Genomic DNA, 412,870 nt, shown 5'->3' on the forward strand with positions numbered 1-412,870 from the left:
TGTTTGATTAGCTGTGCTACGTAGTCTTTTAACGCTATTTTTATTAACCGTTAGGCATTTGTGTGAGTGAGACATATGCACAGTGAACAATTTCAGAGGTTTAATCAGAAAAACTTACTAATTCCATACTATGTCCATATACGGATCGTAATTATTATTTTTTTAGTTCGTAGCCGTCATCGGATCGCTATGTCTGGGAATTGCTTAATTGTCCAAAAAATTTCAAGTGAAAGCAATAACAAAGTTGGAGAGTTGAACGCGATAAGTTGCGAATATTTCCATAAAGTATTTACGATGTGCATTAGGGGACAAGATGTAAGCGAGCAAATGTAGGTTAGGTATTAACGATCTCCGAATAACTAAGAAAAATATTATGAAGGTACGCAAGCTTAAGGTTTTCTTTACTCGCCAGTTTCCTTTTGATACCAGCTCAGCTTCATGTATACATTTACATATATACATCCATATATATGTATGTTGACTCAAATGAGATTACTCAATCTTAGCTAATTTGACGGAGAACAAATAGCTCTCTAGTTGAAAATTTTCATGTTTTGCTGCGCTTCTGCACTGGGGCTTCTGGGCTTTGACTTTCACACAAATAACTACACGTTTTGAGAATATAGGTATATAAAGGGAAGTTTTATTTCAAATGAAAAACATAATATTTTTTTAAGCTCTACTGATAGGGTAGTCTCTTCAGAAAGGTCTGAAATACCTTTACGTTAGGGTGAGTGAAGGTAAGTATTTAAAATCAACTTTCACTTGATATTTAAATCAAAATACACACATATTGGACGAATAGTCGTTGAGAAAGGCGTTGAAACGGAAAAAAAGCTCACATGTCTCACTATATTGATTATTCAGTGACAGAACCTTAACTTAGCCCATATAAATATACTTTAATTAGGAAATATATATATACATATGCAAAAACCAATTCTTCTACATACTTCTGCCATATTCTTAAGAGGAAATGCTCAATAATCTGGTTAGACCTACGACAGCAAATGTCAAAATGGTTTGACGTCGCTTGTTCGCGGAAAAAATCAAAAATTCAACAAATACACTGATACTAAGAAAGGCATGTCACCACACGATAAATCCATTTTTACACTTAAAACATAACTGAGCCAAAAACGGTTGAAAAGTAGCGCAAGAAATTTCTACGAATAAAAGCACAAAATATCTGTTGCGTATACGCCATGACATACCATAAGCAGATATGTGTGTACTTGCAAATGATAGATGGACCACTCAGTAGCCACTGCTACAAACAAAAAATAAAATAAAATGTAATAAATGTATATAACGTGCTTTGAAATGTTTACACACAAAATGGCATACCTAGGCATACAAGTGCATTTATGTCAGGTTAACAAACAAACATACATATGCATATACATATATTCGAAAAATAATAACTTTTGTGACACAAAAGCATATATGCACGTTTGCCGTTCTACAGGTAGAGTAACATATATATTTATAGGTGAGTACTTTTATTTTCTGTCTTCCACAAATTTAGACTCAAATGGCAGTGACAGTTTAATAGCTTATGACATGACTCTATGTGTGTGGTTAGAGCTTTTAGAATTAGTAAATAAGTATGAATAACAAATACATTTTTAACCGTACTCAGGTAATATGTTAAAGAAAAATCAATATATATATATATTTGGTTCACAACAACAGTAACACATATTGGACTTGGTTAAAAACTATTATATTCAAAGATGTGTGGAATGATTTTCTAAACGAAATTACCGTAAGCTTATTACCAAAATTATACCTATACATATAGAGGTAGTCAAAAGTATTTACTTATTGAACGTTTTTTACAAATTCCACACAAACAACAACAGATCGCCAATGATTATCAACATTACAATATTCGTCGCATAATTATAGTGGAACCAAATTCAAACAAATATGAATAATTATCATTAATGTAGTGAATGAGATTCGTCATTGAAATTTCTTTTTATCACTCTTAAACCTTTTTCAAAAAGGAAATAGTAAGTACATTTGACCTTCGAATATTTCTTTAAATCGCGTCCGTTTTCATTAAACACAAAATTCATTTCCAAGTTGCATGAATAATTTCATTTGTGTCACATAAACCGACTCTTAACCAACCACTCGTATTTATAATGGTTACCGTTGCAGTTGGTTTGAGTATATTTGCGGGTTGCTGCAAATTCAGTTGACTTTGCGAATTAATTCGTTTCTCTCTTACCCGAACAACAAATGCAGAGGCTGATTTGAATTCGAGATTTTAAGAAATATCAATGGAAGCCTTGAAATTGTGTTTTCAAAATGCAAAACAGTATTACTTAAGAGTATTGGTTTTAAAATTAGTTAAAGTAAAACTTGTGCTTCGGATCGAAAAAATTTTATATATTAACATAAATAAATATTTTATTATAGTTTGCAATGATAATATTTGTCGTAAATATGATATGTAGCATACTACTGCAAGGGCTTGAAAGCTTCTCTAATGACTAATGCCCAAACGTGATATGTTGTATATTTGTAACTAATATACAAATTATCTCCTTTGTTCTAATTATCTTCTTTGTTCGTCTAACAATTGTAAATCGGCCTATACCATATCTAGCCTGATATATCAAATGTTAAATAGTTCCCAAATCGAAAATGCCAAAGGCGGGATTATAAATAATTGTTTGTTGTATGCCGAAGTCATATTAAAATCACCGGAGGTATTTCTGAGATTTTGTCAAGCCCTTTAAGGGATTTCAAATCACGTAAATTAAGACTTGTATTTCATTATTTTAAGTAGCCTTATCTTAGCTGAAACATGGCTCCGTGCAACTTTTTATAATATCTTCAGAATGATATGAAGTGATGTACAATAACTTTATGTAAAAGGGACACTATAAGCTTTCTAAAATTTATATGAAGATTCTTGGAAACTGCTAATTTTAAATTTAGTAAAAAATATAATGAAAATATTCTCAGTAGATGTTTTCAAAATAGAACCATTCCAATACTCCTATATTTAACACATACTTATATTCGCATTACTTTTACTTAATTTCAACAGCCAATATATGAAAACTTTAATGAAAATTATTAGATTGAAATAATTTTACTCAAGTCTCCTTGATTGTGGTTAATGTGCATGAAATTGAATTTTATTTGCGGCATAAATTCACTTCAAATCAGCTGATGCATAATGCAGTTAATGTGTTTGTACTTTAACAAATACATTGGTAGTTTAAAACCAATTGACCTACTTTTGACTTAATTTGCTCTCAAGTGCTTCGATTATTTTCATGTTGGCGAATAAATATCAGCTACTCGTTTCAATTTCTTCCGAAATGAACAGTTGGTATGTGTTTTCTTAACTTCCAGGAACTTATAATTGAGAATATTCCATTTTTTATAAAGCATGATGAGCAAACAAAACAACATTTAATCGGAGAAATATTTCTTACTCTCCTTTCTTTTTTAAAAGGTAGGCGTATTTAAAGAATATTTGATGCATATGAAAAATCTGACTCAGAGTGTAATAGCACAGCCACAATCACATGATTTCTTGATATAATTAAGAGCAAAAATTCGTGAGTTCAAACTTTAGCCATAATACTTCATATATAACTATATGGTTAATATTTTTTATTTTCACTTCAAGGAAGCTGATATGCATATTCGCAGGTGGTTATGCCCAAATTGGCGGTTAAGTACGTCGACGGAGGGACAAAGTCCTACAAAGGAAGTGTAATGGGTCGTCTAATTAGATATAGGAAAATGTTGACTAACTGAAAATTTTCTTAGAATTTCGGATGAATTTATTCAAAATTCCGTATTTCTATAGTTTTACTTCGAAGTGAGAGAGTACCATCCCTCAAAACACCATTAATCTCACCGTTTCTCTACCAGATTTGCATTTAACGATGGACAACTTTAAAAGAGCGCTAGTTTCGACGTCAGTGAATTCCATGTTTTCATGTCTATAACTGTTAAACGCAATATCCAAACTAATCATACCAAACGTTTTGTAGGTTTTGTCAAAACTTTCCAAGATGTATAGTATTGTCAGATACCAGCTCTATGGCGCTTTCTACATAGCCGCGAAATTCAACAGACAAAGAAGGGGGAACGGAGATATTTGCCAAACTAATATATATCTATAATGGGATAAGAATTTCTCTTTCCAAACTTATATTTATTTAAGGCCAAGGGTTACAGTTGATAAATTCAATAGTAATTTTGAATATGAATATAAAATCCCACAATTCACTCAAACACAATCCCGTGACAATAAACCGCGAATATCTCGAATTATGCTTAATAGGTCAAACAGTGAACGACGTAAACCCGTAAACGGAGAGGGCCGATGCGACCTATCTTATGAGACTTCAATGTAAATGAACAGTCATCACCGCTTCTACCGCCCGCTTCTACCGTACGCTTCGGTAGACATTCTAGTCATTCGGATTTTTCCCGTAGAGACGAGTCGGCCGCTTCTCACTCTCGAGTCTCTTACAATGCAGGGTTACCAGTATCGATATTTTGTATTAATTAAAAAAATAAACTTTAAAATATTTAAACTTTTCTCAAACTAATTTCTCATTTTTTCTTTACTACTATGGGCATAACAAATTTTGGTTGCTACGGGCGACAAGTACGGGCGGGCGTAACGTTTTTGACTGTTTCAACTATTAAGTTCAAATTGGCAACACTAAAATTATAATGCGCAAAGGACAGGAACTGTCTAACGACCATAGATGACAATAAAACCTGCCATACTAAGGACTATCTAAAGATTCTTGATTGAAATAAGATTTTGAGCAAATGAAGCTAAAAATAGATTTCGATCTCCGATGTTTATTTTAGTACAACGAAAAAAATAAAGATTTTTCATTGAAGCTTTCCGGTAATTTAAGCTTCTTCTTTAAAATGTTTGGAGTTGGTAGAAGTTGCGGCAAAACTGATTAAAATAATTTCCGAAATTTGTTAAAGTTTACCTAAATATTGTGCTTGAATAAGTTCAGGGAACGTGGAAACACATAAATTAATATACTTACATATTCTTGCTTTGTATATAATACATATTTTTATATCTTTGGAAACTTCTCTCACCGATTAAGTGTCGTAGTTGCATGCATTTTTATTTCTCCCTGTAACACGTATACATATATGCCTCGAATACAGATAGCATGATAGTAATAATTGCATGAAGTCATTGCTTTCTCTTATTTTGCCTTTTGAAATAATTATAAAAAGCAAATAATTGATGAATGAAAATATGAAGAAATCCAAAGCAATTTCGGCACTAAAGAAAACAATTTAATGTCATGAGATATTTGGAAAATAATTAAGAATCGTATTTAAACATTTATTTATTTAAATTTAATTTAACGTCACTACTCATAAAAGTATTATACAAAAACTATATGGAGAGGTATTAGCATCAGCAAATACTAACAAAATTTGACAAAAACAAGAGAAACGAAAAAATGAACGCACTAAAAGTTCGTACTTTGCTATGCAAACAAATAGCAAATAAAATTCGACGCAAATGTTCGCTAATCAAAACAGCACAGCAAACTAGGTTGTAAGTAAGACAAACAATGCTAAACTCAAATAACAAACTAGTTTGAATTTCGCTATAAATTGTTGCTTACAGTTTTCAAGCCTTACCTCTAAGTTAGTGTTTAAAAATTGTTTGTTCTATGGGTACGATTACGATTACGTGAACGATTACGTTTATTTGTTTACGTTAACGTTTAAGTTGTACGTTATTTTTTGTTTGTTATTGTACACTTTTCAACTTTTCATTCTACACGTGTGTTTGTTTACAATTTTTTCCTTGGTGGTTGTGACTTATTGGACTAAAAGTGGAGGAACCCTAAATTGAAAGAACACATATTTAAATACAAATACATTAAAATCTTTACTATTAATTATACAAAATTTATATAAATAATTCGTAAAAGAAAAGAATAAACATATATTCATACTCAAATAGCAAAATAATGGTTCACATATGTTTTAAGCTACAAAACACAAAAAAAGTTGAAGTTTTACACAAATATAGTTACAATGAATAAGAGAATGTATTGGAATGAAGTGACCTATTTCTCTTCTTCTTTTTTTAAATAAAGACGATTTTAATAGTTCTTTAGGGAATAGTAGACGGACAACGTTTGAGTTCTATTCTCTCAAATACAAGGTTCTCAAAAAATAATTTTGTACTTACTTTCGATTTTCTAAATACCCTTCATTTTGAAGAAAACAATTGGTGACCATTTTAGAAATTAGAAATCTTTTTGACCCGAAATTATGCAATTTAAAATATGGTAACTTTCCTGAAACATAACTGTAAGTCTTGTTAAATATTTTACGTTTCATAACTATTTATATATTGTGTATTAAACCAATAAAAGTCGGATGTCAATCGCTCTTAGCAATATCTCCCACAGAGATTTTTTTAAAACCTTAGTCATAATATATCATCTATCGACAAAGTTTTATTACAAAATTCAACAGTTGGCAACTCTTCTCAAAAATATGTTTCAATGTAAATTCAGCCCTGAAGCCCTTTTATATGATAACTATATTGTTATTCGTCTTGGCTCCCACGTCACTGTTGACAGTCATAACTTTGAAGTTGTAGATAATTTCGTTTATCTGGGAACCAGCATTAACAACACCAACAATGTCAGCCTTGAAATCCAACGCAGAATCACTCTTGCCAACAGGTGCTACTTTGGACTGAGTAGGCAATTGAAAAGTAAAGTCCTCTCTCGACGAACCAAAATCAAACTCTATAAGTCGCTCATTATTCCCGTCCTGATGTATGGCGCTGAAGCGTGGACGATGACAACATCCGATGAGACGACTCTTGGGGTTTTCGAGAGAAAGGTTTTGCGCAAGATTTATGGTCCTCTAAACATTGGCAACGGCGAATACCGCAGACGATGGAACGATGAGCTGTACGATTTATACGACGACATTGACATAGTTCAGCGAATAAAAAGACAGCGGCTACGCTGGCTAGGTCATGTTGTACGGATGGAAGAAAACACTCCAGCTCTGAAAGTATTCGATGCAGTACCCGCTGGAGGAAGCCGCGGAAGAGGACGACCTCCACTCCGGTGGAAAGACCAAGTGCAAAGTGACCTGGCTTCACTTGGTGTTTCCAGTTGGCGCCAAAAAGCAAAAAGGAGGAATGAGTGGAGCGCTCTGGTGGATTCGGCTATAATCGCTTAAAGCGGTTCCTACGCCAAATATATATATATATATATATATTCGTTTATATCTTTTCACTTGCGTTAATTGATAGAAAAAACAAGGGACAACATCTCTTTCAACTATATTCGTGTATAATGTTTCAACATCTAAACATTTCAAAAACAATCCATTAAAAATTAATGACAGTTGAGTGAACAAGTTAGAAAAGCTCTTGATCTTTCACTAACAGATGTCTCAATGCAACTCTGTTGTTGGTCTGCTAAAGCTTCTCATTGGATATTGGCAAGATTTCAATGCTTATTGCTCTGGTTCAGCATATTCAGAAATGACTAAAGTTACCCAAACATCTTGGTTAAATGTTTTTGACAGGAGAGCAGCGCCCAAAGCTAGCGAGCAGAGACATGTCGAATCGATGACGGCTATTGAAATTGGTCAACTTAACAGACCTATTTCTACGACATATAGGGCCTTTATTCTCAGGAACTATGGTATAAAAAGAAACATAATTGGGGCTACCAAAATATCGTATAGCATATGAGGTAAATGGTAAGAATCTTATTTAACCCACTCTCATAAATGAAATTGTATGAAATGATGATTTCGAAATGTTTTATTTTTTTTAATTTTTTAGAAATGTTTTGTAAAATTCATAAAAATAATAATTAAATGTTTTTAAGTAATCGAAATTATAATTTTATGTTTAACTATATATTTAAATAGTTTATTATTTATTTTGATTAGTAGTTTTGGTTTCCAATCCATTGCACTTGCACCATAATTTCCACATATCCAAAATCACAAATACAAAATACAAAGACAACACCAATACACGAGTATACGAGTACGAGTACGAGTAGGAGTTATGCAAATACAAATAAAATTTGTTATTTTAACAAAAATAAACATTTAGTGATTACAACAAATCTTATGCGGTAGTACAACTGAAAAATATACATAATATTTTTTGTAATATGCGCGAACTCTTCCAAACAGAAATTATTTTTTTTAGTTTTATGAGCTTTTTATACTCTCGCAACAAATGTTGCTAAAGAGAGTATTATAGTTTTGTTCACATAACGGTTGTTTGTAACACCCAAAACTAAACGAGTTAGATATAGGGTTATATATACCAAAGTCATCAGGGTGAAGAGTGGAGTTCAAATCCGAATGTCTGTCTGTCCGTCCGTCCGTCTGTGCAAGCTGTAACTTGAGTAAAACTTAAGATATCTTGATGAAACTTGGCACACTTATTTCCTGGCACCATTGGAAGGTTGCTTTCGAAAATGAGCAAAATCGGACCACTGCCACGCCCACAAAATGGCAAAAATCGAAAACACATAAAGTGCCATAACTAAGCCATAAATAAAGCTATGGAAAAAATTTGGTATGAAGGATCGCACTATGAAGGGGCATATTTGGATGTAATTTTTTTGGGGAAGTGGGCGTGGCCCCGCCCCCTACTCAGTTTTTTGTACATATCTCGCAAACTAATAAAGCTATATAAACCAAACTTTCTGCAGTCGTTTTTTTTAGCCACTTCCTAATGCAGTCCAAAAATGAAAGAAATCGGATAATAACCACGCCCACCTCTAATACAAAAGTTAGGTTGAAAATTACTAAAAGTGGGTTAACTCACTAACGCAAAACGACAGAAACACTAAATTTCACATAAGAAATGGCAGATGAAAGCTGCACTCAGATTTTTTTACAAAATGGAAAATGGGCGTGGCATCGCCCACTTATGGGTCAAAAACCATACCTCTGGAACTACTCGACCGATTTCAATGAAACTTGGTTTGTAATAGTTTCCTTACATCCCAATGATATGTTGTGAAAATAGGCCAAATCGCTTCACAACCACGCCTACTTCCTATATACCAGAACTTTGAAGACAATCTGAATCGTTTACTTTACAATATATAAAGTAAGCACTAGTGAAGATATCGGTGCAGAACTTTGCACAAATACTATGTTTATAGTGTGGCAGCCCCATCCTAAAAATCGCCGAAATCGGACCATAGGTTTTTAAGGCCCCATATATCGAACACGAGGACATCGGTGCTTCTAACCTAATATTATGGTTTCCAACTTTCAATGGACTTTATACAATATATATAACGAATATGTGGGTCAAATTGTGTATTATATAATATAAATAAAGTTAAATAAATAAATTGCGAGAGTATAAAATGTTCGGTTACACCCGAACTTAGCCCTTCCTTACTTGTTTCATTTTCTTTCATATTAAATTTGATACAAAAACAATAAGAATATATATAAACATAAACGGTAGTTATTGGTTGTGAACTCACTGGAAGAGCCTCCGCACGCGGCCGGTGGCGGATATGAGAACGAAAATTGATGTGCCAGTTTGGTGGGGGTGCCCAGGGCGCTATCTGCAAAAAAAAGAGGAAATTATGGGAATGTATATATAAAATATAATAGATAACACTATATACAGATATAGATATGTAATAATCTATATAAATAATTTGATTTTTTTTTTGTTTTTTTTTTTTAATCCGAAATTTGATTGGCTGTGCTGACTCCAAAACAGAGATAATCGCCTAAACCAACAGATAGTTGTTGTGACACTCAAAATTTAATAATTCACAAACTCTATGCATCTCTAAGCATATTTGTTTCGATGTCTTCTGCAGTAATCACAAAATAATCGAACAACAACAACACCTACACCATTGATGTTAAGCATTGACTATAAAATTCATAGAATCATCATCCGTCAAATTAAGTCATGCCAAACAAACATATAGAACCAATAGTTTTTATTGTTGTCAGTGAAAATTCTTGGCCATTGGCAATTCGTGGCAGGCGTTCGCACACATTTGGAGACTTGCCAAAATTCGGTTTTATGAGATTCTCAGTTTCACACCAGTCAAACAAAATAAAATAAACAAGACGAGATGGGATAATGACAGTTCAGAGGCGTCGGTACACGAGTGTCAGATCCAAGGGGGTACTTGGACTGATTGAGCCCCCCTTTTATGTGTGACATATGGAAATTATTAGTAATAGTAATAGTTTAATAATTGTGAATTTTATAATTTTATTGCTACATAGGGATCATATTTTATATATTTACAGTGGAACTTCCGAAACTCGAAGTTCTGTAACTCGAAGATCTCCATAACCCAAACTCTTGAATTGGCATTAGAAGTGAAATTTCATAAAAATGTCCTTCCATAAATCGAACTTTTCGACAAGAGCATGACACAAAAATTAATATTTTACTATAGAGGCACAGTTTTAAAAGAGCCCCTCTATCCTATGGAGGCAAACAATAAATAACAATTTTCATAAAATTATTTCATAGCGATCTGCCTTATTTATGTAATAAAAGAAAGATAATATTATGTCCATAAAATAAGTCTTCACCAATGGTGTCTCCATTTATAGTTGCCTGTACATAAAGTACAATCATCTGTAGCGTTCGACAACGCTAAACATCTTCGCACAGCTGAAAGCGACTTGTTACGGTACTCAATATGCTTTCTGGTTGTGTGATTATTTTGTTTATTTTGCGCTATCCCCTTTCAGCACCGTCGCACTCCTTTCCCCATGGAATTGCTCGGCAACGACAGTTTTATGACTGCCACTGTTGGCAGCCCAAGCGGCCGAGAGATTGTGTGTGTGCCAAAAACCACTGGCTTGACACTCCTCCTTTCAGAGCACGCCCCCTTCGGTGCGAATAGCTGCTGTCAAGCAATTCCTGCTGTTGATTGAGCACTTGTGGAATATTGGACCTTTTATTGTGCGACAGCGGCGCAATATTGACTGGCGAAAGCACATACATACATACATATGTACATCCGTTCATGCAAATTTACGTTCTCTAAATATATGTTTATTTATTTACGCTGTGAAGCGTAAAATGTATACATATATGTATGTTTTGTTTTTGAAAATAAACACTTTATTTGTGAATATTTGCCATTCTTGTGAGAATTAGCTTGGGATTTGTATTTTTTCTCACCATATTTTACGAAATATTACTTTTATACCCTGAACAGACAGGGTATATTAAGTTTGTCATGATGTTTGTAACACCCAAAAGGATGCGTCGGAGACCCTATAAAGTATATATATAAATGATCAGTATGTTGAGCTGAGTCGATTTAGCCATGTCCATCTGTCTAGTCCTTCAGTTTTTAAGATACCGTTTTGAAATTTTGCAGATGTTATTTTCTCTTCAAAAAGCTGCTCATTTGTCGGAACTGATATCGGACCACTATATCATATAGCTGCCATACAAACTGAACGATCGGAATCAAGGGCTTGTATGGAAAGCTTCCCCATTTTACTACATATCTTCACGAAATTTGGTGTGAGTTATTGTTCATAGAAATAATTTAATCTCCAAAAAAATTGTTCAGATCGGTTCACTATAGCATATAGCTGCCATAAAAGAAATGTGAAGGGTATTTTAGCTTCGGTACAGCCGAAGTTAACGTTTTTTCTTGTTTTGCATTAATTTCAAGGGGTAATATGGAATTGGAGGGTAATATGGAATAGGTAGTTATAGGGGCCCCATCAGCCTTTTATACTTCCTTAACTACTTGGGATGGAATACATTAAAATGGTCCAATTCCTTTCCAAGGATATCAAAAAAGCTATTCACATAATATTTTGTGAAATATCTTGCTCTTGCCAATGAAGTTCCTGTTGGAGAGCGGAACTCCAAATTTGCGTTCCTCTTTAAAAGCAAACACATCCAATGGGTGCATAATAATATTTCAGCCAGTTGATAGGCTAAGTACTTAATATCTATACTCGATATTAGTCTCTAGCGTGGTAGTCCATATTAGAATCAACATGTGCTGGGGATATAATTGAGTTTCATTGCAATCTGAAACATATTTATTAAACTCTAATTATTAAAAATTAGCAAAAAAATATTTCTTAAACACACGTTATTTGTCAATTTATTCATTTCACAATAAAATTCAAACAAAAACGCTAAATTCACATACGCACCAATAATTATCAGCAACAGTTCCGCACTTGCTGAACGATAAATTCAAACCGAGGAAGCTTGCGCGAATAGGCGAAGAAATCAAACGACAATAACGGTGGAATTAACAACCGGAATTCAAAATAACAGGGTGGTCCATAACCCACCTTGTCCATATTTGCCTACTTAATCCTACAATAGCAAATGACATGTCCTGTTCCATGATGGGAGACCTCAACAACTCAAACGAACTGAGCATTTATAAAATTTCCTAAAATGTGGGAGTAGGAATATACATACATATAACAATTTTCAATTTTTAGAAAACACACTTTAGAAATGTTCCGAACATAACATTGAATTTACTATATTTGCAAATTTCAGCAGTACAACAATTATCTTTCTTTTGTTTGCTAAATAAATGCCTTAATTAGAGAATATTGCTCAAACAACTCAACGGTTTTATTTGACTTTATATCTCATCCTTTTCTCATTAAACAATACATATTTTATATTATGTTTCCTTTTATTACATCTAATTATGCAGTTTTATTGCTTATAACAATAAAATTTATTTGTTTACAAACTGTCTGTGGGTGATCGCATTAAAAATCGTGCTAATTAACTGTTCGGCTGAAAAGTAACAGAACAAATTTTCATGTGTAAACACTGGCAACACTTAAAAAAAAAACGTTTCTACTGTAAGTTTTGATAACTGTTTCCTGATTATAGTTGTTTTTCTAAATAAATTTTTTGACTTCGCATTTTCTAAACTGGTAGCAAAACTCTGACTTATTTAAGCCATTTTTGAAGCGAACACTTCATGAAAATGTTTCATCTCAGTACAGCATTTATTATGACACCCTATATACCATGAACCTCATTCAATTTTGTTGCGCAACACAATTTGGTTGCTTTCAATTCAAAATTTATTTTATAGTTTACTTTCAAACCTGAAAACGAAAATTTCACAGCTTTGCTTAATGCTTCCTATTAGGTTAGCTATTGAAGATTCATCTCACCTTGTTCATTCACCATCATTTGCGGTGTCTGCGTTTGCCGCAAAAGCTCATTATGTGAATCGCACATTTTCAGAATATTTTACATAAAAAAACAACTACAACTGATTTGTCTAATTCATACGTTACTGATCACTACGAAATCTATATTTAAACCAAACAACAATTATATTTGCTTACAAAATTTAATTATTTAAATTCGTTTATGGCCACTGGTTCCAGAAAGCTCCTGCGCACTTTACACATAACACCAAATCGATTCAAACATAATAAACGCCTGATATTGGCAATATCTGCCGGCCAGGAACTGCGTTAATGCCGTTGCCATTTTTTTCGAAATTTCAGAATGAAATCGAATTTAAAATTCGCTAATTCGTTGATTTTCACAACAAATTAACACCAAAAGCAGCCGTAAATTGAAATGCTAAGAGCTTATTTCTTAAATTAGCTTCTCCAAATAAACAGAAATTTCACCACACACGCCGCCTGCCGTTAAATGGCAAACTGTCGACAGTCGCTTTTGCAACTCAATAAAATTTTTAAGTATTTTTCGTATTTGAAAATTTTTGGAAGAGCTGCGGGGAGCCCACATCAATTGCGACGCCGACGGTTCATACGAAATTTTGTTTTTCGATTTTCCGTTTTGTTTTGCAGCCAAAAATACACACGTTTGTACAGTGTCCGCAAGAAGTGTCGGCCCAAAGGTACGAGCAGTGCCGCGACGCCTTGCTTTTGGCTTCGCGCACCATTCGCCACTGCCAGTGTTCATTTACTGTTACTTTGTTTACTTTTCACATTTTTCGAGATATTAAAAGTCATAAATTCTCGCAACTGGCTGGCCATTGCAATGAGTGCCACTGACTGACGTCAAGGCATATGTTGATATTTGTTTGTTCCGAAAAATTCAAATTTCAAATTCTTTTTTCAACAGTGTGCGTCGTAGGGAAAATCGAACAAGTGGTTGAGGGAAAAAGTGTGCAAAAAATGTATGAACATTATTTCCATCTATTTAATATAAAAATTAATATGTTTAATAATAATACGAAAATGGAATCAAAAAAGTCACGCCCTCATATTTTTGTGGCATTCCTCCAATTTTATTTTCTTCTTCCACAAGTAAACTTTTACGAAGAACACTATTACTTACACCAACTTTTGTGGCACTTAAACTGTTCTATAATATTTGAAGGCCAATTTCCACTTTACACCCACTAACAGAAGTACATTATTAGAATTCGCTAATTTAATTCTTAGTTTCGCGCTGTGTGCGTTTTTGCCTGTTCCGGGAATTCTGGTGTGATCATAGTTGTGGGAGTGAAGTGCTCTCGAAACTGTGAAATAAATACTTAAGCTCAATGAAATTACTTTTACAAACAATTTCTTTATGCCTTGTTAATGCTGATACGTTGTTGTTGTAATATTCGTGGAACTAATATGCTTTTACTTTATATAGGTACACAATATAATAAATATATAAATATATCTCTTCTGTATATGTTATAATGCTGTATACAGATCAAAATAGTCCGAGTACTCTGTTGTTTCAAAATTACGGTTGCCTATACCAATTGCAACAGACCGAAAAGTACTTATCCTAACGAAGAATAATATATAGTTCTGAAACACCGATTGTAACGATATAACCAATTTTCGATACCATTTATGTGGAACGATTGGCTTTTTGCTTCATACTCGTAATAGAGTTCCGTCTAGAAGTTTTCTTATCAGCGACCATTAGCATGAGGTTTGAGAACATAAAATATCACTAGATCAGTTCAAAACATGTGGAGGATTCGAAAAGAAGCTTAAGATGTAGTTTCGCTATAATTTCCTTTGAAAATTCACTTAAGAAAAATTTTAAAAGTGTTGCCACCTCACTAAATTAAAAACTATTTGTTATAATAATAAGATTTACAGTTCCAATATCTTTAGATGTTGACGACACGTTTATAAATTTATGATCGATAAAATGCATAGCATGAATAATTAGAGTTGCTACCAATTTATTAGTTTAATGGATTAAAAGTAAAAATTTGACTGTTTAAGCGTTAAAGTCTCCTCTCATAATCCCAACCATTTTTCAGTTTGGTGATGAAAACATATACTCCAAATATCTTTTACAGGTCTCTTTGAAACTGTTTGCAGAAATTTAAAGGCATTTGTTTATTTTTTAAAACAATAAAAAATCGTCAACTCCCACACACGCAATTATTTAATTTCGAACTGTTGCTGTGCGTCCATCCTTTTTAGGTCTTTACAAAAAATCCCATTATTCTGTTTCCAAAGTGCCCGAGGTCATGGTTACCGCAATGCGCATGGATATATTCACACTAAATTTCTATATAAAATGGAATAACTTGCAAATATAATTATAGCATATGAGTTCAAAGTGTAGCCTCCAGATCCATAGAGATTGTTGCTTGTATAATTCTTGTTGCTGTTGTATAATTCTAATTTGTGTATGCACTTTGAAAGATTAAAAATAAAATAAATACATCAGTGAATATAGTGGATAAGCTTATACTTTTGCTGTTTCACCAATTCTAGCTATTGTACATCTGTGCTGCATTAAATAATGCTATATTATGGTAAATAAAAAATAAATATTTAGAAAACCAAAATCCAAACATGTTTAGAAAGCTAAATTTATTGCCTTTGAATACCAAAAGGCAGTTTGACAATAAACTTTTAATTTCTTCAGCCAACCGCCAACCTGTCAGTTTCTACATAGTATTTCTTCACTCCTATAAAGAATTCATCTATTTCTTTGAGTATACTTTCCAGAAGTGCTACTTTCCTCTTCCAGAAAGAAATAATTAATCAATTTGATCAAATTATTATTGAAACATGTTATGAAGTCATCTAATCTAATAGTAATGTGCTAATGAAATTTCTTATCGCCCAGTTAAAAAATCGTTTCTAAACTACCTTTCACAAAGCCACAGCGCAATCAAATTACGGCAAAGATTGTAATTTTAAATTATGGGCTCTGAAGGGAAAACTTGATGAATTATGAGAAAAATGCAGTAGAAAACTGAAGGCTAATTGGACACCGCGTTCATGGAATGCAATCAACTAAGAATAAGAAAAAGAAGAAGAAATAAATTGAAAAAAATTAGGAACAACATTGAACATACGCCTTAGGAGCGAGGGCGCCAAGGCACCAAGGCAGAAAACAGAAACTTAATCAAAAATTCAAGTTAAAAAGGCAAAGGATTTGCAGTGACGCTCATTGGGCCTCGAAGTGGAGCGACAAAGTGAATGTGAATAATGCCACGTCAAGTGCCACACGTAATAGAAAAAACATGTGAGGTGAAGTAGAGAAGGTGTGCGCATGTATGTAGATAGGTGGCATAGATGATGATTGAGGGTAACCTAATATGCTCCCACTTTGCTAAGTACCTACTATGTATCCTAGTTTTTTATATTTTATATATGGATGAGGACACATCTCTGTGCGAAGGCACTTCCGCCGGGCCAGCCATGCAACAAAAATGAAATGGATAAAAATCGAAGTAGCAACATTAAACATGAACAGAAAACAAAAGAAAATAGAGTGTAAAGGAATTAAAGTGCATGGGAAGCAGCAGTTGGTTCAGGGGATGCGTACCGTACAACATTGTGTAGTTTTATGTTCCTTCCAGATCATGCGGGAGCTTACTGTGTCGCAGATACTCAAGCGAATAGGCTGTAAAGGGCTTGCGGAGGCTTTCATGCTAATGTTTGTCTTCGTGTGTGTGTCGACAAGTGTAATCAAGGCATAAAAAGGATGTGACATTAATAGCATACATCAGCATTGCACTCGAGTAATAACAATGATGTCAAATAGAGCAAGAAGCGCAATAAAAGCTATTCATAAAAGACGACACATTTCGCATAGAACGAGTGCATTCAAGTACTAACTTAATACAATTCCTCCAATTGAATGTATGTATATGTGCATATGGTTCAAAGTCATAAGCTCATTATTAAGTCCACAGAGCACAAATATACATAACCAGAAGTCCTTCCTAAAAGCAAATGAGATGTGCCAGAGATGCTGATGTTAGAAATCATTTCATAAAGAACCCAGAGGTTCATATTATTCATCATCGCAATAAATTTCATACCGAATTGTGTAGCAAAATTGTCGTCACAATAAGAGGTAATAGCCAAAAACAGCATAGAAAAAGCTTCTCTCATCTATTTTATAGATCATTTTTGGGCGAGAACGAACATATGAGGTGACTTTGAAATTCTATATCCCAGTATTACAGTGTTTTTTATAGCTTTACTACCACAACTCAACGGTTATTTTACTAATTTGAAGATAGCGCCCTCTTCTTTTTAAAAGTAGTTTGTCTGTAAATAATTGCTGTCGAACAAAGTTGTTCTGTAAAGGAGATTTATGGTTTTAAATCTGTACTAATTTAAATATTGTCACCATTTTATGCATATATTACTGAATAGCTATTCTACATCCGAATAAAATTAATTCCTTCTGTGACTACATCGCATTCAATTGTGGTGGAATGGAACACACAAATCCGCAAATAAGCAATGGGGCTTGTAATCTCTTTGGCATTTAATGCACGAGTGAATGGAGTAAGGACGCACAAAGCAATGAACGAAAAGCACTTTTCCATGTTATTTCGAAATACATTTGTCAAAGCGAAGCATTGTGAAGCCAGAATAGCTTGTCAAAATCAAAATAAAAGTACTGACGCACTATCAAAGCAAATTTCGCTCACATTTTTGTGGCAGTACAAAAAATGGAGACCAGCGCAAAGCAAAAAAGGATAAATTTTGAAAGAGGTTGTGGAATAGATAGAGACATGTAGCACACATTTAGTTGTGTTGACTTATGTTCATGCTAGGCATGTCTGTGCTGCAATGTATCTACTACATTTGCTCAGAGCCCTTTTGCTATTACTCTCGATGGACCTTTTTCACCCGCAGCATACAAGTATTCATTCATTGCATTTGTCTCTGGTTAGTTGTCACATGTGTAATGAAGATATAAACATAGAGTTACCCTCATACACCACCACACAGAACTTAAATGACAAATGAGACAAAACGGATGTCCGATAAATCATCACACATGCAAGAATATTTGGTATTAGCATTCCAAACATTGGTATGTAGCCAAGAAATATTGACATATCATAGCACAAATAGAATTATCTTAGACTAACATTGAAAATTAAGTCAGTTGAATTTTAACCTGGTACTCCCTAGAACTTTTTACGTTTCACAGTTTTCTGAAATGAAATACACCGATGTATTTTGACCGCCTGAGCATGAAAATGAAGTCTATTTTGCGATTCATTATATTCGATATATAAATTTTCCGGAAAATGCGAAAAACCAGCGTAGTTTGTAATTTTATAGTGGAATTTTCAAGTTATTTATGAAAATATAGGGATACATTTTGCTTTACCATATGGTAATCGAGGGTTAATTCAGGTTAATAACAAATGATTTACGAAAATGAAACTTGATACAAATATTCCTTGACACCCTTAGAAGGTTGGTAATGAAAAAAAAGTGCCATCACTAAGCCATAAATTAAGTTCACCCCGCTCCCAAATAGGATTTTTGTATATATCTCGCAAACCAATAAAGCTACATAAATCAAACTTTCTACAGTCATGTTACTCATACGCCATAGTGAGTCAGGTGAGTTGCAAAAAATGTTTAATAATATAATGAATTTAAAATAAGTCTTAATGAAATATCACGCAATGTATATTATTATTGAAATATATTCAAATCCAAAGAAAGTCATACTTACAAATATATTGAGATTCAGCAATATACATTATACAAACGATCTAATTTCTCATGCTTAATTAACCGTCTTATACCAAGATATGTGTGCGTAGACATATCTATACAATCAAGAATTCGTATCAGGCGTGTGATATGGCATCTGCGTAAGCGCATATAAATTATATATTGTGCAAATTAGCCGAAATATGCAGCTGTGCGATGCTTGGGCGCGGATGTTCATAGTCAATGAAAAAAGGTGTGAACAAATAAAATGCTCATACATAGATGTATTGATGAGTATACATATTTAAACACAAAAGCCATTGATCTTGCGCCCATCGCTTCACAAACAAAATTGCATGTACACACGTGTGCACCTTATAAGTAAATATGTACATACGAGTATCAATGTGCCACTTTCCAAGCAAGCAGATGCGTATTGTCTCAAAAGCTTCAGTCAACAAACATCAAAACAATAACTCAATTATGTGATCGATGGCTATGACACACACTCAGCAGCTGCAGGTCAACAGATATGTCACCGATTGTCATTTTATGTGCTTGATGTAGGCTACTTTCACACTAAAATTTTATTGAGAATTTGTGGCAAAAATGTAGTTAGATAGAGGTAAAAACAAAAAAATATTAATACAATTTATTCAATTAGTCTTAATTAACTGATTCATTTGGGTTCGTATGATATGCTTTTAAAAGGAACTGTAGACACCGCGCGGACAGCTAACAATGATATATTTGCCGGGAGCGAAGCAAAATTTTTTGAAGAAAGCGAGATTATTAGTAATATAAAACAAGAACAATGCGCTTGTTGTTGTAGATTTGGTTTCAATAATATCATCCACGGAAAATGAAAGTGAGGCAACATGTAAATGACCATGAATATTTTTTTCAACGTTCTCAGAGTAGTTTTGGAGAATTCCATTTCGCTGCGGGAGAATTCCATTTCCAGCTTTTTTTGCCGTACTCCTTAAAGCGGACAAACATAACCAGCAGATTTATGAATATTTAATTTCTTCATCTATAGATTCAAAAACAGTTCATGAATACGTACGAAAGACAATGATTACTCTTGAAGGGATCTATTTGTTTCGAGTCTATCTTTATGGTTGACAAAAAAATGCTCAAACCTCTCCGGTTTGATCTGTTTCTTATATTTACGAAACATTTCATAAGATATTTAAATGTCGACTACTAGCAGCAACATTTCCCATTTTTTTACTGAATTTAGTTACATAAATCGCGTAATAAAATTCAAAATTAGACCTCTTTCCATTATACTGTTTTTTCTGCTCTGTATCTTTTAGATTAAATTCAAACTTTAATGTCATCACAAAGTTCTCAATTGAATGACGCTCGTTACATTTAAATAGCAATAAAACTAAACAACCGGAAATACTTCTACAAGCAAATATCACGAAGAAAGGCTCCAAAACGATTGCACAATTCACAGCTATAAAATATTTTAATACTATAAAAGAAAAACATTAAAATCTGCTCGGCCAATATTGAGAAACTAAAATATAATATTATTACCACTTCTTTGTACGACAACAGCAATAACAGTACTACAGTGTACAGTACAGAGATGGGTAATTGTGGAAAATTTGAATAGCAACAACTCAACCGCAACAAGCATCCGAGCAAAGGGAACTTCTGAAAAGAAACCTTGGGAAAAGTTGTGCGAAGAAGGAATTCGCCCTCGCAGTAGAGTAGCTGAGCTGGCCGCACACAATGACATTCGCCGCAATAACGGTCAAGTGTCTTACTTGTTCCGTTATGTCGTAAAGGAAAGCAATAACAGACAATTTGAAAGGACAAGTAATTGAGCCAACTCTAGGTATGTACTCACGCCCGTCTTTTATGTCAGTGGTTTGCAGTTTCGGTAGCTTATATAAATAACAGCAAGCACGTGAAACTATGTAAATGCATTTGCTCTTACAAGAATCGCACTGGTCAGCACAAGTTTTTTGGATGTCTCTTTAGAAGGTTGACCTATTCAGTGCCTCTGAAAATGTCAAGACGCAACTGCCAAATGTTGCAAATAAAATTCTGCAAATAAAAAAGCACATTTTACTTACATACATGTACGTCCTTGTTGTATAAAAAGTGAAGAAGCACTTTTGATTGCTTAGCTGAAAGCACATAACAATAGGACTTCAGTTGTCTGAAATTGAGTGTTTTGAATTTCGTTAGATGGACAGTTTTTTGCAATAAATAAGAGATTTTTATGCTTCGAAAAGTATGCTGATATTGTAATAAATAAAAAGAAGTGAAAAACATCCATAAAATATTGTGCTTAAAATATTTTTAGAAAGAAAACAAATATAAATTAATAGATATAGCTGGCACTATGTAGATATAACACGTGATATATATCGTTTAAAATAATTTGGTAATAGTCCGTCCAGAAATAGTCCAAACGACAATAACATCAATAAATTGATGATTCAGAGCAATGTATAGTGATGTCGATAAGTCCACAGTTTTGATCGGTATATGATTTCATTTCATTACATTTCACTCGGAGAGTAAACGAATCCAAAGCGAGGGAATGTAATAGCCTTTTCACACTGTTACATAAGGTATAATAATTGATCAATTAACCGGCCTTTGCTCGATTAAAACGCTGATTTATATCGATTTACCTCACAAAATAAGTATCTGCATTAGGGTGGTCCTTATTTTTCGACTTTTTTAAACTTAACCGGGCACCCCGTAATATGATTCTCTACCCTAAAATAAGAAATAAGAATTTTTTAAATTTATTTTTTGAATAGTTTTAGAGGTCGCTACCTTAAGTCGAACTTTGAAAAAAACAGTTTTATAGACATTATAACTATGAAGTTATATAATTAGTTTCAGATTTTTTTGTAACGCATTTTAAATTTTTCGCCATTATTTTTACATGGTTGGCATTCCTGAAATTCCTAACCTAAAAATGCTTTGTTTACTTCCATAAGTACTGCAACATTGGCTTTTAGTAATATCGCGTATTCTCAAGTGTAATGTGTTTGTTTATTGCAACTAATATGGTGAAATCCTAATTGGCATTTTGAATTTTGTATTTTATGGGAATAGCACAAAAAATAATTATCTTGTGTTCATTTATGTTTACGAATATTAAGTTGAATCCTTTGATTCTTGTGTGTACTGGAGTTTGAGCCATATACGTGAGGTGATTTTTTATTATATACTGATTACATAAATTATTTTTGTCATGCAAAAATTCAAAAACAAATATACATTGCATTTCATTTGAAACTTTCAAACCTTTTAACCTTTCTTTTTCAGTACTCTCAGTTCGAATTTAGTAAATATACAGAACACACGTGCTTTTCCTTTTCCAAACCATACGTTCTGTTTCAACTTGTTATGGCGTCAACAAGTAGTGGCGGTAGTTTATTAACTAGAAATAAAACCAACGTTTAGTTAATCGGTCAGTCAATACCAAATCTAAATCAATCGAAACTACCTTCTATTGGTGAGGTGTTACGTTTATTTTTTTACTACAAAAGTGAAGAAAAAAGAACCGATCGAGATTCTGCTACTGTGGCTGCTGGTGAAGTCATGAATTTGTGGGAAAAAACTAGTATACCAACAAGATTGAAAAAACATGTTATCAGTAAAATAGAAAAATACTTCATAGAGTGGAAGAATCTAAAAAAAAATAAGGAGAACAAGAAAAAACGTTCGAAAGCAATAGAGAAAAAAGAGCGAGATTGGCAACAAAAATTAGAAGATTTGTTTGATATTGCTCATTCTGAAGCTTTAAATATTTTGACTGTAGAAGAGGATAAGCAGTTTTTATTAGCACAACGACAGAAAGATCGCCCTGGTTTAATAGGTTTAATAGACAAAAAAAGTTTGAGAAAAAGTGAAGAACTGAAAAAGAAAGAAGAACGCCTCAAAAAGTTACGTGAAAGAGAAAACAGATGTATTTCGGCTTTGACAGAAAAATGTGTACTTTCTTCCTCAACTACCAGCGAAGAAACTAGTGCATCTGATTTCGAAGTTTCATTAGGACCTTCAAAAGTGCAACCGCCAAAAAAACGAGCTCGAAAAGAAGTAATAAATAGCCACTTAGCTGCTAGCCTTGATGTCACAAAATTAAGTGACAGAAAAGCTGCTGTGGTTATAGCATCTACATTGAAAAGTGCTGGATGTCACCCGTCAGAGTTTAACAATTGCACAATCTCTTAAAAACGAGTTTCAACCTGATGTGCCATTAACGATTCATTGGGATGGCAAGTTAATTGAAGACATAAGTGGTCACGAAACTTTAGATCGTCTACCAATTTTAGTGTCGGGACTTGGAGTAGATCAGCTTTTAGCGGTTCCAAAATTGAATTGTGGAACAGGGAAAGCTTGTGCATCAGCTGTTTACGAATCAATAACTTCATGGGGTTTAAGCGATAAAATAAAATGTTTATGTTTAAATGTGAACAGAAAATGAAGAAAGATATGCTTTGGCTGGCCTGTCGCCACCATGTAGGGGAAATTATGTTACAAGCTGCCTTTGATCAAGCTCTAGGTCCATCTAGTGGGCCTGATATTCTATTGTTTAAAAGGTTTAAAAAATATTGGGAAAAAATTGACGAAAATGATTATAAAACAGTAATTCATGATACCACGTCCTTCAAGATCATAGAAAATATTGCTGAAGACAAGATTTCTTTTGCACAAAACCAACTCCAAATATATCAACCTCGAGATGACTATAAAGAGTTGCTGAATCTTACGATCATTTACTTGGGAGGAGTTCCTGAAAAAGGAGTATCATTTAGGAGGCCTGCTGGCCTTCATCGCGCTAGGTGGATGGCTAAAGCCATGTACTGCTTGAAAATTTTCCTTTTTCGACATCAGTTTAAGCTTTCAAAGAAAGAAGAAAAACCAATCAAAGATATATGTATTTTTACAATCATGATATATGTAAAATACTGGTTTCAAGCTGCTATCGGATATTCAGCACCAAGAAACGACTTACAATTATTAAAAGACCTTGACTCCTTTAAAAATATATCCCAGTAATAGCCAAAATTACTATGAAAAAAATACTGAGCCATTTATGGTACTTATCAGAAGAGTTGGTGTCTTTTGCATTTTTCGGCGACAAACTATCAGCTCAAGATAAGAAAAAGCTAGTAAATGCACTAAAAAACAAAGGTGTAGCGAATTGTCCAAAAAGAAAAAGCATTGATGTCGAACACATCAGTGAGAAATGCATAGAATATTTTGTGACTAGCAACTCTTTACGATTTTTTCTTATACTGGGCATCTCATCACAGTTTTTGAGTAAAGACGTTGAAACTTGGAAATATGATTCTGATTTTAAGGCTGCAAAAGCAATCGTCCATTCTATGCGGGTAGTGAATGATATTGCTGAGCGTGGTGTTGCCTTAATGGAGGAATATAATAAATTGATAACAAACGATGAAGAGCAAAAGCAGTATTTGCTTTTGTTGGTAAAAGACTACAGACAGAAATATCCTGATTCAAAAAAATCAGCACTTCTATCCTGATTTTACACAATTTCAGTATTAAAACATACTCTTATTTGTATTGTTTACTTAAATTTTGCATGTAAATGTTTTATATCAATAAATAAAAGTTAGTGATTTTATTGTTATACTCTCGCAACAAATGTTGCTAAAGAGAGTATTATAGTTTTGTTCACATAACGGTTGTTTGTAACACCCAAAACTAAACTAGTTAGATATAGGGTTATATATACCAAAGTGATCAGGGTGAAGAGTGGAGTTCAAATCCGAATGTCTGTCTGTCCGTCCGTCCGTCTGTGCAAGCTGTAACTTGAGTAAAAATTAAGATATCTTGATGAAACTTGACACACTTGTTTCTTGGCACCATAGGAAGGTTGCTTTCGAAAATGGGCAAAATCGGACCACTGCCACGCCCACATGTCGAAAACCGAAAACACATAAAGTGCCATAACTAAGCCATAAATAAAGCTATGGAAATAAAATTTTGTATGAAGGATCGCACTATGAAGGGGCATATTTGGATGTAATTTTTTTGGGGAAGTGGGCGTGGCCCCGCCCTCTACTAAGTTTTTTGTACATATCTCGCAAACCAATAGAGCTATATAAACCAAACTTTCTGCAGTCGTTTTTTTTAGTCACTTCCTAATACAGTCCAAAAATGAAAGAAATCGGATCATAACCACGCCCACCTCCCATATAAAAGTTAGGTTGAAAATTACTAAAAGTGGGTTAACTCAGTAACGAAAAACGCCAGAAACACTAAATTTCACATAAGAAATGGCAGATGGAAGCTGCACTGCGAAAATATACTTAGGTAAATCCCTCAGACATTTTAATGTAATTCATTCCCTCTGAATTTTTTTCTTATAACAGTTTCTCTCTGTACCTGAAATGGTAAAAATCGGGTCATAACTTCCCCCAGATCTCATATACCTAATTATAAGTAATATTAAATTAAGTGAGCGTATAGTCTTCGATACATTGTATCTTGGTGGTGAAAACGAGTGAAATCGGTTTAGGAATTACCTCAGTCCCCATATACTATTTATGATGATTTTCGTTATTCTATTGAACTTTATACCCAATATATGGGTCTAATTGTGTTATCTTTATAAAATTACATCAATAAATTGCGAGAGTATAAAATGTTCGGTTACACCCGAACTTTGCCCTTCCTTACTTGTTTTTTTTTAATTTCTTTGAAATCGGTCGAGTAGTTTCTGTAAGGTTTTTGACCCACTTCTTATGTAAAATTTAGTGTTTCTGACGCTTTTGCTTAACGCACTTTTAGTAATCTTTATACTCTGCTATCAACAAAGAGGAGGGCTACAACCAAGGGCTTCGTGACAAGCTTCTGCAATTTATGACCTCTATTGGGTGTTTGCTATTGACAGCAATTCGGTCGTTTGGTGTGCTTGGTGCTTAATATGACTAATATTGAGTGGTGCCAATATTGACTCAAGACAAAAGCACACACACATGCATATATGTACGTTGAGTGTGGCTGACATATAATTACTTGCTAACTACTTGTGTGCGTGTGTATGTGAGTGGTTACAATTTGAATGCAGAATGATAGTAAGTACTGCAAATGGCAAATGAAACGGGGTATATTGATGAGCTGGAGTTGATTGAGCAGTCATGAATTGGCTTATAAGTACATGATTCTCAAACGGGAAAGTAATCTGCTTGTAATCTATTTCTATGGCATACTTAATTCTGTGTAGTGTATATGCCAATAAGTTACTGAACTTATTCTATTTATATTGTCCATGCAAACCAGGCTGCTAAGTACCATTGTCTCGGCATGATTTGCATATTAAGTGCGCTTAAATTGTCAGCAAACTATCCACAAGCGTTTCTGAATAATAAAAAAATCGGATGTAAATGTCCAGGAGTGCACAGGGTAACAGTAAAGTGAATTATAAGCACTGAAAATGACCATCATATGCGATACATATATACAAAAAAATATTCGTTAGCATAAATCCACTTAACGGTGATTTTTGGGCCAGGATGTCGTAAAATTTAACGTCTCACATCTGTCACAATTTCCTAAATTTTTATGTTCTTTAGGGTCCTTTTCTCTTATTCGCAAAAAACTTTTTGCCAGAGAGATTTGAAGCTTTCGCTTATATGCATTCACAATTACAATTTTATTTCCGTTATTTATATTATGAATAATAATAATAAGAAAATATAAATAAATTAATTAAAATATACATGTAGAATATTGTTTATTTCGTTTTTTAACTATGGTGTAATTGCTATATAATTATATGCAAATACATCCATAATAAAGTTATTTCAAATAGAGTGCTCTCTTAACAAAGTGAAATGATGCCTTGCATCTCATCATAATGAGAATTATATCATTCCCATCATACATTATCAAGACGAGACGAGTCGAGATGCCAAAAATAGTTAATTCTGCTATATTGTACAACAATATTAGTGAAAACTCGTGCTCCGCTAAAATACAGTACGACTCTTTACAGAATACACTCTTCGAAGCAATTGACGACCAAAACAAACAACGAGTCACAATTTTCTTTTGAAATTAAGACTACCATTTACTATTTTGCTTCTTCTTGCTACTTTGGCTCGAAATTTTTTAATGCTCTCAGCAAACTTACGTGCTCACATGTCGCAGCTGACGGAAGCATAAATCAGTGATTGTTAAAGTGTTTGCCATAAAATGTAGCAACACAGCACATACACACCATAATTTTCGTAGCTCATAATCTCAGTGGATAATGTGTATTAAAGTCCACACCTAGACTGACAGATACTTACACACACACAGACACACTTACAATGATTTACTTTGTCATTTGAACTTTTCGCGACAGTGTTCTTAACGGATGATTAACGACACTCGCCCAAGCTACGCTGCTGGCATCCGTGAAACCAGACTTAAGAACATTAATTCTTTTTCAGACTACTTTTATTGAGTCGAAATGTGCGTTTTAGTGACTTTGTTTTCTATTTTTCAACAATTCTGTTGACATTGATAAATGTTTGTAAATAATCAGGACCTAACATTTTTACACTCATACATGTTTTCTGACATGTAAACTCAGTATCTCCTTCATATAAGAATGATAAGTTTGTACCTGTGCACTTGAGTTAGTATCCAACCTATTTACACAGAACAACTTGTCAGGAGAAGACATTTTTCTCTCAGTCACTATTGGAGCTAAAAAGTGAGAAATTCTTGACAAAATTTATACGAAAAATTTATGGGATTTATGAGCAATAAAGCATATTCGTGCTATTTGCTCGAGAAAACGTCACTTAATTGAGCATAACACTGATGCAATGTGAAAATCATGTGCATCTAGTGTTGCTTTTATTGCTATCTACTCTATAGGACCAACGAGACACACATTGGAAAGTTCATTGACTATGCTATTATTGAGTAACAAAGCATAAAGAATATTTTAGAGAGATAATTGGTCGAGCATCTATTCTTTAATTCGCGATATCTTCTTTTAGCTATACAATAAATGGAGGAACTTATTATTAGTAATTAACTTGTTATTAGTCAATTAATCTAGGTAGAGCTGCCATACAACTTTAATGTAAGACAAAAAATGGAATGGAAAATGTCTAGTGTTCTAGTTTTTCTGTTCTAATGAGAACTAAATAACAATGTACCGGTTTTATAATATTATAAGCAAATTATGTTCATTAAGCAATATGACAATATGTGGTCCTCATTTCTTCAATACTAACATTCTCTTATAAGGATTCAAGCTGCTTGACGTAGCTTTTAAATCATTTAAGAGAATACATTTGACGAATGAGCTTAATCTCGCGTCTCTCATTGTCTTGTGTCATTTACCTCATACTCACATGAGAGGCTGTTAAATTTCATTACCATGACAGCTTCAATAATCTTATGGCCTTCCTAAAATTATATTATCTCGCATCTGTGAGAACAACTGCCTACGAGTGACTAATAAGTGGCGTCGACATCAAACATTTACCTCATATTTATTAGATCTGCTTGCACACTTGTGGGTAATTAACTGTTGACTAGCGACTGTATACATCGAGATCCGTAGAAGTACACTTGGCAAAAAACTTTTGTTCATTATGTAACAACACAGTTGCTTTAGCACTTATGCGTGGAGGTGTTGACGTCAGTGGAAGCCTACGTACAATTAAATTAGATTTAAGTGCCTTAACAGCAACTCTTTAACATTTAAGTTATCATGAAATCCGAAATTTTTTGAATATCATGCTTTAGGGCATCGACAAATCACCTGCTTTCATGATCTTCTGAGAAAGCAAAGAAATATATTAAATTTTGGTTCAAATTGAGCATTCTCCCACTCAAATCGTTCACCGTTCACTAGTTTGTGCTTCGAATGCTACGTATACGACACGTCGGCCCTAAGAGAATTTTCTCATATAACTTGTGTTCTTTTCCATTTTCTCATTCGTTCTAGAGGTAAAATAATAAATTATAATTTTATATAGTAAATTCCTCGCTATAAACAGCGTAGGAAAGAGATTCGGAAAACAAGAATATAAAATAAAGTATAATCTCGTTAAATAGCTGTGTTCAAATGTTATATTTAACTCATGAATATAATAACAAACACTTTTGCAGAGAAAGTCCATATATAATAAATGTTAAAAAATAGGTGCAGTACTTCCGATTTACTAGCAATTCCGAGGAATTCGTCTCATTCAAAAAGTTTTCGCTTAAAACTGTTGAGCTCAATTTTTTTGTTTCTATTTTGGATGCTTTTGAGTTGAGCAACAAGAAAAAGATGATGATCGCTTGTACACATATGCTTACGCTTCCGTTGCGCTCATGTGATTGCATTTTGTTCTTTATACATTTATATATGTATTTGTCTGTGTGCATACATTTAAAACGCATCTTCCAATGGCTTTTCGTAATTTTATTACGTATGTATTTGTTTTTATCGCCGTTGTTGACAAGCGCGTTTTCCCCGTAGAAGTGGTTGTTCAAACATACACATACATACAAAACCTTTACACATATGTATGTCAGTGCCTCAGTGGCTGACATGCTGTCATAGAATTCTCACATTACCATTGCATAAGCCCAAGGCTTAACTCACACACTATTCCTCGCAGCATTGAGTTGGGTTGCTTATCTCCGCTGCAACTTGTTAAATTGTCTAACGCGCGCAACAAGCCAGAACACAAAGTGAGCATGGAAAATACAATCAGCGATTTCTATGCTTAAAAGTATATATATTTATATGGAAGTTATTTGTATGGGATAGTTTGTGCAAATGCAATTTATTGCAATTGTATAAAATTTTATATCTAGGAGGAAAGAAAGAAAAAAGCAAAGCACAGCTGTGAGCTGTGCAAACAATAGACACTTTGCTCACGTCGCTACAAATGAGCGATAAGCGAAATTATGTGCTCGAAGTGACTAACATGAATATACATACATGTACGAATGCGATTGTTATGTCTGTATGTATCGCTTTTTTCATTTCCTTGCTTTTCGTTTCCGTTGCATTGCAGCGAACAACTATTTCAACATTACACTAAATTGTAAGTCCACAGCTGCCGCAAACGAGCAGACGCTCCTCAATGCAGCTGCGACAACCAACTACAGAAGCTGTATTATTGACACACCATAGTGTGTGTCCTTGTTGCTTGATTGTCGTACACTACAGATATACGTGTTTATGTTTTTAATCCCTGCAGGATTCGGAAAGCATATTTTATCGAAACTCTAGTATTTTGAAAAACTAAATCGGAAAACAATGCTCTGAAAAAAAATTATTAAATCAATTTTTTATTCAACCTTAAGCTTAAACCCCCAAACTATTAAACAAAATCCCGTATATTTGCTTCAAGAGAATCAACTGAAACTGTTATACCTTTATAGACACTTTTTCTATAATTGGTTTTTCTGCCTATTTCGATCAAAGTCAGGAATTTTTAATTGTACTATGATATCATGTCTGACTGATTTGATGCTTCCCTGCAGGCTAAAACAAGTTTATTGCAAACAGAATGATTTGAAACTAGCCTAGATTCTTTTGGATTAATTATCGGCTTGAGGTCGTAGAGATTCTCCCATGATATATGTTTATCTGGATCGATTCCGACGGAAGTGGGACCGATAATCCATATTCGAATAAGAATCGATTTCGGTTACGTTGACGAGCTGGCGTTTTTCCTATAGGGTCAACATTAATACACACCAACTGCGAAAAACACTGCCAACATGTATCCATGTCTCCCGCTTATCCGTGGCATCTATCAGTGAGTATATGGCGAAACTACATACATGTACATATGCATTTGGAGATTTGTATAATCAGCATTTGCTTTATGCAAGCATTTCCCTTTTCGTGCCCTTTGTGAGTGTAAAAATGTATTGTGTTGCATTATAAATATTGATAAATTGGGAATAATAAGTTGTTCAATTTCTAAAAACTATGTATTTTAAACCAAGCATGTATAAATCAGGATTCAGTTTAAAATTCATATTAACAGATAAATATGTATATCCATACTATCAAAAAACTGTTCAGAAAATACTTCGTTAAACCGACCTTCAGAGAAAAACATAACTTCACTCATAAAGAGTATAAAAATAATTATCATTATCACATTTAACAAATGAACAATTTTATAGCCACATTAATGTCTTCGTGCCCTTTGTGAGTGTAAAAATGTATTGTGTTGCATTATATTTCATTTTATATGATTTTCTTCCGCTCGAAAACTTTGCAAAGAGATTTGCATATTCTGTTTGCATGCAGAGTACAGAAATAATTTCATAAGCATTTCACATAACAACCGCTAGTTTTCATACAGGCGAACAATCGTGCAACTAAAATAAATTGAAATCTTATTTTATTCGATTGCATATTGCACTGTTTCTTTGTGGAGGGCATTAGATTAAAAATATGTTGATTGAATTGATTAGTTACTGAAGATACCTCAACAAAGTCAGAAATATATTTTAAAGCAATTGTAATGTATTTCAGTAGTGGTAAGCAATGTCGATTACAAGCTACACAAAAATATGAAATAAATAAAAGGAGACTCTAATTACCATTTTTTGTTGTTTTTACTGAGCAAATAGAAGTGTCAAGAAAAACTGACAGCTGTCAGTTAAGCAAAATGGCGCACACAAAAAGAAGAAGAAGGAATAGCCATTATTTGTAGGGTAAAAGTAATAATTTGAACTATTATGCGCATATGGAGAGGGGAGGCCGGTGATTTTTGGTTGTTGGATGGTCACACCTTGATTGCCTAATGACGGCCGATGGCTTTGAAATTGGCAATTACAAATAAATTGCAGCTTTAAATAACAGCAGTTCAATAATTAATTGTGTTAAAATTATATACAAATAGAGCCAAATAGAGCACCGATACCGTTAATTGTTTTGAAGTCAAAAGATGTATTTTAATTGTTGTTAGGAAATCATTTATTTAGTGTGGAAGTAGAAACTGAATTAGTATTACATATATTCATCCATATATAGCCATAGTTAGCCTTGATAAAGTTATTTCCATGTTTAATATTAAGTATGTATGGTTACAAATTTGTTGTCGAATTTATCCGAGCTTTTCTCTTCTCAAAGAACTTACATAAAACACCAATAACAAAATTATTCAATTCATTACTAGCGAATTGGTATATAACGCCTTAAGAGGTATACCCGTATGTGTATCTATCTGTACGACCCAAGTTATTTAACGTCATCAATCAGTTATAATAATTCACATTTTTAAATATACGCAATTTTCCAGCAACCAAAATAATTTAATTCATACACTTTTACCCGTTTAAGACCTTTACCAGTTTAAGAGGAATACACCCCAGCCACTAGACTCTACTCAGCACGTAATGATTCACAAGCTTCTAGAAGCTCAATGCAACTCGCGCCAATAATTTCACATATTTTCTCCGAAAACTTAATGCGCTAAACGCCCAAGTAAATCAAATTAAAGGCGACACGCAAACAAACAATTGGCATTTGGCTAGTCAACTATGTAGTCAAAATGTATTTATGTAGTGCGAATATTGATGTTGTTGAAAGTTGACAAAGAAGGCGCAGGGTTGGCAGCAGCAGGAAAGATTGGGCAACAGTTTAGAATGTTTCTTGTCTTTGAAAGTTTTATTTAAATACTTATTTTCTATTTATTCATGTTTGGAAAAGTTCACATATTTTTGGCAGATGCCACATAAACTGTGCATAAGAACAAGCACTGGTTGTAGAGAGAGGGGGATTGAGGGAAATTTTTTAGTTTGAAACTTTCCATTTATTCGCCAGATGTTTTGGTGTCCCTACAAACATTAAAAAACTTCACAATTTTATTTTTCTTATATTTATTTCATTTTTTCCAACAGACATATTTAAAGATGGCGGTTTTGTCAAGTTTTCGATCGTTTAGAGGTTAAAAAAGCTTTTAAAAATTGTAAACCGATTCTTTGATATCTCATTTAATTTCAATGCTTCCACTTTCAACTTCTGAGACAGCTATTCAAAGAATATCGAAATTTCATTTCATTACATTAATAGCTTTGAAAAAATTTAAAATTGAATCTTTTAATAGAAAAATTAGTCATAGTAAGTGGTTAATGGAAATATGAATATACAACTGTTTTTCGTGATAGACATAGTAGTGACATGTAACTATTTCATCTCTCCTTACAAACTCAGTTGAGATCGAAGAACCTTGTGTAGCTAAACACATCTCCACTACATGTTATCAATTTGTTGTATATTTTTCGCCTCATGTGCTGCCAACGTTACGACGCATCCACGAAAATTAGCAGTTGATACTAATTATTCGAAGCACAAACATATCAATTAGTTGAGACAGTTCGGATATATATGAACTCATCTTTTGTTGTATTAAAATATAATCAAATAAATTGGTTGAACAATTAAATATTTTACAGGAATCGTGGCACAACTCAAAAAAGTCGATTTTTCAGGAGAGCGATTTAAAGTTTTCAATTGTCTCTTATTTAGCAAATATAGAAAATTGCCATCAGTTTATTGACAAATCTAGTGGCCTGTAATATATTAAATACAATGTTGAGCAGAAATGGACCAAATAGAGTGTACTAATGCTTCTCCTTGGGCATAAATGTGACCCATTTTCAATTATGTCGTTATTTGTGAAAAATATAAATCAATTTCGCCCTCATAAATCAAATGTGTCGTCCAAATTCACCTTTTCACAATATGTGTTGTAACACAAAATATATCGTTATTTCGTAAAAAAAATTATAACTAATTCTGGCACAACTGAGAAGTGTCGTTATTGTGGTTAAAAAATATTGCAACATAACAAGTTTAATAACGGCACATTCTTATTTCACCGTTTATTTTTCTACGCATCCGAATGATATTTTTATACAATATGAACGATGAAATTGTGCACATTTCTGCATGCTCAACTCAAACATCGTATTTTTGTGTTATGACACTATTCAAGTAAATGAGCGATATGTATATGGTAATTTGGATTGTATTCTATTTACTCATAAGAGAAGTATTATATTAAATTAATTTAATATAATTTTCTCATTAGCAGCCGATATTGCCTATCTTATCGGCACTTCACAGAGCTGCCTTAGGAAATTTGCATAAATGCATTGTCAATAGCATAGTTAATTAGGCAATTAGTTAATTAATTGATTGTATGATAAATTGGGAATAATAAGTTGTTCAATTTCTAAAAACTATGTATTTTAAACCAAGCATGTATAAATCAGGATTCAGTTTAAAATTCATATTAACAGATAAATATGTATATCCATACTATCAAAAAACTGTTCAGAAAATACTTCGTTAAACCGACCTTCAGAGAAAAACATAACTTCACTCATAAAGAGTATAAAAATAATTATCATTATCACATTTAACAAATGAACAATTTTATAGCCACATTAATGTCTCGCAGCGCATTTTCTCTGCGCATAATAACTATTAATAGCAATATTTATTCATTTGCCCATAACATTTCAATTAGGAACGTCAGCCATTCAGTTTTTTATTCCTTTTATGTTCGCTGACAGAAATTCAATTTAATTTTATGTGCAAAAGTAGTTTCACAAGATGATAACAGTATAGTTTTTTAAACAGTGACTGACAGTCATTTTATTTAGTATTGTTTAAATATAAAGCAATCTTTTAATTAAAAAAATAAAGAATAATGGTTGTACTTCATAGAAAGATTATGTAAAATATTAAAGGATTTTTGGGATATTTCATTTCGGCCTTTATGATTAGTTTACATCAAAAGCAGAAACTATGTAGTTATCTGATGAAGTGGTGGTAAACGATTTTATTAATCGATCATATTAATAGGTAAAACAACATTTACTATGTTAGACTTTTTTATTTTACATCGGACTAAAAATACCATATTTCCAAAAAAAAGAAAAAAAAAACACAGGAAAAGATTCTTCAAGGTATTTAATTCACCTTGTGGGATTCAGAATTAGCACCATCTTGCTCACAATTGTTACCGCCATTGTGGTTGAGTTAATACCCGGGATTTACATGAAATAGCAAAAATTCTAAAATATTTCTTATATGAAGCAACTGCGAAATAGGAGAAAAACCGCAACACAACTTAATTTAATACATTGAGCACAATGAGTAAATAACGGTTACTAATGTGAATGTGGTGTGAAACTGCTTAGAGCACTTATAAATTTTCCCAAAGGCACTGTACATGGCCGTATTCAGGGAGATGAGTTTATATCTATGGGATTTGTGCTCGTTGATAACTTTCGAAATTGTTTCAATACCTTCAATTTTATTATCTTTACTTTAATACATCTGCACTTAATATCTTTTTGAATAAAATTCTTAACTTTAAGGCATAAATTCCTACAGGGTATACACATATTCAATTAAATATTAACATCTCCACAAGATAATTAGGACGCACATTTTGGGTTTCGGCAGACAAAAACTCCTCACTAATTAGTTAGTGTTTCTTGTCTACTCTCTCTCTCTCTTTCTCTTTCTCTCTCTCTATCGTTTCTTTTACTCACCAGCAAATGATTTTTCCTTGGTGTTTATGTGATGTGATTAGCTTCTACTGATGTTTACTCATGCACAACGATGAATTCCTTTGTTCCTTACGAAATAGATGGATTATTCCCTTGGCTGCTGTTGTATTGCTGAATTTGTTATTATTGTTGTTATACCACGAACAACATTTCATTTAGTATTTGCTATTTGGTTGAACGTTTTTATTTTTCGCCTTTTAGTTTATTAAATATATTTTCAGGTTAGTGACGATGCTGTGATCATTGACGACGAACCCATTTATTAGTTGGAGGGCATTGTTGTTGTGCTCGAGGTGGCGGAATATCTAAATTGCCATCATCAAGCCTAACGACAAGCAAAAACAACAACAATGTTCGACATGTAATGTTGATGTTAATAATGTAACTGTTGTTGCTGTCGACGTTTTTCGGCGGCTCCATGCACCAACGGCCGGCTAGAGCAATTAGAGAGGTTTATTAGTTGTTGTTAGAACAGTGTCGGTGTGTTTATTTTCAACAATATCTAATTCTTCATTCGTTTCGTTTGGTTTGTTGTTGTGTGTGTATATTTTTGTGCACTTTTGAAGTTTATGTTTTGGGTCGAGACCCCATTAATTACGATTTTAAAACTTTTTGGTGCTTATATACCTTTGTCACATGTGTTATTTTTATATTTTAAATTTGTGTGCGAATATTTAAGAATATTTTGTGGCTTTTTCAGTAGATTTACTTATTTATAGCCTTCTGACATATATATTTATTGCTCTTTTTGGATTAGTTGGGAATATTTAGAAAACACCAAATAGTTTTGTTTAATTCTCCAATGGATATGCTTCGGTTATAGTTGTGTTTTATAAACTTGCTATTTTGTGATATTTTTTTATTTTTCCGAAATTTGTGTATCGGTATGGCTGGTATGTCTAATTTTTAAATTTAGTTTAATAATTTTTTCTTTATATTAAATTTTAACGCTTTTGCATTCGCTGTTTTAATGGAAATAATTATTAGTATTTATTCTTTCGTTTTTTAATTAAATTTATTTGTTTCTGTTTTCAATTTTTCTTTGCTTTTAATTGTCTTTTAAACTCGTACTTAGTAAATATTCAATATAATTTTTTATTAAATTTAATTTTTTAATCATTTAAATAATCAATTTCGATTTTCCATAAATATATTTAGTTATTTTCTTTCATATATATACATCTATTGTTAAAGTAAAACTATTTTTAAATACAGTGGAACTTCTCTAACCCGAATCACCATAAAAACTTCGAGTTATAGAATTTTCATTAAAACATATAAATTTTGAAATAGCTGAAAAAATCATTGGAAGATGTTTTCTGTAATTTTGTTTGCTGCATTTTGCTATTGTTAGGCTCTTGACGTCTTTAATTGATGATTTATGCAATCCATAAGTGTAATATTATATTTTTTGTTAGCCTTCGTACGATATAGAGGGTATCTTTTAAAATTCCTCCTCGATAGTAAAATATTAAAGTTTGTATTATGGCCTGACCAAAAAGTTCGATTAATGGAAGGAAGTTTGTATGAAATTTGACTTCTATTGCCACTTCAAGAGTTCGAGTTATGGAGATCTTCGTGTTATAGACGTTCGAGGTATGGAAGTTCCACTGTATTTATATATTAAATCATTTTCAACTTCTTTCACAATAATTTTGGAAAAAACACTTTTAATGAACTGCAATTTACCAGCCTTTAAATGAATTTTATTTTATTTTTATAATATTAATTAATTTTTTTTCCTGAATTTTCACACATATGTATTTATTTTTAATTTATTTTTTTGTTTATGCTATTATTATATTATTTGTTTTATTAATTTCCAATTTTAATATTCATTGTTTGATCACATGCACAATTAACAATTTCCCTTTTTTGTTAAATTACGGAAACTAATCTTACTTTTTATTAATTTATAAGCCGCTGGAAAATAATATTTTCCACTAATTTTAGTGAGTATTTTTAACTTTAATTTTGTCTTTAATTTTAAATATATATTTATATTTAGAAGAAAATTATTAGTATTTTACATTCTCTATATGATTTTGTTTATAATTAATTACTGAAGTTAAGTGTATTATATTTGAAATTTTAACACCATTTCGAAATAATTTATTCAGCAATTTTATTTTTATACTCTCGAAACAAATGTTGCTAAAGAGAGTATTATAGTTTTGTTCACATAACGGTTGTTTGTAACACCCAAAACTAAACGAGTTAGATATAGGGTTATATATACCAAAGTGATCAGGGTGAAGAGTAGAGTTCAAATCCGAATGTCTGTCTGTCCGTCCGTCCGTCTGTGCAAGCTGTAACTTGAGTAAAAATTGAGATATCTTGATGAAACTTGGCACACTTATTTCTTGGCACCATAGGAAGGTTGCTTTCAAAAATGAGCAAAATCGGTCCACTGCCACGCCCACAAAATGGCTAAAAGCGAAAACACATAAAGTGCCATAACTAAGCCATAAATAAAGCTATGAAAAAAAAAATTTGGTATGAAGGATCGCACTATGAAGGGGCATATTTGGATGTAATTTTTTTGGGGAAGTGGACGTGGCCCCCTACTAAATTTTTTGTACATATCTCGCAAACCAATAAGGCTATATACACCAAACTTTCTGCAGTCGTTTTTTTTAGCCACTTCCTAATACAGTCCAAAAATGAAAGAAATCGGATCATAACCACGCCCACCTCCCATACAAAAGTTAGGTTGAAAATTACTAAAAGTGGGTTAACTTACTAACAAAAAAACGTCAGAATCACTAAATTTCACATAACAAATGGCAGATGAAAGCTGCACTCAGATTTTTTTACAAAATGGGAAATGGGCGTGCCGTCGCCCACTTATGGGTCAAAAACCATATATCAGGAACTACTCGACCGATTTCAATGAAACTTGGTTTGTAATAGTTTCCTTACCTCCCAATAATATGTTGTGAAAATAGGCCAAATCGCTTCACAACCACGCCTACTTCCTATATACCAGAACTTTGAAGACGATCTGAATCGCTTGCTTTACAATACATAAAGTAAGTACTAGTGAAGATATCGGTGCATAACTTTGCATAAATACTATGTTAATAGTGTGGTAGCCCCGTTCTAAAAATCGCCGAAATCGGACCATAGGTTTTTAAGGCCCCATATATCGAACACGAGGACCTCGGTGCTTCTAACCTAATATTATGGTTTCCAACTTTCAATGGACTTTTTGCACTATATATGACGAATATGTGGGTCAAATTGTGTATTATTAATATAAATAAAGTTAAATAAATAAATTGCGAGAGTATAAAATGTTCGGTTACACCCGAACTTAGCCCTTCCTTACTTGTTTTTATAAATCTTTATTCATTTTATTACAAAATAACTAGTATATTTGCATGATATTTTCTATTTTCATAAATTTAGTAAATTATATGCACCACTTTTTCACAAATCAATAAAACAACTTTTTTGATATTTCACAGCTTTCCAATTCAATTCTGTACAATATTATTTTCAAATATTTCTTTATAAATTTTAATTTCTTTCCTTTTATAGTCTATTTAATATTAATGAATACATTTGAAGGATATGTTTGAATTACACTTATTATTTCGCTTATCTATTCAGTTATTTTATTTTTGTTCGAAGAATTTCAAATTTCAAACAATTTCTCCATACACGCTGCTGTGGCGGCTGCACCCGAAAATTCATTGAAATTGTGTATGAAATATCATTATTCTTAATATCCGACACTTGCACATTTCAATTATAGATTTGTGGTTGCACATTGCCACAAATCAAGTAGAATTGCATTTCGCACATAAATTTAGCATTTTATTTGATTTCCATTTGGTTGTAGCAAACGGCCATACTTTATTTCTGTTTTCGAAAATCAGCTGATTTATGGCGAATTTTTCCTGCACGCGCACAATGCTTCGCATGCGGGCGAACTTATTTTATTTATTTATTTTCTGTCAGTTTTAGTCACGTTTGGACGCACATATTGTTACTGTGTATATGTGCTGGTCTTAACGTTTAGGCCACAACTATGCTTCGTGTCATCATCGCCTGTAAATCGTTGCGGCAATAATGCGCTCTATCGTACTCTTGCAACCGAGTCCTTTCGCACAACAACAACACTTCGCTAGTCGGTCAATTGAAATACACACACCCACCCGCCCCTAGCGCAAATGCTACGAGTAACGGAGGTGGTTCGACCGGCAGCGACGACAGCATCGATGTGCAATCGGAGCCACAGACTCCACACTCGTACACTCGCAGGCACACACACACACATAAATCTGCCGTTTGGCATACATATACCAATAAAATCGAATTCTTACAAAATAACTGTAAAACTTATGCAATTTCAGTTTGCCTACTTTTTTCGCTTCTCCTTCTCACACATTTTGATTTTTACCATTTTCATACTTTACCAACACGCTCGTTATTTTATTCTTTTTTATAATTTTCTAAAATTCTTTCAATTTGGTTTTCAAAATTCAATTCTCTGTTTGTTAAATCGTCGGCGAAACGTATACGTGTGTATGCATGTATGTGCGTAAGTTTATGAAATGACATTGGCATAGAGCAAAAGACATAGAGTTCGCCTGCAAGGGCACTGATGACGCGTAAACTTTGCAAGCATGGAAGCAAGAAGCCGACGTTGTACAGGGATATGCTGGATGGTAAACTGCTAATACAACCGTTGATGTGAGCATTGGAATCATAAACAACATTTTCTTATAGCTTTCATATAACTTTAAAGTAATTTAAGTATTTATTTTATTGGAGTTTCAACAAAGTACTCGTTACTGAAGTAAAGTCAGATTTGGCCGGCTTTGAACATTTTTGCATGCAAGTATATTTGAGCTCGTCAAATATATACAAAGCAACAAACCAAACCTGTTTTATAAAGCTTCAGCAGTTCACCAAAACCACATTAAAAAGTAAGGCTTCAAAATAAAGTATTGCAAAGCAAAAACGAGAACTCCTCATTTTTGACTCTTAAAAATAATTAGAACGTTTTCAATAATATTCATGCAACCATAGCCAATTTCGCACTAACAAACAAATAGGCCACTTGCCTTTAGTTTTAATCTTGAAACTTTAATAATAAAATTTTATTTCAAACTGAAGTCTTCGTAGTAAATAAGAGATCTCATTTTATTTCAGAGCATTTTCAGTACAGTTCAAGTCATTTTTTGAGTTACGATGACAATCTGTAAAATGTTTAACAAAATATCAGTAGCAATATTTCGACAAAGAGAACTTAAATGTTTAACTGATGTTTTTTGTGACTATAAAATAAGACACTTTTTTTAGTTTTTTTGTCGGAGATGTTCTTCAGCCTCTAATTAGAGGACCACTAGCTTCCAAAGCCCCTTTTTGCACATTATTAAGTTATTGGAACAACCTGTGTGTTTTTAATGAGTGCTTCTCCTCTATTACTAAGCTCCAATAACTGGGGCTTTGTATTCTTAGTAAATCTGTGTTTAGTATGAAGTAGTGCTAGACGAATTGGCAAGAATTGGTAGGATATGTATGTAGTTTTTTCCGAATAAAACATGAATTTCTATTCAAACAAACTGTTTTCTAAATAGAAATCCTATTATTCATCATGTCAAATAGCTCAGCACCAACAAAAGTATCTGTATATGTATATCGAATATTGAACTTCGGTCTCAATTCACAACCTAATCCAAAGGTTAATATTATATATATATAGTCAGTAATCAATAAAATAATATACAAACTGTTCATATATCTACAAAACAAATGTATATTGTAAGACAATTGCCACAAACAGTCAGTATTGATTAGTTATTCTTGAAATTCTATGACTTTTATTTACCAATTCAACATTCACTACTCCATTATATTTATATTTATATTGGACTTTATGGACCGCAAAACGTAAGCGCATTAACGTCGTCTGACTAAGTTCACTAAGTATTTAATTAAGAACACAGACATTCACACTAAAACCAACCAACAACCAAAAGATCAATTCAACTTGTTGACACATTCAAATTAGATGACGGCGAATTTCAAATTTTTTTTGGGAAAATTTTGAGGATTTCCAGTGAAAATGCTCAGCAATCATAGGCGCTGCAAAGTGTTATGACGAATGTCAACGGAATTGCATACATACTCAAAAATGGCAAGTGCGACGAAATTAACAACAACAAATGAAAACAGCTTGATTCTTGCCACGGCACACACACACATAAGAACAACCACGTGCGGGTATTTATATGATAAGCTAGCTAGCAATGCTATAGTAGACAGCCTATCTAACAACCACAATAACAATAGCAACAACGAAAGTCTGAACGTTGTCAACCGCAGCAACGACGGAGATTGTGTTGAGAAGTGGCTAAAACAATTGAAAACGTTTTCTGTTTGCCACCGCTTGCAATCTGCTCTGTTGCGCTTTTTCGCCATCTCATTTATTCGTTTTAACCGTTAGACTTTTTTCCAAACAACTTTTGTGGAGTGTCAGTGTGGGTGTATAGTTTCGTGCGACTCGTGCTGTTTTTCAGTTTCTAATTTTTCTGCTTTTCACTTTGGTTTGTTTATTTCTCTACCTTTTTGTTGTTTTTTGATTTGTCGTCGTAAGGGTCTTCATGCTCTGATGCCTTGTGCTTACTTGCAGTCAGTAAGACAAGTCAAATTAAGATTATTAATGCGCATTTGTGGCTCGGGAATTTTATAGTTTGTGTAGCTGTCCCTTCATGTATGTGTTTTTGTAATGTTCTTTCGTTGATTTTAATCTGTTTCCTTCTGTCCATTTTGCATTATGTGACTGTTGTTTTTAATGAACTTGGTGAAAGATTAAACACGAATCGATTATTTTTAAATTGATTGCCCTGAATTGTTATACAATTGCAATGTCAATAATGTGAAATAGAAAAATAAATGTTCGACAAGGGTTCGAATCAATTAAAACCAATTTAAAATTACAACTTTCCAGAATCTTTGGGGAAGACTAATAGTATTTCACTGTCATAGAGTATAAAAGAACGGCACTAAAACAAAGGAAAATCGACTTGAATATCATTTTATAAACATTAAAAGGATTGCAATTGTTCTCAATAACTCATATTCATCGACTAAATCTATATGGATGGACATGTTCGATATTTTCTTACACATTTTTTTTATAATAATTATAGTATGGAATAGAAACATTTTCCCAACGACCCTACCTCGCCAAACATCGCATTGATGGATTGGTTTGAATAATTTCCACGAGCGCAAATATGAGTTCCCACGAAACGTTGTTCTTATGTGAAAACAACCAATTTCTGTTTTCAAAATCTTATATTACAAAAGCTAATCTGGAAGCGAATTTATAATATCTTAATGCTGTTTTTAAGTGCTCTTCCTTTCTTCTAAAATATAGCTATGAAAATAATTTTTTTGGTGATTTGGAGTTACTAAAATGGTAATCGTTTAATTTTTTTTATATGTATTTACAATTTTAAAGCTACTATTATTATTTTATATATTTTTCCAACTTATAAATATGTTTAGACGCAGTTGAGTCATTTTATTATATTTATGCAAAATACTTATTTCTATATATTTTGCAATTATATTAACTCCAAACGAGAATGCTTCATAATAGTAACGCTCTCATGCACTCCATATTATTATTTAATTACATCGTCTAATTGATCCAAAATAAAATACATTCAAGAAATTCCACAGCACACATAATCCTTCTCGGCCATAAAACTGCCAAAAACAAACAAAAGTTGCTAAATTCCAAATTGCAAAGTGAAATAACAAGCAAATAGTTACTAAAAACAGGGTGGACCTGCATTTTTATTCCCCCATATTAACAACAACTTACGAAAAATTCAACGCAACCAACAGCGGCAGCAGGTGAAAACTGATATTACTTATACGCCCCGGCTTACAACAAGAGTGTGCACGAAGTGCATTTAGATGTGAGTTATTGCAGATATTGTAGCACCGCCGGCGTCTAATATATGCCTTCACTTGCCGTGCACACACTTACATATACACAGCAAGGCAACAATTGCGAATTTCAGAAATTCCACACCGTCAAAACAAACAAACATTCACGATTATTAACATATTAGCCTCAAATCGTCAGCGTGTTTCGTGTTTGTTTTCTTTTTGAATTCTCTAAAATTTTATTTCGCATTCACCAGCACAATTGCAAGCTCGATAATAGCCGCTGATAGCTTTATGGCTGGCGATAATCAACAATAAGTGCAGACAGGGCTTTCTGTGCTTACTACATGTATATACAGACACATACTAGGCAGTTCATATATGTCTATACATATATGCTTCCACATAAGTAGTAAATGATGGCTACTTATATGGATAAAAGCATATGTGCATGTGAATGTGTGCGTGTGTTTGCCTGCAAGCTCGTGAAGGCTGTTGCTAATTTTTTGCCATCGCTTGTTGTTGTTCCAACGATGTCTGTATGATCATGCATCGTCGTTGCTGCAGTTTTCGCGCAGCTTCAAGGCATTTCTTGTTTCTTACTTTTTAACACAAACTACACGATTTTGGAAAAAACACAAAAACAGCAAATATAATTCAACAAAATCTATTAAAAATTTTCACTTTAACCGAAAAACGTTTGTTTAAAATATCTTTGAACTCAAAATTTTCAAAATTATTTTCCAAAATATTTTTATAAATATTTTTGCACTTTCTTATGAATTTTCTCAATTCCTCGCCAACAGACACATTTTCATCTCTTTGTGCACTTTTGCTTTAAGCTTTTTATTTTACAAATGCTTTTAGCATTATTATTTTCTTTTCTAGTTCTTGCTGGTTTTTTGTTACCACATCTAGCGTCGCTCGCAGTGAATTTCGTATTTTCAAGACAACCACACTCGTTTGTAGCGAGAAACACTCTGACGCTGGGCCAACTCGCCAGCTGCCTGGCTACTTGGCAGCGCGCTTGTTTATTTAGCTCGCTCGTTGCATGAGGCTGTGTGCAAAAATTCGTTTCTATCTGCTGTTGCTGGCATTACTGTTGCTGTTGCTGGTGCTGCTGCTGCGGCATTGCAGACACAGCTGACTACCTCAGAGCACGAGACCCCACACCGGTCTCTTCGTTTCGTTTGAACCAGCAGTGGCACCAGCAGCAGGTGATTTCCCTCCCTGTGTAGTGTTGATTCAGCGAAGCAGCATTCAGGCTGTAAAAGCATGCAATTTCGTGAAGCAGCGAGTATATTGTTGTTGCTATTACTATTGCTACATAATAACATTAAGTGAGATGTTTCTTGTTTTCCTTCTCTGTTATTTGATTGAGAGCACGAAAGCAAGAGTGCCCTGTAAAAGCTTGTGCAGCGGAGACGCTGACCGAGCAGCATCGTTGTTTTGATTACAGTACCAACGAAGTTTGTGATTATTTTGAAGAATTTGAAATACATTGTTGCAATTCAAGCAGAATTTATCAAGAGAGTTTGGTATTTTATCTAGGTATTTTCCGACTAAAGTGAGGGTCTTGAGTTACTCGAACATAACTGCAAGGTTTCCTTTGTCCACATCGAGAGAAAATCATCTTATTTTATTTGACACATAATCTCTGTCCGGATTTTAAACAGGTTGACTGAGGTCGTAGTTGGAGTTCTGACCTTAACTACACCCTACTTTTAGATAAATAATCATAATGATCTCCCGGCGAAGGATATCATGAGTTAGGCGTTCAAATTGAAGTACATAGCATAGAAACAGTAAAATTATCTAATAGTCCCTTTGAAGTAAATGATACAGAAAGAGGAGCCATTGATCTTCCCAATTAATGTCACAACATCTCATAAATTTGAGTTTTCTTTTTTTAGTTCTCATTATCTTACTTGAGGAACGTTATCGAGATAACAGTTCTTGTTCTTTCAGTTTGGAAAGCGCGACTATGGAAGATACATTCGAACACGCCGTGTTGTTGAAACTAATCAACTTAAGGGAGAACCACGGTTTTCTAAAAAAATATTAATTCCAAAAAATATCCTAGCATTATCGCCTCAAAATATCATCACTGCAATATAGTTCGGGAAATTCAAGTCGTTGCAACACTTCAGAGCACCTCTCAGCTCAATTCAATATTCTCATTACACTCTCTCTCTGGCTGTGCATAAAGAAAAATGCAGAATCGCGAGTTTCGCTCCTTAATGTGTAACTGCATTGCATTTAAGTGGCTGCTAACAAAGTTTGAGCGAAGGAAATGGAAGTAGCAATGAATTGCAGAAACCAGTACCACACACGCGCACTTGTTTAATGAGGACATTTAGCATTTAAGTGCAGTTTTAATAGCGAGCAATATGCACTTCTGCCTTTAATGATACTATCAGCTTTGAAGCGGAATCATGTGTGGACGAATAAAACGGGATTTTGGCCTTTTGCAGCAGATGCTTGAATGCGAATGCGCTCTCTCTGGACATTTGCTAGTCTATTAACATATATGAGATAAGTGTCTATAATCTTTTATAGCAATTCACTGCAGTGCTTATCCATGTTTTAGTGAATGCCAGTCACTTGTCGTAAGTGCTTGTCGTAAACACCTGATTGTCATTATATGTTGACTCACAACAACAAACACACAGATTTACATACTCATGTTGACACACATTTGCAGATGTGTGTATACCCCCCTCTCAACCTCATTGTTTGATGGACTTTACATGGTGCACACTCCTTTCAATATATTTCTGCTCAAACTTGCATGTACTACCATACACTCTCATCGCTTATTCACTATATATCGTGCGGCAAATCGCCACTCAACCCATCAATTTCGCGCAACATTCACACTTTGCGAATGCACCTTAGGTGCAGTATACCTAAGCGCTCTTGTTGTTGTTGTTATTGTTCCATTAAGTAACTGCATTGTATTCGTTACTTTACCTCGCCTGCCAATTTAATGGTATTCTTTTCACACTTCCTCATTTCACACGAGCACGTGATGGTAAACTTTGTTTTATTGGTCATGTACTTTTTTCACTCTAACCTTCATATATGTGGAGCTCCACATGGTGATGGATAAAAAGTTAGAATTTAAATTGTTGCCTAAATAGTGAGAACTCTCTAAAGAGAACTCTATTAAATACGAACTTATGGGTATAATATGCTAGAAAGTTTAGTATTTCTAAAAGAACAAAAAAAGTATAAATAAAGGAGCAGAGACACATCCGACCTTTGAAAACTCTCATATAAAAATTTCAGAATTTTTTCAAATTAAAAATATCAATATTTATATTGTGGCTCAAAATCACTGAAATATCTGAACACACAGAGCCATTTGGCGTAGATGAGTGCTAGAAATAAAGTTTTTGATGATCATTGAGCTTTAGCGTTATTTTGTAAAAATTGTAAATTTAAATCAATAATGTAGACTTTGAGACGATTTTTAAAATATAAAGCAGAGGACCAATGCTTTTCCATGTTCTTAATTTAAAGATACAAGCAATTTCAATCACAACAATGTCAATTTCAACTTAGATTTTAAAAGCTGTTATTTAGTATGAAATCGCAGCAAATTTGAAAAAGCACTTTTGGTGAAGTCATCAGTGTTATACTCGTATACTGCCCCATCCATCACTTTTGATTCTACTGTTGTCAGCATTTTGTTATATAATACACATGTATGATCGCAGTAAAATAACAAAGGAAGTAAAAGGAGGAAGAAATAACGGAAAAAGAAAACGATGCCAAAAACAGGAAGCGCATGAAAACAGAATGAAATGGTCATAAGTGAAATGAGTTCAATTAAAAGCAGGAAGAAATAAAAATTTGACAAGTAGCAATGAATATATGACTATTGCCGACTGTTAATTTCGGCACAATCTACTTCGTTAAAAAATTCTAAGTATACACCCATATTTATAGATATACAGTTCATATATGTATATCTGACAGCCAAAAGATTATTGATCCATATTTTCAGTGCAGCTGCCACACCTTCCGTTGTTGACACTTTTATGCGTTAAAGTATTTACGTAAGTACAAGAATATTGCTCAAAAACGCGGTACTTGTAGTACGATTTTTATTGCTACACCGTATGGCAAGCAAACACTGCCGGGAGAGGAGACGCACGCCACAAAGAAAGGAAAAAGTTAAGCGAGTGTAAACATAATTTCATGGAATGTGCTTAGCGCTTTACAATGGTCCAGATGTTGCTTTTAAAATCGTTAGATTGTTGTAAACAGATTATTATTGAAAATATCATTACAACAACAAGCATGTTTTTAACGACAAATATTACTAGTGATTATAGAAAAAATATGTGAAAGTAATTCACGCTAATAGAAAATGATATAATATGATAGGTGATATTAAAATTTTAAGACTGTAAATAGCAACATTGAAATAGAGACATTATCATCGAAATTATTCGGTTCAACAAAAATAATAAAATATTACAGTATTTAGGTATTTAGTTTCCAATGTCCAAAAACTATTTGACTTTTGCATCTAAGAGCAATTTTCACCGTTAGCCACATTTTAACAATTAGATCAATGTCTGGTATATGTAGCGGGCAGCCATAAATATGATTATTATTTTGAGTAAACCATTTCTTTCTAGAGATAATTGCCCTGTAACTTCCATTCAAATTAAATAACTGTTCAATAATAATGGAGAAATACTCCGAAACCATCATACTTTTAAAGTTTCCTGGAAGCTCCTATTTCCAGATCTCAGTGAAATTAGAAATATTGTAACAAATAATTACTTCAGTAGTTAAAATGTAGGCAGTATAGAATTTAATGATGAAGCGAGAATTGAGAATAAAATTGTCTCAATTTCTATTTCTATCATTATTTCTATAATTTCTGGAGAGTGCGAACGCTGAACAGGATTAAAATTGCCCTGAAGTTATTAAAAACACCGCAATATTATTTCAGTCATTACTTAGATTATTCAGATTTTGTTTATGTTCCTTGTTAATTGATGTTAGAAAATCAAAAGAAAATTAACGATTCTCTGGATTTACACAGCTACCTATTGATTAAAATGAATTTTTAGATAACCATACCGCAGCTCGTAGGTGAGAGTAAAAAGAGTAGCTGAGTAAAATGTAGCTTGAAATAGTTATACTCGTACAAATACAAGCTCATATCAAGAATTTTAAGCAAATTTTGCAAAATGACTAGTAAAGCAAAATAGTGTCTTTTTTTGTTTTTGCTTTGCAGTAATTTTTCAAGTTCGAAATTTTTATAAACCTAAGTTAGGAATATACGTCCTAGATTGAGCATGGCTACTACGAGTACTAACGCTTATAAGGAAATGGTAATTAACTAAACTAAATTTGCACAACATACATATTTGCCGTATTTCATTTACATCATATTTCAACACATTCAAAATTCATTTAGTAATATTTCAACATTACTAATCCACCTCTACCTGTAATTCATTTTGAAAACACACTGATCTCTATTTTGAAGATGTTTTACTGTTATGCTCAATTATTATTTAATAGTTATAATTATATGCGGTGTTTTTGAAATTAAAATGAGAAACAGAAATCCACATAAATATGTATATATGTATATGTTATTCTAAAGCTAATAAATACTCCCTCATATATGTAAGTAATTTAATAAAAAATGCAAATTCTTCAAATGTTATTCACCGGCATTGTTGCCAGTTCATAAATTAACATCAAAAGGTGCCCGTGTCTCCTAATCCAATCACAAATTGTTTGTACAACAACAAAACACCACAAATAGTCACACAAAAGATTCTCTGCCAGAAAGCAGCTACGAACACACAAATATACAAAACAAACCAAAAAACGTGACAACAAAATATTAGAATAAACTGTTTGCTCTAGAAGACAAATAATTGTGCTAGTATTTTCGCGGTATATTGTTTTTGTATTGCTCAATATTATTTGTAATGTTGTATGTTATCATTTCTTCTTGACTAGCGTAGAAACCGCTACGCGGTTATAGCCGAGTCCAAAACAGCGCTTCACGAATCTCTCCTTTTGGCAGTTTGGCGCCAATTGGTAATACCAAGTGAAGACAGGTCCTTCTCCACCTGGTCCTTCCATCGGAGTGGAGGTCTCCCTCTTCCTCGGCTTCCACCAGCGGCTACTGCATCGAAAACTTTCAGAGCTGGGGCACTTTCGTCCAATCGAACAACATGACCCAGCCAGCGTAGCCGCTGTCTTTTTATTCGCTGGACTATGTCTATGTCGTCGAACAACACATACAGCTCATCATTCCATCTTCTGCGATATTGGCCGTTGCCAATGTTTAAGGGACCATAAATCTTACGCAATACCTTTCTCTCGAAAACTCCTAGTGCCGTCTCATCGGACGTTGACACCGTCCACGCTTCTGCACCATAAAGTAGGACGGGAATGATGAGGGACTTGAAGGGTTTAGTTTTTGTTCGTCGAGAGAGGACTTTACTTTTCAATTGCCTACTCAGTCCATAGTGAGTGATAGTCTACATAGTAGAGTGATTCTGCGTTGGATTTCCAGGCTGACATTGTTATTGCTGTTCATGCTGGTTCCCAGGTAGACGAAATTGTCTACAACTTCAAAGTTATGACTGTCAACAGTGACGTAGGAGCCAAGACGCGAATGCGCTGACTGTTTGTGTGATGACAGGAGATATTTCGTCTTGTCCTCGTTCACCACCAGACCCATTCGCTTCGCTTCCTTATCCAGGCTGGAAAAAGCAGAACTAACGGCGCGGGTGTTGTTTCCAATGATATCGATATCATCGGCGTACGCCAGTAGCTGTACTCTTTTATAAAAAATTGTATCTTCTCTCATTAGCTCTGCGGCTCTAACTATTTTTTCCAGCACCAGGTTTGGTATCGAACGGCTCGGAGAGGTCCTTCCCGATCCTGACGGAGCTTTTGGTGTGGCTCAAATTCAGACATCGCGGCATAAAGGCAACTCCTTTTCGTGCTGTCGAAAGCAGATTTAAAGCCGACAAATAGATGGTGTGTGTCGATCCTCTTTTCACGGGTCTTCTCCAAGATTTGGCGCATGGTGAATATCTGGTCAGTTGTTGATTTTCCAGGTCTAAAGCCACACTGATAAGGTCCAATCAGTTTGTTGACGGTGGGCTTTAGTCTTTCACACAGTACGCTCGATAGAACCTTATAAGCGATGTTATGGAGGCTTATCCCACGATAGTTGGCGCAGATTGTGGGGTCTCCCTTTTTGTGGATTGGGCTGAGTACACTGAGATTCCAATCGTCGGGCATGCTTTCTTCCGACCATATTCCGCAAAGAAGCTGATGCATGCACCCTATATGTTCTTCGCCGCCGTATTTGAATAGCTCGGCCGGCAATCCATCCTTGTTGTTCTTCAAGCGGGAAATTGCTATTACAACTTCTTCACGGTCGGGTAATGGAACATCTGTTCCATCGTCACCGATTGGGTAATCGGGTTCGCCATCTCCTGGCGTTGTACTTTCACTGCCATTCAGCAGGCTGGAGATGTGTTCCCTCCACAAACACTGTATACTCTGGTCATCAACAACTAGATCACCTCTGGGGATCCTACAGGAGTGTGCTCCGGTCTTGAAACCTTCAGTTAGTCACCGGATCTTTTCGTAAAATTTTCGAGCATTACCCCTGTCGGCCGCTTATCAAGCTCTTCACACTCACGCATTTCGGTCTCTTTCTTCTTTTGTCTGCAAATGCGTCTCGCTTCCCTCTTCAGCTCTCGGTATCTTTCCCATCACGCTCGTGTTGCGGTCGATCGCAACATTGCGAGGTAGGCAGTCTGTTTTCTCTACACTGCAAGACGACAATCCTCATCATACCAGCTGTTTTTTTGACTTTTCCGAAAACCAATGGTTTCGGCTGCAACTGTACGTAAGGAGTTTGATATGCCGTCCCACAGCTCCCTTATACCGAGATGCTGATGAGTGCTCTCAGAGAGCAGGAGTGCAAGTTGAGTAGGAAATCGTTTGGCTGTCGGTTGTGATTGCAGCTTCTCGATGTCGAACCTTCCTTGTTCAGATTTCTGAACAGTTCTTAACGGCTACAGTTGTAGATAAGATATTTTTGTAAACTATACATATACAGATATCATATTATGAATATTTATGTGTATTATCGCTAAACATAGAAATGTATTTATCAATTGCCCATTTCTATCAACACTAGAAATATATGTTCGGGTATATTGAATAGAGATTGTAGTACAATAACACTTAAGGTTAAGTTATGTGTACATAATGCAGATATGTACAGTAGATTAGGATTAAGATATGTACATGTATAACACAACTATGTGTGTGTGTCACATACATGAATTAGGCTGAGAATATTCTATAAATAAAGGAGCTCTGGGCAACCAGAGCTCGAGTACTATTTTGAAACCGAACCTCAACGCGTCTTATTAAACATTCCTTGTGTTTGTTGACGTGTGCGCTTTTCTACACAGAGGCGGGTGCGTATCCTACCTGCTACAAGATAGTGGTCCGAGTCGATGTTGGGACCACGAAGCGTACGCACATCAAAAACACTGGAGACATGTCGTCCATCTATCACAACATGATCGATTTGGTTGCGAGGGATTCGATCCGGGAACAGCCAAGAAGCTTGATGGATTTTCTTATGCTGGAATCTAGTACTACAGACGACCATATTTCGGGCCCCGGCGAAGTCGATCAGCCTCAGACCGTTTGGCGATGTTTCGTCATGGAGGCTGAATTATCCGACTGTTGTGCCAAAGACACTCTCTTTACCCAAGCACGATTTTGACATCGTGGCGGGAGCAGCGCTCATAGGTACGTTCTAGGCGCTCATAGAAGGTATCTTTGGTCACTTCGTCCTTCTCTTCCGTCGGGGCGTGGGCGCAAATCAGCGATATGTTGAAGAACCTCGCTTTGATGCGGATTGTGGCTAGACGTTCATCCACCGGAGTGAATGCCAGGACTCGACGACGGAATCTCTCTCCCACCATGAATCCCACACCGAATTTGCGCTCCTTTACATGGCCGCTGTAGTAGATGTCACAAGGACCCACCTTCTTCCGTCCTTGTCCCGTCCATCGCATTTCTTGGATTGCGGTGATGTCAGCCTTTACTCTTACGAGGACATCAACCAGCTGGGCAGAGGCACTTTCCCAATTAAGGGTCCGGACATTCCAAGTGCATACCCTTAAATCATAGTCCTTTATACGTTTGGTTGTGATCGTCATCAAAAGGGGGGTGTCTCATCCGAGGCTGTTGCTTCTTATTCATTGGTTATTCGTTTTTATGTGGTGGGTCCCAAACCCTACGCACAACCGCATAAGCGGGATTCGCCTTCTCACTTTAGCTCGCTTCCAGACGGATTCTGTTGGCAGCCCAGAGGATACTTGGTCTAAGACCGGAAGTCGTGAGCTGTTTGAATCATGTGTAGAAGTCAGAAACTTTCCTCACCTACGTGAACTTCTAAATATGACTCCATCCTCCTTATCATTTGCTAGCTAGAAATTGCAAGTGGTTGTTGATCATACCTTCACTGGGAATGACCTTCTTTAAAGAGGAGTTTTTTGAAAATTCGGTTTTTTTTTAGTGCCACAGAATTTCATAGAGGGATAACCAGCAATCCAAACATCTATGTCTATGAACTGTCTGTCGATAAATTACCTCGGTAGCAATTAATTTGCTTTCTCCCTCAAAGGACTATAGTAATAAAGTATTAATAAACGTTATATGGAGTTTAACATAATATTTTATGTATAGAAAAAATTACCATTTTGTTTTTGTTTAATTATAAATTTTATTAATAATTAATTTTCTATATAAGTATATGATTATATCACAAAGCTCTGAAGATTAAAGTCCATGATACTAATTTTTTTTTATATAAAAACAGTTTTAACAGTTGAAGATATAGATATTTATACAATTTTATAGTTAAGTCCCTTCAAAAAATTAAGAATTTTATAGTATGCTGTTGGCAACCTTTCAATTTTTTCTGATTTTCATTAATCCAAGTATTACATTCATACATCGATCATTCGTAAAATATGATTCATATCGAACGAGCCTGACTTCTACAAAAATTTTCCAAAAATATTTAACCAGAAGCATCTTAGAACTTTAATTTTGATATATTATATAAATTATTAAATATACTTACTTTTTCGTACACCCCATTTATACTTCTTTACAACGCATTTTTTGTTGATTCTCCTATATTTACTATTTAAAGTCTTTATTGAAACTACTGGAATTGTGTTAATACCACAAATTTAAATTATTTATTTACTTTGTGTCCCATTCCTTGCTGCATATTTCTTCAAGCGATGCATGGTGGTGAATTGAAGCCATAATCTTCTTAATTGTTGTCCAGAAACATTCGCACTGTGCACACCGAATTTGCTTCCACCAACGCTTGAAACGCTTTGCGATTGTCCTCCAGTTCCTCTTTGTTGAGTAAATACAAGTCTTCGGGAATCAGCGCCTTCACGATTTTCATTACGGACTTTAAGATCCGCATATCGTCCGGCACAATGATGCCGACAATGATCGACATAATGACGCCATTATCGCGACATCTCTGCACAAAACTTATGATGGACTCGGCGGGCATTCACCTGTTGGGTAAACAAATGGATCAACATTGTGCTTTCATTACTGAGTAATTTAGGCAAATATTAAATGTTCTTTGATTGCTTTATGTTTAATTTTTATAATTTGTAGGATATCTTTGATTTACCGACATTTTATTATCATATGGGAGATTTTTCTCAAATAGATTATTATATATTTAATTATATTCGCTGTTTAAAGGATAGTGACTGAGTTTAACTAAATGCAATAGTAATACCAAAATTGATATTAGATCATCTGTATCTTTGTATAGATGAACACTGAGATTTTCGGTTCATTCCTAAGATTCGAAGCTACCTGTGACAGGGCAAATCGTCGAATAATCCATGTTTTGAAATGATATTTCGAAATGTATATCTTTCAAATTATATGTTTTTGAAAATGATATTTCGAATATATGATTTCGAAATTGTATTTTTTAGAAAGGGATATTTCTATACATATGTATGTATGTATGTATATAACCGATATTACATTTTATAAAAAAATTCTTCACACTTTCATCTACTAGCATATACATACATATATCCAAATATTACTAAATAAACTCACCTTTCACTTACTACATGTTATGTCTTCCTCCATTGATTTAGATATTGCATGTCCTTCAGGATATCCACCAACATCTGCGGCAATTGTGTCTGCAAATGATGAAAGCAAAGAATGGGTATGAAGGACTATACTAAGTTAGTTAACAAAGGCGTAAAATATAAGTACAGATTTTTTTATCTAAGATTCGTATAATTATAACTCCACTAGCTGTGACCGCTGGGCTTCGTGTTTATCTTCGTCCGCGTCAATTTCTGTTATCAGAGAACTTCTGCGTAAATTATATTTTTTGTTTTATTTTCTGGTGGCAGAAGAACATAGTGATTTTCTCGGCAACCGGATCTTGACATCGCGACATATAATTGGCCATGTGAAAAGCAGTCTTGGCGTAAATCGATCCCCATGTGTTTAAATGTTTGCCCCTGCAATTTATTAATTGTAACGGCGAAAGATAGCTTAAAGGGATATTGAATTCTTTTAAAATTAAAAGGTATATCATTTGGGATCATCGGGATGCGAGGTATAAGTACTGTTTGACCAACTGCTGGACCAGTCAAAACGATTGCAACGATCACGTTATTGCGATGTAATTTGACTTGAAGTCGGGTCCCGTTGCATAAATTAGGTGGTTTCAGACTCCTAAGTAAAATTATTGGGGCGCCTATTTTTAGCTTAAGGGAATGTGGAGGAAAGCCACTTGGGTTCAAAGAATTTAGAAACTCCTGTGGGCAATGGACCACATCTTCTTGATCCATTACAATATCAATAGATATGTTTGTGACTATATCTCCTTCAAGTTTATTTAAAACTTGCTGACCCCACAGGCTTTGCCCTGCGTAAAATTATTTGTTTTGAAAAGGAAAGAAAGTTGAATTTAGATTGTATTGAAAAGCATTTATTTGCGATTTTTCTACATTTTTTTTCAATGTAACGCAGCTTGATAAACAAAATTTTTTGTTTTCTGTTCGGGAGCGTAAATATACAGAGAAGATGGTTTTTCAACTCGTGAACACTCCACATATAGCTAACCGTATGAAAAACATGGCATTTCCAGATTTATGCCACACATTTCCAGCAACTGTCTGTGTGACCTGTTGATTGACATCGTCACAACGTCACAATCAGGGTTCAATTACACAGTTTCGACATAATTACATAATAATGACGAATCCAACTTTAAGATGTACATAAATGATGCGGCGGCATGTCAAGCAAATCCAAAAAATTTAGAAATTCAATACACAAATCTCACTTGAGACATTCAATTCATCCGCCGCTGTTGATTTTGGAATAACAGGAAGTATTTGTCGAAAATCGCCAGCTAACGGTATCATTGCGCAACCAAAGCGACGATTATTATTCCACAAATCTTTCATTGTTCTGTCTAGAGAATTGCACTTATCTCATACTATCAGTTTACAATTCTTCAACACTTTTTCCATAGCTTGCCTTGCAAACAGTTGTTACATTGATTTGCATGTTTAACGGAAGCTTCAGTGCCGAATGTGCCGTTCTTCCAACTTCAGTAGATGCGAGAGCCAACGCATTGCCATTTTGAAATCGTATTGTTGCCAAAATCAATATTATCTGTTCCGCCGTTGTTGTCAACTTGAATACAATTCTTTTATTATTATCTTTCTAGCAAATTTTCAATATTTGTTTACTTTTTCCCTGTACTTCCACGTATATTTCAATACTAAAACAAATAAGGAAAGGCTAAGTTTGGGTGCAACAGAACATTTTATAATCTCGCAATTTATTACTATAGTTTTATTAAGATATCACACAATTTGACCCATATATTCGGCATAAAGTCCAATAGAATAACGAAAATCATCATATATAGTATATTAGTTATCACAAAAACGGTACTTACGGACTTTTTTTAGATCATTAAAAGAGAAATAATTCTTTCATACATAACTTTTGTGTATCTTGAACCGCTTTCGCAGCGCAAGGAACGGAAGCCCTCAAAGATAAATAATTTCCCCCGTTTTTTACACATTTACTACTGTTTATTCGCTCCTATTGGTCATCATAGCGTATATAGCCTATAGCCTTCCTCGATAAATGGACTATCCAACATAAAAATAATTATTCAATTCTAACCAGTAGTTTCGGAGATTATCGCCTTCACACAAACAAACAAACAAACTCTTCAGCTTTATAATATTAGTATAGATTAATATATACTTTTGAAGTTAAAAAAATGTTTGTTTCCAAAAATTAAAAAAATATAAACAAATATTCCATCAGTTAAAATTTATTAATATTAGTAAATCAAAATAATCCAAAGTTATAATTTTGGTAAGAAGAAATACTTTATTAAAAAATCATTAATTTTCATTTTAATTTCTCCATTGTGTTTCTAAAAAGCTTACTGGCATCTTTCGATCTAGCTTACTTACTTCTTTAAGACAATCGCAGCTATTTGTTTTTATTCTCTATTTGGTTATGTACTCGTATTTCTCCCTTTATCTCTGACTTAAGCCAACTTGCGTAACAGTGATACACGATTCCACAACATTGTTTAACTTGACAACCACATTGACAGATAAGAAAAGACGCTAAAGGAAGGAGTATTCTACCTGTACGTGTGACTATTGAGTTGCAATCGACAACTCTGAAGATTGTCAACGTTTCTATCCAAATATAATTATTTATGATTCGACATAATGTATGAAGTTTCGGGATTTTTACTCTCCACTATTTGCCATTTTTCGTATTAATATTTTTTGTCAATTTTCCCTCTGCGTACCTCAATCCACTCTGTAGTGAATTTCTTACGTTCCAGTTTTCTCTCAATGGCAGCACCCGCGAAAATTAATGAAAACAAAGCGAGGCTCGGTGACTGCGCACAAATGTAGGCTACACTTGTCTGCATGCTATTGAAGTGTATTGAAAGGTACGTGAGTCTGTGCTTGAAATTATATACCGCCGTCACACTGCTGCTGCAGAGCTGTGACGTAGTTTGTGACACTGTAATAGCTTTTTTACTTTGGCTTTGCTGTTTTTTCATAAATGTGTCTGCTTTATTGTTGTGAATGCAAAAAGGACAACAGACATGAATAGTGCAGCGAAACAGATGCAAGCAATGCAAAAGTTGATAAGATTTCGCCCCAACATGAAAACCATTAACCTCTTAGAAAATCGTTTTCATTTTTTCTTGCTGTGAGAACATTTGTACGCGAATGAAAACAAATTGTGGATTTCCAGTTAAACATAGAATGAGAAGAAAACATTGAAAATTTAAATATAGTACATACATATAGAACTTCTTTCCGTATCGGGGATTAGTTTGGAACAGTGGTAGAAAAAATAGCAATTTTGATGTCAAAAACGCACCACGCTTTAGAAGGCTAGTTGTAAAGTAATTGGAATCATCAGGTCCGACCATCTTGTCTGACTGAAGCAAGTATCTGTTTCGATTAATATATCATATAAATAATGCTGAATACAAAAATTAACTCCTCATTTACTGAATTTTTTTGCTATTATTTGGTAGGATTGGTAGGGAATCATCTGCAATGAGCTGCTACCCTACTGCCAAACATTTAATTCTGACATATAAATTGTCAATAGCAGAGGAATGATATTCCACACCACATCGATGATGACTCGCCAGAAGTTGCGGGTGGTTAGTTGCGAGGTTCTATAGTTATTGCAAATGTATAATCATTGCAGAATCGAAGTAAATATTCGCATATACTGTTAATTCCAATTGCTTAATGAGTTCGAGGTGTGAGCTCTTGACATTGTTCTTCACACAACCAAACACGGCAGCAGTAAATTAATGGCCAAACAATAATAAACTGTATTACAAAAGAAAGCAGTAGCAGAGTGCACGAACGCTTGCAATCCTTATTTCGCTTTACGCTTTGCTCTTTCCGCCCAACTACTCGCCATTTGTAACAGGCACTTACATAAGACTTCGAAAAATGCAATCCAATTTACAATTGCCACACTGCTACTCACTGCTAGGGCTGGAACACAAAAATCTACATTGGTGTGGGTTTGTGCTTGTAGATATGTACATATTTGTGAGTTGCCACCCTTTTTTACCACACACCAACAGTTTTCTTTCCATGCACATACAAGTTATAATTGAGGGAAATTGTAAAATACAAATACACACTATAAATACAGTATTTATGCAAAGTTCTGCACCGATATCTTCACTAGTGCTTACTTTATATATTGTAAAGTAAACGATTCAGATTGTCTTCAAAGTTCTGGTATATAGGAAGTAGGCGTGGTTGTGAAGCGCTTTGGCCTATTTTCACAACATATCATTGGGGTGTAAGGAAACTATTACAAACCAAGTTTCATTGAAATCGGTCGAGTAGTTCCTGAGATATGGTTTTTAAACCATAAGTGGGCGACGCCACGCCCATTTTCCATTTTGTAAAAAAATCTGAGTGCAGCTTTCATCTGCTATTTATTATGTGGAATTTAGTGTTTCCGACGTTTTTCGTTAGTGAGTTAACCCACTTTTAGTAATTTTTAACCTAACTTTTGTATGGGAGGTGGGCGTGGTTATTATCCGATTTCAATTAATTTCATGGTGTGTGGTGGGGTACGTAAGAGAACCGACTGCAGAAAGTTTGGTTTATATAGCTTTATTGGTTTACGAGATATATACAAATAACCGATTTGAGGGCGGGACCACGCCCACTTCCCCAAAAAAGTTTCAATCAAATATGCCCCTTCCTAGTGCGATCCTATATTCCAAATTTTATTTTTATAACTTTATTTATGACTTAGTTATGACACTTTATCGGTTTTTGGTTTTCGCCATTTTGTGGGCGTGGCAATGGTCCGATTTTGTCCATTTTCGAAAGCAACCTTCTCACGGTCCCAAGGAACATGTGTTCCAAGTTTCAATAAGATATCTAAATTTTTATTCTAGTTATCCGTTGTACGGACAGACGGACAGACAGACATTCGGATTTTGACTCGTCTCGTCACCCTGATCATTTTGATATACACTGGTGGCCACATAATTAGGGACAAAATAAAGTTGAGTAAAATACGCGATTCAGTTCAATGTTTTTAGCACTAAATTTTCGCCTAGAGACCCACTGTAAATTGCAACGGTATATTATAACTGTGCTCAAAAATGTAGCACGTTTTTGAGTGACAAATTTAGACACTTTTACTAAAATTCGGCGGTTTGATGAATTTATTGTATTTTGAGTGTGCTTGTGCTTGGTCACATAATTAAGGACACCAATTTTTTTAAATTGGATTTTTTATTATTTTAACACAAAAACTTGCGGTAAGTTGTATAAATCATTTGTATATTAACTAAATATTCCATATCAAATTAAATAACTGTTAGATATGGGTCTAAAAAAGAGTTGTACTCCAGAATTGAGGAAAATGATTATTTACAAGTACGTGAAGGAAAAAATGTCCATTAGAGCCGTAGCGAAGAAACTTTTATGCTCAAAATCAATGGTTCACAATGCTTTGATTCATTACGGAGGACAGGGAGTAAACTAAGAAAAAAAACGGCCCAGAAAAACTACTTCAAAGTACGATCGTGTAGTTTGTAGAGTTTGCAAGGCGAATCCTTTTTTAACTTCCAGGCAAATTCTTGGCACGATAAAGGATCAACTGACCAACGATGTATCAACACGAACCATCAGATGTCGTCTTCTTGAATCGCAAGAAAAAAAACCGCACGTATCAAACAAAAACTTCAAGAGTCGTATTAAATTTGCAAAGGAGTATATCGGAAAACCCTTAGATTTTTGGAAACAAATACTGTTGAGCGATGAATCCAAGTTTAATTTATTTGGTTCAGATGGGAAACAATTTGTTCGTTAAATTTTCAATAAATCTATACATTAGAAGATAATAAATATGGTAACTGAAGTTTAAAAAAATATGTCGCTTTTAAATTATAAAATAAACCAATATTTTAAAATAAAACGGAGTGTCCTTAATTATGTGACCACCAGTGTACATAACCTAGATATAGGGTTTAGTTTTATGACTTACAAACAACCGTTATGTGAACAAAACTATAATACTCTCTTAGCAACTTTTGTTGCGAGAGTATAAAAATTCCGCAAGGAGACACCACACTTGGAACATCGATATGATTCAGTTTAGGTGTTTGTGTGTGTGTGTTGGTGCGTGCTATACGAAATCAAGAATCGATTATTTTATTAGTTCTGCAATGTTGGCCACTGGTGGCCACTTTATGCAGCAGTGAGCAGATAATTGCAAAATGCTTTCCCTTTTGACCTCAACTAACTAAGTGTAGTACGTTTGGGCTGTGAACGTTGGTATTTACATATAGAGGAATACCTATATATCGGCTAATTGTTGTAAGAAACACAAACTTAACATTACATAGGATATTTGTATAACATATGGGAAAGAATTCTTAACTTTTTATCCACTTTCGCTATGGTAGTTATTCTTTTATAGATACATATACATATATAAGAATAACTCAAAGGAATTTTTGCACTTACATAATGCGATGATACGCGTCTGACTGGGCCTGCACACATGTCACGGATTGCTCCGACTCCGTGGAGTCATCACGCAAGGTGGCAACTCCAAGCGGTAATATTGGGATTATAGCAGCTGTAGCAGCTGCTGCTGTTTGTGGAGGGCCCACCACCACCGAATGATCTGTGGTTGGCGGCGGTCCAGTTATAGCCTGCGGTGATGGTGTCGTGCTTACACCCTCCTACAATAAATTCACGCAAAAGAGATAAAAGAGAAATATTCAAGTAATTTAAATAGGCTCCATGAACATATGAATATAGTGAAAGGCGATGAAAGGAAGGGAAAGTAAAAGGAGCAGGCAATTTTCATCGCTGTCGAAGCAAATTAAAAAGTAAACTGTGCTGAGGCGTGAAAGAAAAAATAGACATAAAAAGTAAATAAAACCGCAATTGACATTTTAATGAGCTCTCCACAGTGGGCACTGGACAGACGGAAATTGCAATCACGTTCAAGCCAAAGCTTGACACACACAAACACATGCCTCGTCGTGCACTTACCTTGATTTCGGCTGTTTCCGGTACCGAATACCTTTTGCGCTCGTAGTGTAGCTCACGCTCGATGGATCGACTGCGAAACGCCGGCGGACACGAACGACCTGGTGGCGTTTGTATGCGGGGCGCTGTGGTCGTTCCGCTACTGCTGCTGCCAGCGCCAGTCACGTGCTGTTGTTGCAGTTGCTGTTGTTGTTGTGACTGGCCCGAGTCGTGGGTGGACTCTTCTCGCTCGTGCCTGCTTGTGATTGTTGTTGCTGCTGATGTTGTTGTTGTTGCAACTGATATTGTCGCTTATGCTCCTCACGTTTCTGCTGTCGGCGAATCTCCAAATCGAGCAAACACGCCTCACGTGCTTCTTTATCGCGCTGCAAAACACACGCAGGAAAGAAGAGATTGGGTACATTTAGAATATATTGCTTGGTAAGAGAGGGAGTAGGTGTGTGTTGTTTTAATAAATCATTCATTAGAAACTTGAAATTACCTTTTTTTCGCACTCTTTCTATCATCTATGATTTTTGTCTTACTTTTGAATGTGTATATATATGTATATGAGTGTATGTATGTATGTATATGCATATCTTTTTATATGGTTTTTTTCACCTTGTAATTGATGGCGTCCTGCTCCTCTTTCTTCGCTTCGCGTTCGCTGCGCTGTCGGTCGCGTTGCTTCTCCTCGTCCGTTTGCGATGTTTTGCTGTCTGCAATTCAGTTACAATCAAGTTTGTATCGATCAAATTTAACTAAACGAACTTTCAGATTGCATTTCTTTTTGCTTGTCGCAAGCATCATTCACGTAATGGAAACGTAAAACGTAATGCTAAATAATAAACAGTTTATTTATGTTTAATTTTAATTCAAAATTTTATTTATTTAGTCAAGTTTAATATAACATACAGGCTAATATTGAAATATATAGAGATTATTAATCTTTAATTGAAAATAAAAACAGTAAATTATATATTGATGCATATTTAGGCTAGTTGGCGCATAATTTACATTTATACATATATATTATCGATCCGTCAGGTTAAAAGGTTGTTGTAGCTTTCGCCTATCTAAATATAAATACTATGTGAGGCACCCACAAACTTAAGATGACATTAGTAACCCTTTAACTGCTAGAAGTCTAGTATTTTTTCGATTCACGAGCATTTAGCATAAGACTGGAAGACATCCATGAACGATCCTAGGATATGTCAATCTCTAGACAAACGCACACTCTAAGTATTTTATTACTTCTTATGCTACTCGTATGTGTCATCCATAGCATTGTTATTTTAGAATCGATAAGTGCCTACTTCATGAGCCTTTGTGTACTTTATATAATTATTCTATAATTGTTCATGGGGTACTTGTACACTTGATGTTTTTCGACTGCTATGCAAGCGGAAACTCTACTTTGAAATTGATTTCTACTACAGTATTTTCCAAACTATGATATTAATTTAGACTATTAACCAATAATCTATGAAGATATGGTCAATATACCTCCAATATATTCAAAGGTGACATTGGACTAGTCCTGAGATATGGTTTATGACCCGAAAGTTTTCTTGTATCATCTTCACTATCAAAACAATTGCTTCTTGCATTTTTAATTACTGAATTAACGCACTTTCCATTGATTAGGAAATTAAATAAAATGTCAACAGTTGGTCATTCATAAATTATGCCCAAACAAATCAACACACACACAGCCGCCCATTCATTTCCTTTTACCCCAGAGACGTTGCAATTAATTGCATTTGGTTTTGCCTCTATGTGGGAGAACAAGCGATAAAAGCCTTTTCGATTCATACACATGGTTTGATGTATAATATATTTCTATTCACATACGCACTAGTGTACTTCTGACCTGTATATATTCCCCAATGTTTTGTGAGCATGACAGCAGTTGCAACCTACGCAAGCTCGGACTTTCGTTCACTTAATAATAATATCATTATTAATGGAAAATCATTAAAACTTCAAATTATCATTCAAATTATAGCATAAATTTATAAAAAATTAAAAAAACATTATGTTCAACTAGCTGCGAGAATTTATATCGCTCGTAAAAATAATACATTTATCAATACTTAATTAAACAAGTAAGGAAAGGCTAAGTTCGGGTGCAACCGAACATTTTATACTCTCGCAATTTATTGAAGAAATTTAACCAATACATATGGGGCATTCTCTGGAAAAAAAGCCACTTGAAAAAAAAGTTCTTTATTTTCTTTGGCAATGATATATCTTATAGTACATGTAAAACCTAAAATAAAACATGGTTTTAGGTCTGTGTAACGCTGGGTTGCCATATTATAAGGGGCCAAAGTTTTTTGTAAACAAATTTTCGAACCGCCATAACTTTAAAACTAATGAACACATTTTAAAACACCATGTGACTTTTTTGTACAGAATTTCGCAAACTTTGAAACTGTATATCGTAAAAATTTTTAAAATTAATATTTCATAGCAAAAAATAAAAATTTTTTTTTTTTTTGGAATTTTTAACCCTTTATGCCCCCTTCGATTTTTTTCGAAAATATCTTAAAATGTTCCTTATTTCATCACCTTTTTACCCTCCAAAGGGAATTTTGGGACAGCAATATTTGTATGAGCTACAAATAAAAAAACAACTCAGAACATGATGAAAAATCATTGATTTATGCACTATTATTATCAGAATTTAGCGTATATAATATATAATGTTCGGTTACACCTGAACTTAGCCCTTCCTTGCTTGTAAATTTGGATGACAATACGGAATACACTCAAAATGGTTTGGAGAAATTTAATGTAGCAATTGGACAAACAAGAGCGTAGCTGATATTGAAATAGGATATGCAGAGTTCGATCGACTATATTTTGACTATTTAAACCTGATTTTTAATTATTTTGTATTGTTATTTAAACAAATTTATAATATCTACTTTGAGCCTCCCAGGCTTCTCATACTGCCGACTAATTACAATCATATAAATTGCGTTGTTGCTTATGTCCCGATTGTTGTTTTTGATATTTTTATACTCTCGAAGCAAAGTTGCTAAGAGAGTATTATAGATTTGTTCTCATAACGGTTGTTTGTAAAAGAGTGGAGTTCAAATCCGGATGTCTGTCTGTCCGTCCGTCCGTCTGTCCGTCTGTCCGTGCATGCTGTAACTTGAGTAAAAATTAAGATATCTTGATGAAACTTGGCACACTTATTTCTTGGCTCCATAGGAAGGTTGCTTTCGAAGAAAAATCGTTGCAAAATCGGAATACTGCCACGCCCACAAAATGGTGAAAACCGAAAACACATAAAGTGCCATAACTAAGCCATAAATAAAGCTATGGAAATAAAATTTGGTACACAGGATCGCACTATGAAGGGGCATATTTGGATGTAATATTTTTGTAGAAATGGGCGTTGCCCCGCCCTCTACTAAGTTTTTTTCTACATATTTCGTAAACCACTTAAGCTATATCAACCAAACTTTCTAGAATCGTTTCTTTTAACTACTACCTTATACAGTCCAAATAGGAGGCAATCGGGTGATAATCACGCCCACCTCCCATACAAAGGTTACGTTGAAAATTACTAAAAGTGGGTTATCTCACTAACGAAAAACGTCAGAAACACTAAATTTCACATAAGAAATGGCAGATGGAACCTTCACTCAGATTTTTTTTTACAAAATGAAAATGGGCGTGGCGCCGCCCACTTGGGGGCAAAAACCATATCTCCCAAACTACTCGACCTATATCAATGAAACTTGGTTTTTAATATTTTCCTTACATCCTAATGATATATAGTGAAAATAGGCCAAATCGGTTCACAACCATGCGTACCTCTTATATACCAGAACTTTGATGCCGATCTGAATCGTTTACATTACAATATATAAAGTAAGCAGTAGTGAAGATATCGATGCAGAACTTTGCACAAATACTACGTTTGTAGTGTGACAGCCCCATTCTAAAAAACGCCGAAATCGGACCATTGGTTCCCAAAGTCCCATATATTGAACATGAGGACATCGGTGCTTCTAACCTAATAATATGGTTTCCAACTTTCAATGAACTTTACACAATATATATGAAGAATAAGTGGGTCAAATTGTGTATTATATAATATTAATTAAGTTAAATAAATAAATTGCGAGAGCATAAAATGTTCGCTGACACCCGAACTTAGCCCTTCCTTACTTGTTGTTGATGCTGTTTTTGTTGGCTTGGTGGTGAGTGCGGCGCGCCTGATGGAAATTTACGTTGAGACACATTCATCAAATATTTGGAAACGTTCGGTGGTGGCACCATGTTGCACAAAAAACTTTTCTTAGCTCTTTAAAGAATACTCGCATGCATAAACACAAACAATTGTTCACATGGTCGCTTTAAGCTTTTAAAATATTCACACGTTTAAGAACACTAATAATTTGTTTATAGTTTTACAAACGTTTTGCATGCCACACTCTCAAACACGCACTTCAAATATTTATTTTTATTCTTGTCGTTTTGTTAATATTCAACAGTTATTCTTATTATACGCCAGTACAAAAAGCAATAAACTTCGCCGGCAGCAGGCTGCACGCAACCTTTATGCGGCAGGAAATCAAATCGAGTGACCGGCCACGTTGACCGTCTTCCATTCTCATATTCCTCTGTCTGCAATAACTGTAATTATAAATACCGTTACATGCAATTGCAACTATAATGAGTCGTTTGTGCTGTGCGCCAGCACGCTCCGACTATTGTCGTACCCCCCTTGTCTTAGCGCACAGCTGTCTTGTTCGCGTAGCGCGTGCTTTGCAACCTCACTGCCACGACTCAACAACAGCAACGAAATAAGGCGACTAAAGCACGCCACGGCGACGCGTATTTGCCGCTGTCAGTTAAATAGTGGGGCAACACTCGGACACATACTGGCATTGTGACCCACTAAGTGTCGCTACTTATGGGCTGCCGTTAAGCGAAACATTCGAGCCACCACATTCGAAAGTCGTGACTCTTTTTCGCTAGATTAGCGCTAGCAAATGTGCCGGCATTCCCCATTACTGTGTGTGGTAGCCGTGGTATTGTGTCTGTTTGATTAGCTATATGTAGTCTTTTAACGCTATATTTATCAACCGTTAGATATTTGTGTGAGTGTATAAACGATTGCATCAAGCACAGTGACCAATTTCAATGATTTGAATGATTTGAAGCAAATGTATTAATTCTGATATTCATATTAGAATCGTTATTATTTTGCTTAGGTCGTTTTGCGTCGGGATTTGTATTATCGCAGGCGTTTTTCAAGATGAATTTTATAAAAACTAAGCTTTTTAGATAGAATTTTTAAGATTTGCTGCGTATCTGTGCTTGAACTATACAAAGAAACAACATTTTTCTGAGTACAGATACATGAGTGGTGTCTTTTAAAAGTATAAGTGATGGTAAATATGTATGTAAAATCAACTTCCACTTGACATTTAGCTCATTCTCTGAATCAAAGAATCAAAATTAATTATCTCAATTTCTGTGTCTGTTGATATTTCTGAAGCTATAAGCCAAGCTAATTTCTTCAGTCAGTCATCGAGAATGGCGTTTCCTCCTCATATACTTTAAAAGATCACGTGCCCCACTCTATTGATTATATGGTAGCAAAACTTAAACTCAACACATATAAATATAAACTAATTAGTGCAAAAACAATTGCTTTGTAATACCATTACCATAGTCATAATAGGAAATGCAATAATCAGGTTAGACCTTTGGCAGCAGTTGACAAAATGGTTTGGCGCCGCTTGTTGGCGGCAAAACTAAAGAATTCACCTACCAGAATGATACTAAGAAAGGCAAGTTACCACACTATGAACAATTTATTACGCCTAATACATAACTGAGCTAAGTAAGATTGAAACTTAGCGCAAGAAATTTGTACGAATAAAAGCACAAAATATATGTTGCGTATACGCCCTGGCAGACCATATGCACATGTGTGTTTGTATTAGTGATGAGCGATATTGCTTTTTTTGAATCACTGTGATTTCAGTGATTGCTACTTTTAAATCACTGTGATTTTTTATTGCTATTGCGATCACAATAAAAAAAAAACGAATTTATGAGAATTTGTACTCCATTTTTTTTTTAATTTTTTACATATACATTTTCATTAATTTTAAAAATATCCAAAATTTACCTGCTTTTGTAATCACTATCACTAATTAATAAATTTTGGGTACATTTAACTGCTTTTATAATCACCGTATCCAAAATTATCGAAATCACAACTAAAATTTCTACTGATCACTGGACAGTGATTGCTATTTTCGAACTGATATTGGTACTGAACAGTGATTGCTACTTTCGAACTGATATTGTTACAGTGATCGAATTAGAATTACTGAACTCGTATATGTACTGTGATCGAACAAAAGCACTGAACTTCTCTATAGCTAATGTGATCGAACTCAAATTACTTAACTGCAATATCGATTTTAAATCACTGATATTTACAAAAATTGATCGCTATTGCTATACGGGATTTTTCAATCACAGTGAAAAAATCACCGGTAGAGAAATATCGCTCATCACTAGTTTGTATAGAGTGTACTTGCAAATAGATAGTACACCCACTCAGTAGCCACGGCTATAGACATAAAATAAAATGTAATAAAAATGTATAATGGTGTATAACATTGGCGGCACCCGCAAACCGGTGCTTTGAAATGCTTACACACCTAAAGACATACCTAGACAAGTTCATTTTAGGGAGGTTAATACATATACATATATATATATACATATATACATACATACATTTATTCGAAAAATAATAACTTTTGTGATACAAATATATATATTCACACTGTCCGTTAATGGCATATCCACAGGTTAAGTTACATATTTATTTATACACGTTCTCTATTCTTTTGTGTATTTCACAAGCCATTTACCAATTTAGGCTCCAATGACAGTGACCGGTTAATAGCTCATGACATGGTTGTGTATGTGTGGTTTGAGCTTTTGGAATTAGTAAATAAGTATTAATAACAAACACATTTTTTACCACACTCAAGTTACGTTAAAGAAAAATCAATATATATTTTTACATACAATAACAATAACACATGTGGGCGTTTGAACAAAAATATATTTTTTCATAGGTATGTCCAAAGGGGCATAATAAGATAATATTTCAAAACTAGTTTTCAATATGTAAATTGTGTGGAAATATAACTATGGAAGTACTTTTTTAAACGGTAATTTTTTCGGATTTCTTATTCCGATATCCGATAACCAGAATGGTTTTGTAGTTATAACTACCAAAAAATAGCTATACTACTATTATTTCCGTCTGTATCACTGAAGTAGTTCCTTGTTCAATATGGAATATCGTTAAATTTTCATTCTGCGCACCAAAGACAATACGTCTTCAATATTCTTCGCTTAATGTACCGCAGTTATTTGCACAAGCTTCAACAGATCCATTGTACAATTCTGGAGACAATATAAGCTCTTTTCAAAATCCTATCGCCCTGCTTCACAACATTACAATAATCGTCGAATAATAATCATGGAACGCAACTCAAATATATTTGAATACTTTTCAATAAGGACTAGATTAATTTATTTTTAATTACAATTAAATTTTATACTTCTTAAACCTTTTCCACAAAGGAAAAATTCGTACATTTGTCCTTCACATATTTCTTTAAATCGCTGGCATTTTCATTAATCACAAAATGCTTTTAAATTCTGCGGATTTTACCTTCACCTCTTCCAAGTTGCATGAATAATTGCATTTGTGGCACATAAAGCGACGCTTAGCCAACCACTCTTATTTATATCGGTCACCATTGCAGTAGGTTTGAGTTGTTTTGCGGGATGTTGGAAATTCAGTTGACATTGCATTTTATTTCGTTTCTCTCTTACCTAAACAAAAACTTACTGTTGCAGCCGCTGCTTTGGATTCGAGCTTTTAAGAAATGTCAATAGAAGAGGAAACATTGCAAATGGCCCTGAATTTGAGTTGATCTTTAGTTATACTGTGACGATGTCATATTAGAATCACCGAGCGTATTTATGAGATGAAAACTTTTTTCCACCCCTTCAACAGATTTCGAATCAAATAGCTTTCAAAAATATTTTTAAGCCTTTTGAGTAAAATTAATTTATTAAAAATTGCAACCATTCCAATTATTTTTGCAAATAATACATACAGGGGGGCTGATGAAAGCCGCTACAAAAAAAAATTTAAAAAACTTTTTTCCTATTTAATGAATCTGGTTATTTTTTTTCTTTTTTGTTTTGCAGATTGACTTTTACATTTAACAAAAATGGATAACTGGGACACTGAAACAAGAATTTGGATTGTCCGCCGCTATCACGCCCTGGAGTCCGTAGTTTCGGTTCAAAGAGAGTATAGGCGCACGTTTGGCGGCAATCCTCCGAGCAGATGGACCATAATGAGACTTGTAAACAATTTTGCCGAGCATGGGACAGTCAACAGAAGACCTTACCATCGAAACCCTTCAGTTCGAACGGAGGAAACAATCGCTGCTTTAGCTGCTGCCATACAAAACAATCCACGTGTTTCGACAAGAAGCTTATCTGCTCAAATGGGTGTAAGCAGACAGTCATTACAGTCAATTATGCACAGAGATTTGGACTTATTCCCATATAAAATTCAAATGGCCAACAAATTGAACGCTGCAGACTTGCCGATTCGCTTGGAATTTTGACAGAAGATGCTTATGAGCTGATATCCAGAAACTCACATTCCGTTGGCAATCCAGGTCGCCTGACCTTACTGCACCTGACTTTTTCTTGTGGGGTTATTGCAAACAGGAAGTCTACAAAGCAAAACTAACAAATTTGAATGAACTAAGGCAATCCATTCGAGAAACAATTGCGGCTATTCTCCGAACTCAACTCTCCGAACAGTAATGGACAACTTTTTGGTAAGATGCCGCACATGCATCAACGAGCAGGGGGGCATTTAAATTCCATTATTTTTAAAACTAATTAAGCCATATTTAATAAAATTGAATGAGCTTTAATATGAATAAAAGAAAAATGAAATCCATACACTGAAAAAAAAAATTATTTGAGTTTCTTAATGTAGCAAAATTCATCAGCCACCTTGTAGGTATGTAGGAAGGGAACTAATTAATGTACTTATAAATACTACCCTGACAGACTGATCGAACTTGACGAGACTCCTGGCAGGCGTTCAAATGAAATAAATAAACAGAGATCAGTTATTAATTTTTCCACATAGTACTCGCATTACTTTTTCTAAATTTCACCAGCCAATGTATGGAAGCTTTAATGAAAATTATTAGATCGAAATAATTTCACTTAAGTCTCCTTGAGTATGGTTAATATGCATGAGATAGAATTTTATGTGCTGCATAAATTCACTTACAACCACTCTCCCTTCAAACCAACTGATGCATAATGAAATTAACGTGTTTGTATTTTAAATATAAATACTCAAATAGATTTTACTTAATTTACTCGCAAATGCTTCAGATTTTTTGCATGTTTGGGCCATAAATATCAGCTACGTTTCAGTTGCTTCCGAAATGAAGTCTTGGTATGGGTTTTTTACTTCCAGGAGGAACTTGTGGGAGAACTGAGAAGAGTCTAAAAGTTTTTTTTTAATTGTACAAACAAAAACAATCATTAATGGAGAAAATGTGTTTCTCTCCCTCCTTTTCTAAAATGTATACGTATTTGATACTTCTCCAGCCTGTTAAATGACAGTGAAAGTATAACACCAGGAGATGGCGAATCCGATTGACCAATCAACGACGATGGAGCAGATGTTCCATTGCCCGACCGTGAAGAAATTCGAATAGCAATTATCCGCTTGAAGAACAACAAGGCATCGGGGCCCGATGGATTACTGGCTGAGCTATTCTAATACGGCGGCGAAAAGCATCAGCTTCTTTTATACGCTAAGTACAACCGAAAAATATATAATACATAATATTATTTGTAATATGCACGATATCTGACAAACAAAAGTTACGTTTTAAGAGTTTTATGCGCTATTTTTCATATTGGCTCATATTAAATTTGGTACAGAAACAACAATAATATATATATAATTCTTAACGGTAGTTATTGGGTGTGAACTCACTGGAAGAGCATACGCCAGCGCCCGGTGGCGGATATGAGAACCAAAATTGATTTGCCAGTTTGGTGGGGGTGCCCAGGGGGCTATCTACAATAAAAGAGGAAATAATGGAAATTTATGTGATAAGAATATGTATAAAATAAAATATAGAATAATATATTTGTAAATAATAAGCATCGAAAATTGATTGGTTGCACTGACCGCAATACAGATAGTTGTTGTGTTACTCAAAATTTAATAATTCACAAACTCTATTGACACCTATCATCATTGACTATAAAATTCACAGAATTGTCAACGGTCAAATTGAGTCGTGCCAAACAATCATATGGATGCAATAGCTTTTGTTGTTGTTAGTGGAACTACTTGGCTACATGGCAGGCGCTCGCACACATTTTGACACTTGCCAAAATTCGGTATTATGAGATTTTCAGTTTCACACCAGTCAAACAAGTCAAACTAAACGAGACGAGATGGAATAACAACTGTTCAGAGGCATCGGTACACGAGTGTCAGATCCAAAGGGGTACTTGGACAGTCTGTATTATGGATTTAATGAGTAGATTGATTTATAATAGAACTAAGGTCTCCCAATGAGATCACGTTTATATTTTGTTTGAGTTTATATATATAGTTTAAGAGAAATGCGCAAATTTGTAAAAAAAAAATTCTTCTACTCCATAACATTCTACAATATTTCTCGAAATTCTTCATAATAAATGATTACAAACTTGTTCACTGTCAGTTTGATCGGACATTTCTTCTTCCTTTTTTCGCTGTTAAATTTTACCGTTACAACTTTTACTTGTCATTTTTTCGCATGACACTTATATTTCTTAATCAAAGAACGTTTTTCTCTTCTCACAGAACATACTCGACATGGCTGATATTGAATTTGACACAAATTTATTGGCAATTAGGTACTGAATGGCAATTACTTATATATGAGGTTGAGGCTGCTGAACTTTATTAATTGGCAATTAAAATGGATAGCTGGCCGTATATACATACATATATATGAATAAATTTGAAAAATATCAGCCGTGTTTAATATTTGAAATGCAATTATTATTAAATTATATTTAAAATTTTATTTAATTTACTATTCAAGCTATAGGGCGCTGTCGAAATTTAAAATTCTCTAAAGCTGTTTTACCTATGTTAAATTTCACGTATGTTTTTCCTTTTTAAGTATTATCAAGAAAGGAAGGGCTAAATAACACACAATTCGACCCATCTATTCGGCATATAGTCCACCAGAATATCGAGAATCACTATATAGAAATGGGGCTAATTCCCTGACCGTTATTACTTAAGTAACCGAATCAGATGGGCTTCAAAATTGTGGTAAATGGGTAGTAGGCGTGATTGTAAACCGACTACGTCCATTTTCAAACTGTTTACGTAAACAAATGTCAGCATTTCTTATGCAAAATATGAATCCGTATATATCGGTCAATATGTAATTAAAAACATCAGGTAAGAGTAAAAATTCTCTGGGTTCAGGAGACATTTATGAGCAGACCAAATTAGAAAAAGACCGAAAGTAAAAGATTTATGTGTGTCATAGAAGGGTAAGAAGACTGAATCGAAAAACACGTCCTGCTGCATGATCTGGGGCCTATCTCGAACTTCTACTTCCATTTATCAACATAGCTTTCATTTCGAGTGTGAGAATGATAAACGTATAGTATTAAATAAAACTCAAATTAAAACACTATATTTCTATAGATAAACCAAAATATTTTTTTCTTTTGTTTGCTAAATAAATGCCTCAATTAGAGACTCTTGCTTAAACAACTCAACGGTTTTATTTGTTTTTATATCTCATCCTTTCCTTATTAAACAAAATTCGTATATAATTTAATAATTTCTATGTTTGTTTGTTTACTACATTTAGTGTCTTAATTATGCAGTTTTTATTGCATGTAACAAGAAAATTTATTTGTTTACAAACCGTCTGTGGGTGATCGCATTAAAACTCGTGTTAATTAGGTGTTCGGCTGAAAAGTAACAGAGCAAATTTCGTCTGTAAACACTAAGAAGGGAAATGTTTGACCGTGAAATTAATATCTCCGAATATTAAATTTAAAAAGATGTCAGCGACGGTGTGTTATATTGTATACAGTACTCTATTAATAAGCAGCAGAAGACAATATTTATTACTCATGCCAACTTAAAAGTTTTGTAGAGACTATTGAATAAATAAAGGGTTGAGAACATTTCGCAAATAATTTTGTGGAATGCTGTCGAGTAGACAATTTGTTTGAATTAAATTTCGTACACAGTTGACATCCCTCCTTAAAAATATTTTCAACAAGAAGGCTATTAATCACATTGTAATAAACCATTTTGACTAAGAATTTTCAGATAGATTCTTTTAAGAATTAATTTCGACAGAAAATGACGGTTTACCATTACATAAAATTTAAACCAATGGCAAACTTTCTCACAAATGTTTTGAGCTGTTGACTTCCTTAAAATTACTAATTTGTATACCCATGGGACAGTGTTTATTTCGCTTATAAAGTATTTTTACTTAAAACTTAAATTTTATAAAAAACAATTTTAGATTTATCAATTTTTATTAGAATTAACATTTTAACAGCTGGCAACAATTTAAAAAGTGATAATAATAAAATAGTGTAAACTTTATTAAACGTTTTCAGTTAATGTTTTATTATAAAATTGTTCACTCCCACTTTTCAACTTGCGGCAACGCCATCAGCTATTTAAACCATAGTATTATTGAAATGAACATATCAAGATAATTAATGAATTTAGCAGTATAAAACCATGCTCCTCCCTGAATTTTGTTCCGCAACACAATTTCGTTGCCTTCAGTCAATTTTATTACTTTACTTTCAAAACTGAAAACTAAAATTTAAATCATTTCTCCTTATTTCTACTTAGGTGACGTATTGGCTCCGACTAACCTTGTTTATTCACTGTCATTTGTGGTGTCTGCGTTTGCCGCAAAAGCTCATTATGTGAATCGCACATTTTTAGAATATTTCGCTTAAAATAATAACTACAATTTATTTAACTGATTCATTCATGAGATTATTTAAACTTCAATTTCAATTAGTTACTGATCACTACGAGATCTATATTTAAACCATACAACAATTAATATTTGTTTACAAAATTTAATTATTTAAATTTGCTTATGGCCACTGGTTGCAGAAAACTCGTGAGCACTTTTCATACAACACCAAACAGTTTCACACATAATAAACGCTTAATATTGCGTCAATGTCGTTATTATTTTTGTCGAAGCTTCCGAAAGAAATCGAATTTCAATTCGCAAATTCAATGATTTTCACAACATATTAACACCAAAAGCAGCCGTAAAGTGAAATGCTAAAGAGCTTATTTCTCAAATTAGCTTCTCCAAATAAACAGAAAATAAAATTTCACCACACACAACGCCAGCCGTTAAAAGACAAACTGTCGCTTTTGCAACTCAATACAATTTTTAAGTATTTTTCGTGATAGAAAATTTTCATACGAAATTTTTTCGGATTTTCCATTTTGTTTTGTTGCCAAAAATACAGTGGACGCGTGAAGTGGGGGCCCAAAGTTATTAGCAGTGCCGCGATGCCTGGCTTTTGCCATCACGCACCGCTTACCGCTGTCAAGGCAAGTGCTGATTTTCGTTTATTCCGCCGAGTTTAAATTTCAAATTCATTTTCCAGCACAGTAAGACGTTGGAGAAACCAAACAAGTGGTCGGGGGAAAAAGTTTGCAGTGAACATTGACAATATTGAATATCAAAATTAATATATTTCATTTTCTTCTTTCACCAGTAAACTTTTACGAAGATCACTTTTACTTGGCGCAACTTTTGTGGCAAATAAACTATTCTAAAATGTTTGCAGGCCAATTTTCACTTTACACACACCAACACAAGCACATTATTAATATGGAATTCGCTAATTTAATTCTTAAGGGAGAGGTAAGGGTTTCAGCGTAAAAAACACTTTTTTTGTGATTTTTTATCTCAAATATCGATAAAGCATTTTTATTCAACCCTTCCATACGTTATTGAGCATAGTTTTGACTATGTTCAGTTAAATTTTCTATGTTTAGTTAAATTTTAAACAAATCTTCCCCCCAACGTTCTCTGATTATTTTTTTTTTATTTAAAATTTTTTGGCGGCCATCTAAAGTGTGAGCCGTTATTTTCGACTAAAATTTCCGTCATTTTCAGGGTAGGAAACACCCTTAATGTTAAAAAAAAAAAATTTACAAACGTAGGGGGGAGGTATGAATTTTATATGAAGAAAATGTGTACAAAGTTTGAAATGAATCGGTCGAGTAGTTTTCAAATGGCAATGAACACGGACTTCGAAAAAGTACACATTATGTGGTTTTGTTATAATTTTCATTGATTTGTTACATGGTGTATCCACGCGGAATCCATATAGTCATTTTTCATTCGCAAATATTCAAAAATATATTCTGTGAATTTTTGTTGTTTTGGTTTCATAAGGGTTGTTACTAGTAATATAATGTAATTCAAACCAAACTATTTTTTAAAAGATTTCTGTTGAAAATAATTTTGAAAAGGCTTGCCATTTTATAGAATTAAAAATCTTAATTATAAAGAGATTTTTTTAAACGTTGATAATTTTAAGTTCTATGTAAGAAAAATAATTTTGTTTAATCAGAAGTTTGGCTTTTTAAGTATTAAACTAACTATTTTCCAATTCGGTAAAATAAAGATATCGTCTATTCTAAATATATTTTATGGAACATATTTGTAAAAAGTTTACCTAACAAGTCTCTTTGAAATTGTTTCGCAGTAATTTAAACAATACATTTGTTTATATTTCAGAAACAATACAAAATCGTCAACTCCCACACATGCGTTTGTTTAATATTCAACAGTTGAACAGTTGAACAGCTGTGTGTATATCTTTTTTAGGTTCCAACGAAAAATCCCATTGTTCTGCCTCCAAAGAGCTCGAGGTCATGGTTACCGCAATGCCCTTACTCAAACGAATTCAAACATGAGTGTAGGCGGGAGCAGATCTCTATGTAGGTTAAAGCACTGGTAGAATTCATGTTAAATATAGAAAAAATATGTCATAACTTGCATATATTATTATATGAGTTCACAGTGGTGCGTTTGTTGCATCTCAGATACATATATATGTAAATACTTACTTAGTTTGTACATACACACTTGCATGAATATTGGTGAATATAATTTCGAATGTGTTATTTTGTTTACTATTGTTGTTGCTGTACAATTTTACTTTGTTCGTGCACTTTCAAAAAGATTAAAAGAAACCTAAAATGCATAAATAAAAGTATTGAATGAGCTTATACTTTTGTCGTCCCACCAATTCTAGCTGCATGTGTGCTGCTTTGAATAATCCACATAAACAGCATAGTAAATAGAAAATATTATTTAATTTATATTTTTTTATTAAACACATTTTTGCAATACCAATATTCCTTTGCAAAAATTTTTTAATATTTTATACTCTGACAATAAAATCTTTTTTCCATCATAAGCGAGTAAAAGATATTATTTATATAACTGAAATGCCTACTTCGATTATACAAATTAATTTAAAAATGTTAGTTGAAATATTGATTAAAATATATTTTCAGAGAACTTTCAGGATTTAGTGTGGATTTCAGATTATTAGATTATTTCGTTCACCCAACAGTTGTTTATAGTACCTGAACCTAATCGAAATACAGAGATATAACTAGATGGTTATAGACATCAAAATGTTTGTTTTATTTAAATATGTACATATACTATATAATTGACCATGTACATGATATAATCATTCGTGAAGGTTTTACTAACCATTAGTGATAGAACAGGATGTTATATGCTAGGATTTTCAATGGGAGGATTATGGATTTTAAATAAAAATTGGTGCCACCTCTTTCTATGTTCAACTACACATTTGTAACTCACATTCTAGAACAATTAGTTTCAGTAAGACTTGTGTGCGAATATATTTTTAGAATCCTTATAGTATGGGCAATAAAATTATTTTTTTAAGAATAACTTTGCAAACGGAAATGAGCGATTGTATAAATATCTATAACAGAGGCTGCCTTATGTTTTGAATAATTGTCATATTCCTTTCCGCCCAACGTTGGATTTTCGTCGAAACTAGATTATATCTAAAATTCAATAACACTTTTATTGATAAATTTTCTTCAAATCTCAGTTATTGCCAATTTTATTTAGACGAGAGTTTTTCCTAATAAAATTAAGTAATTTTTACAGCTCTCAATTACTAATTGTTTAAGATATACTGTTATAGTGGAATGATACATTTGTGTTGTGAATATATAAATATTTGTATAAGGTACATAAGAATGAAATATTCTCTTTAAGGAAAGAATGAAAGCTTTGTTCGGGAAAACTGTAGAAATTTATAAAATACTAGAACATTAAATTCCTGAAGTTTTATTTACTTTGCTTTTTAATCAAAAAGTAGTTTCCAAACTATATTTTACAAAGACGAAGAATAATCAATTTATAGCAGATATGGTAATTTAAATTATGGGGTCTGAAGGGAAAACTTGATGAATTATGAGAAAAAAAGCAGCAGAAAAATGAAGGCCAATTGAACACCGCCTTCATAGAATGAGATATAAATTGAAAACATTAGGAACAAAGTTGAACATACGCCTCATGAGCGAGGGTGCAGTGACGCTCATTGTGCCTCGAAGTGGAGCGAGAAAGTGAATCTGAAGAATGACACGGCAAGTGCCACACGGAATAGAAAAAACGTGTTAGGTGAAGTAGAGAAGGTGTGCGCAAGTATGTGGATAGGTTGCATAGATGATGATTGAGGGTAACCTAATATGCTCCCACTTTGCTAAGTACTTACTATGTATGTATATATGGATGAGAATACATTTCTGAGCGAGGGCACATCTGCTGTGCCAGCCATGCAACAAAAATGAAATGGATAAAAATCGAAGCAGCAACATTAAACATGAACACTCAAAAGGAAATAGAGTGTAAAGGAATTAAAGTGCATGGGAAGCAGTAGTTGGATCGGGGATGTGACATTAATAGCATACATCAGCATTGCACTCGATTAATAAAAATTATGTCAAATAGAGCAAGAAGCTCAATGAAAAGCTATTCACAAAGGCGACTCATATAAAAAGGCAGCATGTTCATCGAGAAGAGAAAACGCTATAAGTCTAGAGAGTGCAAATATACGTAGATATAAACCATTCCAAAATGCGAGTGAGATTTACCAAATATGTACTTTGATAAACAACGTAATGGCTAATGTTATTTCTTTTTTTTTTTCAGTGTAAAGGAGTAAAAGTGTATTGTAACCCTAGATTAAAATCATGTTTAACTATAGACTAGCCACCGTAGACCAGAAATTAAGTGTTTACATAAAACTCACGACTAACAAGAGTATAGTTTGAAGGTTAAGTTTCTTCAGACGAACTAAATACATTACTCGAAGTAATGTTAATAACCGCAGAGATCTAGGTTATGCATGTTAGGTTTTTCCAAACGCGTTTAAGATATAACCTATAAATAACTATTGATAAGGGCTATCTAATTTTAAGTATATTTTTCAATTTACTTATAAATATCATAAAGCTTAACTATGCTTCAATACTTCCAACTGCTACCTACTACATAGTTTTCAAATGCGATGAACATGATTTCTGAAGTATTAAAATTCCCACGTCTACGAGCTGGGTATTCTTATCAGCTCAACATGATAAAAGAACTAATGATTTTAAAGTTAATTTCGACAGATAAAAATAAGTTTTATTTAATCCCCTATCTCCCTATAAAAATTATACGATTCTTTGAACAACTGTTGGCCATTACTGTTAGTGTCCATTAACGAAATACATGCATATATGTACTGAAACTACTATTTATAATTTGTACCTGGAATTAATTGTTGCGGTTCAAAGGAGATTTATGGCTTTAAATCTGTGCTCATTTAAATATTGTCACCATTTTATTTATGTATGTAGAATAGCTATTTTACATCCAAATAAAATTTATTATTTGTGTGACCAAATCGCATTAATTCGTGGGTGAATAGAACACACAAATCAGCACATAAATACAAATTTCGAAATACATTTGTCAATGCGAAGCATTCTGAAGCCAGAATATGTTTTCAAAAGCAAAATAAAAAAAATGTTTTGAAAGCAAATTTCGCCTACATTGCTGGAATAAATAGAAACATTTAGCACAAATTTAGTTGTGCAGACTTATGTTCATGCGAGGCATTTTTGTGATTCAATATAGCTACATAGCTACATAACTACATTTGCTCAGAGTCGGAGCCCTTTTTATATTACTCTCGGTGGACCTTTTTCACCAGCAGAAATGTATTCATTCATTACATGCCTTTCTAGCTGGTTGTCACATGACTAATGAAGATATACATAGTTACCCTCATCCACGTACACCAGCACATAAATGACAAATGAGACAAAAAGATTGTCCGGTATACTAACAAATAAGCAACAAAATGTGTATTAGCATTCCTAACATGAGTTGACTATTTCACGAACTTCATGTGATAATAGGTATCGTAGCAGAAGGTAAAATTACCATATGTAGCCTAGAAATATTGTCAGATTCATAGCACAAATAAAAATATCATTGATTATAAAAAAAAAACAGTTGAATCTGAATAACAAGAATTTTAGCTGTTTAGGCGTCGGAAGAGTTCATCAGCTTCTTATAAATTTTCTTTAAGTATGAAGTTGTATTGTTATCAACAATCGGTGTGAAGGATGTTACTCATACGTCATGGTGTACACATATTATTGCATTATTACAAAATGAAGTTTATATTTATAATACAATAATATAATAAATTTAAATAAATTCTCGATAAGCCTGCACAAAAGCAAAATATAGCTCAGTATAAAAATTTATTTAATATTGGAAACTAGAACAGTGAATAGCCTTAAAATTAGTAAGTATAACTAAAGAAAGATGTTCAAATACCAGAAAAGCATTCGAACTTTTATAATATTAATGATAATTGGTATACATAAAAGCTTAAAGGAAAATTTTGGCTGGCCTTAGATATAAGAAAAGGCAATAAAAAAATAAATATTTTCCTAAGTTTAAATATTGTTTAGAGTTCAGTTAAGGGAAAAAGTGTCTACAAGTATATATTACACAATTTATATTATATAATATAGGTACGTGAAAATATATTCAAATGCAAAGAAAGACCTACTTACATATCTATTACAGTGCATTTAGCATTGCCATATTCACAATATAACTGTGAAAATACATTCGATGCCATTATGAATTGAACTCGATTTCTTTTGCATGGCCACCATGGGCACGCTTCCAAAAGTCCACACTTTGAACCCAATTTTTGACAGTTTTCAAGTATAAATCGCCTGATACTGTTATAATTTCACATTCGATATTCGTACGAAATTCATCAATCGTCGCTGGCTTGTTGACATAGACCATAGACTTGACGTAGCCCCACAGGAAATAGTCTAACGGCGTCAAATCGTACGACCGAGGCGACCAATTGACTCGGCCGTCATGTTGGAACCACAAATTGTCCAAGTTCGGGCCAAAAATATTCGGTTATCACTCAGCGGTAACGATTCCCCATCACAGTAAAGTGCCGATCTTGATCATTACGGAAGAAGTACGGCCCAATGACGCGCCGCCGGCCCATAAACTACATCAAACCGTAATTTTTTCGGGATGCAATGGTGACTCAAGGAGTAGGTGTGGATTGCTGTCTGACCAATGACACATATTATGCTTATTGACGAAGCCCTCAGCCAAAAATGGGCCTCTTAAAGTTGAGGCCTCGATGAAATCAGGCGTGTGATATGACATCTGCGTAAGTGCATACAAATTGTATATTGACCAAATTATCATTAATATAATTGTAGAAAGCCGAAGGCGAAGATCTCATTTCCATCTCAATAGATTCCAAAATATTACATAGATACTTTAGAAAGTTCATGTTGCTTTCACAAAGGAGCTACTTGTTTCAATTCGATCTATGGGGAAGAAATATCAAAAAGCTTTCTAACCTGGTTTGATCTGTCAAAAAATACTTAACTTATTTAAGAAATGTAAGATATTATACTTAAATGCCGACAACAAGGAGCAACCTTTCACTTTTTATTACTAAATATTATTCGATGAATAGTATAACAATACTACAAATTAGACCATTCTTTATTACTTTAAATATCTGTGCTGTATCTTTTAGAACAATTTCAAACTGTATTTAATAGAAATTGCTAAAACATATCACCACAAAAGCCACAGGCTAGTAACACTTAAATGACAATAAAGCTGAAGTACCCGAAATACTTCTTCAAGTAAACATCACGAAGAAAAGCCCCAAAGCGACTGTACAATTCACAGCTATAAAATATTGCAATGACATAAAGGAAAAACATTAAATTCTGCTCAGCCAACTTTGTAAACTAAAATATTATTGCCACTTCTCAGTCCAGAAGCAACAACAACAACAATAGTACTGCTGCATAGATATAGGTAATTGTGGAAAATTTGAATAGCAACAACTCAACCGCAACACGCAGACGAGCAAAGAGAACCTCTGAAAAGAAACGTTGGGAAAAGTTCTGCGAGAAGCAAGTCACCTTCTCCACTGAGTAGCTGAGTAGTAGTACAACACAATGACATCCGCCGCAATAACAGTCAAGTGTCTTACTTTTTCCGTTATGTCGTAAAGGAAAGCAATAACAGACAATTTGAAAGGATAGGTAATTGAGCCAGCTCTAGGTATGCACTCACAACCGTCTTTTCGGTCTGTGGTTTGCAGTTTCGGTGGCCGATATAAAAAACAGCTAGCATATGAAACTATGTAAATGCATTTGCTCTTCTGCCTTCACTGACAAGAATAGCACTGGTCAGCGCAATGTTTTCTATATTTTCAATGGTTGTCTCCCCTCAAGGATTCAGTGCCTGTGAAGATGACAGAACGCAGCTGCCAACTGCTGGACGTAAAAGTATACAAATTCACATTCACAATCTACAAATATGTATGTACTTATTGTATAACAAGTAAGGAAGGGCTAAGTTCGGGTGTAACCGAACATTTTATTCTCTCGCAATTTATTTATTTAACTTTATTTATATTATATAACACACAATTTGACCCACATATTCGTCATATATATTGTATAAAGTCCATTGAAAGTCCATTAGGTTAGAAGCACCGAGGTCCTCGTGTTCGGCGATTTTTAGAATGGGGCTACCACACTATTAACATAGTATTTGTGCAAAGTTCTGCACTTATATCTTCACTAGTGCGTACTTTATATATTGTAAAGTAAAGGATTCAGATTGTCTTCAAAGTTCTGGTATATAAGAAGTAGGCGTGGTTGTGAAGCGATTTGGCCTATTTTCACAACATATCATTGGGATGTAAGGAAACTATTACAAACCAAGTTTCATTGAAATCGGTCGAGTAGTTCCTGAGATATCGTTTTTGACCCATAAGTGGGCGACGCCACGCCCATTTTCCATTTTGTAAAAAAATCTGAGTGCAGCTTTCATCTGCCATTTCTTGTGTGAAATTTAATGTTTCTGACGTTTTTCGCCAATGAGTGAACCGGCTTTTAGTAATTTTCAACCTAACTTTTGTATGGGAGGTGGGCGTGGTTATGATCCGATTTCTTTCATTTTTGGACTGTATTAGGAAGTGGCTAAAAAAAATGACTGCAGAAAGTTTGGTTTATATAGCTTTATTGGTTTGCGAGATATGTATGTACATATAACCGATTAGGGGGCGGGGCCACGCCCACTTCCCCAAAAAAATTACATCCAAATATGCCCCTTCATAGTGCGATCCTTCATACCAAATTCTATTTCCATAGCTTTATTTATGGCTTAGTTATGGCACTTTATTTATTTTCGGTTTTCGCCATTTTGTGGGCGTGGCAGTGGTCCGATTTTGCTCATTTTCGAAAGCAATCTTCCTATGGTATCAAGAAATAAGTGTGCCAAGTTTCATCAAGATATCTCAATTTTTACTCAAGTTATCCGTTGCACGGACGGACGGACGGACGGACAGACAGACATTCGGATTTGAACTCCACTCTTCACCCTGATCACTTTGGTATATATAACCCTATATCTAACTCGTTTAGTTTTGGGTGTTACAAACAACCGTTATGTGAACAAAACTATAATACTCTCTTTAGCAACATTTGTTGCGAGAGTATAAAAAAGCGGAGAAGCACTCTCGATTGCTTAGCCGAAGCCATCTTATGACAATAGGACTTCAGTTGTCTGAACTTGAGTACTTTGAATTATGTTGGGTTGTCTGTTTTTATAAAACAAATAAGGTTTGTTTTGCTTAGGAAGTTATTGGTAGGTTGTGTTAAGATGGATTTATTACCACTACTGTATAATTGAATAAATAGTCCTATGATACCAGGTTTATTAACCATATCATAGAATTGAGTGGAGGTGTGTATTCCAAGGTAGGTGTCATACGAACTGTCAAAGTAAACCAATGAATTTCCAAGGGGGATAGCTGCCAAATTGTTAAAGAAAACATATGAATTTGACATGCGTTTTCGGTATAGTTTAAAAATGTGACTTAAAGACTTTCATACTTAATTATGTGTAGTGCTTATGCCTCAGCATGATTTGCATATTAAAAGCGCGAAAAATGCTAGAAAACTATCCATGAGCGTTTTTGAATAAAATGAGCGGATGTAAATCTGCAGGATAGTAAGAATAACGGTAATGTGAATTATAAGCATTGCAAATGACAATAAAAGGCTCACGTATGCGTAAAAATAAATCCACTTAACGATGATTTTTGAAATAAGATGGTCATAAAATACCACTTTTCACCTCCGTCAAAGTTCCAGTGGATTTTATATTCCTTTATTTTTTCCCTATCTTTCGTAGACACGCTTTTGTCGGAGAAATTTTAAACTTTCTTTTATATAGTACGAGTACATTTACATTTTGCATTTCGAATTCCGTCTCTCACTTTACGGAATATAATTATTTTGCAAAATCTTATATATTCCTGCCTATCTGTAGGGTATGTAAACGATTCTTTTAATAAAATATAAAATGCCAATGTTATAGATTTTAATAAATAAAATTAATTCCAGAGATATATAAAATGCACAAAGGAATGAAATAAACTATACAATAAAATATGTCGAATCATTTGTGAAATGTAAAATGTCTCCCAATGTAGTGTGTAACACTTCTAGGCACATGGGGATACGATTTTTTAACCCTCAGTAAAAATTGTGTGTGCTTAATGTAACCTCTAAAAGACTTATGGCACTTGAAGTATATTTGGGTAAAGTAATTATATGAAAGCTGAATGTGGTTATTATACGATTATTAAAAGATGCGGAAAATCGTGAATAGAATTGTTTGCATAGCTTTTTCTCAAATTATACCGATTAAAGCGAACTATTAATTATTTAATTATAATTTAATAATAAAATTAGTATTTTTCTTCAATATAAATCCGCGAGTATTCAAATCCAAGGGATAAATGTAAATAACGGAAAAATTTCAAAGCCGAATTCATGCAGTTTTGCAATCGATTTCATTGCGTTGTGAGGGATTCCCCTCCTCATCCATTCCATTATATATCATGCTGCTCTCTCCTTTCACAAAACTTTCACCCATATATACCCATATAGTCATGAACTATATGTTCAACACGTTCCATATATATAGTATATGTTTAGAGTGTATCTCGATCAACTTCGTTGTATGCTCGACCAAAATGATTTTGTGAATTTTTTTATCTTTTTATTTTTTGTGATCAAATGGACTGTACGATATTAAGCAAACCATATTACACAGAGTTGCTTCCATTAACGCTTAATTTGGTTCACAAAAAATATTATCAATGATGTTAATGAAACAACAGACATTTTATCCATTTATAAAATACCAAAAACATATGTTTTACAAAAAATTTTTATCGAAAGGAGCAAACCAACATATAGGGAAATAAAATGTGAAAATTAAAAGAAAATAATAACAATTGTGTGGGTTTGTTATGAATTACAACGTATGGTTTGCACTTTTCGAAGCAATTGATTACAAAAACAAAAAACTATGAGTCGAATTTTTTTTTTTCAAAGTAACTCTACCACTTCCTTGAATGAATTTCCCTTTTGCTTGCTACTTTAGCGCACTCAAAAATTTCCGATCCCTCATATTCAGCTGACGCGCTCACATGGCGCAGCTGACGGAAGCATAAATCAGCGCTTGTCCTAATTTCCACCATAAAATGCAGCAACACAGCCCAGGCACACCATAATTTTCGTAGCTCGTAATCTCAGTGGCTGATGTGCATTAAAGTGTCCCCACACGTACACCGACAAAGACTTACACACACGCACACACACAACTTACCATGATTTTACTTTGTCCTTTGAACTTTTCGGGAGAGTGTTCTTAACGAATAATAAGCGACACTCCCCGATGCTGAGTTGCTGCCATCCGTGCTGCCAGACATGCTGCCCGAAAATTAATTCCTTTTCAGTCTAATTTTATTGCGCATAAGTGTGTGTGCGTTGAAGTGTTTTTCGTTTTGCAGCAATTTCGTTGACTTTGATAAATGCTTTTAAATATCACGACCTAATAAACACACATACACATATGTTTTTTGCCATATAAGTTCAGGGACTCTTTCATATAAGCCCTTAAGTTTATACCTGTTCACTTGAGCTAGTATTCAACTCATTTATATTAAAATCTATTCTATATAATCTATTTTGACGAATTTTGACAACACCTCAGCAAAAGCAAATTTTCTCTCAACCACTTTTGGAGCTAAAAAGTGAGAAATCATTTTGTGAATAAGTTTGGAACGCAAAGACATTGACAAAATGTATACGGGAAAACTAGGATTATGTGACCAATTAAGCATATTTGTGATATTTTTTCGAAAAGACGTCTATTGAGGTTTAACATATATTCAATGTAATAATCATGAGCCTCTATTATTGCTTTTATTGTTATCTACTCTATACGACAACACCGCTAACATTTTAAGGGATTTTTTTTTGTTTCATGAAGAATGGATTATTTTATAACTAGATGTACTTTTTTGAATCTGGAGAAAATTTCGAAGAAATAATACAAGAAACTCGATTTTTTTGTAGAGAAGCTCCGCCGAACATGTATTCCTTCATTCTCGATATATTATTTTAGGTTTTCAATAAATGGAGAGAATTATTATTAAACAATAGTTTAGATTTTGGTGGGACTAGTCAATTATTCGAGGTAGGGTTGCCATACCACTTTTATATGAGCCATAAAATGGAATTTAAAATTTCTTGCATTATAGTTTTTCTGTTTTGGCAAACAATAAATTATTTCACTAGAATTTGTTCACTAAATTAGAATAATAAACATAAATATTATTTTCATACACCTATTTTTCACACTAAATAAATATGCTCATTAACGAATATGACAATATGTGGTCTTTATTTTTTCAATACTAACACTCTTTTTTAGTAAAACAGCGAGTTACAAGGCTTGAAGTTACTTGACCGAGCTTTTACTTTTTGTCAGCAGCTTTTTTAATCACCCTTTAATGACTGTTGCGTTATTCCTAAGACAGACATATGGTTTCTGTACTACGATGTATACTACAATAAAAGCTTAAGAAACCATATACCAGCATAGCACATGTAGCATTGTACTATGTTTACATCCGACAGCTGATACAAATAAATTCAAGCAAAATATACATATATACTTAGTTATAAATTAAAGCAATCTTAAAATATTATTATTCATTATATTTATTACATATTATTGCAAACATATTACATATTTTTCTCATCATTTTTTCAAATTTTGTTTTTTGAATTCAATTTATTTTGAATTTAATTTATTTTCTGTATGTCAAAATGTCAGAAAACATAAGATTGTGGCAGAAGTGCTTAAAGCTTTCGGTGTGTTCAATGCAATCCATTGTAGTACATTTCACAACGCCACAAAATTTCAAAACTCTATTGTAGTACGGAACACCATTTGCTTTCAAACAAAATTCGGAACACTGGTGATACACATATGGTTTCTGAAGCAAACTACAATAGGTACTACATGTCTGTCTCAGGTATTACATATCATCAAATCGACTACATTAAAACAAAACCATCAAATAGGCTTAATCTCTCGTCTCTCGTCTCTCATTATCTTGTGCTATATACCTCTTACTCATATGAGAAGCTGTGAAATTTCATTACCATGATTGATTTATTAATCCAGGACCTTCGCAATATTACATTATTAAGCTCAAGAAACTCTAGCGATTTCATTATAACCATATAAAAACACTAAATAATAAATTATAATTATGAAAGAAGCTATATATTTTAAATAATTTCCTAGATTCCTTTCTGAACATCATCTTATAAAATGAATATGGTATATATAAATGAACATTTGGGAAATACAAGACTTCTCAAAATATTTCTTGATGTCAATCCTGATGAAGTACATAGCAGTGACTCAATCTCAATAATATTTATATTAGTGATGACCGATGTGCATCGATGTTTCTTTAATGTGATACATCGCTTAATTTCGATCGACGTTTTTATTGAATTTATTCCCATGGAAACTTGCTTTAAATATACAAATGCCTGTAAAAAATTTTCCGATACACAAATGCAGAGTTTCCTAGGGGTCACTGAGCAAAATCCAACAATTATAAACCGTTTTAGCAAAGGTTAAAGCAGTTGTTAAATGGTTCAAAGTCTTACGGCGAGTGATGAATTGCGGGAAGAGACGAACAATGAAAAAATCAACTATTTACAAGATCAATATAATATCATTCAACGTTTACTGGCCTGAATTTCGAACATGTTACGTATACGACACGTCGGTCATAATAATATTCTCTCCTGCAGATGGTGTTGAATTGTCAAAATTTTCCATTTGGTAGGCAATGTAAATAAATGCTTAAAGTACTGTACTACTCTCTTGATATGGACAATTCGTTCAAATAATAACATTAAATTTAAATATAATTTTTATATCATAAACTTCGCGGAATAAGCTTAGCGCTTCAAGCGATTCTCCAAACAAAAATATAAAATAAATAATAAAAAAATGTAATTTCGACAAACAGCGGAATTCAAATGTTATATCTATATAAAATAAAACTGTTTTGCATAGCTGTAAGCCTTCACATGGAAATTTCATATGAAATAAATGTAAAATAACATGTATGTGCAGCACTCCAGTTTACTGGCAATCCCAATAATTCGTGTCATTCAAAAACTTTTCGCTTAAAATTGCGCAACTGTTGAGTTTGATTATTTTTGCTTTTATTTTGCGCGCTTTTTAGTTGAGCAACAACAACAAGATGATGCCCGCTGCCACTCAAAACTTCAACAGGATTGTAACCTTCTGCTCACGCTTCCGATGCATGCTGTTTCTTATATATATGTATATCTGTGCGCGCACATTTCGACGCATCTTCCAATGTCATTTCGTATTTTTATTACGTTTGTATTTGTTTTTATCGCCGTTGTTGACAAGCGTGCTTTCCCTGCAGATGTGGTTGCTCATACAAAATATACATACAAATTTACTTATATGCCTGCATATGTGTCAGTGTCACATGACTGACATGCTGTCATAGAATTTACAAATTGCCATTGCATAAACACAGGCGCAACTTTCACATTATTCCACTCAGCAGTGAGTTGGTTTGCTTATCTGAGCTGCAACTTGTTAAATTGTCTAACGCGCGCAACAAGTCAGAACACAAAGTAAGCAGGGAAAATTAAATAAAAAAGGGGTTTATATGCTGAAAAGTATATATATTTATATGGTAGTTGTCTGTATGGGATAGTTTGTGCAAATGCAATTTATTGCAATTGTATAAAGTTTTACAACTATAGCGAGAAGAAAGAAAATAGCAAAGAACATCTCACACGCCACCCTTCTGCAGTAAACAACAAACACTTTACTCACGTCGCGACAAATGAGGGATAAACGAAATTATGTGCGCGAAATGGCTGGCAGAAGTATGAATGTGTGTATATGTACGAATGTCAGTTTCCATTTCCTTACTTTTCGTTTCCGTTGCCATCACAGCGTGAAGCTACATTGCACTAAATTGTAAATTCACAGCTGCCACAAGCGAGCAGATGCCCCTTAATGCAGCTGTGACAACCAACTTTATGTATATGTTTTGTTGATCCCTGCAGGATTCGGGAAATATATTTTATCAAACAGGAAGTTGGAACGACAATATTTATTCAAATATGAATCTTGGTCGATACGTAGACCGAAAATCGAAATTTCATAGAAGAAGTATTAAACCGCTACATTTTGGAAGTCTCGTAGCACTTAAAACCAACCGATACAAATGAGGCATAATTATTCCAGGTCCGATTTTGAAATTTGCCTAAACAACTTACGCTTTTCCTGCAGAGTCATAAGTTGCGCAAACACTACCAACATGTATCCCGCTTATCCGTCATCTATCAGTGAATATATGGCGCAACCACATACAAGTACATACATATATATGTATATGGAGGTTTGTATAATCAGCATAATCAGCATTTGCTTTATGCAAGCATTTCCCCTTTTCGTGCCCTTTGTGAGTGTAAAAATGTATTGTGTTGCATTATATTTCATTTTATATGATTTTCTTCCGCTCGAAAACTTTGCAAAGGGATTTGCATATTGTTTGCATACAAAGTACAGAAATAATTTCATAAACATTTCACATAAGAAGCACTAGCTTTCATACAATCGTGCAACTACAATGAATTGAAATCATATTTTATTTGATTATATATATGTATTTTACTCTTTCTTTATGGCGGGAATTGGATTAAAAAGATTTTGATTGGTTGCAGTTATAACTTATCGACGACACTGCTCCTACGTCTTTATACACAAACATACACATAATAGAAAATTCATTTAAAATACTTTATTAGTTTGTAAGTAATTAGTTTTTAATTTTTTAGTTTTTAACTACAACGAAACATTTAAGAAATCAAATAAATGAATCTACTTCAGAGGCTTGCACAAGCCTTTTTCGCGTATCATATGAGTACGTATACAAGTAATCACTTTATAAGTACAGTTTTATGAGCATAGCAATGCAGTTTTATAATCATACGATCTATTTGCATAGTGAACCGTCCGACTCTTCTATTATCAATTATTTATTTAATCTAACGTTAACGATGGTACGCAATGAACGTAATATCTTACGACACACTGAATAAAGTCCTCTTTATTTATAAATTGAGCATATCGTAGACGTAAGTTACCAAGTCGATAACACTTTTATTGTTTTGGCACCTTCCGGCAGTCTTAAAACCTACAATTAGTCCCATACCTTCCGATAGACTTTTTGAACGCTTTTATATTTTTCAGCATTTCACGCCATCTATCTTTCCTTTTTTCTTTCGAAAGATATGGCTTTCACACTTTTTTTAGATATCGGCAATTTATATTCGCAATCACAGTAAGTTTTAAAAATTTAAAGATCTGGCAATGTTTTCGAATACATAAATGTATTATGGCCAACAGCAAACGTATTGAAGATCCTTTTTATATTAGGGTAATCTCGTATTAAAGGCACCATATGTTTACGAACCATAAGTCTTCCAATTCCACATTTGGTGCTACCTTCATCTTATCGCTTTTAAATTGCGCTCAATTGATTATTTAATAATACTTAATTTTCGGCAGCTGGCACATATATTATATATTTAATACATTGAATTAAAATGTAATCAAAATGATTTAAAATGTATTATTTATCGAATCAATGCTAGTTACACAGCACACTTAAAAAAGAAATAAATAAAAAAAATTTTTGTGTTGCTATTGCTGAGTAAACAGAAGTGTCAAAGCAAACTGGCAGCTGACAGTTTAGCAACATAGCGAAAACAATTAGAAGGTGAAAAAGGTAGGGTAAATGTAATTTGAACTAGTATGAGCATATGGAGGGGAAAGGTTGTAGCTTTTTGTATATTGGATGGTCACACCTTTGCCTAATAACGGATGATCGCTTTGAAATTGCCAATTACAAACAAATTGCAGCTTTAATTAACAGCTTCATGGCAGAGAAATTAATATAACACCGTAAGGATAGATACCGTTAAAACGGTGTATATAATTAATAGTATCTAATTAAGCAGTTCTGTATTGAATTCTTCTAAAATGTATATATAGGTACTGCACGGAGTCATTAATAAATTGGAAGTTGTACTTTATGCGTTGTTAAGAAATCATTCATTTGCGATGGATCTGGAAATTAAATTATTTTGAATTTAAACTGAGAAATGATGGATAGAACACTGAGGCTATAAATATGTTTCGCTTCAGAAATTGTTAGTAAAATTATTTTATATAAAGGCAATAACCCCTCAAAGATAATATCTTCGCATGAGTAAAGCATTGATCTTTATATATCCGGCAATCTTTGTCATTCTCCGAAGTCTAATGATTCACAAACAGTTGGTATAAATGTTAAAGAGTAATCAAATATATCATAATTTAAAGTACTTCCATCGCAAATGTTTTAATATAATGAATCATTTGTAATAATTTGTATATTCAGCTACAAATAATGTTTACCAAAAGAATGCTCACGAATTTCTCAACCCACAAAAATAATTTTAATCTTCCATAGCAAAAAGAACTTGTATGATCTCCACTCAGGGAAAACATTGACAGCATACGAAGCCACACGCTTCCAGCCCCTAAACTCAGCTCAGCACGTATTGCATCACCAGCTTCTAGGGCAACTCGCACTAATAATTTTTCATATTTTCTCTGAAATCTGAATGCGATTAGCACGATTATAAATCAAATAAAAAACGAGTGTTTGAATGAAACATTACGACTTACAATAGAAGCAAATATTTTGCACCGTAAAATAAGGAGTTGCAGTTACAAATATTTGTTAGCAAAAACTCAGGCAGCATTTTAGTTTGTGTATACTTAATTTGTTTAGGGTACAACCTCGAACAGACCTTCAATATGGCTGCTAATGGCCTTTGAGACTTTTATGTGCGAAAACTTTTTGCCATTCCTCAAGCTGGCACCATGCAAAATTGTACTGCGTTGCCACAGGATAAAAATTTTCGTCGATTATTCGGGGAACCACCCGCAGTGCGAAGAGAAGTAATACTGCGAGCGGGCCGCATGAGCGTTCGAGTTTGCCTTGAAATATGCATGAATGCCTTTTCAATAAACTTCAAATATTAATTTCACATTTTAGACACGCAAACAATTGGCATTTGGCCAGTCAACTATGTAGTCAAAATGCATTTATTTAGTTCAAAGTTGGCCAAGAAGTCGCAGGGTTAGCAGCAGTAGGAATTATTGGGCAAAAGTTTCGAATGCCTCTTGCTTTTGAAAGTTATTTCTATTTTGACAAAATTCACATATTTTTGCACACGCCACACATACTATGCGTAACAGCCAGATCTGGCTGCAGAGATAGCGAGAGAGACGGGAATTTGTACTTTGAAACTTTCTATTTAGCCGCCAGATGTTTGCAATTTAATTTTATTTATTTCATTTTTCATACAGCGATTTTGTGTTTTGTTCAAACTTGGCGGTTTCGTAAAGTTTTCGATCTTTCGATACCCATTATCCCATTATCCCGATTAAAAATATTTATGCAGGATAATATTTTGAAGTTAAGAGTTTTATTAGCTTTAGTTTGACATCAATTAAAATCATTTATAAGCAATATATGCAGTACACGGGTTGATTTCGTAAAGGCGTGTTTTTGCTAAAAACTTTGTGCTGATAAAGAGATTCTGATATTGAAAATGAATATACAGTTGAACTTCCCTAACTCGAAAAACCCGATGCCACAAAAAAACTTCGAGTTAGAGAGACTTCGAGTTATGGAAGCTAATTTGTGTGGATGTGGATGATGGGATTGATGGTGTGATTAAGAACATATATTCTGCGGAGTCTGTTGGAATAACCCAAACTGGCACTGTATTTGAAGTTGCTAAAGACGCATAATCCCGCCACGATGTAAGAGTCGTGCTTGGCGATTTTAACGCCAGGGTGGGTAAAAAAGGTGTCTTTGGCACAACAGTCGGAAAATTCAGCCTCCATGACGAAACATCGCCAAACGGCCTGAGGCTGATCGACTTCGCTGGGGCCCGAAATATGGTCGTCTGCAGTACCAGATTCCAGCATAAGAAAATACATCAAGCTACTTGGCTGTCTCCTGATCGAAACACGCGGAACCAAATCGATCACGTTGTGATAGACGGAAGACATGTCTCCTGTGTTTTAGACGTGCGTACGCTCCGAGGACCAAATATAGACTCGGACCATTATCTGGTCGCAGCGAAGATACGCACCCGCCTCTGTGCAGCAAAGAATGCCCGTCAACAAACACAAGGAAGGTTCGACGTCGAAAAGCTGCAATCGCAACAGACAGCCACGAAATACTCTACTCGACTTGCACTCCTGCTCTCTGAGAGCACTCATCAGCATCTCGGTATAAGGGAACTGTGGAACGGCATCTCAAACTCACTGCGTACCGCTGCAGCCGAAACAATTGGTTTTCGGCAACGACAAAAAACAAGCTGGTACGATGAGGAGTGCCGTCTCGCAGCGGAGAGAAAACAGACTGCCTACCTCGCAACGTTGCAAACGACCACAACACGTGCGGGATGGGATAGATACCGAGAGCTGAAGAGGGAAGCGAGACGCATCTGCAGACAAAAAAAGAAAGAGGCCGAAATGCGTGAGTACGAAGAGCTTGAGAAGCTGGCAGACAGAGGGAATGCTCGAAAATTTTATGAAAAAATGAAGCGACTTAACGAAGGTTTCAAGACCGGAGCATCCTCATGTAGAGACCAAGGTGGTAATTTGGTAACCGATGTCCAGGGCATACTGGGATTATGGAGGGAACACTTCTCCGACCTGCTGAATGGCAGTGAGAGTACAACACCAGGAGATGGCGAACTCGATCCCCCAATCGATGACTATGGAACAGATGTTCCATTACCCGACCATGAAGAAATTCGAATAGCAATTACCCGCTTGAAGAACAACAAAGCAGCGGGGGCCGATAGATTACCGGCAGAACTATTCAAATACGGCGGCGAAGAAATGATAAGGTGCATGCATCAGCTTCTTTGCAGAATATGGTCGGAAGAAAGCATGCCTGACGATTGGAATCTCAGTGTGCTCTGCCCAATCCATAAAAAGGGAGATCCCACAATCTGCGCCAATTACCGTGGGATCAGCCTCCTAAATATCGCATACAAGGTTCTATCGAGCGTACTGTGTGAAAGACTAAAGCCCACCGTCAACGAACTGATTGGACCTTATCAGTGTGGCTTTAGACCTGGAAAATCGACAACTGACCAGATATTCACCACGCGCCAAATCTTGGAGAAGACCCGTGAAAAGAGGATCGACACACACCACCTTTTTGTCGATTTTAAAGCTGCTTTCGACAGCACGAAAAGGAGTTGTCTTTACGCCGCGATGTCTGAATTTGGTATCCCCGCAAAACTAATACGGCTGTGTAAGTTGACGTTGAGCAACACCAAAAGCTCCGTCATGATTGGGAAGGACCTCTCCGAGCCGTTCGATACCAAACGAGGCTTCAGACAAGGTGACTCACTATCGTGCGACTTCTTTAACCTGATGCTGGAAAAAATTATAAGAGCTGCAGAGCTAAACAGGGAGGGTACCATCTTCTACAAGAGTGTACAGCTCCTGGCGTACGCCGATGATATTGATATCATCGGAAGCAACAACCGCGCCGTTTGTTCTGCTTCTTCCCGCATGGATAAGGAGGCGAAGCGAATGGGTCTGGAGGTGAATGAGGACAAGACGAAATATCTCCTGTCATCAAACAAACAGTCGGCGCATTCGCGCCTTGGCTCCCACGTCACTGTTGACAGTCATAACTTCGAGGTCGTAGATAATTTCGTATACCTGGGAACCAGCATCAACAATACGAACAATGTCAGCCTCGAAATCCAGCGCAGAATAACTCTTGCCAACAGGTGCTACTTTGGACCAAAATCAAGCTCTACAAGTCGCTTATCATTCCCGTCCTGCTCTACGGTGCAGAAGCTTGGACGATGTCAACATCAGATGAGACGACACTAGGAGTTTTCGAGAGGAAAAATTTGCGCAAGATTTATGGTCCTCAGAACATTGGCAACGGCGAATACCGCAGACGATGGAACGATGAGCTGTACGAGTTATACGACGACATTGACATAGTTCAGCGAATAAAAAGACAGCGGCTACGCTGGCTAGATCATGTTGTCCGAATGGACGAAAACACTCCAGCCCTGAAAGTGTTCGATGCAGTACCCGCCGGAGGAAGCCGAGGAAGGGGAAGGCCTCCACTCCGTTGGAGGGACCAGGTGGAGAGCGACCTGGTTACACTTGGGATCTCCAACTGGCGCCGAACTGCGAAGGAGAGAGAGAGATGGCGCACTATCGTCGATTCGGCTATAACCGGCTAAACGGTTGCAACGCCAATCACATACAAAGACGCATAATCGTTAGAGAAGAATCTTTGTGTGGTTGAGTAAAATGTGTTCTTGAAGAATCAAAGTTTACTTTTTATGTGGAAAACGGTATACGGTAGGATTTCTTTGTTTACAAAGGGTCCACTGCACCTCTAAATGAGAATCTAGTCAAGACAGTTGGAAGCTGTTCTGCAATTGTAATTGAATCTCTAAGATGAAAAAGGACATAAATTGTATTTTGACAAATTCCTCCAGTCTTTTCGATAATTTGAAATTCTTTATGACAAAGGAATATATGCAGCTGGGACTGTTCGTTCCAATCGCTATGCAATTTCTACATGGCCCAACAAAAATGTTTTGTCCATAGGAGGACATTGGCTTCAAAGTTCGTGGGAATTGGTGTAACGGACAAAGCTCGACGATATGAAAAGGATTCACAATATTATATTGAAGTGAAATTTCCAGAAGTGGTTTTACTTCATGATTTGTCGGTGCAGATTCATGAGAAATCTGAATGTTACACTCTTTCTAGAACTCTTTCGTAAGAACAATAATCAAAACTTTTGGAATTTGGTTAAATTTTCGAGACATTAGGGACTGTACACGCCCACTATTTATAATTTAGGGCCTTTTCCTCGCTTTGGGTCTAGTATTTACTTATTTTCCGATCAATTTTACCCATTATACATTGTTGATATTTTTATGGCCACATTAATATGAAGACAGGGAAGTACATATATCCACTTAGGAAAGAATTTTATATAAATTAGCCCAAATTAGTCCAATCATGTATCGGGCTTAATTATGTACGGTTAATCAGCAGATGAAATCCAACGCATATATATAATACAAATTTGGCCGAAAACGGTTAAAAACAACGAGCAAATACATAATTCTACGCATGAAGAGTATTAAAATAATTCTCATTATCATAATTCTCATTATCATATTTAACAAATTAACATTTTTATGGCCATATTAATATGTTGCAGCGCAATTTCCTTGCGCATAAATAACTATTTAAGGGAATATTTATTAACATTTCAATTCGGAACGTCAGCCATTCTGTTTTGTTTGCCATATATGAACGCTGACGGAATTTTAATTAAATTTTAAAATAGTGACTGACAGTGAATTAAATTGCGTATATATTACTCTATTGGAGTTGCGTATGTAAAAGTGGAGTTTTTACGCAGCTATAAATCAAGCTTAGGCCACACTTGCTTAAATATAAGGTCAGATGTTATTCAAGTTTCTTTATAATAAAGAGCATTTTTTTGGAAGAAACAAAACGTCTATAATTTAATGTTATGACCAAGAAATTAGTTTTGTTATAAAGAGAAGGGTTTGATATTATGGTGTAAAAATTATTTGGGGCAGAAGTACGCCGCGGCAGAGTCCAGCCAAGAGTCCCAATTTTCGACCACTTCTTTGCTGAAATTGTTGCCGTTTGTAAGCAGTAAACGTTGTTCCTGAATATGTCTGTCAAACCGAGAATAAATCAAGTAACAGCAGTCAAAAAGACCAACTTCTAAAGAAATTTTGCCTTATTAAAAACCACACGTCTAAAAAACACACTCTGTAAGAAAAGATTAGGGTGCACACCCATTTAATTTAATATTATCATCGCCACAAAATCATTATGGCGTACATTTTGGGTTTCTTCAGACAAAAACTCATCACCAATTAGTTAGTGTTTCTTGTCTACTCTCTCTCCCGTTTCTTTTACTCACCAGCAAATGATTTCTCCTTGGTGTTTATGTGATGTGATTAGCTTCTACTGATGTTTACTGAAGCTCAGCGATGATTTCCTTTGTCCCATACAAAATAGATGGATTTCCTTGACTGCAGTTGTATTGCTGAATTTGTTGTTGTTTTTTATTTAGTTTATATTTTTTTTTTGTGAATTAAATATATTTTGAGGTCAGTGACGATGCTGCGATCATTAATGATGGATCCATTTATTAGATGATGGGCATTGTTGTTTTAGCATCCATGTGTGTGTGTATAATACACTTGTTTGTGGTGGTGGCGCAAATACTTAATTACCATCATCAAACCTAACGACAAACAAAAATAATTATGTTCGGCACACGAAATGCTGGTGTTGACAACTGTAATGTTCGACACGGTTAATATGTGAAAGTTGTAAGTCAACTATTACTTTGTTGTTTTTGCTGTCGGGGTTTCTGTGGTGGCTCAATCTACCAACAAGCAGCTAGAGCAATTACCGTCGTTGTTTAGTTGTTGTCGTTAAAACTGTATCTGTGTGTTTGTTTTTCACAATTTCTGTTTGTTAATTAAATTCGTTTAGCTTGTCCTTGTGTGTTTATTTATTTTAATTATTTGTTGAATTGTATGTGTGCACTTTTGGGGATTATGCTTGACGAAAACTTTTAAACTTTTTGGTGCTTATTCACTTCTTCATTTGTGTTATTTCCTATATTTTTAATTTTAGTGTTAATATTCGAGAAAATATTGTGTTTTTAGCAATAGAGTTACACTTTTGTAGCTTTGTTGTATATATATATAGTGGTCTTTTTGGTTTGACATATGCTTATATTATAATTTAGGTACTTGGTACTCGATACCTTTGTAGTGACACATTGCCACAAATCAAATAGAATTTAATTTCGCACATAAATTTAGCATTATATTCGACTTCCATTTTGGTTTCACGAAACTAAACACTTTACTTTCTTTTTTCGAAAATCAGCTGATTTATAGTGATTTTTTCACATGCCGCAAACTTTATTTTATTTATTTGATCGCGTTTGATCGACCCTTCCGACCGTTATGAGTGTTCAGCTAGTTAATATTTAAACCACAACTATTCTTCGTGTCATCATCGCCACCAAAATCGTTATGGTAATAATGCGCCCTCACGTCCTCTGCCACAAATTCGGCGCCCGTTTGCACAACACTCAACATTGTTGGCTAATTCAAACCATCAGCCCCACCACTAGTGCAAATGCAAGGTGTGACGGAGAGAGATCGACTTCGCAATCACAAACAAACGCGCACAAACTTGACCTTTGACACACATATACCCCAATAAAATCGAATCCTTAGAAATAGTGTAACTACACTTATACATGAATCTCAAAGAATACCCACTAAACTCGCTACAAAGCAACAAACCAAATTATATAAAGTTCAGGGGGTTTCGTTAAAAACTAACATACGCGAATGAGTTCTCATTAGAAAATTAGGGATGCAAAATAAAGAGATGCAAAGCAATTACGAGAACTCTTTTACATTTCTTACCTTAAATAATGTGAGAACGTTTTCGAAAATATTCATGTAATTACAGCCAACTTCATTCAAATACATAAATAAAATGGAGATAAGGTAACATGTGTAACATTTTAAATATGTGCAACAATTGAATTAATTAAAACTATTCATCAATTCTCCAAAATATTATAAGAAACCATCATTTGATCATTTGGTTTTGATTTTGAAGCTTTTAATAATAATAATAATATTCTTCAATTGGAATTCTTGGTTGTAAATAAAAGATCTTACAGAGCATTTTCAATACAGTTCAAGCTGTTTTTTGGGTGTTGATGGAAATCTATCAAATGTTTAATAATAAATCATTAGTACAAATCAAATCAGTCAGTACAAAGAGAACTTCAATATACTTTTTTCAAATTGATAATGAGAAAAGTCAGTCTGCATTTGAAAAAACACACAAACAAAATACTAACTAACAAATGCCTTAATGACTCCGACAATACTGCTTATTTTGTCTAGACATTAATCTCGTTCTAAACAGTATTATACTAAGACTAAACGAACACTAGCTTCAGCTAAGGAACTTAAGGACAAAAGCTAAAAATGTTTTAAAAGCATTAAGCGAAATGAATAAACAACCTCAGTTTGACACGAAACCGCAAAGGTGGTGGTGAGGTCCGACATTTTTTTTTTTGCTTCAGAATATCTGCCAGCATGAAAGGGACTTCACAATCATCACAAATCTCACAGCGATAGCAATGAATTTTGAGATTGTATTATATAGATCTATAATTTGTTCTTTTAAGACTATAATTTTGTATGTACTATTTTCCAACAATTTAGAGCCTTCGATACTCTTTGTATTGGTTTCAAAACTATTACAAAACTAGTCAAAAGATTAATATATTATACATATATGCCAAATGTTCTCGAATGAGAGACTTCACTTATTAAGAAACAACAAAATAAATGAACATTTGAAAACTGATGGATACTAAAGACAATCTTGATTTGTTTTTCTTAAAATTCTTTGACTTTTACTTACGACTTCTCATATCCACAATATAAACACTTTTGTATTATACTCATAATTAAGTTGGACTTTATGGAAACACATGTGCATTAAAACAGTCCGCTTAAGTCCACTAAGTATTTAATTAAGAAGACACACACACAAACCGACCAACCAACAATCAAAAGGTCAATTCAACTTGTTGACACATTCAAATTAGGTGACAGCCAAATTTAAACACTTGAAAACACATATATGTATTTCAGAGCTTAATAACAGCACGCTACACAGCCACTAACACAAGCAAAGATTCGGAATTTTGAAATTTGGGATAATTTTAAGGTTTTCCAGCGAAAATGCTCAGCATTCATTTCGACCGAGGCATATTTTTAGGCGCTACAAAGCGTTATGATGAATGTCAACGAAATAATCGAGCAGGTATTCAGTCAGCTAGCAGGCGGGACAAAAACGCACAAATGACAAGCAGTACGCAAAATGGCAGCGCAGTGTTAACGGAATTAACAACAACAAATGAAAACAACAGCTTACCACAAGCACACACATATGTATATAAGCTGACAATGCTATAGTAGGCAGTAACCACAACAAAAACAACAATAGCAATAGTAAAAACGACGAAAGTCTGAACGTTGTCAACCGCAGCAACGACGAAGATTGTGTAGACAAGAGGCTAAAACAATTGAAAACGTTTTTTGTTTGCCACCGCTTGCTTTCTGCTCTGTTGCGCTTTTCGCCTTCTCATTCCTTCGTTTTATTCGTTAGACTTTTTTCGAAACGACTTTTGTTGTGTGTCAGTGTGGGTGTATAGTTTCGTGCATCTCGTGTGTTTTTCAGTTTCTATTCATTTCTGCTTTTCACTTTGGTTTGTTTATTTCTCTACTTTTTTGTTGTTTTTTGATTTGTCGTCGTAAGGGTCTTCATGCTCTGATGCCTTGTGCTTACTTGCAGTCAGTAAAACAAGTCAAATTAAGGTAATTAATGCGCATTTGTGGCTTGGGAATTTTATAGTTTGTGTAACAGTCCCTTCATGTATGTGTTTTTGTAATGTTCTTTCGTTGATTTTAAGCTGTTTCCTTCTGCACATTTTGCATAACGTGACTGTTATTTTTAATGATCTTGGTGAAAGATTAATCACGAATCGATTCGTGAATTTGTAATCCATGGTTGTCTACTACAAACCTTGGATTTTGATGAATCGAACCACAAATAGTACATAATCAAATAGAGTAATATAATCATATAGGGTTATGTAATATAATGCCGGCAAAATTTTTGACTAGAGGGTGGCTCAGAGAAGTGACTATTTTGTAGATAAAAAATATTGTCTTTGTTCCGTTGTGTAGTTAAAAAAAGTGTCTACGAATAGAATTGATGCTAACTCAGAACATCCGCTGAGATTGTATGAAGATTGTTTGTACGCTTGACAAATAATTGAATACTTGCTAATGATTTTTAATTACACATAACTAAACAGGTAAGGAAGGACTAAGTTCGGGTGTCACCGAACATTTTATACTCTCGCAATTTACTCCCATATTTGGCATATATATGGTAGATATAAAGTCCATTCCAAGTTTGAAACCCTAATATTAAGTATGTGGGAGATAGATAAAGTTATGACACGATTTTACTCATTGTTGACACGGAGACATATTATTAGAAGAAACCTATTTCCTCAAAATGTCTTCAAAATATCTGAGAGACTTAACTATAATTTCGGTAAAAAAATTTTAGAAGTACAGAGGTCCTCATATTCGATATATAGGGTCTTGAAAACTTGTGGACCGATTTCGACGAATTTTAGAAGGGCGATGCCACTCTTTAAATACACAATTTTTGTAAAGTTCTGTTCCGATATCTTCACTAGACTAACTTTAGTTTTTTTTTTATGGCTGGGATATATCATTTTGTATTGTAAAGTAAACTATTCAGACCGACTACAGAGTTCTGGTATATCATTGGGAAGCTAGGAAGATACGCGGCGGAACCACGCCCCTTTAAAATTTTTTGAACCATTTTGAGTGCAGCACTTCTGTGCCATCTTTATAATGAAATTTAAGGTTTTCCTTACTAAATTAAAGCATTTTTAGTAGTTTTCAACATAACCTTTGTATAGGAGGATTATAATCCGTGTTTTTTTTTCATTTTTGGACTGTATAAAGCAGTACCTAAAAGAAATGACTCCAGAAAGTTTCCTAGATATAGCTTTAACAGTTTGCGCGTATGTACAAAATACTTAGTAGGGGGCGGGGACACGCCCACTTCCCCAAAAAAAATTACATCCACATATGCCCCTTCATAGTGCCTTCCTCTTTCGTACCAAATTTTACTTCAATAGCTTAATTTATGGCTGAGTTATAGCTTTTTATATGTTTTCGGTTATTGCCATTTTGTGGGCGTGGCAGTGGTCCGATTACGCCCATCGGACATTACCTTCTTATGGTGCTAAGGAATACGTGTTCCAAGTTTCGTTAAGATATCTCAATTTTTACTCAAGTTACAGCTTGCACGGACGGACGGACAGACAGACATCCGGATTTGAACTCTACTCGTCACCCTGATCAGTTTGATATATATAACCCTAACTCGTTTGGTTTTAGGAGTGACAACCAACCGTTATGTGGACAAAACTATAATACTCTCGTAGCAACTTTGTTGCGAGAGTATAAAAAGCATAAAGAAAGTATTTTTCCGAAATTCCTCGTCCCTTTCTTTCTAAAGTCCTTCCTTTTTTTTAAGTAATAATTTGTTATTTTTCTTCTTATTAAAGTTTCCTCTTTAGCACAGTGTTAAGAAGGTATGAACTAACTTTGAAAATAAATTATTTGGCTATTTGGTCGCAGGAAAATCATAATATATTTTATTTTTATTCAAAATTTTGTTTCGAACCTATAATATTTTAACTGATATATTATAGCGATTTTTACCTTATAAATATATTTAGATGAAGTAGCATCACTTTAAATATAAATATATCTATCAATATTATCACACTATTATAACAAGTTCAAACCTTCTCACTGCAAGATAATTACGCTCTTAACTCCTCCATTTTATAGTAATAACCATTAAATGTTCCAAAACAAAATAGTTTGTAGAAGTTCCACAGCCCTCATATACTTTGCGATAATAAAACTGTGAAAAACAATACGACAAACAACCAAAACAGCAAAATTACAAATCGCATAGTAAAATAGCAAGTAAATAGCTGGTATGACTGACCTGCATTTGCTTCACACATATTACCGACAACTCCAGTAGCGACTGAATGTTGATGTTACTCATACGCCCCGGCCTACAGCAGGAATATAAACGAAATGCATTTAGCAGTGAGTTGATGCAGATAATGAAGCACCGCTGACGTATAATATATGTCTTCACTTGCAAATTGGACGAAAGAACAAAAAACAGCATACTGCACATGCATACACACTGATGGGTTGAAAATTCTTCCTCAACCACAAAATTTCACCTCCACAACAAACAAACAAACATTCACGAGTATAAACATATGATCCTAATTTTCATGTTTATTTTATCATTGTCTTCTTTGTTCTTCAACCGCACATCAGCAAGCTCGATAATAGCGCTGATAGTTTTATGGCTGGCGATAATCAACACTAAGTGCAGACAGGCCTTTCAATGCTTCATTCACGTACATACAAACATTCATTCATATACTTATGTACATATGTATATGATTCCCCGTAAGTAGTAAATGCTGCCTGCTTATATGGTTACAAAACATACATATGTGCATGTGCTTGTATGTGTGAGTGTGTCTGCTTGTAAACTCGTGAAGGCTGTTGCGAATTTTTCTTGTTGCTTGCTTTATAACAAACAGAAAACTAATTTAACTGAAAAACGTTTGTTAAAAACAACTTTCAAAACAAAATTTTCAAACTTTTTGTAAATATTTTCTCAATTCTTCGCAAACAAACACATTTTCATCTCTTTGTGCACTTTTGCTTTAAACTTTTTATTGCACAATTTTTTTACATTATTATTTTCTTTCCTAATTCTTGTTAGTTTTTTGTTACCACATCTAGCGTCGCTCGCAGTGAATTTCGTATATTCAAGCCAACCACACTCTTTTGTAGCGAGAAACAGTCTGACGCTGGGCCAACTCGTCAGCTGCCTGGCTACTTGGCAGCGCACTTGTTTATTTAGCTCGCTCGTTGCATGAGCCTGTGTGCAAAAAATCGCTTCTATCTGTTGTTCCTGGCATTGTTGTTGCTGCTGCTGCTGCTGCGGCATTTCAGACACAGCTGACTACCTCACGGCACGTAATCCCATAGCAGTCACCGGTCTCTTTGTTGGTCGTTTGCAGCTGCAACTGGCAACAGTAGTAAACAGCAGGTGATTTCCCTCTCTGTGTGGTGTTTACCCGGCAAAGCGGAATTCAGGCTATAAAAGCGTGCAATTTCGTGTGGAGACGAGCATATTGTTGTTGTTGTTGCTATTTCTACATAATAACATTAAATGAGATGTTACAGTTACTGATTGTTGCTTTCTTGTTTTCCTTTTCTGTTATTTGTTTGAGAGTGCAAAAACGAGAGCGCATTATAGAGGCAAGTGGAAACGCCAGTCGAATAGCATCGTGTGCAGCATCGCAACGGGGTTTCTGTGTTTCCATAATATTGCATTACTTTTGAGTAATTCAGGAATTTACATTACTCGCCGTCGAAGTTTGTAATTATTTTAAAGGTCTGATATATTTTGTATGAACAATTTCCTATTTCGAAATACTGGGCCGAAACATATTTGGAAAATAGAAAATAAACAAATAGAAAAACAAACTTTTTGATGAATAAGAGAGAAGTGTTTAATTAACAACAATTTATTTTACTATATTTATTATTTTTTGACAATAATTTTTTATATATTGAATCTGAACATTTTAAATAAAATAAAAAACCTTTAATCTATTTGAAACTAGATAAGATGAAGAAGTGATTGAGCTGTTTTTGTGGAAAGATGCAGGCAGAACTCTTTTTTTTAAGCTTTCTAAGGCATTGTACAATGGGTTTGGAGCATTTCAGATTTTAGACATATATTAATATTCGCTGTTCTCTACTTCCTTCTTAAGCTCATAGTACTGATTAAATACTTCCGCGTGAATCTAATCGCAAATTGACTTGAGAATTTATCCAGCTTTTCGGATTTCTGTCTTGATATTTTAGTTAAAATAAGGGAGAGAGTAAAATTACTACTCTCTCTTTGAATAACAATTTTATGCAATTTGGCATGAATCATAAGTTCGTTAAGATCTACATAGGCCAGAAACTTGGATAGTCCAATAGAACAACAAAGAAGTAGAATAATAAAGGAAAGGGAGACCAAAGAGATCTGCAGAGCAAAAGAGATACCTTATATGTTATTCCATGAAGTAAACATCAATGATGTCAAAACATGTGAATTCAAATAGCATCGCAGGTGAGTTTCAATTCTCAAAGTGTAAGTGCAAATAAGTGGCAGATGACAAAGTTTGAATGATGAAAATGGAAGTAGCAATGAATTGCAGAAACTAGCAACACAAACGCGAGCTCGTTTAATGAAGACATTTAGCATTTAAGTGCAGTTTTAATAGCGAGCAAATAGCACTCCTGCATTTAACGATATTACGAGAGGTATATGACAGCGCCCACTTATATGAGAAGCCCTATATCTTTGATTATCAAATAAAGCCTAATTTGGTATAGCCACGGATAATTGCCATTACACAATATTAACTTTTATTAAATACTTTCACTTTACAATAGATAAATCAAGCGTCAATGAAGATACGGTAATAAAGCTTCGAAAAAATAATAACGGTTGGAACGTATTATACCTTCTCGAAGTTCCATATACAGAATAATTGAATCTCCGCAGACTTGACTGCCTTTATAAAATTATGGAAATATTTACACACCTCTGATTCTTACAAATAAATAGAATATATATAGTATTTACATACTATTTAATTTCTTGCCCGATAAGGAATATTTTGCAAGATAAAACTTCGAAATATCAATATTTATATCATATAAAGGGTTTTTCAATAAGAGCGCCAAAAACTGAAAAAAGTTGAAATTATTTCTTCCTTTGAAAGTACATTCGATGCCATTATGTATGGAACTCGATTTTGATGACCATGACCACTACGGGCATGCTTGCAGAAGTCCAGACGCTGAATCCAATTTTCGTCGATTTTCAAGCATAAATCGCCTGATACTGATGCAATTTCACGTTCGATATTCGTGCGAAGTTCATCAATCGTCGCTGGCTTGTTGGCATGGACCATACGCTTGAAGTAGCACCCAGAGGATAGTCTAACGAAGTCGAACTCATGACCGAGGCGGCAAATTGACTGGGCCATTTGGAGAGATAAACGTTCACCACATTTGGTTTTCAAGAAATTCAAGATTATGACAGCCGCTGTGTGGCTTGTGGCGCCGACCTATTGGAACAACATAATGTCCAAGTCCATATCATCCAATTCGGGTCAAAAATATTCGGTTATCATTGAGCGGTAGAGATTCCCATTCACAGTAACGTGCCGATCTTGATCTTCATTGAGGAAGTACGGCCCAATGACGCCGCCGAATGCAATGGTGACTCATGGAGCACGTGCCAACAATGCGAGTACTCAAACTTTTATTTTTATTGCTGCAACATGTGGCAAGGGATAGGGAGCACAACTCACAAAGAATCCGTAATTCCTAAAATAAAAACCCAATCTACATAAAAAAAGTTTATACAAATTTAGTAATGATATAGAAATAATTCACGATACTTACTTTCTACGCACACCTCTTTTCCTTATAAATGTAAAATTCCATAACAACACTTTTGTAAAAAATGTATATTTACTATTTGCAGTCTTGTATGAAAATATTGAGATTATGCTAATACATCAAATTTAAATTAGTTATGCAATTTGTGTCTCATTCATGCTGATGATTTGTACATTCTTCAAGCGAGTTATGGTGAAGAATTAAAAGCCATAAACACCCAATTGGCTGTTCAGCCACATTTGCACTGTGCGCACCGCATTTTCCATCGCCAACGCTAGAAACGATTTGCGGTCTTCCTCCAGTTCTTTATATTTACTCAGCAGATCTTCGGGAATCTCCGCCTACACGATTTTCATGACTTATCCGGCACAATAATGCCGACAATGATGGACACAGTGATGCCGTTCTCGCGACATATCTGCATAAAACTTAGAATCAAATTCAGGGCGCCGGTATTCATCTGTTGAGTAAACAAATAGATCAGTATTGTGTGTTTTCATTGAAGAGTAAACTAGTATTAAATGTTTTTTGATTGCTTTGTGTTTAATTTAGATGATTTGTCGGATCTTTTTTTACCGACTTTTCATTGTGAATATGGGAGATTTTTCTCAAACAATATATCAATTATTGATTTATATCCGATGTTTAAGTAAAATTTTTCAGGGGAATGACGCATAAAGCAGGCTGATCCAGCCGAGTGGTGTATGTGCGTGTCAATCAACCGAGAGATCGTGAATTTACATTTTGAGCCCGTGCAGTACTTTGTGACTGTGAAAATTGGGACTATCGTTCCTCATACCATGATTTGATTCACATTGAATTAAAGCCATATGTGAGAAGGCAAATCGGCCAGTGTCGAAAAATACATTTTTCGGTAATGATATTTCCAAATATATGATTCCGAAATAACATTTTTTCGAAAATTATATTTCTTGAATTTTTTTATATTTCGACAACTTTATTTCGTCATTAAATTTTTTCCAAAATGTTCGATAATATATTTTTCGAATAAAAATTGTTCAAACGTTCTTCGTTCATCGCATTGTCACATTTTTTTTCTAAATTTTACTAAATAAACTCACCTTTGACTCACTGCATCTCAATCATAGATTTAGATTCCGAATGTCGTTCAGTATATCCACCAACATCTGTGGCAATTGTGTCTGCAGATGATTAAAAAACGAGAACGAATATGAAGGACTGTACCAAGTTGCTTAATAAAGTCGTAAAAGTAAAGTAGAGAATTTTTTCGATCTAAGTATCGTAAGATTATAAAATATTTCGGTAATAATTATACTAAATAAAATGTTTTAAGCAATATTATAAAAGACAACAAGTAAGGAAGGGCTAAGTTCGGGAGTAATCGAAAATTTTATACTCTCGCAATTTATTTATTTAACTTTATTTATATTATATAATATTAGTGAGTTAACCCACTTTTAGTAATTTTCAACCTAACCTTTGTATGGGAGGTGGGCGTGGTTATTATCCGATTTCTCTCATTTTTGGACTGTATTAAGAAGTGGCTAAACGACTGCAGAAAGTTTGGTTTATGTAGCTTTATTGGTTTCCGAGATATATACAAAAAACCTATTTATGACCCAATTTTATTATTAAAATATTCTTTAATATTTTTATTCTCACAAATTTATGAGCAACAAACCCACATCCCTTAACACAAAGTTTTTGAGTTAAACAAAACAGTTTGGTTTCAAAAAGTTACAAAAAAACAATGTTTCATCGGTAAATGGTTATTATTATTAATTATCCAAAATATTAAAATGTTATAATTTTACTATGGAAAACATTAAAATGTATTAAAAAATCATGAATTTTCATGGAATAATTCTGCATTGGGTTCCTTAAAAGCTTCCTTGCAGCTTTCGTTCTACCTTACTCACACCTTTAATTTTATTATTTTGGTTGTTGCTATGTACCCCTATTTCTCACTCTCTGAGTAAAACTAACTTGCAGCGCTAATCATCAGTAAAATAACGATTATCTACATGCATCTGAGAGACTTCGAATCTGTAACCTGTGTCACAGCTGCGCACGAAAAGCTTTGCAAGTCCTTCCACAACATACTTTAAGTTGACTACCGCACTGACAGAAAAACCGCTTTTTTGGCAAAAAATGTAAAAAAGAGCAGTTTGCGGTTGAGAAATATTGCACTGCCTGCACGTGTGACTCTGGAGTTGCAATTTACAACTAAGAAGACTGTCAACGTTTCTTTTCAACTTGCATTACTTATTCGATATGACTATAAAATTTCCGATTTTTTTATTTTCGCGTACATTTTTTCTTATTATTCTCTCGCAACAAATGTTGCTAAAGAGAGTATTATAGTTTTGTTCACATAACGGTTGTTTGTAACACCCCAAACTAAACGAGTTAGATATAGAGTTATATATACCAAAGTGATCAGGGTGAAGAGTGGAGTTCAAATCCGAATGTCGGTCTGTCTGTCCGTCCGTCCGACCGTCTGTGCAAGCTGTAACTTGAGTAAAAATTAAGATATCTTGATGAAACTTGGCACACTTATTTCGAATGAGCAAAATCGGACCACCGCCACGCCCACAAAATGGCGAAAACCGAAAACACATAAAGTGCCATAACTAAGCCATAAATAAAGCTATGGAAATAAAATTTGGTATGAAAGATCGCAGTATGAAGGGGTATATTTGGATTTAATTATTTTGGGGATGGGCGTGGCCCCGCCCCCAAATAGGTTTTTTGTACATATCTCGGAAACCAATAGAGCTATATAAACCAAGCTTTCTGCAGTTGGTTTTTTAGCCACTTCTTAATACAGTCCAAAAATGAAAGAAATCGGATAATAACCACGCTCCCTCCCATACAAAGGTTAGGTTGAAAATTACTAAAAGTGGGTTAACTCACTAAAGAAAAACGTCACAAACACTAAATTTCAAATAAGAAATGGCAGATGGAAGCTACACTCAGATTTTTTTTACAAAATGTAAAATGGGCGTGGCGTCACAAACTTATGGGACAAAAACCACATCTCAGGAACTACTCGACCGATTTCAATGAAACTTGGTTTGTAATAGTTTCCTTACATCCCAATGATATGTTGTGAAAATAGGCCAAATCGCTTCACAACCGCGCCTACTTCCTATATACCAGAACTTAGAAGACGATCTGAATCGTTTACTTTACAATATATAAAGTAAGTACTAGTGAAGATATCGGTGCAGAACTTTGCACAAATACTATGTTAATACTGTGGCAGCCTCATTCTAAAAATCGCCGAAATCGGACCATAGGTTTTTAAGGTCCCATATATCGAACACGAGGACCTCGGTGCTTCTAACCTAATATTATGGTTTCCAACTTTCAATGGACTTTATACAATATATATGACGAATATGTGGGTCAAATTGTGTATTATATAATATAAATAAAGTTAAATAAATAAATTGCGAGAGAATAAAATGTTTGGTTACACCCGAACTTAGGCCTTCCTTACTTGTTTTTTCTTATTTTTTATTTGTTTTTTGCAATTTTTACATCATCTGTATACTGTCATGAGTTGCTTACATTCCAGGCACTTGCAGTGTTGTCTCATTTATAGCAGCCGCAAAAGTGAATGAAAACAAAGCGTAGCTCGTTGGCGGCGCACAAATGTATGCTATTCAAGTGTATTGAAATGTGTGTGCTTGAAATTTACGTTACCCTACTGTGACGTAGTTTGTGACACTGCAACAGCTTTGTTTACTTTAGCTTGTATATGTCAGGCAGCTGTGTTGTTGTGAATACCAAAAGGTAAACAGGTATGTATAGTGCAGCGAAAAAGATGAAAGCAAGGAAAAAGTAGATAAGGTTTGACTCCAACATGCAAACTATTAACCTCTTACAACAACATTTTCACACTTTTGTATACAAAACTATATTTTGTTGTGAAAACATTTGTACGCGAATAAAAACAAATATTGGATTCTAGATAGGATTAAGAGTTTGAAGGTGTAGAATGAGAAGAAAACATAGAAATATTTATTGTTTTCTTTCTGTATTGCGCATTAATTTTCAATTATAGAAAAAATATTTTATGCTATTTTCTAATATCTATACCGCTATTAATTGATTAAAAAAGTGAGGTATAATAAAAAGAGAATTGATTGTAAGTCACTTAAGCAAACGTCAAGCGAAAACAGATCGCGGCCCACCACAGTTGGCAAAGGAGGGGTTGAAAGGGAATCATCTACTATGAGCTGTTCCATCCGTCCATACATTGGCCAATAGAAGAAAAATTGTGTTCCAAAAGGACAGCACAAGCCCACAAACATCGATAGTGACTCGACTGAAGCCCCGGAATCTTCATTAGAAGGCACCAAGTGATTACCCCGTACCCGTTCTGTTCTATAACGAACTTACTGGTAAAAAATTGGCCTCAAGAGAGGCTTGTTAAAATCGACTGTTTCCATTTGTTTCTAATAGAGATGAATATTTCAATGAGAGTAACATTATGAAATTATCTTCAAAGGTATTTAATTTTTCCAAAACGAATGGAGTTCTTTTTACTGGACCTTATTTCAAAAGATTTACCAAAAGTTAAGCTTACTAAGTTTGTTTTTATTTAATTATCCCTCTTCCGGTGATTCCGCTATGGCCCAGTGTGTCTGCTGGTGGCTTGATGTCAGCTATCTCTGCTTGAAGAAAACTGCAGTGGTTCTTTAAAGTCAAAGAAATATGATTGCTGATATATTCCATATGATAACTATATAAACTCTTATTTTCTCTTATTGAACATTGGCCATCAATATTTTTTTATTTGATTCCTTTCATAAAGCCAGAGACACTGTAAATGTAGAATCACTGCAGAATCTCGAAATAAATATTCGCATATACTGTTAAATCCAATTGCTTAAAGAGTTCGAGGTGTGAGCTCTTGACATTGAGCTTCACACAACCAAACACGCAAGCAGTAAATTAATGGCATAGCAGTAAAAAGCAAATATGCCAACAATAATAAACTGAATTACATCAGAAAGCAGCAGCAGAGTGCAAGAGCGCATGCAATTCTTATTTCGCTTTACGCTTTTCGCTTTCCACTCAAAAACTCGCCATTTGTAACCAGCACTTCATAAGACTGCGACGGGTTAACTACTCAGTTGTAGGGAGCGAAAACCAAACATATGTATATCTTTCATCTATGTATGTTTGATGTACATATGTATGGATGTGAGTATGCGTTTCTAAGTATATGTGTGAGTGTGTATTTTTTTTGGTGAGTGTGAGGGCCAATGCTAAAGTGTTTTTTTTTTTGCTACGCTTATAGGTTGTAAGTTACTGTATACTCTTGTGTGTGTAACGAAGGAATGTGCAAAAGCAATAACACTTATAGCAAAAACAACTACAACAACTACATCAGCAGTGAAAAAGCTGGTAGCGCACACAGAGTCGCGTCCTACCAGAAAACCGTTTCATCAAAACCACTCAACTGTGCCGAGTGCAGTCGTGCAAGCATGGGTCCGAACGCAAGTTTACCCACCCTAAAGTCCTGATTGCACTTAAATGCAATACAATTTACATTATTACATAAATCTACATATATTATATATAGCTGCTTGCTTGTATGTATGTATTAGAGATCTTGGTATTCGACTAATCGACTAACCGAATAGGGCATTAGTTGAATAATAATATTCGATTGGCACTATTCGTCAGTCATCGACTATTCGATTAACCGCTCATTTTCAACTAATCGGTTAAACGTTCGTTGTCGACTATTCGAATAGTGTAAGTTCATTCAATTTCTGTTTTTAATGAAAAAAGTGGAACACTACAACTAACAAAAAACTTGCTTAAAAATACAAAAAATAACAATGATTTCACTGAAACCATTAAGTAATGACAAAATATTTAGTATTTTGATACAAGAAAGTTAAAAGATTAACTTTTGTTGGTTGCAAGCACAATGGTTGTACGTGGTTTCACAATGTTTCCAGCAGTGGAATGAGGAAACTTTACAAAATTAAAAGCTGATTGGATTTCAAACAATTTAGTACTAACCGGTTAATATTCGTACGAACGGTTACAAACCGGATATTCGAATAATAATTTTAAGAGCCCTAGTATGAGCCACTTCTTGCCACCCTATCCACGAAGCAGTGCTACTTTCCCTATAATGCAATATATTATTGAGGGAAATTGTAAAAATAGAAATAAAGGAGGAAGTTTCCGCACACACTCACTTTCACATAATCGATTTCAATTCGAAGGTGTTGCACGAAATCAAAAATCGATTATTTCATTAGTTCTGCAATGTTGGCCTGGCACTGGTGGCCACTTCATGCAACAGGGAGCAGATAATTGCAAAATGCTTCCCTCTTTGACCTCAAATAACCAAGTTTCGGTACGAAGGTAGCAGGTTATTAAAAACACAACTAAATTTTTATATGTTTCCAAAGGCTTTATACAAAATATAAGTAAGAACTAGATTGCCCTGCAATATAATTTAAAATAATACAAAAAAACTATATATCGCTCATTTACATGAATAGTGTCCCAACTCAAAAATGTTTTTTAGTAGAGCGGTTTAAAATTTTTAATTCTTATTTAGCCTTTTGAAAACAAAGCTCCCAAGATAACAGCGTATGCGGATGACATCGCCATCTTAATAACGGGAAAATGTCTGCACACTGTCAGCAGTATAATGACCAGCACTGTCAATAACTGGGCAACACAAGCGGGACTGGGGCTCAATGCGGAAAAGACAGACCTTCCCTTCGCTAAATGGGACCGAGCTCCCGCTCAAGGACCGTACCAAATACCTAGGGGTAGTCTTGGACACCAAACTTCTGTGGAAGTACAATGTGGAAGAGAGAGTGAGGAAAGCCAGTAATACTCTGTATGCATGCAGGAAGATGCTTGGCACTACCTGGGGGCTTTCTCCCACTCTCATGCACTGGTGCTACGCAGCAATAGTGAGACCAATTCTGCTCTACGGGGTTCTGGTATGGTGGACGGGTACCAGAAAATCTACGTATCGGAAGCCGATGGAAAAGGTTCAGCGGCTTGCAGCGGTATGTATAACGGGGGCCCTAAGAACCACCCCAACGGCTGCTCTAGAACGAATATTAAACCTGCCACCTATAGATCTCTTTGCCGAAAGCTGCGCGGCGAAATCGGCGGGTCGACTGATGGCAATAGGTGAATTCACATACAGATCCTTCGGACACAGCTCGGTTGCTAAGAGCAGTCTGACAGGTATCGACTATCTGGTCCCATTCTACAACTGGGAAAGAGGTTTCATGGTAAACATGGAAAAGGATGGTTGGCGCAAGGGTACCGTAACTACACGCAACACCTTAAATATCTATACGGATGGCTCTAAAATGGATGAAGGAGTAGGTGCAGGAATATACTGTCCGGAATTAGGCATAAGACAACCGTTCAAACTGCCGAACCACTGCAGTATATTTCAAGCAGAGGTCTTTGCTATTGGGAAGGCTAGCTAGCTATTTGGGAGCTAGCCTCCAGCACACAAGGCCAATACTCTAAAATTAATATCTACGTAGACAGCCAAGCGGCAATCAAGGCAGTAACATCGTGTCGAATATCGGCCAAAAGTGTCCTGAGCAGCAGGACAGCAGTGGTGAGGGTCGCCAGAAATATGAGGCTACACTTCTACTGGGTGCCAGGCCATAAAGGCGTCGAGGGCAACGAAATCGTAGACGGGATTGTACTGCCGGGGTGTAAAACTGCAAAAGTCATGTGCAAAGCGGTAGATCAAAAATATACAAGGTTCCTACTGGAGCTCGATAGAAAGGGTTGTAGGACCATGGTTGGCATTCTTATCGGTCACAGTCTAGTAGCGGCACATGCCTATAAGATGGGGTTGTCAGATCGGAAGGAATGCAGAAAATGGCAAGAGCGTGGCATCAAGGAAACAGTGGAGCATCTCTTGTGCGTTTGTCCTGCGTTAGCGAGACAGCGTTTCAGGTACTTAGGGGCCCCACAGTACGATAAGTTAGAGGAGATATCGTCAATGAAGCCTCATAAACTATTAAAATTCAAGACAGGCGCAGGCATCCTGAACGATGACTATTACTCAGGGAACACGTAAAGGCACTCCATTCTGGTATCGCAAAGGACCATAACTGTTCTATGCGTGGCCTGCAGGCCTACCAGACTAACCTAACCTAACCTATTTAACCAATATAGAAAAAGGCCACAAGTGTATTGAAAAAACTAGTGGCATGTAATATATTTAATAAAACAATGATCATAAGTGGACTAAAAAGAGTGTACTGAAAGCTTTGCCGTAGGCATATACGTGACTCCTTTTGAATTATGTCGTTATTTGTGAAAAATATAAATCAATTCCGCTGTCATAAGTTAAATTTGTCGTTATTGCTGAAAAAAGCAACATGAAAAATTTAATTCCCTTTTCACAAGGTCTTTCTTTCGGAAACAAAACATGCCTAATTCTGGCACAACTGAGATGTGTCGTTGTTGTGGTTAAAAAATAATGCAACATAACAAGTTTTATAACAGCAAATTCCTATTTCACGGTTTATTTTTCAACGCATCCGAATGAAATTTTTATACAATAAAAATCGTTTTTTTTAGTTATAACACTATTCATGTAAATTAGCGATTTGTAAGTAGGTAGTATAGTTGATGTCTGGCGACGCAACTAGGCCTCTAGAAAGCCCATTGTAGTACCCGCGGGAATTGAATCCCTTCGCACTATCTGTGCACTGTTTCTCACCGTACGTAATTAATTTATTTTAGTTACAACTTAAATGTCAAATCACACGTCCATGTTCTACCGGGGTCAGCTTCATTTTGAAAATAATAATAAAATAAAGACAAAACTGCTTGGAAGAAAATGTGAAAAAGTCTCATCTAAAGTCTATTATCGGTTAGTAACGTAATTTATGTATAATTTGCAACCAGAAAAAATGTCAAAAATGTGTAAAACATATCTAGAACTGGGTGTGGATGGGGTCATCCTTTCAGCCAAGAAACTTTTATTTTGCTTCGAGAATACACTCTGATATATATCAGTATACAATTTAAAGGACATTAAAACTTGAACTTCGTGAAACTTTTCATCTATTACCATTTTTAGTTTCCTACCCATATTCTAAAATTGATAAAGAAGCAAAATTCCTATACGGATAAACAAGTATATAAGCACATTAAACATCTTCAGTTATACGCTGATATTGGTTAAGATAAAATTGATTGGTGTTAAGTGTATGCTAACACCAAATATTTCTATAGAGATTTCTACAATAGTATATACAGGACTATTTTATGATTTCATTTAGTTTTTGCGAAATTGCTGTAACATCTGCGCCAAACATTTAATATATTAAATACGTTATATACCATATAAATAATGCGTATCCCACTGGCATATGCTTGCTGTAAACTTCTTAACTTATTTTTGGCACTGGTGCAGATAATAAAAAATTAAAAGAATTTTTCACTTACGTAATGCGATTATACACATCTGGCAGGACACGTCTCGGATTGCCACGATTCCGTGGAGCAGGAATATTGTTATTATAGCAGCTGTAGCAGCTGCTGTTGACGGAGGGCCCGTCACCACCGGATGATGTGTGGCTGGCAGCGGTCCACGTGCGATGATGGTGACGTGTCTGCACCATCCTGCAAGAAATTTTCGTAACACAGTTGATGAGAAAAATATAATTCAAGCTATTTAAATAGGCTCAATTAAGATGTGGAAATAGTGAAACGCGATGAAATGAGGGGAAATTAAAATGAGCTTGCAATTTCCATCGCTATCGAAGCAAATTAAAAAGTTAACGAACGACTGTGATGAGGCGTGAATAAAAAAACAGACATTAAAATAAAATAAAACCGCAGTTGACGTTTTAATGAGCTGTCCAAATGCTAAACAAACGGAAATTGCAATCACAGTCAAGCAAACGCTGGTAACACTCAAACACATGTCTCATCGTGCACTCACCTTGATTTCGGCTGTTTCCGGTGCCGAGCACCTTTCGCGCTCTACTGCGAAACGCCGGCGGACATAAACGGTCTGGTGGCGTTAGTATGCGGGGCGCTGCTGCCAGCGCCAGTTGCTGCTGCTTCAGTTGCTGGCCCAATGTTATGGGTGGACTCTTCTCGCTCGTGCCTGCTTGGGATTGCAGTTGCTTATGCTCCTCACGTTTCTGTTGTCGGCGTATTTTCGAATCGAGCAAACGCGCCTCACGTAACACTCCGCCACGCTGCAAAAAACACGCCAGAGAAAAGAGAATGTTGGGAATTTAGAATCTATTGGTGGGTAAATGAATGAGTACGTGTGTGATTTATGTATGGCGAATGTGCCTGTCTGTCTACTTGTAAAAATAAATAATTCCTTAAAAACTTAAAATTAAATGAAATCGCGACAGACATCATGTCTTTTTTCTTTCATCTCTCTATTTCATCTTGATTTGGAGTAGCTTTATTTGATTCAGAGCGTATGCAGGTATTAGGGTGGAGAGATTATATTTAATAATGAATAAACTCAAAAACTATTGTGTCGATTTCAAAACTTATTTCACCATTGAAAAGTTACATTCACCCTGAGTAACATAGGCTACATTTATTGCTAGAAATGATTAGGGTTCCACCTCCTGAGATTAGGGAAAAGCCGTAATGAAGTTTTAGTTCATTAGAAAAAAAAATATAATTTATTGTTCGAGTTTTCTTTTTTTTACTGTTTTTTAATGACCACACGCAAAAACGAGAAAGTGCATACATAGGTATATATGTATGGGAGAGTGTGCAAGCGTGTGTAAAAAAATTAAGTGTTTTTTTAAACCCGTGTGAAGCCGGAGAAGGCTGCTAGGACTATATATTATTGAAAGCTAAAATTTATAGAAAAGTTATGCTATCGGTTAAATAAATGATTTTTCTTTAATTCAATTGAAAATTGAAAAAAATTATAAAAAATGAACTTTTTTGGCCATAGCTCTCCAGATTAGCTTGGAAGGATCATACCTGTGGTGTCACCATGTTGCACAAGTAACCTTTTTTTAGCTCTCTAAAGAATATATTAGCACGAACAATTGTTCACATGGTCATATCAACCTTCCAAATTTTCACACATACATACAGAGGTAGTCAAAATTATTTACACATCGGACGTTTTTCTACAAGTTTCACACAAAAAGCTTCCGATTGTTGTTGTTGTTGTCGTAGGTTAACAAAATGCTATGTGGTTGTAAGCCCTGATCTATTCCCGAGCGAATGAAGTCGGTTTGGCAAGAATAGCTAGAAATATGGCTGAAAAATAAGCAAATGAACTGAAGACTCGCAGTAGTCAAAAGTATTTACACACAACTTGAAATATTATTATTTTTATTCTCGCCGTTTTGTCAATATTTAACAGTTATTCTTATTATACGCCAGTACAAAAAGCAATAAACTTTGCCGGCAGCAGGCAGCACGCAACCTATATGCGGCAGGAAATCAAATCGAGTGACCGGTCACGTTGACCGTTTTACATTCTCATATTCCTCTGTCTGTAATAACTGTAAATATAAATACCGTTACATGCAATTGCAACTATAATGAGTCGTTTGTGCTGGGCGCCCAGCTCACTCTAACTCTTATTGTACCCACCTTGTCTCAGCGCTCAGCTGTCGAGTTCACGTAGCGCGTGCTTTGTAGTCACACAGACACGACTCAACAACAGCAACGAATGTGCCGGCATTCCCCGGTACAGTGTGCGCGGTGGGACGTACACTGTCTGACTGCACATGTGTCATTTACTTGTCTGTTCGATTAGCTGTGCTATGTTGTCTTTTGAAGCCATTTTTATCAAACGTTAGAATGTTGTGTGAGTTAGACACAGTGACCAATTTCAGCGATTTAATCAGAAAATCTTACTAATTCTGATATCCATATACGGATCGTGATTATTGTTGGTTCGTTTGTATTGCGTTGCATTCTCTTTGACTCACTAAATGTTTCACCCATAAGAAGTTCTACTGATATCGACTTGATAGAACTCAGGTGAAACTTTATAACTCGCTCATTCACACTCGTCATCGATACACCATTTTTCTACTCGCTATATCTTGCCGCTGATCTAATATCAAAAACAAAGTTAGTAAGTTGAATGCAATAAATGGCGATATTTGTATGTGTATTGTATGTATTGTATTTGTTTTATAATCATTATCTTTAACGTGAAATAAATAACCATAAATCACCATAGAAAGAAACAGAACCATGTAAATTACAAATTATTTTGAAGCTATACATGTAGATTCAGAAAAATTATATCTTGAAGAATTCCCTAATAAAATGTTATCTTAAATTAATTTTGATACTATGTAGACAGATTTCTGAAATATAATGCGGCGAGATTGCCCAATTTTTTAGCATTTAGCATTTGATTTAAAACAATTTGAAATGTATTCGAATAAAAGCACAAAATATAAGTTGCGTATACGCCCTGGTATACATGTGTGTTTGTATAGCTTGTACTTGTATTGAGTGTACTTGCAAACAGATATAAAAACCACTCGGTAGCCACTGCTATGGACAGAAAATACAATTCTATAACTGTATAACGGTACATACCGTTAGCCGCACTCGCAAATAGGTGCTTTGAAATGTTTACACACCCAATGGCATGCCCAGCCATACAAATTCATTTATGACAGGTTAACAAGCATACATACTCGCACATATAAATGATCAAAAAGTAATAGTTTTTGTGACTCAAAAACTTTTCTTTTCTTTTGTGTCTTTCGCGAGCCATTCACCAATTTTTACTCAAATAACAGTAACAATTTAATAACGTATGACATGGCTGTGTGTGGGTAGTGTCCAACCGATACCAAATTTTTGGCCGATGCCGATGCCGATGCCGATTTTTTCATCAATAACTTTATTTAGTAAATTAGTATAGTAACAAAAGAAAAACAAAGACATATAACATTACAAAATAAGTATGCAACTCAGTTCATTTGTAAATATGAAGTTGTTTATTCATTTAATTAATATTCAAAACTAAATAAATTATTATTATAATATATACATATGCTGATAGAAAAAAAGTTTTGTAAAGCGAATCAGCAATATATGGATTAAAAAATTCTTTTTTTTTTTTGTTTTATACTACAACATCTCAAGAATATAATCCTAAATTTTCAAAGTTATCCGAATAATAGTTTCGGAGATACAGTCTTTGGAAAGTGTACGCTCCAAGTCAGTTATTATTGTTCCTCAAAACTTGAAACGCGTTTTTCTCGGAACCATGCTTTCAAATTCGGTTGTCAAATGTTCTCGATACAATTTACCCGTGCTTGAACGAAGGATTTTTTTCTTTTTTCAATAACAACTATTAAAAAAAAAACAAAATGTCAATCAAATTTGACCGAAATGGAAAAATGTCTTTCTTTCATTCAAGCACGAGTTTATGGTCCTACCAGAACACTTATTATACTCTCGCAACAAAAGTTGCTAAAGAGAGTATTATAGTTTTGTTCACATAACGGTTGTTTGTAAGTCCTAAAACTAAACGAGTTAGATATAGGGTTATATATACCAAAGTGATCAGGGTGACGAGTAAAGTTCATATCCGGATGTCTGTCTGTCCGTCCGTCCGTCTGTCCGTCTGTCCGTCCGTGCAAGCTGTAACTTGAGTAAAAATTGAGATATCTTAATGAAACTTGGAACACGTGTTCCTTGGCACCATAAGAAGGTTAAGTTCGAAGATGGGCGGAATCGGACCACTGCCACGCCCACAAAATGGCGATAACCAAAAACACATAAAGAGCTATAACTAAGCCATAAATAAAGTTATGAAATAAATTTGGAACATAGGATCGCATTAAGAAGGGGCACATTTGAATGTAAATTTATTGGAAAAGTGGGCGTGACCCCGCCCCCAAATATGTTTTTTGTATATATCTTGCAAACAAATAAAGCTATATAAACCAAACTTTCTGCAGTCGTTTCTTTTAGCCGTTTCCTTATACAGTCCAAAAATGAAAGAAAGCGGATAATAACCACGCCCACCTCCCATACAAAGGTTAGGTTAAAAATTACTAAAAGTACGTTAACTCACTAACGAGAAACGTCAGAAACACAAAATTTCACAGAAATGATAGCAGAAGGAAGCTGCACTCAGATCTTTTTACAAATTGGAAAATGGGCGTGGCATCGCCCACTTCTGGGTCAAAAACCATATCTCAGGAACTACTCGACAGATTTCAATGAAATTCGGTATATAATATTTTATTGACACCCTGATGACATGTGTGGAAAATGGATGAAATCGGTTCTTTATAACTCAATTTTGAATTCCATCTGAATCCTTCACTTTATAATACATACATTAAGAACCAATGATGATAGCGAAATAAAACTTTACACAAATACAATATGATCAGTGGCATCACTTGTGAAAAAATTGTCGAGATCGGACTATAACTTTTCAAGGCCCCAGATATCGAACATGTTGAACTCAGCGCCTAAGGTTAAATTTTGACCGAAAATATGGGTAAATCCCTCAGCTAATTTAATGTAATTCAGAGGAAATTGTTTTCTTCCAATAGTGTGTCTCTGTTCCAAAAATTATTAAAATCGGGTTACAACATCTCCTAGCTCCCATATACATAATTATAGGTTTTTCAAAAATATCATCCCCTAGCTCCCATATACCTAATTATGGGTTTTTCAAAAATTCGTTGGGCTTTATTACGCATATATGTATTGGTTAATATGTGATATATCTTATCAAAATTAAGTGAGCGTATAGTATTGGATATAGTGTACCTTGCTGGTGAAATTGAATGAAATCGGTTCAGGAATTACCTCAGCCCTCATATCTATATATGACGATTTACATTATTCTATTAAACTTTATGCCGAATTTGTGCGTTATCTTAATAAAATTTCTTCAATAAATTGCGAGAGTATAAAATGTTCGGTTACACCCGAACTTAGCCTTTCCTTACTTGTTTTTTATTTATTTTTATTTTTTATTTTGGGTGATCCTGTCAGGAGTTAAGCTGACAATGCGGACGCACCTTTTCTCCGAGGGGTCACCGGAAATGATGTCTCAATGGAGGAGTTTTAATTTTTTTTTTTGAAAATTTCAGAAATTATTCTTTAAATATGTATCTATAAAACAGAAAAAAGTTTGAATTATATAAATAATTGTTTACATAGAAAAAAAAATTATTGAAATCAGACCATTTAATCCCTTAAGGACAAATATTAGCATTAAGGCCAATATTCGAAAATAGTAGGTCTAGTAAAAATAATCCGTTATTTTCAAAAAGATGACTATTGTCATTTATATCTCGGATTGTGAAAGGCGTCACTTTGGAAGCTGGTTTGGCAGGTTCTTTTGCATGCACCTTATAGTCCAGGACAGCACCAAGTGATTATTACGTGATCCTGCCTATGGTGAACTTTAAAAAATAGACTCTCCTATAAATAAATCGAATCTTTCTAGCAGTGCTAAATAAAACCTTCAATTTAATGCAAAATTATTGAATTTCTTTATACTAGACTTAAATTATTATTATACTTAAATTATCACCACGATGATTTATTAGTTTAGTCAAATGTGAATCACTATGTTATATATGGTAAACAGAAGAATTCAAATTGTACGATTTAAAGAAATCAAAAAAGTAAAAAAAAATGTATTTTAGTGTAATCCGAAAGAAGTAGAAAGAATCGGCTAAGATTCGGCCAAGTACTGGCCGATGCCCATACCAAGGCCGATTAATCGGTCGGTCTCTATGTGTGTGTTTTGTGTTATGTAAATTATATTACACCAATAAATTGCGAGAGTATATAATGTTCGGTTACGTCCGAATTTTTACTTTTTAAATTTTACAATATACAAATCAAACTCCAATGAAGATATCGGAATAATACCACTCAAAATAGTGGTCGAAATCGGATTATATCTTCTCAAGCCCACAGATAAGGCTCTTAATACCCATGGGCGATTTTGTACTTACAACAATATCAGCGAATATGACACAAATTCTAAATGAAATAATGTGGACATCTTTTCCTGATGAACATAGTCTTTCTTTACTTATGTTGATCAAAATTGAGTGCAATTTCATGCAAAGTGGCTACCAACCTTAGGATTTAGTGTTTCTTAAACTAGATATGTCATCATCACAATAGCAAAGTCATGAAGCCTGATTAGGAGTCCATTTCCTTCGTTACGTAGTTTCAGCACCTACCTAAAATACGATATCCAACATTGTTTTGTGATTGTAAGTGCACTAACGTCACAGTAGTCTTCGCACAAACACATTTGAATAATTTTCATTTTAATTACAATTTCGTTTTATACACTTCAAACCTTTGCCAAAAAGGAAATAGTAAGTCCTTTTGACCTTCGAATATTTCTTTACATCGCTAGCGTTTTCATTAATCACAAAATCCCTTCGCATTCTGCGGATTTCACCTTCACCCCTTCATTAGTTTTATACAGTTCTAAGTTGCATGAATAATTGCATTTGTGGCACATAAAGCGACACTTAACCAACCACTAGCATTTATATCGGTCACCATTACAGTTGGTTTGAGTTGTTTTGCGGGTTGCTGTAAATCCACTCGGCATGGCTTTTTAATCCTTCACAAACAACAGCTTACAGTTGCAGCTACTGCTTTAGATGCGAGCTTTTAAGGAATGTCAATAGAAATGGAAACATTGTAAATGGCCCTGAATTTGCGCATTCTAAATTTTGCATTCTAAATGCAAAATTATATAAAATGATAAGATTGATTTTTGAGTTAGACTTTCAGTATGAAGTGTTTTTTATCGAAATAATATTTTTGAAAAAATATATTTATAAAGGGTGATTTTTTAAGAGCTTGATAACTTTTTTAAAAAAAAAAACGCATAAAATTTGCAAAATCTCATCGGTTCTTTATTTGAAACGTTAGATTGGTTCATGACATTTACTTTTTGAAGATAATTTCATTTAAATGTTGACCGCGGCTGCGTCTTAGGTGGTCCATTCGGAAAGTCCAATTTTGGGCAACTTTTTCGAGCATTTCGGCCGGAATAGCCCGAATTTCTTCGGAAATGTTGTCTTCCAAAGCTGGAATAGTTGCTGGCTTATTTCTGTAGACTTTAGACTTGACGTAGCCCCACAAAAAATAGTCTAAAGGCGTTAAATCGCATGATCTTGGTGGCCAACTTACGGGTCCATTTCTTGAGATGAATTGTTCTCCGAAGTTTTCCCTCAAAATGGCCATAGAATCGCGAGCTGTGTGGCATGTAGCGCCATCTTGTTGAAACCACATGTCAACCAAGTTCAGTTCTTCCATTTTTGGCAACAAAAAGTTTGTTAGCATCGAACGATAGCGATCGCCATTCACCGTAACGTTGCGTCCAACAGCATCTTTGAAAAAATACGGTCCAATGATTCCACCAGCGTACAAACCACACCAAACAGTGCATTTTTCGGGATGCATGGGCAGTTCTTGAACGGCTTCTGGTTGCTCTTCACCCCAAATGCGGCAATTTTGCTTATTTACGTAGCCATTCAACCAGAAATGAGCCTCATCGCTGAACAAAATTTGTCGATAAACACATTTCGAACCGAACACTGATTTTGGTAATAAAATTCAATGATTTGCAAGCGTTGCTCGTTAGTAAGTCTATTCATGATGAAATGTCAAAGCATACTGAGCATCTTTCTCTTTGACACCATGTCTGAAATCCCACGTGATCTGTCAAATACTAATGCATGAAAATCCTAACCTCAAAAAAATCACCCGGTATAACACATTATTTATATAGCATATGGTACTGAAATAAAATTTACATACTTTCTTGAGCAAAGAATAAAGTAAAGATTTCTTTTTTTGACTTCTTTATAACCCCGCATGCTCATAATTATTATTTGAGTATCACAAACTAGTAAAAGTAACTCGGTGAAACATTTAGCAAAGTTATTAGTTAGAAAGTGCGCTCGAAAAGTAGCAGGTTAGAATACCATTAGAACATTAGTTCAGTATCTAATCCAGAAGTGTTTTAACAATAATATCTTACAGAATCTGGTTTTTCTTAGTAGAGTACTTTGCAAACCTTCTTAAAAAATATGAGGTGAAGCAATTGCAAGATTAAGAGTCACCACTTCTACAAATATTTCAAATTATACCATACCATATTCAGCTGATTTTGCGTTCAATTAAAATGTAATTTAAGCCTTTCTCACATTAAATTATTATGAATTACGACCATTACAAATACTCTGATATGTAATGCATATTTATACTCCCATCACTTTTACTAAATTTCACCAACCAATGTATAAAACTTTAATGAAAATTATTAGATCGAAATAATTTCACTCAAGTCTCCCGGAATGTAGTTAATATGCATGAAATTGAATTTTATTTGCTGCATAAATTCACTTACACCAACTCCCTCTTCAATTCAATGGACATGTGATGCAAATGCAAATCGTTGCTGTAATTGAAATAAATACATACATATATTTGGTTTAAAGAAACAGTGTTTCTAAAAAATTTTGTGTTTTTAGCATAGGGTCAAATATAACTGATAGACGATGGACGCGGCGTTGCCCACTTAGGTCTCAAAAACCATATCTTAAGAACTACTCGACCACATTCAACAAAATTCGGCTGGCGACATTATCTTGACAACGCAATAGCATAATGAAAAAGGGTCAAAAATCGGTTAACAACCCCGCCTGCTTTCTATAAACCACAAACTTGAAGTCCATCTAATTCATTTTTTTGTTAAGAATTTATCTTTCTGCCCCAAATAACATTTTATTAACCCCGTTTGCTTTCAGTAGAGTCTTTATCTTACGTCTTCTATAAAAAGCATTTTACATTTTAAATCGAATTTAAACTCTTTTTGTTTAAGAACCAACTCTTTTGTCATTCTTTTTAATTTAATTACAATTTTTGCCATTACAATAAGTTCTTATAACCTAACATACATATTTAAAAAGTACAATTATGAAAAATGTATTACATGAACTCATCTGCAATAGAAGAGAAAATAATGGAAATGTAGGCTATAAGAATATGCTTAAAACATTATATAGAATAATATATAGATATGTTATAATGTATATGAATAACATAATTTTTTTAATTTCGAAAATTGATTGGTTGCGCTGTCCGCAACACAGAAATAAGCGCTTAAACCAAGAGATCGATGTTGTGACACTCAAAATTTAATAATTCACATACTCTATTTATCTCTAGGCACATTTGTTTCGATGTCATCTGCAGTGACCACAACAAAATCGAACAACAACAACACCTTCAACACCAGATGTGTCAAGCAATGACTATAAAATTCATAGAATCATCAATGGTCAAGTTGAGTCGTGCGAAACAATCACACGGATAAAGTAGTTTTTGTTGTTGTCCGTGGAATTTCATGTAAAAGGGTGATTTTTTAAGAGCTTGATAACTTTTTTAAAAAAAAAAACGCATAAAATTTGCAAAATCTCATCGGTTCTTTATTTGAAACGTTAGATTGGTTCATGACATTTACTTTTTGAAGATAATTTCATGTAAATGTTGACCGCGGCTGCGTCTTAGGTGGTCTATTCGGAAAGTCCAATTTTGGGCAACTTTTTCGAGCATTTCGGCCGGAATAGCCCGAATTTCTTCGGAAATGTTGTCTTCCAAAGCTGGAATAGTTGCTGGCTTATTTCTGTAGACTTTAGACTTGACGTAGCCCCACAAAAAATAGTCTAAAGGCGTTAAATCGCATGATCTTGGTGGCCAACTTACGGGTCCATTTCTTGAGATGAATTGTTCTCCGAAGTTTTCCCTCAAAATGGCCATAGAATCGCGAGCTGTGTGGCATGTAGCGCCATCTTGTTGAAACCACATGTCAACCAAGTTCAGTTCTTCCATTTTTGGCAACAAAAAGTTTGTTAGCATCGAACGATAGCGATCGCCATTCACCGTAACGTTGCGTCCAACAGCATCTTTGAAAAAATACGGTCCAATGATTCCACCAGCGTACAAACCACACCAAACAGTGCATTTTTCGGGATGCATGGGCAGTTCTTGAACGGCTTCTGGTTGCTCTTCACCCCAAATGCGGCAATTTTGCTTATTTACGTAGCCATTCAACCAGAAATGAGCCTCATCGCTGAACAAAATTTGTCGATAAAAAAGCGGATTTTCTGCCAACTTTTCTAGGGCCCATTCACTGAAAATTCGACGTTGTGGCAGATCGTTCGGCTTCAGTTCTTGCACGAGCTGTATTTTATACGGTTTTACACCAAGATCTTTGCGTAAAATCTTCCATGTGGTCGAATAACACAAACCCAATTGCTGCGAACGGCGACGAATCGACATTTCACGGTCTTCAGCCACACTCTCAGAAACAGACGCAATATTCTCTTCTGTACGCACTGTACGCATTCGTGTGGTTGGTTTAATGTCCAATAAAGTAAACTGAGTGCGAAACTTGGTCACAATCGCATTAATTGTTTGCTCACTTGGTCGATTATGTAGACCATAAATCGGACGTAAAGCGCGAAACACATTTCGAACCGAACACTGATTTTGGTAATAAAATTCAATGATTTGCAAGCGTTGCTCGTTAGTAAGTCTATTCATGATGAAATGTCAAAGCATACTGAGCATCTTTCTCTTTGACACCATGTCTGAAATCCCACGTGATCTGTCAAATACTAATGCATGAAAATCCTAACCTCAAAAAAATCACCCGTTATATACTAATACACACTCTCGATTTTTCACACCAGTCAAACAGTTTCATCCCGAGAGGAGATGGGACCAGAGGCACCGGCAGATGAGTTTTAGACTTTAGGGGTGCTTCTTAGCACTTTGATACCCCATAATATGAATAATATACGGGAGTTATTGACAATTACTTTTGGAATAGTACTAAGGATAAAAATCTTGAACTTAATTCAAATACTTTAAATAATATAATTAAGATCTACTAAAGCGATACAATTTTATAGTTTGATCAAACAATGTCACATAGCTGAGGCAATTAATTTGTGAATTGAGTCATTTATTGTTAATATGCGCTCAATTTAGTTTACGCAATTAACATTTAATGAGAATGAAGTACTCTAAAACTATATTTATTTATATAGTAATACCTGAGACAGACATGTAGTATCTATTGTAGTATGCTTCAGAAACCATATGTGTATCACCGGTTTTTCGGATTTTGTTTGAAAGCAAATGGTGTTCCGTACCACAATAGATTTCTAGAAACCATTGAAATTTTGTGGTGTTGTGAAATGTACTACAATGGATTGCATTGAACACACCGAAAGCTTTAAGCACTTCTGCCACAATCATATGTTTTCTGACATTTTGACATACAGAAAATAAATTAAATTCAAAATAAATTGAATTCAAAAAATAAAATTTGAAAAAAATTATGTGAAAATATGTAATATGTATGTAATAATTATATTGGACAATAATATTTTAAGATTGCTTGAAGTTATAACTAAGTCAGGATCAATTTTCCTGCCTGTTATTCATAATTATATTTTGCTTGAATTTATTTGTATCAGCTGATGAATGTAAACATAGTACAATATACTACATGTGTGTCACTATGCTGGTTCATGGTTTCTAGAGCTTTTATTGTAGTACATATAATAGTATGGAAACCATATGTCTGTCTTAGGTATAAAGAAATATTGAAATTTTCAATATTGTACCACATTCATTTATAAAAGAAATTATCTTATACTCAACCACATTTTTCTCTGAATTCTTCATAATAAATTCTTATAAATTTGTTCACTGTCAGGTTTGTCAGCCATTTACTTTTCCCTTTCTGCTATTTTAATTTTCCATTATCACTTTTACCTGCCATTATTTCGCATGGCACTTATAACTTCTTATTCCACAAACGTTTGCCCATCTCACTGAACAGATTCGACATGGTTGAATATTGAATTTGGCACAAATTTATTGGCAATTAGGTGCTAAATGGCAATTACATAAGTATGTATGTGGTAGGTTTAGGTATGAGAGTTAGGCTGTTGAAATTCATTAATTGGTAATCAAGGTGGATGGTTAGACATAAGAATATACAGGGTGTGTAAAAAATGTATTTTGATACTGGACACTTTGTTTTGAAATATGATTTTTGAACTTCTGAAATTCACCGTTAATGAGTAAACAATTCTCAACAATTTGGATCAAATTATATTATAGCGATCTGATTTATTTATGTAATGAAATAAAGTAAAGATTATGGCTATAAAATAAGTTTTCGCCAAAGCATCCTTTGTTTATTGCTGCCTATACAAATAGTACAAACATTTGTGGCATTCAACAGCGCTAAAAAGCTTCTCACTGCTGAAAGCGACCTGTTACGGCACTCAATATGATTTATAGTTGTGTGATTATTTAGTTTATTCAGCACTGCTCCCTTACGCAGCGCTGTGTTGCTTTGCCCAGTTTTATGATCGCCACTGTTGGTAGCCCAAGCAGACGGGATGTTGTGTGTGCCAAAAAATCAATGGCTTGACACCTCCTCCTCTCTATATACGCCCCCTATGGTGCGACTAGCTGCTGTCAAGCAATTGCTGCTGTTGATTGAGCACTTGTGGAATATTGGACCTTTGGTGTCCGACTGCGGCGTGATGTTGATTGGAGAAAGCACATTTGTACATATATATGTATATATATATAAATATGAATACATTTTCACATAGTTCCTAGAGGGAACACAGGGTACATATACTATATGTTTAGTATACACTATAATTAATCATATTTAGCATTCCTGTGGTCATAGCTTGTTATATATATTTTTCCAGCGTATTTTATGAATTATTATATATATTATGCCATTTATTTCATATATTTAGTCATTTATTGCATTAATTTATTTTTGACTTACCAATTGCCCTCCCTAGTTTGATCCTCTGTACCAAATACTACTTTTATAACTTTATTTATGGCTTAGTTATGAGCCTTTATAGGTTTTCGTTTTCGCCATTTTGTGGTCGTGGCTATGGTCCGATTTGGCCATTTTCAATAGCAACCCTCCCACATTCCCAAGAAACATGTGTACAAAGTTTCGTCAAGATATCTTCAATTTTACTCAAGTTATCCGTTGCACGGACAGACGGACAGACAGACAGGATTTTAACTCGTCTCGTCATCCTGATCATTTTGATATACATATATAACCCTATATCTTACTCGTTTAGTTTTACGAGCCTGCTACTTCTATAGGAACGTAATTTTGAACCCCATTCCACTTAACCTTAGAATCCAAGCCATCAAAAATGTTATGGAAATAAAACGCAGAAACGCTGAGCTAACTTTTTTAACAAAACGGTCGAGTGTCCGTTTATATCGGTTCATACGTCATATATACTATTATTAAAATCAGATAAGCATAAAAATTAAAATGCCGTGGGTTCAGGAAAATTAAGTGTGCGCATCACATTTGAACCGAATCATTATTAGTAAAAATAAATATATCTTAGATTTTCTATTTTTGGAAAAAAATACTTTCAAAATGTCCCGAACATAAGGTTGTGTCTACCATATATTGGTACCACTTTTACAACGGTATTTCAATTTAAGTTATGTGCAAGTTCGTTCGGAACCTTTACTTCGATTTTCAACGTCAATTTAGATCGTTAATATTTGCCAACGCATTCAGTATATTTCAAATTATATGATTACAATTCTATAGTCTGAGGCGGTATTTAATGCTACCTTTTGTCCGAGCGTAACAACTCCTTAAATTGAAATAAGTATTTTCTACTGCACTTTAAACATAATACACACAATAAACGCTTAATTAATTTCTTATTAAAAGTTTTAAGTATTTTTCGTATTAGACAATTTTCAAACGATTTTGTTGCCAAAAATACGTGGACGCGAGAAGTGCCTTCGCGCATCGCTCGTCCAGCGACCATTTGCAGTTACATTGTTAACTTTTCACATTTTTTGAGATATTAAAAGCCATAAATTTTTGCAGTTGGCTGGCCATTGCAATTAGTTTGTTGACTGACGTCATGACAGGTGCTGATTTTCCTTTGTTCCGAAGAATTGAAATTTCAAATTCATTTTACAACAGTGCGAGTTGTAGGATAAACCAAAAAAAGTAGTCGAAGGGAAAAGTTTGCAGTGTATTTGTAAACATTATTTAATATCAAAAATAATATATTTTAAAATATAATTCGAAAACGGACGAGAAAAAGTCACGCCCTCAATTTTTGTGGTCTCTACAATGTAAAACCGTTAATTCTAACTTAATTTTCTTCTTCCACCAGTAAACTTTTACAAAGAGCACTATTACTTGGCCTAACTTTTGTAGCACAAAAATTGTTCTAAATTTTGGAAGGTCAATTTTCACTTACACACCCAAACAAAGTCACATTATTAATATTTGCTTATTTAATGCTTAATTTCGCGCTGTTTGGCTTTTCCAAGAAGTTTGGTGTGATCATAGTTGTGGGAATAAAGTGCTCTCTTAACTGTGAAATAAATACTTGAACTTAATGAAATTACTTCCACAAATAATTTTCTTTCCCTTGTTGGAGTTCGTGAAACTAATATTTATTTTCTTTATATACATAATAATATTCCACTTTTTCATCATCCAGGCTTCAGCATATAAAGACTAGTTGAAATATTTTGTAACAAATTTATAAACTATGTTTGCAATTTTTCAGTAATAAAAAGTTTGAAGAAATATGCACTAGGATGCGGATTTCAAATCAAAAAATCATTCAAAAAGGTGAAAGCTGAAATTGTTTTCTGAGAAGATTTAGCATTTACTGTTTATTTTAAATCGATAAGGTAAAACGATTTATATGAAACTAAAGATATTAAGGAACACACCTAGTGTGATGGCCTAAAACAAAGGTGATTTTTGGGAAGTTTCTTTAAAAAAAATACTTTATCAATTATTTCAAAATTTTAAGAATATATTTATACATGTTTCAAGAATATACAGTGAAATTTTTGAAGAAAAAAATTATTTTTTTAAGTTATAGTCGATCTCCAACGGCGCGAAAAAAGGTTCTTCACTGCTGCAGTGATTCCGGCCTTCTCCGTGGATGGAATCTAAAAAAATTCCCGTTAAACTAGATAATATTGTCTGTACAATGACCTAAAATTAAAAAAAATCAAAAATTGACAATATGTCGGCGTGTAAAAAAAAATAGTCGATTTTTACCCAAAATTTTGGTCGTTTTTGGCCTGCCAAAGTTCGATTTTTTGATCAGATCAAAAATCGATAGGTCATTGTACGGAGAACTATATATAGAACATGTAAAAAAAATCGATAGTGATCGAATCATTTGTTTTTGAGTAATCACTGCAGCAAATTCGGAAAATGCTGTTAACTCAAAAACTATTTGAAATATCGATTTGGGCATTAGATGTGCCCATTAAGAGAGAGAAAGAGGTGCAATCACATTCTATTTATTGTCCATAATCTGCCCATCGAAGCTCTCAGCATACAGTAAGTACTCTATTCTGTCACCCTCTCGTGCTAATACAAGTGCAATAGATAGCCACTGAAATGTCTGTCAACTTATTGAGTTAATTAAAGGAATTATAACTCAATAACGAGGGGGCCGATCGAAAAGTTCGCATAAGAAATATGGAGATATTCAAATATATATTGAGTGTACTCTAATGGCAATGTAGAAACAAGTTGAAATCTATTGGCCTCAATCATGTATATTTATTATTTAGATGAATCGATCATAAATAAGTACAACTTTGGACTGAGTCTAATGGCCTATTTCAACAGGTTGCTTATTATTTCCTATGAAATACAAATATTCATTATTAAGTGCTACCTTATATGATATCCCTTTTTATATTTTATGTGGCGCTGAATTACTTTATATCCATTTTAATTCAATTTCCAATTATTACTACATTCTGCTGTGTGGTCATAAACCTACTACAGGAAACAGTTACACATTAAACATATTACACAATCGCTTTGTAAATATATAGGGTGAACCGGTAGTATTTAGACTTTAAAGGTAATAGAAGATCGGTCCATAATATTAACTCTTCAAGGAAACTGCCGCTTTAACACATTTTAAATTTTGCTCATTTCAATTTTGTTCAATAAAACTAAACTAACTAACTGTAAAACTAAATTCTTGCTGTTTTAATTTGCTCTTTATTCAAAAACTTGTTTCTAAATTACCCTTTTACGCCAAAACGAAATTAAATTACGGCGAAGATTGTAATTTAAATTATGGTGTCTGTGGGAAAACTTGATGAATTATGACAAAAATTAGAGCAAGTTGAAAAACTGAAGGCTAATTAGACACCGCGTTCATGCGATTCTATCAACTAGGAATAAGAGCAAAAAGAAGACATAAATTGAAAAAAATTATAATAAGAACAATGTTGAACATACGCCTAATGAGCAAGGGCCAAACCAGACACCAAGGCAGAAAGTAGAAATTTAATAAAAAATGCTATTTAAAAAGGCAAAGGATTGCAGTGCAGCTGAAGGGGCTTCAAAGTGGAGCGACAAAGTGAATATAAAGGATGCCACACGTAATAGAAAAAACGTGTGAGGCGAAGTAGAGAAGGTGTGGTGCGCATGTAAACAGGCTGCATAGATGATGATTGAGGGTAACCTAATATGCTCCCACTTTGCTAAGTATCTACTGCATACATATGTGTGAATGGATGAGGCATCTCTCTTCGAGGGCTCGTCTCCTGCGCCAGCCATGCAACAAAAATGAAATGGATAAAAATCAAAGCAGCAACATTAAACATGAACAGTCAAAGGAAATAGAGTGTAAAGGAATTAAAGTGCATGGGAAGCAGCAGTTGGTTCAGGGGATGCGACCCATACAACATTGTGTAGTTTTATGTTTATATATGTATGTTCTTTTCAGGACCTCAGATACTCAAGCGAGTAGAATGCGAATGCTTGAAGGAACATATATATGTATATGCATGTGCGAACATGCTATAGTGGGTTTCAATTAATTATCAGTTGTTTTATTTACCCTATTCATATACTACTTAAAAATTAGAACGAGACTTTACTCACGACTAACCAGTGTATAGTATGCAGGTTAAGATTCTTCAAACGAACTAAATCCATTGCTCAAAGTAAGGTTAAAACCACACAGATCTAGAATATGTATGAGCAACGAGACACACTTTGCTTTAGATAAGTCTTCAACTATGATAGATCCCGTAAACCATTAACTTAAATGATTTCTCCAAACTCCTTCAATATGTAAGGAGTTATAAAAAAATCGAAAACCTGAAATATATGTAATTAGTAATTCAATTTTTGGATTTATTAATAAACAGCATAAAGCTTAGCTTTGCGACGATACTTTCAACTGAGGCACTATAAGATATATAATTTTTTTGAACGAAAACACTAAAGACACAAGTCTCGTAACCAATGTGAACACAACCTACTACATAGTGTTCGAAACATCCATTGAACATGCTTTATGAAGAATAGAGACCTTGTTACCATGGCAACACGAGACAGTAATATTTCGAAATCCAACATTCAATTATTGAGTTTAAGCTCTCTTTAATCCTTTATCTCCCTATAAATTTATACGATTCTGTTAACAAGTGTTGCCGAATATTTTTAGTGACCGTAATATATATGTAGTCCAAAAATTACTTTAAACTACATTTCAAATTATGTTCATAGTAAAAGATACCAAAGTGATAGCCAAAAATAGCAAAGAAATAGCTTATCCCTACTATTCTATAGATTATTTTTGATTCTCTGTACAAACAGATTGTTTATTATATTATGAGCGTGTCTTGATTGCGCTTGAGATTATATATCTCAATATTATAGAGTCCTTTTATAGAAATTTGAAGCTAATGCGCACTCCTTCTTGTGCCAGGAATTAATTGTTGCGGAAGAAAGGAGATTTATTGCTTAGATCTGTGCTCCTTTATATATTTTTACATTTTTATTATGTATATATTATAGAAGAGCTGTTCTACATCCAGATAAAATTAATTATTTTTGTGACCAAATCGAATTAAATTGTGGTCTCTTCCCTATTAAATTCACGAGTGAATGGATTAAGAACACAAAAAGCAATGAATGAAAAGTACTTGTTCATGTTATTTCGAAATACATTTGTCAAAGCGGAGCAATCTGAAGTCTGAATAGATTTTCAAAGGCGAAATAAAAGTACTGACGTACTATCAAAGCAGATTTCGCCTACATTTTTATGAGCTGGCAGTACACAAAAGGGAGACCAGCATAAAGCAAAAAAGGATAAATATTTAATGAAGTGCTGGAATAAATAGAGACATGTAGTAAATAGACAGACATTTTTTATGATTTAATGTAGCTACATAACTACATTTGCTTAGAGTCGGAGCCCTTTTCATATTACTCTCACAGGACCTTTTTCATCAGCATAAAAGTACGCATTCGTTGCATGCGTCTGGTTGGTTGTGGCTGGTTGTCACATGACTAATGAAGATATAGACACACTTCCACCTACACCAGCACATAAATGACAAATCACATAAAAGCAACAGAATTTGTATTAGAATTCCCAACATGAGTTGGCTTTTTCTCGAACTTCATGGCATAATAGATATAGTAGCAAAAGGTAAAATTACTATTTGTAGCCAGCAATATTGTCACATTCATAGCACAAATATGACCTTGACTAATATTCAAAATTAAGTCAGTTGAATTTGAATAACAAGTGATTTGTGAGATTCAAATCTGGATTCACTATATAAAATCCCACTCTGCAACTACTCTTCATATTGGAGTTTAGTCCCTTCTTAAAGATTTTACGCACTTTCTAACCATACTTAATGCGATTCATAAAAAAAGTATATTTTACGAACTTTATAAATAATGGCCAGATCACACTTCATATCACAGTATTTGACAGAAAAAAAATATATATAGTGTAGAATTCTACAAATTTAATGGCGATAAAAATTTCAGTTGTTTTTATATGTTGGAAGAGTTCAATAGCTCCTTTCAAATTTTCATTGAGTATGAAGTTATATTATTATTTATGACTGATGTACAAAGATGTTACTCATACGTCATAGTGTACATACGTACATATGTATATTATTGACATTTGGCATTATTACAAAATGTTTGCAAATTAATTCGGAGAATATGTGGTTTCTATGAATGAGTTAGGGAGTACATACTAACATAGTAAATATAAATTCTAAATGAGCCCTCACAAAGGCAATGTATTATACATTTATTCAAGCAATAATATAGGACTTTTCAAAAAATTATTTTAATTATATAAATAAAGTACTTAAAAATACATTCATACATATAATTAATTCAAGGTTTATTATTGGGTTAGTTGATCGAAATCGTTAATGTGAGATGGAGTGTCCTTAAAAACAGTTCCATTTCCAGATCTTTTTGCTATATCCATATATGGGAGGATGGGAGCATGTGTAGAAGTTAACGCAAGTGAGGAAAGTTTTTGATTGTCATTCACTTGGGAGTGGCCAGAAACGATTCTTCTCCACATGGTTCAAGCAGCTCACGACTTCCGGTTTTAGACCAAGTATCCTCTGGGTAGCCAACAGACATCCGTTTGAAGGCGAGCTAAAGTGAGAAGGCGAAACCCGCTTATGCGGTTGTGCGTAGGGTTTGGGACCCACCACATAAAAACACCCCCCAATGAAAAATCTACGAAAGCCTCGGATGAGACACCCCCCTTTTGATGACGACCCCTGCAAACGTTTTAAGGATAATGATATAAGGGCATGCACCTGGAATGTCCGGACCCTTAATTGGGAAGGTGCCTCTGCCCAGCTGGTTGATGTCCTCATACGACTCAAGGCTGACATCACCGCCATCCAAGAAGTGCGATGGACGGGACAAGGACGGAAGAAGGTGGGTCCTTGTGACATCTACTACAGCGGCCATATAAAGGAGCGCAAATTCGGTGTTAGATTTGTGGTGGGAGAGAGACTACGTCGCCGAGTCCTGGCATTCACCCCGGTGGATGAACGTCTTGCCACAATCGGCATCAAGGCGAGGTTCTTCAACATATCGCTGATTTGCGCCCACGCCCCAACGGAAGAGAAGGACGATGTGACCAAAGATGCTTTCTATGAGCGCCTAGAACGCACCTATGAGCGCTGCCCCCGCCGCGATGTAAAAGGCGTGCTTGGCGATTTTAACGCCAGGGTGGGTAAAGAAGGTGTTTTTGGCACAACAGTCGGAAAATTCAGCCTCCATGACGAAACATCGCCAAACGGCCTGAGGCTGATCGACTTCGCTGGGGCCCGAAATATGGTCGTATGTAGTACCAGATTCCAGCATAAGAAAATACATCAAGCTACTTGGCTGTCTCCTGATCGAAACACGCGTAACCAAATCGATCACGTTGTGATAGACGGAAGACATGTCTCCAGTGTTTTAGACGTGCGTACGCTCCGAGGACCAAATATAGACTCGGACCATTATCTGGTCGCAGCGAAGATACGCACCCGCCTCTGTGCAGCAAAGAATGCCCGTCAACAAACACAAGGAAGGTTCGACGTCGAAAAGCTGCAATCGCAACAGACAGCCACGAAATACTCTACTCGACTTGCACTCCTGCTCTCTGAGAGCACTCATCAGCATCTCGGTATAAGGGAACTGTGGAATGGCATCTCAAACTCACTGCGTACCGCTGCAGCCGAAACAATTGGTTTTCGGCAACGACAAAAAACAAGCTGGTACGATGAGGAGTGCCGTCTCGCAGCGGAGAGAAAACAGACTGCCTACCTCGCAACGTTGCAAACGACCACAACACGTGCGGGATGGGATAGATACCGAGAGCTGAAGAGGGAAGCGAGACGCATCTGCAGACAAAAAAAGAAAGAGGCCGAAATGCGTGAGTACGAAGAGCTTGAGAAGCTGGCAGACAGAGGGAATGCTCGAAAATTTTATGAAAAAATGAAGCGACTTAACGAAGGTTTCAAGACCGGAGCATCCTCATGTAGAGACCAAGGTGGTAATCTGGTAACCGATGTCCAGGGCATACTGGGATTATGGAGGGAACACTTCTCCGACCTGCTCAATGGCAGTGAAAGTACAACACCAGGAGATGGCGAACCCGATCCCCCAATCGATGACGATGGAACAGATGTTCCATTACCCGACCATGAAGAAATTCGAATAGCAATTACCCGCTTGAAGAACAACAAAGCAGCGGGGGCCGATAGATTACCGGCAGAACTATTCAAATACGGCGGCGAAGAACTGATAAGGTGCATGCATCAGCTTCTTTGCAGAATATGGTCGGAAGAAAGCATGCCTGACGATTGGAATCTCAGTGTGCTCTGCCCAATCCATAAAAAGGGAGATCCCACAATCTGCGCCAATTACCGTGGGATCAGCCTCCTAAATATCCCATACAAGGTTCTATCAAGCGTACTGTGTGAAAGACTAAAGCCCACCGTCAACGAACTGATTGGACCTTATCACTGTGGCTTTAGACCTGGAAAATCGACAACTGACCAGATATTCACCATGCACCAAATCTTGGAGAAGACCCGTGAAAAGAGGATCGACACACACCACCTTTTTGTCGATTTTAAAGCTGCTTTCGACAGCACGAAAAGGAGTTGCCTTTACGCCGCGATGTCTGAATTTGGTATCCCCGCAAAACTAATACGGCTGTGTAAGCTGACGTTGAGCAACACCAAAAGCTCCGTCAGGATCGGGAAGGACCTCTCCGAGCCGTTCGATACCAAACGAGGTTTCAGACAGGGTGACTCACTATCGTGCGACTTCTTCAATCTATTGCTGGAAAAAATAATACGAGCTGCAGAACTAAATAGAGAGGGTACAATCTTCTACAAGAGTGTACAGCTCCTGGCGTATGCCGATGATATTGATATCATCGGAAGCAACAACCGCGCCGTTTGTTCTGCGTTTTCCAGACTGGATAAAGAAGCGAAGCGTATGGGTCTGGTGGTGAATGAGGACAAGACGAAATATCTCCTGTCATCAAACAAACAGTCAGCGCACTCGCGTCTTGGCTCCCACGTCACTGTTGACAGTCATAACTTTGAAGTTGTAGATAATTTCGTTTATCTGGGAACCAGCATTAACAACACCAACAATGTCAGCCTTGAAATCCAACGCAGAATCACTCTTGCCAACAGGTGCTACTTTGGACTGAGTAGGCAATTGAAAAGTAAAGTCCTCTCTCGACGAACCAAAATCAAACTCTACAAGTCACTTATCATTCCTGTCCTGCTTTACGGTGCAGAAGCTTGGACGATGTCAACATCAGATGAGACGACACTAGGAGTTTTCGAGAGGAAAATTTTGCGCAAGATTTATGGTCCTAGGAACATTTGCAACGGCGAATTCCGCAGACGATGGAACGATGAGCTGTACGAGTTATACGACGACATTGACATAGTTCAGCGAATAAAAAGACAGCGGCTACGCTGGCTAGGTCATGTTGTCCGAATGGACGAAAACACTCCAGCCCTGAAAGTGTTCGATGCAGTACCCGCCGGAGGAAGCCGAGGAAGGGGAAGGCCTCCACTCCGTTGGAGGGACCAGGTGGAGAGCGACCTGGTTACACTTGGGATCTCCAACTGGCGCCGAACTGCGAAGGAGAGAGAGAGATGGCGCACTATCGTCGATTCGGCTATAACCGGCTAAACGGTTGCAACGCCAATCACATACATACATACATATACAGGCAGTACATTTATAGATACTTCTTTATATATCTATAGAATCAAAAACATTCCATTAATACACACAAAAGCCAATGATTACTTCTCAAGGGTCCCAGCTGATTCGAGTATCTTGTAGGCAAAAAAGATTGTTAACTTGTCCAATTTGATCTCTGAAGGAACATTTACCTAATGTTAGATATTTAAATTTATATTTCTTATAGTTAAATTCTTTTATTTGTAACTCTAATTCGAATAAATGGCATAATAATATTAAAAATTAAGTCCTTTATTTTATTATATTGGTATTTCTGCGCTGTATCTTTTAGGCCAATTTCAAACTTTATGTGATTGAAATTGCCACCGCAAAAGCCACAGAGTTCTCAGTTGAATGACGCTCGTTAGACTTAAATGACAATAAAACTAAAGCACCGGAAATACTTCTGCAAGTAAACATCACGAAGAAAAGCCCCAAAGCGACTGTACAATTCACAGCTATAAAATATTGTAATAATATAAAAGGAAAAACATTAAATTCTGCTCAGCCAACTTTGAAAAACTAAAATATTATTACCACTTCTTTGTGCAGCAACAACAACAACAGTACTGCTGTATAGAGATGATTGTAGAAAATTTGAATAGCAACAACTCAACCACAACAAGCAGCCGAACAAAGAGCACCACTAAAAGAAACGTCGGGAGAAGTTATGTGAGCAGAAAGTTGCACCGTAGCTGAGTAGCTGAGTTGGCCGCACACAATGACATCCGCCGCAATAACGGTCAAGTGTCTTACTTGTTCCGTTATGTCGTAAAGGAAAGCAATAACAGACAATTTGAAAGGATACTCACGCCTGTCTTTTCTCTGCGGTTTGCAGTTTCGGTGACCCGTACAAATAACAGCAAGAATGTACAACTACATTTGCTCGTCTACTTTGCACTGGCAAGGGAAGCACCGGTCAAGGACATTTTGTTATATTCAATGGTTACATCTTCTCAAAAATAACGTGTTCAGTGCCTGTGAAGATGACAACTGCTGGAGATAAAAGTGTGTAAATACTTATGTACCTCTTATATAAAATGACTTGTTGAAAAAAAATAAAGGAGCTCTTTCGATTGCTAAGCTCAAAGCTCATAATGGAATAGAACTTTAGTTTAGAAGACTTTAGACTTTAGAAGACTTTTGAATCGATAAATGATTCACATTACATTCAGGGACCTAATCGAAAGTCCCAAAATTAAACTACTAGTTATTAAACGGCAACACAGCGTCGGAATAAGAACTATAAGGGATAAGATTGTGGTTACAGGGCTATTGAAACATCTGGCGAACAAAGTCATAGAAAATCAACTCCTTTTGAAGAAGACGAAAGTGTTGTCTCGTCTAAAGAAAATAGCTTCGAAAGCTATACAAGAATATGAGTTCAATCGAGTTCCCAATTCAGAATCTAATTTCGCATCGTCAGTTGTTTGAATAAATTATAGTGTTCCCATAAAAGAGTAATCTCTTTGTTAATTTCAATCAATGAAGATTTGCGTTGTACATATGTGATCCTGAACTTAATGAAGTGATAATCTTAATTATTGCACAGCAGATATGAGTTACAAACATAACTTTTCTGCTCATACGTTACGCTATGACAGCTTTCAACAAAGGTGGAGGCCTACAACCAGGGTCTTCGTTATAAGCTTCTGCAATTTATGGCCTCCATTGGGTGTTTGCTATCGACAGCAGTGCTTAATACGACTAATATTGAGTGCTGTCAATATTGTCTGAAGACAAATGCACACACACACACACACATGCATATACGATGAGTATGGCTGACATACAATTGCTAGCTAACTTCTTACGTGCGTGTGGAATTTTAATGCTGATTAATAGTGCGTACTACAAATGGCAAACGAAACGGGCGAGCTGAAGAGCTGATTGGCAAGTAATGGATTTGCAGATTTGAAGGTAAGTACACAATTCTGAAGCAGATGTTTCTCTAGCATCAAAGTAATCTGCTTGTAATATGTTTCTATTTCATACTTAACTATGTACATTATATAAGTTAGTTACTTACTAAACATATTTATATTATACATGCAGAACAGGCATTCGCTGCTAAATACCATTATCTCGGCATGATTTGCATATTAAATTCTCTAAAAATGCCAGCAAACGATTCACGAAAATTGAGATATCTTAATGAAAATTGGACCACACGTTCCTTGGGACCATAGGAAGCAAAATCGGACCACTGCCACGCCCACAAAATGGCGAAAACCGAAAACACAAAAAGTGCCATAACTAAGCCATAAATAAAGCTATGGAAATAAAAATTGGTATGAAGGATCGCACTATGAAGGGGCATATTTGTATTTAATTTTTTTGGGGAGCTTTGAAGACGATCTGAATCGTTTACTTTACAATATATAAAGTACGCACTAGTGAAGATATAAGTGCAGAACTTTGCACAAATACTATGTTTATAGTGTGACAGTCCCATTCTAAAAATCGCCGAAATCGGACCATAGGTTTTTAAGGCCCCATATATCGAACACGAAGACCTCGGTGCTTCTAACCTAATATTTACTTTCAATAGACTTTATACAATATATAAGACGAATATGTGGGTCAAATTGTGTATTGTATAATATAAATAAAGTTAAATAAATAAATTGCGAGAGTATAAAATGTTCGGTTACACCCGAACTTAGCCCTTCCTTACTAGTTTTTTTTATTTCTGTTACTGAGACTGCGACAATAGAATTTAGATTAATACTTTATACCACCGCAAAATAAAACAATACGAGTAAAATACAGTTAACTCATAATATATATATTTTTTTTATTTTAGATTGCAAATTATTATTGAAACATAGTTATATATTCAAATTGGCCAAGTTCTTTAGCATTATTAAAAAAAAAACATTGTGACGGTAAGCTGCTATTCATTCGATGATTAAAGAAACCTTTATTTGCGCTGGAAATGCCCATAGGAAATGATTTATGACCTAGACAATAAATTTAGGTCAATTCGCTACTGAATTATAGAAGTTTAAGCCTACTATAATCAAATAGTTATACAGTGGAACTTCCATAACTCGAACTTCTATAACTCAAAGGTCTCCACAACTCGAACACTCGAATTGGTAATAGCGTTTAGAAGCCAAATTTCATACAAAATTCCTTCCATAAATCGAAATTTTTGGTAATACAAAATTTAAAATTTTACTATCAAGGAACAACTTTAAAAGAGTCCCTACATTCTCAAGGCGGCGAACAAAAAATATGATATTACACTTATAGATTTCATAAATCGTATAACAAAGGCATGAGATACAGACGCAAGAGCCAAACAATAGCAAAGTGCAACAAACAAAATTTTAGATTACGTGTTTTAACATATGAACATAAAACTTTTCTCGAACTAAATAAATAAAACTGTGGGTAAATCTATATTTTACAGCTTTTTGTAAAATGTATGTTTTAATGAAAATTCTATAATTCAGTTTTTTTGTGGATTATGATGATTCGAGTTAGAGAAGTTCCACTGTATATGTATATTCGATTGGAAAGGTCTGTGAGCAGTCTTGCTATTTGTTTTAATTATTAATTGTATCTTTGATTAATTACTCATTCCATAAACCAGTTTCTCTTTTGCTTATTACTTTAGCGCGCTCAAAAATTTGTAAATGAACTCAGCGAGCTCTTGCGTTCACATGCTCAGCTAACGTAAGCATAAATCAGCGCTTGTCAAAATGTTCGCCATAAAATGCAGCAACACAACACATATACACAATTTTCGTAGCTCCTAATCTCTGTTACTGATGTGCATTAAAGTGTTGCCTTTACACACGTAGACCAACACATGCTTACGCACACACACCCACAAAACTTAAAACGATTTTACTTTGTCATTTAAACTTTTCGCGACAATGTTCTTAACGGATGACAAATGACACTCGCTAAGGCTACGCTGCTGGCAACCGTGCTGCCAGACGTAGGAAAATTAATCAACCTACTTCTATTGAGTAGTGTGTGTGTGTGTGGCAATCTTCTAGTGCCTTTGTTTTTATTTTTCAGCAATTCTGTTGACATTAATAAATGCTTGTAAATACTCGGGACCTAATGTTTTTACACTCACAATTCTATTTTCTGACATGTAAGCTGAGGATATTCTTCACATAAGCCTGGTAAGTTTGTACCTGTTCACCTGAGTTAGTATCCAACCCAATTACAATGAAATGTATACCGCAATTTTTCTCTTAGCCACTTTTAGAGCTAATTTCACTGCTTATACACCTTGAGAGCAAAGCTGTAGACAAATTATACAAAATAAAACAAGATTGTTTGGCGAATAAAGCATATTTATGCTATTTTATAGAGAGAATGTCACTTAATTGAGCATACCATAAATCCATGTGAAATCATGAGCTTCTATTATTACTTTAATTATTACCTACTCCGAAGAAATCGAATTAGAACGATTAAATTATAGCTTTGAAACAAAGGTGAGAAGTTATAACCGAATTGCACCCCAATCCGAATATTTAAGGTCAAAAATTAACTATATAATCTGTCACCTCACCCGCCTCTCATTCCAATCATATCATATTCGTTATCATATGCTATTTACCTTATACCCACGAGTCTGTAAAATTTCATTACCATAACTGCTTAATTAACCTTATGACCCCCGTAATATTAGATTATTAAACTCAGGAGACTTTAGCAATTTTATTATGAGCATTTAAAAACACCAAATAACCAACGATGTTCCAGTTTACCCAGAATCGCAGTTATTATTAGGATGCAAAGAAAATTAGAGTAGAGAAACAAAGAGGAAAAGAAAACGAGGAGTTGCGAAAAAGTACACAAGGAATATGTGGAGATAGAGCACTAAACTGACAAATCTATTAATTGATTTATTAACAATAAGCAATACTATAAGCAAATGTTTTTGTTTTTTCTTTTAGTTGAATCATCCTGCCTAAGTATGAAGCAGTGTCGGAATCTGTTCGAAAATAAACTTGATGAATTTGTATATATGTACATATATTGGTAATTTTTATAGTACATATTGAGCTTATCTTATCTTTGATCAATCTTGCAAGTTCTTCGTATTACTATTACTAGTTTCCTATAAGTCTACTGATAGTTGGTCTGTTATGCAGCTATAATAATGTTTCAATTTTTAACTCGTTGTTTAAGTTTCATCTAGTAAGCTTAGTTGTCAACATTCTCATACAAGTTTTAGCTATGAAGTGACTTGCTAAAAATTTTAAATGGTCAAAAGCAACCAGTTAAATTCAACATCAATTGTAATTGTAATGTAGTAGTCTACATTAGTCTGAGATTAGGTACAAGTGACTAATTAGTAGTGTCGGCATCAAACATTTACTTAATATTTATTAGATCTTCTAACACACTTGTGGGTAATTAACTCTTAACCAGCGACTGCATGCATGGATTTCCATTGAAGTACACTTAGCAAAGAACATTTATGGAGCAGCACAGTTGCATAATCACTGTGTGTACACGTGATATAGTCGCCATTCGAAATAAAATTGCGTTTGCTTTACATTTCAAAAATCAAGAAAAACTGATAGCAATAATCCATATGTTATCACTATGAGGATCCTGGAGTGATTATCTTCCGAATTCCAATTATATGTAATTGTAAGTTGAAGTAAGTAATAAGTCTTGTTTTTAATTTTTTTAATGATGAACGTGGTTAGGTGGGTTTCGGAGGCTAAAAAAGGTATTTTAAAATTTTTATTTTTAATATTTGCAATCCCATATATCATTTAAACAAGTCAGTATGTCAACGATACATACTTGCACAGTATTTTATGAAATTATTATTTAAAAATTCCGAAAACTCAGCCGTCTTCCTTGACGTCTAAAAAAATGCTCTTAATGTGGACAGCCTAACTAACAATTAGTTCATCTATAATTAAAAAAGCCGAAAATACTTCGATAGTACAAGTATATATCTCGTTAGTGAGCAAATGTAAAACATATATGTTGAAATTGAATTTTTGAGAGACTTTGAACAATAAAAATTTGTTGTACAATTTTCGCCATATATTGAGTCGAAAAAGATAGTTCTATTATTGATTGGCGGAACTTCCAAAGGGTCAATCTCTTAAAATTTTACTCTGACCGATTTCAAAGAATTTGAAGAATATTTTTAACATATTGTACTATTTAATAAAACCAAATTTTTGATTTCAAACTTTGAAATATTGAAACCCACTTAACCCCTTAATACAGTAAAGACTTAAGCGAGCACTAGTATGAGGATTTGAAAAATTGAGATTATTGAGAAGGTTCAGTGGGTTCCAACATGTTACGTATACGACACGTCGGTCTTAATAAAACTCTCTCCCATATAGTGTTAAATTATCTTCACTTTCACTTTGGTACCCAATGTGCTCTGATATTTATAAATGCTAAAGTTAAGTACTACCCAGTTGGTACGGAAATTTTAAGAAATAAAGTTTTATATAATACATAAATTCCTCGAAATGAGCTCAGCATTTCAAGAAATATTGGAAACAAAAAAATAAAATCAATAGTTCAATAGTATAAATTCGATACACAGTGGGGTTTAATTGTTATATATAATTCATGAATATAATTACAATAAAAATTTTTTGCATTGCATTCAGCTTTCACTGGAAAATTTCATATGAAATAAATGTTAATATAAATGTGGAGTACTTCCGGTTCACTGGCAATTCCGAGTAAATCCATGTGATTCAAAAACTTTTTGCTTAAAATTGCGCAACTGTTGAATTAATTTTTTTCTTTTTATTTTGCGAGCTTTTGAGGGGAGCAACTACAACAATATGACGCTCTCTGCCGCTAACAACTTTGACAGTCTCGTAGCCATTTGTTTGCGCATGTGATTGTATATTGTTCTTTACACTCATACAAATGTATGTGTGTCTGTGCGCGCACATTTCCGACGCATCTTCCAATGTCATTTTGTATTTTTATTACGTATGTATTTGTTTTTATCGCCGTTGTTGACAAGCGCGTTTTTCCCGCAGCTGTGGTTGCTCATACATAATATACATACAAGTTTACTTATATGCCTGCATATGTGTCAGTGCCACAGTGGCTGACATGCTGTCATTGAATTTACACATTGCGCACACATTATTCCACGCAGCAGTGAGTTGGTTTGCTTATCTGAGCTGCAACTTGTTAAATTGTCTGTCGCGCGCAACAAGCCAGAACACAAAGTGAGCAGGGAAAATAAATTCTGCGATTTCTATGCTGAAAAGTATATATATTTATATGGCAGTTGTCTGTATGGGATAGTTTGTGCAAATGCAATTTATTGCAATTGTGAAAAGTTTTACAACTATTGCGGAAAAAAAAAGCAAACAACGGCTCACATTCCACCATGCTGAAGCAAACAACAGACACTTTGCTCACGTCGCTACAAATGAGCGATAAGCGAAATTATGTGCGCGAAATGGCTTGCAGATAAATTGCCATCACAGCGAGCAGCTATTACGCTTTATTCCTGAAACTATTTCACAAAATTGTAAATTCACAGCTGTCGCAAGTGAGCAGACACTTCACAATGCAGCTGCGATGTGTAACTGTGGAAAATGCACTTAAGCATAAACTACATAGCTCGCGAATGCGAATGCGAACGTTTGACAGTTGAGTTGAATACACATGTTCTTATGAGGTGAGCTACATAGCTTTCGCATGATTTCGCAACCAACGCTCCGAATTTCGAACTCGGATTCGAAGACGCACAGAAGTTGAAAATTTTCAACTTTCATGCGCTAACACAGCAACCTTCACATTCTTAAGAATAGCAACCAACATTATGTTACTTACAATCTTGTATGTTTTAATTGTTTAAGCTCGTTTTCTTCGATACATTATAAGTATTTTGTGAAATATAATATTTATTAATTTATTAATAATATATTTATCAAATATTTAAAGTAATTTTTAAAAATTTAACAAGGCAGGCAGTTTAAATTTTCCTTCCTTTGCTTAATTCGAGGTTTTTTATATACACTGCTTATAAAAATCAATAAAAATTTAAAATCGCCGTCCATATTATTTAGGTCGTTTTCAAACTCACAAATAAAAAGTGTTTATGTGTATTACCTTGTACACAGCTGTCAATGCATTCAAAAGCGCATTTATGGTGTTGCTCGATATATACGCAGTCAAGCGCATTTTTTCGCTTTCGCATTCGCATTTGCATACGCGAGCTATGTAGCTTCAGCTTTATTGACGCATCAGCATATGTCCTTGTTGCTTGATTGTCATAGGCTACAAATATAATTGTTTATAATATGTTTTATTGATTCCAGCAGTATCCGTGAAAAATAGTTTAATATTATTAAGGTCATTAAGGTTATTGCCCAACAGGTTTGACATAAAAATGTCTCAATGGGTCTTTGGTTTGATTTTTATGTTGCCTAAATAACTTTGAGAACGTAGCCGACGACATCGACGACGGATCTACAATCCTTCTCCGAATACGAATCCGGCTCGGTTTCGGTTACAATCACAATTTCATATAGCTGTAAATCAAATATTAAAACCTTACATTATGGAGGCCTCCCAGCGGCAAAAGCCCAATGGCACGAATGTGGCGAAATTGTTCCAGCTACGAAGTAGTAATTTGTCTAACTAACTTACATTTTTCCTATGAATTCTACAGCCAAACACTACTAACATATCTCCCGCTTATCCGTGGAATCTATAACTGAATATATGGTATGTATGTGGAGATTTGTATCATCAGGCAAAAAAGTGGAATTTGTGCCTTTGTGAGTGTAAAAATTTATTGTGTTGCATTATATTTCATTTTATATGATTTTCTTCCGCTCGAAAATTTTGTAAAGGGATTTGCATATTGTTTGCATGCAAAGTACGGAAATCATTTCATAAACATTTCAGATAACAACCGCTAGCTTTCATATATGCATATTTTATTCGATTGTGTACAGCACTGTCTTTTTGAGAAGGGAATTAGATTGAAAAATGTTGATTGGTTGCAGTTATAACTTATGGAAGACACTGCAACAAGCTCTTTATACGCAAACATAGTAGATAATACATTCAAATTACTTTTTTAGTTCGTAAGTATTTTTTCTAAATTTATTAGGTTTCAAGTTAGGTCTTGAACGATTTTAAATTTAATCAGCATTTCAATCTTTCTATGCTCTCAGCTATTCCTTGTTTCCTTCTCATCCTTTTTCAGATATCGGCAAAACTCTATCGCTCTACAATAGCAGTAAGTTGTAAAAACGTAAAGATTTACATATCTGGAAATGTGTTCGCATACAAAAATCATCACATTATGGCCAACAGTAAACGCATTGAAGGTCCTTTTTATATTAGGGTAAGTCTTCCAATTCCATACTTGGTGCTACCCTCATCTTACCACTTTTAAATTGCGCTTAATCGATATTATATAATAAAGAATTTTCTTCGGCTGGCACCTTCCAATCGCAATTATTATGTATTTAAGTAAATGTATTCATTAATTAATCAAAGCTAGTTACACAGCACATTTATAAATGAAATATATAGAAGTTGGCTCTAATTTCCCTTTTTTTGTTGCTTTTGCAAAGCAACATTTGATTTGTAGGGTCAATGTAATTTAAACTATTATGAGCATTTGGACAGCGAAGTCGGTGTCTTTTGGTTGTTGAAAAGTCATACCGTGATTGCCTAATGACGGATGATCGCTTTGAAATTGCCAATTACAAATTAATTGAAGCTTTAATTAACAGCTTCATGACAGCAAATTAATATAATACAGTTAGGACAGATACCGTTAAAACAGTGTATATAATTAATAGAATCTAATATAGTTAGTCGCGCCTTTAGTTCTGCTTTTTCCAGACTGGATAAGGAAGCGAAGCGTATGGGTCTGGTGGTGAACGAGGGCAAGACGAAATATATCCTGTCATCAAACAAACAGTCGGCGCACTCGCGTCTTGGCTCCCATGTCACTGTTGACAGTCATAACTTTGAAGTTGTAGATAATTTCGTCTACCTGTGAACCAGCATAAGTCAGCCTGGAAATCCAACGCTGAATCACCTTTGCCAACAGGTGCTACTATGGACTAAGTTGGCAATTGAAGAGTAAAGTCCTCTCTCGACGAACAAAAACCAAACTCTACAAGTCTCTCATCATTCCCGTCCTACTTTACGGTGCAGAAGCGTGGACGATGTCAACATTCGATAAGACGACTCTTAGGGGTTTCGAGAGAAAGGTTTTGCGGAAGATTTATGGTTCCTTAAACATTGGCAATGGCGAATACCGCAGACGATGGAGCGATGAGCTGTATGTGTTATTCGACGACATAGACATAGTCCAGCGAATAAAAAGACAGCGGCTACGCTGGCTAGGTCATGTTGTTCGAATGGATAAAAGTGCTCCAGCTCTGAAAGTATTCGATGCAGTACCCGCTGGTGGAAGCCGAGGAAGAGGGAGACCTCAACTCCGATGGAAGGACCAGGTGGAGAGGGACTTGGCTTCGCTCGGTATAACCAATTGGCGCCAAACTGCCAGAACGAGGGATACGTGGCGCGCTGTTGTGGTCTCGGCTACAACCGCGTAAGCGGTGTCTACGCCAGTCAAGAAGAAGAAGAATATAGTTATATATTATATAAACAAGACACGGATGTCATTAATTAATTTGAAGTCAAAAGTTGTACCATATGCGTTGTTAGGAAATCATTCGTTTAGGGTCAATCTAAAAATTAATGTATATTTCCATATAAAAGCACATCAAACCTAAGTTTTGATATCACAATATGGGTTGAATATTAGTTATAGAGGGAAAAATGATAATTAGAATACCGACATGAATAAAATTTAACTATGTATTCGTATAGTCTTAACAAATGGTAAAAAAAATTCTCTTTAGAAATTATAAGTAAAATTAATTTATCGCAAATATTATGATATAATCAACAATTTTTAATAATTTATATTTCTAACTACATGCAATATTTACCAAAAGAATGCTCACGAAATTCTCAACCCACCAAAATATTTTTAATCATCCCAAGAAAAGCAAAAACATGTACCACCACCACCACTCAGTAAAAACATTGCCAGTTTATGAAGACATACACTACCAGCTCCTAAACTGAACTCAGCACGTAATGCTTCACAAGCTTCTAGGGACTCATTGCCACTCGCAACAATAATTTCTCATATTCACGCTGAAATCTTAACGCACCAAGCGCGGAAGTAAATCAAATTGAATGTGAGTGTTTGAACGAAACATTACTACTTCTAATAGAAGCAAATATCTTGATCGTAAAGTAAGGAGCTGCAGTTATAAGTAATATTAGCAAAAACCCTGGCATCATTTCTGTTTATGTATACTTAATTTGTTTAAGTTAGTGTCTCTTTCGTACGAACAGTTCCGAGCCTTGAATATGGCTGCTCATGGCGTTTGAGGCTTTAATGTGAAATGTAATTTTTTTATAATGCTCAAACTGGCACCATGCAAAGTTTTACGGCGATGCCAAGGGATGTTATAATTATCGACGATTATACGTAGAACCACCCGCTGAGCGCAGGGGAATATCAGCGTTTTAGTTTCCCTTGAAATATACTTGGATGCCTTTTCAATAAATTTCAAATATTAATTTCACATTTCAGACACGCACACAATTGGCATTTGGCCAGTCAACTATGTAGTCAAAATGCATTTATTTAGTTCAAAGTTGGCAAAGAAGTCGCAGGGGTTAGCAGCAACAGGCAGCAAGTTTTATTTAAATGTTTATTTTCTTTGGAAAAATTCACATATTTATGGCATATGCTTTATAAACGAAGCTTAATAGCCAGAGCTGGCTGTAGAGATAGGGATAGAGACGGAAATTTATAATTTCAAACTTTCCATTTACTCGCCAGATGTTTTGGTGTTCCTGCAAACTAAACAAATTTGCAATTTCAATTTATTTATTTCATTTTTCCAACAGACATTTTTTATTATTCAAAGTGGGATGTTTTTTGAGTTTTCGATTTTTTAGAAGTTAAAAAGGTTTTCAAAAATTGTAAACCGATTCATTGATATCTCATTTAATTTTAGTAATTACAATTTCTATTTCTTACTCAGCTAATAACCCTATTCAAAATATATCGAAATTTCATTTCATTACTTTAATAGCCCTTACGCTCCTTACGAACTCATTTGAGTTCGAAGACCATGTGAAGCTAAATACTTCCCTGCTAAATGTTTTCTATTTGTTGCAGCTTTTTCGCCTCAGTTAAGATATAAATGAGCTCATCCTATGTTGTATTCATATATACTCAATCTTGGTTGAACAATTAAATATATACTTTAATGTGAATCGAATTTAGGCAGCCGATTTGTATATGTCATCGACACTTCACCGAATTGCCTAAGAGAATTTGTATAATTGCATTCTCAATTACATAAATACATTACTGATAGTTGATTACTTGTTTTATTGTATGATAAATTGAGAATAATTAGGTGCTAAATTTATTTAAATTTTTTAATTGACCCATTAAAAGTACTTTGGATAAGGTATGTATGTATGTGATTGGCGTTGCAACCGTTTAGCCGGTTATAGCCGAATCGACGATAGTGCGCCACCTGTCTCTCTCCTTCGCAGTTCGGCGCCAGTTGGAGATCCCAAGTGTAACCAGGTCGCTCTCCACCTGGTCCCTCCAACGGAGTGGAGGCCTTCCCCTTCCTCGGCTTCCTCCGGCGGGTACTGCAGAAGGTATACGACGGTATTTTTGCCAAATATAATAATAAAACATTATTATGCTAAAACTACAATGAACAGACAAATTTATCCCTAACATAGTCAAAAACCTGTTCAGAAAATACTTCGACAAACCAACCTTCCTAGGAAAACATAATTCCACACATAGAGATTAAAATAATTTTCATCGTTTATTGAACAAATGAACAATTTTATAGCCACATTAATGTCTCGCAGCGCATTTCCCTTGTGCATATTAACTATTAATAGCAATATTTATTCATTTACCGATCACATTTCAATTAGGAACGTCAGCCATTCAGTTTTTTATTATTTTTATGTTCGCTGACGGAATTCAATTAAATTTTATGGCCAATGTAGTTTCACAGCGTGATAGCTGTAGAGTTTTGAAAACAGTGACGGAGAGTAGTTTTATTTAGTAGTGCTTAAAGATAACATTTTAATTAAAAAATAAAGAATATTTCATGATAGGTTACGCAAATTATTAAAGGCCTTTGTTTTAAATAAATCTTATAACTTTTTAATATAAAACACAATGTATGCTAAAAATATTTCATTTCGGTCTTTATGATTAGTTTACTAAAGGGGCCGAAACTTTGTAGATTTCTGAAGATATGTTGGTGAACGGTTTTATTAACTGATCATATTAATAACTGTTAGACTTTTCTATTTTACATCGGTCTTAAAACTACCAATATTTACCCAAAAACGAAAGTATATAATTCAATCTGTAACCTTAAGGTTACCTGTTCAAGGTACTTAATTCATCTTGTGTGATTCAGAGTTTCCACCATCCTGCTCACAATTATTAACGCCATTGTCATTTAATTAAATCCCTGGGCTTACACCGAGGTTGTGAAAATTATGTATTGAGCATAATGAATAAACAACGGTTAGTAATATGAATCTGGTATGTAACTACTTAGGGTACATATACGTTTTCCCAACGGCACTGAACATATCCATATTCTGGGAGAAGAGTTCAGAGTTAAGGCATCGCACATTTAAAAATTGTCGAAACCGGGCTTTAACTTTTTGAGGCCTCAGATACCAAATATGTAGATCTTAGTTCATATGGAGATTTTTATTATTACCGGCAAATTTCACGGCTTTTTTATAAAAATGCGAGACAATCTTTTTCTATATATACTAGCTATATAGCTAATAGTAGGTATTTCAAACATATACCGCATATACCGGTATCGGGAATGAGTGAAATCAGTCCAGGTCCCCAAACCCCATATACCATATTCTGATTTTCCTTACTCACCAGCAAATGATTTTTCCTTGGTGGTTATGTGATGTGATTAGCTTCTACTGATGTTTACTCATGCACAACGATGAATTCCCTTGTGCCATATAAAATAAATGGATGCCCTTGGTTTAAGTTGTATTGCTGAACTTGTTATTGTTGTTGTTATACTTTTTTTCGTTAAACGCTTTTATTTTTCGCGTTTTCATTTCGTTTATTTAAAAAAAATTTCAGGTCAGTGACGATGCTGTGATCATTAACGACGAACCCAGTTATTAGTTGGTGGGCATTGTTGTTGTAACTTGCATGTATGCACTTGGTTGTGCGATTGTTGGTGGTGGTAGCGCTAAATCTAAATTGCCATCATCAAGCCTACTAACAAACACAACAACAAAAATGTTTGACAATCGAAATGATGGTGTTAACAACTGTGATGTTTGACACCGTTAATAGGCGAAAGTTGTAAGTCAACTATAACTGTTGTTGCTGTCGGCGTTTATGCGATGGCTCCATCCGCTAATGGGCGGTTAGAACAATTAGGGTTGTTTATTAGTTGTTGTTAGAATGGTGTCTGTAGCTATAGAGTCACTCTTTTGTAGCTTCATAGGATTGTATTTATTGCTCTTTTTAAATTGGTTTAGAATTTTGAGAAAACCCCAAATAGTTTTGGATAGTTCTCCATTGGATATGCTTAGGTTATAGTTATGTTTTAAAATATGACTTTTTTGTGGTTTTTTAATTATTTATTTTGTTTTTATTTTTTTTAAATATTAATTAATTTTCTTTATATTTAACTCGAAATGACTAATCTATTTGCATCACATTCTTTGTTTAGAGAATTTAATAAATTATATGTACCTCTTTTATAAATGAATAAACGTGTTAAGAACTCTTAGATATTTCACTGTATATCTAAGAAATATAAAAAAAAAAATTAAGAAAATTATTTTAATTATTATTTTCAACTATTTTTTATAATTTTTAATTTCGTTCCCTTTATATAATCCTTATATAATGAATACATTTGAAGGATATGTTAGAATTACACGTATTATTTTACTTATCTATTCAATTAATTTCTTTTTGGTATTTCTTTTTTTTAATAATTTCAAATTATTCCATAAAATCTGCCGTGGTGACTGCACCTGCAAAATGCATTGAAATTGTGTATGAAATACCATTATTCTTTACATCCAGCACTTGCTTATTTAAATTTTAGAATTGTGGTTGCACATTGCCACAAATCAAGTAGAATTGCATTTCGCACATAAATTTAGCATTTTGTTTGACTTCGATTTGGTTTCCCAAAACTAACACACTTTGCTTTTTTTCGAAACTCAGCTGATTTATAGTGAATTTTTCCTGCACGCGCATACTGCACCACATAGCGGCAAACTTTATTTTATTTATTTGATTTCTGTCAGTTTTATTCACGTTTAGACGCACACACATATGACCGTTATTTGTATGTTACTGTGTATATGTGCTGGTCTTAACGTTTAGGCCACAACTATGCTTCGTGTCATCATCGACTGAAAATCATTGTGGCAATAATGCGCTCTATCGTACTCTTGCGAATGAGTACTTTTGCAACTACAACAACACCTCGCTAGTCGGCTAACTCAAACACACACCCATCCGCCGCTGGTGCAAATGCAACGAATGACGAAAAGGGTTCCGACCGACAGCGACAGCATCGATGTGCAATCGGAGTTACAGCCTCCACACTCTTTCACTCGCAGTCGCACACACACATACAAACATGACGTTTGACACACATATACAAATTCAATTGAATATTTAGAAAAAAGACTTATGCAATTTTAGTTTTGCTGCTTTTTACCGCTTCTCCTTCTCTTATGTACATTGCTTTTCTGAAATCCTTTACATTTAGTTTCCGAAATTCAACTCTATTACTCTATTATTTAAACGTCGGTGCATCGCGTGAAAAGCTGCATTACCAATTGCACTGAGCTGAACTATCGGCTTCGGTTGCGTTTCGAAGCGGACTCGCACTTGTACTACTTATAAGTACATAAGTACAAATATATCTACTTAGAGTTAAGTTTGTTTGTTTATGAAATGACATTGGCATAGAGCAAACGACACAGCGTTTGCCTGAAGGGCACTGATTACGCGTAAACGGTGCGGCCATAAATGCAAGAAGCCGCCGTTGTACAGGGATTTACTAACTAACTAACAAATATGTAATGTAGACATTATAAACACAATTTTAATAAAATTATAAAAAAAAACAGTAAATTTGTAAAATCTGTCCTTCAGGTTTATGCTCACTAGCTGAGCGAAATGGTAGGATGTCTCAGTTTGCTATTGTTTAGCTTTTAGCATCTGTATCCCATGCCTTTTACATGATTTATGCAATCCTCATATTTTCATTTTTTTCGCCTCTTTTAAAATTCTGCTTCGATAGTAATATTTTAAATTTTGTATTATACTCAAGCAAAAGATCAATTCAACTTGTTGACACGCGCAAATTAGGTGGCAGCCAAATTTAAACACTTCAGAAAATTCAAAGCTTAATAACCACTCCATAAAGCTACTAACAAAAACAAACAATCCACAACGAAATTGGGAACAATTTTAATGCTTTACAGCGAAAATGCTCAGCATTTATTTCAACCGAGGCATATACATAGGCGCTGCAAAGTGTTATCACGAATTCCAGCGAATAGTCGAGCAGGCAGTCAGTCAGCTAGCAGACGCGTCAAAAGCGCATAAATGGAAAGTGCTACACAAAATGTCAGAGTCAACGAAAATAACAACAACAATTGAAAACAGCTTGATACTTGCCACCGCACATACACACATAAGAACAACCACGTGCTCGTATGTATATGGTAAGCAAGATGGCAATGACAATGCTATACTAGACAGCCAAACAACCACAATAACAATAACAATAACGACGAATACCTGAGCGTTGTCAACCGCAGCAACGACGAAGATTGTGTTGACAAGTGGCTAAAACAATTGAAAACGTTTTCTGTTTGTCCCCGCTTGCAATCTGCTCTGTTGCGCTTTTCGTCTTCTCATTTCTTCGTTTTACCCGTTAGATTTTTTTCGAAGCAACTTTTGTGGTGTGTCAGTGTGGGTGTATAATATCGTGCCTCTGATGTTGTTTTTTAGCTTTTACTTTGTCTGTTTTTCACTTTGGTTCATTTATTTTTCTACTTTTTTCTTGTTTTTTGATTTGTCGTCGTAAGGGGCTTCATGCTATGCTGCCTTGTGCTTACTTGTAGTCAGCAAAACTAGTCAAGTTAGGGTAATTAATGCGAATTTGTGGTTCAAGAATTTTATAGTTTGTGTAGCTGTCGCTTCAAGTGTGTGTTTTTGTAATGTTCCTTCGTTGATTTTAAGCTGTTTCCTTCTGTTCACTTTGCGTTACATGACTGTTGACTTTAATGATCTTGGTGGAAGATTAACGACGAATCGATTCGTTTTAAGTCAAATGACTTGCATCGTTATTTGATTTCAGTGACAATAATATGAAATTGAAGAATATCCGGCGAAACTTGGAATCACGCTGGCTTCTACTAAAAATCTTAAAATCAGTCAAAACGAACAACAACTGATATAAATGACATATGTTGGCATATTCATATAGAGCAAGTAGTTATACCAAATTAATCGAATCCACATATTGTTTTATATGATTTCGCCTTTTTCACCATTGGGTAGGATATTGAATATTATAACAACTTATCGTCAAGTTTTTCTTATATCGATCGCTTTCAAATTAAAAATGTTGCAAACCGTTAACCTAATTTTAGTTTACATCTTTGATAATTTATACCAAATGAATAGTTCCATGAAATTCCACAGCACAAATATTATTATTCGGTCATAAAACTGCCAAAAACAATACAAAAACTAACAAAATTTGGCAAATACCAAATCGCATATTGAAATAGCAAATTGAAATATATATATTTATTATATTCCCACATATTACCAACAACTTACGAAAAGTTAAGCGCAACCAACAGCGGCAGCGAATGAAATCTGACGTTACTCATACGCCCCGGCTTACATCAAAAGCAAAGCTAAAATTAAACGAAATGCATTTAGAAGTGAGATGTTGCGGGTGTATAATATATGGTATCAATTGCAAATTGGACAAACTAGTCGAACAAGTAGAATACTGGAGAGACAAACACACACACTTATATGCAAAGGCAAGACGCTGATGAAGGATTGCAAATGCATTCACGATAAACATATGAGCCTCTAATCGACAGCGTGTTTCGTGTTTGTTTTCTTTTGAAATTTTCTCAAATTCTATTTCGCTTTTCACCCACACAATTGCAAGCTCGATAATAGCGCTGATTGCTTTATGGCTGGCGATAACCAACAATGTGCGCAGACGAGGGCTTTCAGTATTTACTACGTTCATACACACACATATAGTCATATATATTTTTATATAAAAGTAAATATGTATATGCTATCACATAAGTAGTAAATGCTGCTTGCTTACATGGATAAAAACATGTGTGAATGTGTATGCTTGCAAGTTCGTGAAGGCTGTTGCTAATTTTTTGTTCACGTTTGTTATTGTTCCAACTATGTATGTATGCTTGTGCGTCGGCGTTTTCGCGCAGTTTCAAAGCATTTCTTGTTACTTACAAGAAATGAAAAATTTATAATATTTTAAAAAAATGTCAACTCAATATTTTCAAAAATATTTTACACAATTTATTTTTAAATATTTATGCATTTTTTTTATAAAATATCATATTTCGTCAACAACAAACACATTTTTATCTTATTATGCACTTTTGTTTTAAGCTTTTTATTTCACAAATGGTTTTTGCATTATTATTTTCTTTTCTAATTCTTGCTGGTTTTCTGTTACCACATCTAGCGTCGCTCGCATTGAATTTCGCATTTTCAAGACAACCACGCTCGTTTGTAGCGAGAAGCATTCTGTCGCTAGCTAACTCGTCAGCTGTCTGGCTACTTAGCAGCGCGCTTGTTTATTTAGCTCACTCGTTGAATGAAACTGTGTGCAAAAATTCGCTTCTATCTGTTGTTGCTGGCATTGCTGTTGCTGTTGCTGCTGCGGCATTGCTGGCACAGCTGACTGCCTCACAGCACGAAGCCCCACACCGGTGACCGTCTCTTGCAGCAGCAGTGGCACCAGCAGTAAACAGCAGGTGATTTCTCTCCCTGTGTGGTGATTACCCGGTAAAGCAGCATTGAGTGTGTAAAAGCTTGCAATTTCGTAGCAGCAAGTATGTTGTTGTTGCTATTGCTACAAATAACATTAAGTGAGATGTTACAGTTGCTCATCGTTTCTTATTTTCAGTTTCTGTTATTGGATTGAGAGTACGAAAGCGAGAGCGCACTGTAAAAGCTTGTCCAGCGGAGGCGTTAGCCGATTAGCATCGTTTTTGGGATTTCTGTGTAATATAAATATTTAAGAATTAAGGTTTTGATTATGTAGGTTTTTGATTCTTGTAGGTATAATTATCGATATATTACCTATATATAAAATGAAATGATAGTTTTTTCCAAAAATATAGAAAAATATAGCAGAGTCTATAGACTTTTTAATTAATAAAAAGCAGTGTTGGGCAAACATTTACTTGACTCTCAATTTACAAAACAAATGTATTAGGCCATTTAAAAAATTAGCTTAAAGATCTGATTAACCCTGCTTGATTAACTGACTTGACTGACTCCAGTGTTCTATGTTTGATGTTCCTCAAATCGAGAGTATTGAGGTACTAGAATAGACTTGCTGGGTTGACATTGTCTGGGATAAAACGAAATTGTTGAGAGAAAATATACTTCTATAATTTGATCTCTACCCGGATTTCAAACATATTGTTGACATGCAGGATAAAAAATTTTTAGACTCTGCTTTAGAAGAAATAACTATAAAAAATCTCTTTATAATTATGTTCAACATGGAATGAAGTTGTTTCAAGTTCGTTGAGAACTATCTATGGAAGAAACTTTAACAATCCAATAAAACCTCTCACGTAGAATAATAATGAAAGTAGAGACTAAAAATATCAACTGAGCAAAAAAGTAATATCTTATCTGTTACTCCATGAAGAAAGTAACGTCTTTAGAAGTAACGTCTTCTTACTTGGGAATCTGGATGACCTTGATGGGTTTTAACTGTTTCGAAGACTCAATTATAGGAACAGTTGACAAACATTTGTAATCCAGTAAACTATAGAAAATACACAGAGCACAAACAAGTTAGAATCCAGCTTCGACCTTCTTCAAAAAATAGTTTATTTCAAAAAGCATACAATACCGCCACAAAATAGCAACACTGGAATATATTTACTAGGAGAAATTCACTTCATTGCAGCACTTCAGACTACCACTCATCTAAATCCCGTATTCTCATTTCGTTCTCTCTAGCTGAGCTACAGTGCATTGTATTTAAACAGCACATAAAAATGTTTACAAAGATGGAAAGGGATGAAGAAGGGAATGGAAATGAATTGCAGAAACCAGCAAACCACACGCACACTAGTTTAATGAGGACATTTAGCATTTAAGTGCAGTTTTAATAGCAGGCAATAAGCACTTCTGCTCTTAATGATACTATCAGCTTTGAAGCAGAATTATGTGTGGACTACTAAAACGGGATGTTCGCTTTTCCAAAATATGCTTGATTACGATTGCGCTCTCCCGTATACCTTCTCCAGACACTTGCTTATATGAGATATATGAGTGTAATCCTTTAGAGCTATCTAATGCAGTGCTTATCCGTGTTTTAGTGAATGCGAGTCACTAGTCATAAGTGCATGTCGTAAACAGTGATTTGCATTATATGTGAATTAACAACAAATAAACAGATTCTGCATCTTCCCGTTGAGTCACATAAGTAGATGTTCGTATACGTCCCTCCACTTCGTTAGACGGTGGACTTTTCATGATACACACTCAGCCCATCAATCTCACACTACATTTCCACCGTAAGTGTAATCGAGCATAATTACATGTAAATAGATTCAAACATCGGAAAATAGACATGATTTGGTACAGACATTCTTATATTACAGTTTAACAAAGACCAAATTAGACTACTTATATTATATTAGATATACATATGTATATATCAATGATAGTTCTTCCATCTTACTAAAACTCTCATCTAAAAATTGTTGAAACAGGAGACTTGGATGAAACCCTATACAAAGAATATGAGAAGCTCTAATGGTTTGCCTTAATAATTTATGCCTCTACTTGAAAGTACTTCTCTTATTTTTGTTAATTTGACACTAGTCGGAGTTATCAAATTATTGAATAGACATTGCAGCTGTGCCTGAAATTATAATAGTGTTAACTAATATATTTTATATAAGATTTTGCCCGATTAAGAATATTTTGCAAGAAGTTGGAAAATTGTTCTCATTCCTAAGCCTTAAGTGAAATTTCATGTATGAAGAACAAAGTATTATATATATTTATTCCCATAAAAGGGGCTTGACTTTTCTCATTTTGATATATTATTAAAAAAAAAACAAGTAAGGAAGGGCTAAGTTCGGGTGCAACCGAACATTTTATACTCTCGCAATTTATTTATTTAACTTTATTCATATTTTATAATACATAATTTGACCCACATATTCGTCATATATATTGTATAAAGTCCTTTGAAAGTTGGAAACCATAATATTAGGTTAGTTCGATATATGGGGCCTTGACAACCTGTGGTCCGATTTCGGTGATTTTTAGAATGGGGCTGCCACACTATAAACGTAGTATTTGTGCAAAGTTCTGCACCGATATCTTCACTAGTACTTACTGTATATATTGTAAAGTAAACGATTCAGATTGTCTTCAAAGTTCTGGTATATAGAAAGTAGGCGTGGTTGTGAAGCGATTTGACCTATTTTCACAACATATCATTAGGATGTAAAGAAACTATTACAAACCAAGTTTCATTGAAATCGGTCGAGTAGTTCCTGAGATATGATTTTGGACCCATAAGTGGGAGATGCCACGCCCATTTTCCATTTTGTAAACAAATCTGAGTGCAGCTTCTATATGCCATTTCTTATGTGAAATTTAGTGTTTCTGGCGTTTTTCGTTATTGAGTTAACCCACTTTTAGTAGTTTTCAACATAACCTTTGTATGGGAGGTGGGCGTGGTTACAATCCGATTTCCTCCATTTTTGGATTGTATACGGTAGTACCTAAAAGAAACGACTCTAGAAAGTTTACTTGATATACCTTTAGTAGTTTGCGAGATATGTACAAAAAACTTAGTAGGGGGCGGGGCCACGTCCACTTCCCCAAAAAAATTACATCCATATATACCCCTTTATAGTGCCATCCTTCATACCAAATTTTACTTCCATAGCTTTATTTATAGCTTAGTTATGGCACTTTAAGTGTTTTCGGTTTTCGCCATTTTGTGGGCGTGGCAGTGGTCCGATTACGCCCATGTTCGAACTTAACCTTCTTATGGTGACAAGAAATACGTCATCCAAGTTTCATCAAGATATCTCAATTTTTGCTCAAGGTACAGCTTGCACGGACGGACGGACAGACAGACATCCGGATTTGAACTTTTCTCATCACCCTGATCATTTTGATATATATAACCCTATATCTAACTCGTTTAGTTTTAGGACTTACAACCAACCGTTATGTGGACAAAACTATAATACTCTCGTAACAACTTTGTTGCGAGAGTATAATAATATTCACAAAGGAGTATTCATTATATCGATTCGACATACGTTTCTTTGACTTCAATAGTATAGCGAATAGCGAGCAACCTACTTCTCCATTCCAGTTTAGAATGCAAAAGCTTTTAGATGTAATCAATAACTTTGTTTAACTCATATGTGAAATGAAATCGCAGTAAATTTATAAATGCACTTTTGCTGTTGTTATCAGTAGTACATACTGGTCCATACATCAATTTTGATTTCACTGATGGCAGCATATTGTTATATAATACGCATGAAAACTATGCGAAAAAAGAGGAAGTATATGAAAGCAACATAAAATGGCCATAAGTAAATTTAATTTAATTGAAGGCAGGAATATATAAAAAATTTAAAAGAAGCGATGGAAATAGGCATAATTTTATAGAGCTTTAAAAGTACAGGGACGTATGAAAATTGAGTTGGAGTATACTAAGAATGACTTCACATATATAAGGGTATATGTATCTCACATCATCAAACAAATTTTCGAAAATTCATTTGTATTTATTCAAATGTCATATGCTGTCATGTACGTTCGTGTGTAAATTCGTATTTATATTAAATACATATGCTTTGTTGTTGTTTGCAAAAATCATCATAGGGAATCCAAATGGAACAGGAGACTCGTTTTAAACATACTACTTTTGCTTAAATAATTTAATACAAATGCAAATTCTTCAAATTCTTTACGCCGTCGTTGTTGTAAGTTCCAACATCAAAAGGTGTCCGACTCACCTAATCCAATAGCAAATTATTTATACAACAGAAGAGACCACAAATATTCACAAAAGAGTTCTTTGCTAAAAGCCGACACAAATACGAACAAAAAACATTAGAACAACATATTTCAATAAATTGTTTGCCCTAGACGATAAATCATTAAATCATTGTGCTCGTATTTGTTCGTGTTTTTTTTTTTTGTATTCACTAATTTTATTTGTATTGCGAATGAGTGTTGTCATTTGTTGTTGTACTGGCTACAAATCACAAAGTGGTTGTTGATCTTACTGTCACTCAACTCATTTGTTATTACACTTCCGTCCACAATGTTGAATGCCAAAATGCCAAAAAGTTAACAACAACAACACAAGATATTCAGCAGTGAACAGTTGGGCATATATACAAAAGCACATATTCGACAGAATATATACATACATATAAACCGAAATGAAGTAACAATCAAATAACAATGAGAGCATTTTGATAATAATTTAAAAATGTGTGTACGAAACATTAATACTATTAGTTCAAATAAATATACTATTTGAGAAGCTTAGCTTAAGAAAAAAAGCTGCGATTTTTCAAAATTAGTAATTAGCTTGAGTGCTTTTGTATTAAAATTTTACTGCTTATTTCTTTAGATGTTTAGAATTTCCTACAGGTATGGCTAATAGCTAAACCAGCTGTAAATGATGGAATTTTTTTTTTCAAAACACGTGTTTTATGCGACAAATATTTATCTCCAATGATTCACCAATTTGTGGGTCAAACAACGAAATCAATCGTCAAAGTGCGAAATACTTCCAGCAGGTGCATGGTAACATATGTGACCACTATGTTATTGGAACTAACTTTTATTATCTTAGGTTATTGGTGACTTCTATAGATTGTATTTTGTTGTGGGTCACAACAGTTCTCTATGCTGATAAGCAAGCTATGGAAAACGATATTAAGCTAGTTATTGGTAAGAAAAGAATGAATATGTCATAAATTAGTGCGAAATTTAACCGATAGCTTGGTCACTGTCGTGGTAAACAGTCACCTAACTCTATTCAAACACTACATAAATACATATAATAATATTATAGTAAAGTATTCATATTTCTATAAAAAAATCAAGATATTGGGATCAATTGCATTTCTGCTCTAAAGTGGAAATGGGTTAAATCGGTTCTCAACCACGCCTGCTTCCCATATAACTCAATTTTGTATTCCATCTGATTCCATCACTTTATAATTGATAGTGTACCTTGATGGTGAAAACGAGTGAAATCGGTGCAGGAATTACATAAGCCTTCATATACTATATATAATGATTGGACTTTATGTCAGATATATGGGTCAAATTCAAGTAGATGGGTCTTAGCCTTTTCTTACTTGTTTTTATTTGTTTTAGAAACTTAATTTCTTAATCTTATCGTCCTCAAAATAGATCGCATTAGATATACAGTGGAACTTCCATAATTCGAACTTCTATAACTCGAAGTTCTCCATAACTGGAACTCTTGAAGTGGCAATAGAAGGCAAATTTCATACAAATTTCCTTCCATAAATCGAACTTTTTGGTAAGGCATAATAAAAAATTTAAAATTTTACTATCGAGACTTAATTTTAAAAGAGAAGAAAAATATGATATTACACTTATGGATTGCATAAATCATGAAGAAAACCATGGAATATAGACGTCAAGAGCCAACTAAAAATGTAACAAACCAAATTACAGAAAACAATCTTTTAACGTATGCCCATAAAAATGTTTGCGAAGTAAATAAATAAAACAGTGCATAAATCTTTATTTTACAGCTATTTCAAAAAAAATTATGTTTTAATGAAAATTCTATAACTCGAAGTTTTTTTGTGGATAATGGTGATTCGAGTTAGAGAAGTTCCACTGTAATGCAATAATGCCAGCGCTTCTTCCAATCGGCGAAACAGCAACGGACAAGCAACGAAGTGTGAGCTTTTAACATACGAAAATCGCCACGCTGCTAAAGACAAAGTAAGTACCTATCGTACTTATGGGGCATGTATACTAAATTAAAGAATAAATTGTTATTGGACTTTTGGCCAATTGGAAATTTTAAAATTAGTTATTTTTTGAACAAATCTAGTAGTTCCTATCACTACTGGTTAGTGATTTACCGCCGATTTAATAGTTGTAAAAAATGGTACGCCCATTGATTGCCGTCTATTCAAGCTATTTTAATCATAATAAATTAAATATTTCAATGTTTAGTTATCTGTACTATACTATTATAAAGAGGAAAGATTTATATGTATGTTTGTATTGAATAAACTCTAAAACTACTATGCCGATTTCAAAATTTCTTTAACTATTGGAAATCTTCATCCACCCTGCGTAACATAGGCTACATTTATTGCTAGAATCTCAACTTTCTGGAAATAGTTCCGAGGTGAGGGTATCAAAAAGACTCCGTGATGGAGAATCTTAATCTGAAACTGAAAATCGTCCTGCAAGTCATCATCTTCGCATCGCAATCGCGTGTCAGAGAGTCGAGTAACGAACGCTCTCAGCTGATTGCTGAATAAAATTTCAAAACCTGCCAAGTGCGCGCTTGAGAGTCGAGTACACGGAGCGTTTGCAGAGGCTTGAAGAACAAAATATTAGAAATATACAAGCTCGCACTAGACCGTCGAACTCTGAGCGTTCCCAACGACTTCATAATCAGAAAGAAAGACAACAGACACGAAAGACTAGAGGTCGTAATCAAGTTTTAGCTCATTGCAAATAATATATAATTTCATGTTCGAATTTTCCTCATTTTACATTTTTTAAATTAACCCGCGCAAGAAATGGCAAAGTACATACGTACATATCTATAGGAGAGTAGTATAAGAGTTATAATTAACTATTGAAATGTTTGTTTAAGCCCGTGCGAAACCGGAGTGGTCTGCTAGTCTAACATAAAGTTTATCAAAAAATTGTAAAATTAAAATCATTATTTATTTGTTTAAAAGAAAGAATAATTGTTGAAGGCCACTTACTTGAATTTCATCTTCATTTCTTCTGAGGCAACAACCGATTGGTACAGTACGAACTAAAAGTTTATTAGTAAAATGAATGCTGGACGAGTAATTCAAGTTTTGCACCAACAGATTACATACATATACGTAGAAATTATTTAAAGCGACCCAACAAACATTGGAATTGAAATTTTCAAACGTGGGATTAAATATTAGTTTTGAATTTGAAGTTCAACATTTATGCAATTTGAAAGACAAAATTTTCTCAAACGTTTCTCAAAGCTATTTCTCACATTTTATTTTACAATTTAAGAAAACCCATTTTCTCGTTTCATATTTCAGAAAATGTTTGAGATTTTGACATTCTCAAATTGAGGACAAATGAAAATTTAATATTAAAACTGTGCCTTTTAGTTTGAAAATGGCTATGTTTTAAAATTAAAACACATTTGAGAACAAACGTTTGAGATTTGAAATTAAGGTTGATTCTCAAACGCATCTCAATTTGAGAATCAACAAAAATGTTTGTCCTGGAGATTCATAAATTTCTCTTTTTGACATAAAATCAATAATTTTGACCAATACATCATATGAGATATTAAACTGTAAGGCAAAATTGATTTTTTTTATAGAAATGGAACAAATGGATAAATTAATTTTTTAGATATGGGTTAAGCTGTCGAAAAGAATTGGTTTGATCCCATACTTAGTCGAGTGTTATTCGATGTAATGGTGTAATCTACTACCGCAAAAATATTTATTCTATATTAAAATGCTAATAAATATAAAGAATTTTTCTTAATTAGGGGATTTACATTTGAATAGTTCGATGTACAGAAGTTTAGTCGTCCGGTCATAAAAAAACAAATATGTTTGTATTAAACTTATTCAATGAGAGTTGTATATCTATTTTAAAACAATTACTTAATAATTTAGGAAAATCTTTTGAATAACCCCTTCGTCAAGTAAATAAAATGCATATTATCTACTAATAATCACTCGTTGACTGCGAATGACATTCTTTAAGGGGTTATATACAGTTAGACGGCCGAAAAAACTGAATTTTCCAGATTTTTTTCTGAGAAAACTGTTTAATTTATTGATCCAAAAATTTATACACATATTATGGTATCTTTTAACTGTATTTTAAGACTTAGTACTAGTAAAAATATTTATTTGAAAAAGAGCTACAGCTGATCTCCAGGAGCTCCTCTCAAAAAAGACGTTTTGCGGTGACCACTATATCTAGGAACTGCATCATCCGAAATTAAAAAACCAAACAGATTTCGTTACAATAATGTTAAATCTAGTAATTAATCGAAGGAATAAAATTTTTTGACAAAATGGCGGTTTCTAAAAAAAAAATCGATTTTTCACCGAAATTTCGGCCTTAAATTGTTTATATAAACAAAAATATTTATCGGAGAGAAAAAATCTTCGATTAATTTCTAAAAAATATATTTAAGAAGGTCGTGTTAAAATTTGAGACTAATCGGTCTAGCCGTTTTCGAGTAATGTTGGTCACCGACTTTGAAAACACCATTTTGAGAAAACGCGTTTAAAGTTTGGACCTTGTACTTCCAAGCACTCTGAAACGCCTTTTCAAATTTTTCATTTGCTTGTAACTTTGAAAATATTCACCGGAACGATATGAAATTGTCTGTGTGTATTCTTAAATATATGTTCATTAAGAAAATGAAATAAAAAAAAATCGATTTTTTGAAAATTCTAACTGTATATAACTAATAATTAATTAATTAATAATAACTAAATTCTATAGTTAACTTCAAAATATAACAAGTAAAGAGGGGCTAAGTTCGGGTGTAACCGAACATTTTATACTCTCGCAATTTATTATATTCAGTAAATTTTATTATAACACACAATTTGTCCCATATATTCGGCATATGTATGGTATAAAGTCCATTGGAAGTTTGAAAACCCTAATATTAGGTATATAGGAGATAGATGAAGTTATGATCTGATTTTACTAATTTTTGGCACGGAGACATATTATTGGAAGAAAAATATTCTCTTTGAATTTCTTCAAAATATATGAAACCTATATTTTACTACTTTACCTATATTTTCGGTAAAAATTTATTAGAAGTATTGAGGTCCTCATGTTCGATACTCGGTCGTCCGATTTGGCATTTTCAAACCATATCATTGGAATGCCAGGAAAACGTTATGAGCCGAATTTCATTGAAATTGGTCGAGTAGTTTCGGAGACATGGTTTTTTGACCGATAACTGGACGGAGCCATGCTCATATAAAATTTTGTATACCAATTTGAATGAAGCCCTTCTGTACAATCTTTATATTGAAATTTAAAGTTTCTGGTGTTTTTCCTTACTGAATTAAAGCATTTTCAGTATGTTTCAACATAACCTTTGTATAGGAGATAGAGCGGTTTTATTCCGAGTTCCTCCATTTTTGGACTGTATAAGGTAGTGCCTAAAACAAGAAAGATTTGCAAACCGGTGGCAACTCTCAAACTTTTTCCTGACTTTCAATAATACGAGTATTACACTAAGCAACCAAAAAAATATTCAAATTGATTCACTTGGGTGGTGCTTTATATAAAGCAAGAGTGACGGAATTTGATTTCTTTACCGAATTTCGTTGCACTCTGGCGTTTTCTAAAGAATATTCACTAAAAACAGCTTACCAGAATTCTCTTTTCAATGAAAAAATAATAATATTTTTTTTATAAAATATTCTAAAATATAATTTACTATTTACAGTCTTGTTTGAAATTAGTGAAATTGTGCTAATACAAAGAACTTAAAGCAGTTATGTACTTTGTGTCTCATTCAAACTGAGGATTTGGTGAATCACCTGCTGCACATTTTTCAAGCGATTCATGGTGAAGAATTGAAAGCCATAAACTTCTAAATTGCTGTCCAGCAACATTTGCACTGTGCGCACCGCATTTTCCACCGCAAATGCTTGGAACGCTTTGCGGTCGTCCTCCAATTCCTTGTATTTACTCAAAAGGTCTTCGGGAATCACCGCCTTTACGATTTTCATTATGAACTGCAAGATGCGCATGTTATCCGGCACGATAACGCCAACAATGATCGGCACAGTGATGCCATTCTCGCGACATCTCTGCACAAAACGTATGATGGACTCGGGAGAGAAGCAAATCTGCGTTATGATAAAGTCGGCGCCGGCATTCACCTGTTGAGTAAACAAATAGTTGAACATTGTGTGTTTTCATTGATGAGTAAACAAATATTAAATGTTTTTTGATTGCTTTGCGTTTAATTTAGATAATTTGTTGGAATTTTTTTGTTTAACGACTTTTCATTGTGAGTATGGGGGATTTTTCTCAAACAAAATATGAATTATTGAATTATATCCGGTGTTTAAGTGCTAGTTAATGAGTTTAATAAACTTATCTAGTTTTTTTTTTCAAATCGCCATCTCATGCAGCTGTTCGTTGTTCTACTTTTTTTGTGAGAAGAGTACTCGTCTCAAATATGGTAATTACCGCTTTACTAACAGATGAAAAATCAAGTTTTTGAGGGGAATCACGCATAAAGCTGACCGTTCTAACCGAATGGTGTGTGCGCATGTCTATCAACCGGTAGATCGTGTATTTAAATCTTGGACCCGGTAAAATAAAAAAAAAAATCAGAGAGAAAAAATTTAACTGAAATCTTCGTTCGATACACTACGTTTAACCTCTAGAGGTGTTTCTGCATACATATCTACTATATGCTTAGGCGAGCTACTCCGTCAGTAAGCTTACATAAAATATGTTTTAGTAATAATAATACTATCAGGTTTATAGCCTGTGAAGAGACTACTGGGATTAAGAGTTATCGTTTTTATTGTTTATTGAAACCGGGAAACCGACCAATGTAATTCAGATGCATTAATAATCTTTTAAAATAGGAACATTTATATTTCAATTGATATCATAAATAATTTTGACCAATATTTATTAGAATAGTAAGAAAGAAAATCTCGAAAATTATGGCATAATGATCGAGAATAAGAGTTGACCTAGAGTTATATCTGTTAAAGACAAAATCATTTTTCAATTTCAGAAATACCTAAATGAACCTAACTCTATACAAGAGATTTTTCCAAAGTGAAAGTTTTTATATTCACATAATCATATTCTCACAAAGTTAGCCTCAATTCGGGTTTTTAAATACGTATTAATTATTCACTGTTACTTTAATCTTGGTCATTCCTCGAAATTTATTATATAGTGAGAAATTTCACAAGAAAATCTCAAACAAAAAATAGTATTGGTTGGAGCTCGAAATATGATTCCCAAAATTTAATATTATTAAAACTAAATTTATTTTGTTCTTAAAAGTGGAAAAAATTCGCAAATAAAATTCGGAAATAAAAACTCAAGCTCCAATGTTTCTTATTATTTGTTAGTTTAGTATTAAACCACGCGTAAGCCATATGTTGTTTAATCTTTCGTTTGAATCTTCAATGGAGATTTTAGCACTAAAATGAATTTATGCTATGACTTAATATTGACTTTAAGCGCGCTAATCAAAACAATAATAAATACTATATACTAGTCAAATACTAATGTAGTATTATTTCAGATTGTTGTTGTTAACCGTTCTGTGAACCCCAACAGATAGCATCGATGTTTACTTGTAATCATAAGCGAATTATCAATGGTAAGCAGACAAGTTCGTTAATTCAGAAACAGATGGTAGCTCCTGATTTTTTATGTTCAACTTACAAAATACATGTTGACGCCGCCCCCGCCTAATTTCACTGCCACGTCTGTGTCGGAAGAGCGATCACTACTTCGAAGCTTTTTCGAAGTCTTAATTCGAATATTTGAAGTTGCGCTCTTGCCTTTTTACTTCTTCTTAACGCTTCCTTTGCGACATCTCAACCGATCCAGACGTGGTAAGTGTAATTCCAATTAATTTAATAAAATTATAATTATTATAAGAATATTTGTTCTTCTTTTTTTTGGAAAAACTTTATGTGGAATCATTTGCGCCTTCTATTTCCCCACGGCCAACCACAAATACGAAACGTGAAGCACACCGTACTCCACCACCTGAGCTAACATTGGTCCTTCGAGCCGGATCACAGGTAACAAGTTGAATTTTTTAAAGTGAAAAGTGCATTGATTCGCCTGAATTAGTAACACGCAAGGTTACAGCCAAACATATTTTGGACTTGTGCTCTGCAAGCTATAAGGCAATAAATTAGTAAATTTGTACATAATTTATGTATGTACAAAACTAATTGTGCGGTGTGAAGTAGAGACCGAAACTTATTTTTGGCGCTCTACCAACAAAAACTCGCACACTGCAGGTTGTATTGTACTTCGTTTAAGTACAACAATAAATACACCTCGCCTTGCAGTCGTCATTTAAGTCACTTTATATATTCTAACAATATCTGTTATTCGAAATTTAATTTTCTTGGACGCACAAACAACGTCTGGAGCGTCAACAAATCTCTCTCGGTTTTCGTCTTGCTAATTTGAGTCTAGTCGCTCAACTCTGCCTTTCCATATATTGCTCGAATAGCAATAAAGGCAAGCAGCAATACAGTAGCTGCAGTAACGCTCTCGTTACAAATCTCTCTCGGTCCTTTTGTGTAGTTAATTTGAGTCTAGTCGCTCAAATCTGCCTTTTCATATTGTTCGAATAGCAATATAGGCAAGCAGCAATACCGCAGCTGCAGTTACGCGAGTGATAAGTGAAAAGTAAAACAAAAAAAAGAACAAAAAGCACATAGCCAAAAAAGAGCGTTGAAGTGAGCGACGCAATCAAAGGCAAAGCAGCGCAGCAGCCATCACAGAAGGCCGGCAGCAAAGGCAGAGCAGCAAAGGCAGGCAGAGCCAAAGGACAGCAACAAAAGGGGCATTGCATTAGTGCGGAGATAACCCCATAAGCCCAAGTTCAAGTGATAGAATTAAAATAAGTACTTGTGAATTTTATTTGTAATTTGCTTTAAATAAAGAGTGACTAAACACACATCAATCTTTGTTTGTGTATTTATACGAACACTAGGCGTGCAAGTGTATTGGGACGATTACCCAGCAAGTACTTTCCAAACAAATTTGAGCGCAACTCATTGATATCAACGACTTAGCACATATCAATTTTTGTTCGTGTATCTATTCGAAGACTAGACGTGCAAGTGCATTGGTACGATTACCCAGCAAGCACTTTGAAAAATAAATTTTCACGAAACTTGAACTTGGCTTTATTAAATTTATAATTTTTTATTTCGAAAGATTTGTACGCTTCACAACTAAACAACGCGTTAATTCAGTTTGCAGTTTTCCGTGATTGGTGCTGTAACTCTTAAACTTATTGCAACATATTTGCAATTTTTTTCAAATTTAAATCAAATTTTAAAGTTTTAGAAACGATTTTGCGCAACATATTTGCAGTTTCGGTTAAATTGTCAAATACAATGGAATCCATCAAGGCCTTTATCAGAGCTGCAGACGCTATACTGGAGTTTGAGGAGTCTTTTGCTCCAACTGCAAACAACCAAAGTGCCTACTCTCTTGAAGTACAACAAGCCGAACTGAAATCTCTGTGGGCAGAGGTAAAGTCGGAATACAAGTTGTGTTTGCCAAAGGTGGATGCTTCCGATACAAAAACAGTTGAGGACATAAAACTTAAATATACCAACAGTTACCACTCATATGTGTGTTGTGCGGCCTTGATGGGCGAACACATGCACAACCTCACGGGGTTCAACCAAAGCCCAAGTTCAAATTCTACAATAATTCAACCTGAACGGTTACAACAAACGGCAGAACCCGTGAGGTGTTCCCTCAACTTACCGCCATGTGATACAGAAATATTTCATGGCGATGTGTTGCAATGGCCCTCATTTAGGGATCTATTTGCCGCAATTTATGGGAACAACTCGAGGTTATCCCCAGTCGAAAAGTTATTCCACCTGAATCAAAAAACCCGAGGTGAGGCGAAAGCTATCGTTTCGAAAGCGCCTCTGACGAATGATGGATTCGCATTGGCTTGGAATAATTTGTTGTGTAGATATGAAAACAAGCGAGTTCTTGTCAATACACAATTAAATTTATTATTCAAGCTTCCGCACATTTCAACTGAATCTGAGGCCGAACTCAGAAATTTACAGCGGGAGATAAATAGCTGCATTTCAGCTTTACAAATACATGGCATCAATATAGATAGCTGGGATGCCTTATTTACGTATTTGTGTTCTATCCGATTGCCTGACTATACACTGTCGCTTTGGGAACAATCTCTGGATTCGGATTCAGAGATTCCAAAATGGGTTGAGTTAGACAAATTTCTAACCAAACGGGTTAAAACGCTAGAGAGGGTATCAAACCTCAAAGGCGAGTCGATTACTCAACCCAAGGTTCAGTCGGCTGATGGTGAAGGTCGGACACCAACCTTGCAATCAAGGACAGGGTCCAAACCCATAAATTCCCATCACGTCAAGACAAACAGTCTTAAATGTAAACTTTGCTCATCTCAAGCGCACATTTTAAAATCTTGTCAAAGATTTATAGAGATGCAGCCTAACGCAAGGTTAAATGCGGTCAGAAAACTTCACGTCTGCTTAAACTGTTTATCGGACACACATGAAGTCAAAGATTGTAAAAGCATGTTTAACTGTGCTAAATGCAAACAGAGACATCACACTATGATTCACCGGGATCAGAGTGAAGAAATAGCTCAGTCACCCTCCAGCACAGACCCTACTGAGATTTCCACTAAATCTCATATGGCCTCCATTAAGGCCAATGTATCAAATGTGCCGACCAGTCAAAGCATGCTCTTAGGTACAGCTATGGTGACTATATGTCACAACGACAACACCTTCACTGTCAGAGCCCTGATCGATTCGGGATCTGAAGGAACCTTCATTACCGACAGTCTGCAGAAACGCTTAAATCTGACAAGCAGGAAGGTCAGCGCACGAGTTTCGGGATTGAATAATACCGTGTCGGGACGAGTTCAAACGGTATGCTCAATCACCATTGGCTCGCCCCGTAACAAAGGTTTAAAACTAGAAGCGGAAGCGTTGGTACTACCAAAACTGACTGGACTGCTTCCATCCAGATCCATCAACCCTTCAATTGTTAAAAGGTTACCCAATATCCCCTTAGCGGATAATAATTTCCATACGAGTCAAAATGTTGACTTGTTGATCGGAGGGGATATCTACCCGAAAATCATATTAAACGGGGTAAAATCAAAGATCTTCGGTTCCCTCATTGCCCAACGTACAGTGTTCGGCTGGATTTTAACAGGTTCTGTTCCCTCCGAAGAAACAAAGAATAAACCGACTTACGTCACATATTTCAACGAGGTATCTTTAGATAATCAGCTTTCCAAATTCCAGGAACTAGAAGAAATACCTAAAAAACCATTTTTCACTGTAGAAGGACAATATTGTGACAGGTTATATTCAAAAACAACCATTAGAAACAGCGAAGCGCGTTACATTGTTTCACTCCCATTCAAAGTTATTCCAGCAGAAACTACTTTTGGAGCATCTCGACATATTACACTGAAACAGAAACGAAAGAAATGGAAACATTCCCAACAGAACGTCCAAGTAAACGACCTAGTGGTAGTTCGTGATAAAAATTTACCTCCAAATGAATGGAGATTGGGCAGGATCACCAAAATATATCCAGGGATGGACCAACGAGTTCGAGTTATGGACATCAAAACACAACGCGGCTTAATTTGTAAGCCTATCACAAAAAATGTCATTTTACCCAATCAATGTTAACTTTTTCTATACATTCACACCTTAATAATTTTCTTTTCATTCAAGAAATTATCAAAAATGACGACCATCAATTGCCCGTTATGCATAGATAATCATCTTCTACGCTGGTGCCCAAAATTTCGCCAGATGTCCCCAGAAAATAGGCTGAGGACAACCTTAATACACCGCTATTGCAGCAACTGCCTTGCCTCGAACCACTCAAAGGATGAGTGCGACAGCGTAATACGCTGTAAACGTTGCGGCAGCCCTCACCATACAATGCTCCATGGCATTAGTTCAGATGTCGAAGAACTAGACGAGGATGTCGTAGAGTTAACATGGGCACAACAAGTCGAGGCAGCGGAAATGGAAGAGGAAACCATCGCTACGACGGATTCGATACCTATTCAACCATGTCAACTGACGGCATCAGTCATGCAACCAAGGGAAAGCTCTGACCAACGATGCCTCTCCCGCATACCACACGCCCAGGATCGAGCCAGACTCGATTCGTCTCGCCGACTTCGGCGTGCTGGTAACTTCTATTCGGATTGGCGGCATGGTAACGATCGACTGAGACTCGATTCGTCTCAGCGACATTAACCGGACCCAGCGGAACGCAATGCGTCCCGCCGGCCACCCCGTCCGAAGAGAAGGCGAGGACAAGGTGCTCGACGTCAAGCAGACGCACGCCGTATCATCAAGGATAGGCACGCGACACTACCTTGGCAGCAAAAAATAGCGCTTTCACCGACCGCCTTAATCAAGATACGCACTGCAACCAGGTTTATCACTGTGCGAGCCATGATTAACCCGGTCAGTCCATCCACTGTCATTCTCGCCTCCACTATTACACGACTGCGACTCCGCACACAAGACCGTGGAGACAGCCGAGTGTGCGATTTCATGTTTCGAGACAACCATGGTGGACAGTCAGAAATCTCCGTAACAGCAAAAATACAACGTCATCAACTACCACCGACGCCAGTAAGGTCTCTGGAAGACCACACTCTTCAACACTTCCAGAACCTAAGACTCGCAGACAACGACTTCTACAAGTCAGCGCCAGTCGAGGTAATTTTGGGAGCGGACATCTACTCCCGGCTCATACTACCAGGGTTACAACCAGCGACAGTGGGACAACTCGTCGCCCAAAATACGACGCTGGGATATGTAATATCCGGCGTCGTATAATACGGCCCAATAAAATGCACTGGCTGCCTACGCCTCTGACATTTACCATTTACCCAGGATCGAGTCAGACTCGAGTCGTCTCACCGACCTCGGAATGTGGTAATTTCTACGCAGTTTGGTGGCATGGTAATGACCGTCTAAGGCTCCATTTGTCTCAGCGGCATTTCCCGGACCGAACCAGACTCGATTCGTCTTGTCGGCCACCCCATCTGCAAGAAATGCATCGCTTGCCAGAGGAAGTATAGGAGCCAGTCGCATGTTAGTTTTAAGTAATAATTAATTAATTGTAAACTGCATTTGCAGTAATACTGCAAGGCGGGCGGAATGTTGACGCCGCCCCCGCCTAATTTCACTGCCACGTCTGTGTCGGAAGAGCGATCACTACTTCGAAGCTTTTTCGAAGTCTTAATTCGAATATTTGAAGTTGCGCTCTTGCCTTTTTACTTCTTCTTAACGCTTCCTTTGCGACATCTCAACCGATCCAGACGTGGTAAGTGTAATTCCAATTAATTTAATAAAATTATAATTATTATAAGAATATTTGTTCTTCTTTTTTTTGGAAAAACTTTATGTGGAATCATTTGCGCCTTCTATTTCCCCACGGCCAACCACAAATACGAAACGTGAAGCACACCGTACTCCACCACCTGAGCTAACAATACATATTTATAGGTAGGTATGGTATATAATTTTGTTCTAAAAATAGCGTAACTTTAAAATAGATTATCTGTTATGATAGTTAAGATATTTTTTTATTTTTCTGAACCCTCAAACAGTGATTAGAAAGTATTAATGTTAATCAAAGTTGTAAAATTTATATTTATCTCAGCCTTCCAGATGATTAATTCTTTTTGACACTTTCTGTCAGTCATCTAAAGGATTAGTTATTTTTGGCAATCGTAATGACATAATTCAATTTACTGCATAAATGACAATATAATTAATAATCTATTGTAAATTTAAATAATTGAAACCAGAGAGTAATGATTACTTGCCAATAATTAAATTAGTATTGAGTAATAAAAAATATATTAAATTATTTTTCGACTACCCTGATTCTTTAGTATTTTATGTCATTCTAAAGGAAATTATACTCTCTGTTTACATATTTTAATAATATTATAATATATAATAAGCATATATTAAATACTAATTTGAAAGTAATTAAAAGTCTAATCATTACCATTTTGATTATTGTAAATGTAAATAGTTTTTATAGTTTTTTCTGATTATTTTCGATTATTTAGACCAGTGTTTATAACTGATTATATTCCGATAATTATTAGAAGTCATCTATCATAAATTATTAAAAAGTATAAGTAATGGTAACTAACCTTAATTAAATACAAAATTAAACTCATAGAAAATCAATATTATTTTTTATTTTTTATTATTTTTTATTTAAATGTCAAAATTTATTGCTAATGGTAGTGTCTGAATTCATTATTCTGAAATTTCCTAACAACTTATTCAAACACATGCTTTTCTTTCTATTAAGATAAGATCAGAGCAAGCTTGAATATGTTATAAAACTTCGTCGTTATTTTTTTAAACAGGCAATATTTAGATTATGTGTAATATGTACATATGTAAATTACTAGTATACTCCTAGAACTAATAGTTTCGCTAACAATCAATTGTAAATTTTAGCTATAATTTTTCAAATGAAATCCTCGACATTTAATAAACAAAAAAAATATATTTTCTCAGAAACTTTATTTACAAAATATTTAATTAATGCGCTCTGAACGCGTTTCCTCGAACTAGTTGATCTGATAACTGTCGCATTTTAGGAACCAACTTTAATCACTCATCAATCATATTTTTAACCTATAAATTTTGATCCCGTTTTTTCATGACGCATTCTTAGTTTTATAATATACAATTTCCTTCCCTAACTCGAATTTTTTAACTCGAAGTTCTCCATAACTCGAACTCTTGAAGTGGCAATAGAAGGCAACTTTCAAACAAATCTCCTTCCATAAATCGAACTTTTTGACAAGGGCATAATTTAAAAGAGTCCTTCTATAACATACGGAGGCAAACAAAAAATTTGATCATACACTTATGGATGTCATAAATCATCTAACAAAGGCATGGGATACAGACGACTTTTAACATATGTCTATGCATAAATCTATCTATATTTTACTGCTTTTTGAAAATTTAAATGTTTTAATGAAAATTCTTTCTATCTAATCTAAACTCGAAGCCTCTCTAACTCGAAGTTTTTTTGTGGTTCGAGTTAGAGGAGTTCCACTGTATATTGAATATGGATTCTAAATGTGTTCTATATTAAATAAATATCCTAAAGAACTCGTATAGATACGCATTTAATAATTATGCCGAATTGAGTTTCTTATATTGCCATTATGAGTTAATTTGCATTTTTTAATGCATATTTTTTCCTACTTTTAGTTTGAATCAAAGATGAATTTATACGGGTATTCGGACCGAACAATATAATTTAGTAATTCGTTATTCGATACTTCGTTAAAGCTCTTAACTGTGAACATAATTGTGCTCTAGCTCAGTAGTGTGGTTTATCTTGAAATATGAAACAAAAATTAAATAAATTTTTTAGGCAACAACGCCAAACAAATAGAAAATTTGATGTTATCAAGTAACGAAAAAAATTATCAAGCACTGGTACTTCGTTACTCGATAGAACGATAATTTGTTAAAATTAAAAATCAAAATACTCGTAAAAAACTACCGAGTATCGACTAACGAATTAACAGAGCTGGACAGGATGCATATTTACTTGATTACATAACATTTTTCGAAACCTGATTTTCAACGGGGAAGTAAATGTCTATAAAACTTGGCACTATACATAGGACAGTAGTATGGAAATTTATACCATTTATAATCGGTAGTCATCGAAATAATTTTATAACTTTTTTAGGTAAAAATAACTAAAATATGTCAAACGTAATTAGAAACATACAGAAAACATATACCAATCTATTTGAAGTTAATTAACCGTATCGATATTTTTTTATATTTTAATCTAATAGCCCATTAATGACAAAAAGTAGAAATTGCGGAAGTAGAGTGTGAAATTTGAAATCGCCATTTACTACACTAATTTTATTAATAACTGTAATTTTAGTGAAACATTAATATAGTACAGAGAGAGGAATTAAGAGAGAGATTTGAAAATGAAACTAAAACAAGTAAGGAAAGGCTAAGTTCGGATGCGACCGAACATTTTATACTCTCGCAATTTATTGATGTAATTCTATTAAGATAACACACAATTAGACCCAAATTTTCGGCATAAAGTCCAATAGAATAACGAAAACAATCATATATGCTATATGAGGGCTGAGATAATTCCTGAACCGATTTCAATAATTTTTCCAAGATACACTATAACCAAGACTATATGGTCACATAATTTTGCTAAGATATCTCACATATTAACCGATATTTGCGAAATAAAGCCCACCGTATTTTTTAAAAACCTCTAATTAATATAGTGGAAGTTATTACCCGATTTTAATAATTTTTGGAACAGAGACACACTATTAGAAGAAAATAATTTCCTCTGAATTAAATTAATACATCTGAGAAATTTACCGATATGTTCGGTGAAAAATTATCTTTAGGCACTAAATTCGTCATGTTTGATCCCGGGGCCTTAAAACGTTATAGTCCGATTTCGACTATTTCAACAGTTTTTTGTAAAGTTTTGTTACGCTATCTTCATCGTTTCCTTTTAATTATATTTTAAGTGAAGGGATCAGATGGAATTAAAAATTGAGTTATATGAGTAGTCGTGGGTGTGGACCAATTTCGCCCATTTTCCATCCGTGTCATCAGGGTGTTAAGAAAGTATTATGTATCGAATTTCATTGAAATCGATCAAGTAATTTTGAATAAGTTTTGACCCAAAAGTGGGCAAGGTCACGCCCATTTAAAATTTTTTTAAATTTAATATTTTTTCTGACGTTTTCTGTTAGTCTTTTAGTAATTTTCAACCTAAACTTTGTATGGGAGGTGGGTGTGGTTATTATCCGATTATATCCATTCATATGGTGTGTAATCGGTTACGTAAGAGAAACGACTACAGAAAGTTTACGAGATATTCACAAAAACGAATTTGGGGGCCATAACAAAAAAATTACATCCCCATAAGCCTCTTCCTAGTGCGATCCTGTATTCGGAATATAGTAGCTAGTGGATTTTGACCCGTCTTTACCCATTTTTGGCACAAAGTCACACTATTTAAAGAAACAGATTCCCCGTAAATTTTGAAATTTGTGTATATGGCTCAAAGTGGTCTATGACCAAAATACTTCAATCACTTCAACTTTTGAAAATTTTTTTTTTTTTCGAAAATATTTCGAATATTTCTAAAATATATTTTGCGATGAAAATCCTTCAAATGGTATACAGCTACAGGGATTTAGTGTGAACGTTTAAAAACTTTTGAAATGTTGAGTTTCGAAAATGATATATCTTCGAAAATTCTATTTTTCGAATAAAAATTCTTCAAACTTACGTCTCCTAGCAAGTAAACATCAAAATCTTAACATTTTTATTAAAAACTCACCTTCTCCTTGAGGTACTGCATGTCTTCCTCCATTGATTTCGATTCCGGATGTCCTTCTGGATAACCACCAACACCAATAGATACTGTGTCTGCAATGGATAAGAAAAGCGAATGAAAAAACTTAAAAGCTTGCAATCAAAAATGCACGTGTGACAAAGTAAACAAGCAGAAATCAAGCTACTCTTCCTTCCCATCCGTCTACACTACACTAGAAATAAGCGCAGAGTGCCGGGAAAGCTAGCTGCTATCAGCTCGTGCAATCAACTATTGAGAATTATACAAACGCATGCAATGCGCTGACAATTTGCACTGATGTAATAAAATGTAATAAAATGCATGGTGTTAAAGATAGCAACAACAAAAGCAACGGGTAATTTGGAATTTTTCGAAATTGCATTAATAAATCAATTAAAAATGTGAACGCCATTATTTTTAAAATAATGACAAGCAACTATCTCTGCACTTCAGCTATCTAACTATCTACCACTTAAGCTATAAACACGCTCAAGTGCCGCTTACCGCCGCGTTTGCTGCGTATATACGCGACCAAATCTTTTGCATGCTGGAATTGTTGTTGCGGCACCACTTGATCGCCGCGCAGCGCCAAAATATTCGTGAAGTTGAGCGTTAAGAAATCGTCGAGTCGCTTGGAATCGGCGCGATAGCAAGTGAAGTGTGGCATCACCACCACATGTTGTTGCAGTTCTTGTCCCAGACTGATGGCATCCACCGCCGCCATATCCTCGATGTTGGCATAGTCCTGCCCCAACCACACGAGCGAGGTGAAGAGCGGAAGCAGCGCGCCGAAGCCATTGTAGTCCAGCATTGTTTGTTGTTTGCCATATGAACGCGCCGACAGCTCGATGCCGTAGAAGAACTCTTTGGCGGCGACTTTTTGCGCGAACAGCTCACCTAGCTTGTGCTGTTCGGGCGCCAGTTGTTCGCTGGTGAAGCGCACATGCAGCGGTTGAAAATCGGCCGTCGGTGCTGTTGGAGTCGGCAGATAGCCACCGCCAATGCGCGGAGACACGCTGCTACTGTTCGACGCCGGCACGTAGTCGGGATTATGCATATTGTTTATGTTATTATTTGTAGTGAAACGAAATTGTGTGTTTTGATTTTGCGTTAGCGTCACTTTTCTGAAGCGTTCGCATCCGAAAGCGATAGCGATCTGATTGGAGAATCGTAATTCAAATAACTAACAGCGTTCGCAGTGTTGGACTTTTTCGGTGACTTGAGCGTCGCGTAGAAAGCTTTTCTGCGCTCATATTTCGGCGGAACGCTATGTTGCATTAGGGTGGTCGTGCACAAAACAACTGATTTCGCAAGGTAGTGCATACACAATGCAACATGTTGAGACTACTTTGGATTGAAAATAATATGAGAAGCTACACTGTTAGTTATAATAATAGAAACAATTTATTAAAACGTTCAAAATAACAGAAAAGTAAGAAAACAAAGGAAAACACCGGTTTAAAAAAAATATGCCAACAAATTTTTTTGTATATGTGTATCGGTCCTCGGAACTTGGGAAGACGACGCATACCTCTATCTATACTAGAGCCCTTGGTATTCGACTAACCGAATAGGACATTATTCGAATAATAATATTCGGTTTGCACTATTAGGATAATCGGCAGTCATCGACTATTCGATTAACCACTAATTTTCGACTATTCGAATAGTGAAAGTTCATTAAATTTCTATGTTTATTGAAAGATATGAAACTCATGAAAAATGCGAACAATTGACATTTTCACAAATAAAAACAAACAAAAATCAAAGGCTGCTTGGATTTGCAACAATTTCATTTAGTCAAATTCTTCTAGCGGAGCAACTATTCGAATAGTCGCAGCAGAACCACTATTCGAATAACCGTATTAGAACGATTATTCAAATAGCCGTAACATTGCGATTAATCGAATAGTACTAACCGGTTAATATTCGTACGAACGGTTACAAACCGGATATTCGAATAATCGGTTTTCAGGTTAATCGAATAAATTTAAGAGCCCTAATCTATAAACATATTTCTCGTCCAAACCGTCTTCTAACGTTGACAAATGGTTGGTATCTTCTGATTTCGAAGATGACTATTATCATAACCCTATAGCAATCGCCGTTCTCTATTATTGGCAACTAGTCACTAATTGTGTTTTCAAACAAGTTATGGTCAATCCCGAGTGCTTTACTACTTTTAATGCATTTCAATTTTTAAACGTACATATATTCTTGTGGAGCTTATTCAGTTATACATGTATACGACCACATTAAAATCGTGTATGGTATATAGTAAAATGTTTGCTTTGGAGAGTCACTTGTTTTGCTCATTCTCTTTATCTCTCCAAAGCTCCTATCTGGTTAATCAATATCTATTCAATATCATTTAAATATCTGTTGTTTATTTATTCATGTGTTTTTGGAATGCCGCTATCAAGCTAAATAAATATGTATTTGAAAATATTGATAGAGTACCGAATAGAAGATATTTATATTTATATACATACATTCATACATAGCACGTAGTCTTTTATTGTCTTGAATGATACGACAGGTTACTGATAGGTCGAGTAAGCTTTGTTAATTCATCTTCTTAAATGGTTTAGACATCGCGTACACGATTATAGCCGAGTTAACCACATCGCGCCATAGTGATACCAAGTGCAACCAAGTCCTTCTCGACGTGGTCTTTCCAACGGAGTGAAGGTCTTCCTATTTTTCATTTTCACCAGCGAATACTGCAGACTGTGAGGGCTGAGGTAACTCTTGAACCAATTTCACTTATTTTCACCACCAAGTTTCAGGCCTATACGCCCACTTAATTTTACTAAGATATCTCACCAATATATGCAGAATATAGTCTGCCGTATTTTACCCGAATTTAATAATTTTTGGAATTAAATTATCATTAGAAGAAAAAATTTTTCTCTGAATTATAATACATTACATTATCACAGAGATTTACCCATATTTCAATTTTTATAGTGTGTGATGGGGTACGTAAGGAAAACGAGTGTAGGAAATTTGGTTTATGCAGCTTTACCTTGCAAACCAAGATATATACAAAAAACTTTTTTAAGGTCGGCGCCACGTCTACTTTTCCAAAAAAGTTACATTCAGATATGCCCCTTCCTACTGCGATTCTTTATGCCAAATTTCACTTCATAACTTTATTTAAGTTTTTGGCGTGGCTGTGGTCCGATTTCGCCCATTTTCAATACCAACCTCCTAAGAGTGCCAAGTTTCGTCAAGATATCTTCCTTTTTACTCAAGTTATCGCTTGCACGGGCAGACAGACGGACGGACAGACATCCGGATTTGAATTCTACTTGTCAACCTGATCATTTTGATATATATAACCTCATATCTAACTCTTTTATTTCTGGGCGACACAAACAACCGTTATGTGAACAAAACTATTATACTCTCTTAAGTAACTCTGTTGCGAGAGTATAAAATGCAATTTCAAGATAAACGGGCTTTAATTGAATTTTGAATCTAACTGATCCGAAAGCTTCGACAACACAGGGTATTGAACAAAGAGATTATTTGTTTTACAGTTTTGAATAACGTCCAACTTTATCAAAATCTCCCTTATACTATTTATCGCAGAAATATTACTGGAATAAATTATTTATAAACAAAAATTTTACATTTTCAACATGTGGCAACACATTTATTTAGAAAAATTGTAGGTAAAAAAATCAAGAAAGAACATTGTTTGGCCATTTGCTGTGGACAGATCGCGATGCAGATAAAAGTAAAGCACAAGTCCCTTCCAATAACTCATCAATCAATAGCTATACTCTTTCTGCTTTTCCAAGTTTTCTTTATATCCAAATATGCGTGATGCGTTTGTCGATGTTAATAAGAATTACTTTAATTGTATATCATTTATATATTTTGCCGACATACGGCCCCAACTGTTGCAAAAAGTGGTCGAAAATCAGACCTCCGCAGCGGTGACTTATCCAAAATCATTTTGAAGACCTAATGACAAAGCCTTATAATTGTAATGAAACTAAATTCTGGACCATAACATTAAATTATATGGGATTTATTACTTCTTGAAAGCAACATTTCGAAAAAACACCCTAATATAAAACATTTTAACTTTTCTGTTCCGCATTTAGTCAACATGGTGGTCTACACTGCATTACCGACCAAATTTTATATCAGAAAATTTAGAGTAATGTGCGACAGTTTGAGAGCTTAGGTATGCTTGACTCAACAGTATAGTTCTTTTAAATAATCCAATTAAATGAAAAAGTCAATTCGCAAATTTCCAAAAAAATTTGTTTTTGCATAATCATCATTAAATTTTTATAACAAATATTTATAGAAATATATGTGATACTGGCCTAACTAAGTCCATAGATTTATTCATCAAGCATGTAAATACTCGACTAAATTATTAAGCTACAATAATTTACGGATAAAACATTTTAAAGCTGAAATTTATTTAATAAATAAATCTTAAAATAGTTTATCATACTAGGCGGGACAAACAGCCGTGTCCATTATGATTACATGAACCCATCTGTCCTTGCGAAGGCAAAATACAAATTTGAATCTTACAAAAGAGTATAAAATAATTTGAAACACAACTGTAAAATTACTGTTTGTTTTTATTTATTGCGTTAGCATAACTTTTCTCTTAAAAATCGCTTAAATTTGGTTAACTTACTTACAAATAGACATATTTTATTTTTTGTTTTTTTTTTTCTTTTAATTATACTTCTCGTGTTTTTGTTATATTTTGGCAAATGACATTTCTGTGCTAAGTAAATCTCACTGTTTCCCTATGTAAAACACTATACAAACAGTTTCAACACGGTGGCAAAGTGGTAAGCAAGTGAGCGCTTCTTACTTCGTTGCTTTAGAAATATATAATACATACATAAATATATTTAAATACATAACGTACACTAAGCGCTCACTATTGTTTACCATTTCATTACGATTGCTGCTTTTGCTAAATGCAGCAAGCAAATGTAGAATGCTGGATTATTACTATAAATATGTTTGTATGTATGCAAATTAATTGCACAACACTGTTGCTACACTTGCACTTATAAGAAAAGAAATGTTTGTGTAATTGTAACCAGTGCGTTGTGCACACTTTCAGTTTAGTATTATTACACTTACATAATATACAATATTATATACTATATTAATATTTAACAGAATGATTATGATTATTTAATGGAAGATTTAATTTTCTTTAAATACAATACAAGCAAACATTTTGTAAAACAAAGACGATTCACTGAGGACCTATATAACGGCTAACAATTATGTCTCAACATAATTTGTTGTCTTTATTGACATACATACATGCGTGAATTTATATATTTTTTTACAATTTATAATAGCTGCCGCATTGTATTCAGCACTAAATCACTCATTCGTTAAATATAATGCGTTTGTTGTTGAGTTGTTAAATATTAAAAATAGCGAAAATCTCTAAATGAAAAAGTTTTAAGCCACTAAAATATATATAAAAACTATAGTTTGTAGTACTTGAACATAGAAAATTTTATGTAACGCGCAAATTGAGTACAATTAGTATAAATGTTTACAAATGAAATGTGAATAGACAATGTTTCAACTAAAGTAACAGTAGTCACTTGCTGCTAAAGCTGTTTGCATTAGTATTACCACTAAACTTTATGCAACTCTGTCTACTTGCAGTCCACAAATAGTTAAAGCAACGCGCACACAAGTGTTTCTTTTAATATACAAACATTTGTAATAATTTTTTATATATACTTATTTGAAAAAAAAAAAAATCAAAAATATTTTCTTATTGACCTACGCGCTTTTATACTTTTAAATTACTTTTTAATGTTTGCTTACTTTTTCTGTATTTTTTTTACTTTTTTGTTTTTTTTTTTTTCTATTTTCTCTTAAATTTTTTATTACATTTTGTTATTACCATAAAGATTCTTTACATACATACATATATAAAATTGTATTATTTAATTAGCTATATACTATCGCAGTCCATATTTGACGTCTGTCATTTCTTTTTGATACGCTGCACGATCCACTCGAGCCCCTGATAAAGCCTATTAATAAGGAAGAAGTGGAGTATTGATTATACAAGTTTTTATACATAGGTATATAAATATGCAATTAAAAGTATTAAAAAGCAACATCAATCTAATAAGTAGCGTAATAACTAATAATAAAAGCTAATAATTAGCGGTTTTGGAAGTGAAGATAAAGTGGTAAAAATGATTAACGGGAGAAAAAATTATCTTGTGCAGAGAAACCACTACAATAAAGACAGAACAGATTTGAATATAAAAAATGTGTTTTCAAAAATTTTATTATTACCGTAGAAAAAACAAAAAAGGATGTCTTCAACATTTTTTATGTAATAAACATGTTTCAGGGATTTCTGACAGCACTCAATTTCGTACACAATCTTAACTAATTTACAATTAATATTTAATTGACAGTAAATTGATAAAACTTTTCATAAAAAGACATTTCTCAAACACACTACTAATTGAACAATTAACCGAATATCAGTAATTTAACGCTTAATTGCATGCGCTTATGTACACAATCTTACCTAACTATACAATTGTATTTAATTGACAATTAAATTGATATAAAACTAATCAATAAAAGACATTTAAAATTTCTTGAATTTAAGACATCCGCTTAATTGAGTTAATTATCAAATCGTTCGCACCAATATTATCTAAATTTTAAGAATTTCAGCATTTTTGTTTAAGTATTTTCTAATAAAGTTGTGAACTGTTAAAATATAATTAATCAATATCGATAAAAGGCATAATTATGCTCAATTTTGTACACAGAACAGCAATTAACTAATTATATAGTTAGTAATTATTTACTTTATTAATTTATTATTGACAGTAAACTGTTGTAAATGTTAGTTCGTTTTATTTATATAATTTATTGACATTAAACAGATGTAAATGTCTTCATGAAAAACTTTTTACATAGCTCTCAATTGCGAATTTTTTAGGCTAAATTGAATATATTTAAACAGTTGTTGTTGTTGTTGTTTTAGTAACGATATCTATCCCTGCCATCTAACGGGAGGCCTAGGAAACGTGCTGTTTCGACCGGAAAGGGGTGTTAGATGAGTAGGGTTCGTTGGGCATGCAAAAGGGTGGTTAGTGTCATGCGGGGACTCATTGCATGCAGGACATGTATTTTGTATGTCGGGGTTCAGTCGGGATAAGTAGGAGTTTAAGCTGCTACAATATCCAGATCGAAGTTGCACAAGGGTCACTCTGGTTTCACGCGACTCGAGCTCTTCGTCTGCTAAAGATGGTGGTTTGGTTCCAAGGACGCCATTCACTGGAAGGGAGTCAAGGAAGGTGTTAATAGCTCCACTGTGAATGGCGTTTAGAGCGTGTCTAAAACTGTCTGCGTCCGCAGTCTGGTCGGTGTATTGTTCAAGTTCGTCAACGTGCTGTAGGAATTATATCTTGATGCTCACATTTAAAGTAAATTTCGAGCAAAATAATAAAAAGAAATTCTACTATCGATAGACGAAATATTTTCTAAATACAAAAACATATTTTTCGGTACAAAAATAAAACTTGAGTTTAATTGAACTTGAAGTGTCAAAATATGAAACACTTGCAATGTGTAAAAGATTTAACGCGCTCAATGAGATAACAAAAGCGGTTATAAATATGCTAGGCACTTCTAAAATCTAAGCGGTCCGTTTACGATTATGGTAGCTCATGAAAATAAAAAATATTTATTTATTCTCTTCTTAGCACAAATCTATACACAAATAAGCGTATTTTATTATGCTCGTCATATGCTGCCATAATAAGTACTTAAATGTACTCAAGTAACAAAGTTAGTAAAAGTTGGTGCACATATTTACACACACACTGCTTTTGAATAAAATCAAAATAAACAGAAAACGTCACAATTACGTAAATACTCAACAAAAAAACAAATAAAAATATTTCGCGCAATACGTCAACACTGCCAAAATGCTCATGCAAATAACAATAAAAATAACAATTTTTGTTTATGTTCCTTATGTTATGTCATACCCCTCGCCGGTGAGCGCACAACACGCTTGTATATGCCATTGATGCTTCTTAATCGAGGTTAAGTCCAATTGACGTGAAATTTCCGCAGCCGACATAGCACCCTTGAGATCCTGCACGATAGTTAATACAATTTATTATAAATATTTATAAATCATTTTAAATGTTTATGTATATAAAAAATTGTTAAAGTGTTGACAAACCTGTTTATTCGCATAAACTAATAGACTGGCTTTGCACAGATCTTCATGCTGCAGCATGCGATACAGTTCGTCGCGTGTAACAGCCAAACGCTCGCGATCCGTCGAATCGATGACCATAATAATAAACTGTCGAATAAAGAAAGCGGATATGCCGTTGAATAACCTTTTTTTTTTTATTCTTTATATAAAAAATTTTACCTCTGTGTTTGTGTAATAAGTGCTCCAGGCGGCGCGCAAACTCTGCTGTCCGCCCAAATCCCACACCAGAAAGTGTATGTTCCGCCACACCACCTCCTCCACGTTGGAACCAATTGTGGGGCTGGTGTGTACGACTTCATTCATGAGGAATTGATAGAGTATTGTAGTTTTGCCGGCATTATCTAAGCCAACCATTACTAATTTGTGCTCTGTGAATAAAAAAAAGAAGTTGAAAAATACATAAATTATTTGCAATAACAAATAATAATAATTTATAACACTTTTTTATTTTTATTTTATTTTTATTTTGTTTTTTTATTTTTTTTATTTTATTTTATTTTATTTTCTTTAATTTTATTTTATTTTATTTTATTTTATTTTATTTTATTTTATTTTATTTTATTTTATTTTATTTTATTTTATTTTATTTTATTTTATTTTATTTTATTTTATTTTATTTTATTTTATTTTATTTTATTTTATTTTATTTTATTTTATTTTATTTTCTTTAATTTTATTTTATTTTATTTTATTTTATTTTATTTTATTTTATTTTATTTTATTTTATTTTATTTTATTTTATTTTATTTTATTTTATTTTATTTTATTTTATTTTATTTTATTTTATTTTATTTTATTTTATTTTATTTATTTTATTTTATTTGTTTTTTTTGCAATGCCATACTACCACAATTCATTCTCATTGTGTTTTCATGAAATTTAGTTTTTGTTCTATATTTAAACAACTTCTAAATATATTGAAGTAACAAACGACAACATGTTGCTATGAAGTTTGATTATTATCAATATTTCGCGCACACCCTTTCATAAACACATTGCACTACAGTAATTACCATGTTTTGCTTTCTTCGCGATATCGGGCAATTTGCTGTGTTGCTAATTGTCTATCTTATCAATAACAGTGCAGTAAAGGTGTAATTTTTATCACAAGATTTTGCATGTTTTCTTACAAAGAGTACTTGTTATTATTTGCATTAGAAGTTAATACAAAAATTTCCTATATTTACTTTGATAATTTCTAAAGCTTAGAAAATACTTAAAATTGAATCAAATAATAAACAAAAGAAAACGAATAAGCATTGTGGAATTAAGTCTAAAAAGATGTGTTATTAATTAAGCGCTTTTACATGTCTATAATTGTCAGGTTATTGCTCATAAGTATTTTTAAACAATAAAAGTGTTTCAGGGGTTTCTGACAGTGAATATCCTTCAATCAATGTTGTCTAAACACACTACTAATTGAACAATTAACAGCATTTCAGCAATTTTATTTAATTGAGAGCAAATTGATGTAAAACATTTCATAACAAGTAAGGAAGGGCTAAGTTCGGGTGTAACCGAACATTTTATACTCTCGCAATTTATTTATTTAACTTTATTTATATTATATAATACCGGCTATAACCGGCTAAACGGTTGCAACGCCAATCACATACAATACACAATTTGACCTACATATTCGTCATATATATTGTATAAAGTCCATTGAAAGTTGGAAACCATAATATTAGGTTAGAAGCACCGAGGTCCTCATGTTCGATATATGGGGCCTTGAAAAGCTATGGTCCGATTTCGGCGATTTTTAAAAATGGGCTGCCACACTATAAATACAGTATTTGTGCAAAGTTTTGCACCGATATCTTCACTAGTGCTTACTTTATATATTGTAAAGTAAACGATTCAGATCATCTTCTAAGTTCTGGTATATGAGAAGTAGGCGTGGTTGTGAAGCGATTTGGCCAATTTTCACAACATATTATTGGGAGGTAAAGAAACTATTACAAACCAAGTTTCATTGAAATCGGTCGAGTAGTTCCTAAGATATGGTTTTTGACCCATAAGTGGCCGACGCCACGCCCATTTTCCATTTTGTAAAAAAATCTGAGTGCAGCTTCCATCTGCCATTTCTTATGTGAAATTTAGTGTTTCTGACGTTTTTCGTTAGTCATTTTCAACCTAACCTTTGTATGGGAGGTGGGCATGGTTATTATCCGATTTCTTTAATTTTTGGACTGTATTAAGAAGTGGCTAAAAAAACGACTGCAGAAAGTTTGGTTTATATAGCTTCATTGGTTTGCGAGATATATATAAATAACCGATTTGGGGGCGGGACCACGCCCACTTCCCAAAAACATTACATCCAAATATGCCCCTTCCTGGTGCGATCCTTTATTCCAAATTTTACTACTATAACTTTATTTATGGCTTACTTATGACACTTTAATTGAGTTAATTATAAAATCGTCATGCATTGCTATCTAGATCTAAATCAAGATTTTTAGTTAAATCCGTTTGAATAGAGCGACCAACTGAATTAAAAGCAATAATTATTCTTAATTTTGCACACTGTGCAGCCATTAACTAATTGCACAATTAGTATTTACTTTATTTATTTGTTATTGATAGTAAACTGATGTAAATATATTTATATCAAAATGTTTAGGTAGCTTTCAATTACTAATTTGTTAGACTAAATTCAATAAATTTAAACACCAAACTCATTGAGTCCATTTAATTATTTTAGCTAATTTTTCAATAAGCAAGGTTTAATACACTTGAAAGAGTATTAATTGATTAAATTAAGATGTTTCCCATAATATTTTCAAGTGAATCCGTCTTAAGATATAAATGGTAAAGTAATCAGGTATGCTTCAAACGAATATTGTCGTTAAATGCCATCGTTGACGTTATTTTTTTTAAATTTATTTATATATTTTTCCATAAGACATTTTTAAAGAGAAATATGAATGATTGATTTCTTTCTTGATATAGATATCAGTAAAAACAAAAGCGTTGTAAAAGAAGTCGAATATATCTCTTCATATAGTTAGAGAGGTCTGTAACGTGTCCAAATCCAAATCAGAGACAACAAATATTGAATAAATATTACTAATCTAGTGGAGGAAGAAATTTAAATATAAATCTATTAATCATTTTTATTATTTATACAGCTTTATTGATTTATCAAGTCAACGGCTTCAGCATTTGGGGGCTACACATTACGTTAATCTGGAAGAGATTTCGTTGGTGAAGCCACAAAGCCTTTTGAAATTCGCAACAAGCGCTGGCACCCTAAAGGATGACTACTCCTCATTAACTAAGTGACGGCACTTCAACTGGTATCACAAAGGACCAAAACTGGTCTATGTGTGGCGTTGTAGCCTGCCAGAGTAACCTAACCTAACCTATTTGTTACACTTTATTAGCTTGTTTTGACATTTTTAGATTATCCTTAATGATTAGTAAATTCTCCTTAGAGAAACTCCTCTGAAAAAATCTGAAATTTTATTGGTTTTTTGCTAATAAAGGCCGGGCTTTGCTATTATTGTAATTTTTATTTCATGTTAATTTTATTCAGAACCAAAAAGATTTAGAAAACGTCTTCCTGATGTCATTTGGGCCTCTGATTGATCATCTAAACCTCTATTAACAAGGTATAGGGCACATAATAAATTCGATTTTCTAAAGTATTGCTCAATTGAACAGTCGGTAGTTCATTACCGAAACAAAATTGATTCGATCCACATAACTGTGAAATTTAGTATTAGAATATTCCCCTATTAATTTAAAAGTTTGTATGTATGTATAAATGATAATATAACAAAAAGCAGAAGTGAGTCTATTGAGTAGTACATAGGAAATAAAAACAAATTATGTATTATCAAAAAAAGATGTGCAAATATGTTGAAGTGCTTCTGACCTCTGAACGCCACAGTAGCGATAAAATATGCATTCAAGTGTAGTCCCTTGAGATTCTAATGCACAAATATGTAGTTCTTCACTACTATATGAACTGTGAACAACACATTCATTTAAATGAGATACAAAAGCCGACAACCATGTGGGTAAAAGTGCGTTCCATTAAAACAGCTCAAATGGGAATTGAAGTGTAGCGGCAGACAGACAGTGTAATAGACAAATCGACAAAGCGAGAATTTGTCACTCATCAACGCCATGCGAGCGAGCACGCAGTTAAAAAGTTTGTCAACAAGCACTTATGCTTGTCCTCTGCTCAAAAAGTACCCAAAATTCTTGCGTGATTTTTTCATTTATAAAACAGTTATAGTTAATTTTTGACTTTTAGTATAACTTGAAAGACTTAATTGATCTAGTCTAGATTAACAGATACTAAAAAATCAAAATTTCGGTAATGTATGTAAGAAGAATAGATTTCGATACTATAATATTCTAAAAATGTCTAGATTTTAAATCTACCTGTCATATACAATCATAAAACACTTACGAAACAGCTCGAGTTGTCACGTGGAACTATAGTGACCCTTGCACAACTTCGATCTAGGTATTGTAGCAGGTTAAACTCCTATTTATCTAGCCTAAACCCCGAAACAAAATACATGTCCTGCATGCAAAGAGTCCCCGCATCATATTAGTCACCTCTCACCTTGCTCAACGAACCCAACTCATCTAGCACCCCTTTTTCCTATCGAAACAGCACGCTTCCTGGGCCTCCCTTAGATGACCTCACGACAACTAGGCTTATACTTTCCGTTTCAGCAAGGTTAAAGCAATAACTTAAGAAACAACATTATTTCTTTTCTTCCAGTGTCACTGAATACCCAACAAACAAACATACCATAAAAACAGTAAGTAAATATGTATCTTCAAAATAGCTCAAGTGGTGTTTGTTTATACGAAAATTTCCTGGCACTTATTGCACAGAAGCTACGCGCATACAAATATGGAATTCAATTGGTTAAAGATTGCATGGCGCTCACAATTAGCGCATTGAATGAATTAACCTACGCACCAAGCTCTGTGTCAAGAGTTACAGTAATCGCCGGCGCTGTCGGCATTAACAATGACGCGTTGCTTCCATTGTAAGCCTTACAGCAATTAAAGCTTAGTGTTGATACACATTTTTGTGGTTTCAAAAGTTGACTATTTGCATTCAAGTGTAGCAATATAATTGTGCCACAATGTGATCATACCATATGTACGGGTGTATGTAGGCGTGACTGTTATGTATGTAATGTTGTCTATTAGTTTGGAAATTCATGGGTTTATGACTCCCCTTACTATTTTAATAATTTTTAAGAGGTCGGTAGGCATTGCCACTTATTTAATTGCCTTCAGATAAAATAAATAATCGTCTGTGATTCACTATTGCTTTACGTTTCAACTTTATTCGATAATGAAATTACTTCTGTAAGCTACAAAAAAAATATTTGAGTTAAATTTATTATTTATTATCTTTAAAGAGGTATAGCTTTCCTTACATTACACTATCTAAATATTTGTGGGTATATCAGTAAACTTTATACCAGTTTATACCAATTATGTCAGCGATTCACCACTCTGCAAGAGAAATTTAGATTACATTTTCTAGCTACCTTTGACCCATTGGTTTATTCGATTCGCCACTTTACAAGTTTAGCAGAAACGAAAACAGCGTTTGTCGATAAACAATTCACGATAAGTTCGGCCCAAATCCGTCAAGGTTAGATACACTACCACACTATTATCACAACTTATTGCATATACTCTGTGATGACACAATCCATTGGGACATATTATGCGAGCGGCATTTAATTACTACATATATATACAGTCACAACAATAATCAGCTGCACTTATATATACTCATATCTACTCACAAACTATATAACTAATTTTGTAACTGGCAACATCAAATTGGCAAAACCACATTAACACAAATTCACATACTAAATATAACGTTTGGTATATTTACTACACGAAAAAAGCGGGCAATCATTGTCACTGTCAATGAACCGCATGAAGGAAAGCGCTGATCCAACAAAAATGAAAAACAAATGAAGAAATGTCAATAATGGCAGTGAATGGAGTTATGTAGTCAGCTTTCAAATTGAATGCCATTGCCAAAAAAGCAAAGTAAGTTCGTGCGGAACCGCGCTTTAGATGATCGTACATCTGATGTTGTCTCGGAAATTAGTCATGTTTATTGAGTAAAGTAAAAGATCTTAGGTTAAAGACAAGTTACTTAATTACCTAATAGTTGCAGTGTTTCTCATATATTCGTATAAGATTCAAGATTATAAATATGAACTGTTTCCAGTACGATTTGAACCGATTTTAACATATTTTGGAAAGCATACCAGTACCTTCTATACTTAACTACGACATCTTTCTCAACGCTTGAGATATTTATTGTAAAAGGAAGAAAACTCGACTCAACATTACGTTAAAACTCGTAATATATTTTTCGAGGAATCAGCCCAAGTTTAATAGTACCTTTATACCAAGTAAATCCACACATAGTAGGTTTGTAATAAAAACTAATTAATTTCCGTATAATCCCAAAGTGAGGAATACAATTTACTCAAATAGAACTACTAATGTTCGACGAAAATGGTAATTGTCTCTAAAGTGGTAATAATGATTCCTACGGGAAATAGTTTGTAAACTGCTGAGCTGTTTAGCTGTTGAGCTCACAAGATAGGTCACCCGTGTTCCTATTATACCAAGCTGGAAACGAGCCGGGCTCCGTTGTCCTCTTGCGTTTTAGCGCCGGATCAATGGAGTTAGGTAAATGTTTGTTAACAACCAGAACCTGCTTGGTTGCGAAATCCCTTTGGCCCAGTCTGGGACGCTAGAGATCCGCTGAGATACTTCACCTTGCCGCAATAGTGTGAATACTCACTGTACACTGCGGAAAAAGCATCCATGCGATGATATTTGGTATTTTGTCGGACGCAAACTGTCATAGCTATATGGAGAAAAGCGAGGTGGAAACATGATATAATTTCCTCCTACACATTCCAGCGATCGCGTCCAGCAACTGAGATTGAAACAAGTCGGTAGTTATATCTTTGGCTAACCAAGCGAATTGACTGGAATGACCAAGAGCCGCCTCATACAATTTGTAAGAGGCCCTAAGAGCTTCTGCATAATGGTCATATCTTATAAAAGTAACATCTTCGCGATCCATGCTTATGAATCCTTTAGACATCACAATGGACCGGCTTAGCTGTACCTTAATGTTCCTCTGAACATAACCTATAACTTTGTTAAATTGAATGAAATAAAATCTGAGTATTAATAAAAAGTAAAAAAAAGATCTAAAATTTTTTGAAAGAGGTTGCCAAATAAGCTTAATACACAAACCATTCATACCAAGCAAAATAATGAAAAAACTACTTTTTAATACCAAAGAAATAAAATTTCTTTAAATTTTCGCAATATATTATTTCCCATTGAGTAGAAAAAATTAAAAATATTTCTCAGTGTATTTCTAACAATAATAAAACTTAAGTTAAAAAATTTACTGCGAAATTCTCTTTATTATGGAAATAATTTCTTTCATTGTGCATTTTTACTATTTATTCGAATTTTTCATTTACACTAACAGCGAGTAAATTTTTTATTTAAATAAGCAATTAACAACATTGTAGAAAAAACTTTAAGATTTTTTTTGCAATTATTGAGCTTTCTAATGCGTGCTCAGCAGGCAGAAATATGTGAATGAAAACGTATTTTTTTTAGATAGGAAAACAGCTGTTAATGACTAGATAGAGGGAATAAAAAATAGTGCGCGACTAAACATATGTGAGTAAAACAGAAGCAAAAACTATGAAAAAATAAATAAAACATGAAAAAACAGAGTAAAGAGGAAATAAAATTTGAATTGATACGGAATAAAATAAATATAATCAACTTGTTTTGCTTGCTGTTTCATTTTGTTATTTTAAAACACATTTGAAATTGAGTTCAATATAACTTCCTTAAACTTCACCTCGAATTTTAGCGCAGCATTTTTTGTTATTAATATTTTTAACATTTTACACACGCTTTGTATTACTATTTGCGTGTGAAAAGTAGCAAATATTTACCGAAAATATACAAAACGAAATGCTTTGAAACCTCAACAACATTTGGTTGTGGCTGTAACGAAATAGACCCCGGGCTTGGCGTTGCAATAAAGCTCGCTACGAATTTGTGATTTCCCCCTCAAGTATGAGTTCATGCACTAAATTTCGCGATTAACGCATAACATTCGAAACCTGTTTAAAGCATAACGCAAAAAAAAAACAAAACAATACAAAAATAAACTACAAACAGTTAGCTTTGTTGCTGTGTGAAACTAAAAAATTTAGGGGAAATGGAGAGCAAAACAATGGAAATCAAAAATTTTACATGCTAACATTTTGGCGCTTCATTTAAAAGTTATATTTTACAACGCAATAATTATACAGCAAATATTTTAATTTAACAAATTTTAGTTAAAAGTTGGAGGTAATTCAACATTTACCCAGAAACCGGATTTTAACACCTGTCATTCCTCGAGAAATAGCAAAAACAAAGTTTGTTTGTGAAAAAGTACCAAATCGTGTATTGCTGTTTTCAATGAATGATGAATTCAGCAAAAATACAAACGAGCTGCAGGTTACAGTAATTATACATATATTAATTTATAATTTAATTATTTTCGAAAAGTGTCAACCCCAGGTGCCACGATTTAAAAGTGGTGATTTTTGCTTGGAGCGTCGTAGGCGTCCAAAAATGTTTAAACACGAGGAACTACAAGCATTACTCGATTAGGATTGTTATCAAACACAAGAACAGCTCGCAGTATCTTTGGGAGTCACCAAGTCATAATTTAACAACAGACGGATATATTTAGAAGCATGGAATTGGTCAGAAATGTCGCTTGAACTTTACAGAGGGAAGTCGTTGATTTTATTACGTTAGGGTAGGTTAGACTGTATGGCTGTTCCCCAGAGGAAATCACATATGGACTATGAAAGACAAAAGACTTTTGAAGCCAGGACCAACCCCTTGAAAAGGTATTCGCACCCTGAGCCGTGAGAGATTTATGAGACCGTTGTTTTTAAAAGTGAGATCCGAGAAATCTTTGTCTTCATTTCGTCAAGGTGGAACATTCCAGAAGAATGTGGTGAGATAATTTTACCTCCTCAGGCAGCATCTACAGCTAGCATTCGGTAAGATTTGTAACCAAAAATCAACAACTCTAAATGCAAAAAATCATATATGAAACCTGGCTAACCAGTCAAATCGCGAATATCCAGATGGGCGAAGATCATAATGCAATCTTCTAGAACAAACTCATCAAATATAAAACGTACGGAATTTACGACTAGACACGAGACAATAACTTTCCATCATTAAAATTATTGATCTTATGTTGCAAAAACGGTTCATATCAGAATGTATGTGATTGGCGTTGCAACCGTTTAGCCGGTTATAGCCGAATCGACGATAGTGCGCCACCTCTCTCTCTCCTTCGCAGTTCGGCGCCAGTTGGAGATCCCAAGTGTAACCAGGTCGCTCTCCACCTGGTCCCTCCAACGGAGTGGAGGCCTTCCCCTTCCTCGCCTTCCTCCGGCGGGTACTGCATCGAACACTTTCAGGGCTGGAGTGTTTTCGTCCATTCGGACAACATGACCTAGCCAGCGTAACCGCTGTCTTTTTATTCGCTAAACTATGTCAATGTCGTCGTATAACTCGTACAGCTCATCGTTCCATCGTCTGCGGTATTCGCCGTTGCCAATGTTCTGAGGACCATAAATCTTGCGCAAAATTTTCCTCTCGAAAACTCCTAGTGTCGTCTCATCTGATGTTGACATTGTCCAAGCTTCTGCACCGTAAAGCAGGACGGGAATGATAAGCGACTTGTAGAGCTTGATTTTGGTTTGTCGAGAGAGGACTTTATTGTTCAATTGCCAACTCAGTCCAAAGTAGCACCTGTTGGCAAGATTCTGCATTCTGCGCTGGATTTCGAGGCTGACATTGTTCGTGTTGTTGATGCTGGTTCCCAGGTATACGAAATTATCTACGACCTCGAAGTTATGACTGTCAACAGTGACGTGGGAGCCAAGACGCGAATGCGCCGACTGTTTGCTTGATGACAGGAGATATTTTGTCTTGTCCTCATTCACCTCCAGACCCATTCGGTTCGCCTCCTTATCCATGCGGGAAAAAGCAGAACAAACGGCGCGGTTGTTGCTTCCGATGATATCAATATCATCGGCGTACGCTAGGAGCTGTACACTCTTGTAGAAGATTGTACCTTCTCTATTCAGCTCTGCAGCTCTTATAATTTTTTCCAGCATCAGGTTAAAGAAGTCGCACGATAGTGAGTCACCTTGTCTGAAACCTCGTTTGGTAGCGAACGGCTCGAAGAGGTCCTTCCCAATCATGACGGAGCTTTTGGTGTTGCTCAACGTCAATTTACACAGCCGTGTTAGTTTTGCGGGGATACCAAATTCAGACATCGCGGCATAAAGGCAGCTCCTTTTCGTGCTGTCGAAAGCAGCTTTAAAGTCGACAAAAAGGTGGTGTGTGTCGATCCTCTTTTCACGGGTCTTCTCCAAAATTTGGCGCATGGTGAATATCTGGTCAGTTGTCGATTTTCCAGGTCTAAAGCCACACTGATAAGGTCCAATCAGTTTGTTAACTGTGGGCTTTAGTCTTTCACACAGTACGCTCGATAGAACCTTGTATGCGATATTTAGGAGGCTGATCCCACGGTAATTGGCGCAGATTTTGGGATCTCCCTTTTTATGGATTGGGCAGAGCACACTAAGATTCCAATCGTCAGGCATGCTTTCTTCCGACCATATTCTGCAAAGAAGCTGCTGCATTCACCTTATCAGTTCTTCGCCGCCGTATTTGAATAGTTCTGCCGGTAATCTATCTGCCCCCGCTGCTTTGTTGTTCTTCAAGCTGGTAATTGCTATTCGAATTTCTTCATGGTCGGGAACATCAGTTCCATCGTCATCGATTGGGGGATCGGGTTCGCCATCTCCTGGTGTTGTACTTTCACTGCCATTGAGCACTGCCATTAATCCCAGTATGCTCTGGACATCCGTTACCAGATTACCTCCTCGGTCCCTACATGATAATGCTCCGGTCTTGAAACCTTCTGTAAATCGCCTCATCTTTTCATAAAATTTTCGAGCATTACCCATGTCGGCCAGCTTTTCAAGCTTTTCATACTCACGTATTTCGGCCTCTTTCTTTTTACGTCTGCAAATGCGTCTCGCTTCCCTCTTCAACTCTCGGTATCTATCCCATCCCGCACGTGTTGCGGTCGTTTGCAACGTTGCGAGATAGGCAGTCTGTTTTCTCTCCGCTGCGAGACGGCACTCCTCATCGTACCAGCTTGTTTTTTGTCGTTGCCGAAAACCAATTGTTCACATCAGAATAGGGTATAAGAAATTGGCAAGATTCATTCTTGGCCGCTATCTTTTAGAAATTCACAAATTTACAGAAAGATGGGAAAATATTATAGCTTCAGATGTGCAATACTTTCAAACCCATGAATAGAGTTGTAGACCAAACACGAACATCAAACTGTAGTCAAATTAATTGAATCGACTGTACGATATCAAAGTTATTCATAACGATAATAATTGTATGCGAATCACGTAGGTTATTGTAATTTAATATAATTAATCTATTGAGTAAAATTAGCTTACACTATTATTTTAATCCCAAGAGGTCTTGGACTAGAATATACTTGTATCAGGGCTGTCTCATGCTTAAAAAATTTAATTTTGGCAGTAAATTCCACATTGAATATCGAAAGATTGGTGCTAACAAAAGATATTTGAGACATTTTAAGGGCTTTGAACGGTAGAGAATATTAGAGAATATTTTGCGCTCAAAAAGCCTTTTTAGCTATTTGAAAAACTTCAAATGCGTTAAATTATGTTTGGAATAAGATTTGAAAGATAAAACCAGAGTCCTACAATTTGATCAACGTTTTTAAAAGCTGACATCTTATTATCATCATATTCCTGACATAGAATTCCATAACAAAAATTAATAATAAGCACAAATTCACGAATTTTTTCGTTTGGTTCACATGGATACCTCAAAATGCTTAACTGCAACAAGTGACGACAGCTGCGTAGCCAAACAAAAAGTAACGGAATCCGTAACCTGAAACCAAACGTGTCCTCGACCATGTTCAAGCTTTTGTAAGGTAAATCACAACAAAAACCCGGTATGTGAGAAAACAATAATGTTTGGCTTTGTTCACACACACCCATTTGCTATTACATACGGTGCAGGTTGTTCACCTAACTCACACGGTTTCCAGTTAGTAGTTGTAGAAAAAACAGACAGCAAAGCGCAAAGTACGACAGCTGTTGTGAAAAATTAACGGTATTAACATTGCAAAGTAATGCTTCAAAATGAAGTGGAAAATAAAAATGCGATAAGACAAGTGAATGAGAAACAAAACGAAAAACTCTGAAAGTGTGCAGCGACAGCAATCAAAACGTCCGCATTTCAAGAGGTTTAAAGGTTATCGCTGCTTGGAAAGTATAAACTTAGCAATCACCGCCTCACAAACATATAACTGTATATGTATGGATTTATACTTAGATTACCACAGAAGTACTAAATATAAATGAAAAAAATAAAATAATTTATATGTTCATATGTTTGTTCGTTTGAAAGCTAAGCTTTTCAAAGTGAAGAAGTTAAGAAAGTATAATGATTTATATTGATTTGATTTATATTACACAAGATGTTTTATGGACATATTTTTTAAGGTAATTGTATCTCCGTCTCTCTTTATTGACGACATCCCATCATAAATCAAGCGAATAAGTAGTAAAAATATACATACTTATGACACACTCACTTTTTGGGGGGACTGACTTTGTAGGGTTCTGACATATAAGGGAAGACATTACTTCGACGTCAAAGAAAGCTAAAGTCTGTATGGTTTCCTACACTCAATATGTTAAATTGTAATAGCTTCAACGACAAGTCTTAGAGGTCTAAAACAGAACAGGAAACAGAACATCTACGCCAACATACAGAAAATATCATACTATTCCCCCGAAGAAAAATTCGGAGAATGTCTCAAGACTGTTAATGATCACAAACATATGCACTTCAAGAATAACGAAATAATTTTTAAAACAAAAGCATGTATGTTATTTGCGGTATATCAAAACCGATAAATTATTGCACTCAGTACACATTTCACACTGTCTTCGCCGAATATATGTACGTGTTGCTCATGTGCAAAAGTGTTTATCTTGATAATTGTATCAGAGAAATGTTTGAAAATTGAGATCGTAAATTTTTCAATTATAACTTTATCATTTATATATTCTTTTTTACATATACAGTATGTCAAGAAACAGTTTACACATTGAAAATAAATACACTTTTTCACTTTCCGCAGCAAAATTTTTTACTTTTTACTTCAGTTCAACATATTTTTTGAATCAGGGATGGTTACTTACAGTATTTAAAGAGATGTAATGCAAAAAAAGCTGCGAAAGCAATGCAAAAACCAACCAAGAGCAATAAAAAACAAAAATCATTCAATTTTGTTAGTGTCAAGAAAAACTTTACACACTTCGATTATTTTACTTGTTAAGCACGTGTTATACAGTTAACCGTACTTCACCGTTACCTATTCTTCGCAAAGGCATTTACAATGAATTTGTCAATTAGTTGGTGATTAATTTTTGCTTTTTTCATATCTAAAGTACCCAATATTGTCTTATTAATATATTCCATGCAAAGGGTTTAGTTTAAAGAGGTCCAACTATTGCCCCATAATCCTCAATGGGGTAAAAACGTTTGAGATCTAACAGCAATGTTTTCTTTAACCCTCTAAATAGTGTATAATGGCTAAAATTTATCGGAAAATATGGAAATACAAGAACCAAAGCCAGAAAAAGGCCCTAAATTATAAATAAGTGGACATGTACAGTGCTTAATGTCTCGAAAACTTGAACTGAAACTTGAACTGAAACAGTGCTTAATGTCTCAAATATGTTGAACTGAAGTAAAAAGTAAAACATTTTGCTGCGGAAAGTGAAAAAGTGTATTTATACTTTTTCTTGACATACTGTAGATATATACAGTTATTGCCAACTTTTTTCGCTGCCTCTTATAATGAAAGAAAGTGATTTTCCCCAACATGTCATAGATGAAATATTAGACATTTTTGATTCGCCATTTTTCTACTCGCTATCATGGTATAAGTTAGCGAGTTGAAAACGATACAAGAGAGCATGCCATACATATATCTCATTAAAGTTATTTTTTAAGGGGGTCATCCCAAGTGACGGCTTGTTTTTTAGGGAATTTTTTAGACTTTTTTCTACGACCAGTTAATAGATAGAACTTTAAGTTTATTAAGCTAAAACAAGAAAAAAAGTTAACTTCGGCTGTACCGAAGCAGGGTATATTAGCTTCACAGGCGCATTTCTTTTAGTAACTATGGGTTTAAGCAAATCTAAAGACGTAAGAAAAAGTAAATAAAAAAAAGAAAACATTTAACTAATATAGTTTTATATAGTTAACCGATCTGAACAATTTCTTCGGAGATTATATTATTACCTTAAGCAGTTCCGGAGCTGTTGGAGCTTCTAACTGCTGTATCTTTAAAACGACTTCAAATTTCTACAAATCACTTTACTACTGTATTCTGGACATGTTACGAAGGCAATTAAAAAAAAAAATACATTTTTAAGCCCATAACATGGGATGGCCCGATTAATGGTTTAAATTGAAAATTGCTATCCAAAAGATAATACAAAGATTTGTTGTATTGAATTTAAAGACTTAATACATGAAATATAATGTAATTGTTTATATGAAATATGTATTTATGTGTCTGAACCCTGCTTGACAAAAAGGTGTTACTTAAATAACACCAATATCCAAAATAACTTGAAAACACATTGCATACGAATTCAACGAGTCATTTACAAATAATTCTATAATTAATTGTGTTTTAATAAAATTTACCGCAAATCAAATGACGTTCTCATATATATTCCCATCATATATATCCCCATTCCAAATGTTATTATTAGTTTATTCTAACGCAAAACAGACTTTTACACGTCATTCTAGAGCACAAAAGTCATTTTATAAAAATTATAACAAATAAATATAAATAATATATTTTTAAAAGCAAATGATTTCGCATATTTGTACTCGTCTGTAAGTGTATGAAATTGCGGTAATTGCCCTTTTGGCTCGCGTCAAACAAATGTGTCACATACGCCGCAATAAATGCCGAGGAACCCGCCCAAGGTCGATGAGTCAAGTTGAATCCGAACAAATGAGTTTCACAGCAAATTGAAGACATTGCGTATTTAGCGCATTACACACACACACATATATGTTTGAATGTATGTACAATACATTTAACGGTAAGCAATTTCTAGCTTTTCCTTCGAGTATATGCTAAAAATCGCAGACACGCCGAATAGCGGAGACAACGTAAAGTGGGTGGGTGGAAGAAGCGCACAATTGTGACGATGGCGCTTAGCAGTCAATTGCGAAGATACGACACACAAAAGACTTGTAGTCGTATGTAATATATGAACACACATATGTATGTAAGTGAAATAATTTATCATTTAGATTGAGTAGAATCGAGACGTGAAGGCCGACCGCAAATGATATTTATTCAATAGCGCTTTCTTTCTTCAGGTTGATATGCATGAGGAAGTGTTTATTTGCATTATTTGTATTGTATTTTCCCCCATTACATATTTAAATTAAATTGTGAAACTTTAAACACACGTTGTTATTAGAAATGTATGGCGAAACAAAGTGAAATTGTTAGAAATTATATTGAGAAGCCATAACGAGTACAGCTAATTTTAACAACGAATGAATTATAATAGTTGTAATGATAAAATATTCCACCATATCCGATCTTTAATTTCAGTTAAAAAATCACTACCATTCCTATATATTTTGCGACTGCTTAATATGGACTTGGACAATATGTGGATCCAACAGGATTGAAAACTAGGTTTAGTGAACGTGTTATCTCACGAAAATTGGGTTCAGCATTTGGACTTATGCAAGTGTACCAGTGGTGGTCATGCAAAATAAATCGAATTCCATACATAATGGCATCAAATGTAAAGAATTTCATTGATATCCCAAACCGTTTTTGTTTTAATAAAAAAACTTGTATTGCACTCTTATCGGAAAACCCTTTACATATCTAATTTTTATATGCCATGAATATAAAGCAAATTTATACCAAAACACTAGATTTAATTGATTTATCCATTATAAGAACACAACAAGCAATCATAAAAACACTCTATAATAATAGCTGACAAAACAATACACAAATTTTGCCATCCCAAATTAATGACACATATTAAATAAACTATTAATAATAAAGCGAAAATAATTGCAGAATTTTATTAAAATTGTTTGTGAGTTTAGTGTGGTGAATCCCATTTAAAAACAGACATATATATGATGTCAGATTTTAACGGCCGATTCTTCGTTGCTCAAATAAAAGAAAATTATCCCAAAAATGGATGAAATTGTGTTTAAATTGCTTCCACATCCTTCGCATTTCTCCGGATTTGGACTTGAGTGACTTTTATCTGTCCTCATGGACCAAAATATTTTTTGAAATAAAAGCACCTATTAAATGCTAAACAATTTTCAAATTATTATTTATATTTAAAGACTAGCAGACCCGGCCACACGTTTTTGTGACTAAGGTATATATTAAATTAGTAAATCTTTCAATGCAGAGAAAAAATTCTTACGCATAAAGACGAAAACGTAATAGCCGATAAATTTTAAAATGATTGATAGATTATTGTAGATCTGTGCTAAGCGTAAATCATCATAATTTGTAAAACTTTGATTTTTTTTAATCGTATATTGGAGAAAGTAACAAATGACCAAATTTCATAGTTGGCTTTATCTTGGCTTTGGTGACGATATTGATTACCTTCTTCACAGCCAGTTTTGTTCTTTTGCAAAGTTTAATGTTGATTTATGTTACGCAGCATGATGGCAACTCACACTATTTTTAATTGCAAGTGAGTGGGGATAGTCCAGCAATTTAAAATAGTCTGGGGGATAATTGAATACGTCATCCTGGTTTGTAGCTGTGTCAACTCTCCTTTAATGAAATTCTAAATTATCGCATTAATATCAAAGGGATCCTTGTTTTTTTTACCACCAATATAGGTCATTCAATCAGCCATTTATGTTTATTATATTATGGTTTCATGTCAGGAAAAAATACGCTTTTAAAGTCCTGTGCAATACCTCCATCGACTTGAATATCTGGAAAATCTTCTTTATAGATCTTTATTGTGTGTAATAAAATTACATCAATAAATTGCGAGAGTGTAAAATGTTCGGTTGCCTTTCCCTACTTGTTACAAATTGTTTTGGGCTATCGACACAGCCTCATACAATTGGGCAATGATAAAAATATTTTCACAAAGCAACAATGACAACTTTCAAAATATTATTTTTTGTTTTTTTTTTTTTATAATTTTTATACATACTTTCTAATCCTTCCCTACCCTTCCATAAATATTTCAAAACTAAAATTAGCCAGATCGGTTTGGCCCTTCTCGACTTTTTTCGAGAATTTTTGGAAAATTGTGGATTTAAGACTTTTTCAGGCAATTTTTCTATTTTTTTTTCTCCGTAAGAACCACCCCGGTACCTCTAAAAACATTCTAAACAAAGAATTTGCGAAATCGGTTTAGCGGTTCTCGAGTTATGCGCTTAGCAACACATTTTGCGATTCATTTTTATATTATAGAAGATATATTATGCCCATAAATATAAATAATACTGGTTTCTAAGAGACTAAGCAACAATTATATTAGAGGTAGGCAGTGTTACACATTTCACAAATCCAAATTTGTATTTTGCGCATTACATTACATTATATACATATATTATATGTACAAATATACTCCTCGCAACTACCGTTATGTGTTAAAATCGCTCCAAAAAAGCGTAAAAGAATTAGACAATGACAACTCTTTGGATATTAACACGCTTAACAACAATACAAATTAGTGACTAGCGGTGTTTTTTATACAGATATACACCAAAATTAAGTCGTTAACCTTGCGACTGGCACATAAACGCACACCCACACACAATTGGCTGTCGGGAGGAAAAACAATATTTGGCGAGCGAGACAAAAATATACGCGTACAATAATAAAATTAACAAACCCTGTGAAGGTCAACAACATCAACGCTTTTTGTCAATGAACTAGGCTAACAAAAATCAAGGATTATTTGTAGTCATCGCTTCTCCTGTTTGCGATTGGGAAACACTAAGCAGAAAGCATGTGTATTCGAGCGCTTTTGCTGTGAATCACCAATAAAATGAACAGCATGTAATCTGCACTTTTTCTCACAGTTCATGGCTAAGGCTAAGGAACAGACTGTTTGTTTGGTAGTTAAATATTAGTGTCGTACGTCAATTACCCAAATAAACAGACAACAATAAAAAATGAAGAAATTGGAAAGGCATGTTAAAAAGGAAAACTATTTTAAGTAAATATGTACTTTTGCATGTAGTACTTGTGTACTTGGAAGCAAAACAACTGTTTGTTTGTGTGTGTTTGTTTGGTGTGTGTGGTGAGCATATGAAATGGAGCGGACAAGCGGACAAAAAGGCGACCACTAGGCCATTTTGCGGCCATATGCTAATCAGTGTACAAATTGTCCATAATTTAGAGCACTGGCTCAACGATCTCAGCTGCGTGTCGCGAACAGCTTATGGGTTTAATTTGATTGTCGCTGGTATAGTTTGTAAACACATGTAGACATGCAGGCGTAGCACTGAATTGAAAGCAATAACTGTTCCGCAGTGGGCAGCATAAATTTCAGTTGACAGTTAAATAAAAGAGAAATCATTTAATATGGAAATAAATGTTACTCATGTATATTATTATATTATAATTTGTTTGAGAGATAATGATGAATGTAATCGAACTTCGAAAGTAAATTTATTTGATTTTAATATTTAAAAAAACAGTTCAACAAAAATATAAGGGCACAAAAAATTTTATTTTTGACAAAAATAACTAAAAGAAACGTTTTTTATTTATATTTGGGATTTGAGATTTTAAATTTCCAAAAATTATAAATTTTTTTATGTATTTTCATCTACTGTCCCAACAAATTCTAGGTTAAGTGTTAATTGTGCTTGCAATTTTGCAGCATAAATAAAAGTACTACATCCATGTTGAACAAAAAGAACACACGGATACTAATGCCACACAATATTCGTGTGAACTGCGTGAGTACATCATTAACATGCCTGTTGCTTTCTAAACAAATTCAGCACACCAATTCAAGCAAACTTATATTGCTATGGCAGCTTATGTACAAACTATACTGGTACCGACAAGTTGTTTTGAAATGTTAAATTATGGAGGCTCCCTTTAGCTGCGCATGTCAAGGTGTAAGTTTTTCTGCATTTTTCCAAATAGTTTACATGTATTCCTGAAGAAAAACTGGAACAGAAGTATGGCGTATACTGTATTCACTACTATATATGATGGCACATTCCACTACATTGTGGCATTTCACAAGTTACAAAGTTTCACTATGGAGCTAATGGGAGACACAGTTTTAATAATTTAAGCATACATTTGCCTGACATCGGCTACTCAACTTATAATATATGAAAAGCATTCAATTAATAGATTTTTACTGTGTTGTTATGAATACAAGTACAAAGAAATATAAACCACATTTTCTTTTGTTCATTGTTAATAACAATTCAAGTACAAAATTTTTCACAAATATCTTAAAGAACAAAGCAATTTAATTTAATGCTCAACAAATAAAATCTAATTATAAGTGTATATAATTATTTTTTGTTTAATTCGGTCAAATATAGATACAATATAATTTATTTTATATGCACATGTACATATATACATATAACATAATATATACATATATAATATTATCTAAAATAAGAAAAATAGATTTTGTAACTCACAGATAAGATTAGAAAACTTATTATGAATAGAGTAGCTAGCACATGCTTTGGTACAGCTGCATAATGGACGTTTAAATTATTTTAAATACATAAAGAAAAAGCGATTTCTTTAAAATTTGGTATATCATTTTTTAAAAATAAATATTTAAAATCAAAATGCAAATATTTATTATTGCCAATTATACGATCAAATTTTATTCTGTATATAGAATGTGTGTTAATAACAGAAGTTTAAAAAATATCTTAACTTTCGTTTTCTCTAAACCAAATTTGAAGAACAAATAAACGCAAATGTAAACAAAAAAACCTGTTTAAATAAAATAAAACCATCAAAGTAACTAATGAGATAGCAACTTATGTATTCAGTATAGTAAGCATATAAAAATAACAAACATAAGAAATTTGGGACTAGAAGCACTATAAACATGTTTCGAATATTTAATTCCGTTTGAAATATTTGTTATTCAGCAAGTTTATGCTTGAGTTTCAAGGTCAATTGTGTGTTCAAAAGAGTTTCACATTTCATTTATACACATAGCTAGTATTCATTTTTAAGTTTATAAAAATAATCTTATTATATATTATATTTATTTATAAATTTGTCAGTTTGCTTCTCAAATTGTATACATACCTTCATTCCCAAACATGCTCCATAATTTTGAAATTAAAAGCCCCATTTTGTTGTTAGTTTTGCGTTATCTTCTTTTAGAACTAAATTTATTAACTGTAGTTTCTTTCCAGTATCTCCACTTCACTTTTACACTATTTCCTGTACACTATTTTGGATGTATAAAAACAAGTATTTACACGTATTCAGAAGATATATTGATTACAAAAAACACAAAAAAAATCGTTTGCAATAATAGTAACACTGCAACGACAAGTTTTTGGCCGATCGCTTGTAGCGCCAGTGGTATGGTACCGGTGGCGCGTAGACCAACTGTTGGCGATGGCGCGAACGTTCGCAATTCCGTTCACTTTCCGCTCAACCTAATGACGTAAATTGAGTTAAATTGCCACAAGCTCTCACAAATAACAATCGACTTCCAAATAGCGAAATAGCTATGTTTAACACTGAGGATTATAAAATGGCAGTAACAATAAATTAAAACGAAGAGAAAAATAAGTATAAGAAATATGCTGCTATTCGTTGTCACTGTTGGTATATCTAGGAAATGGTAATGATTTTAGCAACAGACACAACATGCTTTATGGCCCGTATTTCATGTGGTGCGCTCAACGTTACGCATTTTTTTGTTACGCAGTTGAAGGCAAGCTTGTTTTACTTTCAGTTTTTTTGAAGCACATATAAACTTTCACTATTAGATATTAATTTATATTGGTAATTATAACAATCCTGCTTACCAATGAAATAAAATGTACACAAAATTATCTGGTATTGCAGATGAACTGTAGAAAAACCAAAATGCTAATTACCGTTGTTATGCTGTTAAAGCGATTATCATTACTTGCAAAAAATCTAAAATTCTTTGCCTTGATAGCTATAACTTTTTGTATGTTTAGTTAATGTTTCACTTTTGCATTCGGAGGTCTATCGACACAAACTTTCCATTTTTTCGTTTTATTAAACACTATTCACACTTATACAAAACAATTTTTACGCCTATACATTTTAGAATGTTTCAAAATATTTTATGAAAATAAATTTAGATATTGAAAATAAAGCTTAATTAAATTAATACACAATATTTCCACACACATTAAAAATCTATCAAATGTCACGAATGACTGAAACCAGAGAACAGCGAATGTATCATATAATATAATTAAAATTCTCTTTGACAGCTGCCACCGAATGTCAGTGGAAGAGAGACGGCAAGAAATGTGATGATGCCATTTTATATAGAATTCGATACAGGAGCACTCAAATGCTGTAAAACTGATTATTAAATTTCATGATGACTTCATTTTCATTTGCTGCTTTATTTGAACAATATTTAAATTTACATGTGGGTTTTACAATATATATTTTATAGGTGTGTAAATATGTACATTCGCATAGAGATTAAATAACAATATTTATTTTCGTATATGGATATGTTTCAAACAACTAAAATAAATATCTATTAGTATTATCAACTATATTCATTATTTTTTCATAGTTTTTGTTAACACAGTAATCTCGCAGATTTGCTTTAGGTACACTTTATATTATTTACAATTCGTAAGCCAATTTATCAGTATCCTTGTGCCTTTATAGTTACATATTTTAAAAGCCAATGAGATGTGCTGTACCGCCAATATGTGTGGGTGCATCCCTCCTAAAATAAAATAAAATAATCAATTAGGTAATAAATACGAATTTATATAAAACAAAAATATCACATACTTAATTTTATACTCATAGTCCTTGAGCGCTTTCATTAGAGCTAAAGCCAAGATTGCTCCCTGACCAAGCAAAATGTATCCACGTTTTAAATTTACATTTGTCCTCGTTAACGGGTTCGATTTAATTTCAGTGGCAGCAGATTCCTTTTGTAAATATTCAAACACATCAAAGTATTTTTCCAGGGACCGTTCACGTACTGTAATTTGTAGACGTCCATCTCCACTGTACTGGCCCACCACTCGATCAGAAATACTGCTAGTAATCCCTCGTCGCGCCAGTTGATTGTCCAGTCGCATATCAATTTCTCGTCGCTCAAGTCTGTCATCAAGACGCATTGCATTTTCCCGTCGTTCTTCGCGATCATCTGCGAGTCTAGTGATCTCTCGTCGCTCCTGTCGGTCATTAAGGCGCATTGCATTTTCTCGTCGTTCTAGCCGGTCATCAAGGCGCATTGTGTCCTGTCGTCGTTCTTCGCGATGATTTGCTCGTCTAGTTACTTCTCGGCTCACCTGCCGGTCATCAAGCCGCATTTCATTTTCTCGTCGTTCTTCGCGATCATCTGCGCGTCTAGTTATCTCTCGTCGCTCCTGCCGGTCATCAACGCGCATTGTGTGTTGTCGTCGTTCTTCGCGGTCATTTGCGCGTCTAGTTATCTCTCGTCGGTCCTGCCGGTAATCAAAGCTCATTGCATTTTCTCGGCGTTCCTGCCGGTCATCAAGGCGCATTGTATCTTCTCGTCGTTCTTCGCGATCATCTGCGCGTCTAGTGATATCTCGTCGCTCCTGACGGTCATCAAGGCGCATTGTGTCTTCTCGTCGTTCTTCACGATCATCTGCGCGTCTGGTGACCTCTTGTCGGTCATCAAGGCGCATTTCATTTTCTCGTCGTTTTTCGCGATCATCTGCGCGTCTAGTGATCTCTCGTCGCTCGTGACGGTCATGAAGGCGCTTTGTGTCTTCTCGTCGTTGCTGACGCTCATCAAGGCGCATTGCATTTTCTCGTCGTTGTTCGCGATCATCTGCGCGTCTAGAAACCTCTCGTCGTTCCTGTCGGTCATCAGGGCGCATTGCATTTTCTCGTCGTTCTTCGCGATCATCTGCGCGTCTAGTGATCTCTCGTCGCTTCTGTCGGTCATTAAGACGCATTGAATTTTCTCGTCGTTCTTCGCGATCATCTGCGCGTCTAGTGATATCTCGTCTCTCTTGTCGGTCATCAAGGCGCATTGTAATTTCTCGTCGTTCTTCGCCATCATCTGCGCGTCTAGTGATCTCTCGTCGCTCCTGACGGTCATCAATGCGCATTGCACTTTCTCGTCGTTCCTGCCGGTCATCAAGGCGCATTGTGTCTTCTCGTCGTTCTTCACGATCATCTGCGCGTCTAGTTATCTCTCGTCGGTCCTGACGGTTATCAAGGCGCATTGAATTTTCTCGCCGTTCCTGCCGGTCATCAAAGCGCATTGTGTCTTCTTGTCGTTCTTCACGATCATCTGCGCGTCTAGTTATCTCTCGTCGGTCCTGACGGTTATCAAGGCGCATTGAATTTTCTCGCCGTTCCTGCCGGTCATCAAAGCGCATTGTATCTTCTCGTCGTTCTTCGCGATCATCTGCGCGCCTAGTTATTTCTCGTCGCACTTGCCGGTCATCAAGGCGCATTGTGTCTTCTTGTCGTTCTTCCCGATAATCTGCGCGTCGGGTGACCTCTTGTCGGTCATCAAGGCGCATTTCATTTTCTCGTCGTTTTTCGCGATCATCTGCGCGTCTAGTGATCTCTCGTCGTACCTGCCGGTCATCAAGGCGCATTGTGTCTTCTCGTCGTTCCTGCCGGTCATCAAGGCGCATTGTGTCTTCTTGTCGTTCTTCCCGATAATCTGCGCGTCGGGTGACCTCTTGTCGGTCATCAAGGCGCATTTCATTTTCTCGTCGTTCTTCGCGATCATCTGCGCGTCTAGTGATATCTCGTCTCTCTTGTCGGTCATCAAGGCGCATTGTAATTTCTCGTCGTTCTTCACGATCATCTGCGCGTCTAGTTATCTCTCGTCGGTCCTGACGGTTATCAAGGCGCATTGAATTTTCTCGACGTTCCTGCAGGTCATCAAAGCGCATTGCATCTTCTCGTCGTTCTTCGCGATCATCTGCGCGTCTAGTTATTTCTCGTCGCACTTGCCGGTCATCAAGGCGCATTGTGTCTTCTTGTCGTTCTTCCCGATAATCTGCGCGTCGGGTGACCTCTTGTCGGTCATCAAGGCGCATTTCATTTTCTCGTAGTTTTTCGCGATCATCTGCGCGTCTAGTGATATCTCGTCGCTCCTGACGGTCATCAAGGCGCATTGTGTCTTCTCGTCGTTCTACACGATCATCTGCGCGTCTGGTGACCTCTCGTCGCTCCTGACGGTCATCAAGGGGCATTGTGTCTTCTCGTCGTTCTTCACGATCATCTGCGCGTCGGGTGACCTCTTGTCGGTCATCAAGGCGCATTTCATTTTCTCGTCGTTTTTCGCGATCATCTGCGCGTCTAGTGATATCTCGTCGCTCCTGACGGTCATCAAGGCGCATTGTGTCTTCTCGTCGTTCTACACGATCATCTGCGCGTCTGGTGACCTCTCGTCGCTCCTGACGGTCATCAAGGGGCATTGTGTCTTCTCGTCGTTCTTCGCGATCATTTGCGCGTCTAGTTATCTCTCGTCGGTCCTGACGGTCATCAAGGCGCATTGTAATTTCTCGTCGTTCTTCGCGGTCATCTGCGCGTCTAGTGATATCTCGTTGCTCCTGACGGTCATCAAGGCGCATTGTGTCTTCTCGTCGTTCTTCGCGATCATTTGCGCATCTAGTTATCTCTCGTCGGTCCTGACGGTCATAAAGGCGCATTGTAATTTCTCGTCGTTCTTCGCGATCATCTGCGCGTCTAGTGATATCTCGTCGCTCCTGACGGTCATCAAGGCGCATTGTGTCTTCTCGTCGTTCTTCACGATCATCTGCGCGTATGGTGACCCCTCGTCGCTCCTGACGGTCATCAATGCGCATTGCATTTCCTCGTCGTTCCTGCCGGTCATCAAAGCGCATTGTATCTTCTCGTCGTTCTTCGCGATCATCTGCGCGCCTAGTTATTTCTCGTCGCACTTGCCGGTCATCAAGGCGCATTGTGTCTTGTCGTCGTTCTTCCCGATCATCTGCGCGTCTAGTTACTTCTCGTCGAACCAGACGGTCATCAATGCGCATTGCATTTTCTCGTCGTTCCTGCCAGTCATCAAGGCGCATTGTGACTTCTCGTCCTTCTTCACGATCATCTGCGCGTCTAGTTATCTCTCGTCGGTCCTGACGGTTATCAAGGCGTATTGCATTTTCTCGTCGTTCCTGCCGGTCATCAAAGCGCATTGTATCTTCTCGTCGTTCTTCGCGATCATCTGCGCGCCTAGTTATTTCTCGTCGCACTTGCCGGTCATCAAGGCGCATTGTGTCTTCTCGTCGTTCTTCACGATCGTCTGCCCGTCTAGTTACTTCTCCTCGAACCTGACGGTCATCAATGCGCATTGCATTTTCTCGTCGTTCCTGCCGGTCATCAAGGCGCATTGTGTCTTCTCGTCGTTCTTCACGATCATCTGCGCGTCTAGTGATATCTCGTCGCTCCTGACGGTCATCAAGGCGCATTGTGTCTTCTCGTCGTTCTTCACGATCATCTACGCCTCTAGTTATCTCACGTCGGTCCTGACGATTATCAAGGCGCATTGCATTTTCTCGTCGTTCCTGACGGTCATCAAGGCGCATTGTATCTTCTCGTCGTTCTTCGCGATCATCTGCGCGTCTAGTGATCTCTCGTCGTTTCTGTCGGTCATCAAGACGCATTGCGTTTTCTCGTCGTTCTTCGCGATTATCTGAGCGTCTAGTGATCTCTCGTCGCTCCTGACGGTCATCAAGGCGCATTGTGTCTTCTCGTCGTTCCTGCCGGTCATCAAGGCGCATTGTGTCTTCTCGTCGTTCCTGACGGTCATCAAGGCGCATTGCATTTTCTCGTCGTTCCTGCCGGTCGTCAAGGCGCATTGCATTTTCTCGTCGTTCCTGACGGTCATCAAGACGCATTGCATTTTCTCGTCGTTCTTCGCGATCATCTGCGCGTCTAGTTACTTCTCGTCGAACCTGACGGTCATCAATGCGCATTGTGTCTTCTTGTCGTTCCTGCCGGTCATCTGCGCGTCTAGTGATCTCTCGTCGCTCCTGACGGTCATCAAGGGGCATTGTGTCTTCTCGTCGTTCTTCGCGATCATTTGCGCGTCTAGTTATCTTTCGTCGGTCCTGACGGTCATCAAGGCGCATTGTAATTTCTCGTCGTTCTTCGCGATCATCTGCGCGTCTAGTGATATCTCGTCGCTCCTGACGGTCATCAAGGCACATTGTGTCTTCTTGTCGTTCTTCCCGATCATCTGCGCATCGGGGGACCTCTTGTCGGTCATCAAGGCGCATTTCATTTTCTCGTCGTTTTTCGCGATCATCTGCGCGTCTAGTGATCTCTCGTCGTACCTGCCGGTCATCAAGGCGCATTGTGTCTTCTCGTCGTTCTTCACGATCATCTGCGCGTCTAGTGATATCTCGTCGCTCTTGTCGGTCATCAAGGCGCATTGTGTCTTCTCGTCGTTCTTCGCGATCATCTGCGCGTCTAGTTACTTCTCGTCGAACCTGACGGTCATCAATGCGCATTGTGTCTTCTTGTCGTTCCTGCCGGTCATCTGCGCGTCTAGTGATCTCTCGTCGCTCCTGACGGTCATCAAGGGGCATTGTGTCTTCTCGTCGTTCTTCGCGATCATTTGCGCGTCTAGTTATCTCTCGTCGCTCCTGACGGTCATCAAGGCGCATTGTGTCTTCTCGTCGTTCTTCACGATCATCTGCGCGTCTAGTGATATCTCGTCGCTCCTGACGGTCATCAAGGCGCATTGTGTCTTCTCGTCGTTCTTCACGATCATCTGCGCCTCTAGTTATCTCACGTCGGTCCTGGCGATTATCAAGACGTATTGCATTTTCTCGTAGTTCCTGCCGGTCATCAAAGCGCATTGTATCTTCTCGTCGTTCTTCGCGATCATCTGCGCGCCTAGTTATTTCTCGTCGCACTTGCCGGTCATCAAGGCGCATTGTGTCTTCTCGTCGTTCTTCACGATCGTCTGCCCGTCTAGTTACTTCTCCTCGAACCTGACGGTCATCAATGCGCATTGTGTCTTCTTGTCGTTCCTGCCGGTCATCTGCGCGTCTAGTGATCTCTCGTCGCTCCTGACGGTCATCAAGGGGCATTGTGTCTTCTCGTCGTTCTTCGCGATCATTTGCGCGTCTAGTTATCTCTCGTCGTTCCTGCCGGTCATCAAGGCGCATTGTGTCTTCTCGTCGTTCTTCACGATCATCTGCGCGTCTAGTGATATCTCGTCGCTCCTGACGGTCATCAAGGCGCATTGTGTCTTCTCGTCGTTCTTCACGATCATCTGCGCCTCTAGTTATCTCACGTCGGTCCTGACGATTATCAAGGCGCATTGCATTTTCTCGTCGTTCTTCGCGATCATCAAGGCGCATTGTGTCTTGTCGTCGTTCTTCGCGATCATCTGCGCGTCTAGTTACTTCTCGTCGAACCTGACGGTCATCAATGCGCATTGCATTTTCTCGTCGTTCCTGCCGGTCATCAAGGCGCATTGTGTCTTCTCGTCGTTCTTCACGATCTTCTGCGCGTCTAGTTATCTCTCGTCGCTCGTGAAGGTCATGAAGGCGCTTTGTGTCTTCTCGTCGTTCTTGGCGTTCATTTACGCGTCTACTTACTTCTCGTCGCACCTGCCGGTCATCAAGGCGCATTGAGTCTTCTCGTCGTTCTTCGCGATCATCTCCGCACCTAGTTATTTCTCGTCGCACTTGCCGGTCATCAAGGAGCATTGTGTCTTCTCGTCGTTCTTCGCGATCATCTGCGCGCCTATTTATTTCTCGTCGCACTTGCCGGTAATCAAGGCGCATTGCATATTCTCGTCGTTCCTGCGGGTTATCAATGCGAATTTCATTTTCCTGTCGTTCTTCGCCATCTTTTTCGCGTCTAGTAATCACTAGTCGCTCGTCTCGGTCATCAAGGCGCATTGCATTTTCACTACGTTCTTCGCGATCTTTGAAACGTTTAGTCATTTCTCGTCGCTCCTCGGTGTAATCAAGACGGGCATTATAAGGATTAGAATATTCAGACGTAGAGTGCTGTATGTCTCCCCGTAACCAGATTTCTTCATTGTTGAAACATTTGGTCGCCTCACCATTAATACATTCAAAACCTAGATGTTGACAAGTGCGAAATTCCACAAGAGCGAAACTGGTTGCTACAATCAGGTAAAGAACAGTTGCTTGCAACTGCCAAAACCTAAAACCCATTTTACTTATCGCTTGTTGTAGTCTATTTGTGGACTTTTAGACTTTTATTATAAAATAGTAATAATACTAGAACTCTCCCGTTAATTGTGGTTGTCCTTGTCGAGCTGTTGGCTTTGACTTGACTGACCTCCTGAAAATATTTGCAGTGCTTTTATAGAGATTTTGCTACAGAAAGACGCGCAGCATTGCGCTCATAGTCGAAGATGTGTTCTAATTTCTTCCTTCTCAATGAACTTCATTTCCGCGCTGATTGATTAAATTCGCTTATCGCACATGTGCACCAGTGCACCACGTTAACACACTTGAAAGCAGTGCGTCAATAGCTTCAAAGGACTCACAGTGCTTATAGCGATGCGGATGAGTGTGTGTACATGAACTCAGCTATTATTTAACGGTATGTTCTTAAAAAATAAATGTCTTGGTTTATGAATGAATTTCCCGAGCCTTGACAATGACGTCAATTGAATGCCAAGGACTTTTTGTGGCTCGTAAAATTTGCGGACGTTAGTAGAGTACAGTAGTTTATTTTTTTTTAAATGATAGTAAATGTATTTTAAATTCAGGACTGAAGTAATGTTGATACTTGAATAAACAAATAGCGCCAACAAAAAAGGGTTTTCTTCAAAATAGTAATTAATCTAATAGAATAACGTCAATGCAAAATTTGAGCAAATCTTGTGCTAATCTTTACTCTCCCTGCCCCGTTGTTGAAATCTGGATATCCGTAAAATAAGATTTCGTACAGAGGATTATATCAGAGATGTACATATTTGAATGACATTTTTTTGGAAAATGGCCATGACCCTCCTAATAGCGTTTTATTTTCTCAAAGAAATTTTGCATTTATTCTGCTCTGTACTTATCCCGTACTTATTGTATCCCGTAAACTACTAAAGCAATACCAACTAAACTTTTTGGTGGCATATCCATTAGGTGCCGAACTACTCAACTAATTTCAACGACACCCTGATGTTACGGTTGAAAAACTAGTGAAATCGGTTCACAACCACACCTTCTTCTTCTTGACTGGCGTAGAAACCGCTTATGCGGTTATAGCCGAGTCCACAACAGCGCGCCACTCATCTCTCCTCTTGGCAGTTTGGCGCCAATTGGTAATACCAAGTGAAGACAGGTCCTTCTCCACCTGGTGCTTCCATCGGAGTGGAGGTCTCCCTCATCCTCGGCTTCCACCAGCGGGTACTGCATCGAAAACTTCCAGAGCTGAGGCACTTTCGTCCATTCGAACAACATGACCCAGCCAGCGTAGCCGCTGTCTTTTTATTCGCTGGACTATGTCTATGTCGTCGAACAACACATACCATCTGCGGTATTCGCCGTTGCCAATGTTTAAGGGACCATAAATCTTCCGTAAAACCTTTCTCTCGAAAATTCCTTCCGCCGTCACATCGGACCACAACCACATCTACCTCCCATATATCACAATTTTAAATTACTACTGCTTCGTTCACTTGCCAATGTATAAATATTTAAATCTAAGTAAATTGAATACACTTCAACACATGGTTTTATAATGAAGATTAAAATTTCCAAAATATTATTTTTCTTAATTAAAAAAATTAAAATAAATCAGTATAATACACAAAAAACCTTCCAACTTGCGAAGGATATAGTACAATAATAGAGTTCTTACTCGTAAAAGAACTTCAGTTTGTACTGTAATTGTTTTTGGAGAATTGTTGAAATATAATTGATTTACTTGTTAGTCGATCGTCTATGAATATTAAAATTTCTTAAGTGGTTACTAACAGAGTAAACAAAAATAAACAATGAAATCAAAATTTATAATTTTAGTTTCATTTTTAAATGTCTTAAAAGACATAGTCTCTCACCATCTTGTATTTATGACTCTTTAAATATTAAACACTATTTCTTAAAATCAGAAATTTTATTATTTTAATACCTTTAAATTTTGTTTAGATCAGGTGTTTGCCAACTAAATAATCTCTTCTTCAAAATTTGTTAGTTTATGCTCTTTTGATGTATTTTTAAAATATAACATATATTTTACAAGGAATTGTTAATAAACAGTATGTATGTATATATGTATAATGGCATCGTTCACTTTTAATTGAAATCTTACCTCAGCAACAACTCGACCGATTGCGACATTATTTAGAGTATAACATTAGCGTCAACTTATCGTGACAAATTGTAGTACAATGACTTGTTACGCCCACATCCATATAACATAAATTCTATCTGAATATGAAGACTTCACTTACCTTACTTTTTATTACAAATATCAGCCAAACATGAAATTCAAAGCCTTTTCCGCATGACCATGTGTAATAAACATGGTTTTTCGTTTTCATTTCTGAGTTGGAATTATGGATAATTCTTGAGAAATTTTACTTTCATTATGCACCAAACACTTTGTACTAAACTAATACACAGAGAGCAATGTGTTCAATAAATGTATTTAATTTAGCTTTTCAAGCAAATAACTTTTTCAATTAGACAATTACACAACAAGATATTTAAATATTACTAAGTTAAGCCGATTAGTGCGTATTCCTATCAATACGAAGAGCTCATTTAGTACGCTTTTAGGATATGTCCTAAATTTAGTCTATTAGCAAATACTCTGCAAGAATAATTTAGTTGATTAATGAATTTAAAAATACTTTTAAGTAGAAATCTAATTGACAAAACGAATAGCCTTTTCACACAAGAGTTAATTGATCAATTAACCAGCCCGATTAAAACACTGATTTAGATCGATTAACATACAAAAGAAAAATATTATTTTACCGCATTAATCTAATACAAATCGAGTTGAAACTAGAACGCAGATTTGCGGTTCGCAGTCTACGCTGATCGTTTTTCGAGTAGCCGGCGTGTGAAAAAAATTGGTTTCTGAATAATAATCTTAATTTAATCTTAATGCATGAAAATAATTTGGCTATGCGAAAGGCTATTTAGATCTATCTAAATTGACTCAATTAAGCAAAATTCGGAAACTTCTCCCACCTTCTCAGTTAATTTTACTTTTTTATATCATTTCAACGTGTGACGTCAATGCATTTCGAATCATCATTTATAAAAGACTAAAACTATTTTTAGACGCAGCCAATATATATATGATTTATGACCCACATACTTAATAAGAAACGACTTACATATTTTATTTTTGTCAATTTGTATGTATGTGTGTACTTCACTCATTCATAAAAAAATGTTTCATTCACATTTTGGTACTTTATGGCTTTGAGAATGCATTGAAGTGGCAACAATTACTGTACTGTTACACTTTACTACAATTTTGTCATATTCTATGGCGTAGCACAAAATCCAGAAACTCTTTTGAAACCCCTACTCGTTGTATTAATATTGCGCAATATGTGCGCTTGCTGCAAGTGCACATTTGTGATAAGAAGAAACCAATCAAAGGAAATTAAATCGAACGCGCAACACATGGAATGATTAATTTTATTTATCGCCGCTTGAGCGCTGCCCGATAGCATTATTACATGACACTCAGTTAGGCGGAAAATCTAAATTGTATTAAAGGATATAATGCGCATGTATGTGTGGGTCTTCAGATGCAATTGTGAGCTGAGAGAACAGTATAAAAGCGCGAGTTCGTTCTAACTTAGAGCTTAGTGCATAGATTCTGGTCCACTGGTCCACTTGTGCTGAACAAAATTTTTTTGAGGAAACGTTTTAAAAAAAGGTCAACTTTTTATCGCCTAAGTTTGTGGTATCGTTGTGGAGAGAGTGGGTTGTTGAAATTCAAAATGGGTGAGTTTAGTTTTACAACTATTGTGAGTGTATCATAAGATCAGATTGGGTTTTTAAAGAAATAAAGTTTGCTTTCTAAACATGGTATATTCAAATAACGCCTCAAAGTTTTGACAGTTTTTCTCGAATTTCTTTTGTTTGGAATGCTCAGTTACGGATTTATAGTGAAGTTTGGAAATTAGAAACATGAATTTCAATTAAAAGATGTTGTGATTTCTATAAATAAAACAAAGTAGGATTAGCTACAGCATTTAAAACTCAAAAATCAATGGGACGTTTTAACGATCTCTGATTTGTTAAATTCGTTTCAAGCCCGACTACAAAAATATCAAAGAATTGCACTGATCAAAAAAATTTGAAAAATGTTTTGACGATTGGAAAAAGCTCATAATATCGATTGGAGACAATTTTATTGCCGATAGCATTAATGTAGATGAATGAATAAATATTAAAAAAAAATCTAAAATTCCCCTTATTTTTTGAACACATGTATATTTATTTCATTTTTGATATCACATACTTCTTGGTATTTTCAGGATGACCAAGGGTTACCATGGCGTGCAAGGCGCCCAAACTCAACAGTTATGTTTTCTTTCTATAATTTCTAATTTATTGCTTTTGAATTTGAAGCGTATAACAGTTCGTACAGCCTAATCAGTCGAGACCATCCAAGCACAAAAATTACTTAATTACATTTTTTGCGCTTCTTTTTTGTCCTTAAAAAATCGTTGCTCTCGCTCAAAAAAAGACTTTGTGCGCATTGCTGAATTCATTATAATTTCAATTATTATTTAATTCAATTAAATTTAGCAAAAACGATATGGATAACTTTTGACCGTGTGTAAATTGGACTACCCTACTAGATGGAAATGTGAATCACAATAACTAAATTTAGCAAGTAAAGAGTGTGAAAATATACGTCATTATATGTATATATAACCTATAATCAATTGAAGCTTACTACTTGTTGCAAAATCACATAATACTAAATTATACTTTTAAAGTGTGAATTAAATATTTTCCACAAGCCTAGAATTGTAGAATGTGAGAATTATATAAATATAACTACAGACATAGCTGTTTTTGAAAAATACTCTAGTATAATTGTCATTATCAAAATAAATTGTTGTGTGTGTATTAATTAAAGTTTATTAAACTCTACTCAGCCCTTGAATCATCATCCAGTATAAATATCCGAAGACCTCAAAACATGTTGCTGTTGTTTGGGATTACTAATGATAAAAAACAAGCATGAATTTTGAATTTTGAATTTTGATTGCGAGATACAATGAATTTCACATTAAATTACCAAATTAAAAAAATACAAAATAATACGTTGTTAATTGACTATGTAATCATATGTAAATGCACCAATACGGCGATACAAGAAATACATATATATACTATACATTTACTATGCGATTTCAGGAGAAATGAGCACTTATATAAAACACTATATCAAATATTATGAATATTCATACATATATGTATACAAATAAATATGCAAAATTATATATAAGATATATTAATTAATAATCAAATGTTCAAACTATAAAAATGCATGCTTTTAATGACAAAATAAATTTAATGTTGGGTGAAATTAAAAATGAAGTGTTTTCTTTTATTTAGTATTGCTGTTGCAGTGAAACGATATAACCCCAAGGTTTTGTTAGTTGTGGAGAATGACTCAATATGGATTCTGGTCCATTTCGGTTAAGCCTACGTAAGCAATGCATACTAATAACTGAGTACAGATGGAATTTTTTCACTATTTATAAATCAAAATTTATTGCAAACCATTTTCAAAATTACATCCAACAGTAACATCTAGTTATAATTTTCAAAAAAAAAAAAATGTTCACTCTGAAAATTTCAAGTCAATCCAACGAATCCGAATTGTAACGAAGCTTCAGACCATTTGAAAGTAGTTTTCCGAACTTTAACCTTGTTTTCTCAAAACTGTGTTTTGATAGTCCATTAACAAGATTTCTCGGAAATTTGTGAACCGAATAGTCTCGAAGTTTTACACAAGCTTCTAAACTATATTTTTTTAGCTTTTTTATTGTCGATAAAAATTGTGTTTTTTTATAGATATAATCCAGGAGGAATTCCTGGAGATCTGCTGCAGCAGTTTTTACAAATAAAAATTCATTTAAAACTCTTCAAGGTTACCACAATATGTGTACAAATTCTTAGAATAACAAATTTAGAAGTTTACTCAGGAAATATTAAAAAATCTGCATTTCTTTGGGCTCCTTACTAGAAGGAACTTAAAAACTTTCAGTTTTGTGCTTATATTGTGATCATTCGACTATGCTATAATTTTAGCCGAATATTTGTTTAATTAGATGGCAACTCTGGTCAATATAGAAAACAAATTAGGAAAGGCTAAGTTCGGGTGGAATTTATTAATGTAATTTTATTAAGATAACATACAATTAGACCCAAATTTTCGGCATAAAATCCAATAGAATAACGAAAATCATCATTTATAGTATATGAGGGCTGAGGTAATCCTGAGCTGATTTCACTCATTTTAACCACCAAGGTACACTATATACAAGACTATTCGCTCACTTCATTTTACTAAAATATTTCACATATTAACCGATATATGCGGAATAAATCCTACCGTATTTTTGGTAAAACCCTATAATTAGGTATATGAGAGCTAGAAGAAGTTATGACCCGATTTTAACAATTTTTGGAATAGAGACACACTATTAGAAGAAAATAATTTCCTCTGAATTAAACTAATATATCCAATAGATTTACCGATATTTTCGGTGAAAAATTACACTTACACACTGAGTTTTTATATTCGATATCCGGGGCCTTAAAAAGATATAGTCCGATTTCGATCTTTTTTTCACAAGTAATGTCACAGATCAAATACAGTATTTGTGTAAAGTTTTATTCCGATACCTTCATCGGTTCCTTATGTATACATTATAAAGTGAAGGAATAAGATGGAATTCAAAATTGAGTTATATGGAAATTTCCATGTCGTTCGGGTGTCAAGAAAGTATTATGTACTGAATTTCACTGAAATCGGTCAAGTAGTTTTTGAGATATGGTTTTTGACCCGTAAGTGGGCGATTTTTTGTTTTTTAGCTTATTAATTTCCACAACATCTCAAGAATAGTGTCCAAAATTTTTAAGTCGAAAATAGTTTCGGAGATACAGCCTTTGGAAGGTGTGCGCTCCAAGTCAAGTACTATTGTTACTCAAAACTTTAAGTGCGTTTTTCTCGGAACTGTGTTTTCAAAGTCGGATGTCAAATTTTCTCGAAAGCTACTCAACCGATTTTGTACAGGTGTTCGAGATACAATTTACTCGTGCTTGAACGAAGGATTTTATTTTTATACTCTCGCAACAAAAGTTGCTACGAGAGTGTTATAGTTTTGTTCACATAACGGTTGTTTGTAACACCTAAAACTAAAAGAGTTAGATATAGAGTCATATATACCAAAGTGATCAGGGTGACGAGTAGATTTGAAATCCGGATGTCTGTCCGTCCGTCCGTCTGGGAAGAGGGCGTGGCCCCGCCCACAAATCGGTTATTTGTATTTAACTCGCAAACTAATAAAGCTATATAAACCAAACTTTCTGCAGTCGGTTCTCTTACGTACCCCACCACACAACATGAAAATAGAAAGGTTAGGTTGAAAATTACTAAAAGTGGGTTAACTAACTAACGAAAAACGTCAGAAACACTAAATTTTGCAGAAGAAATAGCAGAAGGGAGCTGTACTCAGATTTTTTTACAAAATGGAAAATGGGAATGTGGCATCGCCCACTTATGGGTCAAAAACCATATCTCAGGAACTACTCGACCGATTCGAATGAAATTCGGTATATAATACTTTCTTGACACCCTGATAACACCCTGACAAAAAATGGGCGCAATCGGTTCACAACCACTACTACTTTCCTTATAACTCAATTTTGAAATCCATCTTATTCCTTCACTTTATAATGTAAACATAGGGAACCAATGAAGATAACGGAATAAAACTTTACACAATTAGTGCATATCATCTCTGGCTTCACTTGTGAAAAAATTGTCGAAAACGGACCATAACTTTTCAAGGCCCCAGATATCGAACATGTTGAACTCAGCGCCTAAGGATAAATTTTAACCGAAAATGTGGGTAAATCTCTCAGATATCTCAATTTAATTCAGAGGAAATTGTTTTCTTCTAATAGTGTGTCTCTGTTCCAAAAATTATTAAAATCGGGTCATAACATTTCCATATACCTCATTGTAGGTTTTTCAAAAGTATCTTCTCCTAGCTCCCATATACCTAATTATAGGTTTTTCAAAAATTCGGTGAGCTTTATTCCACATATATGTATTGGTTAAATTTCTTCAATAAATTGCGAGAGCATAAAATGTTCGGTTGCACCCGAACTTAGCCTTTCCTTACTTGTTTTCAATTACAACTATTAAAAAAAAACAAAATGTAAAGCAAATTTGACCTTCGTTCAAGCACGAGTTTATGGTCTTACCTAAAACACTTATTTTTGTTTTTTTTTTCATTTGGATGATCCTGTCAGGAGTTATGCTGACAACGCGGACGCACCTTTTTTCCGAGGGGTCACCGGAAATGACGTCACAACAAAAGAGTTTAAATTTTTTTTTTTTAAATTTCAGAAATTATTCTTTAAATATGCATCTATAAGACAGAAAAAAGTTTAAATTAAATAAATCATTTTTTACATAGAAAAAAATATTGAAAATAGGCCATTTTTTACGCGACAAAACCCATGTAACCCCTTAAGAGATCTTAATTTTTACTCAAGTTATCCGTTGCACGTACAGACGGACGGACAGGCAGACATCCGAATTTCAACTCGTCTCGTCATCCTGATAATTTTGATATATATAACCCTATATCTAACTCGTTTAGTTTTATGACTTACAAACAACCGTTATGTGAAAAAAACTATAATACTGTCTTAGCAACTTTGTTGCGAGAGTATAACAACGCAGGTTGATTTAATGTTAATGAAAAATGTAAATATTCTCGAGTAAACAAAAATAAATCATACCTAATAGAGCGCGATTACCACAATATTCGATGTTTAAATGGAATTTTATTCGTTTTCTCTCTGTTAATATACATACATATATTATTGATTAAACAATTCACATATAATCGAGATTCAGCTATACTCGTATATATAATATTTCGTTTCTATGATTAATTTAATTTTTAATTAGTTGGCAACTTCTCTCTAGAAACATTTTCAAAATCAAGTTTTTTATTGTAGTATTTTACTTACCATTTGGATTATTTAAAAATTTCAGACAGGTGGTAACCTTCGCATTCAAATATTCAAATTTAAAAGATCTTTACTTACCAATCTTACTCTATCTCTAAGCGAGATCATGTAAAGCCCAATCGTCAAGAGTTCCAACTCCGATTACGTCATATTTATAATTACTACGAAAGTCACAATCTCTTCTCTATCACTTTTCGCCTTTACACCGAGTAATAGTTATATAATAATACGACGGACCAAAACACACTTTATTCAACTTTTCGAAATCTTTTATTTATTATATTAATTTGCGATGTAAATTTACACAGTTTTATTTTTATACAGTAGATACTGTAGTAAGTTACTAAAAAAATTTCAATACGTTATGAAACATAAAGAAAATATGATAATTAGAGGCTTATAATATAAAAAAATAATTTTTAGTACTAAATTTAATACAAGTTTTTCTAGAACCTATATAAGAAATACAACATACTAATTGTCAATAGAAATACATTTGGAGAACTAAATTTATTTACAGCTAAAACTTAATAACACAAAACCTATACTTAACTTGAAACTAATGCTTAAGTGAAAGATATTATAATAAAGCATTTTTTTAATCTTAGGAGGTGAGTTAATTGAAACCGAATGGGTATAAGATTAATATATACCATAGTTCTAGATACTTAAGAGAGATACACACACAATATTTATTTTAACATTTCCATGAGTGTGCAGTAATATTTATCAAATAAGTAGTTTCATATTTGGGAGTTCCATCGTTATTGTGATACATTTTATCTCTCATGAGTTTTGGCTTTATTTTTTAGCTTCGGACCAGTGTGTTTATGCTTAAATACATGAGTACAGTGTAGTAGTTTGCATAAATTGACAGATTTTAATTATTATTAATATTTTGTTTTCATTATTTAAAATTCTTTATATTTTGTTCTGACCTAATTAAGTTTGGTTACTCCACCGCTAATGTTTTTTTTATATTATTGAACCGTCTCATTTTTATCTCAATAATAAATTTAACCTTTAATATCTACTGTAAAAACAACACACAACTATTACTATTACTTACATATGTCTGCTATAATTATTTGTAATAATCATATGAACTGTTTCAGTAAAGAAACTGACGGCAACTGACGATCGCGCACTTTGGCATTGACGTTCCGTTTACTGGCTTAATTATGTATGTTCGCTTTTTGATACATAAATTGAATTTTTCAAAAAAAAAAATATTTGTTATTTCAATCTAAGATTGAACATACTTATATTTTAATATATTTCCACGTTTGACATTTTTCAAATCAAGGTTTATAAAAAGATAACTTATATATAAGCAAAAATACATCAGATCTCTTATTAACCTTTGCAGCTACTGTAAAAGTGGACATTATTTTACTACCCAAAATAGAATAATACGCAATTATGACTTCTTACTGTATCAGAAGGAAAAGTTTATAATGCCGTTAGCTTCATTGAAATAAGATACGATGACTTTAAAATTTAAAATTTTGAAATTTTTTTTTTAAGTTTTAAGAAGTCGATTTATGTTGGACATAAAGTTTCATGAAGTTTGATATGGCAACACTTCCACCACTATTTTGTTCTACCATCTCTTCCTCATTCGTAATCTTCCTATTCACTTATAGCTTCTAAGTATTTCATTTCTGTGTAACAAATTCATTACATTGAAATAAATCAAACCAATAGGTTATAGGCCCAGACCCAAACTTTTTACTGTATGTCGGATAATGTTGTTTGGAATAAATTGAACTTTTACTGTGTGTCGGTGATTATTTTTTTTAATGAGTGAAATCATATCAAGGAGAAATGTCGAAAATAGTGCTTTTATTCAGTATGTGACCGATGGCACCAGAGGAAAACCTACATTTATACGACCTTGATAGACGCATTGGACACCGGACAACATGCCACACTAGCCAAACTAGAATGTCAAACCAGACGACAAACACAAATTAACGCGAAATTGTAACCCATCAGGAAATTATAATCGGTACACAATATCAAATCGCAATAAACCATAACCTATGGATATTGGCAATGCAAATACAAATTATCAGTGTGACCCACAAAACAATTACCTTATATAATAATAGATACACACATAAGAAGGTTATATTACATCATTAACACTGGAACAGAGTTCACTTTGATCAATAAAAATATTTGTAACCCGAAATGGAAGAGGGAAGTAGATGTGCAAGTCACAGTAATGAGAAGAAAAACGCTAGGAAAAGGCAAAGGAAACTTTGCAGATTCCCAATATTTAAAGAATTTAATGAAAAAGAGGACGGACGGTGTTTACCGACTCATATCTTAACGAAGATGAATGCGATAATAGACTACCCAAACAGAATTATAAAAACGAATAAGGCAATAATACAATAACAAAGGAAGAAGAAATATTTAGTAGATTGGCCTATAACTGGCGACTTGTGATCGACTACAGGAAGTTGAACAGCGTAACTATGAAGGATAGATTTCCAATTCCAAATATAGACAATATATTTGACAATTTTCCTACTCTCGCCTTAGCCAAAGGTTTTTATCAATTTGAAATGGACGAACGCGGTAAACATAAAACAGCGTTCTCCACTGCAAATGGACATTATGAATTTGTTTATTTGTTAAAATCATTATGATTCGTATCCTCAGTATACACAATTAAAGAAATGACTAAAAAAGTCTTATTAGGTAAAACATATGACAGGAAATTTAAATATTTTGTATAATAAAATAATGACGAGCAGAAAATTTAAAGATACATATTATTATTAGATTAGAATACAGGAAGTTTAAATCACTGCTACGGGATGCTCAGGTGGTCCAGATGACATTCGGAGGATCGATATGTGTGGCGCCATCATTAAATGGAATATCCGACACCCCCAAGGTGGAAAAACTGCTGAAAAGACCAAAGAGCTTGTTTTTGGAAGAGATAGAGGAAGAAATAACAACAAAAAGACGGCAAGACCCAAAAACCGCCATACCAACCAGTAAAAAGGAGGTCGGAAATAAGACTCTTCCTAAGAGAAGAGGAACGGCAGCCATATTACGCCGCTAGAGCTGTCAAGCTCTAAAGGGCGGAAATATACTTAGACTCCGGTGGAAAGGTGGGCAAATCCCTGCTCAGAAGCCGGATAAGAGTTAGCGAAAGTATGCGGATCTTAACAAGTCGCAAGGCCAATCGCTTAGTGTTTGCGGGATAAATTTAGAAAATCATTGTTTTTCACATGGCCATCCGCTTAGTTTGTGTTAACGTCAGGTCGAAAAACAAAAAAATGTGGTTTACCAAAAAGCACTTCAATGAAACGGATAGTTTGCGGACATGTTTAACGCTTCGATTCAGTATTTACTTTGGAATCACTTTCATTTACTTAGAAAAGTTCAACTAAATAACACTTAATTTTTGTAATCGAAATGAATTCATTACTGTTATTTATTATTATTGGACGAGCTGCTTAAATGCGAGAAGGAGAAAATTGACATCGAAAAAGAAAACTTGATGAAATTTTTGATATCAATAACGAATTTATTTTCTGAAAATCAGTTACATTAAAAATTTCTTCTAACAAAATATTTTGTCAGCCATCTATAACGTGTTCTCGGCATGAAGGAGCATACAGACGTACCAACTGCATTACATTTGAAGTTAGATCAAATCAAGCATACCGAACCAATGCTTCAAATAGAGGAAAACAAAGTACATTCAGAAATCAGTGCAATAGACAATGGCATTACCTCGCCATGTTTAAATTCCTAACAATCTATAATTTCAAACTAAACCTTTCCTTCCACCTACAATTAGCACAATGCCAACAATCCCAGGCAATCAAATAACTTTTTTGGACAGCCACAATAAAGACAATACTTTACTACTGTAGGTAATCAATTCCAACAGATTCCTAATGTACAAAGACCAATCATCAAACAAACAAGCAAAACTATTTCAGAACTAGAAGAACAGTAAGATTAATAGCCTAGACAGACGACATCGCTAATTTGCATTAGCGGCGATGATTTGCTTTAACTCGCGCATTAATTCATTTTAAAGCAAATTAGTAATGCACAAAAATTTCGTGCATTTAGCTGAATTTACCACATTTGTGCTGGCAATGCTGCCCAAAAATGCCCGATTTTTGCTATTGTGAATGTTAATTGATAGAAAGAAGAAGAAGAAAACGTCAACAAATGATAGAAAGGAAAGCGTTAGAGGTAAGAAGTTTTAAATTTCTTTTTCAATTATGTGCAAGTTTATTGACAAAATCAAATTTTAATATTTTAGAAGATGGCAGAAATTAAGCAGCGAGTGGTTTGGACTAGCACTGATGAATGTGTGTTAATTGACTTGTGGCGTGAGCGGGCCGATGATTTAAGACGTGCCAAGCGCAATTTGCATATATATGCCGATATATCTGTGCAAATGGCACATAAATTTACTCCGAAGGAAGTCCATATTAAAATTAGAAACTTATCACAAAGATACAGGTATACTATGCTATTATAAAACATTTTTAACATTATTAACCTTTGTGAAATTGTAGAGAAGAAAAGAAGAAAACTGGCCCATCGGGGGGCAGCCCATCGACGTGGAAATATTTTGAAATATTATGAAATACTTAATGAATATACCGAAGCCATTGAAAATAGTGAACAAGAACAACAATACGAATCTATTGATCTTAATTGATCATGATGATAATGATCCCAAATCAATAGTTAGTTTTTTTATATTACCCACACTCAAAACTTTTGACGGAATATTGGGAAATGACAGTTTGAAGGAACTAGGTGCTATAATTGACACCAAAAGGGAAAATTGTTCTTTAAAAACGGAATAAGTATTTCCATTAAAGAAAAAGCATTTGAATCAGTGAACCAACAAAGAGTCAAACCGATTATTAAAAATGTATCCACATTTTTTGCAAGGCTAATTAAGGTACCGATAAATGCTTTTAAAAATCAAAATTTTGTTTACAAAGAATATCCTCCCGACTATAAGTTTAGCATTCCATTCCCAACATTCCATAGACATACCATTTTTCAACCAACATCCGCAGAACAGCGCAGCCGCAGGCAGCAGAATAAGCAATAGGCGGCGAACGAAGGAGAAGGCATCCGAACAACGACAGCAGATCGAGCAGCAGAGAAACAGAAGCTAAAATAAGTTATAATTTAGTAGTGTTTGAAGAGAAGAGTGTGTTTTTTGCACTCAGTTGCGATCTTATACAGTATAGTGTGTAGCTTTCAGTTTGTAAGCAAAAACAAAGTGTACAAGTTAACACCCCAAACTCTAAAATTCAAGAATTTCAACTCCGTTCCTAAGCTGACCTAAGAAAAACACATTAATTACTTAGAATTGAACCAGTGCACCTGCTGATGAACTTTACATTGCATATTTAAATATCACAAATCACTTGCTCATATCATATAAAATGAAGCAACGTGATATGACACCGCGAAACAGCCGTCTTAAACCCCAACGCTAATATGGCACAATGTTCCGATCAGTCAATTGATCCTGCCTTTAGAGATAATTTAACAGATCTGGAGAAAATTCCAGACGTAGTCCGTTGTCTGCAGAGTTTTCCGAAAACCTGGGGGAATTTAGCTCCTGGAAGAAATGAGTAGATAGCATACTTCAAATTTACGAGCCTCTTAAAGGCACTCCCAAATACTATGGGATCATTAGCGTAATTCGAAAAAAAATAATAGGAAATGCGAACACAGCTATAGAATCATACAATACCCCTTTAGATGTCTGGCACTTCATTATGCCGACAAACGAGATTTAGAAACCTTGGAATATCAGATGATATTCCTAATCCAATATTCCAGTTCGGTAAATGACTTCTATCAAGAAGTCTATGCGCACTTATCATTGATATTAAATAAATAAGGGTGCAAGTTAACGACAGCCTCCACACAGCAACTTTACCATAACTGTAAAAATAATTGAATCTTTACACATTGTAACTATGCAACCACATAAATTAAAATCTTTATTAATGTTTTTGTTTATCTAAGAATTCGATACACTTTTTCCGTTCAGAATGGAATAATCCATTCTTATCCAAACAATAATTGTAAAATAAAATTGTTAATTCCAAAAAAATAATAATAAAGAAATCTAATATACAACACGTGTCGTGCAAATACAAATTAAAAAGATAAGAAACATTCTTAAGAACATAGTTAAATATAACAAAAACCAAGGTGTAAAATAAAAGGAGACAAAACCTTGCTCCAAACAATAAAACTAAAAAAAAATATATTAAATTAGAAGAATTGCACGCTATGCCGAAGCGTTGCCAACGAAGGAAGGAAACATGCCAACCCAGATCTGATACAACATTAGAGCAGAAAACAAGGAAACAAAGAACAATAAGGAAAGGAAAATTAAGCCTAATTATTACATATATATTTTAAATTCATAAAGAAAATATTATTCTTCTTACATTAGGTAATGAATTGAAACCGCGATTCACCACCGCAAGGGGGACCCTCCGGTTTATAACAAAAACTCAATTCTGCGATTCTGAACTCCAGACCCTCCAGAATAAAAAAGTCTCCTTTCCTAGAAAGGATCAAAAATATAAAAATAACTGATGCTTTACCTACTGACTTGGATTATAACAAAATAGACTGCACCGTTAGAAATCTTGAAGGATTTGTAAGAGCTGATAGAATTAATAATAGGAATAGGGATCCAATTAAAGATAGACTTAGAATTAAATGTATGGAGAAAGTTTTTAAATATATAGGTAAAGATAAGAAGGTCACACTTGAGGATTATTATAATCAGGAGACAATTATGTCTGAAACTATAGCAATGATACAAGTCTCAAGAAAGGGAGACAATCTGTAAATGGGAAATAATACAAGCGCTTCAAAATACGAAAGGTTGTATTATTGCAATTATTGCAAAGGCAGCCATAAAATCGAACATTGTCTATATTGAAAAGAAAAAAAATATATATTTTAATTATTAAAACCAAAATAAAAAAATATTAAAAATGGCTTTAAGTAGCGAAAATGAGACTATAGTCGCACGACTAATTGCCGCTGCAAACGCATCACTCATATTAGAAATATCAGAAATGCGAAGGCAAATAGAAGATTTAACAAAGTCATCAACAATAACAGATTTCAAACCTGAGGTAATAAATCCGGAGATCAGCTGTGACGAATCCCTAGAAGTGGTAAAGTCCTTACCAAAATTTGCTGGAAAACAAAATAAATATGTTGGCTGGTGAGAATCAGCTAACAATGCCGTAGGTATTTTGCTGCATTAACAATACTAAAGAATAAAATTACTCATGATGCTAATGATACTTTGTCTAACCACGGAACAGTTCTAAATTTCGATGCTATTCTAGCACGATTAGATTTTTCTTACGCCGATTAGCGTCGAGCTCATATTATCGAGCAAGAAATGAGCATTTTGCGCGAAGGCAATTTCACTATAATTGAGTGAAAACGAGAAATTAACATTGTTAATAAATAAAACGATAATGACATACCGAACAGACAGTGCTGTAACGAAAGAGCTTAAAGCAAAAAACAGGCGGGACGCATTACGCATATTTATAACGGGCCTAAACGGAAATTTAGCAAACATATTATTTTCACTATCGCAAAGTGATTTACCAAATGCTTTAGCAAAAGCACAAGAATTAGAAGCCAACAACATGCGAGCGACCTTCGCATCACAATTTGGGAAAAATTCAAACTATTTAAACCCTAACAGCAACAGGCAACGTAATAACAACATATTAAATAACGGTATTTTCAATAATAATTTACGATTTCCTCAGAGGAGCAACATGCCAAAACCAGAGCCAATGGACATAGATCCATCTATGTCCAGAATATACCGACAGGAAATCGAAAAACTTGGTGATGATAACTACGACGTTTGGTGCATGACCATGCGCATTGTGTTAATTACGGCTGATTTGTGGCAGGTGATTATAAATGCCAAGCCCGAGACAGCAACTGAAGCAGAATCAGCAAAATGGGACACCACAAAACAAAAGGCGTTAGCGTGCCTCATTTTAAACGTAAAGCCAAATCAGCTTTTGCATATAAAAGCTTGTACGACCGCAGCGGACGCATGGAAAAAATTGCGTGATGTTCATTTGCCGACTGGACCAGTCAGAAAAGTTCAACTTTACCAAAAGCTTTTGCGCTTAAAGATGCAGCCAGGGGAAGGCGCATCAAAATACGTGCAAACATTTGTCGAAATTATAGACAAAATAGCTGAGCTTGACATAAAAATTAATCAGCCCTATCACGCAATCCATCGTAGCAAAGCTACGAATACGAATGTTCGCTACGAATACGAATAATTTGCCATCACTGAATCCATGTGAACTCGAAACTTTGTTACCATACTTAAATTTTGGATTTTGACATTTAGAAATCAGCTGGGTTGAGAAAATTATGTATATTTTGATAAAGAAAACTGAAAACTTGTATGATATAGTTGAATTTTTGACCAAAAAATGTATTCGCTGACGTATGTATTTTTGCTGATGGAGGAAGAACGAGAGAGAACCCGCCGCGATCTAAAACTTCAAAGAAAATCACATAGGGACTTGAGCAACCCTCTGGAGTTAGGCGAAACAACGTACATACTCAGGTTCTATAAAAATAGTTATACTTTATTAAAAGGAGTTTCTCAAAACAGGTTTGTTAAAAATTTTCGCTTAAATAAGGCGGCCTTTACGTATGTCCTCGGCGTTCTTGAGAGGAATGCAAGTTCTTCAAGGACTTCATCTATATCTTTACTTCATCGTTTGTCTTCAGTTTTACGTTTTTTTGCTGAGGGAGGCTACCAGCATGGAGTAGGCAAGGACTTCGATATTCCAATGGCTCAGTCTACATTTTGTTGCGTCTTAAAAGATGTATTAGCATCGCTTCAGTCCCATCTGTGCCCTCAATGGATAAATCTTAATTTAAGTAGCGATGAAAAAAGACAAGCCAAGAGGGATTTCTATCAGAAATACGGATTTCCAGGTGCGATTTTGTGTGTAGACGTACACACATTAAAATCGTTGCTCCAACAAAAGATAAGTTTCTCTATTATAACCGCAAAGGATACTTTAGTATCAATGCCATGATTGTAAGTAAGGTAGCAAATTCACATTTCAAACTTCTTATTCAATGTTTTGCAGATATGCGACAATAATATGAAAATACGTTATGTAAACGCTCAGTATCCTGGGAGCAATCATGACTCCCATATATGGAATGTTAGCAGTGCGCGTTAATTTTTTGAGAAAAAGTACCTGGATGGGGACCGAAACACTTGGCTTTTGGGTATTATACCTACATACATACATATATAAGTTAACGTATCATCGATTAATAATCGATTTTGCTCCCAATTATCGTATGCTGGGTTATATTGGAGATCACTTTTGCTCCCCATTTCATGTGCTGGGTTAAGTTAGTATTGATGCTTGGTGTTAAAATGCAGGCTGCAGCAACCTTGCATTAACAACAAAGTAAATAGCATTGATGACCTTCGCATTCCTCAATTTGAAGACGCCAAACAACAAGACTCCAGCACCTTTGGTTGAATAATTGACATAAAAGTAATGGCAATTTTCAATGGAAAAATACTGGCGCTTGTTGGCGAATGTCAGTGAAATATTGAATGCAACAAGCGATCATCGAGCATTCTCAAAGTGGACATCAACGAGAGGAGTCATATCCTCATAGTGTAATTAGTTTTAATTATTGAAATTAATAAATAATTAAAATTTAGAATAAAAGTGAAATTGAATAAAAATATATTTTACAATTTATTATGGAAAAATGTAAAAAATATAATTTATACATATGTATAAAAATTGTCATAACTCTTTACAAACTTTCAAAATTACAATTTTTAGGAGATGCTGGATATGCCCTACAACCAAGGTTAATGACACCTTTTCGAACACCTTCCTCAGGAAGCCCGGAAGAGAAGTATGATAAAATACATGCAAAGGCGAGAAATATTGTAGAAAGAACAATCGGTGTTTTTAAAAATCGATTTAGGTGTCTTATGAGTGCTCGTGAACTTCACTACGAGCCATGGAAGGCATCTCAAATCGTTAATGTTGCGGCAGCGTTGCACAATGTTTGCATCCAGTTTCGTGTACCTGATGAAGCTTTAGAAAATGTTTCAGAACCAAATAATTTGTCTGAAAATGATGATATCATCTCATCAACTTATAATGATGAAGCTTCACAGATAAGACAGGCTATATGTAGAACACCTACACGAATATAATATACTAAATAAATTTAACACGATATATTTTTGGAGGTTTGATTAAATTTTTATTTATTTAAATATTTTTGATAATGCAAGCTTTGTTGCTCTACTTGCAACATTTGCTGCTTAATAGAATTTTTTGCAGCAATTAAATTTTCCATTGCTCTATTATGCCCACCGATTTCTTCCACTTCTGCTTTCTTTAGGTCGCATAATCGGCGCATATCTGAAGAAAGATCGTCTAACTTTTCAAAAACCTTCTTTTGAAAATCTTTTTGAAGTAAAAGTTGTTCTTTTACTAAATCAATTGTATTTGTTTCTGGTGGCTTAGTACTACGTCTAGGCAGTGAAGGGCTACAACTCATCGAAGGAAGCGATATATCGGCCTCGGCCTCATCAGTGTCAACTGCCATAGATAAACCCACACTCACTGTGTTTTGTATGCCGTTAGTACTCGTCTCTAACGCCGTTAATTTGATTACAGCTTCTTCCAATTCGCTGAAATGGTGCTGTCTATTTCGACCGCCACCAGTAGCTGACTGTTCTTTTTTATTTTCGGCCAATTTCCTTTTAATATATGCCTTCCAATCTAGCCATACCTTTTAAAAAATAAATTATAGAATATATAAATTATTCTTTTAGTTTCAATAATTAAAAGAACTATACTACGTTACCTTCTTCCAGCTTGAAATGTCTTTAGTGGGGGGGGGCCTACACTGTTGAGTCCATCGGCTACTTTATTCCAAAATTCCGCTGCTACTTCCTTACGACACTTTGAAAAACCCTGCGCCTTTTCGGGCTTTTGCTGCAAAAGTTCAAGCAGAAGCGCATATTGTTGTTTCGTGGTTATTACTTTAGACCTGTGGAAATCAAATTGAAATATATTTTATCCTTAACAAATGCAATTAACTTAAATTCAGTAAAAACTTACATTTGAACCTTTTTTTTGTTTTATTTCTTCTTTTTTAGTATATTCTTAAATTTTTCCGTTAGCAAAAACGCGTCGTAGAATAATTTAAAAAAACTTCCGAATTTGACGATTCGAATGTATTCTGTGAATGTCACTTTACGAATTTCGAACTTACTTTTTAAGATAATCGAATTGCATGAAAGCAATTTCGTAACTTTTCCGAAAAAACAGTGTACGATGAATTGCGTGATAGGGCTGAATGATGAGCTCAAAGCAATTATGCTTTTGTCTAGCCTACCTAATTCTTGGGAGAATTTTGTTGTTGCGATTGAAACGCGTGACAACTTGCCGTCGTTTGAAGGTGTAAAATTGAAACTTCTAGAAGAAGCTGCGCGAAAGGCAGAAACAAACGAATGCGATAATTCAAGTGCGTCGGTATACGCACACACACATGTGCAAAGGGATGCGCAATACAATAAGGATCAAAAAACGAACAGTAGTCATAACGAAAGTGTAAATAAGAACATAAAGAAAAACGATCAAAAGCAACAATTCAAAGGCAAGTGTTTCTATTGCGATAAAATTGGGCATCGTGCTAGTGAATGTCTCAAAAAAGCGACAGCGCAAGAAAACAAGTGCAAAACAGAACATTCAAATTGTCTGTTACATGTAAGTGCCGCGGAGCAAAGAAAAAATACGTGGTGTATTGACAGTGGCGCGACAACACATATGTGCTGCAACAAAAGGATGTTTGTGTCGTTCAGTGAAACAAAGACTTCGGTAAAATTAGCAGCTGATAAGTACGTTGAATCGTTCGGTATAGGCACAGTTGTCTTAAAAGTAAACAAAAAAAATATTGAAATGCGTGATGTGTTGTACGTACCTTCTTTGCAAATGAATTTTTTGTCGGTTAGTAAATCGACACAATACAAAAATTCAATAATATTTGGCGAAAAAGAAGTGCAAATAAAAAACAAAAACAATAAAGTTGTGTTAAGAGCAAAGCAGGAAGACAACTTGTATTTGTATGAAACGCTGGCGAAAAACAGTGAAGTGCATATGTTAAGGGACACATCAAATGCAAAAAAGTGGCACAATCGTTTTGGCCACCTAAACTTTCAAAGTTTAAAATTACTAAATGATACTAGTAGAAGGTATGGACATTGAATGTGTAAGTTAACGCGAAACGCTGGCAGTCAAGTTACACAGTCTGTATTGTCTGTCTAACAGAACAATCTGAAAATAGTAACTTAATGCCAACAGCAAGCATCGTGGGATTCGCTGACTCAACATACTCCCAACGGCTACGACAGGTAACTACAGCGAGTGCAGCGACGGCAGCGAAGGTTAAGCTATAGTTGTAAGTGAATTGTATCTTTAGTTTTAAAAGAGACTCAATAAAGAGCACTTCAAATAGAATAATTGGCGCCCAACGTTGGACTGGCAGAATCGTAGAAGGACGGAGAAATATCCACTAAATCTAAATAAATACAATAGACCACGCAGCATTAAAATTGTAAGTAGAGTGCTCAAAAAAAATTCAAAGCTAAAATTAAAGTGTGCAAAAGCATTTAAATATTTTTGAGGTTATTATAAATTAAATTAAATAACTTGAAATAAATTTATAAAAAAAAACCAAATAGCTTAAAAAAAAAATTGTGACAGTGTAGTTATTCGATTTTATGTAAACGACGTTTTAATGAGCCATAACGACAATTTAGAAGATTTGATTGAAAAAAATAGTAATTTACAAACTTCTCGACGAAATATAATGGACGCAAATCAATTAACGGCCTTAATACAGGCTGCCATGACTGGCGCACTTCAACAACAACAACAATCATTTGACCTTAAACTACAACGATTGACGGACCAAATGACCACTCTGACCACTGGAAAAACTCCACAAACATTTGAGCCAGTAAGAGTATTACCCCACGTGAAGTGTGAGGAGCCCCTTGATCTGGTAAAATCATTACCAGAATTTGATGGGCAAATAAGTTCCTATGTGTCCTGGCGACAGGCCGCCCATACGGCATACGAGGTATTTAAAACATACCAAGGCAGCTCGAGACATTTCCAAGAAGTTGGAATAATTAGAAATAAAGTTAAAGGCTCGGCTGATGCAGTTTTATCATCATTTAATACAGTGTTAAATTTCGATGCTATAATAGCTAGATTAGATTTTACATATGCGGACAAACGTCCGATATATTTAATTGAACAGCAACTTTCCACTTTAAGACAGGGTAATCTTTCTGTGATCCAATACTTCGATGAGGTTGAGAAGAAATTGACTCTCCTCACAAATAAGACTATAATGACTCATGAAGGTCCAATAGCCGATTCCATTTGCGAAAAATATAGGGCAGATACTTTACGAATTTTCATATCAGGTCTAAAAAGGCCGTTATGCGACATACTATTTGCTTCCCGACCTAGTGACCTACCTAGTGCATTAGCATTAGCACAAGAGGTAGAATAAAATAGAGAGAGATATTTATTCGCTTCAAATTTTGCAACATCCATTGAAGATCAAAATAAAATTAGAAAAAGTATTAACGCAGAGAAAAAGATAGAACATCAACAAAAAAATCAAAATAGCTATGACAGGCAGGAGCCGGTGACACCTATGGATATAGATCCCTCTGTGTCAAGATTACGGCAAAACATAAATTGGCGTACAGAGCCATCGCAGAGAACATTGCAAAGACAACAGCAGTACCGAACTAAATTTAGACAGGGGTTTAATAGTAACCATCAACAAAAACGACAGGCAGATTCCAATAGGGTTACTGGACCAAAGATGCAACGAATTAATACTTTAAAACAACAGGAGGATGACGAGACACTTTATAATCAACGAGCTGAGGCTGAAATTGAAGACCTCGAGGAGGAACAAATGAATTTTTTAATGGTAAATCCCTTCTCCCGTGGATTGAGCGTGGAGTAGGGAATCATGGGAGGAAAATAAAACTACTGGTAGACACAGGAGCATCAAAAAATTATATCAAACCAATACCCGAATTAAAAAATATCATTCCCGCATCTAGACCATTTTTAGTAAAGTCTTTACATGGCAATAGTCCTGTAAGGCAAAAGTGCAGAATTAAAATGTTCGGTGTAATTACAGTTTTTTTTTATTTTACCTAATAACAACTCAACTTTTGATGGTATAATTGGATTAGATCTATTAAACCAGGTAAATGCTCAAATAGACTTGAGCAATGGAATAATACGACATGATTTTGGAAACGAAAACCTGTTGTTCCATGAATGCAAAAATGTTAATTTTATTAATATAAGAAGGGAAGAGATTCCTTCTTCTGTCCGAAATCTGTTTTCTAAAATGATAACTAATAAAAAGAAGGCCTTTGCAGATTCTAACGAGTCTTTGCCTTTCAATACAAATATTATTGCTAACATTAGAACAAAAACCGGAGAACCAGTTTACTCCAAACTCTACCCATATCCTATGGGCGTAGCAGACTTCGTAAACAAAGAAGTAGCTGACTTTCTTGCCAATGGCATCATTCGTCCTTCAAGGTCCCCCTCCCCCCCGATTTGGGTTTTTGATAAAAAAGGAATAGATGAAGCAGGGAATAAAAAGAAACGTTTGGTGATTGACTTCAGAAAACTGAACGAGATCACAATCGAGGACAAGTATCCGATGCCAAGTGCAATGGTGATATTGTCAAATTTAAAGGGTGCTGAATACTTTACCACACTTGATTTGAAGTCTGGTTTCCACCAGATTGAGTTAGCAGAAAGGGACAGGGAAAAAACCGCCTTCTCTGTAAATAATGGCAAGTATGAATTCTGCCGCTTGCCTTTTGGGCTTAAAAACGCCCCGAGTATATTTCAAAGAGCAATCGATGATGTTCTAAGGGACCAAATTGGCAAAACATGTCACGTTTACGTCGATGACGTTATCATCTACTCAAAAACAGCCGAAGATCACGTAAGGGACATTGAATGGGTGTTACGTAATCTCTACGAAGCTAATATGAGAGTATCAGTAGAAAAATCCAAGTTTTTCAAAGAAGAAGTAGAATATTTAGGCTTTGTCGTATCAAGAAATGGTATAAAAACAAGTCCTGAAAACGTCAACGGCATAAAATGCTATGAACAACCGACCACACTTCGCGGACTTCGTTCGTTTTTGGGATTAGCAAGCTATTATAGATGTTTTATCAAAGACTAAAAGGGGACAATGGCAAAGTAAGTGCCACCCAATCGAAAAAAATTAAAGTGGAATTAACACCAGAAGGTGAAGACGCCTTTAACAAACTTAAAGAAATTCTGTCATCAGAGGATGTCACGTTAACGTATCCACATTTCACTAAACCGTTTGATTTAACAACCGATGCTTCCTCAAGGGGTTTAGGAGCTGTGCTTTCACAGGAAAAGAAACCAATAACCATGATACCGAGAACACTTAGAAAAAAAGAAGAACATTTAGCAACTAATGAACGAGAACTCTTAGCAATAGTGTAGGCACTTAACAGTTTGAGAAATTATCTATATGGTGTAAACCATTTGAACATTTATACAGACCACCAACCTCTAACATTCGCACTTTCGGATAAAAATCCAAATGCTAAAATTAAACGTTGGAAGTCACTCATAGAGAGTTTCAACCCAAAAATCTTTTATAAACCAGGTAAAGAAAATCATGTCGCCGACGCATTATCAAGGCAGCACATGAATATGGTAGAGGTTGAAATGGAAGCACACTCTGACTGTGCCACTATGCACATCGAAGAGTCACTGACCTACACCATCGAAACGGTGGATAAACCAGTCAATTGCTTCCGAAATCAGATAATACTTCAAGAGAGCGAAAGCTTATCAAAGCAGTCCTTTATAATATTTGGATCAAAAAGTAGGCATATAATTTCATTCTGTAGTATAGAGTCATTATTAAAAACGCTGGAAGAAGTTATTAATGATAGCGTAGTAAATGCCATACATTGCAGCCTACCAGTTTTGGCAAAAATTCAGCACCGATTGGTTGAACACCACCCCAACGTAAAATTCCGTCACACAGAAAAAAATGGTTACAGATGTCTACAACGAAGGTGACCAAACCGAAATAATAGTTGCCGAGCACAACCGAGCTCATAGAGCAGCATAAGAAAATGTGAAGCAGCATTTTTCCCAAAAATGGTTAAAAAAGCAAAAGAAGTAGCATCAAATTGTCGAATTTGTTCGAAATACGAACGACATCCAATAAAACATGTTATTGCAGCTACGCCAGTGCCAGGTAGCATCGGAGAAATATTGCACGTCGATATTTTCTCAACAGATCAGAAATATTTTCTAACATGCGTTGACAAATTTTCAAAATTTGCTATGGTGCAGAAAATTGCATCTAGAACCATCATAGACGTAAAACCACCTATCTTACAACTAATAAACATTTTTCCAAACGTTAAAACAGTATAGAATAAATACCCATATTCAGCAAAAGATACTAGAAATAACAGACAAAATTAATGAAATCATTGCTACAACTAAAAAAGAAAAAATAGATACAGGTCACTTATTCGAAATAATATTAGCACGAAATAGAATAATAACTCTCGAGTTACAAGCTGTCACAATTTCTATAACGTTAGCCAAACTTAATTTAATTAGTCCTGTTTTATTAGACAATAATGATCTAAAAACACTTATTGACGAGCACTCTACCAACGTAACTATAATAGAAATATTAGGAATGTCTAAAATTAAGGTTTTGCAAAATAGTGACAATTTATATTTTGTTATAAAATATCCTATACCTAAGGTAGTTTGTAAGAAAATCTACGTTTGCTACATTTTGCAAAACACTAAAAACTACCACTTGTGGGCAACAGCTCATTATGGGATCAGTGGCGAATTGCTCAACTACCGCCAACCATAATAAGGGCATTAATGAAATTGACGATGGCATTGTTATTATTAACAATATCACAGCCGAAATAGAGGATCAGCTTGGAAATATCAGAACCGTCAGCGGCACCTATTTGTTGAATTTTGCCCAGTCAGTAAAGATAAATGGTACTGAATACCGCAACCGAAACAACGCTTTTTCTCGAACACCTTTAACTCCAACAGCACAGCAAATCAATCTTTTGGGTCATTTAGACACTTTGAGCCTAAACTACCTTCAGGAAATGAATGTAGAAAATGTTAATTATATTGGCGCTCTTCAAGAAGATGTAAACTCGAAAACAATGGATTTCATGGTTATAATAACGACACTCATTATCCTAATATTGTTTTGGTTTGCCTTTATAACATACAAAAAACATGCTGCTAAAAGGGCAATAGATGTCTTGGTAAAAAAGGTAACTGAAAGAATCGTGGACGATCCTCACTTAGAAGGGGAGGAGTTAACGCGAAACGCTGGCAGTCAAGTTACACAGTCTGTATTGTCTGTCTAACAGAACAATCTGAAAATAGTAACTTAATGCCAACAGCAAGCATCGTGGGATTCGCTGACTCAACATACTCCCAACGGCTACGACAGGTAACTACAGCGAGTGCAGCGACGGCAGCGTAGGTTAAGCTATAGTTGTAAGTGAATTGTATCTTTAGTTTTAAAAGAGACCCAATAAAGAGCACTTCAAATAGAATAATTTGTATATAAGGACATGAACTGCGATACATGCAACCAAGCAAAATTGTGTGCATTACCATTCTCTAAAAACGCAAAGCGTATGACAAAAAGTGTACTTGAGTTGGTGCACAGCGACGTCTGTGGCTCAATGAACGTTAAATCAATAGCTGGAAATCGCTATTTCGTGACCTTCATCGATGACTATACGCGTAAAATTTTTGTTTACTTCATGCGCGCTAAAAATGAAGTGTTTCAGAAATTTAAACTATTTAAAAGCTACGTTGAACTGCAAACCGGTAACAAAATAAAATGTTTGCGTAGTGACAACGGAACTGAATATATGAACAATGAATTTAATAACTTTTTAAATGAATGCGGTATAAAAAGGCAAAACACTGTTCCGTACACGCCTCAACAAAACGGCGTTGCTGAACGCGTTAACCGTACAATAGTGGAAATGGCGAAAAGTTTATTGATTCACGCGAAATTAGAAGAATTTCTATGGGCCGAAGCTGTACAAACGGCCGCATATCTGCGCAACAGGTGCCCCACTCCCTTAAATGGGTGTACCCCTTTCGAAGTGTGGAAAGATCGCAAAGCGTCGGTAAAACATCTTCGAGTTTTCGGTTCACGTGCATTTGCTATAGATAAAAATAGAACGGGCAAATTTAAAGCAAAGGCAAAAGAGTGTATTTTCGTCGGCTATTCAATATCAGCAAAAGCTTATCGCTTGTATGATCGCAATAAACGTACAGTGATAGAGCGCAGGGATGTCAAATTTGTTGAAGGTGAGTTTGACACAGTAACATCTGAGAAATGTAATTTATCAGAGCGAAATGATGACTTTGAGACAAACATTATTCGTCTTGAGTCACACACGTCTTCCGAAGAAGATGCAACGTCAAATCAGGTTGAAAGTGAGTCAACATCTGAAAATTGTAACGATAAACCATAGTACGAGTGTGGCGACACCGACGTAGAAGAAGAAGAAGAAGAGTTTGTCAGCAATTGTCTAGTGATAATGATCAACAAGAAACGCAACAACGGGGCCCAGGGCGTCCAAAAATTATACGCACAGGACATCCAGGCAGACCCAAAAAGGCGTATAACGTGTTAAATAACTTGAATTCTTTTGATGATGTCGAAACACCTCAAACAGTAGCAGAAGCATTGCAGAGCCAATATGCAACAAATTGGCAAGCGTCAATGCAATCAGAGTACAATGCACTTATAGCTAACAACACTTGGGAGTTGGTTGATTTGCCTACTGGTGCAAAGTCAATTGGTTCGAAATGGGTATTTCGAGTAAAGAGAAATCGAAGATGATGAAAAATTCAAATCTAGATTGGTCGCAAAGGGTTGCGGACAGCAATTGGGAATCAACTACAGTGAAACCTTCTCTCCTGTAATACGCTACGAAACTATTCGTATGTTGTTCGCCATAGCTGCAGAAAAACAGCTATACATGCATCAAGCGGACATCTCCAACGCATATTTAAACAGCAAATTAAATGAAGTAGTATACATGCAGCAACCACAAAATTTCGTAAGCGCAAAGCATCCTAACAAAGTTTTAAAGCTCAATAAACCTATATAAGGGCTTAAGCAATCCGGTCGCGTATGGAACCAGACGCTAGATGAAGTACTACAAAAGATTGGCTTCAAACAAAGCAAGCATGAGGCTTGCCTTTACTTCAAGCAGACTCAGCATCAAAGCAGATTTAGTAATCATATCACGCAGCGAGAACGAGATACGCGCTATTAAGAAGAAGATAGCATCCAAATTCGAGATGCATGACGGAGGTCCTGCCTCATATTTTCTTGGGTTAGAAATACAACGAGACGGCGATCGAGGTGCAGTATCACTTTGTCAAAAAGCGTATATCAAAAATCTGTTAGACGAATACGGTATGAAAGACTGTCGTGCAGCTGTAACACCGCTCGACCCAGGTTTTCATATCGGTAGCGGACTCAAACCAACATTTCGTGTTTCATTTCAAACCGCGCGTAGCGGTAAAAAATATATTTTTTTAATACTTCCCATGTAAGGGAAGTTAATTTGCATGGATGTAGGACAAGAATCATTCCATCTTTTAACACAAACCTATCGAGATAAGGCTCTAGATACCTTCATAATAGGTTTGAGGAGTGACTTACCTCGCTTGCTTAGCATGAGAGAACCGTTAGATTAGACTAGAGAACCAAAATTTCCGCCAGGAAATTCAATAATTCTGCTCCACCAGTTCCCGTAAGGAAATATAATAGGGGAAATCAGCCTGTATTTTACTTCAAACTTGCATATTTACCTAGGCCAAGTGAAAATTACCCACAATGACCAAATAATAATCATAATCCAAGATTTGATTCGCAACAGCAAGTTGCTCTACCACGACCATTCGGTCCTAAACCTCAACCCAAGCCTGAGCGAATGGATGTTGACCATTCTATGCACTCCAGACGCATAAATTACATGAATAGGGCACAAAAGAACAACTTTTTTGGCAATAGACCAACACAGGGAAACAATCAACAGCATAAAAGAATGCATCTGAACCACTTCATTCATTCTGTACCGGTTCAAAATGATGCAGACCCATCCTATAATATAACGGAAGCTAAATATTTCAATAATGAGACTGTAGAAGAATCTACTGATGTATTTTTTTTAGTCTAGTAAGCTCTTCGCTACCATACTTTGAAGTAAAATCGAAGAGTGGAGAAATACTTAAGTTCTTAATTGAAGAGTAAAAATTACTTGCAACGCAGATTAGCAAAACAGAAAAAATTAAATAAATCTGCTTTCTACACATTTTCTGTAGCAGGAGATATTAAAATTGAAGAGCACACATATGTAAATCTATTTAACTTCGATACTAATTTTATATTTTATTTATTACCTTCGTTAAAGACATTCGAAGGAATTTTGGGTAATGATACTCTTCGAAAAATGGGAGCTGTAATACATTCGAAAGAAAATTATATTTTATTAGAAAATGGGAGGAAAATAGAATTAAAACAACTACCTTCCCCAACAGTTAATAATATTAGCATTAGAGATGAGCACATGTCTCTTAACAAGAAAAATAATATGAATAAATTAATAGAAATTTTCCCAGGACTTTTCTCGGAAAAATTGGCTTATATGACTAGATTCGTAGGAGAAATTCGAACGAACACGGATACCCCAGTATATACTAAATTTTACCCATACTCCATTTCACTTAAGCGCCCTGGTGACGATCAAATAATTGCGTCGAACACTTTAAGTGTGTTGGTGTCGTCGGCTACACGTACGCTACACCGACCTGTTGTCGGCTCTGTTTGATGAAAAGCATGAGCTCATTTGCAGGGAAGATTTCAAGCTGAGAGGACATAGAAAAGTGAAGTGAAGCGAAGCAGAAAAAAGTGAATTGATACAGTAATGTGAAGTGAAGAAGAAAAAAATGATTTGAAATAAGTCTGAAATTTTAAAACATATATATTAAAATAATAAAGTAAAATCAAATAAAATAAACTAAATAATATAAAAATGGAGAAATCGTTAAACGACCAACAATTTATACTACGTTTGATAGAACACTATCAAATTTTAGAAGGATTGTGGAATACTCGAGTGGAAGCATACAGCAATCGAGAAGAAAAGAGGAAGCAGTACCACATCCTTCTAGAAATATACAAAGAACAATACCCGAAGGCTACAATCGAAGACTTAAAAAAAATAAATATTGGCTGATTGCGAAAGAAGTGGTGCTGGAGCTGAAGATTCCGAATCAAATTCGTTTACTACGCATATGCAATTTTTAAACGATGTGGAGGCACCAAGCACATCAAGAAGTACTACACATCCTTCTAGAAATATACAAAGAACAATACTCAAAGGCTATAATAGAAGACTTAAAAAAATAAATATTTTGCGTACCGGTTTCTGACGGGAGAAACAGCGATTGGCTGATTGCGAAAGAAGTGGTCCTGGAGCTGAAGATTCCGAATCAAATTTGTTTTACTATACGCATATGCAATTTTTAAACGATGTGGAGGCACCAAGCACATCAAGAAGTACTACAGCAAGTACAATTTAAAAAAAAGTATATTTCGATAAACTTTTATTTTTAAAATATATTTATAAACATAAAAAATATGTAGTTAAATTTAAAGTTATGCATATTTCGTTTGCCAAGAAAATACCCCTTCGTTGCTAAAATATTCTGCAAAAGTCTCGCGAATTTCTTTAGCTTTATTTGAAGCATTCCGCATTTGTGTGCATTCCAGTGCATTAAGATGTATATCTTTACACCATTTTCCGATAACTAAATCCCCTGAGCTGGTAACTTCATTATCAATTATATCGGTGAATGAATACATTTTTTTTGCGCGCAAAAAATTATGCAGATAGCAACAAGACAAAAATGGTTTGTGCTTTTTCCGGCTCGACGGAAATGGTAGTTTGTAGAACACCAAATCGGGATACTAATATTCCAAACACATTCTCAAAAATTCTACGCGCTCTACTCAACCTGTAGTTAAAGATGCGTTCTTTTCTCGTGAGATTGTGCCAGGATAGGGTTTCAAAAGGTTTTCATGCATTTGAAAAGTATTATCTCCAATGAAAACATATTGCAGAATTTCATTGCTATTTGGTAGTTGCGATGATGAAGGTATTTGTAAACATTTGTTGTAAATTGCTTTCCCAAAATCGTTTTATTTAATTTAAAACAACACCAAGAATTGCAGCAAATGCCAATAATAGATAATCCTCATCCGACGATGACATGATGACCGTTCGTTACGAGCTCAAGACTAAACTAATGTTTGACGTGTTAAGTTGAACGTTTGCGGGCAACACACGATTGAACATCACTAACACATATGCACTGTTTGACGCAATTATTTGATCGTCTCCAGGGCACTTCAAATCTGGGGTCGAAAACCAGATAGAAAAACTGTTAGAAGATGGTATAATCAGACCATCGAGGTCTCCATATAACTCCCCGGTATGGAAATCGAAAGCTCAATAAGCTAACAATTGCGGATAGATATCCCATTCCCGAAATTAATCGCAGTCCTTATTCAAAATGATAAACCGATTACGTACCTATCCAGAACTATTAGCAAGACTATGCAGCGAATGAGAGGGAAATGCTAGTTAAAAATATTTTTAAGTTTTAATTACTTTGTATGTATTTTATATAGTTGATATATACATTTTAATATTGTAAACATAAACATGGACAACAAAATCGATGCAGACGCTATTTTAAAAATGACAGTGAAGACTTTAAAAAATAAGTTGACAGAACTGGGACTAGGAGTAAGTGGACGAAAACATGAACTGAGGGATAGATGACGAAAATGAAAAGAGCGATTTTCAGTCCAATCAGTCTGAATGCGATTTTAGATAAAAACGGACTGAGCCACCTGCATCAAAACGTTGTGCGCATTTCACACTTAAAGATATTGAAGAAAGTCTTTCATCTTTTGTTGGAACAGATTGGTCCGATATACAAAAATGGATCAACCATTGAAAAAAATGCTGAAATAGTAAATTGGATTGACGTACAAAAATTCATTTATACAAAACAGTTGTTGAGGGGTGCTGCAAAACTTTACGTGGGTAGTCAAACTGGGTTGCGCGATTGGAATTCTTTAAAATTAGCACTAACTAATGAATTTGGAAACAAGTTACCAGCAGCAGATGTTGGGGAAAAGACAGAAGAAGCGGTGTGAATCGTATCATGAATACTTATATGCGTTGATGGAGATAGACAAATCAATTCGCTTGGACGAAAGAAGTTTGTTGGCGTATTTTATAGGTGGTATTCCGGGATCTAAGTATATTAAGGCTCTTCTCTACCAAGCCAAAACTGTGACGGAACTTAAAGAACATTTAGTAATTTATGAAAAAATCAAGAAGGAAACAAAAATTTAAAAATCTTAAGAAAGGGGATGTTTACAATAAAGTTAAAAAAGATAATTCTAATTCTTCGTTGCCAGTAAGAACCGATAAGAGGTGTTAGAAATGTGGTGAACCTTCGCACATAGCTAGAGATTATTATTATATCATTTCTGCCATTCAAGAAGAAAATCGTCGAAAGTATAACCTTAAACGCAAGGAAAATTTAAATTACAATGTGAACGATCTAGTAGCTATAAAACGCACTCAATTTGGTTCGAATTTGAAATTGAAGACAAAATACTTTGGAGCGTCTAAATTATTGAGAAGTTACCACACGGGCGTTACAAAGTACAAAAGCTCGATGAAATTGAGGGACCTAATTTGACCTCGACTGTAGCGGAGTATATCAAACCATGGAGTTTAGAATTCGGTTCGAATCATGAGTCAGGAGGGCCGAATGTGGAAGCGGCAGACGAACGTAAAACTAGAAGTGGACGTAACTTTTAACGATTACCCCTACTCAAATACGACACAGTAACCTGACGAACATAAGAACTTGACGAAGATAACGCTCGAACGAACGAGTACGAACGGACACTCGTTTTCTAGTCACCAAACTGAACGATTGAACATATTTTAGCATCAACTAAAATATCGATTAATTTTTATCTATTATTAAACTACATTATAAGTTGTATTGAATAAATTCGGTTTGTCATCAAACATACTCCGTCTTTGAATACAATTTATTTATTGAGTTCGTTATTCGTCATCAAACATACTACGACTCTACATGTTATATCAAACAAACATGTTGGGCGAATTCAAGGAACGAATTCACATTTACGAGAAAGTTAGGAGTGCACAAACAACTGTACAGAGAGTAAAGAATTTATTAAAAGAAAGTGTTTTGAGTGTGACAAGGGAGGCCACATAACGAGATAAAAAACTTAAAATACGAAACGCAGACAATTAACGACTCGATTATATGCAATAAGAGTTTAGAAATTGTAAAATCTTTACCGGAATTCTCGGGGAAGTCATACGTCAGTAGATGGAAGTTCCAAACAATACAATGAGTTTTTATATAGAGAGGATTAGGAGATAGTTTGGAGCCCTAACAATACCGCTAAAGAAGATTTTTGGCAATGCCAACGACATTTTAACAAATCATGGCATAGTTTTAAATTTAGAGGTCATAATTTCTAGATTAGATTTTGCATATGCAAGTTAACGGTAGCAGCCGCACAGACACTTTATGATCAATGTAAACAAATTGTATCTTCTTCAGAATACTTTAATTAAAAAGAAATTAATATCTTCTTTGTTATGATAAGTAAACAAAATTCAATATTCCATTATTTGTTTTGATAATGAGAATATTTGAAAATTTAATGCACTGGCATTCCATCACTTAATGTAATGCCAAAGCATCATTAATAATTAGCTTTTACATATTGTAAGCATATGAAAGTGACAGATCCTAATGTTGAATTGGAGACTTTTCACTTTTCCTTTTTGCTATCACGCGGTTGACCGGTGCTATTGAGCGGTTCAACAAATAAATTGTAATTTAACGTTTAATTTCGATACATTAAAATCATCACATTATAAAGTGATTTTATAAAAGTCAAACGTTAATAAATCTAAATAATCTTGTTCAAAACTCTGTATTTCATTTTGTTTATATAATTTTACTGGACTAAGTCAAATTCTAAAATCTATTCAAATTAAAGAATTAAACAACAAAATGGAGCGAGAGACCAGAGAAGCGGCCATACAAAACGTCAAACTTATTCAACCATTTGATGGTGACCGCGTTTACTTGGGACTCTTTATTCAGTATATAATTTTACTTACATATGTAAATATAAGTGATTTTACAAATAAATTCCCAGTAGCAAAATAATTCACTACTGAAAAAAGTAAGCGAGTTGGTAATGGGTTGCGGGGCAAGAAACGAATAAAATTTCGCTTTAAAATCGTTGTTGTTATCTTCAAGAAATGTGCGAATTTTATTCATATGAGTTGGTCATCCGCACAACTGATCGACCCAGCCCTCTGGGTATGTGAGCGCTTCAGTACTAAATTTCATAGGAAATAGGTTGTATGACAAAACCGATGCTTTTTTGTTGTTGTTCTTTTCTGAAAATAACACAGCCACACAAAAAAAAATTTTGGTTCTGACCTGGGGGTCTCACTATGTAGACGTTATGTGTTTTGGGTCGCTGAATCCGAATCCGAGGTCCATTTAACCCCATCAGTTCAAGATTTTGACATAACCTCAAAAAACCAATATGGCGGACACGTTTTCGAAAAATTCATCGGATTCGCTTGAAATTCGTTACTCGGGGGTTTTTGGGGTCGCTGATTACGAATTTGAAGTCAGTTTTTGAAAATTCAAAATGGCGGATCCAATATGGCGGACACTTTTTTGAAAAATTCATCAAATTCACTTAAAATTCGTTACTCGGGGGTTTTTGGGGTCGCTGATTACGAATTTGAAGTCAGTTTTTGAAAATTCAAAATGGCGGATACACTAAAGAAAAATATGGATAATAATGCCGGTATTCTGCGAGCAGTCTCAAGTCTCTAATAGAGACGAATCTGTGGTGTAATCTCTATAGTGACTTTTTGGTATTCTGACGCGTTTGTCTCATCTCTAGTTGAGAAATATCAGTCTCTAATTTATTATCTGCTTTAAACCAGGTCACAGAAAAACAAGAGCACAATAATGGATGTTGAAATTGGTATAATTTATGTTATAATGAAAAAACGACAGGAAGAAGAGAGGTAATGTATTAATATTTATAATTTTGCAATAATGAATAACAAAGTGCTTATCTTCTAGCTACACTCGTAGGCGCAATCTGGCCATTTTGCGCAACAAAGGAGACCCCTTTCAATATGAAGAAATAACATTTAGGAAGTTCTTTCGATTTCCAAAATCTTTGTGCTGGGATCTTATTCAACAACTGAAGCCTTATGACCAACAGCAAACCTCGATTCCGTTTGAACTTCGGGTTAGTTAAATTTTAACATTAAAGAAACAGTACGTCTTCATGCAATCATATTTCTCCAGTTTATTTCAGTTTTATATTTTTTAAGCAATGGCTCATACCAGCATTGCGTGGGAAATGGATATTTTGCTGTGATGAGCCAACCCAGCGTTTCCCGTAGCATTGAAAAAATTTGTAAATTGGTGGTGGAGCGTAAGTACAACGAAGTGCGATTTCCTAATTCTGTTGAAGAATACAATAGAGTTAAGACTGGGTAAGTTGTAGTCCACTTTGAAAGAAAATAAATCGCTAACAACAATTTTATTCCAGATTTTATTCGAAATTTGGAATAAAGGGTGTAATTGGAGCAATTGATTGCACTCATATTGCCATAATTGCACCTGCCTTGTCAACCACAATTGTGCCGCATGATTACATGAACAGAAAAGGATATTATAGTATTAATGTTGAAGCGGTAAGTATTATATTTAATAATTCATTTATAAGTGATTAATAACTGATTTTTTCAATAGGTTTGTGACCATGAACTAATTTTTCGGCACGTGAATGCAAAATTTCCCGGCTCATGTCATGACTCCGGTATATGGACTACTTCGCCAGCAAGGATAAAGCTGATAAGAGAACACTCTAATGGAGCCTTTAAATGGCTTTTGGGTGATTCAGGATATCCCTTGGAGCCATGGCTTCTGACACCGTTGACAAGCCCTGAAACACCAAATGAACAAAATTTTAATATCAAGCATATAAGAGCAAGAAACGCGATTGAAAGAGCATTTGGAGTTTTGAAATCACGCTTTCGATGCCTTTCTAAAGAACGTGCATTGCGGTACAATCATTATAAAGCTGCATTATTTATTTATACGTGTACCATATTTCACAATATGCTACAAAAACGTGGCATATTTATAGATGAAACCGAAATATCGCCAGAACGATCACCCCCTGAAGATGTGGAAATCCGTTCGGGGGAGTATTACTCTCGAGGCAGAACAGCACGTCAAAGTTGCATTAACACATTAAATAATTAAAATTCTACCAATATTTACATCAATTCAATTCAAACTTCATTTATTTATCTATAAACTAAAAAAACATTACATTTTAAAAAGAAAACAAATAAATATTTCATCTAATTATTAAAAAAACATAACATTTAAAAAAGTAAAAGTAAGAAATATTTTCATAGACACATTTTTAATTTTCAGTTTTTTGTATTTATGATATTTTGGGTAAGCGTCACCATGGCTGTCGCTAAATTATTTAGCGATTCGGAGTATTTATTTATGGCCTCTAAAGTTTCAGTCCGGAAAGCTCTCTCCTCCTCACCCTTTTCTTTTATCATGGTCATAACATTTTCAAACATATCGTCCGTCGTTATTCGTTTTGTTCGGGACGAGGATGGAGTGCGGTCAATTGGGGCGTCCGTAGTCGTCACCAGTGGGGATGATGTAGGAGTAGCACCAAACAATACTTCTTCCTAAATATAAAACAAAAAAAACGTTTATAAATTCTGCATACTATTAAATGGAATTTCTTACCTCTGTTCCAATGGTTGGTAATTCAGCCAACCCATCAACTGCGAATGACCCTAATGTGTCCAACGCCCGCTGCTCAGTTTCGGTCAGGTCAATTTTTGAGCTTGGGCCGCCACCTGTTATCATCTTGTGCGCCTTTGCCTTCCTGGCCCGTGACCGAATCTGGTTCCTCCAATGGCTCAGATTCTATAAAACATAGTACATAAATACATACATATCTTAATATCTATGATTAAAAAATACCTCTCTCCATTTGGTGGGGGTCCGAGTTGGACCTTTAAGGGCATTTAGGAGGACAGAAACCTCCGACCAAAGCTCTTCAACCCTTTTTGGCCGCGATGGGTCGTTTTTGTTCACTTTTATCTCGGGGTGAACCCGCACAAAATTTAAATAACAATCAATTTGCTCCCGCGACGTGCGCAACGTTTTATTTTGATCTGTAAAAACACACACATTGTACATATGTATAAAACAATACAATTTACATTGTTTAAAATTACTTACTTTCCTTCTCCATTATGCTCAAATTTAAGGATGAGCACATGTATTTATCGATTATTGTGTTGTTCAAATTTTTCTTATTTAATTAACAATTGATTCAGATAAAATACATATATTACACATTTATTATAAACTATTTGAGTATATTTTTTCAATAATTGTATTATGCAATTATTTACAAGTAATTTTTTGCGGAAATTTGATTTCAAAAAATCTAATTGCGTGCAATCAATTCATAAATTATCACTGTGAATATGCACTCATCACTAATCAGCTAAACTAAACAGCTGATTGCTTGCTCTTCTTTTCACCACACTAGATGGTGAATATTTTTCTGACTGTATCAACCAGAATACCAAAATGATACATCCTGACTAACAGGGTCACCAATTCGCAATTGTCTCAAATAGAGACATGAGACAATTGTGACAAGCAGAATACCGGCATAAATCTTATTTCGGTTCTTTGTTTGAGAAGAGTACATTTTGCTTAAGTCCTATGCTGAGTAATTGGATCTTGCGTGTGTCTGCATCCAGGGCACCTCCACGTGGTGACGGTGGGCAACGGAGATTGTCCGCTATCCGGCTAAGTCCCTGAATAACGGCTTTGATGCCGTCATGGCAGACCCGCGTAAGAAACGTGTTACGATGCAGGGACTCGGAACCCCAGTATCGGCGGTTGAGAGTGAGAGGCTCTCAGGCGTCGTCATCCAGCAACTGCAGCTCTTCATTGGTGGGAAACTTGGCTAATGTAGAGTATACTGCGACAAGACAAAGTAACAATCTATGTCACAACTGCGATAGTAATCGCGATGTGTTTTGTTATATCTGCTGCAAGTACGAAGTTAGTTCATTGCGAAACAAAATTACTGATGACATCAAAGTCACGTACAAGGCAATTTTTGATTTACAAATTGATGAGAATGCATGGGTTCCCAATATAATTTGCAAAAAAGCAATCAAATTTTCCAGTCCAGCAGAATGGAAGAAACCTCTTTCTAAATAAGATTGCTTTTTTTGCTCAAATGAAATTAGAACGAATTACACTGTTAAAAACAAACACAACATCGTCTATAAAATAGTGACATCAGTAAAGGCTCCAATTTTATCTGACAAAGAAAATGAAAGAACTGATTTCGAGAGCATCAACGCAGTGAAAAATGACGAATTGATGAATGTGGATGATTACGAGCCTGAGAGCGACCATAACGATAGCGACACTGACTATTCTGAAAGTGAAGACAATAAAAAACCAGTCCTAACGCTGGTTTCACAGCCTGTATTGAATGACCTCATACGCGACTTAGGTTTGCCAAAGGACAGTGCGGAGTTTTTGGCTTCGTTTTTTAAGCAGCATGCTTTCCTAGAGAAAAAAACAAAGGTTTCCATATATCGAAATCGAGAATTAGAATTTCGGAAATACTTTTCTAAAGATGAAGATCTTGTATTTTGTACAGATATTTACGGACTGATGAATGAAATGAAAAAAGACTGCTACAAAGCAACAGAATGGCGACTTTTCATCGACTCGTCGAAAAGAAGTATTAAGGCAGTATTACTCCATAATTCCAACGTTTTTGCTCCTATACCTATAGCCCACTCGACTGTAATGAAGGAAAAATATGATAATATGCAAATACTTTTAAATAAAATTGGTTACAAGCAACACAGGTGGCAGATTTGTGGAGATTTCAAGATCATAACCATGTTACTCGGGCAACAGTCTGGATTTACAAAATACCCCTGTTACTTATGTTTATGGGATAGTAGAGCTAGAAAACAGCATTATAAGGTAAGGGATTGGCCAAAGAGAAAATCCCTTACACCTGGGTCGCACAATGTCATTAATGAATCTCTCGTAGATCCATCAGAGATCCTGCCTCCTCCTTTGCATATCAAGCTAGGTCTTATGAAACAATTTGTCAAGGCTCTAGATAAGACAGGAAAATGTTTCGAATACTTGCAGACGATTTTTCCTAAAATTTCTGAGGCCAAAATTAAAGAAGGTATATTTGACGGTCCTCAAATTCGAAAAATGTTTAAGGATAATGTCTTTATTAGTCAAATGAATGATCAGGAGAAAGCACCTTGGTTGAGTTTTCGAGAGGTTGCAGAAAACTTCTTGGGAAATCGAAAAAGTCCACAATATAAAGAAATTGTGGCCAAAATGTTACATGACTACGAGAAACTAGGGTGCTTGATGAGTTTGAAGCTGCATTTCTTGCACTCTCATCTGGACAAATGTCCTGAAAACGTGGGACATTTTAGTGAAGAACAAGGTGAACGTTTCCACCAAGACATTAAAGTTGTTGAAACTCGCTATCAGGGAGTGTGGGATGTGAATTGTCAATTGTTAACGTCACAATAAATAGTGCAACATAAACATTTGAGTGAATGCAATTGATGTAATGTGAGAAGTAGACCACTTGACAAATATCGTCGCAACTACAAGTGGTTGCGCCAAAATAATAATAAGAAAAGAAATAATATATTTTGTATTCGAAAATAGAACTTAGCTTAAGAAAATATTGGAAATAAAAGATCAGAAGAATTTTGACTATCAACCAGGAAAGTCACGTCTTTTCTTTTACGGAAGTTAGACTAAAGTCTAACATAGAAAAATTATTGAACCGAAGTTCAATATACGAATAAAAATTAAAGTTAAACATAAGTTTAACTAAATAAAAAATAATAATAATTTTAAAGATTTATGAACTCGGGATCATAATCGCAACTCGCGCGGGTCATGTTGCAGACAGACGGAAACCCTAGCCTGTGGTAAACAACAACGGCAATCCACATCGTGGGAATTGCCAAATCAGCATTCTGGATCCACGTGAGGCTTTGGCAAAATAAATTTTGGATGGTCGGTAACGGCTGTCACACCTAGTAGGGAAATAAAGTTAATTAAAAAATTCAAACTTTTCGTTTTTATTTACTTTTACAATAGAAAGAATTGTATTGTTTCAATTGTAACGGATGGTGGTGCTAACATGGTTGCTGCAGTAAAGCAACTTTTAGGACCTGAAAAAGAATTCCTTGCATGGCGCATTTGTTGAATTTAGATGTGGATGGAGCAATAAATGATAATGCACCGGTTCTACAGATTGCCAATCGTGTCAAAAACATCGTGACATATTTTAAACAGTCTGTGAACGCAATGGACGATTCAACCGCGAAAAATATCCCGACATCAAGGATATTCTTCAGCAAAAACAAGGGGAGGTATTAAATTATCACAACAAAAATAGAAAGGTCATTACATAAGTTATCACGAGAAACACAGTTGGGTTTAGAATTACCCAAAACTGTTGCGAGTGGCCTGACACAGCAGATTTCACGCAACAAGTAGCGGTCGGTAAACAAAATATTCAAATTACAAAAGTTGCGAGTGCAATAAATCAGCACTTCTGCATTCTCACGTCCGCATTCTAGCGACTGCACTGCCAGCAGCAGCGTTTGGATAGCTTGCAGGGTAGGCTAAGTAATTATAATTTTGTATTACTTCAATCAGAATTATTCAGAGTTCTCACCAGTGCAGACGAGCTGCAAAATAAATATAAATGTAAAAATAAAAAGAACCTATTTTTTATTACTTATATAAACCAGGCGATATTATTTACAGTAAAACAGACCGCAGAAATAAACTCGCATCAAAATGTTAGCGCCCTCCCTCTGTGTTGTTTTGTGACAAAATTAATCGCAGTTTATCACTCGTTTTCATGTAAAGATGTGTATTCTCAAACAATTGACAAATCGATTTTTAAGGTTGGGGTAAAATTGTTGTAAGTAAGATTGATTGAGTAATAATTCTGTTATATTAATTCAAAAGTTATATTCTAAATATTTGTGTTATGTTCTTTTAGATTATAATCATGGTGAATAAATATTGTTAGGAATCAGAGAATTTGAAGAAGCAATAATTGCTGCGGATTTAAAAATCGCTAATATTCTTGTTTAATGTCTCATGCCAGTACTTTCCCTTGCACGTGGTGCACTGCCACTAAGACCAGTTGGAATCATGTGGGCAGTATAGAACTGTAGGTGGCTCCATAAAAAATTTTGAAGCCAGGGGCAAAATGCAAAAGAATATTTTAACTGCATTTCTCCTCCCATTTGCTCTCAAAATGTAAAAGACACTATCATCGACATAATATTTCCTTCTGAACTTCACCTACTGATTGATATCGTAAATCATATTTTCAATAATATGTTAATAGACTTTGAGACAGAAAGTTTAGACTGGGCCAAAAAGTGTAACGTGTCGCGTAATGTATTTAATGGAGCATCTATGTTTGCTGGAAACGCTCTTGAATAAAGTAGACATTTTAAGATCTAATGGAAACCTCGGTTGTGTAAAATACGTCAAATGTTTTGAAGATTTTTCGTCGAGTAGTAAATGCCTGCTTTGGAATTGATTTGAATTGTGATTATTCTAAATATATAAAAGAGTTTCGAAACAGTTACATTGTTTTGCAAATTACGATAACTCCAAAGGTTCACGCAGTTTTTCATCATGTTTCCTACTACTGTTCAAAAATACAAAAGGGGCTTGTACATTTTAGTGAACAGGGCATGGAATCGGTTCATATCGATTTCAAAAACACGTGGTCAAAATACAAGTTACAAAAATCACACATTAATTACGCAAAAAATCTCTTGAAGACTGTTGTAGAATACAATAGCCAACATGTTTGATTTTGAATATTGACCTGTTCAGTGTTCACGTTTCAATAAATTCAATAAATTTATATCTAAATACTTTATTATACAATCGTATTGCTTTAATTATAATATTATTATACATTTTTATTCATACATCATTAATCCAATTTTTTACTGAACACTAATTTTTGAAAGTATAGATTAGAAAAATCGATTTTTTTAAAAAAAGGGGATTATTTTAATTTTTGCATAAAACTTATTCAGAAGAGTCCTAGAAACGAATAAAAAAGAAAATTAATGGTGCCTTTGATCTTCATTTAAAATGTATTCAGGACTACCGTCCGTGGTCTAAACCCACATATATGTAGAAATAAGACTTTGAGAACAGATACATTAATAATAACTAATAACTTTACTTTAACGAAAATACGACCTACAACACTAAGCCGAACGAAATATAGAAATATGAGAACAGATACTTTAACGAAAATGCGACCTACAACAGTGACCGAACGAAAAAAAAAGGCGAAACTGAACGAAGCGTCAGAACGCTGGGCTTGCGTTCGAGTATGTTCTACGAATTCATTCTGGACGGTGACGTGCTTCAAACCACTTCGTGCGCGTGGACAATGTCATTTTAAATAAGTTACTTTGTATTATATTTTTCAACTTTTCATGTTTTATCATTTGTCAAATAAAGTTTAATTTTTAATTGATTTTAAAAGTATTGCGTTTTATTAAAAACGCAACCAAGAAGAGAATGCAGTCTAATTTCCACGAATAAAGGACCCGCAGCAGTAAGAAGACTACATATATAGATCCTTATAAAGGAGAAATAGCAAAAGTATAAAAACCTCATGCGAGAGGTAATAAATATGCCAAAAAATTGCATAATTAAATAATCTCAAAAACAAAAAAAAAAGAGGGAAAAGTGAAAAGTTGTAACTAAAGTTTAATGAAACGTGCCGTGTCGCGTAAATTCAAAAAAAAAAAAAAATGGTCAAATGCATTCAAGTATCAATACAAACTTTCCTTTCATGACAAATATAAAAGCAGACATAAGAATGCAAAATGAGGATCCGATATGGAGTAGACAATATCCATATCCTTTATCTGTAAACTCGTTTATTAATGAAGAAATAAACAAAATGATTAATGAACATATCATAAGACCGAGTAAAAGTCCGTATAATTCACCTATTTGGGTGGTACCAAAAAAGGGTACAAATGACAATGGAATACCAAAACTTAGAATGGTAATTGATTATAAAAAAAGAAATGAGCATACAATTTCCGATCATTATCCTATTCCGGATACTAACGTAATACTGTCTAATATAGGCAAAGCAAAATATTTTTCAAGCATTGATCTAGAATCAGGATTTCATCACATTTTAATGTCAAAGAATGATATTGAGAATACAGCTTTTGCCGTTAATAATGGGAAAATGCATTTTTGAGGACGCCTTTTGGTCTAAAAAATGCTCCTAGAATTTTTCAGAGTACAATGGATGACATATTGCGAGAACAAATTGGAAAAATTTGTCACGTTTATATGGATGATGTAACTATTTTTTCGGAAAACATAACTCAACACTTGAAAGGATTTGGAAACAATTACATAAATTTAAAAAATGCTAATATGAAAATTTCATTAGGAAAATCAAATTTTTTCGCGAAAGAAATAGAGTTTTTGGGTTATATAGTAGCTCAGAATGTTATCAAAACAGAAACAAAAAAATAAAATTAATATTAAAGAGGTTTCTTAGGGCTTGCAGGATATTATAGTAAATTTGTCAAAGACTATGCTGCGATAGCCAAACCTCTGACAAAATACCTATCAGGAGAAATGGTAGGATTTCTAAAAATAAATCAAAAAAAATTTAATAACCCTAGATGAAGAAGGAATATCTGCATTAAATACATTAAAGAAACATTTGGCTTCAGAAATGGAATTAACATTAACACAGCCTGATTACTCAAACGTGGCGCGCTGTTGTGGACAAGAAGAAGAAGAAGATTACTCAAAAATATTTGTATTAACTACCGACGTTTCTAACTATGCAATGGGTGAATATATTCAACCAAAGTTAGTGACGGCGATTCACTGCACTGTTGAAGACTTGCATGAAATCCAAGAAGCTCTGAAACAAACTTTTCAAAACAAATTTGTATTTACAAAACTTTCTAATGGATATTATTAATAGAGAAGATCAGTCCGGATTGATAGAGCAAACCCATAATAGAGATCATCGAAGTTATAATGAAAATATTAAACAAATAGAGAAATTGTATTATTGGCCCGAAATGAGAAAAAGAATGACAGAATACGTACGAAATTGCATGATATGCAATTAAAATAAATGCGATCGCCATCAAAAAAAAAAAATACCAATAGACAAAGCCCCAATTCCAGAGTAAGAAGGAGAACAGCTGCATTTAGACATTTTTTACGCACAGAAACTAAAATTTATCACATGTGTAGACGCTTATTCCAAATTTCAATGTTAAAACATATAGAAGATAAGTCAAATATCGAAGAAAAGGTTTTAGAATTGCTTCAAACCTTCACAGATGTAAAACAAATTACTTTAGACAATGAACTAAGCTTTACCACACCAACATTTAAATCCTTAATGCAAAGGTTAAATATTGAAATTTACTTTTGTAATCCACGTCACAGCACAACTAATAGACAAGTTGAAAGAGTCCATTTAACGATAATTGAAATAGCCAGATGTACAAAAGAATAATACATTATTGTCAGTAATTTAGAAGCAGTACTCAGAGCAGCGCAACAGTACAATACAACAATACATTCAGTAACGAATTTTAAACCAAATGAAGTACTTTATAATAAAGTAAACCATGAAAATTTGCCAACCATTTTAAGGCAAGCACAGGAAAAAATGCTAATGTTTCATAGTAAACATAGAACAGACAAGCAATATCATCCCGGACAAATTATTTATGAGAAAATAATAGGAGAGAAATAAATTACAACCTAGGCATAAGGAACAAAAAGTTAAAGAAAACTTAGGAAATAAGATAATAAAATCATAATTACTTATAGGTTTTTAAAATGATCCTTTATATTTTCGCATTAGTAATTGGCTTGACGACAGCCGATGTCATAGATTATACCCGACAGAACTACGTACTTATTGAAAATGGAGACGTTTCTATTTATGAAGAATATGGAGATAAATTTCACATTACTAATTTGACAATATTTGAAAATATAATAGCTGAAGAAAAATCAAGTTTTTATAACATTATCAAATATGAGATAGATAATCACGATTATATAGAAATTACCACTCAAGAAACAGAATCAGAAATATTATTAATTCAGAATTTTTTAAAGTACCTAATAACAGAATTAACTGATACTGTAAATAATATTAAAAGAGATAACACAGCCAGAAAAATTGAAAGAAAAAGAAATCAATATATTATACATGAACTACAAAATATAATAAATACAATAACATTTGTTAAAATAGGAATTTTAAATCCAACAATTTTACATATTGATGAATTAAAATATATAACATATTACCAACATGGTATAAAAGCATCTTTAATAATTAGCTTTTACATATAGAATTGTAAGTACATAAATATAAATAATTTTAAGAATAAAGTCAGTTCTGTCCAGTTGGTTAGCAGACTCATACCAACACTTCGTGTTTTATTTCAAACCGCGCGTAGCGGTACAGAATATTAATACTTCCCACGTTAGGTAAGTATATTGCACAGTACCTTAGCTCTATAGAGGTATTCTAAATATTGTCATCTATGTAAACTTCACACTAAGATAGACTGACATAAATTGACCGCAGAAATATACTCGGGATCATTAGCGCTATTCGAAATAAAATAATAAGAAATGTGGGCACAGCCCTTGAATCGTACAACACCACTTTAGATTGGAAATCAATTTCCGGATGTTTCGTCTCTTCATTATGCCGACCATCGATATTTAGGAACCTTGGAATATCAGATGATATCCCTAATTCAAGGTTTGAGCTCAATACTAGACTTCTATCAAGAAGTCTATACGCATCGCTGATACTAAATAAATTTTGGGTGCAAGAATCATTACATCTATTAACACAGACTTACAGAGGCAAGGCTCTAGACACCTTCATAAGAGGTTTGAGGGGTGACTTACACCGTTTGCTTTGCATGTTAGAACCGGTTTATTTGCCCCAGGCACTCCACTTGTGCCTCAAATTAGAGAATAAATACCACAATGGCAACCAACCAGGATCTAAACCTAATATCAGCATCGGACCTCCATAAGGAAGCTGGGAAAATTAGAGAGTTTAGGGGCGACGGAAACTACGACATTCATTTCTTCATTTATCAGAGAGGTGGAGCTGATCCTGCCCTTGTTCAGCGAGAACGAAGCGACCAGAAACTATGTGTGGGAAAAACACATATAGACCAAGGAGAGGAGTTACCATTTTAACTCCCTTTGAGATGATACGCCACGGATCGGTGCAGGAGTTGCCAACTCAACATCTTCTGAGATGATCCCACCACGAATCGGTACAGGAGTTGCCAACTCAACATCTTCTGAGATGATGTCACCACGAATCGGTACAGGAGTTACCAACTCAACTTCATTTTGAGTTGATGCCACAGAAAAGCCACAACGAATGACGCGACTCAAGTAAAACGGGAACTACCGTTACAGAAGATAAAGAAGCCTAGCGAGAGTGACGCGGCAGCGGCGACGAGTTCAGTTGATTTTTTAATGCCAGATAGGACGGTGGTCGAGCCTATCGGTAACTGACGCAGTCCTGTATCTTACCTATTATCCCATGTAAAATTGTAAAACATTGTAAATAAAGTGTAAAAATTGTGCGTGATATTAAACATTATAAATAAAGTGTTTAAAATATTCATACAAATAAAAATACATTTAACAAAAAAAAAAAAAAACGCCGCCGCTCGGTCTGATACAAACATACATGATATTCAAACATGTGCGTATGCACTTGCGCAAGTATAAAAGTGTAATCAATAATGCATATAATGTGTTTAACGTATATAAACAATATGTGTTTAAAGTATACTTATATTGTGTGCCTAACATATACATCTGCATAGGATTTATTTTTGTATATGTGCTTGTAGTTTATATACGCCGAACAAGTGTTCAATATTCTATTGAAGACCACGCATTTAGTACGCACTTACATATGTATAATACATAGCAATATATAAGTTAACACCAGCGTGATCCTCATAGAGGATAGTGAGAAATAAAAATTAAAAAATAAAAGTGATCCTCAAAGAGGACAATTGAAATCAACATAAAAAGGAAGGAATGAGAAATAAAAAATAAAAGTGATTCTCATAGAGGATAATAAAAAATAAACACACAAACTTTATTAGGCATTGCACGCCAAGCCGAGGCGTAGCCATCGGGGGATCATCAAAAAAAATCCAATACCAAGGAAACAAGACAAGAAGGCTCCTGGAACACCGAGGGAAAATTGTACAATTAGTTAATATTAATTAATATGTATCGAAAACTGTAAGTAGAGTGTTTTTATGATCATTATTTTACTTGTTTTAGCGCCTTTCATTAGTGTTGGGTTGATTGTGTTAAAATTTACCTTTAAATAAAAAAATATAAAAACGGTTTGTACAACCGATAAACAAAAATAAAAAAACTGCGATTCACCACCTTCGGGGGGACCCTCCAGAGAATTATAAAGAATATAATAAAAATTTATCAAGGTAACTAAGGTAATGAATAAAATGTCAGACTGGGATGCTCTACCCAGCAACATAGATTACAAAAAAAATAATTAAAATTGTAGGAGACTTGGACAGCTTAGACAAAAGGACCGACAGGAAAAAAATTGTTGAAAACTACTTTTATAATAAAAAAAGGGAAAATAAATTGCATGAACGTAGTATTTAATTATATAGGGAAAAATAAAATAGCGACATTAGAGGACTATTACAACAGGGAAACTATAGAATCCGAAAGCGTGGCAATGATCAAGTTTCAAAAAATTTTTATAATTAAATACAAAACGACAGAGGATAATAAAAAAATTAAATAAAAAATTACGGTGAGTGATAGGTGGTCCTGGGACGAACAGGAACAGATATTTCTTACCTTTCTTTCCTTTATACCTTTTTGTGATTAAATCTACCAATGGAAGCACAAACTATTCAAGCGCTGCTTAATGCTGCAGTGCGTACTGCAACAGAGCATACCCGACGGGATTTCCAACTAAAAATAGACGATTTAACTAATAGGTTGTCTCGAATGGAAACAACTCCTCGTGTGGAGGAATTTCAACCTGTAACAATTCAATCTGGTATTACGTGCGACGAATCCTTGGACTTAGTTAAAAGTATGCCAGAATTTAATGGAGATCAAGCGCGTTACGTATCTTGGAGACAAGCAGCTCATACCGCATACAAAGTCTTTGAAGGATACGAAGGTAGCTCACGACACTATCAAGCCGTGTGTACAATAAGGAACAAAATTATAGGTTCAGCGGATGATAGTACATCATTTAATACGGTGCTAAATTTTCACGCGATAATTGCGAGACTAGATTTTACATATTCTGACAAAAAAAGCGATCTATTTGATCGAACAAGAGCTTTCAATGCTCAGTCAAGGGTCATCATCAGTTGTCAAGTACTATGATGAGATAGAACGTAAATTAACTATGTTAATAAGCAAAACAACAATGACTCATAGTGACAACAAACCACTTATTGAGTCTCTTTGTAAGAAATATCGCGAAGATGCGCTTCGTGTCTTTATTTCTGGTCTTAATAGACCATTATGTGACATTCTATTTTCGTCAAGACCAAACGATCTGCGCTCCGCACTAGCCCTGGCTCAAGAGTTGGAAGCAAATCGAGCTAGAATGACCAAAATGACTTTTATGAACTCATTTGGGAGAAATAACCAATAATTACCAATATTCCCCACAATATCGCAGAATTACCAATGAACCACCACGACAACGACCAGTACCAATGGACGTCGATCCATCGCTTTCCCGTTTTAGACAAATTAGATAGCAACCTCAACAATATAATGATATTGGACAACCAGGCCGGAATAATTACCAGAGACAAATTGGCCCAAGTAAAAGGAACTTCAATAACCCTTTTAGACGCACATTTGCTCCAGAAAATGCACAACCGACACAAATGGTGGACACAAGAGAAAAAGCCCAAAAATTTAAAATTATCCAGAATCAATAATGGATAAAAAACACACATTTTTCAATGGCATGCAATAGTATTTGCAGATGCTGATGAAGCTTTGCCCTATAATACAAATATAATAGCCACAATTAGAACCGTAGAAGTTATCCATACCCTATCGCAGCGGCAGAATTTGTGAACACAGAAATTTCTAACTTACTAAATGATGGAATAATAAGACAATCTCGACCACCATATAACAATCCTATTTGGGTGGTAGATAAAAAAAGGACATGACGAACAGGGCAAGAAAAAATCACGACTTGTGATAGATTTTAGAAAACTGAATAGTAAAACAATTAGTGACAGACACAACAATAATATTATCAAATATGGGAAACTCAACTTTCTTTTCAGCGATCGATTTAAAGTCAGGATTCCACCAAATAAAATTAGCAGAAAAGGATAGAGAAAAGACAGCTTTCTCAGTTAACAATGGGAAGTATGAGTTCTGCAGACTACCTTTTGGTCTTAAAAATGCTCCCAGCATTTTTCAAAGAGCAATTGACGACATTTTGAGGGAGGAAATTGGAAAAACATGTCATGTTTACATCGATGATGTAATAATATTTTCCAAGACAGCTGCGGAACACAGTAGGGACATTGACAAAATTCTTACTAAATTATTTAACGCTAACATGCGAGTGTCGATGGAAAAATCTAAATTTTTCCAACAAAGTGTTGAGTTTTTGGGATTTACGGTATCAAAAGACGGAATAAAAACTTGTCCCGATAAAGTTAAGGACATAATAAATTTTGAAATTCCAAAATCGTTAAGAGCTTTGCGCTCATTTTTGGGGCTTGCTAGTTACTATCGACGATTTGTAAAGGATTTTGCTACACTCGCAAAACCTTTGACAAGATATTTGCGCGGTGAAAATGGACACATTAAGGCTAACCAATCAAAAAGAATTGAAATAAAACTGGATACCAATGCATTTGAGGCTTTTGATAGAACTAAACAAATTATTGCCTCCGAAGATGTGCTCCTACTCTACCCCAATTACGACAAACCATTCGAATTAACAACAGATGCATCTAATCACGGTATAGGCGCTGTTCTATCTCAGAACGGACGACCTATTACTATGATTTTAAGAACCCTTTCACCTACAGAAGAAAACTATGCCACAAACGAAAGAAAATTATTGGCCATAGTCTGGGTCTTACAAAAACTTCGAAATTACTTATACGGTGCAAAAAATTTAAACATTTTTACGGATCATCAACCACTAACATTTTCTATATCAGACAAAAACCCAAATGCTAAACTAAAACGGTGGCGTGCATTTGTAGAAGAGTTCTCTCCACGATTTTCGACTACAAGCCTGGAAAGGAAAACCTGGTAGCAGACGCTTTATCTAGACAATACATTAACGCAGTTGATGATAACGTTGAATCAGAAAGTGCTGTAGCAAATAGTGAAGAATCCCTCACGGAGACCATTTTAATGGTAAAAAACCCATTAAATTGCTTTCGAAACCAAATAATAATTGATTTTTCAAAACCCTCAAAAATAATCTTTAAATCTAGAATGAGACATCATATAATATTTAATAATATAGAGGAATTGATGAAAGCTTTGAAAACTTGCATTAATCCGAATGTAGTTAATTGTTTATTATGCGACCTTCCAATTCTTGCCAAAATTCAAAATAAGATTCTCACTGAATTCCCAGCCGTTCGAATTCGGCATACAAAAAAACAGGTCATAGACGTCTTCAACGAAGACGTCCAAAAAGAAATTTTAGTAACAGAACATAACAGAGCTCATCGCTCGTTGTGTCAGAACATACAACAAATATTAGAAAACTACTATTTTCCAAGCATACGCCTAAAAACAAAAGAAATAATTTTAAATTGCAGAACTTGTAATGAAGTTAAATACCAAAGGCACCCCCCAAATCCAGGAATTGGTGAAAGTCCTATTCCAACATATCCTGGAGAAATCCTACATGTAGATATCTACTCTACTGATAAAACCCACTTCCTAACTTCAATAGATAAATTTTCTAAGTTTGCTATTGTATTCCCGATAAAATCGAGAGCTATAGTGGATATAAAGGAATCTATTTATGAACTTCTCAACTTTTATAAAAACACCAAAACTTTAGTTTGTGACAATGAACGATCCCTAAATTCGGAAACAATTAAAACAATATTAAAAAATCCTTTTGGAATAAAAATTTACACGACACCTCCCGCTCATAGTACTACCAATGGTCAAGTTGAAAGATTTCACAGTACTCTTACAGAAATAGCGCGCTACGAGAAACTCGACAGATCTATCTCTGATACAATTGAGTTAATTCTCATTGCGACAACTAAATATAATCGAACAATTCACTCAGTAACTAACGAAATAATTTATTACTTACTCAACAAACAGACCTTCATCGACATAATCCCAACCGACAAACTCGACAGTATAGCCCAGGAAATAAAGCTTTTGTTAAAACAAATAGGAGAATAGGGAACAAATTTTCAAAGCTTTATGTTGAAAAAATAGTGCAAAAAGATCTAGGTACTTTTGTGATGATTGACGGACGAAAAGTACACAAGAGTAATTTAAGGAATTAACGAATCTTTTCTTTTCGTCCCTAGGATTGTCCTGTTCTCACTTGGTTTTTGGGTTAATGCAAAAATCCTTAACTACACCAACTCCTACTATATCCCTATTACATCCGGGAAAGTAGCGGTTTATGAAGAGTACGACTTTCTGTTTCACAAGACTAACCTTTCGGCATTCGAAGCAATAGCAGAAGAAACTGACAAATTACTGAACCAATTCCCACAATCGCACGTTAAACGACTCTTAGAAAACGACGCTAAGCAAATACTACAACTATTAGATGCCATTAAAATACACCACAGATATGCTAGAGGCATTAACATTCTGGGGACCGCACTAAAATACATTGCAGGAACTCCGGATTTTGACGACTTCCAAAAACTTGAGACAAGAACAGCAACGTTAATAGAAGATAATGATCAACAAATAATAGTGAATTCGGTCACTCAAAAGAAAATTGACGAATTGATGGGGACAGTAAACATATTATTGCAAAATGCTAAACAAACACAAATAGACACAGGAAATCTTTTTTCGTTAGCTTCCACCAGAAATAGAGCAATTAAAATGGAACTAAAAACCATTATAACATCAGTAACACTTGAGAAATTAAACATAATCAACCCTATACTACTGGATGGTGTTGAAATCAGTAGCTTATTGGCTGAAGAACACTCTTCAGATATTAGCATAACTGATTTATTGTCAAATTCTGAAATTAAGATATTTCAAAATAATCAATGCATTTACTTTGTAATTAAATACCCCAAAATAGCTAGATTTTGCAATAATGTAACACCAGCGTTCGCATAAACGCTGAACACCCGAAAAATACTGACTATGCGTCAACAAGTCAACGCATGGCAACAACACCAACAAAAGCATAATTGTAATGACTCCCATAACATAAACAACAATGTCCGAAAAGTGCTGAGCATGCGTCAATAAGTCAACGCATGACAACAACATCAACAAATACTTGAAGTTAATAGTTGCATATTCGATTTCAATTCGATTTCATTCCCATCGAATTGCTGACAATGCATCTGCAAGCTTGCTAGGAATAACAAACAACTTCTGGAGTCAAATTACATCAAAAGGGCTTTGGTCACGCGGCAGCAACTGCTAGTGTTTAGGGAAGTTAGGCATTTAGGCGTAGTCGCCGCTAATTTGTAAAATCAGAAATTAGTTGTAAAAACTCAGTGAGCGTTATCGGCTGTACTTGCGTAGCAAGTAATAAACGGGAATTAAAAAGTAAAACTCGTGTTTTAATTAATTTATAGATTATTTATTTAGAAATCAATGGGAGTATATATGTATTTTAACTGTTGTGCATTTATTTACTAAACATTACATTGCAAAGTTCGAGTTATGGAGATCTTCGAGTTATGGAAGTTCCACTGTATATATAGAAATTTATTATACAAGTTAACACCAGAAATATTGCAAGTAAACCAATAACTGCCGACGTCAACTATCACTCAATAGGAAATATTCGAGACGTTTAGTCAGCAGAATCAAAGAATTGGGAGCAACATCCGCCATGCGCCGCATAAGCGAAAGTAACCAGAAACCAACATCCGCCATAACGTTAACCAAAATTGCTGCCGCAGGTAGATTTAGGCAATATTAAGAATATGTTTAATTGTAAATTAGAGTTAGTTGTTAAGTTGATTTCAATCAATAAAGGTCACTCTTGACCATAAAATATTTATTTTTTTGACTTTGTAATTAATAAGTCATTAATTGGCGCCCGAGCCTAAAATATACGGCACGAGAAGTTTCGGTAAAAAAGCACCATATGCAGTGCTAAACGGGAAGCAACTCGAAATAGTTATCCGGTACGGGAAGTTTCAGTAAAAAGGCATCATAAGTAATGCTAAATAAGGAGCAATCCCAACGAATAATTAAAACCTCAAACAGGTACCATAAGTAGTGCCAAAGAGAAAGCAGCTGAATTTAAATTCCTTACCCACGCTTGAGGAAGGAAGGTGAGCAACTTGGAGCAAGACGGTGATCCAGTAGTATCCAGAAGGAAAAAAGGACCAAATCATCATTGCCAGCCGCCATGAAGCTGATCATAATATTTTTCGTAAATCTGGTGTACGCAGACTTTCAAATAATAGACTACACCAACTCGCAGTTAGCAACATTTAATACAGGACTAACTAAAATTCAAACAGGAACGTACAGAATAATTCATAAAGTCGACCTGGATGCATGCCAGAACACATTGAATGAAATAAGCAGGATCATTAAGATAAAGATCACTGAAGAAAATCCCCTCCTTCCTATTCTCATTAACGAAATAAACTTGACACAGACTTATTTAAACAGACTTAAACCAAGGCGATTTAAAAAATCAATAGATGCACTAGGGACAGTCTGGAAATGGATCGCTGGAAATCCCGACCATGACGACCTAGTAATTCTAGAAAATCAACTTAATAATATAATAGAAAATAACAATAAACAAGTAATAATTAACAAAGTAATTTTTGACAGAATTAACAATATCACCACAATATCAAATAAAATAATAAAAACCTTACAAACGAACGAAGAAATACAACACCATTTGGCTGTTGAAATAAAATATAAATTAAAAATTATTAAAGAGGAAATAATTAATATAGATTACGCAATGCATTGGGCAAAGGCCGGCATAGTAAATTCATATATTTTGTCAAATGACGAACTTAGATTAATAAAATCTGTATTTGAAAATAATAATTTTACATTAAACAATATGGAAGACTCACTAGAACTAGCAAATGTAAAAGTCGCGTCAAACAATACAATGTTACTTTATATAGTCGGAATACCCTTAACAAATGAGGATATTTGCGACTCAATTTTTTATAAAACCAATAAAAATGAAGAAAAATATTAATAAAATCCCCTATGAGGATATAGTTACTTGTAATAATAACAAAATTTTTGGCGTTAAGAATAAATGTAAGGAATATAATAATATAAGAATTTGTAACCGTAAGAACTTAATAGATATTAGTAACACTACTTGCGTCCCTCGACTACTTCGAAGCGAACCAGCGGAATGCACTATTATAAACAATCAACACATCCCATCAGTAGAGAACATCTCTCCTGGTATCATACTACTAAATCTGTACAATGGCACAATAGAGATCGACAACCAAAAGATAAATCTTACTGGATCGTACGCAGTACAATATCACAATTCTACAGTTAACATTGACGAACAAAAATATACCTTTAGCGAAACGTTAAGCACCAAACCACTACCCGCAATCCTGCAACCAAATCTTCCTTCAAATAGAGAAGAAGAAATCCTAAGTTTGGAAATGTTGAAAGAACTCCACATGAACAACATCAAACACCTAAAAGCACTACATATAACCCACAGAGCAGCTTCAATCACGAATTTATCGCTTTCAATCATCAGTCTGATATTCGTAGCGGTAATAGTCATCGCATTAGTTCTAAGGGAACTTTTCAAAAGCAAACTGGTAGAACGTTCAAGTTATAACGTAAACGTAAACGTGAGTGACCCTAAAGAGTTCACAACATCCGAAACACCACAGTTAACAGAGTCAATAACGCTAGTAAGCCAAATGCAGTAACCAGTAGAACAAACGGGGACGTTTGTTTTTGGGGGTGGAGGAGTTAACACCAGAAATATTGCAAGTAAACCAATAACTGCCGACGTCAACTATCACCCAATAGGAAATATTCGAGACGTTTAGTCAGCAGAATCAAACAATTGGGAACAACAACCGCCATGCGCCGCATAAGCGAAAGTAACCAGAAACCAACATCCGCCATAACGTTAACCAAAATTGCTGCCGCAGGTAGATTTAGGCAATATTAAGAATATGTTTAATTGAAAATTAGAGTTAGTTGTTAAGTTGATTTCAATCAATAAAGGTCACTCTTGACCATAAAATATTTATTTTTTTGACTTTGAAATTAATAAGTCATTGGGTCTCATGCATAAAAACGAGTAAAAGCGCTGAGTTGAGGCATGTGAGCAATTGCTCGTAAGTCGAGTTCGATCAAACAGCAACAGCTTTTGCTCAATTTCGTATGCATAAAAATGAGTTCAAACCAATTGCAATTACTTGAGCAAAGGGAGATCAAACATCTAATGTTATAGAAGTGCAAACGTGTCGTCAAGTGAAAGTGAAGTAGAAGTAGGATCAAATAATTATAATAAAATAGAAACTTACGACATTTCTAAATTTTTAGTAGAAAAACTAAAACAAAATAAATATTTGCTAGAAAAAGGTCAATTACCAAGCATTAAAAATAAAATAAACATACACTAGAAACATGTGTAAAAGAAATTGAGCAAAAATTGGGCATTCAATTAACGGGGAAAGCATTAAGTTCGGGTGTAACCGAACATTTTATACTCTCTAAATTAATTTTATTACTATAACATACAAATTGACTCACATATTCGTCATATATATGGTATAAAGTACATTGAAAGTTGGAAACCTTAATATTAGGTACATGGAAGCTAGCTGAAGTTATGACCCGACGATTCAGATTGACTTCACAGTTCTGGTTATAGGAAGTAGGCGTTGTTATGAACCGATTTGGCCTATTTTCACAACATATTATTGGGATGGCTGGAATATATTATGAACCGAATTTCATTGAAATTGGTGAATTAGTTTCTGTCGTATGGGTTTGCATGGGAGGTGGGCGTGGTTATAATCCGATTAAAAGAAATGGTTTTAGAGAGTTTGGTTGATATAGCTTTTGTATGTAGTTTACGAGATATGTACAAAAATTACATCCAAATATGCCCCTTTACAGCGCGATCCTTTGTACCTAATTTTACTTTCATAGCTTATTTTATGGCTTAGTTATGGCACTTTATGCCTTTTTGGGTTCCGCCATTTTGTGGACGAAATCAATCTTCATATAGTGCCAAAAAACACGTCTACTAATTTCAGGAAGATATGTGACTATTTTTACTCAAGTTACAGTTTGCGCGGACGGATAGACGGACGGACGGACGGACAGACAGACAGATATCCGGATTTGAACATTACTATGCAATTTTGAGGTTATACCATTTTGGAATCCAGGATCTGCACAAAATATTAAATATAGTCAAATGTTATCAATGTTACTGAGGGCATCACTAAGTGTTTCTTCTGACTTCTCAAAAAAATAATAAGCCAACCAACAGATGCTAGTGTCATCAAACCTATGTATTTATCATTTTATTATTAATTATATAATAAAAAAAAAATTAATAATTACGAATACAAACCTATATAATTTTTTATCCTCACTTGTTTAATTTGTTTTACGCTGTTGATAACATTTTATATTTCTTTGTGGCACAAAATATTCAGCCATGATTCCTTTTTAGTGTACGCGAGTCAACTATAAGGCAGCCTCAACAAAATTTGAGCAAGAGCTCACAAAAGAAAGCAAAAGCTTGTTTTTATGCATATGAAAATGAGCACGAGCTCATCTAACTTCGTTCATACTGAGCACGATGAGATCAAACGAAAGCAGCGAGTAAAAGCAAACACATCAAATTTTATTATGCATACGACAAGCACCTTTTACTCAAAAAATCGAGTCCGAGCTCAAGCTCATGTTTTATGCATGAGGCCCATTAACTTACATACATATACATATGTATGTATATGTCGGCGCACCCTAATGGTGTGTGGATATTGGTATGCGTGTGTGAGTGTATGTTTACCCAAGTTAAGGAATTTCATTAGAAGACTAAGTTCTTCAGTATTGCAACAGCCGTTAATTGTGCTGTGATTGGTTGCTGCATGTTGTCACTTCAAGAAGTACCGATTTAGCGGGGCGACAGCGTGGCGCCGCTATCATCGAGTGTGGTTGTCTGTATGTCGCTTCTTCAAGAAGTACTGTTTTAGCGAGGCGACAGCGTGATGCCGCTATCGTCGAACGTGGTTCGGTGGTAAGCACAAAAAGGAAGAAAACGTCGTAGAGTCAGTCGTCTTGAGGACTTGGCATAGTGAAGTTGTGTTAATAATTAATATTGTAAAGTGCTATTGTGAAGTGTGAAGTGAAACCGAAACCCGCTGCGCTACAACGATGTCTAACAAAGACATTAATATTCCGACATATATTAGAGTGGGTCAATTTTTTTCTTGACAAAGCGGTTATCAAAATCGTAAACTTCGATGAATTCTAAGAAAATTTGCCTAAGAAACCATGGGTCTAAAACGAAAATCGAGCTTCCGGTTTTTAACGAGAAACTTTCGTATTTTGTATTTTGTAAAAAAAAAAACCAATTCCTATTCCACTGTCGATTGTTTGTTTGTTTTGTAGATATCGAAGCTAATTTGCTCAAATTTGGTATGTGATGTTGTATTTAAGCAGAAAATTCGACAGTGCAGAAATTTTTATAGGGGGCGTGGCACTGCCCACTTATGAGTTCATATGTATATCTCTGGAACCACCTCACCGATTTTTTTCAAATTCTGTATACGTATTACATTATGCCTATGTAAGCGATATTTGGAAAATTATCAAAAGCGGACAAAAACCACGCCCACCTGCCATATAACGGTAATTTTTGAAAACACTAAAGATCAGAAATTTTAATAACTGTTGAAGGGAAACATCTTGAGTTTGGTATTCGATGTTGTATTGCAGCCAGAAATCCGACTATATGAAAATTTTGGCATGCCACCGCCCACTTTTGAATGCAAGTTAACGACAGCCTCCACACAGCCACTTGAACATAACTGTAAACAATATTGAATCTTTACACTTTGTACTTGTGCGGGATCGTAAATTAAAATCTTTGCTTATTTAAGAATTCGATATACTTTTTCCGTTCGCATTAGAATAATCCATTCTTATACAAACAATATTTGTAGACCTCACAAGAAGGCATAATAAAATTAAAACAGAACACTTAACGTTCTGCCTAAAAATGCTGAATATGATATTAATGTAAATTGACACTTTCTTTGTTTCCAACTCAGCTTCAATATGTAATAACCCTAAGTAAATAATAAGAAAATGTATAAATATTAGTAACTTGAAAATAAAGGATAGATTTTGTCTCCGGCAATCGTACCGATATGACGTATTTTATTTCTCTGCGCGTTTGCAGATAGAAAATTATATTTTTTTATAAATTCCCGCGATACGGGAATTAATTTGCATATGTAAAATATGTAAATCTCTGGAACTGCTTTATCGATTTCGTGTAAATTTGGTTTTAAAAGGAAGAAAATTTGGTACTATCGTGAAAAACTTTACGACCCAACAAAATTAAGAGCTTACAAAAAACCAACTATAAATTTTGACTGCACTGATTATGTTGAGATGATAAACTTAGATAACAATAGCATTTTGTCGAAGCATTTGCATTTGGTCGAATACATAGAATTTGACATTCCTCCACTTCCGGATCCACAAATTCCTCCACATATTCAAGGAACCGAGCGCTTTGTGCAACTGCTGACTAGCGTTTCACGTCGAACTATAGAAAAAAATAGCATCGAATGTACTTTAAGAGGAATAAATTTTGATTTAAGAAGGTCACAAGCGAAAAAAATGAGAAAACAAAAAAAATTTTTATAATTACCAAATAGGTTGTGTATAACTATGTCTATGGCTGTATTTATATAATCGGCCCTATTCCCGTTGTGCGTACATGCGAAACTAAAAATAGAAGCAGAACAAGGATTATGCCACTTTAGGCAGATGGGTGAGTTGAAAATATCAAATCTTTTGTATATACTAAACATAAAATCTTTTGTTAGAATATACTTTTATCTTTTTATTGAAGTTATACTTCTTATACGAGTTCGGAACAGTTGCGAGAATTGTTGCGCAACAGTAACATTATAAACATACAAGTTAACACATAATGCCCAATTTCCAGTTGGGTACGAATGTGGTGAGGCCAATACAACATCTTGCCTCATCAGCAGATTGTGTGGACAACGACCGCCACTAAAGCAGCCACATATCAGATTACATAAACAGTGTCAATAGCCGATTGCGTAAACAGTTGACCAGCGATCGCTGCTTGCACTATCACCAATTGTATGAAGCAGAGTAAGCACGACGCAGACGTCAAAGCCGTCAGCGTCGACTACTGAATATGCGTTCTTAGGGTTTAATGGTTAAGTTAGGTATTGGGCTAGTTTAGATTTAAGTTGAGCTTAAGCCGGAGCACACGTCCCTGGCCAATAAAGAGTACTTGCAAACATATAACTTGTTTAATTATTGCCGCGTCCGACGACCGGCTCATACAGTGACTACAGCGTACATCTTTTACTTACATACATGTACATGTGTGTAAGTTAACTCCTCATACTCTAAAAGTCACAAATTCCAACTCCGTTCCCAAGCTGACCTAAGCAAAACACATTGCACCTGCTGATGAACTTCATATTGCAATTCGTGGGAAGCGCCAAGTCAGCTATTGGCCAACTTGACAGCTAGGTTTAGAGTTAAGTAAAATAATTGTAAACTTTAGTTCTATAAGAACGTTCAATAAATGAAGAGCACAGCTCTGGTAAAAAAATTATTTTTTTAATTCAAATAATCCGAAAAATAATAAACTGGCGCCCGAGCAGGGACCGGTACGAGTTAGCCGGAATTTATAAGTGACCATAAGTAGTCACTCGCGAGTATTCGAAGAAAAAACAAAAAGCAACGAAAACACCCCAACTTTCGTAGCGATTAACCGGTCATCCACTAACAACTAATCATCTATCCTCAACCCACACTTGAACGGGGAGGTGTGTTCAACTAGTGCAATAAGGACTATCTCGAGTAGGCCAACCCAGTGGTAGGAAAGGGAACTATCGCCGTTGCCGTCGCACCATGATTTTTTGGTAAATAACTAAGTTTAAGATATAAAACAAAATAAAATCTAGAAATATTAAGCCAGTTATAAAAAACTAAATTGTGCGTTAAATATAAACTTGTTAAAATATTAAAACGGAATATAAAATTTCCAATATACTAAATAAAATTTAGGAATATTAAGCCAGTTGTGATACAAAACTAAATTGTGCGTTAAAGAAAACCTGTTAAAATATTAAAACGGAATATAAAAATTTCCAATATATTTAAAGTATATAATTACAAAGAATTTATTATTCAAGTGAATGTGAAGAAAATAAATAAATTGAATAACATCATAAATAAATTTTTATATTATAAGAAAAGAAATAATAAGATTTAATTACGAAGAATTTTTTATTCAAGTGAAGGAAAATAATAAATTGAATAACATCATAAGTAAATTTTTATAAGAAAAGAAATTTTTATTAGAAATCGTAAAAGAAACAAAATGTCGAATCCAAATAATTTGATACGCCCGCCGGTTCTGCAAAATGCAGCCGGTAGCACACAAGACGGCCCGTCTAATGCCGCACAAATTCATACTCTAACTGCAGAGCAGTTAACTACTACGGTAACAAACGTAGTTAGAAATATATTCCAGTCCCACGGCAAACAACTTGTCCAAGCCGTCTTAAACCCCAACGCTAATATGGCGGAATTTTCTGATCAGTCAATTGATCCTGCCTTTAGGAATAATCTAACAGATCTGGACAAGATTCCGGATGTTGTCCGTTGTCTGCGGGAATTCTCAGGAAACCCAGGAGAATTTCGCTCCTGGAAGAAAGGAGTAGATCGTATACTCCAAATACACGAGCCGCTTAAAGGCACTCCCAAATACTATGGGATCATTAGTGTAATTAGAAACAAGATAATAGGAAATGCAGATACAGCCCTTGAGTCATACAATACCCCTCTAGACTGGAAAGCGATTTCCAGATGTCTGGCACTCCATTATGGCGACAAACGAGATTTAGGAACCTTGGAATATCAAATGATATCCCTAATCCAAGGTCAGGAAGTCTATACACAGTTATCATTGATACTAAATAAATTAGGATGCATGGAGGTAGGACAAGAATCACTACATCTTTTAACGCAAACCTATCGGGATAAGGCCCTAGATACCTTCATAAGAGGTTTGAGGGGTGACTTACTTCGCTTGCTCAGCATGAGAGAACCGGTAGATTTGCCCCAGGCACTCCTCCACTTGTGCCTCAAACTAAAAAATCAAAATTTCTGCTCACATTATGCGCACAATACGTAAGGAGCCCCTAGGAAATTTAATAATTCTGCTCCAGCAGTTCCTGTAAAAATTACCCACAATAGCCAAATAATAATAATAATCATAATCCTAGATTCTATTCGCAACAGCAAGTTGCTCCACCACGACCATTCGGTCCTAAGCCTCAACCCAAGCCTGAGCCAATTTATGTTGATCATTCTATGCACTCCAAACGCATAAATTATATGAACAGGCCAAAGAAGAACGACTTCTTTGGCAAAAGACCAACATAGGGAAATGATCAACAGCATAAAAGAATGCATCTGAACCACTTCATTCATTCTGTACCGGTTCAAAATGATGCAGACCCATCCTATAATATAACGGAAGCTAAATATTTCAATAATGAGACTGTAGAAGAATCTACTGATGTAATTTTTTTAGTCTAGTAAGCTCTTCGCTACCATACTTTGAAGTAAAATCGAAGAGTGTAGAAATACTTAAGTTCTGAATTGAAAAGTAAAAAATACTTGCAACGCAGATTAGCAAAAACGAAAAAATTAAATAAATCTGCTTTCTACACAAAATCCGTAGCACGAGATATTAAAATAGAAGAACATACAATTTTATATTTTATTTATTACCTTCGTTAAAGACATTCGAAGGAATTTTGGGTAATGATACCCTTCGGAAAATGGGAGCGATAATACATTCGAAGAAAAATTATATTCTACTGGAAAACGGGAGGAAGATAGAATTAAAACAACTACCTTCCCCAACAGTTAATAACATTAGCATTAGAGATGAGCACATGTCTCTTAATCAGAATAAATTAATAAAAATTTACCCAGGACTTTTCTCGGAGCCTGATGAAATTGAATTATACGACTAGAGTCGTAGGAGAAATCCGATCGAACACGGATACTCCAGTATATACTAAATTTTACCCATACCCCATGTCACTTAAAGCTGAGGTCGAAACCCAGATACAAAAACTGTTAGAAGATGGTATAATCAGACCACCATATAATTCACCAGTATGGATAGTCCCGAAAAAGGCGGACTCTGCACTGAAAATAATGGACAGGCTAGAATTAAGGAAAGTGCGCACTTGTTTTAAAAAGCTCAAAATATACTTAAATATAGTAAAATTTACTCAAAGTATATAAAGTTCCTTTAAGTTGAATAAGTCGTACCCTTCAATTTTAGGACGATCGTACTTAAAATAAGATAATCGATGTCTTATTTTAAGTTCATGGCATTTTCCTATATTTTAGTAAAATTGTACTGAAAACAAGTCATTTTTAGACTTTATAAGTGAAAGAAGTTCAATTTTACTTGGTTTAAGGACAATATTTACTTAAACTTTCAACAAGTAAAAATTTATTCAATTTAACCCTCTGTGACTGATGTGGTAGTCTAGCAGACACCAACAGACACAAAAGAGTATTTTGTACCGTTATTTTCCATACATCTACTATCTCGTTCTCTGTACCTTCTTATTGTGTACTCATGCCTATGTTAGTTTGTTCAGATCAATTGATGTAAGCACATGTGTCATTTTAAGCGAAAAAGTGTCTGCGAGTCAACCACATCAATATTAAGGTAGGTGTCTGTGAGACAATAACATCAGTACTTTTGTTATATTTTCATAGTGTCTCCTAAACAACACGTCAGTAAAATTGTTATTTTTTAGTTTTGTTATTATGGAGCAATCAGATACTGATATAAAAAAACCTGTTATGATAGCAAATTACAACCATACAAAAGGAGAAGTTGACGAAATTGATAAAAAGTGTTAGATATATTCATGCAGTCGAAAAACTCTTCGATGGCCTATGGCAGTATTTTAACGAGTACAAGATATGGTTGGTTCTAATGCCTTTGTTTTATGTATATCAAATGGGTACTGACAGTGATGTAAAAATGAGAAGAAAAACATTTATGCTCAATCTGGCAAGAGAATTGGTGCTAGACCATATGAAATTCCGGGTGTACAATGAAAGGTTGTCACGAGAACTAAGAATGATGCTCACCAGGGTTCTTGGCCAAGATCTACCCCCTCCTCCACCAATTATTCAATCTAATCCACAAAGTGGAAGAAAATTGTGTTCAATTTGTCCCCAAAAAATAAAAAGGGTTAACAGGTATTGCTGTTGTGATTGCTTAAGGCCAATTTGCCTCCAGTGCTCTAAGCTTCTTTGGGAAACCTGCCAGGAAAAGTTGTAGATTTTATACATATACATATGATCTCAAGTCTTAAGACTGTTTAACTCAAGTGTAAATTAAGCAAAATCTAAAATTTTTGCTTCATAAATTATAACGTGAAATATTTTTTGTTTGTTAAGTTATAGGCTTTAATGTGCCATTTAACGTATTTGTTAATTTTTTTTTACCACTGGATTTGTTACTTTTTGTTATCAACTGTTAAATTGAAGTCTGAATAATAAAAAATTAAAAACATTTGTTCAAAAAAATTAATTTTTGAATTGTTTTTTGATGATCTAATACAGGTCTATGTTTTTTGCCGAAAAATCATGCCATACCGATAAATAACACATAACATCAATTTTCGCTTTGAATTAGAAAAATACCTTTATAAATAATAACTTAAACTTATAAACAATAAATAAAAATAGTTTTATTAGTTTTACAAAACGGAACTTGGAAAATATAAGACATAGAAATGGTGTCTGGTAGTCACCACGTCATTAGAATTGTTAGAACTATATCACGTCAGTCACAGAGGGTTAAGGATGACTCAACCTTATGCGAACCGACTATTTACTTAACTCAAACTTTGATATAAGGGGTCTCATGCATAAAAACGAGTAAAAGCGCTGAGTTGAAGCATGTGAGCAATTGCTCGTAAGTCGAGTTCGATCAAACAGCAACAGCTTTTGCTCAATTTCGTATGCATAAAAATGAGTTCAAACCAATTGCAATTACTTGAGCAAAGGGTGATCAAACATCTAATGTTATAGAAGTGCAAACGTGTCGTTATGAACCGAATTTAATTGAAATCGGTGGATTAGTTTCTGAGTTTGGACCCATAAGTGGGAGGAGGCAATTTAAAATTTTGTATTCCAATTTGAGTGCAGCACTTATGTATGTACCATCTTTATAACGAAATTTCAGGATTCTGGGTTTTTTCCTTACTGAATTAAAGCATTTTTAGTACTTTTCAACATAACCTTTGCATGGGAGGTGGGCGTGGTTATAATCCGATTAAAAGAAATGGTTTTAGAAAGTTTGGTTGATATAGCTTTAGAAATTTACGAGATATGTACAAAAATTGCATCCAAATATTCCCCTTTACAGTGCGATTCTTTGTACCATCTTCCTATAGTACCAAAAAACACGTGTCCCAAATTTCATCAAGAAATGTGACTATTTTTACTCAAGTTACAGTTTGCACGGACGGACGGACAGACAGACAGATATCCGGATTTGAACTCTACTCGTCACCCTGATCACTTTGGTATATATAAAACTCTATATCTGACTCGTTTAGTTTTGGGTGTTACATACAACCGTTATGTGGACAAAACTACTATACTCTCGTAGCAATTTTGTGGTTATATTATTTTCGAATCCAGGATCTGCACAAAATATTAAATAAAGTAAAATTTTATCAATGTTACTGATGGCATCACTATGTATTTCTTCTGACTCTTCAAAAAAAAATAATTAGCCAACCAACAGATGCTAGTGTCATCATACCTATGTATTTATCATTTTAGTATTAATTATATAAAAAAAAAAATAATAATTAAAAATACAAACCTTTATAATTTTTTATCCTCACTTGTTAAATTTGTTTTACGCTGCTGATAACATTTTGTATTTCTTTTTGACACAAAATTTTCAGCTGTGAATCCTTTTTAGTGTACGCGAGTCAACTATAAGGCAGCCTCAACAAAATTTGAGCAAGAGCTCACAAAAGAAAGCAAAAGGTTGTTTTTATGCATATGAAAATTAGCTCTAGCTCATCTAACATCGTTCAAACTGAGCAAGGTGAGATCAAACGGAATTAGCGAGTAAAAGCAAACACATCAAATTTTATTATGCATACGACAAGCACCTTTTACTCAAAAAATCGAGTCCGAGATCAAGCTCACGTTTTATGCATGAGGCCCAAGGTCATGCTTCCTTATTTTAAGTTCAAGCAGACATGTATTCTCTCTAAATAAAGCAGCGAAAATCATATTTTATTGAACAGTGACAAGTGAGTGATGTAATTTCATTATGTGCTATAAAATATGTCAAATACAAATATGGAAATTGTTTTCGAAGTGGACAAAGTATACAAAATATTGGAATTATTTGATTTAATAGATTTGTACGATTTACTGAAAGGTAAGTGTGAAAATAATATTGTGAAATAGATACAAGTGCAAACATGTGCCTTTTGAAAATGCATATGTACATTCATTAAATTTTTGTGCAGCATTACCAAAGTTAACTGTTAACTATACATATGCATGTATGTACATATGTTTGAATATATTTCACAAGAAAAAAGGCGCCGCGAACGTTTTTGCTTTGTATTAATTTTTGTTTTTTTTTTTTTAAGAACACAATATTACGGAGGAAAGTTTAAAGTTTATGCAGAGCAGCCACATTAATGAATTATCCCCCAAAGAACTTTTGGGACGCAAAATTATTTTTGAACAAAGATTGAAGGAGTGGCAAATAGAACAAGGAGTGGTAATTATGAAATGAAAATCTAAATAATGAAATAACTAAGCAAAACAAATTGCATCAGAAAGCACAACGCCCGGATCAGGATCAACAGAATCCATGTCTTCTAGTTTTCTTGGTGCTGTTAATAATTTATATGAAGTAGGCACATATGTATTATTTTTCGTTTCTGAGTAACTTACAAAAAAATTTAATCTAACGTGAATGGAAATTCTGTTTTAAATTACTTTGAAAATAATCAAAGTTTATCAACCAAGACTCGGAAACTTTTATGTTCCTCGATTACGGAATACTTTATAACAAAATTAAGCCAACAAGATTTTATTTTCCAAAAGGAATCTAAGGTAATGCATTAGATTTAAAAAAAAATGGATTTGATTTTAGGTTTGCTTATTAATTTACTGTTTACAGGATACTTACTACTTATACAAAAAGTGTAAAAAGCCAAGTGGCAATTTATGAAACAATGAAATGAAATAAATGAAAACAAAAATAAGTTTTTGCATTTTTATTTAAGGCAATTCCATTAGTATTAAATGTAAAGACAGGGAGACTTAATTCTAGAGTCAAAGACCTTTTAATCTAAGGAAGTGGTTTTTATTTGATGGCCTTATATTAAGAACGTCTTTACTTTAAATTAAAGACAACAATGTTCTTCGTTTAAGAAAATTTCCTTTAATTTAAGGCAATATTTTCCTCTTTTTAAGGAAACCATATGTACTTAAAAGTACAATCGTGTTTCCTTAACTTAAGGAAGACATGTCTTTAGTGCTATTTCACTCCCATTTTTTCCTTAAAACAAGTAAATTTTCCATAGTTTTAGGCCACATTTGTTTCAGTGTGGTGGAAATAAGCAATATAGGATAGTCATAGACTATCGAAAGCTCAATAAGCTTACAATTGCGGATTGATATCCTATCCCTGAAATTAATGACGTTCTGTCACAATTAGGACAGAAAAAATACTTTTCTGTAATTGATCTAAATAGCGGATTTCATCAAATCCCATTAAAAGAATCCTCACTTATGCTTTAAGCAACAAAAATTTCAATAGTAAAATGAAACGTTGGAAGACTATCTTAGAAGAATGCAATTATGAATTGTACTACAAGCCTGGCAGATCTAACGTTGTCGCGGACGCTTTATCGCGACCTCCTCAAATCAATGTCCTTGGTGTAACGCAGCACAGCGACGAAAGCTCTGCGCATAATTTAATATACAGCGTTGAATGCCCAATAAATACATTTAAAAATCAAATTTTCTTGAGTGTAGACCAAATATCTACCTACCAATTTAAAATCATATTTCCTACCTACCACCGACATCTGATTACAGAACCAAACTATAATCACGACAATGTGCTTCAGCTTCTGAAACGTTATTTGAATCCTACAGTCATAAACTGTATAAAAACTAGTGAAAGTACCCAAGGCTTGATACAAGACTTGTATGCTCTTCATTTTAATAATTACAAAATAAGATTTTCCCAAATTCAAGTAGATGACGTTACTAACGAACAAGAACAGGAAAATATAATAATTCGTACGCACACTAGAGCTCATAGAAATAGCGTTGAAAATAAAAACCAGATACTCGAAAGATATTATTTTCCGTCAATGACGAAAAAGATTAAAAAGTTGATTGGAAAATGTGAAATTTGCAAAACTAACAAATATGACCGACATCCAGCAAGACCATTAGTACAGCCTACACCAATTCCAACATTTCCAGGACAGATTATACAAGTTAACACATAATGTCCAATTTCCAGTTGGGTACGAATGTGGTGAGGCAGATTGTGTGAGCAACGACCGCCACTAAAGCAGCCACATATCAGATTACATAAACAGTGTCAATAGCCGATTGCGTAAACAGTTGACCAGCGATCGCTGCTTGCACTATCACCAATTGTATGAAGCAGAGTAAGCACGACGCAGACGTCAAAGCCGGCAGCGTCGATTACTGAATATGCGTTCTTAGGGTTTAATGGTTAAGTTAGGTATTGGGCTAGTTTAGATTTAAGTTGAGCTTAAGCCGGAGCACACGTTCCTGGCCAATAAAGAGTATTTGCAAACATATAACTTGTATAATTACTGCCGCGTCCGACGACCGGCTCATACAGTGACTACAGCGTACATCTTTTACTTACACATAGACATATATATAGCAGGAAAGCAATTAGTCCTTACTGCTTTAGATAAATTTTCCAAATTCGCCATTGCAAAACCAATCAAATCCAGGTCTGCAGAAGACCTTAGACAACCATTACGAGACATTCTTTTCTCTTTTGTACCAGAAAAAATAATTATAGATAACGAAAAATCTTTCAATTCAGAATCAATAAATTTCATGGTAGAGAACGAGTTCGGAATAGAAATTTATAGAACTCCGCCTTACACAAGCTGCTCAAACGGACAGGTAGAGCGCTTCCATTCAACCTTACAAGAAATTATGCGTTGCCTTCAAACCAATAAAACGCATAATTCATTTCAGGAACTTCTAGAAAATTCTGTCAAAGAATATAACTTCTCAATTCATACTACTACAGGCAGAAAGCCGATGGAAATTTTTTTCGGTAGGCGAGTCAGTCACGATCCCAATTTAATTCAAAAAGAAAGGGAAGAGATATCAAAAAAAAAATTCTAGATAAACATGTTGCCGATCTGACATACCATAATATAAATAGAACCGATATGAAAACATATTCGGAAGGAGATATAATATTCGTAAAAATAAATAGAATAGATAGGTAACAAATTATCCCCAAGATATAAAAAGGAAACCGTTGCAACTAATTATAACACGACAGTTAAAACCACGACAGGACGAATAGTACATAAGAAAAACATTCGACAGTAATTGTTTTTTTATTTTATCTTTCAATTTTAGGATTTTACTTTGGGTAATCCCATGCATAGCAGAAATACAACTTTTGGACTATACTTCATCACACATTATTACTGTAAAGGACAAACAATCAAAGATACAGGTCGGTACATTTAAGATAATCCATTTAATAGACATCAAAAAATACGACACTTTTTTATATGACGCACAAACTTACGTAGACAAAAACATACCAGAAACCAACATTTTTTATCCAATTTTAAACCATGAACTAATTGAAGCTGTGGAAATCCTTCAAGATATAAAACCACAGCAAACTTATCGCAGTAGAAGGGCTATTAATTTAATCGGAACGCCATGGAAATATATTGCCGGTAATCCGGATCATTTCGAAATTATAAGTAAAAATATAAATGAATTAAACACTAATAACAATAAACAAATGTTTATAAATGAAGCTTTTAATAAAAAACTTAATAGTTTAGTAAATATTACTAATCAAATATCTAATTTCATTAAAAAAATGAAAGTATTGAAAACGATTAGCATTAAGTATTGGAAATAGGATAAGAATAATAAAAAAAAAATTAATAAACATTAAATATGCCATTCAATGGGCGAAAACGAAAATTGTAAACTCTATGTTGTTAAACAAGAATGAAATTAAGATTGCTATAGAAAAGCTTAGAGAAGAGAATATGCCATTTATAACAATAGAAGAGGCATTAGAATATGCGGACATAAACATTTTAAGTAATAATACAATACTATTATATATCCATTAACTGAGGAAGATATTTAGTCAGCAGAATCAAACAATTGGGAACAACATCCGCCATGCGCCGCATAAGCGAAAGTAACCAGAAACCAACATCCGCCATAACGTTAACCAAAATTGCTGCCGCAGGTAGATTTAGGCAATATTAAGAATATGTTTAATTGTAAATTAGAGTTAGTTGTTAAGTTGATTTCAATCAATAAAGGTCACTCTTGACCATAAAATATTTATTTTTTTGACTTTGTAATTAATAAGTCATTAACTGGCGCCCGAGCCTAAAATATACGGCACGAGAAGTTTCGGTAAAAAAGCACCATATGCAGTGCTAAACGGGAAGCAACTCGAAATAGTTATCCGGTACCATAAGTAGTGCCAAAGAGAAAGCAGCTGAATTTAAATTCCTTACCCACGCTTGAGGAAGGAAGGTGACCAACTTGGAGCAAGACGGTGATCCAGTAGTATCCAGAAGGAAAAAAGGACCAAATCATCATTGCCAGCCGCCATGAAGCTGATCATAATGTAAGAAATAGGTTAAGATTGTGAAAATTTGTAGAAACCAAAATAAATTAAAAGAATTCAAAAGTTTAAAAGAGTGAATATATGTACATACATGTATTTCCATTTAATATCCTTCAAAACAAAAATTGTTTTAAAATTGTGAAAGTTTTTAAAAGAATCAAGTGAATTGTTATACAAGGAGGAAACATATTTTTCTCTTCCTCTCACGAAAATTAGTAAAAGTTAAATCTATATTAAGCAAATTTAACAATATACAAAATCGTTCATAATATAAACAAATCAAATAAAATAAGGCTTGTACAGCCTATAAAAAAATATTTTTAACAAATAACATTAATTATCTCTGCGATTCCGTAGCCAACTCAGGAGTTGACCGGACCCTCTAGAGTATAAATAACCAATTCCTAGACAGGATAACATAAATTTTAATTAAAACAAAATAAATAACACAATAATATAAGGACCTCTCCAAAAATGTCTAGCCCAAATAATTTAATAAGACCACCAGTGCTAGGGAATACAACTCCCGTTGCACCAACAGGACCTTCCGGTTCTGGCACCCAAATTTCGCCACAATTGGCACATTTAGTTAAAAACGCTGTAACTCAGATGTTACAGACGGACGGACAAAGCATAATACAAAGTATTTTGAATAATGGTACGAACCAAAACATTAGGGATCAAACTATAGACGAAAGATACAGAGACAACATGATCGAAATGGACAAAATTCCCGACGTAGTGCGATCACTACGAGAATTTTCAAAAGGCACTCCACGCTATTTCGGTATTCTAAATGTAATTAGAAACAAAATTATAGGGAAAGCAGATATAGCACTAGAGTCGTATAACACGCCTTTAGATTGGACGGCAATATCTCGTTGTCTAACTACCCATTATGCAGACAAAAGAGACATTGGTACTTTAGAGTATCAAATGACTTGTCTCATACAGGGAAGACTAACGATTAATGAATTTTACCAAAAAGTGTATTCGCACCTATCATTAATCCTCAACAAAATTGGTTGTATGGAAGTAGGAGAGGAAGCAATACATCTTCTTACGGAAAACTACCGTGCTAAAGCCCTTGACACGTTTGTCAGAGGACTTTCGGGTGACCTTCCTAGGCTTCTCGGCATCAGAGAACCAAAAAGCCTACCAGAAGCTCTTCACCTTTGCCTGAAGTTAGAAAATCAAAACTTTAGAGCAAATCACGCTAACAATCAATTTCCTAGACAACAATTCCAACAACAGAATTTTTTTCCAAATCCTAATCGACAACCTCCTCAAACCAAATTCCATCCCGAGTTAGCTTTTATACCAAAACCAAATCAAATATTTAATCCTTATGGTCAACAACGGTATCCCCAAAATCCAGTAAACCAACAACATGGTTTTCATAATCAAAATCCATTTAATCAACCACCAAATAATCCCCCTCCAAGACCACCAAAACCACCTCAACCAATGGATGTAGACGTTAGCTTAAGAACAAATGCTATCAATTACGCCAATAGACCAAATCCCAAATTCACTGTCAAACGACCATCAAATTTTTCAAACAAAAATGATCTGCAACCAAAAGTTCAAAGGAATTTTCATGTAAACTCAAACTTTGAACCTTACAGCGAACAAAATTATCAATACAACAATGACTACCAAAACAACGAATACAACTATGACTTTTCCGATACAACACAAACCGACGAAAACGAGCAATCACTAGACCTGACAGATGTACATTTTTTAGATTAAACAGCTCTTCGTTACCTTATTTCAACTTCAAAACGAAGAGTGGAGAAATTTAAAAAATCCTAGTCGATACAGGCTCCAATAAAAACTATATTCAATCAAATTTAGTACCAAATCCCAAAGAAAACAATAACCCTTTTTACGCAAATTCAATCGGTGGAAAAATACACATTACCCATCACACTTTTCTAAATCTTTTTAATATTGAAGAATGCAAATTAAAATTTTTTTTGTTACCCACTCTTACAACTTTTCACGCAATTCTTGGAAATGATAGTTTAAAGGAACTATCAGCAATTATCCATACTAAAGAAAATTTCATGATCGTAGCAAACAAACGTAAAATTCAACTCCATCAATATAGAGCCCAAGATGTTCATTACATCCAAATCCGTGACGAACATATGAATACTTCAGAAAAAAATGAAATTAAACAACTTATACAAAAACACCGAAACTTATTTTCAGAACCTAATGAAAAACTACCGTACACAACTAAAGTAGTAGCGGAAATTAGAACAAATTCAGATACACCTATCTACTTAAAATCATACCCATATCCTGCCAGTTTAAAACAAGAAGTAGAAAAACAAATAAATAAACTATTAGAGGACGGTATTATCAGAAAATCAAGGTCGCCATACAATTCACCAAAAGGACGATGCATCAGGCGAAAAAAAATTCAGATTAGTTATTGATTACAGGAAACTAAACACAGTTACAACTGCTGACAGATACCCAATACCAGAGATAAATGAAGTACTATCACAATTAGGAGAAAATCGAATATTTTCAGTAATCGACTTAAAAAGCGGTTTCCATCAAATTCCTCTTAAGGAATCTGACGTGGAGAAAACAGCCTTTTCAGTGAACAACGGAAAGTATGAGTTCACAAGATTACCTTTTGGACTGAAGAACGCCCCATCCATATTCCAACGTACATTAGACGATATTTTGAGACAATATATAGGAAAAATATGTTATGTCTATATAGACGACATAATAATATTTAGCAAAGATGAAAAATCTCATTCAGAGCATATTGACAAAATTTTTGATACACTTCGCAAAGCTAATATGAAAGTACAAGCAGACAAATGCGAATTCTATAAAAACCAAGTAGAATTTTTAGGATTCATAATTTCTTCTGCTGGTATTTCCACAAACCCATCTAAAGTAAAAAGTATTGTAGATTTTCCATACCCCAAAACACTTAAAGACCTTAGATCATTTCTAGGACTTTCAGGATACTATAGACGTTTCATAAAAGATTATGCAAAGTCAGCCAAACCCCTCACAACTCTACTTCGTGGTGAAGAAGGTAGAATGTCAAAAAATGATTCCAAAAAAATCCAAATCCAATTAAACAATGACGCTAAAGCAGCATTTAATAAAATAAAATCCACATTGACATCGAAAGACGTCATTTTACATTATCCCGATTATAAAAAAGAGTTCGATTTAACAACAGATGCTTCCAAATATGCCATAGGCGCTGTCTTAGAACAGAATGGAAATCCCGACCATGACGACCTAGTAATTCTAGAAAATCAACTTAATAATATAATAGAAAATAACAATAAACAAGTAATAATTAACAAAGTAATTTTTGACAGAATTAACAATATCACCACAATATCAAATAAAATAATAAAAACCTTACAAACGAACGAAGAAATACAACACCATTTGGCTGTTGAAATAAAATATAAATTAAAAATTATTAAAGAGGAAATAATTAATATAGATTACGCAATGCATTTGCAAAGGCCGGCATCGTAAATTCATATATGTAGAAATAAGACTTTGAGAACAGATACATTAATAATAACTAATAACTTTACTTTAACGAAAATACGACCTACAACACTAAGCCGAACGAAATATAGAAATATGAGAACAGATACTTTAACGAAAATGCGACCTACAACACTGACCGAACGAAAAAAAGACGAAACTGAACGAAGCGTCAGAACGCTGCGCTTGCGTTCGAGTATGTTCTACGATTCATTCTGGACGGTGACGTGATACCTACCACTTCGTGCGCGTGGACAGTTTCATTTTAAATAAGTTGTTTTTATTGTATTTTTCAACTTTTCACTTTTTATCATTTGCTGAATAAAGTTAAATTCCTATTTTATTGTTAAAAGTATTGTTTTGTTTTAAAAACGCAACAAAGAGGAAAATGCAGTCTAATTTCCAGGAATAAAGGGGAGCAGAGCAGCAGTAAGAAGACTACAAATTGGGGGCTCAGCCAGGATCCAGGAAGAAGAAAAGGAAAACGTTTGTATAATATAATGTAAAATATGTATTTTAAAAAAGTAACCTAAATAAGTGAAAATATGTACAATAAAAGAAGAAATAAGAAAAATTTTAAAATTAATAAGAAGAAAGAAAACATTTTATAAAAGCAACCTAAAAAAGTGAAAATATGTTCAATTAAAGAAGAAATATGAAAAATTTTAAAATTAATAAGAAGAAAGAAATGTTTTATAAAAGCAACCTAAAGAAGTGAAAATATGTATAATTAAAGAAGAAGTCAGAAAAAATTTTCAAATTAAGAAGAAGAAACAAAACGAAGAGAAACAATTTAAGATCGAAAGAAGAAACATTTTCAAATTAAAAAGAAGAAACAAAACGAAGAGGAAATATAATTAAAGAAGGAAAGAAGTAATAAGAAACAAGAATCATTTTCAAATTAAGAAGAAGAAACAAAACGAAGTGAAATTATAGTTAAAGATCGAAAGAAGAAACATTTTCAAATTAAGAAGAAGAAACAAAACGAAGTGAAAATATAGTTAAAGATCGAAAGAAGAAACATTTTCAAATTAAGAAGAAGAGAAAATATACATAAAGAAGAAAAGAAGCAATAAGAAACAAGAAACATTTTCAAATTAAGAGGAAGAAACAAAAAGAAGAGAAATATACTTAAAGAAGGAAAGAAGAAATAAGAAATAAGAAACACTTTCAAATTAAGACGAAGAAACAAAATGAATTTGTAAAGCAAAGAAATAGTAGTATTTGTAAAAGACAAATAAGAAGTGGATATTATAAAAAGAAATAAAAGAAAACAAAAAGTTACGGAATAGAACAAAAGAGGAAGTTAAGCATTGTAAAAGTGTAAAGAATTTACAAAGAAGAGAAGAAATTTGTCAAGAAAAGAAGTTTGTTAAGAAAAGAAATAGAAGTAGTAGTATTTGTAAAAGATAAGAAGTAAAAATTATAAGAAGAAGTACAGCATTGTAAAAGAGAAAAAGAAATTGCAAACAAAAAGAAATAAGAAAGAATACATATGAAAGATTAATTAAACAATTAAATATGATGAATGTTATAAATATGTTAAAATTAAAAACGAGTACAAATGAAATAAGCTGTATGTAATTAAAGTTAAAATTATATCAAAATAATTTGAATCGAAACTAACATTTGAATGAATCTAAATACTACACACTATTAATAAGTGAATTTTATATTGTTAACATTATATATTATTACATATTGTTATAAACAAAATGGACCTAAACGAAATAATGACTTTAACAGTTACTGGACTGAAAGAGAAGTTGAGGGAATTGGGTATTTCGACTACAGGTCAAAAACGTGACCTTCAGGAGAGACTTCTTCAACACTATGACATATCGGGAAATAGGGCTAGTGACGAAGAGTTCAATCACTCAATTTACGAAGACGTAAGTGGAACCACCAACTTACGGTCATCACAGTATATCGTACAGCAACAACAGTTTACTTTAAAAGATATAGGAGATTGTGTCAACACTTTTTCAGGAGAAGGGTCCGTAGATATACGAGGGTGGGTAAGAGAATTTGAAAATAACGCTGAAATCGTTAAATGGAATAACCTACAAAGATTTGTTTATGGCAAACAGCTTCTTCGTGGCGCCGCTAAGCTTTTTATTAGGAGTCAGAATAATATTAACGGTTGGGAAGCTTTGAAGTTATCATTAATTAATGAGTTTGGTTGTAAACTATCTTCGGCAGATGTACATAGGTTATTGAAAAATCGCCGCAAACAAGCAAATGAAACTTTTCGGGAATACTTGTATCATCTCATGGAGGTAGGCAAACAGATTAGTCTAGACGAAGCAAGCATTATAGATTATTTTATAGAAGGCGTTCCAGATTCAAAGTTCAATAAGGCAATTTTGTATCAAGCTAAGAATATAGAGGAACTAAAAGAACAAATCAAAATTTATGAAAAGATAAGGAAATATAACTCAGGGATAGGAAAGATTGTAAATGAGACATCTTCTAATAAGCCAAAAGAAGAGTTAGTTAAAAGATGTTTCAAATGCGGAGACAAATCACATGTAGCAGCTCAATGCCCACAAAAACAATATAAATGTTTTAAATGCAATGAGATGGGGCATCGTTCGTTTGAGTGCAAAATTAATAAAGGCAAAGTATCTAGAGAAGTTAAAATCGAATCAAGCATAAACACTTTAGGGAATACAAGTTTCCAGCCAGTCGTTAATGAAGAATTACATTTCAAAACAGTTACTTTAAACGGGTTTAGGTTCGAAGCTCTAATTGATTCAGGGTGTTCACTAAATCTAATACGTTACGATACGTTGATACTAAGTGGGCTTAAACCCATATTAAGTAAGGAGAAAAGAAAAATGTATAGCGCTTGCTCAAATGCGATTGAGACAATTGGAAGTTTTGATGCATTTACGCATATAGATGAGTTATTGTTAAAAGTCAGATTTCATGTAGTCAGAGAACAAGATATTCAATTTGCAAGTATGATAGGAAAGGCTATCTTAAAAGACGTAGATATTGTTTTAACAGAAGATAAAGTAATATTTAAGAAAAAAGATAACTCGAGAGATTATAAATCAGATAGATCAGAATTGAGGCAGGATTTTAAACATGTTATGAAGCAAGAACGAAAGGCACCTATGGAAGCAGGAAATAAGTGGATTAAGGAATTTGATGCAATGAGTTTAAATGAAAGAAAAGATGAGACTACATTGAATTTAGGACATTTGAATGTGGAACTAGCAGGAGAAGTTAAAAATTTAGTTGATAAATACAAATCATCAGGCAAAAGTATATCACCCGTTAAGATGGAAATTGTTTTGACAGATGAAATCCCTGTATATCAGCGACCAAGACGTTTACCAATCGATGACCGTAGTTTTGTCGATAAACAAATAGAAGATTGGTTGAAAGAGGGAATAATACAATCAAGCTCTTCCAATTATGCTTCTCCGGTAGTGGTAGTTCCTAAAAAAGATGGAGACAGACGCTTATGTTGTGACTATAGACAATTAAATAAAAAAACCGTAAGGGACAATTTTCCAATGGTTGTAATGGACGATGTCTTAGATAGTCTACAAGAGGGGCGAGTTTTTACAACGTTAGATTTATCGAACGGATTTTTCCATGTGCCAGTTGATTCACAATCTAGGAAGTTTACTGCTTTCGTTACGCACAATGGTCAATACGAGTTTTGTGTTGTTCCATTCGGTATTTCAAACTCACCTGCTGTTTTTTGTCGTTATGTTAATGCTGTTTTTCGAAAGCTAATCCAGAAAGGAACCGTTATCACATATATGGACGACTTGATTATCCCCGCAATAGACGAGGTTGAGGGTATTGAAAAACTAAGAGAAGTTTTAGAAGTTAGTGAGTCGTACGGGTTAAAGATTAAATGGAAAAAATGTCAATTTCTTCAACGAAGTGTTGAATTTCTTGGGTACATAGTGGGAAATGGTACCATAAAAATATCGGAAGAAAAGACGACTGCTGTACAAAAGTTTCCGCTTCCGTCCGACAGGAAAATGTTACAAAGGTTTTTGGGGTTGACGTCATATTTCCGACGATTTGTATTAGACTATGCAACGATAGCTAGACCTTTGTCGGACCTTCTAAGAAAAGATTCGGTTTTCAAGTTAGGCGAAGAGCAAATCGCAGCTTTTCAACAACTAAAAGCTAATTTACAAAAAGCACCTATATTACAGTTATTTTCACAAAAAGCAGCTACTGAGGTGCATACAGATGCCAGTAAATGGGGGTATGGGGCAATTTTGTTACAAAAAAATTCGGACGATCAGCTTTTACATCCGGTACAATATATGAGCCGGAAAACAAAGCCGGTGGAAGAGAATTATCCGGCGTCATAGAGGCCTTAAAAAAATGGAGAATTTACCTATTAGGTATACACTTCAAAATTGTGACAGATTGTAATGCATTTACAATGACTCTTAAGAAAAAAGACGTACCGCCAAAAATAGCGAGATGGGCATTGTTTCTTCAGGACTTCAACTACGAAATCGAGCATAGGGCAGGATCTAGAATGGTCCACGTTGACGCTTTAAGTAGGGTGTACTGCTTAATGCTAGAAGACTCCTTAAAGTTTCGGCTAAAGCAAGCTCAAATGAATGACGAATGGACAAAGGCAGTACGCAAGGTTCTAGAAAAGGACGAATATGAAGATTTTTATATAAAATTTGACATTCTTTTTAAAAATCCTGCAAAGGAATTGATTGTAGTACCGAAACTAATGGAAGACGAAATCATTAAGTTGGCACACAGACAGGGTCATTTCTCTATAAAGAAAACTCAGGATCTGTTAGAAAAGTCATATTACATTCCCCAAGTCAAGGGTAAAGTTTGTCAGACAGTCCGAAGCTGTATCGAGTGCATTATTAATGAAGCCAAGACAGGAAAGAAAGAGGGATTCTTGAATAGCATAGATAAAGAAGATATGCCATTAGGAACATATCACATTGATCACGTAGGGCCATTAGAAGCGACCAGTAAGTTGTACAATTATATATTGGTGGTGGTAGATGCGTTCAGTAAATTTGTGTGGTTGTACCCTACTAAAAACACAGGAGTAGAGGCAGTGGTAGATAGACTCACAAAGCAGGCAGCTGTATTCGGTAACCCAAGACGTATTATTTCAGATAGGGGGGCAGCTTTTACATCAAATTTGTTTAGAGAATATTGTCAAAAGGAGAATATACAAAATTTACTAATAACAACAGGGGTTCCAAGAGGAAACGGACAAGTGGAGAGAATTCATAAAATTATTATACCTATGTTGTCGAAGTTGTGTACGGAAACCCCAACTAATTGGTATAAACATATAGATAAGGTGCAACAGTTTATAAACAATACACCCCCTCGCAGTACGAAACAGTCTCCGTTCAGGTTATTAACAGGACTTGACATGCGAATGGCCAACATGCCAGACCTAAAGGACATATTAGAAGATACAGTTATTAATGACTTAAATGAAAATCGCGAAACAGAAAGAAAAGTAGCAAAAGAAAACATTTTAAAAATACAGGAAGAAAACCGGAAGTCATATAACTTACGTCGTCAGAGCGAGAAAAACTACAAAATAAACGATTTGGTAGCAATAAAGAGAACACAATTTGGTAGCGGGTTGAAACAGAAAGGAAAGTTTTTAGGACCGTATAGGGTAGTGAAGAAGCTTAACCATGGCAGATATGAAGTAGAAAAGGTGGGTGAAACCGAAGGGCCGGGAAAGACCTCGACTGTCTCAGAATACATGAAGACATGGACAAAATCATTCGAGGACGAATGAAAACAGGACGGCCGATTGTAGAAATAAGACTTTGAGAACAGATACATTAATAATAACTAATAACTTTACTTTAACGAAAATACGACCTACAACACTAAGCCGAACGAAATATAGAAATATGAGAACAGATACTTTAACGAAAATGCGACCTACAACACTGACCGAACGAAAAAAAGACGAAACTGAACGAAGCGTCAGAACGCTGCGCTTGCGTTCGAGTATGTTCTACGATTCATTCTGGACGGTGACGTGATACCTACCACTTCGTGCGCGTGGACAGTTTCATTTTAAATAAGTTGTTTTTATTGTATTTTTCAACTTTTCACTTTTTATCATTTGCTGAATAAAGTTAAATTCCTATTTTATTGTTAAAAGTATTGTTTTGTTTTAAAAACGCAACAAAGAGGAAAATGCAGTCTAATTTCCAGGAATAAAGGGGAGCAGAGCAGCAGTAAGAAGACTACATATATTTTGTCAAATGACGAACTTAGATTAATAAAATCTGTATTTGAAAATAATAATTTTACATTAAACAATATGGAAGACTCACTAGAACTAGCAAATGTAAAAGTCGCGTCAAACAATACAATGTTACTTTATATAGTCGGAATACCCTTAACAAATGAGGATATTTGCGACTCAATTTTAATAAAACCAATAAAAATGAAGAAAAATATTAATAAAATCCCCTATGAGGATATAGTTACTTGTAATAATAATAAAATTTTTGGCGTTAAGAATAAATGTAAGGAATATAATAATATAAGAATTTGTAACCGTAAGAACTTAATAGATATTAGTAACACTACTTGCGTCCCTCGACTAGTTCGAAGCGAACCAGCGGAATGCACTATTATAAATAATCAACACATCCCATCAGTAGAGAACATCTCACCTGGTATCATACTACTAAATCAGTACAATGGCACAATAGAGATCGACAACCAAAAGATAAATCTTACTGGATCGTACGCAGTACAATATCACAATTCTACAGTTAACATTGACGAACAAAAATATACCTTTAGCGAAACGTTAAGCACCAAACCACTACCCGCAATCCTGCAACCAAATCTTCCTTCAAATAGAGAAGAAGAAATCCTAAGTTTGGAAATGTTGAAAGATCTCCACATGAACAACATCAAACACCTAAAAGCACTACATATAACCCACAGAGCAGCTTCAATCACGAATTTATCGCTTTCAATCATCAGTCTGATATTCGTAGCGGTAATAGTCATCGCATTAGTTCTAAGGGAACTTTTCAAAAGCAAACTGGTAGAACGTTCAAGTTATAACGTAAACGTAAACGTGAGTGACCCTAAAGAGTTCACAACATCCGAAACACCACAGTTAACAGAGTCAATAACGCTAGTAAGCCAAATGCAGTAACCCAGTAGAACAAACGGGGACGTTTGTTTTTGGGGGTGGAGGAGTTAACACCAGAAATATTGCAAGTAAACCAATAACTGCCGACGTCAACTATCACATAATAGGAAATATTCGAGACGTTTAGTCAGCAGAATCAAACAATTGGGAACAACATCCGCCATGCGCCGCATAAGCGAAAGTAACCAGAAACCAACATCCGCCATAACGTTAACCAAAATTGCTGCCGCAGGTAAATTTAGGCAATATTAAGAATATGTTTAATTGTAAATCAGAGTTAGTTGTTAAGTTGATTTCAATCAATAAAGGTCACTCTTGACCATAAAATATTTATTTTTTTGACTTTGTAATTAATAAGTCATTAACTTGTATGTACATGTTTATATGTCATTGAATAAACACACAAACTTACATTTGTATATGCGTGCACGTAAGTTTGTCAACTACCAAAAATCAAAAGTAATGTTCCACAAAAACAACAAGCGCAAAAAATTTATGTCGATATGTTTCATATTCATACATATTTACAACAAGCCGTTTTTCTACGCCCTACTGTCTCAGCCTGTGGAGTTTTGTTACGTAATAGGTGTTTTTAAGCCATCTGCGATCACGGAGAAACTCGAAAAAAAGGTTTATTTTTTGACGGTCGCCATGGAAGAAAAATAGTCTTTGTGGTCAGCATTCAAGCGTTCTTTGATTTTACTACGCGATTGTGCTGACAAAAACGACGATCGAATCACCGATCTTTTCGATATAAGATATAGAAAAAGTTTTTTATGATAAATTTAACAGATAAGTTTAACAGTTATACAAAAATTTAAATGCATATATTATATAGTACAATATGTACATATTTATGTACCGCGAAATTTTATACACATATGTAAATTTATGTATTTTTAACATGGACAGGACACCCATATGTATACAGAATTCAATGGGAGTATATATGTATTTTAACTGTTGTGCATTTATTTACTAAACATTACATTGCAAATGTAACAACTTCGAGTTATGGAGATCTTCGAGTTATGGAAGTTCCACTGTATATATAGAAATTTATTATACATACATATATGTATGTATATACTATAAGTTAAGGGTTAACTCCATAAGGGCTAATCCTGACCAATTATTGCACTCTCTCTAATGTCAGCTGAGTGCATTCTTGCACTCAAGTTCATGTAAAGTTACTCAATATGCGTACGTGGGTGGCGTTAGCTGACTGGTCATCATAACAACACCCAACAACACCTGCATAGCTCGGTTTCCCCGCCAAAACCTGCAGCTTGCAATTTTGTTGCTAACCTTTTCTTCGTGGAGCAAGCAGTAACTATAAGCTTACTAAGTTAAGTCATTTAACTAAGGCATTCATTCAAGTGGAATCAATAAAGCGATTAACATCGCTGTGAAAGTAAAAAAGGCATTTTTACTAACATATACAGGTACTTTTTTGAGTCGTACTGTGACAGAAACGTAAACGTAATATTAATAGCTGTATTAAATGTGAGAATAAATGTGATTGCCGTTACAAAGTACATATAAATTATGAATATAAAGATAATTAATATACATATGTTAATGATATTCAATATTTGCTTACACACAAGATAAATCATGGACGTAAGCAACTCAAACTAATATTTCTAAATAAAGCGCCCTATGAGAGAATTTAAGCGCATTCTCGTAGGAACCACGTATGTATGTATTGCTGTACACATCATAATTTGTACAACAATACTCTTTTCATTTAAATTTCCATATAAATGTATAAATATGTAAAGGGGTTTTCAAAAGGGACGCTATCGGTCGATTTATGCTTGAAAACCGTCGAAAATTGGGGTTAGCATCTGGAATGGTCACGCAAAAGAAATCGAGTTCCATACATAATGGCATCGAATGTACTTTAAGAGGAATAAATTTTGATTTACGAAGGTCACAAGCGAAAAAAATGAGAAAACAAACAAATTTTTTATAATTACCAAATAGGTTGTGTATAACTATGTCTATGGCTGTATTTATTTAATCGGCCCTATTCCCGTTGTGCGTACATGCGAAACTAAAAATAGAAGCAGAACAAGGATTATGCCACTTTAGGCAGATGGGTGAGTTGAAAATATCAAAACTTTTGTATATACTAAACATAAAATCTTTTGTTAGAATATACTTTTATCTTTTTATTATCCTTTTCAGATATTTGCAAACTTAGGAGGAAAAATTGGTTTTTGGTGGCTTGTCAGCTGCAGGAACACCACTTGCCGATTGTGAATGCTATGATGCAGTGAGCAATACTTAGGCCACCTATACTTAACATAGAAGAAAACTCACATCCACCAATTGAACAAAGTCAATGACAATTACGAAGACAGATGACGTACCAGAACAACAGAAACATGACCCAACCGAACGATTTAAAAAATGCCATTCGGCAAGTTTTAAGTGAACAACATTCAATTTTATTACAACAATCCCAAAGTCATTCATTTGACTTTACGAATATAGAGTGTCAAGGAATTGATCCAGAGCATCAGGGAAATTTAGGAGAATTAGATGAAGTACCCGATATCGTGAAAAGGTTACTAGAATTTTCCGGTGACCCAGCCGAGTTTGGTTCATGGAAGAAAAGTGTGGATAGAAATTTGATAACATACGAACATACAATTGATATGCAAGATACTTTGGTATTTTATTTTATTTATTTTTATTATTTTTTTTTTAATTTAATGACAGCTTGAAGGATCTAGGTGCCGCAAAAGGAAAATTGTTCTTTAAAAATGAAATAAATATCCCCATAAAAGAAAAGGTATTTGATTCAGTAAATGTAATAACACTTCGAATAGATCATCTAACAAATTTTCAGCGAAGTTAAATCGATTGCTAAAAAAAATACCCAATTATTTTCCGTATTAGACCTTAAGAGTGGGTTTCATCAAATTCTTCTAAAAGAAAGTGATATTGAGAAACCAGCATTTTCAATTAATAACGGAAAATATGAATTCACCAGACTCCCATTTGGACTTAAAAACGCTCCTTCTATATTTCAACATGGCCTTGATGACATTCTTAGAGACCATATAGATGACATCATCGTATTTAGTCAAGACGTTGAATCACACTGTAAAAACCTTGATCTAATTTTCCAAACTTTGAAAGCAGCAAATATAAAATGCCGACTTGATAAATGCGAGTTCTTCAAAACCAAAGTAGAATTTTTAGGAAAGGTAGAAGCCATAGCTAATTACCCATATCCAAAAACCATCAAAGAAATCAGATCATTTCGTGGACTGCCCGGTTATTATAGAAGGTTTATAATGGGTTACGGCAATAGCCAAACCGCTCACGGCATTACTCAGGGGAGAACATGAAAGGATATCGAAAGGGGCATCGGCTAGGAAAACAATACATCTATGTAGATAATGAGGCCAAGAAAGCATTTGGACAGCTAAAAAATGCGTTAATATCTATAGAAAATGCGTCAACAGCAACGGTAGCTTCTATCAAACGCCAATAAAAAAAGGCGTCAGCAACGAAAGTAGCAGCGGGATAAATAAGCGTTCAACAGCGGTGAGCAACAGGCGTAGCTGCAAAGCAGAACAGACAGATAAGTCTTTGACATATTTATATATGTTAACACAACATAAATTCGCTGACAACAATATCTGCATAATTTGGTGTCAACTTACAGTTGAGACTCCTATTGCACTTTTAGCTTAACGGAATGCGCTACACGCGCATCCGCTCTCCCAATTATTAGGTAGTTTAGCGAAACACGCGCAAACCTAATTCTGATGACTAGGCAATTATAGGACTCGGGCTTTGCTTCATTATTACTAAGAGTAGAATTAAGTTTTCAGTTTGGAAATAAAACTCAACAGAAGCACATAGTGCTGTAAATAAAAACTCATTGTTTTACATACATATACATTTTATATACACATTGTTACAATTTCACGTATGTACATATACGCCAATATACGTATGTACTTATATATTCGTAAGTGATATAGCATCAAATCAAATAGTTTTGTAACTTGTATATAATAGATAAGAGATGATATAATAGATATAATGCAAAGAGAAAACTGCTATTTGTAAAATATTTTGTTCAGTGACATTTTTAAGGTGAATAAATAAAGTTGCAACCAAATTTATTTGTACAAATTTATTGGAAAATAACTTGCATCATAATATATTTATCAGCAAAAGACAAGAATGCAAGGCAAAGCGACAAGAAAATTAAGAAGAAGCATTAGCATTGACGCCATTGAAGTATAGACAATGAAAGACGAACGCTGAACAATGAAATACGCATCTAAGATGACGTGCGTTGAGTTTTTTCATTAAATTTCAATTTTAACTTTTATACTAAACATATTTAATCCTTTATACACCGAATTCCACATATATGTAGGATCGGTACACTCCACCGTACTGTCAACCATGTCCACTACGAAGATAATGCAACCGTACTAACTCGGCCCAAAACAAGACAGAACAGGACAGTCGAAGTTGAGAATCCGTTGTGTTAACAAGGGCTACAAACAAACGCTTACACAAGTAAACTACTAAAGCTAAAGCTTTTGAAAGTTAATACCAATAAACGCTTATATAAATGAAGATCACACATACATATACGGGGGCTCAACTAAAAAAGAAAACATTAAAGTATTCAGTTTGTAAAATTGAAATGTTCAGTGCATAAAAAAGTGAAGTGTGTAAAAGTTTCAAATAAAAAAGCGTTCGTGCAAGTTAACTAACGACAGCCTCCACACAGCAACTTTACTGCAAACATAATAGAATCTTTACACTTTGTAATTATGCAGCCACACAAATTAAAATCTTAATGTTTTTGCTTATTTAAGAATTCGATACACTTTTCCGTTCAGAATGTAATAATCCATTCTTCTTCAAATAATATGGCCCTCACAAGAAGGTATAATAAAAATAAGTACAAACAAATCAGAACACTTAGCGTTCTGCCTAAATATGCTATTATTGTAATTGACACTTTCTTTGTTCTCAATTCAGCTTACAATCAACAATTAACCGCAATAAATACGATACAACAAGAAAACAACAGAGGACAACAGAGGACAAGCAGTAAGATTAATCAAACACTTTTATTAAGAAAAATATATATCTTAAAATCATAAATTATACATATATCTATGGGGAACACCCAAATTAAACCTTAATAAATTAGATTGTACGGCTGTAATTATTGGGACTACAAAGGCTACAAGGTGTCCCAGAAAAAATAAAACATAATTTATGGTTTGTACAACCAATAATAAAATAATATTAAGCTGCGATTCTCTACCATCGGCTATGATTCAGAGGGCAAAAAGACCGCAGTAATAAATAATAAATTCAAAAATATAAAATATAAAATAAGACTCGATCAGCCACATAACTAAATATAAAGACTTTTATAACTTAGCTCAATTCTGCGAATCCATACGAAAAAGGACACTTCTATTCTGGAGCATCCCTTCCTAGAAGAGATCATACAAATAAAAAATTATAATAAAATTATTTAAAAAAAATAATATAAACCAAAAATTGCTACTGAAGAAGAATTAACAGTAGATCTAATTACGCGCCTAATTGCGGAAAGCAATATTTAATCAAGGCAAGAAATTGACAGGTTAAAAACGCAAGTTGACATAGAAACACATAGAGCAACAGATTTTCAGACGAAAGTAATATATGACAATATTCAGTTTCAGTATGAATATTACAATTTAGTTAACAAAAAATTAACGTTGATGATTAATAAAACCATTACGACTTATGGTGGTGCCGCATCAATAACTAAAGAACTGATTAAAAAGTTGATTCGGATAGCAAACACATAAGATTACATGTGGGATTATAAGAAGAGTTATAAGTTATAATTAAAGTCATAGCGTAACAGATGGCAACCACCTGTTCGAATTTCGATATAATAGTTCGAAAAGTGGACTGTAACTGGCGGTCATCATAGTTTCTAAGATGAGTTACATATGTACATAGAGGAGAGTCGATAACTCGCTTTTATACCGCGTGCGCGGTAACATACAGTCGTTTATAAGTATTTCATAAGTCCTTTAACTTTGTAATTAACATTAAGTTTGTGCGATAGAATTAAATAAAGTATGAATTAACGTTTCGAAAAGAACGAATCTCTTTCCTTTAATCGAGTCGCCAATGGGTCCCGGAAAACCGTAGAATCTTATGCCCCATGGCAGATCTTTCTACATACATATTTGATTTCCTTCCCATCAAATTGCTGACAATGCATCTGCAAGCTTGCTAGGAATAACCAATAACTTTCGGAGTCAAATTACACCAAAGGCCAAAGGCTTTGGTCACGCGGCAGCCACTGCTAGTGTTTAGGGAAGGCAGGTATTTAGGCGTAGTCACCGCAAAATTTTAATATCAAAAGCTAGATGTTATAACTCATCCAGCATAATCAGCTGCACTTGCTTAGCAACTGAAATAAGATCAAATGACCATAGAACATTAGGGACGAAGAAACAAAAAGAAGCAACCAGAGCAGTGTACGATAAAACGATACAAGGATATGCAAAGGATGTAATTATAAATCCACCCCGCCCTAAAAACTGGACGGAAATAAAAACGGCACTAAAATTAAGGTACAAACCTGACACAGACCCACACGACATCTATAGAAGAATATACAAGTTACCACCAGAAATATTGCAAGTAAACCAATAACTGCCGACGTCAACTATCACCCAATAGGAAATATTCGAGACGTTTAGTCAGCAGAATCAAACAATTGGGAACAACATCCGCCATGCGCCGCATAAGCGAAAGTAACCAGAAACCAACATCCGCCATAACGTTAACCAAAATTGCTGCCGCAGGTAGATTTAGGCAATATTAAGAATATGTTTAATTGTAAATTAGAGTTAGTTGTTAAGTTGATTTCAATCAATAAAGGTCACTCTTGACCATAAAATATTTATTTTTTTTTGACTTTGTAATTAATAAGTCATTAACTGACAGCATGAAGGCGAATACGGAGTAAAGAATTGTATAAACATTCCCACCCCTTTTTCCTGGTGACTTCGCAGCGTTAGCTTTGTGCATCCTTCATAAGTATACATTTTGTTTTCTAATTATATATGTATATTGAAAATAAAGAATCGAATATTATTGTGGACATCCCACAGATATTTAAGTAAATATAACATACATACATTCAAGTGCTAGTTAACGCCACCAACACCTAACAGTACTTATGTATAAAATAAACAATAATCATATATTTAACTGCACCATCAAGTCAATGTGTCAAATATGTCAATGACACATAAACAAATAGGAAGCGACCATCAGCTACCACTAATGGCACGCTTAAGTAGAATGTAAGATGAAGCTACACTCAAGCTCTGCACTTCCTAGAATGTAAGATGAAGTTCTGTATCTAAGACTAACAGCCGGTTTCACGAAAGTTTTTAATTGAAAATTAAGTTCCATTTAATTTTAATTTTAATTTTTATTTAACTTTGCACTTAAATTTCCTGCGTTTCACCATTATTGACATTTGGCATCAAAAAAATTAAAAGGCAGGGATGTTAGTAAGAATAACAGCTGATTTATGTAAACAAATAAGTTGTATTTCTTTGTCAAAATGGTAAACAAATGGGAATTCAGCTGATAGAAAAGCGTAACCATGGTTACATATGACAGTATTTAAATAATATTTAAATGGCAAAGCGTGACCATTTAAATAAAAATTAAGTCAAATGGTGGAACTGAAATTAATTATTTTTCACTTAAATTTGTTTCGTGAAACCGGCTGTAAGACAATAACTGTATAAAATAAAGAAATTCGTGTTCTTTTTAAAAACCCACCCACATAACAATAAAATATAATTTGCCTGCGTGCAGAGTAAGTTAGATCTATGAAATAAATATTATAAGAAGTCATAAAAAGAAGAAGCCAGAGCTAAGCAAAGAAGGTTGTGTTTTATTTAAAAATTCTAGATTCACAATAACCAATAAGTGAGGAATACCAAAAAAGATTTTGGTATCCCTTTTGGAATTTTTTGAACTAAAACTGGCGACGAGGATGGAATTTTTGCAATCGATTACGTCATTGACAGAAATTACGAATGAGATTTATAAATTTATTAGATTAGAGGAAGGCAATCTAACTCCTCATCTAAAATTAAATTGTCAACCATTATTTCTGGTATTAACATTACAGATTCTAATTCGCGGCAAAGGGAAATAGAAATATTATTTATCAAAACAGACCAGTTTCAGGGCAATATCGTTCACAACAAAACCAAAATTCCTCTGGACAACAGTATTGCCCATAATCTGGACGACGTCAAATAAACTATTATGGACAACAAAACTAGACAAGACAGACATCTGAGCAAAGTCATCCTAATTATTCAAGACAAATTCAAAACCATTATAATTACTCGAGACAGCAAAGAAGCTCGATAAATAATTGACAAATACAAGACAGTGGGTCAGAGCCCATGGACGTGGATACAATGAGTACTAATAAACCACAAGAACAGAGATGGGCACCACCACAATCAAACGAGCATAACAAAATGAGATTGGTTAGTGCGCTTCCTGTCCCTGCCAGCAATTCGGTAGTCAACTACGCAAAAAACACATTTCTAGTTAACTTTTAAGAACTAACTAAAAGCTCAGGGCGAGCATGGAGAATGCAGGTGTTTTTGATTTATTTTCTCATCTTTACTGTTAGTTCTTTGTAATCTTTCTTTTCGTTATTAGTAGGCTGTAGTCAATTGTCCGTGAATCAGTTGATCAATTGTGTCCAAGCAAAAGTGACACAAAATTTTAAAAGATACAGTTATTAAGGGTAATCAGAAAACGATGCATCGTTGTATATGCAAAAGTGTAAATGTAGCATTTTCCAATAGATCGTGAGCGACTGTTTTTTTATATATCTGAATGCAACCCTGTTCATTGTAGAATTGACAGCTGATTTCTAGTTGTCAAATGTGAAATGAAATATTTGGTAAATATTCTAATTAGCAATCATGCCAAGGAAAAGCGAAAGAGAAAAAATTGTTAATTATTTGGTAGAGAATACGGCAAATGATATTCTTAATAAGACAGAAGTGGACGAAGATGGCGAGGCGGTCGATGAAATTTTAGATGAATTGGATATGAATGCTGAAGTAGTGCTTTTATGCCGGCGTGGAGTTGAGCATGAAGTCCCAAAGTCACCAGTATGGCGAAATGAAATCTTGAATAAATTCGACGAAAACCGGGCCAAATGCTTCGAGTAAGCAAGGAACAATTTAACAATATATTTCATCTAATTAAGAACGATCCGGAATTCAATAAAGCACATTCCTCGAAACAGATTCCTATGGATTTGCAGTTAGCAATTGTACTTTACCGTCTGGGCTCATGCGGAGAGGGTGCTGCATTGAAAAAAATGTCAACATTATTTGGTGTAGGAGAAGGTGGAACTCTATCCATAATTACGAAAAGAGTTTTCAGTGCTATACTAAGTTTAAGAGATTCCTTCCTTTGAAACAGAGCGATCAGAAATTGTACATGATACGTACTGTATTGATGGTACGGAGATAAAGCTAGCAGAATCGCCAGTTATCGATCCTATATCATTCTTTTCTCGTAACCACATATACTCTATCAAAGCCCTAATAGTTTGCGATTATAAACTCAAAATACGACATGTAATGGTGGGACATGTTGGCAGTTGGCATGATGCGAGAGTATACCGCAGCAGCTCACTTTTCTTGCAAAAAGACAAATTTTTTACGTCACAGCAGTGGTTAGCTGGTGACTCAGCCTATTCTTTGTCCGAAACAATGATAACTCCATTTCGAAGTAATGTTCGAGTGCTAGACATAAATTCTCGAATTAATTTCAATTTGCGTCACAGTAAATTTCAAGTTCGAGTCGAGCATTGCTTCGGCCTATTGAAGGAGCGGTTTTGCAGTTTTAAGGAGTTCAGAGCACGCCTTATAAATAAAGAAAGCCACAATTTATGTTGTGATTGGTTTGTTGCGTGTTGTATATTGCACAACATACTATGAGAGGATGACAGCACAAACTACGAATATACAAATCTCGATGAGGACACCACGTACACTGATGACAACGGTGAGGAAAGCGGAGATGTACAACCAAACAGAAAAGGGGAAACTAAAAGGCTAGCAATACATTCATTAATGTTTGAATAAACAATAAAAAAGTTAAATTTTGGATTACTTCATGTATTTCATTTTTATTTCATACATAGCTATTCTTTGGTCTTTTTCTATTTCTAACCTTTTTATTTTTTCATCTTGCTGATTTTCTTTTTATTAAATTACAATTCTAATTTTAACTTATTGTTCTTATTACCTTAAGTGAATTTGAAGTTTGAATAAATGAGAGTTGCTAAACAAACATCTGAGTGTTCAGTTCATTGAATAAAGTTTGATGTTGTAACTCTCGCGAAAAGTAGTGAATAGCCCGAAAACCAAAAAGTACTGCTATGCGAGTGTTAAGACAAAACGTTAAAAAAAATCAGCATGAAGCGACTACTTAGCGACCAAGGGATAGGTTCAACGACAAGGGACCCCAGTACTTTACTTAACTGGCGCGCAAGAAGAAGGATTGGAACCCAACAACTACAGCAGAAAAAGAAGAAATTAATAAAGAAACATGTGAGTAGAGTGCTTATTAAAAATAACTCAAAATGAGTGAATCAAAAACATTGTTTTGTTTTGAAAAATAAAAAATTATATACGAGAGTTTATAATAGAATCTTTGCGAAAGAATTTAATTTTTTTTTTCATAAAACATTGTTATATTTTTACGAGCGACAGTGAATTAGAGTGTCCAGATTTACCATACAAAAAGTCGCTCAAGCTCACATTTTCGAAAAAAAGATAAAAGCTATAGAAAATAAATTTGTATCATTAACGTTATCTGAGGTAGAAGTATTTAAAGATGCTGAAATAGTACCAGGAATACATTGCGATGAAACATTAGACATGGTAATGTCACTACTTAACTATCTCATGGCGTAAACCCGCTCCTATGGCCTAAAAAAGTGTTGAGACTTATGTGGGGAGTTCTCAACACTACCAGGCATTAGGCATTATTAGAAATAAAATAAGGGGATCCGCTGATATGATGCTGTCCTATGAAGAATATTGTTGGACGACACACCAGCTCAGCGACATCGGCGCTCTTGAATATCACTGGTCATCAAGAAATTCTGAGATTAAGATTGTTATCGACAGCCTGAGGAAGCCCGAGGGGAGGAGTTAACTCAAGTAGCTCATCCACAGACGTAGAACTCACACGTGGCTTGAGTGAACAAAATCCTTATCTCTCGCCAGACACTGCATTGGTCACTTGATACTATTAATAGAGCACCAGAATATATAGAGGATAAGGAAATTGGTGAACTGGTACAAAGTCACGTAGCAAATAGTGAACATAGGCTCTAGATATACTTTTCTTTAGATTTAAGTTTTAGTTATAAATTGTTGCTCAAAAGGTGCAGCACTAGCTCACCAAATAAAATAAATAATACAAAAAAACATTTGTTGTTTAACTTAATCGGCGCCCAACAAGAAGGATTGGAACCCAACAACTACAGCAGCAGCAGTGGCAACATTAGAAGTCTGTAAATTATATATATTTGATTATAAATAAAATATGGTAATGTCACTACCTGACTTCGAAGGGAAACAAGCGACATATGTCTCGTGGCGTAAAGTTGCTCATATTGCCTATAAAAGTTTTGAGACTTATGTGGGGAGTTCTAAACACTATCAGGCATATTATTAGAAATAGCAAAAGGCTCAGTTGCTGTATTTTAAAGCAATTATTAACAGACTAGACTCTACCTACGCTGATAAGCGACTTATTGATCTTTTTGATACAGAGTTATCGACAGAAGAGCTTAGATTCGAATTAGATTCTTAGATTGTTTGTGTCAATCGCAAGTCGACTCGAATCAGCATTTTATATAAGTGGAAAGGACCTACAGTCAATAATTATGATTGAACAATTAGACAAATACACAACCGTGCAACTTCGGGAGTGGTCACGGCGTATGGGTTTGCCAACTTATGGCACTAAGGCAACGATGGCGGTAAGATTTACTGCAATCCGCAGAATGAGTTGGTGGTGTGTCCGAGTCTAAAAGTTGAATTCGCAGAAACTTTAAAGACAAAAAAACAAACTGCTCTCAGAAGAAAACGAGTTCCTGAGAAGCAAATTAGCTCAATTAGTACTTCAAGATGCACTACCAGTTAGTGATATTGTAAGTTGCAGTGTGCGACTGATTCCTTTTGACGTAATGAAAAACATGCTACCAGAATTTGATGACAATGCTAACTTAGACATATTGGTTCAGCAACCTTAGGGCATTAGAGATGCCTATAATCTGGATGAAAATACTATTCTTGTCTTAATGATTAGCGGAATCAAAGGCAGAGCGAAAATGTACCTTCACTCAAAACCAACGTTTTTGGTGGAAAGCGTAAATTCGCTCATTGCTGAGATGAAATGCATATTTGCACCGCAAAAAAATAAAATTATGTTGCGAAAAAAGTTCGACGCCCGTAAGTGGAAAATTGGTGAAGACTTTTTAAAATACTACAATAACAAAATAGCACTAAACAATAGTTTAAACATTTAAGGAACCGATTAAGTCGACCACATCATCGAAAGTATCCCTGACGAGCAATTACAGGTACAGGCGTATATCCAGTGTTACAACAGCAAGTCGGGTAGAACTCAAACGAAGTACACAACAAAGGGAAGTTCGTTATTGTAATTGCAACTCCGTAGGTCACATGACTGGCGCTTGTAGGAAACCCAACAAAGTAGCGGGTGCGTGTTATGGTTGTGGAAGCAAGGATCATCGAATAGCTGTTTATCCAGAAAAGAAAAATGCAGTACACGTCATCGAACACAATATATATATAAGATTTTTAAATTTATCATACACTCATATACCAATAGTGATTAATTTTTAGAATGCCTATTAGACTCAGGAAGCCCGATCAGTTTTGTTAAAAAGCCTTGCTTGCCAAATGAAATAATTTTTGAAAAAAAATACGTTTTTTGTACTTTAAAATTAATAAAAGTAAATTAAAAAATTTTGGTAAAATTTGGTGTACGATAACTTTGAATCCAGAAATTTTTATATTAACTTATTCGTGGTTACCCATGAGTCGATGAGAAACGATGCAATGTTAGGCAGAGATTTTTTCTAATCAAGTCAATTAATTTTAGTTCAGAAAGATGTAATAAACATTACGCAAAGTAGTAATGTATGTGGGATCAGTACACTCGACCGTACGGTCAACCAGGTCCAGTACAAAGTACTAATTACTAAATAAATCAACCCTGGCCAAAGTAAGATAGACAACCCACTACTGCCGAACTGACGAGGAGAGTTGAGGTTGAGAATCCACCGAGTGAAGAAACGTTTCTAGAAGTTAGATCTTATAAAACTAAATGTTAATTAAAACTAATGTATTCTAAAAGTTAAATCTTATGAAACTAAAAGTTAATGAAACCCAATGCTTTCTACAAATAAATTTACGCTTTTAATAAATGAATAAATAAATAAATAAATGATTATTTAAACAAAGAACCCACATGTACATATGTAAATCGAAATATTATGATAAGAAAGTTGCGAAATTCAACGAAAGACAAAATGATGGAACACAAAATGATAAAACACAAGTGAATAGATTGTCTAATTCAGAAAAAGAAGAGTTACAAAAATTATTAGATGAATATTTAGTAAAAGGATAAAAACAAGCGAATCTGAATTTGTGTCTCCAATCCTACTGTTGCGCAAAAATACGGGAGATCTTAGAATGAGTGTTGATTATAGAACTTTGAACAGAAATACTGCGAAAGATAATTATCCGATTCCTCTTATTGACGATTTGTTAAATAAATTAGCAAAGAAGAAACTATTTACTAAACTAGATTTGAAAAATGGGTTTTTCCAGGTATAGATGCACAAAGATTCCCAAGAGTATACGTCTTTTATTACACCACTTGGTCAATACAAATTCACGAGAATGCCCTTTGGACTTAAAAACGCACCATCAACTTTTCAAAGGTTCATTCATAATATATTATCAGAAATGCAATGCGATGCAATCCTTGGGCAAAACATATTAAAACCATTACAATAAGTTATTGATATGAGATAAGATACCTTAACAATTAATAACGAAATGATAAAATTTATGAATTCTGGCCCACAAAATTTTATCGAAATTTACCAATTGGAAAGTATAGAAAATAGGGATTTACAAATTGAACAATTTACAACAAATTTAAATGAGGAAGAGAAAGTTTTAGTTAGTAAGAAGATGCAATAGATGTAATGTGAGAAATATCGTCGCAACTATAAGTGGTTGCACCAATATAACAATAAGAGAAAAAAGATAAGGAAAGAATATATTTTATTAAAAAGTAAGATCTACATTAAGTAAAATTTCTAAATAAACAGACAGAAGAATTTTGACTGTCAAGAAAACAAGTTGCGTCTTTTCTTTTCCGAAGTTTAACAAAAATACAAATATTGAACTGAAGTTCGATATACACATTAGAAATTAAATTAAATATTATTGTAACAAAATTATATTAATTTAATTACATAAATCGCAACTCGCGTGGCTGGAGCCAGCAAATTACCGATCTCACGCCAGCCACTGCGCTAGTCGCTTGATGGTACTATCTGTGGAACAATAGATATTGGGAATGTAAGGAAATTGGAGAACTTGCAGCTCTAGCTCACCAATTAATAAATTAAAAATCCAAAACATCAAGTGTTGAGCAACTTAATATAATTTGTACTGCACTAACGACAGAAGCAGATCGAAGGAAATAGGGTTCTAAACCTTTAACAAAATTCGACAAAAAGTCTCATTGAAACACGCCAATGTTTCAAATTTGGAATTGTTTTGATTCCACGTAATATAGCTGATATGACTAACTATAGAAGCAAAAAACTTCACAGAGACTATTTCTAGTCGTTTAAAACATAAATTAATAAGAATAGGGCTGAGCGTACTTGGTAGCTGTTGTGGAGGCGAAGTAGTTCGAAATAAATAGTGATAGATTGAAAAGTACTTAAGATTACAACTATTTATCTCACTAACGATTATTTTATAGTGAGAAAGTTAAATTAATACTTTAGCATAATGCCTGGTGTAGTGAGGATCGAGCCACTAAAGGTGAAAAATTACGACTCGTGGAAATTGCAAATGTGGGAAATTTTGATAAAAAAATAACTTGTGGGAATATGCAGAGGGTCGAAGGTGCGTCCCAATTATACGGATTGCGTCAATTATCATTAACACTCAACAAAATTGGATTAAAATCAACAAAATTTTATCAATGTTTCTACGGGCGTCGAGAAGGTGGTAACATATTGTTGGCCATTATATAGATAGACGATTTATTGTTGGCGTCCAACAACGAAAATTGGTTAGGAACAACGAAGGAAACGCTCTCGCAACATTTCGATATGAAGGATATAGTTCGCGTCAATCGATGTTTGGGTATTGATTTTAGTAAAATTCTGGAGAAAGGCAAAATATTTTTATCGCAAAGGACATATGTTGAATCAATATTGGAGCGATGGGGTGTGGCACAGTGCAAACTTTCGAAGACGCCAATAGAAGCGAATTGCAAACCTACCATGCCTATCTTGATGTTCTTGGAGGTGTCTGGTCTCGTAGATATAGCGTATGCAGTGAATTTTATGAGTCAATTCAACAGTAAGTACAGTGAAGAGCACTGGAAATCAGCGAAAATAATTTTACGTTATATCAAGGGCACATTATAACATAGTTTACTGTACAAAAAGACAGGCGCAGATTTGTACGGTGTAGTCGATGCTGATTGGTCGTATTCGGGCTATGCATATGAATTTGCAGGTTTGTCTATAAGTTGGGAAACAACGTACAAAATAACGAGAGGTTTTATGCTCCGAGAAAAGCTATCTAGGATGATGAATATTACCCACTTTTTGGAGAACACGAATTTTTTGCTTCCATTTCAAGAAAAGTGCTACAGAGTCGAATGAAATGCTTGTTGAACCATAAGGTGATCATGCTTTATCAGAAGCAACATGCAAAAGCTGGTTCCAACGGTTCAGATATAATGATTTTGATGTGAGAAATGATGAACGTGGTGGACCACCAAAACAATTTGGTAGTGCATGATAGAACATATTAGCTGTCAGTATTTACCAAATCTTTCATAATTGAATCATGCGCGTATTTATTTAGACAACGAAAACAAAAATAAATTCTTATCAGCATTATTGTAAACTTCATGGAATTGCCTTCTACCATATTCGAAAAAATTACTGCGACTTTCAAAAAACTTCCAAGATAACTTGCTAATAGAAACAGAATATCACCATGAAATAAATCTTCGAAAAAATAAAAACTTTATCAGGCAGGTTCTGTAATTCAATTCACTTTCAGTCCGATATTTGGTGTTCTGAATTTCGCTTCCACTTTTCAAATTCCATTTTTTTTTTTCAAAATTGATTCCGAGTGTAAATACTTGTTCTGAAAAACGAATTCGCAGGAAAATATTCGGAAATAATTCACTTTAATTCATATGTGTGATTTTGGTGCGCGGAAACATGTAACCAAATTAAAGTGATCAAATTATGACCAAAAATATTTGAAATTTTTGATTTATTAGGGGAAGAGATTAGAATGCAGATAAATGTGATTGACATTGCCCGAGGCTTTAATAAAAACACATTAACCACTACGAAAGGTACAATTATCCATCGCAAATTTATGCAACTTCCTTGCGAAATAACAGCCAATTCCAGCGAAGATGAAGACATGCACAGTAACCACAGTAGCTTTCCTGTATCCTCTTCACTATAGAAATTAAATGTTATGGCAATTTTTGTTATGAGTTAACACACTTTTAGCAGTTTTCAACATAACTAATTTTTTTCTTAAACAATTACACCCGTAGTTGCCCTATATTATAGTGATGATCAGTACCGAATTTCTTTAGATAGCTGAATTTTGCTTTGGTTACTTGCAATGGCTGTTAGGTTAAAGGCCTGGTGCCTGTGTCACAGGAGATCCCATTTGGACAGCTAGAGCTAGTCTATGTGATTCTGCAAACACCTCAAAAAACCTAGACAATGAAGGTGAAAGTGTCTCGATGTCACAATCTCCGCATTTGCATCCGTTAGAATATTTAACCTCACGGCATGAGGCCCCATCGGGCGGTGTCCAGTTCTATCATTACGGCGAGCTGAACCTTACTAAGAGCAAATAGCAATGGATCTCCTGCGATCACCATGGGCTAAAATGATCTCGCAGTCGCACATGTACTGATCGTTGTCCAATGCCTACCATGTCCATTCAGCGACCACTGATCCTACGCAAAGAGTGGGAGGATAGTGGGGCACCTGCTTGTTCCCAATCTGATGAGATTGTATCTTGGGTGCCTTTATACGCAAGCTCATAGGATTTGCAGTCCACAGCAATCCCGCTATGCCTTGGGATCCAAACGAGTCTTATATTAATGTAGCTAACGGGTGATTTTTTTGAGGTTAGGATTTTCATGCATTAGTATTTGACAGATCACGTGGGATTTCAGACATGGTGTCAAAGAGAAAGATGCTCAGTATGCTTTGACATTTCATCATGAATAGACTTACTAACGAGCAACGCTTGCAAATCATTGAATTTTATTACCAAAATCAGTGTTCGGTTCGAAATGTGAAATCCGCTTTTTTATCGACAAATTTTGTTCAGCGATGAGGCTCATTTCTGGTTGAATGGCTACGTAAATAAAGGGTGATTTTTTAAGAGCTTGATAACTTTTTAAAAAAAAAAAACGCATAAAATTTGCAAAATCTCATCGGTTCTTTATTTGAAACGTTAGATTGGTTCATGACATTTACTTTTTGAAGATAATTTCATTTAAATGTTGACCGCGGCTGCGTCTTAGGTGGTCCATTCGGAAAGTCCAATTTTGGGCAACTTTTTCGAGCATTTCGGCCGGAATAGCCCGAATTTCTTCGGAAATGTTGTCTTCCAAAGCTGGAATAGTTGCTGGCTTATTTCTGTAGACTTTAGACTTGACGTAGCCCCACAAAAAATAGTCTAAAGGCGTTAAATCGCATGATCTTGGTGGCCAACTTACGGGTCCATTTCTTGAGATGAATTGTTCTCCGAAGTTTTCCCTCAAAATGGCCATAGAATCGCGAGCTGTGTGGCATGTAGCGCCATCTTGTTGAAACCACATGTCAACCAAGTTCAGTTCTTCCATTTTTGGCAACAAAAAGTTTGTTAGCATCGAACGATAGCGATCGCCATTCACCGTAACGTTGCGTCCAACAGCATCTTTGAAAAAATACGGTCCAATGATTCCACCAGCGTACAAACCACACCAAACAGTGCATTTTTCGGGATGCATGGGCAGTTCTTGAACGGCTTCTGGTTGCTCTTCACCCCAAATGCGGCAATTTTGCTTAAAGGGTGATTTTTTAAGAGCTTGATAACTTTTAAAAAAAAAAAACGCATAAAATTTGCAAAATCTCATCGGTTCTTTATTTGAAACGTTAGATTGGTTCATGACATTTACTTTTTGAAGATAATTTCATTTAAATGTTGACCGCGGCTGCGTCTTAGGTGGTCCATTCGGAAAGTCCAATTTTGGGCAACTTTTTCGAGCATTTCGGCCGGAAATGTTGTCTTCCAAAGCTGGAATAGTTGCTGGCTTATTTCTGTAGACTTTAGACTTGACGTAGCCCCACAAAAAATAGTCTAAAGGCGTTAAATCGCATGATCTTGGTGGCCAACTTACGGGTCCATTTCTTGAGATGAATTGTTCTCCGAAGTTTTCCCTCAAAATGGCCATAGAATCGCGAGCTGTGTGGCATGTAGCGCCATCTTGTTGAAACCACATGTCAACCAAGTTCAGTTCTTCCATTTTTGGCAACAAAAAGTTTGTTAGCATCGAACGATAGCGATCGCCATTCACCGTAACGTTGCGTCCAATAGCATCTTTGAAAAAATACGGTCCAATGATTCCACCAGCGTACAAACCACACCAAACAGTGCATTTTTCGGGATGCATGGGCAGTTCTTGAACGGCTTCTGGTTGCTCTTCACCCCAAATGCGGCAATTTTGCTTATTTACGTAGCCATTCAACCAGAAATGAGCCTCATCGCTGAACAAAATTTGTCGATAAACACATTTCGAACCGAACACTGATTTTGGTAATAAAATTCAATGATTTGCAAGCGTTGCTCGTTAGTAAGTCTATTCATGATGAAATGTCAAAGCATACTGAGCATCTTTCTCTTTGACACCATGTCTGAAATCCCACGTGATCTGTCAAATACTAATGCATGAAAATCCTAACCTCAAAAAAATCACCCGTTATATGTATGTAAGTATGTACATACATAAATAGAACTTCTTTACCTCGTTTAGTTATAGGTGTTCTAAGCAGCCGTTAGTTGGACAAAACTATTGTTATTTGCGCAAAATAGTGCGAAGGAATACAGATAAAACATTTATTTTAAAGTAAATATATTAGTATTTGTATTACTTTAGCATACTCATCATATTTGCACAAATTTTCACATTTTTCTACAAATTTTGGTTTTGAAATATTTTATATTTTTAATTAGTAGCCTTGGCTACTGAGTCTAGATTTTTATTATGATAAGCTATTTATCTCAGTTGCCAAGAATATGCAAATAACAGCCCTGAGTTTACATTTTTGACAATTATTTTGTAAGTATTTGGCAGCACTGTTAAAATGTGAGTAACAATTTGTGCAGTTAAGAATACAAATACGCGAACAGAAATATTCTATTTGAAACAAAATACAAAAAAGAACTATAATGAGTAATTATTAATTATTTTTCATGAGTCGGGAAGAAAGCTTGAATGTCGCATTAATTCGACGGCTAATTAGAGATCGTTTCAGTCCTTTGGATATTTCACTTATGAAGTACGCAAAGGATTCAAATGTTGTTATTTGTTATGTTTACTATATTTTGTACATTTTCAAATAGATCAAACAAAGCATTTTCATACTTGTTAGCCACATTTTCAATCCATCAGCCGATCAACTGCTGTCTCTCCAGTTCTGAAGATTTGAGCAGCGCTACGATTCTTTGCTGAAGGTAGCTATCAGGAAGGTCAAGGGAATGACTTCGGAATTTCACAACTCAAATACAATGTCAGCGATTCTTAAAGAAGTGACCACATTTATGCAACAGAAAATATGCCGAAAACATATAAAATTTAGCATAAGTGTATAAGAGCAAAATACAACTATAATAATAAATAATAAGCAATCATACAGAATTTCCTGATGTGATCCTATGTATGAATGGAACACATGTGCACATTTCAACACCTAAAAAAGAACTGCAACATCTGTATATTAATATCTATCTATACCTCTGAAGTAAATCAAATTTTAGAAATTGCTCAAAAATATAGTATTCTTAAAATATTACCTTCTGTTATTCTTTTCCAGTCCTATGTGGTGACCAGAATCTGTTTATTTCGGCTTCAAAACCATTCCATAGTTTTGCATTTTGTAAATAAAATTTAAAAAGCAACTCATAAAATCATAAACAGTAGAATTCATTTATAACGACGTCGCTTATAACGACTAACCGTTTTTAGCGTCGATATTATTTACTCAAGTTTGGTTTAATAGTTAGATTCTGAGAAAATGTAACCGTTTAGTGCGACTCCGGTTTGAACGACAAACCGTTTATAGCGACACTTTTTACGACAATTCGTCCGTTTAAAACGACGCGCTTCACCGTTTAATTCTCCTTATTGGCGCGCGTAAATCACAGTTAGTGTTTGTCACTTGTTATGACAAGTTCAAAAAATAAAATAAAATGAGTTCTTTGAAGAGAAAGTGTTTTACAATTGAAGAAAAGAGTGCAATATTACACAGATTAGAAGCTGGTGAATCAAACGCGATCCTCGCAAAGGAATTTTGCGTATCTCATTCTACAATATCAACAATAAAGAAGAATAAATACAAGATCGAGCCGCTATTTAATGCCAATGTTTTGAAAAGCAAACGTGTAAGAACTTCTACACATGAGCAATTGGATAAGGCATTGTTACAGTGGTTTAAGCTTCAGCGCGACTGGGGAATACCTCTTAGTGGACCTCTGCTACAAGAGAAAGCTAATTTTTTTGCTAGACAGTTAGACATGCAAAATTTCATATGTTCCATGAGTTGGATAAACCGTTTTAAAGTAAGACACAACATCGTCAGTGGAAAGATTGTTGGCGAGTCTTTGTCAATACAACAGAGTGATGTACACGATTGGTTAGAAAAAGTTTGGCCTACTCTACGTGCTCAATTTAGTGATGATGAAATTTTTAATGCAGATGACCCGGGTTGTTTCATAAATTAACCCCGAAAAGCCTGGATGACTGGTGACATTTTTACCAAATCCTGCTGTTAGTTGACAACTGTCCTGCACATCCCCATTTTGCAGACTTGAAAAGCATAATTCTAGTATTTCTGCCTCCAAACACGACATCAGTGTTGCAACCCATGGATCAAGGGATCATTCGAGCTTTGAAAGCACATTTTCGTAAAAACCTTATTTTAAAAATGATTCAGTTTCTAGATGGCGGATGTTCTTGACGCTATCCTAATGATTCAAGATGCCTGGACTCAACTCAAGCAAGAAACAATTTTTAACTGTTACAAACATGCTGGTTTTGTCCGAAGCAATGTAGAATGTACTAAGTCCGAAGTTCTTACTACCGAACAAAAGTCTGTCAAAAACAAACCCAAATAACAGATTTCCTACATATGTAAATATCCGTTTTATACCGCCGGTCCCTTGAAGGTCGTTATATCCGGATTCTACTGTATTAATATAAATACATTTTTTATTTGTATTTACAATTTCTTCACCATCTGAATATATTATATAAAGCAGTACAAAACTACAATCCATAATGAAGAAACTGGTCTTGATCAGTAGCCTGCTTTTGACATATTTGGATATTATAATGAGGGTTGATAGAAATAGATAATATGCAAAAAAATGGCGACTGGCTAGCAGTAGCCTGTCATATTCTCCAGTAGCCTCTCTTAATATATTTTTCGGGCTACGGTAGCCTGAAGGCGACTGAACTCAGGCTATTATAGATACATAATGTGGGTGTTAAGCACGCACGAAAATGTTCACATGAAGTTTACAATAAAGCTGGTTAATCATAAAATATAAAAGAAAAAAACAACGCAGCTGCTATTATTCAAAGCGTCTCGATTTTAAAGGTAATTAATAAAATTTGGTTCGAAGTAAAATATTTGACGAATACATTGCTTTATATTCTGGCGATTTGTGCCTTTAACAGTCGTTAAACCCAAACGCATTAAATATATGATAATTTTGAATTTGAAAATAGTTAATATTAAGCAAATTTAATTGTTAATACTAACACTAAGCTAATATAAAATTCAGTTTAAACTATTATCAGCTTTGAGTAAATGAATTGTATATCATTCTATCAATTGGCAGCGTCTACCACAATTACATACAAATACAACATAATATTGATGTACCATTACAACTAGACTATATCTAAACTACATACATATTACTAATTAAAATCTGTCATAACCCGGAAGTGGGTTTCACAAGTTCCCCTAGCACCAAAGCCCTTTTATGCTTTGTGTAAATATTCAGTCAACTTTTTTGCTTTTTTGCATTTTAAGCGCATTATGGACAATTTTTAATTGCATTTTTAATTTACAAAACATTTTTCACTGGACAATTGGCGCAATTTTTCTTTTGATTACAACTCTTATTAGTAGTTACTTACGAAAAATATTTATGTTTATGTGTTTTAAAAGTCATACCTTATGATCGTTGCATAATGTCTTCATAATCGCAATTGAAATGGATGGCAAACATTTGCTGCGCTCCTTAATACATACATACATATATGGAAAGTATTTTCACTTTAAAATCGCTCGATGAGTATTGATGAATTGAACGGAAAATATTGCAACAAAAACGAAATGTTGTACTTTAAAAGTGGGCGTTGTGTGGGAGCGCGCAGCTATGGGCGGGCACTGGTACTTAATACTGAGCATTTTATATTAATTGCTATTTTTTATTTGCTTCACTGGCAATTTCACCATAGCAGCTAAAAGTATCGACGCTTAAGCGCACTTTTAGGTACTGCGCTGGTTGTTGTTGTCGCCGAGCAAGTCCTCAATTGCGCCTGTTAGACGTCCTTTGCTCAGCGCATCCACGAGCATGCGCAGGCGTTCCTCACGCTCCGAATGGCGACGCTCCAATGACGAAACCTGCATTTACGTAAGAAGAAAACGAAAACAAAACATTAAAAGTTTGTTATTAAATTGCAATTAACCTACAAAAATTTCCTGTTATAAATGGACAACTTAAATTTCTAATGTGAAAAGTTTGAACTGCAACTTGTCAAATATTACAAAACGGTATTTAACTAGAAATAACTATTTCGTAATACGTATTTAAGTTCGGTTGTGCAAAACACATTAATACTTTCGACTTCGAACTGTGCAGCAGTAAGAAGCGCAGCACAACAAACACAAAATATTATTATGTAAAAGTTAATTAGTTATGCTCGTATATTAAGTGATAAATGAGCGAAAGAGCGTAGCAATGCGTAGCAGCGAATGAACTGTTAACAATTAAAGCAAAACGGAAGGAAGCGAACATGAAAAATACCGCTTTAAAAGCCATAAAACGGCGAACAAATAACAATTACAAAAATACATAAATACATTACACATACGTTTACGCATATACGTCAAAAAAAAATTTAATAACAAACGCAAATAATAGATTTCAAAAAATAGACTATAAGCATTGTGCCAAACATTATATGGCAATTAAAAAGCAACAAAAATCACATAAACGCCAACAAAAGCTAATAAATTCATTTACAAGTACGTTGTAGCATATTACACGCTTGAGTTTACTGATTTTCATTATGACTCTTGTAAAAGTTTTGCATTTCATATGATTTATTTTATATATATATATTTTTTTTTGCTTCATTTTTCTATTTGTTTGCGTTTTTCTTGTGCTCGTACATAGAGTGGCGCGCGTGTTTTTTGCTAGACTTCTTTTTCTTTTTTACTGTTAAGGGGCTAACATTGCTACTGTGGCAGCTTTCCAACGCTGCTTTACATTCCGTTTGCAACTCGGTGCGTTTGCTAGTGTCGCTGTTATCCAGCATGCTACTAGCATTGCTCGTGCCACTACTCACCTTGGCTTTCAGCGCATAGTAGTCAACTGGCAATTTGCGGCGTTTTTGTGTGGCGAACGCTTCGTCGCGTTCGTTGAGCCGTTGTTGTAGTACGCGCACCGTTTCATGACACGAGGCCAACTCACGTTCATGCGCACTTTGCAGCGTCTTCAGCTGTTTAAAATGACAAAGCGTACGAATATTTAGTATATATGTGTAAAAATATGCATAATTAAAAGTATTTTAAATGAAAAAATTGCTTGCAAGTGCATTGGCAGCAAGTGATTCTTATGTTGCACTTACGTCGTTCAAACGCTTGTCATGTAGTATTTTATAATCCGATTCCAGCAGTTTGAGTTTGTTTTGCGCTTCACGCAGCGTTTGACTCTCCGTGGTAGCGGGCATTTGGTCGTGATGCAGTGCCTCGTGGCTACGCCGTGAGATATTCAAGCACGTATAGCTGTTCCACTGCGACTTGTCGGATTTTTGTGCTGTTTTGTTTGAAAATAGAAAAGAATAATGATTTTTTGTATGCAAAAAGAAGTTTGTTAAGAAAATAATTTAATTTAGAAAAGCAATCATATTGAAAAGTAATTAGTATTCTTATTGAGTCTAGTGCTTGTTTAGTGGAATATTGCCATGAATTAAATATAAACAAATTGACTTTTAAAATAACCCCCTTGGCACGCTCCATCTTTAATCAAAATGTCATAACGAACGAAGAACTATCTTTAACCCTTCATAATATCTGTTATACATATAAGCTTGAAAGAAAAATTGTATACATCACTAAATTAAGAGACAAATTTAGTTTAATCCATATATTGGAATTAGTAACTTTTCTTAAGTCTTTTTTTTAAATTTCGAGACCAAATATTTCAATTTTGGAGGCAAACTTCGAAAATTTGAGAATTAATTTTTTTTACTTTTGTCTCAACCTCAAGAAAAAATCAGTTTGGCCCAATACCCAGCCGAGTGTTATATGGTGCAATGAGCAGGCTTGTAATCTGTTCGAAAACCTGGATAATAAAATAAATCTTTAATATTTTAAGGTAGCAAAGTTTCATTTTCCCACCTAGATCAAGTTATATATAAACTAGCAGACCACTCCGGCTTCGCACGGGCTTAAACAAACATTTCAAAAGTTATTAGTTTTTACACACTTGAGCTAAAACTTGATTACGACTTTTAATCTTATGAAGGCGTTGGGAACGCTTAGAGTTCGACGCCCTAGAGCGAGCTTGTATATTTCTCATATTTTGTTCTTCAAGCCGCTGCACACGCTCCGTACTCGACTCTCAAGCGTGTACTTGGGAGGTTTTGAAATTTTGTTCATAAAGTAGCTGCGACCGCTTGTTACTCGACTCTCTGTTTCGCGATTGCGATGCGAAGAGAATGACTTGCAAGACGATTTTCAGTTTCAGATTAAGATTCTCCATCAAGGAGTCTTTTTGATACCATTACCTGGGAACAATTTCCAGAAAGTAGAGATTCTAGCAATAAATATAGCCTATGTTACTCGGGGTGAATGTAGCTTTCCAATGGTGAAAGAATTTTTGAAATCGACACAGTAGTTTTTGAGTTTATTCAAAATATACATACAAATCTTTCCTCTTTATAATAGTAGTATAGATAATGTTCCATTTCTGGTATCAAACGAAAATCATACATTGACGCTTGTAGTATTTGCCATTATAATTACCAAACTATTTGGAAACTACAGCATTCAAAATGATATGAGTATATAGCTCTTCGTTGCTAATAAGAAGGTGCTTGGTTGAAATGAGATGTCAGCAAGCAGCATCACTTATGCCAGCATTAGGCTCATTGTACTACCAAGCGTGTCATAACTTGAAGTCTCTCTAACTCGAAGTTTTTTTGTGGATTACGGTGATTCGAGTTAGGGAAGTTTAACTGCATTACTCTTTTCCATTCTGCAGGTTAAATCTTAGATTTAAGTATTATGTCTTCCAAATATACTTTCAAAAATGTAAAATTATCTTGGTTTGTCCGCTAAAGAATTCTAAAGAATTGAAGCTTCGAAAATTGCATAAATTCAGTACATATGTCACACCCACATAGAAATATACCGATACCGTTTCAAAAACGGTACCATTGCTTCTTTGATAAGTCTATCGTTAATCATGTACAAAGAATATACTAAGGCCAAAGCTGGTATTTTTCTACTCATTGAAAAGTTGAAAATTATATTTTAATATTCATATAAACTCAAATATTATCAAAATTGTTAAAAAAAAAACTGTAACATCGGCTAAAGATAGCGTTTGTTGTCCATATATTTCAATCTATCCATCAAAATATACCAAAAAATATTTCACTATTTTTGTTTACTTTATTTGGCTCAACTCATCCACGCAAACTTGCTGCTCTCCCTACTGATATGCAACGCAACATTTACTTTCAACCAGCCACTTTCTTCATTTACAATCAATCATGACAAGACATACATACAGACATATGCATATAAATACGTAAATTTCACCTTAACAAAAGTCGCGCAGCTGAGTGACATCTTCTTATGCAGATTAATGCACTATTATGCCACCAACCCCAGCAGCCACCCGCTTACTTAATGCAAACACTCACATTTGTCAATGTCTTATTTATGCGCGTTTGAGGTTTCTTCTTTTGATTAACAAAAATTATGCAGCAATTTAAATGTTTAATTTTTAATCTGCTACCAAAACACATAAATAATTTGTGCACATAAAAATCAAAACGTTATATAATAAGCCCCACGATTAATTTTGAAAAGCCAGTCAAAGTGGCCGCAAAATAACGAATTAATTAAAAAATATCCAATATAAGCCGGTGAGAAATTAGTAGTAAAAACCAAAACAATATTATGCGGGTATTGTCAAAGGCACTACGAAAAAGCCTGCTACTTTCGCTTTCAAAACAAAACTTTTTCTTTCGGCGCGAAGACACTCAGCCACACACACACATCACAACAAAAGGTAAAAAACAAAAAACCTAAAAATAAAACAAAAACAATGCATAGTTTATAGAGGTTATTAACAATAGCCAAACCAAATGGAGATGATCAATACGGCACGCTGCTGCGTTTACTGCTTCAATGTGTTGCGTACGCTGACATAATAGAGTGAGCGTGTAACGCATGCGCGGGCGCCGTGGCATTTTGCTCGTGTGCGCCAACGTCGAATTGCCGCCGCTGGCAATGATAACGACGACGACAACGATATTTAAATGCGACACACAAGGCGAAGGTGTGCTAATGGATAATAAAACCAAAACGAAACGAAACGTTATTTATGCCAAGTAAATTTTACATGCGTAGATATGCATGTATGTAGTGATGTGCAAGTGATTTAAAGCAGGCAACACATACCGCCCTTCTCTTCACACAACGCACAAAAAAATATCTCACCCAAAGTGTATTGCACAAGCGCTTTGCGTTTGTTGCGTTACTTTTTAACACACTCAAGTAATTAATTTCCCATTTCTATGTACAAGTATACGATTGAGCAGAGAAAGTCAATTAATCAACGGCATAAATGTACTCATCACCAGCAACAGTGGGAATTCACACAACGCGGCGCAACATAACATTAAATAATCGAAAATGTCCATTAGTGGAAAATTTGGCAGCAGTTTTGTGAAGCAAACAATTAACGAACGCCTGCACGTGCAGCCATTCACCGCTATGTAACACACTACAGTTACACCAATGCAATCAAGCGTCGCTAACACACTTACTCGCACACCTTCATAAATACTTATGAACATGCTCACCGTCTTTTTCGCGTTGTAACTTCTTTATTGTTTTCTTGCACTCTTCCAATTCGCGCGTCAGCCGTTGCATGGCCTTGTCCTTGATCGCCAAATCGACGCGCATGCCGCGTATGGTGGCCAACAAGTGGGCATCCTCTTTGGCTGCGGCGTGTGCGTGATGTGCGGATATTGTCAAATCCGAATGTGAGACAGGCAGTTTCGATGCTAAGGCTGAGCTGAGTGTGCCCATTGCGGTGGCGAACGGTTTGCGTATGCCGCTCTGCTTCGAGTTTGGCCGTGAGGTGTTGGGCGTTGAGTTGGCGGTGCTGCTGGTGCTTGAACTTGCCGAATGTACGGCGCTAGAGGTGCCAATGGTGTTGGTGCTGTGATCGCGTGTATTCTTCGTTTGCACCGTTTGTGTGCCGGTAGTGGTGCTGTTATTGTTATTGACATTGGCATTGGCATTGTTGGTGGTGGTGGCGCCAGTATTTAGACTGGCGCGCTTGGTTACATCGCCGCTGCAGCCTGCCTCATGCTCGTACGCCACAACATTGGCGTCCGTTTGCGTGCAGTTGTTGTAGAAATTCTCAGCCTTCTTGGAAACAAAGTAGTCCAGTGTGCGCACCTGCGATTCGATCTTCTCATTTAGCTTCGTATTGATCTCTTGGAGGCTGTAGAAGCGTCGATTTAAAAATTGTAACAGTTATTTTTTGTGTGAAGTCAACAACTTACCTTAAAACTTGAGTTTCCAGATCAGCTATGTGCGTCTCATATTTGGACTGCACTGAGTTGAAGCGCGCCTGCACATTTGCGAGTATTTGCTGTGCTTTCAAGTCTTGCTCCTTTGCATCTGACTCCAATTGCGCTATGCGCTGCTCCAAGAGTTTACGGCTGTTGACATTCTCCTGGTCATTACTTGAACACTTACCAGAGTTTTTGGAGGCGACTGTGGAGCAATAAATGCAAAATTTATTTTTTATACTTTTCGCTCTAAACTAACTTTTATATTTGGCTTACCTATTAGCGCCGACACCGAGTCCGGATGCTTGCGCATGAGTATACGTTCCATTTCACGGCACTGTCGTTGCAGATCTTGTATGGTTTTGGCATCTTTATCTTTTTGGTCTTGCGTACGCTTCCGCTCCTGTCGACTCTCCTCCAACTCGCCCTGCAGCGTTTTCTGCAAGGTCAACGCCTCATCGCGATCGGCGCGCGCCGTTTGCAGCTCGGTACGCAGTATATTGGCACATTCATTCAGATGTTGCACATCCAACTTCAGCATTTCGGACTCCTCTTGCAGTTTCGTGTTACTTTCGCGCAGATCGCGATGCAGCTGCGACAGTGAATCGTGCTGTATGCGCAGCGATTGCAAACGCTCTTCGGTGTCCTTTAGTTTCTCCTGCAGCAGTTCGATTTCGTGCTTCAGCGCATGCTCGCGTCCTACATTCGCCGCAAAGGGTTCAATGGGCGAAGTGAGCGCGGAGATCATGCGCTTGGGTGACGAGTTCACCGACTTGTCGCAGTACGTTTTGGCTGGTAACGGTGTGGAAAGCATTCTATGCGGACTGTACGGACCCGGTGTGCACGATTGTGAGGACTGCGTTTGGCTGATGCCGCTATCTGGCGTGGTCATCGAAGAGCGTTGTGCGACGGCGCTGTAACCACCAGAGCTACGACGTTCCAGCATGTTGGGGCTGCTGTGTTGCATGCCGCTAAAGTTGAGTGGATTGCGGCGTGCCGGACTGCCGCCGACTAGCTGCATCTGTGTTTGTGATGCATAGTTTTGTGATGATGAGTTGTGTGCTTGCTGTGCAGTGGAGAGTGGTGGTTGTTGTTGCAGCATTGCATCGAAACTAGGTCGACGTGCCATCACGTTTACGCTGCCGTCTTCGCTTTGTTTAAATTTCGTTTGCGCGATGTGCAATGACGTCGACATAACGGATGCTGACGATGACACTGACAAATGCCCCGTGTAGAAGGTTGTTGTGGTTGTGGCGGTATTGGCGGCATTTTCAGCAGTATTAGCATCCAACGAGCTGCCATCGGCACTCAAAGTGTCGGCATCACCGTCCCCATCGTCTTCCAATTCGTTAGAGAAGTTGTGCGCCGACACTTCATCCATCGCGTTCGACCCACTTGCATGAGCATCATTGACCTCTACCGGCTGCCCTTCATCATTCAATATTAGATCAATGTTTTCAATACCTTCCGTGATCTCTTCCATCTGTTAGTGGTAAGCGTGTGGGGAAGAGAAGAAAAATCAAAATATTTTAGTTACCCACTTGAGTGTCAATAAAAGAAATAACAAAAAAAGTGATGCATAAAGCTCAAGTTATTTGGAAACAACCGTTAGATATCGAGACGGTGCATCACAGAATTGCATGCAAAGTGAACGCTTTTCAAAATTTTCACATTTCGTTTTACACATTATGCGTGCCCCGTAAATTTTTCAAAGATTTCTATTCACACCCTTATACATATTCCATACACGTGTATGCAAGAGTTCGTTGTTTGAGAGATTAGAGATTAACTGCGAAAAAGGATTGGCGGCTGTTGGCAGCAACGATAATAATTATGTTGCACGTACAAATTAATTCCCGTATCGCGGGAGTTTGTAAAAAAATATAATTTTCTATCTGCGAACGCGCAGAACGCGCAAACACGTCGTGTCGGCCGGATTGCATAAAGCAAAATAAATCTTTAAGTGCTGAACACAAAGACGACGACACGACACGACGTAGCGACGGCTGATCACAAATGTCGCTTTGAAGCCAGCGTCTTGAACATATTGAAGACGGCAGCGACATATCAAACAGCAATTTCATTGTTGCCGTACTAACATCTTTCATTTCAATAAAATTTACATATTTAGTTTAAAGTGAAATTATTTGTGAAAAAAATGTAAAAAATGGTCGATTTATTTGTTTTAAATTATCGATTGTTATTATAAATGATATATCAAAGTTATTTTACGTTTCTGCTGGCAAAATAACGTCATACTTGATAGAACTTTGAATAATTTTACATTTCACATATTAGTGGCAGCTCTACAGCGGCCATTGTCGTCGGCAAAATTAGAAACATTTCTAATTTGGCGACAGCGAAGACTTCAACCCTTTTGTCGTGAAGTCGTGCTGTTGCCAAAAAATCTGTGCTCATAAGAACGCGTGTATTTTAATATTTGACAGATGTCGCTCGTCGCTTGTCGTCTTCTATGTGTTCAGCACTTTATTCTTTTGTTAAGGTTATTTCACAATGAAGCTGAATTTTAGAACAAAGAAAGTGTCAATTACAATAACAGCATATTCAGCATATTTACTTCGCTACATAAATGCATTGGCGGAACGTTCTTTACTGCTCAGCGTTAGCGTCGATGCGCCATCCCTAAATAAAAGCGGCAACTTGACGTCAAATATCAAAATGTTTACTCGAATTGTTGTTGTGAAATTTTATTGTACAGAGCAAAGTGTATTCAAGAAAGTGAACTAAGTATTTGACATACCCTTTTTTGACAATAAAATAGTAAACAATTCATGTATTTGTTTACATTAACCCGTCTTTTTTATCTTGAACAATATAATATACATTGATAAAATTGTTTGCAGTTTGTCAGATGGAGCACAAAACATTAGTAAATTGCTTTCATGAGTTGTTTTGCATAAGCAGAAAGTATTTGACATTTTCTTTTATTCATTTAAAAAATATTTTTTTTTGGTTTGAAATTTGTTTACTTTTGAATTTCAAAATTTGAATTTTTACATAAATTTAAGGGTTAAATCAATGGCAATAAACATGTCAAATTCGGGTAAAAAAAAATTAAATGTCATATACTTAGTTCACTTTGTTGAATACACTTTGGTACAGAGAAACTTCGTTTTTCGCAGCCAACTTTACTTTGGAACGCTCTGTCAAAATCGAATTTTTCAACCGGTATGCGCCATGTAAATTGCTTGGGCTTGAGCATTTTTTGACACTCATTTGCCGCTGCCGCTGTTATTTAGGGGGGGCAGTTAGGCAGAACGTTCTGTTTTGTTTATTCTTATTTTTATTATGGCTTCTTATTTTATGGTGATGGCTACAAGTATTGTTTGGATAAGAATGGATTAGATAAACAAAAACATTAATTAAAATTTTAATTTATGTGGCTGCATAAATACAAAGCGTAAAGATTCAATTATGTTTACAGTTATGGTAAAGTTGCTGTGTGGAGGCTGTCGTTAACTTACACGCATGCATGCGGTGGGTGTTCAACATGTGAAAGCAAAATCCAGTCAATTTTCATAAATACAAATCACCGTCAGCTGCCATTGCTCACCCGAAGAAAGGGCGTTTCATTGAAGATTGTGGTAACTACGCCCACATCTTACAGACTACTAAAAACTTTGTGAAAATTTCTCATGTTGCACGCCACAAATGCATTGCATAATGGCAAATCGATTATAATTGAAATTGCCTGTCTAAAGTTTAGAGAGTACTTGCACAATCATTAGGGCGGTGAGAAATGTGCTGCGTTGAAGATGATGTGCTGGGAATGTGTGCGCTTAAAAATAATTACACTCGAACAGAAATTATGCATTAGGAGTTGGAAATGAGATTTATTATGAATCAGCATTGTGAGTGATGTTTTTGCTTGAAGATTCCATGAAATACTATATATAGTTAGAGACTGAACCAAAAGTTCATTACGATTCGGCAACCGCGTCGAGTTAAGATACAGAAACGTTCATATTCCAACGAAACTCAAGTCTAGTTCATAATTTCAAAAAGAGAGTCAACATGTTCTCGATCTCCAAGGGCTCATTAGTCGCATTCGCAAACTATTTTGGAAAATGTATATACAAATGAGGAGATACACACGATAGATATCCATAAACAGAGCCTCATAAAGAAGGCCTCTTTTTTACTCTCGCAACAACCCAGCGGGATAATGGTTCACCGCTTACATTTTTCTTTGAAGAATACTTCGAAGAAAATTCGATGTAGAATTCTTCGATACCTGGTAATGCATAAAAGTAAGCTATGCGGAACTTCGCTTACATTTTTCTTGAAGAATACTTCGAAGAAAATTCTATGTAGAATTCTTCGATACCAGGTAATGCATAAAAGTAAGCTATACGGCTAAATTCTACTGTGTTCATATTTACAAATCAAGTAAGTACATGAAAAACGACAAATACCAATAGATGGAATAAAAGTTATAAGTAATTTTTTTCATTATTTCGTCAAATCATCAAGCAAAAAGTTGGTCGTGATCAGTCACCAGTCACCGAGTCGGAGTATATACACCAAATTCAAAAAAGTATCAAACTCGCCAAAGGCCGTTTCTTCAAGTCTCGTTGCTTGGATAAAAAACGAAAAGAGGCTCAGCCACAAAATTAAAAGCAGCATACCAATTCGAACAAAAAGGAACGCGAAAGGACCTTTTTTCATTACGACGTCGTTCGACCAACATCTCCGCTTTCGCAGCATCACGGTTCTTTCCGCTAGTTACCCGCCTGTATATATATTTAACGTTTTTTAAAACCTGCTGTTTTCAACCATTGATCATTTTATATATACTATATATATGTGTATTTAACGTTTTTAAACTATTTCAATTTGTAATAATTCAATTCAGTTAAACACATTTTGTTATAACAATTTTTAAGTGCATTTCGCAAAAAATAAAACCTTTATAACGATTGTATCGAATTTAACTGTGGCATGGTGGAATTCTTTGTTAACTATGGCATCAAAGAATTCTTCGTTAACTATGGCATCGAAGAATTCTTTGCTAACTATGGCATCGAAGAATTCATCGTTAACTGTGGCATCGAAGAATTCATCGTTAACTGTGGCATCGAAGAACTCTTCGTTTACTTTGGCATCGAAGAATTCTTCGTCCCTATGGTAAGCGAAAGGGGTGATCTGTTACTTTTCGTAGGACATCGCCGTGTTAATTTTCATCGGTCGGAGTAAGCGAAACAATCATGCTACATCGTTTACCTTGCTCGCTTACCAATGTTTCCATATCCCGCTGAGAAATGTTGCTAAAGAGAGTATTATAGTTTTGTTCACATAACGGTTGTTTGTAACACCCAAAACTAAACGAGTTAGATATAGGGTTATATATACCAAAGTGATCAGGGTGAAGAGTGGAGTTCAAATCCGAATGTCTGTCTGTCTGTCTGTCCGTCCGTCCGTCCGTCCGTCTGTGCAAGCTGTAACTTGAGTAAAAATTAAGATATCTTGATGAATCTTGGCACACTTATTTCTTGGCACCATAGGAAGGTTGCTTTCGAAAATGAGCAAAATCGGACCACTGCCACGACCACAAAATGGCGAAAACCTAAAACACATAAAGTGCCATAACTAAGCTATAAATAAAGCTATGGAAATTTGGTATGAAGGATCGCACTATGAAGGGACATATTTGGATGTAATTTTTTTGGGGAAGTGGGCGTGGCCCCGCCCCCTACTAAGTTTTTTGTACATATCTCGCAAACCAATAGAGCTATATAAACCAAACTTTCTGCAGTCATTTTTTTTTGGCCACTTCCTAATACAGTCTAAAAATTAAAGAAAGCGGATCATAACCACGCCCACCTCCCATACAAAAGTTAGGTTGACAATTACTTAAAGTGGGTTAACTCCCTAACGAAAAACGTCAGAAACACCAAATTTTACATAAGAAATGGCAGAAGGAAGCTACACTCAGATTTTTTTACAAAATGGAAAATGGGCATGGCGTCGCCCACTTATGGGTCAAAAGCCATATCTCAGGAACTACTCGACCGATTTCAATGAAACTTGGTTCGGTGCTTCTAACCTAATATTATGGTTTCCAACTTTCAATGGACTTTATACACTATATATGACAAATATGTGGGTCAAATTGTGTATTATTAATATAAATAAAGTTAAATAAATAAATTGCGAGAGTATAAAATGTTCGGTAACAACCCTTAGCCCTTCCATACTTGTTTAATATCTTCTTTTACAATATTAAGCTTTAAGCAGCGAATCGTCAAAGTCTATGGCGAATATAAAAGAACGAATACTTGAAAACCTTTCACGAAATACCAGACGCAATGTGTTGAGCGAAATGTTCTGTGTGTACTCTTTTAAAAATTCCAACATTTTGTTAGGGTATTTTGTATTTACTTAAACTCGGTAGATTTATGAACTTCGAAAGCAATGCAGGAGTAGCTCTGTAATTTCTACTAAAAAAGTAGAGTTCTCACGTGGAATAAGAGGGGATTTAAATCGACTCACTTCTTCAGATTTAAATTGCACTTATGTAATATATTACGAATATCTTCAGAGAAAATATGTATATATTATATGTAAAGGGTGATCCATTTCAAGGCTCCCTACTTTTTAAAGAAATACCACAGAAAATTTAAATTTAAAAATGAATCATTATTATCATTCGAAAGAATATTATTTGGCATTTATTTTTTTCACGATTATCTCTTTCAAATGTTGGTCGCGGTTCAGTCTCAGATGGTCCATCCGTTAAGGTTCTGGCTAATGACAAACGTGTTGTTTTACTCCAAGGCCTGAATCGATGAGGGATTGCACCCACAGGAAAAAGTCTAACGGTGCGATATTAGGCGATTTTGGTGTCCAGAAATAGACCTCATCACTAAACCGAATTTGGCTCGAAAACGTCGATCTTCTTGAAGAGTCCACAGAGCGAAGTGATGTGGATTGGTAGGGTCGAGCGGCCCTCAGCACAAGATGTTTTTTGTACGCTTTCAATTTAAGATATACGTCAGTCCGCGACGTGGTAGATTCGGTCGAATATTATCCAATAATGAATGCTGGGTATCAAGATGGGTGTTGCTGTTGCGAAAAGTACGCTCAGTAGCCCGATTATATTAACCCGCGAAACAAATTCTGATTGGACTCCACTTTCAAATGAACCAGTTAAAATGTTAAAACCAAGAATATGTGCATATCTCACTAATATGGTACGACCTCTCTTAACTATCTCTATGTGATTTGCGAACATAATTTTGATTTATGCCAGTGGGTTGTTCGATTCATCATTCTCCGAATTTTGACGAACCGAGACTTATAATGATTTCTGACGATATGTAAAAATCATTCCCAGCTAGATGTCAGTAGCAAAACGAAATTCAGCTGCTTCGACTTATGTAGGATATGGAATCAAATTATATGCATATAAGCTCCTGTATTAACCATACAAATGAAGCAACTCTGAAGTTTTATATGCATGTATTGCACGAATCTTTTCTTATGATAATTTTTTCTTCTACATACCACAAATGGCGTTGTGTTATTTTAAAACAATGCGAAACCACTTTCCATTTTTTCTTAAACGAGAAGAAAAGTGCTTTTAGTTAATGCCGTACAGTAGTTCACATTTCTATTATGAGCATTTATGTCCACAAGTGTGTGTGTGTATTGTCTATTGTACGAAATCCAGAAAATCCACTAAGACGAACACAGCGAGCAGTTACAACAATAAACGCTGTCACTTTCAACGATGCCGCACGCTAGTGATGCCACCACCAGCAGCAGGCAACCACAGCCATAATGTGCAGCACCATTGAACCAGTGCGACAAGTAAACAAAACGATCAGCGCTTTACCACATACACACATACGAGTATGTGTAACGGCGAGTGGCCGAGCGAGTGAGCTTATATCTCGACCACTCCAAGCTGAGTTTTGCGCTGCAGCAAAGCATTAACCCATTTTTCGTCTATCGGAACATTTAATCTCAAACTGGGCACAATGGCAAAAGCAAAATAATAACAATAACAATAACAATAATAATAATAATGTGGTGCATGTAGCCTGGGCAGGTGTTTAGGCCAAGCTTCAGCAAAGATTTCTGACGTGATTCGAGGCACAATGAATGTACGTGGAGTCGTACCCACCGTATATACGAATATATATGTATGTAAGTGAAGTACTACTTGTGGCTATAAGCGCTACAACAACACTAAAGCAACCGCCGAAGGTGCAACGGATTAGAAACTATTGAATTTCGTTGGCCTTAACAGCGGTCAAAGCTTCAAGTAGCAACACGAGCAATGTGATATTTCAGCAGCGATACGCTTCTTTGTACTTATGACAACAACAACACAGTTTTAATTTCGACTTGTACTTTTCAATATTTTGCTTCCCTAATCCTCTCAGGTTGCTTGTGTCTCGTACGATAAGTGTACGTAAAACTTAACTTGAGGGCATTTGTTGTTGTTTGTTTTCGTTGTTTTGCCGTTTTGCGCCTGTCAAGTGTTCAATAGAAATTTTAGCATGATTTGCTATTTAATTAAATTTGCGCAAATTTCTTCGGAACCTTATCGGAAAGTACTTGTATATATAATGCATATGAGCTTATTGGATTTTTGCGCGGCAAGCATTTTCGCAAAGACCAAATTCAAGCGGCCGACTTGTTCGTAAAATGCCTGCGGCATAAAAGCGAAATTATAAAATCTTAACGATGATAAAAAACACCGTTGAGGACAATTTCACTACTTGAAATTAGATTTAGTAATGTGTGCAGAGCAGTTTGCGACACTAGTAGACGCCTTGCTGTGATAGGAAATCAAGAGTGTTTCATTATAAAAGTGAAAGGTGTTAAAAAGCACATGATTTCTATTAAAAACACATATATGTGTGTGTCTTATTTCAAGAGAGGTCAGTAATTATTACTTGAGTGCTTACATTGGTAAAATAAAAACGGTAAAACGACTACAACTTCAGAATAAAGACGAACGCTAGCGTATAAAGCAAGCGAAAGTGAGACCAAGACTTATTGATCAGCAAATGCATATGTAATCGAATGGAACACCCTAATACTCAGGCGAATAATTGTTTTATAGAAGAAGTCGTGCCCAATAAGTGTATTAAATTGATGAAAAATATAGTTTCGCTTTTTTGAGAGAGTCCCACGGATGAAAATATCCACAAAATGATATAGAATGATCATAAAGCGAATTTAATCGAGATAGTTGAAACTTTATGCCTGACGATTGGAAACCCAGTGTGCTCTATCCAATCCATAAAAACCGTGGGATAAGCCTCCTCAACATTGCATACAAGGTCCTGACGAGCGTATCGTGTGAAAGACTAAAGCCTACAATCAACGAACTGATTGGACCTTTTCAGTATGGCTTTAGACCTGGAAAATACACAATGGACCAGATATTCAACATGCACCAAATCTTGGAAAAGACCCGAGAGAGAAGAATCGACACTCACCACCTTTTAATCGATTTTCTTGCTGAAAAAAATAATACGAGCTGCAGAGCTAAATAGATAAGTTACAATTCTTCTATAAGAGTGTACAGCTGAAGAATCGACACTCACCACCTTTTAATCGATTTTCTTGCTGAAAAAAATAATACGAGCTGCAGAGCTAAATAGATAAGTTACAATTCTTCTATAAGAGTGTACAGCTGCTGGCGTACGCCGATGATATTGATATCATCCGAAGCAACAACCGCGCCGTTTGTTCAGCTTTTTCCAGACTTGATAAGGAAGCGAAGCGAATGGGCCTGGTGGTGAACAAGGAAACAACGAAATATCTCCTGTCATCAAACAAACAGTCAGCGCACTCGCGTCTTGGCTCCCACGACACTGTTGACAGTCATAACTTTGAAGTTGTAGATAATTTCGTTTATCTGGGAACCAGCATTAACAACACCAACAATGTCAGCCTCGAAATCCAGCGCAGAATCACTCTTGCCAAAAGGTGCTACTTTGGACTGAGTAGACAATTGAAAAGTAAAGTCCTCTCTCGACGAACCAAAATCAAACTCTACAAGTCGCTCATTATCCCCATCCTGATGTATGGCACTGAAGCGTGGACGAAGACAACATCCGATGTGACGACACTAGGAGTTTTCGAGAGGAAAATTTTGCGCAAGAATTATTGTGCTCCGAACATTGGCAACGGCGAATACCACAGACGAACGATGACATTGACATAGTTCAGTGAAAAAAAAGACAGCGTTACGCTGGCTAGGTCATGTTGTCCGAATGGACGAAAACACTCCAGCTCTGAAAGTGTTCGATGCAGTACCCGCCGGAAGAAGCCGGCGATGGGGAAGGCCTCCACTACGTTGGAGGGACCAGGTGGAGAGCGACCTGGTTACACTTTGGATCTCCAACTGGCGCCGAACTGCGAGAAAAAGAGAGGAGTGGCGTGCTATCACTGATTCGGCTATAACCGGCTAATTGGTTTCAACGCCAATCACATACACATACATTTTTAATTTCATCTGATTAAGAAAGCAAAAGTATATACCAATCTTCTTTTCTATGGTCAATATGGGCCGGGCTGGAAGTGTGAGAAAAGTTTGTTCGCAGATATGATGATCCCTGGGATTATTATTATGAACAATAACTACTCTTAAAATTCGTCAAATAAGTATAAACGATTGGAAAAAATGTCAACAATGCCTTGCTTCGAAACATATTTTATAGAAATCTACAAATATGTCTGACCATTTCAATATTTAACTACAAATTGCTTTCCAAACGCTTAAAAATTGGGTTAACGACACGAAATTCCTGCTGTAAAAATAGGTATCGGTATGCAATTTATATGATAATTGAAGTTGGAGATTTAATCCAAATCAAATTTTACAAAAAATCTTAATCTGATGATTTTTTCTTTGCAAAATAATAACAATAAAAAAATTCGAAGAGATTATATTTTATTGAAGCTTTGTATTTTATTTTTTTGTATTTTTATAAAATGGGGGAACCCAAAGACTCTTACTGCTGAATGAATGATATCTACATGCACACACATATTTATGGACTCAATCGTTGGCCAAACAAAAGATCGCTTTAAAAATATTATTAAAAGTCAATAGCTATTTCTGACATACTAGAGAAATTAGGTCTACAAAAACAATAATAAGAAATAAGAAGCACACATAACTCAATGTGAAAAAGTAAATAACTTTACAACAACGGTAAATGTGCGCTTCGACTGACTTTAAACATACATATGTATGTACATATATGTATATAAGTACTAATGAAAATATTTACTTATTAGAAAAAAAAAACTAAGATTGAAAAAATCAAAAGGTTATTACACAAATATGTTAAATAAACAATAAAAAGCAAATTGATCGTAAGTATATGTACTACATATCTATATACTTTACATGGACTTACAAATATGTATGTATTTATATTTATATTTCTTGTTAGATTATGCTTTAGACATCTTCATCATCTTTATAGATCTTCTAAGTTTATAAATGGGCTTTATTTGCAGACTGTTTACAGGTAAATCACACTAACAAGTGCTGTAGTGGTAATATGTTATATGAATAGGCTTCGGAAGAGCAATCGAGAGCTAATGTGTTAGATTTTAATTCACACCTTTAAGATTTTGATAATTTAGATTTTTTTGGAATATCTGTTTGAATAAAATTTGAAATTATTTGTATTGTATTTATTATTTTTTACACCTTCCGAACTATTCAGAGCTGATATTTGCCATAAGTTCAATAGAACGTTGACTTCAAATTAATTTCGTATATAAATGGTTTTTAATAGGGACGCTATAAAAGTAGACCGATAGGGACAGCAAACAAAACCATAGTTTTCCCGCTCTTTTAACATTTCTCTTCAGTAAGGTTTGCAATTTCATCATGGAAAGATATATGATCTAACGACGAGATTTACTACCGACTTTCGGAGTAAGTGGCCTCAGCTTTAATCCAATCTATTCATCCATCCAAGTTACGGTCGTCCTAATCGTCCTGTCAGTTCAACAATAGAGCGTCTAGTGTAAAAAATTCAATCCACAGGCACAGTACAAAATGTTCCCGTGCCAGTGAGACAAAGAAGTGCCTGTAGTTTCGAGAATATTGATGACGCTAGCGCATCACTTGAGAAAGACGTCGTTCAAGCGTTGGGCATCCCTGTGAGGTCGTTGTGGCGAAAAGATCTTGGCCGCTTGACCACCATAATCGTCGTATGTTCGTTCAACTTGAAAATTATCTGGATTTTCATCGATAAATAAGCTTCAGCGAACGTGTTATCTCACGAAATGGCCTAGTCAATTGTGCGCCTCGGTCATGCAATTTGACGCAGTTCGTACGAATATCGAACATATTGCAGCAGTGTCGGCTGATATATGTTTGAAAAGCGTAGAAAATTGGTGGTGACCATGCAAAAGAAATCGAGTTCCATACATAATCACATAGAATGTACTTTCATTGGAATAAAGAATTTCATTGATATCGCAAACAGTTTTTTGTTTTATTTAAACTTATTGAGAAACCCTTTATAATATACATATATATATATATATATATGAGAAAAATACTTGCTCCCAATTAGCTGATAACTCGAAGATCTTGTTGTTGAGAAAAGATAACGTAACTTTCGAAAAAGCTTCCTTTGAATGTGACTCTTACCTAAAACACCGCTGGTTACGTTGCGCATTGACACAGTAATATCATTATCTGTAACCTCCGCAAATAAACAAAATAATAAAATTTTTCTAGAAAAATATTGATTTTTTTTTCTACACAAAGCAAAGAAACTGCAAATGATCGAAAATTAATTGTTGTTAAGAGCTGGTGATATTTAAAGCGGAAATCTGCACGCACACACACATCAACGAGAAATCCACATCTCGGCGACTATTATGAATTCAAGCCAAATAAAATGACAACATTAAATGGTATTAAGCGCACACACACATGCGCAGATATATTGACGAGAGAAACGCGCAACAGCATGTGCATATACAGTTAGATGGGCGAGTGCGCGCTAACGCGTTATAAAAGTCATTAAGAAAGTAATGCTTACCGCGCGCCATCAGAATTAAACACAATAGTTGATGCTGAGCGCGCAACGAAGAAAATAAAGAAAATTAAGTGCTGTTGAAGATCAGCGTTAAAGCGCGCGCAGTGGCGCTAGCAGCACGCAGTTAAATACAGAAATAAAAATTTAACGAGCTCATCAATCAACAGCGCGCCGAGCAGCAGCGTTGCTGTAAAATCGCGAGTGACACTTGACTCTCAACAAAGAAATTACAAGCAACACACATTTACAAATACACATACATACAGCGAGTGCCACAAACAAGCTTTGTTGGGCTAAGTGCTGAGCGCGCAACGAATTTATAAGCGCTTTTCAGAGCGCACGCGCATCAGCGGCGCCTCAAACTCACGTCATCATTGGCATCCCATTTACATACACATCACGCTCTGGTATTTATTTAAGCGCTGAATGACCAAGTGATATTGCTGTGCTACAAAACAAATTTTAAGTATCGCCAACAACAGCAAGAAATGCACGAAGAAGAAAGACAAATAACAAATGGTGAAAAACGTTGGCGACAAAACACAACGCCGCTTGCCAGGCGGCAGCGTAGCCACTACACATGAGACGCGGAGCTAGAGATACTAGACAAAAGAGACAGCAGCAGCAGCAACAGCAGCGACGGCAAAGCGGCGGCGCAACAGCATTACATGTATTGTATGGACAAGGCAACCAGCGGCGAGCAGCTGCGCGTTGTGCACAACGAAAACGAAATGGAATTACTTTCCCAAACGTGGTATAAAAACAGCACTACGGGTATGGGGCTTGTCTCATTAGTGTTTAGTGTCAGATCTCGCAAAGATGTGCGCCGGGAGATCTAAAATGTTTCAAAATAAATTTTCAACGCGGCTCGCGTTCTACGCAATCGCTTTACTATTACTTTCCTGCGCCACCCAACGCGCGTCGTCGATGTCACTCGAACGTTTGGGTGTCGATCAGAATGACTTGAATTCCGCGTCACTGGCGTCCGCCGACCACTATGAAGAGCAAACGGAAACGGATAATGCTGCTGCAGATATTGTGGGGGATGATAGGGAATTGGAAGCTGTGCCCACTAGCGGCAATACGGATACCTATCTGTTGGTGCCAGCCGGTGGTGCCGCCGAGCGTGAAAGTGTTGAGAAAAATACAATTGAAAGTGCGGGTGACTCAAATGGTGCTGCCGAAGAGCCACAACCCAACGAAGCGACCGACATGTTGATGGTTGAGTCCAATGACGCGCCTATGCATGTGTCCTTCCTCGCTGTGCCCGTTGAGCAAAGTGAATTGGTTGATGGCGAACAAGTGGCGAATGCCGAAGAAATAATTAACGATGATGAGAGTGCCAACGATGAACAAGTGCCCGACTTAGCTGATAAGATTTTGGAAATTCCCGCAGAACCGGAACTTCAGGAAGTCGTACCCGTAGTCGCTGAAGAAGTGCCATTAGCATCCATTGAAAAACTCGATACCGCAGCCGCATCTGCGGAGCTTGAACATGATTCGCATAATGAGGATACCGTTAGTGCCGAACATGAAACCATAGCCGACATGATCGCCGATGCGGTGTTGGAAGTCGAGAAGGATATGGAAAGTGCGCAATTGTCCGATGAGTTGCCAAGCAATGTAGTGCCAGTAGAAAGTGAAATCGTGGAAGATAGTGAGACAAATGATAATAAGAACGAAGAAGCTGCTGAGCAGGATGCTATTGAAAGTTTGTCTGCAATGGAAGAGGAGTTATTGCCAGAAGTTGTTTCAGTGCCCGTAGAAGCTGTGCACATTGAGCAAGAAAATAGTGAAGACAACAACGAACCTTTACTCGTAAGTGACAGCAAAGTGGAAGATGTGAATGTCGAGGAAAACGAAATTAAAGAAGATGAAGCAAACGAGCAGACTCCAGAGCATGAAATTTCTGAAGATTTGGTAAACAAACCTGAGGATATTATTGTAAATGTAGAGCCGGTGGCAGAAGAAATTGTGGCTATACAACCAGAAATCACTAATGAAGAAGATAATCAAAGTGCGGATGAGTCAATTGGATTATCCGACACTATTGTTCAAATGCAAAGTGAAGAGAATGCGATTGCACAAAGTAATTCAGATGCTGAAAACACAAATGCTGAAGGTGTGACTAAAGAGGAAGAAAATGCTTCAGTGCTTATGGACGAAATCAAAGCAGATACCAGTGAAGTTGAAGTGAATCCTGTAGCGGAAGCCATTGAGAAAGAAGTTGAGGCTAACTTAGCTGAAATGATTGCCGAAGATAATAAGGTTGAAGAAACCATTGCTAAGGAACCGACACCAAACGAAGCCCACGAAGAGCAAAATAAACAGGACGATGAAATTACAGAGGACAAGCATGTTGAAGAAACTCAAATGGCTGAGGAAGCACAGCAAACTGAAAACGATCAGGTTGCGGAAGAAAGTCAAACAGCAGAAGAATCACAAGCTGTTGAAGAAAGTCAAACCGCAGAAGAATTACAAACTGTTGAAGAAAGCCAAGCTCCAGAAGAAACTCAGGCGGCCGCAGAAACTGAAGCGTTTGAAGGGGACCAACTAGCGGAAGAAACGCAAATAACTGAGGACAACAAAGAGCAAGAAACAAATGGTGAAGATAATGTGGAAGCCGAAAAGGTAAAGCCGGAAGCTGTTAACAATCAATTAGATGAAATTTCGCAGGATGCTGCTATAAACGAAGAAAATCTGCAAGAAGCAAATGTGGAAAACTTGGCAGAGGAAACTTTACCTGTTGGAGAAGTGGCTAAGGTAGCTACACAAGAAGATACACATGCCGAGGAAATTCCTCAACAAGAAACAACGGCTGAAGATGTCAAAGAAGACAATAAGCTAGAGGATCCAGCTAGTGAAGATATCAAACAAGATGCGCCGATCGTAGAAGAAACACAACCAGAAGAAATCAAAGAAGAACAAATGGAACCACAATTGCCTGAAGCCAGTAGCCAGCTGTCAGAAGCGGAACAACAGCCGGAAGTGACTTATGAAGAATTACAAGAAACTGCGGTCAATGAAGCTGAAGTAAACGAAGATGCAACACAAAATGCCAGTCAGCAAATAACAGTAGAGAAATTGGAAGAAGAATCTACACCAACAAAAGTTGAAACTGCACCCGAAACCCAGGAATTAGTGGAAGAAAAATTGGAAGAAGTGCAAAATCCAACAGAGATCGAAACACAACCCGAAGCACAAAACTTGGAAGAACCACAAGTTAAACCAAGTGTAGAGTTAGTGCAAGAGGAGGAACAAAAACCTGAAGCAACACTGGAACTTGTAGAAAATCAAGAGGAACAAGAGCAACAACAACAGGAAGAAGCTCAAGACACCACAGCTGAAGAGTTGCAACAGCAAACTATAGAGGAAGAAGCTCAGGAAGCGCAACCTCAAGAGTCGCAACCGCAGGCTGTAGAAGAAGTAGCACAGGATACCCCAACTGAAGAGGTACAACAGCAGGTTGAGCAAGAAGAAACAAAGGACACTCTTAATGATGAGGTACAACAACAGGCTGAGCAGGAAGAAGCACAGGAGACTCTTAATGTAGAAGTACAACTGCAGGCTGAGCAGGAAGAAGCACAGGAGACGCTTAATGAAGAGGTGCAACAACAGGTTGTAGAGGAAGAATCACAGCAGGCTGTAAATGAAGAAGTACAAGAACAGGCTGTAGAGGAAGAAGCTCAGGAAACACAACCTGAATTACCACAGCAACAGACTGAAGAGCAGCAGCAACCAGAGTCTGAGCCAGAAGTAGAGCAACAACCATTGAAAGAAACTGAAATTCCAGAAGAACAAGTAGAAGAACACTTGGAAGAGGAAGTGATGCCACTGCAGGAACCAGTCGAGCAATTGAAACAAGAAGAATCCGTTATCCCACAACAACCACAACAACAGACCTCAGAAGAACAACCTCAAATTGAGGCACAAACGCCTGTGGCCCAACAAATACTCGCCGACGAACCAGCAGAAGTACCCACCGAGATTGCGACAGAGTCGCAGAACACCGGACCAATCGAACCCACCAATTCGTTGCTTACAACGATCATACAAGTGCCACAACAACAAGCAGCACCAGTGGTAAAAGTCGAAAATGATGAAGCACCATTAACGCCAACACTCGTCAGTGTCAACAATCCACCCGCCGCTGCAGCGGCACCTACAGTAGCACCACTAAATGTCATGGATAGCGTGCTCAATTATGTGAATGCCTCATTTATGCAACTCAATGCCAATAAACAACAACAACAACAGTTAACCACACAAAATCTAAAGGATGATGATGATGATAATTTGAATGCACAGTTAAGACGCTACGATGGTGCTCAGGTCTGGAGAATTGTTGTGCAAAGTGATCACGATAGGAAAATGGCGGATGAGCTGCAAACTAAATACGGTAAGTGTGGCTACTAGCAACAATAACAACAAACAACAATAGCAACAATAATAATTAAATAGTAGACAACAGGTCGATATGAACAGTTGAACAATGAATGTGTGGCGGGAGGGTTTTAGCACGAGGTAGAGGCTAGAGGATAGTGTGTTGCTTGGCACAGTGAAAGTGAATGCTTGGTGCGCTTGTGCTGGCATTGGCAGTGAAAAGCGCAAGCAAATAAGCTGCTTGCCGAGCCTGACAGGAAGCATGCCTATGTAGAGATACATGTATATGTATGTGTGGCGCTCATTTTGCTATGTGACCAACAGAGAAATATCGGTAGATACGAGTATGTTAATCACCACGCTGCCTGTAGAGGTTACCATCAGTAAGTAGCATACTTACGACAAACAAACAAACAAACAAGCAGACAAACAAAAACTCATGGTAATTAGGCTAATGGCATTGCTGCAACGTGACGGCTTTTGAACTATTTTCAATATTATATATACTCACATATATATATATGTATATTGCACGTTTTTTATGCAAGACAAAATGTGCAGTTAGAAAGTTTGTGCAAAACGCTCAAAATATTCGCGTACGCCTCAACGTGCTTTCGAAGGCAAATTCCAATGTGAAAGGGATGCAGACACAATAAGCCTTGGGCGCTTTGAGTGCAATTTTTGATGTTGGCAAAAATTTATAGCGTTCAAACAGAGTATATTGTGAAGGCTAGAATTGGCTAGATAGTGACTTGGCAGCGAAAGTGCCGTCGCCACTAAAATATTACTTTTGTAGAGAAAAAAAGGCAAGTGTGACCTGCTTTGAAAGTAAACATTCAACAAAACAATTAAAATGGTAGTCAGAGCTAATGTCGTGTTCACACTACAGCTGAATCACGTGATTCTTGTACTAACACAATCATCCACTCAATTTAGTGTTGTTTTCGCAACAAAAGTTTTGCTTTGTAACATTATCAAGGAGTAGTTTGAAGTTTAAACAAGAGGAAATTTTTCGTTGCAACCCTGAATGTGCTCTCTAGAGTATAGAGACCCCTAAATGCGGAGCGATCTCAACAAAATGTGGACTATTTACAAGGAAACCACCAAGAAGCATATATCTCTTACATCTCTTACATATATTGGCAATAATATGCCTAACTTAGCTTTTTTAAACGTTATTTTGGGTCAGTTACTGAGCTAAGGATGCTGTAACTAGTAATTAGGCACCAGCATCTATAGAGAAGAAGGATACTAATATCAAAGTATTCAAGTAGAACGAAAAATGTTAGAAGAAAAGAGAGAAAAGATCCCTAAACATTACAAATCTTCAGAAAGAAAGTGATTTTGAGGTTAATCTGGGCTTAATTTGAAACAAAAACAAATTTGATGAAAGAACTACGAGACAGTTATCTCCGAAAATTGCTTCTTTAAATCCTTTATTATCCTAACTCGTTAAAAGAGCAAGGAAAGATAAACCTGCGATAGCTAGAATTATCTAAAAAGGTGGGCTCCAATACAGCAGCCGCCAAAAGGGCAAATAAAGACAAATAAGAATCCCAAAATTTCGACTCTCTAGGTTAAATCGGCTTAAAAATATTTAATTTTTCAAATTTTAATTTTCATAAATAAAATTTTTTTTCATAAATAAATAAATAAATTTTTTCATAAATATAATAATTTTTTTTATAAATAAATTAATTTTTTTTTTCCATACACTTAAAAGAAATTTGATAAATAAATATAAATATATTTTTTTTACTCAGAATTTCAAAAAAACATGCTTGACATATCAGAAGTTAGCCTTAATACCGTTAACATATTCGAAAAAATTTCATCAGCCTCACACAGTTGGCTCTTTCAAACGCTTGACTAGTCTGCGCATGCGCTTTGCCTGCTGCATTACTCGGGAAAAAGTTGTTGCTGCTCATGCAAAACAAATACATGCAAATCAATAGCAGTTTAATGGCAATGCAATTGGGCTGTCGCGCTACTCTCTACACTTAACTGATTTATTTATTTACTTTTAATCATTTGCATATTTTAGTTTTATTGTTATTGGATTTTATTTTAGTATATTGTTTTTGTAATTTCACTTTAAACGTTAACATTTCTAATTTGACTAACTGATTTTGTATGCTGCAGCATACTTTTCCGCTACTAAGCTGCTGTGCATATGAAATTTTGTACGCGATTGGCATACAAAATGGTCAAAGGAAAGGAGCGACTGTAGACTATGCTGCAGCTGGCCGGCGAGCTGAACAATGAGAGTAGATACATATGTAGCTTTCTTTGCACAGCCGCCCGCCAATGCGAAAGTAAAAGTAAAGTAATGAATGAATAATGAAAATAAGTAATCTATATGCAAGTGATGAAGCGAAGAGTAAGTAGATCGAAAAAAGTATTTAAAAATAAAATTAAACATTTAATGATTGTTGACAAAATTCCGCACTATTTTGCAAATGTGCGGGGAAAGTGTGCGAAAGACAGATACATTCTATTATACATATTTTTTTTAATTGAGCATCTGACTTTATATAAATATTTATATATTTATATCGACGATTTTTTTTAAATGTATTTATTTATTTTTTGAAATTGACATATATTTCTTTATAAGACACACCTAAGTTTAATAAAACTAAATTCCTACATGCTTGTCATTGTATTATGGTTCAAGGTCGTTATAGCAATACACACATACATATGTATGTAGATATCTACTTATTGTAAATGACAGCCAAAATTCAATTTGTATGCGTGCGAATTCTTCTATACTGATTTTGATTTGCGTAATACGCGTCCTCATAATGTTATATATATATATACAGCATCAGTTGTTGCTCCCATAATATTTATATTCTTTTTTAGTGTATGTGTATGCTCTGGCTATTCGCCTGCGCCGACGAGCAGCACGTATTTTGATGATATAACGAAAAATTCCCAACTTTTTTGCTCATACATTTACAAGAAATACTGCAAATAACAAATTTTCTCATAGTTAATGAGTTTGCGCTGATAGCAGAAATGTTTATAATGAGTTTTCTCAGCAGGAATTATTAAAAATATATTAAATGCGCACATATGCATGCTTATGTGTGAGTTAAGTGCTTGTAAAGCCCGTAGTGTAGTTTAAAATAGTGATATTTTATTGTAGAAATAGCTTTCATATAAATTTAAAGCTTGCCACAAATAATATATGAGACAAATATGAAATTATTTAATGCCTGAAAATTCTATTAACCTAACAGCATTTTTATATAATATTTTATTGTTCTTTCAAATACCTTTCATTTGATACCAATATTGTTATATAACATTTTATTTATTTTCACAACAGTTGGCAACACTTCCCAAAAATATTCTTGAAAGAAAACTTGCTTAATTATATTTAATTTCATTCTTTTATTGTAATATTTTATTTACTTCAATAATTTAATTGTTAAATGAAAATTTTTAAATAGGTGGCAACCGTACCTAATATATATTTTCAACTATAAGCTTTCCTACAACTCATTATGATGATACCCATATTACTATCTCATCGATTTTATGAAGTTGCAATTTTAAACAGGTGGCAACTCCATAATTTTTTTCTTTTCATTTAAGACTTCAATCGAAATGTTTCAATTCTTTTAAATAGGTGGCAAACCTATCTAATACATATTTTAAAGTATTAGCTTTTCTATAGCTTATTAATTTTATGAGGTTACAATTTTTAAACAGATGGCAACTCTATTCATTTTTATGTTTTAATTTTTAAGTTAAATTACAAGCTTTCAGTTTCCAGTTTGTAGTATTTGTTTTTATTCTATTTTTTTATTTTAACGTTTTTAAAGATATGTGGCAACTCTCTTACTATTATTATACCCACAATTTTGTCTTAAAAAATTTTAAAATATTAATAATTTAAATTTCATTTATTATATGACCTTTTAATTAGTGGCCACAGCGCTTGGTGGTCCATGCCACTGAACTCAGTTTTTGTAATAAAAATAAACCTAAATAACTAATAGCTAATTTAACTATTATACTAAAGCAAACTACAGTTAGCTATTTTATGCATATCCAAGGGTTAAAAAACTCATAAGACATTGTAAAGTTACAATAATTAACAAATTTCCATAATCGATTCGTTCCGCAATTTCGTAGCGCTTCAAACAATTGCCGCCCATTCAAACACACACAGCCACACAAACACATACATACTTAAGCATATATAATAGAGATTATGAAAAATTAAAAATTAATGTATAAACGATCTTTTAAAATTTTTTCTATTTTTATTTTTTCCACATTTGTTTTTTGCTTTCTTCCATTTTCACACGAACCCGGCTCAATTTCCAATTGTGCTTTCGATGAACTATTAAACCACTGTACACCAAAAAAACAAAAACAAAAAACAACAAACTGCAGGTGGTCAACTGTGGAAGGAGGTGAAGCAAGAGGTCGATTACTTGTTGAAGCCACAAGTTTTGGCCGATGCCGCACAGCATGTGCGCGCCGCAAATCTGTCCCGTATTGTACTCATCGATAATTTACAAAATGTCATCGAAACGGAAAATCCCAGCGCAGCGGAAATCGCACAATACCAAAACCGAAAGGGTAAGTTTTACGAACTTTATAGCTTAAACTATAAAAAAAAAAACAAAGAAAAAAGTGTCAGACGCCGCCGTTAGTTGTGCGCTGCTAGGAACACTGTCCAACGCGACAACGAGTCTTACACCCACTCGTTGTTCGGTGTTATCAGGTGTAAATGTGTGACATGTTGACGCCGTCACGGGCAACAATTCACACTTTACGCAAAGCGTTTGATGAAGTATCAGACATTTATATTCTAGCAACTGGAAAAGGGTATTCATGATACCAACGGTAACGATAAATAGTTTAAAGGCAACAATTTTACATGGATTTGGCCAGATTTCGTTCCTTTGGAAATTATTATCCTACTTTTTTCCAATTTGAAAGTTTTTATGCCATAAGCTGACTTTGAGAGCTTTCAAATCGAAAGTCGGAGTAAAGAAATGTCAAGTGCCAACAACTATCTGTCAAATTTAGATTACCTCTCTGTTCTCACGACAGGCCAAGTATTTCTTTCAAATTCATACCAAAAAGATTCAAATCAGCTGTCTTTTTATCAGATTTATATTTTGATCAGACTACACGTTTGAATAAGTATCATATTGAATACCCCCAAAAGAATGAAAAGTGCGCTGTTGCTGTGACAAAACTGCCAAAGTTTTGTGAGAGAGAGAGAGAGAGAAGTGAAAACAACGAAGAAAACTTTTCCGTTCAGCTGCAAAAATTTGTGTTAAATAAGTAAGAAAATCAACACAATTTGAAAATTTCAGGGGTTGTTGCATTTGCGCGTCTGTATTTCAACGCTTTCGCACAAAAACTTTGGCAATTCAGACAATTCGATTGTGACCGTTATAACGGCGTTAAGGGCAGTGGCAATGGTGGTGGCATTTTATGCGCTTTCTGTGGGTGCTGTCGCTAGTAGGCCGTTAGTTACGCCAAACTAACTGTGTCTATATGTATGCAGCCATTGTCATAAGGCGATATGAAAAATGACGTTTGGCTGACAATGTGGCACGCTTGTGAGTACAATGCATGCATTGCAGTGAATGAGTGCCCGGGAAACCATGCAATTCTTACACGCCTGACTGGCTTAAATGACTTTTTCATTGCTTGGGTTTGAGAAGTGTTAGTTATTTGACTTCTAATACATTTTCAATGTTTGTAAATGTGACACCACAAATTTTTGGGCGTACTAACTAATTTATCGAAAATCAACACGAGCTCCTCGTAGTTGCCACGAAAATGCCGAAAATTTCGAACTATTCCAAAGGGGAGTTGGCTTCTTGACACCTTGCCCAACAACTTGAGCGCACTTGTATGCGCTTACAGCCCCTTCAAGTGATATTTTGGCTACGCTTCGTTATGCTTTGGTACGCCACGCCGGTGTTTGTTTTTCGGTTACATAATGATGTGTAAATTTTGGGTATTCGTGCCCTGATACACCTTGATTAAATGATAAAGTCAATTTGAAGTGTGGCTAAATTATCGCTGCAGTTGACAGACGCAAATACGTCAGGAGAAATTCGAGTAATTAAAAGAAGACAAGCAGAAATGGTTAAGTTGCTTTGTGCGAGAGATGCAGATGGTAATCGTTAGGCGATTACAGCTTTACTTCTTTTTAGTGATTTGCGTTCTGACTCAGTCCACCAAATTATGTTGCCAAAACCGTGGGTTCAAATAAATGCAGACCAGATAGAGCTTTGTTTGGATCTTGTGGATCCAGTTCTTGTGGATTCGAATTTTTCCACATTTTTGAAATCACTTTGTTTTGAGACTTGTCTATAGATTCAAAAGAGACTTGAGCCCGGGAAATTTCTTTCCATCAGGCATTCTATCGCCGTCTGAGAATAGAACAGCGATTTGCTGAGGAGCAGATCTGGAGAATACGGTGGACGAAGAAACAATTCATACGATTTTATCATCGGTTCATTGATTCGAGACCTAGTCGAGTCGGTCATCGATTACAGAGGCCTTGCATACTCAAATATTCATGAACCACATGTCAAATACGTTCCATTGATACCATTAGTATCAGATCACTATCAATATTTGTATTTTTTCTATATTTTTTGTGAGTGCATTGCGTCAATTAAGATTTGTTACAAGTTTACCGGCGGCAATCAATCAAATGCACCGCGGAATTGTTTAATCAATAAGAAAACAATTTCAATTCGAATGATTGAGGAGTAAAGCAAAATACGAGCCCCCAAATTAAATGTGCGAATGCAACATTGCAACATAAATGGCACTGCAATTATCGTGAACCCTATATGGCAAACGCGTAACCCTAGACGAAAGCGCCAAATGATAATGAGGCAATAAACCCATAGAAATATACATTTAACCGTTACGCATACATTTGCGCATTTAGTGCATTTTCGATTGAATGTACTTCAATTCCGAGAAAAACGCGCCCTTTGTACTTTATACGACTCACTTAAAGACGAGACCGTCAAATAGTGCAGGCAATTTGATACTTCTTGCATACTTTGTGGCATATCCGGCGTTTTTTACGATTCCTTTGATGGATGGGCGGTGTTTGTCAAGTATTTTATGGATTTCATGCTTGAGTGAATTTAATTTGCGCACCACAAGAAGCAAAACTTTTTCAATGAAAGGAAGCATATGTGATTTGTTTATTTAATATTATTTTATCTTCAAACTATTTTTAGGACATCGCTTGACATGGAAGGCCTATCATCGTCTCGATGACATACACGGTTTCTTTGATACTATGGCCAAAACATACCCCGATATTTGCTCTGTGGAAACTATTGGCTATTCGTTGCAGAAACGCCCATTGAAAATCTTAAAGTGAGTAAACAATTCAACATTGAAATAAAAATATAAAATATTGCTTACATAACCTAGTATTGAAATGTCACAAGTTTTAGCACACTTTCTACTTAATTCCCACAGCCACATAATAATTTCCTTCTTATCTTTTCGCTTTATAGAATTTCCAACGGTAATCCCGGCAATCCCGGCGTTTGGATCGATGGTGGCATGCACGCACGCGAGTGGATTAGTCCCGCAACGGTCACATACATTGCCAACCAATTGATTGAGGATTGGGAGAACTTGCCCGACTATATGCGCAATGTCAATTGGTAAGCCCACATTAAGCCCCACTTATTGCCACGTTCACAGTGAATAAAATTTCCTTTCACCTCTCAACAGGTACATACACGCCGTGGCTAATCCCGATGGCTATGAGTACACACACACCACCGATCGTCTCTGGCGCAAGAATATGCGTTCGCACGGTCGTCAATGTCCTGGCGTCGATTTAAATCGTAATTTTGGTTACAAATGGGGCGGCAAGGGCACATCGGCAAATCCATGCTCGCAAACTTATCGCGGCAGCAAAGCATTCTCGGAACCAGAGACATTCTACATTTCGAAATTCATCAGCAATCAGCCACGTGGCACCTTCCAAGCGTATCTCTCATTCCACAGTTATGGACAGTACATCTTGTATCCATGGGGTTATGATTATCATCTAACAGCCGACAAGGCGGATTTGGATCGTGTGGCGCGTCAAGCGGGAACGGTGAGTTAAATAACATAAAAAACAGTAATATACTCGGATTTTTGACACCCAGCTTTTTTCCGAAGTGAGAACCTACATATATACTCAAAATACTTAGAGAGGGTTCTACTTAAAATTAGTTGTTACTTCTTGTAGCTACAAATAACATTCATTACGTAGAACTGACTATCCATGGAACACTTGTTCTATCGAACTCTTCTACTGTAGTTTAATTTTCTTTTCTTAGAATTTATTTTACGTATAACTGATATTAATTTTGTTTATCTTTCTACACCTAGACCATCACCAAGAAATCGGGTGGCAAATACACTGTCGGCTCATCGGCGACCACACTATATCCAGCAGCTGGCGGTTCGGATGATTGGGCCAAGGGCTTTGCTGGCATCAAATACGCCTACACCATTGAATTGGGTGACACCGGACGTTATGGTTTCGTGCTACCCGCCAGCCACATTGAACCCAATGGCAGTGACGGTTACATTTTCGCCGAAACGGTGGCGCGCGCCATCACACAGGGCAACAAATACAGTCGAAAACGTGCCTTGTGAATTACGAATTAGTTTAATTCTCTAAATTAATTTAACATAATTTATTTAAATTATTTATTTATTAATTTAATATTTATTTATTGATGCTGTCCTAGCGAGAGGAAATATACTTAATTAACTAAAAGAGAAGATATGAGATGAGAAAAGGGTAGTCGAAAACAAAAGCCAATTTAGCTTAGTAACGAAAATGCCAATTAAAGTAATGCCTATTTATTTATTTATTATGCGAAATATTTATTTATTTATTTATTGTATTTGTAAAAGTAATTTATTTGCGTATTTATGTTGTACTGGCCCAAAGTAGGCGACAATTTGGCCGATTAATTGCATTTAAATGGACTGAAAGTTTGTTTAAACAAATGAAAGCGTACAGAAAATTCAAGTGAATAATAAAATGAAATGAAATTGAAAATAATAAAATGTGTTTGAATGTTACAAGAAATTTCACGAAAATGCAAATGCAATGGTTAGCGATTGGAATGCGTGCAAGATTTAAGATTCACGACATCTCAGTAATTGTGCTGGCAAGTCTCTCTGTATGTTTGTATGACTGTGTTTGAGTAAATGAGATTTTGGTTATCCACTTGCATACATCAAATGGCTAGAAAGTAAGTGAAGAAGAAGAGTCAAAAAAAATCGACAAAAACTTTGGTACACTGACTTAAGGTCATACGTAATCACGTATAGACATACGTATGTACTTACGTACTGTCGATATGATTTTGACAGCAGCACACAGTCATCCACATGACAGAATCAACAATTGCTCGCGCTGCATGCAGCACTCCTCTCTCACCGCAGTGTTTGTCTTGTAAATTCCCATGCGCAGCCTTGACCCTCTTCTATCGTCATTGTTCTTTATTATTTTAAGTTTTCTTTCTTTTCGTTTTCGGCTACAAAGTATTTAGGCAAGTTAAGTAGAATGTGAGCAGTTAGGTTCCTGCCTTTGATGGCACAGTAAATGGCGTACCTCATCAAATTTACTGCTGTTGTTGTAGGCTTTTGCTGCACATTATACGACAAGACCAAAAAGAGAGCGTAAAAGGCATGCATATTCATAATACATGTGTACAAATGTAGATGTTTCATTTAGCCTCACAATCGATATCCTGAGAAATGCATTTCCTTTGCCTAAGGCAACCTCAAAATTATTGGCAATTGTCAATTTTTTATCGCTGCCTCGAGGGAAGTATTTTCCTTTTGTCGAATATATGAGAGTAGAAGATACGATTTCTTGAAAATATTGGACAGTGCATAAATTTAGCAATTCAGAATTAGTGGAAAACAAGAGAGATTGACTCAAAGTCGTTTCATTATTTTGTGAGATTTCAAAACAGTATATTTTTCTATCAAAAAACTAATCTCAAAAAATTTTCTAAAAACAACTTTAGACATCTGGAATCTTCTCAACGAATTGTAAAAGTCAAAATTATTGGATCTTCTTGGAAAACGTTTCTGCTTTGAGTGTGACATTCGGTTTCGAACACTTAAGATGTACTCATTTTTATACTCTCGCAACAAAAGTTGCTAAAGAGAGTATTATAGTTTTGTTCACATAACGGTTGTTTGTAACACCCAAAACTAAACGAGTTAGATATAGGATTGTATATACCAAAGTGATCAGGGTGACGAGTAAAGTTCAAATCCGGATATCTGTCTGTCTGTCTGTCCGTCCGTCCGTCCGTCTGTCCGTCCGTGCAAGCTGTAACGCTTAATGAAACTTGGAACACGTATTCCTTGGCACCATAAGAAGGTTAACTTCGAAAATGGGCGGAATCGGACCACTGCCACGCCCACAAAATGGCGATAACCAAAAACACATAATGAGCTATAACTAAGCCATAAATAAAGTTATGATAATAAAATTTGGAAAATAGGATCGCATTAGGAAGGGGTACATTTGGATGTATTTTTTTGGAAAAGTGGGCTTGAACCCCGCCCCCAAATAGGTTTTTTGTATATAACTCGAAAACCAATAAAGCTATATAAACCAAACTTCTGTCGTTTATTTTAGCCATTTCCTTATACAGTGCAAAAATGAAAGAAATCCGATAATAACCACGCCCACCTCCCATGAAAATGACTAAAAGTGCGTTAACTCACTAACGAGAAACGTCAGAAACACCAAATTTTACATAAGAAATGTCAGAAGGAAGCTGCACTGAGATCTTTTTACAAAATGGAAAATGGATCTATCTCTAGAACTACTCGACAGATTTAAATGAAATTCGGTATATAATATTTTCTTGACACCCTGAAGAATATGGGCGAAATCGGTTCACAACTACGTCTACTTCCCATATAACTCAATTTTGAATTTCATCTGATTCCTTCACTTTATAAGATATACATAAGGAACCAATGAAGATAGCGAAATAAAACTTAACACAAATACTGTAATGACACAAATGCTGTGACATCACTTGTGGAAAAATTGTCAAAATCGGACAATGACTTTTCAAGGCCCCTGATATCAAACATGAAGAACTCAGTTCCTAAGGGTAATTTTTCACCGAAAATATAGGTAAATCTCTAAATAAATTGCGAGAGTATAAAGTGTTCGGTTGCACCCGAACTTAGCCTTTCCTTACATGTTTTTATAATAGCTTTTATTATATTAAAGTAAGCTTCCAGATGTGTTATTAAAAATATGTTCATAGTTATCCATTACTACACATTATGTTTGAGAATTTTCGTTTTTTGAAAAAAAAATTTATTCGTCTACATTAATATTGTCGCCTTTAAAATATTCTCCATTCGATATTATGAACTAATGCTTTTTCCGATCGTCGAAACATTTCTTAAACTCGATTTTAGATATAGCCTTTAGCTCTTTCAGCGATTTCATCTATGTTTGGCCCTTTAAGGTTCTCTTTATTTTTAGAAATAAGAAAAAGTCACATGGAAACATGTCTGGGGAATATGGATGCTGGGGCATCGTTGCTTTTTTGTTTTTGGCCAAGAATTCACGAACAACCAATGAAGTGTAAGCTTTTAAGAAACAAAAAAAAAAAAAAGTAAGCTATAAATAAAGCTGAACATTTTATCATTTAATTTTTATTATTATTTTATTTATATTTATTATTTATTATTTTATTTTTATTAATTATTTTTTTTTATAACTTTTTACACCTCATACATGGATGTTTATATTTTTCCGACATTTTTTAACATCATCGAAAATCAAACAATGGAGGAGTTATACTAGAAGAATAAAATATATTGAATCAGCATCGTTAAATTTTTTTCTCAGCTTTCAAAAACCACTTCGCAAAAGGGTTTCTGAATTTTGAAAGGTTTTCTCCTTCTTCAAAACGGCCTATTGCAAAAGAATAAACATTAAGTTAAGACAGTTTGAATTATCTGGTTCTAAAACACTTTTGACAATTACTAATCGATTTATTGGTTTTGGAATCATGATTCACGCCGAAAAAATTCGCTGAAATATTAAAAGTTTTGTGCTAAAATTAAATGTACATAGAAAGAAGTCTTCATGTGTGTGGTCCCTCCCTAATACGCCACTAGTCTACCTCGAAAATTGTATAATAACAGTTATTAACTTGGGACCTAAATTAAAACCCATTATACTACTGTGCAATTAATATGTAGTTAAATTCTCGCCGAAAGGGTTTATGCAAGTTACAAATTAATTAATCTTAGAACCTCTATGGTCCTACGGATAAATCATTTAAAGCAAATAATGAAAAGAAAGAAAACAAAAGACACGTGTTTCAGTAAGCAATAACTACAAGCGAAAACACGAAAAAGAAATTGCAAAATGACAAAAAATACAATAAATTCATAAAAATTATATTTGCTCTATCCACACAACTCTTCATTGGATAGGTTATCAACTTTCCAATGTTACATAATTGAATTTTGTTTTTTTGCGAATAATGTAAATTATATACATATTTTTTTTAAGTTTATTCAACTTTTTCACAATGAAGAGATGAAATATGGATATTGGGGGGAATTACATATGTATATGAAACCAAATACATATGGTACATAAGTATACTGATAAACCAAATTTTACATAACAGTAGAAAACTCTTAGATTATTAGGCGCTTTCATGTATCTTCCACAGTTCATTCAACTATGACTAATATTTGCGTTCAAGCCAAGGGTTGACTTTACATAAATATTAGGGTTTCTGAGGTGAAATTAAAAAGGAAAAGTAAAGAAAGGTATGACGTTATCAAAATAAAACAAAAACAGAAGTAATTAATAAATTTCAAATTTCGTGGAATGTATAGAGGAGTAATTTTAATGAAAAACAAGTATGACTCCTCGAAGGGTTACAAAAATTTTACAAAGAAAGTACGAGAGTTATTATATTTTATAGACTACATATATTAGGGTAGTTCGTTTATATTTAACATGTCAAAGGAGTTCCAAGGAGCTCAACAGAGTTCAAAACACGTTCTGTGCATTTGATCCCAAAACAGTTCTAAAGGGTGATCCATTTCGAGGTTCCCTACTTTTTTAAAGAAAAAACATAGAAAATTCAAATTTAGTGGGGAATGTTTATTAACCTTCGAAAGAACATTTTTTGGCATTTATGTTTTAAAGATTATCTCTTTCAAATGTTAGCCAGCTACGTCTCAGATAGTCCATCCGTTCTGTCCAATTTTCGATTACTCGATCGAACCTGGCGAATGCACACGTGATGTTTTGCTCCAGTGCCTGATCGAAGCATAGACATAGGCGTCAGTCAAACATATCCCTCAAGGAAAATGTCTAACAGTGTGATATCACACGATCTTGGTGGCCAATCGACCGACCCAAAACGTGAAATTATCTGTTCACGGAAGTGTTCTCTCTATGAATCCGTTTTGTTCAAATCAAATGTCGCCGAGAGCTTCAATTTCAGGCATCAAATAGTCGGTTAACATGACATTATTTTTAAAGAAATATGGACCGATGATTCTACCGGACCACAAACCACACCAAACCGTTGTTTTTCTGTATGAAATGTCAGCTCTGGAATCTTTTCAGGTTGCTCTTATTATATACCCATTGAGCCAGAAATAGGCCTAGGAATTTGGTTCGAAAACGTCGGATATTTTCGGAACTATTTAAGAGCTCACAAGCTATAAAACGTTCCAAATCGTTCCATACGTCAGTCCGAATTGCTACGAACGGCTCTCCACGATCTACGTGTAACAATACTGAACAAAAATAACATGGCAGCTTGACATGACTGCCGCGTGATTTGTAAAAAAAAGTCTTTCCAAAAAAGTACCTCTACTTGGATCCCCCGTTAGTAGTTCAAAGTATTCGCCATATTGTATAGGAGGTTTTGGCAACAAGAGTAAATATTGGTTCATACTTTTATGAATAAAGGACGGTATATTGGATTTAGCTCGATGGTACAAAGTAGATTTTGAACAATGGTCGTGCCTACAGTAAGAGAACTAATTATCTGATGATTATCTAGTCCATAGCTAACACATGTTCAGTTGACATGAGATTCGTTTTATAACCTAATGTTTCTTCAGGTTACAAAAAAAAAGCTTTTGGTTCACCCTGTATAAAATTGCGAATATTGCCAATCTTTAAACAGGTAGCCTGGCTAACAAAATTTTTAATGAAAAGCTATTTTGTTTTTGAATATATGAATGTCGGCATGTGCTTATAATCACAATTACAAAATATAATCCATCGTAAAAGAACGACAACAACAGCTATATAAGACACCTTAATCATCTACAACGCGTTGCCTTTCCTATAGCTTCTCGTCGACTCAGATGATTATGCTGCTAATGATCATTACAAGCGGCGCAACAGTTAAAACAGTTAAAACAGTTATTTTCGATTTCCCCAATTTTATTGTTGTTATCTTTTTTCTTGTTATTATGCAAATTAATTAATTTTGCTCACTCTGTTGTCGTTACAAAAATGAAAGATTATAACCGCTATTTGGGCAAAGAAAAAACAACGCAAAATTGAATAAAAGACAACTCCTCCATTGGGAGTGTACGCCGCTGCAGTGTGAATTATGATTATAACAGTCAAATCTGTTGAGATGACTATCACTTTCTTGGCTTACAAGCATAATCTGCACAATAGAAATGATGCTTGGCGCTGGACGATTGACGCGTCGAAATGCTCCAACTTTTTCACCAACAAACTGTCACGCACATTTCCAATTAAGCACTTACAACGAACAGATCGCGCTCGGTATCTTCGGTATAACGTGACAATTTAATAATAGAAATTTAAACATAAATAGTTTAAGGGATTAAATAAGGATGCGTTTAAAGGTTTATTCATTACTATTGTTACTACTGCAATTATGCGTGATTTTGCTGCCGACAGCAACGGCACAAGCTATGCTAGAGCTGCCAGTGGATGTGAACGAAGTGCCGCTTAATTTGGTGGAGATACCACGCACGAACATACTGGCACGTATTCCATTTTTCCGTAGTTTTCTACGCGCTGTGCGTCCGAATGCTCACGTCGGCCGCAAATCGGATTATCGCAGTGAGTTCGATGAGAACTATATCAACTATCATGGCGCCCAGTTGTGGAAGGTCATATTTAATGCAACGCGTAAACGCAGCACTGGCAGCAAGCGCACGGAGACAATGCAGACCTTCGTGGAGAAATTCGGTAAGTCGTTGAATTAGTGAGCCGCATATCTACGGCTTTGATTGTAAGGCAATATTTTAGAGAAGATGATGTGAAATTATAATGGTAGAAATCGATCCTGATTGATGAAGGTACTGATGGTAGGCTTTGGTCTATTTGTCCGAGTGTTGTCATTATTGTATCCATTTCCTATTCTTTTAAAACGGATTTCTTTAAAGCATGAACAGTTTATGTATTCTTTGTAGCTCTACAGAATCGTGCCACATATATTTTGAACACACGTTCAATACAACTATTTGCGAAACTCTTTTCTTACATGAGGCTTTCATTAGTCAAATTTAATGACAGCCGTAGTCAAACCTGGAAATGGGCCATTCCATTCGCGAAATTGTTTTTGTCAATCAGTTAGTATATAAAATAACAACTGAAATTAACAGCTTTTTGCTATTTAAACAAACTATGAAGCTTCATAGCCTTTTCGCACAGGAGCTAATTGTTCAATTAACCGGCCTTTGCTCGATTAAAGCGTTGAATTAGATCGATTTACCATACGAAATAAAACTCTCATTTTCCTACATTAATTTCTAATCGAGTTGAATTAATTTGGCTGTGCGAAAAGGCTATTAGCCTCTTAAGTCCGTCACCTTCCCAGGTAATGTTCTTAACACATATGAATATATGTGAAATATAATTTGATAGATATTCTACAACTTTTAAACTCATCTATTTATTACATTTTTGAACCAAGCCTTTTATTTGTAATGAACATATGATAAATAGACTGATTCTTGGTTCGAATTCGAATTAATTATTGTGATAAATCTGAATTCAAAATATAAAAACAGACAAATAATGAAGTGAATAATTCCTTAAAGCGCCGCCGTGATCAATTCATAGTCATATTTTCCCAACGAAGAATGAGATCAAGTGATGTGTAGATTGCTAAATCGTCTCATTGAGATCTTACCCATTAAATCATCTCACGTCTCATAATTTCACAATAATGTGGGTAAATAAAGAGCGATTCATTTGCTGCAGCCTTCAGCAATTTTGACAAAATTGGCGCCGTTTGCAAACTGACTTTCTCAAGAAATAATCACTAAATAACTTCCATCCGGTTTGATTGAATACAAATAAATTTGAAATGTCTAGTCATTTCAACTGATGAGTATAACCGAATTCGCGAACTAGTCCATCAAAATGGCAAAAAAAATTGGCGAAAAAGGGCCAAATATGAAATCAAATGAAGTTGAAAGTAGAAAATGTAAATTAATCCACAGCCGGTCACAACAATTCTAACACCAGTTTGCTTACACGTAACTCTCTCACAACTCATTTGCCAAAATTAGGCGCTCGGAGGCAAATGTAGCATGACCGCCTCTCTACCGCATTGGTATCATGCCAATGACATGACACGCAAACCCGTTATATGGTGTTCTTGCATAAAATTTTCATAAATCATCGGCTAAGTTTCTTGGACAAAACTAAAAAAGAACTAAATATTTATGGCTTATTTAAATAACGAAATTCCACTTTGGAGCTTAATCGGTCTTCGAACTGAACTTATTTAGTCAGTAGCCGAAAACGACGCGTGCACGTTGGAACGTGTAACTGAAATCTGGCGTGAGACATCTTTTTGTAAATTGAAACGCTGACCAACGCATAATGTTAATAAAATATTTGTGTTATAATTCGTTTGTGATTTCGTTTTTGTTATTGCTAAATCTACCGACGCATCCTTGTCGCGAACAGCATCCGGACTTCTTTCTGTTGCGCAGTATACCAGGCTTTCCGAGCGTGCTCGTTTCGAGTGATGAATTGTATGACAATACAGTGGAGAGTTTACAGTGGCTAGTGCCAATGGACATACGACAACTTAACATTTTCTCACCGCAATCCTCGTATCAGATTAATTTGCGTTATCGCAACAGTAGTTCAGTGAAGCGTTATCCCGGTCATCAGTTGTGGAAGATACACGAAAACAATATAGAAAATGAGGTGCTCAAATCGTTTTGGCGACTGTTCGGTTAGTTGATATGGAAAAGTTGTTATTGTGAAGAGTTTAAAGTGAAATTTCGCATTTTTATTTGCAAAATTAGAACAAAATATTGTGTTTCATGGTTGATTTTTAACAACTTTCTGCGTCGAAAAAATGCTTACAAAATGATATTTGTTTCTCTAAGAATATGACAACATATTGAAGAGTTTTATTATATAATATGCGATTAATGAGTAGAAGCCAGTAGTGTTCAGATTTGGATCGTCTCGATCAGTAATATGAGTAATGATTATCAGATTACACGACACATGTGTTAAAAGTGTCTAGTAGGAAGGAGCAAGAAACCGAATGAGATCATTTTGTTTACAAGATTTTATATAATTCAAAAGCAACCAAAATTTCTATGAGGGAATAAGATCATTTGGAGATAGCGTAAACAAAAACTTTGTAAAGTAGTTCGATCTCACTGATTTAAAGTAAAGAATTGAGATAGTCTATAACTGGTCCAAATGAGATCGAATAGCTGTATATAAAATATTGGATATATCGGGTCATCCCAGTAGAGGTACTTTTTTTTACAGATCACGCGTGAGGCGTGTCAAGCTGTCATTTTACTTTTGTTAAGTATTGTTTGGCATTTCAACAAGGAAATACTTAAGCCTGAACAACGTTTACAAATTGTTCAACTTTATTATGAAAATTCAAGTTCTATAAAGAATGTTCTTCGCTCAACTAATGATCAACATAATCGGCTTACTGAGTGTACTATTCGGAACACCATCACCCATCTTGAGACTCAGCATTCATTATTCGACAATATTCGATCGCATAGACCACGTCCAACACGCAATGAAGAAAATATAGCAGTCGTAACTGAGAGTGTACACGAAGACCGTGGAGAGTCGATTCGCGACGTTAGTAGCAACTTTGATTGACGCTTGGAACGACTTGGCGCATTTTACGTCGAGATCTTAAATTTACAACCGAAAAAATACAGTTTATGCAAGAACTGCTGGACCTTCCCAAGCAACATCTATGGGCTCTTGAAAAGTTCCTAGAAGATCCGATGTTTGCGAGCCAAATTCTGTTCATTGATGAAGCCCATTTCTGGCTCAATAGATATGTAAACAAGCAAAATTGCCGCATTTGGGACGAAGAGCAGCCTGAAAAGATTCAAGAGCTGCCATTTCATCCAAAAAAATAACGGTTTGGTGTGGCTTGTGGGTCGGTGGAATCATCGGTCCATATTTCTTCAAAAATGTTGTCAGTGAGAACGTAACAGTCAATGGCGACGGTTATCGCACCACGATATCCGACTATTTGATGCCTGAAATTGAAGCTCGTGATCTCGGTGACATTTAGTTTCAACAAGACATCGCATCAATCAATGGATTTATTGACAGAACCCTTCTGTGCAGATAATTTCACGTTTTGCGCCGGTCGATTGGCCACCAAGATCGTGCTATATCACAACGTTAGACTTTTTCCTGTGCGGATATCTAAAGTCTAAAGTCTATGCGAACAACCCCGCTTCGATTCGGAAAATTGGACTCAACGAATGGATAATCTGCGACAACATTTGAAAGAGATAATCTTTAAAAAATAAATGCCAAAGAATGTTCTTCCGAACGATAATAAACATTCCCATTAAATTTGACTTTTAAATTTTTTTTCTTTAAAAAGTAGGGAACCTCGAAATGCATCACCTTTTAAAATAGTATAAATAATCGTATGTGTGTCATGGTTATTTTAATACTGTTATGGCACGTATAAACTGCTTGATTAGGCTACTAAATTTTATGACTGGCTGGTACGAAAAAATATTTCACACACTGTACAACTCACTTCTCCTCTTTCTAGGCACTGAGGTATGGAATATAAATCAAGATGGTATCGATGTATTAATTGACTACAGGAATACAGCAAAAGCCAAAGAGTTTATAGCTAAAACAGATTTCACCTACAACATAATGATTGACGATCTAGAAACGGCGATCGATGAAACGTATACGGAAGTGAATAACAGTAATGCAAATATGCCGTGGTTAGAGAGAGACAGTAAGTGGAATTTGGGTCAAGTGATCTAATTTGGCTTTTTTATTACGATTTGTGTAAGAAAAAAATGTAATAAAAATATTTTATAGATACAATATTGAATTGGAATCGCTACCACGACATCGGTGACATACAGCAGTTTTTGCAGCACATTTTGGAAACCTATCCCGACTTGGCGGAGATCGTGCAAATTGGTGTGACGCATCACAAACGGCCGCTGGAAGTGCTACGGTAAGTTAAAATGGCTTTTTAGTTGGAAATGATATTCAATAGTAAGTTTCCGCCACCGTTTTTACAGCATCTCCAACGGCAACCCCAAGAACTGGGCGGTCTTCATTGATGCCGGCATGCAGGCGCGCGATTGGCTGAGCCCTGCTGCGCTCACTTGTGCCATCTCGAAACTAACCTGGCTATGGGACAAAGAGCCGTCTTTTATGCGTAACATTGATTGGTATTTCTTGCCTGTGGCGAATCCCGATGGCTATCAGTACTCGCGCATCACCGATCGTCTCTGGACGAAGAACCGTTATTTCGACAGTCAAACTGGTTGTTATGGCGTCAATTTGAATCGCAACTACGACTATCAGTGGGGCGGTGCGGGTTCATCGGAAAACCCTTGCAAGAACCTGTACAAAGGTCCGAAGAAATTTTCCGAACCAGAAACGAAGGCGATACGTACCTTCATGCATAATATGCGCGAGTTTTTGGGCGCATACGTTTCGTTCGGCGCTTACGGACAGGCAATCGCTTATCCATGGGGTGATGCAGACTTCGTGACGGACAACCAGCGTCGGCTGCACAATGTAGCGCGACGTGCAATGTTGGTAAGTTGCAGCAGACAAAAAATCAATTTACAAGCCACTAAAGTGCTTTGCTATTGTTTGCTTTCCTTTTTTGGTTTTGCTTTTGTTGTTTTTATGGTTTTCATTGTGTGGCCGCTATTACACGTGTTGTTGTTTTTGTTTTATTTTATTTTTTTGATTTTTAGAATTTCCGCAAATTGAATCAAGCCGAGTACCGTGTGGGCACAAGCTATCGGCTGAAATTGGCACGCGCCGGCAACTCGGCCGACTGGGTGCAGCAACGCATTAATCCCCAATACGTTTACAATGTATTTCTGAAGGACCAAGGGCGCTATGGGTATCTGATGCCACCGCACTACATTGTCGAATCGGGCGAGGAGGCCTACGAGTTTATGAAGACAATAGCGGCGGCGCTGAATTGAAGCGCAGCCAAAAAGTGCATGCCACAAATGCCATGTTGTTGTGAGGGAAAAGAAAAAACAAGAAAAATCTGAAGTGAATGAAATAACAAAATGCACGGCGCAATTTGAAAATTTGAAACACCCCAAACAAACACAAAAGTATTGAAACAAAGTTTAGCACGCGCTCTAAATTTTATTTTGAAGCGAGGTTAGGTTTAAGTAAATGTATTTGATAAATATTTAATATTTAAGTTATTTATTTCAAGAATGTAGTGTAAACAGAGATGAAAACAATAAATTGCAGTAAATGGAAAATTTAATTTACTTACTATTTGTGTGCATTGCTTCAAGCCTCAAGGTTAAGAAATAACGCAGAAACTGTTGTTTAAATAACATGCGGCACGCGAAGGTGCAAACTTGTTGCATAAATAACGGTATGTACTTAACATTAATTTGAGACAATTTTATGTACACAAGTGGTGCAGAATGTGTTAAGGCTGGATAAGAGTTCGAATAAATATTTGATATTTTGTCTAAAATAACTTTCAAATGCATGAATGTCGCATGGAAATTTTCTACTCATTATCTATTAATAAACATCCACCTTTGAAAATGTACATCTGTATGTATGTGTAACTTGTTTTGGCTATATGCATTCAATTTTTAACGAAACTTCTTTACAAATCGATCTGTAATACACAAACAATCGGTATTCGTTGCATACTTTTAGGCGCATGCAGAAAACTGATATACACACAGCCAAATGTATCACATTGCTGTGAACCCAACGATCTGCTTAAACACTTACGTGACAGCTAAACTTCGTACATATGTCAACGAATTATGTATGGTGTATGACGAAATACAGATTTACTGCTTCAGCGATGTAAAACAATAAGTAGAAGAAGAAGACAATTCATGCTGAGCTTTATTGAATACTATAACAGTATATAGCAAAGCATCTAATATATAATAGTTTTGTTCACATAACGGTTGCTTGTAAGTAGTCGTAAAACTAAACGATTTAGGATGTCTATCCGTCCGTCCGTCCGTGCAAGCAGGAACTTGAGTAAAAATGAGATATCTTAATGAAACTTGGTACATGTATTTCTTGGCACCATAAAAAGGTTAAGTTCGAAGATGGGCGAAATCGGACCACTGCCACTCCCACAAAATGCCGAAAACCGAAAACCTATAAAGAGCTATAACTTTGCCATAAATTAAGCTATGAAAGTGAAATTTGGAACACAGGATCGTTATAGGAAGAGGCATAATTTGGATGCAATTTTTCATTTCTTTATATAGTCTAAAAATGGAGGAAATCGGATTATAACCACGCCTACCTCCCATACACAGGCTACGATGAAAACTACTAAAAATGCTTTAATTCTGCACTCAAAATGATATCCAAAATCTTATTGGTCAAAAACCCCAATATCTCCGAAACTATCGGATCAATTTCAATGAAATTCGGTTCATAATATATTCCTGGATCCCCAATGATATGTTACGAAAATAGTCCAAATCGGTTCACAACCACGCCTACTTCCTATGTACCAAACTGTGAAGTTAATCTGAATCATTTACTTTACAATATAAAAAGTTAATCGCTAGTGAAGACATTGGAACAGAACTTTGCACACAAGCTGCATTTATATTGTGACATCGCGGTTCTAAAAATCGTCGAAGTCGGATCATAAGTATTCAAGGCCCCATATATCAAACATGAGGACCTCAGAGCTTCGAATAAATTTTTTACCGAAAATATGGGTAGGTCTCTCAGATATCTTGAAGAAATTCAGAATTCTAATAATTTGTCTGCCAAAAATGATTGAAATCGGGTCATAACTTCCCCTAGCTCCCGTATACCTAATATTGGGGTTTTCAAACATTCAATGGACTTATACACATATACATATATGCTGAATATGAGAGTCAAATTGTGTGTTATACTAAAAAAATGAAATAAATAATTGCGAGAGTATAAAATGTTCGGTTACATCCGAACTTAGCCCTTGTTTGTATATAGTTTTGGTGCCACGCAAGCCAGGTGGGATACCATAATATCTTTTGGTATTCTTCACCTAATGTTAGTGATCACGTTGGAGTTGAAATAAAAGGCAATCTTCTTCACATAGCTTATTTTAATTTGTGTGTTTAATATATCAAAAACCATATCTCAAAAACTTATTCTAACGAATTTATCTTGAACGCAACATTCTCTTTATTCTAAATTTAACGGATTTAACTGTAAATTTTCATGTCCCCAGATATACATTGAACAGAAGGACCTTATTGTCTGTGGGTAATTTTTTACCGAAACTATCTGTAACTCATTCATATATTCAATTTAAATTATTTTCTTTATAAAGAGGTTATGGGAGTTTCAGAATTTTTTCAATTTGTATTATTTAAAATTGTGTCAAAAATTCAAATTTTAGTAATTTTTCTTCGTTTGCTAACAACATTTATCCATAGCATATTTTTAGACACGTGAAGGCGATATGAGAGATGAGGTTCCAAAGGTACCTATAAGTAGAGTTATCACCCGCTACCCGCTAAATATCATTGACAAATACTTATTTAAAAATTGGAAATATAATTAATATACATCTAGTACACATACAAGCAATAGGCGCTTATTTATCTCATTAAACCAATAGAACTTGGAATTCCACTCTTTTAACAAATTTGTAACTGTAGTTACAATAATATGCTCGCTTACAGTGATGAAGTTATTAAACAGATATTTTCCCCGATATTCATGCTTTTTATTAATTTACAACCACAATTAAATAAATATTGCTGGTTTACCCAAAACAACTTTACGCCGATATATCTTAATGAGAAAAGCCACGACTAAGTATATTTACAGGGCGGTTCATACAGCTATTGTTTACAGTTTATTTCAAAGAGCAGAAAATTGCCTTATTTGTAGCAGCACACGATTCGGCATGTTTTTCCGATTTCTTCAGATTATACGGCATCTGGTTACCAGGCAGGTTCTGTAATTCACTTCCGTTTTTGTACATATCTCGTAAACTACCACAGCTATATCAAGGAAACTTTCTAGAGTCGTTTCTTTTTGGTACTAACTTATACAGTGCAAAAATGGAGGAAATCGGATGACAACCACGCCCACCTCCCATACAAAGGTTATGTTGAAAACCACTAAAAATGCTTTAATTCAGTAAGAAAACCCACCAGAAACCTTAAATTTCATTATAAAGATGGTACAGAAGAACTGCACTCAAAATGGTATACAAAATTGTAAATGGGCGTGGTTCCGCCCACCTATGGGTCAAAAACCATATCTCCGGAATTACTCGACCAATTTCAATGAAATTCGCTTCATAATATCTGTTTGGCTTCCCAATGATATGTTGTGAAAACATTTCAAATAGGTTTATAACCACGCCTACTTCCCATATACCATAACTTTGAAGTAGATTTGAATCGTTTACTTTACAATATATAAAGTAAGCACTAGTGAAAATATCGAAACTGAACTTTGCAAAAATACCTATATACCCTTCTAAAAATTGTCGAAATCGGACCATAACTTTTCAAGACCCTATATATCGAATATGGAGACCTCAGTGCTTCTAACAAATTCTTTTTACCGAAAATATAGCTAAGTCTTTCAGATATTTTGAAGAAATTCAGAGGGAATATTTTTCTTCTAATAATATGTCTCGATATTGAAATAAATTGGCTTTTTTCACTTTCTTTAGGCGAATTGTGGGTGATATTGGCTACCGTATGCCGTAAAATTATTAAGAACTGAATTTAACTCAATTAAACGAACCACCCTATATCGTTTGTTGTTGCTTACGGTATTTATACAATTATGCATTTTTACATATAAATTACTATACATTTTCATATATTTTAATTACTGAATGAGTCATTCAGCATTTTTTAAGAACATAACCCACAGGAATAACATGGGCTTTTACTGAAATGAAATTGATGACTCTCATCACGTTTAATATAAAATAAATAAAATCTCATTTAACGAATAAAAAAACCAAAGAAAGTAAATAAGCTAAAAATATAGTATAATGCAACTGCTAACCGGCATTTCTTAGTAAAATAAGCTGATTTTGTTTATAGTGATTTCACAAATACACGAGATCACCAGCAAAAACTGTTTATGCCAAACATTTTTTACGCAACTTTTAAATGAAATTCCCCTTAGTTGGCTTACAAACTCAAAAAAAGAAGCAATCGATTAAGAGAAACTTACGTAATCACAACAAAAGTTAAGCAATTGTGAAAATAATTAGCATATGTGTGATATTTACAGGCATCAAACGCAAAATAAACAACAACATGAACGAAAGCGGTAATATATGATTAGAATATCGACATAAAATAGATGAAAATGAAACTAACACCGAATTGTGAGCGTTAGATGCGGCTAGCAGACAACAGTTAGGCAGCTTTATGGGTCTGCATAAGACGATTTTCGATTTTGCTCGATTTGTGAAACTTATCAAAAGTCAACACTTTCACTTTTGAAGTGAGAAGTGAGATTTCGAGGTAGCTCATTTGGATTTTATTCAAATAAAGCACACATTTACACATGCCTTTTTATAAAGAAGTGTGTCTGAATTATGTGCGGCGTCAGTTGAAGTGATCATCAAAAGTTCGTTAAGTAATAAAAAAGTGGAAATTTCAAATATGTGAAACCACAATGAAATCTGCAAGTAATGCTTTGGCACCAAATGCAGTCAATAAATCAAATGTTAATTTCGTTTAACTGATGTTAATAATGAACATATGAAAATTCAAATTGGAAATAGAAATAAAGAAATATTACAGACAGAAGACAGACCTTATAATTAAATGAAATGAGTCGCAAAAGAAATGAGAAAGTAACAAGGGACGTTCAGCAACAATAAAGTTAAACGAAAAAGTGAAAAAATATAAATAAATTATTCATAATAAAAAACGTTAACAAATTAAACAATATAAGAAGTAGTAGTAAAACAATTTATTTTGGAATATCGAACAAGTAAGGAGAAATAATTATGCTGAAAGTTCCCACCATCTATTGCAAACCTCATGAAGAATGATAGACAGACTCCATGATAAACGAAATGAACAAACTTTCATTATATTTGTAGACATAGTCTTGTCATTCCTTTTAATTTAATGAGCTCTCGGTCAACGGACCTTTCATTCTAATTGTATTCAAAGGCAGGGGAGAGGCCTTTTCTACGACGTCACGAACCAATGTATTTTTTTGTAAACTGCCGTAATCTATAATTTTACTAATCTTGTATATTATTAATCAATCTGCGTTACTGCTTTGCATAGCGTATATAAATTATGGTTAGTAAGGCCTCAGCTCAAATAGTACATATTTATTTGAGTAAATTTCAATACTTTAATTAATTGATTGATTTTTTCTCACGGACTTTTGAAATATCTTCGTCTGTTCTCAGAATAAATTCTTAAAAACATTAACTGAAATAAAAGGCAATGAATTTTTCAATCGAGGCAATTTAAAAAATTTACAAGCGATTAAAAAATTGGATTAAAGTATTGAAACAAATGTTGCCTACGATTCAAAACGTTTTAGAGAGTAGCGAAACGAACACACAACTGGTATGAATCAAACAAACTGGCTCACCAATGATCGCGCTGAGATGGACCTTGCCAAGAGAAAGCAGTTGAGAGGACCTCTTACACTCCACAGTGGGCCAAAAGGACCTCGCCACTGCACCAGTGATGGTTGTTGACCAGCGTTTGACGAGCTCATGCGTAGTGTGCATGTCCAGCGGTCTTGCGCAGGTGGACCATGGACTACCAACGCGCTCCCATTCCGACGTCAATGTTACTATGGTACCCTCTCTTGCAAGCTGGTCCTCTTTACAGTTACCAACGATTCCGCGGTGACCGAGTACCCACACTAGTCGGATAGCAAAATAGCTAGAAGCTATTGATAAGGATCTAAGACACTCCTTTACTAGCTCCGAGCGAACTGCCATCGATTTCAATGCCAGTATTGCCGCTCTGCTGTCGGAGTGAATACATATGTACCTCCCTAAAAGAGCTTTCGAAGCAACAACTCTCAAATTATTTTTAACACATAAAAGTATTCACAATAACTGTAATTAATATCTAAAATAACAACAAATTATTATTTTAACAAAAGAAGAGTATTTCTATAAACATTTTATGCACTGAAAGTACACAAACAATTCGAAGACTACGTAGGCTACTATACAATCGTTCTCTTTGAAATTTCGCAGCGATTTTTTTATGTATACATATGAATTACACATTTTAATTGTTGTTAATGTTTTTACAAATAATTGAAAACTATAAATTTGAAGACGCAGACAAAAGTAAACCACGCTTGCGCTTATTCTTTAGCTACTTTCCGTGAAGGAAAGTCGCCGTCGCACTTTTGACTCATTTCGCTATGTGTTGGCATGAATGTATTTCACGCAAGTTTACAGTTTGTCCGCCAGCGTTATCAAGTAATTCATAAGGTAATAAACTGAGATTCAAGAATGTGAAGAAGTACACAAAAGGTGAAAGTCATAACAGAAAGTGAGTAGCGAGTAATTAATAAAGACAGCTTGAGCTTGAGAAAAAAAAACACATAATAACATGCTTAACGACAAAATATGTGGTAAGTTGTATATTATTGAATTTTTGTAAACGAAAATCACTTATTTTAGCGAATATTTGGTGGAAGTGAAGCAGTTCGATAAATTCTAGTACTTATGTAGAACAAAGTGTATCCCGGTTATGCCAATGTTTAATTCAAGTCACAACTTTCAAAATTTTATTTAAATATGTCAGGCAGTAAAATAACATAAATACACACATATAATATAAAAACGCACTGTAGGCATTAGTATGTACATATTTACAGCCACAAACAGGCAGTAGGAAATTTTGATTTTGATTTCTGATAATATTAAGTCTCTATAGAATTAATAACCCTATATCACAAATCGCCTTTTTTCTTGGGTATAGGACCAAATGGGTGAAGGGTCAAAGTTTGTTCCTCGAATACATAGAAAAATACTGGAAAAAATACTGAAAAATAATAAAAATCTGTCATATAAGCTTGATGAAAAAATTGTAAACACTATTGAATTAAGAAGAAATTTTAGATTTTATATATATTTTGGTTTTTTAGTAGCTAAGTCCTGTAATTAATAATAATTTTTTAAATTCAAATATTTCGATTTTGGAAGCTAACTTCGAAAATCGGAAGAATTTTTTTTTTTTACTTTTGGCTCAATCTCCTGGAAAAATTTAGTTTGGTCCAATACCCAGCTGATTGTTGTACAGTGTAAACAAATTATCTAAAAAATATCGTATACATGAATAAATTTGACTCAAATACGTAGAATATATAGGTAAGATTCGGGGAATAAAAGTTAAAAAATTACCTTCTAGTATTTCAGAATATTAAATTTATGTTCTGATGTGAACTATATAGCATTATTACTAGTATTTGCCAATATTATTTTCTGATCGAAATTTTCAATCGAGTGATTTTTTCCAAAAATACTAGACCCGTTTTAGAGCAAATTTAGAGCAAAAAAAGTTGAAGAAGGAATTTTTAATCTCACCTTTAAAGTAGTACATTTGTATTTCAATCAATCAATCTGTTGTACAATATCATTTTATATATTCTTCTATAACTCGAACTTTTGAATTGGCAATAGCGTTTAGAAATCAAATTTCATACAAATTTCCTTCCTTAACTCGAAGTTCTCCATAACTCGAACTCATGAATGGGTAATAGAAATCAAATCTCATAGAAAATTCCTTCCATAAATCGAACTTTTCGATCAGGGCATAATACAAAATACAAAATTTTACTATCGTATGGGGGCGAACAAAAAATATGATATTGCCCTTATGGATTGCATAAATCATGTATCAAAGGAATGGCATGCAAGAGACAAAAAATAGCAAACTGCAACAAACAAAATTACAAATTACAGGTTTTAACATATGAACATAAAACTTTATGCAAAGTAAATAAATAAAACTGGGTATAAATCTATATTTTACAGCTTTTTGTTTTAATGAAAATTCTATAACTCGAAGTCTCTCTAATTCGACGTTTTTTATTGGATTATAGTGATCCGAGTTAGAGAAGTTCCACTGTATATATCTTTAAGCTGGATTTAATTATTTTTCAGACTTCTTTATTACAAAATCAGATCAGATTACCCATTAGTTTTCGAAACCAGTTAATTTTCTTACTTGGACTTCAAAAACAACAACGCTTGCTTCTAAGTAAGTTCATATATAAAACGACAAAAATGCCTCAAAACACAACACGCGTACACGGCTTTATGTACTTATTGTATGTAGATACACTTGAGCATATGTCTACACATGTATAAATACATAAAAATTGTGTGCAATATTTACATAAGCGACGATTAGAATACTAAAATCGGTCAGAGCTGCAAGTACGCGACAAAAGAATTTCAAGTTTAGACCATTTTTGAAGAAACTTAAAAATAAATAAAAAATCAACTAAATTTAAACATTTGCTATGTACTTACAGCTAAAAATTTGACAAGACAGGAAAATATTGAATAAATATATGTACTTTTGGTGTTTATATAATATACAATAATTTAAAAATAGTTTATGCTTATTTAACATATTTATTATATTTTATTTACTTATAAATTATAAATAATAAACTGAGCGGTACAAAAATGTATGGCAGTTCATTAAACTTGAAATTGATATGATTACATACATCTAAAAACATTTTTGTATGTAATTGTAGTGATTACTCAGAAAAAATTAAGGTTATGTGCATTCTAATTAAGTCACTGCTATTGCTCATATTTGCTGGTTGATTGCGAAACAGTTACACTGGGTTTATACAATGAAATTTTTGTTGCATGCTTGTGATAATTTCGTGTATTTTATTACTCATCTCATTGAACACTCTTTAGTCATCTTTCTGAAGTTTTCATTTTTTCTGTATTCTTGAACGATTTATACCGATATTAGAGTGACTGTGTACCCTCACCTTTCAAATAACTGATTTAAAACCGCAACAAATGTTGTCATGCATGAACCCACCGTTATTGTTAAGCGTTCCAATTTCTGCTTATTAGCGAAGTAATGTAAACAGCATTGTCTCTTTCATTGTTATGTACTGAAAGTAATTAGACTAATTACACAAATTTTTCACCCTATCATTGGAGTTCATTCACATAACTATACATATAAGATAAAAATATATGAAAAATTTAATTTTGTAATTGCTGATGGAAAGTAGTGAGAGCGGCTTTGAGATAGTCATTTGTACCACTCGCTAGATCGAATTCGGCCAAAAATAGCGCTGGGGTTTATAATAATCTGTTCATATAAGAATCGTTAAATAAGAAAAAATGGTGGAATAAAAATAAAAAAATAAAAATAAAAAAAATGAAAAAATAAAAGAAATACAAAAAAATCTAAAAAAAAACTAGTATTTTTTATTTTTAATATTTTTGTTTTCCGAAAAGTGCAACTTTTTTATACAAGTCAAGTACAGGAAGTTGATAAAACACAAGCTGATTGTGACAAAGCTACTCAGAACTGTCGCTTTTTAGGAAAAGAGAATAATTCTCTATCGAATTATTTATTACAAACGATGACTGGACTCAACGAGTAGAGTCGACTGTTGGTGTGTAGAAAGTGATAGACTCAACGGGAAGAACTTAGCTACATTTGAAGTTTACGAAACTTAAGTGTACCGATGTTAGATCGAAAATTCTTAATTCAGAAGGATAATTTAAAAAAATTAAAGAAACAATTTTCGTTGGAGAAATTCGCATAGAAAATAAATCAAGTCAAGCATCGCTTCGAAGTTGTTTCAGTATCAAAGTAGATTGCTTTCTATAGGTAAAATATCAAAAAAAAATTCTAACGATAACACTGTACAGCACTCGGCTGGATCAAACTATTTTTTATTTGGGTTCGAAGTTCGAAAAAAAGGATTAAAAATTACAGAATATAGTTACTCCAGCCCAGTATTTTTCGATACATAAAATTTGAATTTTTTCCGATGATCTAACTTAGACTCTTTATAACATCTTGATAAAAGCTTGATCTAAACACCATTGAATCGTAATTTATATTAAGAGGATTATATCGTAATTATACTAATACTTAGTACTATCTGCATTTATATTTTATCGACAACTTGTGAAACACAGCAACACCGTCGCGCAGTCAATCATATTTTATTTACAATTTATAAGTCATAAAATATTTGTTTTGTCTGCCATATGTTCACAAATTCTAAGCGTACATATGCGTAAAAATTAAATACAAAACACGTCAAAGTGTGAAAAAGTAAGAGAACGCAACAAAAATAAAGCGCCAATTGGCAATAATATACAAGCCGCAGTTGTAACCGCGCGACCGGTGTGACAAATAATTTTTCGAAAACACTTTCAGACGCTATACGCTTAAAGCTCCAGTTACCGATACTTGACTTGACCTAGAGAGACTTGATAACTGTCACATAAAAGATCCGTTTAATGGGCCTTGCATGTATTTGATTACCGAACGCATGACTTGACTTGAAAGTCTGTTGAATTTAGAACTCTAAGTTACGTTGACATTTGTACTGCTCTCCCTCTCTCACTGCTTCTCTTTTCATTCTCATTATGACACTATTCCAGTGTTGCCTGAATGTTTCCGTTTAAAATTAAATATGTTAAAATTCTAATCTTTAATATTTATAAATCTTCAAATAAAGAAAAAATTAGATAATTCAGAGGAAAATACCTTTTTCACAACAATTATTTTTTAATGTGTTTAATAAAAAAATCTTTTATTTTATTTATAACGCAAATACTTGTTTAACTTTAAGTGCAATAAACAAATCAAATCAAATAGATTCGATATGAGGATAATTTTTGCAACAGAAACATAACTATTGCGAATCTCTCCAAGAGTTTGTGGTGATCTGCTCAGAAAAAAATATTTTGCGAATTTATGTAATGAAAAACTGATTGTAAATGTTCAAATACAATTTAAATAAATTATTTATTCACCTATCATTTATACGCTTGGCTCCAATTTATTACATCTTCTAACAATTCTAAATATCGAAAAACTGAACTACGCGTGTACGTTTCTTTTGTGCTATTCTGCTCAAAGCTATATTCATATATGTATTTATTAAAGAGTTTTCTTTCAAACAGAAAATCTTAACGTGTTCACAGATTTCCTAATAGTGAAGTTTTTTTGTATACTAGTTTTAAAATCTTCAATCTTGGTGATATTTTAATTTAACAAACTTAGTTTTAAAGCTAAATCTGAACATCTGGCAACTCTACCCAGAAACTATAATAATAACAGCTGAAGTTGAAGTTGTGTGAAGTATAACTGCATCTAAGTTTTCCAAGCCAAATTTTTCGAAGCTGAGTCAAGTCAAGCATCGGTAACTGGAGCTTAACGCAGCCACAATAAGAGCTAAACTACATAGCTCGCGAATGCGAATGCGAACGTTTGACAGTTGAGTTGAATACACATGTTCTTATGAGATGAGCTACATAGTTTTCGTATGTTTTCGCAACCAAATCTCCGAAATTCGAACTCTTCACTTCAGCAATCTTCACATTCTTGAGAATAGCAACCAATGTTGTGTTACTTACTATCTTGCGTGTTTTAATTATTTAAGCCCGTTTTCTTCGCTAAAATATAAGTCTTTTGTGAAATATAATATTTATTAGTTTACTAATAATATATTTATCAAGTATTTAAAGTAATTTTTAAAGATAAGGTGTGATGAAGTTTTAATAAACTAGGTAGACAGTTCAAATTTTCCTTCCTTTGCTTAATTCAAGGTATTCTATGAACACTGCTAATAAAAATCACTAAAAATTTAATATCCTTGTCCATGTTAATTAGTTCGTTGTCAAACTCGCAAATAAAAATTGAGTATGTGTATCATCTTGTACACAGCTGTCAACGCATTCAAAAGCGCATTTATGTAGTTGCTCGAAATAAGTGCAGTCAAGCCCATTCTTTCGCTTTCGCATTCGCATTTGCATTCGCGAGCTATGTCGTTTCAGCTTAACAAACGCATATAAACCACGAACGAGCAGTGAAGAAGAATAAAATATCTATATACTAGCAGACCCGGCCACACGTTGTTGTGGCTAAGGTATACATTAAATTAAGTTGGTCCAATCTTCGCCTCGGCGACGTTATTGATTACTCGAGGTCGATTTATGTTACGCAGCATGATGACAACTCACACTACTTTTAATTGCAAAGTGAGTGATGATAGACAATTTTAAATAGTTTGGGATAATTGACTACGTCATCCTGGTTTGTAGCTGTGTCAACTCTCCTGGACCGAAATTCTAAATTGTCGCATTAAGATCATCGATATCTTTGTTTTTTTTTTACCACCAATCAGTCATTTATGGTTATCATATTGAGGTTTCGTGTCAGGAAAACTTCTCTTTCAAGTCAATGAAGTGACAGAAATCTGTTGGAAATGCTATTAATCCATCGAGGTGTCAACTGTGACCCTACCATTTCCAACTGCTTCTACAATCGTAATTTAATATTGTTGCAAAAGCACTCATATATTAGTTGTTAATTGGCGATTCTTTATGTGTCGCCACAAATTAAATGACTTTAGGCATGCGATTAGCCCGTCAGTAACAGTTGATCCAGGAATAATAGTGCGCGAAGTCACTGGAGGTAGTAGCGACTTCTTGAATATTTGGAAAATGTTCGTTAAAGCGCTATTTTTGGCGATTTTGCCGACTGGTGTTTCGTTCATTTGCAATTTAGGAGTAATTTCAAGGCCAAATGTGCCGTATGTTTGCCTACTAACAGGTGACAAGTCGCCCCTATTCCCGTTAACCTTGGTGGTGAAAATGAGTGAAATTGGTTCTGGAATTACATCAGCCCTCATATACTATATATGATGATTTTCTATTGGACTTTATGCCGAATATATAGGTCAAATTGTGAGTTATCTTAATAAAATTACATCAATAAATTGCGAGAGTATAAAATGTTCGGTTGGACGTGAACTTAGCCTTTCCTTATTTTTTACAAATTGTTTTGGGCTATCGACACAACCTTATACAATTGAACAATAACAAAAATATATTAACAAAGCAACAATGACAATCTTCAAAATATTATTTATTTTGTTTTCTCTTTTTATATTTTTCTTGTCAACTCGAATAAAATTCTCTTATTGATATCTTCCTTGCAATTTTTCCATATTTACTCACTTTCTAATCTTTTTCAGGCCTTCCACGAATATTTCAAGACTAAAATTAGCCAGATCGGTTTGAACTTCAACAACCAATAACTTCCCGATTTTAGAAAATTTTTAATTTTCTTCGCGGAAAGTTAAAAAAATTTAGGGGTGGACCATTCTTAACATTTAGGAGGATGAAAAATAGATGTTGTCCGATTCTTCACCCTAGCCGATATGCACGCTAAGATTCACGAAAATCGGTCGAGCGGTTTCAGAGGAGTTCAATAACGTACACCGTGGCACGAGAATTTTATATACATATTAAATATTAAAATAAATTTAAAAAAAACTTCAAATTAAACGGCAGATAACGGCGGTAATGAAACACCGCAGAAATTACACAAATATATTATATGAATATTGATGTTGTTGTTGTTGTTATTATTGCTGCCTACGCATAAACAATAAATTTGGACTATTTCATACGCCGTCAAACGCAGTTACAACAACAGCGCGCACTAGGCAACTGCAATCAGAGCAAATTGCATTCGCAGCAGTCCCCTATACAGCAACAACAACAACAACAACAACAACGAAACTCATTTTTTATACATACGTAAATACATATCAAGCAGCAAGAGTTATCATCATAAACGCAAGCGCCGCAACAAACGCAAACAAAGCGACGAACGCGACAACAACAACAATAACACCGAGCCAACGAACGAAGCCCCCTAAGCGGCCGCGCCAACACTGAACGAACGCGTCATTGCATAGCGCTACCCAAAAATGATAGCAGACTTCTATCATTCTTGAGCGCTACCAACTATTCGATGCGCGCGCGCCTGATAGTACGATTTGATAAGCGAACGCAGAGTATAAAAATTGAGGGCTCAGCATTTCCGTCGTTTAGTGTTTGGCTGCTCGCGTTTGACGTGTTCATAAAAAATCAAAGTGAAAAATTCAATAAGTAAAACGACAGCAACGTAAGGTGTGCACGCTAACATAAGTAACGTAACGCAACGCAACGTAAGAAAAAGTGTTAAACAATAACGTAACGGAAAGTGTAACGTAATTGTAGTGATTTTCAAGCAGAAGCAAAAGGTGTATAAGAAAAGCAATTGAGTGAGAAGTTCATTATTTTTTTTAAGAAACTCCCTCCGTGGTCATACGCCTTTTAATTTGTTTGTTTTAATTTCTGCGTTCATTGACGGCACCGCCACTTGAGAAGTGAACTGAAAAGTGCCTGCGCGCTGCAAAGTCAAAAGCAAATCGTGCAACAAGCTAGCGGGTCAGTGGCAGCGCGGCGCGGCGACGCGTTCGAGTTCTTGAGTTTCCAAATAAACTGCTGTGTAGTTTACTTGAACTTCAGTTGATTTCAAATTGGTGATTCATTTTATCTTTATTTTTTTTAATGGATTTTATTCTCGTTTGCGGTGTTTGTTGTTTATCTAAAAGCATTCACACAAACACACATACACATATGTACATTTGTATGTCACTGCGCAGCTGTATTGAAATTGTGGCATTTTAGTTGATTTTCATTTTTCGTTTGAATGCAAAAACAAAGGTTAATGTCAATGATACTGCAATTACTACATAGTGGAGTCTGATATGTATGTGCTTCGCATGTGCGCGTCCACGTTCACGAGTTGGCGTGCAATTGATCAAACGCTATAACAGCAACTGGAGTGCTACTTATGGGCTTGGAAAATATTTTAATTTCCATGCATTTAGCTAGATAGTTTTATGCATATTTTATTATCACTCTTTTGTTTCACCGAGCTCCATTCAGCTCAAGCGCGAAGCTTACAATAAGCTATTTGAATAATTTGTGCGATACGTTGTAATTAAACATCGCGTGTGTATACATACATATGTACGTAAAATCAATTACGCGAGCACATTTCATTATGAACATAGAAAGGGTTTTTCTATAATACATTTTTAGTTTATAATCACAATAAAAACAATGGTTTAGGGAAATTAAATTATTTTTACACTTATAGTGTTGTTGCATAAACAAACAATTTAAGCTGTCTTTTCATACTGAATTCCTATACCTAATAGAGTTCTTTCCTAGGTCGGTTTTCTTGTTAAATATTGTGCGCCAGTGGTTTTTAAGTTCGATATTGAAGTAGATTATAATAAGAGACAGCTGATCAAATGGGAAACTATCGAAATTTTAACTGTGAAGTGCTGAACACAAAGACGACGACACGACACGACGTAGCGACGGCTGATCACAAATGTCGCTTTGAAGCCAGCGTCTTGAACATTTTGAAGACGGCAGCGACATATCAAACAGCAATTTCATTGTTGCCGTACTAACATCTTTCACTTCAATAAAATTTACATATTTAGTTTAAAGTGAAATTATTTACGCGAAAAATGTAAAAATTGGCGATTTATTTGTTTTAAATAATCGATTGTTATTATAAATGATATACAAAAGCTATTTTACGTTTCTACTGGCAAAATGACGTCATACTTGTGAGAACTTTGAATAATTTTACATTTCACATGTTAGTGGCAGCTCTACAGCGGCCATTGTCGTCGGCAAAATTAGAAACATTTCTAATTTGGCGACAACGACAACTACAAGCCTGTTGTCGCGTAGTCGTGCTGTTGTCAAAAAATCTGTGCCTATAAGAACGCGTGTATTTTATTATTTGACAGATGTCGCTCGTCGCTTGTCGTCTTCTATGTGTTCAGCACATGAAATCGAAATCAGCTGATTAACAACAAATATATGATAACCGTCTTCTAAGAATTGCTAAAAAATTTCCTCTTTTTTCTATTAAACCTTTCATGCCCAATGTACTTATCAGCTTCAAATTATCTTTATTTAAATATTCAGCGGTTTTTTCAATTATGTAGACTTATGTGTTGTGCTAGCTTACAGTTACTTTTTCTGATATGAGCACGTGATCATATGATGCACGTTTTCATTCAGTAAGAGTTCTACGCAGAGAGAAATTGGCAAAAATCGTTTCGTTATACAAAAGTGGTTATACAAAAATTGTTCCAAACATAAAAATAATTGTTTTATTTTAAAGCAAAGTGAACTATAGAAATAAGTAAAGATAAGAGAGTTATTTAAACAAACAATTTCAAGATAAAAGTGTTTAGTTTATTTATAATAATTTAATTTGTGCCTATAAGCAACATCCTTTAACTAATGAACCAGGATACATAGAACTTTGAAATTTTTATTTCTTCAAGATAGATATTTGGTACTTTATGCCCCTAAAAAGTGCTCCGCCCATTTCAATTCGGCATGAGAGGGTTAAGGGGATTATCTCATGTAATGGCCTGTGTTTAAGGAATTTTTTAGATTTTTTTTTCTACGACCAGTAAATATATTTCGACAATATAAATATACATTTTAAATAAAAAATATTGCGAAGAACATGAATTACAGCGTTCTGAACACCACACCTCGAAAAAATGGGTTCGCACTTCCTCTACGTCTGTAAGAAAAGCATGGAATGAATACCAAAAATTGGACATTTGGGAGACATTTGAAGAAAAATCATTAGTTTTCTAGCTATAAAAAAATCGGAATTTTGGGAATTTTCGATTGATAATAGAGCGTTCCATGCGTTTACATGTGTTGAGTGCATCTTACAAATTTCAAGTCAATCGGTCAAGGCGTTTTTTTTAGATACGATGGAGGATAGTTTAAAAAACACAGTTTTGAGAAAAACGCGTTCAAACTTTCCAGCTGCCAACTCAAGTCTCAAGTCAGCTCCTTCTTCTAACTGTTGTATCTTTAAAACGACAACGAATGTTTAAAAATCACTTTACTACCGTTTTCAAAAAAAAAAAACAATTTTTTTTTGAACTCATCACATGTGATGACCCCCTGAAGTAACTGGAGGACTGACTTATACAAAAGTTTCCGCTGAATTCTCCATCCAAGCAGAAAATTAAATCAGTTTGAAGGTAATTTTGAGTAATTTTGTGGGAAAAGTCATAATACACAACGTATGTATATATTGTTGTTTTGAACATTTGGACCCGATTCCAAAATTTAAATCAAATATCAAGAATAAGTCCAAGACTCCACCTGATTTACATTTCAAAATTTATTTTTAGAATTAAAAAGGACTGAAACACGAAATATCCCAGTCCAGCAGAGAGCAGTTTTCTAACAAAAAACTAGGTTTTAGAGCGTATAAAGTTTCGCGTACCAGTTTGGCCAAATAATTAATTCCATAAATATCGGAATTTACTTCCGGAAGGTAACAAGTGCTTAGAAATCCCCAGATTCTAAATAAGATTTCGGAATGCGAAAAATTTTCGGAAATTCCGAGACTCGATACCTTATGAATAGGTACATACATATGTACATATACTCTTCTATTCGACACACAAGCTCTCTAGCCAAAATGTGTATATATTAAAACGTCAACAAAGTTGAAGTCGCATTCTATAAAGTGGAGCATGTGGATAGTTACCACATTTAAGTATAGTAACCGCTGATTATTCTAAATCTTGGTAAATTTATACCAGTTGTGTGTTCGATTTAACAATCTATAAGATTTAGCTATTATTAGTGAACTCACCTCACAGTGGTTATAACAATTCTAGAATAAATAAAAACACAAATAAATCGGAAAATCAGGGATTCGATAACTTAATAAGCGTAGGTAAAGTGATCTAGTAGATTTGTGATATGTGTATAATATATATATAGTATGTCTGTATGTAAGACTACTTAAAATTACTAAAGTAGAACGTCGAGTTTCGATAAACACATGCTATTTTGTGTTAAAATATTTTCCACATCATTGACCTTGCAATATGATGACTTAAGCCAATAACAAATGTATCCTACCACAAACCAAAAACAACAAAATGTAAATGGAAGTATGTTGTTACAATTCAAACGTGTGCTTCTTAAAAAAATTTATTTTTTTTAATTGCTTTGGGCTTTAATTTAAAAATTATTGATGTTAATGAGTGATAACGTCCTTGTTTACGTCACTGAAACTATTTACAGTTCATTTAACTCGCGTAAAATTTTAGAAGTTGTATTATAATTTATTGAACTGCAATTGTTAGGCTAATGAAAGCAATTCACTCACTATGCGGTAGACGTACAAAGTGTTTTCATATTCTACTCATATAAAAATCAAAATACGATTGTTTCAGTGTTTAAAATATATAAAATGTTAAGAGTAATTGGACGCTGTCTGTGGCTTTGGAAAAGTCGAATATTATATTTTACATTATAAAAATGGTTGTCATGCAATAAAATTCACATAAAAAATATGTTATCTCCACTTAATAGGTAGATGTTTTAAGGGGTTATATACAGTTAGAATTTTCAAAAAACCGATTTTTTTTATTTCATTTTCTTAATGTACATATATTTAAGAATACACACAGAAAACTTCATATCGTTCCGGTGAATATTTTCAAAGTTACAAGCAAATTTGAAAATGCGTTTCAGAGTCCGAGCGGCAGCGCGTTTTTCTCAAAATGGTGTTTTCAAAGTCGGTGACCAACATTACTCGAAAACGGCTAGACCGATTAGTCTCAAATTTTAACACGATCTTCTTAAATATATTTTTTAGTAATTAATCGAAGATTTTTTCTCTCCGATAAATATTTTTTTTTTATAAACAATTTAAGGCCGAAATTTCGGTGAAGAATCGATTTTTTTTTTAGAAACCGCCATTTTGTCAAAAATTTTTATTTTGCTTATTCCTTCGATTAATTACTAGATTTAACAATATTTCAACGAAATCTGTTTGGTTTTTTAATTTCAAATGATCCAGTTCCGAGATATAGTGGTCACCGCAAAACGTCTTTTTTGAGAGGAGCTCCTGGAGATCAGCTGTAGCTCTTTTTCAAATAAATATTTTTACTAGTACTAAGTCTTAAAATACAGTTAAAAGATACCATAATATGTGTATAAATTTTTGGATCAATAAATTAAAAAGTTTTCTCAGAAAAAATTCTGGAATATTCACTATTTTTCGGCCGTCTAACTGTATATAACCCCTTAAAGCTAGTGTCCAAAAAATAGCAATACTATAGAGTGCAAGTATGGACTCCCATTTCGTTGGTTATTGGTTTCTTGAGAGCATTTTTCGTAAAAACCCGTGAAACCCTAACCTAAATATATTTGAATGCAATAGCAAAGCATATTAATATGAAATAAGAAAGTGAAATCATTATTACCCTAATGTTAAAAATAATTAAAAATGCAATTTTCTCGCTTTACAGTTGTCGCAGCCGCACACCGTGCGTCCTTCAGCCACAATTGTTCATTCACATCATTACTAATATTGAAGCATCATCACCAACAAAATGCTACGCTGCCAGTATGGCATATTTAGCTTGTTTGTGCTTTTCGCGCTCACAAATGCTTTCGATATCAGCAGCATGGAACCCGTTGCCGATAAACACATACAAACCGGAAATCGTATGCTCTACGAAAGGGAAATCAACGCGAACATTTCGCAAGCGGAGGCAGCACAAGAGGATGCCGTCGATGGTGTGCTCGATGTAAATGAGATACCAGTGAGTTTTGATGATGCACAACTGTGGCGTATCTATAATATATCAGAGCATATGCAGAACAACATGCCATTGGCCGAGATGTTGGAGAGGCAATTCGGTGAGTGGAGTGGAATTATTTGCAACGCTTGCGTGTGGCAATGCGGTAGAAGCGCATAAGTCCATTTGAGATTTGCATATATTTTATGTCAATTTAATCAATTCTTATCGAATATTTCAGGTGGCGTTGTTTGGAAGGAAAATCCAAAATTTCTTGATATCTCCATCAATAAGGAGAACTTGAAAGCAGCACGCAGCTATCTCAGTGAGCACAACATCGACAAAGAGGTCATGCATACGAATATACAGGAGCTGATCGATGCTAGTGAATTAGAGGGCATCAAGGCGTCACAAGCGGAGGCGGGTAGCCGTATAAGTAAGTGTAATAAAATAATAATAACACTGTGATAGTTAAAAAAAAAACGACAAGACCAAATTCGACGGTTTCCCCCTATTTCGGGTCTTACGAATCGAACTGCATCATTACTTTTTTTAGTTACAATCATGGTTTCATACAAAAATTTTTGTTGAAGTTTTTCATCAAAGTGGCCCATTGTAAGAGAAAGGCACATTTTTCTTCGGTCTCTAACTTTTTAATGTTGACTTTTTTGGTAAACTTTCTTTGGCAAAGCTTCTCAGAATAAGTCCGTCTTTAAGTTCTTAGATGACTGTAAACCCCAAAATCAATGTTTTTTGTGTGAACTGAAATTTAATGAGGGATGCAATCGATGTATCGATGTTTTTGAAACATCGATGTTTTCGTCAAAAAGCATCGATGTTAGCCATCGATGTCTCGAATCTCAAATATCGATGCATCGATGTCACTTTCAACGATGTTTTATGTCGATGTTTTATATAAAAATTTGACTTTACACCTTCACACTTTTTCGGGTATTAACTCGAAACCCTCTATTTGGATACGCTTTATTACATTGAAATTCGATTTTTGTAAAATTCGGAAAATTCGTTAAAGGAATGTGTGCTTGGCGGTTACTTTTATGATTTATTTATACAATTTAATTCTGGCGTAGGCTACTGCGTTAGATCAGAGATTCAAATTACTGCATTTTAAAGATGCTATGGCTAAAAGAAATACTTTTTTTTGCTTCATAAAAAATTCAAAGAATCGTGCTGATACAACGGAATCTTCAGATGAGTGTGAAACAGAATACTCGTTTGATATTTGGAACCAGAATAAACATTTGGTCCACCAAAAGGTGAAATGTAGGCTGTCAAATTTATCTACAATTACAGGGACGGAAGGTTGATGAGAAAGTGTATCTCGGCTGTTACCCCTACCAATCAGAAGCCAATAGAGTTTGGGTTGACATGAATACTGTGTTTCCGGAGTTGTATAAATAGGCTTATTAATATTTACACATTGTGGCCACCTCAGTGCCGAGTAAACGACCGTTTTCTAAACCCAGGGCAACTATCACGCAGAGGTAAAATCTAAAAGAAATGACAGTGAAAAAACTTTCCATGTCGTTGTTTTGAAATTCTGTTATTTATTGAGAAAAAACTTTAACAGACATATAATGCTAAGTGAAATAAAATGTATCAACTTAAGACGTACTACATTTCATTTATTTATGCTTCTGCTTCTGTATCCCTTAGCTTTTCACACTAAATTTAAAATAAGTGAAAAAAGTTCAAAAATACATCGATGTTTCGATGTATCGATGTTTTAATGGCCGATGTTTTTGATTTCGATGGGTTTTGAAGAAACATCGATACATCGAACCATCGATGCTTCATTTCACGATGTTTGCATCCCTAAATTTAATCCATTTTTTTTAATGTTTAAAAGTAATGATACAGTTCGATTCGTAGGACCCGAAATAGGGGGAAACCGTCGAATTTGGTCTTGTCTTTTTTTTGACTATCACAGTAATTATAACTATGTTTATTAATTATTATTTCATCTCTTCTTTTTCTTTTGTAGAGAAACAAACACGAAGCGGAATGCATTGGAGGGACTACCAAGATTTACAAGTGATTTATGCGTTCATGCGTGAAATACGCACAAAGTTTCCAAAGATCTGTCGTTTGTACTCTATTGGAAAGACGGTGGAGGGACGTGATCTGAGGGTGTTGAGGTAATTGAAATTAAAATTGGAATAAAATTATTAGTTAATGTGTAAATGAATAAATCGTAGAAACTAGAAATAAGAGATTTTTAGGCGCTTAAAAAGGTCTAATTTTTAATATATTCAATTTAAACGAATTATAAAATTTTTGTTGATTAGGTAAATTGGTTAATGAAGATTAATAGAATTTTTGCCTTGGAAGGGCTGCCACCTTAATAAACAAATGAAATCAATTAAATTATTAACTATTTTTCGCAACGGTTGTAAAATTAAACACGTTTAAAAAAAAAATGCTAGCGGAAATTTGTTAGAGAAGGGTTGCCACATATTTAAAAACAATATTAATGCATTTAAATTGGTAAAATTAACGAAATATTAAAATATAATGTAATCATTTTCGGGGTTTAAAGTCGTTGGTATTTAGGAAAGTTTGAAGTTGCCACCTTTCTAATAATGTATGTAATGTATGCTTAGCTGAGGATAATGAATAAAATTTGTGCTTAATGCCAATAATTGTGAAGTATTCCTAATACTAACCTCTATCCTCAATATATACAACCGATTTAGCGAATTCCAATTAAAATTTCGTGCATTTTCAAGCACATATTTCCAGAAATATTGATGTCACAAAGGTCAAAACTTAAGAAAAAACAACATTTCATTTATTAAAATTATATGTAATAGTTAATCATTCGTATAATTCAAAACAATGGCATTTAATCAACATGAAAAAACATATGTGGGTTTTGCCGCAGGCTTTTAATTTTGCTTTTGCTATATTTATACTCTCGCAACAAATGTTGCTAAAGAGAGTATTATAGTTTTGTTCACATAACGGTTGTTTGTAACACCCAAAACTAAACGAGTTAGATATAGGGTTATATGTATATACCAAAGTGATCAGGGTGAAGAGTGGAGTTCAAATCCGAATGTCTGTCTGTCCGTCCGTCGGTCCGTCTGTGCAAGCTGTAACTTGAGTAAAAATTAAGATATCTTGATGAATCCTGGCACACTTATTTCTTGGCACCATAGGAAGGTTGGAAGGAAGGAACTACTCGACCGATTTCAATGAAACTTGGTTTGTAATAGTTTTCTTACATCCCAATGATATGTTGTAAAAATAGGCCAAATCGCTTCACAACCACGCCTACTTACTATATACCAGAACTTTGAAGCCAATCTGAATCGTTTACTTTACAATATATAAAGTAAGTATTAGTGAAGATATCGGTGCAGAACTTTGCACAAATACTATGTTAATGGTGTGGCAGCCTCATTCTAAAAATCGCCGAAATCGGACCATAGGTTTTTAAGGCCCCATATATCGAACACGAGGACCTCGGTGCTTCTAACCTAATATTATGGTTTCCAACTTTCAATGGACTTTATACAATATATATGACAAATATGTGGGTCAAATTGTGTATTATATACTATAAATAAAGTTAAATATATAAATTGCGAGAGTATAAAATGTTCGGTTACACCCGAACTTAGCCCTTCCTTACTTGTTTTTATTAAAGTACAAGTACGTCACTCCTAATAATTCCCATAATTGCAAACTATGCTGATAACAAACACCGTGACATGTCGGCGTATAAAGTAGTTGAAAAAACAGTGCTTTGCCGCACACAATTGTTGTTGCAACCGCCGAAACGCGAGATAATTAAATTTTATGCAGGCCACGTTAAATGTGTTAAACACTTTTGAACGTGATTTGAGCCATTATCATAATGAGAAAATTTCATTCATACATATTATCAAGGACGTTAGCATGTCTATAAGCTAACTATGGGTACATTAAGAGCTGGAACTCAACTAGAGTGATATAAAATTGCAGAAGAGCATATATATAAATCAATATTTAATAGATCAGTTCGAGGTTATTTATTTGTTTCTCTTTCTTTGTAGAATCTCGGAGAACCCACGAGAGTACAAAAAGATCTGGATCGATGGTGGCATACATGCACGCGAGTGGATCAGTCCGGCAACTGTTACTTACATCATTTATCAGCTATTATCGAATTGGAATCGGCAACCGGCGTATTTAAAGCAACGGACTTGGTACTTTATGCCCGTTATGAATCCCGATGGCTACGTCTACAGTCGCAAAGTGAATAGAATGTGGCGTAAGAACCGCGCACCTTTGTCCGATCCAAACTGTTTCGGTGTCGATTTGAATCGTAATTTTAATATTTGAATCGTAATTTTAATATTAATTGGAGTGGACCTGGTTCATCGACTAATCCGTGCAGCGAAATATATCGTGGCGTATCACCCGCCTCTGAATTGGAAACGAAAGCGGTCTCGCGTTTCCTATTGCGTCGCAGACGTAATCTAGAAGCTTATTTAACTTTTCACAGCTATGGTCAAATTATCGCCTATCCTTGGGCTTACAAACGAGAGAAAGTTAGGAACTTTGCGGAGTTGCAAAGGATCGGCGATACGGCCGTACGGCGCATTAAGGAAAAGACCGGCACTGATTATCGTTGCGGTGTGACAAATTCAATAATGAGTGTTGCCGGTGGCGGTTCGGATGATTGGTCGCGTGCAAAGGCTTTTGCGAAAATTGTTTACACCATCGAATTGCGTGATACCGGAAGTAGGGGGTTCCTACTAGACCCACCGCAAATTCTCCCAACTGCCGAGGAGGGCTGGACCATTGTAGACACTGTAGCACGGAATGTTGGACGCTAATCTAATTTATTTCTATTTGAGTATTTCTAAAACTGTATATATGTGTAAGTGTATGTGTGTTGTGGAATTTTTGAGTTACGTATGTGTGAATGTTAAAAAATATATATGTATATACAGATGTTTACAAAAAATAACTTTGTGCATATGTACTACATAATTCTTCCGTTTCGAAAATCAATAAAAATCCTTATAACTGATAAATATAGCACATTTTCATTAGATACTTTTACAACTTTTATGGTGCCATCGCAATCGGAATTTCTGAAATCTCTTTGCGCAGTTTTGGAAAACCGAAAAAATAAAACATGAATTTTATTACTCGTATTGGCAATACCCTCCCCAACCGGAGGCGGGTTGCCCAGGTGGGCCCGACGACTCTGGCAGGATCGGCATGAGTGGTACCACGGTGAAATGGTACCGAAGTCATCTTAAAGAGAGAAGCGTTCCTTTGATCATGCATGTAGTGGACAAAACTATAAATAGGAACAACAGCCAAGTATTGCCGCAAGAGTTGCCAAATTGCAAACGGCTTTGACAAATTCCCTCACAGGAACAGAGCGGCCATGCTCAGGTACAGAAGCCAACGCGGTTAGTAGACAACCAGCGCAGGTATGCTGCTGCTCTCAGGAGCATACGCATAGCGTAGCTGTCGCTGAACTACACAGCTTAAGCCATGGTACCAGAAACACTTACCGTCCTCCAAAACAGGATAAAGGATGGAGGGACGCTCTATCTTTTAACGAAGTCTATTCCAGGTGAGGAATGCTTCTGGTAGAATGCAGAGATGAAGCGAACGCCACCTGCCTAACGGAGTATGCTGCTAAGCTTGAAGGTTGGAATAGTCCAGTCCTCTGCGCAAAACCATGATATGAGATACCGCCCATGCATAGCAAGACGGTATTCCTTCCGAGGAGCGCTGAAGAGCCAATAAAGGCACAGAATTAGGGCACCTCAGCTTGGCGAACTCGCAACAGTACCATCGAAGACTCCGTAATGGCGGAATTAAACAACAATAGTACAAAAAAGTCGTCTATAAAGAATTTTTTTCACTTTTCCAACCAACAAAAAAGTTGGCAAAATGGCGACCTTTTTGTAACAAAACTTAGCTTCATTTGAAGTTTACGAAACTTAAGTGTACCGATGTTAGATCGAAATTTTTAATTCAGAAGGATAATTAAAACAATTAAAGAAACAATTTTTGTAGGAGAAATTCGCATAGAAAATAAATCAAGTCAAGCATCGCTTGGAAGTTGTTTCAGTATCAAAGTAGATTGCTTTCTATAGGAAAAATATCAAAAAAAAAATTGTAACGATAACACTGTACAGCACTCGGCTGGATCAAACTATTTTTTTATTTGGGTTCGAAGTTCGGAAAAAGAATTAAAAAATATATACATTATAAATTACAGGATATAGTTGGAGTAACCAGTATTTTTCGATACACAACATTTTATTTTTTTTCGATGATCTAACTTAGACTCTTTATAGGATCTTGTATATAAGCTCCATTCAATTACTCATAATTAAATTAAGAGGAAATTAAATGCACATTTTGGATTGTTTAGTAACTATATTCTGAAAATAATAATAATTTAAAAAAATCAGTTTTCAAACTTCGAATCCAAATATTTCGATTTTTGAGGCTAACATCGAAATTCGGAGAATCCACATTTTTTAATTAAGACTATGTATATGTAATGACTGCATAAATACACACATAGCTTTACAATTTTTGACCTCATACAGAACCAAATTTCGTACTATCTGCACTTATATTTTATCGACAACTTGTGAAACACAGCAACACCGTCGCGCAGTCAATCATATTTTATTTACAATTTATAAGTCATAAAATATTTGTTTTGTCTGCCATATGTTCACAAATTCTAAGCGTACATATGCGTAAAAATTAAATACAAAACACGTCAAAGTGTGAAAAAGTAAGAGAACGCAACAAAAATAAAGCGCCAATTGGCAATAATATACAAGCCGCAGTTGTAACCGCGCGACCGGTGTGACAAATAATTTTTCGAAAACACTTTTAGACGCTATACGCTTAACGCATACACAATAAAAGACGCTTATAAACCACGAACGAGTAGTGAAGAAGAATAAAATATTTATATATTATATTAAAATAAATTAAAAAAAAAAAAACTTCAAATTAAACGGCAGATAACGGCGGTAATGAAACACCGCAGAAATTGCACAAATATATTGTATGAATATTAATGTTGTTGTTGTTATTATTATTGCTGCCTACGCATAAACAATAAATTTGGGCTATTTCATACGCCGTCAAAAGCAGTTACAACAACAGCGCGCACTACTGCAACTGCAATCAGAGCAAATTGCATTCGCAGCAGCCCCCTATACGGCAACAACAACAACAACGAAACGTATTTATTATACATACATAAACACATATCAAGCAGCAAGAGTCATCATCATAAACGCAAGAGCACCGCAACAAACGCAAACAAAGCGACGAACGCGACAACAACAACAATAACACCGAGGCAACGAACGAAGCCCCCTAAGCGGCGGCGCGATCGCCGCGCCAACACTGAACGAACGCGTCATTGCATAGCGCTACCAACTATTCGATGCGCGCGCGCGTGCTAGTACGATTTGATAAGCGAACGCAGAGTATAAAAATTGAGGGCTCAGCATTTCCGTCGTTTAGTGTTTGGCTGCTCTTTCAGACGGAACGTAACGCGGCGCGGATCGTAAGGCGCGTTGGAAAAAAGCAAAGTGAAAAATTCAATAAATAAAACGACAGCAACGTAAAGTGTGCGCGCTAACATAAGTAACGTAACGCAACGCAACGTAAGAAAAAGTGTTAAACAATAACGTAACGGAAAGTGTAACGTAATTGTAGTGATTTTCAAGCAGAAGCAAAAGGTGTATAAGAAAAGCAATTGAGTGAGAAGTTCACAATTTTTTTTTTAAGAAAAGTAAAGTTGGAAAAGAAAATTATAATATAATAATAAAGTATAACAAAATATTATTTTTTTAATAGTGCTTTGTTGCGCGCATGCGCGCTTCCAATTTAACGAAAGTTACCGTGCGCCAACCAGAAACATTTTGAATTGTAAAGCCATAGCAGAGCTATTGTTATTACTTGAAACAACGAGTTGCATTTTATGTTAAAAATATACAATAAACAACGCGGCGCACACACACACACACATGCACACATGTAAAAGAGAAAAGACAAAGGAAGAACGAGTTTTCGAAATTGTTGAAATTTTTTGGTGAAAGACTTTTAATGGCTGACAATACGAGCACAAATGCAGGCGATGCTTCCCAAAAGCCGTCATAACGGCATAAACAAGTTTGTTGCCACACATTTCTTAGTATAGCCTGACTTACTCACAAATCGCGCCGCCCTGCCCTCCACTCCCTCTGTGGGCATACGCCTTTTCATTTGTTTGTTTTAATTTCTGCGTTCATTGACGGCACCGCCACTTGAGAAGTGAATTGAAAAGTGCCTGCGCGATAAGCGCGTCAAAAGCAAATCGTGCAACGAGCTAGCGGGTCAGTGGCAATGCGGTTAACTACACGAAAGCGCCTCCTGCGCAGCGACAGTGGCAGCGCGGCGACGCGTTCGAGTTCTTGAGTTTCCAAATAAATTAATGGAGTATCGGGTGAAAGAGGAGGCTCTTCTCCAGAGCAGGAATATATATAAATATTCTTTATTGGACTTATAGTTTTTAAAATATTCATGTTTAAAAGTCCAATTTTTTCTATAAGTAACACATGTAATTTCACACACTATAACACTATTTTTTTAAATTTTTCACTTCACATATTGAAAATTACACTATTAACATTCAATTTAATTCAAAATATAGATTTATTTAAGCAAAAATTACTTATTTTAAAAATCACTTAGCACACTAATAGCTGAAAAGGTTTCTGTGTTTACAATTATATGGAGCGTTGCCACATGTTAGAAACCATAGATGATAGATTTTTTAATCACTGTGTTTTATTTATTAACATATTATAGTTTTTTGTCGTAGAACTCTCTTCTGCATCAAGGATGTATATAAAAAATCTTTCCAGGGATGTCCGAAGTTTTTTCGTGTAGAACTCCTTTAAAATTATATAATAAAAGTAAAATGTACATTTAATGCAACGCCTACATTTTTATTTAATATATTTGAGGTGAAAAAAGTGCGTAAAATGTGTTAAAGTGTATTAAATTGTGTGAAATAGCTTGTTTAAAAAATTGATTTTTTTATCTTTAAAGCGGAATATCTCGAAAACTAGGCGTCTGCGGTACCTATTACCCTATATATTATTGAATCGGGAGGACGTCCTCTTTCCAACGGTGTAATCAGATCGCGGCGCCATAGTAATCGGAATTGTGCCACATTTCATTATGAACATAGAAAGGGTTTTTCTATAATACATTTTTAGTTTATAATCACAATAAAAACAATGGTATTATGTGTTGTGCTAGCTTACAGTTACTTTTTCTGATATGAGCTGTACACGTGTTCATTCAGTAAGAGTTCTACGCAGAGAGAAATTGGCAAAAATCGTTTCGTTATACAAAAGTGGTTATACAAAAATTGTTCGAAAAATAAAAATAATTGTTTTATTTTAAAGCAACGTGAACTATATAAATAAGTAAAGATAAGAGAGTTATTTAAACAAACAATTTCAAGATAAAAATGTTTAGTTTATTTATAATAATTTAATTTGTGCCTATAAGCAACATCCTTTAACTAATGAACCAGGATACATAGAACTTTGAAATTTTTATCACTTCATATTTGAGTTAAGACTAATATATATCTTGGTACTTTATGCCCCTAAAGAAGTGTTAGCTCCGCCCATTTTAATTCGGACATGAGACGGTTAAGGGGATCATCTCATGTAATGGTCTGTGTTTAAGGGATTTTTTACATTTTTTCTACGACCAGTAAATATATTTCGACAATATAAATATACATTTTAAATAAAAAATATTGCGAAGAACATGAATTACAGCGTTCTGAACACCACACCTCGAGAAAATGGGCTTTCACTTCTTCAACGTCTGTAAGCTTAAATGCCTGGAATGAATACCAAAACTTGAACTTTTGGGAGACATTTGAAGAAAAATGTCTAGTTTTCTAGCTATAAAAAATCGAAATTTTGGGAATTTTTTATTGATAATAGCGTTTACATGTGCTGAGTGCATCTTACAAATTTCAAGTCATTCGGTCAAGCCGGAATATTTTAAAAACATAGGTTTGAGACAAACTTTCCAGCTGCCAACTCAAGTCTTCGAACAGCTCCTTCTTCTAACTGTTGTATCTTTAAAAATCACTTTACTACCGTATTCTAGACATGTTAAGAAAGCAATTTATGACAAAACAAAAATTTTTTTTTGAACTCATCACATGTGATGACCCCCTGAAGTAAATGGAGGACTAAGTTATACAAAAGTTTACGCTAAAATCCTCCATCCAAGCAGAAAATGGGTAATTTCGAGAAATTTAAACGTCATAATACACAACGTATATAATGTTGTTTTGAACATTTGGACTCGATTCCAAACTTTAAATCAAATATCAAGAATAAGTCCAAGACTCCACCTGATTTCTGTTTTAAAATTTCTTCTTAGAATTAAAAAGGACTGACACACGAAATATCCCAGTCCAGCAGAGAGCAGTTTTCTAACAAAAAACTAGGTTTTAGAGCGTATAAAGTTTCGCGTACCAGTTTGGCCAAATAATTAATTCCATAAATATCGGAATTTATTTCCGGAAGGTAACAAGTGCTGGGAAATCCCCAGATTCTAAATAAGATTTCGGAATGCGAAAAATTTTCGGAAATTCCGAGACTCGATACCTTATGAATAGGTACATACATATGTACATATACTCTTCTATTCGACACACAAGCTCTCTAGTTGTGTGTTCGATTTAACAATCTATAAGATTTAGCTATTATTAGTGAACTCACCTCACAGTGGTTATAACAATTCTAGAATAAATAAAAACACAAATAAATCGGAAAATCAGGGATTCGATAACTTAATAAGCGTAGGTAAAGTGATCTAGTAGATTTGTGATATGTGTATAATATATATATAGTATGTCTGTATGTAAGACTACTTAAAATTACTAAAGTAGAACGTCGAGTTTCGATAAACACATGCTATTTTGTGTTAAAATATTTTCCTCATCATTGGCCTCGCAATATGATGACTTAAGCCAATAACAAATGTATCCTATCACAAACCAAAAACAACAAAATGTAAATGGAAGTATGTTGTTACAATTCAAACGTGTGCTTCTTAAAAAAATTTATTTTTTTTAATTGCTTTGGGCTTTAATTTAAAAATTATTGATGTTAATGAGTGATAACGTCCTTGTTTACGTCACTGAAACTATTTACAGTTCATTTAACTCGCGTCAATTTTAGAAGTTGTATTATAATTTATTGAACTGCAATTGTTAGGCTAATGAAAGCAATTCACTCACTATGCGGTAGATGTACAAAGTGTTTTCATATTCTACTCATATAAAAATCAAAATATGATTGTTTCAGTGTTTAAAATATATAAAATGTTAAGAGTAATAGGATGCTGTGGCTTTGGAAAAGTCATGCAAAAAAATTCACATAAAAAATGTGTTATCTCCACTTAATGGGTAGATGTTTTAAAGCTAGTGTCCAAAAAATAGCAATACTATAGAGTTCAAGTATGGACTCCCATTTCGTTGGTTATTGGTTTCTTGAGAGCATTTTTCGTAAAAACCCGTGAAACCCTAACCTAAATATATTTGAATGCAATAGCAAAGCATATTAATATGAAATAAGAAAGTGAAATCATTATTACCCTAATGTTAAAAATAATTAAAAATGCAATTTTCTCGCTTTACAGTTGTCGCAGCCGCACACCGTGCGTCCTTCAGCCACAATTGTTCATTCACATCACTACTAACATTGAAGCATCATCACCAACAAAATGCTACGCTGCCAGTATGGCATTTTTAGCTTGTTTGTGCTTTTCGCGCTCACAAATGCTTTCGATATCAGCAGCATGGAACCCGTTGCCGATAAACACATACAAACCGGAAATCGTATGCTCTACGAAAGGGAAATCAACGCGAACATTTCGCAAGCGGAGGCAGCACAAGAGGATGCCGTCGATGGTGTGCTCGATGTAAATGAGATACCAGTGAGTTTTGATGATGCACAACTGTGGCGTATCTATAATATATCAGAGCATATGCAGAACAACATGCCATTGGCCGAGATGTTGGAGAGGCAATTCGGTGAGTGGAGTGGAATTTTTTGCAACGCTTGCGTGTGGCAATGCGGTAGAAGCGCATAAGTCCATTTGAGATTTGCATATATTTTATGTCAATTTAATCAATTCTAATCGAATATTTCAGGTGGCGTTGTTTGGAAGGAAAATCCAAAATTTCTTGATATCTCCATCAATAAGGAGAACTTGAAAGCAGCACGCAGCTATCTCAGTGAGCACAACATCGACAAAGAGGTCATGCATACGAATATACAGGAGCTGATCGATGCTAGTGAATTAGAGGGCATCAAGGCGTCACAAGCGGAGGCGGGTAGCCGTATAAGTAAGTGTAATAAAATAATAATAATAATTATAACTATGTTTATTAATTATTATTTCATCTCTTCTTTTTCTTTTGTAGAGAAACAAACACGAAGCGGAATGCATTGGAGGGACTACCAAGATTTACAAGTGATTTATGCGTTCATGCGTGAAATACGCACAAAGTTTCCAAATATCTGTCGTTTATACTCTATTGGAAAGACGGCGGAGGGACGTGATCTGAGGGTGTTGAGGTAATTGAAATTAAAATTGGAATAAAATTATTAGTTAATGTGTAAATGAATAAATCGTAGAAACCAGAAATAAGAGATTTTTATAGAGAGGCGCTTAAAAAGGTCTAATTTTTAATATATTCAATTTAAACGATTTTTAAAAGTTTTGTTGATTAGGTAAAATGGTTAATGAAGATTAATAGAATTTTTGCCTTGGAAGGGCTGCCACCTTAATAAACAAATGAAATCAATTAAATTATTAACTATTTTTCGCAACGGTTGTAAAATTAAACACGTTTAAGAAAAAAATTGTTAGAGAAGGGTTGCCACATATTTAAAAACAATATTAATGCATTTAAATTTGTAAAATTAACGAAATATTAAAATATAATGTAATCATTTTCGGGGTTTAAAGTCGTTGGTATTTAGGAAAGTTTGAAGTTGCCACCTTTCTAATAATGTATGTAATGTATGCTTAGCTGAGGATAATGAATAAAATTTGTGCTTAATGCCAATAATTGTGAAGTATTCCTAATACTAACCTCTATCCTAAATATATAAATAAAATAAATAAATATATAAATAAATTTCGTGCATTTTCAAGCACATATTTCCAGAAATATTGATGTCATAAAGGTCAAAACTTAAGAAAAAACAACATTTCATTTATTAAAATTATATGTAATAGTTAATCATTCGTATAATTCAAAACAATGGCATTTAATCAACATGAAAAAAGCCACATATGCGCAGGCTTTTTTATTTTGCTTTTGCTATATTTTTTATTAAAGTACGTCACTCCTAATAATTCCCATAATTGCAAACTGTGCTGATAACAAACACCGTGACATGTCGGCGTATAAAGTAGTTGAAAAAACAGTGCTTTGCCGCACACAATTGTTGTTGCAACCGCCGAAACGCTGCAAATGGCGAGATAATTAAATTTTATGCAGGCCACGTTAAATGTGTTAAACACTTTTGAACGTGATTTGAGCCATTATCATAATGAGAAAATTTCATTCATACATATTATCAAGGACGTTAGCATGTCTATAAGCTAACTATGGGTACATTAAGAGCTGGAACTCAACTAGAGTGATATAAAATTGCAGAAGAGCATATATATAAATCAATATTTAATAGATCAGTTCGAGGTTATTTATTTGTTTCTCTTTCTTTGTAGAATCTCGGAGAACCCACGAGAGTACAAAAAGATCTGGATCGATGGTGGCATACATGCACGCGAGTGGATCAGTCCGGCAACTGTTACTTACATCATTTATCAGTTATTATCGAATTGGAATCGGCAACCGGCGCATTTAAAGCAACGGACTTGGTACTTTATGCCCGTTATGAATCCCGATGGCTACGTCTACAGTCGCAAAGTGAATAGAATGTGGCGTAAGAACCGCGCACCTTCGTCCGATCCAAACTGTTTCGGTGTCGATTTGAATCGTAATTTTGATATTAATTGGAGTGGACCTGGTTCATCGACTAATCCGTGCAGCGACACATATCGTGGCGTATCACCCGCCTCTGAATTGGAAACGGAAGCGGTCTCGCGTTTCCTATTGCGACGCAGACATAATCTAGAAGCTTATTTAACTTATCACAGCTATGGTCAACTGATCACCTATCCGTGGGCTTACAAACGGGAGAAAGTTAGGGACTCTGCGGCGTTGCAAAGTGTCGGCGACACGGCCGTACAGCGCATTATCAGTAAGACCGGCACTGTTTATCGCAGCGGTGTAACAAATTCGCTATTGAGTGTTGCCGGTGGCGGCTCGGATGATTGGTCGCGTGCAGCGTGTAATGTGAAATATGTTTACACCGTCGAATTGCGTGATACCGGCAAAGATGGTTTTATACTACCGCCAGATCAAATTCGTGGAACTGCCGAGGAGGGATGGATCATTGCAAATACTGTATCACAGGCTGTTCGACGGTAATATAATTTATTTCTATTTGAGTATTTCTAAATAATGTATATATATGTAAGTGTATGTGTGTGTGTGAAATTTTTTGAGTTATGTACGTGTGAATGTTAAAAAATATATATACAGATATTTAAAAAAAGAACTATGTGCATATGTACTACATAATATTTCCTTTTCGAAAATCAATAAAAATCCTTATAATTGATAAATGTAGCACATTTTCATTAAATAATTTTAAAACTACACTCTTGATGTTTCGATCGCAATCGGGAAACTCTTTGATCTTATTTTGAAAACCGAAACCTTGAATCGAAAACTTGAGAATCGAATCCTATCGAAGTACCCACAAGGAAGATCAGCAGCGCTGATCCTGAGAGACAAAGGCCCATAGCAGTGGCTCACAGAAGGAGGAGGCATCGAACCGGCAATACTTTCCCCAACCTGAGGCAAGTTGCCCAGGTGATCCCGACGACCCTCCCAAGATCGGCATGAGTGGTGCCACGGTGAAGTGGAGGTATCTTGAAGAGGGAAAATCGCCTGAAGCAGCAAAGGAGCTTGCTCTTGGCAAAGTTAAGAGGGCATAGCAAAATGTCTCCAGCGGCTGATTCGCCCCGTGAGTGGCGTTCCTTTGATCCCAAACGGCATGGAGTGAACAGAGCTGAAAATAGGAACAGTAGGCAAGAATTGCCTAATTGCAAACGGCTTTGACAAATCCCCTTACAAGAGACATCCAGCGCAGGCTGAACTATCCAGCGGAAGCCATGGGACCGTCCTCCAAAACAGGATAATGAAAGTGGTATCTAAAGGGTGGAGGGACGATCTATAATTTAACGAAGTTTATTTCAGGTCAGGAACGCTTCTGGTAGACTGCAGAGACGAAGCGTGAAGGTTGGAATAGTCCAGTCCTCTGCGGAAAACGAGGAGATTACATACCGCCCATTCATAGCATGACGGTATTACTTCCGAAGAACGCTAAAGAGCTACTTGAGTTCGCCTTAGACCTAATAAAGGTACAGAATGAGGGCACCAACGCCTCAGCTTGGTGAATTCTCAACAGTACCATTGAAGCGAAAGGCTCAACAATAGAATCGATGATGTGTCTTACAGAATACTCGGGGAGGCGGGCGTTCGCCCAAACTACAGTTTTAGCGTGGTTCATATGCGCCATATAAGAACGGAAGCAGCGCGAAAGTGCAAGGTGGAGCGGACTCGAAAGCCATTAAATGCAACTGGATTTATCAATTTATTTTCTAATTTTAGAAAATTATATAAAATTTTGGAAGAAGTTGTCTGCTTGTCACAAGCAATAATTAAAACAGCACAAACGATAATAGCAATCAAAAAGTGTACTTCTCTAATTAAAACACACATTTTTTAAATCGAGAAAGTTATCTGAGAATATAATTAAATTTTATATGGATAATGTCAAGCCAGAAAAATTTAATAAATACACAAATGTATATACATGTGTGTACCTATATCTGCAATAAAAAATCTTTACACATGCACTCGTATTTATAGCCCTAATTGAGTTTCAGTAAAAAAGCGTTTATATTATATACACATACACTCAACGGTTTGCCGCTTCATTAGGCGTTTGAGGATGTGCTTGCGTAAAGGCGCCCCCCACTCACCGTGTCTGTGTCATCGTCGTCACCGTTTAACAGCGCCATTGTAGTAACATCAGCCTCAGTGGACATCATGTTTTGCATATCCTTCGGTGTGGACTCTTCAGATATGACAGACACCGATGGTAAATTCTCGACAAAATCATCAAAGCGTTGATTTTCAAGTGGCGTGTCGACAGTTGGTGTCTGTGGCGTGTTTGTAGCTGTAGTATCACACTGTGCAAGTGTGCTGTATTCCAATCCGTTTTTTTGTGATTTCATTTTTTCTTTATGGCTACAATTACCATTTGTCAGCCTTGTGTGCGACACACCTTGCATTTGTTTCTGGATTGGACTAACATTTTCGATACGTTTTGTATACTTGCTATTTAACTTTATGTTTTGTGTTGCAACTGATGACTGCTGAATTTGTTGGTGTACTGCAGAATTTGGCTGTGGTGGATTTTGTTGATGACTTTTTGATTTGTTGCCTCCGCTTGCTTTAAGTTGTTTACAGCGCGGAGTCCTATCTGTGCATCCAAAGATCGACTGCTGTTGCATTAGTAGTTCAGCTTCACGCAAAATCTCGTCGACACTACGTGTGTCTGAATTATCTGCCAAACGACTTACTTCTTGAAAAATACTTTCTGTATCTGCTTCAGTGCAGCATTCTTGTTCCCTTGCTAGAAACTCCAATATAGAGCTGCTGGTAAAATCATCGCAATCGACTGTAATGGGCGAGGACGAGGTCGATGGAGACTCCGAGGAGCAAACCACTGAATTGGTGGCGGTTCCTCTCATGCTTGTGCCACCGTTTAGGCTACTGCAATTGCTATTGAGCATTTGTACAGTGGGTGTGGTTTTTTTGTGATTTTCAATTTTTTTAGGCTGCTGTGTAGGCAGGGCATTTTGTTGGCTCAACACTTTGGACATAATTTATTAAAAAAAGAACTTTCTTATGTCAAATTTTGTATTTAAATTGCAGCACTAAAGCACAACAAAATTCAAATTGGGCCAAAAAGAGAAAAATGCTAATTCGAAATTCAATAAATTTAGGTCTACATAAAATCTACACAAAATTTTTCACTCAACTTTTTTTTCACGCATGTGAATATATCGTACAGAACACATTTAACTTTTATACATAACACTTCCACCATAAGAAAACATAATATTAAAGGTTTCCAAATATTTTGACAACTATCAACTATTTTTCAATACCGTCTTCGCGCAAGGAACATTCACAACCGAATGCTCAAACACAACAACGATAACGAGTGCTTTTAAAACTCATATAAACACCCGTACGAAGGAGCACACGAATACCATAAAAACACTTCTCGTATGTCCTGCGAAATCTTGTTTGTATTTTGTCAATTATCCTTTCGACGACTCAATTCTTGACTTTGCTATATTTAATGTGTTTTGTTATTAGTGTTGTTGGGATACAATGATGCTAACATACTTGCCACTTATTTGCAAAGCGCCGAGTTAACATAAACAAAAGCCGAAGCGGCTCACAGGGTTGCAACAAACGCTAAAATACACGCACGATATAATTTTCTGTTTAAAATTAGCACTTTTAATATATAAGACTTAAAAATGAAAATTTAATTTTGAGTTATTTAATTAGTAATGTATATAATAATGTATGTACAACAAGAAGAATTTGGGTTCTTAATGCCAAGATAAAGATTTCTAAATTAATATTGCAAACACGAAAAATTGGGAATTATAATATTAAACATAAGAAATATTTCATTTAAATTAAAAAAATAAAAATAATAAAGATGAATAAATAATTATAATAAAATAAATAAATATAAATATTAATAAATATTTCAATAAATATAAATATTTCACATTTAAGGCCTTTTACAACACTTCCTAAATATATATTGCCACAATGCAACTCTACAAGATATCATGTTATCCACTTGACAGCATTTGACAGCTCGGTTGGAAAAGGTGTTATTTGTGATTTATAAAGTTCTAATTAATAACAAAATAAAATTTTTTAATAAGATTTGTAATAATTGTGTCAAATTCATATATAAATAAACTGCAAACATGCTTTACCTTGAGGATTATCTGGAAAGTAAGTATGCTCCCGTAATTCCAGTTACAAGTTCATGGTGTGCTGCAATGATCTAGCAAAACAATTTTGGAGGTTATGAGCACGCCAAATATTGTTTATTTTGATATGATTTGTTTATATTTTGGCTTTTGTTTGTGTACATCCACAACAATGGTATACAATAAGTAGTAATATTATTTCCATCATTTATACGAATAGTGATCGAGCACTTGCCACAGGAGCTCCGGGACCGCTTTACTGAGATGCGTGAATTGGACTTAACAGTGCAGAGTATTATTTATATTTTAATTAAACGTCTATTAGAACACTAAAAGTAATACTTTTTCCACACAGATAGCATGGATTCTTTGGAGAAAAAAACGCGTACATTCTTTCAACAGTGTAAAAGGGGAGAGTTACAAAACGAATCAGCCGATTCAGATTTTCAAAATTTACGCAAAGAATACTACAAAGTATTGGAAGATGCTGATGAAAAAGTAAACATTGCCACACAAATACATGATTTGGTGGAGCGCTATTTACGTCGTTTGGACAGTGAACTGTTCAAATTTAAATGTGAACTGGAAGCAGATAATAATGGTATAACGGAAATACTGGAAAAGCGTTCATTAGAAATGGATGGTTCAAGTGCGGCCACGGCATTAATGAATGTAATTGGTGTTACACAAAAAGAAAACAGATATTACGGTTCGATAGGAGCAGTGGCATCTACAAATAGTCATGGGATATTGGGAGTACCAACCGGTAACATAAGTGGTTTATCACTCTCGACTACACCAGCGACAACCACAAAGGATCGGTATCGTACACCGAAACCGGAAAAGCGTCGAGATAGCACAACAAACTTAACGGTTATACCGGAGAAACGTCCAAATTTGGCGAACAATCTAACTCCAAATAATCCACCCATTCCGGCAGTACGACCCATAACACCAGGTATAGGTGCACATGCAGTACTGAATACCACGGGCTCATCTGTGACTACTGCAGGCAATCCCTCTGCTGTTGCTTACAATTTGCAACAACTAGGTGGATCTGCATCCAACGCTATCGTTGCAGCTGCCAGTCAAGCCATTGTGGCAACACAACAAATGCCACAAGGTCGTCGTACGGCGAGCCTCAGAGCCAGTTATGAGGCAATACATGGCGCCGGCGGTGGACCACCGGAATTTTGGATCAGTCGTGATATTGCAAATGCTGCGAGCGCAGCCGCTCAGACAACACTACAGACTACTGCGGTTGAGAAGAAACAGAAAAAGTGTGTATTATTATATAACATTTTAAAGCACACACATTATATTAAATGAGTGCAATTTTTTCTTTCAGGAAAATAAATACCAATAGTATTACTCACACTAACAGCGCTGGTAACAGCAGTACACCCTCATCTGCCATATCGCTGGCATCATCCTCATCCTCTGTGAGTGTAGACTCTGTGGACATGTTGCCATCATCGTCTAATTTAGCAACAGTTGGCAATCTGGGTATGCCTGCAATGAGCTTGTCAAATTTAGGTTTAGGTGCGGCCTCCACATCAGCCGCAGCAACTAATCGTGCCAGCTCGGCTTCATCTTCGATCTCATCTAACACTCTTACGCCTGCCACAAATGTTAGTATTACTGAAAGTGGACTGGTGGTGGAACAAACACCAGAGGGAGAGTGGTCATACGACCCAAATGAACCACGTTACTGTACTTGCAATCAAGTTTCATATGGTGACATGGTGGCTTGTGACAACGATGCTTGCCCCTACGAATGGTTCCATTACCCATGTGTGGGTATTACACAACCACCAAAAGGCAAGTGGTATTGCCCCAAATGTACAGCATCCATGCGACGACGTGGAAATAGAAAAAACTAGTTCTACTGAAATTGAAAGGTTTATTTCAAAAGCGCGACTCAAAAATTTGAAATGAACGTTATTTTGAAATAAATTTTTCCATGGGATTAACGCACTTGCTATCAAATTAATAAACTTTCATTAGCCATCATATGCGCGTCTTCTTTATTGATAAATTATTTGTATTACTTGCTGTAATCGGTTTTTGTTGAGGGAATATTTCTTTTATTTTAGCACTTTTTGATCAATCATTATTGTGGGTAACATGTGCTGTATATGTTATATGTATTATGCTAACCATATACACATACAGCACTCGTATATGCGTGGGAAGAAAATAAAAGTTGATAAATTGTGCGGGCGGCCATAGCAACCATTCAAAACGATATATTCTCCAAATTTTATGTCTCAACTCTTGTAATGACTCCTCAATTGAACGGCCCTCCATGAAACCCAATGCCGTCAAGAAAACCGTTAAGTACACGGGAGAACATATCAACTCATCTAGTAGAATTTTCATCGTCACAGTCTTGAAGTTTGTTGCTTGCAAACGTTTGTCAAGATATATGTACCAATGATGGCACACTATACCACCACATAGACCAGCAACACACATGCTGAACGTACGCCTAGGACTCCATTCCTTACGTTTACCCGCATACTTTTCGTAGCTCTGATCGATGACGTCCGCAACTCCACTTAAAACAAACGATATTCCCGCGTTAGTGTAAAACAAATATTTCTTGCCAAAAGCGATTTGGTAGAGCCGATAAAAAGTAGACATAATTGTTATATCCAATTTGTTTACTTGCACTTAAGAAATCTCTCAAATTGAAAATCATTTTGAAAAGTTTCTTTTTAGACATTTAGTCAATTTTCAGCATTATCTCGTGCGCACATAAGGTGATACAGAGATTTAATAAAAATTATTTAAATTAAACAGGCAATTTATTATACTTCTCTGTAAAAATATTTATTTTTGCTTTTAGAAAACACAAAAGTGTACAACTAACATATTTTTGTTGTAAACAAGCTCAAGTATAAACAAATTCACTGAGAATTTTCACAGCGCTCAATTGCTTAGTGCCTCATTTGTTTGGTATAAACATTTATATTGTCACATATGATTCCAATAGTGGACATTCTGATATGGTTATATACATATGTATGCATATACAATATAAGTAACTCTTGTAGTTTAATCATTGTTTTTCACTTGCGATGTATAAACGTCATATCCCAAACTTATGATGTTGTCGTAGAACACACGATAACGTGTGGGCAGCCAATAGAAGTTAACAAATTGTGCAGGTGGCCATACCATCCATTCAGCTGCATACAATTTCCATGCCTTTTGTTTCATTTCTATCCAGGTGTCTTCGATGGATTTGTCTTCCAGTGCGCCCATTGTCATGAAAAAGGCGGATATGTAGAGTGGCGAACAAATGAATTGATCCAAAACAATTTTCTTCATAACCACGCGTATTGTGCGTCCCGGCATGCGCCGATCGAGGAATTTATACCAATAGTGGCAGATCACACCAACACCCATGCCGGAAATGCCCATGTTTGTAGTACGTGTCCTGTCCCATTCCTTCAAATCGCCGCTATACATTTCGTAATGTTGTTCGATCAGATCGCCGGCGGTACTTAGGCTGAGTGAAATGCCGACATTGGTTACAAGTAAGAATTTATTACTAAACGCTCGTTTGTGTATTTCACGAAAGAAATCCATGGATTTCAGTGCTGCGCTGCGTATTGCAAGGACTGCAGTGGGTGCCATTGAAAGTGGTTTCGATGTTGTTGCTTTTTGTGTGACCTTTAATTTTATTGTAAATTATGTAAACATAAATGTTTGCTGCAATTATGGTTATTTTATTCGGCTTCTGTTTAGTGTTTTCGTTTTTGTTTTGTGATTTATGTTAATCTATGTTGCGGGTATGTTTAAGATTTTATTAAAAGCACACAAATACCTTTAGGGCGCTGCGCACTCGCGCCCTAAAATCCAAAGCACCACGTTGAGGGATTTAAAATCCGGACCACAACCACCGGTCACAAATGTTGGAAGAAGAAAAAAAACAACTTCAACACCACACGTGCCAATCAGATTTTTTTTCTGTGAACAGCTGTTTGTAGTTGTGAGCAGTGAACACTGCCAGTGCTAATTTATAAACAAAAAACAGCTGTTTTTCTATGCGCTCAAAGGGTGATATGCGCAAACGGTTAAATGCGTAAACAAATTGGAATTTCACAACATGGATATAGCGAAAAATATAAAATTTGCAGATATCTGTACTATGCTTGAAAGAGTAAAATGTGCTAAAAATCAAGCTGCAAAGGAAAAGATAATCCGTCGCTATTACGAATCATTTCAAAAGTTTCGGCAAATATACCGTGATAAAGAAGGACTCACTGCCGCAGATGCAGAGGTAACTATTTGCAGTGCATTGAGTATTTAATTGCTTTATATTATTGGCCTTCAATGTAGGATGGTTGCACCAGTTTCTTTTGCGTCCTTAGATGTTTAATACCACGTGAGGATATGTCGCGTAAAGCCTATGGACTACAAATAACAACGCTTGGTAGCGTCTACACTGAAGTGTTGCAAATAAATAGAGATTGTAAGTCTGTCAATTCTTTTTACAATACATATTTTAACTGTTATAAGAGATTGTAATATAATATATTCAACCAGCCAGCGATGTGCAGCGCTTACAAGCGCGTACCTATAATGGTCAGGGCAATGACTATGCGGATATCGTTTATGCGGTGCTGATGCCGCGTTGCAGAAATGAGTTAAGTGAACTAACGCTTTATGAAGTGCACGAGATGTTGGATACTATAGCAGAGGGTGATCGCCAAGGTGAATTTACATTTAATTCATTATCTGATAAATTATTACCTTTACGTTTATATTTCATTTACTTGTAGACACGAAAAAGATACTAACACGCCTAACAGAGTTAGCATCGGCTCAAGAGCAAATGTGGTTCATACGTTTACTGCTGAAGAACATGCATCTGGGAATTGGCGAACAACGTATTTTTACAATCATGCATCCGCAAGCAAGAGATCTCAATAGACGTTGCTCAAATATAAAACGTGTGTGCTGTTTGGTCGCCAACAACCAAATAAATGATGAATCCACAATTGCCGAACCAAACGAAACTAAGCACAGTATCAGCACATTTAACTTAAATAATATCGTACAACCCTTTCAACACATACAAGCGATGTTGTGTGAAATGTTTCATGGCAGTTTGGAGCAATTAATGGCCGAGGATGTGCTTTACTTGGAGACGAAAATGGATGGTGAACGTTTTCAACTGCATTACGCAAACGGACGTTTGAAATATATTTCACGTAATGGCATTGATTATACTGCTAGTTTTGGTGAAGACTTTTTGAACGGTAAGTTGACGCCATTACTGCAACCATTATTGCCAACGAATATGCAATCAATAATACTCGATGGTGAGATGATGGTTTACGATATGCAGCGAAAATGCTTCCGTGACAAAGGCGAAAATACGGATGTTAAATATTTGGATAAACGATTAAATTGGCGACCTTGTTTCGTGGTCTATGACGTGCTCTATTTTAATGGCAGAAGTTTACTGGAAATTCCGTACGTGCAGCGATGCCAAAAAGTTGTTGAACTCATTAGCACAGAGCCTGGTGTATTACAAATAATGCGTCCAATCAAACTAACATCAGCAGAGCAGTTCCAGGAGCTTTTTCAACAAGCGCTCAATGCACAGGAGGAGGGTGTGGTGCTCAAAAAGCAAAATTCCATTTACAAGCCGGGCATACGCAATGGCGGTGGTTGGTACAAAATAAAGGCCGACGTAATTTACAAAATCATACATATACATATTTAGTTTTATATAATAATGTATTTATTACAGTATATTAACGGTTTGACGACAGAATTTGATTTGCTGATCATTGGTGGTTTCTACAATAGAACGCGTACCTTCACACAAGCTTTTTTACTGGGCGTGCTCAAGTACATCTCAGAAACGCAGTATGAGGTTTACAGCATTGGCAAAGTGGACAATAGAACGCGTCAGCGTGCAACGTTGAATGATGCGCTCAAACCACATTGGCAGGATTGTAAACGCGATCCGCCACCCTGCTGGTATCATTACAAACAAAACAGCGCCGAAGGGCGACCTGATATGTGGATCGAACCACATAAATCGGTCATACTGCAAATAAGAGCAACCGATTTAGCGCCTTCTGCAGCTTTCGCTTTGTCTAAATGCTTGCATTTTCCACGCATCGAAATGTGGCGCAACGACAAACTCTGGAACGAGTGTCTTTCGTTGCATGATTATATGGCAATGATACAGGTGCGTATGCTTTGCTACAACAACTACAAAACTAAATAATTAATTTCATATATTTAGGGAGAAAGCGGTATCAAAAAAATACACAAGCGCCAAGTGGAGTTAAGTGATTTGACATTGCCGCAGAAGAAACGTAAATTAACCGCAGCGGAGCGACGCAAATTGGGCGCTTTGTCATATGAACGCCGCTTTAATGCAGATGAGGTAATGTGCAGTTATACATATATATACATATAAGCCAACAATAACAAAAACTCCATCACAGGTGGCGCAATCCTCCAATCTGTTTGAGGGTTTCTCATTTTGCATACTGAGCGCTAGTTTGCGCACCGGTTACACGCCTGAGGCACTCAAAGCACTGGTGGTCACCAATGGCGGCGAGATAGTGGAGAATCCCATACAGGACTCCAAATGCATATCAGTGGCGGGTGATATAACATTTCGCGTGGAGACTTTATGTAAATCGCGGCGTTACAATATCGCCAAGCTCAGCTGGCTGGTACACACCTGCGAAAAGCAAGAGCTGGAACTAACACCAATCGACATGATTTGCATAACGAGTGAGTTGGAAAGCGAATTCGCCAAAATATACGATAAATATGGCGACTCGTACACAGAGTGCACGAATATTGAGCGATTGATGAGCGTATTGGAAGGCATTAAGGATGAAGATGTGAGTATTCATGTAGACACGTTGGTTTTGTATACGAAATTTGATATTTTTGAAGGTTGCTCTCGCTGAGCCGTCATCTACCGAACTAACCGAACTGGAAACGATGTTATTTGATGAAAAAATCGATTATTTTACTAACTGTAATGCGGTGTTTTATAGCATAGATCAGCATACACAATTGGCGAAATTGATTTTCCAGTACTTGGGGGGCAAGTGCTTGGAAGTGAATGCGCGTAACTTGCAAAGCATTAAGTATGTGCTGGTCAATGTGAACTTAATCGATAAGGTTAAGTTGAAAGCGTGGATTTCAAAGCACTTTAAGGATTATTTGGGCAATTTGTACGTCGTTAATATTGCATGGATAATACATTCACAACGCGCTAAAAGAAAACTCGATATATTAGAATATATGTGGAAAGAAATTTAATTGTTGGTAAATTACATCTGGTATATGTGTTTGCGTATGTTTTGTAGTTCATATTGTGTTAATATTTTCGTATGAGTATTATTGTAAATGATTTTAAAGTATTTGAAATGCATATTAGTTTTTATTTTAACCCGTTTGTTCAATATTTTGCAGTTGTTTGATTTCCGAATGTGTAATATTGTATACCAAGTTTTTGAAAATATATTGTTTTTATGCGAAATTTTGTTTAAATAATTTATTATTATAATTATCTTTAAATAAAAAAAATATAGTCAAAATGTCAACTATTTTGTAAAAAGCTTAAGAGAAATGTAATGTTGGAAATATTTTGTTTAATATTATTTTTTTAGTTGACCCTATTATATTAATCTTAAATATTTAAATTTTTCTATATACATATATATCTATATTTTTTTTATATAATCCATACTATTATGTCTGTATTTGTGCTGCAATAAAAGCCAACTTTTATAAAACTGTTAATATTTTATAAATTTATATTTTGCATTTTAGTGTAGAGTCGTCACGTCTTCACACGACAATGTTCCAAAAATATTTCAATAAATAAATATAAGTTGTAATGAACACTTTTTTTAGAATCATATATGTACATAAATTTACATACATACAAATTAAAAAAAAAACAAATAAAAGAAAAACAAACAAAATAATATCTTGTTTATTAATGATTCGGCTATTTTATGCATAAATAACGAGTTGGCAACCTTTACCGGTCGGTAAATGTAAATTAGACATACATATTTATTATAAGTTAATTTTACGATAATCTTACATATATTTTTATTACATGTAAGCTATTTTATCAACAACAACAGCATTGATACGTTGTGACCCTTCACTCAAGACACACCTACATACATACATATGTATCTATATCGGAATTTGGTGAAAAAATCT

The 412,870-nt window shown here is 35.0% G+C and overlaps 13 protein-coding genes and 1 long non-coding RNA gene across 22 annotated transcripts; 7 read left to right on the plus strand and 7 right to left on the minus strand.

Moving 5' to 3' along the window:
• Nucleotides 1-61,693: 61,693 nt before the first annotated feature.
• On the minus strand, nucleotides 61,694-75,215 carry LOC105219877 (probable serine/threonine-protein kinase dyrk1). Its single transcript, XM_054231016.1, has 4 exons — nucleotides 74,709-75,215; nucleotides 71,776-71,859; nucleotides 62,280-62,377; nucleotides 61,694-62,044 (listed from the first exon to the last, which is right to left on the minus strand). The coding sequence occupies exons 1-4, from the start codon at nucleotides 74,773-74,775 to the stop codon at nucleotides 61,841-61,843; spliced, it is 453 nt and encodes a 150-aa protein (XP_054086991.1). The 5' UTR covers nucleotides 74,776-75,215; the 3' UTR covers nucleotides 61,694-61,840.
• A 93,951-nt stretch (nucleotides 75,216-169,166) lies between these two features.
• On the minus strand, nucleotides 169,167-182,336 carry LOC105220450 (5,10-methylenetetrahydrofolate reductase). Its single transcript, XM_054231269.1, has 3 exons — nucleotides 181,452-182,336; nucleotides 180,933-181,021; nucleotides 169,167-169,627 (listed from the first exon to the last, which is right to left on the minus strand). Exons 1-3 carry the CDS (start codon nucleotides 182,002-182,004, stop codon nucleotides 169,238-169,240), a joined length of 1,032 nt encoding a protein of 343 aa, XP_054087244.1. The 5' UTR covers nucleotides 182,005-182,336; the 3' UTR covers nucleotides 169,167-169,237.
• Nucleotides 182,337-185,544: 3,208 nt separating this feature from the next.
• Nucleotides 185,545-323,092, minus strand: LOC128922016 (ADP-ribosylation factor-like protein 5B). Of its 5 annotated transcripts, none has more exons than XM_054231274.1 (6): nucleotides 210,890-210,906; nucleotides 209,801-209,945; nucleotides 189,391-189,599; nucleotides 189,193-189,318; nucleotides 188,993-189,102; nucleotides 185,545-187,003 (listed from the first exon to the last, which is right to left on the minus strand). In XM_054231274.1, the coding sequence occupies exons 2-6, from the start codon at nucleotides 209,844-209,846 to the stop codon at nucleotides 186,955-186,957; spliced, it is 540 nt and encodes a 179-aa protein (XP_054087249.1). In that variant the 5' UTR covers nucleotides 209,847-209,945; nucleotides 210,890-210,906; the 3' UTR covers nucleotides 185,545-186,954. The 5 variants fall into 5 exon arrangements, with proteins under 5 accessions (XP_054087249.1, XP_054087248.1, XP_054087246.1 ...); XM_054231273.1 differs by having other exon boundaries at nucleotides 209,801-209,938; nucleotides 210,607-210,893; XM_054231271.1 differs by having other exon boundaries at nucleotides 210,607-210,892.
• LOC128922014 (trichohyalin) lies at nucleotides 210,758-219,194 on the minus strand. Its single transcript, XM_054231259.1, has 2 exons — nucleotides 211,520-219,194; nucleotides 210,758-211,451 (listed from the first exon to the last, which is right to left on the minus strand). Exons 1-2 carry the CDS (start codon nucleotides 217,891-217,893, stop codon nucleotides 211,400-211,402), a joined length of 6,426 nt encoding a protein of 2,141 aa, XP_054087234.1. The 5' UTR covers nucleotides 217,894-219,194; the 3' UTR covers nucleotides 210,758-211,399.
• On the plus strand, nucleotides 221,408-222,748 carry LOC128922017 (uncharacterized). Its single transcript, XR_008471288.1, has 2 exons — nucleotides 221,408-221,655; nucleotides 222,192-222,748. It is a non-coding gene; the product is annotated as an uncharacterized LOC128922017 (long non-coding RNA).
• LOC105218391 (putative nuclease HARBI1) lies at nucleotides 253,208-255,111 on the plus strand. The gene is made up of 5 exons (XM_054231268.1): nucleotides 253,208-253,435; nucleotides 253,494-253,665; nucleotides 253,725-253,915; nucleotides 253,972-254,116; nucleotides 254,175-255,111. The coding sequence occupies exons 1-5, from the start codon at nucleotides 253,377-253,379 to the stop codon at nucleotides 254,688-254,690; spliced, it is 1,083 nt and encodes a 360-aa protein (XP_054087243.1). The 5' UTR covers nucleotides 253,208-253,376; the 3' UTR covers nucleotides 254,691-255,111.
• LOC128922015 (uncharacterized) lies at nucleotides 254,840-255,842 on the minus strand. Its single transcript, XM_054231270.1, has 4 exons — nucleotides 255,702-255,842; nucleotides 255,441-255,634; nucleotides 255,201-255,383; nucleotides 254,840-255,139 (listed from the first exon to the last, which is right to left on the minus strand). Exons 1-4 carry the CDS (start codon nucleotides 255,739-255,741, stop codon nucleotides 254,864-254,866), a joined length of 693 nt encoding a protein of 230 aa, XP_054087245.1. The 5' UTR covers nucleotides 255,742-255,842; the 3' UTR covers nucleotides 254,840-254,863.
• On the minus strand, nucleotides 323,084-331,256 carry LOC105220605 (centrosomal protein of 162 kDa). 2 transcript variants are annotated; one of them, XM_054231264.1, is made up of 7 exons: nucleotides 331,224-331,256; nucleotides 328,922-330,128; nucleotides 328,637-328,850; nucleotides 327,926-328,575; nucleotides 324,455-324,642; nucleotides 323,854-324,325; nucleotides 323,084-323,225 (listed from the first exon to the last, which is right to left on the minus strand). In XM_054231264.1, the coding sequence occupies exons 1-6, from the start codon at nucleotides 331,239-331,241 to the stop codon at nucleotides 323,966-323,968; spliced, it is 2,637 nt and encodes an 878-aa protein (XP_054087239.1). In that variant the 5' UTR covers nucleotides 331,242-331,256; the 3' UTR covers nucleotides 323,084-323,225; nucleotides 323,854-323,965. The 2 variants fall into 2 exon arrangements, with proteins under 2 accessions (XP_054087239.1, XP_054087238.1); XM_054231263.1 differs by lacking the exon at nucleotides 331,224-331,256 and adding an exon at nucleotides 330,252-330,347.
• An 11,222-nt stretch (nucleotides 331,257-342,478) lies between these two features.
• LOC105220642 (protein P200) lies at nucleotides 342,479-355,182 on the plus strand. Of its 3 annotated transcripts, none has more exons than XM_054231261.1 (7): nucleotides 342,479-345,318; nucleotides 345,370-346,099; nucleotides 350,497-350,685; nucleotides 353,334-353,475; nucleotides 353,619-353,771; nucleotides 353,842-354,214; nucleotides 354,493-355,182. In XM_054231261.1, exons 1-7 carry the CDS (start codon nucleotides 342,520-342,522, stop codon nucleotides 354,760-354,762), a joined length of 4,656 nt encoding a protein of 1,551 aa, XP_054087236.1. In that variant the 5' UTR covers nucleotides 342,479-342,519; the 3' UTR covers nucleotides 354,763-355,182. The 3 variants fall into 3 exon arrangements, with proteins under 3 accessions (XP_054087236.1, XP_054087237.1, XP_054087235.1); XM_054231262.1 differs by having other exon boundaries at nucleotides 342,479-345,153; nucleotides 345,205-346,099; XM_054231260.1 differs by having other exon boundaries at nucleotides 342,479-346,099.
• A 5,891-nt stretch (nucleotides 355,183-361,073) lies between these two features.
• Nucleotides 361,074-366,733, plus strand: LOC105220497 (carboxypeptidase B). 2 transcript variants are annotated; one of them, XM_054231266.1, is made up of 5 exons: nucleotides 361,074-361,381; nucleotides 365,220-365,417; nucleotides 365,504-365,645; nucleotides 365,713-366,238; nucleotides 366,403-366,732. In XM_054231266.1, the coding sequence occupies exons 1-5, from the start codon at nucleotides 361,102-361,104 to the stop codon at nucleotides 366,637-366,639; spliced, it is 1,383 nt and encodes a 460-aa protein (XP_054087241.1). In that variant the 5' UTR covers nucleotides 361,074-361,101; the 3' UTR covers nucleotides 366,640-366,732. The 2 variants fall into 2 exon arrangements, with proteins under 2 accessions (XP_054087241.1, XP_054087240.1); XM_054231265.1 differs by lacking the exon at nucleotides 361,074-361,381 and adding an exon at nucleotides 362,951-363,386 and having other exon boundaries at nucleotides 366,403-366,733.
• A 13,979-nt stretch (nucleotides 366,734-380,712) lies between these two features.
• Nucleotides 380,713-401,145, plus strand: LOC105220502 (uncharacterized). Its single transcript, XM_054231766.1, is given in 12 exon segments — nucleotides 380,713-380,843; nucleotides 386,093-386,486; nucleotides 386,607-386,801; nucleotides 388,371-388,524; nucleotides 390,427-390,691; nucleotides 390,694-391,207; nucleotides 396,686-396,692; nucleotides 398,099-398,116; nucleotides 398,167-398,492; nucleotides 398,613-398,807; nucleotides 398,886-399,039; nucleotides 400,202-401,145. Coding segments are annotated over 11 exon segments (2,904 nt in total). The 5' UTR covers nucleotides 380,713-380,843; nucleotides 386,093-386,176; the 3' UTR covers nucleotides 400,968-401,145.
• A 3,340-nt stretch (nucleotides 401,146-404,485) lies between these two features.
• On the plus strand, nucleotides 404,486-406,651 carry LOC105220504 (inhibitor of growth protein 3). Its single transcript, XM_011196937.3, has 4 exons — nucleotides 404,486-404,660; nucleotides 404,859-404,930; nucleotides 404,994-405,918; nucleotides 405,987-406,651. Exons 1-4 carry the CDS (start codon nucleotides 404,633-404,635, stop codon nucleotides 406,519-406,521), a joined length of 1,560 nt encoding a protein of 519 aa, XP_011195239.2. The 5' UTR covers nucleotides 404,486-404,632; the 3' UTR covers nucleotides 406,522-406,651.
• A 796-nt stretch (nucleotides 406,652-407,447) lies between these two features.
• Nucleotides 407,448-408,617, minus strand: LOC128921950 (mpv17-like protein 2). The gene is made up of 2 exons (XM_054231018.1): nucleotides 408,474-408,617; nucleotides 407,448-408,319 (listed from the first exon to the last, which is right to left on the minus strand). The coding sequence occupies exon 2, from the start codon at nucleotides 408,281-408,283 to the stop codon at nucleotides 407,699-407,701; it is 585 nt and encodes a 194-aa protein (XP_054086993.1). The 5' UTR covers nucleotides 408,284-408,319; nucleotides 408,474-408,617; the 3' UTR covers nucleotides 407,448-407,698.
• Nucleotides 408,618-408,661: 44 nt separating this feature from the next.
• Nucleotides 408,662-412,321, plus strand: LOC128921949 (DNA ligase 4). Its single transcript, XM_054231017.1, has 8 exons — nucleotides 408,662-408,929; nucleotides 408,989-409,121; nucleotides 409,196-409,363; nucleotides 409,432-410,348; nucleotides 410,409-410,855; nucleotides 410,913-411,056; nucleotides 411,118-411,525; nucleotides 411,581-412,321. The coding sequence occupies exons 1-8, from the start codon at nucleotides 408,756-408,758 to the stop codon at nucleotides 411,950-411,952; spliced, it is 2,763 nt and encodes a 920-aa protein (XP_054086992.1). The 5' UTR covers nucleotides 408,662-408,755; the 3' UTR covers nucleotides 411,953-412,321.
• Nucleotides 412,322-412,870: the final 549 nt, after the last annotated feature.

Source organism: Zeugodacus cucurbitae, chromosome 5 (assembly GCF_028554725.1).
Source record: "Zeugodacus cucurbitae isolate PBARC_wt_2022May chromosome 5, idZeuCucr1.2, whole genome shotgun sequence".
Lineage (NCBI taxonomy): Eukaryota > Metazoa > Arthropoda > Insecta > Diptera > Tephritidae > Zeugodacus > Zeugodacus cucurbitae.

Excerpts from the sequence above, each read along its gene's own strand:
- LOC105219877 (XM_054231016.1), bottom strand. The coding sequence starts at position 74,775 with ATGTGCGATTCACATAATGAGCTTTTGCGGCAAACGCAGACACCACAA. Across the intron at positions 62,378-71,775 it reads CGCTGGCGTATGCTCTTCCA|ACAGCAAAACATCGCAAACG; the intron begins GTGAGTTCACAC and ends ACTGAATTGCAG. Across the intron at positions 62,045-62,279 it reads AGGACGCCATCAATTACAAG|CGCGATAAAGAAGCACGTGA; the intron begins GTGAAAAAAACC and ends TGTGTTTTGCAG.
- LOC105220450 (XM_054231269.1), bottom strand. The coding sequence starts at position 182,004 with ATGCATAATCCCGACTACGTGCCGGCGTCGAACAGTAGCAGCGTGTCT. Across the intron at positions 181,022-181,451 it reads TATACGCAGCAAACGCGGCG|ACACAGTATCTATTGGTGTT; the intron begins GTAAGCGGCACT and ends TATCCATTGCAG. Across the intron at positions 169,628-180,932 it reads TGCAGTACCTCAAGGAGAAG|GTGAATGCCGGCGCCGACTT; the intron begins GTGAGTTTTTAA and ends TTTACTCAACAG.
- LOC128922016 (XM_054231274.1), bottom strand. The coding sequence starts at position 209,846 with ATGGGGCTTTTAATTTCAAAATTATGGAGCATGTTTGGGAATGAAG. Across the intron at positions 189,319-189,390 it reads CTTATTACACAAACACAGAG|TTTATTATTATGGTCATCGA; the intron begins GTAAAATTTTTT and ends TTTATTCGACAG. Across the intron at positions 187,004-188,992 it reads TGTGCGCTCACCGGCGAGGG|GCTTTATCAGGGGCTCGAGT; the intron begins GTATGACATAAC and ends CCTTATTAATAG.
- LOC128922014 (XM_054231259.1), bottom strand. The coding sequence starts at position 217,893 with ATGGGTTTTAGGTTTTGGCAGTTGCAAGCAACTGTTCTTTACCTGATT. Across the intron at positions 211,452-211,519 it reads GACTATGAGTATAAAATTAA|GAGGGATGCACCCACACATA; the intron begins GTATGTGATATT and ends ATTTTATTTTAG.
- LOC105218391 (XM_054231268.1), top strand. The coding sequence starts at position 253,377 with ATGGATGTTGAAATTGGTATAATTTATGTTATAATGAAAAAACGACAG. Across the intron at positions 253,666-253,724 it reads CGATTCCGTTTGAACTTCGG|TTTATTTCAGTTTTATATTT; the intron begins GTTAGTTAAATT and ends ATATTTCTCCAG. Across the intron at positions 253,916-253,971 it reads TACAATAGAGTTAAGACTGG|ATTTTATTCGAAATTTGGAA; the intron begins GTAAGTTGTAGT and ends ATTTTATTCCAG.
- LOC128922015 (XM_054231270.1), bottom strand. The coding sequence starts at position 255,741 with ATGTGCTCATCCTTAAATTTGAGCATAATGGAGAAGGAAA. Across the intron at positions 255,635-255,701 it reads GAGCATAATGGAGAAGGAAA|ATCAAAATAAAACGTTGCGC; the intron begins GTAAGTAATTTT and ends GTGTTTTTACAG. Across the intron at positions 255,384-255,440 it reads CCCCCACCAAATGGAGAGAG|AATCTGAGCCATTGGAGGAA; the intron begins GTATTTTTTAAT and ends TATGTTTTATAG.
- LOC105220605 (XM_054231263.1), bottom strand. The coding sequence starts at position 330,332 with ATGTGTAAAACGAAATGTGAAAATTTTGAAAAGCGTTCACTTTGCATG. Across the intron at positions 330,129-330,251 it reads CACCGTCTCGATATCTAACG|ATGGAAGAGATCACGGAAGG; the intron begins GTTGTTTCCAAA and ends TACCACTAACAG. Across the intron at positions 324,326-324,454 it reads ATGACAAGCGTTTGAACGAC|CTGAAGACGCTGCAAAGTGC; the intron begins GTAAGTGCAACA and ends CATTTTAAACAG.
- LOC105220642 (XM_054231260.1), top strand. The coding sequence starts at position 342,520 with ATGTGCGCCGGGAGATCTAAAATGTTTCAAAATAAATTTTCAACGCGG. Across the intron at positions 353,476-353,618 it reads CGCCCATTGAAAATCTTAAA|AATTTCCAACGGTAATCCCG; the intron begins GTGAGTAAACAA and ends TTCGCTTTATAG. Across the intron at positions 354,215-354,492 it reads TGGCGCGTCAAGCGGGAACG|ACCATCACCAAGAAATCGGG; the intron begins GTGAGTTAAATA and ends TTCTACACCTAG.
- LOC105220497 (XM_054231265.1), top strand. The coding sequence starts at position 363,026 with ATGTTAATAAAATATTTGTGTTATAATTCGTTTGTGATTTCGTTTTTG. Across the intron at positions 365,646-365,712 it reads CGGCCGCTGGAAGTGCTACG|CATCTCCAACGGCAACCCCA; the intron begins GTAAGTTAAAAT and ends CCGTTTTTACAG. Across the intron at positions 366,239-366,402 it reads TAGCGCGACGTGCAATGTTG|AATTTCCGCAAATTGAATCA; the intron begins GTAAGTTGCAGC and ends TTTGATTTTTAG.
- LOC105220504 (XM_011196937.3), top strand. The coding sequence starts at position 404,633 with ATGCTTTACCTTGAGGATTATCTGGAAA. Across the intron at positions 404,931-404,993 it reads ATTGGACTTAACAGTGCAGA|ATAGCATGGATTCTTTGGAG; the intron begins GTATTATTTATA and ends TTTTCCACACAG. Across the intron at positions 405,919-405,986 it reads GTTGAGAAGAAACAGAAAAA|GAAAATAAATACCAATAGTA; the intron begins GTGTGTATTATT and ends TTTTTCTTTCAG.
- LOC128921950 (XM_054231018.1), bottom strand. The coding sequence starts at position 408,283 with ATGGCACCCACTGCAGTCCTTGCAATACGCAGCGCAGCACTGAAATCC.
- LOC128921949 (XM_054231017.1), top strand. The coding sequence starts at position 408,756 with ATGGATATAGCGAAAAATATAAAATTTGCAGATATCTGTACTATGCTT. Across the intron at positions 408,930-408,988 it reads TCACTGCCGCAGATGCAGAG|GATGGTTGCACCAGTTTCTT; the intron begins GTAACTATTTGC and ends CCTTCAATGTAG. Across the intron at positions 410,349-410,408 it reads GGTACAAAATAAAGGCCGAC|TATATTAACGGTTTGACGAC; the intron begins GTAATTTACAAA and ends TATTTATTACAG.